General features: G+C 37.1%; 5 protein-coding genes and 3 long non-coding RNA genes across 11 annotated transcripts; 6 read left to right on the top strand and 2 right to left on the bottom strand.

The window, feature by feature from the left end:
• The first annotated feature begins 13,214 nt into the window (after positions 1-13,214).
• LOC148054835 (uncharacterized) lies at positions 13,215-33,375 on the top strand. The gene is made up of 4 exons (XR_015706213.1): positions 13,215-13,261; positions 31,690-31,777; positions 32,013-32,107; positions 33,251-33,375. It is a non-coding gene; the product is annotated as an uncharacterized LOC148054835 (long non-coding RNA).
• A 29,142-nt stretch (positions 33,376-62,517) lies between these two features.
• On the top strand, positions 62,518-347,858 carry ADGRA1 (adhesion G protein-coupled receptor A1). Of its 2 annotated transcripts, XM_087767270.1 has the most exons (19): positions 62,518-62,820; positions 108,322-108,393; positions 167,239-167,310; positions 171,162-171,233; positions 180,974-181,045; positions 181,824-181,987; positions 199,010-199,223; positions 211,812-211,976; positions 215,222-215,420; positions 216,765-216,914; positions 219,958-220,119; positions 225,233-225,448; positions 294,635-294,842; positions 295,783-295,991; positions 305,215-305,342; positions 306,273-306,396; positions 314,007-314,152; positions 340,513-340,608; positions 343,816-347,858. In XM_087767270.1, the coding sequence occupies exons 1-19, from the start codon at positions 62,600-62,602 to the stop codon at positions 345,035-345,037; spliced, it is 3,912 nt and encodes a 1,303-aa protein (XP_087623396.1). In that variant the 5' UTR covers positions 62,518-62,599; the 3' UTR covers positions 345,038-347,858. The 2 variants fall into 2 exon arrangements, with proteins under 2 accessions (XP_087623396.1, XP_087623397.1); XM_087767271.1 differs by lacking the exons at positions 62,518-62,820; positions 108,322-108,393; positions 167,239-167,310; ... (11 more) ...; positions 305,215-305,342; positions 306,273-306,396 and adding an exon at positions 311,754-311,829 and having other exon boundaries at positions 343,816-347,852.
• Positions 232,432-258,031, top strand: LOC148054834 (uncharacterized). The gene is made up of 4 exons (XR_015706802.1): positions 232,432-232,491; positions 241,975-242,069; positions 245,755-245,837; positions 257,110-258,031. It is a non-coding gene; the product is annotated as an uncharacterized LOC148054834 (long non-coding RNA).
• Positions 347,859-396,402: 48,544 nt separating the features above from the next.
• Positions 396,403-464,950, top strand: KNDC1 (kinase non-catalytic C-lobe domain containing 1). Of its 3 annotated transcripts, none has more exons than XM_087767062.1 (30): positions 396,403-396,620; positions 401,424-401,622; positions 404,896-404,954; positions 422,670-422,816; positions 424,986-425,103; positions 425,461-426,482; positions 434,470-434,584; positions 438,310-438,381; positions 438,484-438,545; positions 440,820-440,978; positions 441,343-441,420; positions 442,022-442,115; positions 442,290-442,452; positions 442,547-443,391; positions 443,503-443,647; positions 445,251-445,342; positions 447,366-447,769; positions 454,139-454,232; positions 454,346-454,443; positions 454,741-454,952; positions 456,298-456,411; positions 456,825-456,972; positions 457,229-457,408; positions 458,535-458,750; positions 459,076-459,158; positions 460,432-460,582; positions 461,043-461,165; positions 461,268-461,327; positions 461,971-462,128; positions 462,653-464,950. In XM_087767062.1, exons 1-30 carry the CDS (start codon positions 396,522-396,524, stop codon positions 462,663-462,665), a joined length of 5,523 nt encoding a protein of 1,840 aa, XP_087623188.1. In that variant the 5' UTR covers positions 396,403-396,521; the 3' UTR covers positions 462,666-464,950. The 3 variants fall into 3 exon arrangements, with proteins under 3 accessions (XP_087623188.1, XP_087623186.1, XP_087623187.1); XM_087767060.1 differs by having other exon boundaries at positions 462,392-464,950; XM_087767061.1 differs by lacking the exon at positions 461,043-461,165 and having other exon boundaries at positions 462,392-464,950.
• An 11,975-nt stretch (positions 464,951-476,925) lies between these two features.
• On the top strand, positions 476,926-477,949 carry LOC148054833 (uncharacterized). The gene is made up of 3 exons (XM_087764712.1): positions 476,926-477,151; positions 477,324-477,544; positions 477,650-477,949. Exons 1-3 carry the CDS (start codon positions 476,926-476,928, stop codon positions 477,947-477,949), a joined length of 747 nt encoding a protein of 248 aa, XP_087620838.1.
• Positions 477,950-482,014: 4,065 nt separating this feature from the next.
• LOC148054832 (homeobox protein vent1-like) lies at positions 482,015-488,482 on the top strand. Its single transcript, XM_087766039.1, has 4 exons — positions 482,015-482,116; positions 486,983-487,192; positions 487,364-487,596; positions 488,123-488,482. Exons 1-4 carry the CDS (start codon positions 482,092-482,094, stop codon positions 488,480-488,482), a joined length of 828 nt encoding a protein of 275 aa, XP_087622165.1. The 5' UTR covers positions 482,015-482,091.
• A 1,950-nt stretch (positions 488,483-490,432) lies between these two features.
• On the bottom strand, positions 490,433-493,130 carry LOC104013806 (uncharacterized). Its single transcript, XM_087766038.1, has 3 exons — positions 492,992-493,130; positions 492,606-492,811; positions 490,433-491,845 (listed from the first exon to the last, which is right to left on the bottom strand). The coding sequence occupies exons 1-3, from the start codon at positions 493,128-493,130 to the stop codon at positions 491,474-491,476; spliced, it is 717 nt and encodes a 238-aa protein (XP_087622164.1). The 3' UTR covers positions 490,433-491,473.
• An 11,746-nt stretch (positions 493,131-504,876) lies between these two features.
• LOC148054831 (uncharacterized) lies at positions 504,877-506,048 on the bottom strand. The gene is made up of 2 exons (XR_015706738.1): positions 505,364-506,048; positions 504,877-505,075 (listed from the first exon to the last, which is right to left on the bottom strand). It is a non-coding gene; the product is annotated as an uncharacterized LOC148054831 (long non-coding RNA).
• Between the last annotated feature and the right edge of the window lie 1,938 nt (positions 506,049-507,986).

Genomic DNA, 507,986 nt, shown 5'->3' with positions numbered 1-507,986 from the left:
GGTTTTGCTTCATAGCAAGAAACAGCTTTGAAGGTATGGGCTACCACCCAAACTAAATAGTATATTAATCTTTGTAAGGTGATAAATATGTATCGAGACTCTTCCTTACATCTTTAGACAGATCTCCCATAGGCATCAATGGCTTTTCTGAATAAGCGCAGGGCAGAATATAGAAATGGACTGGAGCCAAACGGTTTAGATCCAGAGAGGTGTTTTTCCCAAGTGAAGACATACTTAGGTGTTGGCCAGTCCTTAATGGAATATGGCCATTTATCCTGACGTTTGTACTCTGTACTCTGCTCAGTCAGAACTGCCTGGGTAACTATTATGCAGAGGAAAAAACTGATATGCTTAATTTTTAGCTTAGCAAATTCCTCTTGAGTTGCTTGCCATTAAAAATTTCACGTAAAGATGAAACAGCTTACTTCTTGACTTGAAAAGAAAACCCTGCATATGCAATAACTTGTGATGAAAAAAGGGAAAGTTTTACACAGATGAAATTATGATCCATATGAGAGAATGGTTACACTTGATGAAAAACTGTAACAGTCTTTCTGAGTGGTTACTTCACTGACAGATATTACAAAAGTTATTTATAGGCAACCTGTTTCTTTTACTGCACTCTGGAACTTTAGAAGCACTTATTATTATACCTTTTTCCTAACCATAATATATGTGTGGGTTGCATATATATGTATAAATGTGTATGTTTGCTTTTACAGACTGTGTACCTTGACATTTATGATGATCTGACACACTGCACACATAGAAATGCGTTAAAAAAGCCCCATAATATTGAGACTCTTTGATACACCTTTCTACCAGTGTGCTGCCTGTGAAGAACACCATTACATGAGAAGAAGGAAAGTGCAAAATGTCAGTGTGGGTTAGATTTGCCCCTGCTCACAACTAGATCCATGAAAGTGGTATAATCATTGCACACTGGTAAACAAGTATTAGGTCAATAAAATCCCCTCGGTATTTTTATTTTCTAAACTGGTTGAGTACTGAAAGCTTGTTTCTCTACTGTAATCAGTAATGCCTCTTGCAAGGCTTACTGAGGCAATGCAACTTCAGGAGCAGCCTAGTGGCTTTTGGTTCCTTGTGGCTCTTCTGACATTCATATAAAAGCAAATACATGCAAGAAATCAAATCAAGACTGCCTGTGTTAAGGACAAACCAAGCAAAAGTTTTATTTTTTTTATTTAACGTTCTGGTGTTGCAGGTTTAACCTTAAAGCCTTTACTCAGGAACAGATTCTATGACGTTTTTTTCTTGGAAATGAAGTGTGGAACTGAACTCTGAGATCTCTTTCCAGTTCTTACTCCCATAAAATTCATAGAAGGCATATGGTAAAGCTCTGTATTTAGTTTCTTAAATTTGAAGTTTACTCAATGTTTTCAAATAGTTCATCGACATGTTGCAAGTTACCTGTTGTGTCAACACTAACTTTGGGATTTACATTTACTGCAAGCATAAAGTAAGAATTTAGAGTTTTGTAGCTTCCAATTAACTTGGAGGTAACTCACCTTAAATATTCTTTTAGAAAAGCTGTTGAAGGTCTGGACGGATTTATTCACAGTGCATTAACTGATAACAAGATCTGTTTTCCCACTGATGTGCTAATTGTAAGCAGAGTTAGACATTGAAGTCCCCCATGTTTTCATGAAAGAATAGACTGCACAGCCAGATTATTTATTATTCTGCTTTGCATAATGCTGCATTAATTACAAATTTGAAAAACAAAATTTGGTTTGACATGGATTTCTGTAAGTAGAAGATGTTTCCTCCAGGGTACAGGGGAACAGATTTTCAGTGCAGTGTATGAAGAATGAAGAACAGAATTTAAATTACCTCATTCAAACATACAAAACTGTCCCCAGAAACTATCTAATTCCTTGGAGTTAGCTGGAAAGGGTCTTCTAAGTAAGTGGCATTCACGGACATTGCATTGAAGGCCTATTTACCTCTCTAATTCAGAGGTAAATTAGAGATGGAGAAGTCTCTTTTAGAGCTAAAATCAGGGGCTGAGGTTGAGGCTGAGGCACTCAAAGCTAGCCTTGGCAATGAAAATGGTTTTGTTTTCATACCTGGTGAAAAGTAAAGGGGAAAGACCTAGGATTTGCTGCAATCATTTTCTGGTTGATAGTTGTCTTCTCTTTTCTTTGCTTACTTCTATTTTAATTTTTTCTAATCAGGGACCTTCTCTGACTGTATTCAGAAATGTCCTGTTGTATTTTGAGGCAACTTGAGGCAGATGTACAACTAGGGACACGAGGTACGTGAAGGGGGTAGCGGTGTGAACTGGTGATGCACCTTCATGTAATTTACTTTGCTGTTAGCAGGAGGTGCACTGCTTTTGATGTATCTGAAGGCAGCAGCCAGCCCAAGGAATAAATTTCTTTCCTCTATGGAATACCTGCAACCCTGGTCTTTTGGTTTAACAGCCATCTCACAGGTTTCTAAGCATTGTGCAGACTAGAAAAACATTTCTGACCTTAATAAGCTCTTTGGTATTATTTTATTTCCTAATGGAAAAGTAAATCTATTATGAAAAGCTGGACATGAGCCAGCAATTTGCTCTCGCAGCCCAGAAGGCCGACTGTATCCTGGGCTACATCAAAAGAAGTGTGCCCAGCAGGTTGAGGGAGGTGATTCTGCCCCTCTGCTCTGGTGAGACCCCACCTGGAGTACTGTGTCCAGCTCTGGGGTCCTCAGTACAAGAAGGACGTAGACCTGTTGGAGTGGGCCCAGAGGAGGGCCACAAAAATCATCAGAGGGATGGAGCACCTCTCTTATGAGGAAAGGCTGAAAGAGCTGGGGCTGTTCAGCCTGGAGAAGAGAAGGCTGCGAGGTGACCTTGTTGCAGCCTTTCAGTACTTAAAGGGGGCTTATAAGAAAGATGGAGAGGGATTTTTTAGCAGGGCCAGTAGCGATAAGACAAGGGTTAATGGTTTTAAACTAAAAGAGGGAAGATTCAGACTGGATATAAGGAAGAAATTTTTTACAATGAGGGTAGTGAAACACTGGAACAGGTTGCCCAGAGAGGTGGTAGATGCCCCATCCTTGGAAACATTCAAGGCTAGGCTGGATGGGGCTCTGAGCAACCTGATCTAGTTGTTAATGTCCCTGCCAATTGCAGGGGGGATGGACTAGATGACCTTTAAAGGTCCCTTCCATCCCAAAGCATTCTATGATTCTATGAAAAGAAAATCCTTTGCTGAGCTATTTCTTTAAAGATAATAATAAAAATTTTTGGAGATTTTAGACATTTGAAGGTATTAATCCTTGATACCTTTCCACTTTGGTAATTATCTGGTGTGTTTCTCTGATTCAGCTATATCTTAGGTAAGTATCTCATGCAGCCTGCTTACTGGGATGCTAGCTGGGATGTTGTGAGAGTATTTGAAATATTCCACCTAAATCAAAAAAGAAATACTAAGACAGATGGCATTTTAGAATAGAAATTCATTAGCGCTCTCATAAACTAAGAAGGCATTTTAAATGAATATCAGAACATTTATTTTAAAACATAAACAACTAAATACCCCATCTGAATACTCCAGTCAACACGTATGGCAAGCATGAGATAAGGGCATCCATCTGTTGACCCGAGTACCCGTTTTCAGCACAGTGATATTCTTTATTATCAGTGCAGCAGTAACTTAAATAGCTCCGTTTCCTTCCTTGCAAGTCTCTTCATTGTTTGTGCTAATTATTTTAAGAGAACTGTTATGTCTTTTGGCTTGGGAAATTGTATTAAAAAAAATTATGTCCCACATTGTCACCCTGCAATTAAAAAAGAAATTACCAAAAAGATTACAGATTAAAGAAAACCTGCATAACAGTAAAGCTGATGGCAGAAGAAGAACCAGAATGATGTAAAGCTTCTGCTTTCCACTAACAGCTCTTGCCAGTGGCATGGTGCAGCTGAGTGCGTAAAACACCACTGTGAATGCGATCTGAAGAGGCTACTGGAGAACTGGCGCTGCTGGTACAATTCACTCCATGCAGCAGTAGATGGAGCTAATTAACTACTCTTCATGATTGAATGAGCAAATATAAATGGCAAATGCTAGTTAAGGAGGACTCTAGGGAAAAGCTATTACAAGCTGACATTTGTACTGTGGTAACTAGGTCATGTTTGTAGTGACAGATTAATTAAAATCAGACAAAACAGCATTGTCAGGTGGACTGTTGAGGACTTCTGCTTTTCACACTCAAGTTCAGGCTTCTCAAACCCAGACTGTTGTTTCCATCATTTTAGCCACTGAAATTGTTAACATATTCTGCCAGTCTGCAAAGTAACTTCATGACCACAATACCTTGTGTTTTAAGCCTGAAGTTTCCATCCTTATGTCAAGGTTTTCTCCAGCAGGTTATAGTGTTTCAAATCAAAGTATTATAGCATCTCAGTATTTCAGGGCAGGCAGAATAGTGGCTGTACCAATAGTTTTCCTATAAATATTTATGAATCCTAAATCCCAGGTAATTCACTGGCACACTGCTAACAGTTGACACAAGGATCAAATTAATTTTAAAAGCCAGTTCAAATCTTTTGGAAAAGTTTCCCTTGAAATAGGGTTTGTTGAGATGATGGGAAACTGAGCCATGGGAGTCTTCTGGGCTGATTAAACAGGTTGTTACAAGAAAAAAGCTATCTCAACCTGAGAGCTGAAGACTGGAGTGGATTCTGCTTACTGTAGAGAAGAGAGTGCTTGACAGCGCTTAAAGCAGATAAACTTGACATGATTTTGAAGTCTGTAATAGATTTGCCATTACTTGTTATATAACTTTATAATTAAAACCAGGGGTCCACTTTAATAATATTGCCAAATTCAGCTTTTCATCAGTTTCCATCTGGAGACATCTTTCTTCCCCAGTCCTATCTGACAGTCAAAATTTCCATCCTCAGAAAGAGAAGGATAAGGGGACATTTGGGGGCATTTCAGTCTCTTGATGTGAGTTTACTCATACAATTTGGGTTCTGGGTTTCTTTCCAAACTGGAATGGACCCTATTTTCCCATTCCAGATCAAACACAGTCAAAACTTCAGAAGACAAAAAAACCCAACAACAAAACCATAAGATTTTAGCACCATCACATGTGCACACAAACCATAACCGTGATTCAGTTTCAAACTCTGCTCTGAATTTAAATTTAATCCAGATTTAACCACTGGATAACTTCATCTGTATTAATGCACAAACAGCTGCACCACTGTTGCTTCCCTTGCTATAGCAGGTAACTTTTGGAACCTAGGCAGTAAAAAGATTTGATACCAGGGTTATTTGATTTCTCAGAAAGGAGAGGAATGTAATTTTTCTGCTTTAAAGGCAGGTCAGGAATGGATCCAGAATAGCAGCTCTCACAGCACTGGCTCTAGCTGGGGCTTGGCTGCTTTGCAAGCAGAACAAGCTGGCAAAGTTAGGAAAAAAATTAACATGAGAGTATAAAATGGATTTCAAACCTGAATTACATATTGACATTCTCAGCTTCTATGCCTCTGGCCCTCATGCTGATGACAACAATGTTGCTACAAACAACATTCATTGCATCTCAGAAACAGTAACAAACTTGTGAGATTTGCCGGTGTGGGGAAAGCTAGCACTGCACCCACTGATATATTCTTGAAAGATGCAGAAAGGATTGCCCCTCCTTTCCTATGTCCCAGTTTCTTTAGGAGCCAGTTCATTTCAGTCCTCTTCCAGTTTTGGTTTATCGAGCACCTGCTTTGGATGAATGCCATGACAAGGTGAACAAGAATCACGTAACCCTGCATTAGGAATCATCTGTTCAGTTATATGCATTTAAATGCTAGTCCATTAGACTCATATGATGAACTATGTTACACATGTAGCTAATTCAGTCCTAATCAAAGTACTTTCCCTTCACAGCAATATGTTTTTGATGATATTTAATGAATACAACTGTCCTTTTCTGTGGTATTTTCCATTCTTGTGAAGAAAAGACGACCTATAGGAAAAGCTTCTACCCTGCACTATGAGTGTATGAGTTGGCCACAGGGATCTGGTCCAATCCTTGCTGTAGGATATAAGGCTTGCCTTGACAACCCTTTGGTGCATTTCTGAGAACAGGGGAACTGACAGTCTTGACCTCTCAAAATGGCACAATCTTCAAAATAATAATATAGCAGATTAAGATCTGGAGAAATTTTGCAAGTAGCTAAATATAAGTTGAACTTTGTTCTCAACTTCTTTCCCAGAAAGATGAATAGGAGATCGAGCATCACTTTGTCATCTTTCCCCATCATTCTTTATCATCTTTGTATAAGTATTGTGCTCAAGTGTCATTCCTAGTACTTTTTGAGGTTCTTTCATAATCAAAGATTCCGAGATCCTTGTAATTTTTTTTTCCTTAAAAAAAACCCCCAACCAAAACTAAAGTTTGATGTGCAAATAACTAAAGACTTTGAAGTCTGAGGCTTCCTATGCCCCAGGATAAATTTAATTCTACTGAACAACCTTTTCATGCACTGCTGGTCCACATTTTGTGAAGCTTGATAGTAAGAACTGATAACTCTGGATATTTCCATACATTTCCATAGAAGATCTTATATGAGTGCCAACTACATGGCTGACCCTGCACCATTTCAAACCACATATGCTCCCAGACGCTAGGGTCTTATTTCAGGTGGAATAAATGACCAGACTTAAAAATGCAAACTCCTTGGTCTGCAACTGTCCTTTCCAGCATGTTCCAGCTGCTGGGTAAAGCCTTGCTAAAGTTTTGGAAAATGAGGTGATACAGCAGCTGTAATGGTAAAGTTTTTTGTGGTTGCTCAGTCCCACTATGCACCTCCAACAAAATATAATATAAGAGCCCCAAAAGAAGAAGAACCAATTCCTTTATTTCTACCCTAATATCCTAAAATCCTAATGTCTAATTTACCACTTCTGGGCCAATAATTTCAAAGTTGCGTTTGCCTTCGGTTTGCCACACATTACCTTAAAAGTCTTTGGACAGTATCTGAACCTTCGTTTCTATAACCTAGCTGTAGGTTACCTTTTCTGCAAGCAACTGCATGTAATGGCCTGAGTTGGATATCTCTCCTGTTAGATTACTTGAATTACCATGCAGCTCTTTACCAGCAGAATCAAAAACTGCTTCTGTATTTTTTGCATCTCTGCGTATGCCTGTATTCTAGCTCTAACATTTCCCTTCCCAGAAGGCTCTACATTGTTCTGTGATAATGTCAGGTCTCCAGATGCACTGCCATGCTATACTAAACATGACAGAGGGACAAGCCAAAATCATCAATTTTAATGATATTCCAGCATCATCCTGGTCCTGTGTCATTCCTGTGTACACTGCAGCCATCAATCTGTGTTTGTCTAAAACAGTTCATGCCAGAACCTTAAATGTAGAGAGGGCTGAAGAGGCTAATTTATTATATTTTGACATGGACAAGCGTCATCTGGCAATCCAGTGTGGCTGAGTGCATCTGGTGAATAGTGCATCCACTTTCTCAGATCCAAATTACTCTGTTAGTTTTCATGACCCTCTTATCTCTATGCTGTCTCTATCCACCCTGGTTTCCTTATCACATAATAGGATTGTGCCTGTATCTTCCAATTTCATTTCTACTGGCTTTCAATGTGTGTGATGCTGAGAGTGCATGCTGGTATATAAGCTTCTCTTGCTGAGAGGTGGGATCACTCACCCCAAAACATACTGCCTCATCCGCAGTGCGGGAGACTCTTTATTGGCCATGGCTGCTGGCTCCTCTGGTCTCTTCGGGTTTCATTTCTGATTTGAGTCACTACCTACACCAAGGGGAACCTCTACCCACAGCTCTGCCTATCAAGGGCTCTCTAACAAAAAGCTTTAGAGACTTAAGTAGATGGGGTGAAGAGTGTATTAGGTCAGATGTATAAATATATCTGCCCATTAGCCCATGTTTTTTGAACCCATTGTTGTATTTTTACCAAATATGATAAAGGAATGATAAAGGAATAGAAATCTCAGAGATAGGATGTTCCTACAAGCTTTATAAAAATAGATGTCCAGGTCAGAGAGACATCTGACTGCTAGTCACTGAGAAAAACACTACAGTGTGAGCCTGATTCTTTTTAAATCCTAGAGAAAACACACTAAAGAAAGCACATCCAAGTGCCTCAAATGCAGAACAAGCTTCAGTCACAATTTACATTTTCCAGACATGAAAGTCAATCAACACCAAAACACAAATCTGGAGAAAATCAGGCTTCATTAGCTCTAATATTCATGAGCTACTTCTCTGGTCCTCAGAGACTGAAAGTGAGGTAGAAGTGCACAAGCACTGCTCTCGATGCTTTTTTTCTGAATTACAGCTGGAGTTAGAATTTATGTCTTCAGCTTGGCCTGTGTGACAACACTGTACAAATGATGCTGCTACAGCTATAGAAAAAATATTTATGTCCCTAATATTCCTCTTGCTCTCATTCTCCCCCCACCCTTTCCTCCTTCTTTCATCTTTGTAAATAAACTCTTTTAGTTTTAGACTAGCATTTTTTTTAGCTGAATTTAAATCTCTCTCTTGGTGACATGAGCTAAACAAAAAATCAGTCTGCCTCCTTCACCTCTGGCCCTGGATGGCCTCATGGAAATCAAACTGGAACATTCAAGGGGAAAGAGTTACTGGAAGAAGTGTCTTCACCTTTGTAAAAAAGAACAACTAAAGTGAAAATGTTGGCTTGTAGCTGAAACAAATTTATTGTATTCATCTCCTGAGTAGATTATGTATTTGTAATCCTGATTAAAGAGCAGATCACTGGAATTTTACAACAAATGCAGAAGATATTTTATCTAGAACTTGAAAAACAAAATAATGATCAGAAGAGGGTGCTCTCAGCTCATGCTGTTTTGGTTTTGTTTTGGACATTTTGGTGGGAGTCTGCAGAATTTTCTTCTCTCTTTGTTGGGATTAATAAAATGTCTTTTTATAAAATATTTTCTGGGATTTTTTGCCAAATAAATTGCCTTTTGTACGGCACCATGTGTAAAATATAGGCTCAAGTCTTTGATTCTAGACTTTTCTATATGCTTTAGAAGGCTTTCTGTAATACTAACTTAAGTCATTCCACAGTGAACTTGCTCTGTTTGGGCTCACACTATTTTCTGTTATGTTTATGTTCTCATGCAGTCACACTCTGGTGGCATTAATATTTACAGGAACTGAATTCCTAGCACTAGACTGAGTGCTATGGAAAACTTAAAATAATGCAAGAGCAGAAATTCATTCCAATAACACTCGCATTTTTATCCAGGCATGGAAAAGAAACAATAACATATAACGTCAGTGATCAATTTCCAATTATTGAAATATCCCACATATCTAAGTATTCACAAACAATTGATTAATTGCTTTAGAGAATAATTTAATGAAAACTTTGTGCTGCCAATAATGAGATTTTACCAAAGCATTTGAGTACAGAGTTCACTTCAGGGACTGTGGTACATCACAAAATACCTGACATTTCCTAAGTTCTATTAAAGCAGTGTTGATGTCATGGATAAAAATAAGCCTTCTAAAAGTTAGTTGATATGTGTGCAGTTTCTTCGTTTTTTTGAGGGCCAGTCTTTTAAGGTGATGAAATTTTGCTGTGCACACAGCACTAGAACACAGGAATAAGTCATGGCTATAATCCTAGATGTTTGCAGACTCAGTTTTCTTGTCTGAAGTGGAGTAGCAGAGGGTAAATTCAGGCAGAAGGAAAGCACCCTCTTTTAGTTGGTGCAATGCAGCATTTAGCTCTGGTCCAGCCTGCTCATGGAAGAGACCTCCCTGACTCTGATTCCCCACTATTTCACTTTTTCTAGCAATACTTATGCTTGTACAAAGTACCATGTAGCCATCTTTCACACGCACATATAAAAACTGCCTGGAGGGGGAGGCTCATGCTTCTTGTATACAGTAGCAGTGATTGAAATGAATTGTAAAAGGATTCTCACTCTCTGTGCATCTATATCTATATATGTCTATACACATATCTGTACAAATGTTTCCTGAAAAAGCATGATTTTACGGGTTAGTTCCTTCTGCACTTAGGAGACTGCTTTTCAATTATGTGCATCAATGGTCAGGTCAAAAATCAAACCAAGTAATAAACAGAGCTCCTGCAGGTCCACATGCAGAGACGAGCTACTCATCAGAGTGGTCTTTTGGGAAAGAGTTAAGAAAGCAAGCAGAAGAAAAAATAGAGTCCTTGCCTCACTGAGTCTGTTTACATTTGTGGGAAATGGCTGATGTTTGCCAGGACTCTGATTAAAGAAAACCTGTCTTCCACCATTTTATGCTTTCATTGTTTTTCAGAAGAAAGGGGAGAAACGAAAGTGAGAAAACACAAAAACAAGACCAGTTTTCTTATGAAATGTTTATCTGAAAGCACCATATTACAAGGAGGTAACCTGTCACTGCTATTCTAACGATTTCCATCCAAGTTCTTGCTGTTCCTGCACTCCTCAACATGACAGGTTAAAAATGAAGGAACCATGTAGCAGGGCAGCACTGCCCCAGCTGTCAGGAGAGAAGCTCATTTCTGGTCTCATATGGATTAGCGTAAAGTGGGACCCAAAGGTGTATCAGAGAATAAAACATATGAATTATTGGATATTCACTACATATTGAAGAAGGGAGGTCAAAGACTATAGGTCACCCTTGTAGCTATTCAGGCTGGGAGAGTGTCTGGAGGGTCAGCAATAAGGATGCATTAAAAAGTCATAGCAAAAAGCAGGAACTGAGCTGTCGGGTCAGCAATAAGCTGCAGAGATAGAAAGGCAATACATACCCTCTAATCACACCGATTGTGAAAGAGACACTAGAATGTGGAAAACAATTGCAGAGGGATGTTCACAAAATCATAGCTGACCTCTCTGATACTTGGACAGGGAGAATAGATAGTGATCTGCACTGCAGCTAAAACACTGCATTGCAGACAGGAGAACTGAATTTTGACCATAAGATCTAGCAAGTATTACAAATACAAACGTGCGTATAGCATGACCTGAGAGCTGGTAACACACTGCTTCCATTGCTGCCTAGCAAATTCAGTCATATTCAGTGAATGGATTATAATGATGTTAGCAACAATCACTCAGTTTCTAAATGCCTGGAAGAAAACTAGCAGAGGTGTAATGAGAGCCCCATAAGATGACACTTTGGAAAATATCAATCTATTTCACCTATTTCCAAGATAAGTTTCCACCCAAAGTGGGGCTACTGTAGTAAAGAAGGGGAAGACAATCCCATCCCAGAACACTACAATTTCCGTGATTGCCTTTGCATTTGATGAGATGTAGGTTGAACAAAAGAAGAGTCTGAAGGTTTGATTTTCAATAGATTTTACTTCCCACTGACAAACCAGCATAAGCATAACTGTAGCCTCACAGACCACTGGATTGAGATTTTTGAAGACTTTAGTACTAGTCCCAGCTCTGTTGGTGTCCTTTGCAGCTGGAACCTCCCCACTTATGCATAGAAGTTACTAACCTTTCATGTAAAAGTCCTTGGTCTAATAATGCAAACTACTATCAGCAGCTATATGTTACTCTTAAAATAAGAGAACAGATTTTCTAGTAGGACTTTGGGCACCCTAGTCTTCTGGACTAGGGAAAAGTATGGAGCACCGGACCCTTGGGGTATCTTTCAGTCCTCATTTCTTTGACTCTATGATGATCTTTATTATCACGGCAAGTGAAGGCACAAAGACATGTCAAAAGTCATACGGTGAAGATATCTGTTTGGATTTGAAATATTTCTCAATAGAAAACAGTGTTATTAAAAAGCAGACAGACTCAGTTGATCATTATAAGCTCTGAATCACAGCTTTTTGGATGTGGAAGGCCAAAAAACCCGAGTATATTATGTAAACCAGTTAGCTGCAAACTATTTTGTAATAAAAAAACTACCTTGTATTTAAGGCAAATTTAAATAAAATGTCTCAAATAACTCTGTGTAGTTTTTCTAGTTCAGTGGAAAAAGATAATTGCTTTTCACAAGAAGTCATCTTAGCATTTTTCTCTGTTTGATGCCTCAGCCTGCAAAGAACGAGCCGAATTATTCCACTACTGAAAATATCTAAGGACAATGGGCTATTTTTTATAGGTCAAAAAGAATTTATATTCAATATTTCTGCCTTGTTTTGTCTCTACCTCAACCAGCACTTTCAGAGCTAGCAAATGAGCTGTGAATAGCTGCTCCTCTGGCCCCAATATCTGAGGGAGCAGCAAGCTGTAAATTGCCATGGCTGTGTGTATTCTTAAACATTCACATTTGTTGCTTGTATTCTTCTTTTCGCTGCCCCTGACAACCTGACCTGATTATATGTACAAGTGTAGATCTCTATTTATTGCCTATTGCTATTCAGCTAATGATTTAACTTCACATAATTTTTGTGAGGCTTTTATTGTTCACTACTAAATATTTTACTGTTCATAAAGATCCATGGTCTAAAGCTGTTACTAAGCCAACTTACCTGCATTGATTGGCAGTGATTTTACATAAAAAAAGATCACCACTATATTTATTTCATGGATCCAACTTTTGGATCAACACTTAATTACCCACTTTTGAGTGACTACCACTTTACTGGAGGTGGCGTATCAGCAGAGTAGCTGGAAAGTATCCTGCTCCTTGGAACAGCCATCGTGAGTGCTTACCAGTAGGATTTTGGACCTCTGAAGAAAATACAAGCAAGAAAACTGGAGAAGTCCTTGAAAAGACTATATGTATGTATTTTTGTATGTATTTTGTATGTATTCAAAAAAATACATATTTAAAAAATCAGCATGGATTTCTGCAATAAAACTAAAGCAAAGACTATATGACTGCTCCTTTGCCCCTTGTTGGTAAAGTCTGTGAGGATCCATCTCAGATTTTTTAAAGGGAAGAAAATGAAACTTTAAAAACAGCAGTAGTTGGGTTTTGATTTAAAACAGGCATTTGTACAAGTTGATTTTCTTTTCTCCAACAACAACAAGAAATACAATGAATATTTTATAGTTAAAATTCATTTCTGTATAAAGAACCACAAAGTTATTTCCTCATTGCAATGACTATAATTGTATTGCTTCAGATAACCCACAGACATCTCTATAGGACAGAGAACTATTCAGTACCATGTGAATTCAATCCTTTTCAGAATTATCACAGCTGGTGGATAGGGAATAAATGAATGAATGAAGGTTTGCAAAATCCTGCCCTATACTGACACAGCGATTTCAGCTATTCATGGGATTGTTTTGGGAATCTCTTCATTAAGTAAGATATTTGATCTCTAAAGACTTTTCAAAAGTCCTGTTTTTAACAATACATATGTCCTTCTTTTTTCACTTTTGAGATCTGTTTAAGATCTATGTCTTTAATACCGGCTTCCCAAGGACTTAAAAACCTCTATGTGATGTACTTTGGGAATTTTGTTTAAGTAGAGGATTGAAGGTTGATTCCTGTGCTTAGATGCTTTGCTTGCAGACGAACAGTAATGTGAGTTTAAAATATACTTGCTGTCCATATGCAAGTATTTCTCCTGAAATCTTGGCAGTGAGAGAACTGAGTCTGAGTCTGTTACCAGGGAAAAGAAGTAAAATGCTAACTTGTTTTATTTTACTAGTAAAACCAGTATCTAATACTGATAATGCCTCTGGAAGTAGAGACTTAGGATTTAAAGGGGTTAAAATAAGAGATTTGGCTGTTATCGCTGTTCAAGACTTACAAAATTAAGATGTAGTGACTGAGCCATACTTAATCTTTGCACAAACGGCAAAAAGGCTTTTCCTTGAATGTCTGTATATCGGCTAACAGTCTACAATTTCTTCCTCTTCCTTTCCTCTACCCTGACATATGAGTTGCATATGAGTTGGATGCTTCTGAAAATGAAGCATTAGAATGAAGGATAACACTTTTTTTTTTTTTTTTCATCAATGGAAATACTGTAATCGGTTGTAATCAGATGTGAGGCAGGACCTGAACCTTTCTAGCTAACGTCTAAGAAAAGGTCTGTGGAAAGATATTGAAGGGATACCTGTGGTGTGACCGAGTTGCGTGCTCCCTTTCTCTCCTTGAAATTTTGTCTAGCTGGATAAAGCAAAGAAGCAGGGGGATAACACAGAATGAAGAGATTAAGAAATGTTGAGCCAAGATATATATATATATATATGTGTATGTATATATATATACACACATGCACAATACTTTAGGAACAATACTTTAGAAAGGGGAAAATCATATCTGAACTTTTGGATAGGATAACTGTATTTTATTTATCTGTGTTGCAGCTTTTTATGCTATTTCTCTGTCAGACATCCTGCAACTCTGTGAGTCGTGGGGAAAGGCTGACAGGAAGATGATGCTGTGGGGATTTCAATCTTGCTGATTTATAATCTTGGTTATGCTGCTTGGTTAGTGGATCATGTATTATTTCTTCCAGATGACAACCTGCAGAAGCAGGTAATATTTTTCTCTGAATTTTGATATTGATTTGGAATGCATGATGGTTTAATATTTTGTTGTTGTTAATGATTTAATTGACAGTACGAAAACACAAAAAAATCCCCTTACCAACAACAAAACAACCAGGGATTCTATGCGATTGATCCCATTTAGTAGATGGATGCCAGTTTGGAGAGATATGCATGCTACACTGCAGCTAGCTTGTTAGTCAGGAAAAGTGCTGCACTAGTCAACTAGCCCAGTCAGCCAGGATAGATGTTTCCCAAGATTGCCACCTCTGGCTCTCTCTGTGCTGGTGTCCAGATTGCAAACAGTCCTGATAGGGACAAGGAGTGGTGTATTATCCTTTGCTATGCAGAGGTGGATGTGAATTTAATTTGGGGGTTTCTTACACTGACGAGTATAGATTAAAATTTCCTTTTCTCAGGAAAGAAAGTAGTGTTGTTTTGCAATTATACTCATAAACTACTTTCTTATCTTCCTTCTCTGGGTACTCCTTGTTTCTGAAGATGGCATCATAGGCTCAGTTGTCCCTTGCACCTGAGGTCAGATTGGTGCTGCAGAGTGGGTAAGGATTGTTTGGACCGATGCAGCTGCTTGGTGCCCTTCTGCCAATGAAGGACCTGCGTAGCAGAGATTCGTTGTACTAAATCTCAGATATGCATTCCCCTTCCCTCCATCCCTCCTGTGCCATATGAGGCATAGGACATGCTTCCTCTAACACTTCATGAATGAAGTTTCCAAATACCAATGAGCTATTAAAGATAGAATTTAATTCTTTTTTGTTCTGTCAGTGAGTGCAGGGATCATATCTTCTTTTTGGATGGGGAGAAATGGTAAGGTGCCCAGCAGGTTACATAGGGAACTGATGAGTTGAGGAAGAGAAGGGGTGGATTTGCAGCAAAGTCTGCCTAAGGAAGGGTTTGGACCATTGGTATATGTCACTGTTCTTATTTGCTTGTGTGTATATATTTGGCGTATAGCGAGATAAGCATCAAAATCTTTGAAACCCATCTTGGTGTTAATGATAAGACCATTCCTATAGGGTCTTCACTGTATTCTACTTAAACAATCTTCTAACGTACATTACTCGGTGTATTAACTGACCCAATATAGATCACCCTCTTTATTGAAAACCACTGAGTTCAATAACATTCCAGAAAGATGTCAATAGTCTTGCTTATTATATCACAACCTTTTCAAATATTGTTTCTCATACAAGTCATTTAAAAGTTAGTCACAGGACATGTGGTAAACAGTAATGTAAAGAAAAATAGGACTGATTATGTCTAGATCCATGTTATTTGCAGACCAAGTGCCTGATTGAATTTCTAATGGAGGTAATGAAAATCTTTGTTTGACTTCAATTAAAGTTTCATCAGACTCTCAAGCCTCCAAGCAAATTAACCTATGTGGAAGGAGTATGTTAATGTGAATGAGCAAGCTCTTGCTTAAACTTCTTAAGTTTATGGTCCAAAACATATCTGCAACAAACAGTTGTTACTAAATATTTCTGATAGACAGAATCGATCAGAATTTACTTGTTTTCCAGAGGGCTAATAGTGATTTGAGAAGATAAATTTGAACTGCCCTCAATATAAAAGGAGATATTTTTCACTTGTGATTTGCTTGTCAAGTTACAAATGATGGCACCCAGGAGTGAGAGTTGCAGAACGTTTTCTTTCTGCACTAAAAAAGATTTTCATAGTAACTAAGTTTGTAAGACTAGACTAGGCAAGTGAAGAACGCTTCTAAAGCATCTAAAGACAACTGAGGAAGCCTGTGGCATAATAAGATTTTTCTTCTATAGATGGGCTTAACACGCTGTTTGCCCATGTTCAGAGACTGACATGAGGAGAGCCATACTGGAAAGCATTCTGCATGCCCTGAAGACTTCCATGCATGGCTTGGCTTACTCTGAATTTATTTCCAAAATGCACCACTTAATGTGAAATGTTCTCAACGGAAAGCTTCATAGACCTTGGTTTATTACTTTTTAATTACTGTGTGCACAAATGCATTGACATTGAGAGTTAGTACCACACATCGCACTGGTTCTGGAACTCTTGTGTCTATCTTTTATCCAATTTTATTAATAGTGGTAGAAATACTACTTAATGTGCTTATGTACTTAAGTTTTCTGTCATTCTTTGCCTCTGTGCTACAAATGAATACCTGTTCTTTACCCTTAATGCCCAATAGTATGTTCCACTGCTAAATGTCTCTGTTAGTCTCCAAATGCTAATTAACCCACTAGTGAACTCACTGAGGAAATTAAGGCTGCGAGGCATTTTTTCAACCTTGACAGACACCGAGAAGTAGCATTTGGGTAACCACTCATGTATAACTGAATATAAAGCAAAAGCGTTATAATTGAGCACCTAGAGGAGACGCATGCCTACTTCAGCTTGAAACATATGAAATCATTGCATTTCTTGGATCTGCTCAGGCTGGCAGAAATATCATTAAGGAAACATTTCACGTTAACTCCTTGGGTTTAGCTTTTGAACCTTCCAAAGGATGAGCAATAATGCAATGACATTTGCTGATGGATTGGGAAATCCAGGTAGCCTGCATCAAGAGGTGAAAGGATATTCTATAAAGTTAGACATTCCTCCCAAGGTCTGCATATCCATGGGTTTAACACGCTTTCTCTGCTGTAATTAGGTGTGAATATCCAATTAAAGCATGTTTCATAGATGCATGATCTTCATGAAATAATTTAGAGACTCTCAGATTTTCCTTTTTAGTATCCTGTCATAATCAGGAATAAGAATTCACGAAAAGTTCAGCAGAATCGCCTAATCTCTCATTTTACTAAATGACCAGTATTCTGATGGCTTTAGGTTGTTCGGATATTAATCACGTTTGTGATGTCATTTCATTTAGCAGGAAATTATCCCATTAGTCTGGAGGTTTTTCACATGGCATCACCATGCAACTTTCCTGAGGAGGAGTCCACAATGGGAGCTCTTTGAACAATACAAGATTGCTGTTTAGTTATAAAGCGCTTGAAGGAATCTAGCTCAAAGATCAGTCTTCAAGCAATTAATTGCTGTGTGCATGTAAGAAGGATTTGAGGAGTTATGTCACTTCTCCTTTAGCTGGACTACTGCAGGTGAAAACAAGCTGCAGACTGAAGATGTTATTTACAATCTGCTTAAATATTGGTTAGCCAGGCATGTACAGTGCTTAAGAGCAGGTACAGTTGGTTCATACTGAAAAGTGTGACTTCAGTTTATAATGCTCATGACTACTTAATTTCACAATAATTGCAGACATGTTCTTTTATTTTTGCATTAATGAATCCCTAGCATGTTTGCTTGGAAACTTTATTGAGAAGATACCAGAATCTCCTATAGGTTTTCTACTTTCAAGAAAATCTATGATAGCATATCACAGGATGTCTTTGGGCTTCAGTGAATAAATTCAGAATTCCTAAAATGATTACTTTTATTTCTGCTTTAAAGGGCAGAATAAAAATAAGCAATGAAATCTCTTTTCTATTTACATAACCAATAGATTATCAGACATAGGAGTACTCTTGCCAGTCCAGCCTAATGAATTTACAAAAATACTTTGTTTTGAAGTATACCACTGAGAAATTTTAAAGATAAGGTTAATTTCAAGGACCTGTATAAACTTGTTTCAATGCTGATATGTGACTGTAAATTCATAAGATCTGGAACAAACTTACTCAGCACTTGGCAACCATAATTATCAACAGGTTAGTTTACACAGGAGCATAGTTAATGTAGGTGGAAAGAAGACCTTTTACAGTTTCTCTCGCCTTAACAGGTTTCACACTACCTCAAATCACCTTGTATTTGTTACTGTGTAAGGACATATACCTGGGCAGTCACAGCAGAGCTGCTGAAGTTTATCTGTGCCCTGAGGACCACAGAAAATGCACAATAAAGCTAAGAATAAAACAACATTTCCCCATGTTCAGTCCACCCCCCTATGTTGTTTTTCCTCAATTCCATTCCCTTAACAAAAGAGACAAAGTAATAAATGTAATAAATCCACCAAAAGTCACACACCCCCGCCCCCAACCCCAAAACAACTTACCAACAACCCCCCCCCCCCCCCCCGCACTCTCTGTTAATGCTGCTTGAGGACTGGCTGCCCGTATACCTAAAGGTCAAGCCACTGATGCTCAGTTCAATTCCTGGAGAAACCACAGCAAATTTTTTACACAGTGAACTTCTTGTATAGCATTAGAGTTTAATGCTATTTTTATTTGGCAGCATTAGTTCTGTGGGGTTGATGTTTCCTTGGTATTGTATTTTCATGTTCTTGTTAACTATTCAGATAGCCGCCTGTTTTACTGCGATATCCCTCTTTCAAATATAAAAACATAAAATGTCCTCCATGAGTTTTTATTAAAAAAAATACATTAAAACAAGTTAGACTTGTCAAATACAGAGTATGTGCTTCAACTACCGTGAATTGTGGTTTAGGTTACAAACAGCGAGGCAACTGAGTTGGCCTATCTTTATCTAATCTGAAATATGCTTATTAAGCATGGGAGAGGAGATAATAGTTGCCATGGGGTCAGAAGGTCCTTAGAAGAGAAAGGGGCAATGGAGCTGTCAGTAAAAAGAAGAATGATTCCAGTCTTTTGTGTTTGGGTAAACTCCTTTCCATGATATCTGTGTACTCTAGAAATGGAAACAAGAGTATCCAAGTCTGTCCATTACGGTTAGAAAATGTCTAGCTTTTTTGCAATGTTTTTAATAACCAGGTGAAGATAGTGTAAGTAAAACAATTTGGTATAAACATTTTTTTTTTTAAATTAAGCTTACATCATATTTCTGATAGCAAAATGTAGTATATTTACAATGAAGCCCTAAGTTCCTACTATTCTTTAATTGAGAAATTGTATAGATTGTGTTCCTGTGTATGAAAACTCCACCTTCAATAGGGATTTCATAGCCAATGTCAATTAATATAATCGCAAATATATCAGAAGCTCATGTAATTCTGATAAAACCATAATCCTCTTAATTTTAAGAAAAGTATTTATTATATTTGTATTTAATTACAACAGCCATATAAAAATCTTTGTAGGAATTGTGTATAAAACATACTAAGTGACATAAATATCTTGTCTTGGAACAGGGTCTTGCCAAATCAGTAGTTTGAAACAGGTATGCTATTCAGAGGTAGCAAGCGCATGCAGCAAAGTCCCTGCCCCCAAAATCTTACAGACCAAAGCCAGAGCCCCCACACCCCTCCGTGGAGCAGGGCTGTCCCACATCGCCTGGTGTGACTTGTCTGCTCCTGCCTCCCTCCAGGCTGCTGGCCATGCCATGAGCAGCCAGAATCACAGCACTGGGGAGATAGTCCCTCCTATTTTTATTTTATTTTAATTGAGTTTAGAAGCTGAAACCCAAAAAGCCAACTCCAGGTGACCAAAATATTTTCAATAACCTCCAGGAAGGACTTCCCAGGCCACTGGTGATTCACAGCCATAGCTGAGAATGCCTGATGAAAGGTACCTAGCAGTCATCATCCCTCTTAATTGGTTTTTGTTGCTTGATGGTGGTGTGTTTTGTTTTTTTTTTCTTTTGTCCTCTCGTGTGGTTTGTTGGGTTGTTTGTTTGTTTTGTTTTTTTTTTTTTTTTTTTTTAACTCACAGCATATTTAGTAAAACTTTCTCTTTGCCTTGCAACAATGCTGAACCCAGGTATCCACAATGAGTTTTCTTGGCCCTAGCATACCACACTCAGTGCACGTCGCAGAATAGTCCCAGTTGAGAAATGACTCATGCAGAGACTCATGCATTTAGACTCAGCCGACTTTATTATGGTTTTACTCACCCCTTTCAGTTACAATTACTTTTTCCCGGTGAATTACTATTATTATTCACACTTTTATAGCCCAAAGGCAGAGTAGGTGTCTTGCATTACAGGTAGAAGGGCAAGTAATAAAATCCTAGAGTGCAAAGCTCTTTATATTCAATGTAACTAGGAGTTTCACACAAATTCCTATCCCCAAAGAACATACAGTCTAATCCTGGGCAGAGTGCAGCAACAGGGAAAGTTACTGCAGACCAAAAGTTAAAAGTTATCATAGTGGTCTAATTAAGATATATATTATTCATGTGCTCATGTCAATTATGAGAAGCCTTGCAAAACAAATCTGTAACAAATCCTTTTTGTGTATTTTGTTGATAAGGACGCAGACCTTGAGGGGTGGGAGGAAGAGGGTGGAGGAAAAGAGTATGTGCTGCATAGATGGAATGTTAGAAAGAAAAAGAAGGCCCTTTCTAGATTAAATTTCCAATGGCTAACGTTTTTACATCTGGAGTCAGATTATCAAGTGAGATCTCGGTCCTGGGAGAGTTTCTGCCCACAAAGCCCACCCACTCACAAGAACTGCTTCATATGTAAAAGTCAGCTGAAATCTCTAACTGTCGCTGGTACACAAAGAAACCTGTAGGTCTTCCCTTCATCTCTGATTTTAATCTGCAACATAACATCAACCCTTCAGCTAAATTCATGTACTCGGAATATCGCTTTATCTGACACTGCTGTGCTATAGCATGAACAGAAGTTAAACAAGCCTATGGGTTATTTCACTACTTTATCCATCTAGAAATAACAGACCATTATTTTGTTTTAAGTACAGAAACAGTACCCTGGACTTCTATTCGTATTTGCAATAAAAGCAGAAATACTTTTCTGGAAAGAGCTTGAAAAGAGTTTAATTCTAAGAGATTATAGGACAGCTCTGGTCTTCTTCAAAAGAAGACAGAATAATAAACAGACATAACTCCTCTTTCGCAAACACACTCTCTGACTATCATTTCTAAGCTCTGTTGCTGGAGCAATTCCTATTCTATTTCCAGCATCCCAAAGAGCAATGACACACAGCGCTCAGTACAGTGCTCCTCGCATCAGGAGTAAAAGGAACAAGAGCAAAATAAAAGTGAACATGGACAGACTTTCCATTACTCCCATTTTCTAAAGTAAATCATTTTTCTCTCATGATCTGCCCCTGCACATAGCTGATAGATGAATGCTTCCCCTTACTTTAGCTGAACCATCTGTGTTAGTAAGGTTTGCAAGAGAGCGCTCTATTCAGTAACTAAGAACGAGTTCTGGCCAAAAAATACAAGCGGCTTTTGCAAACTATTTTTTTTTTTTTTTAATTTCTCTATTTTCATTATTTTTTGGAGCATCACATCTTTTACTCTGTAAGCTGTAAAAACTGTTTCAGCTCTATCAGCTCTAAAAATTACTGAAGGTGACTAGTCAAAGACCTAGCTTTGAACAAGGAGCTAGATTTTCAACATTTTTGAATTTTCTGTACTCTGCAGGGCTTCTGGAAGGTAGATAATTTTATGGTAAAATTCTAAATATGCCAGTTTGGCCTAGACATTACTATTTTACATTATGTGTTTTCACTGTATCCAGATTATTTGCTATGCTTTAACGCGCGTTGTTTTTTCAAAAGAGTTTAAGACTTGAACATTAAGCTGATAATTAGAATGTTCCTTTCGGTGCACTAAACACATCTTTGTCTGGCAAGCTTTACAGTGAGTCCACTATATATGACATTGTCTCAGTACAAGACTCGCCCTGTCTTGTCTTACTGATTAATTAGAAACAGATTGTAGCCAGAGTTTTGACTGGTGGAAAGTGATTGTTACACAGCCAGGGACAAATGATTTTCCCACAGAGCCACTCCAGTATTCTAAAGCCAAGTTTAAAAATACCACGGCATTTTAATATTTACATTCATCGTTCAAAAAAAATGAACACATGGAAGAATCTGTAAGACATGGTATTACAACAGCCATTGTTCATTTTATGGCACTGTATAGAAGCTGATCTAATTCTTCAGTTGTTACAGCTGGCAAACAACCAGTTTCAGGACCAAATTCTTGCAGCATCTGTGTATAACCATCCAGTACAAAACTGGCAGGGAAATGCAGCTATACAGGCAGGAAACTGTTTATCCTCTGTTATTTTCTATACAGTTTCCTATATAATGCTTGGGATCATAACTTTGGAAGCTCCTTTCAGAACCACACTGAGGGGGCAAAAAAATCCAGCATCCTCACATCTGTTTACGTTGTTTGTGCACTCAATGCCTCCCCAAGGGAAGAAAAGTTTGTAAGAGTGCTTCATTTTGGGTTTCCTTCCTCTTGTTGTTATTTTCTCGGTTTATGCTTATTTATACTACAGGAGCAGACACAAAAGAAATGTTCCAACCTGCCTTGTGTGCTTGGAGCCATCCTTCCTTCCTGGGAGCAGTTATCCTGCAACCCAGAGTAGCTCCTCTTCTGGCTTTTCTTCCTTGGAGGAAGTCTAAAGCCTGAGGTTCAATGTGCTGAGTTGCACAGAGGAGTAAAGCTTTCCATTAGATCTTTCTTCCTAGATTTTTAGGGCAAACTTGTAGGTAGTTGGGGTTGTTTAGCCTGGAGAAGAGAAGGCTGCGGGGGGACCTTATTGCGGCCTTTCAATACTTAAAGTGGGCCTACAACAAAAAGGGGGATAGACTTTTTAGTAGGGCTGTAGTGATAGGGCAAAGGGTAATGGTTTTAAACTAAAAGAGGGTAGATTTAGACTAGATAGAAGCGAGAAATGTTTTACAATCAGGGTGGAGAAACACTGGAACAGGTTACCCAGAGACTTGATAGATGCCCCATCCTTGGAAACATTCAAGGACAGCGCTGGACGGGGCTTTGAGCAACCTGATGTAGTTGAAGATGTCCCTGCTCATTGCAGAGGGGTTGGACTAGATGGCCTTTAAAGGTCCCTTCCAACCCCAACTATTCTGTGATTCAATGTTATTCCGGGTATAGACCATGAAGGACCAAACTCTACAAAACATGCCAGGCTACCTATGTGAGCACTATCATGTCCGTAGGCTGCATCTAACCTGCGGAACAGATGTGCTCCATGTGCCCTGCTGTCTTTGTCTTGACTGTCTGTTAACAGGGGCATATGACTCCTTTCCTTGCCTATGGGGGGAAAGCAGGGTATGCAGAGGAAAACAACATGCCAGGGGTATCATAACACAAAAACAGGAGACAAGCCAGCATCGAGAGGTAGAAAGTACTCTGAGATCGTACAGGTTACACACACCTATAGAGGCTCTTGTTTATGTTTCCTTCACAAGAGAAAAGAAAGACAAACTTTCCAGCAACATCCTCAAACTGAACTCAAATAGACATCCTGGCTCCTGGACACTATGGAGACTAGGCCTATAACATAGATGCTCAGGGAGAATTTTTCCTTGGTTGCTTAGACCAGATTGAATGGCCTCTATAGCTCAAGTTAGGTACCCTAATTGCTACAGTATGGTTATTTTAAAATTTAGTTTATACGCCTATTGTGAATAAAATTCAGAATGTGAATCATCTCAGAATCTGCACCATTTTTACTCCAGCTTGTTAGGTGAGGTTTTTTGAGCATCACTTTGATCACTACATCTTCAGGACAAAATCATGTCACCAGGATTATATATTTTATAAGAAATGGTAGAATTTTTCAGAGTCCTATAAAAGGACAACTTATTAAATAAATCCATAATCGTCTCCTTTTTTAATCTATTGCGTAACATTAATTTAGCAGGAAGTTGATGTTATTTTTTAAAGACCTGTGTCTTTAGAAAAGGTGCAGACACTTTCTTATTCTGTCGTTCAGTAGCACCTAATGCCCTGACATCCATAGATGTTAGTGTCTCTAAGAACTATGTGACAGTTATATCTTCTGTGGATCAGTCACAAACCAGGGAGCAAAACACAAGCAGAGCACTAACATTTTGTACAGCATAACATGAAAATGATTTGTGCTCCTGAATTTCCTTATACCTGTCTGAAACATCAAGTGAAGCATTTCTGGGGCAGCACATTTTTTTGGTGTTTATTTGGATTTTCCAGTGCAACTAAGAAATCTCTTCCTACATATAAAAATAATTCAAAAATGTGTGTATGGAGCACTTAACAGAGGTATGTTTTGTTCTCTGTGTGCTTTAAAACTGCTTTGTTTAAATATGTTATAGCGCTCTGGAGTGGAATCTTGTCAGCTAAATTAAAGTTATTTTGTAGCTGGCGCTTGTGTGCTGCTGACAAGCAGCTACAAAGAATAGTATGTTTGCACAGCAATTGCTTAAAGTATTTGGGAAAGACTGTACCTTTCTCCATCATGTAACAGAAATGTCAAGTGAACTTTGGGGGGGGGAAAAAAGTCATGAAAGGAAGCTTATAAAGATATATTTCTATGGCTAATACTTTCATCAGGTTTTGCACCAAGTCCCTCAGCTGCACTCCTGGTGAAAAATTGCATCCTGTTATGTGATTTCCAAATCTCGAGTGCAGATGTGCCATTCTTTAGAAACATCGCAAGCTATTTGCTCAAAGAGAGAATCAAATCTGTGTGAATTCATTAAGTCAAACACAGGACTGTAAGTACGCATGATGAACCATATGTTTGTCTAAAGAAGTGCTGAATCAAATGAATGAATGTTTACACAAATAAATAGATGTATACACAAGTGACATATCACAGATATCATTAACAGATATTACACATCCCTTCTAGAGTCCAATCTCTTTTCTCACCCATAAGCTGGAGAACAAACTTAAACTGTAGTAAGTTACTTTCCTCTGTGAAAATTATTTTTGAATACTTCCTCCTGCTACAGCCACAGGTTTTCACAAAATGAGCACTGAACTGTCACATAACCCTTCAGTTAGGAAAAATAAATACACGTACACACTGAAGCTAAAACAGACTTAGTTTTTTATAAGCTTTTATAGTCTCATCCGAAATACAGAAGCAACAGCTGGGAGTTTTAACATACGTCCTGCTCACAGTGCACGTCTTCCACCCATCTGTAGAACAGATATAATCACGTTCATTAGGTTTTGTGAGATTTAATTTATATTTATATAACACTTTGATATACCTAGTTATAAACTGGGAGCAAGGTAGCAAGTTTTAATTGCTTCATCTTCTCTCATGGGTATCTTTCCATCTTATTAAGATATTTTCCCTCTCTTCTGATGAGGATTTGAAATCTAAAAGATTATGGGTTCCAGCACCTGTCTGCAGGATACACTCTCCACTTTCAGCTGATATTACAAATGTATCACACTCATTAAGCTGAAAATGTGCCCAATTTTACTTTAAAGGAGCAGATGTTTAAGAAATGGGACTTTCCAAGCCCCATATGGCATTAGCCCAACAGTAAATTCTTTTTCTACAACTGTGAAAGCATCATGTTCCTGGAAGAAGTTAGAGGACAATGGAAGTCTGTGGAATGAAGCCTGAGATGGAAAGATGCAAGAATGATCAGACATCTGTAAGTAAATCATATATATTTTCAAACTCAAAGCAAATATAACTACCACTTAGTCCCACAACAATACACTTTAGGTTATACCTGCTAGTAGGATTTGCTGTCATATTTTATACAACTGTATGTGTTTTAGAGACTGGTTGTGTTAATATTCAGATTATCACTAAATTCAGGAATGTGAGAGCAGCTGCATTAGGTCAGATCAAAGTTCCATATCTGTCTCACACTGCCTAGAGAAAGCAGATGTCCAGAAAATAACGTCAGACAGGGCAAGCATATAGGATACTTCCCTCTCAGAGCCTCTAGCCACTTGCAATTCAGGTTCTTTCTGAACCAGACATCGTTTCTATCTGTTTAGTAATCCTTGATGGACTTTTAATTTTTTTTTTCTGTTTTTGCTTTCATTAAATTGTCCAGTCCCTTTCAACCCATATAAAATATTTCCTTCTACATCAGAGGCTGCAAAGAGCTAACTACTGTCCCACTCTACCAAGTGGGACCCTGTATTACTCTAGTACTAGAGTGAACCTTTACATTACGCTAAGAAAGCAATTATCTCTGTTTCTTTATCAAAGGCCATAAAATAATTACTCTTATGCATAATTTACTAATGTTAACAGGAAACGTGCAAATATAGATTTATAGTGGGTTTTCATCCTTAGAATAGATATGTTATTTTGATTAGTAGGCTTCTGTCATCTGTGTGATATACTATATGCACTGGAAGTTGATTGTGTATTACTGTAATAGCAATGGATAATGCCAGTGATGTATACGTACTATATGAAGTAACAAAATTGACATGGTTCTAAACTTTACGCATCAGTTATGCGCCATCCTTGTGGACTGAAATTCCATACCAATGTAGAAAAAGTATGCTAACAGTACTATGTGACCCGGCTGGAGATGGTGACCAGGCAGCTAGAATGACAACGTGGCATACCTGCTGGAGACATGGGAAGGATGGCAAGGACTAATGAATGTAAAGACATCTCAAGAGGACAATAAAAAAAAAACCACCAAACTGAAAGCAAAAGAGCAAAATTAATCTTTTTGCATTGGTGCTTATGAAAAAAAGAGTTTGAGGAAGTTCTGACCACAGGGGGATATTTTTGAGGAGCTGTCAGATTGCAGTGTCCATAGAACTGCTTTGAGAAGAAAATAACAAGAGGAGTAGTAATAAATCTTGACAATCAGGGAGGCCTAACAAAGTTGTCTGGCAGCAGACCCAAAATAGACAAAAGGAACACTGTTTCTCACAACATGTAATTTAACTTTGGAACTCATTGTCACCCCATTTAGTAAATGCAAAATTATTAATGGGTTCAAAAGGTAATACAGTGATGAAAGAAGACCCACCAAATCTATTAAGCAGAATTATACTAACGCAACCTCAAATTCAAGAAGTCTCTAAACCATGAAAGTTGGGAGTATCACTCTAGAGTTGCACCATTTCCTAAGCATCTGTAGTGACCACTACTGAAGACAAGATTGCATGTTAGGTAGGTCTTTGGTCTGATCCGTCTCAGCTGCTCTTGTGTTCCAGGTCCTCCAGTAAGTGGTAGATGGTACCATAATTTTTGTAAATATGGGCATAGGTTCTTTATTATAAAGCAAGAAAGGCTTTTATATTTTTAACTGCAAGACAAATCAGTGCAAGTAAGAATCTTCACATAATTGATAACAGAAGATGTACATTTTCACTCTGGTGGGCTTTAATAGTGTCATCACCTCTTTTAAGAATAAAGAATGTACTGTACGTATAGAAAGAAAAAGACAATTAAGAGAGTGATTATTTCTGTTTGTACAGTAGTTAAAAATTGCTGTACAAATATTATTTGTGATCTTCGCTCATACTGTGCTGGGAAGATACAGCTGTTTCAACAAAGCAGATAAGTATGTAGTGAAATAGGAAACAGACTTGCTGGGAAAAAAGTAAAAATCTATATTATGTAAACTGTATGCTCTGAGGAGACAAGCTTCTTTCTTCTTTCTCCACCCTGTTTCATTTTATAAGGGTTTTTTTTGGTATCTGTAGTCAAAGGATGACTCTTTTTTTTGTATGTGTGCAATTAGTATGTGTTCCACTATGCAAAATGTGCAAATATTGGGCTGGTGTATAAGAATATAGGAGACATTTGCGAATTCTGCATTAATGTGCAAAATATTGAAATGTCTGTACTTAGACTTTGAAGGCAGAATTCAATTGGTGACAGGTTTTTTCACCTGTAGTCTATTAAAGAAAACACTGATTTAATTTTAACTCCTAAAAAGCAAAGCTAGTTTGACTAAATTTTAAATGGACTTTTTGCTCAGCAACAATGAACGAGTAATAGGACAGCAAACCTGTAGCTTACTGGATTCTCCTTCTTGCCCTTCTTGAATGTGAGTGACATCTTTCTTTACCCAGACACCAGGGATCTCCCTGACTGCCACAACCTGTCAAAGACGACAGAAAGTCACTCTGTGATGATGGCAGCCAGCTCCATCAGTATCTTGGATGTGTCCTACCTAGTCCCATAAACTTGTGTTATGTTCAGTTTGCCTAAGGGGTCTACAACTCAGTTTTTATTTACTGTGGGTAGGTACTCATCCTCTGGACTCTGCCACAAGCCAGTTAGAGCCAGAAGGTCTGAGAGAAAACCTTGTCAGTAAAGACAAAGACAGTACTGAGCAATTCAGCTTTTTCTGTATCCTTTGTCACTAGGACACAGCAGCCTCATTTTCCTTAGCCTTCCTCTTGCTCCACTGACCCTGTAGGAGTCTTCCTTGCTGCCCTTCATGTTCCTCGCCAATTTTGTCCCCAGTGGATGTTTGGCATGCCTGGTTCTGGCCCTGCATGCTCAGGATATGTTTCTGTACTCCTCCTGGGTAGCCTGTCCCCACATTTACCCCCCATATGCTTCCTTTTGTGTTGGAGCCCAGTCAGGAGTTCCTCGTCTCTCCTGCCAGGCGTCCTCGGCTTCCTGCCCGTCAGGACACTGTTCTGTTCTGAAGATGTTGCCCTTAAAGATCTTCTGGGCCCTTTGCCCTTCAGGGCAGCCTCTCGAAAGATCTTGTCTACCAGTTCCCTGACCAAATCCTAAAGTAACCTAACTTCAGGTTCTACCTAAAGAGCCTCTGTCATTCCATCACAATGCTGTATCCCTCTGATTCCATAAATAGAGCTATGCAACTGTGCACAGATTTCTAACTCCTGTTCATTTCCCACTGTGGGCGTGTGTGTACTGGCACTTGAAAATGATCCCCACTCATGATTCTTTCTCAGGGGATGTATGACAGCCTCGCCCACTAGGTGGTCACCCTGGTCCTGCTTTCTTGTCTCCTGTTTCTCCATTTCTCCTCAGACTTAGATCTCCACCCCTTGCCTCCCCCACAAAAAAAAAAAAAAAAAGTTTAAAGCCATGCTCATTAGGTTAGTAAGCCTATTGGAAAAATAGTCTTGACCCACTTTGTCAGATGGGTCCCACCTAACATATTTTCTAGCTTCAAGGTTGGTAAATAAAAGATGCAGGAAAAAACACTTTTATTGCACCTCTAATCTTGACCTTCAACCTGTCCATTTAAACCTCAACCTGTCCATTTTATTCTTGATCCTTGCAGCTAGACTCTATATTTAAAAAAAAAATTAATAAAATGACAATAGTATGTGAATCTGTTGTATGTATTTGCCCTCTCTTTTTCTGCAGCTCTTCAGTTTTATTGGTCAAACAGCCAGCAGTATGAATTTGTTTTATCTTTTAGATTTGCTCTCCAAGCTATGTAGTCTCCACTTTCCATAGTCTGCCTCAACCTGTTTTATTCTTACCACATCTTTTCTCCTTTTCACACACAATCTGGATCCAAATAAATGGTTATTTTGTGTTAAATGTTATACTTCAGTGTTCAAAATGTACCCCATTATTGATGATGGTCCTTCTATGTTCTGCTGGGGGAAGATATAACTATATAGTCTTAATACCATACTAGTGCAGTGGTTTTTATTTAAAAATTGCTTTCCTGTTGTTTCTGAATGTAATTTATTTTCATGATGGGTTGTATATTTAAATATGGGTGAGAAAAAAGTTCTCTCTCAAAATAACCATAACCTTTTTGTTTATTGTCAGAAACTGTCATTTACCATGAGGTTATCACTTTTTCCATCCTCCTGGGCATACAGTATGGTACAAGTAAATTGCTGCAGCACATTGATTCTAAACTGCTGAATTACTGGTGTCTATCACAGTATTCAAACGGGTTTGCTCCCAGAGAAACATTTTTCCATTGCTGAGCACTCTGAAGTAGATTAATAATTTACATTTCAAACTTGCTCGCTGTGTCCTCAGTAGCAAAGCTCTCATCGCTTTAAAGACAGCAGGGTCCTGCTTCCTACACAGGGTTTGGGGAGACTCTGGTGTGGACATAGCTGAATGAATTGAAAGTTCCCATCAATACACCAATCCATGTGTGACAGCATTGTGAAGAAAGCACTCCTTTATTCACTGAATGACAGTAACCAGACTTATTCAGTTGAGAACATTTAACAAGAATGCAATTGGACAGATCTTCCGTCATTCTGACCAAGGCTAAATTTAAGCAGAAGCACCAGAAAATATAGGTCACTGATTAATTCACTGGGATTCTGCATTCTTGCTCTGCAATAATCACTTAATGACAAGTTACAGCAAATGCTTCAATGTAATAATTAATTCTGGTTACACATTATTAAGGTCAGAGGAACTAACAGGTTCACTAATGATTTCTATTTTAGAACATGGGACATTTCAATCAAGAGTATATAAAGTAGTAAATGTAAAGGAATTTAACGGTATTTACTGGCTTAGTACATGCTTAAACATTGTCTCCTGCTCAGCATGTAGAGGTATTAAGTGTTGCTATTCTATCAGAGGGGAGATCCAACATTTTTGCTGAAATAAGCACTTCCAACCTTTTTATTCAATTATAATTTAACAAAAAATCCTGCATGTAGTTAATATAGTAACAGACATAAGAATAGTTCTGACCTCTCCTACATGGGAATAATCTACATATATATAGAGAAAAAAGTTTTGTATCTCTAGACAAAAGGACAAAGCAAGGGAGAAAGTATAACCTTCATAATACACTGTCACCTGATGCCTGCTGAAGCCTGGGGACACGTAAAGGTTTGCAGTTCACTCACTTGAATAGCCCTCTTCTCAACTCCTCATGCCCACCATAGCTTGGCAATCTAGGTGGATGGGCCTATAATGTTAAGATTACCTGAGGTATCCACCATACAAGAAAGCTCCAGAGAAATCTGTATTCAGAGATCCAAACCACTGGGGAACTAACAAGTCTTTATACATTATTAACATCTTTTTTTCCTCCGCAGGATTTACAGCAAACCTATCTGCTTCTTTCCTGCTCTTGCTCTTCCTCTTCAAACTGTGCAGACATCTTAGAGAAAGGTTTTAATAAATTCAGGAGAAACAAGAACATGCTGGACTTCTTGAATATCCCTTTCCTAAAGATTTAGATGCACTCAATGAGCAGGAGAAGGGAAACTTACATCTCTTGGTGCTTTATTCAGTACCTCCTTTACACTGCCATTGAAGTTACTGGAAGTTTTTCTAAGCCAAAAGCTTAAGACACAATCCTGAAAAATGACCATTTACTATGAATGTGTTAGCACTACCACACCAGTCAGTCGTCTACCTAATTAATCATAATATAGACTGAAAACTAGCATCAGCCCCATCAACATCTGTCATACTTTACTCTAAATGACAATATGAAATGTTTATTAGTCTCATTGAACTGCTTATTCACCTCACCAACACCACTTCCAAATCATATACGCTTATTTATCACCCTGATCCCAATGAGCTGAGCTCTCTCAATCTGAAGATGCCCGGGGGAGGTGAGAGCACTCCTGTCTTACTGTTCCCTCTCTCCTTCAGGTCCAGAATGAAGCTCTGACCTAATGATGGATGGAACGATGAGTCTGCAAAGAAGATCCCTATTTTTGACTGCCTCCAACTCGCCCCAGTATGGCTGCAATATCTTCATGTGTGCTCTGAAACCTCCTTACTTGGTAGCACAGTGAACAATGTGGTAGAACAGCAATAATAGATTACATGGAGAGATTGCAGTTTTGCCCATGAAATAAAAAAAAAGAAGAAAAGAATTAAAACAAGACAATACTTCCTGGGGAAAAAATAGAACTTTTGGTGGGGTTTTGGGAGGAGAAATCTGCATACTCTCTTTCTTTCTTTTTTTTTAGTTTTGTTTCTGGATGGGATGATGCCTTATGTGTTCTTCCTGTGCGTTTCCCTAAACAACTCTGCAATGTGTTGGCCGATTTCAAACAAATTTAAGGTAAGGAGAAAATGTTCAGCATACAAAGTTTCTGTAAGTTCTGTGAAAACTGGGTAGACACTGCATTGGAAGGACACTTGGGTTAGTACCTCCACATAGGAAAAGCATATAGTGCAAGGCTCAGCACCATTCTGTTCTGTCTGGCACATACCAGTGAGGCAAAATACTGGCTGATCACTCGGAAACAGCTGTAGCATAAATTGCTTCTTGTGGAGATAGGAGTCAAGGAAGGTGCTGAGAGCTAGTGTACTTCTAGAGAGATGGTGGATATTGCAGAGGGTGATGCCATAGCAGAATGAGAAGGTAAGCTGGAATTATTGGGAAGGTCAGGAAGTGTAAGACTAAAGGGCAGAAAGTCATAAAGAAGATGAGCTTCACTAGGTCCACTGCTTAGAAAAAATCTCAGTAAATTCAAGATACTTGTATCAATGTACATGCTCCTCAATCTCATCCTTATTCATTTTCTGAACTTCTGGGCTGTATTCTGGTATTTGCAAGTTATAGATACCAAACAGCCTGTAGTCCTACTGGCTAAGTTCCGAAAGTGCTTAAATCACTTAGACAATATAATTCAGATAACTAAGGGTAGGTTGGACAATTTAACTTGTAAGGCATAAAAATAATAAAGTCCAAAATTTTTGTTACTGTCTGGCAGAAAAGAGTTCATTAAAATTCTGCATATCTAAAGTTTGTCTTTGGCTTTCAAAATTTTATATTAGCCAGAAGTTTTTGAGTCCTATAGTCTTACCCTCTTCTCCATTTGGGTTAGAATTAATAAAAAGCTAAACAAATCACCTGGTGTATCACCTGTTCTGGTGCTTAATCAGAAGGTAAGTTCAGACTCGTATGTCATCAATCAACTTTAAAAGGCAATAGAGAAAAATATTCTTTAAGGAGCTATTTGGAAGTTTCAGACGTAAAGGCACAGTGATCAGCCTTTGCAGGTGTTTTAGAAAGATCTGTCTTTATTGTCGAATCCAACATAAATCAAAGCTGAAGAAGGACATTAAACCTCATGTTTTGCCACCTCCTACCCTCTGAATCTGGTAACAAGTTTATGTATACAATGACTTATATGTGGCCTGTTTTTAACACTCAGAAAAGATGTTAATGTGATCCCTTTTTTGTGGCCTATTTTTATAGGTGCTGGATCTGCTACAGAATCTCCTGTATTACCACTTTGCATGCAAAAATCTACATTTCTTTGCATCCGTAGCAATTTCACCATTCATCTTGTCCTCTTTGTCATTGCTCTGATTCAAATTACCCATCTGGCTTTCTCACAGAGATGACCATTAAAGCAGTTATCACAAGAAAAGAATTAAATAGTCTCTTCTGACTCTAGAATAACTAAAACCAAATAGCAAGTGCAACAAACCCCCAATGGGATACTGTGCACATAAATTTCAGCTTTTTTTGTTTTGATTTTAATTCATGGATGAGGCTGCAAGAATAAAATGAAATAAATTTTTTGTATTATTAAAAATTGTCTTGTTATATAGACTTACAAATTTTATAAGAATTTTTGGTTGTGTTTGACTTTTGAAATTTTCCATTTGTATAATCACATAAAAACTATGTTATCCTTTAACAAAATGTTTTTTTAAGTAGATCTGACCATAAAATTCAGTTTGACTGTACTAAAATTGCATCCACAATGAAGGTTTTTCTCTTGAGCAAGAATGGATATCCTAAATAGTGAAGATGATTATTTCTAAATGGATATTTAAAATTTGTTCATGAAAATTCAGATACATTACTCTTTGAAAGGGGTTCTGTGGTCTTAATTTACAATGATCAGTCAAATGAGAATTTAAAAATGAAATGTTCATGCAATAAACCTTAACAGTGACTTCAAGAGTGCCTGGAGAAAGCTGTAGGAGGGTGAAAGCTTTTCTTCTTAGCTCTGCTCTGAGTCTGCAAATCAATATGGATGTGAAACAAAGCCATGACTTTGACTTTGTCCAGTTACTCTTGTGACTGGTGACACCTCTAATGTATTTGTGCTAAAGGATTATTTATCTCCATGCATGTGTTCAGGAAGGACACATAGACTAAGGCTAGTCTGGTATCTCTGCTTACAAGAAATGGACAGAAGGTTATTAGAACCCTTTTTCCTTGAGCTTGCTGCAACTCAGTATAGTCATATTTACTGTCAAAGGCATTTGCTGTCTCAGTTAATAAACCTCGATCTCTGCCATTCTCGTTTAATGATTCATGAAATACTGTAATTTCCTATAAGTGCGTTATGCTACCTTTTGCTGCTAAGACATTGATTTCAAAAGAAAAAAATCTGAGAAAAGGAAACATCAACTAAAGTCTCATTAGGGAAATGGTAGCATCTTGGATACCCAGGCAGAAAGCTGCATTTCTGTCCTAACAACCAAATTAGCCATGTAACTTACTGTTAGGTGAAAAAAGGAACTTCAAAGTTCCCCAGCGAGGGATAAGTGCTAGAGACAGCATCTTACCTGAAAATTTACTTTTTCTCAATCCTTTCTGTCTCTGAGGAAGTGGCATTTTTGTATTACCATAGCTGTGTTGTAGTTCCCATAAAAATAAAAAGGGGGATGTTTAAAATGTAAAGGCATTTTTTTTATATCACCACGCAAGCCCTCCAGAAGAAGCAGAGATTTATTACATTTTATCTCAAGAAAAGAAATCCAATCTGTGCTGATTAATGGTAAAAACTATATATTTTGTTTAGTTTTTCAACAGTATTTTAGATTATAATATGCAAAAGACCATTTCTTACAGCTCAGTATCAGCTCTTATGTTTTCTTGATTCACTCAGTCTATTAGGACCTAAAGTAATCAGAACTAATGAAACTCATGATTATGAGTTGATACAAAAATAATAAAAGTAGTCTAAGATTATGATATTTTAACATGTGCTTCACCATTTTGTCTTGTGATGTCTGTACCTAACTCGGTCTTATCTCAGCACTTTCAGAGTCCGCAGTTTCAGCCCTCACTTTGTTCAGGTCAGGACAAGGCACTACTGTTAAAACGAGGGCTGAGACTCTCACGTATTCACAGGACACCAGAGACCAAGCTCTCAAACAAAATTACATACAATTACACCACAGTTAAACCACAACTTGCAACTGTTACAATAAAATTCTTCACTGTATGGCTATCTTGGCTTTCTCCTATATGAGATCCACTCTTTAGATTTATTTTCATGTGCAGAAGGGCATCCACATCCTCTGCCATTTGGAAGCCAGTTTCCTCAGTAAATGCAAAATGACTGTTTTGCCATTTGTGACACGTAGCCATTTATAACTGCACTGTGTATGGCATTGTAAGAGCCCTGATATTTTGCAAATCAGTGATGATGGTATCATTCAGTTGCCATTTACTTACAATGAATTTTACCCATTGCTGTATTTAATTGTATTGTTGATTTACGGAGATTGATATTTCTCGTAAAAACTGGCACAGGTTCCAAACATAAAAGGCATCCAGGATCTGTGTACACAGGGAAAATGGCTGTATCTAATAGGATCCTCCAGGTACCAGGGCTCTGCTGTGTTCAAGGAAAGCATTTCTTTCATGCTCTGTGTTGTCCTTCGGCTTCCTGACAGCAAGTAACACCTAAGTTCATTTTCCAGCTGCCACTTCCATGGTAACGAAAAGGATCGTGGATAAATTATAAGACCAATCAGTAAATTCTTCACTCTGTCAAGTACTCTAGCTATTTCTTTCTTGAGAACCCACACTTTTTCTGCTAAACAGAATGGTGTTAGCGCTCAAAATTCCTTATCTCTGTTGTTCCATGTTTCACATAGACATTGCTGCAAACACTGTTAGAAATGGCTCCAGGAGCTGGTTGCAGGCTGGTTATCAGAGATCAGGAGACACAAGTGGCCTCTGGAAGCCTGTTTGCTGTCTACACCCCTCTAACCTCTCACTTGCTAATAGTGAGCATTTTCATGGAAGTTTCTCATTGAGTTTTTAAAAAATGTCAGCAAACCAAAGTGTTAAGCTAATAAACTGTACAGGTCAGAGAGGGATAAGAAACCATTACCTACCCATTATGCCACAAATTCCTTGCGAATGTTGTTATAATATAATTTCAGAAATCTTTCAAGCAGTGGTCCTTCATATATTATTTAACTCTTACCTTTTTCTTCTTTTTCTTTCTCTTCATTACATTCAACTATGTTCAACTGCATTACATTCAGCTGGAGACCAGTTGAGGAGATGCTCTCTCTGACTGATACAGCATTATACCAGATGTCACAGACACATCGATCAGGTAACAGGGTTTGGACAAAGAGATACATAAGAAAAGTATAGAAGAAAAGTTGTCATTCTCTAGAAAAACACTGAGGTAACATAAACATAAAAGCCAAGGTTTTGTGTGGGTTTTTTTGAGCCATTCTTTGTGGCTTATTGCCTTTAGTCAATAATTCCATCAATTGTATGCTGTACATTTTAAATTCAAAATTCAGAGGGATGAAGCATGTTTTTTTTGTGTTCAGTTTATTACTCAGGCTGAACCATGCCCTCTTTCAAACAAACTTCCCTCTTCTGAATTTCAATCTGAAAAGTATACATCCAAATGAAAAAGCGATTAACAAAAATCTACGCAGAAATAAAATAGCTCTGTCAACGGAGGGCACCTGCAGAGAGGGATCCTAAAGACACATTATTTGATGTTGAATTTAAAGGTTATCTTCTGGTCTTAATGAATGTTCTCATTCGTAATTCACAACAGAATTGACCCAAAACATCTTGAAAATACCTAATAAGCTGAGGTTAAGAAGGGGAAACCAGAACAAAACAAAAAGTTATAATGTTTTTGTGGACATCCCAGATACCGAAAACACTTTTTAAAAGAATTTGAATCAGTCTGGTAGAGAAACACATGGAGAAATTTCAGACATGAATCAACAGTAAAATAAGGAAAAATAAGTAATCATAAAAGACAGCTAGATTTATCAACTTGAAAATCCACTCACGGAGGCCTTGTAACACACAAGACAAGGGGGATAAGCTGTCAACTCTGATGCCATTTGGGTCATTGTGATTATGTGGAGTTGAGAGTTCAGCATCAAAACATGCCTTTTGAATGCCGCAGTGTCATAAATGTCAAACTAATGAAACCATTTAAGTCAGTGAGTGATGTAGGGAGCCAGCCTCCATTGCAGAAATGAACATTAACCAGTGAACACCACCAATGAATCATCTGGTGTTTTCTTCAAAATATCACCTTCCACTCCATGTATGCTTTTTATTCTCCCCCTTCCCACCTCCTCTGTAGCCACTTTCTTTTTCTCCTATAGTCCTAAGAAAAACTCCTAGTTGCTTCAGTATAAATGAGCAAGGGTTCTCAGTAAGTGAAGCATCTAAACCAGAAATTTACTGTCTCTATCTGGGCATGAATAGAATACAGACTTAAAACAAAAAAAAGAACAAAATACAACAACCTCCTGAACGCAAATAATTTATTTTGATCCGAATAGTCTCTCGTATCTAAAAAATTATAATAGTTTTTTGATCTCAGTCATGAATATTTTGATGGAATAATCATGGATTTTAGTGAAAAGCATATTTAAGGTGATTAGAAGGTACAGGACTACTGTACTGCTGGAAACTTGTGAAGAAATACTTACTACATTGTTACACTTCTGCTTTGTTTATTAAATGCCTACTGTTATTCATACAATCACAAAGTAACATATCTAAACAGAACAAAAATTTTAAAAAAATCAATTTAGGTAACTGAATTTTTTTTTTTTTTAGAATTTATTTAAAATCAACTTTTTTGTGGCAAAAGTATGCAGTGTGGTTCCCAAAATGCCATTCTTATTCATGGTTTATAGGCTCCTAGAAAGTTAGAAGAAAGTGTAAAACCTGGGGTATACAAATTATATGGCAGAGAAAACACACAAACAAATGGACTAAAGGATAAACATTACAGCTTGGAGGGCATGGCTAAATATTTATTCTTCAATTATTAAACCATTCTATCAAGCTGAAATGTTATCCCTTACTACTTCGTAATTTTTTCAAGGTGGCTATAAAACCATTAGCAGTAATGAAGCATAAGTAAAATGATTGATTTTGCCAATCACTGGGAATGTACTAGATCTTGTGTTATGTAACATGCATCGCAGGTCATCTGTAAGCTTCATTAATCATATACAACCCATTCATTCACGAGGAAAAATGATGAATTACTGTCTGTGGAAGCCTAACATTAACCTCACTAATTCCATGGAAGTGCAGGATATATTGTAAGCTTTTTTTTTTTCCCTTTAAACATGTCAGAGACTCTAATCTGTAATCCTGCATGACACTTTAATCCATGTAAGCAGATATTTACATCCCATGGAGCCCCACTGATTTTAGTGGCTGATGCCTGCTCACGTCTAATTGCAGTATAGTTTTCCTACTGTTGGTATGATGATAAAACTGTGTATATTTAAAGAAGGGAGCAGGGACTTCATTTCAACCAATTTCAGGCAACTAAAATTTGGGCCAATAATCAAACCACAAAAAATGAAGGGAAAGCACTTTTCTTTGGGTTATTAAATATTGGCAGCCAAACTGCTATAGAAGTCACGTTATATAAAATGGATTGAATGCAATCTTAAAAATAATTAGTTCAGGCTCCATCTAACCTTCTTTTGGGAAGCTATTCCAGAATTTTTCTTCACTCATGGCTAGAGACTGCCCACCAACACTGCAATTATTTATTCCTGTACTAACAGTGTCTAATATTGTAAAACTCTCCCCTCTCTTCTAATGTTTACCCACGATATATTTATGGACAGCAATACTATCCCCTACATTTTATTAGGCAAAACAAATAAAGATCTAAATCTTTTAATGTGTTCTCATGAAACGGGATCTTTTTCCCTTGATTATCCCCAGGATAATCTTAAACACTGGTGACAAGAAACTTTCGCAAGTTCTACAGGAGGTCTCACAAGAGGCTGATGCATCTCCATTTCTACCATAAAGTACTGTAGGTGACAAGTAATTTGCTGCTTGTCTTAAAAAAAACAGGTACTTGAAAATAATTATGCTGTTGGTGTCCTGAAACAACCACCTTATAGTGCTGAGTTGTCTTGTCATCCTTATACTTTACGTCTTTCTGCTTCGCTGCCTTTAACTTTTTTGCTTGTCTCTTTTCTTCTACTTAAGACTGTTGCACTTTGGCTAAAGATTTTTTTTGGTGTGTTTTGTACAATGATTAGCACAAAATGGCTATGCCTACTCAGCCTTATGGTGATAGTTATGGTAATGATAACAGCAATGTGAACATACTCATTTTCATCCTCTCAAGAAAAGCCATAATAGCGTCAACTTTTTTTCTCTTCATCTGATGGCACTGTGGAGTTATCACAAGCAATAGCTGTGAGTCATTACAATTACATGCTCTCCTAACCTCTGTGGTACTTAACTCACACTTTAAAGGACATTCCATTTTCCATAGTCCCTAGATAACTAATCCATTCCAGTCTCTGTCTGCAATCAGAACATATTGCAAAAAATATCTGCATTCTGAAGAACAAGTATCTCCTTTTTTACTGAATTAAAAATAAACATGATTTCACTGGCATGTGTGGTAGGGTTGTTTCTTAATGTGAACAAACCCAGCCTCATTGCAAGGACTGGAAAAGAGATTCCTTTCTTTGCTTTTCTGAAATATACACATGCTCTGAGATCATTTGTTTCCCCATGTAAATAAAAGGGAGCTCTGTCTCCAGACCTACACGTGTAAGTATTAGCTTTATCTTATCACCATAACCATTTTTAGATTGATGGTGAAAGGCATTGCCTCCGGTGATCACTCATGCAGTAGAATGCACATTCTATTGCCAACTGACATTTAACAGCATCTAATATGCATTCAGCCGCTACTGGAAAATTTTTATGTAACACTTTCTAGATTTTGCTTTAATGTACAGATTACAGAAGAGATATGCAGTGTACTGAACAGTAATCTCCATGGCAGTTACATTCACTTTGGAGAGAAAATGGTGACATTTGCTTACATTTCTTGAGCAGAATGATCACAGCTAAGATAACAGCTGAACCTACAATGCTGTCTTTTAACCTTGTCTTTAGCTTGAATTGTAGGGAACTAAAAAAAATGGATGATATTAAAACTAGAAGTAATTCCACACAGCTTTAGTAACCATTGTAGGGAATCACAGTTGCCATCTAAACTTATTTCAAGTTTAATGTTCTAGAAACTTTTGAATATCTGATTCACACAAAGACCCAGTACCAAAATTAAAATGAAGAAGAATCCCAGGGGAAAAAGCTTCAGAAGGTATTTATTTGTAATAAACCCAATACCTCTTTCTTAAGCAAACAGACCAATGTAATTAATAGATTCACCTGAGATTCAGCATGCTTGGATTTTGAGCTGAGACTATTCAAAGTACTCCAGGGGATTTAGATGCATATTGGTTATTGAAATTAAATCCCTTAGACTACTTTGAAAACTCTCGGCTTTGAATTCCTTCAGCCCACATGGGAGGCTGACTGGTTTCAATTACAAGAGGGCTCATGCACAAAGCGATGCAGGTGAAAGGAAGACCGCAGATACCAAATAATCATTAATGATACTAATGAGTTAAGAGCTACTGGACCCATGGGCCATATGATGAAATTGGACAATGAGAAAATGAAGACATAACTGGATATGTGATGTTTGATCCTCCTTTCAATGAAAAATCTGTCCTAGGATTTCTTAGTTATATTGTGTTGCCTCCTTATGGCTTTTGCTGAGGAAACATTTGGAAATTCAGATGTTTTATCTACTTAAGCATAATATCTACTCTTTTTACAGTGTGTGTGTTTTTTTTTTCTTTTCTTATTAGCTCTTACAATATATTACATACAACGTTCTGTGTTTATGTAAGCTTCTTTCCTGGATTTATTGATCCAGTTAGAAACATTTCATCACCAAAACATATCAGGTCTAAGTAGTTTCAATTTTGTTTTCTCTTAAGCTAACTAAAATCTAGTATTACAATCAATTAGAAGGTAGTTTTAGACTGTATAATTTTGCAATTAAATATGTTATAGCTATGATAGAAAGTAGAAGCATTCTAAAATTATTTAAAAAAAGGGCAAGATGACTTCCAAAAAGAATAGACATAGTCTGCAGGTGAATAAGGAGCATACACACATAAGGCTCCTGTTATAAAGTACAAACCCACATGTGATGGTAAGTTATCACACAACCATAGTACTGCATCCTTGCAATAAAAATAAGGTTTTAAATAATTATCTCCTTATACTCTGCAAAGCCTAATGCTTCTCTGCTGTTATCAATGACATTTTTATTTAACTTCATTCCTACATTATTGCATGAGCCTGCTACAGTTGTGTGCCATAGAGAAGAACTGTAAGGTATTCCTCATTTTAGGAAATTAATCTCAGGTGCATTAGGCTGAAGTTTGATTTGGGGGCAGGGAAGGGATCTTTTATTAGGAAAGAGCCAGGCTGAAGGAAGCTCTTGGGTTATTGATGGTATGCTGCGTAATGGTGACGGAGAGTTACACAACTCAAGCTGTGAGTTTATTTCCTACTTTTTCCCCTTTCACCTGTTTTATCTATTCTATTATCCGATAATCTTTATATCCATTCCATTAGTAGGAGAAAATGAGCGACTAAAAGACCCCCATTTTTCATAGACTTTTATGAGGGAATGGTAGAATAACCTTTCTGAATAATCTTTGAGGAGAACAGTACAACAACATGCAGGAAATAGTAGCAAACCAAAATATTTTCTTGAGTAAAACATTGTCTCTGCTCTCTCAGTATCATTTTGCTTCCTGTTATTCTAAATTGGATGATAAGAAATACATAGAAGTAGGAAAGTGTACATACCTACAATCTGAGAGTATTAGCTCTGAGATCTGTATGTCTGATGTTTGATTCATCTATTTTTTTTTTTTTTTTATTTTCCCTACAGGATATAAGTTACATGTAGATTTTAATATCATAATGGTCAATTAAACACTGTATTTGATTCTTTGCTGGTGGGAGGAAGTTTGACAGAAATTCCAGGAAGGGAAAAAAAGATTCTGTGTGAAACATTTTATAACCATCCATGAAGAGTTAAATAAGGCAACTCCTTCCGCCTTTTTGGTTTTGGAGGGTTTTTTGTTTACTTTTTCCATAATTAGGGAAATTTTAGCTCCTCTAGAAACCTTTTTCAGAAATACTTGTGTTAGAGATTTGAGGGAAGGAAGATGCAAAAGCCATATTTTGGAACTTAAAATGATGAATGTGGTGACGCTCACGTAAACCTGCTCCAAATTCAAACCTTGTTGATGATTTTTTTTTCCCTCAAAAGGGAACAGGGCCAGCAAAAACAAACAAGAGTTTTCCCTTCCATTAACTGTGGCATTTCTGAAGCATTTAAGAGTACTAATATAATGCTGTCACTATTATAAAGACTTCTGAAGAGTAGTCCACAAACTATGATGAGGAAGTGTGATACAGAAAGTTCAGATGCAGAGTAGTTAGTTAGGATCAGCCTTTCCTCAGAACTACCATTTCAGGGACCAGTTGGTGTGATTGTCTTCCCTCCAGGGACCTGCTGTTTAGCCAGTGAGGGAGGCTTATATTATTTTCCCTGTTACTAAGATAAGAGTCCAGTTCATATAACTAGTGCTGATCAGACTGATGGTCGTTCTTTGACCAGATCAAAGGGCTGGCTTCTTGGAAGAACTTCTCGGCCAGCTGAATAGCAGGGAGAATTATGCCCATGAAAGAGCTGACTCTGTCATTGGCAGCAGCATTCCCTAACCAGAGCTTCCCTCCTTTGGGGACAGAGGGCTGCCTTGCCACCTCACTTTAATGAAGATACTTCCACCTTTTCTTCCTTAAAGTAGTTTAAATAAATCTTTCCATCCCAGAATGTCTGGCCTGCTCTGTCCCGTTTTTATTCCCACAACAAAGTGTGCGATAACGCCCAATACGGAATGATGTGTCTTACTCCAGTATGAGGACCCAGAACCAGCTGAACCAACACAGATGTTGTACAAACAGTAGTAATTTAATCTCTGAAGCCTTTTTAAAAAAAAGACCACAGGCAGAAAATCTTTTCAAACATGTTAAGGTCTTTGGCACAAAGGAAAATATAGTGTTTCTTCTGATAATCCCAGTTCCTTCTTTTGTCATCCAAGTAAATATCCTGACAGTCCTGGTAGCAATACATGCTTCTAATTTATTCATTTCCTGGCTCCATTTCTTTGGCTATGCTGCTTCTTGCAGGCCTTTCTAGATATTTTCTCTTGGGCTTTCTCTGACTCTGCTGCAGACCAGTTGGGGTCTTGCCACGGAGATCCTTTCAGGAATAGAGAAAAGGCTGACTTAGACTCTGAGAAGCAGTGGTAGAAAGCAAGAAGTATTTTTATGTCAATGTCATCTGCAGAACTTCTAGAGAATAAATTTCTAGACTGAATACTGATCAGACTAAAAAGCTAATAACACTCTTATCTTCCTGACTACTTTCTTCTATCTCTTCTCCCAAGGTAAAGGTAGGTAATATTAAATGTAGCTCAGTTAGGCACCCTCACTTTTCTGACACACTTACTGTTAATCTAACCCCAAATGCAAAAATCCCTGGAATAGTTTTACATTGGCAGTAGTGCAAACCTTTGGTCTCCATCTTCAAACTGACTGGTTTATTTAATAATCTTTTATGATTCTCATTGCCTTTGGGAGTCTATACTTGCTGAGCCGTTGGTTAAATGAATTCATCTGTCAGTATCTCCTGAGATATTACTTCATGCTGAATAAAGAAATATTAACCATCTTTTTGACCTGTAGATGGCCTACAGCTTATCTGAATTTAATTCTTGTCTTTGGTATCTCATAAATGATGTTATACTGATAAATTTAAAATAAAACCTTCAAAGTAAAAGAGTAAATGGCTATTCACCACTTATTTTTCTGAACATGAGTTACTACGAGCAAAAATAGTCTTGCACACTGCAACTGCTCGAGTGCACATCAGCTGCTTCTCAGTTTAGTCTTGTTTTCAATACTGAATCTGATTTCCTTCCTCTCCCCCACCCACCCATTCACATTCCTTTCTACTTCAGTTCTGGAATGTGTGGTCTGTGGCCAGCTGACAACTTTTTTTTAAAAAAGTAAATTTGAGGATATTTAAACAAGGCAGTTTAAAGATCTATGGGTCATGAGCAGGGAGAGCTGCTGGAATGAGCAGACAGTAGCTGAATGTTTGAATGATTTCTCTTCCCCACCCTGCATTTCCCACCTATGTCTTAGTTATGAAACTGGCTGCTGTTGACATTTCAAAGTGCTCTAACAACTTCAGCTAATCTGTAGTGCTACCAATAAATGCCAGGAGATACATGCATATCCTAGGAGACACACAGCTCCAATAATCTGTTTGCTTAATTTTAGTCTATACTAATTTTTCAGATATTTTATACCTGTACCTTTAAGTTTTATTCTTCTACTGCTTGGCTAATGCAAACTGAACTCATTTGTAAGTAGGCTTTATTTCTCATAAAGTCGCAGTTTTTGTCATTGAGGATCAAAAAGGACCAGTTGTGCTATACCACAGAAGGAAAGTGGTGGCTCCCAGGCAGACATCCTTTCCAAATGCGCTAGGTTTTCCATTAGAATATAATGCAAACACTGGAGCAAAATTAAGTAATGTAATGCCATTTTTGCAGTACAGGACAAGTTGTAGTTTGTACAACAGGTCTTGCAACCAATTACCGAATGGTAGAATAAAGCCTGAGAAGGTGAAGGAACAGCTGAAATAAAGCACTATTGCCTGCTTCTGAAATCACTTAATACACTTTAAAATAAGTTTGGGTTAGCTGGCAGACAACATATATAATAGCCGTTTTCAGAAAGCTAAAGGGCAATAGTTTAAGTAGTTGCTACCTCTACAGGTGATGTACACTGGACTGGTAGGAATAAACATCTGTGAATCTGTCCATCTTCTACAGATAGAGCAATGGGTAAAAAAACCCAACCAACCAACCAACCAAAAAAACCAAACCAAACCAAAAAAAAAACAACCAACCAACCAACGCGCCCCCCCCCCCCCCCCCCCCCCCCATACATTAGCCTCAATCATACAATGCATGTAGAAGGACCCATTGACAAATATTGATCTGGCCTACCACAACCCTGCTGGAAACTTTTAGCTCAGCAGCAGAAACATCCTAAGCTTCCCCAAATTGTTACCAGAAGTCTTGATCCTGCTTCTGCTGAGATCAATGAGAACTTTGACATGCAGACTGGAAGAAGGATTAACATTAAAATCACCAAGTATGTAATAGAAATAATAACTCTTTGATATCTTTTTGCTAGTAAATTGCAAAGCACTTAATAAAAACAATGATCTGTAGGGGAACTAAATCATAGATATGGAAGACTATGTGGCAAGATTTCCCAGTAAGCCAGGGATAGATTGCAGCTCTTTCAAGTTCTGCTGTGGTGCTTTAATACATTCAACTGTAAAATATCTGAATGTGTGTCCCTTAAAGTAATTTTCTGCAAAGAATTACCAAAGCAAAGCAATTCTGTCTTTCATCCTACATTTCTTTAACAAATGTCTTAACCTATTTCAAGAAGGATTTAGCGTGGAAGTTCACACATCTAAATTGGCCAATTACTTCTTGGTGAATTATTTTCACCATAATATCCTAAAGCAGAGTATCACCTCTCTGAAGCTAGTGTGTTTACAGAGCATTGTAATTCCTGGGTTTATGATATTTTATGTGTTAGTGTTAACAGTCTGGTTTGGAAAATGGACAGTGGTCTGATGCAATTGCATATACATCCTGTAGGTCATATGGAAAGTAAGGGACAAATTGGAGAAAACAGCTTAGTCTGACCATTTTGAATTTCCGAATTATTATGCAACTTCATGAACTCCAGCTGATCAGCAGCCCTAAATTTCTTTTGGAATAAAATTTATTTCCTTACACTAAGAGTTAACTACTTTTAGGTGTTACCACAAAGCTTTCCCTTTTGATATTCTGCACAAATTCAAGGAAGCCTAATGCTAGTAGATAAAATAGGGAAGGGTAATGTGAACTGAAATTAGAATGGCTAGATTTTGATCTTACTGCTGTTTTGGAACAGTCTTGATTTGAGTTTCTTTAAAAGGCTACTCTATTAAAAAAAAGATAAAAAATTAGATCCTCTAAAATAACTGTTTTTAATGTAATCTGCTCTAAGACAATTATCTGTGTGTGACTAGAGGACTTATGAAGCTACTTACCAGTAGAGTAAAACAAGGGTAAGGTGTCTAATACTGTTTGCATTAGTAAATAAAGGGGACAGGGACAGCAGGAATCTGCCTTATCTGACCTGGCGCAGTACTGGTGAAGTCTCTGGATGTTAGTATGGGAGACCTTGTGTATCACAGTTACAGTGCATTTATGATTTTTAGGTTTAAGTATTCAGTAATCCTGTTTTATTATAAACACTCCATGCATTATAAATGTCTTCTTTCTTCAGACCAATTTAGATACTCAGAAATCATTCATTTGGTGAGAAGGAGCAAATAAGTAAAAAGATGGGCAAAGGAGAAGCTTTTCTTGCTGATTTCTTCCAGAGTCTTATTCCTTGTTGTAAGTGGAGTGACATGGAGCATTTATTTTAATTCCCATTGAGGGCCCTGTGAGCACTCACTTCCATTCGCTTCTCTGTCTTTCATGGAGTAGATTTTTTTCTTCTCTAAAAGAAATTTCTGGTAACCAGCAGAACACCACGCTGCCTTGGGACATTAGACAGTTAGGAACTTAACAAAGTTGTTGACTGAATCTTAAATGTGCTAGGGCCGTCTGGGCTTCTCTGAGTTAGTTTCTGGGTAGTCCTGTGAAGAAATTCTTACAAACAGGAGCATCAGATGTCTCCAGCTTCCATAACCATCCTGCAGAATTCTGATACTTGAAAGCAAAGCTTCTGCTGTACTGATGGCTATACTGATGATTGCAAGTGTTTGTTTGTTATACATCTGTCGTACACAAGGCCATTATTTTAAAATAACAAAGCCAAATTTTATTCAAATCATGTGAAATAAGATAAAAACTGATTGTTCATGTTATGCAGACTCAAGGGAAAAAGCCTTTTTTTTTTTTTCTATGGACCCTTTCCTCCAAATGATCACAGAAAACTTAAAAGGGAGAAGTAATGCTTTATCGCCACTCATAAATGGTTTTACTCTTGCTACTTCAGGAGCATTCACGAAATATGTGCAAGTTTTAAAATGTATAGCTCCTATTTTTTTTCACTGGCTACTAAATTGAGTACTAGATTAACTTTAAACTCTACTCCTTAATCTGTTCCTAAGTGATGTGGGGAAATACACCTATGACCTTCTGCGAAAGCATATTAATTTCTGATCTTCCCTTTGTAGACTTAGAGGAAATTCTTAGGTATGCTGGATGTTTTGGTTCATGTTGGGAAATAGGCTGAAAATGGACCAGGACGACAACTGCATGGTGCTGTTGCGTGGTCTGCATTTCAGCATGACTCTGCTGAAGCACAGGGTGCCCCACTGGGACCGTGCTGCCTTTGCCAGCACAGACCCTACCTTTCAACCTAACACTCCTTGAAGACATTTTCCTGCTTTGGAGTTTATTCCATGTCAGGTTATTGGTATATCAGCAAAATCACCACTGTCTTGATCATTAAGGGGAAAAAAAAGTTGTTTGGGGGAAGGAAAGAAACAAAGAGGGCAAGCTTTGTTCCACTTTTAGAAATGACCAGATGACTCCAATGCCCTGTGGGAAGACATGACAGACTCTTTCATGCTCCCTCCTGCAAAGATGTGTTCAACTGATGTTCACTGTTACCATGAAATATTGAAATGTATGGCAAGAAGGATGGCAGGGTGACTGAAACAGTTAGTGATGGAACTACCCAGACAAAAGTTTTAATTTGGGGGACAGTGCTTTGGTAAGGTTTCCAGTTCTTCAGTAGGAATGCCCATTGTGCAAGAGGAGAAATAATACATGGAAGTTGACCCTTTAAAAGTGGTAGATTTTTTTTTTTCAGTATGAAAATAAAGACAAGAAAATTGGCTTCAAAACACATTCCTAGTGCTTAAACCGTTCTCTGGAATATACTTAGACTGAGGGGGGAAATGGAGAGTAGATGAAGAGATTATTAAAAACAGTATTATTTTTTAAGGTCGACTGTAATTGTAACAGCCCAGCCATACAACCATCTAAAAGTTTTATCACTTATGACAATATTTGAACTTATGATCAGTATTCACAGCCAACCATTAGTTTATATAGGTATCCAATCATGTTAAATGTCAGAAAAATTTGTTCTTTAGCTAGCATGGACTGATAAGAAAATATTGTTTACTTAATTAATTCAAAGCAAGTTGGATCACTTGGCTTATTTTAGAGCATACTTTACTGTACCGTACCGAAAGCCTGGCCAGGAGAATCAACCCTTTAAATGAACTTAGGTCCAAATATTGATGGCAGTAACATGCCTTCAAATACCTGTTTGGAATGTGAAAGGTTATACCTTCACAGAGAAGGAACTGAAGCCTGCAGCAAAGCTGTGAAACTGTGGCTGAATCTCAGTCCAGCAGTTCCAATTGAGATGAGCTTATCTGACGCTCTTGCAGTGGCGGTGTACTTGTCTCTAGAATTGAAAATACAAGAAAGATGTCATCTGACTGTCATGTTTCTGTATAATGTCTTTTTCAAACTTTCTCTGAAGCTTCCAGATTAGGCCTCAGCTAAGCAAAAAACTTTTCTTTTTCCTGGCACCTGACTTTCTACAAAAGATAATTCTGATATTTTGTGTGTGAGCATGGTGGGTTTTTTTGGTTGTGTGTTGTGTGTGGTGGTGTTTTGGTCTGTATTTTTGGGGGGACAGTTCTTTATGATTTGTTGTTGGGCTTTTTTTCTGTGGAGTTTTTTTTGTTGTTAGAAAACCACTCACCACAAGTTTACACAATTTGTCATAAAACCTGTCTTCCTACTGCACACGGACTGAGTTCATCTACATCCAGGGTTACTTATACTGTGGTACCTTTTGGAACGACATCATGAAATGGTTTCTGAAAACCGTCTAATACCACTTGCATGACCTATGCTGAGAAACAAGCAAGTGGGTGATCCTTCTAATGAGCCTTAGTATGGCTGTGCATCTTCAGCAAAAGATAGCTAGGAGGTTTGTTTCCTGTAATGGAAGAAAACATTGAATACTACTACTATTTTATTTTACTTAAAGTGGAGTAAAGGATTAGATCAATTTGGCAGCCATGCTAAGGATTTGCTGTGTGTTGTGGTAACAACTTAAAAAAATCAGGCTGTAAAATATCATTAAAATTGGGATTAATCAGGATTAACACACATTGGGGGGTGGGGAATGCATTATTAAGTCTCCTTGTCACCTTCACAGATTTCAGGGCTGTGTTTCACATGAAAATAAATACCTCATGGATTCCTGTAAGTTTCAATAAATGTATTTTTATTGATCCAATATAGACATACTCTTTACAAGAGCATTTAAAAAATGAGTTTATATTTACCAAAGCAGTACATCCTTGGGTTATTTTGGGTTTGTTTTTAATTTGCTTGTCCCCTGACCCTCTTGCTTATTTCCTCTGGCAATAGCTATTCCTGGCCTATAAATGTGCTCTGAACACAGAGGAACTCTGCTGTTAACTATGATTTCAGAAGGGTAAATCTATGATAATAAATATCCTAAAGTCAAGAAAGACTAGGTGTTAAGCTTTTTTTCTCATGGCCAGTAGTAATAGCAGTTTGATATAACATATACAAACTAAAGGAATATTTTTCTGGTAAATATTCTTTTTTGCTTTTCCTGTTTCCTAGTGACACAGTTGGAAGCAGGAAACTCTTTCTGAGTTTTGAGCTGCAGTAGTCCAAAGGATATCCTTGTCTCTCTCCACCTCTATAAATAAAGTGGGAGAACTTTTACCCTGCCTCTAAAAATCAGTATGTGTAACTTCTAGGTTGTTTACAAGAAGAGTCAGAGCTGTAACTATTTGATTTGTTTGCAACGGATAAGAATTGAAGTATTATACACCCAATGTTACTTTGTGAGGTTTCTGACAAATATTAGATCCCCCTCAATCACGCGCACACAGAGTCTGGGCATCTAATTATTTACTTTGTTATATAATTCTACCTGCAGGGCAAGTATTGCAGGAAGATCAGATTTTGGTTAAAAAGGGAAAACTTATTTTATTTTATAGTTGAACAATTTTGGGCCTCTTTCTTTCCTATTCCACTTGGTAAATTTTCCAGAATACATCATATCTTAATGTAACCCAATATTTGTATTGATAGGATGAGCTGAAATAGCATTTGCCTACCTTGTACAGTAAAGCATAATGAAGTGCCTTTACAATAGCCTAATTTTTGTTTAAGCTTTCAGGTTTTTTTTTGAGATTTATTTCTAGAACATCTGCTTAATCACTCAAGCCAGTTTGCTACAAGCCTGCACTGAAGTTAGCGGAAATGTGTGGTTTCGAGGAGGAGCAGTATCAGCTTGTGTGTAGCTGCCTGAATATCAGGTTCTCGATTCCTACAGGAAAATGTTGGAATGGTCAGACAGGAATCACAAGAATGAGAAAAGGATGCAAAACTTCATATAAAACCTCAAGAAGTTCAATCCATTTACTTTATCATGTGCAGGCTAAAGGTATTTTTTTCCAATTTATAACAAATAGGGCCTTGAAAATAGATACCTCTCCTATTGATTATTTAAAAGTAGAACAAAGTTCAATGTCTGCAGTTTGAAGCTAAGCAAATTCTCATAGAGACAAGGTGCAGATTATCTAGAAATTAACCATTATGCCAGTTTTAGTAAAGACGACCGTAGGTTTCCCATTACTGGAAACACATAAATCAAAGTTGGATATCTTTTTTTCTGAATGGTTATTTATATTTTACTTCTATTCAGGACATAATTCAGGAAACTCCTAGAGTTTTTCTTATGCAGGAGATCAGGCTGTCAGAGCATCAGTGGACTCCCTGATTACTAATAAGTGTTCTGCTATATTGACAAGATTTAGAGGGTGAAAGCCTGGCTATGTTGAGTTCAGTGGAAATACTGTCAGTAGTTTAAATTATACCATAACTTTGCAATATTTTATTTGCCTGAGGGATCTAAACACCCAGTAGTAATTCTGGACTATGAATTGAGATTATGAATTATTATGTTTGAAATAATGGCATAGTCAGGAGATGAAAGCAGGGTTTTACTCCTCTGCAAACAGGGAAGCAGGAGGCTGCATTCAGCTGTGCTGCTGGCCATGGTTCACGAGCTGTATGCGATCCAGAACATCCATTCAGTGCGTTTGAGACAGGAAGTGTGAACGGCAGCATCAGCAGATGGAGGTCCCTGATTTTTGCAGTTTCTCTGGAAAATCAGAGCTTGTCTGTTACCTCAACATAACAGCAGTTCCCAAGCACAATGGTACTGAGGGTGCCATAGGCTGGAAATTTCTGCGGTCAAATTTTCCATCGCTCTTCCTGTTGAGGAGTGATTTTACCTTTCCAGTCAGCACAGACAAGGTTGGGTCCATCAACACCGCGTATCTGCTGTCCCAGGAGGGAATAAGGCTCACGCTGGTACTTTGCCTTTGTACCACCTGCTGTATGTCCGGCCGCCTGCTGAGATAAGATGGAGGAACAAATCTCTGAATCATGGATCACTAATTTAGGCCATGGACTTTGACTTTCCTACCTGCAGGGAAGGTTGATTTCACTTCTGTTGTCAAGATCTAGCTAAAGACGGTTAGAGAAGGAGAGAAGAGATCAGAAATTCCACTTGCAGTAAGAAGGGATCTAACACAGAGAGCAGAAAAGGAGGAAGAAATAAATTAATATATTCAGAAGGAATTTGTGTTCACAGACAGACCAGTAATCATCCAAACAAAACAAAACTGAGCAAAGAAACAACATGTAATCGCTTTGTCTTTAACTGTTCTCTCCCTCTGTTTTCTACCTACTCCCCAGATATGTCACGAGAAATGCAGTAGTTTCCATCAGCCCCTTCTTTGAACACCCCACTGCCCCAGACAGACACGTACACTCACTCACTCGTAGTTTTTACTAATGGCTGAGAATATTTTTCTCCCCCTTTGTCTGGGAAGAAAGGGAGTAATGTTGCCAGAGATGCATGTTAGTAGCCTTATTCCTGTGATCATCTTTCCATCAGGACTGTACTGCTTCATCATTTGACAAGCTGTCCCTAAATATCTGAGTCAGGTGTCTGTTTTCCCTTCACCTGGTACTTTCACCAGGCAGGTTTTAGCTCACCATGGCGTTGCAAGGCAGGAGAAGGAAGAGCTGGGGCCCCTAACAGGGATGGAGGATGAGGGTGACCTACATCCTTTGTCCCTCTTTTTTTCTTTTTTTCTTTCTTTCTTTTTTTTTTTTTTTTCCCCCTCCTCATTTCTCTCCCCAAAGATGAGGGAGTTCTTTGTGGTCCTTTGTTTTCAGCTTCATATCATGTTACGTGATTCTGCTCCTACACTGCTTTGCAAAAACTGCACCTGCTGAAGGGCACCAACTGTTTGGGGTCTCCTGTGCCAGGCAGTGTGCAAAGACCTACTAAGGAATGGCTTTGCCTAAGGAGCTTTAATTTAAAAAAGGCAAATGGAAGAATAATGGAAGAAAGGAAGACTCAGATACATAGTATGATCTACTGCCATTCACATCGGGAAACTGATTCAGCCTAGTGGCTTCTCTAAAACATTGTTCTTACTATTGACTAAGAAATAAAGTAGAAGCCTACCTCAGAAAAGGAGGTATGTCAGGTATCAAAAAAGTCTGGTGCTTACTGTTTCTGGTAGGTACAACAAGAATTGTAGATAATATTGCAGGTGATTTAGGAGCACCTTTAATTAATGTATCTCTATCCTGTTCACCAGCATACTGTCTAAGAGGTTTAGGCTCTGTAATGCTATTAGAGTGGCAAACTTCATGCAGTAAAATCCATGGTGCCAAGGAGGCATCCCAGTTCCCTGAACATGGCTTTGTACCCCAAAATCAGGTTTACAGAAAAGACTGACCTGAGTGATGAACCACAAAAGCCAGCGGATCAGAAAGACTGAAAAAAGTTGTGTTTTAACTTTTCCCTGGTATTTTGTACCCATTTTGTCTAGGTCTGGAATCAGATTCTTAAACCCATGCAAAAAAAAAACAGAGCAAAAGTGTCTGTTTCCAAAGACAAAACCACAGATAATAAATAGAAGGTGGAAAAAGGTATGGCACGGTTGTGACATTCGCATCATTTATTCTAGTTGTTAAAGCAATTCATTTTGGATGCAGAAGGCTTTTTCTTTGCCTGAGGAAACAAAAACCCACCTTGCACTGAACAGTCCATCTATTTGTTTATATGGGAAATGAAGACGGCCTCTCGTGTTGAGGCTGTGTTTTTGGCAAAAAAGAGTGAAGTTTGTCTGGGCTAAAGGCAGGAGAGCAATTCAGTACTCATTTCTGCCCCCTCAGCTGAAGATAGATCCTGGGAATGGGGAGACCTACATTGAAGGGGGCTGGGACATGGTAGTTTGCTTTGTTTCCAGACTGTTGAATATAAAACTATTCTGATAATATGTATACAACTTCCTTCTAGTCCTCTTTCTTCTCCCAGCAGAAGTAGCTATATCCCAAGCAAAAACAATGTTTCATCCTGTCAGACTTGGGTGGAAAGGGGAGGGGAGGATAAAACATGAAAACAATTAAAAAAGTTTATTTTTAATAGTGTCTGGCAGTAGTCAAGTTTTCAAAACTATAAATAAACAAAGGTCATAGTCAACGATGAGAAACATATGCCATACACATGTTTTTTAAAATGCAGATAAAGAAAACAGTTAATGAATAGTACTACGTAGATGGCTCTTTACAGGAGACTCATCAAAACTACCATTACACTTTTCAATAGTGTCAGAAAGCACCTGCATCCCTTGGCTCAGTGAAGAATGTAAAGTTGAGGCGACTGTGTCCTGTTCCTTGTGCTATCACTGTCCTGCTGGATTTCATTGCCTTTTCCCCCCTTTTTTTGGTTTGGAGACAGGACTTGCTGTGCCTGGAGAAGGCATGTGTACAGCACAGTGGGCCCAGATCTTTGTACCAGCCTGTAGCTGCTTCTGTAACAAGTGCAGGATTTAAAGAAATCTACTCATATGTGGAAAGTGGGAAGCTATGTTCAGTGACTAACCAATGCTAAAGCTCTGGCAAAGAGGACAAAACCTAAATTCTGGTGTTTGAAAGAAGATGAGGGCAAGTTAGGGATCAACCCAGACCAGGAATCTCATACAAACCACGGTGCATGGTCAGCAGCCCCTCTCTGGCGCTGGGGATGGGTGCAGGAATACGGCTCCAATTATCTGAGCTATTTATGTGCACTTGCTTTTGGCAATCTTGCTTTGGAATGCTGTTTGTAAAAGGTTTCATACTTTTCTATTAAGCTTCTTAAAGGGCCATTATGCATGCACAAAAATCCATATCCATCTGGTAAGGAATGTTTCCTGACTCAATTAACACCGTATGCATACCAATTGCTGCCATTCTGGAGTGTGATTCAGTATTCCAAATGTGCTTGCATATTAAGAGAGGAGGTTAGGAAACAGAGTGGGAAAACAGTACATTTTACAAGAAAAGAATAAAGAATAATAGCTTCTTAGGATTCTCAGGAGCTAGAAGTCTTCATTTAAAAAACAGCCTTCACCAGCTTATTTTGTGGTAGGTTTAGTGCCTGATACTAGTTAATACCTGTATGACACAGAGCTTTACAAATGAGAAACAGAAATAATTTCAGTGATCTTAGCCAGTTATTTTATTTTCCCGAATATTATCCTTATTCAAGTAGTATACTTATGGGTTTTTAATTGCAGTTCTTTAAACTGGTTCTAATATTCTTTATCACACCATTTTAGAGAGGTTTAGAAGGATTTTTTTTTTTTTGGTGAAATTGCTTTCACAGTAGGCTTTTTGGATATTAGCATTTCTGAGTTTTAAGGCAACAGCTACATTCTCAGCATCTAGTCCTGATATCATAAAATTCAGATGTAGGTGGGGCCCTTTAAAAGTAAAAAGTTTTTGTGAATCATCTATGCTATGCTTAACAGCAATTAAGATTTGCAAATACATGTGCTTTTCATTTTTCATGCCTCTAATACTACATCTTTTAAGTGGTTTTTTTGGTTGACATTTGCTGCTGTTGCTGTACATAGTACTGTAGTTACATAGTATTTTGATTTGTTTTAACACTGAAGGTTTTCCTTTCTAAAAGTACCAAGACGAATGATATAAAAGGGCATAATGCTTTTTAAACAACAGCATGGCGACTAAAATATTGTGGAGGGGATGCGTTATTCTTGATGTTTTTGCACAAGGCAACCAAGGCAACACTCCAGTTCTCCAAGAATGCATAGAAAGCGTAAAAGCAAACTCAAGAATTACTGACAAATCTGAAAGACATTGGAAATAGAGGGAAGAAGGCACCCACCTGACAGAAGAGAATGTTGGTTTCTAAGCCACCTTTAAGTTGAGGAAAATAATTGTTTGAGGAAAATATGAGGTCTCCAAAGGAACTTGAAGGAAAGAGTATGTAATAGTGACTGATAATTTCATGTGGCTTGAAGTGGGAAATGAAATTAAAATGGGACTATGCAGACAAAATAATAGATGCTTGTAAGGCATCAAGGACAGAAATTTGTTTTGACAGAAGGAATTTAGAGAAAGATGGAAGCATGTTAGAACTTAGTTGGACTGAGGGATTGCTGATATTAGTAGAATTGTTGCACAGCTGTTAGTGGTAATTGGATTTGATGGTTTTTCATGCTAGGGCTTCTATCAATGGACTTTCTAACTTGGCCACAAAATATGAATCTACTTAAATCCTCTACAAAATTAGTTCAAGCCGTGGTATAGTTTATTTTTTAAAACTCCGTTCATGTATAAATAAGAGTTCTCATTTAGTCTTTGTCATTTGGTTTCCCTATGTTTTCAACTGGTCATTTAAAAACAAGTTAGTTATTCTTATTTTAATCATTGTCTTTCAGATTATAAATTGTTATTTTCCCTTTTCTGCTAGAAATGAATAAAACAACAAGCAGTGAAATACAGGTTAGGTTAAGACATTATTTTAATTCACTGGATGCGTGATAGCAAGTAATCCAGAAATTTGTTGAATATCCTTGCCGTTAAGTTGATTAAGAAGGGAAATAATAGAGTAATAACTACTTCTATTTTGAACCATTCATATATTGTCACAAGATGGTACAGTCTTACAAAAAAAGACATTGATAAAGTGCTTTAATTCATCAGAGGGTCAGTGAGATTGCTGGGGGGCCAGAGCACCTGACATGTAAGGGAGAGGGGAGAGAGCAGGCTTTTGTGCTGCCTGGAGAAGAGGAGGCAAAGGGAGGATCTTAATGCTATCTTCAATTATCTAATGGGTAGTTGAAGAGAAGATGGCAGCTAGAGTTTTTTTCCAGAGGTACACAGCAAAAGAAAAAAAGAGGGAATAGATACAATTTGCAGCAAGGGAAATTATTTTAAGAGCTAAGGAAAAAAAAATTCTTTGCAGCAAGGACGGCCAGCCACTGGAGTGAGGCCCAGAGGCTATGAAATCCCCATCTGTGTAGTGATTCAAAATGTCACTGGACAAGCTCTGAGCAACCAAATGTACTTTTGAAACTGGCACTGTTTTAACTGGGGTCTTGGACCAGGTGATGTCCAGAGCTCCCTTCTGACATAAATCATTCTGGAATTCTCTGACTGTGCTTCAAACCCAAACTCTATTAACAATGACTCTGAAGTGTATTTAAAGGCCATTAATGAAGTTGCACAAATAGCTATTGCTTCTGCTATTTATGTCTCTGACCACTGTCATCCTCCTGACCTTAGACTATCCACTCACCATTTTATGTCTCTTCTGCAATGAAGAGAGTACCTAACCTGCCACCTCTAGAAGTGCAAAGGAGGGAGTTAAACAGATCTTCACAATTCAGGAAGGTGTGGAAAAGACTCATTTGACCTTCTTTATGCAGGGAGATGACAGAGAGAAAAAGCATTTTTGTATGATAGGAAAATAAAGCTTGAAATAGCTTTCTACCTGAAAATTCTCAGTTTTCAGGGAGCTAGGTTTTTCTGTGTTTTTCTCTCCCTTTTTCTCTGATACAAGGCATTCTGGTAAGTCACTCAGAATTCTCATGTGTCTTAGGAATGAACAACACTGAGAAGCACTGGCATGTGTACATCACCATCCGAAAATACGCCATCCCAGTGCATCTTAAAACCATGTGTGAGAGAAAGAGGATGGTTCTCCCAAGAGCCCTGTATTCCTGCAGGAATAGATGCCTGAGTCTGTGGGACAGAAGGCAGGTGCCGTCCCCTCTGTATTTCTGCTCTGCCTTCTACAGGACAGCATTTCAATTTTCAGTGCAATTTTGCAGTATGAACCTTACCCTGTGTGAGACCTCAGAAGGTACAAAGTTAAAAAAAAAAGCTGCTTCTCCTTTGGCTGACCATGCAAAAGCGTTATTCTTCTGCTACCGTGCAAGTAAATGAAACAGCATGAAGAGATGTAGGCTAGAACATTAGAAAATACGTGCCATTAATAGCATTTCTGAACAATTTCAATCTGTTCTCTGAGGCAGCTGAGGGACTTGGTAACAGCTGGAGTTGCATTTGGTGGCCATCAGAAATTTACGCTGACATATACTTCCATGTAGGTATGGGTTTTTTTTGGGGGAGTGGGGAGGGGAGTTTATATTATTTGGCAATAACTCTGAAGTATTAATTGGAAAAAAAACTTGGCTCAACTTTGAGAAACAGCTAACACTCTAGCTTCTTCCTCCAAATATTATTTATTTCACTATTGATAATTTTGTGATAATTATTCTAGTCCCCACTGATAGCTTATCATTATTTGTGTATAACTTCAGAGCTACATTCTCAGTTTCTAACAGAATTTTGCATTGGTCTCTGCTCTGGTACGGAACAAATAAAGCCACATTTTTTTCACAAGAGGTCTCTAACTTCAAGGACCTCCTTATTTCAATGAAAAGTTCAATGCAACTTTTTTGGAAACGTGTCACCCTGCAAGGACAGAAGTGATCAAAACCATTTTGATTTCAGATACGATACTATATTTATAACTGTAAATATGATGGAAAATACAAGTGCAGGGAAAACAATGCCATGATATTTGAGGGTTTCTTACCTTATGATTTCTTAACATAAAACCAATACAGAGGTGTTTCTGATTGTGCTAATGCAGAATAGCAGAAATGGAAATTCTGTTTTGTCAGTTCTTTCTAACACAGCATTGTTCCCCTGGGTACACGATTCCCTGCTCTGGTTACTCTGGTTCTGAATGACTCAGTTTCCACATTTCCTTAAAAGATTACTCAGTCTGTGAAATAGGTTCAGGACCGTCCTGCCAAGAGTCTGTTTCCGTGCTCAGTTTTTATCCAATTAATTCTAGTGATTGGTAATAATTCTGAACAATTTTGCTTTTATTGTTTTATTGTCTTTGTTTTGAAATTGTCAATGCCATATATGAGCTGTTTATGGAACAGGACTATCCTACCTCTAATACTGACATATTAGTTCAATATGCGAGAAGCTAAAAATCATTGGGTTCTTTCTACGTGAATGCTGTACTGCGTGCTTTTATCCATTCTGCTTTTTTCCTCTACCACCTTTCAGACAATGTCTTTTCACAGAATTCCAAGTGTCCCAGTGGAAATCTGCTCTGGATTGTTTTTCTCCAAGTTAGTTTACCTATCCTTTTTCTAGGCCAAATCTCTTCTAGGCTTGTTTTTTTAATCATTTCATTGCGAAGGCTTACAGACTTAACACGGTGTTACGCTGATGTGATGAGTAGCATGAGATACAGTCATGATGGGGTAGTGGTGTCGGGATACAGAGGCGCTGGAGGAAATGGGGTGAATGATTCATTGTTTCACTTCTGTCAATAATGGGTCAATGTTCAAGGAATTAGAGGGCTGATAGAGTGCCAAATTCTGGATAAGAAATAAAACAAAAGCCCTGACAGTTTGTGGTTATTAAAGTTTCCATGGCTCTCTTCCAATACTAACACAATTTTGAAATACTGACAAAATTCAAATTGACTTATTTACATTCTGCCTCCCCATATTTCCTATTATTGTATAACACCGGCTCGTTACTTAATTGTTGTGTAACGTCCTGTGATGCTAAGCAGGTGCTGCTGCTGGTTTGTGCTTGGGAGCATGATCTAAATGTAATGTAAACCTGCAGTTCAATGAACCACCTGTATCTCTAACTTCTGATTCCTTTCTATATTGTTCATCTTTGTTCAGGCTAATACCGTTTTAGGATTATCTTCCTAAATTTATTTACATTCCTTTTTAACACTTCCACACTCAGCCACAGGATAAAATTTCCCTCTCAAGTACTGTTGTAAGGTCATGGTGTGTGCGTACACAGACAGACCTATTAAAAATCCTTAAGACTTTTGATGCACAGAAATAAAACTACAAATAAAATAGCCACATATAGTCATTTTCTTACTTCCCTGATCTAAGAACATTTACCCTTCACTTTTATGATTTAATCAAATAACTAAAGCAAGAATTTAACTGTAAAGAAATTATTAAAATTAGGAAATATTTCATGTTTCAAGTGAATCTCTGGTCTTGCTTCTGTCTGCCAGGAAGTTCATCTGAGCAGGACCTGGCATTCTAGGACTCTTTAAGTGTTTCTTGAGTTCTCCTGGTTGGCTTTGTGGGCAAAAGGAGACCAGCACACATTACATTCTGGTTGATGACAAAACCAAGAGAGAAAACCATAAGGAGAGACATCCTAAAGTGTGGTCCTTGTAATATACATGTGCAATAACCTTGGGCTAGATTTAAAAAGATTTAAGAGAAATTGAAGGGTCCAAGGTCAACTATAAATTAAAAAAAGATCTCGCTCAGTTCTATTTACCAGCACAGACACCTAAATTCTCCAAGTATCTTTGACTTTAATATACACTGCATACTCATAATTGTCTTTTTACACACACCAAAACCCAGCTAAGGACCTCATGCCCTATCATATGCTATCTGCTGTGTAAGTGTCCAAAGGCACCCAAACTGTAGGCACACAGTTTGTCTAAAACTGGCAGTTTTGGAACCCAAACATAGTGCAACGTTGGCTGCTTTTTAAGTTGCAGTGCCACAACTTTTTTTCTTCCCATCTTACATGGGAATCTGGGGTTACACAGCCTTCCCAAGACATGGGAAATTCAGTTGTTTGCATTATCATGAGTGTGTTGAAGTTGCATCTTCCGAAGTCTGGGAAAATGGTTAGCTACCGCCAACACTAAATGTTCTGCTCTGCTGGCTGGTGACAACTGAAGCAGTACCAAGCTGTGTAGGTGCCCAGGTCCTTTTTTCAATCGGACCTGTTTAGACTGTGAGATCTCAGGGCAGGAACCATCATCTGTGCTTGTAAATCATCATATGAATTCTACTTTCTTCATATTTGAAGATGACAGTGAAGGAGGGGGAAGATGACTGAGATTTTTGCTTCTTTATTTGTAATAAAGCAAGAAAAAAAAAGGATCAGATGCATTGGGAACTGGAGAGGAAACTCCCCTTATTTTTCACTTCTAATGTCAGGAAAAAACAACTGCTTTTCTACCTGTACTGCAGGATTTAACAGATGGCTTCAATGTGACTGAAAACCTTCTTGTTCCTTAGTAGAACAATATTCAAAAACTTTCAGGATCAGTGAGTTAGAAAAAAATGTTGAAATTCTGTTAGCATGTGTTTTAGGGCTGAGTTTGACTGAAAAATTCCATTCCTTCTCAGCAAGGTTAACACTGAATGAAATCTATGCTATGTCTCAATAAATGTGTATTCTCCACTTGTGCTTTCAAAAACAGTATGAATGAGACAATTTTTCGAAGCTAAGAAAGCGTTTGCAAATTTAAATGCCACCTAGGGTTTCTTTATGATAAAGAACAGCATGCAACCACTACAATGTTGCGTGGTCTCATGTAACACAGTCCATTTTGCTCTCTGCCACTAAGCCTTACACAACTTTGCTTTTAAAAATAAAAGAACAGAGGCTGTAATATTTATGATTCTTTAAATCAACAACTGTACAGAAAAAGATTGTTCCTGAGAAAGTTCCTATTAGCCTGGAATTTCACAAGGGCACTAACCCTTCTATCACTTTATTAATAAACTTAGTGCCTAAAGGCTCCAATTAGGTATTAGAACACAGTGATAACAGGCACTGTAAATGTTCAAGACAAATCTTCCCTAAGGGACTATAATACAATATTGTTTTAAAAAAACTAGTTATTTCTTAAAATAGCTTTACAGCCATGGCAGGCTATTACTAACTTTGGCCTAGATCCTGCAATGAAAATGTGCATTGTGAGCCTCCATTGAGTAAGAAAAGGCAAGGAACTTGCTCTTTTTGTAAAAGCCCATTAAAAATGTAAGTCCCTGTTACAAATTGGAATTTTTCTTTACTTCCAGCAAAAAACAGGGTAGCTTGCAGTTGATGCTGAAAATCTGCCCTAAGAGTTACTAATCATATTGGATAAAATACTACCGAGAACGCTCCAAAGCCATAGAGTGCCATAAATAACATACAAATACAAGCAGAAAAGAAAGAAATCTGCTCGTTGACCTGGATGATGAAGTCTTTGACTACAGATCAAACCTTTGATGTAGGACATGTCCACAGCATTACCTGAGGTGTCTGAAGTCAGCTAACCGCATGGACCCTCCGCGATGGCGGTGGCCGGTCAGCCCAGAGCTGGCTGGAGGACTGTCCTGTCTCTTGGTCTACACTGACCTTTGCCCATGGCCTGAAGTTCCTTTCCCACCACTGTAGGTGTGAAGAGCACTTTGCACACACGTTTCACAAGAGCGGTTGGAAAGATGGCTATTATCAAAACTAGATTCCAAGCCCGTATAATTTTTTTCCACCTCCTGATTTTCCAACCTGTGCCTAGGCTGCTCGCACCCGCTTTGCAGCGCAGCTCGTCCTTGGCGTTTCTGTTTTCCCCCCAGTGACCGGACACCCAAAGCGGGCTGGAAGCTCCGCGGTTCAGCGCGGCCAGCGCAGGGAGCTCCCCGGGGCCGCGGCTGCCGGCGGGGCGCGGGGGCGGCCCCGGCCCCCCGGGAGGGGCCGCGCCCGGTGGGCGGCGGGCGGCGGCCGGCGGCGGGAGGAGGGGGCCCCGCTGCGCGCCGCGGGGTCCGCCCAGCGCCGCCGCTGCACGGGCTGCGGCAGGAAAGGAGCGGCGGCTCCTCGGAGGAGGAGGAGGAGGAGGAGGAGGAAGGGGGGGGTCCCTCCGAGCGGAGCCGGCCGCAGCGAGAGGCGCGGCGAGGCGGGGCGGGGTGGGCGCAGGAGGCGTGGAGGGGACCGCGGCGGCCGCGGAGCTGGCGCGGAGCGGCGCGTGCCATGCGCGGCGCGGAGCGGCGGGCGCGGCAGCTGGCGGCTCGCTCGCTGGCTCAGCATGCGCGGGCTGTGCCGCCGCCTCTGCCTGGTGGCCGCCGTGCTGGGGCTGTGCGGGGGCAGCAGGAACTGCCCCGACCTCATCGTGGACCGCTGCCTCTGCGCCGCCGAGCGCTCCAAGGGGCCCGGCCGCCCGGCCCTCCGCATCAAAGTGGTCTGCAGCGGCGGCGACTTGGTGGAAACTTTGCAGCCCGCCGTGCTGCCCAACCGCACCGTGTCCCTGTGAGTACGGCCCGCGGGGCAGCGCGGCCGCGGGGCAGCGCGCACCTGGCGGCGGCCGCCCCGGGATTCCCCCCGCGGGAGGCGCTGGCGTGGGGCGGGGGGTGCCCCACGGCAGAGGGGTAGGGGGGGACCCCTCGGCGGGGCCGTGCCCCGGCCGCTGCCGCAGGGGCAGGCAGAACCGCTCCGCGCAGATTATAACCCTGGCCCGGCTTTTAAAAAAAGTATGTGAGAGTTTGGGCTTGGTTTTTTTTTTTTTTTTTTTTTTTTTTTTTTTTTGTTCTCAGTTTGGAAACTCTTGCTGGCGTTTTGGTCGAGCTGGGGAAGCTGGGTTTACCCTGATGTAAATTGCATGCTGCTGGGTATGGTGGTTTGGAAAATGTCAGTGCTAGCAGAACTGATGGAGCTCGCTGGTGCACCTTTCCTCTGGCGACGGGATGGGCTCAGGCTATCCGGGCAATAAATGAATGGTGTCGATAATGGTAAACTGCCTTCTGGAGTTCTGTGTAATCAACTGGTTTCCCCCTTCTTTCTCGTCTCCTCTAAATAAAGTTTGAAATTTGATGTCTCCTTTTTTAACAAGAGTTTGTGTACAACCATTTCAAAACGACCAAATCTCCAATATTGTTCTGAGTTGTCTGGTAATTGAAACCGACTCACAGTTTGGTGTTTTGCTTTTTTTTTTTTTTTTTTTTTTCCGAGTGACTTGGAAATAGGTTATGATGTTCTGTTGCCTGTTGCACATAGCTAAACTTGAATAAATGGTCTGTATTGTAAGTAAAGTAGTAGAACTTTGTATCATCAAGTGTAGGTGAAAGTAATGTCCCTGTAGTGGACCCAAGCAGTAATAGCTCTGTGACATTTACCCTTTAGATCATGCACATATCAACAGATCTTTTACTGTTGAATTTAGTTCTGTTGACAATTCCTGCTGTGAATATCTCCACTGTTCACTGCATTTTCTTTAAGTCAACACTTTTAGGAGACAACTGGTAAAAACAGTAATTTATAACATCTGGGGAGCTTGTGCTTGTAAATGTACAGATGTGCTGCGTACTCCTCAGTTCAGTTTTGTCTATAACTGTTGAGTGACTTGATGCTGATTAACTGTATGCAGATTATTCATTTGGGAAACTTTTGCTTGTTAATATACAAGATATAATAACTACACTTCCTGCTAAATTTTAATAGGCTGGTTTAGAATAAAATTATTACATCAACGTAAGTTTTGACCTAGGTGATAAATTCACTGCTACTTTTGTGGTTTATGTAACTGGCTATATAGTTTGTAGTCCCCCAAAAGTATAAAATGTTGACATCTTGGGCAGGCAGAAACTGTTTTTTTCCATGGTTAAAGATCCGTAGAAACTCTCACACTTAGCACATCTGCAAAGATTTTTCTTCTTAAGCATTGATTTACAGAGTCTTATTTAGATCTTTTTTTTAGAAACTTTTCTTTTAACAAGGTTAAGTACCAGTAGATGAATCCAGCTGACCATAAGATCAACAGACGTATGTATTCACTGTAATGAAAAGAAATTGAATTGGAAACAGAAGTGAGAAAAGATGAATGGGGGAGGTGGTGCATTTGAAGTGGTAAGTGGGAGGATTTGCTCACTTACACATTATCCCTTATACTTTAGGCACCAGTAGCAAACTTGATACTATCACCCCAAATGTGCACATTTCAAGTAACCCTTGCTCATACTCATTAGAAAGATACCGTGTTATTTTTTTTTAACTTAATTACAAATAGCCATTGACCTGAGACCTGATGAGCTGTCCTTAGTTGATATAAAACATACAAACCATTGCTTTTTGTTGTGTTTCATGTGGACGAGTACAGTACCATGTATCACCTAAACTTCTCCCTTTCCTCTTACAGTCTGTCTTCTCAGATTTTTTTCTTCTCAATAAGTAAATGTAAGGCTAAATCTTGAAGGTAAAAAGGAAAAAAAGTTTAAAATCTGTGTTAGGGCATAATAATTTTCAGTAGCTGGAACATACAGATGACAATTTGATTGAACGTGTCAAAGATTTTCCAGGAGAAACTGTTTTTGACGAATTAAATTACACTTGTGAGATTTGGCCAGCTGCAGGAAATAATGATAAAAACCTCAAACACTAGTGCTCTTACATTTGTTTTTGTAGCTGCATGGAAGACTTGGGCAAAAGAGAATATTCCAGTAGATGCTGCCTGCTTCCATTCAGTTTTATGGGCCCACAGAGAGAAAGAGAACTTTAACATATGGAGCATAACCTTTTGGATTGCTTTAACAATTGAGAAATATAGAGGTGAATAAAAGGAATGTCTATTCAGATGCAGTAGCAACTGTAATGAAACAATGTAACAAACAGTTTGGGGAGGTTTGGGCAGATGAATTAATCTTCTCATATATATATATTTATTATATAGGGATGCTACTTCCCTAGTGCTATTTTCTTTTGGAAGGGAAGATTGAAGCCAAACTCTTTTAACTGTTCTGCAAAGATGACAGAGGAGTTGCCTCTGCTGTATCTCTTAAGCCGTTAAGAGATGAAGCTGTGGATGTGTAACATTTAATTTACATGCTAGGTGATGTTGCTTATCAGCAAATTTAAGAAGTTATGATTTGTTAGTTTAATGTTTTTTTCACCTAAGTGACCATGGACCTTGGCTGAGTTTGAAGATTTAGGCTCTTTATGGCATATATGTACTAATAAAGTATCACTACTGGAAATACTTCTGACACAGTCACACACAGTGACTACAAACAAGTGTGAAGTCACTGAAGAAGTGCTTATTCTTGACAGGTTTGGACCAATTATTTCCAGTTTAGGCGGTGGGGAAGTTTGCATAGTTTCTTTGAAATCATATGAACACTAGAGCTATTCAGTACTGTCTGAACACTCCCAATAACAAACAATCACACTAGAAATAAAATCAGAATATAAGCTGATAAAGCAACTATCCCTTCCTCTTTATTTTATATTAAAAAACAAAATCAACAAAAAAAGCTTGTTCTGGACTCTGTTTTACTGTCTTTATTTAGTATTTTACTGCTTTGGAAATGGGATTCAAGTGCTTGATGTGGATCAAAAGAAAAAACTTAGCTGTAGCTTCACGAAATATTTGCATGTATCTTGTTAAAAGGAATTCTAACCCTTATTGATTTGCAACATGTATTTCTGTGCCTTGTATGTTGGGGCAGGGGTGGAGTAAGGGAGTTACTCTTCTTTTTTTTCCATGAAGAATACAGTTTTTGAATCACTAATTTAAGTGATCTGCTCTCCCCGCTTTGCTCTCGGTAGGCACAGAAATGTAGACCCAACAAGGAGGCAGGGTAATATAGTTTTCTCAGTTTAGACTTTATGGCTGAATACTTGGGAATTCTTATATGGAATCAATATTTTACAATTATTTTCTTTTTCAGTTGTGTGATTGGGTTGTTAAAGTGTAACTCTAGAGGAAAAGATTATTTGCAATTTTCTTTCTCTTCTATGCTAACGGAAATTTTAGTTGTTAAACTTTTGACTGACTTGCTGCAATTTTGGCTATATGGAATATGACAGTAAAAATTGTGTTGCTGCTTTATGCAATGTGGAAGTCCTACAATTTGAAATTTCAGAAATTAGCAGATGATCTTATTTTCTGAGTTATTCCATGTAAAGTGGACAGTGTATTGGTAGGTTACTTTGTGTACTTCTTTTTTTTTCTGTCAAGTGGTGTTAAAAAGTTTATCCTTTTAGTCTAAGAAGTTCTCAGTTCAATACATGTCTTGATATCACTGCGCGGAATATACTTTGAAGTTACAAATGCCATCAGTTTCTGACAGTAGCATCACTATTTTTTTTTCCTCCCTCAATTCAAAAGAAAGTCCAACATTTATACTGAAGGTTGTTATTTTTACAGATTTTACCCACAGGTACACTTATAGAAATCTGCTGTTCAACTGTCGTGATAGAAATGAAGAAAATTTGAGGTATTGTATGGCTCATAGCAATTCTGTATCATATAGGACTCTTCCTATTTTTTGTATCTATGCATTTCTTCTGACTTTGAATTGGCGGTTGTCTCAAATTCCTCAGATTCTCAATTTTAGAGTAAGGCTGCATGACTCCAGTGGTAATCCATAGCCATAATATGTACGTAGGGGTTTTCATCTTCAAAGCACTTTATAAACATTAAGTAGTCTTCTGAAAGCAGCATTGCCCCGCTTTTCTCTGTCCCAAAATTACTTTTCTGTCACATTCATTTATGTCATGTCTACTGGAATTTATTCAAAATTATTATATTACTGTATTTGTTTCATGTCCAGTCTTGTCGTTTACGCTCCTATATTCAGTCTAGGATATATCAATATGGTTTATTTAATATAAGCATCTTGCTGTAAAAATAGATCACAAAAATGTTCTTTATGTCCCAAAAAGCTTAGAGTTTAAGCTAGCCAAAGCAAACAAAGCAAGAATTGAGGAAAGGATGAACAAAAAATATTATTCAGTAGTTTTATTTCCCCATCTTAAAACTCACATGTTTTTCTTTATTGATATGAAATCTCACATAGCATTGCTAATTTGTAAATAACGGCATTATTAAAGAAGGTAGGCTAATTCTCATTATAAAGGTTTTCACAAACATTTTCACCTTGGTTAGCTTCCTGTGTTCATTTAAAGTGGCAGAAAAAAAGAATAAAAAACAGGTTTCCTGCTCCATTATTTATGTGTGTATACATATTTATACATGCTTTCTCCAAAACTCTTGGAGAAAAAAAAAAAAAAAGGCAGTTTGTTGTTCTGAAAGAAACTCCTAACCTAAAGCAAACTGACATAAAATACACATAAGACTTGGAAGGTCTGGGAGAGGTGGTTGGGGAGAGCAAAATAAAGAGGAGAACACCACTAGAGATGAAAAGTCTTTTGATATTAGTCTAATCTTCCTTGATATTTCATGTTCTAGATTCACCTAGAGTGGCTACAAAGTACCATAATTGAAAATATTTTATTTTTCTTTATGTTATTTCTGACGAAGGAATATCTGCACCTGAATTCTCTTGTCTGCTTGTCAATAGCAGGAAGTACTATGACCACTTCCAAATTATGATTTTCTTTGGATGAAACTGATGCATTGGCATTACTGGAAATTTTAACACAAGAGAAGGGTGAAAAAATTCTGTTAAGGAAAATAGAACTCTCTTTGCAAATAATGTCCAAAATACAACAAAGACTGCTTTAGTAGTTACCAGATTAACTTCTTAAAGTTATATGAATCATGCTGAAGTTTCTTTCTCTCTTTATTATTATTAATATTCACATGTCATAAGTTAAAACAGTGCCATATATCCTCCTGGTGCTTTTAAGTCCTCAGTGTAACTTGCTTTGAGGAAAGCAGTTTGTGCAAGAGAATGGGATGAGAATTTTTGGAAACAGATAAGATTATTTTACAGTGTTGAACAGTTCATTAATTTGATAACTTCACGTAGAAATCAAGTCCTTTTTTTTTGCTGCATACTGAGAAATTTGCAGTATTGTGATCTTATACTTGGTTTCATTCCAGAGGTAAAAATGAACTGGTGAGGATAGACAAGAGGATAGTAATGCATGTGGGAAGGGAGTTTTATCATATAAATGTATATCTGATACCTATTGAGAAGTCCTAAATGAAGCTGGGGTTTTATGATATGGTATAATTTGTCAGTTGGTTAGCTACTGACCTTGTTTGCCTTAAGCAGGAAGAGATTTAGTATATGTCACTGGCTCTTTTTCTTTGCCTTTTTTTTGTAGGTTGGCCTAATATTCATAAAACCTATTTAGTTTTAACTATCAGAAGATATGTGAAACAGAAATTTGTTTCTAAAGTGTAGGTATTCTCATCTGTTGCAGTGAGGCTGTGGCCAGGGAGAAGGTGATTTATGTATGTGGAATTTGCCGTTATAGGAAGCTGCATGAGTTGCTGCCCCTCGGGACCAAAGTACTGTCAGCCCTTAAAATGGACTGTTCTTTAAAGATTTGAAAATGTAGCTGCTCTTTTTTTTTTTTTTTTTTTTTTAGAAGGCATACTGAAACATTTTCTCAAAATACATTTTTCTTTCTTCTTTCCTTGTCCCCTTCTAAATATCCTGACAGCATTATAAGATGTAAGGTCAGGTGAAGAGGGGGGAGTGATGGAGTAGTGGGGTGAGAAGTGAAGAAGAGGAGAGGACTTTCTTAAAACAGGTCTGAAAAGCCAGAAGGAAAGGGTCAGAAGAATGTCATTAAAATGAAACTCTAAAGCTTTAATATTGTATACATTCTCCTTTTTCTGCATCTTCAGAGGTTTAAAATCACAAATCTTATTTAATTGTTTGATGCTGTAGAACAATAGGGTCATATTAACCCCTGTGACTCTGGAAGCCCATTTATTTCTTTGCCATTAACACAGACCCAGAAACTTTCTGGGCAGAAATAGCCAGAGTAACACTGCTTTCTTGTGTGAAGTTTCTCCCTATTTGGGACCCTCTGTCATCACAAATTTTGCAGCTGTTGGATCCAACCATGTTCCAGATAATCTATCCCTACTTCCCTCACTACCGTCTTTTGTCCTGTTTCTGTAATACAGAGCTGGCATAAGTCTGAAAGTTAAAGGTCAGAGTATCTTTACCGAGACAGAGGTTCTCCTCTAACAGCCAGTAAGAAACACATTCATATATATGAAGCTTACACACTTCGTGCACATCTGAGAGTCAGAGCTTTGTGCCAGCTTGGTTTTCACTACTTAATAATATTTGTGCATGTTTTCAAGAATCACTACTTATGCTATTTGACTTAGATTTTTGAGGAAAAATTGCCTATTGATTTCTAAGCTTTCTCCCTTTCCATCTTCCTGATAGAATATCCAAACCCTCAGAGCAGTAAAGGCATACAAAACATGAAAAGGTTGGGTATGTGCTTCTCTAATCAATTATGATTAACTTTGATCAATCACAAGTTTGCTGTCTAGTTCTAGGCTTCCCAAATATAATTTGGCTAAAAACTCTGTATTATTTATAGTATTAACATTTTTTTCCATCTACTTTTGCAATTATGTAATACAGGGAACATGCAGTTCTTACATTTGTGGCAACATGCCACGCTTCACCCTTCTCTGAAAAGCAGTTCCAACTGTGTTTTCATGCCTGGGACTGATTTGGGAGTACTCTGAAGGTATGGTTAGTAATATGAAAACTCTGCTTTTGCAGTTTCTATTATAGTCTTACAGACTTGTTGACAGTTTCTTTTCTGTACTTAGTTGGATATAATCTTATCTGAACAGCAGTATGTCAAATGTATAAGCTGTTCTGCCAATAAAGTAAGCACACAGTGGTTTATGGGTATTATGCTCATAGACCTATAAATCTTTGCAAAAAACTGAGATTTATTGCTAGATTGTATAGAATTTAGATTTGCTGATAGCTATGCATAAGTAAGCAAATTCTTTTAAAGTTATATTTTAAGCTTTTCTTTGGTGACTGGCTGTCTTCTGAAATGGCTATTCATCAAAATTCATGAAGGTATAAAGGCACTGGCATGCGTTTTCAACATATATACTGTAGGCTCTGTATAACACAAAATGAAGTTTAATGGATTTTCTGTTATTAAGGTATCATTATGGTTTTTGAGTAACCTGATAAGTCAAGGCCTCCAAATTCCAAATTATGGACATTTATTATTCTCCTTGTTTATTGAAGAATTACAGTGATTTCTTCCTTCTAATAGCGATCAAGATGATGTCTCCCCATAAAACCCTCTTTTGTATGTTATGGGATAGACTGTCCTAAGAGAGTGCATGTTTTATAGACAAAAGTATAGACTGGGAGGGTAAAGGTTTTATGTGTACTTTAACTTGAGAAAAGAACAAACTACATAATAGAATGGAAAATAAGGTTAAAACTAGTAGTAACCAAAGTAGGCCTGGAAAATTTGAAGAAAAGCATAGATTTAAGGAAATAATTGAACACTTAACATTACTATATATTAGTAGTTCCCTGGAAACAGTTATTTTGATATCTGCATTACAAATTAATGTGCATGGTATCAATTTCTTTGAGAGCAGAGGGGTGGAAGAAGAGCATAACCTGTTTGTGAGCAACTTTATTAATACCGTAGGTTTTATAGAAATTTCAGAGGAACTATACTGAAATGTTAGGAAAGGTTCCTTTAATGGAGTGGGCTAACAACCTGGCACAACAGGAAACCTACCAGCATTTAAGAGAGAGGGAGAAGAAAAACACAAGTTATTACCAATTTTAAGGAATCAAATTTACCAGCACTCCTAAGTAACTGAATTTTTACCCATTAACATGTGTCCTATCAGGGTAGCTTTGCATGCTAAGAAAAAGGCTTAATTCTCTTTGTCTTCCAGGGCCTATCCTCTGTGCTTGGACCCATCTGCCGTTATTCCCAGAACCTTTTAATTCTTTGCTTTCTTTTTTATTATTATTATTGTTGTTGTTTTTATTATTACATTGATACTTCTCCCCATTTTTTCTTATCTGCATCTTATTTTTGTTCACTGCTTACATGTATTGCACACTTTACTACAAATGCATTTCTAAAAAAGGAGAAAACCTATCTCCCTCCTCATCAGCTCTGCTTTTGGTCCTCTGGCATGCTCCACTTCTCGGCCAGCCTCTGCGCTTTCACTGTCTTGCGTGCTGCAGACTCTGCTTTCAGCTCACAGTCTCCATCGCTCCTTTAGTCTTATGTGACTTTGCAGTTCCTTCTCCTTTTCTAAAACCCTCCATTACGTCTTCCTTCATCACCTTTGATCCCTGACTGATTTTATCCTTCTCTTCTGAACTTACTGAGTGGAACTGAAATGAGTGATGATACGGGTCCTCAGAGAGATCTGAACTAAGTCTTGGAGTTCAGCAGTGCCTGGAATTGGGGCCAGGCAGATGGAGTTGATCCTATTACACAACTTACAAAGAAGAAAAACGTTTGAATCTCTAGCTCTGCCTCCTTACAGAGTTTATCGTTAAAACTGCAGCCAGCGGAGTAAAGAAGTCTGAATGTGGTTGTGTTAAGCAGTAATTTTATATTGACCCACCAAACATGTTGCTGATGATCGGAGGGAACAGTCACAATAATCAGATTTGTTTTCCATCCCCAGCATTGTGTATTGTTTAAAAGGGAAGGGGAAAAGCTTAATTTCCAGTTTTCTCTACACCTTTGTGACAACATTCAAACAGTATTACAACCGTCCTTCTGCAACTGCAAAATGTGCGTAACACAAATAATTATAGTGATAAAGATGAAATCTTAATGTGTGCTGTTATTCTCATGGCAGTTCTTGAGCCAGAAAACTAAACTTTTCAATATACAAGAAAATCTAAGCTCAAGGGACTGCATTCCTTTCTCCTGTGATATTGCTAGTTTTATTCACATTTTAAGTTTATCATATAGCTCTTTCTTAAATTAGATCAAGTTAATGAACTGTTCTCAGCTATGGCTGTAGCAGTTGACAAATCCGTCATAATTTTGCAAAAGCCACACTTTTCCATCCATAATACATATGGGATGCAGGAAAGGAAACAGTCAAAATGCACAAAACAGCATGCTTTCCACTGGAAGAAAACACCACGTTATTCCCTCGGTAATGAATGTCATCGTTCTAAGGCTTTTGTGTTGGGCATACATTTTGTGAATTGTATTGTACCAACATTTTCATCATTAGACTTATTTATTACTAGAGTCCCTGATGGAGTCATACATCATCTCATCTTCAGCAAGGTAATTATCTGTAGATGGAGGACGGTAAAATTTTGTCATGTTATGCTTCAGGTGACTCTTCAAAGTACGATATCATGATTGTTTAAAGGAATTTGGATTACATGGTGCTCAGAAAATGGAGTCAAGCTGTGGGAGTTATGACACCAGATATTCAGGTAGCCGTTAAACTACTGGTGCATGTGAGAATAACATCTGTAGTTAGTTTCTTTATGGGGCGTTTTTCCTCCATGTTTGATAACAATAGGCTCTCAGAAAGTTAATCTGCTCTTTCCCTTGGTTATATCTTATATCTTGTGGAGGGAAGTTCCATACTTTTTAATGTTGGGAGATTTTGGATAGGAATATAAGTCCATTCAGTGTGAGCAGGAAGCCATCTTTAAGGTGGGTGGTTGGGGTTTTTTTTGTTGTTTTTTTTTTTTTTCCTGATGGTTGTGCTTTCCTTTGATTTCCTTTCCTTTCCTTTCTTTAGCGACAGTGCTGATAGGGTCCCATTAAGTTCTTAGGATTTGAGGACCCATTTTTTGTGGACCCTAAGTATACCTGAGGAAGAGGAGAGGAGGACTACATTTGAGATATGAGCATCAGAAAATGACATGATGTCAATCATAGATGTTTGGTATTTATCTATTTGTATGATTTAAGATGTATGAAATGAATGCCAACTGCTGTTAGTGTTAAATAAAGACTTACCTGGCATATTTATATACTTGCTAGTCCTCATGGAGCTATAGCAGGTATTCTAGTGCTAATGTCTTTAGTTTAAACAGAAAAAAGAAACAATGAGATTTGCAGAAAAAGGGAAGGTAACTTTTCTAGCACTTTTCTTTGTCTTTCCCTTTACTTCTGTAATAAAAGGATGAATAATGAAATTCCTAACACTTAAATGTGGAAACAAAACACATTAATGGTCATTTACTGTTGTACTATTCATAATTCTCTCCACTTTCTGCACAATTACATGTTATAAATAACAATGTAAAGAGTCAACAATATAGATTGATGAAGCAAAAAATAACCATAAGAGCTAAATAAATGTAATAAATTCTAATCTGCATTTAGAGCAAATGAAGTTACCGCTTTAAAGTACTTCATGCTTATTGATTATCATTATAAAACTGTTTCTAATAAACTATTTTTTCTGAAACAATTCTCATTAATTAATTTGTGCCTATATTTAATAACTAATCCATTAGCAAATTGGTCCATAAAATGGTCTTCATAACAATTTTATACAGTTAAACGGTAAATTGCTGACTAGGACGACATCTTTTTTGAGTAAATAATACAGCAGTATTGCTAATTGGACAAAATGACTTTAACTGAAAATATCCTCTATGTTTTTTCATGTATTGTTGATAAGACTAAGGGAGTTGGTTGTTTGAATCTCCCTGTAACTGAATGCTGTTTAAGTTTTTGTTTTCTGTAGGTACCTTTGAAGAACTTGGGTCAACTATTTGGTATCGTTATTATGGCTACTTTACAAATGGAATACTTGGTTACCAAGCTATTTGGTAATGAAGAGGGATTAGAAGCCAAGCCCCAGTTTGGAATAGATCATAGCAAATAATTTTTTAATGCTAGCTTTCCAGAGTACTGCTTTAGCTGAGGCAGAGTGATTGTTTTAAACAAATAAAATCCCTCAAGTAATCATTTATTAAATAGCACTGAAGTCAAGTTGTGTTGTTTTTTTTGTTGTTTTTTTTTTTTCTTCTCTGAAAGTAGCTGTCAAAATAGTGGTATTGAATTATATGTTGACCCAGTGGTTCCATATGATTAGTTCGTCTATAAGCCTTTTCAGTTGGCTGGTGTTTCCTTTTTGAAATTGGAATAGCTAATAAAGCTTCGGAAGAAGCTTTAGGCTGAAGAACTGGGTCAGCTGGGTTTCCTGGCTGTTTTTACTTGCTCCTTTGCTGTTTTGTATGAGTTTTCAGTTACTAATATTGTTTTGGAATCTGTAAAAATATGATACATGGACCTTAGAAATGTTTATGGTTACACAGCTTTTAATTTTCTGCAGTCTGGACCTTCAATAAAAATACGAGTGGCTGTCCTGGACCAAGACCAAAGAGCCATGATGTAGACCAGTACCATGTCTCCAATTTAAAAGTGTGTAAAAGCAGGCACCTAGGGTAGAGTAGCAGTGTGATATTTCCCACAAGGATCTTCTAGTCTCCATCCCAACTCAGAGTTGTAGTTCCTGTGCATTTAATTTACCAAAATGGATTGTGTTTCCACAGCCTGCCCTGGCCCCCTGCCTGAACCTGTGTCAGCTCCCTGCATTTGGAGCATCCTATGGCAAGAAGTACCATAGCTCAACTGCATGTTGGCAAGGAATGTCCTCCTCTGGTTTATTTCTGAGTTTCAAGAGTTCAAAACTCTAATTTGTTTCAGCCAGAGCTGATGTGGTTATCAAACTCAGGAAAATGGACCAGGTTCTGTCTTCAATGGGGGAACCTGTCTCTGCTTTTGTCTTGTTATCATTAGTCGCTGTCAATAAGCTGAAAGGCAAGGGGGTGATGAAATTTCAAGAAGTAAAATTAATTTATACTATTAATAGTACACTTTCTTGTATGTAATCAACATTTTGTTTAACTTTATGAAAAGAGAGCAGTGATAAAAAACTTTTTTTATAACCAAAATCATTACATTTAGCTCAATCATGGGGAAATGCATTGGTCTTCTAGGGAAGGAAAAAAAGGAAGCTTTGCTCCTGCTTTTAACATTTTAGATTAATGAAAAATGAATAAAAGCTTGAAGTTAGCTTTCTCATTGGTTGGCCTAGTTTTCTTGTGGCAGATTGATAGATTTTCCTGCTTCCCTCTGTATTCCTGAACAATAAATGCATCTTCAATTTTCCTTATGTGTTGAGGCCAATATTTTGTGCTTCGTTTAGTTGTTGGCACTGTGGAAAGGAGAGAGAGAGAGGAGAGAGACTGAGAGAAAAAACTATTAAATAACAGCATGCCAGTGAAACAAGGTTTTGGAGGAGGTAAATGGCTTTAAAAGGTACAGAGTGTTGATCAATTGGTCCTTTTTAGTTTTTATTTTTATACGTTAAAAATAATTTTGATTGGTATTGATGCTGGCAATGTATTTGTTCAGAAAGACTGCAGCATGGCTCTGCAGACTGATAGCCACTTTGCTTGAGTTAAGCTTCAGTTTTGTCTTTCTGTGTATTCTTTAGTTCACAGCTCTAAGCCTTACAACATGCTAATAATAGTTTAGTAGATTTTGTTACTTATTGAGTATGGGTAACCGCTCTATTCATCTGAGACTGGAAGGAAAGGGTAACCACTCTATTCATCTGAGGCTGGAAGGAAATGGGTAAAAGAAACTAGAAATGGAAAAATTTGCATTTTGAGCTTGAATTTTTTGATTGGGGGGGAAACAAAAGTGAAAATATCAATAATGTTATTTTAAACTGGATTACTCTTCTTAGCTGATCTAGAAGTCTTTTTGTAATGCTCCCTCTTCAAGATAGTCTCTCCACATTATTATCTCCAGCGACATGCGTGAGGCTGATGCTCTCTGAACATCTATTGTTTTGTGTAGGCTGGCCACAAAACCTGTGTTTCATCCCTGTCTCTGGGCTTAGGGCAGGCTGCTGTGCTTTCTCCTTTTATTTGTTACTTTGTTCTGCACCATTTTCCTGATTTCCTGCCATACTGCTGGCCATTTCTTTAATGTGTCTTAATGTGTGTGGGGGTTTTTTGTGGTTTTTTTTTTTTTTTTAAACAACCTGTGAATTATGGGAGCCACCTTCCAGGAACTGACCAGCAGGAAAGTCCTCTCCTTGAGCCTTTAGTAGGAAAGCCTTTGCCACTGTTGACCATTCAGGGTGCCTAATGTCTGCCAGGTTGACCCTGAAAGAGGAGATAATTAGAGACAGAGTTATAAGATACTTACACCCCATCAACTGGATCGGTATTTCTTACAGTAGGGCAAAATGCTTAAAATTCAGATACCTTCCTTCCTGTATTGATCCGTGTGCATGGTTTGAAGATTTACAGACCTTGCAGAGGAGATCCTGCCCAGTCATCAGAGACAGATCTGCTCTGCCAAGCACTTTCTACATGTCTGGAGAAATGTGTCCATTGCTGACAGCGAGTCAGAGTCGAAGGCTGTCCTGCAGCCACAGAGGATGCTGTGGGATGCTGATGGGTTCCCCAGCCCTGAATGAGGATGTGGTTATAGGGTAGTGGCTGCTCACTTTGAGCTTGCAAGTGTTAGCTTCAAATAGTATTTTCTGTCTGGTTTTGCACTATATTGTAATAGAAGTTATTCTGAAAAAAAAAAAAAGACATATTGATCACTGAACAAATAATGTTTTATTAAGCTTAGTTTGCCAGTGCTTAAAAGAATAATGAATGGGGAGTGGGGGGGAGAATGAGCTGATGTCTTGAACTTATGAATACTCCATTAGCTGTCCTAGTCTTTTCTTGCTCTACTTTCCTGTGATTTTCTGTAAGTTTCTGTGATTAAGATGACAACTCCTATAAAATCAAGATAAAATTCAGTATTGATAAATACTAAGTGAAAAAGGGTACGTGGAACATTTTAACTTTATTTATGTATTGATTGACTCTGAACTAGACACTTGTGATCTGCAGGAGTGGTACTCTGGAGGTATGATACACCCTGTGGAAATGACAGCTCAGCAGTAGTCAACAAGTGTAACAGAACGAAACATCTTGTTCCCACTGTGTAAGCCCACAGTGGTGCATCTGCAGCTTGGACACTGTGTACAGTTCTGGTTCTTCCATGTCAAAAAGGGCATAACTGGACAAGGAAAGGTACAGAAATGTGCAGGGTTATGGAAAAGCTTGTGTGTGAGGAATGATGAATAGCTGAGGGAGTTTTATCCTGGAAACCTCTATGGTATGCTAAAAGTGAATAGGGAAGGTTATTCACTGTTTTCCATAGTATAGGACTGAGGAGGCAACAAATTATTGGATTGGAGTTTCGTAAGAAATAAAAAGTAGGCTAGCTGCAGAGCTTCTTGTTGTAGATTTTATATTAATGTATCTTTTCTTGACCACTGTCGAAGACAGGACAATGAGCTAAATAGACTCCTGTCTGACCTGCTCCTGATGACTTGTTGCTGTTCAGTATATTTATTCATGGTCTAGATGGAAAATATAAAGTTTTCAGAAGACAGAATCAGGAGGAATGATTACAGCCTGGGGCAGCTCTGTAGAGTAACTGGGATCACTTGGTGAGCTGGACTCGATAGATCAACATTCATTTTAACACAGCCAAGAACATTGTCATATATCCAGAACAAAGAACATAGTTTGCACTTTCACGTTCCAGAAAACAGTTCCAAAATTGTGTCACTGAAAAAGCAGTTAATTATAATGGTGCATAATCAGTTAAACATCTGTTCCTGGTGCGATATTACTAAAAGTGCACTGATAATATCATCTTGGATCCAAAAGCAGGGAATAAAAAGCAGAATTAAGGAGTATTACTTTTGTTTGCTGCTACTGAGAAAAAGATGACTAGAAAAAGATGTTATAAATATATTTTAAAATTTCAAGGATGATTTAAGAACTAGAAAATATGTGTTCTCATAAATCTCTTCTACTTGTTTGAGGTTAAGAGGTTATTTGATTGTGTCCCATAGGTGTGTACACAGAAAAAAGATGTCTGATATCAAAGATAATTTAATTTGGAAAATAATGAGATACAGTCATTGAGAGCTCAGACCAAATGCCTTCGGAATAAGAATGCCAGTGGAAACCTAAGTGAGAGTAATTAACCTTTGGAAGACATAGGAACTGTAATGGATACTTCATTCCTTCTTAAATTAAGACTGAATGCTTTAAAAGCTCAAGAAGAAGTTAGTGGCCTGAAGTGGCTTTTTCTGGGAGAGGTTCTTTGCATTATGTGACATGATCACATTGGTCTCTTCTGCGCATTAGAATAAATGAACTCGTGAAAATCTACTTCTAGTATGTATTCTCACATACTTATATGAATACTACCAAAACCATGATTTAAGTGTTTTTGGCTATGGACATAGAAATATCAAGAGAATCTATGCAATGTTTCTATCCTTATGGGAGAAGCTGCTAATCTAGTATACTTGTAAAAATGTGACTTTCTTTTTTAATACAGAAATAGAATCATGGTAGTATCAAAATAATTTTGTTGGCTGTACAGTAGTACACTGTGTATTTGGAAATACTCAACACTGGATAGTTTCCAAGTGTCTTTTGGCTTGGCACTGGCAAACGTGTTCACCAGGTGTACTTCATCTGTGAATAGTTCTTCTGCTTTGAATTCTGGCAAATATTCTGACTGTAATTTAACTCTTGAGATGTCAAACCCAGTGATTTTAATGGTGTTTATTTATTATTTGATGTTACCCAACTAGTTCAATTTCTCCTTCAAATTTAATCCTCACCACTTTACCTACAAAATATTGACAACAAAAAAGTTATTAGCATAAGAAGTTGCAGTTTAAAAATAATCAGACTGTGTCTGCATGCTGCTTTACTGAACTGTATTTCTGTTTTCCCTGTCTGTTGCTGCCAGTAGGATTTTTATTGGGTGGTGGGTGTTGGTAAAAGGGATGCTACTAAAAACCAGTATAGCTCTAAGTCAGTGTATAGCAGCTTTATTGCAGAGATGAAAGTCATGAAGAGCTTTGTGATTTGAATGTTACCATCCTTTGATCTTTAAGTTACTCATTAAGTTTAATGTTTCTGTAGCTACTGTTTTTAAAGTCTTCCCCTGTACCCTGCATTTTAAATAAAAAAGTGATTTCTGTAATTTGGCACTGTTTCTTTCCTGTACTAGGAAGTGCGCCCTTTTAGCCATATTAAACAGATTTCCGCTTGGTCTTTCTTAGTATTTTTTAAATAATTTATACAACAATGAAAGTAGTATATTATAATTTATAAAGACAGGCTAAACAAGTTAGATGTCTGCTCTTTTCACACTGCTTTCAATCAAGTTTACAGGTAGTTGGAGAACAGCTTGTGTGTATGAAATTGGTATGTTTTACTTACTGAAGTGACAACTGTTTGAAAGAACGTATTAATCACCCTGAGGATTCAGTGGTAAATTCTTATGTAATCTGGGATTATTTTTGTATTATTAATGGATAATCTCTTGTGTAACAGGTATAAGTATATACATTATATTATACCAAAATTCTAAACCTAAGGAGTAATCCAAGGTATTAGGGGAAAGGAGAAATCTTCATGCTGACAATTCTTTAATCATGAATGCTTTCTAGACAATTAAATTACTGTTGCTTCAATTTGTAAAGTAAAAATATTTGGAGGGAATTTCACAATGCAGCTAGCTTTCAGCTTTCTGTTATGTAAAGCATCACCACTAATCATTTGGAATTAAATTAGAATATGATGCATAGCTGCTGGGGGGGGGTATGCATAAAAATAATTAAAAAAAACAAAAAACAAAAAACAAAAACCCCAAACTCTTAAAACAGTTAAAACAAGCAAGCTTTTTTCTCCTCAGTAACTTAAAACTGCATGACTGGCTTTCCTAGACAATGTGCAAACTATTATAAAAGTATTCAAGAGCAAAGTCCTTTGCCAGAATTCGGTAGCAAGATCTTGCAATGTTTTTATGGCATCCATGCTGCAGGCATTCAAGGAAGCTGCTGTTCCCTTGCTCTGTTCAGAGTTCTTCATCTGTACTGTCTCCAGATGCTATCCTGATACTCTGGTGTTGCTAAAAATGATTGCTGCCCATTTCTGCAAACAGGTAGCGTTTTCACAAAAAAAAGCCTTTGTAAGTCGCATCAGTTTAATGGCACTGTTAATGAGGTCTGTATGTGACAGTTTTATGGTACAGCATGTATGATCAAAGATCGTTAGTCTTATTTAATACAATATGTATTTATACAGCTTTTTGATGGAGTATATATCGAAATGTTATTGTCAATAAATCTTGACAACAGCCAAGCTGAGAAAATACAAACTGACAATAGGAGCTGGCATGTGAGTAGCAAAATTCATACTCTGGGGATTTCTAATAAAATAAAAAGATACTGAATGACTTAAAACAAGCTTTTTCTGAATTTAATTCTTCCCAGGACACATCAATTGTATAATATTTTATTTAGGCATTTAAATTATGAGCCTGGTGAGAGTGATAACTGCAGCTTTTAGGACTCGTGTCAAGAACAGAGAGTGCAGAACATGTTCTGTGTTCTTTCAAGGTGAATAAAATCTTATTTTACTTTAATGAATATAGAAGGGGGAAACTTACTCATACCAATCTGACAGAAATACATCAATAGATCCTTTAGTGAAAGATGATAGCATGGTACTTGATTCATTTTAATCATGTGTGTGAGATGAATTTCCATTTTCTATAGTGAGAAATCAGCTCTATGTAATTGGTCCAGTATTCAAAGTCAAGATCCGTTTTTAAAAATAATGTTCATTGCTTCGCTATTTTTGAAGTTAATCAAAATACAAATTTTAAGTTACCCATAAGAAATGTTTTGTGTAGTCTATGACAAAAATGCAATATTATAGTATTTGTTTTCTGGTTTCAGTACCCTATACAATGTGCAAGTTGACTTAATTTTAGCATTTACCAGAATCTGTAGTCTGGTCTAAAGCTAAATTTATGCTGTTTTTGTCTGCAATATTTCTTGTTCTGAGTGTGTAGTTGAAAACAAGTGAAAATTTGTGAGTGCAAACAAGTGATGACTGACGTCATCTACGTGGACTTGTGCAAAGCATTTGACACTGTCCCACAGAACATCCTTGTCTCTAAACTGGAGAGACATGGATTTGATGGATGGACCACTCAGTGGATAAAGAATTGGCTGGATGGTCGCACTCAAAGAGTTGTGGTCAACGGATCGATGTCCAAGTGGAGACCAGTAATGAGGGGTGTTCCTCAGGGGTTGGTATTGTGACCGGCGCTGTTTAACATCTTTGCCAGTGACATGGACAGTGGGATTGAGTGCACCCTCAGCAAGTTTGCAGATGACACCATGCTGTGTGGTGCAGTCGACATGCTGGAGGGAAGGGATGCCATCCTGGACAAGCTTGAGAAGTGGGCTCATATGAACCTCATGAAGTTCAACAAGGCCAAGTGCAAGGTCCTGCATATGGGTTGGGGTAATCCCAAGCACAAATACAGGCTGGGTGGAGAATGGATTGAGAGCAACCCTGAGGAGAAGGACTTGGGAGTGTTGGTTGATGAGAAGCTCAACATGACCTGGCAATATGCACTTACAGCCCAGAAAGCCAACCATATCCTGGGCAGCATCAAAAGAAGCGTGACCAGCAGGTTGAGGGAGGTGATTCTCCCCCTCTACTCCACTCTCCTGAGACCCCACCTGGAATTCTGCATTCAGCTCTGGGGCCCCCAGCATAAGAAGGACATGGACCTGTTGGAGCAAGTCCAGAGGAGAGCCATGAAGATGATCAGAGGGCTGGAGCACCTCTCCTATGAAGACAGGCTGAGAGAGTTGGGGTTGTTCAACTTGCAGAAGAGAAGGCTGCGGGGAGACCTTATAGCAGCCTTCCGGTACCTGAAGGGGGCCTACAAGAAAGCTGGAGAGGGACTTTTTACAAGGGCAGGTAGTGATAGGACAAGGGCTAATGGCTTTAAACTGAAAGAGGGTAGATTTAGATCAGATATAAGGAAGAAATTCTTCACTGTGAGAGTGGTGAGGCACTGGAATAAGTTGCCCAGAGAAGTTGTGGATGCCCCCTCCCTGGAAGTGTTCAAGGCCAAGTTGGATGAGGCTTTGAGCAACCTGGTCTAGTGAAAAGTGTCCCTGCCCATGGCCGGGGGGTTGTGAACCAGGTGATCTTTAAGGTCCCTTCCAACCCAAACCATTCTATGATTCTGTGATTTTGTTATATTTGTGATACAAATGATTTGTGGAATCAAAGCTCATGTTGTATTTTGATAGCTCACTCTGTGATTTTTTGTGCTGGTAAGAAACATGTTGAAGTTGTTCATAAATGACATTCAATATTTAGGAACAGTAAAAAAAAAACCCACAAAACAAAACACCTTACTGAGTCAGACCGATGGTCCTCTAGGCAAATACTATGTCTCTAAATTCTGTCATTTGAAAAGTTTGAATTTAGGTTGCAGGATTATTATTTTTGAGGTGATAGGGAAAAAAGGAAAATGAGAGGGAGCAGTGGTGATGCATAGTTTGTAGGAAAGCAGTAAACTGCTAAGCATCATACAGATTCCGGTGAATATTGTCAATGTAGTGAAATACCATCCTTCAAGTAAATAATGGATACTTCTTTAGTTGCAGAGGGAAGGCTTAATGATTCATCTGCACTTCCTTTCAGTCCTATTGCATTTTCACATCTACCTACCATGTTATTACCATTTTCTTCCATTATGGTAATACAAAGAAGAACGATTATGCTGGGTTTCTGGCACATGTTGTAAGGGAAATGGCCAAACAATTTATTCTTTTTATGCATAAAAAGTCATGGATAATGTGATAAAATGGCAATAGCTCCTGATTATAAACAAAAGCATCGCTTCATTGCTTTCCTGGGCCTGACCAAATGAATGGTCTGTAGGGCTCATGGCAGAGGTGTGAGAGGGAAGGGTTGGGGGAGGTCAGTTGTCATGGGTTTTCAGTGTTTGCAAGAAGTTCCTGCCAAGCACAGAAGTGCAGTAATGTGTAAGTAAATTAATTGAGCATCTGCTGTGCTTTTGCCTGTACTTTCATCTGACATCCCCTGGGATGAGGCTGGTGGTAACCAGAAGTAAGTATTTTCTTTCCCTCATCACTATGTGAAGTATAAAAGCTGCTGTGATGATGCTTGAAGGCAAGAAGGTACGGTGCCTTAATCTGCCTGGAAATTTTGTGTGAGATAAAACTGGCTCTTTGCCTGGGATTTCCAGGTACCCGGCAGCTGGGCGGGAGAGGTGATGGTGAGCAGGTGCCTGGCAGCCCAGGACGTTTGTGCAGGGCTACAATACAGGCAGTGCTGTGGATCCGTGGGGTGAAGGAGCTGGTGCTGAGGACTGGGTGTCCATCCTAGAGAGGTTTCAGTTGTTACTTTGGAGTATTAAATGCTGCTGTAGAAGTCCATTATACATACTTTGGGGATGAGGGGGAGTGTGTGTTTCTAATTTCAGACTAGCTCTAGTCTGGGGTGTCAGACTGAATGCTCCTCTCCTGAAAGGCATTAGGTGTATTCCTGGAGCAGAGCTTGAACTTGATTTCACCTGCAAGAAATCCTGTCAGTGCGCTCAGAGGCTGTTTTGTGCTGCAAACCAAAGGACAGAAGTAGGAACGAGCAGGATTCCCTTCAAAGTGTGCTTGTGTCCTGAGCTCAAGAGGGCACCAGCATGGGGACACCATGGTGGATGCTGAAAGACCAGGAGGGATGGCGCAGATTTTCATAGAAGAAAAATGCAATGAATTTCCAAAAAACAATTCACAAACAAACAGAAAAAAACCTGAAAACAAACCACCAAATTCCCCAACTAACTGTATGGAAGGGAGAGGTCTGGATTAAACGCCTTCTTATTTCTGTTCTGTCTTCCATAGTAAAAAGACCTTTGAGCTCTCTTTGGGGAGCAAATGGACTAGGCAGATCTTCAAAGCTCTGGCCAGCTCACAGCCCTGTCACACATACTTGAAAATTGCTTGACATAGTTTTATATATTAGTTCAGAAATTCAGAGGGATTCTACATTATTTCTGTACAGAAAATTCCTTAGTGTTCTTGATAGGTTGTGTAGTATTTTTGTGCATCTCTGGCTTAGACTATGACCTGACTGAGCTCATGAAAGTGAACTTATCATACACCTTGCAAGTGCCTGGGACGAAATGATTTTGGATATTTACTAGGATCAGTTCTGAAATGTTCATTGAAAGTTTTTTTTTAATATAATATGAAATAGTGGCACTGAGAGGCATTCAGAAGTGTTTAGAAAAATCAGCTAACTTATAGTTGTTTGCCAGTATTATGGATAGTGCATTTTGAAATGATGAAGGTATTTGAAAAGGGAAGGAACTAGTTCTATTTTCAAAATGCTTTGTGTCTTGCAATATTATGATTTCCTATTACTTCAGCTGATGACCAGGACATAAATTAAAAGGCTGGGTGTGTAAAAAAGACAAAGTCTGGAACAGCAAAACAAAAAACAGGTTAATCACAGCTGTGACTTAAGACCTCTGACAACCTTCTGACTTTGACACTTAATGGATTCTTAGGACAGATTCATTCATATTAGCTTGATTTACTACAGTGAGTTCTAATTTTAACATCATGTCATATCAGATACAAGATACATGGAGTATCTGAACTGACACATATAGGTTAAACATCCTTCTATTGAAAAAAAAGAAATTATTGTAAGCAGCATTATGTCATCAGAGAAGTCAAGTCTTGTACTACTCCAGGTCAGAATTCAGGGGATTAGGTTTGTCCTAGTTTGTTTAAGCCATGGACAGGGTCTCAGATTTGAGTTTCAAAAGTCACTGTTGCCTCCCAACCAGCCCTGCAGGGCACCTTTGAAGTAGGCCCTTTACCATTAGGGTTGCACATTCTAAATGGATAATCTTTAAATAAATACATTCATGTTCATGTTGTTACAAGCTGCTTTTCTTGTGAAGTTTCATTAGCTGGGAAGGGGAGCTGATATCTTTTTCTGTTTCTAAAAGAATTGTATTTCGTGGAAGATGGTAGGAAAGTACTTTTTTTTTTTTAATTTATTATTTTTTTCTCCATTTCTTCTCCTTTTCTGCTGGAGTGGTTTTAGTCAAAACTTATCTAACACTTCTAGATGGTGTTCTAGCTGTAGCTGGCACCAGCCAGTATAAGTCTGGCCTACTGCCTGCAGCAAAGTAAGTCTAAAAGTAAACCTGCCAGCCACAGGAGTGCTTAGTAATTGTACACTGTAATATGTGTAACACACTTAAGAAAAATACTTGCGCACTGTTTTGCCTTTTGGGAAGTTCTTATGCAGTTCATGTGTTTGCTGGCCAGTCATTCTCATCTTCTGAAGAAGCTGGGATCGCGTCCCATTTCAGTAAGGTTTTGGGTCCTCCTTGATCAGCTTTGAAGTCCGTTCCTGACTGTCTGAATCCTGACTGGAAAAAGTAGCTTCCTTCTGTGTGGCCACTCTCTGCGTCGAAGTGTTGATCTAGAAACAGAGGTTCCAATGAGAAAATAAGCATAAGGGGGGTGACAGTGATGTCTTCAGATGGTCAGTTATGTATTAAAGATAACAGGTGCAGTCCTTAATGTCAGTTAAGGATAAGAATGTGATGGATGTGAACAAATATGCTATAGTGATTCAACTGTTTCTGCATGAAAAGTCATTATTATTGTTTATTTATAAAGTACCATGAAAATGTGCTGGATTTCATAAATAATCTGAGAAGTAGAAGGGGAGGCAAATCTGCTAAAATTATCAAGGGTTTTTAAGTCCTGGTTCAGTTTGGCAGTTCTTGCTGAAGAACAAAATCATACCATTTTTGAGTGGATTTATATATGATAGCTGCTGGATTGCTATATTGGATCAACATGGTTCTGAGATTGCCTCAGTCATTTTATCCCATGAATAAGTTGATTGGTACAAGCTATCCAGTAGACTTTGAGGGCAATGCAGGAATATCAAGTCTTCAAATACATGTTAATTACAGTAATAATATTTTGAAAGTCTGGAGACCAGAAAAAATGATTCCCAGAAGGAAACCAACAGTTCCAATGAATTAACCTTCAAAGAAAAAATTCAAGTATAAAGAAATAAGAAACCTCTTGGATGCTGATATACCAAAATTATCTTGAATTTTATTATGATATAGTTGTAAGAACATGGATTTTGACTGTCTATGTTAGGAAAGAAGAGAATTAAGTGAAGGATGTATTTTAAAATACTTTAGTGGCAGGGCTGTTTCTTAACCCGAGTCATTATCATATGTCATGTATTATTTTTGATACTTTTATTAGATATTTATGCATTGAACCCAGAAAAAGTAAAAGTTTTTTTTTTTTATTTCTCAGGAGAGAAGAGGTAGGGCCAAATGTTATCCTTGGCAGGCATAAGGATTGGCAGGATTTGGTCCACACTTGGTATTTTTAAACTGTTCACGTTTTGCACTTGTATCTACTGAGTGCTAATGAAAAATCACTATTTGCATGTTAGGCACTCTTGGATAAAAAAAAAACAATTTTTACTTTAACTTTTTTTTTATATACAAATTTTGGAATATAACAATTTTTCTCTTTTTAAAAACAATAACAGGTCTCCATTTAAATAATTTTACTGAATCAGTTAACTAGAAAAGACAAAGCTTCCATTTTTCCTTTTCTGTGCTGTGATAACATTTTTGAGTTCTAACAAAAAACCTCATCTGATAAATTTTTACACTTGGACTGTATAAAGTCTGCTTATAGCCCTTCATACCTCTTTTTGACACAATGAAACTGGAAAAACTCAATACTCTGAACTTCAGAGGGTGATTAGAGACATAATCCCCAGTAAGCGAAGAGTGAATAACATGGATGCACCAGTATAAAGAGCAAACAAATACATTGACAGGATATAATGAGCACTAAACTCAAGAGGGAGCTTTTAATGAAATTGGAGAGGAGGTGAAGTGAATGAAGTAAAACCTAAGTATGGCACAGATATTACTTATGAAAACAGCATTATTTTTAAAAAAAGTTTACCACTGCAGTATAAAAAGTATAAAATCAAGTTAAATAGTCTGAGACAAAATTCTTTGCTTGAAATAGAAATACCTAAATGAAGCAGTAAATTTAGTTGATATGAAAGACAAAATTGGTAAAGCCAACTAACACTTATATAAACTATATCTAAATGCAGGGAGTGAAACTGTCAAAGCAAGTAATGTAATGCTTTAAAAGGAAATTTGGAAAAGAAAATGTACAATGAGAAAATCTGTTTACACTGGAGTAGATTAAAAGCGCTGCAGGCATATATTAATTAATGTTATGGAGTAACAAGCTTACTGAGGACAGACTTTAAACAATGTGGGGGTTTTGTCATTCCTTTGAAGTGTGCAGTACTTCACATGGTCAGAAACAGGGTTGTCAATGTACAATAACATATATCAATCAGGAAGATAATTCCTGTATTTGTGTGTTGTTTACTGCCAAATGCAATCAGAATTGTATTTTAAATGTTAGGAAAATGCAAGAAAACCCTCATGAATGCTGATAAAAGTAGTTAGCTTACACTGCTGGTTCTGTTTTGATAATTTGCTAAGTGTTGACATCTTAAACAAAGTTCATACCCTTTTTATTTATTGGTGCATGTTAGCTCCTGTTTTAATATAATGTGTGCTCAGGACAATATATGCAGGGTAGTATTTATTTTGCTTTTTGGCAGGTTCAGGTCAGCGGCACATTTTGTTATTTTACTTTTTCCTTCCCTCCACTTCCCTTAAGTCAGGAACCATAGCTTCCTGTAATGTGGCTTTCAGATACTCTCTAAGGAAATTGAATTTCTAGATTCAAAAGCTGCCCATCTCAAGTTCAAGAGCTCTTCTTTCTTCATGAAAACATATTTATGAAACTATATAGCTTAGGAAAATTTTAATCAGTCTTATGAAAGTTCTTTCTCTTTAAACATAGTAGGAAAGCTGAAGGAATTTACAGATAAAGGCACATTGTTGAAGTTTAGAAAACTGTCTTGAAGGTTCATAGTAATACCATAGGATTTAGGAATTTAAATTCCTTTTATTATAGAATCAAAACCACCCCTAAGCATATAAAATACTTTGCCTAGTTTACAGACTTAACATTCCAAAGCAGTATGGCCAAGAACTCAACTTCTATTTTGAGCTTATGGTACTATTAGGAGCTCGATAGCCTTCTCTGGGGAACAGAGTGAATGTTGTGAAGTACCGAGTCCAGTTGGAAAGCAAGTTTAGTGTATTTTTTTTAAGTTATGCTGCATGTTAGAAAGTAAGATATTGGAATTTTCACTTCTTTAAGTGATAATTCATTTGGGAATGAATGAGGCTAGTGGTGGTTTGTAGTTGATTTTTGCTGTTCATTCTTTCTGAAACTGCTACTACAAAATTACGCAATATAAACTATGCAGCTGGAAATTGTACTCGTCTTATGAGTGCTATATGCCTTGGGCTAGTACAACTTACAAAAATCTTGTTGCAAGCTTAAAGAAATATAAATGAAATAATATCACATGTACTGTATAAGCTTGTTGATAGAGACAATGTCATTTAAGTTATATTCAAGCTAAATAAGAAATCTGTTAATCTTATTCTTGCACACCTCTTAAAGCCCACAGTAATTTTGTATATGTTTTTAAAAAATTATGTAATAAATTACTACCTAAAATGTGTAACTGGTGACTAGTCAGTGGTTAGCTGATGGTTTACAGATGGGAGTGAGATGATCCAGCTTGTAGGCCAAGGAGCTTTTTATAGTTCTGGTATATCATTTGGATAGAATGAAACCATGGATGCTTTAGAAGAAGGGTGATCAAGTAGTTAAAGTGGGGGACCTCTCGTTTGGTTACTAAATCTGTTCTTCATTTGAGTATGGTGAACATGGTGAAACTTGCTGGGACATTCATTGAAACATCTCTCTCAGCATTTCTGAAGAGAATACTGACATCTAAAAAGTGTGAGAAAGTGATACAAAGTGAATTCACTTTTATAATTTGTCTGATCCAGTTCAGTATTTGCCTCAGTTGCCTCTGTCCTGGGTCTTCTCCCCTTGCCCTCTTCTGGCTGTTGTTTGTAGACCAGGACCGCCTTCCACATTTTGCTGTAGGTGGTGAGAGACTTCCTCAGGTGCTGAGCTGAGGGAGTGTCCTGGTTTCAGGTGGGATAGCATTGATTTTTCTTCCTAGTAGCTGGTATAGTGCTGTGTTTTGGATTTAGTATGAGAATGATGTTGATAACATGCTGATGTTTTAGTTGTTGCTAAGTAGTGCTTGCACTAGTCAAGGACTTTTCAGCTTCCCACGCTCGGCCTGGTGTACAAGAAGCGGGGAGGGGGCACAGCCAGGACAGCTGACCCAAACTGGCCAAAGGACTATTCCATACCGTATGATGTCATGCTCAGTATATAAACTGAGGAGAGTTGGCCAGGGGGCAGCAATTGCTGCTCAGGAATGGGCTGGGCATTGGTTGGTGGGTGGTGAGCCAATTGTACAGTGTATCACTTGCTTTGTATATTATTATTATATTATTATATTATTATTATTTTTATTATTACTATTACTACTATTCTATTTCATTTTACTTTAATTATTAAACTGTTCTTATCTCAACCCATGAGTTTTCTGACATTCACCCTTCCAATTCTCTCCCCCGTCCCGCTGGGGTGGGGGGAGTGAGCGAGCGGCTGTGTGGTGCTTAGTTGCTGGCTGGGGTTAAACCACGACAGGGAGGCAAGAGCTTATTCTGATGGTTTCTGAAGCACATATGTTGATAGCCTGCATTGGTAAAATGAGTACTCTCTGAGAATAATCTAGCTCTGTGCAAAGAGTTTATTTTGGTGAGCAATTGCCTAGAAATGTGAAAAAGAGATTTATAAACTGACCTTCTAGATTTCAGTGAGACTTGCATAGCTAGTTGTCGATATTCAATGTAAGTAAGAGTGGCAGACTCAAGTATTAAATCAGTATAATTTAACATGATTGAAAGTGGCAGGCTCAGGTATGAAGTCATTCTTGTTGTAGTTTTTAAACCTCTTTTAAAATTATTCTTTTCAGTCTGTAAAGGTACAAAAGCAGAAGTAATACCTAAGACAAAAGAGATGTCTTAAACAAAATGGCAAATAGCAAAGTACAATGTACAGAGCAGCCCTACCATTGTTGCTTTATAGTCACGTGCAAGGGAATTTTATAACTTGTATTGCTTGCTATTTAATAATGTCACTAACTTTATAAATATGTAAGATAGAGATAAATTGAAGAAAAAATAACTTTCTCCAAGTTTGGCATTTTGAAAAGCACTAATCCATTATAGACAGAACCAGTGTTTGTGGTGAAATCTATAAAATCTTGAAGATATTTGTATTGCTTGGTCAGGTAGTGTTAACTGTATTCTGAATGGTTTTTATATTTTGTTGACATTCTTCAAATGAGATTGGTATTTAACTCTCTTATTCAGTTCAACTCTAAGGTATTTCAGGAAGTTCTTATGCATTAATCTTGCCATTTTTTTATTATTATTCCCTCCCGCCCCTAGTTCTTGATAGTTGAATTTGAAAAATGCTGTAGCTGTGATTTCAGGCTCCTGTGTTAGCAGTAGGTCCTTAAAGTTCTGAAATCAACTTTAGAAATAGTCTTTAAATGTTTATAAGAGTAACCATCTTATTTTGGAGTACAAGCTGTAACTGCAAATGCGATTTCATCTGCATTTAAGATAAATTTGCGGTCACACAAACCATGGTAACAGCAACTTATGACAGCTGTAAAAGTTTGGTGCAAGCTCAAAACCTTATCCAACAGCAAATGTTTTCATGAGGCTTATTGCCAAGGTAGGTATAGAGGGAGTTTTTGGTTTTAATATCACAGATGATTTACTTGATCAGATTGAAAGCAGAGTGGCAATTTATAATTGACAAGACTGAGTTAACTGTCTTTCTGTCAGACAGTATTAGATGTGGATGAAAGGTCAATGGATGCCACCACAGTTTTTCATTGCTTTTGGTAGCCAAGTATCTACACAAAAGTCAATGTCAGAATTTCACCAAGTGACAACTGATTTAACCCTTCCTGCACCAATTCCAAATGCAGCCACTGTCAAGAACTGTGGCACCCGTAAATGAAAGTACTCATCATTAGCTGGGTTCAGTTGTCATCTTAATATACAAGAATGGCCGTAAATTTTCTAGCCTTGTGCCCTTCAAATATGTGTAGAGATTATATGTAAAGAAATTTTGACAGTCAAAATCTTCCTTTCAAACCAAAGTTCTTAAAGTGCTCTGTAAAGATGCCATCAAGTCCAGCAATCTTTTTTATTTATCTCCTACACTGAAGAGAGAGCTGAGAATATAGCAGACATCTGATGCCTTGATGGAGTTCTGTAGATGCATTCTTAGGCAAGGTTTGTTTGCTGCTGCCTTTAAGTTTATGATGAACTGTGTGAATCAGCAGTCAGATTTTCTTGTACTGGATTTTAGGTCTTTTGGTACACAGCATCTGCTAAGTGGAAGTGACTTCAGGCTTTACAGCTTGACTTTGCGAAGTCAGTACTCTGTGTGGTGTATTTCCATCCTTTTATTCTTGCCTGCTCAAGTCGTGTCAAGCTATCCCTGAATTTCTATCAAATCGTACCAATTACAATTAGTGAATGCCCCTTTAAAGCTCAATTGAATATTCCTTAGGATTTGGCAACACAGAGAAGATACTGGTTTACCAGAGAGGTCTGCAAAACACTTGTTATCTCTGTTAATGCCAGAGATGGTCTGGCATGATACCTTGTGTGTAACAGTTTTTAAGGTCACTGATGTGGTCTGTATGTAGCTTAATGCTGACAAAACTGGAAGTGACCATTATCCCCTCTAGGATTGCAGATGCTTGCTGAAATGATGTTTTTATTGCGGCATGTTATTCTCTGAGGTGTATCACCTGAGCAAATCCCCAAGCATCTCTCTTACAAAGATAAGTAGTTAATTTTCATGTCGGATGGTGCTATACAAACAAAATGAACTTGGCCTTTGCTTTGAGGTTTTCTGTCTGTCTTCTCAGAAGAGCCCCTTCCCGTCCATCGCTGGGTTGGCGGGTGTCCCCAGGAGGAACCACTGCTTTCACTGTCCTTCTGCTCAGAGAGGTTTCATAACTGAGCTTGATGTTTCAGCTGTTTCACGCTTAATGGGAAAAGCACCGAGAAAGCTTTTGCAGAGAGATGAGCTAGTGCTTTACTGAAACGTAACTGGTTTAATGGAATCTGTAAAATGAATGTACGTACGTGTGTCGATTTTCGTACATAGTGATTTAATAGGAAGCTGTCTTAGGGGTGAAATTAGCTTTGCCTAAAACTGCAGCCGGAGTTGTCTGAAGCTTTCCTAAGTTGACTCATGCATCTCAGCTAATTCTTGCTCACAATATTTGCTCTCGTGGTAATTCTAAGCTATGTAATTCTCATTCAACCTAATGCTCAGGTTGAAATCAGTGAAATGAGGACAGTTGCTTGCTCAGAGTTGTAGCCTGAAATGCCAGAAATTTGATTTTATTGCCAACTCAGCCACAAGTCCAAAACTGCACGAATAATTTTCTTTCTGGTACTTTGATTCACTGTCTGTGAAATAATAATACTTACATAAATGAGTGTAATTTTAAGGGTAAGGAATACTCAGATGTGCTTTATAAAACAAAGCACAATACAACTTCCAGTGGTAGGGTCCTAATGAAGATCATCTCAGTTTTTGCTTCTACTACACCATTCTGGATTTTGTCTTTGATCATAAATGCTGTGTGAAAGTTTAAATATTTTTTGTTTCCATTATTCCTTTGATTGTGATCTAACTGTTCTCAATACTTATGTTATTTTGCACTGGAAATGGAGGGAGCTTGAAATCCTGTGTTTATTCATGTCCTATGTTCTTATCCAGACAGATGATTGCAAAATAAAAATAGTCTTAGTTCCATTCTGCCAAAACCAGTGAGAGAAGGCTTTGCAATGAACAATAACCTTTGGCATTCATCATCATTCATCAGACAGTTTGCCATTTTAAGTATCTGAAAATCTGTTCACTTAAAGAAGGTTAAGAAAATTCTGTTGGCCAAGGAAAATACCTTTCAGAGTAAGGAATGATATGTTTATATATCCTCTAGTATGCATATTGGACTCATAAAAAAGGACACAAGAAGATAGTACCTTTTGCTTTTCTACAGCTCCCTTTTGATCCTGGCTATACGAAGCCAGTTTAGTTTAGCACTTTAACATATCAAAAAAATTTCCAGTACACACGGCATGATAATGGTCTTCAGAAACACATGTATCACAATAGATAGCTGTTATGTCATTCATTACTGTAGATGTAAGAAACATCAAAAGCAATTTAAAACTCCAGTTATCTTGGCTCTGCTGAATCCCAAGATAGTGTCTGAATATCTACACAATAGTGTCTGAAAGATAAAACATCCCCTCTCTAGGAGTGGTTAGTCTGATAAAGGAACGTTTCTGAGTTGTACTTCTCCAGCATGTATAACTCCGAAATGAAGTAAATTTGCAAATAGAGTCTTTGTAGCTAGAACTGTAAAAACAGCATCTAGGAAACGTATTTTCTATTTATTTAGTATAGGAGTTTGAAGTCATGCCTATATTGAGTGTCGGATTATTCAGCAGCAGTTGTATAGCTTTTAGTTAAGAAGTGCTTCAGAGCTAACGATCTGACTATTTCTTTGTGAGAAGAGCTCTTGGGGAACCATGGGCACTCAAAATGAAAGCTGCTTGATAAGATTCCCAAATCCTTACTTTCCTGATTTTGCTACCTGGAGAAAGCTCTGGATGAGTGTGAATGTTCCGTTGATGTGGGCTCAGTCATCAGCTCCCTGACCCTTTTCCAATCTTACATTCATGGGGGCTGTGCTGAGTCCTGCTGCCCCTGCTTGCCCACTCTGGGAGCCCTGACTTCCTTCCCCTCGCAAAAGATTGGCAATCCCAAAGGTTTGCTGTGGGCTCCAGAGGAAACGAATGGAGTGTACTGCAGAGGTAACTGCCTGTGCCCTCCTGCGGCAGGGAAGTACGCAGCTCCCTGCTATTTCAGGGAAATGGTTATGTTTCGGGATTGCAAGGTCTGTTGCAGTAAGTGCTTATAGTATTAGAGTTTGAAGTGGGGGGAAGGAAGCATTGCTGTTGAATTCATGCGCTCAGAAGTCATGAGTCAGGTTTTCTGGAGGGAAAAAAAGACCTTTTTTCTAAGGATTCCTCTAGTGTACCTACATGGTACACTTGGGTCAGCTTTTATTTTTTTTTTTTCTTTTTGTTGACAACTGGATTTCTCAGGGATGGAGATTTTAAAAAGTGCCAAATCCCTCAAAAACTAATTCCTTTCCAGAGTTGTCATCTTGAAATAAGATGTATTTTATATGTATAGAAATGTTTTTGAAAATGAATGGAAAAGAAAATCAGAGCATGACACAGTAGATAATATTGCTGTAGGTAGACAACTGATGTGGATGCCTTAAGCTTGGTTTCAGGTATATTGTTCTTATGGGAGTGTGTGATTATCTTGTCATGAAATGCTTTAGGTAATCTTCTATTATTCTACATAAATATTCAAATTAGTTAGACCAGAATCATATATAATTAAGGCGTTGAGCTATTCTTACTAATTTTTTCCCTAGCCTATACTGAATATAACTGGTTTTGCTCAGGAGCAATTAATTCATGTTCGCTTGACTTCTGTGAAGGACTTGGAATGAGAGTGTTTTTACATAGTCAAAAAAATGCCTGATACAAAGATTACAATGAGTAGCCATTTTTTAGGTAGATATTGGGTCTTGCGTTACAATTTTGAGAGCGTTTGTTTTTGGAAATGAAACTCCTGCTTTTACCTACTCTTTAATACACATCATTAAGAAAGCTTTGTAGAGAAGGACTTTTGATATCTTTTAACTATCCTGTGGCACTTATTGAAGCTAATTTGTAACATCAAATCTCTCAATCTCTATAAGTGCTTTTCTTATATTCTATAAGAACTTGGAGTCTGATGAAAGATAAGCAAACAAATTTTAGAGAAAGGGGCTAAATAGCAAGGAATACCAAAGTTATCTAAATTCAATACAAGAAACAGCAGAAATGGATATTTAAATGAAGTTTGAAGGAAAATTATCATATTTACTCTCTCTTTAGCCATTGCAATACCATAGTGAGAGGGGAAAACTGATTGAAACAGCATTGAAATATTCAGGTTTAATGTAACAAATGTTATTTGATAATCCAGAGGGTATATGTTACAGACTTTTCTTTCTAATACAGATCAATTTTTTGTTTGGTTTTGGTTTTTTTTGTTTGTTTTTGGTTTTGGTTTTTTTTTAGCCATCTCATATGCTAACACAGTAAGCACAAAATGATGGTTTGATAAGTGTCACTTGCTTGGGTGATCGGTAAAGAAATAACCACTACGTGTGTTGCACGTAGTACAGTTGTAAATGAGAAAATGACATTTTAATGGAAAAGAACCGGACGGGTACCCATGCTGATTTTGGCTGTTACTAGAACTGTCTGTTGTGCTCTATACTTTCTTGTACCTTCTTGTCTTTGATGGATGATGATTCTTCCATGTCGGTACACCCAACTGTCCATTACTCTCACAGTGGCTTGCCCAAAGAATGAATGTCTGAGCTATTTATTTTAGGAATTATTTAAGGACCTGCTCCTTTTCTGTCATTGTACTTAACTTCAAACAGGTCATGCTGCTTTCCTAAAGAACCAAAGTGTATCACTTGTGGACCAGTTTAATAACTAGCAGATTAAATATATGTGTACCAGAAGAGACAATCTTTTTTACTTTCCTTTAGTTGTTTTTCTTCATTAGTACTCAGAGCTATACTCTCTTCCCTGTCCCTGCTTTTTTTCTTTTGTACCTTTTATTTCTTCTGTTCTTCCTGCAGACAGTCTCTGTTTTTAAAAAATAAATAAGTGCAACTGGTCTCACTTAAGCAAGCTCCTTTCGTGTCATTTCAGGCATCTCTGAAAGGTGCTGTCACTCTCATTATTTATTCAAGGATCTGAAGACACTTCTGAAAAATGAATAAATTATTCTGTCATCATTATTTTAGGAAAACTTTTAAAACCACTAAAAGAAATGAATTGGGAAACCATTAGGAATAACTGAGCTTCATTTAACATAGCTGTGATAGCTTCAGGACATGATCCCCTACAAAGGCTTTGGAATTCCTTGTGGATATTGCTGCCAGAGTTTCTTATTGTAAAAGCAATGCAGTCAGCTACAGTTATTCTACAGCTAAATGTTTTAGGAGCCATTTGGCAGAAATGCACATTGCGAGGTAATGCTGAATATCCGCAATCAAACAAAAGGTGGTTGAATGGGCTGAACATTGACTAATGTGAAAGAAACAAAGACAAAGCAAGGTAGGAGAAAGTTAGTTGTATGATGGAAGTTGGATCAAATGTTAGGTTTCTTTGTTTGTATTATTTATACCAGTGTTTTGAACAGTTGTGCAGAAAGCTTTATTTCAAAGATTGCAGATATAACTAAAATGGAAAGAACATCAAATATTGAACAACACAGCCTTGGGAAGATAATTTTAAGTACCTGAGCTGATGATAGATAGCATTTGAGGCTAAGATTAAAAAAGGAGAAATCACAAGTGAGACTGTCATTGACCATTTTAGCTTGGAAGCTGAGAGGTAGATGCACTTCAAGATGATTGCTCCTGCGTTACAGTCATTACATGGGGTGAGAACTGCCTTCCCAAATGTCTTATGAGAATCTTATCTTTTAGCTCATTTTCTTAAGGTAACCATGTTGCCCTTCACCATTGCAAAATCTCTTTGAGAGGTAAGACACAAGAATGCTGCTTAGGCTCAAAATTAGTACTTTTAACTAAGTAAACTGAGTCTTCTACCTGTAATAATTAATTATTAATTCTGTGCACTGATTTGGCACACCTTAATATATTTTCAAATTGGAAATAAAAAGCTGGCTGAAAGCTTAATTATTTCTAGAAGACAACATGAAATGTGCGTTCTTTTCTGTATATACATTCAGTAATAATATATTAAGATAGGGAATTTTCGAAGTAAACCCTTTAATAATATTAATTAGTGCTGGAAACAATGGAAATTCTATACAGATTATTTGCAATAAATGTTACGTTTTAATAGTTTTCCAATTTGACTTGAGTGGGCAATATAGAACTGGGATTTGATATGACAGAAGTTACTGTCACAGTCTGACTTGTGACATATGGATCCTGAAAAAATTATTTAAAAGGAAGGCACTGTCACAGAATAAAACACATCCAACCTGTAGGCTACACATTGGTGATTTTGCTGTATAACCCCTAGTACAAATATTCTTGTTCCAGTTAGGGACCCATGTTGGGTAAAGCAGAAGGCAATTCAGGTAAAGCTCAAAGTCTGCATCCTCATGTTTAGGGTTCCTCAGTCTGATACTTTTGGTGACAATCCTCTTTTTTGCCACAAATGTCTGGTCTCTGCAGTAGGTATAGAGCAGAGTACCCCTGTGCTGTCTGGATTTAACTTCTGAATTCGAGTTCTTCAGGGATTGTTTAATCTCTTGTAGTCCACTTTATAAATAGTGCTTAAGGCCAAAATAATCCACAATGTCTAATGTCTCCATTACAAAAAAGTGTCATCATTTCACCACTCTGAGCAGTGGTCTGATCTAACTGGATGTGCTTTGGGCAGGAGGGGGACTGGATGACCTCTGGCAGTCCCTTCCAATCTAGGTGATTTGGATGTTGTAAATTAGCTGTGGCCCTGCATTTTCTGCCTCAACCTGATGCTATTCCAAATCTCAGTTTTTAAAACAGTTTTCAAGCCCTGCAGCACCACCAAAAGAACTGTAAACTGATATGATGGCCTGTATGCATTATGCAGGGGTCGCTTGCTCTCTGAATTAAATATGAGTAATCACCAACTGTTTCAAATTTCGGGATCTCATTCTGCGAGAGCATATATTGGTAGTTGTCTTAAGTACTTTAGAAAAACTTCTTTGTCACTCCCTACTAGGAGTTAAATCTCTGTTCCTCTCAGCCTTTGAAACCAAATGGAGGACTAAGAGCAGCGCTTTGACATGCAGTCCTACTGGTTGAGGCAAATTAGAGCAAACAATTTAGGTTTAATAACCTAGCTCTTTAAAATGCGTCCTTATGAGAAAAGTGTTTCTTTTCAGATTCAGCTAGGAATTATTTTATGTTGTCAGACTAGTCTTTTTTTCAGGCTTTCAGTTTTCAGATATATTGCCCAAAGGATCCAGAATGAGTTTTGTATTTTATTGAATTATCAGATGATATACATCATCATTTAAAAAAAAATACTACTGCAGATATCTCTTTTGCAAAACACAATTACAATCCCAGCAGAACCTATGAGTTAAGATATAACCATTATAAAAACAAACCAATTTGGAGGGAAATCAAACTAAATTACTACAGTGAAAAATTTTCACTGTTTTTCTGGATTTATATTCAGCAATTGTTAGTGCTTATCTGTTGTGGTAACTGAGACATACGAGTATTTTGAAGACAATTCTGAGCATGTTTTTCAGAAATAACATGGAAACTTTACAATGCTGTTTTAGAAATACATACAAAATTAACAAAACTGGGAAAAGCAGAACCGATGTTTCAGGGTTTAAAAGAAGAGCAGTGGGCTAAATAATAGTAACGCTGAAAGGATCTTATGAAGGAAATAAAAGGTAATATAAAAAGTGTAATAAACAAGGAACGGTGACTCAGGAATTGTTAATCCTTTTCCAAAGTTACTTAGGAGAAAGAAAGACGTAGTAAAATCCAACTTAGGAAAGGTGAATTATTTCTTAAAAAAATTTGACCAAATAAACTATTAAAATTTAATTAATCTTATTAAAATTCTTGAACTTAAACAAGGATTCAGAATTTATTTGCAGAATAAAGCCACCTGAATGTATCATAGGTAATGTAAACAACAGGTTTGGCCCACCTGCGAGAGCTGCAAGGCAGACTGGGATGCTGATTATTTGACTGAGTGGTAGAGTGTAAACCCAGGAGAAGAGAAGGGCATGCTGTTATGTTGCCTTTGCCATGAATCACCACAGCAAATTACTTGCAGTAATCATTCTGAAATGGGGAACCTAATTGAGCTCCTTAGTCCCACTGAAATGAGTGTAAAAATTCCTGTCCTACAGGGTAAAGATGCTTCTCAGCTCGTTTGTCTAATTGGTGCTGAGCACAGTGAAATATTCAAATTTGCACATTGTTCTTGTGCATTGTTCACTCAGCTGCTCTGCTTCTCCTGGTGTTGTTTGCACCGTGGCTATCAATGAATTGAAAGTTTGAATAAGAAACAAATATAAGAATGTAATTTCCCTATAATGTCAACTGAGTTGAATGGCAAACAAATCAAAAGCTAATTCTCCTATAAACAATCACTTCATTAAATCCATTTGTGTATTACACCAGCTTACTCAGTGAAGAACTTGGGTTTTTTTATATTTTTTATCAGTCTCATTTTCCCCACTACAAATGCATTTGAAATATATATTCATTGAATGAAGGCTGTGCAGTGAGTCAAAGGCAAAACCAGGAACAAGGGGTGCAGACCCATGCTGTCACCAATTGCCTACATATGCTTTTAGAAATGGTGTTTTATTGAAAGTTCAGACTTAAGGATTTCCTTCTCATTGTAGAGAGCACTTTGAACAATTCCTCCTTTTCTCCAAAGAAAATGTTGACAACAGAGTCTTTGATCTTCAAAAACTAATGCACATGATAAATTCAATTCATGTAAATAATTTTGCTAGACTCAGTAGGACCCATCACAGAAAGTTAAACACATGTGACTATCTCTCAACTAAAGACCATGCACATGATAGGTATAGTGGCATAGTCCAAAAGTTCACTTAGATAAAATTATCTCTTTTTTCAAAAGATGTAATGAAAATGCTGTCTTATCAAAAGATCATGTGTTAGTTTTTTTAGATTACATTTGAAAAAGTTACCTGCACTCAAGTTCAAAACTTCTCAAAGCAAGATTTATCTAGACAATTTAATGATGTTATAAATACTATTTTACTACAACATGTACATGTAATGATTCATCAAATTTTTATATCCTCAGCAGTTCAATACTCTATGATTTCAGGAAATAGCATTGCATAATTTTATTTTACGTACTGTTTACATTGTCAAACCTTTTTCTACAATCATCCACTAATGACATCAGTTTTCCAGGTGTTGACTTTATTGAATACAATTGATTAAACTTTGAGCGTAGAATCCTGTATGATACTTTGAGTCTTCACTGACCTATAGATATAACATTTACATCTTAAAGTTCTTTTGAAAAAAAATGTTTTACTTGAGAGGATCATCTAGTTCAGAAATTTGCTGGTGGTTGACAAAAGTCATAAAATAGAGAACCACATTTGTTTTCTGAGGTACTTACAGTGCTATTAGTAATGCTTTGATTCCTGCTGTTTCTTGTCTTGTTCAATTAATGAATATCACCCTGTAGTAGAGGAGGCTTGTTTCAAAAGCTGGGAACTCTTTAACTCCCGCACTGTTAAGAAATCATATGAAGATTTCTACTTGAGAGTGACCTTGCTGCATCCTTTTGTTAATACATTAATACCACTGGACCAGTATTAGGGAGAGGATGAGTTGTGTGTCCTGCTAATGATGGTAACATTTTGTTTTACTGTTTGAATTGTGATGTTGCTATACAAAAATACTCTTGAATATGATTTTAGTTAATAAAATTGGTTGGTGTGATGATTTACGCAAGAACTCTCTGGCTTTGTTATTTTGAATGTGACCTAGCAGTCTCTTATATCACCCAAGAGGACTATTGATGAAAAGCCACCAGTGTGAACACTGAAGCAACAAAAATAAGAGTTTTGCCTTCTATTTTGAATTACTGAAAGTGAGGCTATTGAACAGTGATTTTCCACAAAAGCAGTATTGTGTTTCCATAACATGAGTGGTCAGCTACAGTTTCTCCTACATTCCATTAAATGTTTGACAGACTATTAGCATTTCTTCGCACTTCTGGAAGGGCTTTCATTTATATACATAATTACCTACAAAGAAATTTCTCGGTGCTTATAGTTACATTGCTTCTTTTGCTATGACCAGATAGTGTGAAGATCTGGAAATATCTGTTCTGCTGGTGCTGTTCTAATTAGAAGGATAATCAGTACACTGTTATTGCTTCTGTGGCTATAGCTGTTTGGGGTTTTTTGCGACATGTAACACTATCTACAACGGAAAGTATTTTTTGAGTGTTTTTCTGTTTTCATTAATGCTTGGGATTGTTTATGCTGCAAGTGAATGGGTTTAACAAAAGCTGGTATATACTGAAGATAATAAAACCAGCTGAAATTAGAGGTGCAAAGTGACAAGGTTTTATTGCTTTCTACAGAATTTTTGTCTGATTCCTTTTAAGAATGTTGACAACACACTCTGTTTAGTTTGAAAAGACAATACAATGGGCTACCGTCCCCTTAGGGAAGAGAGGTGTCACCTGAGACCATTATATGCATCTTTAGTGTTCTGATAACTCATCTTTATGCTTTTTTAAGTTTTGATGTTCTCAAAGTCAGACAGAGTAGCAGGCACTACGAACTACTGTACACAAATAGTGATATATAATGAATTGATAAATACTTCTCATGTTTTTACAAGTTTTTCCTCCTTTCTCATTGGTTATCAAACTATGTAGTTGTCTGCCACACCCCATTCATCTAGTGAGTTGTCAATACTGTTTTCAGTAATTTCTCTCTCTTCACTTGTTCAGTCCGTTTTGTTATTGTTCTATGACTTTTCTCCCAGTTTATCTGTATAGTTCTGATATTATCTGTTGAAGCCCTAGGTAGTAACTCCGCTGTGGTTTTCAGTTTGGAGGGGGAAAAAAAGTGCAATTACTTCCTGTATTTTATGATAGCTCCATCTGTCTCTACGTATGTGGCACAAAAAGCAGGCATTCTTTTTTCCTTTCTGTTCCTGCCATTTTTGTGATGCAAGCTCCTTCTTAATTTGTTTTTGTGGTGCAACTTTCAATGAATTATGGATGTCGTGGGAATAAACAATATTCTGGTTTACCGAGAAGGATTGTAAAACCTTAAAAATAGTTTTTCGTTTTACACTGTAGCATTTCAATATAGATGATTCTAGTCTTAGTCTGATACCATAAAGAAATTAAAGAAATAAATTTTTTTGCCACCGCTGTGTCCAAGTATTTCATAGGATGTCTGCTCACGCTTCTTTTGTATCTAACCACACCTCATGTGTAAAGACAGTTTAAACTGCAACATGTCAACTGCTATCAAGCTTCCATGTAAAATTATTAAATACTATTAGTACTTAAATTTTTATTTTAAAATAAAAGATATACCCCTCTGCTTGAACTAAAATTAGTATGTAAGAGAAACTGCAGAACTTGAAACACAATTTCTTAACACAACTCCAGCAAAGAGGTCCCAGATAGACAATCCTAATGGACTGAGCTCTCTATCTTTTGTCAAATTATCTTGGATATCCATCTAACACACCTTTTTACTTGAAAAGTGGAAAACCAAACAGGGATTAAGAGGAAGTGCACTGCAGGGGCAGATGTGGTTGGTCTCCTGGTTGGTCTCTCCTGTAGTACTTCAGTGTACCTTCAGCTGGTCTCAGCAAGTGGACCTTAAAGAAAGGAGTTCAGAAGGATTAATTTTCTAGACGTTGGTTGTTAAGCTTATCTATCATCTAGACACAGGACTGGGTCAAGTCTGGTCTGAACCAGTTCCTGGGCTGCCCAGCAGAAAATCAGGTGGAAGTTGACATTTTACTGTTTTTTCATGAAGTTTGGGTGTTTTTTTTTTGTCTGTGGCTTGTTTTTGTTCATTTTCCCCTGTGAATATTATCAGAGGAAATACACATTTTCAATAATGGGTCACACTTCCTTCTATGTTCGCTATGCATTTGGGAATAGCAGTCTTCATCTAAATGTCTTGTCTTTCTTGGATTTGGTTATTTGAGATGTGCATTCTCTGTGGATGCACTGCTGGGTGAGCTCACAGTCTTTAGGCTTTACAGGGTGGGATGCAGTACCATCTCACTGAAGAAGCCTCAGCTGTGGAATTTGTTTCCTCTCTAATGTTGAGCGAACCCAAGTCCATTGACTTTGAAGGCATGGTAAAAAGATTCTTTCTCTCTGCTTGAGGGGTTGTAGGAAGTTGAAGTTTGTTTGCATTATGATTGAGAGCTTGTTATTTGATACTTTTTTTTAGTATTACAGTTGATTATCTTATACTGGGCATGTTTGATACCTGAATGAGACTTTGTTGCACAGGTTTACGTCTTTTTGCACTTTTCATAGTTTCACAAAAGCAAAAATCATAGCATCCATTTAAGCAAACTGTGATAAGATTTGTGCTTGTTTAATTTCAATGGAAGAACCAGAAAGAAAATCAGAGAGATGGCTTGTAGCCCATTAGAACAATTCATCCTTTTAGGTGTGTCTATATTGCTAAAGAAAGAGGCCCAGGAGAGGTTGGAAGCAATGGCTCGTTGACCGTCCATGCTACTCCTTGGCATGATTTTGGGCCTTGTGTACATGTGAGGTTGATTGGCTTGTTTCTAGTGCAGGATGGACGAAATAGCATGCAGCCTGTGTTGCAGCCCACCAGAGAAGTACATTTGCATCATGAAACTACATGTATGGATTACATACTTTAAAGTGTTGCTGTAGGTCATGAGAGAGTGTTTGAAGGATAACCCTGCAGAGCCTGCAGGAACAGTGCTGGAGGCCTTCACAGGGCCAGGCAGGACAAACCTGGTGTAGAGTTAATGTCTTCTGAACGTGCTCTCTGGGGTAAACTGTTCCCTAAGTGTCTTGGGAGAAGAGGCAGCAGAGACATAAGATGTAAAAGGGTCAATGAAGTGGGCAAACAGTTCATCATGTGTCTGATCAGTGGAGTGGTGCTGGCTAGTGGATTGCTCCCCAGGACTATTTTAGTTAGATGTGTCCTGTGAGGGCTAGGACTGAAAGTCCCACCATTTAACTTCCAGTTACTTGGGGTTTGGATCATTATATATAGTGTAAAGACAGTTTTCAAACTGAACTTTAAAATAAATACCTTCTTAGAAGGTTTCTTCAGCAAACTTTTTTTGTTTGTTTGTTTGTTTTTTGTTAAGGAAAGTAAAACTTTAAGGGGATTTTGATTTTGGAAAATAGCTTCACTGAAGTAAAGTGTGCTCATTTTCTTAGTGTTTCTCTCCTCAGAATAAAATATTTAAAATGTGAGATTCTTAGCACATGGCTAGAAACTGATAATTATTTAAAGCAGCTGCCTAGTTGCAATAGCTATATTTATTGCTGTGATTCACTAGCACATCAGGAAAAAAAAAGTGAAAATGCTGTGAATAAATAAAAGGTGAGAAATACTTAATCATAGCGGGTGCATGGTGGTGATTTGTTTTAAAAATCCAAACTATATTTAGTCTTTTATTAAAATAAATGACTCAGTTTCTGTTACATCTGAAAGTTATAATTATGTTATAAGCTATCCAAAATCAAATACATGAATAACACCTTTTTCCATGTATTGATCCACCAAACCTTTTAATCTGTAAGTACAGGAAAAGGATGCTCTTTGTGTCTCTGTTTCCTTGCAAAATTTCTGCAGGTCTCTAATTAAAAACATCCCCCTGTAAGCAGGTGACTGTATTCAAGGGAGAAGAAATACCTAACTATTTCAGCCATACTTCATACATTTCATGTCCATTCTGTTATTTTTTGTGAAGAAGTAATATACAACATTATTCAGTGTAATTTCAGCATGAAGAGTAAGAGCCACAATTTGACTTGAAAAGATTTTTTTTCATCATCTGTAGTTAATCCTCATTTCTCAATTAGTATATTGAATATTGTAACCGAAACTTTCCTCCCTTCTAGCCTCATTCCCAGGCAAATGTCCTTAGAAGGGAAGAATGAGTTACATCAAAAGTTTAACAAGTGATCCATTACTGTATGAAAAATAATGTGATTTAAGTTTGCCAGTGAAGTTGTTCATTGTATTCACAGAATTGCTCTTCAGTACAACCCAAATCCTTTTTGATAACAGCCCATTGCAAGTTCTTGGACATCACTAAAGCTAATTAAAAACAGGTGGATTCTTCCCATGTAGCATAACAACCAGCTGAATGAAATGTAGATAACTTGTATTAATTGTTAGAGAAGATTCCCCCCCAGCCCGCCCCAGACCTTATTGGAATGCTAGGATTCTCTGAAGCTGTGGTTCTGAACTGAGGAAGAATCGTATTTTAGCTATAATACCCAAATTACTTTGTTTATAAAACCTGAATTTTAGTTGGCACTGTAGAGAAGAGAAGGCCCTGAAGGAAACTTAATTTTTGAAACCTGATCTCTGTGCGAAAGTCTCTGTGAAAGTCTGGTATAAAGATTTGAAAGGTTTCATTTAGAAACTCAAATTTACATAGTTTAGTTCTATGGTTTGTTTTGGTTTTTTTTTAAATTTTTTGGTGTCTTTTATATTTTTCAAGACAGTTTATCTTTCAGGAAAATAAAAGCAAATGACTAAATGAGATAGCAGTATTGCAGAACATGAGCTGTATTTACTGAGTGTTCCATTTATGAATTAAGTGTTCTGTTTAATCTTGTGATTTATTATTAGTTAGGTAGGTCTCTTTAATTTCCAGGAGTTTGTTTTATGTGGATTAATGATACTGGTTTCAGTCTACATGCTTAGGGCCGTACAGAAGGAGATGCAGAGGTAGAGAGCAGGAGACCTGTGTACTGCTGGCTTGTGCTGCGTTTTCATGGAGTTGCCAGCAAAGTTCAGACTGCCCTCTTTTTCTGGGCAGAATGAATAGAAGGCTGGAAAAACAAATTGGCACCATGAAAATTTTTCGAAGACAGAACTACTTGTATCTGAGCCAGATGAGAGTGCTGAAGTGCATGTATCTTTGCAAATCAGGCTATGGAGAACAGTCCAAATATAATATTTATATCAAATGTCATTGTAATAGACCTCAAAGATGGTCCCTCTGTAACACAACATATAACCAAATGACCCAATATGAAGGGAATTTACGATGTTAGTCTTTCCAAGTCCAGCCAATTTTAATTTTAGGACTCCATTTTTTCTTGACTAACACAAGTTCTGTGCAGCCTCAGAAGAGAAGGTGAATAAAAGAACAGAATAAAATAATAGAACATTTCATGTATTTACATTTTCTAGTTTAGATATTCAGAATTCTAAAACAATTTTCCAATTTAGTCACTCTATGGGCACCTAAAAAGTTCAGAAAAATCTGAAAAATAAGACAAATTGAAACAGTTTGTGGTCTTTCATCATGTCACTGCTGAAATACATTGCTAAGATGGTAGTGAAGAGTTGGTAGATTAGAGACTATTTAATGTCATACATGTGATTTTTAATCTGAGATGTAGAAGGAAGATCTTGTGAGATGTGGAGTTTCTTAGTTGATGGCAACAGACTGTGCGTATACCGGAGCATATTTAATTTTTGTTGTAAATATAAGGTTCTGTGTGCTTTCAGGTGCCTGGGTTTAAGTGTTCATGATTGATCCCAAATTGCCACTTGTGGGTTATGCTAACTGGTTCTGGGTGAAGAGTAATGTTGCTGCACAAGTGTATTCAGTAACATAGTGTAATAACATACAGGTCAGATTTGAGCTGCTCTGTTGTCCATGTTCTCTGATAGTGGGCTGTCAAATCTCATCAAAATATATTTACACGTTTATTGATGAATTTTAGAAATAACTTGCAAAAATCTCCAAATCTTACTAACATTACAGTATTTTAAATTTCCTACATCATAATTATTTTCTGTTTCACTATGGGTCAGTGTTATGTGTTGTCTTTTGCACCTAGACTTGAGATTTTATGTAATAGGTGTATGCTGGGGCAAAGCACTTACTGTTCATGTACAATGGGAAATGCTAAAAGTGAGGCAAGATAAGACAGTCTTGTGTAACATACTGTTTTAAAACTTTACAAAAGTAAAAAGTTGATTCATAAAGTCTCAAGTTTGCTAGTTAAGAGCATAACGTTTCTTTTGAAAATTTGTTTTGTTTCATTTCTATCTTTATTGCAAGCTATGTCTCTTATTTTGAAATGGAATTTTGTGCACTAGAGAAGTATCATTTATTGTAAATGATACATTAAAAGACTCATTTCTCAAGCAGTTGGAATTAGATTTTTTCAGAGATGAACGTTTCTCCTGTGCATTGCATAATCATTAGATCTGTTTAAAAAAAGATTTCTTGAGCTTCTAAAACAAATTGCATTTCTTTTGTGTATTGGAAGGTTTTTAAGTGGTAGCATCTTCAGAATGAGTACATGTTCATATTGTATTGCTTCTGAAATAGCTGGGAAAATATAGTGATGAAAAATCACTAAACTAGAAAGAGCTGCTTGTGACATCAACAGTAGTTTAACAAGAAGTGCAAGAATAGACAACTTTTGAAAAAGCTTGCATGCAGGGCCAGTTTGCATGTGTAGTTGATGGTGGTGGTACTTGATGGGACAGGCATAGCTTACTTACTGAATTTCTACTATGCAGAGGTTGCAACAGGAAAACATTTTTGGACTAGTTTGTTTTTGTGGTAAAGCGGTGGTTTTTGTTTGCCTTTCCTACAGAAAATTAAATACTTTCTCTGTATTTATCAGCCATTGATGATATCACTCTTTGTACATCCCTGCTATAACAGCCACTGCAAAGTGACTGTATTGTCCTCTAATCTAGTGGAACAGTTTTTAACATGTCCCTTGCTTCATCAGCCTTTTTGCTGACTGGGAAGCCCAATAAGTACCTTTGCCAGTGGTAACTTAGAATCTACTAGTGAAGTGTGGGCATTTATCAACGTTACAATTTTCAAGTTGAAGTCAAAATTCCTTTGTTGACATATTTCTTGAATGTGCTTTTATTTAATAAAGAAGAAACTATGCACTTCAGGAAATGGTAATCTTTATTTACTGCTATGATGGGAAAATGCAAATGAAGCAGAGAATTTTGTGATTAGTATTTTACAGAGCAGTCGTTTACTATAATTACATGTTTTTAATCAGTGGAATTATCATGTTCTATTAACCAGATTCTTTCTTGACTTCTTGTAGGATTCTAAGTAACAACAAGATCTTATGGTTGAAGAATGGCTCTTTCTTTGGACTGAGATCCCTGGAGAGACTGTGAGTAACTGATCAGCCTTGTTCCACCTTCAATTAAAAAGTCTTTGTATTTTAAATATAAACCCAAATATCAGATAATGAAGTTGAGATGTTCTGAACTGTATTACACAGTAGAGTTTCTAGGCAGTCATCAAGTTAAGAAACAGCATAAAAATGAGTGAATGGGGATGGACATGGAAAATACAGGAATGCACTGCCATCAGTTTGGAACTAAAATAAACATCCAGTCAAAGACTTGTACTACACTATGTACACTATCACAGTGAAGACTGGTATATGTAACGGTAACACTAATGTACCTGACGTATAGTTTGGGTTATTTAACTCATTGGTCTCCAATACTTCCATTTTAATTCTATTCTAATTTTAATTCTATTCTATATTTTAATTATATTCTAAAGAAATTGGACACCATTTATCACTAGAGCAGCCGATGTCATTGATAAAGCTCAATGATTGTGCATATCTAGTCAATATTTGGAGAAGGGAAGAGGAGCGAGATTTCCATATGATCTGCTCAGGAGCAACTAATGAGTTAGGAAGAAAACATTCTGAAACTTTGATGGAATAAATGCTCAGTAACAGCTATACTGCAATAACACTGCTTTCTGTATATTTATGTCACTCATTCGAGAATAATCACTTGAGCAAGTCTAAAAGGCTATTTTTTTGTATCTATGGGAAACGTACTTTGCCAGTGCATCTAAAATGAGTAATTATATCATGCCTATTTTAAAACATCTCCTGCAGCTTAAACTAAATTATTTTTATATCGCTTTGTAAGAACACATTCATTATGTAGAGCTGTTGATTTAAAGTAGTAGCTACCTTCATGATTGCATGAATGTATTCTGTGTTGTATGAATGTTTCCATAGGCAAAAAAATTGCATATTAAAATCAACTTTAGCTAATATTTTACTGTATATGTGTGTGTGACATGCATGCTGTTTATGGTTGTGTAATAAAGTGGGTAAGTATATGATACTGAGATATTTGAATATTCTAACTGCAATTTAAAAAGAAACAATGTATTTCAAGGTCTGGCAGAATCCCTTAGGGACCTTGAAGGGTTAGGATAAAGCTAACTGTCTGAACAGTTATGTAAAGGAATACTAAATTTTCTCTGTATATAGTTATAGATGTAACAAATACTTCTTTAATATTGGCAATATTAAATGGTATGAAATGAAGAGTAGTTGTGTATATTTACTAACTGGTTTAATCTTAGGTGTAACAATGATATGGGGTTTATAAAGAAGTTTACAAATATTTTAGACAAAAGAACTTAGGGGATAGGATTACAAATTTATTGCAAGAAAGGAAATTAGTAAATTCTAATGTACTGCAAGTAAAGCATTAGTGTTTAGAAACAGAGGAAAACATTTTCTCTGGTGTTGGTTTGGTTTGGTTTTTTTAAGTTTAATTTACATTGGGGAATGATACTGAGCATGTACTTTTTAAAACTTTATTCGTTATCTAGTGAGAGAAATACTTCAACCTGAAGAGACATTGCAAACAGTATTTAGAACAGTGTGTAGCCTCAAGTATCACCACCATCTAAACCTTCTTAATTTTATTGTATTGATTTTTCACAACATTACAGATAAAATCAGTGAGCATCATCTCATCTGTATATGGTGCTATTTGGCCATGACGTTAATACAAAATCCATAAGTGATCCTTGAAGCAAAGACTAGAATTGAGGTGATGACATTCCCATCAGATTCGGATGCTCTTGTCTCTTGTCCTCTGACTCCATATACTTGTCAATATCTGCAAAGGCCCAGTGTCAGCTGGCGGGGTGAGAACAGCTGGAATAGTCTACTAAGAGGTGGAAGCAGTGCATGTGAGGGAACTACATCTGGATTAGGGGTCCTAACCCTTGGACAAAGGTTTCCCCAGCTTTTCCTTTTCCACACAAGCCAGTTCAGAGCAGTACTTCAGATGCTTAAAATGGAGAACTATGACAGCAACCGTTGTTGATGTTCATGGCTCATCAAAACAGATCAAAAAGAATTTTTCTTCCTTGCCTGAAAGGGGAGGTAGAGAATCTTATGAAGTACAGTAGCAGGAAAACCCAGCTTCCTTTAAGATAACGTTAAGTTTAGAAGATCAAGTGGTTAGAAACGCGGGTGTGCTGGAGTTAAGGATTACTCATTTAATTTGACCACTCCTTGTGGTCCAGCAGAACAAAAAATTTAGTAATATGAATGCCATAGAGACAAGAATTATGCCTGTCTGTAATTCTTTTGTGGTTACCATGAGATCATGAGCCAGAAGAGTGCTAACTTATGTGGAAAATGAAATCATTCAATGTCAAACTTGAAAACTTTAGAGGGGAAGTAAAATTTCACGTGGAACTGAGTGACTTGCATATTCTGGCTCTTTCCTATCCTGGAGTGCTCAAAAACACTTTTTGAGTAGAGAATGGTTTGAAGCCCTACTCCAATAAGCTAGTGACAACTTTCCCCTTATTATTTTGTTTTTCAATGCATGTCACAACAGGAATCGGATTATCGAAGTGTCAGTCCTCCCAAGTTCTGGTGATTTCTCAACAGTGTGTTACACAAGTGAGAGACAAGTGAGAGACCTCACTGAGCAGTTGTCTCAAACTAGGACTCCTCATTTTATGCAACTTTAATCAAGCAAACCGAGAAACATAAGTTGTTTGTCCCTTAACTGTGTATTCTAAGAGTAAGACAGAATCGATTTCTCTAAAGCTAAGACTATTGTAGAACTCTTATATTGTGCATGACATGCAATTTTTTCAAAATATAGTTGGACCTGGTTTGTATTTGTTCCTGCAGACTTCTCAGAAAATTGCCTTTTTTTCAACCATAGCATGAATATTACAAGGTTTCTATTTCAGATTGTCTTAAATTTTGTTACTGCTGTAAAGGAGATCTCATATTAGGTTTTCAGGGGATAGAACCAGCCAGCCAGGAAAAAAACATGTTTGGGGATACAGTTATTTCCCTTTTAGTAATAGACAGATAATCCCATATTTACTAATACTTTATTAATATTAAAAATGAAACATTTAATAATGTCTGTAATAAAAACTATTTAAGTGATAGTGATCAAAATACATTTATGAAATATTAGTATTTTTACTGCGCAGTTTGTAAAAGTGCTTTGATAAACACCATCTCACAAAAGGTCCTTTTTCTGTATTTTGTATGTGTGCGAACAGTGACTCATGAGTGATCTGTACTCTCTGCACTTAGTTTGAATTTTCTAAAACTAAGAATTACTGCCTTGTGCTGGTTTGGAAAGGTTGACTCACGAATGTGTTATGGCATCTGGATCATGATGCACCTCTGTGCTGCTGGGCTTACTTTGTAGTACTAACAAGAGGCATTAAGTGAATATCATTCCTTAAATACCATGTGAAAATAAAAACTTTCTGTAAACTTAGTTTTGTATGGTGCTCAGTTGTATTGGCCTTGACTACTCCCTTGATTTGGATGAAAATGAGAAGTGTAGGTAAGAAACTAAATAAACGTTTTTGAAGCAAGTGTGGTAATGAAACCGTTAAAATACGAAGAGCTTTATGGAGTTTAATCGGAAGAGATCTACAGACCATAAATTCTACAGATGAGAGCGAGCACCTTCAACCCATTTCTGTGATACACCCTGTAGAGATTGCTTCATATTCAGGAGGCTGAGAGTTCAGTTTAGATTTGAAGCTTGGGGCAAAGACTTGACAGCTTGCAATGGTTTCAGTTCCAATGCCTTCCCTGTGTGTAGTCAGTGTCTTATGTTCTTGGGAGATGCATTGATCTGAGCAGGACAGCATCCGTTGTTGTAGACATTTAAATAAGTTTCTCATATGCTCTGGGTGCCATAAAAGAAAGGCAAATTGGGTTTTCAAAGTCATGAAGCAGTGAGATAGTCCTTTCAAGTAAGTTTCAGCAATCCGGAAGCTGTAATTTAGTTAAAATAGTGATTTTGAGGGCCTGAACAACTGAAAAATTAAGCGTCTGTATAATTTGATGGTATAATTATTCCATAAATTAGAACAATGTATTAAATAGGAAAATCTGTGGCTTACAGTTTGATTTTTTTAATTACTATTATTTATTTATTTATTTATTCTTAACGTCTGGGCAGTGGAGTTAGCCATTGCTATTACCCAAGGAATCATAGGCAGTATATGGTATGGACCCTGCTCTGAAGACATTGCAGTCTCTGAACAGTGTGTGGCAAAGTAATATAATTAGTAACAGTTGTGGAAAGTCTTTTTATGCTTGAGAATATTTGGCCTCTAAATCTCTCTTCTGGAAAATTCCATAGTCCACATTATGCTTCTGGGGACAAGGACTGAGGTTGCTGGACCAGCTGTGCTGGACCCAAAGTCAAGATCTAGAGTAGGAAACTAAATCTTATTCACTCATCCTGATGTCAGCTGGCACGAAAGAGTATGTATCTGAGCTATTATCCACACTACTCTTTTTCTTACGCTCCACAACAACTGCTGCGTCCTGTTGCCTGGATAGCCCCTGTCCCGCACTAAGTCCCCATGTTACCTCTAGCTGGGGGCAATCTGTCATGGTGGCTTCTCCGCTATGGGCTTCCTCGTGCTTAATGGAGCTGATCTGGTATTTGCGCATTTTTAGAAGTGGGTGTACGAGGTCTCTCTCTCTCTCTCTCTGTTTCATAACCAAATGTACTTTTTCATGAAGTTTGTAGGAGCATAATTACCTCTGAGACTGCTGCTCCTTTGTCCCCTGTGGCTGAAACTCTTTAACAGGTTCAGAAGCTATTTGGAGGGAACCAGCAAGTAAAAATAAAGAAACATACACAAACAGACCATGATTGCATAAGCAGTGTTTCCTTGGGAAATCAGGATGAAAGATCACGAAGCACGATTAACATATTTTTCACAGTTGACCCAGAAGAAAAGCATGCCAGGCACTAATACTTCAATAGTGACTGTTTTACAGAAACTTGCTGTTATATTTTCCCAATATTCCTAGACATGTTTCTAGACAAAGAAAAATAATACTGAAGTATTTGTAAGAATTTAGCATTGAATTTATTTTTTGTTTTACTTTTTTAGCTGTATAGATCAGTCTTACTCAACCTGGTCTCACTTAGATTGTGTGTACTTTTATTAAGTGTTGCTGTATCGTAAAGTTACCAACTGTGTGGCAGTGCTATGCAGTCACATGTTGTCCTCAGTTATTATTAGATAAGATTGCATAAAACCTACTTTCAGTAGATTTCAGTATGACATTCTGCAACTATATATTGTGCTGTGCAATTGAAGTAATAACACATTAACTTGAGGGAATGAAAGGGCAGGAAAGGCAAGCAAAACAAATTAGACCATAGAGAAAAAACATGTTGTTAAAGAGCTGGTATAAAAATATGGTATTCAGATGTTCTTTAGCAAAACTCAAGTGATGAAAGGGTAAAATAGAAAGGTTTTACATTTTGATATACTGATGTGCTTCTTTAAACATGCAATTTATGTTCTTTAAATTACTGGCCACTTCATTTCTTTTCCTGCCTATACTTTGGAAATGTGTGTGCACACACACATGAAGAAACAGAGATGGTCTTCCTAGGCACTGTGAAGGATTGGACAGCCATATGCTTAAAGAAATTGTTAATTTTATTTTCAACAAGACATCTTTAAAGTTAGAAACTTCATAAATTAAATTTAGAATTTAGAATTACTTGTTGTTTTTTTGATTGTTTTAAAAACAGAAAAATACTAGTTATTATAAACTAATAATATTTCAGACTGCAATTGTATGACTTTTTCTTTTTTTTTTTTTTCTGAAGATCTTGCAACCAAGGCATGTGCCCCTAACTTCATGCAAGTACTTTTAACAGAAAATAGATTAATAATCTTGGAGACCTCAAATGACCACATTAATTAATCTCAAATGCCGCAAAGCCATGTTTAGAGAAATGCTGTGATGTTACTTAGGGAAAGGGCAATATTAAATTCTGTTTCTTAGAGCTGTCTGTTGTGTGAGTAGTCATGGCATGATTGAAACTGTTCAGTTTTATCTATTTTTTTATTTGGAGAAATATGGAGGAAGGAAAATCAGTACAAGTTCCTTTCAAGCATCTAAAGTTTTCTTGACACTTTTTCTTGTATTTCAAGTCCCACATGGATTTAGTAAATTCTGTATATCTAGTTGATAATAATAACAAATGAGTTTTTTGTTTAATTTCACCTTAAATGGTCTCAAAGAACAAAAATACAAATGCTCCAACTGTTATTTTTCCTTGTCTAGTAATATGTCTAGGAGTCCTGTGAAAATATAAGCAATTTTTCATGTTAAATTTCTTATTGTGTTGGCTTATTGTAATTGTTTACAAAAAACCTCATTATGCTGCATTACTATTTGAGCATATTCCAGTAGGTGAGGAAGGATGGGAATAACCATGGGGAATGATTTTTCTCCTGGAGCGAGACTATCTGTACTTCGTGCACATACTCTAAATTAGACTGAAAACAATTCATATTCCTCTTGGTGCTCATTGAACTTTGAGTTACCCTTTTGGTTTCAGTGTCAGATTAAGAGATTGTGTTTCTAATTACAATGATGCTAGTGTTTTCATGAAGCCAGATAGTTCCCTTTGTCACTTCTAGAAGCAGCTAATATATCTGGAAGTTTTTTATTTGATGTTAAGTATGCTTGCCTGCAATATATTCAGTACTAAGGCAATTATAAACATTGAGCTCAAAAAGGAAAGCTCTGAAAATGCAGAAATTACTGAAGGTAAAGTAACTGTTCTGCCAGGGAGACATCTATTGTCTAAACAGAGACATCTGTTTAATATCTTCATCAATGACATAGACAGTGGGATTGAGTGCACCCTCAGCAAGTTTGGTGCGGTTGACATGCCTGAGGGATGGGATGCCATCCAGAGGGACCTGGACAATCTCGAGAAGTGGGCCCTTGTGAACCTCATGAGGTTCAACAAGGCCAAGTGCAAGGTCCTGCACCTGGGTTGGGGCAACCCTGGTATCAATACAGGTGGAGGGATGAAGGGATTGAGAGCAGCCCTTGAGGAGAAGGACTTGGAGGTACTGGTGGATGAAAAGCTGGACATGAGCTGGCAATGTGCGCTCACAGCCCAGAAAGCTGTATCTTGGGCTGCATCAAAAGAAGTGTGCCCAGCAGGTTGAGCAGGTTGGAGCAGGTCCAGAAGAGGGCTACAAAAATGATCAGAGAGATGGAACACCTCTGCTATGAGGAAAGGCTGTGAGAGTTGGGGTTGTTCAGTCTGGAGAAGAGAAGGCTGCGGGGAGACCTTATTGCGGGCTTTCAATGCTTAAAGAGGGCTCATAAGAAAGAGGGGGACAGACTTTTTAGTAGGGCCTGTAGCAACAGGACAAGGCGTAATGGTTTTAAACTAAAAGAAGGTAGATTTAGACTAGATATAAGGAAGAAATTTTTTGCAATGAGGGTGGTGAAATACTGGAACAGCTTGCTCAGAGAGGTGGTAGATGCTCCATCCCTGGAACAATTCAAGGGCTCTGAGCCACCTGATCTAGTTGAAGATGTCCCTGCCAATTGCAGGGGGGATTGGACTAGATGACCTTTAAAGGTCCCTTCCCACCCAAACTATTCTGTGATGCTATTGTAAATAACAGATTTGAAGGGTTGGAGATACTCAAGAAATAAAGATCTTTACAAATACAGGAAGGGGGAACAAGCTATGAACATATGTCAAGCAGCAGACAGATCAGAAAGAGGGAAGAAAGTATTTACCTGGATAATAATTATTTATCACTTAAAATGAGGATAGCTTTTTGTGAAATTAATGTTTTTTAAGGCTCATCCTGAAGCATGGAGAGAACCAATTTCTACCAAGAAAATGACTGATAAGCTAGTAAATTGGACTGTATTTTTCAGAGCTTAATACACACAGCTGCTTAGCCATCTCATCTTTTCATTGTTCATGAATGCCATGGTCAGCCATTGAAAGATATTTTTGTCTGGGCTTGCACCATATTCCTGGATTAGGACCCGATACCTTACCCATCCTGGGGCTCCTTCCACATCTGCTGCCACCAGTCTTCCTTTGTGGCAGTAACAATGCAGATGCTCTGGGATTTTGCCTCCCTTTGGTGCTTGGTCCTCTGCCATTATGATAATTTTGGTCATGTTACTCAATAACGCCAATGTCACATTTATTCTGATACAGAGAGAATATAGAGACGTCCACTTAAATGAATGTGTTCTTCAAATATCTAACTTGATGTATCTGTCAATGAAGTTTGTAACACTTAAAAGAATTATTGCTAAATAATTAAATGCATATCAGAAAAAAGTATTTTTTCCATAAAATCAATTTAGTTCCATAAAATCCCATTTCTATAAAAACACTTTAATACCTTACAATTTTAATGGCATGGATTGGTGAGCTTGGTATGAGTCTGATATCAGACTGAAAGGAGATTAAAAAATGATCCTTGTAGTACCATAATATCTTCAGTTCCTCACTTTTGAAGATATTTTTTAGCATCAAATATGGATTGCTCATTAACATTTAAAACATTTGAATTATATCTTGTAAATCATGCAAAAATACAAATTTATTTATTTATTTATTAAAAATAAAATGTAATGTTGTAATGAAAAGTTTCCCCGATCACCTGAGTTAGCTAAAATTATCTTATTCATAGTGGATAAATTTCTAACTGACTGTTTAAGTTGGACAAATTTATTGCTTGACAGTATTTATTGACAGATTTCTTTTGTCATCATCTGATCCTGGAAGATGCTACACTTTAGGCATTGCATTCAATTAAAAATACAGCTTTTTAGCTATTATGTCTTTTACTTAAAGGTAATTAATCCTTCTTAATCATAAAGGTATTTGTGTAAATAGGGAATTTTATGCATGCTGTAGCAAATGCATAACAGTCAGGTAATATAATAGTTATATACAGATGTTAAACAAGAGTCTTCTGAAAGAAGTGACTTTTATGTGAGAAAAATTATTAGAAATCAGGGACTCTCTTCTTTTAAATTTTGCCATAAGTTTTAATTCAAGTATTGTCACGTCACTCGATCTCTCTCTACCTCTCTGTGTTTTTCATCTGCAAAATAGTATTGCTTATGTAGTATCTCCAAATCTAGTAATACTGGAGGATCTCAATGCATCTTGAGAGAAAAGACATTGTAAGAAAAAGTACAACCATGATTATGTAATACCAATTATTTTACACTTCTGCCTTATATAGGTTGAGTCATTTATTTATTTTTGATGTATTCCTTTTAGCCTGACTGGGAAGCAGTCTTAATGGACACAAATACATCAGTGCAGATAGAGGATACTGATGCTCAGTTGATGTATTTTGTGCAGCTCCATGTGTCAAAAATTCAGTTGTTAGCTAAGTTTATTAATAAATATAACCCTCACTTTTTTGTAAGCAGTGAAAAGGCAGCAGAAAATGTCTTGCATCAGGAAAATTTTTAGCTTTGACTTCAACAACTGAAGTAACTCTCACGAAATCCCATGGAACCAATCTGAGCATGGTGTGGGCTGAACAGCACAGAGTATGTGTGGGTGTTAGACAGGGATGGCGACGACTCTCAACCTGTCATCTTTGGTGACTGGGCTGTCTTAGTGACAAGACCAAGGTAATGCTGGCACATACCTGAGAGGACTGTGACAATTGCTAGCAGGGTTGCAGGGGATGTGGCTGAGGTCATACTCTTGTTGTTGTCTTGATAGGCTTTTTAGGCTCACTTTTAGTCCACACATAAATTTGGTCTATTCTTCCAGTAATATAATCTGGTGTAATCAAGTATCACAGGAAAAATACAAATAAGATGGATCCATATATAAAACACTTGTATTAACATACTGTCATTAAAAATTGATAGAATCCTGCTAGCAAATAGGTCTACTTGTAAAAATGTATATTTTTATTTTCTTTTTTTTTAATGGATGGAAGTCAGCTGTAGCTGTCCTATTGAAAGTATTATTTTTGTTCTGTGAACAATATTAAATTAGAAATATGCTGAGCAAGAGTTAATGTAATGAACGAAATCCTGACCCAGCACTAGGAATTTGAGTCTGCAGAATTGCTACTCCCCTTGTCCTGGTACTATCATCACAACCAATATACACGTGTATTTTCTGGGTTCAGTGTTGTAAGTGTAAAATGAGAGAGATCCGTGGATGCCCTGACTACTGAAGCTTGATGAAAATACCTGCCTGGTTACATAAGCAGCAAGGGGCAACAGCAGACCTGAAGCATCCTTTGAAAACATCATGGACCAGAAAACTGGACTTGGAAAAAAACACTGTTGGTCCTCACGTAGAAGTAAAGGAGTGCAGGGTGAAATGTGTTTCAAAGTAGATATTATTTGGCTGCAGGCAGTATTTTAATGAATTGCACAGAAGGAGGATATCTAATTTGCAATTGTTGCATAGAAACTTTGAGAAACCAGAGAAGGAGAAACAGAGGCAGGATCAATGTCACTAGTCAAACTAGGCAAACTTAATTAAAAATTACCTTATAATTTTAATTCTGTGGTCCTTTATGGATCTCTTGATTACATCCTATGACTAACAATAAGTTACTCATTTAGTACTGCAAAAGTTGAGTATGTGCATTTTTTTGAACATCCCCCCCCAAACCCCAACCCACAAACAAGCAAACAAAAAACCTCCCCAAACTCTCAAAACTCCAGAAACTATTATGTCCTAGTGTGCAGTATCAAAGAGAGATTTATCACTATATCAGGAATTATAAAACTATTGTTATAGTTTTATAATATAGGTTTTTTCTATTTGTTATAGAAACAGAAAAGTTAGAAGTTAAAAAGAAAATTACACTACCTTCTTTCTAATAGGCATACATACTGTGAGTCTTACAAGAATGAAGTAACTATCAAGGCACTTGTAATCTGACAGAAAGAAATTTTTTTTCCCCCCTAGTCATTTGTTATCTTCCAATACAAAGTCACAATACAGACTATTAAACATCACATACTTTATATTTTAGAGGATGAGACAACAAGAAAATACCCTGTATGTCTACTTGGGTAGAGCTGCTACACCACAATGCACAAAACCCCCAGTAACTCTAAAAGGAGAGGGTGTTTCCTTTTGGATATTAGTGCTGTTTAAAAATAGCAGTAATTAACTCTGAAAAATAGGTTAGTAAAATCAATCCCATAGTTTTAGTGCAAGGCTCCAGAACCAAGTGTGTTTCCCGTCTTTTCTTTCTACTGTAAGCCTGTTTTTTGTTTGTCTCCTAAACTGCCACATTCATTTCTCTGGTTATTGTGGTGTTTTTTCCCCTCTGATAGAAACAACATGGGCTAATAGGCCACATCTTTGCTCTTAATTCCATGCTTCATAAGGAGACGTAAGACTTGCCAGCACTGCATTCCATTGCAGGTGCTGCTTATTGGCATGGTGGGTGTTTATGCCATTCTGAATGTGCTGCTGGGATTGTATTTCTCCAGTTCTGGTGTGAACCTATGGTTTCAGCTTAGGCACGAAGTTTTCAGCTGCTGGTATGTATGTGATACAGTAATGATATTTATGATGTCAGTGGTTTGCCAGGTTGCATTGCTATACTTTTGAGTGTAACTATTTGCATTTTTTCCCCGACAAAACAGATTTGTGTTGGAAATGCTAGCATGACAAAATAAAAACATTTTGTGGGAACACAACAGTTTTGGGAACATCTTTGTTGTAGATGTCAGTATTTCATTTCAACTGTTTTGTATTCACAAAATAGAATATTTTGGAATGATAAAGCTGAACTATACCACTTAGGACTGATGCAAGCTATATACCTCTTCTAAAAAGAAATGGCAGATTGGTTGGAGAAGTAGGAAAAAACAGAAATGTGGTTTAAGGGCAGTTTGTATGAAGTCACAGAGCAGCATGCTGGGAAGCCAAGCGGATAAAAATTAGGGTCAGTTGAGCAATAACTGAGCTAATCTTGTGAAGTAAACTGCGAGGTAAGTTGATAACAGAGTCCTTGTGTTCAGTATTTTGTGGTTTTGATCCCTCAGCTGTAGGCTATTGATGGAATAATACTTTCAAACTCTGAAAAATATTATAATATTTCTTGTATTCATATGCAGTGTGGTCTTTAGCATGTTTATGCTTAAGAAGACCAAAGTTTGATGCCTCATCTGGTAGTATCTGGACATAAAATGTGAAAGACCTTGAGTGCTGAATAGGAACATCTCCTCAATGTCATGGTGTGCTCAGGTAAAAGTCAGTATCAGAAGAAAAGCTCCAAACTCCATCCTTCCCTCCCAGAGAGTTTTCTGGGGCCTACTGATACCTTTTTTTGTGTCTCTATCTCTCACTTGATATTAATTGACAGACGTTTCTCATTTGCTTACTTAAAAGAAAAAAAAATTATATGTAAGTTGTTCTTTTCCAACAGTTCAGGTCTATAGACTAGCCTGTGAGGTCTCTGATGAAAACATGCTATTACTAATTCCTGTCATGCTAGTCCATGAATCCTCCGAGAGTACCCAATGACCCTGGGAGCTTGTTGCCCTCAAAACTTCTGGGGATGCCTGCAGAAAGCATAGCTTGTTCTCTGACACTTGTACTTCACCAATAATCTCTGAGAAGGCAAAAAAAAAAAAAAATAGAATGTACTTGAAAAGAAATAGAAAGAAGGGCTATGTTTTATGCCAATTTAGTTTAAAAAAAACCAACTCCCCAAAATGAGTTGTCTGAAGTAGTTAGGAAAGCTGATGTAATATAACAGCTGTGGGCAGTTTTTCTCCCCACTTCTTAATATAGACAGAATTGATTAGTTGGGTGTAGTATAGTGCTGCGTGTGTCAAGTAGGTACAAAATGGTTGTTCTCACGAGAAAATTGCATGCAGACTTAGCACATGATAAGCTGTCTTGTGTTAACACAAATTGCCTCGTTCTTGAAATGGAAAGTGACTGGGAGAGCTATAGAGGATGTTTGTATAGTCTGAGCTATGCACATATTCTGGGAAAAAAAGAATTACAAAATTCCTCTATGCTCTACTTTAGAAAGTGTTTTGCTGAGGAGAATACAGAGAGAAACATTGTGCTGGAATAAAAATGTGTATTTTTATTTGCTTGTGAACTTGAAAGAATAAAATAAAATTGTTCTATGAAATGATAGTGAGCTTCATCTTGTAAGAATAAGCAGTTTGAGTTAAAAATAAGCCACTTGAGTTAGCATAAGGCAAGAAACTTGTTGAAGCATAAATAAAATGTTTTTATCATGCCTTTATAACCCAGAAAACTGCCAAAGGGGCAGCTTGAAACTCTTAAAATCAATTCATTTCTGTCTATGAAAAAATACGAAAGATGCTAAATCAGGAAAAAATATTGTAGTTGTAGGTACCTGAAAAAAACATTTATTAAAAAGCATACCCTCTCAACCATAACTGTAACACTTTTTCTATGATGTTATAATTAATGGCCAGTGAAAGAAATTTTTACAGCTAGTGTACATTCCCCAGACACATGGTGCATTTGTTATTTTCACTGTGTTCTTTCCATTTTTTTTATGTTCAATATTCACATTTGTTTCTTAATGCAAAGTAAGTTAATACTTTCTTAAAGACCTTAAAGACATGCTTTTCAGCTGAAATGGGAGTTTAAAGTACATTGTGTTCAGAACAAAACAGTGTTTTCTGTACTGTGTCAGCAGCTAAGTTGAGAATTTGATAGCTTTTTTTCCCCTTTGTACCATTAAATGCTTTTAGGTATTTCTGAGAAGTGCAAGTGCCTCACAAGGGAGAATTCTCCCATTTGAGTGAAGTTTGAGTACTGTATTAAGCTTTCCTACTGTACAGAGTTATGTGAACTTACAAAAATATTTAGGAATGTAAGACCAGGATGGGTTGCAGCCAGGCTGAGTTTCCAGGGATAAAAAGAAAATTTGTTCAACTTTCCCTCTCATCATGTACACCATAAACTAGCCACTCCATTAATTGCTTTCCAGCACTCCATTAAGAACACTGAAACTTCAGTTCAAAATAATGTCCCTAAAAATTATAATGTGTCAGGAGAAGAAATTGTAGTGTGTCACAGGAGTTTTTTTACTTTTTCTTTTTACGTGTCTTTGCCACCGTAATCAATACATCTTTATCAGTCCAAATCTGACAGTTACTTTAACCGTGAGTATGCCAGCAAGGTATACCACCACAGACACCTGAAAATTTTTCAGTACTGGACCAGTTCAGGTTGCCAGCGTGACCTATCCAATGTTCCCTCTTATCCTTTTTTAGTGAAAAGGGAGGAGCAGGGGAAGTTCCTGAAGCAGTGTTCTGCATCAAGCAAGAAACAAAAAAATTTTGCTGGTCCTTGCAGATGCCCTGAGAGGATTCAACTCTGTATATGCAAAAATTCATGTCACAACCTGCAATTTCTAACTCTAATAAGCCCTATCCAGGCATAAAACCCCTTCTGTAACAGTTTCAAACTGCATTTTGAACAAACCATTGGAAGGTGGCTCCAAATCTTTATTTCTGTAATAGCTAAACTTTTTTTTAATTTCTACTTTTTCTAATCTGTGATCTAAATGTATTCATAGCCTATTTTTATCCATATGATTTTATAGTACTGTTATCCTTTAACTTAAACTAATTCCTTTCTCTTTGTAGGGTTCACCATTTATAAACAATCGTGTAATACTCACTTTCCTTGTGTAAGCAAGCCAAAAATATGATAATCTCTTAGTGACATCATGAAAATAACCGTGAAATGTATATATCCTTAAAATAAAAAATTATGGGCACAAAGCCTGAAATGTATCTAAAAGCAAGATTATTATCTGCAAAGATTTATTTTGGATGTAATGACAATGTGCTCTTTTTTTTTTTTTTATATATAGCCTAAAAAATTGACTTGAATGCTCAGAAAAGTACAATTTCAGCTTAGTTTAACATTCAGAAGTGATGTTCATGTTGTAAAACTCTCATACAGCTGAATACAAGGAAGATCTCTCTGGAGCATCTACATGCAGTAAATATCCTTGGGAAATTCACAGGGATTTTAGGGCTTAGGAAGTCTGTATAAAGCTGCTTTCTCTGGTCTTGTGTAACCAGCCAGTGCTGACCGACTTGTCACTGAGAGAAGCCCAGTGAAACTTTAAAGCTTCCTGCTGATGATATTGAATTGATTCCTATGTTTCCTCCTATTTTTATTTCTGTTGTCCCTATTTTCAGGTTGAGTGCTGACATTGCTGGGAGGTTCTTTTCTTTTTGCCTTCTCTAGAACTGAGAATTCACTAAATTGATCTTTTTTTTTTTTTTAATTCAAACTGTCATCTGCACAGAGATAGAGAGCAAAATACACACCTTTTGTTACAGGCCTTTTCTCCCAATTTCCTTGCATTCAGGTGTATGAGTAGTGGTCTGTGATGACTGCTTTGTAGTTTATTTGTTTAAATAAAATTAAATGCTTTTTCTTCAGAAGCAAAACATGACATTTTACTTATTTTTTCCTATAGACTCTATTATTGCACAGCAGCTGCTCCCTGGTTTTATATACCTATCTACTCACGTATTCAGATTCTGTCTTACCGTAAGAGGAGAAAATTCAGCTTAACTAATAGCTCTGACATAATTTCTCCTTTGTTCAGCCATTTCCTACTTTTTGACTTGCCTTGTCCTAACTTATGTTAAGCAGTGACAATGAAAGGAAAGACATTTAACAAAAGTAGAAAAATGGTTTCATAAAATCATAAATATTAGCAGAGGTGTGGAGGACACGTGGAACATGGGAAGGCACCTAAGTGTTTGGAAGGGGTTAGCAATAACACGTGTTGGAAGTGGTCTTTATGCAGACTTTCTTCTTTCATTCATACTGCCATAAGGAAATTTCTGGTCTTCCCACCTCTGTGTTGAGTTGCTGTGCTAATGGATGGATGTCCTAAAGTTTTATTTTCTCATTTCATGTCTCTCCCCTTTGAAAATTCCCCAAAGCTCTCTGTTTTTAGGTGAAATATTCATTTCCTAGGCATGTGATTCCTAGAGCGTCATAAAAAAAAATAAAAAAAATCTGTCCTTTGTCATTGTATTTGTGTTCTTACATTGTTCTGTCTGCTTATTCTTATGTGTTGAAATAACCTACCAAGACACGTACTTCATTTTTATGTGTAGTATTCTATACCTGTATAATTATTTAAACAGTTCTATAAGGGTGCATGAAGTCTTATATTCTTACTTACTTTTGGTCCATTTCCCCCACAAATCCAGTAAAATATTTTAATGTGATGATTCCTTAATAAAAGAATTAAGGTTTAATTCTCACATAAGTGAGCTAAGCAAAGTTTCATTTCTTCAGCCCACCTAATGCCTCTCAGTAGCCCTTGTGGCTTTCCACACCTCCACGTTATGGAGGTGCTATTCCCTAACGCTCCACTCTTTTCACAGGAACAGCCCCTGTTTCTTCAGAAAACATAGCTGGCATGCTGCTGAGCAGTCATTTCATTAGCAAGCATTTTAGGAAAAAAGATAGGTGTAGGCTGGGAAGTGAAACTCTGGTTGATATCTACAAAAAATATAGAATCATAATTTATGAAGGATTTGTGCTGGACACGTGAAGTTGAGCATATGCCAGCAACCAGACCATGAACTCTTCAGGACTCTGGGCTCATGCCAACGTATGCAAAAGCCAGTATAGGCATGTCATTGTTGCTGCTGTTGCTTCAACTTGTGTAACATGCTAACACGTGGTGCACCACACTTTCTTTTGCTAAATGAACCTGGGAAATTCATTTCTTTAAATATTTGATGTGTCTTAGTGAGGTTGAGGTTCAACGGACTAAAACTCTAGCATTTTTAATGAACTGTAGAGCATTAGCTGTGCGCTTTTTATTTATTTTAATCCTCGCATGTTTCAGAGGTTGTAAATCTGTTGCTTTAGTGTACACTATTGAAGTCACTGGTGGCACGCTATGAAGAAGTCCCATTGATCGCCCAGTTTTCCTGGTAAGTTAGTCACATATGAAAGCAGATGTGGATACTGTTTTCATTAACTGCGTTTACACAAAACTTAAAAAATGGCTGGGAAGGGTAAACAGCATGTATACTTCTTGTGATCCATAGTCAGACTTCCATGAAATGAAGAAAATTTTCTGAAACCAAAGCTTTTCTGGTGACCTATTTAAGTCATTGTGTAGTTCAACAATATTTAAAAGATGATATATGGGATATATGAAAACAAACCCTAATGAAGTGTGCTGAGCCAGCAAAAAGCAGACAGGATCACGCAAAGTATTATCAGTCTTGCAGAATGACTGAAAGAACCTTTTATACTGGCTTACAGGTTTTACTGTCAAACTTTAGTAATGGGCTAATGTAAAAAGAGTAATCTGTGAGAGCAGCTGCTGCTGACTTTCCTAGTTCAATCCACAGGCTGAAGTAAAACTAGAAAAGGTACCTTTTCTTGTTTCAATATTGAGATAGTAGCAGAGCTGGGAAACTTGTATTGATCTTGACTTGAGAACAATCCTTTTACATGCGATATTCTTTTGGTAGTTACCTCTAGCTCGTAAGTCGATGTTCTGACATTAAGAATAGCACAAATCATCATGAATTTCTAACTTAGAGCTACACAGGAGCGTACGGTTTACATCAGTTGCTAGGATAAATTCAGGTTAGTTAAGTATGAACTGATAGATCAGAACAATACTGCCAGTTTGGCAATATTTGTTCTAAATGCAATTACCTTTCATTTCCCATTGAAGCTTCAAGCTCCTGTGTGAGACAGAATGAGTATGGATTCAAAGAAATTAAAAAAGAATGCATGTGATTGTATTTAAATATCAGTGCCAATTTGCCAGCCGTGAGCCTGAAGGAAGGCAGCCTGCCTGCTCCACCACTCACCCAGAAAGTTAGCAGAACGGTCAATCAGCCAATTACCCAGCAAGCTGTCTACATCCCAGAATGCTAAAAGTCAAAGCAATTTTTTTGTTCTTACCGGCATTCATTTCTCCTTTTGCACGTCAGCTCTTCTGTGCATTTTCTATATGTTACATTTGGGAATGTGTAAGCTTTGTTTTCTGGCTTATTTGCTTGTATTTTCCAAATCATATATTTATTTTATTATATTGCTGAAAACAAGGGATTACTAAGTGTTCTTTTTATTACTATTATATTTGCCTAAGTGTACCCATTTAGTTTTATCCTACCTGACTTTATAGAATTAAATTGAAGGTGGTTGTTTTTCTTCTTATTTGCTTCATTCCTAACAACATCAGAGAAAAGACTTAAGGGAACAATGCAAAGAAACACAATCTGAGGCACTGCTGCAGGTCATTATCCTCTGACCCCTCTGTGCTCCCTCCTCCTCTTCTCTCGGAGATGGAGGCAATGGAAGCGATTAGAGCTTACCACACCTTGCGGAGAAAGGTTACAGTTCGGGTAAGGAAAATACCTGTAGACGTACATACACCACCGCTTGACGATTTGTGCTTCCTGTTTCCAGATTCTTTTGTTTATTATTGGCAGGTAACCTTTATCAGAAGATTTTTTTGACAGCTAATTGGCAATAGTCATCTCAAAATTAACTGGCTATTACCAGAGCCAATGAAGTATCCTTTATCTTAACCTAAACAAACCTCTCTCTCTGAAGTGATGCTGGAGGTCAGTCTATTCTTGATATAACGCAATTTTCATTAGCAACAAATACATCAGGAATCATTTGATCTGCATGATTTTTGCTTAGAATAGTGCTCAACAGTCCAGTTTCTGCACAGTTCCTGTACTTCGGGATTGCTTTGGGTTTTTTTATATACTCTGAACAGTCATAAGTTTGCGTATCCATCCTTGGTTTGCTTGGTTGCATGACGAATATGGTCATAAATTACTTTTTTGAGAAAAAACATCTAATTTACTGTACCATAGAACTCTTTCTAAATATGTTTTATGGCCTATTTTTATAACTGTTCAGTAGAACTGTATACAGTATTTTCCTAGAATGTAATAGATACTCTCATTAAAAGTAGTCTTGTGATCCTTTAGGTAAATGTAAAATTATAGAGATTATTTGTACAAAACTTCCCTTTAGAAATCTTCCAAAATGCCAACAAAACATTTTAAAGGTTAAAACTTTAATTTTGAGATCTCTTTCTTTTTCTCTATACAAAAGTATCTTCTGAAAGCTTAGTACAGATTTGTTCTAATTCTGTTTTTTTAATCTCCAGTGCGAATAATTTCATCAGATCTTTTGGCTGTTGTTTGGTTCATTTTAGATTAAGCCAGGGGTTAACTTCTTACAGACATTCATTAAAAAGCAGCTGGGTTCTTTCTGAGGGCAAATGGAAAAGTATTTTGGCCAAGATTTAAAGAAATTATGCAAAATTGAGATTTTTATCCACTCCCCTCTCCTCCCTCAACACTTTTATGTTCAGACTTTAAATATTCAGACTTGAAATCTGGCAGAGATTTGTCCCTGTTTTTCAGATGTGGTCTTGCACAGTTCAATAATGATCTGTTTTCATTTGGCTGAGATGCAAGCTTTTAAACAATATACATTACATTTGTGCAAAGATTTATATTAAACAATGAAATCAATGATCTAACAGCATTCACTTGTTACGTTTTATATGTGTGCGTATCATATATAAACACTGTGGAAATTCCCAGTAAAAGTCATTCTTACAGTAACTTGCTGGATTTGTGTGCATAAAGAAAATAAGGGAAAGGAGTTCAAAGATATGTACAGGGCTCTGGACTATAATTAACAATAGTGTATGTGAATGAAATGTATTGATGGAAAAAACTGTAGCTTCATTAATTGGGCACTGGAGTATGAGAATTCTGATTACCAAGTCATTGTGCATGATGACGGAATTATAATATCAGTGGTTTAATGTGATTATAAATGAATATCAGAAGTTGTGCAGTGAAGTCAATACAAAACATTTAATCAAACAAAGACATTTCTCACCTGAAAAGCTAATATCATATTGTCACTTAAAAAAAAGGTAAATTTTCCAAATGCAGTAAACCTTTGAACCTAGCCAATCAGGAAAAAAAAAAAATTTTATACAAATGATGGAAAAAACGCTAAAGAAAAGCAAAATAAAAGATTGTCATATGTCAGTTTGGTCTTGTGGTATTAAAAAAGCTTCAGTTTCAGAGTTCTGAATGACCTATTTGAGCTTAGCCATATAAGAATCAATTGTTAAAATATTTTGTTATAAGCAAGTCAGACTAGATAATGACAGCAGTGCCTCTGATCTTAGCACAATGACTTAAGAAATACTAAGCATAAGATGATAAAAAAATTACAATTGTACTATAGATTTATCTGTCTTTTCATGTTGATTTTACTTGTTAAAAGATTTTTAAGAAATAAAGTTTTAAGGGTCGCTATGGCTGTAGGCTATAGAATGTCATCATAAGAAACCTGAAAATTTTCCTCATGGTGATGTATCAAATACTTGATACTGAGACATATCAAATATCTTCTTTTTCCCTGAAATCCGGGTGTCATAATGGGAATTGCTCTTACTGCTATAGTATCCTTCAGTATAGTTGTCAACTTGACTGTCTTTGCCCACGTTAGATGTGGGCATAAGCATATGAATGTATTTTGTATAATCCTATGGAATACTTAATAATAAAGCAAGCTATAATTACAGGAATATGTAACAAAGTAAGCTTATACTGAGTCAAAGTTCGAGCAGTATAATTGAACAAACTTACATTGATCAAATTTACATTTTGCCTGTCTTCCCAGAAATTTGTTGCTGCTACCAGCTAAGTTGCATGCTTTTGTGACTGACATTTATTGTAAGTATATGGTCTAATCTGTCACTCTTAATGTAGCTGTTAGATATCATGAGCATGAAAATTTGTAGGCAGAATAGTAGTACCCATTATTAATCTCTAACAAAGCCTGACATGGTAGAGATGTGGTCATTCACTACAAAAATATTCTGTCTTCCTGAAGCCAATAGTGAGACAATTATCTTGGGATATGGAGACTTTTCTTGCCAAATAATTCTGGGGAATGAAAGTCAAACAGAGAACACTAAATATTTTACTAATATAGGGACATTAGCATTGGATTTATTAGAACAAGAAGCTAGACAGAATTGGGAATTAGTGTATAGGAAGGCTGCCTATTTTATCAGGGATTTAAGTGTCCTGGATGTAGCGCAGAGCAATACCTTTTGAGCTTCTCATCTGCACTGAAGTGTCACAGCACTAAGCCAAATAGCACATTAACCAATATCAAGGAACCATGTGTGCTCAACTGAACTGGAGGTGAAGGTGATCTTCATAGATAGTAATATTGTTATTAAGACTTAAAGCACTCTGACTAAGACCTCTGCTTTTAAAAAGATTAGTTGAAAGGGTAAAAGAGAAGATAAAAATAGGAGCAGGAGAAATGGAGTATGAGATTAAATAAAAATCAAGATGGAAAGAGCAAGGTTGGAAAATTAGGTTAGTACTACAGTGGAGACAGCTTGGGAAGACGTAAATACAGGACACCTGTGACTGAGTGATGGGATGCTGATGGTGAGAAGGGAGGGTACCAAAGAGCTGCTGAAAAGGGAGAAAAATTCACTGCTCTGAATCTGCTCAAACCACAGGCATGTGGCATTACTTGAGCAGGCAGGCTAGGCCTGGCCCGGGCCACTGCTGGAAACTTGCATTTAGACATTTGTTTTGTGTTCGTCATCCCTAGAATGAGTGGTGAATACTGCAGAGGGAGTCACACGCTCTGTGCAGCAGAGGAGGAGGAGGAAGTAATTCACATTGCTTAAAAATAATACAACTCTGATATGTTTTTCAGGGTGCTGAAGGGGTGATCTGGCCAATGAGAGGATGGTCCGTGTTGCATTGGAAAAAATGGTTTAGGAGTGTCTTGGGGGAAAAAAAATCAAGTTGAAAACTGTAATCCCTCTGCAGAGCAATCCTTACACAGTTCTTTTTGCTTCATTGCAAAACTTTTCCTTTGCAAAACTATGCCAGAGGTCTAATAACATGTAACTCAGTCCTCCCTCAGTCCCTGATACAAGCTTGGGTAGATTGCTGAGGGCTTGCTGATGCCTGCCTGTCTTCTGTCTAAGGTCAGTGCTTTTTACCAGTTGTTGATAGCTTTTTGGCAAAGAGAAAAAGAAAGGAAGCCCTGAGAAGTCAAATGGGTCATTTGGACCATGGAAGAAAATGACAAGGAAAAGAGCAGCTGCAAGCTCTTCACCTTTCCAGCAAAAATAAAGTAATAGGATGGGAGACATCAACATTACCCAGCTTGTGAGACACATCCCCGTTATGCCTGCCCTTGAAGAGATGTCTCCACCTTTGAAATTCAACAGACTGTGGTAGAACTGGAGTATAACCTGCACCAGAAAAAAATGGTCATAAAGCAAAAAATCAGTGCATTCTTAAACAGCAGGTGGATCCTGCTGAAGTCAGAATTATCCTAGGCTGACCTACGGAAATCCGGTGCTGAGCCTTCTGTGTTCAAACATTCAACTGGGGTATAGGTTGGGCTCTTTCCCTTCCCTAATCCTTTTCTACTTTTTTGCCTTACTGTCCTTTTCAGCTAAGAAGCCATTCAAGGTGCTCCTCACCAACAGCTTGGTGATTGCAGAAAAGGTTTGTGACTAAGGGACATGATTTCATCCTTTGTTGGGGCAAGAAAATGCAGAAATTCAGAAGTAGGAAATGGGCAGTGGTTGTGAATATGAATTACAACAGAAATACCGGTTTGTTTTTCATCTGTTCAGACCTTTCTTAGAATGGCAGGCTTTTGCAGCAATTGTGCTTTGGTGTTTAAAAAAGGAAGTTTCTATGTCCCATGAAAAGGGAATCAGTTAAAAAAAGTAAAGTATCTTCTCTCCTTTTTTTTTTTTTTTTCTCTCCTTTTCTTTTTAAGAGTTCTGGCTATTGAACTGTAACATTGGCCACATGTGCATTAAAACTATAAAGTCCTTATGAATCTTTAATGAGGAAATGTTCATGTGCGTACAAAGTAGATGGTTTTAACAGAGGCACCTCAGTCAATTTTAATTTTGTTTCCCTCACCATCCCCCAAATACCTCAAGGGCTCTGTTCTGCATTCCTTACACATTTTGCTTGCTCGGGAAAGACCCTCATTCACGTTAGTTGAAAGACATCATCCCCTTCCCCCCAAAAAAGCCCCACATAACAAAACCAAAACTCCATTTAAAACTCATTTTGATCTCAGAAAAGCATATAAAGAGTTTGTTTCTTGATTATTCTCTGAGCTTTTGATATGGGTTGAGGAGCAGCTCAAAGAGAATTATTGTAACGGCAAAGAAGGTAACCTTTTAGAAGTGATCAGGCACTGTGTTGTGGTGGAGCTAGTTAGTAATGTTATAATGTTTCATTATAGTTGCTGCTGTAATTAAGGAGGGGAAAAAAGTGTGCCCAGTCTCAGAGCAGGAAAAAGTAGTGAATCCGGTCACATCCCGAGAGGTCAGCGAAATGGCAGAGATGAGGATGCTTCCTGTTGACTCCGCATGGGACCACGGGTAACAGCCTCCTTGTTCGGATTCAGTACTGGAAATAATAAAGGTCAATGCCATTACAAATAGTGTACAAGTAAAAAGCTAATCTTGCAGGAAAAATCTCAAAACCTACTAAACGTGTGAGTTTAGTATAATATTGAGGAAAGTGTTATCTTTCTTGTTTTTGGAGCTAACTACGTGGTGAATGCAATCAACCACCATAGGACTGTATAAAATTCCAGCCTTTTTATTAATTTGCTTTGCTCAGGAAGGTTGTCCTTGCTTCATTGTCTACATTTCAGGAATTCATTAACATTAAAATATGTTTCTATTTTTAAGGAAAGGAAACTGAATAGAGAAATTAATACACTTTGAAATGGAACAAGAAACATTTTTCAGTTTGCGGGTTTTTTGTCCTAAATAAAGCTCTGCAGTAATAAACATAATAGTGTTTGTGAAGATGGATATATAATACAATGAAATGTAAAAAAAATCCCTTAAGCTTATTTTTACCTCTGGAGAGGACCAGAAATAGTTTTTTCCCAAATAACAAGTTGTTTGTCAAAATACCACTGTGAAGTGTTCCCAGCATCTCAAAATGAGCCATGACAATGAAATTGCTCCTCTATCACTATTCTTAAAATCAGATTCTGTAATCTGTTTGAAGTCATAGCTGTATACAGTTTCAGACTTAGTGTGTTAGAAAAAAATATAATATTCAGAGCAATACAGCTTATGAACACACTGTTTTAGAGTTCTTCCATTGCTGTTAGAGCAGATATCTATTAAATGATAAGAGGGAAGCAGGTTAGGTTTTGTTTTTTTTTTTATTGTGACTATGGGATGAGGAGGTCTGCAGCCTGACCCACCTGCAGGTACCCACCTCAGAAAACAGGACGCTAGGGGAGGATTGCTTGTGCCTGTGGACAAGAAATTGGGCACCTTTGCTTTAAAAGGGTGGGCATTAGCAACAACCTTTGTTACTTTACATATATGCTGGTCTCTGATCAAATTATATTCTTTTTAGTATCCTGCAAATGTGTCTTCGAATAACGCTTACTTAGAATCCGGGACATATGGAAGCTGGAGGTGGCATGGGATTGTGCATCTTTGTGGAATCAAGATTAGGTGTCATCCAAAAATAGCTTGCAGGAGATTACCCTGAGTTTGTACTCATCTTCCAGGGACTACTTCAGCTCTTGCAGCAATCTGAAAGCCAGGAAATATAGAATCATAGAATAGTTTGGGTTGGAAGGGACCTTTAAAGGTCATCTAGTCCAACCCCCCTGCAGTGAGCAGGGACATCTTCAACTAGATCAGGTTGCTCAGAGCCCTGTCCAACCTGACCTTGAACGTGTCCAGGGATGGGGCACCTACCACCTCTCTGAGCAACCTGTTCCAGTGTTTCACCACCCTTACCATAAAAAATATCTTTCTTATGTCCAATCTAAATCTACCCTCTTTCAGTTTAAAACCATTACCCCTTGCCCTATCACTACAGGCCCTACTAAAAAGTCTGTCCCCATCTTTCTTATGAGCCTCCTTTAAGTACTGAACGGCTGCAATAAGGTCTTCTTGGAGCCTTCTCTTCTCCAGGCTGAACAATATAAACATATTCTCCAGGCTGAACAAATATAAAGATATGAAACGTTATTTGCCCCCAAGGTGGCATTTAGCTGCATCTTTGGACCATCCTTTTCCCAAGTCTTGTCATATATGGTACCACAGTGTGCAGAGATGAGAGAATATAATTTGTTTATAAGTTTGTTTTGCTGAAATTTATATAAAACTAGAACTGATAAGGCTTGGATTGGCTATGACTTAAAGAAATTACTACTTTGCATGAAGTTCCAGGATTTAAGCTTTATCTGTAAAAAGCGGATAAACACATGGAGCTCAGCATGTCACAATACTGACCATAGCTAAACAGCATGACACCACATAGTAATGTATTATGCCAGCTGGAACTGCTGGCAGACAACTTAATTCAGCCATCAAATTGTAACTGAGGTTAATAGTGGCAACAGCACCAGGCCATGCAGCTGCTGCTGTCCGTGGAAATTTGTCATATGTCAGTAGGTTGCCTTATAAATGTTTTGAAATGCCAAAGAGTTTGGTGTGCGACAAACCTTCTTGGGTGTGTGTTGTGCCAGGTTGTATGCAGTGTTTTACAAGATATTGAAATATAACCCAGATTTTCAGGGAAGGCTTATTATTCCAAGTAGTCCAACAGAAAGGAATGAGAAAGTTTCTTTTTTTGCAAAACTTCTTCATTTTCATTTGCCTAGTGCATACTTGGCCACCCAGAAGATAAAGCTGATACTGTATAAGTAATAAAAGTAGCTTCACTTAAAGGTTTGAGGTTTTTTCAATGAAATATTTATTTGTGTTGCTATGCTAGACAGAAGGTTTTTGCACAGACAGTGTGTTCTGTTTTTCTCACATCATCAAATGTTAAATGTACGAGCTCTCTGCAATAAGGATATAAAGCTTGTGAAATCCTTTGTTATAGCATGCTACAGTTGTAATTCTAAATATTTTCAGCTCAGTGGGTGGCTTTAAATCTGATTTTTTTTTTTATTAGTTATGAGCCACGCAGCTATGTTGGTATTAATTGGTATGATATTGAGCACTTCTGTTGTTGTCTTTGCAAAAAGGTATTTGGACAGTTAGCTGACCTAAATAGTTTCTCATCTCTGTATATTTCTTATTACAATGCAGTTTTGTAAGGTGGAAATTTAAAATAAGACCCCATCTTAAAAACTAATTAGCTCTGGATTTTTTTTTTTTAAGTGTAGTTGTGGTGCTCTGAATTCAAGGAAGTAAAATCAGGAATTTGTGAATTAAAATGCACCACTGTAGCAGGAAGTTACACGTATTCCCATTCAAGCAGTTGTTTAACTGTTCAAAACATTGCAAGCAAATATGTTTTTAAAAGTTTATTTTGGTTATATGAACACTAAGAATGCCTGGCTACAGCTTTCAGTTACGTGTATATTACAGTAATATACATAATATTATTAATAGAATGCATTATGTAAATAATACATCATGTAATATATATAATGCAATATATATAACAATGTCTATAGATATCTATGAGGCTATGGTTTTATAGACAAAATACACCTGCCTACCATTTCCCTTTCCCTGGTTTGCCAACAGAAGCAAGATTTCCATTGACAAAGACTGCTGTTCATTATTAAGTTTGCAAATACAATTCCCAGAAATACATAAACTCAAAATGGTGTTATTGTTGGGCTAATTTTTCTTTTTTTTTTTGTTGAGCATTTTCTCACAAGGAAACTCACCAAACATAATGCAATAAAATTCCCTTTAATTGGACTCATAGGCTAATTTATAGCAGACATCAGGAAAGATGTCCACTTGTAAGCAAAACCAACCTTCTGCAAAATATTCTGAATGACTGAAGCAGCTGTGTACCACTTGGGCAAGAATGCATTGTCTAAGTGAGGAATTTTAAATTAGTCCTAGCTAGCTATATATACAGACTCGCAAAAGAATGTAGCTGGAGAAGCACATGGGAACACAGAGTGTGGAAAAGTGTGTGAGTACGTTCTTTGTGCTCCCAGCCAGCCTCTCGTACCCCTCAGTTCACTCACCGTCTTATTGAAGTCCCAGGGGAGAAGTGACTGATTACAAAAAAAAGAAAGGTCTTACAGTTGGAAAATGGGAAAAATCTGCTAGTATTACTTCACATGTTGTTGAAGCTAGATTTTGCACTGCAGGATCTTTTGCCCGGTATTCTGTTGTTTTATTGGTCAAATTTAATTTGGAAGTAATGGAAAGCAGAATCTTTCCTAAATAAGGAAAAAGAAAGAAGGAAGAAGTCTCTAGGCAGAACCTCGGACCTGAACAAGTGTGTGCCTGTTTCCCTGTAATTGTTAACAGGGTGATGAATATAATGCATATTCAAGATTTTGTTGAAGTTGCTGAAGATTCTTCCACTCCAGTCATACTCAAACCACAGGAAAGCATTATTCACTGAAGCACTGTATATCACCTGTTCTTTTGCTGATTACGTTTTGGTTATAGCCAACTTCCCTAGAATCATGTATTCCATATCAGATTTATAGTTGCCATATTAACAAATAAAAAGTTTTCCTTCGCCTTTCTTCTGCAAGACCTTTAAAGAAAAATGGAGGAAGTGAACTTCTAGTATTAATAAGGACTGCTGAAGTGCCAGTTTTTTTCTAACCATTTTCTTTTATATTACTGCTAAATATATGTACTCCTTAATAATTCCCTTGGGGAATGTTTGTCTGTTGATGCGCTAAAGAACATTGTGGAATTCCCATTAATTTTCATTGGTATTAATGACGTCAATCTGAAAGAATACTTCAAACATATAATTGGAAAGTTTATTGACATGGTCTTGGTTATATAAGTTAATATATCATTAATAGTATTTTATATGGGAAAACAGATTGAATTTTATGCTCTTTTCCTCAGTTTATGAAATCTGTCATGTTGCCTTGTTATTGGGGGAGGGGGAAACCCCCACCTTCTATTCCCTAAAGAAATAACTCTTTTTCTGTTTTCTATATTGATGTACGTCCATCCCTTGCTAAAACTGTCTCTAAGAAACAAATGTCGTTTCAGGGAAAATTAGTGTTTTTCAAAAGCTTGCTTAGAAAACTGGGCACCACACATTGCTTTAAGGTAGGTTCCCCACTACTCTAATGAAACAGTATGACACTGTAGCAATCACCCTGTTTACTGGACTGGGGTCTTATGTATAATGGAAAGTGTTGCTTTTAACATAAAATATATATTCTGCTTCCTGGGTTTCTAGAAAGTACTATGTCAAATGAATACTGTGAACGTTTAAGGAAATGAGAAAATACTTGTTTCTGTCTTTTAGCCTTTCCATTTTAACTATTTGCATGAGCTTTTTGTCAATTAAGCTCCATTTCCTTCTTTGGGACTGCTGTCGAATATTTTGCTTATCCCTGAAAATGCTCCTCTGTTAAAATATGGACAGCATTTGTTTATTCATGAGTAGATAATCTGCATTGCAGATTATTTCTGCAATATGTGTTAGTTCGAGCAGAGCAGTGTAGGTATGTAGCTATAAGGCTTTGACAGCTATGAATTCAGAAGCAGCAGCACAGTTTCGTGTGGCACAAAGCTGGAGCTCAAAATGTGTGCTGGATCTCTGCTGGACCTGGGAGCACTCAGAAATGTGATTCAGAGATAATAAATTTTCAGGTGAGTGACAGCAAGGTAAATACACATAGAGATGAGTACAGCACTGCACGTAGGCTCCTCAGTCTTTCTGAAAACCAGCATCCTGGGAAGGACATGGCAAAGACATCTGAGTAGCAAAGACTTCTAGATGGAATTGGATTTCTCTGTGTTAACTACACATTATCTCACTTATTAATCAAACTTTCCTATCACATAAACTCTGCAGTCCCCTTTGCCCTGGATTAGAGACTGTACTGAATTTGATGACCCATAGTGGTCAGATGGATATTTACAGGAAAGGGGATGGGATGTGGGAACCTGTTCAAGCTCATCTTTTCTTAGAGATGGTGTTGCTTGATAGCAAGTCTTTCAGTTCTAATGAATGTTTGCCCAGGAAATCTCCTATTGAGACCAAGCTTGAATTTACTTTTAAATATTTCACATTTTGCCTGTCTGTTTTTCATATGGGATGGAATTCCTAGTGTTTTCGAAAAATTTGTATACAATTTTGCATATTTTATGGTCTGTGAGCTGACACACAATTTAAGACTGAAAGTTTAAAAATACAGGAGTTTCCTATATTTCCTTAAGTATTTCAGCTGATTAATGCAAGATCATAGTTAGTCTTGAATATTCATGATGGTTTAACTATATTTTTTTCTTAGCTCACCCGAAGGGGAGAAGAGCAAGTAGGTTACTAGTTAAGGAACAGGACTGTGGACTGTTTTCTCTATGTGGTGTGCGTGCATGCACAGTAGTAAAGGAGTGGAGATGCATAGTTAACTACTCCCTTAAAAACCTTGTGCTGGAACATGCTCTTGAGACCAGTTAACAAGATTGCTTTAAAAAATAAAAGTAATTGTATTTATATAAAATTAGTCTTTTAAAACTCTAAAAGATGCAGTAGGGGAAGACAATGCAATAATTTATACATCCTGTTTTATGGTCATTATTGCTTTTACAAGTTAAATCAATGTCAACATAAAAAACTGTAAGAAGAGATTTGTGGCTTTTTTTTCCAATATGTAAAATTCAGTCAGTATTTTGTTTTATGAAGGTTGATTTGTAGTGTATTTTTAGATTTATAGTATAGTTTTACTGTAGTTAGTATGGTTACATTCATTGTTATGTCAAATACCGTTGCCACAGATGTCATAACTGGGGGTTGGACAGCTGTATGGGAAACTTTAGAAGTGACCAAAGCCTCAGTGAGCAATATGGGAAAGATGCACTACTACAGCCACATTGCATAGCTCTGTATTTTTTGCTGGAAAACCTCAGGCAAAAATATGGATCCATGAACTAGATGGGCATGTGCTTTGTTTTTGACCTGTGTACGTGCAGTAAATCCAAGGGGTCGAGTTTCCAGGCATGTGCTGACCTCTCTGCAAGCCAAATACTGCTGGGTTCAGTGTGTCCCCAAAGCATCAGATCTGTTATGTGCACTCTCAGATGTCTGAAAATTTTGGACAAATGCATATTCCGGATAGTGACACTGTCAGGCTAAAAGAATTGGTGTGTTTCTTCTTTGCCTTCTGTTTTCCTCTTCTCTATCATCTTTATGCATTTTTTAACAACCATTTGTATTCCTGAGTAGTCAGTGAGACATAAATTTTGTAGAAGCAGACTTTAAATATGGTACTCAATATGGCAGTGCACCTCATGTATGTGCATTCAGGGCAGCTATCATTGAACCTATAACAGAGTTATAAATTTATTCTGGAGCTATACTCTATTTACAATAGCTTGAAGAGTTTGAAACATTTTGTTTTTGCCATTCACTAACACTAATCTTATTGAGGTGTTGTAGATGCCATGTTTTCTATTGTGTCAAGGAAAATTTTAGATTTTGGGGCAGAAAATTGTGTATACATGGAATGTTAAAGAAGAAAAACTGTGTGGGAAATAATTCTTGATAGTATGTAATACGGAAAATATGACAAAAGTGCTATTAGACGGATTTGTGTTTCCTGACCTTCATCACCTGATGTCAACTTTGTATCCCATTTCCTGGTAGTGACAGATATAAATTCCTTATGCTGCATGGCAATATAGAATATTTCAGGCTATTGAATTTTCATCTTTTGACTGTGGTTCAGACTTTTTGCATCTCACTGATTTAACTCATTCACAGTTGACAACCTGATGCTACCTGGGTAATGCTTATTTATCTTCTCCTTCTAAACCTTCTTCTACTTAGAAAACTCTTTCTTCACTTCCAGCCCACTCCTCTTTTTGAAATTTGGATTTAACTCATTTAATTTTTCATAATGATGTTATGCCTGCACATTTTCAGACAAACTGAATGGCAGCTGCTAGTTTCCCTATATGCAGCCTTCCAAACGAGATTGTTGTTTTCTGCGTCTTGGCTTTAATAACCTTCAGCACATTGGGTTTCAAATAATATGAAGTACACACTCTGGCACTTTATGCAACATGTTTTGTATTTGCTGCTTTTTAAAAACATGACTAAATATTAGTTTTTTCACCACCATAGATTTTCATCCATACCACACATTCTAGATTTATGATTTAAAATTTGCTTTTGGTTTTTCTAAACTAAAAAATTAATTGTATTTGAAATTTGTTCCTTCTGTAAATACAGCAGAGATAAAAAAGGTCAAGATGAAGGGCAGTGTTGCTTCCTGCACCGAATGCCACAGATGTCTGGGCTTTGTCTAAGTCATGTTCAGCCACAGCTGAACAGGAGTTAATGGAGAAGCCTTTACCAGTGTTTTATTTTGATTAAGAGTTATAGTAGAATCCTAAATGTGTCAGTTAACTCTGTGCACTGTGTCAGTGTTCAGAGGTCCAAAGAAATACTATCTTTCTACTGTCTAAAATGATAGAGACTTTTTAATGAGAAAATGGCATATAAAAATCATTCCACTATTAAAATGTACACTAATACAGAAGATTCTTATGTCCACGTAAAAGCAGAGAAACACCATGGAGCTAGAAAATAGCAATCACTTTTGTAAATACATGTGAACAGGGTGATATACCTGTGTCACAATGTCTGTGACAATCATAGAATCATTAAGGTTGGAAAAGACCCTTAAGATCATCGAGTCCAACTGTTAACCTATCGCCGCCAAGTCCACCACTAAACCATGTCCTCGAGCACCACGTCTACCCTTCTTTTAAATACCTCCAGGGATGGAGACTCAACCACTTCCCTGGGCAGCCTGTTCCAATGCCTGACTACCCTAATAGTAGACATTACATTAGATGTTCCATATATCTGCTCTTTATTGCCTATTAAAACTTTTGTATTTAATTTTGTACTGATTTAAATGTATTTATAAAAATTATTTTGCATCAGTGCCTTATATTTTATTTTTTATTATTTATGAATTTTATTAATGAATTAATATTTTGATACATGTGATTGGATCATGTTAAAAAAAGAAAGAAAGAAAGAAAAGAAAAGCAACTCTGTTGTCTGTGACTAAAAGTAATGCCTAAAGGTAGCAATTCCCTTGGAACTCAGCTAATGTGATTAAGGCATGAAAATACTTTCTCTCAAATTATCTTTTCTGCTAAGTAATAAGCATGCCTTGATTAAACAGAAAGAAGTAAGAACATCTGTACAAATTTCAGAGGTCTGCAGGGTGTAACCCTCTCTTTTATGCAAGCCTGCAAAAATGCCTGGAACCACAACACCTTGAATACTTTTGGTATTTTAGTAGTTTTACTGTGAAAACACCCACTAACTATTCAATAGATGTATGTCAAGCTTGCTATGTAAATTTTCAGTTTTACGTTGTAGAATAGCCTGGTTGGTTCTTTAAAATTAAGTAAAATTGAGAAGTTGTCCATATATAACACTGTTCTATTTGTTTGATAGTGTAGACTTTTGTTTCAGGGAGTTGGTTCTTGAAAGTGATGTGGGGTGTAGAGTTCAGTTTAACTGTTGCTCATTTGAGATGAGTCAGATGTACTGCATGATCACGTAATATTCTAGAAAAGAAGTCCAAGCCTTAAACTGTGCTTCCCTAGGCAGAGCCACTAAAGGGAGCAGCTGAGTAAACCACTTTCTGGTCCCGATACATTTCTTATCTGCAGCTTGAGAAGGTTTTGGACACAGTAGAATTACTGTTTATAAGTACATGACTTAAGATTGCTGAGCTCATACGGATGAGAAGTTGGCAATGAAAACATTTTGATTTAATAGTTTCTTGTCAATCAATATTTAGCTTTTAGTCTCTCCTAACTAGCTGAAGTTTAAAATCTGTTTTGACGTTACTGGTACATTTGACCAGAACAGGCCTACTACTTGCACTATTTATGCAAAACTTTGAGGCGTATAAACAATTTCACTTGTATCTGGTTAATGCTGATGGTGGTGAGGGCTAAGTGGATGGTGCAGAGAAAAGGCGTAGAGCTCTGTGGGGTAAAGAAAATTACTGGCTTTCTTTTGGTCTCCAGGTGATTAAAACAGAATGGTTCTTCAGAGGTCAGCACTGGTGAGGTACACAGTAGATGCCATTTAAAGAGCTTATTGATTAAAGTAGAAATAGATTGAGCCTCCTTTCCCCAATGGCTGATTGGAAACAAACAATGAAAGTTGCCTTTTGTGCCAGTAGGTCTATTTTAATAGGATCAATTTTATCAATGTGAAATTGGATTCAGTTAATGATGATGGTCTATCATTCTCAGCTGAGAGCCCATAATTGGCTATGAAAGACAGCAATATAAAATTTAGAGCGTTCCTGCTGCTCTTCTGTTATGATAAAATATGTACAATTGATCACATTTTATATATATATGTATATAATTAGATTATTATTCAGTCTTTTTAAAAAATAATTACAAATACTTGGAAAATAAAAGGTCATGTTGTCCCTTCATAACTGTTTAATTAATTGGCCTCTAGCAGTTTGTTTCCTAGACATTGCTGCTGCATGACTGAGGTGCTGAAGCCTACTCTTTCCAATAAAACATCTGAATTAAGCAAAGATCATTTGCTGCCCTTTAATTACTGCAATGAAGCCTTTGCTTCTGTTTCTAGGTCACGGTAATAACTGTTAAAGGGCTGCTGTTTAAATACATCATATTTATGGATTTTAAAGTAGATGCACAAGTCTCTGTGCAAAAATAATGAACAATGGGGTTAGGAAGAAACAGAAAGAGAAGTCCTGTGCAAGAGAAATCATGAAGGGAGCGTTGCTGTACTGGGGTCCCTGGTTGCTCTTGTTTCCCCATGTGTTCTGTTAGGTAAGGGTAAGTTTTCCCAAACCATGTGCAAGTTTGTTATATACAAGCATCAAACCCAAGATGTTAATTCAAAGACTTTTCTGTCCTACCAACTTGTCTGTCTGCTAGAAGTGAGATACAAGAGCGTTTTGGTTTTGTGAGATTTATTTGAACAGACAAATTTAAACAGACTCTTTGGGGGGGAAAAGAAAAAAAGGATTGAAACCCATATTTTAATAGTTTATATAGCTGAGTAATGTCAGCCACATCTTGTATTTATAGCTACTGTGTCTAAAGACTTGTATTTTCACTTGTGTTTTATCTTACATAAATATGCAACTTAGTTGAGAACATCCATGAAATATTTTCAGTAGTGTCTTATCTGATGGGCAAGGTAAATTATCACCTTCCTGAACTGTTTGCTAAAGCCGCTAGTTAATTGTTTCTCATCTTAAGAAAGTATTTACAATTCTAAACAATTGTTATTTATTTTCCATTTTTATAGTTCCATTTAGATTCAATAGAAGTTTCTGTGGTATATTCTAATATATTTAATGGTGCTTTCTTATTAGGGTATGCATATGGTTTGGGGATATCCATCTAGCAACTTTTTGCTTGCTTTTTCATTTTTTATTAACCAGCAGATTAGACCTAGGTTTAATGTTGAAGTTTCAACTGTCTGCAATGAAATCTTGGCAGATTACAAAAAAATTTACAGATTACAAAAAAATTTACAAATTACAAATTCTGTAACAACTTCCTTTGAAGACTTAAAATGAAATACGGAGCTGTACTACTGAAATATGGAGCTGTTCAGCCAATTGGTGGAGAATCTGCTGTAAGCTAAATGTGTTTGTCACATATTTTTCTAAAAAAAATAAAAAGCAATGAAATATTGCTGAGTTATCTCTGAGAGTTTTGTCTAGTTTTAGAGGTACTCTTTTGCATGACAGAGGCAATTTATAACCTCAAGACTTCAGTTTGTGGTTGTGTGCAAGTCAGGAAAGGCTGTTGAATGCATCACCAATATAGTTGTGACTATTTTTTTAATTTGATGAAGAGTTGTTTAATTCTAATTTTAATTCTAATTTTAATTCTAAAGTGGGAAAAAGTGTTTAATTCTAAAGTTGTTTAATTCTAAAGTGTCAGGGATTAAGAAAGTCCATAAGGAGGATACCAAATACCTGGTTGAGGAGGATATTTGGAAGGTTGATGACAATTGAGATCTTATGCATTGGAAATAGGTGTGAGTTTCCTAAACTAGAAGGGAGAGAGCATCACTGTCACCATCTTTCCTTTGAGAAAAGCTGTGCAGTAGAGGCTGTGAATGAGGAGTTGTCTTCCCCACAGTCCAGTGTGAAGGGAAGTTTGTGTGATGATGAGTGATATTATTTCCGATTAACCGAAGTATTTGCACTTTGTGGGAACAGACTATGGCAGTTTGGGAGTGCCAGCTGTGAATTCTAGTATTTCCTCACCTTTTACTGCGATTGAAGTCCACAAGTCTTTGTCACCCAAATATCTGTCAACATAACACCCGCTGTTTGGCTTGCTAGTCTCAAACTACTGAGCCAAATTTATGTCACTGTTTTTGGTTGCCCATCCCAGTAGGTTGCAAAAAACGCCTTCAAAACTGGTACAGCCTCCCTTATCTATGAACCCGGTGCTCGAGAACTGGGGAAGTCCTTTGCACAGCTTCACGCGTGCAGGAGGTCTGAAATGCTGATGACTGTTTCGGTGGGACAATGTAGCTCTCACCTACTGTGCTTGCTGCCATACTTCTGACCTCCCAGTAACCACGGGAAAAGTCACAGCAACCTCCCGTTGCATCAGCCAGCTCTGTTTCATCATGTCAGCATGCTGTCTCTGTAATCCCTGTATTGAGGCACGCTGCTGTCTCCTCTCAGTGAGTAAATGATGATGAAATACATGTGGTGCATCCGGCTCAAAGCTGGGAGAGTACACGAGAGAGGCGTCACTCTGTTCCTCATAAACATTTATTACGAGTTTCCACTACTGGCCACAGTTGGATACAGGACTCTTGGCTGGATGGACTTTTAGTCTTGTCCTGTCTGGTAGTTTTTGTGCTCCTATTGTGTAGGAAGCCAAAGTGCTTCACTCAAGGCTCTGACTGCAGCCAGGCATTTAAAGCCTCAGCACTTGCCTTCATCGATAAAACCCACAAAGTCCTGAAAAAGCAGCAGGACACTCACTGACAAATCTAATAATATCTTTCAGAAAACTGTGTCCAACGTGCCAAATGCTATAAATACACTGTAAATACGAGGTTCCAGCTACTCTGTCCTTTTCTTTTGGTTTTGCAAATGTCATTGTTGCTCATGAAGAGAATGAAAATGAATGAAAACACAATGAAACAAATTGCAGTTCTAGAGGAACACATTCATCTGGGACCAGCAGGCTTGAATTTTGAAAATAGAAATACGAACAAATGATCTCTAATGAAAAACTATGTAAAAATATTACTATCATTTTAGACATCTTCCATTTTCTGTAGGGGTTTGGATTTTTTCTTTTTTTTTTTTTTAATGTTGAAATAAGCAATTATCAGGTTTGATTCAGTGTTTTAAATGCAGTTGACAGTTTATGCCTGGCCCAGTTCATAGAAAACTCATGCATCATTAATATGGGATTTTCATGCACTTGGAAGAATGCATTCTACACTCTTCCAACAGAAAGCAGCCTCTTTAGTATGTACAATATGTTCATTAAATACCTTTCCTTGTTTATACAAGTGCTCATGTCTCCATTATTCATTCGAGCAGAAACTAATACAAAATGTGGTACATCTGCTGTAGCATGTAAAAGTAACTAAATAAAACAACAAAAAAAGACCCTTTTACTTAGGAGGAGGTAATTCTGCTCACTTAAGAGGAATTCTGCTACATGTTTCTTTCCATAGTTGGAATGTCGTCTAATTTCTGATGGATATCAGGTGACATTAGAGTCCTAGATTTGTTTTCAAAACTGGAGGAGGGGTATTTTCTCTAATTCAAAACTGAAAATTTCTGTATAAATGTATTGGTGACGCTTTCAGTGGGAGGGGTGGCTGGAATTACAGAGGATCGCTGGGACTCACTGCTGTACCTGAGGTAAGTGAGTTGGCAATGTTTTCTGTTGAACCAGTCCAATGCAGATAGCGTTTATTTTATACATACAAAAAGGAACAGTTTTGACAATTAAAACTGACAAGGCATTTGCCTAGGATCAGGGAAGTGCTAGATTCAAATGTTTCCTCCACACTGGGCAACGGTGGCCCTTCCCTGTCACAAAGCATGTCCTGCCTGCTGGGCTCTCAGCTGTTCTCCATCTCTCCTATTTCCTCCAAAAACATTGAGAAACTGATTTCCTTTTCTGTTGTTGAATGAGAAAATTAATACCAAGCCTCCAGTTTTCATGAAATCAAAATTTTTTCTGGCCCTCCCTTTTATTACTGTATTAGCACTACCAAGAAACCTTTCCCTAATACAGTGTCCAGCCAGATATGCTTTTTCTTAAAGTCATGACAGCTGGTTTCTTACTCACAAAAACACTGGAACATGATTTTGCAGCTATTCTTTTAAACTTTGAGGATAAGGACTTTGATATTTCTGCACAGTTGTAGAAAGATGGCTGCATTTTAGAGAAACAATTCTCCATCCTGGTTTTAGGAGGTAGCATCTTGGTCTCTGTGTGCAGACTGTGTGCTGGAGAGATCTGAAAAGGTCTGAGGGATTTGGAAATCAGAGCTGGCTCTTTGATACTGGGAAAGGTGGTGTCATTCCCAGGGAGCCAATTTGTGAGGGCATTGCGTACCAAAGGAGGCATGGATCATGTGCAGCTAGATATGTGTCCAGCCTCTCACCAAAGACTCCTACGCTTGTTAAAGCATATTTGCAGCAAGTATAAGGCAATGTAAGATCCTTCTTTATGAAGCAGAGACAGTTCTTTGCATTAACTCATGCTGCAGCAATTGCTATCGGCATTCAGATAAACCATTTAAGTCTTGCAGTATCTTTGAGCAATGATTTATTTTTTGCTTTTTAGGGGATATAATCAGGTAAATTGAGAAACTCATTGTGTAAATGCAGCTTTAAAATAACACTCCACTTTGCCATTCCATTATGTATGTCTGCTGTCAACAGTTTATTTTTTTTAATGTGAGTTTCTTAAAAGTTTGGAAGTTTTCTAAATCCTGATTCTTTAATGGAGAGTGTAGATGAAATATAATCCTCATCTATTCATAACCAGTCAAAAATAAACAATTTTTTCAAGCCATTAGAGCATACAGAGGAAAAGTTCATGAACCAATCATTTGGGGCTTTTGGCAGACCATACGGAACTTTTCTAACAGCTATTTATAAGGTCCTAATGTGTTTATTTTCACAATAAATCTGACTTATTGCTGAATGTGTTGGTTTCATAGTAAAATAAACACTGAAGATTACAAACATAACCTTTTGTAAAGTATTCTGAAAGCCTAAGGCTTAATTTAATAAATGTGATGTTCTCTATATTGCCTGGGAAATGCATGCCAACTCTGAGAAACAAGAAAAAAAGAACAGCCCAAACTCTTACTTTAAATTACAAAATCAATTATCACCAAGTTTACATTATAGCTGAGCCATTTGGCCTGTGAAAAGTATTAATAACTGATAGATGGATAGATATAAGAACTAAGAAGGGATAAATGAAAGAAGAGATGTACCTCAGTGTTCTTGTTGAAGGGTTATGTGGAAGAAATACCATGTCTTTATAAATACACAAACTTAACTTCATTTAGAGACTGTTTAAATTTCTTTAGCTTAATTCTGTAATTTACTAACAAAGTTACATATAGTTAAACAGTTTTCAAGTGCTCTGAATGCATTTACGTTATGGCTTTTACTGGTTTAATTAGAAGAATTTAAATCATCATGCTGTAGATCAGAATATTTGTGCAATTTCTCCAAGATATTGCCCCTTGCCAGTGCCAGAGATGAGCATCCTACTCCACTCAAGTTAGTGGCTCCGTTACCCATGTTGTTGAGTCAGGATTTCAGCTCAGAGGTATAAGATGATTATCAAATCTTCAGAAAAGGCAGTTAAAGAATAACCAATCCATAAAAGAAACTTTCTCTTTTTAGATTGTGTCCTCAGAAATCCTGTGTATGTGAACGTCCTCATTAGGCATATAATTCCTAATACTTTTAGTGAATCCTACTAAGCTCTTGACCTCAATGGTATGTTTCGGTAATGAGACTGTAGGTTAATTACATATTGTGTTAGAGTACTTTTTTCTGTCAGCTTTAAATATATTGCTTTTGAACTTCATTAGATACTCCTTGTTCTTGTCATATTAAAAAGTATCACTACCAACTCTCAAATAGACTTTTGTGTTGGATTCATTATTTTATTTGTTCGTTGCTAAACAGACTTCATCTTTTCTTCTTCATGGTAAAATCCCTTCAAACTTCAACCAAATGCTTTATGTTTCACATAATCAAAAAGTTGCTTTATGTAAGTTTTATTGCGTTTCTAGTATGTCCAATTGCATGGGTGGGAAATGAACTTGGCTATGATTTGGTGTAATGCTGAGCATCCAGTGTCAGATAGACTGCTTTATATAACATAGCATTGTTTCAATATATCATTTATTTTCAAAAGAACTTGAATCGTGGCCATAGAATGTGCTTCATGTGCATGCTTTGTTCTCAGATAGAAGCCTGCAGGATCTCAAACAATTAAAAAGAAGTTGTCATTCCAGTTGCTGAAACGCTAGTGCTTTGGGGATAGTTTGGGAACAGCTCCAAGGGACATGCCTGGGAGGGTGGACCTGGATAGCAGATTGTTTTTAAGAAAACATCCTTCTTCTGAGTGATTTTATGTAAAAGAAGAAAGAGACTATTGAAATCCATTAAAAATGCTTTGTATTTTTGGAAATGGTTTTTAAAGTTTAGAAAAAATGGACCAGCTGGACTAAGGATCTTAATACACTATACAGTAGTTATCTGTTTTCTGGGTGACACTGCAGACATTTATAAATGCCAGAAATGTTGGTCTATGCCAGGGGTTTTTTTTTGTTTGTTTGTTTTTGGTGGGTTTTTTTTTCTAGAAATTGGACAGGCTTTTTCTGCTAGTGGGAAAGCTGCAAATTTCTGATATTTCCTTCAATAATTACTGTCTTGTAGAGCTTTTATGACTATTTTGTCTTCCCATTGAATCCTTTAAGCCGTATTTGATTAGTTCAAAAGAAAAGAGGTTATAACAATAAACATGGTCATCACATTCCCCATTTTTCTGAAAGTAATTAAGACTTTACTGGCAAGAGTTCACGCTGTGGTAGCCTATAAATCTTGTGCAGATCTTTAAATACTGGTGTCATAAACATATTAGCTAAGTCAGAACTTGGTTGGGAAGGAGCTTTTTAGTAGAAGCAGTGTCATGAGGAGTCTGTGTCCAGGCAAATGCTCACAGTTTATAGAATTAGCTGAAAATGAATGCTCCCCCAACATCAGAGCAATCTGGGCTGTTTTCATTTGTTTAAATCATGTTTTATTTAGATTTTGTTTCAACTGCTACTTTGTATTACCGTTGCGTTTGAAATAATTGTAAGACAAGAATTTCTTTGACTTCATTCTGATCTCTCAGAGGTCAGTGACAAAACTTCTGTGAATTTTATTCTGATCTCTTTAGGGCAGGGAACATAACATCTGTGTCTGATCCTGCAAATAATTGTATATGGGTGAGCTTATGTCCAGTCATTCTATATATATACAGAATGGGAAAAAATGTGTTTGCACAGCACAAAAGAGCTCCAGCCCTGACTGGGACCTTCTGGAGGCTTCTGTAAGATAAATATAAAATATTTTCTTTTTGTTGTTGTTGTTGTTGTTCCTGGAAACAAGTCATTGAGCCAGAAATATACAAAAACTACAAGAATATTTCCAGTTCAAATTATATTTATGTAAATGCTGAAATTGTTCAGGATATCAGCCTCTCTGTTTTATTTCATATGTAAATGGCCAGACTTAGCTTAGTAGAATGTAGCAGTGCTTACTCATGTCTAGCCCTGTGATTTTAGATGGTTAACTTGTACAAGACCGGTACTACCCCAACCTACTAGTAAGTCAAGAGTAACAACTTACTCCAAATGTTGACAAAAGTTTCTAGATGAATTGAATTACCTCCTGAAAAACTCCCACACTGAAGACACAATCAAATTACAAAAGTGGGAAATAAATCACAGGTAGAAATGGGTTATTTCTAATATCTTGCCAAGAGACAATTTAAATTCCATACTGAAATTCATGCACAGTTCAACTCATACTCTCTCAGAGTCTACTGGTGTATGGAAATCACTTTTTTGAATTACCTGATTCTGTTGCTCTCTGCACTTGTAGGTAGTATGTCAGGGAATGATTTTAAATTTATACCACCTATATAACATTTTTTTGGATCAGTCACCTGTATGTTACATAGGTTCAGAGTCAGAATGACTATATTTAGGACTCTACTCTACATGAGAGTAGTCTTCATTTAAAACAAAACAAAAAAGAACCACCTCACCTAACAGTCAACATTTTCAACATTCACAATTTTTTAATAGCAGCAATAAAATGAATAGTTTTAAAAGAAATAAAATGAATAGTTAAATACACCATAAATCTTATATTTCATACATAATAAACAAGTGTGTTGTCATCATCAATTATGGAGTAATACATACATGGTTGCAACTAAGACTGCTAAATTTGTCTGATGATGATAGGTTTTGCTGGATTTTAACTTGTAGATTTTGACTTTGTTATCTGCAAAGTATTTTTGAAGCCTGCATAAGAACATTTCCATTATCACTTTCACTTATGACTGTACATCTGTTGATAAATCAAAAACCAATTTTTTTTTTTATTTTGATAAATAAAAAAAAAAAATTCTTGAAAACAATATAGTATATTGTAAGTTATCAGAAATAGTGCAGGATACTGAGCTTGCATTTGAGATTATTATGTTATTAACAAACATTTATAATTTTTATTTAATTTTCAGTAAATTTGAGGGATATTTTTATTTTGAGGCTTTAAGTTAGAGAAAGATATAAGCTTCTCCTTGTGGTTCTGTGTGTACAATAATAGACACATGCATATGCTTTTCTTTTATTATGCTGACAATTTCAGAATCAACATATTCTTAACATACTTTTCTTGAGATGAAAAACTCATTTTCAAAGTAAGTTGAACAGTCTTAACTGCTTTTTACTCTTTTGGTTATTGTGTGAGTTTCATTTATCTTAAATTTAGAATAGTCGAAATAATGTGTAATGTTTATTTTATTTCATATACTACTTGGCAGGAATGTGGTGGTCTACTTACTTCTATGAAGTCAAGATCAGCCTCTTAGTTTCTCTCCCTCATGCATGTACATGCTCAAATAAGAGTCAAGGGAGTGAAGAAATCCAGGTCTATAAGTTTGCCTGCATATAGCTCTATTCAAATCAAGAGGCTGCTGAATGAATTGTACAACAACATTGTTCTCTTTTTAGGACAGCTCTTCTGTTAATGAGTCTACTTCCAAACAATGGTAACATTTTTTTCTTTTTTAATTGTGTTTTTAATTCGTTTCTTTAGGTAAAAGCATAATTATTTAAGCATTGCATTTGATTTGCACACAATTCTTTGTAATAAGCATTTTAAAAGGAAATTATCTTTGTTTTCTTGATGTGAAAAATATTATATATTGATGGATGAGCATGTAATCTGTGTGAAAAATGTTTTGTTAAATCATTAACACTAGGTTGTTTGTCTGTTGAATCAACGACCTTTTGATGGCAACAGAGATTTCACTGTGATAGTTTTTAATATTCTTCTTTTCCCATTAGGACAAGGAGCAACAGTTTTAAAGCAGTCTCTGTTTCACTTTGATATGAATAGATAAATTGTCAAAGCTGCCAACAAGAATGCTTCCGTATTACGGGGTATGTTGTAAGCAACACTACATACAGTGTTCTTGCTGGTAAACACAAACTGTGCACATTTAGTGGTGCAGCTCAGTTCTCATCCTTCAGCTGAATTTAATGAGCTGTAACACTGTGATGAGATTTTGGAGAATTGGGTTAGTGTGTGCTGAGTGGGAGACAGATATGGGATGACATTTTTTTCTGAGTTGCCCTTTCCCACCACTTATCAGTGGAGGGGAAGGGATAAGAGTGGAATATATGCACAGTGTGCATTGTTCCACAGGAAAACACTGTTCTCCAGAATTAACCCTTTTTAAAATACTCTATATGGGAAGGAAAATGCAAAATCATATTTAGCCTTACACTCCATGTCTTTTTGAAGTTAAAAAGAATGATTTGTTTTCAAAGTATTGCCTGCAGTGTTTCTTAGGGGTATTGCACTGTGCCATTACTTCTCAGAGACGTGAGCTGCAATCCCAAACACGAACCTTAACTCTCTGCATTGGAAGGAAGCACATGTCACATTAATTATGCTCTCTGCTCTGGTTTGCTACTACTGTCTTGTTTGGGTTTTGCTTGCTGGATGGAAGAGAAAGTTGACTCTAGTCTTGGCGTATTTCAAAGCCATCAGAAAATAGCTAAAAGCAAACTAAATCCCAGCCAAATGGGTAGTAAATAATACATACAGCCCTTAAACAGAAAATTTAGCAGCTTGCTAGCTGAGGAAGTCACTAAGGCTCCCATCAGCAACAAGATATTGTAGACTTAGTGGTTCTCAGCACTGTCATGAGTAGCACAGATATTTAGCTTTCAAAATGTAATTCTCGTCTAGTCTTTGGAGGCCTAAGCTCTTTATACAGTGAACAGGGAGACTTAGGTGTGTAAGAAGAGGATCCAAACCAGCCATCATGCTGACGGACTAAACAGGCACAGAGTGTCTTACAGAAATGCTGAAGCCTGACATGATTTTTCCTGTGCAGCCCTAAGTTAGAAGCCTTTGTGGGACTGGGATTTGCAACCTAATACTTCTTCTGAAGCCATTCCTCTTTATAGACATAACTGACTCCATATTTTCTTTTTGAAACCTGGTCAAAAAAGAAAGTAATTTTGCTTTTGTTCTTTCTATACTAGCCTACTGGCTGGAGTATCTGCTTGGGAAGAGACGGACTCAGGTTCAGCCTCTTCAGCCTGAGCACATCACACATTTGCTACCTCTGTGGGAAAGTCCTTAACTGGGATGTAGGTCTGGCTGAAGTGGAGATGTGCCCATATGCAGTCAAGCATTTAAGATGTATGGTGCCAGAAAGAAAAAAAACAGCAGCGGTCAAGTGCCAAGGGTATTTCATCAATAAGAAGAAAATGGGTTTTGCTATAAACATTCATTTGATAGAATACAGAAATACTGTTTTAGGGAACAGAGGCTTCTGTCTGTTTCTTCAGGTCCTATGTGTTTTAAACATAGGTATACATCCCTTCTGGACGAGGACAGCACTGAAACAATGTCTTTCATTTCCCCAGCTCTAATCGCTAGGTTGTCATAGAAAAGATGGATGACAACACTTCCTCACCCCTTCGCCGTTCTCTGGGATGCTGGGCTGTGCTTTGTTTTTGTAGCTGTGCTGAGTGCATCCCCTTAGCCTGCCTGGCCCCGCAGAGAGCTGCGGTGTGGGCAGGTCTTGTCTGCAAATCCCAAAAGAGCTTTTGTACGAGACCAGCTCTGAGGTGTTTGGCAGGCCCAGCACCATTTCTGCACTTCAGGAACTTGAAAAGTGAAGACTAAGGTACCTGCAGCCATTTGGACATGTAGGAGGTGAAGAGGGGGCAGTGAATTGCACGCTGGGACTTAGTACCTATGTTCCACTTAAGTTTCACTTCAGACCTAAGTGCTTTTTTGCACCTGGGCCAAAACTTTTCCCATCATGCTTCAGGTGGCCAGTATATATTATTGTGATTCTGCTAGGCATTAAGTAATTTCCGAGTTTGATATGCTTTGAATATTTAAAAGTATTGAAATTATTTCTGCCATTCAGGTCAATTGATTTGAAGAAAAGATTATCCAGTCCTGCTTTTCATTTCAGAAATGTTTGTACTCCTGTTTGTGAACACTTTACGTGATTTGACTACGTCCCAGCAGTCTTTACTGATACTGCTTGTATAAATATAACAGATTTTTTATGTCTCAGTATTGGCTAAATGAAAATAACCTACAAAAGGAAGAGTCCCCAAAGAACAACATATGCATTGTTTATTGAGCTCTCTGACAACTGTTGCTGGTCTGTTGAGCTGAGTTATTTTCAGAGTTCTCAGGAAAAGATGAATTCAAAATTTTGTATTGACCTTAGAAAAGTCAAAGAGTGACCTGCTCCCCAATAAACCAGTTTCACATTAGGCCATCTGTTAGGGAGATTCACAGTCGTCTTTTAATAAAAAGGTCAGATTCCGCTAGTTCACAAATAGTTATAGTGAACTTTAATTCACAATTACCTAGAATTGAAATCAGCATGAAGCACAGAGTTATTAGCTGAGTTTCAGCTGAGAAGGCTTGAGATCACTTGAAAAAAAAATGGCAACTTAGAAAGGAAACGCTAGTTTGAAACAGCATTGTTTCCCCATTAATAAATCTCTCCTAAAGGAAGAAATAGTTTAGAGTTTTTGAATAAGAGAGAGACACAGCAGGGTCCAGAGTCAGGTTCCATTTTCTTGACAAGTGAAGCAGCCATCGGAGAGAGATGCTTTTGCAGAAGACCAGTTGAGAGGTTTACGTAATGTGATGCAAACTGCATACTAAACAGTAAATATTTTTTCAACTAAAATAATATCATTTTGTAATTAAATCAATGTAAAATAATAAATGTTACAGTGCTTTCTAAATTTTCCATAGATGGATGTTGTTCTGTTGGTCATATTATTTGAGACTTTGAAAGAATAAGAAAAGTGTAGTCCTATTGATGTATGGTAATATAAAGCTTAGTTTATGAAGGACTACTAAAGCCTCATCTGTGAAAGTTTCCTTCATGAAGAGATGCAGGAGACATTTGGAATACAAGGCCTAATTTGACTTGATCAGTACTTAAATAATTATTAAAATTGGATGTAGCATGTAATTGAAATACTTGGAAGGGTTCTCCATGCCATCATATTTTACTGGTGCAATGGTCATTATCTTTGTGCTCCTTATATCTCTCATATAATCAAGACATTTTTGCCTTTATGTAGTCATTTATATTACATTAATTATCCTAGTAACTAAACAGTTCATAACAGGACTATAGAAAAGATTAAGACTATTAGATTTGTTTAGTAAGAATGATGTTTGCAAGTGATGGTCATAATCTGCAATTCAATAATTCATTTTACTGCATAAAAATATTAAGAAGCTTTTTTTTATTTTTAGCTAAAAAGCATTTAGATCACAGTCTAGTGTGGTGACGTGTTTTATGAGTACGTACTGGATTCATCACTTTTCAAAAGGGCAAAACATACCATATGTATATTTTCAGATGTAAAAGATAAAAATGTTTCAAAGTGGGAGGAATGAATGTAAGACATATCTTTTTATTAAATATAATCCCAGGGAAACATTTTAATGGAGAAACATCTTCAAAATTATTACAGTTGTTGTTGCATGAATGCAAAATATGCAGAACATGACAAAAGCCAGGAATTTCTGCTTGAAATTCAGTGGATAGCAACGTAAGCAAAGGGAAATAAATATAGGGAAAATCACTAGTGGTTAAAAGTGAGTGAATTGTTTAGAAGCAGAGTGAAAGAAAGTTGTATTAGACAACCGTAGGCAGGAATGAAAGGTCATAATTCACAGATCACTTTTGCTGTCAAGTTAGAATGAAAAGCATCTTTCCTATGTTGTCAGTCAGTGCAAAGCACCTGTACAGTTAATACAATACGAGTTCCTCAGGGTCAACTGTAGCTGTATTCCTAACCTAGAATAGTCTAATAGTCTACTAGTTTAGATACATTTATTAGATGTAAAAGTTATTATTATAAGGAATTATTTTTATACACCTCTTAAAATGCAGACATGTAAAAACACTTTGCAGTGTTTCTTAGGAGTTTTGCCTGGACACTTGCTGTTAAGTCATAATTTTGTTGCAATATAAATTGTTACTTGTATAGTTGAACAAACTGGTTGATTAGACACTAAGATTATTTTTGCTATAGCACAGTCATGAATAGATTTATCAGGGCATTGCACATTAGAAAAATTATATAAGGTGTTTTATATGAAAAGTAAGTATTAGTAGTCATCAATGACAGGAATATAAGATTAACTTGTAAAGTTAGTTTATAGAACTGTTTAAATCACAGACAATATTTTTTTTTAATTTATATAACATGAAGTTTAGCTGTTTCAGGAAGTCACTTAAGTGAATTTATGAGCATCTAGGTTCCTGTTTCCCATTAGGACCACAAATAGTTCAGTGAGTTAGTCTGATGTGCAGTCAGCCATCTCAGCTGTATGATATACTCATCTGACGTTTTATATAGTGATGTCATTAAGGTAACACATGATTTGTGTCAGATGCTGTCATCCTTTAAGAAGATGTATCAAGTGCAGATTTATAAATACATGCGTTAAAATAGCCACCATAAAGCACCTTTGCTGCCACCAAAGTTTCTTCCTTGATACTTCTAACTCTAGCAGCACTGGAAGGTATTAACAGTTTTTTTGGTAGAGAAATAGTGTATTAGGATTTATCATATATGGACATGATTCTGAACTTTAAAGTGAGATATCCATTGCTGATTAATAGCCTGTCTGTATGCTTCTATTCTCAATATAGCATGTGCAGTTTACTGAGAAATACAGTCCTTAATTCACTTCCACAACTAACTGAAAAGAAAATAACCCATTAGGAAACCAGTATGGCACAGCTGGCTAGGCAGGGAGCAGAGAAATTGGGTTGTGGCTCCCCATAGCACCTGTGGGCTTTTCTGCCCCCTTCATGCCTGAATGAGGTTTTGACGAATAAACTGAATTATTTGTGGGAGAGAATAGCTGGGTCCCTGGCCTTAAGTAGGAAGACTGTGGAAACAAAGCACGGTTTCTGAGGGGCTGAGGGAGAGGCAATGTGAAGAAGGTAGGATAAGAGATGCCATAAAGGAAGGTATGAAAAAAACAATCTCGGAAAAGACATTTTATTACTCTGTGTGGTGAGAAAGATAGAAAAGGAAGTGATATCTAACTGAACAAAACATACTAACAGCATTCAGCAATAATTATCTCCAACAATAACATACTCCTTCTTTCCCTGCATCCTTTTTTTGTGCTTCCTTTCCTGTTCAGGGCTTGGAAGACCTGTGGGTGTTCCTGTGGCCCCAGCTACTATTGTGTGTTATTATGGCTGTGTTGTTTTTTGTTTGTTTGTTTTTTTTTAATAATCTTTGCATATTCTAGAGCTGAATAACTGAGACATTTATATAAACAAAAGAAAATTTATTTTAAAAAACTGTAATTTTGTCTGAAACACTAGGAAAAAAACAACAAAGCCGGGAAATCATTGAAAAGGAACATTTCAAGTGGGACCACCAGGGACAAATTTTAAAGTATGTGCCAACTTATTATTTTTAATAGGAGAGGTTTTGGCTTGAAATTAATATAAGTCTGGCACTTCTGAGGTAGAAGAAACATAATTTGTCCATTTTGTTTAAAATAATTTTTACTTGAAAATCTCACAACATATGCATTGTATAGCATATAAAGTATATGGTGGTGAGCTTAAAGAACGTATAGAAATTGTACATTCATATTCATATAGATCCTCTGGTCTCCTTACTTTTCAACTTTCTAGTTTGCTCTGTTGTTTATCTGTATTTCATATGAAATTTTAGCAAAAAGTGTTTTAAAATTTCTGCAAGTACCTGCAGGAAAATGCAAATGTAAAAAATGTGCAGTGAAAATACTCAAGGAAGTTCTTCAGAGTCATTGAAAAGAATACTCATTAACCCTGATTTCTGCAGAAGACAATTCTGCGTGCCTTCTTATTGGCACACTTGGTTGTTTTTTAAATTACTTAAATTTGTCTAAGTTAATACTAAAGCCCCAGTTTTTATAAAACAGAGGCTTCCACGGAAGGATTCCCAGACCAGTCTTTCACCAAGATTTAACTCCTCTGAGCTAAACTGCTTATAGACAATTCTACCCTGTTATCCTTAAACCACTTCTTATTGACAGTTTAAATTGACAGGTTTTCTATGTAATTGATGTTCCCTCTAACATTGACTGAATTAAACGTTCAAATGGTCTCTGTTTTTAGGTTTTTTTCCCCTCCTTATCTGGAAAAGGCTTCCTGCTCTAGGTGATGCTGGAATGTATCTCGGCATTGCCGTATTCCCAGGTAAATAGGAAGAATGGCTTTGAGTGTACTTGTTCCTGGATATGGGTGAAGGTTATTGCAGCATTGTCCTGTCCATCTCTCATCATGAAGTAAATAATGACAGCAACTTGCTCAGGATTCAGTATATAATCAGTGACTCTGTTCTTTGTGATAATGTTAATTAAGATTCTTACTCTTTTACTGAGTTTGCATAGAAATAGTAAGCAGGCAGAAAGATGGAGTCCCTCCTTGACATTTTATAATTGAATCACCTTATTTTAAACGTGTTCTACTTCTGTCTTACGAAAACACTACAATAAAATAATCATTATAGGAAAGATTATTTTTATTTTATTGATGTATACTGAGTAGTAAACTATCTTATTTTTGGCTCAAAACTACTCTAAGCTAATCTATTGGCCATCTACAGGTACTTATCCTTCCTATACAGCTCAGGGTAGAATTCTTTCTTCTTTTATTTGGATGTTTTAAGAAAACATTTCTCTGAAGTTCAACTTGAAATTCAATATAGAATTGCTTGTATTCTTCCAAGTCAATATTGGTTTAGTAACAGAAAAAGAATCAAACATTTCCTTTTAAAAAGACCCCACTGAAAACTCCATGATACAATGGTTTGTATATTATATGGTTCTCATAGCTAATAAAACACATTTCCATTACCCTTATACCTCTGGTAATTTAGTGTAAAAATGCAAATCTCCCTATTTTATTATGGAAAATTAAATCAGATGCACTTCTGAAAATACTGGATAAACTTCCAATATTTCATTTTCAAAATTGTAATTATGCTGTTAAACTGTGATTCCAGAGTTTGAAATTTGACCTAAGGGTGTTGAATGCTGGAAATCTGTAACAGGCAAATAAGTGCAGCTTTAGAATGTGGAATAACAATTCCTACACTGGAGTTTAAACCTTTCTCAGTAGGAAGTACTTTTTATTCACTTTCTAAGTGTCTGTTTTACATTTTGTTTGGTCTGTGCACTTCACTTAAAAAAAAAAGTTGAGTATACTTTTTTCCCCTACTTTTCCACTTTCTTTGCAAACAATTTTCTTACAGGTTGGAATTCTGCTCAGCACTAGTTGGTTTTTGGCTTTTTTTTTCTTCTCCCCCCCCGCCCCGCAACATTTAGCCTTTTTTCAAAAGGAGTGGGGCACGTGTCAAGAAACCTAACCCATGCTGAACTGCCTTCTAGGCATGAACACACAGAGAAATCCCAATAGGTATAGAAATTAAGGAAGCCTCTGGCTCTTTTCAGCCACCAAAGGTTTCTGTGCTTGTCACATCTCTGCATAGTTATGGCCAGACACAAGCTCTGCTATCGTAATCAACATTATGCCAAATCCGTCACTGTACACCAGGGCATGACTGGTAACAGTCATGGAGGTATTTTCTGCTGGCGCTGCAGAGCTGCCTGCAAAGCTATGGAGACTGAAATCCACTTTATGTGCTTCCCTCAGCATTTATTGCTTCTGACCTTCCAGTCTTGTTTTAGCCCCATGGAACTGATCCACGGGACTCCTTCTGCTGGGCAACACAGCCGTTCTGTCTCAACTCCCCAAGTTACAACTGCCAAGCATGTGCTTTTGCACCTACATAGCCAATAACTTTCGGACCTAACGTGACCCTACCATATATCTCCGGTTTTGTGGCATTTTCCAGGAAAAGAAAACATATATAGGAACAGTGCTGTATGTTTGGAATTTGAGTATTTTGCTGAATATTTTCTTCTTGAAAACAGGCCAAAGAAAAAGAATCTGGAAAGCACAGGTGATTTTTCTTTATTAGAAAATGCATTTCATTTTGAGCTATCAATAACAAAATGCCGAACTAAAGGCAGGTGCCAAACATCTTTGCATCTTCATCCCTGATTCTGACTGGTTGATGCTATATTTAGAATGAAACTAGAGTTTATACTGGATAAATTACTCTTTTCAAATGTTATTTTCTAATATATACCTGTAGAAAAATGTATCAACAACAAATTTGCAATGAAAGTCTATCCTGCTTTACCAAGCTTTTTACTCCCATTTCCTTATTTCACATACTACTCCTTCAATTAAAATACTCTGAGCCTTATATTCTTGCTCTATTATTATTACTACCAGTAAAATGAAATACATTGTAACATTCTGTGGGATACTTTGAGCAAGCAAACTGCCATAAAGCCTGTATCTGTTTTGTTTCAGCTGCCATTATTGGCACTTTGTTTAACATTTTTAGGCATGTTCCTAAATAATGAATAACTGCCAAATTACGACAGCACATTCGATGTGAATGAGTCATCATCCTTAAATTAAAAAAAAAAAATGTGATGACCTTTCTGTTGTTCTTTTTGTCATTATTGCCATCAAGTGACTGGTTTGAAACTTCCGATCATTCATTAGTACCTTGAACGGGCAGCAGTTATTTTTCTGTCCAGTCTTTAGGGTCTATTGTTTTAGGTAATCCAACCAGTAACGGCTTGGATTAAAAAAGAAAATTAAAGGAAAATGCATAATCAACATGCACCCACGTGCTAGACAAACAAAAGACCTCTAGCCTCTGTGTCTGCAAAGGCAGACCATTATTGGACAATTATTTTCCATGTGCATGTTTATGTTTATTATCTTGTGGGAGTACTCTAAAAAAAGATTTATCCTTATGTCTTGAAACTTAACTGCAACGCAACCATAAGTTTTCTGATTCTGGAAAGTAGATTAAATATCCACTCTCATCATAAAAAAAAACAACAAATGAGCTCTGCAGTTTCATGGGAGTGCTTTAGTTATTGATGATGGTACCAGGTAATAGATATCGCTTAACTTGCCTGTTTCTCAGTCTACAGTGTGTGACCAACAATGTATTTACCAACAATGCAGATGAAAATAAGTTTTGATAATATCCAGGCAATCAAAGTATAATAGTGTGTCACTGGCTCCTCATAGGTACTGTACAGATAGTTACGTTTGAAATGTCTTCAAACACATTTTACCAATATCATCTTAATTCTCTGTTGTTGTATCCAGGACTGCTAACCATGACAGTTGCTATCGTGACTGCAGGATAGGTGCTAAATGTTGTCTTTCATCATTGGCTATGCCTCTTTCCTACCACCAGGATCATAATGATGTTTTAAAAGTGAATCTTCTTCAAGGGTCCCAAGTCTGCATTTATTTCTTGGGCAAAGGTGCTGTTTAATTTGTCTGGAATATTTCGCATGAGAAAGAAGTGGAAGATGTGACCTTATATTTTTTTGCTCTTGTTGTTGTTTCATAGTAATATGCAAAATGTGGAGAGTCAGTCATATTTCACTGGTATTTGGCGTCTGCTCAACAACTGGTTGCTCTTCTCAGAGCTTTTTTGGAAAGTTTGCAGCACCATAATGACAGCTTTCTAAACACAGATGTTCTCTTGGTACAACCTATAATTTTTTATGAAAGATGTATCGATGTCAGGAATTTGAACGAAGTACTGGAATTAGTTGAACATTCTTGTTATGAATATGTATTCAAAATATCTACACTGCATATATTGTAAGTTGAGGGAAGAATCTGCAGTGTCTGAAGGCATAGATGTTGATACAAAATGCCCCAAATGTCAGATTGCAGTTTAAGATAAATTGATTCTTTTGTTAATAGTCTGTGTATATTTTAGCAATTTTTCCCACTATGTTTTATACTGTGTAAGTGCATACTGTGAACTTGAAGCACCAAGAATCTCAAGAACACATTTAGATAATCAGGGATTTGGCCACAGAAGATTTCTAATAGCTGAGAGGCCCGGAGTAGCTATTAAATGTTCTTGTAAAGTCCCATTAGTAGCCTCTTCCTCTTGTTTCATTTACCTCTCAGCCAAGCCATCAGGAAGCGAATATTTCAAACACAGATATCCCCTCCTTAAGTCAGCTGTTTTTGTTGCAGTAACTCCACTTAAATGTCTTTCTTTAGTAAGTAAAAGTCAGTTCAAAGATTAATGTGTAAGATGATAAACTCCCAGCAGCTTGTGATACTTAGTAAAAGAATCCTTGAGTGTTTTTACCTGTGGGACTATTCTTTGCATATACATACAAATTATCTACATACATGTAGGAAGACACTACTTAACGGTTATTGTATGTAATTTGTGTAAGTTCAAACTTACTTGTAACCGTTTGAGATTGGTTTTTAATGATAACACGGTCCGTTCTATATTGTTCTTTTTCCTGTTCAGGTCTAGTTAAGATCAGAGTACCATGCAGCAAGTATATCTAGCAACTCTACTAAAATTATGGGAAATGTATTTCAATAAATATTGTAGTATTTTATTTTTGTGCAGCTGTGCAGCCTTGATATAAGTGCTGCAGTTGTTATGACTACAGCTAACTTCATGTAGCTTCCATCTATCTGTACTTGTACATGGCACTTGGTTTTGATTTATTTTCAGGTCACGCCACTAGATATATACACCCACACCACTAATGACACGTCATTCAGATTCAGAATAGATACTTTAAAGTTAGAATGCTGCATCAGAAATGATGTAAAACCATAACTGTTAGTTAGAAAATGCTTTCTTTATGGACTTTAACTGGGTCATACTGTGGTCATTCAATATTATGATACTGGGGTTCTTTTCCTTTTCTTTTACTTTTGGTTGATGATAAAATCACTTGCATGGTAGGTGTGCATGTGTGTGGCCCAAGCTGGGCTGCTGTTTGGCATGCCTTGGATCATGACCTTTTGCCAAACCTCAGCAGTAGCTCTTGGGGAAAAAATGTAAACATACAACCAAACTTATCCTGGTTTCTTTATTTAGCTCAGTGAAAGTTAATACTCATTGCTATAAGGCTTCAATATAACAAACTCTTTGCTAAATTAGAAAATGGGAGAAGCTAATTTAATATTTTAATAAAAGTAATTTTGTAAAAAATACAAGTGGGAGGCAAGGAAATAGATTCTTCTCATGTAGAAATGAGAATCATAAGTGATTAACAGTTGTGATAATTTTATTTATTTATTTCAATGACATTTTAGTCTTCAAGGATGACAAGGAAGAAAACACCTATTTTGCTGGGCCAGAAGTATATGGAAACATTATGGAATAATACTAATTACGAAGAAAGTGCCAGCATTGTGGGTAGTATAATAATCTACAATTTTCTGAGAATATCCTTACTAAAATGACCTACCTAATTTAAGTGTAATTTCCAAAATAAGGAGACCACATGTCTTTGGGACAGTGCAACTGATGGACACTTTTCCTTGAAATGGTCTGGCTTCCACTAACATTAAACTGGCCTTTTTTTTCTTCCTGTAGATGATAGTTTAGGATTATGCTGTTTTTTCCTATGTGGTTAACAAGTTATGGGGAAACACAACAGAGTTTCCATAAACTAGAATATAGAGGATTTCAGTAAATGGAAGACCTTTTGTCTACTTTGTTGTTTTGACTGGCATTAAAATTTACCTGCCAACAGTTTGCAAGACATACTGACTCTTTTATATATGTTGTGAGCTGTTACCCCTGTTGGCTATAAGAGATGATCATTTCACCTAATTACAACTTGCACAGCATTTAGATGAGTTGTCAGTTAATACAGAATGTGTGTAATTGATATAAAGATTAATTATTAAAATTGTTGGTTTCCCCTGCCTAAAATGTGGATATTTGCTCTGAACTATGCCTCTAAGTGGTTTTCAAATGTGTCCCGGTGTAAAGCCTGAGATAAGTCAGTGTACATCCAAAGGGTCTCTAGTATTGGGTTGGGGGTTTGGTTTTGTTTTGTTTGTTTGTCTTTTAAGTTCTAAGAATACAGAAGTTCACATGATGAGAACAGTGTCCTTTCAGTCTTTTCCATGTGGGCTCTGCAAGTTAAAGAACTTCCTTTGACCTGAGTAGGTACATATTTAACATACTGTACAAGCAAAAGCATCTACATTTCATTCATTAAGATATTGTCAGTAGTGCTGCCCAGAGAAAGCTAAGCCCAGATGTTTGGTGTGCACAGAATCAGAGTAGACCAAACTGTTTAGTCCTGAGTATTTGAAGGTTAAAAAAAAAAAAAAATGAGGCATTGGCCTCATTCTAAACCACCAAAGGAAAATACACTCATGTAGATTGGCTTTTATCAAACATATTGACTTGTCTTTGCAAGTTGATGGGACTCTGGAGAAGAGACTGCAGAAGTTTTGTACAAACCTTTTTCTTTATGAGAGGGTGTGGAAATTTCTGAGTTAAGTATCTGAAGGAACGATCATAACTTCTTGACCAGATGAAGGCAGAAGAAATGAATCTAGTAGCTGCTGCCTGTACCAGGGAACTAAGATGAAAATGTTTGACCACAAAATTTTGAAAAATACAAAGCTGCTTCCAATTCTTAGAGAGTGTTTTCATGATAACAAACATCATCCCCTGTATTTTATTTGTGATTACATCAGCTACTGTCACTTTCATCCAAATCCAGCAGAAGACAAAGCAAGGAAGAAAACTGATTTGCCTGGATTAGGGAATAGGGATAAGGGCAGAATACCCACAGGAGGATGGCTGTAGCCCCTAATTCTGCTCTGTCGTCTGCAGGGTTCTCATCTGCTTTGCCAGATAAGAATCAGTGCAAGCACCAGCCTTGACCTCTGTGTTTCTGCCATTTTTTGTCTTACATGATTTCCAGGAGAAAGGAAAGGGCCTAGACCTATGCCTAAAATTAGTCATAGACTGTGCAGCTTTCTTATAAATGCTCAAATCACCATCAAGGTCCTTGCCCAAGTTCTGCTCCTTTCTGGCACCTTTACCTGTCTCCTGAACTGACACTGTCCTTTTTTTCTCCCCTCCTGTATGCCACCTTTTCTCCCCCTACCTCTGGCTCGTGTTGCTGTTTTCTTGAGACTATGGGGAATTTCATGGGCTCTGACTTGCTCCCTTTCCTAGGCAGTACAGGCATACTTACCTCCATACTGCACAGTAGCAGGGAAAATGAAGCACTTCTGGGTTTTATGCTTTTTACTAGCTTAGCAATGATTGAGGGACTGCTATTGTGGCTCAGGCGAATAGGAGTGACCTATGCCATGTAATGCATATGCTTAAAGTATCTATACATTCATGCATTGCTGTTTAAAAGTTACATCAGTACTGCACAACTGGAATAATTGGTGCAGTTTTAATATAGAATCATAGAATCATTAAGGTTGGAAAGGACCTCTGAGATCATCAAGTCCAACCTGCTAACCTAACTGCTTGGTCTATCTCTAAACCATGTCCCTAAGCACCACATCCACACGTTTTTTGAATACTTCCAGGGACTGTGATTGCACCGCTTCCCTGGGCAGCCTGTTCCAATGCCTAACCACTGTCTCCGTGAAGAAATTTTTCCTAATATCTAACCTAAATCTCCCCTGGCACAACTTGAGCCCATTTCCTCTTGTCCTGTCCCTTGTTACTTGGGAGAAGAGACCAACCCCCACCTCACTACAACCTCCTTTCAGGTAGTTGTCGAGACCAATAAGGTCCCCCCTCAGCCTCCTCTTCTCCAGACTAAACAACCCCAGCTCCCTCAGCCGCTCCTCATAGGACTTGTTCTCTAGACCCTTCACCAGCTTCGTTGCCCTTCTTTGGACACGCTCTAGCACCTCAGTGTCCTTCTTGTAGTGAGGGGCCCAAAACCGAACACAGTATTCGAGGTGTGGCCTCACCAGTGCCAAGTATAGAGGCACTATTACCTCCCGGGTCCTGCTGGCCACATTGTATTTGTGTTGGACTGAGATTAGCATATTTTATCAAGTTTATTTTATTTGCATAATGAACAGATAATGGTTTATTAGTGAAAATAGCAATTGAAAAAGAGGAACTTTGAAATATCTAAACCAAGGTAATATAAAACCAGTAAGAAACTAAATCACTGGGTTTCAGACATGCATGGCTGAAAGATTTTCTAATATATTTCATAGCTTTATGAATGCTTGTAACTTCAGATAAGTTACTTAATCGCAGGTGTTCTTAATAATTAAACCTGTATGCTTTGCAGTACTTGCATTTTAAAAAGACTTAAAGCATAGTCTATTGTTTGATTTCAATTTTAAATAAATAGCTCCTTTTTACCTTTCTCCTGGTCCTTAGCTTTTTTTCAATAATGTCACCAGATCATGAGCAACACATACTCATGATGAAAGCACTATGTAGAGCAAGCTGGAACAAAGAAGAAATGGGAATCTAAAAATATTGGACAGGTGACGTTGCCATGTATCATACTTGTGTATCATACCTTACCAATTATGCAGCATAAACTTTGAGCTGAGTAGATTTTAACAAATGCTAAGTGATTATCTTGAACCTTGTTTACAGTTAGGATTTTACAACTTAAGCAACTGAATATCTAGATGTACTTTCTAAACTGAGATGATAAGGACTTCTAGGGTTTTTCTCCATCAAAATTACAGTGTTGGCCTACTGTACATTTGATAGCTCTGCATTTCATATGTGTAAGACAAAACATCTTGTGCATAAGTAATCAGAATGTCTTATCACCTTCTTAAGGACTCTGAGTGTTGCATGTTGCGAGCTGAAAGCTGAACTTGACCATTAAGGGTCTGACTGAGACCTTTGTTAGGGACAGATCACTCAACATCATCACTAAAATGAAATGGGTGTGACACACAAATTTTTGGACCTGTGTTCAAAAGATGTGCAAAAATTGCTACCAAAATAGAGAAATATTTATTTATGATTTTGACTTTGAAATTAAAATATATCCTACTGTGAACTAAACATTTGGCATGAAATCTTGCCCTATTGAGGGCAATTGCAGTTAGTGGAACTAAGATTTCACCTAGTGTGCATTTTATTTGCAGTAAAATAAAAAGTCATAAATAAGATGACTCATGTGGCTGTTAATACATCTGTACTTTGGCAGAGTCAAGCAGTGAGAAACAACACTGATATTATTGCACACCAGTCATTCCCTATGAATTGCAAATTGTCAGAAGATGGACACTGACTCTACAAGAATTTACAGCATTTATCTCCTAGGCCTGCTTATCTAATTGCACTGAAGGCATTTCCTCAGGGTTCACATCACGAAGAGTCTTGAGACAATTCAGTAGTAAATCTCTATGGGGACTGAGCTGAGGGCAATGTCATGGCCCTAAACACTGTGCCAAGAGCAGATGAGATTACTAATGCCAGTGAAATATTCTTTATCTGTGCAACAACTGATCCTCTGGATTGTCACCAAGTGCAAAATGAAGCACCTATCCACCAAATATGAGAAATTGCTTGTATTTCAGGACAGAAACCTGACCTATCTGTTTATGTCTCACATGCCAGCTACTTTGCCTACATTAGGTGGAAATGATAAATTTATTAAGTGCAAAGTGCACAGCACAATGAATAAGCAAACTAGAAGGCTCTTGCTTCGCTGACTGATTATTTTATTCACTCATTGATTAAAACGTTTTTCCTGGGGCAAGAATGGCTGGTAAGCTTGTTTTGAAAAGTAGAAATAGAAGAAGAATTAAAACAAGCAGATATTTAATTTTTAACATCCAATCTTAACCATCTTACTCGGAAAAATATGTTTTTATAAACTGCAAATGATGTAACATTTTTGGTGTTGCTATTTAGAAGAAATTCATTCTTGGTTTTAGCTAAGACAAATACAGGTGAGAATTGCATTGCATTTCACACTCCTCGTGTAAAACAGTAAGACAGTAGGTAAAGTGATAATTAATTGCTCCTCCTGTTATGTCTTTCTAGAGATCTGAAGAATAATTTGATCAGCACAATTGAGCCAGGGGCCTTCCATGGACTTTCAGAACTGAAGCGCCTGTAAGTGTTAACTCCATTTGAATTATTCTGAAAATTGTGTTTGTATCGACATTTCTATCCTTGGGCAGCTCAAATATGCCACCAAGCAATAATCACATAAGGACGCTGGCTGTAAAATAGAAAATCACACACTGTGCTTTTTAAATTTACCATGCCTTTTTCTTCTTCTTTCCCTTATTTTTTTTCCATTTCCCCCTTCTTTTTTACCTTTTCCCATTTAAAGTTATCTGTTTGCTCTCCAATAAATGTCCTAACAAGTACATCTACAAAGTTAAAAACTACACCTAATTAACGACTTAGCAGACAATATATCACTACAGACATTAATCAGAAATAAAACTAAGTGGTTTAACTATGTGTAAACAGTGTTTTGTGCTATGCTAAGTTTTTTCGTTTTGTAAGCTCTACTTTACTTTTGTCACAGACCAGGTCTATAAAATAAATTCTTAGAAAGGAAACTTTGTCATGCTTTAGAATTTGTGTACCATTTTCGTACCTCTCACATTGACTCTGCTTGGTATCTTTTATTTTTTAGCATGGTTTTCTAAGGAAACAAGACTTATGCAATATATTCCCTGTCCATCATTCTTGTATACCTGTCTTTGAAAATCTTATAGTACTTTTGAAATCACTGGCTGATTTTTAAACTACATTTGTAGAGGGTAAAAATATCTGTTACTAAGATCCTACAAGTGGGCCTTTTTGTTTTTAATTAACAAGGACTACAGACCCTCCTTAGTTCTACTCAGCCTAAAGGAAAAGTGAGATGAACCCTTTTTAAATTATAATTTTCCAAGTGACAGCATTCAAATGTCCATGTGCTGGCTAACCAGGCCATCAGCACATGCCAGAAATCTGCCTAGCCATTGTGTGTGCTGTTTTATGTTTGATGAGAAAACCTATGAGAAAACAAGGATTATTTTTGTGGGATGGGAAGATTTAGATGAGAAGGAATGCAAATCCACAGAAAAATAAATTTACAAATCCTTCTGCTTTTTTGCTCTGAGGTTAAATTCCCTAACTGCTATGTATAGGGAACACTGCACAACCTAAGTAAAAGATTTCCATCTCTGATCATACAGGTAGCTGTATTTTCTAACACCAACCACTAAGTTTTAGTACATTTGGGTAGAAAGCCAATGACATAATAATAATGAAGTCAGAGTAGCATATACATTTTCAATACAAACAAAAACATTAGGTTGAAACTTTCTTGCTCACTCTGTATACAGGGATAACAATACAATGAAGTCATCAAAATGAGTGCTAATTGTTGCTTTGGCCGCATACTCTAATAACACAACCCTGACCTCTTGTGGGAAAACCAGGAAACCTGTGCAAGTCATGGGCTGCACATCTGAAGACTGCACAGATGGAGCCTTGGCTCAGCCAGCAGAGACAAGTCATTAGGCACTTGGAAAAGTGAGAAGAAAAGACTCTTCAGCAAACTAGGAATGGCAACGTTGAGATTTATCATGCTAGATCTCAAAAAAAACCTTGTTACTGATATGAACAAGTAACACTGGGAGCAATCTAGAGACAAGGAATCGATTAATGACTAGACTGCCACATGTTTGGTACAAATCAGTGTAGTTTCATGGTAAACAAGAAAATCCCTGTGCTCCTTCACTGAGCAACTGTTGGGTAGCAGACAGTTGAGCAAAAGGAATAAGTAGTGTAAACTCCTGTTGAATGCTGGATATAGTAATTACTTTAAGACTGTACTTTATATTCACATCTTCTTATTTCGCATGTAAAATATAAATGATGCTGTGAAAAGCAGAAGCTGATGTAATATGGGCAACTGCAAGAGATACGGCTATGGCAAGTCAGACAGACAAACTGCAGGCTGTCAACATCAAAATGTTTTCTGTGAATGATTTGGAGAACTGTTATAATTTGTTGTCGAATGACAAACTGAATTATTTCAAGGGTTTGCTCAAAAAGGTACACACAAAATTGATGAAAACTAAAAATTTATGAAGCACTGAAATTATGGCACTTGGTTATTCAACAGAGAAGAGTTTTGTTTTCTCTAACATCCATTTTACAAGTCAGCATTAGTAAGTTAAATGTCTTACTCCTGAAAAGGAACACTAGCTTTGTATATTACGAATTGAATTATGTCTAATATAACATACATTAGTGTGGAGGAACGTGCAGCAGGCTGTCTTCTCTTTTTGCTGATGTTTTCTTAGAAAACATGGTTTACCGTACAGACTTCAGCCACTGCCATATAACTTATTGTGAAAATAGCACTTATTGAAATAAACTTTAAGAAAAGGGGATGTAGCCATTTGCTTTGTTAAAAATACAGTTTTACTGTGTGCCACACTTAGAGAAATACGCACTTGTTTTGATTAGTTTAGATGAAATTTACTTTTGCTACCCAAATTACGCCCCACCCAGTGATGCATTTCTTCCATATGTGTTCAGACTTTGCTTAGGCAGAAGTAAAGCATTACCCATCTAAGAATTCTGGGTAGGTTCTTGTTTCTTATTTACCTCTTCTAATAGAAAGATATATCTATATCTATATATATGTATGTATGTATGTTTGTTTTAAACTTGCATTTTTAGATTTTCTATGTAGCTTTCATTAGGAAAACTTAAAGAATGATGCTAATATGCAATTATTGCACTATATTGTTATCCACGCTATTTTCTCAGCTGTTGCCTACTTAATATCCCTGACAAGCATTTAAGAAATATTTTCATTCTAATGCGATGTTTCATCATTTAATTGTACAAAAATATTTTTTTTCTCTGATAGAAGAAGACTTTGTAGTGAATTCTAAAGATATTACATTCACATTCTGGCTAATTGGGTATGTCTCCATGAAAGCAATAACTAGATTTGTCAAACTACAACCTTTATCCTCTTGTTTGATTACTTTAGTGTTCTCAAGTAACAATAGAAAAATAGGGAATCCGCACAATGTAACAAAGGAATCAGAAGACTACCACTGATTCTAAAACAAAAATATATTCAGATCAATTTTAACACTTTAGTGGATGTATAATCCTTACATTACTGCAATTATTTTAAAAAACCAAACTTGATAAGGAAAATTTGAATCAAGGTTGAAAACCAAATATGTAAAAATTAAACACTAGTTCAGAATGCACTGGTGCAGTATTCATGTTGTTATCACAACATAATTGTTCATACCTGTTTTTGTCTCCTTCCTATAAGTATCCTATACATTATGTTGTATGTATGACTTGTACAGAAAACATCCATTCACCTTTCTGCAGGCAAGAGTTATGGAACATAATGCCTTGTACTATTTGTGGTCTGAGACAGCCACAGTATTGCTCGTAGAAGAGCTTGCCAAGTGCTTATCAAGACTGACCTTCTTACTACATCAAAAATTAATTGCCCTCTGGTTTCTATGATTTCTTTAGCAAGAAAGGATGCTGTCAACGAGATGAGACATTAGTAAACAGTAAAAATGTGTCAATTTTGGCTGAATATTGCATGCAACCAAATGCATAGTATTTTTCATAATTAAACAAACAGATGCTAATAACTTTGATAAAGAGAATTCTTTATATTGGAAATAATTTTTGGATTTTTATTTGCTACATATATAAAATAACATTTTAATGCAATTAGTATAAGTTGCAATTAGTATAAGTTGTTTAATCATGGAACATTGCTCAATAATGTTAATATAAAAGTTGTTAAATCTATTTAATTCAGTTATGTTACATTATGGAAATAGTTTTTTTTTCTCATTTGTCTCTAACTCCTTACGTGTTAAAAATAAAGATGCTGTATGTGATTATGTAGGTGTGGATATGAATAAGACAGACCTAATGTTTCACATTTTTTTTGTTTGTTTTAGGGATCTTTCAAATAATAGAATTGGTTGCCTAACACCAGAAATGTTTGTTGGACTTAACAGTCTTCACAAACTGTGAGTATAATACCACTTTTGTTTTAAACAGGAGAAATCCAAACGGCTTACCTGAGCACAATTGTCAATAAACTTTCATTATGAGAAAATTATCAGTTTTGTACTAAAAAAAAAATCCCTTTCCTGAGCCTTTGATTATTATGACTTGATATTTTAAAGATGTTCTTTCTATTTGTAATTTTAAAATCTATCAGAATTGAATACATTTCGTTTTCACATTGAAAAGAGGCTGAATGTGACGTTTCTGTTTGAATGCATTTCTCTTTGCATGACTTCGAAACAATTAAAGGTCAAGCACACAAATGAGACTCACACTGGTTAAAAAGAATACATTGCTCTTTCTATCCATTAGAGATCAATTAGAGTTTTATATCTTTTTTTTTCCTGAAGTGTATTACAGAAAAAAGTAAGCATATACTGAGAAAGAAATGTATGAAGTATCAAGTACATTTGGAATATTAGGGTAGTTCAGATTGCTTCAAAAATATCCATTTAGACTGTTCATTTAAGGTATTGTTTTGTACACTTTATTTCTTATGGTACTTTCTGAGTCATTAGTTTATTACCTGCAACTGCATTGGAATATGATCTAGAGAGCAAAGCAATCAACTTACATATCCATAAGCATGCCAGAGAGCCTGTGTGATCAACAGATTATCAGGCTATTCTAGAAAGAGTACTCAGAAAACATGAGATTATGATAGTATACCCAGGCTGTTCGGTTTTAGGGAGAATCAGATGACCTGGAAGAAGAGATAACATGTTAGATGACAAAATTTCCTAGTAGATATTAAGTTAACCAGGGAATTAGAGACAAGAGTTGATTTTGAAGAAGGACAGAAGTAATGTACAGGACTGCATGACTGGGCAGTAAAATGGCAGATGACATTTACTGTAGATAAATATTAAGTGATGAAAGGGAGAAAAACCAATCTGTTCTGGGCTAACCATTAAAACAGAGGAAAGCTGTTCTAAGATTATAGTGGATAATGCCATGAAAACATCTGCTCAGTATCATTTAAAAAATATATTAGGCAGTATTATTAAAGGAAGAGAGAACAAATCAGAGAACATCCATTGTACTATGGCAAAAAGCAAAGAACCTGCATTTTGAATATTGTGGACAATTCCAGTCTGCTCATCTCAAAAAGATGACCAAAACTAGAAAAGGTTCAGAGAAGGACAAAAAGGAATGGCCAAAGTTGTGGTACAGCATAGGCAAGTACTAGGAATGAGTAAGCTGGCTGCAATTTTCCTGGCTGGGAAAGGGACAATTCACAGGCAAGTGTCCTGGTTTAAATGAACATTTGGCCAGACCTAGGAAGGCTCTGTATCTTCATTCACATCTGTCTTCATTCCTGAATGGGAAATAAATTCCTAGACTGTGTCATAGTATGTTACAAATCTCATACTTTATTTTCTTCCTCTCCAGCCAGTTCTGGTATTTCTTTGGAAAAACAGGGAAATCTTTCTAGAAAGATCTGCCATGAGGTCAAGATAACACCAGGTAAAAGGCTGAAATCTGGCATGCTTACTGATCACATTAATGAGAGTAATTATGCCAAATCTTCTCTGATGAAAACAAGTGAGAACAGATGATGGGAAGAGCCTTGGTAGCATGTTGATGAACAGGTGCAGACTGCCCCTCTTTTTACTCATCTCAGAGGAGATGCCAAATCAGGCAAGCCCAACTCACCTATTGAGGGTTGCTGGGTCTCCTTTTGTTGTGCACAGTGAGCATGACTCTGACTGTATAGCCAGATTACCATGGGAGGTATGTTTAATTTAAAATGTTGAAGTCACCTTATTAAATGGAAGGTGCTTCTAGATGCTAGGAACAACCTCAATAGAAACTGTTCAAAGCCCTGCTCTCTCAGGAAAACATGTCTAAAATTCCATTCGTAAATCTTCCAGACTCCATCTTAAAATCTAATTAGAAGTTAAAAACAGAACTTTAATCTTGTGATGGTAAGGAACAGAAATTCATTCACAGTGAGACTATGGCATTTGTTCTGTGACAGTGTTTGGCTGTACTATCCCTTTCTTCTGAAGACCAGGAAAGAGTGTGGCAGTATATCTCCGCATCCTTCATGGATACCAGAGGTGTCGGAGAGGCACAATGTGCGTGCTAAATGCCATCTAGTTACCAGGCTGATCAAACCACACCATTACAGTTTCCTTTTGTAAAACAGATTTGCCATATCCCTGCCCATTCTAGTAACCTGTGTACCTGTCCCACTGTTGGCAAATCTTTTCTGAGCATGTAGATCCAGAGAAAGTCTCATCAGTTTCCTCTACACTATCTTTAACATTGTATTTTCTTGCATCTAGTCTTTTTGTGCATCCTAAGTAAATATTTACCTTTTCCTCAAGATGGGCCTAACTTTCATTTCCAAGTGGGTGTAGATCCAGGGCTTACTGTATTGTTTTCCTTCTGAGGCCCCAGTTTATAGCAGAAATTTGAATTAGACCTTTCTTAAGTATAATTCTCAAGTGACATTCTTGTTACATTTTTCACTTTGAATAATATTATTTAATGAAATTACTAGACCTCTCATCTTCAAGAACATTCACCTCTTCTTGTATGATAGTTCTCTTAATATTGACCAGTCCTTGTTTTTTTTATTGTCAGATTTCATTTTCACATGCTTACATTTCTGAGCCAGAGTCATTAGTGAAAGCCTAAATACAGTCAGTCACAAGACTGTTTCTGCAGAACACCAGTAATGTCTCACTCCCCTCCCTTCTATCCTGTCCGTTATCTTACAGTGTCTCACAATAAATGCATTTAACACCAGGTTCTTCACGCTTTTATGGATATTATGTCCATGCATCAGTGGAAAAAATGATGATTCTGGTAACTGTAGACCTGTTAGTCTGGCCTTGTTGTAGTTGATGCAGTAACTGAGTGAATTTTAAAAGAAAGAAAAATGGAAAAAAATGTTGGCAAATCAGAAATGGGAAAAAAATCAATATGCATCTATTGAATATGTATCATGTAATAATATAAAAAGATGACTAATTTTCTAGACAAGGAAAATTATTGATTTTAGTATACATCTAACATAATACTACATAAGCAGGAGAAAACCATGAACATTTATACTAGTGTTTTCATGTGAGTGGAATTAGCCTAGAGGGCCTGTAGTTGCCCAGGTATTTTTTGGATTTTAACTAGTTCTGCAGATCAGTAGTCATACTGTAGGTGGTCTTGGGAAAGATCATTTCCAGAATTTAGTGTATGCTTCTCCCATAAATACCTATAATCCAAATGACCAACCTTACTGAACAGAATAGAAAATTGTAGCAATGGGTTATATTTAGGCTATATGTAATATCTACTCTTTTTTCATTTCTTACTTATCATATAGTAGTATTGTTACAGTGTCTTTGGCATCTTGTTTTAGTATACTTTCCAAAGTTTAACTAAATTTTTGGTAATTCTCTCTGTGCTTCATATCTTTTTGCTAACTTTTTCCTGTTCATTATAGTCTCTCCACTTTGATCTTTTTAAAACTTGATTTCATTTTTCAAGATTTAAGATTTGGTTATTCATCCATTTAGTCTATCTTCCATTTTTCTTATTTGGGTTTTAAATTGCCGTTCTGCCATTGACTTAACAAATGGGGCCATCCTGCACTTCAGTTCATGTACTTTAGTAGTTCTTCACTAGTTACTTTATTTTTTTTTTTTTTTTCAAAAGTCTGTCCTTTGGAAATCAGAGGCATAGTAATAGAGAAGCCTAAATTCCCCTTTCATCTGAAATAAATAAGTTCGTGATTGCTATGTCAAAAGTTATGACTTTCTCTTTTGTAGGGACTGTTCTCCTTACCAAACCAAAGTCAAGAGTACCGTTACTCTTGTTGGGTCAGTGACAACAGTCTCAATCAAGAGGAAGTGGTCCCTGCCATTCATAGTATCATTTGTTCCTCGATCTCAGGAATCTCATATAGTGACATAATGCTGATAGTAATTATTTGAGCTTGGATCTCAATTTGCCTCTCGTGTAAGAACTGGTGATTGATTGTTGACTGCAAACTAATGCCACCTGATACTTTTCTAACACTTTCTAGCTTTTTTCCCCTTGGATGTTCATACAAACTTCCCCCAATCAAACTTTTTAAACATGTTTAAAATACAATAAGTCACCCTTCCATTGCTACTGATACCTCTGAATTGTGTTTACTTGTCATTTCAGGGGTATAAGAAAGCTGTTCTCTGAAAAGGTTATGGAGAGGCATTTACTTAGTGTAACATCAGTGTATATAATTGTACCAAGGAAAAGATGACAAGTTCTTAAACGTGGAACTGGTTTCAGAGCCATCAAGTGTGGTTTAGATTACTGAAGGAGCAATATAAAGATATATAATATGTGTTGATTTATGCAGTTGTTGACTGTGGTAATTAGAGCTCTCCTGTGTTACTTTAGCAGAGATGAAGTACAGAAGGATCTTTGCAAGCTGTTATCAAAACCAGTAGGGAGAGCCGTGAGTCCACTGGAAGGAGCAAAGGACATAAATCTTTTCATGCACCTTCTGTGAAGTAGAGATGAGGTTTTCTTATACTGTTTACAAGCACAAATACCAGGTGAAACAAAATAACGGAGTCTGTTTCACTCAATCTTGTAAGTCTAATTCAGTTTGAAAATAATTGAATTAGAGCTGAAAAATCATCTCTAGGCCCAAACCGACATAGGATGTTTAACCAAATGATGTGAAGCATATATCTGAAGTGAGTAGGGTGAAGGTATGTTTAAACACTTCACTAAAATGAAGGATGAGAACTGCCTTAGCTTTCAGGGATAATGCACTCTTCAAAGGGCTTGGTGGTTTTGCGCAGTCTATTTTAGAACAGGACAACCTACAGGATTCTTGAAGAAAAAAATAATTAGTAGTATCATCTAGTATTGTTTTGAAAACATGCACACATACAGAAACCACAAAAAACTGTAAGCCTCTTGATAATGTAGAAAAGAAGACTTCTATTCAGATTGCAGTCAGGATGTATATTTCAGTGAATAGGAATTGAATTTGAAGTTACTAATGAAATCTAAAATTTCACACAGCTCCTGAAATTACTGTAGCCAGTGAGTTGTGATTATGTTCCTTGAGACTGATCTAATTCTTACACCTTCTTGGATTTGATGATTTGTACTCTGGAAAATGATTCCATAATGCTTTCACATCATATGACAGATGCAGCTGACAGTGCCTCAGACAGTATAAGAGAAGATTTATTATGTCTTCTAAGATATTAACTTAACTTTTTTTGGCTTATATATTACCCTTTGGCTGTCTTTATGCTGTGATGAGGTGCACGTATTCTAACTAGAAGTGACATAATTGAATGCAACAAATCTTCCAAATCTCCTTTGGCCCCTCAGTGGCCATGTTTCAGTGCTTTGTTCCAGAATTATGTATGCAAATGTATTTCTGCTAGGTAATGGAGCTGCCATCCACATTAATTCTGTTTATGTTTAATCTAAATATCAAGAGCTGTGGAATACTGGGATGGTGCCACCGTACTGATATACCAGATTTCATTTTTTTAGTCCCCCGTAAGTTAGCCCTTCAGGTCCTGAAGTGTTGCAGCCTTAAACCTGTTTCAACAAGCACCTACTGCTGGATCTTCCTTTTGGAAGCTCGAAACAGGACTTCCTCCTTACTTCCAATTGTTTGATTAAAGTACACCTGATTTATTCTTCATCCTACCTCTGACTCATCAGCAGCAGTTAGCTTTATGGTAATATTATACCATAAATTCTTGTGTGACTTTCTTGCTGTCACTGAAGCAACTAATCACTTTGTTTGGTGCCAGAGATAACGTACAAAACCAGTAACACAGTGAATCAAACAGACCCCACTTCAGAAACATCAAGAAAATATGCACCATAACATGCCCTCTCTGTATTTCTGTCGTCGTTTTTCACCCCTCTTATTCTAGCCTTTTTGCACAGAAGATCAATCTGTCACCCTTGCATTCAACTTTTGCTTTGTAATACTGCTCATAAGAATGAAGCATTCTTCATATTCATATGCTCCTGCTTCTACCTTGTCATGGTTTAACCCCAGCCGGCAACTAAGCACCACACAGCCACACACTCACTCTCCCCCGGTGGGAGAGGGGAGAGAATTACAAGAGTAAAAGTGAGAAAACTCGTGGGTTGAGATAAAGACAGTTTAATAAGTAAAGCAAAAGCCGTGCACACAAGGAAAGCAAAACAGGGAATTCATTCACTACTTCACATCCACAGGCAGGTGTTCGGCCATCTCCAGGAAAGTAGGGCTCCATCATGCGTAACGGTTACTTGGGAAGACAAATGCCATCGCTCTGAATGCCCCGCCCCCTTCTTCTTCCTCCAGTTTTATATGCTGAGCACGACATTATATGGTATGGAATAGCCCTTTGGTCAGTTGGAGTCAGGTGTCCCAGCTGAGTCCCCTCCCAGCTTCTTGCGCACCCCCAGCCTACTCGCTGGTGGGGTGGGGTGAGAAGCAGAAAACGCCTTGACTCTGTGTAAGCACTGCTCAGCAGTAACTAAAACACCTCTGAATTATCAACACTGTTTCCAGCACAAATCCAAAACATAGCCTCATATTAGCTTCTATGAAGAAAATGAACTCTATCCCAGCCAAAACCAGCGCATACCTATATTTTGCCTCAAAATGGTCCTTTGAGACACATAACTTCCTTTGACCGTTTTATAGCATTTGTCATTTATATTAAAGGTTTTTGCAAAAGTGTTTTATTAATTTCCGTAAAAGCACAAGAGTATTTGCTATATGAAAAAATAAGTGTAGGGCCTTATATGTAAGACTGAAGTGTTTTACCTCTGATAGAACAGAAAGCACATGTTTCAGTTAATGGAGTAAGTTAATGGCATAGTAAGTGCTATCAGCTTTGGAGTGCATTAATTTGTTATGTTTTAAATGTTTGCAAACTAAGTGATACAGGTGTTTTTAGAACAAATGTCCTTTTAAAGCAAGCTAGAGTGGGTTTTTAGGAATCTGAAATGGTGGAATTTTACCACACTATGCATTTGGAGATATTTTAATATATAATATAAATGACATGAACTGACAGAACCAGGCATTTGCAGGGTGCTGCAGATATCTAGCTCAGAAATGCATATGTTATTGGGGTGATTTAAGAAGATTTCTCAAAGTTTTGTTAGATAAGAAGCTATTCCCACTGTTGGAGATCCAGATATTGTAATTATGTGCTTCTTAGGCATAGAAATGTATTTCTTTTTGACTTATACAGCACTGTGAACATGACTGTAGTTTGCTAATTATTAGTAGTAATATGGAAACTTCAAATCAGGTCATTGCCAGAAGAAAATGAAAGAATATGAAAAATTGGCTTGCTGGCTTTGAGCCGACTTTTGAACTGTCAGGAACTCAATTATTCCAGCACTGGGTAGAACCACTGAAGAAAAGGGTTAGATACTGCTCAGTCATGATAAGAAGAAACCAAAAATCTGTAAGTGGAACATTACTCAGGAATTTTTAGGTTAACACAGTGTAGGTCAGTTCTGGCTAGATATCTTGGTGGATTTGGCAGGACCTATGGAAAGTACATAGATTCAGTAGATACAGAATGGGCATCGCTGGCAGGTGCATAGCTACCATACGTCTGCTGAACCCTGCTACATCAGCTGTGGAAATGACTTACATTTTTTCCCTGTTTCCTAAAATATTGACCAGACATAAAGCCTTCCTTTGGTCCAGATAGAATTATCAAACTTCAGGCTTGGTGTTCTGTTTGTTTTGTTGTATGAAGCCTGGATAGCTATTTAAGGGAAAAGAGGGAATTTGCATCAGATCGGAAATGTTGTCATACTGCAGTGGGGTGAGGCAGAGAAAAGAAACCCCTCGTATTTCTGCCCTCTGGCTGCCGTCCATGCAAGGCTAGGCAGATTGCTTTTCCCGTCCTTCAGTTCAGCATGACCATCCTCTGTCAGAAACTTTATACTACTGTAAGTGCTTTCATGTTAGTGGAACTGCTTCTGATTTGCTTCAGTGTAAATGTCAGGGTTATCGGTTTCTGATTTAGTGCATTTAACGTCCCAGTTCACTGAGCTGCTTCAGCATATTCCTTGTCAGGGCTTATGTCCAATAAACACATGAGTAGATCCATTTAATTTTAAATAAAGAGGTAACTGAGTCTTTGTGAAATGCTCAATATTTTTAGTTCCTCTCGATAAATCCAAAATATTAAAGGTATAGAAATAGGTAGCTACAAGCAAACATTCATTTCCACCTTTAGACATAATCACATTTGAAGAGATACTTGAAAGCCCTTCCATTTCCAAGAGCTTTGCACCACAACTGCATTAAAGGCGCACCATTAGACAAAATCTTAACAATGAGATCAATTATATCAACACATCTCATTGTCACTCAATATAATGAGAAATAATTTCACTTAACATTGCTGAGCCAGTTTATTTTTCTGTATTAGTAGAATTTTGCTTTAAACTACCATGAAAATTTGAAGTGCTCAACGTTCATTTTTTTCCCCCCATGATTTCAGTGGTGAAAAATTAATCATGTACAATAATAAGATTAGCAGTTATTTTAAGAATGCTCCATAACTTTCTTAAAGTAATTTATAAATTAGCAATATTTTCTCTTCTTTCTTGAATTCATTGGTCCATATGTATCTGTACAGGTTTCTGTAGGAAGCTTGGTTCTTGAGTTTTTTGTTTTTCCTTACTTTATGAAGCTGGCTCAGACCTTTTGCAGCTTGGTAGATTCCTCAGTGGTGGAACATTGCTCCTGATCTGAATTTGTACCTTCAGTTTAGTATACTTTCTTTACTTCATAGACCTAAGAGAATTAAAATCAATAACTATAAAAACATCATTTTTAATGAAAAAGTAATGAAACCATTTTTTTTGCCAGTCTACTTTTTTTTTTTCTATGTGTAACAACAAATCTCTGGTGAAGAGATCTGAATTTTCACTGATAGCTGAAATTTTGTAGCCATCCTTGAATTCAGACATGTAGGCTCCAGGCACTGGATAGAAAGAAACATATATCAGTATTTCAAAAGAAGGTAATTAATATGGTATGAAATGTTAATCTTGGATACTGCACTGATTTTTCAGTTTACTGGTATAGAAAAAGACAGTATTACTTGACATTAAGCATTTACCTTTTATACTATTAAGGCACTGGTAAAGCAATACTGTTAAACTAGGCAAAATTAAATTGCATCTGTTTGCAAATATTCAGCTTAATCCATTCAGCCATCAAGACAAGAAACAGTAAAACAGTAGTTAAAATGGAAATGTCCTTAATTTAAGGATGGGAAAAATCAGTTTGTTTAAAGTCCTTTGTAATAAAACTATTTGTGTAATTACTTTGAAAACTGGCTTTCTACATGTACTATAAAAATACAACATAGGTCTCACTAACTAAGCATTGTATGAATATTTTCACTTAAATTCTAGAATACTATCTTCTACAATTCTATTCTATTAAATATGTAGAAATATTCCTATTTGTTAGACCAAGTGAATTGCATGTATACTGCTGTGAAAATAAAAGAAGTAAAAGTGTATGATTTGATTTGAGTATTGCTGTCATTTACAAGAAAGCAATGTACAAATGTAAATGTTTTTACTGTTGTCAAGAAAGCAGAATTTTTAATTAGCACTCGGAAAATTATACTCTAAAACAATCTTGTTTTCTTCTTGTATTTGTTATAACTGACTGTAAATTGCTTTTTTCTAGGAATTTGTCAGGGAATATTTTCTCAAGTCTCATGAATGGACTCTTTTCTGAGCTGCTAGCTCTGAAAGCACTGTAAGTATGATTCCTTATGTTTGGAAATCTGAAATATTCAGGAAAGACATTAGAAAAAACATAGCAGAGTTGAATATGAATTCAAACAGAATCGTTTCTAGCAATGCATTCCAAATGTAAAATATGCAGTATTTTTTTATCAATGTCTGTCTTACTATTGATGAGCTGTCATCTGCTACCTGTTGCAGTGAAATGGATAGCGCTGACAACGTGACCCCATTCCTGACTAGCTCAGTCTAGCCATCCTGACTGGCATCCCTGTTTTTTTTTCTTTTATGATCTTATACCTTTCCATGTTTTCATGCCTTACACCATATAATAACTCTAAATACACAAAAACATTCATGTTAAATATTTTTCCTGCAATTATGGTAACAATTCCCAATTATTTATATTAAATGTACCTCTCTCAGATTTAAAAGTGTATACTGGATGCTTCCATGGTCAAGTTTCTACTTAAAAGAGTTTTTTGTAAGTGCAAGTATGTTATAGTATGACTTTCTACAGTAGCACATACTCAAATTTAATTCAGTAGTCAGTGATGCTGTTCTGTAACCAAAACCAGAATTTTGGCATAATTTCTTGGAAGTCATTAACAGTGGGACAATGTGTATTAGTTGTCTCAGGATGTCTTTATAATTCTACACCTATAATTATACATCCATAGGTATGCATCTATCTAGAATTAGTTCTTTTTGGAGTTAGATAATTTGACAGAAGAAAGTATGTTTATGAAAATTGCATGTGTACCAATTGTGATCTTTCTTTGCCTTTCTAGACATTTCAACACCGATTCACTCATTTGTGACTGTAATCTAAAATGGGTCTTGCAATGGGCTAGAAATGCTTCAGTTCGAATAGCGGAGGAAACAGTTTGTGCGTACCCCAGTGCTTTACAAGGACTGTCATTTCGTAACCTGAAGGAAAACCAGCTGATATGTGGTGAGCTGTACTCTCATTTAACATTACAAACTGAAGTGGAATCCAGAGAAAAATTAAAAACCAGAAATGATGCAAAAAAAAAAAGAAGAGTAATAAATCTGACTTGATTATAGGCAGAAGAAATTCAGGTATATGGCACAGAAAATACAAGATTGAAAGAGAATGGAAAAAAATACAAGTTTCTTATTTAATACAAAATAATATATGTATTTATATATAGCAAGAACACCACTGTCCTGTCTATGTATTAGGCAACATGTAATTATGATTTAAAACATTAGCACATGCTGGTAGCTGTACATTGTATACTGCATGAAACTGAGGATTCCTACAGGGATTTATAGAATGTTCCTTTCAAGTTATATCTCTAAATGTCAGGTTTCGTTCCTGTATTTTTCATTTTTATAAACCTGTAACTGTACATTTTAGCACTGCGTCCTGGGGATGAATAGAATTTTTACAGTGAGCTTCAGTTAGGTGAATTCTGTATTTGAAGATCTGTAAGTAAATTGCTTTTTGAAAAAGATTTTCCACCATAGCAAACATGATGGATATGGTGTGAGGAAGGAAACAAAAAAAATATGAATGAGTAAAGAAAATTCTTCTCACACTGAACACTGTCTAGCATAGAACAGACAAACCTAGAGATTCTAAAAGTATCACATACTGCAGAGAAAAAATCTTTGCCTAAGATTATGCTGGTGGGTTTCATAATCAGAAGTATAATTTCACACATACTTCATTAATCACAGAATCTTTGAATCTTTGACTTTCTTGAATGACAGAAAATTGCTGGGATGGTGACTTTGCTAATGTCTTGTGGAAACAAAAGGAAAGTCACATTTTTATCCTAGTAACTACAAGAGGAAGGATGTGTATCGCTAACACATTTATAGCAGAAGGGAGATCAGGGTTGACTGGAGTAATAAGAAAAAATTTGGTTTTAACAACAACAGCAAATACAGATATTTACAAGTTGGGAGAGATGTGAAAGGATGTGAATACCAGCTACAGATGTTCCATCGGCTGAATTGTTAAGGAAACACAGCTATCTGTCTGGAGGCAAATAAGGAATGAGCTCTTATGAGTGAAAGGCAGAGAAGTTTCCAGTAGCCTGTATTACTGAACATTTGAAAATCTGCAATACTTCTCAAATGTCAAGCTGCCATTTTATAGAGACCCAGCATGGGCATCTTCATAGAGATCCACTTCCCAGCAGGAAAAGTCCTCTTTCTGAAAATGCTGGAATGATCAGAAGAATCTGTTCTGTTGGACAGAAAAGGACTGTTAATTGGTATTTTCAGGTTGCCAATGAATATGAGCCTGTGAATTTTAGAGAAGAAATGAAAGCAATTTCTCGGAATTTCGTACTTTAATTCCTAATAGAACTCCTACTACACCTCTGATACAGAATTTATAAGGCCAGTCTAGTTCTTACTGCTGTTTATAATGTCCACAGAACACTTGACAAGGTCTGTAATGACTGCCAATAGCTTAACACCTCTTTTAATATCTGTAGAGAGCTTCACGGTGATTATATTTGCTGATCCTTCCACCAGCTCTGTAATATCTGCCAGGTACTTCACGGTGCTCATAATATCTGTTGGGCAGCTCATGGTGCCCACAACATTTAGCAATTTCATTTTCAGTAACTTAATTTGAACTTAGGCATAATAGAAAGCTGTCTGGCAACAAAACAATAACAACTATTGAGAATGTTTTAAGAATAATATGTGTTGAAATATGCATAGAGCTAATCAAATTAAATGTATCTTAAAGAAAATATTAAGAAGTGGTTTAAAAATTAAAAACTCCTGCATGTGAACATCTTCAATACTGTCAGACATTTGTATTTATAGTCATTGATCTTCCTTCTACAAGCTAGAAGAGGTCATGAGGTATCACAGTTACAAGGTGAGCGAAGAAAAGAAGAATGGAAGGGAAAAAATAAAAATAGAAGGGAAATGGCAAAAATCTTTGCAGACGAGTTAGGGAATGAACCAAAAAGTCAAAGTATGTGAAGAGGAAACGAGACAGTAAAAAAATTCTGAATAGCTACAGGAGGCCATTTGCCATGAGCTTTTAAAATTTATTTTATGTTTTGATGGGAGAAGAAATTATCTTTCAAATTTCTTCCTGGCAAATCTTTCTCATGCATCTGATAACTCAAGATAGCCAAAGAAGTCATTCATTGAAAGCAGTTAAAAACCTGCTTTGATGGTTTTTATGAGTTAATTTAAGTAACTGCACAGTTTTGGAATTCACAGGATTCTGCTTGCATAGTTCATTAACAGCTTATAAGCTTTTTAAAAGCTTAACAGCTTTTAAAAAAGTCTCCAACTCTCAGAAATGTTCAGCTAGAAAGCAATTTTTGACAATGTTGGAAATAAGGCTGAAAAATAGTTTGATGATAAAAGACAGTTTTGCCTTTGTCTTCTGCCTTAATTATGAGGGACTACAATGAATTCATAACAGTATGGACAGAGTACCTTTCCAAAAAATGATTGTGAAATTGGCTTCATGCAGTGCCTTGACACTGTTTCTCCCTGACTCCAAATAAAACTTACTCAATTTACAGGAGGAAAATTACATTTTCCTGAATACCAGTGCTATAAATTCCACCTGAGGTCTGAGAGCAGTCTGTGATTTTTCCCTTGCACACATCATCAGCAGAAATGGATTCTGTAGGCCAAATTCTTCACTCAGGAAAGACCCATATGAGTTTTTTTCTTAAAGGGGATTATGAAAGATTGCTCTTAAAGCTGGGTTTTGATTATTTACACTGATGAGTGAGATACTAGAATTCAGTTTCTCAGTTTCAAAGCTGTATTGATGCTGTTGAACTAACAGCACTAAGTAGTAAAAGTTCTCTGCAAATTACAATTGACATATAACTCTGATAAAGCCTTTTTCTGTTAGAAAATGTCGACTCATTAAAACAGATGTTTGGAAAAGTGCTGACTTTCTTGTCTCCCCCAATTAGATTTTATTTAAAGTTTAGAAAGTAGTTGACATAATGTCAATAACCTTGAAATAAATGATTTGGCTGTAAATGATGTAAATATTTACTAAATTATACAAAAAATATTGCAAAAGTCAAAGTATAAAAATAATTTTATAGTCCTTTAAAACATTATTATTATTAATTTATTTCTGCCACAAAGATAATTATCTAATTCTCCTGGGACGGAATACTGTTTCTCAGGCAGGTCTCCTACAAATTAAAGTATTGCTTTTTGCATATGTGTTTTCTCTACAGGTGTTTCTAAATGAATAATTGGGACCAAGCTATCACCTTTTTTTAATTTAAAAAAATTGCTTCAAAAGTAAGAAAATATAACAAGATATTAAGAAATATATTTTTTTTTGCTTAGAGTTTAATGCATTTATACATAATAAATTACATTTTTATTCTTTATCATTATGCATTTTTCTGTGCAGAGAAGTGGAAAGGTTTAGTTCTTTTCGTGGTGTCAGTAGCTTTTCAGGTTTATGTAGTCTACTGTCCTAATCTTCATCATCATATTGTTGTGTGGACTATTTTCCTGTACAGGAGACAGGTTAAAAGAACTAGATGTAGTATCTTGTCAGTTCTCAGGAAGTCTAAATGTAGAGAAGCCTACATTTTTTCAAAAGTCACTTTGTTCTACTCGAGCAGATGGTTTGATACATAGACATCTGCACCATCTCATCACAACACTTTCAGGCAAGCTAGTTTTGTTGCCTGTCACCTTTCCTGTTCCTGTTGTTGTCCTTGCCTTTCCTAGCAGTCTGATGTAAGGCAGTCTGGCAGTAAGTCTGATAAAGCGATCATTAAGAGTCTTGAATGGCTCTTGGGCCATGTTAGGAGAGCTTATTCTAGCCCTTTGTGTCTAACCCTTTCAAAAGGAATGGGCTAAATGTAGTCCCTCAAAACTATGTTTACCCTCTATCTATGATGGAAAGATCTACACAAGTCTTTTCCTTGGAAGAAATGAATCACTTGCTTGTATCTTTATTATGCTTCTGTCCGAAATTTTTCTTAGTTTCCCACTTCCTTATTTGCTGGGTTGCGTTCAATGTGAGAAAATCTCCTTGGATGTTGAACTGCTTCAACACAGGATTGTAGGACAAGAGTGAAAAGAAGTTCTAACATACAGCATTATTTATTCACCTATATTGTGCACATTTCTGAAAAACCTGTGTCATTTCAATAATTACAACCAACAAGGGCAAACAGATACAATTAGACAAGCTAGTATTAATGGATGTTCTTCATAGACCATCCTCAGTCAACAAACTTCCAGAGTAAGGAAACAGATATAAACTCAAATGTTAAATACATCCATTTTAAGATGCAGTCTCAGGGGAAAATACGGTGGAAATAGAACTTGCAAAGCACAGAGGAATGGCAAACAAAATATCGCAGCTGAGTCATTTTCCTTGTATTAAGATGGCTGAGATAGCATCCGTTTTTATGTAGTGTCTCATCTACCTTGATGGGGATAGGGTGGCCTCCCTAGGCTCAGGAACCTGTTTTTCAGAGGCTGTAGTATCCAGAAACTGTTTTCGAATTCTGTTGTTGCTTTGAGTGCTCCACGTTCATGAAAAGCAACTGCAGTGTGTTTCACCTGGCTTACGGGGGTTGTTACAGTACGTTATTTTGAAAATGTGTATTATGACAAAATGTGCATTCTATTCATGGGTAGCATGCCCATTGGTTGTGATGAATTGTAACTGTTTACATCAAACTTTTAATGAGAAATTGTTTGGGTTGTTTCATAATTTACTCATAGTTTTAATAGTCAGTTAGGACTTTCACTATGGATGATAGGGAATGAGTACTCCAAATACAGAGCTGGAGTTTCATCTGTATAAGATCTGTATGATTAAGTTTCTAGCATGCCTTAGGGGGCTGTCTACTGAGAAAAGTGTTAACACTAAAGAAGAATAAAAATCCATCCTACCGAAAATAGAGGTCAGAAACAATGGAAGATAATAGCTACAAGTTGTGTGTGTCCAACAGTGTTTGAATTATTACTCAGTCTCTGAATTCTGTAAACTACCTTAGTTTAAAGTGTTAGCTCATGAGTGAAATTAGCAAGTTGTGACTCTCAAAATATTATTGAAATGCGCTTTTTTGGTATAATAGACTACCTACTTAGGAGGGGCACTTCAAAGGGATACAAATCAAAAGGATAGATCCTTTTCTAGCTTCTGTATTCTGCAATACAGTTCTTTAAATGTTTCATAGAAAATGTAAATAATATATTGGGAGGGAGGGGATATAGTTGTTAGGGAATTGTTTGTACTTAACCAGCACCTTGTCCTTTGTAGTTTGCCTCACTTCACTGAGAATCAGAGTATTCATCCTCTAAAGGAGCAGAGTCAGGTTAAAATGTAAGCACTTTCTGCTCTGATGCTCTGTACCTGTTCATACTGAAACTGGTGCAAAGCAAAAAAGAAAAGAGAACATTTATATTCTTTATGCACTCTTTGTACTTGTGTTCTTAGAGATTTCTTGACCATTTTAAGATTTAATTTCTTACATAGAAAGGTATGAAGTACTTTCATCATTACTTACCTACTCACATTCTCTAATCTGTATTTCTCGTGCTTAAATATGAGCAGAACATTAAGGCATATTTCTCTCAGGCCACATGCAGCTCCCTAGTCTATTTTCATAAGTAATTTTTTTTGCAATCTTACCTAAAATATACCACAAAAATTCAGAACATTCGAGACATTTTAAATTAATTACAGTAATGCCATTGGGAAAAAAGAGAACATTTTCTTTTCTATACTTCCTGTATAAAGTACCTTCATTTTCTGAACCAGCTTTTTTATTCTTGACATATATTCTTAAAATACAGTGTGGGTTTAACTGCTTTCTCAGCAATGGAGGAATAACAATGTTTTAGATGCTAGACATGTTGAAATGTCCTTATAATTTTACCTGATGTGCTTGTGCATTGTTTTCCCTTCATCCCTAGCAGAGTAAGTCTGTTTCCATTGTGCAATAGTGAGAACTTTGAAAGAAGTATGTACTTTTAAAATGCCAAAAATAGAAAAAAATAGATTGATATTGGGAAATGCAAACTTTGAAAGGAGACTTTTTCAACAATTAAATTTAAGCCTGAAATCAACCAAATGCATTCAGCTTTGTTGTGCATCAGCTTTTAAGAATATTGTCAAATATTTTGTGCTAGGGATATTGGGTGAGAAATGAGATTTGAAGTTGCTTGTTTCATATGGTGACAAAAATCAGTTATCTACATTGCCTTTTGAGTCTTAAAATTCTAATTGTATACATCTGCACATAGATTGTTCTTAAAAGTTTTCTTTCCTACATGAAATATATTGCAATAACAAATACTGGCCCAAAGTTGACAAGGAACATTTTTTCTTCATTTATTTCTCCCATAGTACACACAGCATTTTTTGGTCTCACTTGTTATTTACTTAAATTTAGGAATGGGCTTGAGATTATTGTTTCAACCATTTCTTTCTTCATTTACAAGTCATTCTTACTACGTTAACACAATGTAAATATTGAACTGTGGGGTTTTTTTCAGTATGTAGTAACTAACTAAACTCAAAATCTCAAGTACAAAGAATGATGGATTAATTATCCAGATTTAGATTCCAGTCCTGCAGTTTCTTGGCAGCCTACAGATAGCCTGCTGCATTCATGTGGAGCATCATTGTCTTTAAGAATATGCGGGATGAAGACTTCAGCTCCAATTCTGCAGGGAGTGCCTAATCACATGAATAGGTCTAATTATATTGAAATAGGAATATTCCCACTAGTAACCTTTCACAGGATTAGGCTTTGCAAGATATGGATAGTGATACAATTAGCTGTAGTTAAATCCTCTTGCAATTGTTTCCGTTTTACAATGTTAGCAATTCAGGATTTTCTTTAGTAACACAATATGGATAATAGCAGAATGTATATAAATCAAATAATGTAACTGCATTTTAGATCTTTCAAAGATGGGTGTGGTAGATTCATTTTCTATCAGAGCTAAAAGTGGCCCATTTTAAATACCAAAGTTTTCAATAGATAACCATTTGGTAGTATGAAACCAACAATGTTCTAACCTTTTGGCTCCAAATTCTAGATTTCTCATCCTAATATGATCAGTCTCAAACTGGAAAAAAAAAAAAAAAGGAATATGGTGCCCTACATTTAATATTAAATATTATTATCTAATCTCTTTAATGCTAATTTAGAACACTGCTGCAAGGTTGGGGGCACAAAACTAATAACATTTATAAATGTGAAATAACAGAAGTATTAAAATGGTCATTTGAGAAACTTAAAGGACGAGGTTTTACTAGTACGTATTTTCTTGCATCTGTGCTCACACATGAAAATATAGTTCAGCAGAACTCTTCACTTCTGAAATCTCACTGATTTAGATGCTGGAAATGTGCCCAATTTGTTCTTCTTCCCATAGCTTACTCTTAAACTACATCAGTGGTTTTTAATGTACAGTTTTGTCTGATTTTCTACATTGTCTTTGCCTGCTTGTTCCAAAAAGCATACAAAATAACTAAAGGAAAATTTAGCTAAGATGTAGTGAGGAGAATATCAGTGAAACGAAGCTTCTTTAATCTTCAAAACTTCTGCCCTTGGAGACTTGACTGGCCACCTCCAAAAGCTAGTTGCTCATGAGCAAGGCAACAATAAGGTAGCCAGCCTTGACTAAGGCCTATGGAGTATGCTGGAAGACATATTATTTATTCTGAACATGGTAACATGCACATTAAAAGACTAGGGTTAAATTTTATACTGGCAATTCCTAGGTAAAATTATATAAGGTTCTTTGCCAAACCTATGTTAATATTGTCCAGTTAACAGCACTGATTACAGTTTGTTGTAATTAATCTTAATTGTTCTCATGGGAAAGTTCCTTATAAAGCCTCCATCCTAACATCCTCTGTTCTAATTAAGTGGAGTATACCATAGTGATATTTCACATTTTTATAGCACATGTCATCATAGACACTTTCTTTAATATATATATATAAATGGCTGTAAAGATCTGCAGTTTCTGACACTGTCAGCTGGGCTGAGAGGCATTTGGAATGGAAAAAATTCATACAATGACCGGGACGAGTTCTTACTTCAACAGAACTGTCACTTGTTCAGCATCTTTTATGACTTTTACATTTCTTTTTCCTTTGGCATTCTTGCAGCATAGATGGGTACACATGTAGCCTTCTGGACTCTGGGCAATTAGGGGCAATCACTGCCACTCTTGGGACCTTCCTGCTGCCAGGCTTCCTTGGTCTGAGTGTGCAGTAATGATATGAAAATAATAAGAAGGTGGCTAGTGGTGCTTAAGGTTTGGAAAGATGAGTGCTACCACTGCACTTCCCAGATAGATAAAGCTAATCGATATATTTTGTAGGTGCTTTATCCTTGCTACTGCTCAGCCATTTTTATTAACTGCAAGCTGTAATGAGTGTGCATAGCCATGAGCCTGCCAGCTTGCTTGCCATAAGCATAATTTGAGTAATCAAAACTAGCTTTCTAGCAATGACTACTGACTCTTGCCAGTGAAGGAATGTATGTTGATGAATCTTCCAATAACATAGCTGTCAATATGTCATGGTCTGCAAGTTTCAGGATGTGGCAGATAATCAAATTCTTCCCAGCTTCTAAAGTAGACTTCTGGGACAATTTGAAAATAAGACATTGAAAAGTGGCAGCAGTTTTATTTGATAAGAAAGAAATCAGTGATGAAAAAACTTTGCACATTCTTTTAAATTTCTGCTAGGTGTGCCAGTGCAAGATGCGGGCTTTATTTTACCTGCATGCAGATAATATTTTTAATTAATTGATTAACTGGAATGAAACCTTGATTTCCTATTGTGGAAATTTTTCAAGTAGCTGTTGCCATTTTACAAATTAATGTTATGATATTTGGCATTTATGTTAAATACTATTAAGTGAAACCTACTACCTCTGTACTTCTATGCCTCTATTTTCCTACCAAGTAAATCATTGCTATCATCAGTAAATAAGAAAGTGTTTTTCCACTTCTCCCTTGCTTAAAATGGTTGTAATGGACACAACACGCATCAGTCCCTAGACCCAGTGCAAAACTGATAATTTATTTTCACAGGGGCTTATAAATCTGGGGGAAACTACTGTAGACAAAGACAAGTTAAATAACTTTGTCATGGCTGGACTTGTCATCCACCTGCTGAGTGCTGGCTGAAACCTGTATGAGTTGGATTTGCTAAAAGTGGCTAGATTTGAATTGTACTTTTTCCAGCTCAACTTTCCTTAGTTTCTACACAGGTGTAACTTATTTTAATTAAATAAGTCTGAGAAGTTATGGAATCCAAGTGCTTCTCAGTGAGGCTGTCATCCAGAGCTATGATTGTAGCTCTTCTTGGCATAACTGCACTGACTTTAATCTTCTGTTTTGCAGATATGGAGTATATTTATGAGGTTAGCTAACCCAGATAACTGAAACATCAGTAGCAGTGGACTGTGACAGCCTGGGCTCACTGTACCTCTAACTAACTCAGGATAAATCCTGGGATTGCTGCTTCTATTCAGCTCCCTGCAGCAGCATATACATTATTATCAGTTCCTCAGTCCACTGACTCTGCTGTGCCTGCTCATAAGACATGCACCTTTCTCTTTTTCTCAGCTTTGATGGCTTTACAGAAGTTTGCAGCAGTAAAACATAATACAAAATTTGTAACTTCAAGTAAAACAGTATACATGTCTGAAGTCTTGCTCTTTGGTTAGTAGCTAACATTTCAGTGTAGCACCTAGCATTACAAAATAAATGTAAAGCTGTGATTTAATTATGAGATGCTGCAAAAAAATACATCTACTTTATGTTCCTGTCTGAAAAGCATGTATGAGGGTGAAAGGGACTGATAAAATGGCGTGCAATATGCCTTGCCCTGCCAGCATTATGAAGTTGGTGGAAATAAGAAGCTATTACACAAAGAGAAGCTATACTTTTTCTGCAGTGAGTGGTAAATGAATATGGTACAAAGCCTTCTTGTCCCAAGCCCAAATGACTTATTTTATTTTGATATGTTTAGTACATGTTGGCGTCTGTATTTTCTTGGTATTATGTTAAAATTGGAGCCAGGCAAAGCTTTTATTAAAACTGAAGCTTGGCTCCAGTTCTGTATTCATTCCTGACTTCTTTGGCACGTGGCACTGTCTGTGACCTTCTACACCAAAACTTTCGTTATTGTCAGCAAATTTTGCAATACAGAAATTTGCCTTGTTGTACTGGCACCTCCCCTTCTTGGCAGAACTGGCCTTCAGAGCAATTCAGATCACTCTCTTTTCTTCAGTTCCATTCAGTAAATAACAGCTATAATTTGCTGTGTCAGCAATTCAAATTTTTAACTAATGTTTTTCAATTTGTTTTTCCTCATTTTCATCTGTCCTTATTATTGGACCAGCTCCTTTATTTTGTCCTCACTTCCAGCTTCCCCCCACTGTGCTTTCCATGCACATTTCTTTCCCACTGAGATTGTATACAAATATTAGAGCTCTAACTCACACTTTTGTCAGCAGGATGTGCCGCACTCTGTAGGCACACTCCGTTCAAATAAAAAGCCCATTGGCAATACAATAAATCAAGTGATTAACAAGAAGCAAAATGCCAACCTCTGGTTTTTTTCTGTCCCAAAAGCTTGTGGTGCACTGTAGCAAACTGAATTTTCTACCAAGAGGCAGAAGTCAATGGTGTATCCTGAGACGTGAGCACTGTAATACTGCACTGATGTGTGGGCAACCTGGAGAAACCTGTGGATTTTCCTATTTCTGACGGTGTAAAAGCTGCCAGTATCAAACAAAGCCAGCTAATGAGGACCAGAAAATGTATAGCAGAAAACTGTGTCTATGGTAAACTGAACAGCAGAACGCTCTAGTGTAGTAACCAGGATTATGCACTTAGTAGCTATTTAGCTGTAGAGATTTGTGCTGCCCAGGTTATACGTTGTGCAGGAGAAAATGCAACAGATTTGGCTGGAGGTAGGACATAGTTTCATTTTTCTCTGATCATGTCTCCAGTATCTTGTGTTGGTCATGCTGGCCAATGACTAGGCACCTTTCTGTAGTGTATCATTCATCCAGAAAACAGTAGTGTCCATTCATTATAAGTGAATACATTTTACATGTGATCATATTATATTTAAAATAGAACTAAAATACAGGTTAGAGATGCATTGTATGTTATGTCTTTTACAAACATTTGTTTTCCATATATGTCCAGTGACAGCAGTATTTCCTTCACATTCTTCTTTCCACCTTTGAAAACAATAAACAAAAAGAAAGGCCAAAGTTAGAAGGAAAATTGAACTATTTTTAAAATCTCAAGAATTGATCGTAAGGAAAAAGGCAGAAAGTATTTAATCTCTGTGCACGTGTGTGAGATAAATTGTTTTATAAAGATATAAAGGGCATACGCATTGGAACATTTCCTTAGAACTTCAGTGTACCTTGCTGTTTTTCTATTTTAGCTAATGGTTATTGAAATAATTTCTATTTTCTTTTTCAATGTTATATACATCTTGGGGCACTGCATACATTAAAATGTGCATGGATATACTTTCTGTGAGAAGGACTCTTAAGTGATATTCTAATTCAGTGGTATTTGTGCAACCTGATTCCTCCTCCATATGTCCTCAGTATTCTAGTCTAGAGCTAATCTGCAATACAAGACTGGATCACATAAAGAATCTGGCCTTCAGTCAACAAAGCCCTTTTCTGCTGAGAAGTGAAAGATAAAGAAAAAGATGTAATTACTGTAATGACGGGTTAGACCTCTAGATTCATGCTGCAATCAGTGATTCCTGTGGTGCTCTACTGCAATCATGGTTTAGTGCTGACTAGAGAGACAAGACAGGTAAAGACTGTAAAACACTTCAGCAGCCCTTGATCTAAATGCCTATAGGAGAGTCACACCTCTCATTTGCTGGTGGTGGTGCTGGCTCCAAACGTGGGGGCAGCAGAGCAGATTGTCTTGGAAGGAGAATCTTGGAATATTTTTCAAATGTGTAAAAATTATATAAATTAATTCCCCCTAAATTTTTCCTTCTGCTCCCAGGATACAATAATAAACTGTAAATTATTTTTAATCTTATGAGGCTGTTCTGTCTGCCATATGTACCCACACATACTCATATACAGATGAACATCAGAGATTATATATTTTTATTTGGTCTTCAGTAATCACATAATCAAAGAGAAAATTTTCTTGTGTAGGGATATGCTTGCCAGAGCTGTTATATTTCAAGTGCTGTCAAATCAATGCCAAAATCATTCCAAATACTTTCAGAATTTCTTACGTCTTACTTCTTACTTTATTCTCAAAGTCAAGCTTGAAAACCTGTGTACAGCATCAGTAAACACTTTTATTTTTATTCTGAATTTGAAGGATTGTTGGATTATGGATTTAAAATAAGTATTTCCAGCTGATGCTGATGGAACTACACAATCATTTTATAGCCATTCAGGATAAAGGGTATTGGCCCTAATCCTGAAACTCTTATTGATGCAATTAATCCTTATATCTGTGAGCTGTGTCACTGAAGTCAACTGGAAATTCTGCATGAGTAATAGTTGCAGAACCAGCCTCAATCATTTAAATCATGATTATCCCTGGAAAACAACTGAAGACTAGCTCTGGTAATCATTTTTTGTAGACATCATACAGATTAAAAGCAGATGTTTTGTAGAATTACTTAAGCGTACCTTCCTTGCTCTGCAAATGTCATAATCCATAGCAATTTTACTAGTTTCACTTTGGAAATGAGCTTGCAGCATTATTTGTCAATTTGGCCAATCCAAATATGTACATTGTGAAAGGGTTCAGCTGGTCAGAAGGATATCCCATCCTAATGGTAAACCAAAGGTATGTTTAATTCACTTTGCATCTTTGTTGGCACTTAGAAGGATTTGCAAAGGAAAAAAAAGTGGGTAGGTTGTTGATATGACTGATGTCAATCAAAGGATCATTTTCTTTTTTTCTGATATGCTGCAGTTAAAAAAGATTTCATTTACTTCTGATCATTAATTGACAAAATCTGCACAGAGCACATCATTCCTACTCCGTTTCTGGGTTTGGTGATTCCCAAGGCTGAGCAACAGAAGTGATAATGTGAAAGCCTTAAAGACCAGCTATAAAGACATAGATAAATTCAAAGTAATAGTGTTACACTGCATCCCTATGCTAGGCAAATTATTTAGCTTGACTTAAGAAATATTGATACTATAGTTCACACTCTTACTACTTCATAGCCTCATGACATAATGTGTCACTCAGTGCACGAGCAAAAACATTTGACAAGATACAATATCCTTAGTTAAATTCATGAGAAATATTTTATTTCTGTGAGTAGTATATATTTCTGTTGTACTTGTGACAGTATATTTAATTTTTCTGGACTCCATTTTCATAATCATTCAGTTAAATTTATGGCTAAATTCCACACCATAACTTTTCCTTATATTCCATAATTCACTTCATAATGCAACACAAAGATTGCAACCTTTTGGAGAGAGAGGTTCTCTCCATCTTCTAGTAAAAAACTTTCATGTAAATGACTGAGACCAAGCCTGCAGCTATTATGAACAAGGTATTAATCTGGTTTACTTACTTTTCTTTTAGTTAGAAGACAAAGATTATATAGAAATACTTGGTATATTTCAAGGAATTTTTAGTAACGCATCCATGTCCACAAATAATAGGCGCAATCAGAAGATAAACTACAGGATGTATGCACAAGTAAGGAGGAATATCTGAAGCCTGCCCTTTATAGTTACAGCAGACTTACAACATTTCCGTAGACCGTGGCTAGCCCCTTAATTCTCTGCGTGCTTCTCCCAGACAGCAATATCACATATTCACTCATGTACAAATCCTGCGTATTATGCTGGCCAGCATTCTTACTCTATAAAAAAGTAGAAGTTATCCCTCTCACTGTTTATTCAAAGCAGGTTATGAATATACTATTTAACATTTAAATTCCCCAGTAGTATTGAGGGCCCAAAGCTAGGTTTATAAATGCAGCTTCTCACAATTTAAATGTTCCAAAGACAACATCTGAATGACATAAAGAAGCATGTTAGGGTGAGATGCTGAGTAAGAAGAGGAACAAACACTACTGGTTGTCCACAAATTTTAGCAATTGTAGAACCAGTGATTATGGCTTGAAATCTGGTTAGGCATGGTTAAGTTAATCTGTATTTATTATAGGCAATGGAGGATTTCGAGGAGAAAGTTTAAGGAAGATAAAATGGTGAGCAATGAAATGGAAAAAAAATGTTAAAGTGCTTGTCAGAAAAATAGATGTTTGAGATAGTTAATACTGGTGCAAATGTGGAAGGGTGACCTTTCAACTGACAACCCTATAGGCTGGATAGATATTAATGATGAGAGGCCTCTAAATGAAAACAGAAGAAAAATAAGGGAGAAGAAGATGTAGCTTATAAATTCTCTTTCCTCATCAAGGCAGAAGGATGTCCAAGGTGCAAGACTGTAGGCATTGTGCCTAGGATGAGATTGCAGTAGTGAAGTTATAAAGTGACCCAGGCTCAGTCAATTGTTTTGGCATTGTAGACTGAGGTGAAGAGGTTGTATTTTAGGAATTATGATGCAAGATGTTCACGGTAGTGTGTTCGTCAATCATGTATGTGAGTCCTTAGTATTTTTATTACCATTACAATTTTGTGCGATGATAACAACGTATCAGAGGTAGTAATTTTCTTGTCCTGCCTAAGGAGACTATATCACAAAAAAGAAAATAAAGTTATCCTTTATTCCTTATTATCCTATAAAAGATGATCTTCTTTCTTTAGATGCAGAGCCTCTATTTCAATTACGTTTCCTAAAAAGCTCCTTTTCAACATTCTGCCACTGATTTAAAGAAAGCATTAATCTCACAATGCATAGAAAATATTTTACAGAAATTGTGTTAAGGCAGTTCAGGATCTAGAAATAAAAATGGAAAAAACCAAATACTGTCTAGAGATTCAGTCTCTACAGAGACTGTAGGATTGAAGGATACAGCCTTCAATCACTGTCAGATCTATGAAATTAGCAGACTTTCAGCATTCCCAGAAATGCATATGCCTTCCAAATTTACAACACTATTTATTTTTTAATTGTGTTTAGGCATTTGGGTATGTGATGATGGCAGCTGTTTTTTTGTAAGATTCTGCTTAGAATAAGAATATGCAATATTCCTATTATTAGGGTATTTCTTGGGGAAAGAAGAGAGAGAGAAAATTCATAAAATAAAGATGGTGAAATGTACTCCACTATTAAAAAGCAGAAAGAGCTATTTAGATAAATATTTAATGTTGAGTAAAAATCCAGAGAGTAAAGACAATTTGTGGAAGAGGCAGAAGAAAGTAGGGACAGGGAAATGAGAAATCATAGGGACAGTTAAAATTCAGGGGAAAGTGGCAAGGTTTTGGTAGCGGGGAGGCTACAGGGGTGGTTTCTGTGAGAAGCCACTAGAAGCTTCCCCTATGTCTGACAGAGCCAATGCCATCCGGCTCCAAGACGGACCCGACACTGGCCAAGGCTGAGCCCATCAGCAACAGTGGTAGCACCTCTGGGATAACATATTTAAGAAGAGGGGAAAAAAAAAAAACGTGGAAGTGCAGCCAGAGAGAGGACTGAGAATATGTGAGAGGAACAACTCTGCAGATACCAAGGTCAGTGAAGAAGGAGGGGGAGGAGGTGCTCCAGGCACTGGAGCAGAGATTGCCCTGCAGCCTGTGGTGAAGACCATGGTGAGGCAGGCTGTCCCCCTGCAGTTCATAGAGGGTAACAGTGGAGCAGATATCCACCTGCAGCCTGTGGAGGACCCCATACCAGAGCAGGTGGATGCCCGAAGGAGGCTGTGACCCTGTGGGAAGCCCACGCTGGAGAAGGCTCCTGGCAGGACCTGTGGCCCCGTGGAGAGAGACCACGCTAGAGCAGGTTTGCTGGCAGGACTTGTGACCCCGTGGAAGGGACCCACGCTGGGGCAGTTCATGAAGAACTGCAGCCCATGGAAGGACTGATGGAGAAGTTCATGGAGAACTGTCTCCCATGGGAGAGATCCCATGCTAGAGCAGGGGAAGAGAGTGAGGAGTCCTCCGTCTGAGGAGGAAGGAGTGGCAGAGACAGCGTGTGATGAACTGACCGCAACCCCCATTCCCCGTCCCCCTGCACCACTGGAGGGGAAGAGGTAGAGAAGATCGGCAGTGAAGTTAAGCCCAGAAAGAAGGGAGGGGTGGCGGGAAGGTGTTTTTAAGATTTGGTTTTATTTCTCATTATCCTACTCTGATTTGATTGGTAATAAATTAAACCAATTTCCCCAAGTCGAGTCTGTTTTGCCTGTGACAGTAATTGGTGAGTGATCTCTCCCTGCCCTTATCTCGACACACAAGCCTTTCATTATATTTTCTCTCTCCTGTCCAGCTGAGGAGGGCGAGAGATAGAGCAGCTTTGGTGGGCACCTGGCGTTCAGCCAGGGTCAACGCACCACAGCGTATGAGATATTTTAGGCTCTGTAGAGTGAGTAAATTTTGTTGTGGAGCACAGTGGGAATTTCATCCACTGACAGTGAAGTTGTCTTATAAATGTTAACTGTACCTATATTAATAGCTGTATTTTTTCTTTAATTGGAAAACTGATTTTTTTTCTGTACTAAAGTATCCCCCTTTGAGTAGGAGGCTGGACTGGAGCATCTCAAGAGATCCCTTCCAACCTTACTCGTACTGTGAACTATTCTGTAAAACCCATTTTCTGTAGATATTCTAGTAATCCTGTAATTATCTAGGCTCACACCAATGAAAGAAAAGTCATCTCGAGAATTCACAACACGATCAGACTTAAGTGGGTAGTTTGAGGGCATATCTTTTATATTAGTGCTTTGATGTTAAGATCTAGGAAGCTAGAATTGTATACAATTAGTTCACTTCGCAATATTCATGAAAGGAATTCATTGTGAGGGTTTTTTTCCTATTTTTTTGTTGTTTTGTCTTCTCTGCAGCTGGGCCTCTGGAACTTCCTCTTTTTGAGCTGATCCCATCACAAAGACAAGTGGTTTTTCATGGAGACCGCTTGCCATTTCAGTGTACTGCAACATATGTTGACAATACCACCCAAGTACATTGGTACCATGCTGGTCGTCTGATCGAAACAGATGAAGAGAGTGGCATATTTGTGGAGGACAGCATCATTCATGACTGCTGCTTAATTACACGGTAATGTATACTCCTTGTAATAGTCAGACTTGTAGGCAAGGTGAACAGGTGCAACACTTCCAATAAGCTTCATTAAAACATGTATCAGGAGTTGTTTTATCTGAAGGAATTCAATTGCATGCTTGAATCAGAACACACACAGGTATAGGTTTTTCATGGCTATGAACGGCTGTGGTTCCAAATCGTATATTTTGTGTCTAAGTGTCCAGATTTGAGCAGCTATGGATTTGAAACAGATAAAACCAGAGTTTTATACACAGTAAACTGTGAAAAGAAACTGAATTTAGAATAGCTTCAGTAGCATGAGAGTGACTTACAGCCAAACTACTTTCTGACACCATCTAGAAGATTGATCTACCATAGTGATTTGCCTATGAAGAGCTATCAATTTAAAAGGGTTGGATTAATTTTTGTAGGCTCCAATATACTGGATTCCATATTCTTTAGTTAAGTAATCTCGTGTTTGTTTCTTCTTATAATTTTTCTCAACCTTCTATGATTTTACCATCTGTGTGCCTCTGTGTGCTTGAGAGACAGAGATCTACAGAAACCTTTGCTGACGTGAAAAATGCAAGAGGAATGAAGTAGAATAAGCTTCTATAAAAGAAGTAACAACTAATATTTGGCAATGACCGTATCGTTCTAGTTTTGCTTCGGTTTTCCCTTTTAAATCTTATTTAATAAATTATTATAAATCTCTCTGTTTATTTTTGGTTTTCATCATAGAGTATGGGCTTCTCACTAAAAGCTGCTAAGCTGTTGCACACATCCTTTTGTCCTCTGCCAATTTCCATCATTGATCACAAAAAGAGTCTGATTCTGTGTCTGTTCTGCCTTTCTCTTTGTAGAAGATGGAGTGAAAATAGCTATGCTAATTAGCTCTGGATCATCATTAACATCTTTTCACTCAAACAGTTTCTATTAATATAATTGACCTGAAATGCTTCTTCAACTATCAAATGAAAGTTATGAAGAGAGTCAAATTAATTCCTCTCCACTGGGGTCTTTCAGCTTTATTGATTTGAATTTCGTCTACTCACTGATTATTTGACCCCTTTTGGAGTCCTAGAGATCTAGAGGCATAGACCTGACCTATTCCCACAGCTACTGACTTTCTTCTAATACCAATGTGTATGGCTGTAGTGGATAATGAAAAAGACTATTAGACCAATTAGTATGGTAATGCCAAGTGCATATGAGCTATTACATAACTGCTGAGTCACTTAAATTAAAGCATGTTCTTATTTCCATGATATCAAAATTAAAAGTCATGCTGTTAATCTCATTATATTTTTCAACTGAATTATATTTTGCACTATATAAGCAATTTGTAGAGCATAGTAATAAACTGAAATAAATTGTCTAAAAATGTTAAGATTTTCAAAATAGCTGTCCTTTTTAAAAAGCTAGTTTAGAAGTAGCTTGACTGAATTTTACCTTATATTGCTTAATTTTTGCCAGACTATAAAATAAAAATCATTGTCTACCATAGCAATATTTTTAATAAGGATGGTCGGTCTGCTACCTACCTCGTTTACTGTGCCATTAAATAGGTTGCCTTGATGCTCATGTTGCAGTATTCACTGGGACCAGGTATTCAGAAAGAATGTTCTCTAAATATGTCATCATATTTGCTGTTATAGACTGGAAAAATACTTTGACTTGATCAAGTTATGTGATACAGGCTGTCAAAAGGAGACAAAATATTTTTTTAATTAAACTCACAGTCTTTAAACAGCTATTTAAAAGCTTAGAACATTTTAATTGCTCATTTATTTGAGCTGTATGTTTCACTTCATGGTATAGGAGGGCATCAACACTGCATTTACTGTACAGCGTGGTCCTTATCCAGTCAAAAATGCTAATACTCAAGGAGTCATGCCTCTGCCGTGATCAAGGGACTGATCAAAACTAACTTGAAAGGCATGAGAGACCTATACTTTTGAAACTAGCTTTCAAAAACCATACTATTTTGAAGTCAATGATTTTTTAAAATATAAATTATAGAGATGTATTGTCTCTTCTTGTTGAAAGTGAGAAAACATTGGTCAAGTTATAACTGTAAAAACTCTCTTCAGCATCTCTTAATTTTAATCTGATCATCATGACCATGTATACTATCATTCCATTTATATCATTATTATTATTACATTTTAAAATAATATGTAATAGCATGCTTATTACATGCTGCAGTAGTATGTGTTAATATGCTTGTTACATGCTATTACACACTAATTTGTGGTAGTTCTTAAGGCTGAATCACAGTTGTATGAGGCCCTGTGAAACATAAGAAAGACTATGCCTCCCTGAGGTTATCATATGTTAAGTATAAGATTTGGAGTAAAAATAAAGGTAATTTAAAATCAGTTCTTACAGTGTCATATTTTGTCTTCCTATAGCTACTCTTTACAGCAAATGTCCACTTTGTGGCTTTCTGTGATTGCACTAAAGGACACGCTTTGGTTTGTGCTGCTTAGCAATTTAAAGATTTCTGAAGCTAGTTTTGAACAAAGAGGTGAAGTTGTGTTCCAAAAGCTGCTTATTCAAAAATTTTTAGATGGTTATTTTACTGGGTAGTTCCAGATATTTCTGGACGTGGATTTACAACACAAATATCATACTAAACCCTTCTGTTTTATTAACTGCCACAGTAGAAGGATAAAATATCCAAATGTGTATTTTTTTGTCTCATGATAAAGCAGAATAAACTAAAATAAATGTTTTTGTTACAATAATTAAACTAAAGTTTTGAACTGTATTCCGGCCTGTGACATTTTTCTTGGCAAAGAGTATTCTCTTATAGGAGATCCTGAGAAGGTGTTTTCAATTCTGCTGCTAGCTCGCATTTACCATTTCTTGCCAATGATAATAATATTTGATTTTGCTCATGTTGAATTTTCTGTCATTATGCCTGTGTATAAATGTCATAGTCATACATGAAAATGTAAATGTGATGTGGAACTAATTTCCTATCATCTGTGAATGGATCTAGCTGAAACTGTGACTTGTGTTTCCGTGAAGACAGCCTAATTTCTTAAGCCTGGAATATTAGATTATCAGTTTGATCACAATAAGCGGCAATGAAACAATCCATATCCCTGAAGCCACATAGAAGGCAGATTATGTATGATTCTCTGCAGCACAGCATCTTTCCCAACTTCCCCACTGTTCCCTTTCAGTGTTTGGAGAGGCTAGCAGGACAGTTATTAGAATATTGAACTAAAAAAGGAAAATATTTTAGTTTTATGAAACAAGGAACTCTGCAGTAGTAGAGACACTTTAATTTTCAGGAAATTTCTTATTTACCACATAGACTATAATGACAATTTTAAAGTCTTTTTAGTTCTATTCTGTAAATACTTGTGTAGAGTGTTTAACAGTGCTTATGACTCTGACAGCTGTAATGGCTGCTCTGGGACCATTACAGTTCACAAGTGCTCTTTCTGAAAACATTAAACTGTGCAGAAAGTTAAGAACCCATAAACAGGAGTGTTACAACTGGAGAAACTAACATGCTCTTAACTAAACCTAGGATAGCAGGTGTTAGTATCAGATGTGTTTTTCAGATGTAATTTTTGTTACGTTATGTAGATAGATTTGTCACTGGAAATACAGACTAGTAGGTCTCGACTGTGATCCCCCACAAATAATGACAGATCACTTAAATTCTGTCCTAAGCATTTCAGTCTTCTAAATACGACTGCCAAATGCAGTTCTTAAAAAAAAAAAAAAAAAAAAAGAAAAAGTAAGCTCAAGAATCTGGGGTTTTTTTAAAACATCCAGTACTTCTTTACATTTTGACAGCAGTCAATGCCAATATGGGATGGTCAAAAGTAAATAATGAAAGAAGTAGTAATGTTTGAGATAAGATAATTATGGAACTACAGCTGATCCTTTAGGTATAACAAGTATAGGGGAAATAATAAGAAAACTGATTTTAAAATTTATACATAAAATGTGTATATTAATTTCTGAAAGCTGTTTTTAGAGGTGTATGATTATGTGAAAATCTCCAAAACTCCCATCTGCAAAAGAAATATCTGATATCAAGGAAGAGTTTCAAATCATGATCCACTTGTACTGTAATAGTGAAGAAACTGGGAGAAAAAAAGGAATACAGTGTTGTGGATTAAAAATTACAATAATAATTTTTTGTAATTGAAAGGCGGTTTTGAATCCTATTAATAATTTTTAAGTGTTTGAAATTATCAGTGCAGCTATTAGTAAAGAATTTGGAACCTGGCTGAGACAGCTTCACTAAAAGAGTAAGGATAGTTTAAGATATGATTATTGAGAGAAATGAATATGAGTACAAATCGATTCCAGGAGTAGACAGGTGGTATCATGACAAGTTTGAGATCCAGGCAGGCATACCGTATAAGAAAGAACAAAACTTCCAGAAATTCATGGAGAAAGGCAGAAATTCTATGCCTATTTTTTCTGGAAAGAATCCAAATGACCCCTGAACTCTCTTAACAGTTCGTGGCAAGAATACATCTGGAAAAGATATGAAGCAAGTAGTAGTGGTTTGGGCTGATATTAGGTTAAGAACAGTCTGAAAATAGTATATCGCTGATGAGCATGTTACTAGGTTGAATACACAATTGGAAGGTCAGATATGTGCCAAATCATGGCAAAATATTGGAGATTCACTCTGCACAAGATTAAAAAATAAGTGTTACAACAAATCCAAAGATTCAGAAATGCAGCGTTTTGTGTTCTTCTGTCATGAGCATTTGGAGATGAGCAGCTGAGGGTTATACTGAGAAGCCCAGGGAAATCAGCAGAAATTGTTTAGTACTGATATTCTGTTGATTCACCTAGTTGACTCTGTTTGACCCTTAGTTGTTGAGCAGTTAGAAAAGAAATGAAGCAAAATAACCATTTAAATTGTAAATCAATGTTTCTGTATTGTTTTGAGATTACTTTAAACCCTATAGTCAATGGTCTACAGCTTACTTCAGGCACTGTAGGCAGCAAAAAACTAGTAACAGATGCACTTTTACCAGCAATGTACTCATATATCAACAGGAAGCTAATATTTAAAATTATTGCAGAATATTATGAAATGCACAGGCTTAGGTTTGGTTTGGTTATCTGAGATTAAGAGAACCTTCATGTGAATTAATTTGGAAGATTAATTAAATTTTGGCCTTTTCTCTCAAAATCTTTCAATTATCTGAGTAAAACGCAATGACAGTTTTACTACTAATCAGTTTGTGGAATAATTTAAAATATAACCTGTGAATAAGTACACCAATACGATGAAAAGCAAAAGCAGCAACTATGATACCCTCTACCATTAAAGGAATAGACAATTATGTAAGAATTGTGCTGTGCCATAAAAACTGTAGGCTTAATTTGGGTAGCTGCTTATTGAAATGTGATTGAGAAATAGATATTTTCACAGAAAATATATGTAAGTACTTTGGGATGATGGAATAAAAAAAGCCTAGAAAAATAGTAAGTCAGAACTGTAAAAAATTTTGACAGAGTCCTTCTTGAAGAACTTAGAGTACCCTTTTTGTGATGTTGAGACCAGATTAACAAGATGCTTTGCACTAAATGTTGACCTCTCACTTCCATCTGTGCTTATTTCCTGCAGCTGTGTGTGGGTCCATCCAGCCACACCACTGAAATGAAATATTAAGTTCAGTATTATGAACAAAAATTTGCACTTTTCTCCCCACAAGGGGGAATCAATAGAGTTTTGCTTTGACTTTTTAGGGCCCGCATGATTTTAATGTGACCCTTCAAACAGCTGCAGCTATACAGCTGAGGAGATGCTGCACTATGGCAGCAGTTTGGAGTGAACATCCCAGGACTGACTTTTTTTAAGTTACTTTTCATGTCAACACCAATGTAAGGTATAATTATACATTTTCTCTCAGTCCAGGCAGTAGTTTGTAACCCTGTTCATCAGCTGTGATTATCAGAGCAATTCTGACTTATGTCCAGACTCTGATGTACTCCTCCTACCAAGTCAATTGCCTTAGATGCTGGTGAAGCAAACCATTTCTTTAAAGCAAAACATGTTAGAAATATTAAAACAAATAACTGAATTACTTTTTACTTTTCATGTATTTCAATCTATTCAATGTAGAGAATGTGTTGGAGGACATATTGCTTATTGACTTATAGAAAGCTTTTTTACTCCATTAGCATGCTGGAATTCCATGAATATAGGTCCCAGCCCCTCCCCTTCTTTCTCCCTACAGGACAAAAGAACCCTATTTTTAATTGCTTATGGTATTTTGATTGGATGACTCCTGGCCATCACAAAATAAAGTTAACACTGTTGGAAATACACCATATACTGGAGAAAGAATAGAGATTATTCCTGAAGTTCTTATGTAGGAATCTGCTATGTTTTACCTCCTTTTTAGATCTTCCCAAATTTCTTACAGGTCAGCAAATAAAACAGGTCAGTATTCTAGCCCTACTATACAATTACTCTGTCCCATAAAGTATTCATTAAATAATTTCTGCATTTGTAACATCACCACAGACTAGAGAGAGTGGGAAATTCTGTCAAAGTAGCGTGCATTTGACAAATAATCTGAAATTGTAAAATTAATGCAGCAGTTTTTCAGTTTGTTTTCTTTTGTGTGTTGTTTGGGGTTTTTGTGTGGGTTGTTTTTTTTTTTTTTTTTGGCTCATCCCAGTGGCACGTAATCAAATAATCAAGAATTGTAATAAGTAGGTTAACACTTCTGAATCATCTGGGAAATATTTTACTTTAAAAGCTTTTTATGCGATTTTGGCTATTGGACTGATTGTCATAGTGTTATTTTTGTCTAAGAACCTCTGGTAGTGTACAGATCACAAGAGTTATGCTAATGAAATAAAGCTTCCTCTGGATATAACATTGCAGCATACAGACTACTTAAGGGCAGATGAAAGGCATACAGAAGGTGTAGCACCATTTCCCCAGAAGACTGCACTTATATATACATCCTGCAGTCAAGCAGTTTGCTGGTAGAACAAAATTAATAACAATAAACACATTTGAGCATCCCCAAACCTTTCACCAACTGACAAAGCAGCTCGATGATAGACAACTGATTCATGAAGTACTTTAAATAAGCCCTGGCCCAGGTGTACTCTCCTTAGATAGCTTTATAGCACTGTGCCATCACAGACCTGCCAGCTGTCTGAAGGTTTCTCCAGCAAGAGAAAGCTTTGAGTGCTCTAGAGCTGTTGATATACCTTTTTTTTTTCCCCCTCTCCACTTTACATTCTCAGCTAGCTAGACTGGCATGTATTGACTCTAGGACTGTGGGAGTATGAAGATAAATGGAAACATCTTTATGCACACCCTTCGATGCAGCACAGTAGCTGGTAGTCTGTCTCTACCTGACAAGCTCAATGAGAGAGAAAAGGATCATACCAGAAACCAAACCCGTTGTGGTATGTTGCAGAGCCATTTAGATTTCTGACTCTGTTTCTGAAGATGATTTGGTTTAGTCATTCTTACTAGTATTTGTTTGCTCAATTTTAAGAAACAAATTGATGGCATATAAATGTAGGTCACAGGTTCTTTGACATCCACTTATAGAAAACACATCTCGCTATTGGGCAAATGTTTACATAACAAATTGATAATATTAGCCTGTGACAACATTTTTGAACATTTGCATTTCAGTCAGAGTACTTTGATCAATACAAACAAAAATAAAGTGAGATGGTTTACTAATTGACATACATGTCCTCCCATTTTGGAAGTAGATTTTGGCTTTTTTTTTTCTTTTCTCTCAATATATTGTCATTAAAATTAGGTCCTTTCCATTGGCATCTCTGAAGTCACGTCCGACTGTTGTCATGGTCCTAGCATACTGATCTGAATAAATTAGCTGATAGGTAATTATAGTAAAAGTATGTTATAGCACATTATGTTTCTTGGGTAGATATGGATGGCATTAAATGGTAAGTTATGTTTTGTTTTTATATTCTATCAGAAGAAACAGAAAATCATGGTATTGAATTTCCTAAGCGTATGACAAATTAATTAAACTTGAAAATATTTGCTAGACAGCTAGCATAAAATGAGTACCAACTTCAATCTTTAATCTTCCGTTTCCCTTGCTGTTGCCTGGACACAAGCTTTATTTAAACGCCATCAGCCTTCTAAAGCTGTTTCTTTCATGGGTAAATAAGTAATTTTGTCAGAGAGATCAGACTACAATTTAAGTTCAGTTAAAGTGCCTAGATTTACACATTCTCTTTTCATTTTGCATGTTTTAACCTTATATCCCCTGTGAAAGGCTGCATTCCAAGCAGCAGTGTACTCTGGAGACTGACACTCATTTTTAAAATTCTGTGTTAGTATTAATAATTTAAGGTGGTATGGGTTGGAGGCAGGTTATGCAGGCCTTCTGCCTGAGCTGTAAAAAAGCATTCACTATTTATCTGTCTGAAGAAGAATATGAGGAAACCTAAATGTTATCTGTGTTTGAGTAATTAATTTTTACTTTTCTGCAGGAAGACCAGTTGGTTCTTCCCAAGTCTTATAGGAACTCAAGACTTTAAAGCCTTCCTTGTGGAAAGCCAATCAAAATATAGTGTTAAAGTCTCCTGTTAATTTGTTACTCTGGTTCCTGGCATGCAAATGACTGCTGGGGCACACAGTAAATGTCACTAAGGTATTACTTCAGGACATGGTTGAGTAACTTTGCATAATGAGACCTACTTCTGATTGTCTAATTAGTTATGCACAGCTGTAGCAATGCAAAACTATGCCTCAAATAGAAATCTATTGTCACAGGTTACTTGATTACATGGGTATGGCTTCCGCCTGCATTATGGTTCCTCTCTTTGTAATGACCAATGCCATGGGCTTCTATTGAATATTATAACAAGGCAATTGCATCAGCTGTACATTTTAATTAATTTTTCAATATGCCAGTCATCATATCTGAAAAAGGAATCCTACTACTCATGAAATTTCCCAGTATAAAGATGAAATATATATAGTCTCCTTCTTCCTTTCAATGTTTTTACTAAAGCCACTATAATTTCAAAAGAAAACTTGAGAAAAGCTTGCTAGTCATCCTTTTGTTCTCATCAGGCAGCAATCTTCATATTCAGTTTGCCTTGACACCATCTCATGAACGTCTGACTTTTTGTTTTATGTCTTGATAGGTGAAAAATTTCCACAAAAGTAGCAACTATCACATCTCTGAGGAGTGGGATATCATTGCTAATGTAGAGGGAGTAGGAACTCTTTCTGACTCATACTCCATCCTTAGGAAAGCTGCATAGTAGAGGCAAGATCATTTCATTTGTGGCTTGACGTTTATTACCTTCTGTGAGACAGGATAATAAAGAAAAGTATACAGCCAACGGTGCCATCCTCTCTTAATTCTGTTGTGCTCCTGTCAAGCTCCTAAACTAGAGTCCTGCCACGTTCTCAGGTCACAGGAGAGTTCTTGCCTTTTATCAAGACTTGCAGCCATGGCCAAGAGAGATCAAGAATACCTTTCTAACTAAGAGTAAGAAACTTCTAGGCATGCTAATGTAACAGTGCTAAGACTTCAAATATGTATCTGACCTACTAGAAAACTTTACGAAGAGTTTTAAAATTCTATATAGGCTAACCCTTTCCTTTTGGTCTGCCAGGACTGTGAGGTCACCAAGGATTTTAACTGGAGAAAATGTTAAAGGATCAAGTTGACTGCTCTTTTTGAGAATTAAAAGACTTTTTATTTTTTTAATCCAATCCCCCAAATTCTCCAGGGATATAAGATCAATTTATCATTTGTCAGATCCAGATGGTAAATAAATGAAGTTTCACCATTGGGCTCGCTATCCAAAATATTCCTAGAGGAATATAAATTAATGCATCATTTACAGTGGCCAGATGGCAATTCAGAAGACAATTCGATGTCCTAGTCATTGTACAGCTTCTACTATATTGCATAAACCTATTCTGGCTTACTTTGGTTCACCATGTGAAGAAAGGGCCATAGAAGATTACAAATGTGAATATGAGGATTTACTCATCATTTTAGAGAATTTGAAGCAGTGTTCAAGTATTGTGTTTCTACCAGAAGCAACACTGATGTATCAATAAATATTTGCCTGTGAAACTGGGAAACTTCATCTAATGACAAGAGATCTGTTTAGCAGCAGATAAATTTGCAATGGAACACACTTCAGCAATTTAAATAAATGGAAAATGTACCCTTTTTCTTCATATTTATTTATCTTCATATTGATTACCTGCAAATCTGATAATCAAGTATTGCATTTACCTAAAATCACTGTGGTTCCCAGTTTTATCAAATATGTAGTTTTAACAATGATTATAGATATTTTATACAGAATATATCAAAAGATCAGCACATCTACCATACATTCTATTCACTTGGGAAGTCTCCAGGTCTTGATGCCACAGGTGAATATTTATGCTGCCTAATGTTTCTGTGAAAAAGAGCTTTTATGGATAAATGTTTTTATAAGCTCTAAGAATATATTCTTTCTCAGCTGTCTGTAAAGATGATGTGAGATTGTTGTGACATATGAAATAGAAGATTTAATTAAAAAATTTTTATCCACTATTTCAACCTGAATGTAAGAAGATGAATTAAGAGGTAGCTAAGAGGCTGCTGTTATTGGGCTTTCTCACCTGAGACTTCTTAAGAGAACAATTGCTTCTTTTGACATGAAAATATTCAGCTGCTCTGTCTGAGAATGGCTAGTAATGCTTTTTCTATATTTTCTGCAATAAAAACGTGTTAGAATTTGTTGTAAAAATGAAATAGGGGGTTCCAAGGTACTTGGAGCTCAAAGCCATGATAAATAGGAACAGTGTGAGATTTTTGAAGTCACTGTTTAATGATAAATTTGACTGACGATCTAGACAACTGAACAAAAATTCTGAAGCAATTTAACTTGAATCAAAGGCTGTTTACCGTGGTTTGCTTGTTTTCTGGGGATCAAGATAATGGGTCTATAGTAAGAACTTGAGAAAATCATCCTTCATTATATGCGTATTTCAAAGGAAAAATTACATATGCAGTTGTCTAATCACTTCCTACCTTGATTGTGGTCTACTTTCATGTGTATCAGAAGTAGTCTATATACAAGGAGATTAGATTTGATCCTTTCTTGTAGCTAAGTTAATAAAAGTGCATATATAATATACAACGGTTTAAACTGAAAAAGGATGACATTTTTAGAGAAGTTTAAAAGAGCAAAAATTAAAAACAAATTATATATAATTATTCTCTGTATATCTTTCAAAATGTCAGGCTCTTTACAAAAGTGCCAAAGGCCACAACTAGATTTTTTTAAGATTTTGTTTTAGATACAGATTTGAAATCAATTTAATAACTTTTAAATTCTGTGCTTCTCTTTTTATAATGTACCTTCTCCCCCTTTCTGACTGTACTCCATTTCTTCCCACATAATTTCTAATTGTCTAAACCACAAGGCATATTCAAAGACAAGCCATTTGTGTAAAGCAAAGTAAATATTTCAGATAATTACTACCTTTTTTCTTCTCCCAACTACTTTCAAAAGCTGTACTTTCTTTAAGACTGTAGTAAAATTTATTTCTAGCCCAATAGCAGATTTAAGACCTAACGTATTACTTTCTTAAAACGTAGTAGTTAGCATTATTCTTATCTATGAGATTTATGGAGTTACAGTAATAGGATAAAATTCTACCTCTGATGAAGTCGATTGAAAAACTAAACTTTATTGACTTCATTAGGGCCTGGGTTACATCCATTAGGTGAAGGAAGCTTCTCGCCTTATTTAAAATATACAGAAAATACTAACCAGAACAGTTCTAGACAATTTTAAATGTTTCTGAAATTATTTCCTCCTTGTCTAATTATGCATAGAATATTTAGCTTAGGCAGCTAAATATTGGTGTGGTGCAGTCATGCAGAATGTTTGTGTTGTAAGAGAAGCCACAAAGTAGTCTCTATATTTGAGTTGTCTAACAGTCATTATTAATAGTTAATGCAACCTTAATTTATTGATATTAACTACATTTCATATTTGGTAGGGGTCAGTGTGAAAGAAGTTTGTGAGGAGTAAAGTACTGAAAGAAATACCAGCTTTTTCCTTTTCTCATTTTGCATTCATCAGGAAAATTACATACGGCTTCCAAAGTCAATGGCTATTCTAGAAAAATTTTCCCATGCCTCTACACGAGCATCAGATTCCACTGTTGAAATGCCATAGGAGCTGCAATCACAGCTGAAGGGAAGCATTCTCTGTGAACTGGTTGCGTTGTCAACTTGAAATGCGTTTCTGACTTTCAAGTGCTTGTTTATGCAACAACAACAACAAATTTTATAATATTTGGGGAAAGGAGAACGGGCATTGAAACATAACTGATATACTTTTGTGATTATTGGTAATCTGTGTTATAGCCTGTCATGATCTGAGTGGTCAATCTTGGTGCTGCTAAAATCTTAATACCAATCACTCACATGTTGTCTGTCCCTATAATAACAAAGAGCAAAACCTGTTTTTATATTTTCATAGAAAATCTCTGAAGTTAATGTCAGAAAACCAGTGACTGAATGTCTGTATAATGAAGTACATACAATAATTATTCTTTTCTTTTTATAGTGAACTTATCCTATCCAGCATTGACATTGATGCAACTGGAGATTGGGAGTGTCTAGTCAACAATTCCTATGGAAATAGCACTAAACAAGTAGAAATTGTGGTACTTGAAACGGCTGCACCCTACTGCCCTGCAGAAAGAGTTATTAACAACAAGGGAGATTTCAGGTATGATTTTCTAGTTTTGGAGTGTGTTTCATATATTAATATAGATACGGGCCATATTCATCCTTACATGATACTTCAGTGTCAGTTACAGAGATGTCACTTATTTTACTTGTAATGTTTATGTGATGTAGTAGGAAGGAGGAGTTCTGTGTGATGTTTATGGGAAATGGTAGCTAGTGCTTCAAGAGCAGCAGTGGTTTGTGAAAGTCAGAGAATCTTTCTTCTAATTCCTCAGTGTGAGATTATGGAAAATTTCAAAAGATGTAGGCTCTTTACAGCTAAATGAGATATGGTTCAAAATTGTTCTTGGTCTTTTCTAAATTATAGAATATGATGATAACACTGCATTGAAGCATTAGAAGATTAAATCTTCAGTACTTTTATAATCTGTTCCAGTTCTGCTGGTTTTGTTCAGCTGAGATTAGAGGTAACAAATAACATAAAACTGTTAGTAAAATATTTCACTGAAGAGACTCAAAATACCAAGTAAAACTACTTAGTAAAACAAATAGATCGTTTGAGGTGAGCTTAAGGACACACACAGTTCCACCAGTATATCGCATGATTAGAAAATACATCAGTCCTGCTATCTGAATCTTAGAGTCTGCACAATTTTGTTGACTAAATGTGATTTTTATTTCATCTTTACTTTTATCTACATATGCTGGTCATTTTTTTTTTTTATTTAAATCCTCATAAACTGAAGAAAAAGTTAAGGATTCTGTGGAATTTGGTATTGTTTTCAGCTAGCTCTAAAATACTTCAATGATATGCATAAAGCTCTTAAACAAAATATAATTACCTGCTTGACAATAACACTGATGTATGATGGCATTCCCATTGAGAAATCAAGAAGGTAATTTGTTACCAAGTGAATTATAATAAGAATTCAGCTTGAATAGTTAATGAAAGGAAAAGTAGATGTGAGAGGAAGCTTCTCTTAAATGCCAGAACTTTCTGCAAATACTTCTGACCTGAAAGCCTCTCTTCATTTTTAAGTTACGTTTAAAACTTTTTCAAAGGCCTTTTACTAGTATTTCTTGTGTTTGAATAAAAATAAAGGAATGAATTAGAAAGAATTAGACAATCTTGGCTATGTTTTTTTTTGTCATCACAAAAACTGCCATTGTGTTTTCTCATAGTGAATGTGCTTAAATGTATTTTAATTAGATCATTTAAAATAAATATACTTCCTATCAGATAACACATATGGAATCTTTTAGATGACAATTTCATGAAGTTCATGTTCTTGCCATAATATGACATCCTTTTCTTCATAAATAAATATATATATATATTCTACAGACTTCACAAACTAACACCAGGGGCATTTTTGTCACTTTATATAAATCAAAAGAACAGGAGTGCACATTTCTCTCCCTATTGATCATCTTTCCAGAAATCCATATACATTTATTTTTAAAATGTATATTAAGAGGATGCTGAGTCCATAGGTTCTTTTGGCATTTGAGGGAATGGATTTAAAATTATAGAGAATTTATCAGGCTCAAACTCAGCATTAGCACTTGAAATTGTTCCAAATGTTTATCCTCGGAGTTCCAGCTATCACACCAGTAATTTTTCTTACAAAGGTTTTTGACATTTTGGTAACATAGCAAGTATGTAAGTAGAAAGAGTTGAACCACAAAAGCAAAGCTAGAAAGAACAGTTCTTTTATAGGGCCAAAAAAGTAAAAAAGCATCAGCTGTTAGGGAAGTGTGGTTCTTTCAGTTTACCAGCCTAGGTGGTATTTATAATTGCACAACTGCAGTAAGAATTAGGCACTGTGAGTCAGCATGAACTGGCCTTATGTACTAAGAGTTTTTCTCTATGATGGCCATATTTTGCTCATTTTTAGTTTTTCAGCTCTCTATAAGATCATTCTGAAATGCAAATGGTAATGTTGTTATGTCCTATCATTCCTATTCATAAAGGCCAGGTTCTGCTACCTGTGCTAATATTAGTTTCAGAATTCTCTCTTTAGATTTACTTTTGAGGTAAGTTGCTACTCACTGCGGCCCAATTGCATTAATGCAAATGTTTTACTAAAAATAATATTTCAGCCCAGAGGCAAAAGGAGAATATACTACTGCACATATTTTGATATTTTGTGAAGCTTCTTTCATGGTTCATCAACTGTTTTTACATCGCAAAATGAATTATTCCAGTGACAGTTAGCTATGACATATAAAAATATTTTTCTTCTTACCTTTTCTTTGTTTGAAACGAGGAAAACTTACATAGTCCAAAACCTGTCAGTATAATAGGCAACAATGTCCAAATGGACCTGCATTGTATAACTAAGAGGAGCTAATATGTATGTTTGAGCAAAGGCTGATTGTCAAGGTGTGGCTTCACTGTCAGGCAGAATATTTTTATGATTGGTTGGGTTCGATCATTACATCAGTGCAATTAAAGAACCATATCCTTTCCAGACATGCTGACTTGCTGATAATAAGCTTCTGGTTTTGTTTGATTTCTCCCAATTACCTGATCCTGCTATGTCCATCCTAGCCTGGAAATGACAATGGATTTCATAACAAAAGAAACAGATCCAGTTGTGCCATTTTAGAGAATGCAGCAGATATACAGAAAAACAGTATTGTCTAATAGACCCATGAGCTAAATAGAAGAATTCTGGCTGCTCTTGATTTATAGTTTGTTTTCAAAGGCTGTTTTGGAATCACACTACATAAATCACATATACCTAAGTAGTTAATTTTTGAGGGCTATCTCCTTCCTCCTTCATGAGTCATAATCTCTGTTGATATCTTGTTTATTGGCTTCTGAAACATTCTAGGATTTTTGCTTCTCGGGGCTTTGTGGCAGAGAGAGCTTTGTAGCGTTGGGTTAAAATGCAAAGCAAAGATTGTCAGGTACATTTTGAATATTTACCTTTTACAGCATTTAGTAATAGGGCTTTGGGTTTTTTTCTTTATGGACTTATTGCTCTGCTTTGTGCAGTCTGCAAAGATGAATGTAGGGAAAATGCCATCCATACTTTTTTCCTTAATACCAAACACCTTCCTGGAATTAATCCAGAATTAACGTGTGACCAGCCAGACTCAAATGTGTATAATTTTGACATTTTCCAAGGAAACAAAGTAATTCATTATAGAACATGATGAGGTAAAATTTAAAATAGCCTTTTTTTCTCATGTATTCTGTATATTGTTGCTATATTGCAAGTTGCCTTTAAATAAGAAGTTTCATGTTTCAATTTTTTATTCTCATGTTGTTCATAGATGGCCCAAAACTTTGGCTGGGATAACTGCTTACCATCCCTGTCTCCAGTATTCATTTAACTCCATTGCCTTTCACAATGGTGCAGAAGAGTCTAAGGCATGGCGTAAATGTAATCGAACTGGACGTTGGGATGAAGAAAACTATTCTGAATGTCCTTATTCACAAGAAGTAACTCAAGTTCTTCATGCTTTTAGTCAGGTAATGTTATGAAATCCAGGGCTTCCCTTCTTTAGTACTGATTTTGTTGAATAGCTTGCAAGAAATGACCATTAAACCACAAGTTTGGGATAGCTGGACTTAACAAAATGTTTTACTTGAAAGACAATGTGTTTGGTAATTGAAGTTGTAGTAGGAACAAGTGCACATATATTGCCTTTATTTTAATAATTTTTTTCTCTGGGTGCCTGGAGTCTAAATGACTATTAGTAATGTTGGCAGGGTCATCAGTGCTTCACTTCAGTTCCTTCTTTGTCTTCCCCTCATGCATTTTTACCAGAAAGATGTTAATTTCTCTTGAAGTCCTGTATCAGAGTTTTGTCAGTTGAAGTGCCTTTCCTCATTGCCATTGTCCATAATATATTTAAAAGAGCTGCAGCAATGAAGCCTACTTTAGAATGCCTTTTTGATGTTTTCCAAAAAACCAGTACTTAACTGGTTTCTGATGGATAAGAAAAAGAGAGGATGAGATAAAAAAGTAAATGGATAGAAATTAATGAGAAAAAAAGAGCATAACAGGGAACAGCATGGAGGATGGTACAGACCTGTAACTGCCACACTAACTTTTACAACTTTCAGTTTCCTTGATCATTTCTTCCCAATCAGTAGTGCTAGATAACACCACAGGAAGTTTGTTTTCAGATGTGTTCATACTTAAATCAGAATAATTACTATATTAAGAGAGGATTACAGGATAATAAATTACAGGATAATAAAAAAATTGGAAAGGTCTCTAGAATCCAGTCCATTCTCCTATAAGCAACGAGGTTAGGTCAGGTTTCTCAGGGCTTTAACCACTCAGGTCTTTAAAACCTCTGAGGATGGAGGCTGCACAACCTCTGGGGGTAACCTGTTCAAATGCCTGACTATCCTCATGGCAGATAAGATTTTCTTCATAACCAGCCTGAACTGAACTTTTTTCAACATACTACCATTGTCCCTTGTTCTTCCACTGTGCACCACTGTATATATGAACCTTCACTGGTGCTGTTGGCATGATGATCTAAAGATACTGGCAAGGCAAGGTTAGTAGCCTGGTATAACATTTCATGAGGCCAGTTAGTTACAGTCTAGAAAAAGCAGAAAAAATCTTCAAAATTTGTTGGCCTGTTGTGGTGGTGTATTCAGATAACAGTAATGAAACGTAAGACCTAATGCTGAAGACACATTCATATGCCCCTGAAATTTATGTCCATGGTACTACTGATGCATATAAATCCATGTGAAATTATAGCAAGCATTATACAAATGGATGTGATCTCCAGTTTTTAAAAGAGAACAAAGCTAGCTGATTTATTACACCTAACAATTCTGATGTATTTTCAGATGCACATCAATTTGACAACCGTGCTTGAATTTTCCCGCCAACTGACAGCCTACACAAGAGGTGCTTCCCACTTTGCGGATAAAATGGATGTAATATATTTGGCTTATATAATGGAAAAGTTAATTGTCTTCGTGGATGAAGTTGCAGATGTAAGATATCTTCTCTGTGCTGAAAAAAAAAATCACTTAGAAGTGAAGTCTTCACATATGGCCCTGTTCTTAGTGTATGCAGGCAGACATTGAAGAGTAGCTTCTAAAATTGATTGCTGATATTGCAAATGTTCTCCATATATTGCGATATGTTTCTTTATGCCAAAAAGGACAACTAAGCCATCTCATCTGACTGAGAAAGGCGTTGCTGCTTAGGAATAAAAATTGGTTTTCAATAGGCCACTTCTTTAATTTTCTTTTTCGTTTTAATTTCTACCCTGTCCAACATATCAGAATGAATATCGAGTTACACATGCTTCTTTTGTGTTCTCCATTTCATCAGGAGGTTTTCATTGAGTTTTGAAAGCGTGTATCACTTCATGTGAAGAGAAGATTATGTGTCTTTAAGTGCAACTTTCACAGAAACCTTTAGCATAATGTATGGCATTTTTACAGGGAAATCTAATCAGAGAGTTATGCAAACCCTATGGGAAAAATGGGTTTTTATAGAGAACAGCAACATTCATCATAATTTTTTCTGTTAATTTGCAGAGTAACTGCTTGCATGAAGATTTCATAACCTGTAATTTTTGTACACATGACAGCTATAGTTAAAACATTTGTTTTCTTTTGGTTTGGCAATGTTCGTTCCATTCTGGCTCTGGGGATTGTAACAGTTAACTTTTCAGTGACAATTTGAGAAAGCCTCCAACTTCAATTTCATCATTATATCGCAGACCTAAAGTATATTATTAAGTGCTCTCCAAGAATCATGTTTCAAAGCTACAACTGTATTTCGTCTCAAAATTCTGATAAGATCTTACTGCTTTCTGACAAAACAAAAATTTACCATCCAAAAGAAACAGTTGGATGTACCATAAAGCCTCTTTATTTTTTAGCAGCTGATTCATTATCCATTAAAACTGAGCACCGTCTCTAATCTTTTAATTGCTTTCTTCCACCTTTCAAATAGGTTTCAGTTTCTGTTTTTTGGTATCAAAGCATCTCCATCTCCCCTATTTATCTCTACATCTCCTACTTTGAAATCCCTTATTGTTTTCATAATTCAGAACATTTCTCCTAATTTGTTTCCTTCTTCTATTCTGAACTTTACACTTTTCCCTCTCTCTCAAGTTCACTAAGTAGGTTCCTCATTCATTGAGCTCTTTACTAACACCCATTTCTTAACTCTCACTCATAAGGTACCAAAATATGTGAAGTTAAAGTGTCAGTAGTTTCACACATGAGGCTGCACTCATGGAATTATAAATAAGATTGAACTTCATTTAGTACAAGGCAACATATGAACAAAGGTATATTAGTTTGGAATCAACTAACAGCTGAAACTACAGTTATATAAAACCATTGGAAATTAATGAAAATACATCCACAGAGGCTTTCTGTGATTTATCAGAATAATTTAAAAAACATTTTAGCTAAGCTAGTACAGTTTCTGTACATCCACTCTGGGGAGTGCCTCTCCCAGTCAGCACAGGATTATTCATTTTTATACAACTTAGTGGTACTTTGTCCCATCTGGTGGTTCACCTCTCAAACAGGAGCACTTCGACAGCTTCACTGGGGACATATTTGCAATATGCTACAACTTTTTGCCAGGAAGATGTATATGTATTAGCCCAAATTTTTGTATTTTTTAACGCCATGCCTTTACTCGTCATAAATGCATTTAATTATAATATAAATTACTTCCTCTTCTTATTTCTATCCTTTTGTATATTTATAGACTATTGTTCTGCCCTCAGTAAGCTACTGCTTAGCTGATTGGTGTATGCTTTAATCATTTCTCATAAATCACTCCAGTCTCTTAACGTGTTTTATTATTCTTCATTGTATCAATAACTCTGTTTGTCACATTGTCAAAAGCCATCTAGAATTATCTAGTAATTATGTTCTCAAAAATAGATTAAATATTTCAGGAACAGTCACATAAAATTTCACATATAGTCTCATTATTTCTGTGTCCCTTGCAATGCATGTGAAATTTATGTATTTTTTATTGAAAACGCAGACCTAACTTCATAACCTCAGTCATTCCTTAAACCTTTTTCACCATTGCTGAATTCCTTTTTCCTTCCCACTGAATTATCTGTATATTTGCCTTATTTTTCTGTTTCTATTGGTTTGACTTTTTAGCCTGTTGAACTTTTCTTTAGCTATATTTCTCTCAGTCATTTTTTTCTCTTCTATATATCCTTTTATTCAGGTTTAATTGTGAAAACTTTGTATATCTTTGGCATATTTTTGCCTTCAAAAAGAATGGTAATGTTAATTTTGAAATCTCACTCAAATTAAGTTTTAGAATTTTAAAAAGTAAATATTTTAATTTCAATTTGAGATAATCACAAAAAATATTCACAGTGATTTTTATTCTTTCTAAATGTAGTATACTAATAAAGATTTGAATCACATAGTGATACTTACAAAAATCTGCAAAATGTCATCTGGCAAAACAAAGATTTATCACTTTGGGTTAGCCACAGGAGTGAATTAGAACATCCAAAGCTATAAGCCCACACTTTCTCTATAGCCAATGAGGTGATATAGGTTTGTATCAGCACCTGAGTTATATCTCAAATTTACCCCACTATGTCTGTAACAAAAATGTCTTTCAAATATATTTCCCCTCTTTTAAAAATATTTTTCCCCCCAAAGATCCTTTGATTAAACATGAAGCAGTCCTTCAGAGGGCCATGGTCAATTTTAATTAGTTTAAGGAAGAGGGTGATAATTCTGTGATTCCATTTATCACCCAATGAGAGACTCAATTTTTATGGTGTATCTTGAAGATAAGCTTTAAATTTGTGAATAAAAAAAGCTGTTCCTTAAAGTCAGTTGCACTTTTCTTTTCTTGGTCTTTTCAGTCCATTTAATTTTCTTAATAGAATCAAAACTGTCTTTGAATGATGATTACTAAGAGGAATAAGGTGCCTGCTTTCAGTTGTACTTTTGTGTACTCTTTTCCTATTTTTGTGAGTTTTCCAGCCAATACCATTTTTGGTTTTTTGGGTTTTTTCTCTTTCAGGTTGGGGATGCTCTTATTGAAATTGCCAGCAATATAATGTTGGTTGATGACCATGTGTTGTGGATGGCTCAAAAGGAAGACAAAGCTTGCACCAGGATTGTACGATGTGTAGAACACATTGCAAGTCAAATACTGACCAGCAATATTCAAGTGATATCAAAGGTACTTCATAAAATTACAAGGCTTTTTGTCAGAATGTGTTTTAAAAATGTCATTTTTCTTCACAAATTTTACAACCAACTAGTATACAGAGAAGCGAGATTGTGTAAGCATAGCCGATTTATGTAGATATGCTTGGATTCTGTGATTTTTTTCTTTATCTTCTCCTGGATTCTATTTGGAAGACCAAAACTTTTTTTGAGTATCACTGATGGTATTAAAAAGTGCTTTTTCTTGACTTTGATTTATTGTATTTATTCTTACAATAGGCTGTTCACAACACTATCTTTCTGGTGTTCCTACTATTCATTCAGTTTCTATTGTTCTTGTCACTATAGTATATGGGTTTATTTTGAAAGGTCTAAGCTGAGTGAGTGAAATTTTTAATAACAGAAAAGACAACATGCTCCCTCTTTGCCTGAAGATTTTTTGCCTTTCAGAAAGGATTCTAGACAATACTTGCTTAAAGCATTTAGAAAATGATCAAGAAAGGTGTATGTTGTCGTAAAGATTACTAATTTGTGGTTAGTTTTAGATTTTTAGAAGCAAGCTGTAGCAGTATGAAATAATTGTTTTTATTACTTGGCCTCCACCTACATGAATTTGATATTTAGATATTGAAGGGTTGTCATTTGGATACTGAGAAACTGTCTTTTTGCCAGTTTCAACATCTAACTAGCAGAAACGCGTCGAAATCAGAAGCTTGAAATTTATCCTTTTAGAATTTTAGATAAATATTTTAAAGCCTTATTGCTGCTCGGGTTGGTTTGCTTGCATGCTTGACTTTAAACAACCTGTGTTATTTTCTCAATTGTCCACTGCACTTATGTGAAGACACTATTTAGAATTGAATTCAGTGCTAGTTCCAATTACAGCAATAAGGTATAAAAGCAAAAAAAAAAAAAAAAAAAGGGCTGAGCCGAATTACAGGCTGAGCCAAATAACATAATGGCCTTAGTTCCTTCACTGTATATTTTTAGGAAAGCAGTCTTTCAAACAAAGACAAAAATATATTGGACTGTTTTCTAAAGGAATTTTTTTTATTTAATTCTTGTTTGCATAAAAGAATGACATTTGCTGAAAATATTTATTTATATCAAATACATAGAGACAATAATGTGCCTTTTAGAAGTATTTTGCAATGTCACTGCTAGAGGGGTCCCGTTGCTTTGTACTTAAATTTCTTTTAAATGTTAGGTGCCAAAGGTGATTTTTTTTCTTGTCTCTGCTTCAGGAAGCTGTTGACATTACTGTAAACAGTAATTCTGGTACTCAGATGTAGATCTGTGTCACTAACCTTTTTGCTATGCTTTAGTTTTTTGCTTCTTACAGTTTTCTGTAGGAGAATTAGTTTACTGTGGAGTGCAATTTGTAAATAAACAAAGCTGTTGAGTTTTTCTGGTGTCATCTCATGAAATACCAAACACTTCTGTTCTATTGAGAGGCCAGCCAGCAAACTGTCTCACAGAAATTGCATCTACTTTCTTTATTTTAAACAACAGCAAATAAAACCTCCAAAGCTTAGGTAGCTGCTAGCTTATAATACAGTTCCTGGAAAAAAAGAACCTCTATAAACTGTGTCCGTCATATAACATATCCTATACAGTGAAAAGCTACTTGGGAGCCATGACTATTACTCTACATCATTTTTGGAAGACAAAAATGTTTTTCCAGTTCCATGAGGTTGTGCAATGACTAATTTCAAGTTCAGAAAAACACCAGGATGGATACCTTCATTTAGATCTTCTGAAGTCTCCCTTGCTGTCAAATGGCCTACAAAACATGCTGCGGGAAGAACGCCCAGTAGCAACTTTCAAATGCTAGACAATTTCATATCTATCTATCTATCTATCTATCTATCTATATATAGATATATCTCAAATAGGATATGTTTCATTTAATAATCATATAACAATAAAACACAGAAGACGTTATTCTGCTGTATGGTATTTAAAATTTTAGGGAAGTCATATAGACAAAAGGTTCTTGGTCAGGATGCCATGAGGGCTGGGGCCACCCCAGCCAGGGCCTGTTCCCACTGCCCCCAGGCGGGGAGCAGGGCAGGCTGGGGCAGCCCCAGCCCAGGGGCATGTCCTCGATGGTGGTGATGAGGCCAGGCGGGGAATGCGAGGCAGCAGATCAAGGTGAGGGCCAGGCCTAGTGATGGTAACCAGGTCCAGTCACAGGCTGGTGGTCACCAGGCCAGGCCGTGGCAAGGGAGCCGGCCCCAGGTGACTGGTGGCCAGGCTGTGGTGCAGCCATCATGGAATTCAAGTGAGGCCTTGGAAGAGCCTCAGCTTGACACTGGGCCAGAGGGAAGGGGATGGGAGCCCCCTCAGAGGCCCTGGGCACAGCCAGAAAGGCAGGGGGTGCCCTGGGCAACTGAGGGCTCCTGGGGTGGATCTGTATGCCTCAGCACACCCAAATTAATTTCCTTTCAATATTGTTCTGAGGCAATTCTTTGCTCCTGCTCTTATTTTATTTCTGTGTATACATGTCAGATGTGCAGTTTGAGGAGGAAGACTTCCAGCTGATCATAAAACTTATCTTAATGGTCCTGTATCAGGCACGTGCAATAGTTTTCAAAACCACCTCTGAAGAGTTTTCATTTCATTCTCCAGCTGGTGAGACTGTCAGAATATTTTAGGCTAATTGCAGCGTGGCTTTTTGTTTGCACTCAGTCTTTGCAGCCTTCGGCACAGCTCTCAGCTTACCCAGGTAACAATCCCCTTTGGCCCCTCTGCTGAGTGGGGCCTTTATCTGACGTTTAGTAAATGAACAGCAACTTACCATTTTCTGTATCTGTACTGCTTAGAGACAAGGTTAGCTTGTGGCTTTCCATAACATGTACCCGACTGTGGCTTGTTTCCATGGATAGTTTTGCTCTGAGTTCATCTGTATTAATTTTGTAGCTCATTTTGCAATCCTACATAATGAACACTCTTTTACCTTGCATTTTACCTGTCTGTTTCTGTATGCTGCGAATGGCATGTTCACACTGTTTGAACGTTGTTAGGCCTTTACAGGTATATTTTGAGAGTAGAAAACCCCAAGTGTTTAAAGAATTTAATATTCAAAATTTTAAAAATAGGGCTCACTGTTGTGAAATCACTTGAATCCTCATTACAACATTATCTAGCAAACATCTTATTCACCATCACCTCACAATTGTGAAACAGGGAACTAGTGTTATGCCCATTCTACAGCAGAAAACATGAAGTTATGAATAATTAAGTGGCTTTTCCCAAGATTAAAGAAAATCTGTTACCACACAGGAGTTTTAACTGAGTCATGTAGCTGATTCCTGTGATACGGATGATAGTATTCTGCAAGCAGTAAATTTTTTAACTCCTTGAAAGGCTATCTGCAGATAGTACAAAGAATTATCTAAGTAAACCTTATTTCAGGTTCTAGGAGTTTTCAGTAAACAGCCACTGGATTTTTAATACAAAAATTATTTGATTCTTAATGATCTTTGGCATTTTTATTCAAGTGTAGAAAAAAAAATCACCTTCGGGCAAGGACAGAAGAGGTGGAAATTTAATCTAAAAAAGGGATGTTTTAGGAATTTAAAAACAATTGAAAAGAATCTTCAGGCTACTTTTACTTTAAAAGTAATATATATTACTTTTCTAATAAAAAGTATAAAAAATCTACTGAAAGCTTCTGGATTTTCTCTAATTTTGACAGAAAGTAAAATAAATTGCTTAATGAGACTTCAGTGCTTTCATTTTGGACATGTGCAGAATTATCAGTGACTGAAGAAGGTGCATTTGAAAACCTTTTCATAAGTTCAAAAGAGGACCAGCAAGTGATGCACTGTGTCTCAGGCTAAGATTTAATTTGTTCTGATACCATGACTTTTACACAGTTAGGCTACCATCTATCCTGCCCTTTTTTTTTTATGCAAAATGTTTTCTTTAGATTCATTTATTAGTATGAATTAATGTGATTTTCTTCAGTGAAGTCACTTCTTGTCAGCACAACTCATATGATGCCCCAAATTCTGAAGGATTCACACCAATTTTTACTGGGTGGATTTAAGGTACTTCTGTATTGCTAGCTTGCATAACAGAAGCAAAGGACAGTAATATAAAACTGCAATGTTTGTACATTTATCCTTCTGATAAACCTGCTAGTTTGTGGCTTAACTCAGGTATTTTTACATTGCAATTAATGTGCAAAATACATACACTCACAGATCACTAAACAATCTGTGCCTGGAAGCAGAAACCATATGGTCCAATCTGTGGTGCCAGTCTAAGCTAGTCAACCTGATTATAACATGAGCTATTTATCTCATGCACAGGACTGTGCTGAAATGAATATACTAGTTTAAGAACAGAGATGCATATCTCTGCACTGTGTTACAATCTCCATCTAGACACATCACCTCACTAAAGGGTAGGCCAAAGACCTAATATGTGGTGTTGCAACGAACCATATAGTCATGTTCAAGACCCCAATGGAACAAGATCTGTAAAAAACCAATCCATCCAACAAATAGCTAAGAAGGTTTCTGTTTAATTTCTGAGGTACAAAGTACATCCTTGTTCATTTTTTAAGTAGTTCCTACTCCTGCTATTGCTAGTTAACTTTATAACTGTATTGCTTTAAATCGGGGTTGATTTCATAGAATCATAGAATGTCCTGAGTTGGAAGGGACCCACAAGGATCGTCGAGTCCAACTCCTGTCCCTGCATAGGACAACCCCAAAAATCACACCATATGTCTAAGGGCGTTGTCCAAATGCTTCTTAAATGCTGTCAGGCTTGGCACCGTGACTACCTCCCTGGGGAGGAGGGCTTTCATTGAAGCTGATAATGACACAATTGCAAAACTGATATAATAATAACTGATATAACTGATATAAACCGATATCTGATAAACTGATAATCTTCCTAAAGAAGATTCAAGCAAACCCACTATGCCGTTGTAGAATTCTAGATCAGTTTTTTAATAAGTTCCGTTTTCTTTTTTACCCTGCGAATATATATGGAAGTGTGCGCATGCACAATCCTTTCTAAAGTATATACAGTAAATACACAATGCACATGTAATAATGCAATTATGCTTAATGAGTTAGCAACATATCTGCTTCTCAATGTTTTCACAGGTATCTCGTAATATTGCTCTGGAGGCCTTTATGATCAAGCCATCTAGTTTCACAGGAATGACCTGCACTGCCTTCCAGAAAATATCTGCAAATTCTGACAAGTCAGTGGTGCATGATTTGGGAAGCTGGGAAGCAAATCACCATCCTGATCAACATTTGAATTTCAAGTGCAACACTGGCAATCTGAATGGTTTCTTGGTGAATTCTTCTACCAGGGTAAGTCAGTACAATTGTGAATATAAATTATCTATTTCAGTGTGTTTTCAGTAGTAACTTTAAACAGAATATTTATTTGGAAAATGTATATTTCATGTGTTGTTAGCATTGTAAACTGGTTAATAATTTCAGCTTGTAAGTGGCCTTAAACTGGTGTAGCATATTTTGTTGTGCTAATAGATATTCCATTAATGTAATCAGGTGGAATGCAGGATGTGAATAGAAATGAGTAAATGTCTTGTTCTTTCTGTCTCTGGGTCCAGTTCTGCAAACTTTGCTATGTGTAAGCAATCTCTTTAAAGTAATTTGGAAATATTTGTTTTAGTGAGGTGTTCTCAGGGAATTTTACATTGCAACAATTAATTTTTTTAGGGAAATTGCCTTTACTTCCACTAAATAATATTACATTCTCTACCTTCTGAACTTTGTACAGAGGGAGAGTGTTACATTGGTATTTTTGAGTAGTAGCCAAAGAAAAACAATAATAAATAAGCCTTTTAATAGAATGCACTGTTATTATCAAATAATGAAGTGGAACAATTAAATTTTGATCTAGCAGGAAATGGAATTTTGCATTTGGCTGAGCGTGTTATTGAATTTAAGTATTGTAGAGTTGAATTTTTGTTATCCTTCAGCTGAATCTCAGTTTAATAGGCTTGTTTCTTGAAATACTTCCTGTGACAAAAATGATACTTTTCTGGACAATACTACTAGTTTATTGAACTTGGAAAGCATTTTGATTGAAGTTATTTTCTCTTTGGTGCATTTTAATCTTCTGTATGGACTCTGCAGTCAGTGATATGGCAGTTTGTGGTCTCAGGATCTTCTGGTAATAAGGAGTCATCTTAATAATGGAAGAATAGGTTTAATTTATTTCCTGCAATGGAGTTAATTTCTTCTGTGGACACTGTTAACATGTCTATCTATAGGAAAGAGAAAGTTGACTCTGAAAAGAGAGGAGTTTGACATCCATAAGATGAAAACCAAATGTCAGAGATCTAAAAGATTTCTTCAAGAAGCAACCCTGGAACACTGCAATGTATGAGATAGTATTATCGATACAGAAACATACATGGGATTACGTGAATTGGAAAGTTTTCTTTATCAGCTTTACCAATATGTTGTGTATTCCTTCAGAAACTGAGTACCAACATTTCTAGTAAATGAATCTCTTGAAAGTTTGATGGTCAAGCACTGGTGTCTCTCTCCTGTTATAAAGAATTCTACCATAAATGCAAATTTCTCCTCCTGAACTGGTTATTATGGGATAGAGAGCCCCCAGAGTGGGAAGAAATATTAAAAATTTAAATAAATAAGTAAAAAAACAGTTAAAAAAGAATAACCTTTGAAAATGAAATAACTTAAAAGGCACTGAAAGAGGTCCACCATTAAGAGAAGGTCAGGAGATAACTGTCAAAATATACATATATTCACATATGGTTCAAATACGGGGTAGGTCTTTTATAGACTAACTCACAGTGTTTCCAAATACCCTAAAGCAAAATATTATTGCAGTTTGATACACAAATTTTTATCTTTAATTCTGACTCTGTAGCCAGTAACCAATCTGAAAGGTTGAAAAGAATCATTTATCACTATTGCAGATCAAAAGTTTCTTCTGGTAGGATTTAGACCCAGATGCCTTCTCTTAGATCCCATTTCTGCTGTTGGCAGGGAGCTTTTGCTGCCTGACCAGACTCTATTGGATGAAAAAAATGGCTTGGATGTATCTTCCTAGTTTTTGATACAGTGGCTTGTATTTTGACACAGTGGTTGTTTTCATCTCTGTTTAAGTAAGCTTAAGGGTATCTTCCCAGCCTGGGACTCTAGACTGAGTTCCTGTCACAGGAATGTTCCTGAGGCACAGTTCTGTCCCATGACCTGGCTGTGGTCTGAGGATATCACAATAATGACACACCAACAAGGCTGCTGTAACATTTGAACTCAGACAATGTGAAAATAGCTTATGAAATTTTACTGCCATTCAGTATGAATACAGTGTCTGGTTCCCATTTGATATCAGACCTGAAGCATACTTTGAATCTAATCGCTGTTCCAGTCTGATCCTGTAAACTATCTCCACTGTGCAAAGATAATCAGTTACATACAGTTAACCCTTCCTCTGACTCACTAAAATAACTTCAACATAAAATGAATTTTTAAACCTCCTGTACTATCATAATCAAATGTGTAGATTATAAGGGACTGTACCTTCACTATTCATGCTTGGACTTTAAGGAAAGTATTTTATTAACATAATTTACAGTTTCAGCTTCATTGAAAACACTTGTCAAAAAGTCTTTTCCTCTCTTTAATTATTCTTCTGACACATGAATGAATTAGCAAGTTAAGTTTCAAATTTTCAATAATCTGTATTTTCACACGTAATCACTGACTTCTGAAATTTTAATTCCTCATGATATTCTCCTTTTCAATTCTATTTATTTCTTATATGCTCTGAGCCAGACCCACCTTTTGATTTGTCAGGTTGTATTACAGGTGATGTCCATGTGATAAAATGTTAAAAGTTAAACTGGTGCTATGATTGGTACTAGACATGCTAACCACGAAAAAAAAATTCCGAAGTGTTTTGACAAAATCCTATGATTACTTGCTTATAGCACTTTGTTATACAATTTTAGAAATATTCTTGTCTCAGATACTTACTGGAAAATATACAATCAGTATGCAAGAAAAGTTTTTTTCTTGCATAAAATAAATTTTGAATGTCAGACCATATAAATATTGTATAAATAATAGTAAATTACTATGTAAAAGTTAAGAGGAGTGCAGAAGAGAACTTAATACAGAGATTTCCACCAACAAGTGACAAGGCATTTGGGGTAGGATAAAGCACAGAACTGAAAACCCAAGGAAGAATTGTGAAGGGGAAAGTTTGAAATTGCAGAAAATAGGTCTTATATTGAAAGTGCCTTTTCTACAGTCCACTATATGTGAAATATTCAGGATCTATAGTTAATTAATTATATCCATTTGGAAACTGCTTAGTAGAGTGTGCAATAATTAACTTTCTCATTAACACAAAAAATAATTCTTATATAAATAATACTTACCATTTACACTGGAAGTGTCAAAGCCAGAGTGTAAGATGTACAGTTACCCAGCTATAAGTTCCAGAATGGTTTCCTACAGTAATTCTGCAAAAGCAATTAATTTTGACTAAGATTTGAACAATACGTTGTCCTCTTTCAGTGAAACAAAAGCAAAAACAGTATTTAAAACTTCTCTTCTAGCTCAGATCACACATTTTCATTAACAGGGACCTTTCTCTTGCACTGGCAATTTGTAATAGTATGTATATTCTAATCACCTGTGAACCTGGTTATGGAAAGTACTTTCATTTAAGTATGTGCTTATTGTTACGAATTTCATTGAGTTGCTTATCCATTTAAGATACGTTTTTCCATGTCCAGGATGCATGTGGACAGAATTTTTCAAGGCAATAAGATCAGCTAAGGAAATTTAGAATTCAAAGTAATGCATAGAATTTGTGAACTCAATTAAAATGTAATACAAAATGAAAATACTTCCTGCAACTTGCACAGAAGATGGCTACTTTTGATTAATTTTTCTGGCCCAGTCTATGAGACTAAATGTTCCCTAGTCTGGATCATCTTTCATTCACTTCTACATTAAAAAATTGCACAAAGGTTTTTCAGTCTTCTGTTGAGAAGATTCACACCGAAAAGTTCCATAACCATATACACCATATTAACAAAACACCAGCCAACATACCCAACAAAATGCTGCTATACTGCAGTGTGCCACAGTATATCATTAGGGTAATTTTGTACTTTTTTTTCCTAGAGTGTAATAACTAGTAAGTTGATAGCCGTCATAAATGTAGCATGAATTATGTTGGCAGCATCATTCCCATCATGATTTCCTCTAACTTCCCAGTGCACATTGCTTCTTAGAGAGTATTACAGCACTTTCCTCATCAAAAATGATGAGTATGTCTGTGTCATACAGATTAATAAAAGACTATCGTTTTCTTTTTTCTGACTCTGTAGTTTTTACATATGCAGAAAACACCCAATAAAGAAAATACTGCCAAGTTAAGTACGACACCACCAAACAAAAGTTAGTTTCTCAGTTTTATATGTATGGCATATTACAGGGAGACACTGGGCTGAATGCTGGAATACATAATATCATAGCTTATTTTGGTTTCAAAATATTTTTTCCTCCAAGTATTGTAAAATATGTAATGATTGAACATCCAGATCAAGACATTTCATGGTACACATCAGAATTTACCCCGTTCCTTTTCCTTTGGGAACTGTCTATTTTTGCCCATTTTTCTCTTTTCCCTATTCTTTTCTTTGTGAGTCTTACTGCCCAAAGTGTTTTGCTCTTGTTGTATTGGATATTGATATTAATTTGAGAATTTGCTCTGGGAACTTATGGAAAAGTTTGCTTGGGTATAAATTCTGTATATTGATTTTACAGTAACTGTTCTATGTCTGTTTCTTCTTTCTCCATGGGTAGGTTGTTGGTACTGTCACAAAGTGATATCTTATGTGATGTAGGGATTTTAAAGTTCATTATATTTTACCTGCTCCGTGCCTTTATATTTATTCTACATGATTTTTTATCTTTAAAATATAGTTTTACATTTTATCCTATAGTGGTTTTTATTGTGATTTAGAATCTATCCAGACGTATAATATTTATTTATGCAATATTCTGAATAATTATGTTCATTGTATTTTTCACATTTAAAAAGAATTTTTTTATATTCTTCTTCATTGTTAGACAAGATATCTAGGAAGTATAGAAAAGTAGCTTTTGGTATCTGTCTTATTACAGCCATTGAGTCCTTGTAAATAAACTGAGTAAAAGCATTTAGTACTAAGAAAAGATCTGGGAAGAATTTCCACTTATTTTGAATTACAGCAATATGATATATAAACTAGTATTTAAACTAGTATTATAAACTAGTATTTAAACTAGTATTTTCTGTGCAGGCATTAATTTGCTTGCAGGTGTGTTTAGATTGTACACTGAGTATTAGCTATGGAAAAAGCTGAGATGTCTGTCTTTCAGTTGATTAGATGGGTTTGCCCCTCTCTTTCTTCTTCCAGAATGCCCAAATCACACATCTGTATATTTATTTCTTACTACTATATTTGTATGTCTATTTCTTACTAGTATTCCTTCTTAAACAATGTCTCTGTATATTTATGCCTACTATGACATCTTCAACATTTGTAGTTTGGTATTCTATGTTCACTATACCTTCTTTTCTCTGCATGTACTTCCATGGTCTTTTATAATGTGGATGGCTATCCTGCTCTTGCAGATCTTCCTAAACACTGAGAAAATGAAACAGTGCCAAAATACTATTCATGCACATGTGACAAATGTCAATGATATTAAGTATACAGAAGGGTTCCTACAATTCTTAAATTTGTTTAACATATGTTTTAACATATAAAAATTCATGTACATTATGTTTTTTGAAAGTAAGAAAAATTTCTTGTATCACTTTTTTTGTTTCATAGGTGCTTAAAAGAAACTTTAAAATGTGTAATTACAAGTTCATGCCCTTTCTTTTTTTATCTTGCCCTTTGCCACTTCTCTTTTAGCAGATAAAAAGCTTATTCTGCAAATAACATCAGCCACCTGGAAGTGTTTTCTGAATTTAATTGTTTATGGTATTGATGTTTCAGAGACATGTATTATGTTTAAAACTTAAAGTTATTTAACTGTTTCTCCTTTAATGCTGTATACAGTTTGATTTCTAACTTGTATACATACAAAGAAATGAAAAGACATCTGAATAGCTTGAAGAGAATAAATACAAGGACAAGAGGACTGTGCAAATTACCAACTTGTATTTGATATAAAATTCTGTTATTTCAACTCACATTTGCTTTCTTGTGAAACAAGCTTCTGTTCCTGGACAGACATGAATCGTATTGATTTTATGTATGCTGTCAATATATATCTGAGAGATATGCTGTCACTCTCTCATCCACAATGGTTGGGTAAAAGACTGGTTTCTTCTGATTTTCTGCACCATTGCTCTTGTTACAGAAAAGTTCTCTTTGGGATTTCCCAAAGGGCATTGTAAGATTAGTTTCCTTGTTATAAACTATCAGACTCCTTTATGTGCATTCTGCTGTTAAATAATAGTTTGTACACTAATTAAGATAAATCTCATAACAAAAACACATTGACACTGTAACAGTTAATAACACAGTACATTAGTTGTTAGAACATACCTTAAGTTAACTTAATGGTACAAAGGTAATAATGAACAAGTAGAATACTGAGTACTACTGAAATTCCCAGTTCTGCATTGACATTTGAGGAATTATACCCCAATTCTAATTTTCCTACTATACTAATAAGCAACTTTTTACATTTTTTATAGAACTGTGTATAAGTTGAATATTTTCAGCTACTCTTTTGTAAATTCTTCTTTCTAATGCCTATTTTGTTTTCACTGAGGAAGATTGATGCCATACTTCAACATCCAATAAATAATTACATTTTGTTTTTCAAAACCTTTTTCACTACATGGTTGTTTAGCTAATTGATTGTTACCTATTTTTGCTGTAACAGAAGGCATTTCCAATTTCTAAATGGATAATTTTAGCAACTGTAGAAGTGTGTTTAAAAGTTTTTCTTTTTTTTTTTTTTCTGGGTTGGTTTGATTCCTGTTGGCTTATGTTGGACCACAAATAGTTTGATGACGACAAAGAATTCACTCAAATAGATTGCTTTGATGATTAGCAGGTGATATGGATGGAATTTTTTTTCTGAATGTGGGTTCTTCTCCTAGAAACTCTAATTGTTTCCTGACTTTACAGTCTCCAGCTGTGTATGATAATCAGGGGGAAATGGCCAATGGCACAGAGGTGAGGAGGTTCCTTTTGGAGGATTCAAACCCTGCACATGGCATAAAGGTGCTCACTGAAAGGTACAGTCTTTTTCCTTACAAAAGTGATAGCGTTGGTTGGAGCTCCCTGTAAGGATCTGATCTGCTCAGGGAAAACGCAGCAGTATATGAGGTCATGTATCAAAGATTTTTTTGTGTGGTTTTTGGTTTTGTGGATGTAGAGGAATTAATCTCTGTGATTTTATATGTGGTAGTTAGGACACTATAATTTTTATGGTGTGGGAGTTTTCTAGAGACTATATATATGTGTGTGTATATATATGTATATATCCTGATAGATAGTTGTTACTGAATATGTAGTGACAGTCAGCAATGGAATGCAAACTTTCAGTCCAGGAAGCGGTTATGTTATCTCTGTATTTTAAATGCAATGTAGACCTAAGGATGCAATTATGTAGAATACCTCTTTTAAAGTGATTTATGAAGAGACTACTATACCAATGAGTTGATTCATGAAAAGACTAGTATGCTTCAGAACTGCCTCCATGACACAAGAAGTGAAACTTGAGTTAAATACTACTGCCAATATTGCCTTGCTGTTTGCTGTTTATGAGGAATTTATTTAATTGGGCAGAGTGCTGTTTCTGTGTTTTTAGTGAGCTTAGCTGGGAGAAGGAATTCACTGAAATTTTCTTGTTACTTCCAAAAAAAGAATGAAGATACTAGTAGAAATCTGTCAAGTTTCTTTTTTTGGGGGGGGGGGGTTAAAGGATTCAATATTTCCTTATTTCATTGACTGGTATCACTTTGTAGAACTTAAGAGATTTTCTGTATGATGGTGAATCCAGAAGTACTTAGCATATTCTGGCTCATTGATCTAAAATATATATAAAAAAATCTGTGAAATAAAAAAAATTTCTTACAGTAGTTGTTGATGTAATATAGTGATATTCACTAAAAACATATAGATAAAATTATGTGAGAAATTTTTTTAAAATTGTTTTAAAAATCACGATAAAGTTTTGGCATTCTCTACTGTATGAAAAGAATTGTAAACTTGTGTGCATCTACAACCATACATACACATACACGTATATAAATAACTTTATTACAGAATTTTTAAGCAAGTTTCATGACTTTGGGGACTGGAGTCTTGGTTCCTGTGTGTATGGGGTTAGCAAAAGCTATTCTGGAAGGAATAGTGCACACGTGGACAAGTAATATTATGTGTTTATGGTGCCTATAAGCTATTTGAGTTAGAACTATTTTCTGAACTTTGGGAATGTCTCCTAAAAAAATACAGAGGGAAAATGAAGTGAAAAAGAGTGAGGGAAGGAGACCGGAAAAATAGTTAATTTAGGGGGTCAGTTTGCTGGACTTACAGTCCTCATCAGATCGTTCTCTGCTCTGTTAAAACGTATATTGTTGGAGGGTGTGGGAAGAGGGAGAGATATGGTGATGGGGGAAGAGGAGTTGTTTATTTTTAAAACAATATTTTTATTTTGTTTTTTAAAAATAAACAAAACTTTATGACAAGACTTGTGTGATTAGCACAGTTGACTGAGACTGTAATTATTCATTCTCTTCTGCCATTTTAGACTGAACATCATGTGTTACACTTTTAAAATGGGATGTAAGAGTGCATGACTACTGTCCCAGTGGGCATCTCGCAAAGATGTGCATAGTATTTTTTGAGCCCATCTCAATGAGAAATTGATTTTTAACTAAATGAATGTTCATATGCTGATTCATGTTCATACTGGGAACTCTTCCTGCATTATTGATTTATGCATGGTTGGCACAATTTATATTAAATATATAAAGGAAAGGTTGTAAATTAGTTGAACTGTTATTTAACATAGTACATATAGACCTGAAAAGTACAGATGCGATCATAGCATAACTTCCTGACTGCGAGTTATAAAAATCACATCTTCAAAATTCTGTAGTTCTACATAAGAATTAATTCATTATTCTAAATTATTGTGATTGTAATCCCAAACTCTCAGTGAAGGAATTCACAGGTGTTGAGTTTCCAAATCATCAATGAAGGAACTTACTGGTTTTAATGCCAGATTAGTCTTTAATGAAACACTTATGCTCTGTTTTACAGAGAAAGGAATTCTAAATAGATATTCATTGTATGACTTTATACACAAGCAGTCATTTTAAGTGAAGATTATTTGCTTCACTATCTTTTTTTTTTTTTTAGGGAATGAAACTCATATGCGGCTTTGCTTTGTTTCTGAGAGAACTTCCTGATGAAATACAGACAATTAGATTTCCTTAATGAACTTGAGAAAAACAAATGGTTTTAAATGACTCTTCATCCAGGCCTTGTACAATTTTCTTCTCTTGGTATCAATAAGTTACTAAAAAGTAATTTAAAAAATACTAATCAGAAGTTACAATTGTACTTATGATAGCTAGAAAGATCCAGTACTTCAGTAAGAAACTTGAATCTAATGCTATTTCAAATGTTAGTGAGAAGTGTTGAATTTAAGGATATAAACAGAGTCACGAAGGGTCAGTCCAAAGCTCAGTTTAGCCTTGTTTCCTGCCTCTAGTAGGAATCTAATAGGCTAGATGCTTTGAGAGAAAAATATATAGAGAAAAGGAAATGCAGTTGTACTTCTCTTTTATATCCATCCTTCTATGCCTTATGGATTTCCTCAACAACAGGCTGTATCCAGAAGATTGGCAATACAGGGAATTGGTGCCTTATTTAGAAAAAAACTGATCCGAAGTTTTGAGGCATCGTAATGGATTAGGTCTTGCAGTACCACACCTGTTTTTGTTTATTCACTAAATTATATTATATATGTTCTTAGGTGTAGAAATAGTTCTCTTTCTTAAGGTACCATGAGTGCAAATGTGGAAACCTGAGAACAGGAGTGATGATGACTGTTAAAAAGCCCGCATCTGTTAACAACCTCTCTGTGTGCATGCAAATATATATTCATATGCTATCAAACTGCAGTCCTGGAGGGTTTCTGCCATTAACCCTTGTACTGAATTTTTTCATACATCCTGTGTTACTGGTTAAAAGAAAAAAAAATTGGCCCATTGTTTTATACCAAAACAGGCTGGAGGCTATGAATTATGGATAGACAAGATAACACTGAATTGTATTCTTTTGCTAAATTTAGATTAAAGCCCCTTAGACCAAAAGTCTGATGAACCAGAATTGAAAAAAACACAATGGCTAATTCAATATGTACAGGTCATACAGTAGATGTAACAGCTGTGTAGTGTATGCTTCACTGACCAGCATATGCTGCTACTCTGAAAGAAAAAGAGTAAGCTTAGGACTTGACACTTTAAAAAAAAAAAAAAAAAAATCATGTTTCTGTGACATTATATTACAGAAAGCCTCCTGTATTTCATAAGCTGACTTTGATCAGTACTGTGTAAAGTGTCTAACAGATCTGAAACTCTTACTAAATATAGTCTATCAAAGTTGCATATAATTATCAGACTCATTGAACTGAAGAGTTATTTACAGCTATGTTGTGTTTCTTCAGCCTTTATGGTTGCACTTCTGATGATAGCAGTCATCTACAGAAATGCCACTGAACATCAAATGTACTACTTAAGTGGTACTGATCATTTAAATGTGTACATTATTAATTTCCACATAAAATAGGATTACATATGCATTCGAAACTATTTTATTAACGGCTCCTGTTCACTGGAACAATGGTTTTCACTCTCTGTGGGCTTTCAGTGTACTTGATTGATTTGGCATCTATATTTTAATCCTTCCTTTTCAGAAATTTCATGTCTGATTTAAGTGAAGTCTGTAGTAAGTAAATGTCAGAATGTAGGTAGTGTATTTGAAATAAAGTGCATCTTACCCTTAGAGTTTAGCTTAATTGTGTCAAATAACAAATCAAATCAAATGGCAGAATCAAGCTTCAGCATTAAGTTTTCCTCCACAGTGCAATTGCTAGGGTTTCTTTAAGGAAGGAACTTTCAAAGAGGATCAGACTCACTGGGTACCTTTTGCTACAGTGGTTCTCAGTGTTTTGTTTCTTGGGGATGCATTAAAGTGTGGAACATCACTCTAGACATAATTGAAAACTAGCAGCGAATGTTAAAATCTATTGATAGCTGACTATCTGCAATAACTACTCAGAAAACCTACTGCTGTACTATTTGGGCCTGATTTACCATTGTGTAATCCCAATGAAATCACTGCACTGAAAAAGGAGTCTGTATTTAGTTTGGCTAATGATCTGTGAATTCCTGGAAATATCTTACCCAGTTTGTTATCACTTTAAAAAAACCAAAGCAACCATAAAGTGATTAGGGCACTATTTCTTATCTTCATTTTAAAAACTCTAACAGGTTATCTTTTTCTCTTAGCATTAGGCTCAGGGATGCTTTAATATATGTATAACTTAAATCATCAGTGAAAGTAAGATAATTCAGTAAGTACTGAGACACTATCAGCATGAGCTGGTAACCAGTTGCTTCTCATAATTATCTGCTCATCCTTGATAGGTGGTAATGTATTCGTTCAGGCTTATGCTAGTAGTAGTTGCTTATGTAGTAGTCGTGCCCTGGCAATCCTACTTCTTCTACAACACTATTACCACTAGGAAGAGTAAGGTATCTAGATGATGACTTTCTTTCCAATATGCCTTCCGTTTTCAGGAACATGTATATGGTTGATACAAGCTACCATGTATTTGCTGATTTTGTGGTATCCTTGAAAGTGGTACCATAGTAAAATTGGTTGGCCTTATAATTCAGCCCAAATAATGGAAGTTTTTAGTAATTATTAGGATCTGATAATAAACTTCCTTTAAAATGAAATGGGTCTTCTGCAGTTGGGCTATGGGTAGGAGAATCAAAAAATGAAATATACCTTCTGTAGGCAAAATGTGCAGATGTGTCATGTGAAGTTGTTATATAACCTGAAGAGTCAGGGAGGAAATGTTTATTCAGCTCAGTGAACAAGTACTGGAGTGAGGTTCACAACTTTAGGACACTAAATTAAACATCATCAGTGCAAGAAGGGAACAGGCTACAGATTTCATGTACTGCTATGGTGATGTCTTCACAAAACTATGAAGAAAAATGTGTAGGAAAACTTTTCTAGCACTAGAACTCTTAAGAACTGTTTTTCTCCTGTTGTGTTATTAGCTTTGCTAGTACATTCTCTTGTGCTGTTGTGAAAGCATACCACGCTGATTTGCAAAGAAGGAATAACGGTACCAACTCCATTTTACTTAACAGTTGAAAGGGCTTGAGAGAGCGCAAGGCTATCTCCTCTGTAGGTTTCAATATGTATATATTCAAATAATGCATCAAAACCAAAATAATACATAAAAAATACATTAAAAATTAGTAAGTTCTGAGTTGCTGAAGAGATTATTTTAGACATAAGTTTCTAGTGGCACTCCATGTGTCATTTCTTCATTTCCTTTTGTACTCAGTTTAAGGGTTTTGTCTACATGTAGACACTGGGGAAAATTAATCTGAATGAATTTTGAAAGTGTGTAAGTGAAACCCTAAGTAGGCACCCTTATCCAGAATCAAAGTAGCTTTAATTCAATTCAGCTGAATTGAATTAATATGGAAATGAATTCAGCTAAATTGAATTAAGGCCACTTAGTTACGAAGGAAATTATCAATAGAAATGTCTAAGTACAGTTTATTAATTTACTTTAAATTAGGACTTTTAATAACTTGTTCTAACTCTTCTCGATCATCCCTTGCACACATTCTCAACACATGTACACTCTTGAGATTTTCCCAAAAATTTTCCTGTGGAGTATAAGAGGCTCATTCTATAATGCTTCTGTCATGACAACTTTGTCTTTGTTTGCTTAATCAGTCTTGAAAACAGATAATTTTCCTCTCCCCTTTTCTCCATTTAACCTTGTTACTGCATTCTGGTTGACTGTTTTCTTCTATTAAGCCATGCAGGAGGACTGACTGACCTCTCATTATCCCAATAAGAAATAAGGTAGATCATTTTAACTGTGGAACTACATACTGAAAAATGCTGTACACCTTTTATCACATGGCATCACTATAGCTCCAAAAGCTATGTTACAGCTGAAATGGACATTTGCAAAACACAATGTTCAGAAATTGCTGGGAAGGTTTCAGAGTCTACATGCATGCTCAGGGTGATTTGCTTGACCATAACATCTTTGAGATGTCTTTATCAACAGTTTCATACTGTTACATAATAGTAGCTTTCTTAGTAATTACCTTACAGTCCCATGCACTCTTAAACAAAAACAAATTTAAAGTAAAAAAAAAAAATAAAGTGAAAGGATATACAAAATGATTCAGATATTTCTTTATGATCTATAAACAGCAATAAAATGAAAATGCAGTAAGTATAAATTTCCTGGAGTTATGTCACATAACAGGGTCGTGCAGCCAAGCCAGGCAGAGCACAGCATAAAACTTAATAAAAATACATATTAATTCCTCAAATGTTATCTCTGTAGAGTAAACAAGCCTGTAAGTCTACAGAACTGAATGAAGGAAAACGTATCAGTGAGGAGCCTCAGGTACATAAAATTTTCATAAAGCTGCTGACAGCATGTGTCAAGATATCCAGCTGCTTTTGTCATCTTGTATCTGTTTATATTTTCCTATGGTATTGGCTCCTAGGTACTTATTTTGTAGTACAAGCACCTTATAACCCTTAAGCAGCAAGATAAATGCTTAGAGCTGATTCAGTTAGACTACTGTTTGCTGGAGTAAATCCTGCTTCTTCCTGCCTAATCGCAGAAAGCTTTGCTGGCTATGCGGCTATGTTTTGTAAAGAGGCATAAATCTCATACTGTTTGAAAGAAGTGTCTGCATTTTCAGGTTCATCATGTCTAACTGTATTCAGACAAACTTGTTGGAATTTGTTGTATTCCTACAGGTTGTGAGACTTGTAGAGTAGGAAGAGAGTAAGAGTAGTGAATCCATCAGATCTATACCTGTTATCCAATCCATGGCAAAGTACAGGAGCATTACAGTAGTAAATCCTGCTTCAGTGGTTATTGCCATAGGATGGACAGGCCATCCTTCCCAATTGACTTCCCAGAGCATTAGATACATAGAAATCCATAATAAGAGAAGAATATTGTATGAAGGAGTTACAATTTGTTTTAAGACCAGCTACTCTGAAATCCATGTGTTCTCACATCAAGTCACAATGCCATCCTCTTTCTTTTTTAAATACTACTCCTTACAATGTTTTGAAAAATTAGCAACAGATTATTTTTTAAAACAACTAATTTTTTATCCTTGCCTAAGAATTCCTTAGAACTTAAATAAGACCTTCTAAAGCCTTGGCTATGAGGAATTTGCTTATTGATTAAGCAAATCTAGAATAATCACTACAAATTAAGATAATCAGAACTGTTTTCACCCATTCTTTTCACTACTTTTTCAATCTCTTCTATGACATTTTTATTTCTTTCCTTTACTGTGATGTTTATTATGTCCTTTTTTTAGGATTTATTTTTCCATTGATTCTGTTTTCTCTAGAGGAAGGCAATGCATTAGAAACTAATCAGGTAATTTGTTTCTTTTTCCAATAATGTACTAATGCATTGCTTATCACTTAAACTAATCTTTAGTTCTTTTGGGCTGGCTTTGAATTTTTTCCTTTCTCTTCTCTTGGCAAAAGAAGCTGTCAGGCACATCTTGCCCTTCAGCTTCTTGTGATGCTTCTGCATATGCTCTGCAGATAAGGTGACTGCCATTCTATAACAGGGAGAAAACCTCATGATAAAGATGTTAAGGCCTGCATACACATTTCCATTTTTGCAGTGCAAAAATTTTCAAGAAACGGGTGGTTTATTATCATATAAAGACAGAATATAGTCTATGGAGTGTTGTGTGGCTCCCGTAGGCAGAGAAGTATTTGAAAGATCTATGTTATAGTTTTTTTCTGATATTTTTTTCTAATACAAACTGAAAATTTGGTAAAAGAATTATATTTTCAGTAACTATAAGAATTGATAGTTGTGATTGCCCAAGGTTAAAATTATTTTGAAAGTGGGATTTTTTCAATTAAAATCTAAAAAAATTCCAGCAGGAATTTTAGACATAATAAATGTAAAAACTTTTGCTGAATTGTTTCAATAAGTTTTAATCATTTGAATATTCTTCCATGAGTCTCTGAGTAAAATATAATACAAATATAATACTACAAAATAGTAGGCAGACTGTAGATGATGTTTGTATTTGGTAAACTAAAGATGTCTGTTTGCTGGGGAAAAAAATCCAAAAGGCAGTTTGGCTTTTTTCTTGTACTGAGTGTTTGCTTAGCCCACAATCAAAATAAAACAATGTCATTGTGGAGAAAGCATTTATGAACAGGAAGACTCATCTTAACTGAGCAGAGGCACTTGCCTTGACAAGCGATGAAGCAACAGCAAGAAGGTAATACGCAGTTGCCTCTGTGTAAATCTCTGCAGAGGGCTCTTCGTGTCACCTAACCATTTCCCTGAGCTCCCCAAATAAAATAGCTGAGAAAAGGTAGATCCTTCTAAAAAGCCATTTAGAGCACCTGTCTTAAAATCCAAATGTCACAGCTAACCACGCATTTACTGAAGCTCAAAGTTTTGGTGCTTAAACACAGTGGTTTCATATACTCCACTGCTCTTTGCAACCACTCTCCAGTACAGAGTAACTCGGAAAAACTTAGTTAACAATGATAACTGATGGACATGACTTCTCTCTGTGTATCTTTATCCAGATGTACCTAAAATTTTAAACCTTTATGACTATTGATGGTGATGCTTATATCCCTCACTTTAGATAAGGTTTCTTACAAAGATTCCAAATTACATCTGTCACAGCAATAATAACGTCACTTTATGCACCTACTTGATGAAACTATTGGCAAACACATTTAGGGGGAAGTTTTTGGACGAATTTATTGACCAAAGACTTCTGTGTTTTTCTTTGATTTCAAAGAAGTCAACAAAGGTTTCTGAGGTGACAAATATGTTGCACTGTCTCGTAATTCTGATCTCAGTTTTCAAAAGACAGGAATTAGAGAAGCTTGCATTATACTTCATATTGATGCTATTTTTTTTTAATACAATGAAAACCTAATTCACATTGTTGGGGACCAAGTCTTGTCATGAGTTCTTTTTCGCAGCCCAATATAAGATATTGATAAAGGTCAGTATAACACTGACAAAGTTATTAAAATGTTGAAAGCGTACAGGTCAGGTATTACAAGAAATGACCTATAGCTTTGAGAAAAAGAATCAAATTAGCTCTGAACACAGCAATATCTTTATTAGCATTCTACTCAGCAATGTATGTATAGTTTTAAAATTGTACATGTACTGGATAATGCAGGTAAAATAGATTAAAGGTTTAAGTTTTAACTGGTTTTGTCAGGTGCTTTGAGAATAGTTTGATGTTGAGATAAAAGCTACTGCTGCTTGGAGGACACAAGGGAAATTTCTTGCTTTGAGAGGATGAGTCCTTTTTTGCCTCTGGTAAATATATGGTAAGCTTGGAGTAATGGAGATGCAACTTAATTTTTTTGATGAGTAACATGCATCATTATGAAAAAGGGAGGAGGATTTTATTAGCTGCCTAGGTTATCAAATAATGCTCTGTCAACAAATTAAGCATAGTTTTAACAAGGTTTCTTAAACTTTAATTTCAGGTAAAAATCTGTGTTCTAATAAACAGCAAGGATTCACAACGTTTTCAGGAAAACGGGATGTCATTCTGATTCAAAAAGTCTGTGAGAGAGGCAAGGTACAATCTCCTAGCAAAATAGTTAAGAGTTTAACCTACTGATACTGTTGCAGTAATTTTATATAAATATTGACCTCTGGCCTCAGTATTATGAGAAATCATGCATGTCTAGTATAATGGGGAAAAAAGGGGAAATTGTAGTTGTTGCTGTATACCATTAATACACCTTACCAGGGCTTCATGGGAAGGACTTCAATAGACAGAGAGTAGTATTTGCAGATGGTTTGGGAGAATTTGAGAGGTAGAAGCCATATGCAAAGTATATTTCAGTAATAAAGGAATTAAAAAATTAAATACAATTAACACTAAATTATGTGCAATTACTTTAGCTTTCATGAAAAAAAGCTTTTTAGCTTTTTGAAAAAGAAAAAGCAGCATAAATTCTGACAGATCAAAATTCTAATGATCAATGAAAATTATTGCAAATTTTAGCCTTTACATCTTTCCTCATTTCCCTTTTGGGGAAGCTCTATTCTTTTTCTTTTTCCATGATCTTCCAACAGTTCAAGATAACTATGTGTAGATAAGACTTTCAGACTTCATAGGTAAATTTTTTTTTAGCTTGCATTGAAATCTTTGCAGCAAACCTATAAACTAGCCAAAATATTACACCTATGTTATGTACAACATCAACCAAGCAGCCTTCAGTTCATGTGTTTAGTATTCACCTGTTTACTTTTGCATCACTCGTGTTTTTCTTGTGAAAGCACTGATTATTTTCCTCCAAATTAAAGAAATTCAATGCGTAATCATTAGACAGACTCCTTGGAGACTATCTTAATAACAACTAGGTAGATAATTAGAAAACAACTAGATTAGGTAATTGGAAAAAAAAGACACAGAGTACACATTGAGCCAAAAGTAGGTTTTATTGTTGAATTGCTATAGATTCTTTTTCCTCGGCAAATTTTTTGTATTATTTAAACATATGCAACATAAACCATGTAAAAATAGCTCAGCAACTGCTTCATTAAGTTTTATAAATACCTAAATTACCGTAACTACTACCGCTGACATAAGAGAAGCTGAATAAAACTTTACTCATTATATTTCAGTTTTTTAACAACATGCTTCAGTCCTAAATATATAAATAAATCAAAATAAATGTGTTATTGTAATGAAATAGGATAAAAGATGTGCACATTCACAGTGCGTTTACTGTGCATAGTTTACTAGAAAATAATCGTAAAAGCCCTCTGGAAGCACTAACAAGAATTGACCAACAGAGTACAAACTTTCACATATTGTACAGCTATTGAAAAACATCTGTCCAGTCATTCTGCCAGTCAGATATTCTTCCACAGAGATATATTTATATTTAAACAATAGAACAGCTTTCTTTTTGTTATTTTGTAATTTACTAGTCCTTCTCTAGGTTCTTTGATCTCTGATTATTTGCAACAATTCAATATAGTTGTGGTAAATTATATTAATCAGCACTTGCATATTTTTCTGCTTTTCTTTGACAAAGGTTAGTTGGTATCAGGCTAATAATTTTCAACTGTTAAATATTCACGCAAGTCAGCCAAAGAGAAATATTAAACCTTTTATTTTTCTGATTACTGGTAATGTGGTAATGTGTGGGGAAAAATTACTCATATTACCAACATTATAAACCACAAATGCCTTTCTTGAAAGGACTGCAATTAAGGAAGGTGTCCTCACTAGTGCCCGTTCTTGGTTTGTTTGCATTGTTGAGGTTATCAAGAAGAGCAAGCAGTAACTCTATGCTGGTGCTTTCTGCTTTTCTTACCACTGCAGACTGCAGAAAAGAGGTCTGTTGTGTCGTTAATCTTGTTAGAAGTGGTCTGACTTTCTCTTCTTTTTCTGAAATGTCCACTAGATCAAATTTAGGTGGAGAGGCTGAAATAAATAATTATTTACTTGGTGTGGCTGATGCATTCTCTGCTGACCTTACCAGGATGAAAGAGATTTAGTGTCAGTAAGGCCAAGTGATGGACAAAATCATGTTGTAAAGTAAAATATAACCTCTCTTAAAGCCTCAGTATTGCTAACTGCTATCAGATAAATAAATCTGAGGTTTAGATACCCACAGTTTTATAAGAAGTGAGATATTTATCACTGCCCTTTGTCTCTAGAAATGTCTACCTCCCTTTTCATATTAAGATTGATGGACTCAGGTGTGAGCAGGCATATCACAATTTCATATTGTGAAATCATATGCATCTATACATGGTTTGGGCCTGTCTGATGTCAGATGGCTGTTTTCAAGACTACTTAAAGAAAATTAGTTTGCACTAACAGAAAATAGGAGTTGAAAGTATTAAAATATGCTTGCAGTAGTTAGCCTATAAATGATGCATCGAAAGTGTTAGTTTTAAAAGGGGTGAATAATTGATATGCAAATAAAATTGAAGTCTGTACACAGAAAAACAGCATTAGAATTTATCTTAAATTTTATGTAAATAATTTCCTTACTGTTGTAGCTGGCATAGGTTTGACGTAAAATATTTACATAATACAAATTATAGTATGCCCTACCTACTATCACATGGTGAGCAGCTAGCAATCTCATGGAACAGGAAATTTTACTGCTGCCCTTTCTTCCACGTGTTTAGATTAGTTCCATGTCTTTTTGAAAGCTTGAAATGAATTCACTTTTTAATCCTTTGTGGTTTACCATAATAAATAAAGAAGTTGTAAGAAACATATTGGGATAATAGAAAAAGGAACCAGCGGTTACTGATCTGTCTTAATATATTAAAATTCAAACTTCTGTCTTAAAAGTCATTGAGAAAAGAAAAAACAGTTAGTCCTTTTTATCAAAATCTATTGATGTGAAAGTCTGAAAGTACCACAAGTGATTTATAAATTTTGGGGACCGTTTTTTCTGAACACTTTTAATGCACGTGCAATTTTTTTCTCAGTTAACATCTTATGGCAGCATATATTTACTTGTCAGGCAAACAGGAGGAAAAAAAAGTATCATTTAGTCTCCCTCTAGGAGAGACAAACTTGTAGACGTTGCTAGTGACAATGAGCAAGGTAGGGATGGGAAACTGAATAAAGTGTTTGCTTACAGTCATACTAAACAGGGGAAAGCAGTGAAAAAAATGTCATTTGTAGAATGATTTAGATTTTTGTTATAGAATGTATATACATATATATATATGTGTGTATCTGTGAGAGAAATTCTCGGTGAAAAGTCTCTTCTAGGGATTTAAATTAAATCTTATTAGTTTTGTACCCTGTGGTGCCAATACTGAACCCAAGGGACCTCCCTAGTGCTATTGCATTCCTTCTCAGTACAGATGACCTTACCGGTACTTTTTTTTTAAAAACAAAACCACAAACAAACAAAAAAAAAAAAGGAAAAAACAAAATAGAGAATAGTGAGGGGCTGCTCTAGATCTCTTGGATCATCTGCATTTAGCCAACAGAAAAATTCAAGAATAAAAGTTTATCCGAACTTGGATTTTCTGCATCTTGGCTTTTGTTAATATAATTTTAGTCTTGTTTGCTGGGCTTGGGGTTTCGGTTGGTGGTTGTTGATTTTTTTTTTTTTTGAAAAGTCATGGATACTCTTTAGTGGCTAGTTTCAGGCCATTCTCTTCTTTCTGTGTTTGAATTTCAGTATTATCTGTCCTACTTACTAGCTGGTCAAATTTTCACCAGTTTTGAAATACAGTTGGGTGCTTTCATTTTGATGTTTAATGTCTTCCAGAACGGTGTAGATAATGTTTCTTGATGGTGAACCCATTTGGGCTCCTGTGCCACCCTTGTAACACTTCTCAGGCCATCACTGGGGTGAGTCTTCCAATGCTTTAATTTCATTTTCTGACTTCTTATTCCTCTTACTGGTAACAAACCACACAATAGAACAGCTTCCTTTAAGAGGCAACTTCTTTCCACACTTCTCTAACTCCGCAGAATTAGCGGGAATTCTTACTCCTTGTCTATTTCTTGGTCTGTTCTTGCTGTTAGCTCAATTATGGAGGGACTGGTGAATCTCCGCCCAAACTCCCTCTTACCTTGTATTCCACTAACCATAGAATATCACAAGCGAGGAAGATGACTTCTAAATTTTGAGCTCTTGAACAGCATTTTCAAAAACAAACAGAAAACCCCACCCCTTGTAACAGAAAATAACCTGCTTTGTTGAACTGTTGGAAGCTAAATAGATACAGTAGTCATATACAGCAGTCATAGGAAAGGAGGAGTCCAGACAATATGATCACATATGTATCAGAATTCATTATCCTAATCTCTTCCTGGTGAATCTGATTGACAAATTAAAATACCAACTCTAGTACTAGCTGATTTTTCTTCTGCAGTTTTATAAGTCAGAAGACACAATGAAAGTTTTAATACACAGGTGGTTTTGTTTGCCTGTCAATAGAGACAGAAGAATGTATTGGAGAGAACTTGTTTCAGTCTGTATCATTAAGAAGCAAAATTGGGTGGATATTCTTGTTGACTGATTTTTATTACTGAGAATGATGTCGTTATCAGAGTTTAGTGATGAGTCTACATTTGCTAAAAAAGGCTGATTTTGTTGTGTTTTAATGAGTCATTGATGCATTATCCATCATTAGTGACCTTAGACATCTGAACTAAATTGCTTTCTTTTTTAAATCAGGAAAATGTAGCATAATTTTTCCCATAATTTTCTCAGATTATAATGACTTGAAAGACATTCTGTTTGCCTATAATTAGCTGTGCTAGAAGTTGAAAGAAATTTAAGTTTTATGTTGCTACATTTCAACTGCAGAGATGTTTGTCACAACTGAAGTCCTAGAAAGTGAAATCATTTGCATATGTAAGGAACAACAGACAAAGCCCACGGGCAAGCTCCTAGACAGTACACACTTCCCAACACTGTCACTAAAATGCTTGCGTTTTGACCTAAAGAGAGCCCCCTAAAGACTGAAATGGTAATTCTGTTTTCATATCCATTTAATCCTTGTTTTTTCTGACAAGAGTGGTAGTATGGTTGCCAGATCCAATTGTGATAATGTTTTATTTCTGTATGGACAAATGAACATAAGAATTAAAGAAAAACATGAGAAAACACGTAAATAATTTTATATGGAACACTGATTGAACAGCTCAGGTGATTACGATTTGACTACTACTTTTAAAGCTAGATTCAGTGGTAGTATAAATGTGAGAATTCCTGAATAATTCCATTTCTAGCAGACAAATACTGAAAGAAGCTGTCTCTTTCCATAACTTCTGCTCCCCTGTGAAGAAGGGGATATGCCAGAATAGCTACTTACACTCTGGAAGTCCCATTCTTACTTCAAGTTATAGACTCTACAAATAATTTGTTTTAAAGCTCAAAGTGTATTGACATACAAAATTTAAATTAATGCCTTATTGTTATCAGGATATCCTTCTCAGATTTAAAAAAAAAAAAAATCATTTAAAATTATTTTCAGCTACTTTTGAAAATAAAAGTAATCATTTTTTTCTCAAAAGGTAGTTGTAGCTGTCATATTTACCAAGGAAGTTAGATTTTTTTTTTTCTCCCCTTAATCTTAAGTTTCTATGGAATTATACAACCTGAGAATTTCAGTAGAATATGGCTCTCTTCTGTGGTAAGAGCACAACCACAAAGTAAATAATCCTTCATGCAGGCATGACACTTTTTTCCTTTCTCTTTTTTTTTTTTTTTTTTAAATCCAGCTGGAAAGTAAATAGGAGAGGGAAGGTAATATACAAATTCCACTTACAAGGCTAAAGAGTTTGGGTAATTAAAACTAATTCCTATGTTTGTCCTTAGCTGTAGCTACTGAACTTAATGAAATAATATACTGCAATTAATTTAAATCTTCAGTGTTTCAATCTTCTTATTTGGCACCCTGGTCATTAATTACTTTGAGTTATTTATCAAACAAGTTAAAGGTACAAATCCAACCAAAGAGGGAGGAAATTTTCCTTCTCCTTTGACAAATGTAAGTCTTGATGCCTGCTCTTACAAAAATAACTCATTTTAGGGATCTGAACTTGGGCATAGAGATATCAAATCTGAAACTTTTGGAATATAAGTGTTGAAAAATCTCTTAGAAGAACAGTCTTCAGAAACACAAATTATTTTTGGGTTTTCTTTAGAAAAATGATCTTCTCAAGTTTTTCATCAGAAATCAGATCCTTCAAAACACTTCAGAATATCTTTAGTTTCTGACTGTTGACTCCTGTTTCCCAATTTATCTGTCTGTAGTGAATTCCCTAAAGGCTGAGACCATCTGGTCCTTCAGTTTATTTAACTGTTTCTCAGTTTTTGTGAGCCTTGAATTAAAACTGTCAGGCTCAAGGTTTATAACCATAATGATTTCTCAGACATCATTAATTTTAATGTTTCCAGGATCTGTTCCATTTTTGCTCTTAGTCTTATCTCCCACAGGAGTAAGAGCTTCCTTTCTTTTAGAATATGCTTTAAAAGTGGATTAAAAAGAAATAACTGGGGGGGAATCACTGAGTTGCAATCCAAATCTTTATCAGAGTTATTTTAAATTCTCATATTCCATATTTTGTATATCAAATAGCTGTTGATGCATTTTCTTGCTTTCATTTAACCTTCCATTAAACATAGAAATAATTCTATTTTGCCAGTGGGCAAACTTCCTCTAATGTAGGTGGTGGTTATACATAGTAAGTGAACGTGTAACAGTACATTAGTTATTAATACATTATGTAAGAGTTAACCAGCTAGTCTCAAAATACCTCTGGGAAGCTAATAAGTATTATTTATCCTCGTTTTTTATAATTGAGAAGATGAAGCCTGTTTGATAGGAAGAGGATTGACTTAAGTATTCAAGGGTTCAAGTGCTTTCCTGTCAAGACTAAATGAGAGATACTCAGAGGACATTATTCTTCCCTTCCCTCCTAAGTCTCTGGTACTAAGGCCAAGACAAAGGTTTGTTGTTTTGTTTGTTTTTTTTTTAATTCCTGCTTCAGAAGTTTGAAAGAATGATGAGAATGATCATAGGTCATAGAAATACAAGAGATGTAACAAAACCATAAGCAGCTAAAAAGTCATTTGTATAGCAGATGTAGTCCTTACAAATAACATTGTGGGTTTTTTTCTGTGTACAGACACTGATTTATAAATGCTGATGTTATCTTTCACCTCTCTGCTATAGGAATTTAATATTTAGTATACATTCAGTTAAACTTGCACATCTTTTGCTCTACTGGCAGAACTAGTTGCCATTTACTATCCCAGTGAAAGACAGTGAAATCTTAAATATGTTTTTATGGATCTTTTATGATTATATATATTGTATGTCAGTCTTGTCATTGATTTAAAAAAAAGTCTCAATAGTTCACTAAAAAATAATACTTTGGGGATCATTATCACTGCATAAAACCAGAAGTTTAATATTGATACAGACATGAAAGATGAAAATATATATATTGATCATGACTTTATAGTGGTTATTTTAAATGCCCAGAGCAAGAACTTATATGGTATAGGAGATAAATTACAGAAACGTCCAGGGATCTGTGATGGTTTGCTTACATTCTTGTTTAAGGAACCTTAAATATTATCCTTTTAGAAAGTGGGATTGTACCATATGATAAAGTACTTAAGAAAAAGGCTACCACATAATGTGACCCTTGAGTCACATCATAGAATGGTTTGGGTTGGAAGGGACCTTAAAGATCATTTAGTTCCAACCCCCCTGCCATGGGCAGAGACACTTTTCACTAGACCAGGTTGCTCAAAGCCCCATCCAACCTGGCTTTGAAAACTTCCAGGGAGGGGGCATCCACAACTCCTCTGGGTAACCTGTTCCGGTGCCTCACCACCCTCATAGTAAAGAACTTCTTACTAATATCTAATCTAAATTTTTCCATTGCTACCATCACAGCTCCTTTGATTTCCATTGTTATGGCCTGTATTACATGTTTATTCACAGAATGAACAAGATTCCGAGTGAACAAGGGTCTAGCAGACCTTAATAAGGGATCCTTTGTAAGGATCTCTGTACTTTTTCATGATAGGCTTGCAGTTCTTTTTGGTGGCTCTCACATCTCAGGTGTCCCATGAACCTTGAAGAAAGGTATAATGCTTTTGTTAAAGCTCATCTAAACTAGGACAAGTATATTTCAGTCTTAAAAATTGAGTTATCATCTGCTGAAGTATCAGGTCAACCGTATTTCACACTTCAATATTAATGATTTTAGAAGTGGTTTGCCTGGAGGAGGGCAGCAGACTCACAATTTTAAACATGTTAATGTGTACATATAAGAGGAGAGTTTTAAGAAATATTCAATACTAGTTTTAAGACAATCTCTCTTTTTTTTTTTTTTTTAATCAGAAGTGGAAACAGTTTTAGGATTTTAGCAGCCCATATTATGTGTCAGTTGGTGATAACATAATAGCCAGTCTCACTGCTTAGGAAATCAAGGATGCACTCTCATTCTTTAGTTAAGATAAAGTTGGCCTGCTCATTCACAGGGTAGAAATGTGCTCTCCCTCATGGTATCAGAGGTGGAGGTGACAGGAGTAGTGTGGGTCACCAGGGGAAAGAAAATTCTTGGCCTATTATCTCTTTCTTCTTGCTAAAAAACAGAGAGGACTAATAAGGCAGCGCCACAAAACACATCATCTTGGCTACTCCAAGTACAACTCGGCTTTTATTACAAAGATATAGTTGGTTGTTCAGAATCATGCTCCACTGCTAGATACCATCATATAGATTGGTTTTGTGACTTAGCGTCACCAGGATAATCATGACCTGTGTACGGCTGTTAATAGGATGCAAGAGAGAAGTTGCCTTTTGGTTTTACAACAGAAGGGCTGTTGTACTGTCTGTACAACAGACAACACAAAATGCTTTAAACGTGAGTCTGGTATTTGATCTGTGTTTCATTACAATTGTAGAAAATGGCCAGGACAGGAGCTCGTGCATAAGAAGGAGTTTCCGTTTAAAATACTGTGTGTGTATGGTGGGCAGATAGTTGCTGCATTTCTGTTACTGCCCAGAAGGCGCTTCTGTTCTGCAGGTTCCTGTCTTTACTTCTAGGTGTCCAGGAATGTTCAACACAGTCAAATTCTAGAACTACTAGAAAAAAGATCTGATATACTACATCTTTTGGAAAATAAGATTAGAGAAGTGTCTGCAATGGGCATGAGATGGGTAGAACAGGAGCAATCTGTGAAACAGATGAAAATGGGAAGGACTGCCAAGTACTTCTAGTTGCATAATATAGCTGTAGACATGTTAATAATATTCCTGATGTCTCTTCTGCGTTTTGATGAGGAGTCTACCCCAGCTATAAAATACAGCCATATTCATCAAATCTCTTTTTAGGCTTTCTTGTCCCATGGACAGATGAATTAATTAATCATTTCATCTTTAGTAACAAATTTAGTAGCAAAGTAGGCCTCCCCTATTTCTTGCTGATAAGTACTGCTCATCACTTTTATAAGTAACATATTCAGATCAGAAGAATACACCTTAAAAATAAGACTTTCTTCTGTACATAAAAGAAAACTGTAGTTAAAGCCAGTTAAAGAAGACAAAGTTGTGACATCTTTAATGAAATTATTTATTTCCTCAAGCTGGATCAGCTTGGCACATCCATGCTTATTTTTTTTATTACTACATTTAATCTAAAAGCCTATGATGTTCTTGGGGATACTGGCTAATTTTTTCTTGTTTAGAACCATTAATAATCTTCAAGAAATACATCCTTCTTCAGACTGTATATCGCTTTGCGCTATCGTAACGATCACTTTAGTTGCATGTGAAGCCCTTTGTGTGACCTTCCTGCAAGCACCTGTTGTCTTTGTTGTGCTGCCTAAGCATAATTAATGGCACTCTGCTAGTGGAAAGGGTTGAGTGCTAATTTGTCATAGAAAGCTTGATAGAAAGGTTTTGCACTCCTTGTACTTTGAGTGCTACTGTAGCAGTACATTTATGTTTAGAAGGTATAATTATTATTTCATGTTAAGCGTCAGCTAAATAACATCCCAAATGAGTAAGACAGCATGGAGTCCTGCCTTGTCAATTAGAAATTACTGAATTAGTAATATTTAACATTAATACTATTGCGCAGACATCATGCAAATATATGAAAATAAGGTCACTTGTCCTAGTGATTTTAAATTAAAACTTTTTATGTAAATACATCAATAGAGTATGTAGAATTTCCTGTGTAAGATCTTGTTTCATTGTAGATTTTTAGAATCACATCTTTAACTTGTATATATTGTGAATGGTATTAATCAGTTGATACCAGTGGAAGTTCCATCTGTAAAGACTAAAACTGCAATCACTACATTTACACTGAATATTAAATTGAGGTTTATTCTGCATTTGATTCCTAATTCATACTGTTCCCATTTCAATTTCAAAAAACTTTAACCTTAACTTAAAATATAGCGTAGTCCAGCTTTGAAACTCTGGGCAGGCGTATATGTCAGAGATTAGCATTGTGGTCCAGCTCACCTCTAACATGTATTTTGAGCAGAGCTGAGTCTGCATCTAGTTACCTCAGTTGGCTTAGCTGATTCCTGAGCTTTGGGACAAAGAAAAAGTGCAGGAATTTTCCCAGTCCTCCCCAGAAAGGAAGAAAAAGTGTTCTCAGCTTTTCCAAACTGCAGCATCTATATCCTTTCAGATGATGTGACCAGAGACCAGGAAGATGGAGGAGGACTGTATAACCACATGCATGGGCTAGGTTATGACCAGCCACCCTCAAGTGGGGTCATTATTGGGATGTCCCTTTAGTTAGGAATTTTCCTTGCTTTTCTACCTTGAATATTTACCCTTGGACAAAACCTAGGTCTCAGGTTTACTAGCATTCTCCTGCACTTCACACATTGTCAAATGACTGTTCAGGTGCTAAAATCAAAATCTCAGTAGAGTTTTAAATTAAGGATTAGAACATAGCTGTAAATTAAAAGGAATGTGATTATCTGCAGGTAAGCAAAGACAGTGAAAATTAACACTGATTGCTAGGAATGACTGGATAGATACTTCTCTGTTTACAGTTATTAACTAGATGCTGCTTGGAGGATATTTCTCTGGTTTTCTCATTTACGGGTGATAAAATTATTTCTAGAATGTAAAATAAACTTTAACTCTCTCGGTATTAGGACATATTTAGTGCAATGCCATTCAAGGATATTTTACCACAAGAGGAACGTATTTGCCTATGCCTACCAGAAAAAGGCATCCAAATGCAAATGTACAAATCTTAGGCTGTTGGACTGTTATATGACAAAATGCATTATTACAAAGAAGATTGACAGAGTTAACTTGATTCCCTCATGTTGTGCCTTATTAAGCACTCTATCTCAATATTACAGACTTAATTAGCTGGAATCATAGTTACATCACCTTCAATGGTGGGGATAATTGATGTGAGCTGAAGTGAGTCTAATAGGCTTGACCTTCAGTCAGTTATGTGAATGGTTAAGAACTTAAATACATGCTATATTTACCATCTCACTGAAGTTTCAAAGTGATCAAGTGTCCAAAAGAAAGAGCTGCAGAAGTCAATGCTGAGGAAGTCAAGTGCAGGCATACACACCCTTGAAACGTAGCTGGAAGTTGAACTTTTCAGACAGTGAAAACAGCCTGAAGTGAAAACAGCCTCGGCTCTTTCACAACAGAATACCCTCCGCCTGTTCCCATGAAGGTCTTGAAGTCACAACCTATGCATATACTATGGGAGGAGGTAGGTCTTCTAAGTGGCCTGTGCTTATTCCTTCATGTAGGATACAGCCCATGAATTTCAAAGGCCTTTGTAAAGATACGGTGTGTAAGTATCATCCTTAACTAACTGATGCTGAACCTAGGATACATCAGTAAAGAACTAAGAACATACAAATGGCTCAGACTAAAGATTAATCAACTTGTTATGTAGTCTTTGGCAGTGGCTAAAAGGAAGTGCTTAGGGAAGGGTGTCAGAACAGGGCTAGCCTGAAGAGAGAGTGACCCAGAACACTTCTCCAGCCTCCACCAGTTTGCAGCTCTGGGTTTTCTTGCACAGTCTTGACTAGGGAAATATAATGAGTTGTTATTATTAGGGGCTTTTTTAGAGAAAAAGGCAGAATTGTGACTTAGGATAAACTGTTTTAAACTTCAGGTGAAGCATGGATTTGGTCTGTGACTATTGGGCATACTGTTGTACTTTTTTGTACTAATAACAGCTCAGCTAGAAAAGACAGTAGAGCACTGGACTTCAGTGAAAATCAGATGCTGAATCTGCAATAATGTTTGTGTTTCAGTAAATGACAGCTGAGAAACTTTCTCTGAATAGAAAATGAGGACATTTCTGAAAGTCTTACTGTTAGTAATGAAAATTACAGCACTTTCAGTGTTGCATAGTGCATATTCTGCCAAAATAGTATACTTAATATCTGGTATTCAGCATCTTGTGTGATGTGATGCCCTTGGCTGAAAGGCCTGATATACACTGCCCTGCCTGTAAATGGTCATGACAGAACTATGCCAAAGGAGCTGCCTCTCATATGTACTTGCTTTTTCTTATTTTAGGACCTAAAGAAAGCTTATAGGGTTCCTGTGCTGAGAAATGAATTTAGTAATTAATATCACTAAAATATTAATTATTAAATTAGAAATAATCATGCAATTCTTGTAGGCTCCTAGAAATGACTACTTAACACGAGTAGCTAAAAATAATCTTTTCAAATACTTCAAAATAGTTGCACTGGCTTTGAAGTTACTAAGTTTATTCTCTAACCCAATATATGGTAAAGATTCAGTGATACACTGTTTCTGAGTTCTGTAGAAATTATCTTGCTTTTGTATAACTCTCCCTGAGAATTTTGACTTAGGGCTTTTTAAAATATATATATATACACACACACTCTTAAATATCTATATATGTAAGTATGATAATAGCAGAAGTATAAAAATTTATGCTTAATCTTGACTGTTCACAAATATGTTCCAGAATAACTTCACAGCTTAAGAAATATTGCTGTCATGGTCACTTACTCCACTGATACTTCATTTATGATTTGCTGGCAGCTAAGATGAGGTCTTACTCTTTTGGATAATCTGACTATTTGATTTTATTTGGGTAGTACTTTAGAGATACTTTAAGATTGCTCTCTCTTTCAGTAGATCAGGAAATGGAAAACAGACTAACATATTTACAATACTATTTGTTATTTTGGGAAATTAATTTTAATGCTGTGTAGAAGCATCAGGTATACAATCCTATCCTTCAGGTTCAAGTCCCAGTGATTTTCAGCTGTTCTGGTCCATGGGATATTGGTATAGTTTCACTGGTGGTGTAGACCAACTTGGAAACTTTACTTCCATTGGTTGGTATACAGTATCTATAAATTTATTTTTCTTAGTACTTTTTTATAGACCTCTTAGAATTAGTCCACAGATTCTCAGACATCCATGGTCCATGTGTTGAAATCTGTTGACTAAATAGGGTTGACGTAATTCATCAGCTAGCCAGGCAATGAAACTTAGGTTATTGGCTTTTTGCCTGTGAAGAAGGCTCAGATAGGGAAGAGGAAAAATTAGCTCTCTTCATATTTTATTTCTCTTGGAGTAACAGCTCCAATATTTTTTTTTAACGTGTCAGCTGTTATAAGCTTTCCATACTTTTAGGTGGAGTGCCTTTAGTTGTCTAGCTTGCCTTTTATAAAACTGACATGTTTTGTATCAAATAGATGGTTGCTTCAACATATCGTAAAACACAATCACTTTTCTATAAAAATGGACTAAACTCCTCTTTATACCCTTCGACAAATTCATTTTACAAGCAACTGCAAAATACTGCATTTCACTCTGGTAGGCCATAAGTTGTATATATTGAGTTACAATGCCCTGACAGTGGTCTTCTATATCTAGGAAGAGTAAGTGACCCAGTAAAAAATATATAAAACTGTTACCCAGAGATTGTTACTAGAAATTGTGCTTTGTGTAGCAGTAGATCCTTAGTCTTCTCTGATTGTCATCTTCTGAATCTTCTAAATTATATTTAAAAGGCAAGCACACACACCCCCACAATTGCTTAGTTCTGTATCATTCATTATTTAATGAATAAGTACTTCAGCTATTTGAGTGAAATGTGGATTTTGATATTGGAAGCCTGTAATTATTCATAATGTTGCCTTCCACTCTGTAATAATGACATATCCTAAACCTCAAGTGTCCCATATAGAGAAGACTGCTAACAAAAGACACCCAGTAGTTGCAAAAAAATAGTCTCTGATAGTATTGGTATCTGTCTCATTTGCTTGAGACGATAACACAATCATTTCTCAGAAAAAGGGAAAAATAAAAACAGTACAATGACCTCTGTCTTGACTTTCTGTGCAGGCAGGCATTTCCTTTATTGTATTTTATTATGACAGGTAAATTTTCATTCTACCTATCTCATTCTAAAGAGAAATGCCAAAGAATTAGTGACTTTAGATTATTTAGTTATGTTCCATGTGGTCACACCACTGTATCTTAATGTTAGATTTTACCTCCATGAAATTTATTAAGAATTTCTTCTTTTAAGAACAGATGCAGAACAGGCTTCAATATTTCCATAGACTAAATACAAAGATTACCTTAAAGTCTCATGCAGTAAATAGAAATACTGTATTTAGAAATACTTAATAATATTTCAGGAGAACTTCCCATGTTTTCTTATAGCATGAGACAATAAGCCACATTTTAATGAATAGACTGGGGAGGGGAGTGTTTCTATCTTCTCTCAGTTGGTGTCAAATCATTCCCTCCCACCTGAGGCCACTAAAGTGGTCAAAGTTTGTGTGCATGGCATGGGAGGGAGGGAACATTTATACAAAACAAAGATAAATATTTCTGGGTGTTAGCCAAAAAAAGAGAAATTGGCTTTTTTTTCTCTGCGTGAATACACCCTTCTTCAGAAAGTTTTGTTGGAAAGGTTAAAAAGTTCATTCCCCCAGCATAACATTAGTGTTTATGCAACATTTTTGTTCCGTTCAGTCTTTCCCACAGAATCAAATATTGCTTATGGCACTAATAAGGTTATGCCACCACTGTCCTGTTGGGAATTTTTTCTGTGTTGCTAAATCCACTTCTTTTTCTATTCCAAGAACTCTCGTTTGAAGAGAATTTCATTTGGCCCATTGCATCTTCATTTTGCTGCCCTGCAATGGAAAATACCCGCGCTTCATTCTTCATGTGAGCCTCAGAATGTCTTTCAGGGCAAGCGCAGGGAGGAGAGAAGGTTGATGAACTCTGAGAAATTTTGGCATGTTTATAAATTGTTTTAAGTTAATGCATGTAATCTTTTCTAAGGCAGTTGCTTTGAAAGCTTTCTGACATCTGTTGGCACTGCTGATGAATTTCCAGCTATGAGATCCATATGGTATGATGGGAACATCGTTTGAGTTGAAGATTTGTTAAAATGTACCCTAACTGCCAAATCCTGTTGATGTTGCAGAGTGTCTTCTCAATTATCATTTGCTTATCTCAAGTAATTTATTTCTGTATTCCATTGCCTTTTTCGGTAATACGTGATTTGCGATCTCTCCAGTGGAACTCTCCTTAATCACACAGACTTGCTTATTAACTGTCATAGAAGGACTATGTTTTAGCAATATCTAGGTCTTCTGTTGCTTTGTTTACAGGTATCTGTACCTTCAGAAGAATTTTGTGCTTCTTCTCTGTACAAATTATTAAATATATTCATATATACATACACAAACACAGTGTTTGCATTTTAATGCATAAATAAACATTGAATAAAATTAGTACCAAAGCTAAATATCATGTTGCAAGGATCCAGAGGAAAAATAGTTTTTTTCATCTGAACTAAACAATTAAAAAGAAAAAAAAGTTTAGTTATATAATCCCAAACCAGTAAGGCATGGAGATGCCTTGGGACAACTTAAAAAGCTTAGAAGATGACTCCTATCTGAAAAGTAGCCAAATCCACCTTTCTAATCAAAGAACCAAGCAACAATTTGTACAGGTTAAGAACTCAAAATGTAGATAGTGCACAGCTAATCCTATGAAGATATTTCCAAGAATAGACAAAGATTCTTTTTTAAAGTATAGCATGTTAAAAAATGCTGCTTCCTTGAATAAAAAAAAATGTTGTGGAATAAAAAGTTGTCCTCTAAAAAGCTAGTATTTTAGCTTTCGATAAATACATGGTTTAAAATAAAGCAATTGTAAAGCTTCTAAAATAAAATGTATTTACCTGCTATGCAGAAATGGCTGATTGGGGTGTTATTAACATGTAATAATGATGTTTCTCTCCCTGTTACCTCTTCCTTGAGTCATGTGTGCTCAGAAAGAGAGGCCTAGGCTAATTTGTGTTAAGTAACCATTTGCAAGATGGACCTGTAAGATTATAAAATGTAACCATAAAGTTGATATGAATAAAAGGTCTTCATTAGAATTTTCTGTATTGAAAGCACTCCAGTTTTTACAAAGAAGTGGTATAAACCATTTTCCCATGCGCAGGCAATACAACATGATATGGAACATGCCTCTTAAACCATTAAGAAGTTATTGTGAGCTGTAACTGATGTATTAAAATATTGAAACAAAATCTGTAATATATATAAACTTTGCTTCTGATTTTGTGTTAATTTTTCTATTCCAGTGCAGATTTAAGCACAAGCTGGGAGAAATTCATAAACGCCCACGCTGCAACTGTGATAAATTGAATTTACTTTTGGACAGGATGGAGTCTTTATGGTCAGAATACAGATAGTTTCACTGCTAAGAACTGTAAAGCAAAGAGCTTGTCATGGTAGTTAGCACAGCTCTTATTTGTGCGGTAGAGGGATAGCTACAGAACGGTAATACTATTTCTGTTCAAAGTTGGAGTCTATTCTATGTCTTGTCATTTGGTTAACTTCTGAAAATTAAGTTAAACACTTTTAGTGAAGATCTGAGTACTTTGGGTAAAGATGCTGAGATCTCTTGAAGTCATCAGATTATCTAGTAAACCTAAATACAATCAAAGGCTTTTTAATGTTTAATGTTAATGTTATTTCTTAGGTTAAGATACATTGCAGATATTTCTTCCTCCTTATCCACTAGACTAATTACTCTGACCAAAAAGAAATTAAATTAAGTTGGCTTAATATGCTTAATATGATTTGTTCTTGACAAATCTGTGTTGTCTGTTTATTATCTTATTATCCCCAGGTGCTTGGAAATTGATTTTTTTGAATAATTCGTTCTAGTAAATTTTCAGATATCCCAATTCAATCAACTAGTCTGTGAATCCCAAGATACATATAAAAAGGAGGGAAGAAAAATATAAGTTCTGGTTTTGTTGCCTTAGTTCTGAGACTTCCCCCTCGTCCGTATGTTGTCAGGCCTAACAGCTAAAGTTTTGTTTCAGTTGATGACACCTCTCTAAATTGCTAAGTCCTGCTGAAATGTAAATCTAAATATTCTTTCACTCTTTCACTTTCCCCTTTTTCTTGTCTGCCTGTGCTGTCCCTTTTATTAAAATTATGCCAAGTGCTTAGTCACAATTAGTTGCTTTCTAAAGACAAAAAGAAAATGCCTAAACTGCTTTAGCTTTCTCTGTTATCAGCGATTTGACTTTTTTCTGTTAATGAGTGATCCTTTTGTGCTTCCTCTACTTGCAATTTTTAATAACACTTTCTTGGTTTAATGCACCTTACCTGTTGTTACTTAGCATCTTAATCCACCACCCTACCTGAGAAATTGATGCTATTCCTTTATAGATGATATTGATTACGCTCTTGGTACTATTCTTTTTTAAATGTCAGTCATTCAAGAAATCTTGATTTAGACTCTTAAGTGTCTTCATGTGCTTCCCTTTTATCTTCCTGTTTGGGATAAGATGTTTTTCTGCCTCCAGAACTGGTTCTATTTAAAACTTCCCGTTCTCCTGAACTTTAAAAAAACAACTAAACAAAAAAACCAACCAAACAAAAAAACCCAACCAAAACCAACCCAAAACTTTGAGTGTTTGCCCAAGAGATCCTGTCTTTTGTTTCCTCAGTTTGTTAAAGTCTGGGTTTGGAATGTCATTGTTCTTAGTGTGCTGTGGCGATTCCTTCCTTTCCTAGTATTTGAGAACTCTTGATTGTTTTGTCATAACTTTCACTCAAACTGCTTGGTCTCTTATACTCTTGACCAACTTCTCTGTATAAATAGGAATTGAAACAGCAGTCCTTACCAGTACCTGCCTACTTGTTCAGCTCTCTGAGGTTATTTCCAGCAAATAGCAAGAACTTTGTTGGACAATTCATATCTTCCGGCATTACGTACCTGGCAGAGTTAGGGTAGTCAGTTTGCCATCATCACCACTTCCTATCCTTTGATTTCTTCTGTTAATTGCTCTGGAAAAGAGTCATTCACCCTCTGACTGGATTTAATATATTGCTGATTCCTATCATGATTGGTCCAGTCTTCCTTCCCTTTTATACTTATCCAGAGGTCTCTATTAGGTCTTAAGCCTACCTGTTCTTGAACAGCAGAGAAAGTATATTCATTACAGCTATATGGTGCATCTCTGCCTCCATTTTTACTTGTATGTCCTTTCTTAAGGAGTGTTTTATTTATAGCTTGAGATAATACTGTATCACAGTAACATACTTACAGAATACTATTACATTTTTTTTAAAGAAAAAAATCTGAGCTCATAAACTGAAATATGGTTGCTTTAGTGAACTGTGCTAAATGACTGGGAAGTATGTCATGATCAATGTATTGAGTACAGCATTTGAGACAGGAGCAAGAAAAGAGAAAAGAAGCCTGAATGAGAAAAGAGAACATCATTAGTCTTCTAAGGGCATGTCCAATATCGAGAAAAGAGTGGAAACTGGAAATGTACCAAGATACTACTTAGAAATTGTAAGATCAGCTAGAGAGATTCTAAGAAGTCTGAATATGGGGCGTTAAATTATTGGAGACTATTATAATGAAAATTCCAAAAATAGAATTGAAATCTGAAAGAGAATTGCTTTGTTGACAGAAATTTTAAATAGGACTGGGTATGAAATGCATGTGCAAATTAGCCATAAGTATTGGCTAATTATTCCATTTATTGAGCAGATTAGAAGGCACATTTCAAATACATGTCCAGAATATAATTAAAAAAAAGTATACACTTCAAAAGCCAAGTTTGCTTATACAGAAAAATCAAGGGAAAATTAAGATGATACAGACTAAAGATATTGCTTAGAAGGCAAATTTCCATTGTTCTGTGCAATGCATATGGTAGTACGTATGGAATATTTTGTAAGGAGAAAGCCATCAAAAGCATACCAGGAATTCTGCATTCCTTTTTCACATTGGGAAAATCTCTAAGTGTTTTTCCTCCCCTGTGACAGTGAGGAGGAGTTAATGAGTTTGAGAGGAAGGAAGATGACCATTAAGCCTATGTTTACATGAATCTACTGTCCAAGATGCCTGTTTAGGGTAATGTATAACAGCTGTGGCTGCTGCTGCCTATGGACTGCAGTAATGACTGCAGAACAGCTGCTCTAGTGCTATGAACCCTAGGGGAGGAATTTGCTCTCTCCTTTTACTCTGCAGTATGTAGAGCTAATTTACTTGGATTGCAAGGCTATCTAGAGTTTGCTTCTAAATACTTACTTGAAAATGAAATTTCTCTTATGAACAGTAAATTAACTCAAAATCTGTATGTGGTCATGTACATATCATATACATTTGTTGTAGTCATTCAAAATTATTTATTTGGTTATATCAATGGTTGTTTCTGTCCACAAATAGTCTTTAAAGTGTAAACATCTGGTTTATAAGGTCATAAAGGGACTCTCTTATAGTTTATATGTGGTTTTATTTAATCTCTATGAAACAGATATGTATCTTTTTACTATAGTGAAGAGACTGACTTTTTATTGCTTTCATTACCTTTTTCTGAAGTGCTTCCTAGGAATTATAAGTCTCTAACAATAAGAGTTTGGGGGCTTGTTACATAATAACATGTATATTACTTTATATTGTTACTCAGTCTGTAAGCATATCACTACACAAAATGTATTATTCAAGAATAATAACATATATGCTGCATCACATAATAAATGTGTAGTACACCTCATCAGATGAGAAGCCATATAGATTTTTGGGTTACTGTTCTTTTTTTGGATAGTAAATATAAAGCACACACTTTGATTTTTACAGGAGACTTGAGTATCCTTACCGCTACTATTCTCCACTTCCTTGTTTTTTTTATCTACAGGAGTTTATTAAAAATATTTTTCAATCCTGGGGAATTTTATGTTGTTTCCTTTGCATTAGAGGATATCCTGCATTTTTGTTACAAATCCATACCACCCAGTGACTTCAGTAGGACTGTTCATAGTTATTTCTATACTCGGAGATAATTTTTCAATCAAAACATAGACTTCCAGACTAGAGTCTCAGGTAAATGTAGCCTTTTTTTTAGGTGCTTCCTTTTTTTTTTTTTTTAAAGTGATATGATATAGATAATTATGAAAAAGTATGTCAGCATTCACCAAATATCTGTATATTCAAAATATGTATTAAAAAAATTTGATGTTTCTTTCCACTGCATTTATTATGCCTTTTTTTAATTGTACAACTGTCATTTCATAACATTTTAACATTCTTGTTTAAGCAGCCCTTTAACAAATAGCACTGAACAGTGGGTAGACATTGATGAACAGCAGAGAGAGATGAGGGGATATGTTCTCAAACTTCTGGAGCTGAGTGAAAACCCGTATACAGTATATTCATAATCATCCATTTCTCTGCAGATCTGACTGCATATTTGATAGTTATTGCAAATCCATTCCGAGCTTCCAGAGTACTGGTACTGAAGATAGTCTTTGATCTACATCCATCATTTAAAAGATCAATGACAGAAATATCACTAAATCCTGTGATTCTGCTATGGCAACTTAACCAAAAGAGTAGGAGTTGACTGTTTTGTCTACAGCCTTTCAAGTAGAAACAGGCCTCAGGCCCATTCCAGTGCTTTTCTGTGAAAATAGTACGAAGTTTAGTGCTTGAATACTAGCACTTTTTTTTGCATGAGTTGCATTTGCCTCTTAAATTTTCCATTGTCTAGCCAGCCATCTCCCTACGGAGGCTTGTAGAAGTATTTTTAGTGTGCTCAACGCTCTAGCAGGACTAGGATCACTAGACTGTATGAGACAGCATGAATGCCCCAGCTAGGTACTGCAGTCTGTCTGCATCATATGATCTACTCAGCACTAGTAAGACCACAGCTGGAGTGCTGTGTCCAGGTCTTGGCTCTCCAGCACAAGAAGAACATTGAAATACTGAGTCAGCAAAGGGCTGTAAAGATGAAAAAGGGACCGGACATGGAAAAGATAGGGAGCAATAGTAAAGCACTAGTAATGGTACCTATGGAGAGCTTTATGACTAGATAGTTTTTAGTACCTCAACTGTTTAGTGTAACACAAGGCACCAGGTAAATACAAACATGGTCTCTTGGGTAAGGCTTCAGACTAGCACACAGGTGGGCTGGGTTGTAATTTTGCCTGCACACCATTTTCTGCATGATGATGCTTAAATCACCTGAATTCTTTGAGACTTAGTTCTACAATCTGAGCAATTAAGGGATAATTACTACCTGATATGATTATGTAAAATGTTAATGAAGCACTTTCAAATGTTTGAATAGAATATACTATAGGGATGGAAAGTGTTCTTTTAGTAACAATAGATTTTTGTTTTGCTGAAGTTTGCTACAATGTTCAGTTCTTGTTTCATTTGATTGCAAATTAATTCATTGAGAAGCTGGACAAATCTGTGAGTTCATGACAGTTAAATATTTATATAAAGCAATTTAGACGGTCATGCTTGCCAATCTTGTAAAACTTCGTAAAACTATGTAAATAACTTTACTTCAGAATATACAATACAAACTTCCTTATCTTTACTGTAAGAGCAACTACAATAATTCAAATAATGACATAAACTTATGCTCTCTGACAAGTGCAAGATTTCAAGGGAAACCATTGTATTAGGCATGTGAAAGTTCTGTAACAGAAATTTTGCATTCCTATTTGATCACTTTTTTTTTTTTTGTCAGATGAGGAAATGTTTTCTGTCTAGATTTGTGCTATGGTTGTTCCCAGAGTATATGAACTGCATTAAATTAAGTTAGTGCTGGGCTAAAATTGGCTGATTTTTTTTTTTCTTTTGCATAAATACTCTTGCCAGTGGTTATCTTTAGATAGGATATAAGGGTGTGAATTACTTTGCATTCTTTAGTTAAATACGAGACTGTAAGTTGCAAATTCCACTAAAAAGAAGTGTGAATTGAAAGAATACATGCCTCACTCAGCAGAATGCTATTATTATTATTTTATAGTCAGTCGGGAATTTTCTCTGCACGTTCATACATTAAGAGTGTGTACATCCTGCTCAGTTTGAATCTTAAGCAGAGCTTGTGGTCTTCCCTGATCTTTAGGATTAGTTTATTCTTTTCCTAAACCTGTGCTTTTATGTCTTGAATATAAAGGCAACATCTTTGGGGGATATTTCTTCTTGAAGGATCAACAGATTCTGGTATTAAGTGCAGATTTCTTTATCCTGTGTTTTGTAAAAGCAATGTTATTCTGGCTATGTCTACTCTGACTGCCAATGCCAGAATTGCTGTCTGTGACATCAGTCTCATAATGTCAGCAAAAAGACTGACAGGGTATGGTGAGGCAGGTAGGCACATTGCGTAGCCAAGTGCCCAGGAGCTTGGCTGGGTCTCCCTATAATGCTTGCCCCAAAAATGCTCTAATGAGTAAATGGTGTAGATAAACTGTGAATCCATTCTCGAATCCAGTCTCATGGCTACTTTTATACAGCACTGTAGATCTGGTATCTTGAAGTCAGATTTAAGTTACACTTACCCAGATATCTTGTAAATGGGTCTTAAATTGCATTAAGGTTTCCTAGAAATCAAATGCATAAACTCCCCTTCTCGTATTAAAATATATATGCTACTAGTTCCCCAAAAAGCTTTGTCATGTCTTTGGAACCAAATGTGTGCTGTTAATTGGCATTATTTATGTAGAGAAGTTGGGAGGTTTCTAATTAACAACAATTATGCTGAGTCTTCTACATTAATTCAATGTCTTTTGTCAACATGCTAATTTCATGGTAGCAAGTTCTACCTTGGAGCAATAAAAGTGTGTGTGGTGCTTTTTGTTGTGTTTTTTTTAATGTTGCTAGGAGATTAATCACTTTTCTCCAATTTCTTGCCCCCAGAAAAGGTTGGACACTTTGTTCCCTTGTAGCCATGAGAGTGTTGAACACAGTAACATGATGATGTAAATTGGGAAGTTTGGCTTCTGTCTTCTCTCTCTGTGCTTTCAGAATTGTTTCGGAGATTTCATCATGAAGTGCTTCACGTATCTCTTTAACAGCCACTCTGTGAGAGCACTACAGATTTGGAGTAGGACCAAAATGCTGTTATAAAGATCTATATGTAGATTGGTTTTCTGGCTCTTCACAAATATATCATCTTTGGTGGCTCCACATTTGAACTGTACATTTGTCCTCATGTGAGTGACCATGTCATCTGTGCTTTTTCTTTATCTTGTCCTGAATCTTTATCATCTTCATACCATTAGTAGCTGCTTTGGTCACTGTTTAGTTTTGGTGATCCTTAAGGAAGCAAGAAAATATGACTTTCATGACAGAGAATCAAAAGAATTTCTGAAATGCCAAAGTATCCAGCAAGTAAAACATCTAAAATCTAACTGGCTTTGTTTCCCACTAGTGAAGAAAGCATAGCACAATTCACAGCTTGAAATTTATATTCTGATCTGTGACTTTCCTTTTGTTAAAAGACAAAGTTCAGCATTGCTGGCTAAGCAAATCACTTAGTTTCACCTGTCATTTCAATTCTCTATTAACATTTTTAAAGATCATAATTCTGCAATTGTGACATTATCTGTACTATATGAATACAGCTTATTCTAATAAGATGGATTACTACGTGTGTTTTTATTGCTTCTGTGGGAGTAATTGGGTGCACCAACCTAACCATGCAAAAATTCAACATGATATGCAAACAAATTGGCAAAACCATATTCTTTCCTATGAAGCATATGAGCTTCCAGAATATATGACTTGGCATATTCCCAGAGTGTGCTGTTGTTCTCGCATCTTGAGAACTCATTTACAAAAACTAGTTTGATTTCATGAAACAGTCAGGAAGGAATTCCTCTGTCCATATCTCTGTACTTACAGCCATGTCTTCTTGCCTTTTACTGAGTTTCAGTGGGTTACCGGGTTTCACTGCATTGCTGAGAAAGGTGTGTTACAATCAACATTAAACTGAGGTAATTTTCTTTCACACAGGTCATGTATTGTCCACAACTATATGGTACGTAAATCTAAGCTAGTTTGCAGTTCTGAGTTAAAACCCTTTTACTCAGTTCAAAGCATTGCTCAAGTCCGGAATATATCCGAAGGAAAACACGTCTACCATGTTCACTCTGTGTCTTTCCTTTATTCTTTACATTGGCTCTGCGTTGTGGTTCAAACTGGTTATATGATTGATTTGTATTTTATTCTTTGTAGCATGCTTCTTGTCTTCAGTCAAAGCCCTATTCTTAGGGTGTTTGGTTTTTTAGATGTGCCATGCCATCCCAATCATAAAAGCTGTTATTTGCCATCATACCCAACAAAGTAATGTTTTGAACAAACACAAACTAATAGAATACTTGTCATCTTAAGCATAAATTCTGAAAAAAACCCCAAACAACAACAAAAAAACCCAACCCAAACAAGTAAGGCTTATTTTCCTTTTATTCAGTATTTTTATTTATTAGTATTTTTACTTCTGCTCTAGACCCTTTCATTATAAAGATAACAAATATCTATATTATTATGAATATCATAATGATCCAAATAGCAGATGAAAAATATCTACAGTCAGTTTGCGTAAATTACAACTCATCAGTTGGCTAAAATAGTGTCTGAAATGCTGGAGTATGTTGAAAGCCAGTGTAATTTATATACCATGCTCTTTCACAGAATCATGTTGCATGAAGGAAAAGACATGTTGGTATGTACAATTAGGTTTTTATATGCCAGCCACATATCAAATAAAACAGTTTTTTTTAACACTAATTCCTCTGGATGCAGGCTTGCTGTTACTAGTAGCTAATAAGCCAAGATCAGAAATTTCAATTATTGGTACTGTGTAGAGTGGAAAATTCTTTTTGAAAACATTTATGTTTACTGAATTTGTTTAGCTCTGATAAACTTTGCTGAATGATGGCTGAGTATCGGTAATTATGTTTGTAATGACAACATTCTTTAATTTGGTGATAAATTTATTTTGTGTTAAATTATGTAAACTTTAAGTTTATTCTTCAAAATGAGATCTGAAGTACAAACAAGGAACTAACAATTATACTCATTGTTTAAATGTACCAGAAGCAAATAAGATAATATTTTCCTTGATAGAAGTATGCTAGTGATGTTTTAAGGCACTTGTAATGCAACACATGTATTAAACAAACAGCACCATTATTAACAGGTCTATGCACTTAAGTCCATTTTAAATACATGCATTTTGGCTTCTCAGGAATGAGCATAATTAGCCTTCATATGCCTCAAGACAGGTTTAGGTACTGGTGATCTCATTATCTACAAAATGCCGAATTCTTTTTAGCTTTTTATTCTTTTTAACTTTTGAATCCAGCAGAGTGAGTTCACCTTGAATTCCTCCTGCTCGATAGCTTGTACACAGTGCATGTTGGAGTAGTTGGTCTTTACTTAACAAATGCTGGCTGAAGTCAGAATTGCATTTTTTGGCACAGATAAGCTAGAATAATTTTTTTAAAAATCAATTATTTGTCTTCTATATATATATATGTCCTTGGAAAATATATATATATGTCTTTAGAAAATATATATATGTCCTTAGAATATATATATGGCATTTTTTCAAAGTGTGAAAGCCTCCATCTTTGCTTAAGCTTGGAAAAGGTTTAAGCTTTCTAAGGCCTGCAGCTTTCTCTCACCTGAAAAAGTACTAACAATGTTGAATGCCAGAGCTGTGCAGACCAGTCAGTGCTCAGTGACATATCATCTCAAGTGAGTATGATTCCATATCAATGCCTCTGTATTCTGTATTTATGTGTCATAACTGATATTCTCACCAAGATGTGTCACTACTGCACTTAAGGCAAAGTGCAAAGACATCAGTGCCTTCAGAAGTGATTATAACTGTTTTATACTCAACATTCAAGGCAAGGGTTTTATGCCAAATAACTCATATGTCTGCCTCTTCTTGAGATGATTTGAGAAGTTTAATTTATACCAGTGGTCTTCAGTTAGGTGGAAGCAGAGGTACTCGGCTGTGGTTCAAAAAGGTTTTTTGTGTGGCTTAACTCTGTGATCCCTTATTCTCACCATCCTTTGGCTTAATGACCCTTGACTTCCTATACAACATTTGTCTCTGCTTTTGTTTCTTGTGACTTGCACCTGCTTTCCCAAAGTGAAAGTTTACATTAAACCTTTCCCGTACCACCTTGCATCTTCTATTGGCGTTTGTCACGGATGGAGTGATGCACTTCACTCATAAGAGATAAGCAGCAATATGTTTATTGATAACAAAGTTTTGTAGTAAATGCGACAGTGGTTTAACAAGATTTGATGGCAAGATACACTGGATTATTTACTGTATAGGGAACAGGGTCAGACAAGACTGTCAGGTAGATCCTCCCATTGAGTTACGAGGTTCAGAAAGGACCCCCTTGCTTTCTAAACTCCTTCCTCAGAGAGGAGTCTAGGTGCAGCTGGATCCAGTCCTAGTCCCAGACTTGGTCAACGGTTTATGTCTAAAGGATTATATATGTGCAATCAATCCTTTATATCAGTTAGCTAAGATTTCAAAGTTTAGCATGCTATTAGTCACTTACCAAGGATCTGTTGCAGCAAGGAATCTCTCAACCTCGAGAAGTAACTTTGAGAGGCATCCCTACTCAAGGGCAGATCCTGGCATGCAGCCCGCTGCTGTGCAGGAGAGCTCAGAGGGCTCTTGGGCTGCTCACTATTTATGGGGATAAGGTGGTTGACTCATAGTCATATTTGCATACCGACTGCAGATGCTAGTTTCTTCCACATCTGGCTTGAGTTGGGCATGGCCCAGCACTGTGGTCAGGTGGGTGCATTACCATAAATTAGCCCTTGGCTATCATGTCATCTGTCTCCCCCAAATCCACCTTGAGCCTGATGCAGCCATCAAGACCAGATGCACCCATCATGGACACCACTGGTGGTTATCACTTGATCAGAGTTATGGGAAGAGGTCAGGTCGGGGAGGCAGGGGGGAGAACCCTGCCACAGTGTTGCCTTGTAAATGTCTGAGACTGTATCAGTTCCACCACTTACTGCACCTGTCCATAGTACCAATGAGGAAGGGTGTATCACAAGGTCTGCAAATGCTTGTTAACACCATTCATAAATTGGATTAAGACTTTTGCTGTCAGTATGACAGACAGATAGCTTTAGGCTGGATTACTCACATTGTATACCAGCTACCTGCAATTAATTGTCTTGTTTGTTTTATGTAGTGATTGACTGAAGCATTTGCAGGACCAGGAATTATGGTTTTACTGGGTGCATGCCAGTACTTCTCTGACATGCAGCTCTGTTTTGTGCAACTAACTTTTCTATCCTCAGATTTCTTCACTACTGCTATTTATACTTAAACATGTCATATGGTTCTGTTTGGACTTCTGTGAGGGAGTATCATGCTCAAGATACCTCCTGAAATCACCATAAGCAAGACTACATACAGCATATTCTTGGTCTTTTTAAATGCTAGGTGTTTGCAGGTCTGCTTGAGTTTATTAGGAATTACTCAGTATCGCATCTCCTAATTGTCCCAGGTCTTCTAATGCTCACCAGTTATGTAGTATCTCGCTGACAACACTAAGTTTGAAAACTTTGGAGTCTGATTGTCTTTATTTGTTGTCCTCTGTTTTCTCTAATTTTTACCCTACGGTATGGAGATTCAATCAGAAATCAAATCCTCCATCTTAAGATGGGCATAGGCAGAAAATAACTGGTCAAGCACATAGCGGACTACCTAGTACCCTGCCTAATTAAAATTAGATGTAGATGCTATAACCCCTTAGACAACTGAGGGGGACTTTAATTATGAATCCTTCACGAAAATGACAAAAGTGTACATAGACTGATTATACATATAAGTAATAGTTCAAATAGATAACATATCTAGAAACTATACAAAAAATAAAAAATATCATGGAAATAACAGCAAAATTAATAGAAACTAAAATGTTTGAAGGCATCCAGTTTTCACTTTGTAATTCCCAAGAAAGCAACTCATGTGAAAAGAATATCATATACAGAAAGACCTAATTAAGCCACAGATGATTCTTTCTGACCCAGATGTAGTCAGCTTAGTACCCTAGAAAGTGCCAGTTGCCAACACGACTTACTGGTTATTTCGTAAAGCCTATTGGATAAATTCAAAATCGTAGTATAAATATAGGTCTAAATCTGCATCTGCAAAGCTTTGAATCCAATGTATGCCCCTAATTTGGCATGATGTAAGTGTGATGGGCAAACTGATGCAAAGTCAAACTGCAGCTCACAAAAAACTCGTGTGGGCCTTAAATAGAATTTGTTTTAATACAGTTTTGAATTTTCAAGTACCAGAAAACCGTGTGGGTGTGGATTGCACATCAATTTAGATTTTCTCATAAACAAGGTATATAACTGCAGCTCAAAGTTTCATTTTTGTCCAAAATTTTCCAGTTAAAATGTGAGCAATTGAACTTCTCCAAATACCCATTCTAAATATGCTTCACTATAATTAAGAATCCTTGTATACTAAGTACTGATCAGATGTGTAATAGCAAATATCTCTCTTTGTGAAGGATTCTGCTATTAACTTTGTGTCAGCATTCTGATTTTTCTTAAGAAATGCCATATTTATTTCATGGGCCTAATTACTAGGTTTGATGGAAGATTTGAACATGTTTTTTCACCCTGCCATTGTTTTCCTGATCTTGAATGTCATGTGTTTCATAACATATTTTTTAATTCCTTATAAATTGCTAGAAAGGGAACACTATAAACTGTTAATTTGAAAAGAAAACTTTCAGTTGTACAAGCAGGATAATTTTCCCCAAGGCACGGTCTACTTATTTGTAACTGCTATAAAAATCTGTTTTTTCGTGTGCATCAGACCTAAACCCCATATATAGTCTGTAATAAATAGTGCAAGAGATTGAAACAGTGTAAAGGTGGAGATAGCTCAAGTTTACCTTTCATCAGACCCTCAATAAAGACAGAGGCTTTCAGACATCTTCAGAAAAAAATATTTTTATTTTATATACAAAGAAATGATTTCCCAATAATACCTTCATACTAAATTATCATTGAACGCAATAAAGACATGTTTCTTACTGGTAACTAAAATTTGAAACATGAAGTATCTGGTTTTGAATCCACATTACAAGAAAGCTAACTATGCAATGGTGTTCTTAAATCTTGAGAAACAGAAGAAGAATGGATGAAATACTAGTCTCACTGAAGTCCAAGTAAAATTCATGTGCACTTCAGTGTAGCCAGGATTTCTTCTTCTATGCTTCTTGTAGTAAAATCTATCATTATATAAATTTGTTAGACCTTAAATGCACCACACAAATACAAGACAAGAAAGAGCTGTATTGTTCTTTATGCCAAAGTAGCGTTATCCCTAAGCTGGAGACCTGTAAAAATGTTTGATGTAGTTAAAAAGAGAATAATGTGGTTAACATTTAAAGTAAAATTTAGTTATATTAAATCTTGGATTTGAGATTTAAGATAATTGGGCACACTATAATCACCATCTTTGCTGGCAGCTATAAAAACATTATGCACTATATCAGTTATAGAACCTATCACTGAGTGCAGCACACAGAAGGAAGAGAGATGGGGGACAAGACCAACAGTAACTCAGCAAAACAATGTAATTGAATATACTTTGTCTGTTCCTAGCTTTCATTGTCTCTATGAACTTTGCCTAGTCCAGTTTCTGTCTTCTGGGTATCCTTTTTCCAGTTCTGTTGTTTTAACTCATCCCAATCTTCAGATATGTTAGCTATTCCTTATAAAAATAAGGACCAGTTAATGTGTTCTTATACAGCACTTTGAATCTGTACCAATGATTAAACTTTTTTCTGGACTAAGCCATTACCAGTTGTGAAGTATTTTAAAGTATGAGTTTGTATAGTTAAATCAAAAACCTGACTTTTTTAACAGCAGGGGTTAGGCCACTACTGACACTGCTGTCTTAAATGGTTTTTTTGTAGTTTCAGCTGATTGGACACTACTGTACAAGTCTGGTGATGCACAGAAGCCAGTTTGCTCTGTCTTTTCCTGTGTTATATCTGGGCTGTTGAAAATACAAAATCAGAAACAATGCCTTGGCACCAAACTAAGAAATTGCATCCTGAATAAACATGATTAAGAGTCAAGCTGTTGATTAGAACAATGCCATTTAAGCATAGTCCTTTTTTTTGAGTGGAATTTCATTTCAAATGCTCATAATTTAAAGCTGAAATTAGCTAGTCAGTTACTAAGACTGTACTAAATGTGTAAAATGAAGTCATCTGTCAAAAATTATGCTATGACAGTTTACTTGCAATTCTTCAAACAGATAGTATAGTGAAAGGAACTTCAGGGACTTAATGCACTGTAGGGCCAAAGAACAATTAAAGGTTTAATCACCTCTGTGGTGGTTATGGCTGGTAAAATCTCCCAGGCAATTTGTGTGAACCATTCTATAGTTCCATTTGGTTATGTAGGCACTAGTTTCAAATCATTATATTACTGGACTGCCTTGTAATATTTGGATAGTTCATTTCTGAGCTATCCATTACAGATGAACTAGACCATAGTGTTTCCATAGAGATGATCCCTCTCTTTTATCTCTTGTCATATAATCCTCCATGCAACACTTTAAATATTGTAACAGAGCAGTGGGCAAAATTCGTCTCTGACATCTACCCCATGATTTTGAGCTTCAGTATTGTGCATTCCTATGAGAATGGTGGTCCTTTGATCCATGTTTACAGAAAATCAGAATGTTGTGAGACAATATATAAGTATAGGAGCAGCTTTCCCTTTTAACTGGTCCATTGTTAAAGAGCTGGTAAACTGTATAGTTTGTTGTCTGGATCATAGGTTTTAAGAAAAGACTTTAAAATTGTGGGTTTGAACTTTCCACTTAAATTCAGAGTGTGGGGTTTTTTTTTAAATGAATTTCAGTTGTTTAGCTTGTGGGACCTGAAGGATGGGGGGCTTAGGAGCTTAGGAAAGGGGCTGAACCTCTGTAATACTGGACATATGTTGGTGTGATCTGCAATGAATTGATGTAAGGACAGTATAGAGGCTAGCAGAGCCAATATATATATATCAAAGACGATAGGAGGTATCTACATGAAAATGACAACCTTTTTAGATTTGTGGAAAAACAGTTTCAAAGGCAAGTTTATTTCATATCAGAGACATTTTGTACCCCATTGCAGTACTGAGAGGAAGTCTGCACTCCTGATTTGTTTCAACTGCTCATGGTGTGACTCTGACACCTGGTTACTATAAGGTAAACACAAACATCTGCACAAAACTGTGACTTTCTGAATGTCTGCCTTACCTTGCAGTGTATGTGAGGTTATTTACTGCTGAATAGAGATGAGAAAATCAATTGGTCATTTACTATGTGAGCAAAAGGATACACACTGGAGGTTCTTCTGGATTGAAACTTATATAATAAGTCTGTTCTCTAGCCTGTCATAATCCATGTAGCCATCCTCTCCATCACTGTTTTGCCAAAGTAAAGAAATTTGGTTTTCAACAATAAACGATTCTATCTTACCCAAACTTTAGTCTACACTCAGTGCTTCTGCCTCTTTCAATACCAGTGGAAGTTGCTTGTTGATTAAGCAGGAAAGACCCTCAATATTTAGGATAAGCAAGCCTACTTGTTGCTGAATATTACAGCAAGTGAAAATACAGAGTCTGGATTTGAAACGATGCAATATTTTTACAAACTCCCGTATGTTCACTGAGAAGCAGAAAAGAGACTGCAGCAAATCCTTAACTGCTGTAAATTAGCATAGCAGTGTAGATTTGAGTGGCTGACGATCTGCTGCATTCCTTCTTGAGCTGTTAATATTATATAGGTGCCATTTATCAGTATTTCCTGAGTGAACAGTCCATGTTTTCTCTTCCTTTAAAACAATGGGCAGATATTAACTTGCATGCATTCTGTTCATTTCGTTAGATGATTGTTTCCACAAGGTATATACAGGCAAGTGATAATTAATGTTCACAGAGTGAAATTGCTAACTCTCCTTCACACCCAACAGAAAGGATATGAGCTATACAGCAAATGCAAAATTAAAGTTTTTTTGTGAATCAGATTCTGCCAGAGTTACATCTAGCTGAAGCTTTTACTTGGTGCAAATCCAGCTATATTATTTGACTAAAGCTTATGGTACATTTTCAACAGGGTACCAAGTTACTGCAAAATGTATATTGCACATGCCTTGTATGTGCAGGATCTTTCTCTGTTGCTTTTTTTAATTGAGTGTATGGAAAAAGTACTTTTTCAGCTATTCTAAGAAATTATTTTACAATTAAAAAAATGGCTCTGTCCAAGTTTTCTATTGTTTAACTTTCAATTTTATACTTAATATGCTATTTTATACAAATGTTTAACTCTATGCATTTTAAAGAGAGAGCAGGGCTTTACACGTCACTTTTTTAAATTTCAGGTGAAGTCTATTGTTAAATAATGTGGTGTTAGCTTCATAACCAATTGTTTTATTCATTGAATTGTTTCCAAGGAAGCAATACTGTGAAAAGAAAGCATAAAGTTTATTGCAGCTGTCAAAATTATTGTAATAAGCACCATGGAATTATAAATATTAGTATAAATTGTTCCTATATACTTAAATATGATTATGGAAATCAATCTAAGTAGAAATATAATCATACTATTCATGTATATACTTAAGAATGTGAAAAGATCAATCTTTTTCAAGAAATATGATTAAATAACTCAGAATAATATGATAATTACATTAGTAAGAAGCACACTGATTTGTAAATTCTGTAGGCCTGAACACCATGACACAATCTTAAACATCTAAAATATTAGTTTGTTGCCTGTTAGATAGATGGGTCATTGCAGAAGTGCAATGGTGGTGGGTGCTTGCCCTATTGGATAATCAGACCCTCAATTTCATAAAATATCTTTTCATTGGTTTGAGGCTCTCTCTCCTTTCATAAAAAGGTCCTAGATATAAATGCTTTTTAGTGCTTCAGAATTAAAATCTGAGTACACAGCTATAGTATTGCAGATATGTCTGATATTATTTCAAAGGAATAAAAAGAGAAAATATATTTGAGTAAAATGAGCGATGGATGGAATTCCTTATTCATCGTCATTTGTTGCAGCACCTTTATTTGGAAAGGATCACTGCAAGATAACAAGCTATGGAGCAAGTGTCTCTGGGCTTCACTGATGCAAGTGTTTTACATCATGGTGGGGATTTTATGTTAACCATAACCAACAGAAATATTAGTAAGTGCGATAAGTAGCAGAAGAGCACTGTGTACAATATTCGATTGTAAAGACTGATTAAGCTTTTGAAAAGGGAACAAACTCTAATACCTTGTCTTAAAATCGTGAATGAAAAAAGGATATAGAAGCCTAAGTAGAAAAGAAAAAAAAAAATTGGACACTTTTTAAAACACTTTGTAGCCCCTTATAACGTTCTGTTCTAAACCATCTGTGATGTGCGCAAAGATAATAAATGCAAAAGTTTTGCTTTAGATATTCAAATTGGTAAATAAAACAATTCTTGCCTACAAACTCGATTTTACTGTCCACTTCTCTCCACCTTAGGTAATTATGGACTTCTCTCAGGAACTCTCAGTTCATTATGTACTCACCTATCTAAAACACAAAGTTTGAATTGGCTTAATTGCTTCAGTCAGCCAAGTCTTAAAAATATCCTATTTGATTACCTCCATAACAGAAAAATCTTATTTTCACTGTATGAGCGGAAATGCCAATCAAAATTGTATCAATTCCTTTATGTATATTTAAGAAGAGGTTAACTGGTCAGAATAAAATAAAAACTTTTGGTTTACTCAGTTCATTGATTCAATCCACTAACTAGCCAGACATCACAGCTTCTTTCAAAATATGCATTTTTAAATTATTGCCATTCCCTTGCTTCATATGAAAATATATTTCAGGATTAGATTAAAATGTGACCAAATAAATACATCCTTTAAGACATTAAAAAGGTTAGTGTTGTTAAGGACTATGAGACTAACAGTATAATTGAGGTTCTGCGTCTACCTTCAGCAGTTAATCAGCAATGAAAATAGCAATATGTTTTTGTTAGAATATTTATATTTGGAGAGGAAATGCCAGCCTCTGTAGATAAAAGAGGGTTATTCAAATCTCTGCTTGCTGAAACTGCCATAACAATAGTAGTGGGAATAGAGTGAAGACAAAAACTCAAGTCATCACAAGTCTCTTCATCTTTTGGGTTAGCAGGGGTTGCTGGAGTGTGTTTTGGCCTCGGAAACAAATCTAGAGCTTTCCTACAAGGTGAAAAACTTACTGGCATTTTAAGCATTAGCTTTCCTCTCCTTATCATTCAAATAAAGAAATGTTATTTCCTTCTGGTTGAACTATGTATTCTGGGGAAAGGGGAGACATTTTTCTTGCTTTTTACAGATCTAAATCAGCAGCAACAGAGTGAAGCTGTTTTGGGGGTTTTGCTCCAGCTTTTAACCTGGCTTTTTTAAATGTTATCCTGCATATATCTTAAAGCCAGACCATGATGTTACTTCTGGAGAGTGGTGAGCTTGCTTTCCCTTCTGAGAAAGCAGCGTTCTGAGTTTCTGAGAGAAATCTGAGTTCTTCCATCTAAAGCTAAATGTCGCAGTTACAGCACATTTGGTTAACTTCAGGGCCCCACAAAAGTGGGCTGAATTTGTTCTGAAATGAGAGCTTAAAGAGCTCGGTAAGGCAGTTTTCTTAAACAAGCTAGTATTGTATTAGTCACCTGAATATGTAGGGTACAAGGTTTTGTGTCAGAACGCCATTATTCTAATAAAATTATTCTCACAGGCAGATCAGATCAGCTGCCCCTGTACCGTTTGGGGAACCACAGGTTGCTCATTTCCTCTTTCTCCCTGTTTCTTTCTCCTACTGTTTTTTTTCAATAGGTTTTAATTGCCTGATTGAGATCTGTTTCAGGAGATTTACTAGAGATTAATGTTTAGACATGAAGCTTTCTGTCTCAGTTTAGGTTTGTTGACTCCCTTTGATTTGGGAAAGCCATTCAGTTCCAGTTCATTTAGTTGTCCTTGAATGAGACAACAGGTGAGGTTACCTGTTATAAGCCATCATGATGAGCCTATAGAAGTTCTAGTTGTTGTATGTGGAGGTTGAAATGATTATGGGGGTTGCAGAGCTATCCACAGTTTTAGAAAGGAGAAAAAGAGGGTTATGGTATAGGGAAGAGCAAGGGCTCCATTTTAGCTAGTTTTGAGGCTTAGGAGAAGACAGATAGTTAAGAGGAAGAGAAGCAGGAGAGACCAGAGTCACAAAAGGGAAGAATAAATTTGTAAAGAGTGAGAATTGTTTAATCCCACCTTAGTAAGTAGTGCAATGCAATAGGTGCAAATCTGTGGAGCAAAATAGGTGGACTGAGAATCCAGCATCAACATTACGAGGGCATTTTTTCCAGATTAGCTCTAGTCTGGTCCCATGTAAGTCATCAGTTACATTTGGTGACCGTTTCATCCAAACAGAATCCACATTGTGCACTGAGAGTACTTTGTGAAAGCATGGCAATAGAGATCCCATCAGGAAATTTGTCTGAAAATTGGCATTCAGATATGAATGCAATAGGATGAAAATAATAGCTGAATATGAGACCAGTGATCCAAATCTAAACTAAAATGTTAATACATACACACCCATAAGTCTACTGTACTCAAGAAACACACATCTGGCAAACTTATTCAAAAATTTTGGTGAGTCCTATTTTAGAGGAACGCAGTTGTGAGACCATATTTGTTTTTCTGTTTTTGCTATCTGAAAGACCTTTCCCTGACTTTAGAATAAATAATCATCTTAATTTTATTTTTTAATGGTGCTGTCAATACTTTTTTGAAATGTAACAAGAAAACATCCATTAATTTTTAGCAATGCTACTTTAACCCCATTAAGGCATCTTTGACACAAGGGTATAGATTCAGCCTCAGGGCAAAATGATTCACATCTGCCTATGTTGTCATCCTGATTTACTTTTAATTTGCATTTTATTTTATGATATTACATTGCATCTCAATCTAGGAGTTAATGGATTGTTACAGATCTGTTAAATTCCAGTAACAATCATATTTGTTTTCTCATTGTCATTTACCTTTGACTGTGCAGCCTTTTTGCTGGCAAAAAAATTGTTTCTGTCTGGGTTTGTGGCTTTGGAGCCCCAGGTTATATTTTATTCCTTCACTTGTTTTCTACCTCTTTTCTGCCTTGAATTCTCTTCTGTTTTTACATTTAAACATTATGCACTCCCATTGTTGAAGATCGAAGTACTATATAGAAATCCATTTCTTTTTCTTTCTTGCATGTAGTGTTCCTTTCACTTCAGTTTAGTGTAACCTTAAAGAAGGGTTTGATTTCAGTTTGTGCTTGATTTCACATTGCCTGTCACTGATAACAAATGTGTCCACAGTGATCCTGGACTGAATGCATTTCTGTGCTACTTCCTTCCTCAATCTTTTAGATATGATTCTATGATTATACTTATTTTTCTGTCTTTGTCCTCTGACCAGCAGTCCCACATAAATGAAATTATTTAAAACTGAAAGCATTATATTCAAACTGAAACTTTTTATTATTATGTATTTTCCTCAGTGTTAGGACTCAATAACTCTCAATCACGGATTAAAGCTTATAATAGCATCAGATTCCTTGTAGCCTCTGAAAGTTTTAATTTTAAATGCATTACACATATTCATCCAGTTTTCTTTTCTGATGTGTTTTTAAGTTCTGCGATACAACAAGTGCTATACCAGATACCAAATGGGAAATCTTCAGTAATGTTTAGTTGTGGCACTTGCTTCCAGAAAAATGAGTGAGTGTAGAATGTATCATTAATATGTATGTACTTCAGTATGTAACATTAGTAGTTTCTTTAGTAAATATAGACTTTATTTAAGTTTTCTGCCTGTGATTTTTTTATACTTTCTTACTGTGTTACTACTTTACTACCTTTAGTTTTTACCTACTTTATTACCTCTGGTTTGACCATACATTTTTAATAGCTTAACCATCTTTTTTTCAGCATTTACTTTCCCCTGTGTCCCTACACTCAATATACAAATGCACAATTGATATGTGTTTTTTATGTTGTTATGGAGGTTCTTGTTTTCCCTCTCCTCATAACAATACATCCTACCATTCTGCAAGCAGACCTGGCCACCATTGCCATTATGTGTTTATGCAATGACAATCAAAACCAACTATTCTCTACTGAAAGCATGTTTGGTGATCAAAAGGATCTGAAAACTGCCAGGTGGCAGCTTTATACTGATGACCAGTATGCAATTGTATGATGTTTCACTAGACGTTGTAAATATGATATAAATTTGGTATATTCCTGTTCCCTCTCTCCTTTATAGCTCAGCTATTTCAAAAGTAACTGGGCTTTCTCTTTGCATTTAACTTGATTATTAAAAACAAAAACCTGCAAGTTTACTAGAAAAGGAACGTATATTGGAATTCCGCAGCCCAGAAATTATATTCCAAGTTTCAGATTATCTTCCCAGTGGAGAATTACTGACTGATACTTTTGGATGAAGGTGGATTACACTTTATTTTCCAGTAAGAATCTGTATATTGAGCATACACTGATGATATTAGTGATACTACCCAAGGTAATCAACAGCATCATTCAAATGTAAATTTTAGAAGATTATTAAATAAATAAATATATTAATGCATTTTCCCCACAAACTCTTCTATGAATGTTACACCTTCTCCATATGCAATGGACAAGAAATCATATGCTGCTTCTCCTTTGTAGCAGCACAGTTTAAAGAAGGCCATAAAATCAAAATGAAAAAATGTAAAATCTGTCTAAGAGTACAGTGTTCTTCTATCACTTACTACACTGAGTCAGTTTTACAAAGATGATTGACTAGAAATTTTAAAATATTGCTTATAATAGAACACCCTATTCAATATCCCTTCTTACATGTTCACTGGGTCAAGAATTTCAGTGGTCCTCAATTGTATATTGACAAGAAGATTACTATTCACCTTTAATTTCTGAGAAAAGTCACTGCAGCTCTCTGAAGATCTCCCAATTCATACTTGGAATTAATGTATTGAGCTACGTAATATTGTGAAACTGAAAATATTTATTTGTTCTTAAACCAGATTTTTACCTTAGGGTAATACTGAATTTGTTGACTTAAATCATTGTTAGAAATGGTCTGCACAAATTCAAACTGATGCTGTATGTGGGAGACAGCTGGTTGTCATGGTAACTGTAGCGCAGTTTTTAATTCCACTTGGTGAGTAATGCTAACACAATGATGCTGAATAGACCATGGCTTAGCAAGTACAAGTATCTTGCATTCTCCATGTCAAGGTTACAAAGCAGGAAAATGCTGTTCAGACATGCAGACTGCATCATTTTTGGCTTATTACTTCTGAATAGAGATGTTAAAAAAAAAAAAAAATCTAAAAAGCTAGAGGATATAAAAAATATACAGAGAATATGTTTCTGGTGTGTCCCTCAAAGAACCCCAAGAAGGTGATAAAATTAAGAGATGGTCTGTAAGATATTTATACCTAGTGAATACCATTTTGTTTTCTTATGAATCTATTTGTCACTGCATTTTTAATGTAGATCTATTGAAGAAATGTGGGCATATCAAAATTTAGAATGGCAGAAGAGCACAAAGTGGCTAATGAATTTTTATTTTTGTGTTTACGCATTGAAGAAAAGACATTAACTGAAGTTATTTCATTTTGTTAAAGTCGAGACATTTACTTAATGCTGTTTTCAAGAGAAGATCTTTGCTTTTCAGGTAATGTATCTTGTATGAAAGAAAGAAAACACAATAAGTCTAGGCGTAGCTGGGGAAGTAGGATCAAAATCCATTTGTTAGTTTGCTAAATTAGTCTTTTCTAGTTTTATCTAGGCCCTCATACTTGCTGTAAAAATACTTCTTCCTTACATTAGACAACAGTCAGAGAAAAATGGGAATACTAGTCTGTGCCCTTGTCAGCAGTGTTTTCATATCATTGTAGATATGTAGAGTTTCCAGGACTCAGAATTCCTGCTGATAAAAAAACCTCTTTCTCGTTGCTGAGATAGATAATTTGGGACTCTGCCAGTTTTTCTCAAATACACTGTCTTTCAGCTTATAACGTTACTTATTAATTTTCTACATGATGTTAGTCCTTCAGTCTCCCATGAGAGACTCAATTTTTTGCTGTATTGATTTTCTTTCCCTTTCCCTCCTTGAGCACGTTTCTTTCAGATCCTTGCTCCTAAATAATTAATTCATACACTCAGGTACTCATATCAGCATCTGGTAGTAGCAGTAGTAAGAGTCCAGAAATGCATGTGCAGGATTCAGCAAAGTACTCCCATCCTATTTAATGCAGAAAGGAAAACTGAGGAGTCCAGATGAAAAGCATAGTGAAATGGTGATCATATTAAGTTTTTATGTTAGAAAATGAACGTTGCTACTGCCTAAAATAAAGGCATATCAGTTTAATAGGAGACTGGAAGTGATTCAGCAAGAATGATAACACACTTGAAAAAAAAAAAATCAGTCAAATTTGGCAGTGGAAGCCCTTGAGAAAGTCTGAATTATACACCCTGTTGATGTGCCTGACTGATAAAATGAAGCCCTTTAGAATAAAGGCCTTTGGTACAAATTTGTGAACACAGTAAGTATACTGATGCCAGAAGAATTGACCTTTACTGAAAAAGATTAGAAAATCAGTAGAGCAAGAGGGGAAGACCAAAAATATTCAAACCATTGCGAATGCTTACATATAACAATGTAAAACAATTCATTTTCTACTGATTAAATTGCAAATTTGCTGCTTATATAACTAGTTTACAAGATTTAAAAAGTGAACATTTCGTGGCATATAGATCGCTATTTTTAATGAACATGTTGCTGTTGCTTTTTCAGTATACACGCCCTGCAGCACTAATACTTGAAAATTTGTATTAATTCAAAAGCCATGAGCAAAACGAAAAGGCTATGCTTTCCCATCTGCTCCTGCAGTACATTGCAAACTGAAAGCAGCTTTGCATTTGGAAGAATTAAGATTATTGTTATTCCCTTTTGTTTGATGTAAGAAATGGGGAGAGAAGAATGATGTAAGTTCTTAGTTCTCGGTCTTCGTTTACTATACAAGTTTCATCACATCTAACTTTAGCTAGGTTAACACCTCTCTGAGTATTTGAAGGAATATATTATATTAGAAATCTATTATATTATATTAGGAATCTTCATTCTCAACAGTCACTGAATGGGAATGAGGGGATGCTCCTCCTGGGGCTCATTCCGACCTCAGTTGGGTTCATGCCCTATGTAAGAAGTCTCAAGGTGCTCGCTTGAGTGAGAGTAATACAGTGCATACTGCCCCAGAAATATAAAACCATCCTCACCCAATATAAACTATGAGTTTTCATGTAGTGATGACTGATGACAAGAGCTGATAATGTATGTTAGTATTTTAAAATCTTAATCAGGAGAATGTCATCACTGTTTCGCAGCAGCTGAGCTACAAAACTTGATTTGACTAGAGGATTAAGATTTTAATTCAGTCAACTTTTAGAAATGACATGTCTAACATTGACTAAGTCAAGTGATTATTTTTGCAGTAACAAAGCAAAATTTGCACACATGCCTAGGTGGTTTCTTAGCATCTGTGAAATGTTAAGAAATAAGAGTTAGGCTTCTTCCAACCTTCTTCAACTAGCAGGACTGTGTACAGTGATCACTAGATTGGTGGAGACATGGTCTGATGGAAGGTTCAATCTGAACTCACTTCCATTGTGGTTGTTATTGGATTTTACTGTGGATAATGTTAGCAAATATTTTTGACGTTCACATAACTCTGTGACAAATCCCTTAGAAAAACTTAGTGGAATGAATCAAGATAGATTGTCCCTAAACGCTTGTTAGAACAGATGCGTTCTGGGCTAAGGAGTCTGTCCAGATAAATTAGTAATCGATGATGAGGACAATGAGAGTACGTGATTCAGCTGGAGGTAAAAGTGTTCTGTTTGGCTCTGAATGCTTTCTGGCTGAACCAAAGGACCAATACAACAGATTTTCACATGAACTATACATACAGTTGGACTTGATGATCTTAAAGGTCTTTTCCAACCTAAACGATTCTGTGATTCTATACAATGTACTTGCATACACGTCCTGCAACGTTTTATTTTCGAAGCTTCCTCATGACTCTAGTTTAGATTGTTGGTGAAAACGTATCTGCAAATATATTACTTGCAAGAAGAACAACTTGTATTGTTTCTTTAAAAAAAGAATGGGGGAATATACTATTCATCAGACAATATCCATTTTCTATATATAACCCAAAAATAGAATGGCTTGGAAAAGGGTACTACTCTTAGCAAATTGCCAACTTTCTTTCCAGATGGACTCCTTTCCTCCATTCCTTTTCTGTTCAGTTGTCAAGAAAGTAAGACAGGCACAAAGGCTCACATCACCACTGTGGCACAAATTTGGACCCACTAGTGCCGATAATTAGCTCATGTAAATGTACCTTTGGATAAATCCCGTTAATATCTATGGTCTCTTATTTCACACACAAACATATGTACCAAATTTATGTTTGGTTTTGCTCTAACTAGGTGTTCAGCATGGCATTTGGCTGGAACTGAACTTTAAAGGTGAAATTCTGTCTTTACCATTTCATTGTCATACTGAGCTCAGTATCTTGTCTTTTGTGTCCACACTGGGTGCATCGGAATCCTGAAAATGTGTACAAGACTTATGGAGCAGGGTATGTGATTTTGCATGGGAGCTTTGGGGAGCAGCAGCTACTAACAACTACAGGCACTAGCAGTAGTGGAGTGTCTGTCTTCTCCTTCATACTCAACATCTCGGTTATAAGAATTCTCTTAAAATGTCACTTGCCATCATTGTTATGCATCCACTTTATCACCATGCAACTCAGGGGTCTGGAGATCATAGGTACTTTAATTCAAATGTGAAGACACTTCTGTGACACAGAACCTCTCTCTTCACAGTGTAGCTATACTCACTTTACTCACTTTTTTTACATTTCTTCTTACAACACATGCTTTCTGACTGTACTGTAGAAGCAAATAAATCGACTAAGTGACTGAAATTCAGGAAGCAGATTATTGTTTTGGCAAGTTGGAGACCAAAATAGATCAGTTTTTCAAAATGGAAAACTGAGTTTGAGAACAGGAGGGAAGAAATCATATTTCGTCCTGTTGAGGAGGTATATTTTCTTGACTCTTGTGAGGATAGTGAAGTTGTATCTTGTAATAGAATGAATGAAGGTGTGATTGCGCATACGTGAACTAAAGAAAAGGCGATCTTACCACCTTTCTTTTTCAAATACTTAACTGTCTGTATATAGGAAAGCAAAGGAATGTAGTGATCTCACATCCACTTCTAGAAATGTGTGCCTTGCCCATGTTATGGCTTGCAAGAGTAATGCTGGGTCTGAATTGTTTAATGGCTATAGGCAATAGGGATCATTCCTGAGGATAATATCCAAATCATTCACAATCTGCAGAATATTGAGTCATTTCATGGTGTGGAACTTTTAAATTCACTACCTAAAAGACCCAAATTGCTAAAATTATTTTCAGCAACTTCAGCTTTAGTCCATTATCAGACAGGGGCAATGTTTCAGTAGTTATCAAGCAGCAATGTCAGCATTTCATTGTAGTCATCTTTATGAAAAGGCAGCACCAGAAAAACACTTGGACTTCTGTACATTTTATGCAATGTAGAAGCTCACATTGCCTCAGGAAAATTATATGAAAATAGTTTATTAAATATTTCTGAATTAATCTTTTTCACTACATTCCCACTTATGTTACTAAATGAACTTTTATATTTATTTACCTTAACTAAGCATGAATACTACATTAGCGAAAATAGAAATCCTATCATCTAGTATGATTAAATAGTTGCAATATTCAGTCATTTTGATTGACTGTATTACCTAATGGCTGCATCACTATGTACTCATATTCAATAAACGGATATACACAAATTATCTCAGACTTTAGAAAAATCATAAAATCTGTAATGGTATGTACTGCACTCTATTAAAATGTGTATGAACTGTGCTTAGTACAGAGTGGTTTTTCTTATGCATATAAGCCACCTAGTATCCCTTCTTCTTTTAATCAAATTGTATTTCTCCAACTTTAGAAAAATCTCTGTTAACACTTTATGTCTGAGTAGTGGGAAATATTCTCTTTGTTCCCATTCCTAATAGTTTCTTATGTATGATAATTGCTAAACTATGGACCATGCAGAAAGACAGGCTATTGTGAGGCCTACATTAACTCAATTCACCTAGTTCAAAAAATAAATTAAAAGTGGTCATGGCAAAAGAACCTCGTGTATGCCAGTATACTGAAGCTAGAATTCACATGATTCTGTCTTCTACACTGGTAATAGTTATGTATAACTGAATTCAGTGGTCAATGAGCTGTAAAAGGTATTTGGTTAGTTAAGTATTCTGTATAATGATATGCCCTTCCTAAGATCCACAGTGATAGTTTTCTAATTATGTAGCTGAATGTTCCACCTAGACAGCTGATGAGATTATTTACTGTGACTTTATATTTAAAAATTCTAACAATTTAGCATATGCCCATCCCATCCTCTGAGTGCATCTGCAACAATTAAAACCACAGTCTCATCAATGTAATAATAAAATCAAATATGATTATCATCTTCGCAGAAAGATTTCACATATTTAATGCCTGAAGATGAACTGAGCTTCTAAATAAAAAGGAAAAATACTCCATCCCAGGCTGCTCAGAGGAAAATGTAGTATTTCTAGGAGCTAATGCATCCCTGAAGGGCCCGGTGAACCAAACTCTTAAGAGGGTTGAGTCTTCCTGTAGCGCGTACTGCCAGAAGCCATCCTTTTTAAAAATGAAGCTGCAGTGAGTCTCTGTAGGTCCAGAGGAAAACAACAGAAAGTTACAGGGTGAATTTTGGGGTGTGTCCAAAATCCTTTAAGACTTCAAGAATCTTCCCCCAAAAAAACCCTTTAAATTCCAGTTGAAAACTCATAAGCAACCCTTAAGAACTCTTACATTCTCAGAAAGACCAATTTTATGCATTCTCTGAAATAACTTTCTGCATTATGTCAAGTCTATTGCAGACTCTGCTTGACTTGCCAAAAGGAACCCTGAATTGAAGCAGTCATGTAGCACTGTCTGAAAAATCCAAAAAGATCCTTAAAATAAAAACTTAATCTAGATTAAATATAAAGACTAATAATTAATATTATAACAAAATTGTGTTGTGTTTCTTATATAAAATGCAGTTGATAAAATGTTGTTCCCTCATTATTGATTTTTGTTGTGCTTTACAGTTTTTTTTCCGTTGTCAGCATTTGGGCAAAAGGTACGTTACCATAAAAGGTGAAAAGTTGGGTTAAACTTTGAAATTTTAAAATGATATTGTTGATGTGGAATTTTGGAATACACGGAAAGTATACTAACAAATTATCGGCAGTAAATCATTTACAAATGTGGTCCTTAATCCTTGTTTTTACATTGTATCTACTGGAGCAATAATGTTTGAGGTTGTTGGCAGATTCATTGTGATTTCTGAGGCTTTTGCAGAATCAGCTGTTCAACTGATACTCGAGTTGCTTCAAAGACTTTTCAAGTCACCACAGTATCGGAGTTAAGTATTACGGCCTTACTTATAGGTGCAGCCTGAGTGTATGGGAGATTGCTAGCCGATCCAACAGCATAGAGAAAGTATTTTGTCTTTTTTCAGAGCCGCAAGGTTACCCACTAGTGCTACTACTGATACTACTATAAATGAAGGATACCTTCATTTTGTATTCTATTTCATGTAGAGTAAATCTGGGATCCTTGTTTAGGAATGGTCATGTAGTGATTAGGGTGATTCCATTTTTATGTGATTCTATATTAGGAATGTTTATCTGAGCGTCGGTGGTTAACAGTTAGCTGTGATGGGTATTGCTGTCTTGACCATCACGCAGTATAGGGAATTGAGCTCTTGTAACTTAAGCGCTAAAGAACTCTTCAATGTTAAGGACAAAAAGTAGGAAGATAAGTAATAGAAATATGCCTATGTCTTCATTTTTTACTATTCCGTGTGAGATCTGTGTGTAATTGTTCTATTTTTAGACATTTATTTTAAGATTTCTAAAATACATGTCTGCATTAAATAAGTGGCTCAGTTTTCAAGTTTGCTGACTGTCTGCAGCTCCTACATGTGTGCAGAATTTTCTCGTTTCTCAAAAAAAATATTAATATCATTTCCATGCTCAATGTTCTTTTATTGCAGATGTGAGTCACTTGAATCTACCACGACTATAGTTTTTTCAACTCTTTTTCTTCTTAGTGAGATTTTTATGAACTCTATTAACTGTATACTGGGGGTGTAAATGGAAGTAGGAAGTTCAGGAATTCCTTTATTCAGGAATTCATGAGTTCTCAAAAGGAATTTTAGACACTTCTTGTAAAATAGAGAATTAAACCAAAACTTTTCTAACCGCATTGTGTAATTCTATCATAAATTTTCAAATAATCTCTAAAGAATAGGTAATTTCTTTGTGTGTGTCCATAATCTTTGAAAGCTATTGTCCTCTCTGTTATAAAGGCTAGGAAACATTTTCATACTTTTAACCCTGCATTTTTGCTCTTGACCAATGTCCTATTTGTCCTTATGCTCATGCTGGCTATTTGCTCACATGAGTCTTCTCCCTCCCTAGATGCTGTTCCTCTAGTATTTTTAAGAACAGCAGGCACAGCCTCTTCTTTCATTTTGCTAGGCTAACAAAGCTAAACTCTTTTTACTCTGCACTTGTGAAACAAATTATTCATTCTAATGGTGACCCTATTAACCATCCTCTACACCCATTCTATTCTGGACTGATTTTTTCTGAGCCCAGCTGGTCAAAATTGTGTAGCATATTTCTGATTAGGCCTTTAAAATCAGAGTATTTCCCTGTCTAATGAAAATGCATTATCTTGTATGTTCTGGACTGTATTTGTCTTTCATTGTTAAATCATAGTGGCTCTGAGTCATGTGGTGATCAACCAGTGCTTTCAGGTCCTTTTCCTGTCTGTTGCTTTCCAAAGTGGTCTGTTTCACCAGTTTATAATAGAATTATGAATCATTATGAATCTGTAAAACATGATTTTGAACATTGTCTTAGGTGATATTCCTCTTTGTTTCAAGGTCATCAAATGAAAATTAGAAGTCCCCAAACTGATTTTCGTAGAAACTTTGGATATATTCACTCCAGCCTGTCTTCCCCTTTCAAAGTAAATAATTGTATTATCAATTTTATCTTGTTCCTTATTCACCTGACACTATTTCTTACTAATTCTCAATGTCTTAGCTAACAGCATCCAATATTTTATTGAAGACCAAAGAAATTAGATTAATTGTATTGCCTTGTCTAGAAAAACAGTTGTCAAGGAGGACTATCGTGTGGGTCTGGCATTATTTACCTTTGGTAAACCTGCCCTGTCTGCCTTTGTGTTACCTTTTTATTTGATTTTTTTTTTCTTTTTCCCTCGTGGTATCAGCTTAACAGATCAGTTGTTGCTTGTATAATTCCACACAATTTCCTTTTCTTAGAAAATAAAGTATTACCTCTTCATTTCTCTCTAGGAATCTATATAAATTTTGCTTTTCACTTTGCTAGTCATCCTGGAGCCTTTCCAGACTTCTGTTTGAATGGCAGTCTAAAAAGGGTAGTTAAACTGTGACAAATCAGGAGCAAGGTTATGTAGATAAGTTAACATAGCTGGGGATCTCCGACTTTCCTTGCTTGTTATCCTCCCATTTTTTAAAAAAAAATCAATCCTGTCTCTTTTAGGACCTGTCAAATTGTTTGTTATTGAGTATGTGTCTTGTGTAACCATATTTCTTCAAACTGGCATTGTTTCCATTCTTTTTACAGAACCTTTATTTGGCGTTTTCCCAGACAGTCTAAATTTGGGGGGTTTATTGTTGATACTTTTCATACCAGAGAAAGAGATCAGTACTCATGTAGAGTCTGCCTAAGCCTCACAGTACTGAGCAAAATGCCTGTCCTTATCTCATATATCCTGTGCTGAGATAATTCCAAAGAAGTGTTATTTAAATATCTACCAGGAGAGACAGCTGAAAAAACAATTTTGCACTTCTTTGTTATGTTAGCCACCAAACCTTTAACATAAACTCCAAAGTGAAATCTTCAGTTGCTTCTAAGGAGTGGCTGTCTTGTTTGAGGGCCTAAATAAAATCTATTGTATATGTATAAATACTTTATTTGCTTGATTTTATTATGATGACTACACTGTTAACTCAGTCAGTACTATTTAGTAATATAGGCTATTACCTGTAGAGCCTGGTTTCTACTTTTTGTTTACTGCTACTGTAACTTTATCTAGCTTGTGCCTATTTTGGCAACACCCTTGTATCTTTAATAATATATGGCGTCTTGCATCTGAATCTATAAAACACCTCATCAGATTCTTTAAAGTCTGGAAGCGGTGGAGCTGCTTTTCCAGTTCTCTGCCAGGTGTTCAGGTGATTGCATTTACTCCTCTTTTTTTTTTTTTTTTTTCCCCCTCCAGTTTTCTTCTGGCCTCTTGTTAAAATGCTGGTTTTTAAGTTAAGAAAATTGCCGACTGGAAAAATATACCTTGTGACTGTTCTGAGAACTCAGAATTGGAGGCTTTCCTATGAAATATATTTTATCTCAAACAGAAATACTGTGCTTGAACTCAAAATTAATCTAGTACCAAGACATACACAAGGAAGAGCTACTGAAAATTTGATTTGTCATTTCACAGTGGTTACCAAGTATCTTCCTTGATAATGATTGTCTGATAACGGGTATGGTCTCTCAATATTATGCTAAATTTTAGACAAGTAGAACAAGATAATGGGGAAGCAATGTTGAAAATGGGAGCAGGTCTCTTTAAAGAATTGTGAAAGTAGAAGGGCCAACATATCACAAAGGCACCTAAGGCAAGAGGCTGTCTTCCCTAAACACTTAAAAACTCCTTGTAAATGCTAGCATTGATTATAAGGAACGGACTGCTGACCAGAATAAAATTGCCCAGGGAAAAACTTCACTTTAAATCTTTCATTTTCCCCTTAAAATGTTTTTAATAAGGGTCACACATGCATGAGCTGCAAAAATGTCAAAAGTCCATAGCTCTCAATATGCTGAGGACCATTTCCTCTTTAGAATTAGGTTTTCCATTGAAATGTAAAACTTTTGGAATCCAGTTGGATTTATTTGTGCTGTTTCTGTTCCTCAGATAATTTGAAAAATTCCATAAAGAAAAAAATTAGCTCTGAAATGGAAACACAAAATGAAACTTCAGAAGTACTTACAAAACTCTACTTTCCAAATTATGATTCAGAGTGTTCAAAACAACCTTTCATTTGGCTTTTTGGAAAGTTTCCTGGGTTCCAAGACTTCTTTGGAACCCAGGAGTCCTAGGAGCCCTCCCAGAAAATCCTCAGAGCTGGTTTAGAGCTGATAAGCCCTCTTTCCCTGGCTGCAGGTCACACAGAAGATTTTTTTAATATCTGGGCAGATGACATGGAAGATAACTGTGAGGTTTTGAAATTTGCACCGTTTCTATCATATTGATGCAGAAAGGGGTGGATGTCTGTGGATAGCTTTCATTTTAAAACACTGGCATTTTCCAGCAGAAAAATATTCCTTAGAAAAATCTACAGTATATTCAGGATTTCCTTTTTCTAATGAATGCCAGTCCAATCCAGTTAATAGGACTAAAAGTGAAATGGAGTCATGAAGGGATTATTGACATTCTGTTTTGAAAACACTCACAGAATGTCTAAATCCTAACTTAGTAAACTGCTGACACAGACTCTAGGCTTTTTCAAGGAAAATATGAGATGCCAGTGCTGACGTGTCATTGCAACGCTGCAGCTCCCATGCAGGACACTTGATGGTTCTGTCTCTCAGGCTCTTTCTGCCCTCTTAGAGGTGGAGCAGCTTCCTGAGATGCTGCCACTAGCACGCTTGGAAATGTCAGTTTTTATGTGATGTGGTGATATGGTGCCCAAATAAAATGTTTAAAAATGAGATGATTTATGTGGATTTTGAAACATCTGAAGCACAGTCATTCACTCAAAATTTGATGTTACTGTTGTCGGTTTTAGTAATAATCTGTTCCCACATTGTGTTTCGTCTCTGGACTCTGGAGCACCTTACAGAGCAAAAGAAATACCATCATTTTTATTTCACCAAGTGAGAGGGAAACTGAGGCAAGAGTGGGGAACTGACTTCTTCATCACCACACATAAGATTAGCAGAATCCAAGACTGAGCCTCCCGTCAGGCTTCATCCATCCTCTACCACAATAACAAGGATTGCCTGGTGCTCAGATCATCCCTCTCCTGTGAATAATGACTAATACTATTGAAAAGAAGATTCTCACATATCTTAGATGTAAAAATTGTTCACAAATATTTATTCATATTTTTAAACAGCATTGTGAATGTGTGGGCACTCTCAATGTGTGCATTTTTCATTAATATCCTAGCACAGGAGCTTGTTGGCAGGCATGTTGCTGTAGCAGACAGTTTGATGTTTAATTCTGAGGAATTTCTACATAAAGTAAATATTTGATGTGCAGAGAGTAGTCTGACTTTATGTGTACATTTGTCCAGTCAACGAACAGGCCTGTCCCTTTGCCCTTCGCTCCACCAGACTGCCTGTACTCAAAAGAAATTGTTTGAAGTAACAGGTATACATAGGGCAGTATTTACAATTAAATTGTATCCCAGGAAGTGACTGTAGACATTATTTAGCAGAGATTATTAAATAGTTAATGTTATGGGTATTCATATTCTTGGTACATTTTGAGGAGACAAATAGGGAAAAACACTCTCCTAAAGTCTAATGAGGAAATAATTTTCTGTAAATGTGTCTTTTTGTCATGTAAGTAATTTGATGTTGCTGCATGTGTGAGATTTGCTCAGTCAGCCCAAGGAGTCCACACTAAATCCATTTGTAGGCTGTGTACAGCTTTTCTTCACTACGTTTGACTTTGCCCCTGTGAGGCGAAGCTGTGAGTCTGTGGGTAAGACTTGGGGCACCGTCATCAGGTTTCTTTCTTTTATGCTATGTGGTGAAGGGTCTCTGTGTGGGCAGAGACAGGGAGGAGGTGAGGGGTGGACATCACCTTGGTCTTTTGACCTGCACGCAAGCTCTCTGTGCTTCAGATGTGTGCAGCCTCTTCTCTGCGCCTCCCTAGTCTCACAGCCAAGCTCTGTCTACACTACTGCTTTTTCCCATTGGTATCAATAAGTCCCAATGGAGAAGAAATTAGAGAACCACAATGAATTAGACAATTTCCCCTTAGTAAAAGTGCTATAAACCTGTTGTTTTGTCTGGCTTGTGTAGGACTGCTTTTGTAAAGTCAGCACGTTGTTGCTTATCCCAGTGCCTTTAGCTGTTGGTTTCATTATCATAAGCTTATTCAGATGCTTCTAGCTTTCTCTTTTTGTGTATAATAAGTAATTAGTGTAATTTAATGTGTCATTGTTGTTGCTTTTTCCAGCACAGAATAATAATAATAATAATCCAATATAAATATTAAGTTAATCACACTGTAACTTCTCTTACACTTCTGTACATCTCCAAATAAGTCCTCAACAGTGATTTGGGGTTTGACAAATGACACTTCTAAAAATTTCTGTACATACTTATTGATAACAATTTTATGGCCAAAATGGGATCATCAGAGGTTCAGCATATACGGATGCTTTGGGATATCATAGAGTAAAATATGTCTTTTCCAAAAGCGTGAGATAAAGCCAATTATGACAGCTTTAGCGAATTAAGCAGTAGAAACAATCTAAGGAAGAGTGCTTGATGTTTATTTCAGTTAATTCCAATTAAAACCTTCATGGTAATTTTAAAATCTAATGTAGAAATGTCCTGTTGCTATTTGCTCTGTTTTTCCCGAGTATTTTTAATAAGTGGCATCACCTAGATTGAATACTTATTTAAAAAAGGAATTTTTGGCGGTTTTATTGTTAAAAATGCAAAACCTTTCCAAAATATACATGATAATAAAGAGAAAATTGTATGGAAGCCTTTATCTGTTTATTTAAGCATCCCAATGACATCACAGACTACTCATGCTTTTCTCCCATATTTGTTGTAAGGTCACTTGATGCTTCTCATATTCATTTTAGTTTGCTGATGTCTGTTGTACCTTATATCTCACATGTATATTTCTCCCAGCACATGGACATATATTAATGTCATGTTTGTTTACACGATTGTGAAGATTATTGTTTTACTTCTCAAAGAGGTAGCGCACATGTGCTATGAGGAAACTGTGTGATAATCTATGTAAATTATGGGCACAGAAGCTATACTTTGCCCTTGGGGGAAATGCAAATTAGAACAGTTTGTAGTTTGTTTGTTTTTAAATACATACACTTTTCACTTCAAGGCTCAGGACAGGCTCCCTGTTTATTTTCCCATTGCTCATCATTTGTTTTTTCTTGTAAATATCTCAGCCTTTAATGATTAGTTTGCTACTTTGGCAGGAAAAAGGTGCTTGATGAGTGAAGTCCTCAGAACATAATGTTTAGTGTATTTTATAGCTCTGCTGTAAGGGAATTATCTGCTTGTAGAAGGGTGTATAACACACTCACAACTCAAAGCCATTATAGTGATCTGACAGTCTTCATTCATTTTCTCCTAGGGCTGTCTTGTTTTCTTCTGTTACATTAGTGCTTGTAATATTTTTTTAATCCTGCATTACTAAACCAGAGTTAACTGATTTTCCTTATATGAAGCAAGAAAAGCGTATTCATAAAATGTATTGTTTACTGCACTTGCAGTTCTCTGCTAATGTAATTTTTTGTATTAATAAAATTATTTTTATACTCTTTAAGTATCCTTTCAGAGAAATGTTTTAATGTGAGTTGTCTGATTCTGTTTTAAGTGAAGGGGAAAACCTGGTAGAGGTTGTCTCTTTAAATCAGATCTGCAGTGTTGATGGACCCTCTAGCAGGCACGGTAAGAACCATTCTCACCTCTGCAGCAGGGAGCTTGACCATATAGGCTCTCACATTCAATCAAAACGTTTTCCCTTTTAATATGCACTGTACCAATCCTATTCCCATGGTTACAGCTCGTGCTTCTTTGGTTGCTTCCAGTCTGTTGGAAAAGGAAGGCAGCATACATTTCTTGTACAGGAGTTTAAAACATCATGAAAGCAACCCTGTTGTGATTTGCATTTTAAATGTTTCTTTTTTTTTCTCATTGTACAGAATGCTGTAGCAGTAGCTTCAGTTCATTTGCCACAGTCTGTCTTCTCTCAGTCTTCAGCCTGGCAATCTGTTGATAACTCCACTTGCAAGCTACAGTTTATTGTTTTTCGGAATGGAAAACTCTTTCCTAGCACAGGAAACTCATCAAATCTTGCAGATGATGGGAAACGTAGGACGGTTGCCACACCAGCTGTTTTTGCTAAAATAGGTGAGGAGTTGTTATGCGTTATTTCCTTTAATCTAAAAGCTACGGTATACTTGATTATGTAGAAAATAGAGGAGTAGAGTATACAGTGTTCTGAGAGGCTGGAAACAGTCTCTTTCTTTAGTACAAATGTTTGCAATTCTTCCTATCTGCATGATTTTATTCAAATTATCTTGCAAATAAAGAAATGCACTTGCTGTATGACTAGATTGCAAATTTTGGACTACTGTCTGTTGACAGTGTTGTTACAGATGCTTGTTTCTTAAAGCATGGTGCTATAGGAAAGAACCTTGTTTTACTCTTTACAATGACAATTGCAATGTTAACATCCTAGACACTGATGAAAATAAAGCTTTTGGAGTGGGAGTAGTGCCCTGTTGCATGTATCAATACTCACCAGTATACTTTCTGATACGATGGACGTAAAACAGGTGTTGTTAAAGGCTTTTGTCTAAGTGTGATATATTGTATGTGCTAGTGAGTCATTATTTTGATTAGTTATTCACCCAGGCAATTTTACTAATTTTATTTGATACTGAATACTGCTCTCATTTCTATTAACATTTTTTAAATGTTTAAATGTGACTTTCAAAGTACAGAATTGTCTCAGCTATTAATCATACCATGAAACTGAGACGTTTCTGCAGTTACATGGGCAATAGTGTAACACTGGTCGTAACTGAAGAATCTGAAACAAAAAACAAATCTGCTTTGTGAAGGATGATTAGATCATTTGGACACTATGGGACTGAAATGTTCACATTTATTTATACTATTGCAAACTTTTCTGAATGTGAGCACTACCTTTGATTTTGACCATTAACAGTATATGTCTATTGCTTTTTTTCCCCCTATGATTTAGTGTATCTGATCTCTTTACACAACATTCATCAATAAAGGGTTTTCCACTCCATCTCTCTGATTCAGTTTGTTGCTTTTGCAGATGGGTGCAGTTTTGGAAACCTCACCAGTCCTCTTACTATAGGGTTGAGGCACTTTGCACGGGGTATAGACCCCATTGCAGCCTTCTGGGATTTTGACCTTCTAGATGGACATGGAGGCTGGTGGGGAGAAGGGTGCCACATAATTAGTTCTGCAGGCAATATTACCACCATTCAGAGTACACACTTCAGTAACTTTGCAGTGCTAATGGTAAGTATATGACTTAGCAAATATATCTATATTTCTCTCTCTCTGTCTTTTGCTATACATATATGTTCTTTTTACGTGCATCTGTACCATTCTTACTTGTCAGTAACTGACCTTCTGTTTTCTATAGTGTTTAGTGTAAGACAGTCTTAAAGAAAGTAAGTTATTTAACTGCTAGTAAGTGAATAAACCTGGTGGTCAGTTTTAATATCCAGAGACAGGCCTAATCAGAAATGACATCAAATTCAGTCTTACAAATGAAAGTTCCATCAAGGAATGATTAGTATGTAATGGTTATAAATTATAGGACAGGGTTTAAAAATGTATACTCCTGTGTGCTTTTACATCAGCACATCTCAGAGGCTGGTCTGCTTTTGTTCCTGCCCTGCACTGTGTTGATCATACTAATTAGTTGCAGGCATACCGCAATGTTGAATCATTTAATAAATGGAGAGGAATAACATCATCTGCTCTTTTAAGTACGGACGGTGCCGTCCTTGTTGATCCTGTAGGAGTTTTAGTTCATATACCAATGCTGATAGCCTTCTCATGAAATTGCTGTTCGTGAAGAAATATATTTCTGTGCAGTGCTAACACATCAGCCTGCTTTGGTCTGTTCTCAGTCACACTTACAGTTCCCATTGCAGTTATTTAACTATCCTGCTTAACAGAAAGTTACCTTCATGAAAGGAAAAATATTATGCATGTAATAATGACCTGTTATTGTTCAGGGAATAAAGGAAAGCAAACAAAAAATTAGACGTTTCTAATGTATATAGGTGAGAAAATGTTTGCACCGTTAAAAATATTTTTTATAAACCACTTGTAAAAAGATTAGCCAGATGTGTACTATTAATACCAGATTGATCCTGATGCTGGTGCATGATTGTACTGTAGATGCTGCTTGTGTACATTACAGAAATGTTTATAGTTGAGTAAATAATGTATTGTGTGTATGTGTAAGGGACAGCAAACATAGGCGACAGGAATTGCGAGGACGTGTGCAGAGAATACCAATCTGCTGCTGTCAGATGGAGCCCAGATGGCAGCCAATCATAGCACAAGGCTGTGGCACCCACGAGTTAAATGCGGATATTATCGTCCACTTCGTAAGGACTGATTTCCCTCAGAGTTACTTCAACATTTTTTTTTCACCCATTCCAGAATTGTTCAGAATTTAAGAGCTGTTCCTAAGATTTGATGATATCAAATATACCTCATTTTCTACAGCTTCTATGAGTTCCTTTTTTCCTCCAGCCGCTTATTTCCCTGAATGTGAAACATAATTTTGCTTTGAGGATGTTTTTCTAAATTCATTAAAGAAAGCACCTGTTGACTTTGCAGGTGCCACACCCAAAATGGCTTCCTCCTCCTTCAACTGCTTGGGTTCAGCCTGTTCTTAAACTTTGGGTAGTTATTAAATGTTAACTAATTGCTTGCAAACAACCAATTTCATGGTTTCATTTTGTTTTCAAAAATCGTATATTGACATAAGCACTACAATTAATTTTTGTTTGTAAAGCCGAATGCATTATCTTATCTCTGATAAGATGTAGCAGATTGGTTTTTCTACAACCGTAAAAGCAACTGAGGCACCTTTTACTGCAGCTTTCGTGTCTGGTATGTAATTCTGGTTTAGGTCTTGTATTTGTTTTGTTATGGTAATTCAACTTTGCTTTTTTTCCTTTTGTGCATCTTCCATTTTCATCTGTGCAAGACACGAAAATAGAATCTTAGACTCACCCTTGCTTTGCAATTGATATGATAGCAAACAACGTGGTATGTTCCTTAGCTTATGTTTTGCAGTCACTTTTAAGAATAAAGATGCCTGACCTTAAGTCATTTTAATACCTATAGATATACACACACACAAATGTGACTTCCAACAGCTGTCGGAAAACTTTTGTACCTTCGTTATGTGTAATCATTTTCATTCAAGTGTTATTTCTTAATCAGTGTTTTATGGCATAAAGTCAGGGATTGTTTTATTTGATAGAGACTATGCTTTTCTGGACAGTTCAATTCTCATACCAGAAATGAAAAATATTTCATTGTTCTGCTTAGCTATTAATTTATAATATGAACAATATACAGTGCCTATGTGTATCTTCTTCACACCTGAATACCTAATATATTTTAAAATACTAACAAACTGACAGCAAATTCAAAATAGCTGGCATACGGTATGTAGCCAATGAAATTAGCTACAATATAATGATACATGTTATTAATCTATAATTCTCTAATCTATTAAACCATAAAAAATCATAATTGATTACTATGTTTTGGCGTAATAGCAGAAAACTAAAGTAGCATCTGTAAACTGAAGAGCAGCAATAAAGCAACAGTGATGAAGGTTTACATTACCATCAGAATAATGTATATCCTGCTGTGGAAGATGAAATAGAAGCCTCAGTTAATCCAACTGTCCATTTTATAGCTAGTACAGCACATATTCTGATTTTTCATCTTTTTAAATAGTAAGACAATGTTCCCTGAACTGGTTTTATAAAAGTTGTTTCTGCCTATGAACTGTAAAAGGGTTAAAATACAGGTTTCATAGAGTCCTTTTTTAGAAAGGCAGTAATCAAGGATTTATCAACTACGATTGATAATTAATAAGGATAAGCATACTTCAAGTGAGAGGATTCATGTAGAGCCATTTCATTTCTCTCTGTGCCAGTTGTTCAAGTGATCTCAATGAGAGAGAGAGAGAGAGTACAGTTTGGAGGCTGGGTTGGAAAGGAGGTATAATCTCCTTCCCTCACACTGCTTTCATGCTTTCATTCTGCTCTGGGTTGGGCCAGTGGATGGAAGTAAAATAGTAGTGTCAGACATAATACAGCATTATCTTTTTCTAATCAGCTTTTGAATGGTATGTCCTAGGGGTGAGAGTAAAATACTGTGAACTAAACTCCCGAGTTATATTCCTGCCGTTCCCTTCATATACTGTGTTTAGACCAGTCCCCTGTTTTGTCTTCTGTAATCTGTAGGAGGAAGAGAGACAGTCACAATCTTCTTTCAGAGGTGGCCAAAGCCCTCTAGGGTCTTGAACTATGAACCTCTGCAATATGATTTTCTGTTTTAGAGTAGAATTATGAACTTATGTTTTCTGAAGCTTTGATATATCTAATTATAAGTATTTTGTTCTATAAATACTATGTATTTGTGCTGTTTTGTGAACTGAGCTGTATATCAATGTTTTAACTTTTCAAGGCAATGTTTGTGTATGTTATGACCAATCTAGTGTCCTGTAGCCATACTATAGCTGAGTAAAAACTCTTCAGAAGATAACAAAAATGTCCAACAGCAACACTGAATTTCAAAATTTGCTGAATGTGTTTTGACGTACATTGTCCTTTTGTTCTTCCTTTCATTTTTCTTAGAACAGAATGGCAATTCAGTAGTGATGGATATGACTGTAATTGTATACAACATTTCCTTTCCCCCCTCAGACTGCTTTGTCAATAGTAATTTCCTCAAATCTGCCAAATAAACACTAGTAAAATTATTAAATCTAAGTATGCTACTTCTCAATTAACATAAAACGGATTAATACATATTGTCAGCATTTTTAATTGTAATCCTGAAGATAGGTTAAATGAACATAAAACCATAAACAACTCCTTTCCTGTTTTGTCACAATGTATCTCAGTATTCCAAACAACATAGGTGGGTTTTTGTTGGATTTTTTTTTTTGTTTGTGAGTGTTAAGGAGTCATTATTTGCAAAAGAAGCATGCATTCAGTGGATGGCTATTTGAGATAATTAGGGCTGAGGAGACTGAGCTGACAAAAACGGAGCATATTTGAAAATATTCTGGAAGTAAACCTTGGAAAACTCTGTAAATGAGGAATTGAGGAGAGGCAAGATACTAGGAACAGATCATGCTAAAAGTTAACAGGATTTCTCTCCTGTTGTTTTACAAGCATTCCTTGAATCTTTTAAGTCTTTCCAAATTGGTAGGATCACAGTACCACAAAAGCTATGTTTTCAACATTTTCAGTGTGACTGGAGACAATTGCAGGATGTCGTAGGCCTATTCATGAAGTTCAATTCTGAAAACAGTCTTCTAAACTTGATGTTTCAGGTCTTCTCCAAATTAAACAGCCTGTCTAAGCCTTTTGAGAAATTAATTCATGAGTTGGAGAAGTATTACAGGGATGTCATTTAGAAGGTTGACATAATTACAGTATTTGACATTTTCCCCATAGAGAACACAGGGTTTTCTCGTAAGAGGCTGTAGAAATGTGGTTCAGTACTTTGAAAAATCAGACTGCTTACAAAGAGACGTTTAAGAATGAACTTTTCAATTTTTTTTTTATGTTTAAACACCTACTTTTACACCTACAGAATACACCTTAGCAGAGTTTAAGCACCAAAAACTATGAAAGTGATCCAGAAAGTTTACCTGCTATCTGTGAAATTAACATTTGGTGTAGTGGAAACTGAAAAATTCCCTGGAATTAGATTCCTCTGCATGTACATAGATGCTTCCCAGTGTGAAGAGCTAGATTTCTAAGCTCTGCTGTCATTCAGAGGCCTGGCAAAGAGGCACATACTCTTCACCTAAGTCCTCAGCTGGCATGTACTGCTCACCTAACAGAATGCTTAGTCCATATGGACAGTATTGAGTCCAGCTTCCCAGAAAAGGTTGGTTTTTTCAGTATATTCCTGAATATGCCAATCTCTTGCATAAAGCCTTGGAGTTAGAGTACTCATAAGAGCAAGATCTGGCTTTTATTCCTTTCTCCTTGGATTACATCTACTTTTAATTAAATTACACTTAATAACATGTGTTGTTTGCTCTGTAAAATGCATAAACTGGCTTGGTACTGGTGACAAAAATCCAGGCTTGTCTCCTTCAAAATGCACTAACTTTATAACAAATCAAGGCTCTGGCTCAAGCTCTTGCTTTCTATTTGCTCTTGCTTTCTGTTGGCTTAATGGATCTTGCATTCTTGGTGGTGCAGCTTCAACCAGAGGGTAAAGGTATCCAGACTGTAAAGGAGCTCAGTAAAATGGGCCAACTCTTGGGAGATGAGATGTAAGTTAAAGACCTAGAATCTAGGTCTTGAGCCACCTTCTGGACTTCCACTGGACTCCCGATTTGTCAATTCGTTCTTGTACTGACGTGCCCCAAACTGGCCACACTAGTCAAGATTTGGTCTCACAAGTGCTGAATAGAAGGGAATAATCACTTCCCTCAGCCTGCTGCCTGCACTCTTGCTAATATGGCCCAATATGTGGTTCACCTTATGTATCATAAGGGCTCACCACTGGCTTGCTTTCAGATTATTATCCACCAGTACCCTCTGATCCTTTTCTGCAAAGCTTCTTTCCAGTCAGTTGTCCCCCAGCCTGTACTGCTGTCAGGGTTACTCTGTCCCCCTTGTAAGCCCATTCCTCCAGCCTGTTGAAATCTTGCCAAATGGCAGTTCTGCCCTCCAGCACATCAACTGCTCCACTCAGCATGCATTGCAGTGTTTTCAGCCCTCCGTAGAGACCTAGTTCTATGGATAATTTCCATGTTCTCGTGCTCCTAAACATCCTAATATTTGGCACCTAATTTTTAAGTTTTGTTTTGTTTAAGCAGGAGGAATCTAAACACAAATAGGAATCTAAAAGAAGAACTGATTGTTCAAATGCACTTCTATTTCTAAATCTCTGTGGCACTTGGACACCGCTTCCTTGGGGAACACAATTTCAGGTGTCCTGCTTTAAACACAGAAACTAGTTAGACTATACTTTCTAAAGTCATACTATTACAAGCAATATATTAAAAATAAATGTTTAATTTGCAAATATAAGTAGATGGGTTACAAAAATTTATAACACAAACTAGATTGTTTTTAGCAGCTGTGATTTTGTGAAAGTACCAGATATTTAGTGTTAGTTCACTGTATCTTCCCCTCAGCTTTCTCAGCATCTGCTATTAGATGTCTGAGAGCTGCCTTTGGTATGTAATTTGTCTATACCTCTTTATACTTTCATATTGAGTTTTAACTGGTCAGTATAGATGTGTCTTTCAGTTGATTTTGGGAATGAAGTCTCAAGTAAAAGTGAAAGTCCTATTTGCACTCTGATGTTTTTATAATTCTCATTGTTGGATGAAATAGCTGATAAAATGTTTTTTCTGTCACTAATTTCCATCACTAATTTCTGTTGTGCTTTATATACTATGGTGGCATTTACAGCTGAAAGAAGCTGGTTTCACACCTTCCTATAAGGGTGAATGAATGATAATTTCTCATTAGAGAACATCTTATGGGCCTTGTAGTTGTAGACAGCAGTTTGTAATGGTCAAAGTCCTGTGTGTATTCATTTTCCTGTAGATATTCCTGCCATTTTTCAGTATCATCATCATTTGAACCCCCTCTAGGAAATAAAATCAAACCTACCTTTTTAAAACGTAACATACAATTATGCTGCTTTGCGTACAGCATGAAAAAAATAACTTTGTTTTCTGCATGCTGTCTTCCCCAGAGGATTACTCAGGGGAGGCTGACAGATCAATAAGGTTTAATTATCATCAAAACGCAGACAAGATAAATTTATTATATATCTATAATGAAATCAGTTTTCAATATACAAAACTCTTAAAAAGGATATTCTACATTGGCAATAATGCATTATGATACTCAAAAGTTGTACAAGATTAGAAAAGAGATAATAAAAAATGAATATTTTAAAATGGAATTAGCTTTAAGATAGTGATTGTTCTTGATTCTTCTGAAGGGAAAATGGCTGTATTCCTGTAGGGCATATGGCATTTGCTTTTATACTGATGTTCAAACATAGTGATTGGGTGATCCTTGCATTTACACTGTTAAAAACTAGTACACTGAGTGATGCCACCTCAAGTAAAATTGCTTCCATTTGTTGCTACATAAATGTATAGCTTCACTGTGTTTCCTTTTTCACAACTTTGTTAACTTTTCAGAGTATTTTTTTCAGAAATATCCAAGATAGTTATTTCTTTAAATAACTGCACTGTTACTACTATATTAGTTACAGTAACAGTTTTCTTAATGCACAGAACTGAAGCAAGTATATACATAAAATTATGATGAAGTGTACTATTGGTATACCAAAATATGATTATATCATTAAGAGCTAAAATTAAATATTTTATCATTCTCAGCAGAGTATTTCTGTTCAAATTGTCCAGTATTTACATTACTACTCTAGTAATATGAGCCAAAATAGTACTGAACATTTCTGGTTAAATAATAGTCTACCTCAAGAAATTCACTCTGTAAAAGAATTAATGAGAAGATGATGCAAATAAAAACATGGGAGAAAAGATGGTCAAAAAAGGGGTGTTTGAGTGGAGATTTAGTGGCAGTTCTGAGTCAATAGACTTTTAAAGAATTATTTGAAATTTTTTAATTCAGTATATCCTGAATGTATATTCATGCACACTAAAAAAAAAAAAAAAAAATCAGGTGAAGGCCTCAAGAGCATAGGTCTGTCACATTAAAAAGCTACCACATCAAAAGACAGAGTTCTTTTCCTCTTCTGTTCCACTTGTGGTTGAGGGAAGAGTAGCAAGAGATGTTAGCAGACGGTATAAAAGTACCTCTGTGACAAGTGACTCCACCTCTGACTTTGAGTCTTGGTGAACTCAGCAGGGCAGAGAGAGGACTTGTGTCTGGGACAAGTGGTGACTGAGCAGATTTAACTGAGGTACACGTGCAAGCTGAGGAAGTACTTGAAGAGAAATGGGTTGTAATGGCATATATTTGCCATCTTGTTCATACATTATTTGTTCATTTTGATGGTCTTTTTTATGTATTTTGTAAGCTGCTCTGTTTTAGAACTGACTTTAATATGCATCTGGAGAAACTGGTACAATCAATCTTAGGAACTTTAAAGCTAGTATGAAGAAAAATAATGACTACTAGGGCATCTGTTACTTGTAAGGAGCTTTCTGGAAGGTAAATGGACCAGTACCTTTCCCCCTGCTTTAATAATTGCATATACTCATGAACATTAGCTACTTGTACATGGACAAGTTCATATACATAAATAATGGTGCTGGAAATCAGCTCTCTGCATGCAAATGTGATTAAAAAACATGTTAGCATTACAGTCCCAGTCTCCAAAACTAACCTAAAACTGGCAAATAAGACAAAAGTCTTTTAAATGTACATCAGTATTTTCAGTGTTAGAGTTTGCTGTATTGTCATATTCAGTACTTTTTCAGATTTTAGCTTTTTCTGTGCTGGGCTGTATACTTATTTTTGTGTGCACACTTAGTGCCACTGCACATGGAAACTGGCATGTAGACGATACTTTGTTTGCACTCAGGTGATAGTTTGTCTAATTTATAGTACTTCTTTGCAGAAATGTAGTGCCACAAACAGATGTGGCTTAATGTATTATAGTGAACCTCTAATGTTTGGTTTAATTCAGATAGTCTGAAGATATACTGTTTTCTGTAATGGGTTCCTTTTGCTTTCCATCCATCACACCTGAAGATTTAGCTCTCTTATTCCTTACTTGTGAGATCCAGTAATTTAGAATGGGAATTTGATATGGTTAATTTTAAAAATATATAAATAGTTTTTCATTGTATTTTTCATGAAGAATTGTGTCAGTAGCACTAGCAGGTCCAAAAGGAATGCATGGATCTTTAGTCTGCTGTTAATATAGCTGTCAAGCTGCTTTTGAATTGATGTAGGTAGTAGAGTATTTGCAACTAAGTGTGAAGGTCACTGGGTGAGAGGAGGTGTATCAACTGGGAATTATATTTGAATATAGGAGTGAGTCAGTCGATATTTTGGGTGTATTCTCATGGCTTTTGTTTCTTTAAGTGGTTCCTCTGCAGCCATGTATATGCCATTTAGAGACCTTTATGGTAATTTGATATTTTGTACTTAATATCCTAGTAAAATACACGCATAAAGTTCATGTTATCAGAAGGAACAGATATTGCTAATGCCTGGAAGATGTAATATTCTGTGTATTTTTTCAGACTTTTTTTTAATTAGGATATGTCTGCTTGTACAAAAAGGTTAATTTCTGTCTTGCAAAGTGTATGCAGATGAGGAAAGAGCAGTCTGATGTTATTGTAAATTCATGAACTATATCTACATAAAAAGTTCATCATCTTATTTTCCTGCTCTTGAAAGGGAACAGCTAGAAACGACAGAACATATTGAAATGAACTCTGAGTTTCACACATGCCTAACAATGTTAAATCATTTTGCTTTCTCCATAGGATTTTAAGACAGTGCTGTCTTTCCCCCAGTACCCAGGGGAGTTTCTGCACCCTGTGGTATATGCATGTACTGCAGTTATGCTGTTGTGCCTGTTTGCTTCCATTATCACCTACATTGTCCATCACAGGTAAGAATTCAATTTTAAGCACTTGTATTAAATGGTCAGCATTATGCTGAGGTACTTCAATTCTTCTAACCCTCACTGAAAAGAAATTAAAATGATCTGAATTACTGTTGGATAGTAATATCAGCAACGTGATTTACACCAGAGAAATCAAAAAAAGGTTATGTCAACATTTCTCAAGCTGTTCCCAAGCTGTATCATTCCTGAGATGTATGTCTAAATGGTCTACACACTGCTCCTAAGATTTCTAACTTGACAATTCAATCTGAAACCACGAGCACTATCAAATTGCTGTCTGGCAAATTCCAGTCAGAGAGCAGCACTTTGGACAGCTACACTGGCGGTATCGGCTTCTAAGACCAAGTTTGGTTGAAAGGCTTGGTAACTATCATTGGATAAAAGAAACTTTCTTTGACATCTAAATCTTCTTGGGTTTAGAAAACTTGTGTTTTCCTTGACATGAAAGATTCATATAAATGCCATTTCAACTACGTACTTCTGTTAAAGACCATTAGCAATTTAAAAGAGTAGGAATGTATTGTACTGTAGAAGATGCTAAATATTAATTAAGTGAACTTAATGCAATGACTTCTGATTTTCAGCTTCCATTTAATCCTTTAGAGATGTCTTGTTAAAGTTCTGCATATCTGCAGCTATGCAATAAGCCTTTTGCTTTTATTACTCTACTTTAAATGCTTGATTAGATGGAGGAAACTTTAAGTCAGTAGACTCTTTACAATTTTTACCATTGATTTTACCTTTTTACCGTTGATTTCAATGCTGTATAAATCATACTCTGTCCTATAGGTAGATTGCTAAGTAGATATTCAAGAATCGGAGAATTTTACTCTATCGTATTAAGCATTTTTTCTAAAGCGTAATTTTCATAATAGATATGTTGTTTTTTAATTTTAAAACATGATTTTTCAACAGCACAATCCGAATAAGTAGAAAAGGATGGCACATGCTTCTCAACTTTTGTTTCCATACTGCTCTTACGTTTGCTGTTTTTGCTGGTGGAATCAATCGCATTAAATATCCAATTATATGTCAAGCTGTAAGTATCTGCCTTAGTAATTCTTACTAATAGAATGAAAACCTGAAACTGTACCTTTTAACATAATATTGATAGTTCTCTTTCTTTTCATATATTGTTTCTGGATCTTGAGTTCTTCAAAATAAGTCATCATTATAAGCATGTCTTTTAAAGGCCAGGACTGGGAGTGTTCACTGTTTGGTTGTCACCTGAGTTTCTGTGAGAGGCTGACCAATGCATTAACTTCTCTCTGGCTCAGATTTCCTTATTTTAAAAAAAATCCCTGAAAATCATAATGTTTCTCTGTTCTACAGGATAATTCAGAACTATGATTCCTAAACATTTCTAATATCCTTTCTGATCTTTGGATTGAATGTGTGGAACTAAAGTTACTGCTGCTCTTTTTTAATATATATACCATTTGCCTGAGGGTGGCCCTGGCTTCACTGGGTGATCCCTAAATATATACTTGGGCAGCTTAATGTTTATAGTGTGATTATGTCTCTTAATTACAACTCAAGCTAAGGAGACAAAGCAGACCAGTACACTTGTGATTTATGGACCCCTGTTTGCACTGCTGGACTATTTCACATCTCTTGCTTTATCCTTTCCAAGGACAGAGTGCCATGAGATGCTTGGAGAGGGCATGGCCTCAGCTGCGCTGAATATAGAGGCTGAGCCTGTACAGTGCATAAAGAGAGTAATTTCAGTCATCTTCTGTAACGCCTGATGAGGGCTTCTTGCAATTTGTTTGTCATAAATGTGTTTTCCTCTCAGATTTTGTAGAAGTGCTCCAGATCTCATGAATGTTGTTGGTATTTACCTGTAGTAAAGCACTTTGTTAAGCCAACATTCTCCCAGATATTTTGCCTGTCACTAATCCCGTTCTTTTGATTGGCTTGAATGCCTGTAAACAGCAAGAGTTGCCAGCCAACAGCACTCACTGCAAAACTTGCATAACTAGTGTAAGAGGTATCACTCTAATTCTCAGTGAGGTGCTTTGGAAGCCTTTTGTGTATACTTGTGCGTGACCATCGACAAACAGCGTATGTAGATCTGTTAGCACCTCTAACGTTCTACATGCGAAGTCTACCTATGTATATTACATGGCATTCATTTAAATGAAACAATTGTCCACTACATTATTCGGAGATAAATATCTCACAATATCTAGTGTATTCTGTCATATTTAATCTGTGAGTTCTAGCAAATTGAAATACCACTTACCATTGTCTTTATCTGCAGTTTGCAAGTGAGGGTAGCAGATTAGTTTGTAGGGTAGCCATGGTCGTGTAATTACACGATCACAAATGACCATCTGTTGCTACAATCATTGTCTGGATATTTACTTTGCAGATTACACGGTAACAATGCAGTATTAACAGCAATAATGAAAAATTGATTGAGATAAATGAGTTATTAATAAACTGCTATGAGTAATACATAAACTACAGGGCTCTCTTCATAAAATGCATTATCAGTGACAGCTGTTTCTTGCTATGGTATAGGGTCAGATCTGAGCTGCTGAGGAACATGCACACTTAGAGAAACTGAATGGATCCATTCACATATGCCTTCTAATCGGTTTCATGAAGTTATTTATTTACCTGAAACCATGCTACATCAACAGACAATATCATCAGCAGTTAAAATATAGGAAAGATATAGGACACACAAGACACACACTGTCCTCTGGTTCCTGGTAGAAGTTGTCTGATGTAATTAGGCAGGGCTAATGGATGCAACAGTCCTAACAATCTAAGACAAGACTCCTATAGCTGGTAACACAGGCTGAACAAATGTTCACTCCCAGAACATCGTACCCCACCACACACCCTTTCTTGCCTACTGACAGCAATGTTTTTCAAAACTCTGTGAGTCCCAGTGGCTGTCTCCTCCTGTGATAACCCTGAGAGGATTACTCTGTGAATTAATATTCAGGGTGCCAAAGCTAGGAGGTAGGGAGGTCAGACTTACTAATGGTTTCCTGAGAAGCTCACGTATTTGAACATTTCCCATAGCTTGCATAAGCAGTGGTGGGGTGGACAGCACTCCTTTTCTCCTGCGTATGGAATATTAGCAATTCTTTAAATCACTCAGCCTAACATAAGATATATTTATATAGCTGTTTTGGGTTTGTGTGTCCCTCAAGTCTAAGTTTTGTCTCTTTCTCCTTTTTTCTTTTTTTTCTTTTTTTTTCTTTTTTTTTTTCAGTTCTGGAAAAAAAATTGATATTAGGGTTTAAAAATATATTTGTGAAAATGTTACTGCTTCAAGCAGTACTAAAATTAGTTACACACCATGTGCAACACCATCGGTGTTGCTATAGCACAGGTATCTTTCCATCTGCTACAGTTCAAAACACAGCCTCACCCTGCAGCAAATGTAATTTGCACTTTTTGTGTCTTGAGTGCATAGGGGAAGATTCCAAGTGCAAGCATTTTCTGTCCTAATTACTGAAATGTGGTGTCAAAGCCAGTGAACCTCCACCTTTCTTATTGTAATTATCCCTAAAACTTTCACACAAATTTCACTGAAACATCCTTACCCAAGTGAAATAATAGACTGAGTTAATTTTTATCCTTCATAATTAACCAAAAAGGGTGGTTCTAAAATAACTTCAATTGGATCACCTTCTCCCTCTAAATGAGGTGTCCCAGGCTAATTTTAAGCAGCAGGAATTGATGCTATGGAAATGTACCCATTTTCTGTGATAGATAGCTGGAAGAACCTTCATATCCCCTTGAAGGCAAAGTAATTACACAAAAAAATGTGCTTTCAGAGATGGTAAGATATTTATTTTTATCTGGAATCTAAAAGTCTAAAACTCCCTTTTAAACCTGCATACCTGTTTCAGAGAGGATTTTGTATAGACAGTCTCACTTGTGTATGTGCTATGCAGTCTTTATGATTTATAAAGAAAACTGGTGTTAGAGTGCTGGTCTGGAAGAGTTGATTGCTTCTTCACAGATTTCCTGTGTGAATGATGTTATATCTACAGACGGTTTATATTACCCACGAATCTGATTCTGGGTGTCACTGAATGCTGGCTGTTGATGTAGAAGCCAGAGTCTTGAGTTTATGGCAAAATCTTTCGTGCAAGGCAAAGGTGGTGTTAGGAACAGCAGAATGGGATTAATCAGAGCCAGTATGCTAGCCAGAAAGGTGCTTGAGCCAGCCAGTGGATGATGTAGTCAGCCCCTTCCATCTCCCAGAGTTAGGTCTCAGATTACTTTCCTTCAAAGGGCAGGAGGAGGATTATTCCTTTCATGTAAGGAATGAGACAGAAAGAGACACAACTATAGCTGGATCACTCCCCATGTGTGGGAGGCATTGATTCTGTACCCTCAGTCTGAAAGATTTCAGTCTCATGGCCCCTGCTTTCCAGAACAGCATGATAGCCATGAGGCTAGGGGATGAAATCGTCAGTTCAGCATGTTGAAGCATGAAGAATAGGCTTAGGGGCACAAGATTCAGGAGGGAGAAAAGTTAGGGAGTGAGATAGAATTATAATTTTTTTATCCTAGTGGCCAGTCACTGAGTGGCATGATCACTTCAATCACATCTCCAAGAACGTCCTGTGTGGTTTATCAAATAAAAGCTTCCATATAAAATTTGGCAAGGCTCAGATCTTCCTCCTCCCTGATGAGTGTCACAACTGCTTGTGACTTCCTTTCTGTAGGCAGTAAATCTTCAGCAAGAAAGGCAAAGCCTGTTCCATACTAGCCTGTAGTCTGGAAGTTAGAATACTACCCTTGGAAGTCTGACATTTGGATTTGAATCCTGTTAAACTAAGATAGTCCTAGAGCTATGTGCCACATCTCAGATAGGAGCTGTAGATACAAAAATATTATAGAAAGAGGAGGAAAAGAGTGGTTCTTTCTGCTCTAGCTGTATTTTTTTTGAAAGAATGGATGTAAAATTAATGTACTGTGATCAAGTTTGCCAGTTAGGGTGTCTCAAGCAAGAATGCTATTTAAGAGCTCTTGAGTGGCTTTTGGTGAGAAAGGCTCTGCATTGTTCAGCTCTGCTGAGACAGGAACAGAGCTAGTCATATGCACAAGCAAGACTTTAGGTGGCTGGAAACTTCACTAGCAGCAACCTGTGGTGGCTAAAGACATTGCATGCTATGGAGTTAGATGTGCATGCTGTGCTGAAGATTGTCCTTCCTGGTCTCAAGTACCTGATTTGTGGGTCTCAACTTCTTCCTCTAATTTTTTTACCTGTGAAGGAAGCAGGGGGTTGTTCTAAGGCTAAAGGTTTTAAGATCATGAAATTTTTATATCCAGTGGTGTTATAGACTGCAGAGAAATTCCTGAATCCCTTAATCTCACTGAAAATAATCACTTTCAGTGCAGGATTAATAGTTTAAATGGAATGTCAGTGCATATCCATATCCTCCTTTAAATAGAACTGGCCGAAGAAGGACAATCTTATCTGAAATATGATTACAATTTAAAAAAAAAAGAAATGAAATTAAAAACTAGGGGAAAAGAAAGAAATTTGTGTGCAAGTTAAAGCTCATCAAGAGAGCTTTTTGTGCCGAAATGCTTTGCATAAATGTGTATTCTGGTCATTACTGTGGTAACTGCGTGGTGTGGAACTTGAATTACCTCTAAGGTACTGAAATTTATTGAAGGAGCACATGCAGACAGCAACTTCTTGTTGTAGAAAAGCATAATCTTCTATTCAGTAGGCTGGTGCTTATTCCCAAAGATAAGAGTTCTAAGAACACAGGACATGGAAAAAATAAGTCCAAGGAAACAGCAAAATTTCACAATATGGCTGCAGTTATTAAATAGCTTTAGGTGCAATGCTGTCTTCACTGCATATGTCCTGACAGTTCTTTCTGTACCATTTGGCCTGTCAGTGGAAAACCTTCTTATGAATAAGGGTCATCACTTTAATATATTCAGTCATAACCCTTTGTTCTGTGTGGAAAACTCGACCCTTCCCACACAATTTTATGTGAAATACAGAAGTTCTCCTTATAGTGAAAATAGTTTTAAGTGAACACTTGGGTATTTAATTTGTATCTATCTATTGGCCTCTTAAGCTTTACAAAGGCACAAATCCACTAACAAGATATACACAGATAAATTTGTACCCTGGACCTTTAGTGCATAAACCTAAGGTTTACATTTGCTAACAGAGTTAAGTTAAAACTATTTTTGTCCAGTTCCCCGTGCTGTTGAGCCTTGTCTTTCCGTTCCATGTCATGAGCTGGTATCTCATGTATTTCTATCATAGGGCTCAGATGTCTTCCTAGCTTAAGAGAGCTAGAAAGAGGTGGTCCCACTGAAGGGGACAAAAGAGCATGCAGCCACAGCCCCTAAGTGCAACACTGAGGAAAATGCATCTCCGTGGCATGACTGATGTCAGTGCGGAGATATGGGGAAGGAAGAGGCAGAGAGCAAAGCCCACCACTTCGAAACACTGAATTTTCACGATGAGGTGTGACAAGCATTTCTTTCCTATTATTATTAGTGGATGAATAAGAGCAAAAATTCTAGTCCAGAAAGCATATTTTGTGATGGGAAGTGAGAAACAAAATAATCACCACACAGAGAAAAGGGTACCCTTTCCCTTGGAATTTAGGATAACAGCTCAGTGCACCCTTCCAAATTCCACATTTTTGTTGCGTCATATATGTTTTATCTCCACATCATCACCATTGTCCTTCAAATCTGTCAGTCATGAGGAGGTCCTGTATCACCAGGATATATCCTCTTTTCCTTTAAGTAAGAAATGCAAATTGATTTTGAGAGAGAGAGGGAGAGAGAGAGAGGCATATTATTAAAGAGTTAGTGCAGAAGTTAATAACATTTCTGTCTCTTGTCCATGTTTGTTCAATTTGTCCATATATCAGAAGGAACTAAGTTGCTGAAATATGAGCACACTGTGAAGAAAAGTAATGTGACTAAGGTGTGGCATAGCAACGATGTCTTCAGTTCAGTTGCCTCCTTAAAAGTTCAATAAAATTGTTTTATTGTACTATTTTTAGGAATCTCATTCACTTAAGCAGCTGATCATTTCTCTACATATGGCCATGTATGTTGTCAAAATTTTACATGTACGTGCCTTCTCACATGGAATTCATCCCTGCTGTTCATATTCTTATGGACTCTTTGGCATACTTGTGTAGAATAATTACAGAATGTATAGTAGCAGTGCTATGCTGAAATAAGAAAGAGGCTATGAACCAAATCTCTAGAATTTTTGCAGTTCTTTCTCATGGTTCCCACCTCCTTTTTCTTCCCCTTTCTCCTCCCCCTTTTCTCCCTCCTGCCTTTGTCCTTTACTCCCCCCCCAGCTCATAGTCATATTCACCGTGTCCCTACAGAAATGCTGCAAGCTGCATATGAACTAAGTCCAGACAGCACTAGACACTGAACTGGCAATGTCTGCCAGCTGATGGTACAAAGTTGTCTCATTCTCTTATTTCTGCTTCTTTTACCTCAAGCAACAAGAGCTATGAAGACTTTATACTCCCTTGTCTAATGTGTCAGACAAGTCCCAGAGAAAATTACAAAGGGTTTTCTGTTGATGATATTTGCTGCTATCTTCAAGTTTTGTGCTATATTACTAAATGTAAACAAAATTTGTGGAATTTTTTTTCTTTACCCATCAATTATTTTAAGTTGAGCAAAAATGAACACTGGTTCAAATAAATCATTACAATAGATTTGTGTTAGCTTTCTTCAGCAATTCTCTGTATTCCTTAAACATTTATGTGCTTTGCAATTATAGCAATATTTTACTTGTCACTGCAAAATGTCAGGTTATTGCTTCAAAGGTAACCTCATTTTATATAATCAGATGGAGACTTAGCTGATGTAATAAAGCATTGGGGATTGGATAAAATTCCAATTACTGTTTCCATAGTAATGAATAACAATTACTAACATAACAAAGATGTTAGTATTTTAGAGGTGTTTGTACTTTATTTTACTTTCAATGATAAACACACTAGTTTCTTGGAGACAAAATCATAATAACACTATTGAGAGTCTGTATTTCCTTTTAAGGGAGGATGCCAAGACCTATCGTTTAATATTAAAAATTGTATGGCCAAGTTTACAAGTTCCTTAAAATGTCTGAAAATAATCTGGTTTTAGGCAAATAGCACTGATCCCATTACAAGAAGTCAACCTTGGCTATATGCAGCTGAGAGGGAACTACAGCAGAATATTAAAGCAGAAAATTAAAGGAAATATTAGCATAATAGCAAGCAAAAATGCTGACCCCTCATTAATTTTTAAATCGCATTGTCGTGATAAGCTAACAAAGCTCACAACACAAACTAAGCTTTGCATCACTTTAAATCCAGGTGTAAAAAGTTGTCATTAATCAGGTTCTTAGAAAACAAATGTCTCTAAGTCTTGGTTTCATAACATACCATCTGGTATCACAGATATTATCTATGATAGATTAAATAACGGATTCCATCTGCTTTTTAGAAGTGTTTTTCCTGGTTAGAAAAAAACAGAGAGAAAGAAAAAATTGATGCCCTTAACAAATTCCGTTAAAAATATCTGTGTGCTTGTACACTTATGCATTAAGATTCTTCTAGAACTCTTGTTTTACTGATCCATTTACTGTGTTGTTTAACTGTCCACCCTCTTTTTTAGGTTGGCATAGTACTACATTATTCTACACTCTCTACTATGCTATGGATTGGAGTAACTGCCAGGAATATTTATAAGCAAGTCACAAAAAAACCTCAGCCATGCCAAAACAGTGACCAACCTTCTTATCCAAAGCAACCACTACTCAGGTATGGAATATTAGCTATACTTTTTTTTTCATGTGTTCCTATATAAATTTTAAACAAACTCTCAGTTTTATTTCTGTATTCTTTACTTTTTATAGACTATAAATAGGATCCATAAAGAATTAAGTCACTTATGTGTGTATAAAAATCTGAATATTTATTGTATGCTAGTAGTTGACTCTACTCAGGAGAGAGAAATATGCAGAACTGGTATTGGCTAGGTTCAGATACCTTTATCTGAACAGGAACAACTCAAATGTTTCTGTTGGTTTCTTGTGGAGGAAAAAACCTGGCTTGCTTCCGGGCTAAGGCATTATTTAATCATCAGAAACTAAGCTGTAATGACTCTCCCTTTACCCTTATCTATTCTGCAGTAAATCTTGCCCACACTTGTATTGATTGCCTAGTAACCTGATAGCAACCTTCCTCATTCCACATCAGAGATGTAATGCTATTACAGGAGCGACTGAAAGTCTGGTCTCCCTATCAGCTTTCTAGATGGAGCAGACTAACTAACGTGTCTCTGACAGCATGGCAGGTGTAATGCAGTAAGAATTTTAACCAGATGCCTATGAGATGCTGAAACTTCAAGCCAAAATAGTCAGTCTGCATAGAAAAAAAAAAAAAATTACTTACCACAAACTATGATTTCAGACCAAAGGCATGAGAAGATAGATTCATCTTTTTTGACTTCAGCTATCAAAAAGTTAGGTATTAGCTGAAGTTATCTAGTGTCCCTGTATAGATTTTGGAGGGAGACTGAGACAGAGAGGAACTTCCAGAGAACAGTTTCTCCCATCTGTCTTGGATGTTTGTGTGAAGGCGGGATGAATTGTCTTATAGAGGTGTGCATCTCTTTCCCCACAGATCATGGAAAAACCCGAATGGTCAATTTAGACAAAAGACCTCCGTTTCATAGTGAAGGATAGGAAATACAAATTCTGCTTTTTATGGCTTTGCTGTGAAAAATACAGATTAAAGTATTCTTTTAAACAGACTTAGCTTATTTTATTTTGAACACAAAATGTTTATTAAGTAGCATTTTTAGATGGCTGTGTGAGGTTGACACAACTTGTTAAAAGTCTATAGGAAAATGAATTGTGTTTTGCTGTCTGATTCTGCTGAGTGAAATCTTTATTAGTTTTCTGCTTTTTAAAACATTTTCTTCCTAGAGATGAAATTGATTAACGTTAATATTATTAACATTAATATAAAATTTGTATAGTGAAGAGAAGAAGAGCCATATTGAACATTAGCTTTGTTAGGTGTAAGCAAGAGGATATACTTCCACTGAGAGTGCCTGACTTTGCTAATACGTTATTTACTATATCATTCTTCACAGATGAGAATTTTACTCTTTCAGTTACTAGCTCATGGCAAAATGAATAATTGTCAATTTTCAAATGCTGCAGTGTGGCTATTAAGGTAGAAAATTGTTACAGGTTACATAGACCCAGCATAGTGTATGTTCTTCAAATTCAAATCTTGTTTGAGTTGGAAAACAATAGACAATCAGGTTACAGAAAAGATTACTCTAATTAGAATCTTTGTTGTACTAGTCATGTTGAGGTTCTCAGACAGTGAAAATAAACAGTAGATATTTCAAGTTTAGCAATAGAAATGATAAACCTCCTTTTAGCTGTAAGAGAACATGAGTATAATTGTTTAATAGCTAAGTAAAATGATTCTAAGTTATGTTTCTCACTCAGGGCACCATATGTCCTAGAGGCACAGGCACTGAAATATCTAACATGATTTCATAATGGTTAGTACTAGATTCAAAGTAGTAAGGATCAATTTCATTTCATGTAGAAAATGGGCATAGTATATGGAAAATGAAAAATTGCTTTAAGCAAGAAAATGCCAAACTCATAATTAGGAATTGTTGTTCTTTTAGAATGATAACGATCACTTTTATGGGCATTTTAACTTTCCTGGTTTTAATAAAATTAAAATCAGAATTATTCTCTATCATAATATTTCCATAAAATCCAGTTAAGATGCTTATATTTCAGTATAGTCATTTATAAGAAATGTTTTAACTAGACAGTGTTCTTGTATCTATAAGCTGATGCCAGCCTTTATACATATTGTGCCCCAGGTACAGAAGAGATAACATTGCAGTTTGTCTAAGTCTGGGTTTGGGTGAGGGAGTGTTGATTTTTGTCTCCATTTGACACCAGTAAATAGCTAAATGACATAAAGTTTGTTCAAATGGAGATTAAGTTAAGCATTTTTATATGTCAGGACCATCAGTGCTAGGAAGCCTATAACATGGTCTGCAAGACACTTTTAAACAAGAGGTAGTTTGTCAGTAATCCCTGTCTATAGACCTAGTTTGACTTGTGTTCAGGTTTTGTTGAACACAAATATATGAATGCGTTTGGCAAGAACTGCACACTTTGCTGTTCTCTTTTCTGGTAATGGATGTATATGATAGACTGGGTTTCCAGTTCACATATGAGTGTTTTTGTATTCCTTGTATACGCACTTGCCATATAAGATGTAAGGATATCTTTTGTGAGTCAGTAAGTGGGGACTACTGCCAAAAATCAATACATAAATCTATGACATGGAATTTACCAATGAAAATTCTCTCACCACATTTTTTTCAAAGAGCTTGATCCACTCTAAAAAGTAGCTGAAATAGTGAAAATAAATACCAAAATATCTAAAAGGAGACCTGTTAGTAGAAAAGGATGTTTGCTTCAGTTTCTCTGCCTGCTATTTGCATATTCATTTGCAGAAGTAAGACAAATGAGGTACACCTGATCTTTTCCTCCTAGTTTTCCTTGAGCTGTGGCAAGATGTATCCTATTATGTAAAATTGTGGTTCTCTACTCATTTTCTCTGTTTCTAGACACAGCCATCAAACTTGAAATCTTTTTGCAGTGTAATTTTACTGAAACTCGTTCTTCATGGCAATATGATTTTGAATATTGCCTCTTTTTATACATTAATCATATATTATACAACACATTATATATGTTATACATGATACACTATGTATATTTTATTATATATATTACACATGATATATATATATTATCTGTTAATTATAGAGTTAAAGCTCTCAGGGCCTATCACTTTGATGACTGGAACGAACTGTAACAATTCTGGTACTTTTCACTAAATGTGCCTGGATGCTAATAAGGTGGATCAAATTAATGCATCATTGAATCTTGTGTATTGAAATGCTTAACCCTAGCACTTCAACAGATAATGAAATTACTTCCTGTAAAATATACTCTCCGGTATTCTTAATAGAAATAAATAATTCTATCTGTTCATCCTCTGTGGACATTTGTTAAACCTGGCAGAGTGTTGGCTTCTGACTCATCTGAAGTCAGATTTTGCCAACAAAGACAAAGGGGCGTGCAAGATTCAGCTAGTACTTGCAATGTACAAAACTTCTTATCAGCCCAAGCTGAGGCACAGGTAGTATTAATTTTTATACCTGATATGTGCATGCATTTTTCATGTGATGCTGTGTGCACATACAGATTAAACAGGAGTACAGACCAAGCAGAAAATATTCCTGAAATGCATTCTGTTAAAATCATTCCTTTCCAGAAAGAGAGAAAAAAATTAGACTACTATCATTTTTAATAACTACTGAGCACAATTGCACTATAAACATTTAAAATAAAAAAATAAGCAAGCTGCCAGCTGGGCCAGAGATTGGTGTTAAGGAGATGGATAATGAAGTTACCTTTTATCTCAGAGTTAGGTACAAATGTCTCCTAATTTCCTCCATCCTCTTTTATTCAATGAGCATCTTGCAAGGTAACTAATATGGCAAACTTCAGATTACAGAGAGTCCAATACGCCATATCTGTCGTGAAAAAACATCCAATATGCATAAATAAGGTTGCAGAATCATCTGCAAAATGGATAACAGGTGATGTCACTGTCTCTGCTGAACTTCATCTTGTTTATTATGTAATGCATCTTGATCAGCTTTTTAAAAGGTTGTTACTAAAGTTGTGGGGCTTCTAGGAAAAGTACCTCGTGCAGTGCCTTAGAAAAATCGTGTATCTAGCTGTAGTAGCAATTTAGGAATGGATTGTGTGTCCTTCCCTTTGTATTTGAATTACTAGGCTTAGTACTATGGCTGTTAAAAATAAACATAGAGAATTTTAGGAAGATCATAACTCAGGCAAATTAAATCAGTTTTCAGCAGCACACTCACAGCACCTACAGTCAACATGACTGGCTTCAATTCCATTCTTTTATTGCTTTTAACTTTAAATAATTTTAAAAGTTAAGAATCATTTCTAGAATGAGAAAGCTGTTTGCATATTTCATATATTTTGAAATGTCTTAGCTGTTTTTTGGAAACTGTCCTTTAACTTGCACACAGAACAGAGCTCGAAATAGTAGGTGAGAACTGAAGTAGTTCAACTGAACTGTAACGTCTGCTAATGGATGTGTACGTGTGTATATATGTGTGTGTGTCTGCTATTCTGTATAAGTTTGTATATGGGCAAGTATCTGTACATCGTCCATACACTTATAGAGTACTGAGGGATGTCTTGGAAGTAGCAACAATGAGGTCTTCCTTGTGGGCTCTGTTTATGGTGTAGCAATGACTAACAACCTACACCCTGATCACATGCATGTGCAAGATGTGATAGTGCCCCACTTGCATCCTCCCCCTTCCTGTGAATGCGGAAGCAGCTCTTCACAGTCATTCCCTGGCTCATTATTTCTCTCAGCTAACCAAACATTAATGAGTAGTATCCAGCTAAACAGTAGCTAAGTATCTTTGTGACACTGAATTATGTTAAATTCTTTCACTGAATAAAGGAGAAACCATGCTAAACTTTCACATCCAGGGAAACCATCTCCTTTGGTTTGTGTAGACAAATCCTGTGATGAGCCTCTTGCCTCGAAGTGAGAAGATCTTACAGACTTGCATGATACCACAGGGGTCATGGCATCTGCTTAGTGCTTTGCTCACGGTGTTAACCCTGCTTGTCTCAGGATGAACACCGAGATGCTTGATCTGAATTATGACAAGCTGGAAACCAACTCATGGGCACAAATGAATCTACTGCTATATACTGCTGCATTTACCTAACTGTAGGTCCCAAGAAACCCTGGCTGGAAGTTTTGGGACTTCCATCACAAATTGATGATGTGGCAATTTTTACTGAATAAGTTACCAATAAAGCAGGCTATTTTCTGAATTTGAGTTGCACACAATATTCGTTATGTCATTGAAAATTGGCACATGATGTTTTTGCACCATAATGGAGGTACTAAAAACACTCTAGTTATAAAGACTAAAGACTTCTTATATTTAGTTTTTTAAAGAATGATTATGTCCTTTGCCAGAGAAAAACCCTAGAATAAAGCTAACTAATGGTTTCTAATATTCCTGAGGTTGAAAAGGTCTTCAGAAAATGATCTTTGTTACTCTCAGGGTCTAGAAAATCTCCCCTATCAGTTATAACAGGTTGCCTATAATTTATTGCAGCATAATAGCAGTGTAATGGGGGTTCAAATTTTGACCAAGATAACAAATTCTCTATTAAACATCAAGTGTGCCAAATATGTCATGTCATTTTCTTGGCCATGTTCTTTTCTGGATCTTGAGTGTGAATCATATGAAGCGACTTAATTTACATTCTGACAGACACAGACATTACTTGTCCCCTTGACACCAGCAGCTCTGAAATGCAGTTAAGTTCTAGTGCATTTTTCATTAGCACTGGCTCTCATGAATTCATGTCTTCTTGTATCAAATAATGATTGAGAGAGAGGGAGAGAGAAAAAGGCCAGATGAAAAGCATCAATTACAATCCATTGTTTTCTTCTTTATGGTATGCCCTTAAGTATTAATTTCCCTAAACTTCATCCATAGAAGCCCATCTTTCCTTCCCACAGTGAACATACTAAACCTCCTCTATAAAGTTTAAATTTAGGCCTGATTATCCCAAGGGATTATCTACCTTTTCGTTAACAACTCTCTATAGTTTGTACACGTTGAAATAAACTGGAAATGCCCCAGGGCAGTATTCTCGGAAGCCCTGAGGAGATCTCTGTTGTTCACTCCTTACTATTAGCATAGACACAGTTCTGTCATTGGAGAGTGAGTGAAAGTGATGTCTCCCTGCAAGTAAGTTTTTTGCCAGTTGGATGAACCATGGTACAGTAAGCCAACAGTCTCACTGAAAATCTGCTATACCATGCTCAGGAAGTTGGCTATAATTTAAATACTCAATTGCATCCTTTGCTTAGAGGACAGAATATTTTGATGTGGGCAGAGTCAGTCATCAGGAAGTTTAACTAATGTCTCTGGTATTATCATCAACACTTCTTATTTTAGTTATTGAAAGTTAAGACCAGAAAATTTTTTTCCCAATGTATATTTTTAGATCATTTTCAAATTGTGCTGTAATTAGTTTGCTTCATTATTGAACAATGGAAGTTTTTGCAATCCTTGTGTATTCGCAAGGCTGCTTATAGCCTCAATACCATAAATTCCTAAAAAGAACATAGTGTGTAACAGCTGCTTTCATGCATATTATCTGCAGATCACTATTCCCCTGTTTCTTGTTTCAATATTTATCATATTTCCCAGGAAGGAGAAAGGCCATATTGCTAAAATACCATATTTAAAATTTTTGCATTTGATAAAAATTGAATGTAAGAGAAACCATGTTTTCCTTCCGGCTATTTTTTTAGTTTTATTCACCAAAATAAGGCTTATATTCAACATGAAAATACACAAATATGTTATTATATTGGATATTAAAATAATCGAAGGACAAGAGCCATTTCAAAATTTTAGTGTGGTTTAATTATAGAGATAATATTTTAAACAATGCTGTATTCTGAAGACAATCTTAACTCTGACATTCAAAGATGACACAGCTAATGATATAGCAGTACCACCAGAAATGCTGATCTTATCAGTCCGACTATACTGTGTCTTATCAGCCTAACAATTTAGGCAAGTTCTCAAAAAAAATCAAAAACAAACAAACAAACAAAAAAGAATTATTATGCTGGGACCTTAGCCAGAATGACCAGAAAGATTCTGCCACCTGAGGTATAAAAGCTGTTGATATGACAAGCTATTTAATATGATCACTCTTAAAAGGCTGATATATGGTCAGATGGAGTCATGGAGTATAGCCAGAGCTATTTTATTGCTAGCTAGCAATGTAACTGGAAGATCTGCAGTGGAAAGGAGTACAAAATAGTGACAAGGGAAACATTTTCATGAATTCTTCGTATTCAATTTCAGCCTGAAGCTAAATGCATTTCCATCATATGGGGAAAATTATCTTAGGTCAAAGAAAATGTTTAATTCAGCTTTGAATTAATTGTTCCACACAAGAACTTTTTCAGAGAAAACAAAATATTAAAATATTGAGGAGATTCACAGTAGCAATATGTTGTCAGTGGCACCCTAAGAAAGCTGTTGCACTTTGCATAGGCCATGTAAATATTCATTGCAGGTGGCATTGGATTGCCAGTCTGTGGTATCATAGTGTGGAGGTATTTTCCTGCCTACTCTGAATCAAACAAGCAAAAAGATTAGAACTTTGCTTCCCCATCTTCAAGGCGAGTGACTGAATTATTGCATTAAGAGCAAAATGGTAAAAGAGCCACCTGCTTTACTTTTAGTTTCACTTCATCTGGCTTGTGAATCAAGCCTCAAACTGGGCGTATTTCAAAAGTTTGTTCTCATTTTCTAGTTGGCAAAATTATTCTTCAAATCTGACCAAATGGTTTAAGTGAATGATGCCTGGAACAGAGGTTCCTCTTTGATTTGATCTTATTTCAAGAGCATGTTACAATCAAAGTAGAAAAAGGATTTTGTTACTACCGTAACTTCATTAGCTACGATACAGGCAAGATAGATACACGCAATGTTGATGCCTTCCAGAGTAGAAATTCAGTTATACCAAATCTTTAAGAGATGTTGAGGTAGAAGGTGAAGTTTTATCTTCTTTGTTTAAAGAATAGTGTCTGAGCCACTTAGCATAGATGAAAAGAAATGGTTTACAGTTATTGCAAAAGAAATGTCAACTTATTACTTGTAAAGAAGCTATTAAACAGCATAGCAAGTCACGTATCAAGACTTTCAACTGAAACTCTCCCCGGTTGTAAAGCTATTGACAGACATAGCAAAAAAAGAAAATTACAACATCTGAGTGATACCTGGTCATTTAATGAGGGAATTATGGTCTTGGGACTTAGAAATTGTTAACAACATGAGTTATGGCATTTGCAAGCTTGCAAAGTTATGAGCTTCAGGGAGACTTATAACGATTCCTATGATATTTCCAAATTTGAAAGGATGTAACTGCAACATGCTGATCTGCAGAACTGTATTAGGTTGAATTTTCAGCTGCTTTTATCATGAGTTCACATCTAGGTATTTCCTGGAAATTCAGAATTCTTATCACACTATTCCTTGCCTCAACACTTTCCAGAATTCAAGCTAATACATAATTGTAGAGGATAAGTTAGAGGGTAGGGTAAGCTTGATAAAATGCTCCATGCTTTGATATGCTGCTCCAGGCAAAATGTAAAATGCTGATTGGAAATTTTGCAAGTTCTAAAAATCCTTGAAGATAATATATTCAAACTCCAATGGGGGCTTTGTAGAAAACTTTATCAGATTTGAAAGAGCTAGTATTTTCTCAGACGATTCTCTGGTGTCATATAGATTAAACTTGATTATGCAAACAGCTGTAACTAGAAATGCATAAGATAATTTCAAATGTGTCTATTGCTATAGTATGGACAAAGAACTAAGCATTCCCATCTGCATGAAATAATATTCACCACAGTTACAGAAAAGGCTATCTGACTTTTAATTGTGGATGATTGTACTCATTTACTACTAAGAAAATTTAAAAATGAATCATTTGTTTTATTTAAATAAAGCCAGAGTCACATTAGATACCAATTCTTTCTTATGAAAATTGTTATGTGAGAAGAATGGAACTTAAAGCTTGTTACAGGACACTTCTCTTTTAAGTGGGTGCCTGTATACATCCAGCTTAACTGTAATGAAAACAGCGATGTTGCAAGAAAACATAAGACATGAAGAATTGTGAAGTATGTTGTACAGACTGATGAACTGCAGTGTCACAGAAACTAGAACACTGCAGGTTACCAAATAGTATAATATGGAATTATTCAATAGTCTATAATAACTGCAGCACAGTACAACCACTATGCATTTAAATTCTAGCATGGCATAGGTCTTATTAGGTTATTGCATTTACCAATACATTGCCACTATTCCATAAAGTAATTTTGGCTTAAAGATAATATTAGATTCCAAGATCAAATGATAACAATAAAAAGTACATGGGTTATCTTAAAATAAACTAGCAATAAAAAACAAATATATCTTTTTATGCACATATAAATGTTTTTAGCAATGATAGTTTTCAGTGAATAACTGGGAGTTACACATATATAATCACAGGAAGATTTTGGTTCATGCATGGAAATTATTGCTTATTGATACTTACAAATAAAACTTGGTGAATTCCCTGGAATTTTAATGATACAGGTTAAAAGAATTTAAATATATAATATTTAGTATACCTTAGCAAAATAGAATGTCCAGATTAAACTCTATGCCTGTATTGATTGAGTACTCAAGATAAAGGGGTGGTGCCATTATTATTCGATCACACTTGGTACTCAGGGAATCATTCAAGATTTTAACTATTTATCTGAAAGTGAATGTTGGCTTAGTTTTTTTTGTGAAAGAAAACCTGAGCTCACGAGATACCTGGCTTATTTATCTATTGATTAGAGAAATACCTAGTTATTGTTTTATCTATTGACTAGGAGGTAGGAGAACTGTGATTACTGAAGATCATTTGTGTTTGCTTCTCAATATTTATAAGCAATGCCAAGAAATTAGAAGATTTACCTTTGAATATTCTATATGATTTTTGTGGAAAATATATGAAATGTAAGAAGTAGTTCCCTGTTCCAACATGCCCTGACTGGTAGCTATGCTTATTACAAGTAGTTATGTCAGTAGATATAGGTAATTCACCAAGAACATTATCCACAAATTTATGCCTATAAATCTCTGAGCAGATAACAATTTGTTCAGATATAATTACTGCTTTAATTTATCTTCTCGTCTTTTACTTTTGCAATCATTTGTTTTATAGGTTGATTATGGAGGGTCCCTGAATTTGTGGTATTTGCTAACTATATGAGTCATGAGTGGTCAGTCATAGGGTCTTGCTGCTTCTTCATATTAGATGAGTTTACAGACATATTCAGAAAAAAATACCCATACAGGAGGAGTTAATTTCCAAGAAATATTTATGCATACCACTTTGGAATTTGATTTCTGGGATTACTGATGTCAGTAAAACTCATTCTCCTGAATCAAAAAGATAAGGGACAGGAATCATGAGCAAATTACTACCACTGTTATTTTCAGAATAGCTACCCCATGCTGGCTATAATTCATATGTAAGGCATTTTAGACTATTTAATGTGGCGTATCATACTCTTGTTGCCTCATATAAGAATGACATTAAACTTGTCTGCTCATATAGACTCTTAGTCTTCCATTAGTGATATTGAAGAAGCAACCAATTAGCTATATTCCCTCTTCATGTATTTAAGAGAGTGTTTTCCAACTAGAGAGAACACTTTACTTCTTTCTGAGGTTCTGGCATTGCCAAATCCGATAACAATTATTGTATCTAGCAAAGCTAGGCAGCCTTTTGACCTGGAAAGCTGAGCAACGAGATGTTCTTATAGTTTTGTGAAGATGGCAATGACTGCTGTTCATTCTTTTTCAGATCTCCGTTTTCTGCGTTACTAACGCCATAACATTCTGGAAATGACATGTCATTTCTAGCTTTTAATTAATATTTCTCAATTATTATTTATTTATAAAGATAACTCTCCTTTATCTCTGCTTGTCCTTTTCTTTCAAAGTTTCATGATCACTTCTGGCTGAGTGCTCCAAGAAACCCTGTGATTTTTTAGAGACTTACCCTTTGACCTTTTTATATATGATGGAAAAAGCTTTGTTTTTGCTTCTGGTTAAAATCTGGGATAGGGATCACCAAAAATAGATTTCTGTGTATGTCAGTTTTTAAACAACAGGAAAAAGCAAATGTTCATGCCATCATCATATATATAATAGTTCCCATAGCTCAACTTAGTAAGACTAAAACCGACAACAGCAAAATCCCTCAACATTAAAGCTAAAAATTGGGGTTGACACTCATGAACTCATGCAATTGTACCTTTGTTTCTTACTTTAAGGACAAAATGTCAACCTGAATTTTTACCAATAAATCTAAATTTCCATGGTTCTGTGGAGTAAAGTCATTAATTGAATACAGTTTGTCTATGATTTAATAGCAGGGTAATCCATAATCATTCTTTTATGTATAGCATTTAAAAGGGAATGCTTTTTGCTGCCTCTAGATTAGCAGATTGAATTACATCCTATGGAATATGAAGGGGAAAGTGTTCCAGAAAGAAGCCAAAAGCCTTAAAACCATGAGGGGAAAGTTATTTCCATCATGCTTTAATGCTTCACTGCTGCTTGTTACATTTAATAACACCTACTTGGTAACATTTTAAGTTCTTGGCTACCTGGATATCTGTCAAGACGATAAATTGGAAGTTGTGGAAGTGGATAACATTGCATAAATCCTAATGGAACCTTATGGTTTTCTTTTTCCTTTTTGCAAACTGTAAAAATGAAACTTTGCTAAGATTCTTTAGAGGATAGATTAGTTTCTGCAAAAGAATAATGCAATTGTGTAGGATGAAATCATGCAAGTCTGCATCTCACTCCTATGGAGCTTGACCAAAATCAGTAGGAACACTTACATAAGTCATGGATGCACAACTTATCTGATACAATAATAGACTTTACACATAGCACAAATTTTTCTTTTGTTGCAACTATTCTTGGCTACAGCCACAGCTGTAGGCGTTGTTGATGGGATGCGAAGTGGGGTCTTTTTCTGACCTCAATCCTGTCCTATCTCAGTTACATTTTAATAATACACTATATTCTTCTGAAGAACTCAGGCTGGCTCTAGGCACATAGCCTTTTAATTATAGGAATTTTCAAGCTATGCTCACTCACCTGTGAATGAGTCTACTCTGAGTAGTGCATATGTTTCAATTTACAGAGTGATATAAACTAGAAAAGCAGTAGGTCTAAAGAGCTCTTCTCTCGGCATTGACAGCTGGTATGGATGGACCCTCATAAGATTGAAAAGATAACAATGAATAATAAGTTAATCACAGAATCATAAAAATAATAATTTTGGAAGAAACATCGGTAAGTCATCTAGTTTAACTCTCCGCTCAAAGCAGGTCCAACTTAAAAGTTAGCTCAGGGCTTCATCCAGTCAAGTTTTGAAAATCTCCAAGGACCTTATTTCTTCCTCCCATCCTAGTTCTGTTCCCTTTTAGCTTTCATCTTGAATGGACCACAAACATGAAATGTGAGGGCTATAACCTAGTCTGAAATAAAGCACAAAAAAAGCCGTGAGTTTAAGAGAACATCATTCAAATTCATAGCTACATAATGTAAAATATATAAATACCATGTTTATAAACACAAGTAAATCTCATCAAATTGGACACAGTATATCTAAACCATTGATGAAAGAATATAAGGAACAGCAAAAGAAACTCATCATGTGGTGGTCACCTCGTTCTGCCACAGTCCATAAGGACTCTGATTCTCTAGTCCTGACTCTTTCAGCCTTTCCAGAAGTTTAACAAATTTCTAAAAAACTGCAGAAATAAGAATCAAATAGAGTTGTGACAAAAGTGATTTTCCATCTGTGCAAATTGAAAGTATCTCTACCTCATAAGGAAATTAGCACCATTTGTGCTAATACCAGAATACTGAATATCCAGTGCTCACAGCACTCAGATGTGATGGCTGACCCTTAATTGTCTAATTCAAGGAAAGAGAATCTGCCTTCCTCATCACAGAAGAGAGTCCAGGCACCTGATTATTGAGTATTCACACATGGTTTTCTCTCACTATCACTTAAAGTAGCAGGTTCACTTGGTATAATAGTTCACTATACCAAACTAAGCTTTAAATTGTTTCTTGCCTCGGGGCATGTTGTTATGAATAATAGTTTTTTGCTCACCTTGGTCAGTGTGCACTGACCAGCCAATGTGTGTAGCATTAAGAAGGTATGGAACTTTGTTATGCCCTAACAGATGTTATGCCTAAAGATGTTGTCTACCTGGATTTTAGTAAAGCCTTTGACACTGTTGCCCACAGCATTCTCCTGGAGAAACTGGCTGCTCATGGCTTGGATGGGCATATGCTTCACTGGGTAAAAAAACTGGCTGGATGGCTGGGCCCAAAGAGTGGTGGTGAATGGAGTTAAATCCAGCTGGCAGCCGGTCACAAGTGGTGTTCCGCAGGGCTCGGTATTGGGGCCAGTTCTGTTTAATATCTTTATCAATGATCTGGATGAGGGGATTGAGTGCACCCTCAGTAAGTTTGCAGATGACACCAAGTTGGCTGGGAGTGTTGATCTGCTGGAGGGTAGGAAGGCTCTACAGAGGGATCTGGACAGGCTGGATCGATGAGGCCAACTGTATGAGGTTCAACAAGGCTCAGTGCTGGGTCCTGCACGTGGGTCACAACAACCCCAGGCAGCGCTACAGGCTCGGGGAAGAGTGGCTGGAAAGCTGCCCGGTGGAAAAGGACCTGGGCGTATTGGTTGATAGCCAGCTAAATATGAGTCAGCAATGTGCCGAGGTGGCCAAGAAGGCCAATGGCATCCTGGCTTGTATCAGGAATAGTGTGGCCAGCAGGACTAGGGCAGTGATCGTCCCCCTGTACTCAGCGCTGGTGAGGCCACACCTTGAATACTGTGTTCAGTTTTGGGCCCCTCACTACAAGAAGGACACTGAGGTGCTAGAGCGTGTCCAAAGAAGGGCAACGAAGCTGGTATTCTAGAGCACAAGTCTTACAAGGAGCAGCTGAGGGAGCTGGGGTTGTTTAGTCTGGAGAAGAGGAGGCTGAGGGGAGACCTTATCGCTCTCTACAATCGGAGGTTGTAGTGAGGTGGGGGTCGGTCTTTTCTCCCAAGTACCAAGTGATAAGACGAGAGGAAATGGGCTCAAGTTGTGCCAGGGGAGGTTTAGATTGGATATTACGAAGTATTTATTCACCAAAAGGGTGGTCAGGCATTGGAACAGGCTGCCCAGGAAAGTAGTTGAGTCCCCATCCCTGGAGGTATTTAAAAGACAGGTAGATGTGGTGCTTAGGGACATGGTTTAGTGGTGGACTTGGCAGTGCTAGGTTAATGGTTGGACTGGATGATCTTAAAGGTCTTTTCCAACCTAAACAATTCTATGCTTCTATAACAAAAATGTGATGCATTCAGTTATGTGAAGGCTGTTGTTATTGTGCTAGAAAAATATCCAAATACATTAATCGTTGTTATATGGGTTTAAAATTACTTGGTCCAGTTAATACTTAAGCCATGAAGAAAAGGAAATGCAGCTTTCTTTCAAATAGCAAAACTGAGGAATGTTGAAATACATGAAAATGAAGCTGTTATTACTAAGGATTCCTAAGTGAAAAATGACAGGAAGTAATAAAATGTGTTTTAAAAAATGTTGGAATACCATCTAATTACCAAGTCAAAGAGAGTAGTTATTCACAATTAATCAAATTAGTAAGTCTGGGATTTCTAATGTTTTCTTTCTGTATGAGTCTGTTGAGGTGTAAGTAGTGGTTGCATATGCTATATATACATGTTCCAAACGTGGCCAGCTGTAAAACTGAACTATCATTCATGGGAGATGCCAACATTTTTTATATGTCTTCTTATGCTGAAAGGGAAATTAAAGTCAATATTTAGAAGTGATTAGGTAATAGATATTCAGAAGAATTTCTGGTTGGAAAAAAATTGAAACATTCCATCTTGATAGTTTGGGGTTTTTACCTGAGCTATACTTCGCAGCTTCCCATTTTAAATTTCTGGTGCATAAATTTTCAGTAACTCTAGTCTTTGTGGAGTGCAAGTTAAATCTTGAGGCAGGCACTCTACTCTGTTCTGCTGCTCCATATAAGTACTTAGGTATTTTTTTCCTCAGCAAGTATTTGTGAACAAAGACAATATAAGGGTAGAAATACAAAAAAAGAAAAAAAAAACGTGTTTAACTTATACAGACACCTTACACAGACACCTTACACAGAATACCTGCGTTTAGATTTTTCATTGTGCAGTATGGGTAAATAAAGCAAAAACATAGTGCCTTCAGAATCAATATGTCAAGTCATCTAGGGTGTATTTTAGGATGTTAACACCTGTGCCTTGCACTGATTTCATCTGAAAGTGTTACTGCATGGTTTTCTTTATGATTGAAAGCAGTATTCTCTATGATTGAAATAGTCTTTGATGTTTGAGGTACTATTTTTTCTTAACTTTCAGGGATGCCCCCTCCTTAACTCAGACCTGTAGCAAACCCTAAAAATATTAGAACTATTAAAAAAAAATTGAAATATTTTAAAATGGGAACCAAAATAAAGCACAGAGTCCCTTCCACTACTGTGCGCCGAATATGGACTTTAGAGAAATTTAAAAACTCTTGTATGCTTTTCACATCTGCAACAATTCCTTTCAGGAAACTGTTTCATCTTTTCTCTAAAAATGTGGGTTTGATTTGTTGATGACAAAAGCTTGGTAGCTGGAAAGATTTAACAGAAAGGGTTTTGTGGTTTCCATGGATCTTCTGCATAAATGCTTTTCAATTTTAAATAGCCCTCTGGGTTTGTGACTGAATACTTCTCATAGACCAAGATGATTTAATAATCAAAATGATATTATTTTTATTTAGTGTGTGGTTTCTTCATGTCTTAAACAAGACTGTTCTCTCACTTTGCCTGAGGTTACATCTTGTTGTAACTCTGTGATTAGATTTTAGATACATGCAGTTGAAAATAAACCCAATTACCTAAATAGATGGAAGGTAGAAGTAAATTGTGATTAGCACATAATTGTAAAACTAGAGATGCAGAAGCCTGAAACACTAACTCAGTTTAATTTTGGTGATGTAGCACCTAATCCTTAACAATATTTTAAGGATATTGGGGGGGGTTATTACCTTATTGGTAAAATCCTCAGAAACACTAAGAATGCTTTAATACTTTGAAGTTTTAATACGTTGAAGTTTTAATATTTAAAAGCCAATAGAGCTACCTCCATATATTATCTATACACAGACAGTATAAATATGTCTTGAGTATTGTGGGTGGGTATCATTTAAGAATATGCATATGATGTGCTGAACAAATCTAGGTAAAGAGATGAAATTTACCATTGTTCTGTAAACTTCATAACAAAGCACTTTATAAGGATATATGAATATATTAAATATTAACCTACTAAATATTAGAAATATGTACGTAACATGGTGGCCGGAAAATGTATAATTTTAAAGTATTTCTGAGAGTACTCTGTATAACAGTAACCACCCAATCGCTGTTATGTGACAGAAACCAGCTGATGCATTCAGCAGTTTTACATACAATTATGTGTGAAGCTGTAATTTTCATTTTCATTGAAGAAAGGCAATTTTTTTTGGCAGAAATGGCAGATTTCGTGGGGCAACATTACATTTCCTAAACACATTATTTTAATGGCCTGTATCAATCAAACAGGCTTTATAAGATGCTTGAAATGTTTCAGGACAAGCCAAAGAGATAAAAATGCTTTTTAGCTTGTTGGAGCTGTGCTTTCTTGCTACTGTTTTTTTCTCTGTAACTAGTAATGCCAACATTCATCATTTAAGAATCCGTAAACTAAAGTAAAAATTGTGGTATTAGTGTAAAAAACAGGTCATTTTTTGAAAACAGTGAGTTGAAGATTCCTGTTTGTCTGCTAGTTTTTGAACCATTAAAGTTCACATTTTTCACATTTTGCCTACAATTATCTGTAACAGAAAAATGGCAATTTATTCTTATTTATATTATGATCTCCTTAAAGAAACAGTTTGTTTAAATATGTGACTGTCATTGAGACTTTCCTTGTCTAATAACTGGCTAGTCAACCTGAGATGGGCAGAGATCATTCAGCTCCTGTAAGTTTCACATGACTAGATGGGCAGGTCAATGACAAAGATAAATATCTCAAAATAAGGGAAGGCTGATAGAGAGATGGCATAACTATGGGAAAGATCTCAAGAGGACCTTGTACCCTTTTATACACGAAAGACAATCATAAGATAAAACCTGTAGGAAATCAGATTTCAGTTGTTTCTGTGCCCACATAAAAGTTCAGTAGAGAAAGCTGAGATTCTTTATCACCTGCCCTCTGGAACAGGGGCTTAATATTGCATCACAAGATACTAGGCTTGCAAAAAATGTGCAAGTTAACAATGTAGTTTTTGTGGAAGTTCACATCTCTGAAGTATTTCTTGTCTTTTTCTCTTTCTTCTAAACAATTTCAGCTCCCTCTGGCACCGTGGGCAAAAATCTTGCCCTTCATATAAGATCACTGGTTTGTATAAGAGAAAAAGGAAAAGAAGACATGAATTTAGGAGAAGAGAATTAACGTGTCCTCCCTAGAGATATTTCCCAGGAGTTCCTGTATTCTCTGTTCATTGTCTGTTTGCACACATCTGTCTTGAATGCTCAGCTAAGCAAATCTAAGAACAAGCCACCTGGGTCTACCAGTAAAGTCCCTATCTTTATGACATCGATTGCTTGGTCATTAATATCTTCTGAATCATTCTGTGCATGTACAACAAAAGAACTTAAGAGAAAATAAAACTAAAAGAGTGTTATTCTCTAGAAAATAGACAGTTTCGCATATTACCTGTGAAACTCATGCAATCAAAATTATTCAGCTCTAACTTGGCAATACAGCTCACAATAAAAAAAAAGGTCTCAGAATATCTCTTTTTAATACAACAAATAGATTTCATACCTAAACCCAAAAATACACCAAGTAGGTGAATAAATAACTTCTGAATAAACTCTCCAAAGGTTCTCCTCCTGTGAAAGTTGAAAATAGTGTATTTTCAGGTGATGTAAAAATTACAAAACAAGACTTGACTGGTCTGTTTGAAATTTTAAAAAATTACTGCAGAATAAAAAGCATTCTTCTTGACAAAAAATATGTTGCCTACGAAGCAAGTGTCGAACTCAATAATGCATAAAACACAGCAGGATTCAGGGAGTTGTGTTGGTGACTGCCATAATAAAATACAGGATTGACATAAATTCCTTTTAAAAAACATTATTTCGTAATTTAGTCATAAGAGAACATAGACCAGAACCCCCTGTCAGTGACTTTCACAGTTGATCCAAATTAAAATATATTTCCTCCTGCTAGTCATTTCATTTGGTTCCTTTGGCAGGCTTAATGAAATATTAGATCAAGTAAAACCAAAGAAATCCATATTTTCTATTTAAAATACAAGGTGATTCTACTGACAATCATAAAACATTGATACTAATATAATGTGAATCAAGTATTAAATACATGACAATGTAAGGGTACAGGACTTATCACTATCTTTGCATGCTTTACTTTTCATTTCACTTTCATATTATATAAAATGGCATTGTCATATATAGGCTGTTATCAGAATTTCTTGTCTTGATGAGGGTTGATAGGTTAATGGTCCTTTTCTCCCCTTTGAAAGGCAGAGGACATCTTGATGGTAATTGACTTTCTAAAGGTGTACTGCAATGCTCCGTGAAGCAGTTGTGTTTGATTCAGTAGGCTGGAACTGCAAAATAATTTTGGCTAACAGCTCTACGCCATAGTCAAATGCCTGGAAAAATGAGGTAGCAATGAATTACTCAGAACAAGAGTATCAGCCATTTTACTTCTAGAAATTATCTGTGGAAACAGAACTGAAAGGCCTGTTGTGTTCCCTAGCGATAAAATGATTGTGCAAACAGAAAATACTCAAAGCATGAGTTTTATTTGTCTTCCTATTATTTCTATCAAAGCATTAACAAAAACAGTTTTCTCTCTGTGAGATCCATGATCTTTTCAAACTTTTAAAAATATAGATAGATTCTTTAAGAAGTGCTAATAAATATATTTTCTTTCTACATACTGCTTAATATTTTACTTCTTTCCTTCAGAAGTACATTCAGCATGAGTGCCTCCTTACCCTGACTGAAGTTATTTACTCATTAAGCCTGAGCAGGAGTAGAAGTCAATAGAGCTAAACTGCAGCATGAAATACACTGTAAGAATCATCTCTCTCTTCGATTTCCAACAGCCCCCAAGGCATTGTCCAATAAAATAGAAAAATAAAAGGCAAAGTCTCTCTTGCTTCTTAGATACAATGGCTCTTCAAGTTGGTCTAGCTCACCAAGAGACAATACAGTTAGCTCTACGTAAGTGAAACTCCCTTCTCTTTCTTCTGAATTTTCTCTAAACTTTTTTTTTTTTGAGCTCTTGAATTCTTTTTTTTTGGTATATGTATTTTTGTTTCTCTGTCCTCTCTCCTGGCTCAGACTGTCTGACAGGGTCATAGTAAAGCAAAGTGCAACTGTGCTGCCAGGCTGTAAATTCCTTTTCATCTGCAAAATACTGAAGTAGACATACAGCTACACTAGCCATGAAGGGTGCTAACCAAGGAAGTTGAATAGAAATAGCTTCAGCGCATCCTCTTGGCTTCCTCCACTAGCAGAGCCTAAACTCTCACACTACCTAAATGGCAATGCACAAGACAACATCTGACATAGACAGAAAGGAAGAGAAGCTCAGCATGAATATCTAGTGCAATGGGCTCGCATGAGAGAGGCAAGTGTTTCTGAAGCCATTTGATAGGTGAGGTTTCATGACTTCTGACGCTGACTACCATTCTCCCACTTTATTGCCCAGTTTCCCATATTACGAGTCTCTAAAGGCAGATCCAGCAAAGTGTTTAAACTCCTATGTCATGGCCAATTTTAATAAAAAATTAGAGCCTAGTTTTGTCAAATAGAGGCCTGGGCATCTTAAGTTGAGCAAACAAATCTGCAGAGACTTTTCTTAATGGTTTTGTCATTCAGCTCTCTGTGTTTTAGTCTCTGCCTCTAAATGGAGAAGATTATACATATTCTCACAAGGACATTATGAAGATTAATTAATTAACGTTTGTGAAACTCTTAATTTGCAATAAGATCTAGAAAGAAGGGATATATATAAAAATGAATAACTACCTGTCCAGTGATCTTTGTTCCTTCCATGCTGAATGAGTGAAATGCCTTATGGGAAAAAAAAATGGACTGCTAACAGGCAGTTAAAAAGAATAACAATATTGCCACATAAACATGCTAAATAGAGTTTTCACACAACTCTCAATTCTGCTATTATTTACGTTTTAGAGTCTGGCTTGCAATATTAAAGTTTATTTTAGCATTATTAGTGGATTGTTTTTCCTTTTTTTTCTAGTGTATTCTTCATGTTTATATTCTACTTTGCAGACAGGGTAAAAGCACTTAAGAAATACAGGCTATTTCTCTTCAGCCAGGCCATGAAGCAAAACTAACGTGGTATTTGTAAATATGTTCATAAGTCAAGACTATCTGGGAATAGGATTCAAAATGACAATTTTTTTTTCTTAAATGAAAACTACATTTTCAAAATCCCACCACTTCTACAAACTCTTCTTTTTATTTTATCAAAATTCCCAGGAAAAAAGACTAGGAAATTATGTGATGCATGAAAAATTCAGGAAGAATAATTTGAAAATCAGGTTCATAAATTCAGCTTTCTACAGAGCAGCTACTTGTCTGCCTGCCTGCCTGTCAGGTACTTGAACTGTGGCATCTGGTTAGCTCAGAAGTTAATGACCATTTTCTGTATGGATTATTTTACAAAGATGTTAAAATCAAATCCCAGCTCAAGGAAAAATAAAAGGGAAAGTCATCTTCCTGTGACTCCTCTTTTATTTTCATATTTATTTTGCAAGTGGCTAATAGATTGACATCTCTTTCTGTATGAACTGTGCCCTAGAAGCAAGTAGAGCTAAATAGATAAATCTTTTTTTTGTACTGATGAAAAGGAAAGAAATTAATGTTTCACTGATATCTTTATATATCTAACACGTACCTTTCTAGACTTGTGCATGCAGAGAGGAATACTTTTAAATATATATACATTTTAATCAAGTAATGTCTGCAATAAAGACTATTTGAAGCTATTAAATCACTTCCTGATACATTGCCATTCTGCCAACCTCTGCAGAAAACAAAACAAAACAAACAAACAAACAAACAAACAAAAAAAAACCAAAAAAAACACCAACCTTAAAATCAGGCTTGCATTACACCTACAAAGCCAAGGTCTGGTCCTTTTTGGAAGAATTTATTCCAGAGTCAAGGTTCTTAATCTGGAAACAATTTTGGGCTAGAGAATAGCCAGACACTCAAGCAAGAAATTAATCACTGGGTAGAACTCTCCTTTTACTTGCTGACTTACTGAGTAATATTTGTGGAAATAAACTCAGAAGAATATACTGTATGTTAAGTTAGCAGAATGGATGCTGCCTGCAGGCTATTGCAGTCATTCTTGCTGACATTATCCTGTTTCTATCAGATTGGCTATGTAGCTCCCAGTATTTTGTGGTAGGATTTGCCTTACAAGAAGAGCTCTTGCTGAAAGGAAGCGGGAAAACAGTAAGCCATGATGTCAACAGAGGGACATCACCTCAAGCAGTGTCTGCTGCTCTGCTGGGGTTTTTTTGTGTTTGTGTCAGTGCATGTAATAAAAATATTGTACTTACTGGTCTCAGGCAGCTGCAGCAGGAGCTTAGGCGTTCCCTCTAATGCTCAATGAGTATGATTCCTCCCTCCACAAATTACTGCACATCATTTAAGCGTGTCTGCATAGCCCGGTTTTCAGGCTGTAGGTGTTGCCTACACTGCAGCTAAGAGGTGCAAGTGCAGCATGCTGAGGCCTACCAGGCTAGCTTTAATCTAATTAGCTTGGATAACAATATTACTGAAGATGTGATAGAATGAGCTTCAGTAAATAAATTATATGATATGAATGGTGATATGAAAGCCTGCTAGGAATCATCAGGACATCCCTGGGTGACCAGCAACAACAATGTACAATTTTAAAAACTCTTCCCAAGGGCTATAGAAGCAACAGCTTGGCAAGTGCTTCAAAGCCCCAAATCATCCCACAGATAGTTTACAGTTTTCCCTGTAAAACAATTTTAAAATATTATATATATTAACTGCTTGTCAAGATCAAATTTTAGCTGAAAAAAAGTTTTAATTTCCTCCCTGTGGTTTCCCAGTCTTTAAAGATTTGCAAGCACAGCTATCTTGACTATAGCCAAACCCTCTGTGTTAGCTGGCTCCATAGTAACAGTCACATCTGTCAGAGCACGGTTCTTCTGCTGGCTACAGAGTTTCATTACTGGTGGCCTGAGTATCACCGTTTGCGTTCTTGAATAGTAGAAGAGTAACACAAGTAGATGAAATTGGCTCTGGGTCGTGAGTTACTGCATGTTCTTCTGTGAAGAGGAGACAGCCCACTGGCTTAATGAGAAGAATTAGAAAATTAACTCAGACGTAGAAAAGGTAATGGGAAGACAAAAGCTGGTTAGTAAACCAAAAGATATAGACCTTTAAAGCTTTAAAACCAAAAGATAGTCACAAGAGGAAGTAGTAAATGTAAGTTAGGCAAACAGTGTAGGAAAAAGATTGATTGTTATTTTCAAAATAAGAAAATATACTTGAGGGGCGGGGGGAAATACGGTTGAAAAGCATGTACTTGCTCCATCTACAAGGTTCATCCTGCCAGTACGGCTTTATTATATTGTTTTGTGAATGAGCATCACTGGACAGGAGCATTGCCCCTTACTTTTGCTTTCGTATGGCTGAAAGACACCCAAAGTTGGCTGCAGCAGCAAAAGCAGCAGAACCCAGCGTCTCTCCAGTTACGACCCTTACGCTCAGACCACTTTAACTGGTCTGGAAAATCTGCTGTCTACATGCCCAGGCAGTGCTATACAAAATACCGGTGGATGTTAGTATTAGGGCTGTGAGGGAGTAGCACACGTGGGCTCCTCCTCCACATGTCAGGCTTTGTGGGGAGTAACAGGCAGACAGTCATTGGCAAGGCTTAGTGAATTACTGGGAGGGAACCACCCTAACCAGGGGATCCTTCAGATATGATTATATTCTTCTTGCTCCTGCTTGAACTCACAGAGAGGCAACTGTGTTTCTTGGGCTTGGAGACAAACTCCTGGATGCCATGATTTGCTCAGTCCCTTCATTTACAGTAATAGAGAGGTGACTTGTGTTTAAACATAGGATGGGAATTAAGAAGTCTGGTTCTGAAACAGATTTTCTGCGTGACCTTGAACGCTTAATCTTTCCTTGCTTGTTTTCTCCTCGGTACAAGAGGGATAATAATGTTTATCGACCACACAGGGGGCTGTAAGACTAAATGTTATAAAGCACTTCGATTCTCTTAGATAAAAGGTTTTCTATAAGCAAGAGGCATAGCTATTTATTATCTGCATTTTCTTCACTTTTTATTCATGCCCTATCAATTCTACTTCTGCTTTTTCTTCAAAATTATTGGTCCTAATCATCTCATCTGGGTGAAAAAGAATAAACTGATAAAAAGTAATGATTGCGTAGAAACTAATGTTTGCAAAGACTGGTCTAAATTTCTTAATTTTAAGTGTACTTCCTCACAACTAACATGTATATGGATCTTCTTGAACAATGCTTCTTCTCTTTGGTGACTTCCCAGTGTGGGCTTTTCTTCTTTATATACTGTTCAAGGTATCCGTGAGCTCACATAAATGGGTCAAGAGTACGCACTCCTGCTCTTACAATTTAACTTCCATTTCTTTGATTATATTTTCTGTTCATACTGTTTTAATCCCGTTCCTGTCTTGCTGACTTTCCTTCTATTTGGCAAATTTCTTTTCCCTTCACCCTTCAAGAATCCCGAATCCACCAATTAAGAATCATTTGTATACACTGTCATTTCTAGTCGCTATTTTACTTTTTTTTTTTTTTCCAGTGAGACAGGGCAGGCAGTGTGCTGTGCTGGATATCAGTACAGTGCGCCTCAGGTACACTGAAACCATTTGACTTCACCTTATGTCATTTCTAGAATGTATTTTTTTTTTTATCTTAGCAATGAGCCAGGATGGGAATTTGGCTGGATTTTGCCACATTTCTGAAGCACTGTGTAGCTAAGTGCTTCCAGAACATCTGATGCTACTGTTGTAGTGTTCAGCAGCCTGCTGAAAGTGTGAGATATGAAGTAGATTATCTAACACCCAAATACTGGCTTGTCTGAGACTTTAGATAAGGATATGATTTAAATGTATGTATCCAATCTGTAAAAAGTGGCAGCACTGCAAAAAATGAAATTACAGGTTGCATTGTAGGTAAATTCTATGCTGTAATCACTTCAGATGAGTTTGAAGTGCAGTTTTCTGTACTTGCTTCTGTATTTCTATTTTTCTGCTCCTTACTATTTCTTAGATAAATTGGGACTAACTTTTCTATGCCTCATTGCTTACCCTAGTCATTTCCTGAATTTCAAAAATGTCAGTGAACATGTCTTTGTTAAAAATAATAATAAGCTATTAAACTAACTTATTCAACGCGCTCAAGTCAAAAGATATGTACAATCATTAAACTGCAGTGAATGAATGGATTTTGTAAGGAAGCAGCTTGTTCACTGGAATTTGTTGAGCTCTACAGAATAAGCCAAGTTTGAAGAAAAAAGATATACTTAATTACTTTGAAGTTATAAAATCTGAAGGGCTTTTTGATGAATGCAGAGGATGATTTTCTCTGCTCTGTTTACAGCTTAGACCATTAGGAGAAAGATTGACTGTAAATGTTAACATGAAATTTTCTGAGGCCTGGCCTCTAATTCTGCTTTGGAAGGAGGTGGGGAAAAGAGGTTAAGAAATTCTAACAGTAATTCTGGGTTTGATTTAAATGCTGATTTATTTAATCTTACTATAACTCTGTTTCTGTAAAAATCCTGCCTTGCAATGACTGTGAAATTTCCCAATATTTATAACACATTATTGAAAACTAGTGGCCAGATTCTTGTCAGAATGTCCCCCCCACATTATCAGGTTCCTCTTAGTCCTGATGGACAACATAATAGCAGTGACTGGGAAGCGTCTGTATCCCTGCATGCTGTTTCCTGCACCAGAGGAGTGGCTTGAAAAGAAACTAATTTTGTCGACTGACAGAAGAGCATTGGTTAAACCAGGAAATGAGTCAGGATGTTCAGAGAACCAGCTGAGCTTCTAGGTGCAGTGGAACATTTTCCCTTTTGTCGCTGAGCAGCATTCATTCCAGCTGTAGCCTCACATACACCGGGGCTGGTGCTCTCCACCTCAGAGACCACAGCGGTGGAAGTGCTGTACTCCATGCATAATTTTGTGTTTTGCTTATATAAATGGAAAATGTGACAATGGTTTATTTTGCTGAATTTGGACATAGGCATGCAGGATGTCAACTTCAGTAAGACATCCCCTAGGACTTTAATGTAGCCTAATGATCATACATTGGAATGACTGCTGCTTCCAAGTAGTTCAATGGCATTTAACTGGTTAAAGGGGTGTGAAACTATGTACTTTCAGTCTTAGAATACAAGTCTTTACAGAAAGATTAACACTTAGTTTAGCGCTCTTCTTGGATATTTATGAGATCTGGCTGAAGTCTTAGAGGCCCTTCACATTTTAATGCAAGGCTGGGTATTGAATGAGTGAAGAAAAGTGTGGTATATGCAAAGAGATGTTTAATCCTCATGATTTCTCCAGATTGCTCCTCTGTGCAGAAAAAAAAATTTGCCAAGTGGACTGCCCCTTTTCTCTTTGCCTAACTGAACTTAATTTCTTTTGTCATCTGGGAATTAGGAATGTTTCTGTGATTTCATTGAATTTCCCTGGGAAGATTTTCAGGTTAAAGTGAATACAGGTGCTTTGTCTGAATATTTTTAACTTATAATGCTTACATATTTAATAACTATTAAATATAAATATCTAGGTGAGTGGAATAACTTTATGTGGGATGTAGGTTCTTTCCTTAGACAAGGTTTTGTTCTTCATATGACTGCAATAGTAACTACATTTACTAAAGACGTAAGTCAAGAGATTGTTAAAAGTGGGTCCATACTAATTTTAAATATTAAGCTTTCTGCAGCTTGCTTCATCAAGTACAGTGTTTATTGTGACAATACTTCATTCTTTGCTTTTCTGGTTTTAGGGACATGTTTAACGTTTCAGCAATACTATATACTCAAAATACTTCAAGAAGGTACAATTATTTAAAAAGCAATATTTGACTACAAGTCAGACAAATTAAAATATCAGTTATTATCTTTCAACAGATTTTACCTGATTAGTGGTGGAGTTCCTTTCATTATATGTGGGATTACAGCAGCAACCAACATCAATAATTATGGGATTGAAGGCAATGCACCATAGTAAGTATAAACTATTATAATAAAAATTTTAAGGAAAACGTATTCTTTTTCTTTTGCCAATAAATGTAACTGGCTTCATAAAGGGTACAGACATGCCATTTGGGATGACGTTTGTTATGAAATTTTATTAAATAATAGCTGTGAAAGAGCAATGTCTTAATCTGGGGCTTGCTGCTTCACCTCTACCAATTTGACTCCATTACTGTCAATAGAATCACTTTTCATTTACAGAATTACTCTTCATTTACATCTGAATAAGTGAAAGGATATTAAAAATACCTACTGGATAGCACATTTAATGGAGCTACTAGTTAATTAAATACTTTCAATTCATTATCTACCTTGAATTGATATCCTTCAGGTGACTTAGTTAAAGTAATTTACAAATAGTTATGTGAAAAAAGGACAAGTAGAAATCCCTCCCCCACCTCCTCCACTCCCATCCCTCCCTTAAAAACCAATTATTTTGGATTTTCACCACCTGGAAACATTCCAGTCACAATGTCTTGCAATCCTGACATAGCTCTGTAGTGTATTAGTGTGTTAGTGTTCAGTATACCTCCACAAGCTGTCCAGGCATCACGTTATTGATTCTTGGCATGAAACATGAAATATCAATAAAGTTCAATAAGTCTTTCCATAAAAATGTAGCAGAAAGTGAATCAGGCTGCAAAGTTAAATACATTCTGTATAAAAGATCAGCATGGCAATGACTGGCATACTAATGGATATATTAGTACGCTGCCAGCACTAGTACTCTGGAGGACATCACCCTTAGTTACTGCTTTGAGCATGTATTGTAATACATTTGAAACTAGTTATGTTCTCGGTAAGAAAAGTGGAAACAAAGGATAATGGTTTGTAAGTGAGCATTTCACTCCTTAAAGGTATTTTTACAGGTAATTGAAATTTAAACTCTGGCAATAAATTAGTACATACCATGGCTAACTGTTTGCTCTGCCTAGGGCCCAACTCATATTCATATATTTATTCAAACTTATCCAATTAGACAATCATTTATAATCAACAGTATATTAAAAGACTCAATTATTTATGTTCATAAATGTGACACATTTTTTGTTTTGGCACAGTTACAGAGGTTATACTTTAATCATGTTAATCATAGCCAATCAATAGCTGGTACCACAGTCTCTACAGGAGATAAGGCACAGGTGAGGGTTGGTTATAAGACTGAGTACAAAGACAGCTCAACAAGAGCATAGTGAGTTATATGGCTTATTCATTTTTAATAGTATTAGTACAGTAAATGTAGATGCACAAACTTCAACTTTTTTTTTATGGAACTGATTTTTTAAGTGATCCACACTGAGATTCCACTTGAAATAAGAGCATCCCAAGAGACTGTTCCACTGGGGAGCATTCCATTCTCCACTTTGCATCAAATATGCAGCTTTCAAATGCACTTCAAGTATTCATGTAGCTTTGTGCTCTCTGCTTATCCAATTAAATATAGGTGGTACCTTACCTATCTTTTCACAGATATCTTTCACGGAATCTTTTCATGTGCATGTCTGACAGCAAAATATGTACTCCTTGGAGTGTTTCTAAGTTCATTGATAAATGTGTGTGTGTGTTTTTGTTTAAGGTTCCAATTTAAAAAATTTACAGTAGTTATGCTGCAGTTTCTTGTGATAAATACCCAGGGGGGCTGCCTCTTTTTAGCTGAGAGGTTCTCAGCCTGGGAGAAAAATTCATTGTGCCCTTTTTATAGTAAGTGGTAGATGATTCCTGGCTTGACAATAATGTGATATCAGAAGGTTCCTTGCTGTATTGGAGGGATTGCAACCAATCACACACACCTAAATGAGTATGAAGTGTCACACAGTGTCATTTTTAGAGCTGGAATGGATCATGACAGGCAACCTGGTCTGTCTTTCTGACCCAGCAGGAAATTAGCTATATCCAAACCATTCCTGACAGTTATTTATCTGAGGTGCTTTAAATGCCCCGATAATGGATACACCACATTTTATTCCAACAGCTTATTATCCTAATTATCCTAACAGCTAGGAAACTTTTTGAAAATCTAATTTAAATATTTCTTGCTGTAGTTTAAGCCCATTACTTCTTGTCCTAGTCCAACAGATAAGTAAAGTAACTTATTCCTCTTTCCAGAAATCCATGCAATACTTAGAATGTAAGAACCTAATAACAGCTGTGCTAGCTTGTACCACCAGCTCGGTAGCCTGCCTGTAACTGTGGCTAAAAGCTGATCATAGAGAAGAGTAAAAACGAGGCAAATATTCATTCTCCCCCTGACCCAAGTTGTCCCAGTTTCCATCTGGGATTTCATTAGCCAGACGTGTTTTCTTCTCCCATGTTTATTTGATTAGATCATTCATCCTCAGGGCAGTCCTTTTAGACTGCTACTAAATTATGCAGCTGACTGAGGCTTATTCAGCTCATACTGGCCTGTGAACTACTTTAAGCTGCTCCAAAACAGTTATGGTTATATTATTTAAAGCCTAGCAAATGATGATCCATGCTACAATAATCTGCTACCAGTGTATCACGAAGAGACTATCGATTTCCTTAATTTTTCTGAGGACATTCAAACTGATGTAAATTAACTCCCAGGAGTTTCAGAAACAGTGGAGAATTCAGAAATGGCATATATCTTTTGGGTCCGCTCACTGCAGAAAGCAGTGACTGTTCAACTGGAAGTTTTTTTTCAGCCTCTCTTTTACTCAGGCTGTTCTCTACTTTGGCAACAAGAAAATACTGTAAGAACAATCTTCAGGCTTAAAAGTTTGTATCAATGTTTGTTGATACAAACCATTGAAATCGGTACATTTCTATTGCTCACACATTGTATAAACTATGCCTCATTTGCTTTTTAATCAAAGTATTAGCGCTGACATTTTTAATAGTAGAAAAAAGGGTTGACATAAATGGTCTTATACTTCACTGCAATTCTAGATTCTAAACTGACCTACTTTTCTTGGAAATTTTCAGCTTTAATATCCTGTAAATTATACTAGACATTTTATTCCATTAAAAAAATATCTCAGCTTAATGGATATTAAAGATACACTCCCTTTCTCCACAACGAACATATCTGAACTTCTGAGACACTGTTAGGTCATACAAGTTAGTCAGAAAGCCCAGTTTCACATCAGTCAGCTGTCCATCACATCTAACATGCACTATAAAATGTTCTTGACTCTCTTTTTTTGTTGTTTTCAGTTGCTGGATGGCATGGGAGCCTAGTCTCGGTGCTTTTTATGGGCCAGTAGCGTTCATTGTGCTAGTCACCTGTGTTTACTTTCTCTGCACATATGTGCAACTGAAGCGCCATCCTGAACGCAAGTATGAGTTAAAGGAAAAGACAGAAGATCCGCAGAGAATGCCAAGTACTGAGATGGGCCATGGTCACATTACAGACTCTGTGTCCATTCCCCAGACAACCTGCTCCATGATTTCTTCTTCCTTATTGGAAAATGAGCATTCATTTAAGGCTCAGCTTCGAGCCGCAGCATTCACTTTGTTCCTGTTTACTGCCACTTGGACCTTTGGAGCACTTGCAGTATCTCAAGGTCATTTCTTGGATATGATATTTAGCTGTCTTTATGGAGCCTTCTGTGTGACCTTGGGGCTTTTCATCCTGATCCATCACTGTGCAAAGCGAGATGATGTGTGGCATTGCTGGTGGTCCTGTTGCCCATCTAGAAGAAACACCTATTCCGTCCAAGTTAATGTGCGCCCAAAGGTTAATGTCAATGGAGACACTCAAGTTCACGCACCTTGTCTTCAGGAATCGCCATGTCCCAACAAAACAGCTGTGTTTAATCATCCAGCAGCTAGCCACTGCAAACTTACTAACCTACAAGCGGTTCAAAATCACGTTAACTGCCTTTCGCCTGTGACACCATGTTGTGCAAAAATGCACTGTGATCAGCTACTTGACGATGAAGCTCACGTTCACGTCCACAACGAGGGAACCTTCAGACCCAATATGCACATTCATAGATGTCTGAAAGGCAGAACTAAGCCACGTTATTTCAGTCGGCATAGGTCTGCAGGTGAAAGAGAATACGCCTATCACATTCCTTCAAGTATCGATGGCAGCATCCACAGCTCACATACAGACAGTCCCCACAGTACGCATGATAGCCAGTCAGGTCACAGACGGGCCTGCTGCTCAAAAAGCGATCCATATCCTACTGTCAACCAGCCCGAAAGTAGCGACGCAAGTACTGTAATATATAGTTGTGCCAAAATGCCAGAAAGTGACACTGTGCACCATCCAGCTCATTTTGAAATGCACCCACGGACACAGTCATTGCCATTTAATACGACGAATCACAACGGAATTCTCAAGGGAAACGTGCATGAAGCCATGATATACAGCTCAGATAGTACAGGAAATATCAAAACTGGCCCTTGGAAAAATGAAACTACTGTGTAGTTCATGGGCCATCATAATGTGTTTTTTCCCCCTAAACCATCGTTATCTTTGTTTTTATTCCAAACTAAATAAGATGACATATTTGTGTAGCTCATGAGTAAATTGTACAGCTTTTCCATCTTTATTTCCATTTTCTTAATAAGAGTCTAAAAGAAAGAGAGAGTGACAGTTTTAAAGTGAAGTTATTTTTAAAAGAAAATTATACAATTATTCTGAAAGAATTAGAAAATGAAGCCTAGACAATTGAATATGAGAGGCAATATCCTTTTGTTACACGGAACAACATTTCTTCAGATATAGATCATTTTCATTCATTGTTTTCACTTTTGTTCTGTAGTAACTTCAGGCACTTTTTATAAACATATCAGCATCTTAAACTTTTACTTATTTATTTTTGTACCAAAATATTATTACTGTGCCATGGATTTTAATCAGAAGTGACTATGGGAGAAATGATAAACAGGATTTTATAAAATTACAGCTTTTTAGATCTACAAAAGTGATACTGCCTCTAAAGATCTTCTGTAGCATATGGCCTGTAAAGTCGTGTAATGTACAGTCTCTGTTCTGTCCTTTTTCTTGTTGGAGAGAAGTGCTAGGTAATGTCTCTGTTACATCTATGGTGCTGTATTGGTTGTATTTTGCATGACATATGTCAGGATATACCATTTGCTGTTTTCTAGTGTTACATGTGTTAAAAAAAAAAGAACAAAAAAAAGTGTTGTACAAGGCTGTGAAAAACCCTATTGATATTAATCTAGAGCATTATAAATCTACAGAAAAAAAATCACTCTGCACTAGTTTAAGTGGCACAATCCTTTGTATAAGGTTATATGATAGCTTTGATAAGGGTCCACTCTAATGTCTTTACAGAGCATGCACTACTCATTGTATGTGACACTGTGCGGTGTAATAGCAATTGTCTCAACAAGTTTTACACTTCTTTGTAAAGTATGCCTTTTGAACAAATCTGTAAGCTCTTTCACGATAACCTTTCCACATCTATTAAGGTAGAGCAGTTTTATCATTAACTCTTTGAGGACTACAGTTATTTTCTTAAAATGGCTTATTCTAGTTCAGAGACACTGTATATATGATATTGTCTATTTAGTTAACGTGATCAATGTAGTCCAGAGTTGTCAGGAAAGAGAAAGTTCAGTCATTTTCCAAAACCACACCTTCTCAGAGTCCATCTATTAATTTCACCACTTGCTTTCTGAAAACTCATTTCCTCCCCTAGCAAATTTCAGATTGTCTTCATCCTTTAATGCAAATTTGACCTTCAGAGAAGTTCTTTATGTTCATGATTTCTGCTGAATTGTAGGGCATTCCAGGGTCAGTACTATTCTCTATTAACAAGGCTCTTGGCAAGAAATTTTTTCATGTTTCCATGAACATCTGGACACAAAGCATCAACTCACAGTACAGAACTGCATCATAATTATCCCTATATGAAAGAAACCACTTTTTTCAAGTAGGAAGGGTGCAGAATAATAATGGATCGCAGAAAGGGAATAGGAGCATAAAGCTGCGAGAAAAATGTCTACAGTGAAAAGTGAGCAGTGCATCCATAAATAAGAGAAAAAGCACAATTCTGTATGGCCACATGAGAAAGTTTGCTGTCATGTCTTAACACAGGCTTCTGTAATTGCTACGTTGCTGCAGAGAGGAAATAGAAAATTCCCTTTAGAGATCATCAGTCTGCAATTCTCTGTGTATATGTTGCAGAAATCTTCACATACTTCAACCCATTATTTTTCTGTTATTAGCAGTTTTTTAGTCTCTACCTTTTTTTCTAATATGTAGGAATACATTTCCTAATAGTGTACATAAAGACGACAATTATAATTGTTAGAATGTTGTAAAAACATGTAAGTCAGATGAATGTGTTCTGCAGTGTTGCAGGTGGGAATTAGTACTCAAAGGGTTAATGCTCAGTATCTGAGTGCAAGAAATCTTGTTTTTCTGTATTTTTGTAAATTTGAAATATATATTGTAAACTCCAGCAGTGCAATGTATCCATCTCAGACTGTGTATTTTTAAAAGGTGAGCAAGAAGAATGCACTAGGTGGTTGTCAAGTTTTAAGCCGATATACAACAGTTTCATGACTGCTTCTTTAGCTAATACGAAAAAAGAAATGCCTGAGCTTTATTATGTATATGCTGTATATGCTTGAACTGTCTCTAAACTAAAATACAGTATTTTTCTTTGTTTGCATAATGAATTATTTTCTGTTTAATAATCATTTTCTTTTAATATTACTTTTACTCATTCCACATAGACAGTGAGCCCTAAGCAATCATAGACATAATGTGAAATACCACTTCTCTGTGTCTCAGCACTATGTATGTGTATATTCTGTAATAGCAAAATCCTAGGAGGTCTGTAGACCATTATGCAAAATACTCCACACACAGAGCCAAGTGAAATACTCTGCAAGAACCCACTCGGTGAGCTGCTTTATTCAGCTTGTGTTTTAATCACCTCTGTTATTTTGTCTGAGAGGCTAGTTCCATCTTCATAATGGCTTACAAAGAAGTAAATAGGTGCTGCTTTCCACAGAATATCTTATGTGATAAAACTCTCTGGAATTTAAACGTAAAATATTAAAACACTTTTCTTATTGTGTTAAAAAATTAATTTAGTGAATATTTCTGGGCTAATTTGGAAGAGATGTGTTATGCAATAATCTGTTTGCATATTATTTTTTCAGGAAATATACAGTATAACTACAGAGTAGGAGAACATGATATTAAATAAATATAAAAATGTTTTGTAACATCAAATTTGACCAAAATGCTTTTTGTGCTTTTGACTTTTTTTTCTTTAAGATAAATGAGATAATTTCAATGCTTTGGGAGTCTGGCTTTGTTTTATTGTGGGGTTTTGGTCAATTATAGTCAGTGAGCCATCACTACTTTACCTGATTTTCTTTCCTATAAAAATAAAGTCAATGAAATAACTGGAGTATAAGAAATATATTGTCCTAGTAAATTCCTCACGGACATACACATGTAACATGCCTCAAAGTCAGCATTAGTTATGGCGATTCACTGATGACATAAAAATGACTGAACAGATTCTTACTGTTCACTTTCTGTCTGAGATCAAGCAAGAGAAATTACATCCAAAAAAGATAATTTTTGGAGAACGATGCAATCAACAGAAATCTGAAGGGTTGTTATTACAGTACTGCCAGGATAAAAATACACTCTGATGCTGTAGTGTTCTTTTCTGCATATAGAAATTCCAGTTTTCATCACCAAATTTCAGATCATCTAAGTGACTCCATTTTGTCACATGGACTGTTTACACGAAGAATTCCTACCCAGCCTCATATAGAGTTTTGGTGAAAAAATAAAGCATACATTTTTGCACATTATGCCTGATCATATGTGCAGTTCCCAAGAAGTCTGTTGGTTGTGTCTGCACTAATATGACTGAGCAGCCTCTGTCAGTGGCCATAAACACATGTTCTCCTTCACCACACAGCTGCCTGCCAGCTACCCTGTGGGCACCCCATCCAGATGTTAACCCACCAAGGGAGCCTTCACTGCAGCTCTAAAGCATTCTTGCTGTCTAAACCAAACGCAAAGTCTGCGCTTAAAGCACAGTCAGGGCCACCTTTGATAGACAACACAGGCAACTGGGCAACCTCCGCTCGAACACTAAGGGCTGAAGGCAGATAAACCTAATGGAAGTGGATTTAAGCAGTACAACTCCTCCTCCCTCCAGCTTTCTGCCTAAACTACCTGCCTAGTAGGTCTGCTGCCTACAGACATCTGCCAAATCCAGATAAATCCAGGCAAAATTAGTCAGCTTACCTGAAATTCCTGGTTAGCTGAAATGAGAGTGAAATAGCACAATGGAGTTAACGATCAGAAAAGCCCAAGTTGGAGGAAACTTTTTTGGATGCTCTGTCACGAAGCTGCTTCAGGTTTATCATGTGTGGGGACATGGGTCTAAGCATCCTGGATACCCTGAAGATCTGAAATTGCTCTTGTGCAGACACTATTAAGGCTTACAAAGCTGACTGTGACCCCACAAATTTGGAGGTACCTTCCTCTGTAAATTATGCCTGTTTACAATGAAGAGATTGGCTGACACAGGACGCTTGTCCACTTGACTATTTAGGAAAAAAAAAGCTGTCATCGGGATCAGGCCAGTGACCTTTTTAACACAGAATCTTCGCATGGACACAGAAAAAAGGAGGGTGGGCATGGTTCTCTGTAAAGGAGACCACCTGTACTCTCACTGAGTTTTTGTTGCCTATGACAAGAAATGTCAGGCCTATGAAGACATTAGCAGCTCAGCAGCTTCCTTACCAGAACATAAATTCAAGTTCCTGTACCAGCATCCTCCAGTTCAGAAAGAAGCTGTAGGAGGCAGCTGGATCAATCAGGATCCATCAGCTGGGTTTAAAGGCAGGCTGGCTGGCTGACTTCAGTCAAGCAATTTCAGTAGTAACTTGGTGCTCTAGGCAGCTTTTACTTGCTTAGTTAACTCTACAGAGAAGGGAGCTTTTGGTTTGGTTGGCTGTTTTCCTTTGCTGTGCCCAGTTGACCATTTTTTAATTAGCAATTGAATTGATAAGAAGAAAACTTGTTCTACAAATTACCTTGACTATATAAACCATCCGGTTTTTGTTCCCTGCTACAAGGTCTGTGAAGGTGCAAGTGAATCCCTGTTCCCTTATCCTACCAGCCTATTACCTGAGATTTTCAGGAGCCAAACAAGCAAGCATCGGTGAATTCAGGATGGTATTATAGGGCTTACTCTGCAAGGAGGCTTGAAATTTGACTTGCAAACTCTAGAGCAGCTCAATCTCAGACAAATATCCTGCCTTAAGGTTATGCAGCTGGCCACGCCTGAGAGGTAAGAGTTTTTTGTAAACATGGTGTCTGTATACCCCATAGGTGCTACTGTCTCTTTACATTTTGATCTGTTTGAATTCTGTGGTGCCTTGCAGTCTGAACAACAAAATGACTGACTGTTCCCATCAGCCTGTCACTCTGCTCCAGCTGTTCCCCTTAACCTGCAGCACAAGCAAGATTGTCCAGCATAGTGTTTTCATTCATTCCTTTACTTGTTTCCCAGGTACTCAATAACACCTGAGGAAGGCGGCAGCAGGAGCTTATTTTGGGGTTAGGTGGAAACTCTGGGAGAAGAGTAAGTGATAAAACCTGATTGGGTTTACACATTATTCATATTCTTCTCACAGCACTTTCTTTTGTTAGCCCATTTGTTACTGAGCTCTAAGCAGTTACAGTCACTTATTCCTTGATTCTTTCCATTGTAAGACCTTGTTCTCTACTAATTAGAACATAGCTGAAACTTAACTTAGCTTGATTTATACCCTCAGCAGTTACTGCCCTCAGATGGATGATTTTAAAGAGTTCAGCCAAAACGGCTGCAATGTTTTCAGCAAAGAGGCTTGAGGAAATCATGTTTGTCCACAATAATACCTGTCAGTGATTTTTTTAATAGTTCTATCTTCAAGGTCCAGTATTTGAGAACTTTGGGAAGTATGGCTGTTCTAAGAAGAGATAAGGGCACTTTTTGCTGTTTCTAGAAAGCTAGCAGTTCAGTACAGATGCCAATTTTAGCCACTAAAAATATCCCAGTATACTACTGTGAAAAGTCTCCCTTCTTCTTACGACACGTATGCCTTGACTGGGGCTATGCTCACTGATCATGTGCTGCTGCAACCTATAGGGGCTCTAAAGGACCTGACCTATAAATGACTGACTTCAGCTGCCCTCAGCTAGGGTTAGGATGGAAATCAGGGAGTCTTGATTCTCATGTTCTCTGCTAAACTCTCCAGCTTGCCTCCCCCTCATAGACACTACGATGGAATGGAGGAGGGAGCTATATCTGATTTGTAAGAGAAAAGACAAATGCTCAGCTAGAGGAAACCAAAAAGAAGAGATTGAGCTTCTAGCAGTGGATCAAGTTGAATAGAACAAGCTGACCAGAAGGAGAGAGGCTGGTATGAGTAGGAAGCTGCAACAAGATGGCTTGGGGGCTGATTTGAAGCTGGGAGGGAAAGGAGGACCACAAAATTGAACATAGGGACTTGGAGGCTGGGGAGAAATCGGGACAAAATTGGTAATGGGGGAGTAGGGTGAAACCATTAAGTCCATGTGTGTTTCCAAGTTGGGTATGTAAGCCAAGCTTTGTGATTCATCCGCAGTCAGTAAATATCTGAAAACCCACTAGCAAAATGGCTATTTCCTTATAATGTTGGTCCTCGTAGAAAATGACAGTGTATTAGTGCTGTCAGCTATTCTGTTAACATAAGTGTCAGAAATCTGTGTAATGAATCACAGATGCTCAAACCTGTTGGTTAACCAGATATTTCATGTGCCACATGATAGAATTTCTGTATTTTTAATGTCCTCTTTCAAAATCCAGGAAACATCACAAAAAAGACCACTGATTTCAAACAGTACTAGTGAAGCTGAAAGTCAAACACACCAAATTGAGGAACTGTTAGAATCAAGGTTGCCTTTGGTACTTCCATTCACAGCTTTAGTCTGTCTTTTGATGTTATTTTTTAACTATTTGAGTGCATGCTGCTTTCTAACACCTTGGCTTTGATGCTGCACATTTAGTGTTCTTTAAGTGTGTGGCTTTGTGTACATCTAAAGTTAAGCCAGTCATTTCACTGTAAGCTTTCTCTTCCATCTTTTCTCCAATGTTTTTTTTCTGGAACTTTTAAAGAAACCCTTCTCAGAGGTATAATAGCATGGACCCTGCTTTTTTACTCTTCCCTGTGCTGAGTGCTAGAAAGGAAGAAGTGGCTTGAAAGACTTTCCTTTGAGCTTCCCCTTATTTGGGGTTCTTTTCCAAAGTATTTAAGTAGTTGTATGATTGTTCCAAGTGTTGCCATCGCTATGAGGATGTAGGAGCGTTAGAAGGAGCAGGCTGAAGTCAAGAAGTCCTTGCCCTGGCTCTGTGCAGCTGTATTACCGTCCATAGGAAGCCTGTACCTTAACTATGATAATTCACGTTGATGTATGGGCTGCCTAGAAATCCCATGCTTCCCTGCAATGGAGTCTTTTCTGTAAAGCCTCCTATGGGGAAGATACCTGGGGCTGCTGAGAAGGGCATCACATACCCAGTCCTCCAAACTGTAGGATGTGCCAGTGTGGCTGATGAGGGATGGACATGCTTCTGTCTCTGGCACTGCACAATGACCTCCTCGAGCCAACAGCTGGCTAGCCTTATGCACTGGGAGAGAGTTGTGAGGTTTAGCCCCTGTTATCATACAAAGGTCATTCTGCTGTGAGCTCCAGGAGGGTCCCTTCCCTTCAAAAACTCACACTTCATTGCTAACCCTGAGCCCATTGCCCAAGGCAGAAGCTGGAAAGACCCAGTCCCCTTGACAAGATGGCATGAGAATGTGACATCAGTACAGAGGGCTGGTTCCTCTCTATCTTGTGTAAAACCTATTGAAACTTTCCCTGCATTCGTATATGAGAAAAAAGCAGGGAGGAGAGAGTTAAATGACTAGCTAATCTCTTCTGGGATAGTAAGGGGAACAGTTTAAGCACTGCAAAAAACCAAAACAAACCCCCAGCCATTCTGAGTTAGTACAGAAGCCTTAATTCTAGCATTATAGCAATGTTGTATTCCACCTGACAGCGCAGCGCAAGCAACGTGACATACAGTCAAGGGCTATAGTACATTGAAAGTAACTACACTTCACCCACAATGCTTTTCCCCTGGGTAAAAATAAGCTGTACACAGTTGTATTGTGGAAATATTTTCTGCATTCTTTGATACACTGGTGAACTGTTTTAGACTAAGGATCCATTTAGTGTGGATATGCACTGAAAATGTTTTTGTAATATTGAAGTGAAAAGAGGGAAAGTTACTTTTTTTTTTTTAATTACACAAAAAGCTAATCATCAGTATTACACTGAGATGTTATTTTTCTTCAGTATGTAGCTACCACAGAGCCAGGCAACTGCATAACAGAGCATTGCACCGAGAGCGAAAAGTAACCATGGAAAATGGAAAAAAAAAAAAAAATCCTTTTGCTGTCAGCAGTTCAGAACTTTACCTATAAGCGAAAGATTCCAGATCGTGCAATCTGCTTCATTAGCCCATTCATCTTCTCAGTATGTTATTAAGGTTCAACTTGCTTAACAAAACCAAGGAGATCAGGATATGCCAATCAAACTCAGAATGACTTGAACAGTCTCTGGTATAAGTGGCTTACGTAGTTCATTGTAGATTTATGTGGGGAAACTGCTGATAGACAAAACATACAGGATATGATTTCAAAGGCCCTGGAGCTGTAGGATGAAAAATCTTTAGCAGAAATCCTTTTACTTAGACAAAGTAAGAATAAAATATCTTATGTAGGATATAAGGAGGTTTGAATTTAAATCAGTGAAACGATGAAAGAGACCGACAAAGCGGCATTTTGAGCGGCTCGGCACAGGCTTTCCTTCCCTGTGTAACCACTGCTAGATGTAAGGAAATGTTTAATTTATGCAGTCTTTAGTCAAACTTTTTTCACTTTAGAGCAATAAGCTGTAGAGTTGAAATTACAGGCAGGAACCTTTCCATTGGTCTCCATGGGTCCTAGATGGAATACACAGTGAACAGAAAAGGCACAGCATACGGTTCAGAACCTAATCTGAAAAGTGGCAAACTGCAAACCTCATTAAATGAAGGCTTTCTGTCATAGCGTGTGGTCACACGTCCTGGCACGCATCCACAGTGGGAAGGACCTGGAGGAAAAGTGGGTGGAAATGAAGAAGGAATGGGGCATAAAGTGGACGAGGGTATTGTGATGGATAATCGAATGAGCACCAGTGCCTGCTGAAATGGCGTGAGCGCAAGAGTGACCACAAGCCCTGGATGAGCGAAGGATGAGCAGGACTAAGGGGGCTGCACAGGTGATGTTCATTCAGAAAGGATGCCAAAAGACTGCATAATGTTTGGACAGTAGCCTTGAAGACAAGCTGAAAACTGGAAATATGCTTCAAGCTAAAAGCATGTAATGTGTTCGAGTTGTGGAGAAAAAGAGGAAAAAAAAAAAAAAGAAAAAGTTAAGTGATTTGGTCGCTGTCCACAGGTACAGGGCAGAAACTACCGTACAGAGGGTTCTTTAATCTAGCAGCAAAGGTATGAAAAGATCCAGTGATCAGGAGCTGAAAACTGAAAGTAGGACTTGCCCTTTAATCTGCAAAAGTAATTAACTTCATAACAATTCCTTAGTGATATGGTAAGTTGAAATTTTTAGCTCAAGAGAGCATATCTTTCAGAAATACATTTCGCTTCAAACACAATTTTTTTACCTTGGTGCTATAGGAACTACAGAGTAAAATTTTCCAGGCAGTTTACATTATATTTGATGTTCAGTAGACTTAGCCTCAGAAAAATCCTACTTTCATATGGGTATTGTAGAGGTGAATAGAAAGGACAGTGTCTCAACCTGCTTATGTAGAACCTAGGAAATTGTGTTGCACTCAAACACCTTGACTTGGGCTTTCATGGCACTGTTCAGTCTAAGTGCCTTTTTAATGTTTGTTATTCCAGGTTGTTTGTAAAGTGCATGTTTGAATGGAAAATCTTTATACTCTGCAACATTATGGAGTTCTTAGTTACTGCTTTAAATGAAAAGCTCCATTAACCTCTGACTAAAACCACAATGATCCTTGCTTAAATAGATGTTATCAGTATGTCCTGTAACAGTCTGTATTAAATCAAATTCTTTCTTATCTCCTCTCTAGCACCTAATGGCCGAACTTTGAGCTGCATTAAGAATTTGGTGTTTCTGATTGAATTCCTTCCTTGCAAACTTCCCAGGGTGTTGCCTATACTAGAATACATTCCTTATAATCTTGTATTTTTCTATCTTTCCAGAAAAATTGGTAAAATAATTCCAGGTTTCCCATTTCCAGAAGGAGAAAAATAGAAGATCTCTAAAGTGTCCCAAAACCTTATTCCAGCTTCTAGGTCCAAAGCTTCATCTTCCATATTTGGTATGTTTATCTGATCTCAATGTAAAATGATTCAGCCTTTAGTCTGTTGGAAACAAAGGTAAAGCAACTGTGTGTTAGGATCCTAACGTACTGCACAGAGACTGACATTTTCTAGGTAGAGATAGCCCTGATTTTGCACATGGTATTTGTACAAAGTCCCAGCATTTGTACCTGTGCACATCCGTGCACCTCAAACTGTGATGAATAGGATGAAACTGTTCCTGGGCTGTGTTGGGAGATCTTCCTTTTTTCCCCTCTTTCCAGCCTCGTGCACAGTCGTTCTTCTCATACCCTCCTGTTTTTCATTGTCTGACTTTGGTTTGTGCACTTAGTCCTGTTGCTGTTATTCCACTCACTTTTTCACATCCTTCTGGAAAGGCAGCATAGGTTCAGTGCTGACCTCAGCTTACCTGACAGCCCTAGGTCTCGTGCTGACAGGGTAGTGTCGTGGCTGTGATCTGAAATGCTCTTTGCTGTCTTTTTCTCTCTCCTCCTAGATGTGGATTTATCCAGGGAGATAATTAAGCTGCAGTCCCCCCACCCTCTCTGTTTCTCCTGCCTGCTGCAGCGCGCTGGCTCCTGTGATGTGATATCACCCGTGTCCTTTCTCAGGCATGTTGTGTAACTTCAGTGCCGGGCATCCACAGTGTCCTGTTCTTTATTCTTCCTTTCTGAAAATGCTTCTGCTGTGCAGCACATAGCTCTGCTTGCTTTTCTATATTATTTGTTGTGAAACATCCACATATAGGAAGAGTTGTTCTGATTATAGACCTGTGGCAAAGCGATTGGAATGATTTCTGCTCTTTCTCACAGTAATTATTTTATTTGCCTAGTAACTGATTGTTTATGAATACTGAAACGTAAGCACCACAAACAACTTGGGAACGTCCTCTGCTGACATTCCCCAGAAGCATCAGTGCTGTGCAAACCTACCAGGAACTATCATTTCTCATTTCTCTTTTAAAGCTCTTGCCTGAGTTCTTAATTTTCCACTTCTGTGTTGTCCCTAAAGCTTCTTGCTATTTCTTGGGTTTTATTCTCCCTCTCACACTTTGCTCTGTGCAGCTCAGACAGCATCCAGATGGTCTCTTCCTGAAGTGAGTCCTTTCTGGAAAGAGCCTCACTGTTGTCACTCACAAGAGGATGAAGCTGACCTGAAAAGACTGTTCAAAGCAGAGAGGTTGTTTTTTCCTTTCAGTGGCACGTAGGAGTTTTATAGCTCTAAACTACATATATGTGTATGTATGCGTGTGCACATATGTATATAACTGGTATGTGTGGAGACATATATATATACACACAAGCACATATAAATGAACTGTGGAGAATGTTAGAGAGATACCAACTTAGTGCTTGTTACTGCCTCACTCTGTTTTGAGCAAGCTACCCATGTTTTCAAAATATGTCTTCTAATGTGAAGTATTACCGGTATTTGTAGTATTTCCTAACGGTTTTAAATGGAACCTACAATTTTCTAAGTGTTACAGGTATTCCAACTCTGGGTAAAAGGAATGAACTATTTAAAACCTCAGAAGCTTTTTCAGTGGCTGTAATTGCTCTTTCACTTGCATTGTAAGTACCTCCCCAGAGGTATGGGAAGTTGCCACTTGTAAAATTAGCCTGAGAGAAGCACGAGATTCCTAATAGTGATATTTTTAGCACAATTTTGCACAGGCTGGACAAAATTAGACCTTTTATTATATTTCTGATATGCATTACCAACTTTAAATTCCTTTTAACAAATTTCTCTTCCACGGAAATGTCTTGATTTATAAGCAAAGAACACTGTTGTGTGATATCTCTAGAGAACTGAAACCTCATGGTTCAAATTCAAATTATTTCAGATGCATGTAGTTTACAAATGGAAATTCCCCATAAATCATATAAGAAATTGATGAGTTTCTCAAGTTGAGATTTAAATGAGTCAGACCACAGTCTATCTAGTCATAACAATTAGAGGCAGAAATCATTAATAATTTAATTCAATTATAACCACTCTTTTGACTGTGGCTGGTGTAGAAGATTGCAAATATGAAACGCTTGCCTAATTATTATTCTGGAGATCATTCAGGACAAATAAAAGACTGAAAAAGATGTTAAATCTCTTAAAGGACTTATTTTAATTATTTTAAAGTCATACATTAATTAAGGTGTTTACTTATTAATCCTTGGAAATTAAATTCTGTACTCAGAATAAGTGCTGTAATTTTCTTGAGTAAGTGCTGTTTTTCTCATACATAAGAGAGGTTGAATTGCTCAACCTTAACTTTAGAATTGTCTATAATAACTTGAGGGATGCTGACAATTAACTCGCTCCACAAGTTCTCTATGCCTCTAGCAAGTTTTGTGGCTCTAACAACTCCCTGTTTGGAAATCTTCTTGTTGGCCTAGTTTATTTGGGTCATTTACCAGTTATTGTCTGCTGCTTCATTTCTTGCTGACCCTAATTTATCCATCTGGAATTAAAGCAGAACGTAGACAGAATTGATTCTGTGGCTGCAGTTGCATGCCAGCTATCACGGCAATCTGAAGCTGAAGCAGTTTGATATTTGTGGCTCCTCTGGAGAATGTCCCTCTCACAAACATAAGGGATTGGAGTGTCTACTACTCTTACTGCTTTCTGTCCCTCCTCATGCTGGCCCTTTGAATGTAGGAAGTAAACCTCACAGACCTTCTTACACATCCATAGCTCTCCTTGAAATATCTTTGTGGGTCAGAGTTTTAGTTATCATCCTGGTTTTATGCTCACGAAAAACGTTTTAAAAGCCTAAAATTCAGGCTACAGGTTCATGACTTTGTTCTTCACCTCTTGCGTTCACCATATTCCCCTTCTTCTTACTCCGCTCTCTTGGGTCACCCATATAAAACCCACACTGAGCACTTCATCCTCAAGTAGAGAATCAGCCCTAGTGGTTATTTTAAAATAAGGGATTTTGGTCCAAACATGTTTTTAGAAAACAGAATTAACCCCAGTGAAAAGTAATGTTTTGAGGTTCATGGAACATTGTAAGCAGATTAAAAAAGAGGCACGAAAGATATTAGGTGGTTTAGAGTAAGACAATGAATACTGCAACAGCATTCACAGGCTTTTTTAGGCTTTCAATCCTTGCAGGTCCCTTATAGCCAAAAACTATACATTGCTTTCTGTGCTGCAGTGCCCAGGGGAAAAAGACAATCCTGCCTTTTCAGCAGAAATGCAGCAATCTCACTGCAGATGACAAAATGCAAAGCCACAGCTCTGGAACAGCAAGCTGTAGAGCTGCCTGGAAGGGCACAGTCCTTGGGAAAATGAGAGGTGCCTTCCAGATTCAGCTGTAAGTCTGCTTTGCTTCGCTTTGCTTTCCTTTCCTCCCTCCCACCCTCCTCACTGGCCACACAGACTGTAAGGACTATTACTGGACCAGCTGGACCAGATTTAAATTTCACATGGGAAGTAAAATATTGGGTACGAGAACGTGAATCATTTTACTGTTGTGCTGTAGCATAAGGATTATCATTCACTCTTTGTAACTTTGCTCCGTCTTACAGACAAAGCCCTGCGTTGTAGTTGTAACCAAGCAGGGCAGAGTATCGGCAGCTGAAGCCATTTTAAATGTTGTCCCCTAACTAGCTGGTGTCTTCTCCCACCCTGTATTATCTGTGGGTTATCGGAAGTTTCTCTTCAGAGCACTTTAACATTTCAGTGGGGTGTCTTGGTGGATTGCCTCTTTTCAAAAGGTAGATGTTGTCCTCTCAGTTACAAACGCAACAGTCAAGAGAATGATGGGTGTTACCAGCTGTTGCAAAGACCAGTAGGATGCACCCAACTTGATGTGGCCGTTCAATGCCAGTGACATGTAAGGTCTGGGCAGATGTCAGCACTGAAAACAATTTGCCTACATTTGATTGACTCTCCTGTTTATTCTGCTTGCCGCCAATGCCTTCTAGAAAAATCTGGACAAACATTTAAGCACCAAAGTGTGTTCAAGCCATTCTAAATTTCCTAAACATACAGATGTCATTGATTTAAAGTTAACAGAGACATTGTCTACAGCACCTTCTCAGCCTGTCTCTCAGAGGGAGCAATCCTGTGTTTGTGAAATTCAGGTGCCAAATAAAGGATTAAAGCTTCAGGCTTGATTGCAGCTGTTAGAGCCCTTTCAAAGGCAGTAAGTCATTGGCCTAAGGTAATTTACCTTTTCAGGCTGTTGGAAGTAGGATACATAGAATTTCTCTGAATGCCCATCTGAAATAGCTCTTCTTAGCTACAGAGTGTATTTATTGCACCTGCAATTATTGGAGTAATTGACAAGGTCTATTTTTCCCACATTAGACCAAAAATGAAACATTTATTTTGACACATTGGGCTACTGCCATCTGTGCCCCAGCATCAAAACATTTTTTTTATGTTCTATGTCAGCTGTTCCAGTTGGCCTCAAAAGAGCTTAAAATCTGGCAAAAATAGCACCAATGTTTAACTGTGCACAGAAGGTATTATTTATATGTCAGTAGCACATTGTTCGCTTTCTAGGTCTTTAACAGCTGTATATAATAACATGATCCTTTACACATGCTAGTTTTCATGGAATATGTCACATGGCTATTAAGTACAAAGCTGAGGGTCAGCAAATCATTTTGTATTTTTCTCATATATACAAGGGCGATACACAGTCACTGCATGGAATCTCAGCATAAGCCAGATACTATATTATTTCATCAAAAGTAATAATGCACTTTCCTGGCATTTGTAGAAAAATTGATTTCTGTTAATCTGAGTCTATTCTTCAAATATTGGGTGAAGAGTTCCATTTAAATCTTTTTGTATAGAAATATATGGTATGTAATATCCCTCCAGGCAAGAACTAGGACTTGGCTCTCAGATGACCTAATTTTGAGAGAGACAATAAGATTACTAAATTGAGGTGCAGCTGATATCAGTGCCCAAGGCCACGCCTAAGCTTCATCGCAATCTATGTGATGGAAGGTCACCTTCCTTCAGTGTCTGTAAACTGTAAAACAAACAAAAAAATCAGCAGTGCAAAAGGCCTCACAGAAACATGTATTTTAGATAGAGGACAGTTCTTTATTTCAAAGTTCTTTAGAATACATGAATTCTAATTTTTAATTTAATATAGAAGAGTACTGGACACAAGATGTTTTTCTACACTCTAAAACAAATTGTAACAGTCGGTAAGTAAAAACACAACAATCATTTTGGCTGACCATTAGAGGAATATGAGATAAATCATCTGAGAAGCAATAACAAAATTAATGTGACACCCCAAATATCTAACCTTTTTTGTCTCAAATACTGATAAAATCTTCCAATTCATAAACAGTAAATTCCAGACGCTGCCTCATATGACTTTTTTGCATAAAACTAAGGATGCACATCAATCTGTAGACACATTGCTTGCAAGTAGCAGGGGAAAAAAATGTCTTCAGGCATATTTTTAGGCAAAAGGCACGTATCAGTCTCCCAGACAAATTGTGAAAGTTTATCCCTGTTGTTGATGCTGAAATGAAAATATTATAGAAATAAATGTCTTTCAGTTCAGGCTCACCTCATTCTGTTGGGACAGTAGCCTAAGGTGGAAAAATACATTTGTAGCTGTTTCTGAGTTGCCCAGCTACTGTGTCCTGCCATAAGCTACTACCCTACAAAAACTAGCAAGTGTCCAGTGTCCCCCTCTCCTCACTGGCCAATGCTGAAGCACCTAATTTCAGTAAAAAAGTATTTATTCAAGGAAAAGGGTGGACTTTAATAAAGAAATTTAAGAAAAAGGAAAATACTATCCACATTTTAATGCATGTGAAGCAGTCTAAATGAGAAGTTAATACTACAAAATTGAATACACATGACTCGGTGTTGAGTTGTGCGTCAAAATAGCAGCACTGAGAATCAAAGGATGATCTGTTCAGCTGGAAGCTGAAGGCCATAACTGGCTGTGTCCTTAAAAAAAAGACTCGTAAGCTCCAGGTTTTGAATTCAGTCTTTATTTAAAACTTATTCCCCTCCCTATTCTTATGTCTCATCATATTTACAACACATATGTACATCTCTACACAGCACATATTATGACACTTTTTTTTTTTCCACATCTCAGTATCATTCAGGCATCTTGGGGTTAACAGAAGTGAGCAAAGAAATCTATTTTTGAGACTGTCTGAGAGTTCAGTATGATTATTCATAGATGAATCAGCATGTCGTCATCTCCGTAGGTCTAGACGTAAGAAAGGTATAACATCCAGCCCCATGCAAGTCACGACTGCAGTGAAAGCCCTTTATCTGAGCAGAATGAAAGCACATTCACTCAGGAATCAGATGCAGGCTCAGAGGCAGTCAAGCAAGAGCAGCTCAGCTAAAGCTCTGGGGAAAAAAAGAAAAAGCTGGCCTGAAATGTTGTGAAATATAAATAACAAGACCAGTTCTGGTTGCATAAGCATATGCTGAATGACATGTGAAAAAATAATATCCTATAAAAGCCAGAAGTCTCTCTTTCCCCAAAGGTAAAGCCATTCATGGCAGTTTAAGACCTTTCTTGTTCTTTGCAACTCTGCTATATCTCCAAACGCCATCTTCGCTGACAAATTTTCATCGCATCAGTGTCATCAGGAGAAAGGTGCATGGGCATTTAGCTATATTTATTTAGTCAGCAGCTTCAATATTCTCCTTTTCCAGTGAACCTCATCTGATATTATAAATGTAAAAGCTAACAGCTCACCAGGGATTGTAGAGCAATGCAAATTTTATAGAAGCGATCAGAGATTATCTAAAACTTACTTGTTAACAATTCTTTCAGGTCCTGCAGGGCAGTTGGTGCACATTAAAAGAGATTTCCACAGAAATCGGCAGACTTTGCAAGCCCATCCTTCAGTCTTTTTCAGTGGAAAACAATGTTTTAGCTGCTCCAACTGTAATGGGATTCCCTGCAGTGTTGCCTAACCTACAATCTTGGTCAGATTAGTACCTCAGGGGTAGAATTTTCTTCATTGAAAACAATAGTGTTTCAATGACATGGGTGAAATGCAAGATACTAGGATAATACATGGAGAAAAAGCTTATATTATTTGAAAATAAAATAAATTTTATCTGTAGGAGACTAAGTATTGCTCCTACCTTGAAAAGACAGCTATGGTACATGTTACAAGGTGTGAAGGCACATAGACAGTGTTAATGAAGATAGGGGAAGACTGTAACTGTAATACCAGGCTATGAAGAGCAAGGGTAACCATCTGATTTGCTCACTGAAGGCCTATATTGGACTATGACCCTCACAGGCTTCTTACTCTATGAAAAAGTCCTCAGGTGCCTTGTATGAGGTCTCTGTCTTATCCAATTAGGTTTAATATATTAAGCCGTGTATGCAAGTTATGAAAAGTATTCTGTATTTAAACTAAAAGTTCATTGCATCTGTAAGCACTATCTTGTCTACAATTATAATATGTTAAAACAGTTGATGACCCAATAACACCATGTTGGCAGATGCAACTTGTCCATCCAAAGAAAATCGGTGTGATACTATCTGCCCAATCTGGGCCACATCTGTATAGGACACCTGAAATATATAAACAGAGAGAGATATTAGTGAGTAAATGATAGTCGGCATGGATATTTTTTAAGTTTTTATGAAAACAGACAGAGATGAGAGAATAACTGGAGAGGGACCAATTACAAATAACCCTGCACACGCATGCATAATTAACAAGATTCAAGAAGCGGTAATGATCATTCTTTTAACACAGTGTAAGTCTGCCTAGAGAGGTGAACACATCAAAAAAACTCAGCATGAAATTTTAAAAAAATCTTTGACTAGTCTGGCTTTAGGGAGCTTGTCAGATTATTAACATTACTTTAACCTAATTTTAATTTTGTTTAATGTGATTTCTTTTTCCATGAAGCTCTTTGAAAAAATGTTGTTTATGCAAATAAACTACATGGAAAATTGGTTTTGTAACTAAATGACAGTTGACAGACTAGACTGTAATAGCCAATTGGGAACTTCTAAAGCATGATTTGGTTACTCAGTAGTACAAATTGCATAGCTCTGATTATTAGGGACAGTAAATATCTTAATAGTGGCTACTTTAATTAACAGAGTCCTATGGCTGAATCTCAGTCCCCACTAAGACTGTTCTGTGCTGCTCCAGTGGCAGCAAAAATAATAGCCTTAATCCTTATTTCAGTACTTGCCCTATTTAATAGTTCAGAGGAGCTGGAATAATGAAGGTCAGATTTGTCCCATTCATTTCCTACCAAAACAATGTTTCTTGCTTGACTGTTTGCATAAAGAATAAATCCTACCATTTTTATCCTCACTGTCAGCTACAACTTCTCTCTTTGCCTTCATCTGACTCCATAGTTATTTTTTTCTGTCTGGGATGCAAGTCCTTTAGGAAATCCCTCTTCTCTCAAATCTTAGATTTTACTCCAGTGTCAGATCTTTGGATTTTTTTAGAATTTATTTCTTCATTTGAATTTCAAGGTATTTTTGTCACAGAGTTCTACAGAATTAAAAAAAAAAAACAAAACAAAACAACACCTCTATAGCCGATGCAATATCTGCAAGTAATGTAACAACTTTCTCACAACTTCAAATGTAGAAAAATGGATGCTAGGTAGGGAAAAATCCATTGCACATGCTGCCATTTTCCTGCCAGTGCAAGATTTTGCCTACTGGCAACAATTTAAAATAGCACATTACAATGAAATTATGCAGCATCATAGGCATCAGCTTTATTTCTGAAAGCCTGGTATTCCCAGAGACGCATTTATTAACTGGTCAATATTTGATCATTGTGTTAAAGAAATTTGGGGAAACACCTGGGTTTCTGTTGTTCCTAACATCAAAGTCCGTGCTCTGTCAAACCTACATCATCCCAAAAACACAGCTCCTATAGAGCGGAGGATGAAAGGCGACCAATTCCAGAGACCATGGAAACCCTCAGCAGGTGAATTACCTTGCAGGGGAGAGGGAGAGGCCACCAGCTCTCTCCTCACATGAGTTAGCTTACAAGCAAGTGAAACCCTTTTGAAATGACCGATTTTGAATTTCAATATATTTTCTTCTTGTCCTCCTTTCTGCAGGTCCTTTCACACCTATGGGCCTCTCATATAGGAAGGGAGTGGGTATTTATTTTCTGGGCTGTTTTACTCCACCCCTGGCTGCTCAGTATGCCACAGGCAGTGACACAGAAGGTCAGTGAAGACACTGCAAGGAAAGAGTAATTTGAAGAATCTGAAGGAGAAAAACCTGGTGACAGCAGAGGTCAGGTGAGCAATGCCATGAACGAAATGTCCCTAATCTAGCTAGCAAATCATATGGGGCTACTGAGAAGCAATAGAAATATTAGTATAGGAATTAAAATTATCGGGACAACAAAGGAGAGGAAGCTGAGTTATGGTGCAGGGTGTCAAGCCAGATATAATTAGGGTAAGCCAGGTGAGGTAAGATAATAATAATAGGGTGCAACATAAACAGGAAGAATACACATTGTTCAGAAAAGCTAGAAATGAAACGCAGGGTAGTGAAAGACTATTATATATTCATAATGTGCTAAGCTAAAAAAAATGGGATAACATGATAAAATGGATAAGTTTGAGTAAAGAACAATTTAAGGAAGGATCATAAAAAGGTTTGGATAATGTTGGATGTCTGCTTTAGGCCCCTAGAGTTTAATTTGCACTGGATAAAGATCTCCATAATGTTATTAGAAAGAGAAATATTAGCATTAGGGAAGATTTACTGTCTTTATGGAAGATTTTGACCTTCCAGAAACAGGCTTTAGAACAAATATTACCAATAATGGCAGAATGTAGGAATATCTAGCCATAGTAAGTAAAAGATTTTTTCACTGGACAAAGGAGGTATGACAAAGCCATGCATTTAGGAAAGAAAGCAATAGTTTTGCATTTGGGGTTAAACATTGGAAAACTTGACAGTCACAGCATATCTATGAGTCACTTGTGTAATAGGGAAGAGAAAAAGTAAAAACTGTACTCAGACATATCAGGCAAGCTAAAAAAAATCAGGCACGAGTTAAAATTTATCTACAACACAATAAGCAGTTCTGGTTACCTGTATTAAAAAAAGGGTATTCTGTTAACCAGTCTGATGGTAGAGCTCTTTTGTTATTTGAGCTGAAAAGTACAGATGGACAATATGTAATGACATTTGAAGGCAGAATAATGTTTGTTAAAAAATGATCTTGGCTTGTTTAGAGAAAATAAATCAAGGCTGGAGGGGGTAGTAACACAAGGGAAAGAAAAGAATTATTGAAGCATAAATGATAACTTTGGCATAAAACCAACTGGACCTATGCTAGTACAAGTAAAGGATAAAAGATCCTTAATCACTGGAAGACTTAATTTCTCAGACACACCAAGGCAAAGGCAAAGGCAAAGAACACAGTGAAGATGTAAAACTGCTATTTGATAATTGAGATGGTCACTTCAGGTGACCCTGGCATCCAGGAGAGACGAGATGATTTTGACTCTTGGCACTGACGAACAATTGAGATATTTTATCCTGAGATTTTGCATACTTCACAGAAAAGAGTGATTTCCAGTCTGGATGTCAGGTGGTTTCATTTCATTATTCCCTGATCTTACATACCTTGTCAGTAATTTGGACTGTGCCACAATATATGTTCTTACAATAACTAAAAGTTGGCACAAGTTCTTTTTTTATATATATATTTGAATGCATTTAGTAAAAAAATGGAAAATGAGAACCAATTATTTGATTAAAAATAGAATTTCCCAAATGAAATGGTCTTTTATTTATATGATGTTACTATGGAGATGCAATATGTTATTGAGAGCAAAAAAAGGCACTTAGATAGATGCATACTCTCGTAGTCATACCATAAAAGGGAGTTAAAACGGATACACTTATTGCTATAATGTTTCTGAGGAAATACTTGTAAAAGAAAAATATTATTTAATTGCTGTTATTTCCCTTTGAAGTTCAATAAATGGGAGATGAACATATGTGATTCTCGCTGTTTTTAGAACCAGTGCTTCACACATCTCTGAACTACTTACTTTGTTAGCGTTACTAAAGGTAGCCTTGCTCCCTATGAGTAGAAGTCAGTATTTTTCAATAAAAGCTGAGCTATTGTGGCACAATTATCTGGCAATCTGCAAAAAACAGAAATTAAATGACCAAGTATATGACTGTATACACAGTATTCCAAACATCAAGTGCAAGAGCCTTGAAGTTTCATGAAGAACCCTGGGACTTGTTACATAAACAATACTATACAAAAAATAACTTCCACTATAATATATGACAAGGTCTATAAACCTATTGCCTTTTTAGATTGCAGTAAACTTTAATGACCTATCTGTTGGAGACCTGCTTGCAGAACTTTTTATGTTGCAAATGTCTAATGTAATGGAGTGGAATATCTCTGCTATTCAAAAGTCTCAAGCTAATGCTAGAGATGGGGAAAACAACTTGAGCAACAGAATAACCAGCCAGGTCTTTTCCAGCACTCAGCTGGCTGTGCTTTATCTAATTGTAAGTTCTTTGTTATATAAGGCAACCTAATTTAGTCTGTCTTCACTAAAAACAATCTCACATTCTTAGTGCCAGGTGTTGCCTGTGCAGTGGTCAGGGCTGATGGCCTTGCAGCATGCTGTGGCCCATCACCCCAGTAGCACTACAGAAGCTCCTCTATATTTTTATTCTAGTCATGACCTTACTGCTGAAACTCAGGGCTAAATGCATCAGCTGTAGCTGTCTGGGCTCTCTCAGCATCACCTTGCAGAAGTGAAGTGTTCAGACACATCAGGAAGGCTTCAAAAGTAAGTTAGTGACTTGGTGGCTAGAGAGAAGCTACAACCCATTGAGAGCCGCCTGCAAACTCTCAGTTAAAGCTGCCATCCCACAGCTGAACCTATTTTTCTCCATACTATGGGACTGTTTCTGTTAATGCATTAAGTGAAGTCAGGACATGTGACCTTAAGGTTGTACCCTGATAGCTTATGAGAACCTGGCTATGTATTGCTTTGGCTTGCCATGCCGTCAAAAAATAATTTTGCAACTCTGGGAACTAAAGTCCTTACTCTGTCATTCACTAAGAATTTATTTGCCAAAAAAATTCAATCCAGGCTGTTCTTATAGCAAACAAAAAGATATGTCTCAGCTAAGTTGCCCCAGATGAATCGTAAAATATAACTTAATATGCACATGCATCTGTTTCATGGAAACTACAGGGAAGAGAAAAATTATGTGAGTGTTTTAAAGGTTCTTTGGTAATGATGATCTCAATTGCATTTTGTTAATGCAAACTTGAAGTTATAAAGAGGAAGACAGAATAATGGATGAAACTTCTTTTTCTGTCCTTCCCATTCCCCTTCCTTTCTTATTTTATATCTAGTTTAATAGACTGCTATTATAAGAGAGATCCTTTTTTGTGTGTTGCCCCTGACATGCAGATTTGTTTGTATTTATTTGTCTCCTGGAGCTGAATTCAGAACTGCAGAAGCAGCTCTGGCAGAATCTGTCCTTATGGTTGGTTTAAACTACCTAGACTGCTGTAATAATACTGTGGTTTACAGGAATGATGCAAAGAGACAATTGACCTTTATTTTCTGCCCTCAGATACCTGACCTGTTCCAGGATTACAAAAGCCCATGGTCCTGTTATATGACAGAGGTCAGAATTTACTGACACTGGTGGTAGCTGCTATAGAGAACAAATCACTAAGGTAGGCAATGTGATGAGTAGAATATGGAAAAATATCATATCTCTCTGTTTCGTGACAGTGAAGGGTGAATATTGGCTTGTTTTGTGCCTTGCGTTATCCAGCCAAGATTTCTTCAGTCTGTCACAAACACAGTGTCTTGTCGGACTGTGCTGTCTGTCTTGCGGGTGTGGAAATACCGGCTTTGCTTTCAGCCCTTTTTTTCCCTGCAACACAGTGGGGGGAAAAAAAAGTTGTCAATATTAAAGAGAACAGTGCTGCAAAACTTAACAAGGGCAAAACTGGGCATCTTGTCTGTATAAAGAGTAATGTAGCTGCCCAGTAACATAAAGGCGTAGTTAAACCTAGAGATATTGGTGTATTAGTCCACTAAAGGCCAATTTAGCCTGTAGTGAGATACTGAAAGGTCATATTGATGGCAATACAGAGGAAGCATGAAATTTGAACAAGAGGTTCCAGCACACTGGCTTTTTGGAGTTTGCTGACAGAAACAGGTGTAGTAACCAGGAGGTTGGGTCATTCAAAAAGTTACTTGAATTTCATGAACTTCATGCACTGCAAGAAACTCCTTTGTACACAGGGAAAATCTCATTCCTAAATGCCGTGAGGTTTGGGGTTTTTTTTACGCTTAGTCTTCATAGATGCCAGTATGGAGGCAGACTGCCTCCAATTTCATTTGAATGATAGAATTGCTGTAACTGTGAAAACTGGGGTTCTTACTTGTTGGATTTTGTTACTGGTTTAAGAAATTTTCTAACAATAGCAAAGAGCTCTTTGCTATATCCTTTCCCTTGTCTTTCTCCAAAGCACATTAATAGTCCTGACAGTTGTCAGCATACCTATCATCGTCAGTGCTGGCAGGCGAGAGGAAGAACAGAGAAATGTGTTTATTTCACCAAAATAAAAGCTTGCGATGATCATAACTTTAATGCCTCTGAACCGTAAGTCATTCCCCCTGAACTGTCAAACAATATAAGCTGAACAGGGAGACAAACAGCTTGATCATTACTGAAGACAAAGAAGGGATATTTCTCCTTCAAACTGAAAGAAAATAAAACCACCACCCCCTAAAAAAAAAACCAAAAAAGAGCTATAAACATTGATATTATAACTAGAGCTTCTCAAAGGATTACTTTTCTCACAGGATTCCTTTTAACAATATAAAATTTTGAACAAAATAAACATTTCACCAACAAATACTGTGGGCAAATGAAATCTGGAAAACATTCCATTTCTGTGGTTACAAACAAGTGGGAAAAATCACCTTAAATTGAGAAGCAAATATTCATTGTAAGTTTTTCAAGGACAAAAACATTTTCTTACTGCTATAGGTTGAAAGCTATGACAATAAAATTAGCTTTTGGGAACATGAAGTTTCTTTTGCACTAAGAATAAGTTAATGCATAATTAAGCCCTAGGTATACTGATGGCTTCATATTTTCAAAGCTCATAGGAAGGCCCCAAATTTGACATATATGGCTATACATAAAGTTTACAGTTGTATATTAAATACAATTCTGATGAGAAAGATTGTGCCAAATACCTCTAAAAATCCAGCTCTCTGGCTCCTTTTATTATGTGAAGCTCTAATTATATTTTATGGACAAAGTGAGGTGCAACTTTTCTTATCTTACCCATGAGTTATGATCTCCACATTGTTTTGAGAAAGCAGAGAAAGCACTGATATAAATTAAGGTTAGGATTTATCTGCACAAATTTGCTAAAGAGAGAATGTAGCCGTCTCTCCTCCTTGCTATTTGTGGCATTTCAAAACTCTGGCCACTCTTAGCAAAGAGTGAAATGTCAGTATTGCTAAATTACCCATTCCTGAGACCAGGCACTTATAACTCATTTTCACAGAGTTTGAAGGCCAGAAGTGACCACCTACACTGACCAATACATCAGAGCCCAATAATAATTTCTGATTAAAGTATATCCTCCAGAAAGCAAATTGCCACTTTTCAGCATTACTTGTTTCAGTAGTTAATGTTAAATCTGTGCTGTCTTTACAATGTGAATTTTGTCTTCCATTTCCAGTGAGTATTTTTGATCCCTACTAAGACTGTTCTTAGTGAGCAGGAGTTCCCCTTTTTAGAGGTAAACTTATTAAAAATCAAACTTTTAATTTACCTTTGGATAAGCTAAGCAAATTTATTTTGCTAAGTTGTGGTATTTCCTACAGTTCTACCATCATTATTGTGATTCCGGTTTTGCAGTTTCTTAGCATATTTTTTTGTGCTAGGCACCAGGGCTGTACAGTAGTTTGCATCTCTTTCATATTGCTGTTACTGGATCAAAAACACACTCACACTTCTATTCACTAATTAACTTGTATTTATAGGGTCGGTTTCAGCCAATTTGCAAGACAATTTTCAAGACAATTTTAAGGAGACCAGCGCAGGCTTTTTTTTTTTTTTTTTTTTTTTTCCTTCTCTTTTCCTTGTGAAAGCTATTTAAGTTAAGCAACAGTTCTGAAATAAGAAATTACATGGTCATGCATATGTCCACCCTGCATATGCCCACAGAGTGAATTGCACAGTCTATTACCTCAGGCAAAGCAAATTGCCAGCTTGTCTAGAGAGATTTCATTTGCCTCCCACAGGCTTGGCAGAGGAACCTAATGTCTGCCTGTAACTGAGCCTGTAGATATGTGCTAAGCATGTCCTGGGACCCCTGCAGAGCTCTGATCGCTTGTTTGTGATAACAATATAGATATTAGTAGCCAGAAGTTCAGCAGAGCACTGTTGGGATCATGTCCAGACTGAAATATGAGACTCTGTGTCTGTTTTGCACATGCAAGTATAAAACATACCTTACACAAGTGAATCTTATGAGTAAATATACACAAATCTCACAGTCATTTGCTGGTAAACTTGGCATTGTAGGTGCAAACAGGAATGTGTGCCAGAGCCTGTATTGTTTTAAAATCTGCATAGATTACAGACTGTTTATTGTTGCTTTCAAATTTAAATATGACCGGCATGTATTTGGTGGGGTTATCCCTTTTACCACTACTTTTATGATATTCAGACATACAAATAAAGCCATTCATTTTTCTCAAGCTATTACTTGGGATTTAACTTGGTCTTTGTTGTATCTTGTCAATATAATCCCTTTATAACATTTTTTTCTCCCAGAAGAAATGAGACATGGATACATTATAACCTATTTTTTAAAGTCCTCCAGAAAATGCTACAATCTGTCATTTGATCTTGTATCTGAGATATTATATTCTTGAGTTCAGGAACTTTTATATAAAAAATGCAGTGTTTCAGTCCATTAGTTGCTCACTTTAGTTTGACTCAGCTTTAACTGGATTGAACATTGTGCTAATGAGATAGATTGGAAATGGCCTTCAGTAGAATGAATGATTTGATGATCTCTACTAATTTGCTACAGGACAATGAGTGCATTAAGGAGATGTATTTTTTTCTGGCTTAGAAAAGACTTCAGGCTATGTACTAATGGGAATAAAAAAAAAAAAGGAGCTGACTCCTATGCCTGTTTGATATCTCTTGTCCAAATATGTTTCTAACACATATAAAAGGAGTCCTTTACAAGTACAAAGATTACTTAATACGTTGATTTACATTACATATGTGTCTCACATCTTTCTCTCATTTGCCCAACCTGTTGCTCTCATTACAGCAGAACCTGCAGCTTAGGTTCCGTTTCAAACTACTGTTTGTAGAACTGAGTTTCAAATCTTCCCTCTAATCATCTGAAGAGTCTTACCTCTCTGGCTCTGCAGTATTCAACAAGAAGAATTCTGCCTTGCTAGAAGGATGGATCAAATATCTCCTTTATTTCCCTTTTCACCAGCAGTTACATTAGAATGAGATGCCCCTGATTAAAATGCCAGTAGTTTCCCATCAGTAATGAAGTTGCACCACCAACAAAAATGGCTCGCAATAGGAGAAAAATCTAGCGTGGACAGTGTTCATCTATAACAAGAGAATTCCCAGCGGGTTTCTCGGACAGCTTCCCCAAAGCAGACATCCAGCAGTGCCCTCCCATGCAGTGAAGGCTTTCAGCAACCTCCTTCCCAGACAGATTGCACCAGCAAACTAAGCACAGGACACCCCCAGACAGAATATTTCTTTGGAGGTCTGGAAGGAGGGAGAAAAAAGGGTGAGATGTGGTTGTCCTGAATTTATATCCAGTGCATTTAAAGATGTCACTTGAAAGCGTGCTGAAAAAGTATCCTGTGTGTTAAAACATACAAGATTTCTGGTGGGAGTTGTTCACAGCCCAGGATATTATATTCAATAAAACCTGGCATGGGGTTGGAAGGAGCAGAAGATGCTGTGAAGAGAGTATTTTAAAATCTCTATTGTTAACTAGTCTGCATTTGATCATCAATTTGATCATTTTAAATTACATTTTCTGTGTATGAATCATGAAGTGGCTTTTAGGTCAAGCTAATCAGAACAGTTAAAACCACCTTCTTGCTGTCCTACAGGGTCTCATTAACCCACACAGAAGAGGAAACCTGCCACTTCTCATTGTGTTTCATTTAATTTCTGCTCAGGTAACCAGCCTATTTCCACTTGTCTAAGTTGTCACTAGGAAAAAAAAAAAAAAACCAAACCTGAAATGTTAGATTTATAAATATTCGATGTGACATGCCTTTTCTTTTCATACATAAGATGGGACTTCCTTGTGACAGCCTTGCCTCCAGGACCGACCAATATAGGAGGAGTCAGAATGCCACCATTTACCAACATTTTGGACCTTAACATCCCCTGGTGCTTAAGCTGGGACTCACAATGGCCAGGCAGTGTGCAACATTGACATTTATTTCAGCATCAGTTGAAACCTGTAGCACATACTTTCACTGACAAATCTGGCTTTTAGAAGAGGAAGAGACTGTACTTTATTAAGCAGCTGGATTTAAAGGATTAATCTCTACTAATTATAGCTATTTAAATGTTAGGTATCTTAACCAAGCTTATCATCTACAGAGAGACAACAGCTGACCTTATAGGCAAAAGATGAGCACTTGCAATTAGTAATTCATCCCTTCCTTAGATAGGCAGGACTAATCGCCTTCTCTGAGAGCCTTGTTCCCTCTGCTGACTACAAAGACAACCTAGCAAGTGGGTCATACCATATGCCTAACTTTCCGAAGGCTAAAGTAGATGAGATGAATCCTACCTTTAACCAGGAACTGCCTTACTTGGAGTCCATGCTTGCTTAGCAGGTACTCTGAGAGCTGTCTATTCAAAGGACTTTTCTCCAGTTCTTCACTCTTTTACCAGCAACTCACAATTTCAGAGTCATAACTGGGCCCATAAAAAATGGGTATCTGGGACCTCATTTTCTCTTCTTGTACCCTCTCATTTCAATATTAAATAAATAAGCTGCTCTTTTTCAGCCTGTGTTCACAGACTCCAAAAGCTCATCTGCAAGTTTGACAAGGGCTGAATGGATTATTCAAAGCATGCATGTTTGCAGCTTCGAAGGGGGTTGTTTTGGTTCCATTCATTAGAACAATAGTGAGAAGAGTATCCAAATGCGCTCACTGTGGCTGCCTGTAATGCTCTTATGCATATGTATTGCTATAGTTGTGTATTGTCACATGGACCCTTTGCGTCAAGTCTGAATCATCTTGCACCCACTAGTTAAGTTATTGTAGGAACGCTTTCTCGTTTGATAATTTTTTTCTGTGTTGTCAACTTAAACCTTTAAAGGCAAGGAAATAAATCCTCTCTGCCATCTTCTTGTAAATGCATAGTAATACATAAACAACAGCATGTTTGAAGTCTGTAAACTTCCATAGTTACACAGTATTTTTGCCAAAGTCAATGAAGCCACTGACCATTTTGAACCAAATGAGCTCTCTCTGGTGGCTAATTTCAGTTTTACTGTTTCTCATCGGTTTTGCTCAAGTCATGTCATCATTAAAAAATCCTGCTAATTTTTCTTTCTTTTTTTTATTATAGATTAGCATGTTCCTGCAGCTAAAGCAAATAAATTATTCTTTAGAATAGTGTCCTAAATTAAAGTTTTCTTCCCTATTGCTCCTGTATGTTCCCACAACTGTGATGCAAAAGACAGGTATGACAGATATACCGGAACAAGTGATTCTCCTCTGCAGTCTTGTGGAAGTTCCTCTCTGAATGGTTCCCAGTTAGCACAGGAAGGTAAATGGTGCAAGGCATAGCATGGCTGGACAGTCTGCAGAGGTCTCCAGAATCTCCCCTCTTTATGTCTACAGGATAGCTGTACTGTTTGTCCTTCTGAGGTCTGGTTAGGGGGTTCCTGGAGTAGGTGCACCCCAGTTCCAAAGGCAGTTGTGCTGCCACAGGCATGTTTGCATGCTGCCTTCTCTTCTGAAAATCATGAGAAATTTAGAGGTAGCCAGGAGCATGTACTATTTTTCTATACCGAGGGCAAGTCCCTGCACTCTCAGCATCTTCTTTAGCAAAAGGATAGTGTGGACTGGTGTGCATGCTTGGATCAAGGCCCAGCCTCAGATGGCAGTTTAGTATAAGTGATTTTAACCTTGATCAAGAAGCAGCACTTAGACCAGTGAGATTGCCTAGCTCCTTCTTCCTGCTGACGTACAGCTGTTCTCCATGAGGTGCCATCCAGACACACGTTCAGCATCTGGCTGAACAGAAAACCCCAGGGAATGCTTACACAGACTTTGAATGTTGAACTTTATCCAGAGGAGTCTCTTTTAAAGTAGGTGAAAATTAATAGAGATTAAAATGTCATACTGGAGTGGGATCGCTTCCTGGGTCTGTCACACTCGCACAGTGAGGCCCCAAACAGGCTTGTCCGTTCCTGTGTGTTTGAGAAGATGGGTAATGGTATAAGAGGCAAGGGTGACCTCAGAGTGAAGCCAGAAAAAGATAAATATTTAATATTCCTGCAGTCTCTCTGGCAAAATATCTTGTCCTGAGACTGCTTTAAAGTGAACTGAGAAAATGGCCTTAATAAAAATAATTTTATTTTTATCAAATATATTTCTGTGATGGATAGGATACCTTTTATTGGTTTGTTCATGGTTTTTTCTAGGGTTTTTTTCTAGTAAAAAAACTTGGCTGGGTGGGAGAGAAGACGGCTGCCTCTTTGCCTCATCCTGGCTTCTGCTCTCTGGGTTGGGGAACCCTGGAAGCACAGCAGACCCTGGGGCGAGGCACTGTGACCCTTACAGGACTCACTCTAGGGCTGGCACTGATTTCCATATTGTGTTATGATAGGATTCGGATAAGTGTGAATATTGTTATTAGAAAACTCAGGAATTATTTTTACAACCATGTTTGACATGGCTATGTGATGGAAAAAGATTTGGGCCTCTGGAAAGACAGTAAATTGAAAAAGACAAGTAGGTGTCTTCATGTGCCAAACCTTTACCCTCCTGATAATTGAAAACAGACTAACTCTAATGCATGAGGGTTAAAGAAACTGAGTTTACCCTTCTGCAAAGGCTAGCTCAAGGTTCATGCATAATTTAAGTCATACTTACACTCTGTTTTAAGGTTTTAGGTGAGACTTAAATGACTTATCAGCCTTCAGCTGAATGTTCCCCTTAGAGAAGCAATCTATATGCAAAGAGTAAATCAGAGATACATTAATTTCTTCAGTACACAACTTTAGTAAGAAACAGGGGGGCGTATGTTTTATGACTTGAACCACCTAGAAAGCAATGAAAAAAGCCCAGTGCATCCATTGAGATGCCATCTCTGCTCCTAAGGATGAAGGTAATGCTCTGTGACACTAATGTATCCTTGCACCATCTGCTTTTTCAGTCAATAACACTCAAAGTTGTTCCTTTCAGAATTCATTCATTTTAAATGTTTAAAATTTCAGTAGAAAGTATATAGATCATATAATTCTTTTTATATTGGATTTATATATTTTAAAATCAAAGAGGCCAAAACTGTATATTAACAAGAGAGAACTTAGCCGTGCAGAGTTCTTAAAGCAGACTTTTCTGTTTTATAAGCTATTACTGATATGGAGAGATACAAATCCTTTGGGGGGAATTTATATTATTCAGTAAGTTTTTTCTGTAACATTTAAAAGAGATTCGAAAGAGGGAAATCAAGTGCTCAATGTTTCTTTTTCAATAAATTTCATAACAAAGTAAAAACTCAGGATGGGCTGACAAACATAATCAAGAGTTTCATGGTTTTTAGGTCTGGGAAGCTGACGTGTAAACTATAACCCAGCACTGAATAGAGCTATTCAAACACACAACTGTGGGTGTCAGCTCAAATCACATCCAAAGTCATCTGGGGAAAGAGGAGGAGCACTAAAGAGTTATTTAAGGAGATGTTAACTTCTCAGTTGCAAAACTTGAATATCCTCATATCAAATGTTACCTGCCAATTCTCCTTTGAAACTAAAGCATGCACCAAGTCCTTATTTATGTAGTAATATAACCTGTAGTATTAGGGGCCATATACAGTAATGGTTTCTTTGTCTGCCCCTGCCTAAGGACAGGTACGGTCTTTTTTCACAAATCTGGATCCATTTCCTTATCAAAGCCTTTGTCACCATCAGTTTATGTTACTGGAAGTTCCTCCACTTGCCGATATAAACACTGAAACCAGTGAAGCTATGGAAGAATTTGGAAGTCCTCCACAAGGGAAATTTTATGCTGGCAGTCTACTAAGACATATATTGTGAAAATTAACTTGTGTAGATGCTCCCAATATTTTGGCCAGGTATCTATTCATTAATCTATATTATGAATATTAATTATTTATGCATAAAGATAAGTGTGCCAAAGCAACAGTGGGCCTAAGGAAGTCTTCTGTGAACAAATTTTAATGTATCACAGGGAATGCATTTGTACAGAAAAAATTGAAAGAGACACCAGAGGAGCTACAGTGTAATGTGAACAGACAGAGCAAAAGGGCTACATGACAATCCAGGGAGAGAAAGAGAACTGTCAGATAAAATACAAAGGTGGAGCAATCACAGCACTTGGGGCTGTGTTTAACTCCATTGGTGCCACGCCAGGGTGAGTTCCAGGATTTATTATACAGTTTACATTCATCTTCCTGTAAGTACCAAATTGCTACAACCTAGATAATTGTTACTAGAGACATACCTCCTCACCAAACTCTTCTATCAAGATATGCAATATAGTTATATGCAAGCAAAGGATTAGAGCAGAGAAAGAGCAAGAAAAACTTGAGGATATGTATTTTGCCTTGATATCAGCCATTTTCTCCAGAAGAATTCATTGGAAAGGAATGTTAGAAATTGCACTCTCTTTCTGTACTCGCCAGTACTCACAAGCTATATTCAAAGGTCTTGTTGAGATACAGCCCTGCAGAGAGCAAGTTAATAAAAAATATACCCTGGGATTCTTGTTCTCATGTGTAGCTGATATCCTGGCAGATCTTTCTCAAACTATGATGTGAACTGGCAAGTGGGTTGCCAAGAGTGAGATGAAAGAGCATGACAGAGACTCCAGACTATGGTAATAGTATTCTAATCCCAGCCACACTTACGCTGTTATTTTATTTATTATTTGTTACGTGCCTGGGGTATGCCTGACACGTTGCAAGACAAAAGGAAAGATACTTCTCTCTTGTGCCTTAATCCATTTGCAGTGAAACACATAGCTGTGCCTTTTGCAAAAGCAGGGAGGCAACCTTCCTTATTTCTGCGAGTCAGAAGCCCTTCAGAAGCAAGAAATAATGTGCAGAATTCTAGTAATTCAAGAAATGCTACCTGCAACTTCTGTGAGTTACTTAAAGAACTGAATAAATTATTTCCATGAGATTGTTTTTCATGGAAAGCTGTTTTTTTAATCTAATTTTTTTTTTTTTCCCTCAGAAGGACCACTTCAGATTTTTCACACAAGGACCACTAATGAGCTCTCCTCCCACATCCCCCTCACACCTCTGGAAACTTGTATCCCTTTTCTGGCCTGCAGAGATGTAATTAATGTCTTAGATGCATTGTACGACTCTCTTCTCTCTGACCTAACCATGGTGTCCTAACCATAATAGAACCTGGGAAACCCTGATTTACAGATCTTAGCAAGGCCTTCCTTGAAGGAAATTGGGAGTTCTATTTATTAAGTAGAATTCTTACTAATTAACAAAGGTGGAGCAGATGGATCGGATTCTAAAATAAGGCCATTTTATGCCTCTAATTCTGCTAATGGTATCTAGAAAGGGAACAATTCGTGTCTTTAAGGAGCTGCGTGCCTTGAATTACAGCACTTTATAGTCCTCTGTTTTATCGTCCCTCTGGAATGAGAAGGATTATGCCTCAAAAGCTGCAATTTTTCCATGTATTTGCTAATAGACCTTTGCACTAATGCAGAAACAAGCCTCTGGTAAATCACACCTTCCCCAAGTGATTATCTCACTGGAATCATTCCCAAGGGCTGAAATAGCCACACACGTGACACGCACATTCTCCATCAGATCAGAAATGGACAAATCAAGTTCAGTCTTTGAATTTTTATAGAACTGAGCTTGGGGATAGTACGTATAACCTAGTCCACTTAAATCCTTCTGTTACCAATAGATGTATTTATAACTTTGTGCGTGCGTATGAATAGATGATGTATATCTTTTTATTACCAGCAATTAGGCAGTCACATAAATATAGACAGACAACTGCTACATGCGTAATATAAATTGGCTGAAGTCAAGGTAAAGGGTGATAAGGGATATATTCTAATGGAATCATTTTGTTCTTTTCAACCTCCTGGACTTTTTTTTCTGGGTTTGGCTGGGTTTTTTTTTTCCAGCTTTCAGGTGAAGCTTTAGCTTCACCAGTTGGACTGGCAAGATTGTCATATTTACCACGAGTAGTGAAGATTTCTGTAGGGTAGCCTGGATATTAACGCAACAAAGACAGTTTGCTGTCATGCTGATCAAAGTCTTAGGTAAGTGCTGCCCAATTCAGAAAGTAGAAAATGTTCATATTATAGCATGACTTTAAAGAAAACTGAGGAGAGAGAATCTTTGGTGTTGCCAGAAAGCATCTCGCAATTGGAAGGGGAGAATCCCAAATTTTCCCTTCTGTCATTTAATTACTATCCTGTTCCAGAAAACATGACTTTCTGACTGTTTTTAATAAATAAACATGACAACACCAAAAGTATAATGTGATTGATGTTTCCTAATCAAATTTATATGAAGGCTCCTCATAATGACTGACTGGTTCAAAAGCGGGTGATGAGGAAAATGTGTTAAAAAAAACCTTAATTTCTGGTTCTCCAGAACTTTCATGCTGATGATTTTTTTGTAAAGACAATTATAAATTTATTCCTCAGCATCTTACTTGGAGGCAGGCAGATCAATACTACATATTTATATTAAAGCCTCAACTGAGAATATAGTTATATTTCCCAATCCTGTTATAACATGCTAATAGCTGGGATCTTTCAAAGAAAACTTAATTAAATAGTTCCCTAGATGCGCTAAGTTAAGCATTGAAACAAGTAGCGTGACATAAATCATTTAACAACCTTTATAAATGCATTTTTCCCCTAGATTTTCATGCATCTGTGTCTTGCTTGTACTCAGAACCATCCGATTAAGTTCCAGGAAATTCAGAGCACAGCCACGGATTCTGGGTTCAGAACATACAGAAGGCTGAACTTCGAGATTTCACGAGGACTGAGTGGCAGTTTGCTTATTACCCCAGGTTTCAGCTGTGGTGGGCAGGTAAATGCTAGCAGGAAGAACAGGATGGGAGTTTCAGGGTACTCATGCACAACACAATCCAGGCCAAGCAATACATTCGCACACCTTTAATACACAAATTCTATTCTATCCTTTTATTATTGTGGCGGTTGATATTACTTAATTATGCCTCGATAATATTTCATCCTTGGCATGCATGGCACTTCATCCATAACTTAATGCAAGCCCTTTTTTATATTTGGAGGACAGGGCTTGATGAAAGTGGGGGCTGTGTTACCACACCACACTGGCCAGGGAGGTGATGATGTGTAAAATAGTGTCCTCTACTGCATGAATCGAGATAATGCACTTGGACTAGGTTACCCTGGGGAGAAGGCAGACTGGCGTTGAAAAGCTCAGTCCGTTTAAATGAAGATATTAAGCTGCAGCTTTTCTGCTCGGGTTTGGTTGCTGGATGCTATCCAGGACTTCTGCTTCGTCAGGACTGAAATGTTATTTTTTCTTCCTTTTGGAGGGGATCTGTTCTGAAAGGTTTTTCTTGCAAATTCTGTTCTATTGTCCTGCAATTCCTTACTTGTGATGTTCTCAGGAACAGTGAAACCTGATCTAAAGGTAACATTTTACCTATTAATGGGAATATGATTTATCTTAAGAAGTAAAAAGGCTGACAAAACCTTGTGCCTTGAAGGGTGGCTTGGTCCGTTACAGAAGTCTGTGACAGTTATTCATGTTGTTGCTCCATAAAGATGAAGGAGACAGTTAATATGCAGCACACACTGTTCTTTGATGGAAACACTACTGTATTCGTTTCACTCTCTAAAACACCTGAACAGTATCAAGAAGCTCAACTCTGACTTCAAGTAATTCACTGGGTATCTAAGGAGTCTGGTAGCCCTGATTTTCTGCTGAATAACTCAACTTAGTTTCACTGACCGCAGTATGGTTACACAACCCACGACAGCAGAGGATAAGACCAATTGCAATTAATTTCATTAGATGTTAATGAAAGCAACGTTTCAGTACTGTTGGCCACTGGCCAGGGTATGGAGAAATGCAATATATAATATAGCACTTTATGATATAACTCAGCGAAAGAGCATTTATCCTGTCCCATAATGTTCAGATTCCTTCCCAGATACACGGACCTGTGTGGATGAATGGTCACGTGATGGTTCAGCAATGCACAATAAAACAAGAGTTACTTTGAACATTATTCAAAATGAAATGTAATATTTATTTGGCTTTTGTACCTCTCAGAGTGCTGTAGGAATGATGAGTAGGCATTCTTAATCCCTTTCCACAAACTGGAACAGAAAGGGATAGTTGTTGGCATAATCATAAGTTAGAAAAGTATCCTCTCTGGCAAACTCTCTCCAGTTTGCCTGGGTCTGTTCCTACTCTGGATAAATTCATAGCTTTGGGAAGATAGGTTTGAGTCCCTGAAATAAATTTTAGAAATTAACCTCGGCTTGATTTTTTTTAAAAAAGAATGGTATTGATAGTTCACTATTAGTACAGACTTTGGCATGAAACAGCTGACAACCACTCTGAGCTTGTGCAGTTATAATATGTCATGCCTTCTTGTTATATCCTTCTAGATTTTCTCCAGTTATGCTGATGTTATGTTAGAGCATTCTTCTGCCACATTGTTTTTTGCTTTCAGGCTTTTAGAGTCCCAGTAAGAAAATAATTTGGCTGATATGACAGAATTTCTTTTCTGAGTTTGTTTACTGATGGTGTGGACCACTTTCTTGACAACCATAAGAATGGAATATCCTTCTGTTTGACTTGCCTGCTACTATTTCCCTTGCACAAAGCAAATTATAATTAAATTATACTTAGAGGAATGGATTTGTAGGTGGAATTCCCTAATGCTTAATAGGTAACAGAAGCAATATGAGTCCATTGATCTAAGAAAGAATATTCTGGGAAGTATATGTTATGAATGAGCTTGCAATGCAATATGATGACTCAATGATTTACTGCGGATGGAGGCAGATCACGTACCACAAATGCTTGTGATCACAGTCATGTTATTTAATAGCTTTCATGCTGCTCTTAAAAGACTGAGGCAAAGAGTGAATTTCATCTCCAGTTCTTCACAGACATTTTGATGCAACAAAATTGAGTGGAATGCATTCCCTCTGACACATCATTCCTGCACTCAAAAAGAAAACTTATTACTTTGGAAAATAGCTTTTTTAGAACAACATGTTTTGAAAAAGAACTGTTCTGGTCAGCTTTTCTGTACAGGCAAGCCCATCTGATGAGAATATTGCCATATAGTAACATTCAGACTTTGATAGGAAGCAATTTCCTTGCTGCTGATCAAGCAATGTTCTGAAAAAAAACTTGCGAACACCTTTTTATGCAGGTGATGTTGAAGGGGAATCTTAAAAAATAAAATGTTTACCATTAATTCTTACATTTTCTAAGAAAAACTGAATGCAGTGGATGTAAGCCTTGATCGTGACACTCTAAAGAACAAGGGGAAAATACTAGTCTACACATGTATTAAGGGTCATGTGACAATTTGTCACTAGAAAATTATAGTTTTGTAAAAAACAAAATACATTTTTCATAACCTGGAAGATGCTTGGAGGTTTTTAGAGGAAAATTTATCACCATATCAAGTAGCAGCCAATACAGAAGAGGACAGCCTATCAAAGAAAGCATGACAGAACTCCATTATGTCAGATGGCTAAAATCTCTGTTCTATCTGGCATAGTGAAGAATATGATTGGAATTTTCCGATTGACCCTTTTTCTCACTGAAGTTGTAAGACTTTTTCAAGTATAAAAGAAATATTTGATGAAATTCACGGAAAGCAGCCAACCTATTATTTAATATTCCACATGGCTGGATAATATTATTGATGGATAATATGCAATTTGTTGTAATACAGCAAGGAAACTCATGCATATTTTTCCAGTTATGTATACAATTCACTGAGTAAATTAGTTTTCTTTATTTTTCTTATTATTTTCTATTAGACAGAAGAACAAATAGAAATTAAGAGACATAACATGAGGTATATTTTTTTCTGTAGAGTTATATTTCTATTTTCTAGGTTCTAAAAATTGGTCATGAATGTAATTATGTAAAACTGATATAAAAATATGATGGGAGACAACTGTGAAACAAGTGGGCATACTGATGGATTCAGAATAGCATCTTCAAAATAGAAACATGATAAATATTGTCTCCAAAACGTAACAGTGGAATACCTTGAAGGTTTCTGAAATCAATTTGCAAATAAAGAAAAACTCATTAATCGTATCATTTTTGTAAGAAGAAAGAATTTATAGCGTACTCCCATTAGATGCTGTACAGAATTTTGGACATAGCGTCTTAGGAAAACCTTTGTGTTTCAAATCAACACAAAACTAGTTTCCTTGCCTCTGTTTTGGGGCTGCAAGATCATGTTAGAGCTAATTTCCATTGAACATTTGTTTGAAAGGTGCTTATGCTATTGTTTTCTGCTCATTAGCTCTTTTGTTATTTTTATTCAAATATTAAAAAAAAGTTAATTTAATACAACCACATAATTCTAGCTTGTCTTTGCCATTTCTACTCTGTACAAATTTCCCTGGATCATAAATTTATAACCTCATTTGTCTATTTTGTTTTCAAGATGTGAGAGCATCTCTAAGCCACTTTTCATGGCACATTTCTCCCTTATTGGCAGTAGCAGTTTTTATGACTATTGTGTCACAAGCGATGCTGCAGTGACACACAGCTCTATAAGTGCATCCAGTCCTTACCAACTTGCAAAGCTTGATGAATATTTTCATACTGACTTGGTAACTGAGTCACAACCTTTGTGAATTGCCTGAGGGCACAAAGCAAATCAAAGGAAGAGTCATTCAGAGAACTCATCCAGACTCCTGTGCTCTGTTCACTAGTTAACAAGGGTCTTTTTGTAATCACAGTAAAATGCTGATTTCTAAAAGTCAGGAAGGATCATTCTGTATGTGCTGTGTTCTTATATTCTTACTTAAGCATATGTTATTGGCTGGTAGCAGACAGGATACTGAACTAAATGGATCTCTGGTTTGACCCAGTATGTCAATTTTTATCTTTAGGCCAGAGAGCTTATGTTCCTCCTCAGGTAGCTAGAGGTAAAATATTATTTGATTAATATGATTAATATGCATTCATCAGATACACAGAGGATCTGCTCTTCACCCAGTTCTGAAGGGGGCTGACAAGACCTTGTTGAGCTGTATGAACAACCATCTTAGACATCCATAACAAATGTCTTTGTGAAAAGTAGGGTAGGAGAGTAAGGGAGGGTGGCAGAGGAGGTCAGTAGTACTTTTTGAAACTTCCAAGAGCAAGTTACGAGAGCTCTCTCAGTTGCAGTCCTGCATCTCTTCTGTCATCCTCTGGAGTTTCACGAGTGTAATTTAGATTAGACTGGAAATGTGGAAACAATTCAGCCAGTGATGCATAAGGAACAGAAACCAATTCTCCCCCTTCTGATCTTCTGTCGAGCTAGAGAGAGTAAAGAGCGAATCATCTCTACTTCCATTATTAAAACATAGTTCCTAATAATCAAAGGGAAGTAATCCATGGAATAAGAAGGCACTGCTAAGACATAGGTACTTTGCAGGGTGGCACAATGTCTTATGTAAGCCTAATGGGAATGCAACATGACAAAGGTTTTGTTGGAAACCAGGGAAGTTTTAATGCAGACTTTTTTTCAGCTGTTCTTTTCACGCAGTGCCTGTTGCAACTGTGTGCTACAATAACAGAAAATTGCTGTCATTAATAGTATAGACCTATTTTACATGGAGAAGTAGACTCAGCAGGATGGATCATTATTAAATTGTAGAAAACATTAAAATAAACTCTGGGAATTGAGGTGGCTAATCTGGATAAAGAGTTTTTAAACCACGAGGCAAGGTTAAAGATAACATAGCATTGGAGCGTAGAGTACCTAGACTAGACTTGGGAGAAGAAAATGAATTCAGTCCTTTAGTTGTTAAAAACCACCACCACCACCAAAACCAGAAGCCAGTAGCTGAGCCTGTTATCAAAATGCTGTCACAACCGTTAAAACTGCTTCTCCCCTCTGTTTCTTCATGTTGGCTGAGGCCCAAGCAAAATAATTGTGACATCCCAGTCCAGTCCAGTCCAGTCCAGTCCCATCCCACTCTGGCTTTCTGGTTCTTGCAGAAAAGAAAAGTAGCTGAGAGAACATCCCATTTTCATATTATCTGACTGCAAATCTTCAGGATAAGGAGGTACGTATTTGCAGTGCTGTCAAACTGATACTATCGCACACACCCCAGTATGTGCTTACTGCTGGTGTTGCTGGTGGACCTGGCATTTTGATCTATTGACCATCTGCCCTTACGCTGATGTAATGTAACTCGTATGGAAGAGACAAGATTGTCTGGGGTTCTTTCTCTGAGCTCCCAACAACATCTATTCCCAGACAGCCAGGATTCATGCACAGCTTGACCTCATGCTGAATTTAGGCTGCCTACAGCAACAGTAAGATGTTTTGAGTCATGTCTTGAGAACACCCCAGTTGCTCCTTAGCAACTGACCACTCGCATTCAAAGTGGTCATAGCCACTAGAGTCATGATGGTTTCTTACCAGACTTGGTAAATCTCACGTGAAGGCAAAGAAATTATACCGATGTCATCACCCGAGTAAACAAATATGGAATTCCACTGAACTGAGAAATAGGCTCTGTATTTTTATTGGAATAAAGGATGATGGATGATCAAAACAGAAGCATCTAAGAGGCAGATATATGTCAAAGTAGAAGACTCTAATACAAGAGAATAGCACACTGTGCTCAAGTTCATGGTAGTTTATTCTTTGTGAAGGACCCACACTATTACTCTCAGGGTTAGAACATGCTTTCCCAGCCCAAACTTACAGACACTTTCTCTCCTTCGATGCCACTACCCATTGTTATTTTATGATTTTCCAAAAAACATGATCAGGCCCTAGGCAGAAGGAGGGTAGGGGGCAATGAAAGGAACTGGTCAGATTAGGAAACATGTGGAGCAAGTTTGTTGAGTGAACATTTGTTTCACACCAGTCTTGCTGACATTGGCCAGGAACAGCAACACACCCTCTCTCCCAGGGCAGTCGGTACCTCTTCCCCCAGCTGCAGCCAGAGGGTTGAGTCCCAAGGAGCTTTTCTAGCAGGATGGCACCAAGAGCAGGTATTAGAAATTCTGTCAGGTTACAAATATTGCTTTCTCGGATAATGAGAAAAAAACTGGGAAGGGATCTTCACAGATGTTTCTTAGCTATATCCTCACCTTTTCCCCTCCTTCAACTACAGAAGCAAGGTTCATTTTTCCTTAATGCATTGTAAAGTAGATATTGAAAACTGCAGGTGAAAGGCACAGTGCTGTTATTATTACTTACTGTTATAAAAGACAACACAGGGATTGCCATCAGTGAATCTGCCTCTCGGAGTTAGGTTTGAAATTTGCAGTCCTCAGCTATCTGGGTAGGTTTAAGGAATAACTTCTGTTGTTTATAATATATGAAGCAATAAATGGCTACTGAGAATGATTAATAGCTAAAGTGAAGCTCAGACATTTCATCGATCTCAAAAGCCATTTATTGGAAGTATATGAAAGCAATAGAGATTACTGCTATTATACAACAAACCATAAAATCAGAAAGGAGAAAAATGCATCTTTTTCTTCTTGCAGTTGCCGAGAAAGTGCTCCGCGCTTTCCCTCTGTTCTGGATTTTCCGTCGGAAACACATGCTGGAGGCACAAGTGGGATCAATAACATCACAGACACAGCTTTAAATACTGATTAAATGATCAAGGACAGATACTGTTTGAGGATAATCTGAAAAATTGTTCACAGAAGCAGCTGGTGCAGAACAGAAGTGACCAGACTGGACAATGAGGGCTTTGTGTGCAGATACGTTTGAATTTTTCTGGCTGAAATTCTCTGCTTGTTATATAACCTCTCTTGATTAATTGAGCCTCAGTGCCAGGTTGTCGGCTGCAGCTGAGGTATGCCTGGCATGGCCGAGGGGAACTGGCACACCAGACTGCTGCTAGGCTTTACTTTATTCTGCCCCAAGCCTAGGAAGCTCTGTACCAGTCTGGCTCCCCAAAACAAGATTACAGACTGGTCTGACTATTTCAGTTGCTTCTAAACCCAAGGAGTCACTGCTACAGCCAGTGGTACTGAGGCACAGTATTGTCTCTGCCATAGTCTGTGTTTGCCATATGAGTACTTGGTGGGCTGGATGTTCCTGTGTTGGTTCTGTAGCACCTGAAGGCTCTCCTTCATATCAAAAAAATGACCAGTAGTTTTGGATCCTTCTGGCTTCACACTGGTCAGAGCAGTCCCCAGGAGGTTCTGGCTTCAGGAGAATGTTCCTGGAGGCCAAGTCCTGCGGTCATGCCCAAGTAGCCTTTCACACAAGGTAGGAATAGAAGCCATTCCACTGGTCCTGTGCCACCCAGACAACTACTTACATCTGGGGAACCCAGAAGGCATCAGGTGCATTAGGACAACTGGAGGTTGTTACATTGAATATGTGTATGTATTTTTAGGTCCCAAGTGGAAGAGGTCTTATGGGAGTATTGAGAGAGAAGTCACAATAGGAATAGTTTTCCCCTTATTCCATGCAGTAGTATGGAATGGCCAGGATTAGGAAAGTCTAACTAGGGAAGCTTGTGTGCAGGTGCTTTTTTGTTTGTTTTAACCATTTTTCCTGGCTATGCTCCTACAAATAGTAGTGTTTTATTTCAAGAAGCTGAATTGAAATAATTGACCTGTCCTTGTGAGGCAGATTAAAATTGGGATATATTGCCTCTGCGATACAAGTAGCTGACTCCTTCCTGCCTCTTGAAAGGAGTGTTCATGGAGACACCAATGCAGAGACCAAAACTTTCATGAAATCAGCAGAATCCTATGCAACACTGGACAGAGGCATTGGCACTACCTTGTACTCTTTCTGCTTCTCCCTGTGTGCTATAAGAGTTTCTTTACGGGATATTCATGTACCTAACTGCTTGCTACACACAATCTTTCCTCTTTTGTTTGTTTTTTTAAATATAAATCAGCTGTGTTTACTAAGAATGAAAATTTAATAACATGTTATAGATCCAGATGAATCAATAGCTCTAACAGGTTGGAAGGGAGTTTTGCCCAGTTGATTCATTTGGATTATCAAATTCTGGAGACATATACTGCAGTTCATGGATTTTATGATGCCCAAGATAGCTTTGGCTTCATCCAGGAGGTAACTGACGATGCCTAATTAATGACAAATGTTTCAAACACATACTCACTGTAGCTACTACAGACTTTCAGCTGAACTCAGCAATTTATCTATCTGTCTTCCTGGCTCATTAAACACTATTTTGAGCTCCACTAACATACCACTAATGATCATGTCTTTAGGAGTCTTTGCAAATCAGTCACCTCTGCCCCAAATTAGTTCTAAAAAAGACAGGGAAGTCTAAAAATCTACAGTCCTGTAAACCAGACTGCAGGTCAATTCTTCAGGCCCTGTAGCATGTGAAGGCTGAGGGGCTACTTTCTCCCTTCTGCTGATGAGGTCTCTTGGTAAGAGGAGCTCTTTTGGTAAGAGTTTCTCTCCTCCTGCTGATCTGCATGTACAAGATTCAGCCTCAACTATGTTTTCTGCTTGTATTTGTAAGTAAGTTTTACGGCTGCATTCTGGGTATTGACTGCTTCTCCTCGGAGAAGCATTTCCCAGTATAAAGCAGTCCCCAGTGGCACAATACATAGATATTACTAATGCATCCATCAGCAAATTATCTAGACAGCAATTACAAAATTGAGACTCAGGTAGTGCAAATAATTGATTTTTTCAGTGCAGTAGCTGAATTGAGAAGTTGGAAAAGAGTCTTAATTTAGGGTGACTGGAAATAGAAGTGTTGGGTTTTTTTCTCAGAATGCAAAAAGGACGCTCACCTGTGTGTGGCACTACGATTCAAACTCAAAGCCTGCCCGCGTAAAGGACTACTTCCATCTGCCAGGAGTGCACTCTACTCACAGCACTTTCAAGCTATCATAGCAAAGGTCAACCTTAGCAAATGCCCTTTTCCTCTATAGTTGTGAGTATCATGTGAAAAATAAAAATCTGTCTGGAACTATTTTGGAAATCAAATCTGCATTTTTAATAGCTTCAGTATGGCTCCTGCTGTGGTTTTCAGCAAACATTTTTCTGATACCCTGTATGAGATTTGCCTCAGTTTGCATGTAAAAATCCTCTGCTCTTCACCTCTTGTGAGGTCAAGTGACTTTATTGGACAATCTGTACCTTTGAAAGTTCTTTCAACTATCTTTGTTACTGATTGAAGGGCTTGGCAGAAAGATTGAGTTCAGCATTGTGATCTGAAATTGATTGTGATCAGACTCATTCTAATCAGCTCTGGCACAAAGTAACATACTGTTCTGCCAAGAACAGTCTGATCTCAGCTCCTGAGAGCTTCACAGTGGAGTACAGCAGCCCTTGGGCTTCCATGGAGAGCAGTTGTTTTCCTAGGGTAAGAATGGAGAACAGGTTGCTGGATTAGCAATGTTTTTATTTTGGAGGGCTTGTAAGGAATATGGAGAACAGCACCTGGTATGCTCCCAGGAGATTTGGGTTGCTTTGTCTTGCACAGGTGGAATTTCTGCATGCCTTTCCAACTCAATGTCAGGAAGAAAGAACTGCAGTGACCCAAGCATGAAACACAGTAGCTAAATCCTCACTGGAGACAAATAGTCACAGTAAATCAAAAAGATGAAATTGTAAATATTGTATATTATCTCTGTTGCTAGTTGATCATGTCACCTGTGTTCTAGTTTGTCTTTATGTTTTACTGAGAAAGATTCCCAGGATAACCATGGTCCTGTCTCTGGGGAAAGGAACACAACAAAGACACTCGTGGATTTCATATCCGCTGTTGGGGACACCAGGTGACTGTTTTGGAGACATTAGATCTTCAGGATGGACTTTTCCTGCTGATTCATTAACTTCAAGAAGGATTTAAACAATGCAGTTTGATTCACTGCCCCGTGGATGGGAGAATACTTTGTCGTGTCAGTGTTTTCCTTTATAAGCAGGTCATAATGATCTCATAAATCTCTGCAGAGGAAAGCTTAAGGAAATACCCAGGTGTCAGAAATATAAGCAATCCCAGGCTTAGAATTCTGCCTGCACATAGTTAATTTTTATGGGTTTTAATATGAATTTAAGATTTAGTTAATTATTATGAGGTGTTTCTCTGAAGGCTGGCTAGTACTACCCTGCAGCTTGTTTTCCAGTGTGAAATTGCCATAGGCATCATATTATACTTTATTATGCACATTATCTTTTAAAATGGTCTTTTTCTAGTGTTTTCAAATGAACACCACTAAAATGAATTAAAAGAGCAAGGGGACCAATAGGTACTATAAAGACAATATTGTGTTATGAAGACAATGTTATAATGTCAAAACTAAAGCAGTTCAGAATCAATTGGAGAATGCTTTGCAATTATAGCATAAATTTGGCTCTCCAAGTTTACGGCTTAAATTTCCAGTTGATATGAGCCTCCTGAGTAATGTTGGGACTGATTTATTTTCATGGTGCCTCACTTTACCATGTGAAACAAGCAAAGCGATCTCCACCTTGCAATACAAGCCTATTGTGGAAATACCTGGGATGTACAAAGACACTGAGGTAAAGGAAGTCACGTAACACTCCAGAGTGATAACAATAGAAAGAATCCCATTATCAGTCTCTCTGTATGTATATATGTGTGAATACACACACACATGTATTTCTGGATAGATACTGCCTATGACAAACCTAATAATCTAATTAAATTAATGAAACAATGACTCAGAAATTCCCAAATACCAGCCTTAGCATTGGATTGATTTTGGACTCCTATCTCCTCTAGTCCTAATTTTCCAGTGCTGAAAAGAAAGCCATGTGCTTGCATATTGGATCATTACTAGGTTATTTTCCCATTTGTATACAAATAAAAACAATCCAGTCTTTGATCTTGCATCTCAATGAGTTCTCTTCAAAGGAAATTATGCCATGACAGTTTTGCTATTGACTTCAATTGAGGCCAAATTATGTCTTTACTTCTGCTGTCCTTCCCTGCATTTCAGCTGGTACAGGAAGGTAATATCCAACTGCAACAGCATAGGATATTTAAAGAATGACAAAGAAAGTGGAGATGCCTAAATGCAAAGCACATTACCCTACAGTAGCTCCTGATGGGAGCTATCTATGCCTGGAGTGCCACCTAGTAGAGTTCATGTAGAAAGAATACAGGAATTGGAGATGTAGCTGCAGTTCAGATGAAACCGTAAAAGATGATTGAAAGATGACCTCAGAACAGTGAAGAATCCTTTGACAGTCTTTCATATGAGGCCACGTGAAATCACTATTCAAAGAAGACGCAATGAAATCAAAGTCTTTAGACAGTGGACATGTGAGAAGATTATGAAGATGAAAAAAAAGGCACAAGACTCCATAAACAAATACACCAAGGAGGTAGATAGAAGAGGACTCTATTGAAAAGATCAGATCTCCTAAGCACCTGAGGAAATGATGGACTTAAGGTTTATCAGTATTATAAAGACAACAAAAGTGTAGTGTAGTAGAAAAGCGATCGTGACTAGAACACAGGTTTAAGAAAATGCACTGTTTGGAAAAGATGAAAGCAAAGTCAAAGGCAACAGAACAGATGTGCACGTAATATGGTGATCTGTAAAGAAATAGGAACTGAGATTAAAAGATAAAAGATAATGTTAAGGCAAAAGTGAATGAGTATAAGTAGAGGCTGGAAATCAGAAGATTCCTAACATGCAGGAACAGGTGGAGTTTGATATTTCTACGAAAAGAATGATGTGACAGGTGCCTATAATGACCAAAGACTGCGCCTGATGATTCTGAAGTTTATATTTCTACCATATAACTCCATGAAAAGGGAATGCTTATATATGGTTTTCCACATACAGTAAGCAGTCTATGCATATAATTTTCTGATCCTCTTCAGAAATGCAAAGCTAACACATCCCTACTGCCTTTGTAAGATTCTGAAGTACTTGGAATACAAACTAACCTGCCTCTTCAGGCAAGCAGATTTATGCTCGTATACGATTCGTAGCAGCAATGGGGCTGGTTTAAAAATTGCAGTGTCTTTACCTTTGAATTCTTTCAGGTTTTTCAGTAGCAGCAACACATAATTTGCTTTTTATTACAATACTTTCTCACTGCTGCCACAAAGGCAGCAGCAGTTGGCAACTGGCAGAAAGCTTTTCTCTGTCTTGAAATATATATAACTGCTAAAGGAAGAACAGTAGTTTCATAGACTGCAAAAGTATTAAAGCCCATGGCATTAAAGCGATCTCTGATTAACAAAAACCAAACAATTGAAAAGGATATAAGTCATACACACACAAAACCCAATTCTTTACTGCAATCCTTCAGTTCCCTCTGTTTCACCCAAATGAAATTAAAATGAGAACCTTCAGGCAAACTGCCATTAAACGAAAACTCTTAAAAGGAGAATGTACAATCTAATTATAGTGTAACAAATGTGTACCTTTCATCTACAAGGCTGGTACTCCAAAATTTTAATAGTCAATTATGATTATATAATCTATTAAAAAGAATAACCAAAGTGCTATAATGAAAAGGAAAAACCTACAAAAGAACATGAAAGACATCTCCAGTGGCACAAAGTGGCCTAACAGTAGTACCCTATACAATTTCCTTCTCCTGTAGGTTGTATTTAGATTATGTTGCAGAGACAGAGGTGCTGGCAGTCACCCCCTGAATTCCCATGAATGTATTCTCTGTGGCTAGCGCCCACTGAATTCTTTTTTGACAATATCCCATGAATCCAGATATCTGGAAATAAAAGGCATGAGGTTGATAACTAAATCAGTAAATCACAGTTAAGAGAAGTGCTTCCTTTAAGTTTGCACGTCATTAATATATTATTTTCAAAAATCTCTTGAGAGTCTACCAATTCCTTCTTTCTTTCTTTCTTTCCTTCTTTCTTTCCTTTTCTTTCTTTCTTTCTTTCTTTCTTTCTTTCATTCATTCATTCATTCAGGTTCCAACCTTCTCTTTCACAAATTTTAATTACATAATGACACAATTAGAAATTAGTACAGCATGATCAAAGTCATGGAACAATTTCTATTCTGCAAATGAGCAACTAGACCAGGACCTTTCAACCTGAAAAGATGAACTAGGGGAGATATGACAACTCTATAGTATCATAAATGACAGAAAGATGATAAACAGGGCATCTATCCACCACCTTTTCAAACACAAGAAATTAGGGGCCTCAAATGAAACAAAGAATTTACTTTTTGCAATGTGTGGGTCAGCTGAGGAGTTTTGCAATAGGATACAGTGGATAGTAAAACCATTCAGACTCAAAAAGTGAATGGACAAATTCATTGAAGAAAAATATTCCAGTGTCTCTTAAACCAATAGACACTACCACTGCCTTAGGGAGTATCTGAACTGTGACTCTTTGGAGGCTGTGAGACTGTACTGGAAAAGCATAATATATAACTACCTTGTTCCTACACTCTTCTCTAGACATCTGCTATCGATTGCTGCCAGAGACAGAAATCAAGTCAGCTATTCTGCTGCAAACCCTGCTTATGTGAAAATTACAAACTGCCCTAACTCTACTGCATTTACTACAAATTAGATACAGCTTAAAGAGAGCATGCTAAAACTGTGAGAAGACTGAAATCAGATGTATTTGATCCAGTCCCTCTGTATTGGCTGTGATCATGCACCAAGTCTAAGACACAAAACTCCATGTTGATTCAATGAGTTTTTGGCCAAGAGGTTTCTCAGGTATAATATCTGCACTATACCTGGAGCTTACCTTTGTTTACTAGTTTTTCATCTCTGCTCTACAACTGAGGAGTCAAAATCTCTAATAATTGTGATTCCTGGTGTAATTGTTACTAAAGAGATCTCAGTTCATATTCAAAACCTGATCACAGGGAAATGAAACCTCTTTCTGGTACTTCCATAACGAAACCCGTCTCAACTATCCTTTAGCAAAACAACTTTAGTCACAGTATGTTCCTTTAATCTATGCCAACATTTCTTTTTTTTTTCCAGGCTATGGAGTATTATTAGTGCAAAATAACATTTGTATTTCTGCCTTTTGACAACCCTCACCTTTGAGAACATGATTGCTGTTCTATATATTTCTGGTTTTAATATGATATTCACTTGCATGTTCAGCCAACCTCAGACTCAGAAGATAATTTCCACAGTCACTCACATATTCATCAAAATGTCTTTCAAAAAATGCCAACCAATACTCCATAAAGACCTCTTAAGGACTTCAACTTTCTTAAGCAATATTGTGGAAAAGAACGAACAGAAAATATGACTACAGAGAAACTGTCAGCTTCATCTCTATGTGGGGTTTTTTCTAATGCTGAACTGTGTAGTGTTGCATGTCCTCCAACAATTCCCACAGGCCATGATTAATTGCAGAGGTTAATAAGAACGAATATTCTAGTGTGAGAATTGTTACACAATTATTCTTGAAAAATCTACCAAACCATATCAGTTCCAGTGACTGTTCTGTCCTGCCTATCAAGGCACTTGTGATAAGGCAAAGTCCGCTACGAGTTTTTGTTTACAGAGGAATCCTGTGCTGCTGTATTTTAGAACTTGGAGTACAGTCTCTTTTGCTCACTCTATGTTTATTTCATTTTATTTTGCACTTTGTACATATGCCACTTCGCATAAATAGTTCTTCAGTAGACCAAGTAAGTTAACCAGAGCAACCGAGAGCTAGGTCTTGAGCATCTCGAATCACCTGGATACGGTTACTTACCCTGGCAAAATCTACCCAAGCCTAGATTCAAGATCCAAATATGGCAGGGTAGGTGTCTGAACCTGAGTCTGCTAACCTTACAGGGAAATGCCCTATCACTCAATCACTAATTGCTTTTAGCAAGTGAATTTCTCTTATTCAACAAAAAATATTGATCCTTTCAAAACTAGCATGTGAATTTCCGTGCAGCACCCATAGGTTTGACTTAAACTGTCATTTTACAGAAACGTTTATGAATGCTAAAGTGGTGATTGCAATGGAGTGCTTATCAAAGATGTATTTATGGATGAGTGTAGATCTTAGACCCAATTTACACACCAGAGAAATTTTTCTCTTTTCTTTTTCTTTACAATGCAGTTATGAGTCCAGCCCACCAGGGTCCAGAATTTACAGCTGTCCTTGGATAGGTTGTGCTGCCCGAAGAAAACATTTTGCCAAATATGCTGGTGAAATACATTTTAAGAAAGATTTTATAAGTAAAATAGTGCTGTTATTGGAGTCACGTTGGGCTTTATATTCAGAAGTGCCAGGCACTCACTGTTTCCCATGCTTTAATATTTGTTCACAAATAAAAGCCTGAGTTACCAAATTATAAGTATATATAGATTAGGAACATTTGTAATCATGAAAAACATTTTATCCACATCAATTTAGTTCAAAAATGTTAGTCAGAAGACAGTAGATATATATATAAGATTCCGATCTGCCTGAGTTTGGGTTTTTTCTCAGTAGCGTGCCATAACTGTGGAATGTATCCAATTAATGTTTAATTGGGAGAAATCTTACAACTGCTGCAGGATGGCTTTTATGGGCCAGTTAATCGAAGTATCTTTGTTTGCTTCACACTGTTTGTTAATGTATATTTTAATAGAGTATTAATCTTTTCCAAAGAGTACTACACAGAAAATAGAATATAAAACTTTTGCTTTGCTTGATGTACTGTGCACAGATTAATTCATTAACATACTCCATTTTGACACAGAATTATAAGAATACAGGAAAGCAGGATAATGAAAATGGCACTATTATTTTCCAAGTACCTGTACTTCTGGAATTTAATTACAGGAGAAAACAGTTATTCTCTCCATCCACCACGCTGGTTACAACGGAGATGTAAGATTTCGATGTGGCTGCACGCATGCTTAAAGCTAAATCAGGAGAGACCTGCCCAGGGGTTCGTGCAGCGCGGGCAGTTACCTGTCTGCTACCGAATGCCGGTTCCCCTTCCCGGGCAGAAAGGGGAACGGCTACGGCCTGTTTACACAACACAATTTGCGGTTTCCATGGGGTTTACTTGAAACAGAAACATGCGCCTACGCAGGTGGTACTTTTGAAGGAATCCTTGGTCTTGAATGCTCAATTTCAAAGGGAGATTTAACGAAGTTATTTTAGGCACCCTAAGCCCTGTGGGAAAATGGGCTGGGGTTAATGAATAGGAAGTTGGTGATATCAGATATTGTTTTTGTTTGTGCTTGTTATAGTTTGAACTGCGTCAGGAGTTATGGCCATGATCATGCAAATACTTCATCGCCTGCCTAACTCTAAACGCTGGGGTTTATCCGGTAAATCCAGTGATTTGGAGAGCCGATGGCGACAAAAGGAGGCCGGGGCACACGGGCAGGCCGGGCGGGGGTTTAAGCTCGCCCGAGGCGCTGGCGGGAGCAGCTCTCCGGCCCTACCGACTGCCCGCATCTCGGGCGCCAGGCAACGCCGCCACCCCGGCCTCTCGCCCAGCACTAGCCCTCCCTCCCGCCGCCCCCGTTCGCCCGGGGAGCGCAGCCCAGCCGGGGACAGGCCCCGGCGGCCGCAGCTAGCACTGCGGCGGGCGCGCCCCTGAAGGCCCACCGCCCCGCCACCGCCTTCTTGCCGGGAGTTCACCGTGAGCGGGGAGGAGTGGGCGCGGGGGACACGCCGGCATCCGCGACCGCCCCTCGGGGCCGCCCGGGGCCGCGGCGGGGCGGGCGGCGGGGGCGGGCGCCGCCGCAGGAGGGCGGGCGCCGCCGCAGTGAGGCCGCGCGGCGCGGGCGAGGCGGCGGCGGGCCGCGTTGCCATGGCAGCGCTGCCCCAGCCGAGGGCTTAGGCGGGCGGCGGCGGGCGGCCGGGAGAGGCAGGGGGCGCCCCGCGGCCGGGCCCCGCCGGGAGGGGAAGGGGTTAAAGCGGGGCGGGCGTGCGGGCCCGGCGTCGTGGGGGTCGCCGCCGGGGGCAGCCCGCAGGCGCGTGTGGGGATGAGCCGCGGCGGGGGCCGAGGGCCGTGCTCCGGGCGCGTAGGGAGGCTGCGGGGGTGAAGCCTCTGCTCCTTCGCCGGGCGGCATGGAGGCTGTTGGCGCCGCAGAGGACGTGTTTTATGAGGAGGAGGAGGAGGTGAACTGCTACGACTTCGAGCCTCTGCCGACGCTGCTGGAGGACGAGGTGAGTGAGGCAGGTGCGGGGACGGAGCCGCCGCCGCCCTTGCGCTCACCTGTGGCGAGGCGGCCCCAGGGGCGGCCCGCGGGCCCCCCCTCCCCGCCGCCTCTTTCTGCCCGCGCTGTGAGGGCAGCCCGCCGGCTGCGCCGGGCCCCGGGGGCGGCCGGAGCCCGGGGGCTCACCCGCCCCGCCGGCAGCGGCCAGGCCGTGTCGACATAACCGTTCGCTTTCCGTGCGTTCACCGCGGGTTCCTCGCCTTCTCCTGCCCGGTTGATCCCAGCTGCCAAGTTGGGCTTAGCCCATCCCCGTGCGCCTTCTCCACACAACAGCAAAGTCATGGTCCTCGAGTGCGGGGTGTCTGGTAACTGCTGTCGTAGCCGTGGGTTAATGCTGCAGTCGGGAACGATGTGTCCTTGTCACACCTGATAAAGGGAAATGTCTTATATGGGCAAAAGTGTTTCCAGCAGCCACCAACCAGATTTTTGTACAGCCATTTCTTGCTGCCCTGTGTAAAAAGGCCTTGTCACTGGGAAATAATAATAATAAAAAAAAACAGCAACAAGAAACTGTTAAATGTGTTCGTTCAGTTGTTATGCCAAATAACCTGTAGCTAAATCCAGTTCTGTCATGCCATTTGTTTGGATTTGTACTTGGTTTTGCACTTGCTTTTTATTGTTCTTGCTCATATTTCTTTGTATCTTTCCACATGAAGTGTGTTCCTTACCCTCTAGTGAATGTTTGGGCAATATCTTTCAGGCTTTTTTCTTTTTTTAAGTAAAAGTTTGGTGAACCATATGTGAGCCACTTGTTCCTCAAACCAGATCTTGCAAGCTTCCTTATTTGCTCTGTCAAGAACCCAAGTCGAATCAGGATTTATAAAGTGTGTTTGAAAATGAAAAGTACTTTCCAGCTTTCACAGGCCATCTAATGGCTCAGCAGTTTGGCTCTTCCTCCCATCATCTGTAGCATTCAGTGTCATAGGCCCTCTCAGACTGGTCCATGCAACATAGGGAAGGAAGGCGGTAGTGGCCTCCTTTCTACACATTAGCTTAAATATTTAGAGTATTTTTTCAGGATGGGACAAAGCTGAGGGTCAACTCTTCTGTGTGAAGAAGACCTGAGCCCATTTTTCTCCCCTGCTCAATATATACTTTAATTGTGGATTCCTACAAGTCCATTCTATTTAGTTATTCCAGGCACATTAATATTTTCAATATTCTTATTGAGAGAATGAGCATGACCTATCACCTGGTGATTAGAGAAGTTAATAAAAAAGGGCTGCTTTGAAGAGTACTCAGTGAGCTTACCCAGGCAACCCAGTGTACTTCTTCAAATGCAACAAATTTAATGAATGATGTTTGCCACGTTTTCCATGATTCTGGAATAGATTGTTTTGAAGTTCGTGTGAATGATCTTGGCAAAAAGACTTAGGTGCCAGAAAGCTGTGAATGCTGATGTACCTCTCTCAGCTGCTTAGTCATTTAGTGGAGCCTGTGCTTCTCATCACTGTACATCGTATCAGGAATGAGGTTGGTGTCTGATGTATGAAGTGTACAAAAGCCAATATGTGAAGCAAGAAGCTGCCTGAGCTGAAGAATAGGAAATCCTGAGGGTGAGGGTATATTTCAGCTGCCTTTCTTTACTAGGACTTTCTTCGTCTCACACTCACATTTAATTTCAATTTTTTTAGGAAGTTGTGTGTGGCAAATTAATTTGTTTTCTCTTCCTGCTCTCTCTTCCTCTGCTTAATTACATATGCTACTGAACTGTTTTATACTTTCTGAAGAAAATAAAAGGGAAAATTGAGAACTAAAGTGAATAACTAAAACATGGTTGTCTGACCAGTTCACTTTTTGTAGTTATTAAACAGTAATTGCTTTTACAAGTGTCTTTTACTGATCATGAGACAAGAGAGAAAAGGCATCAGCACCTCTGTTACATAACACACTCAAGTTTTCCTGTAATTCGAGTGAACCAACTTCCAGTGGTCCAAAGTACTGAAGTCGTGGCTCGCCAGAATCTGCAGCTTGCCAGAAACTCCTGTGTTACAGTCTTAAAAGGAATTTTTTTTCCCCCACAGTGAAAACTTTGTTTCTGTATTGCTTTGGGGATGCAAAGTAAACAAATGCACGTGTCGGTGTTTTCAATGCTTTGTTCTCTACGAAGGCCTTGCTTTGCTGCAATACAAGCTTTAATAACTAAGGTCGAGATAGTGTGGTTGAGAAATACATGGTTTCTGTGAAGTAAATCACTTCACATCCTGGAGCACTGGAACGAGGAAGGCTTGCTGCATGGTGGTGTTGGTGTTTTGCTTTTTTTTTTTTTACCTTCACCTAGCCATCCATTGCTGATGGAAGCCACTGAACATTCATAGGCCTTTTTCTCTTTTTTTTTTTCCTTTTTCCTTTGTATTTTTTCTGTATTGCCTAACTCTCCCTTCCCCTGGAAGGAAGAGAAATCTGTCTAACGTGAGATCATCATCATCTTTTCCTTATTCCCCAAATAACCACAAGACAAAGATGGTTTTGTAGGTTTAAACTGTAGATATCACTACTGATGATTAATACCCGCTGTAGAGCTCAACCTCAAAGCTTGACTCAAAAGAAATGCTATCAAGTCCTGATTGTGAGTGGAGTTTGATATTGAGGCTGTTGCAGTTTTTATGTATTTCACATAATCTCTAAATTGAGCCTTTCTTGTCCATATTCACAGATGAAACACTCATACTTTTACATCTTGATTAGTGAACCATTTTTTTTTTTTTTTGCAGTTTTGGCAAATGCCATCATGTCACCTAGCTGGATGAGTCTAGGAGAGTTAAAAATAAAAATAATTACTGGTTCATTACTTTGGTCATAGAACTTCTTTTTCTTCTTTTTGCCATTTTTTTTTTTTTTTTCTTCTTTTTAAACTTCTTTTGGTTGGCTGTGGAATAAGCAGTTAGTCTTTCCTTTCCAAGCCTATCCTTGTGCTACCTATCAGTTTGGTCAGCTTCAAAGCCTAATGGTTTGTGGTCCAGCTCCTTGTCATCTGTTTATGTTTTCAGATACAGGAACTCTGTGCTGCCCTTCATGCTTGGAAGAAGTTCCCCACAAAGATGTGCAAAACTTCCTCATCCACCCTCAAAATCTGATGGCAGCATTAAGTATATGGTGCTGAGCACAGCACAGAGAAAATGAGCTCTTTTGTCTCATGTATCTGAACTGTAAGGGCTTTTCCTGTTCGTTACTAGGTAGGACTGAACTCCATGAGACCAGGGTCCATGATCAGTGCTAGAAGGCACTGTAATAATGCTGCCATTAGTAAATCAATCCATCCCTAGGCTGATGAAAACTAGAATATTGAAAATAAAAGTTAAGTTTCCCAAATAATAGTGAGTGTGCTTTATTTACTACCTTTTTTTTCTCATATTTATTAAGTATTATACTCTAGACCAAAAAACAAAATAAATTTTTGGACTAAAGATCGGTCCTTGTTTGAAGGATATTATGAGTGCAATACTTCATTCTCTGACATACATGTTAACAAACTGTTAATTCTTCTGTAAATGGTAATCCAGATATCATTGATGTTCTCCAGTACTGACATATGTAAAGAAAGTTATAACTGTATTTTCCAAGGGATTAAAAGTTTAAAACACTACAGTTTTCTGAGCTTTAAGATGTCTCACATTCTGCTTTGCTGACAATGAGATACTTTCTTTTTTTCTATATTCTAAGTAATATGCAGCTACATCCTCAATTCAAGGTATATTTAATATCATTCAGAAGTATAGTCTTTAGTCTTAATTACCACATATAAATGAGAAAATATTATGTGTTGGTATAGCTTTGATACAAAGTAACTTCTGTAGATACTTCTATTTTTCTGTTAGCTTATTTTTCCTTACAGATGGAATTGATGTTTTGTTTCTATGTTTTTTGTCGTGCCTTTACGTTCAAGAAAACTTTTTACGTCTGTAGCTTCTGTATTAGTTTTATACTCTAAAAACTGTACATAAAAGTCTAGCTGCTTTAAACAAACCACTGTTTCTGAACACCATGACCAGAAAAGCCACATTAAAGGCACTTTTTTTTTTTTTTTTTTTTGGAACTGGGCTCTTCATAGCCTTACTGTGATGATGGGGTCAAGGGAAGCTGACTTATAGTTTAGGACAGTAACTTAGAAACGGAGTCCGTAAACTATTTTGATCACTGAGAGCTCTGGGTGTAATGCGGAGGCCTAGGACAACCAAAGTGTTTGGTTTTAAGTCAAAGTATAAAAACACTTTTCCTATGGCTTGTTTAGCTTTTGAGTGTTTATTAAATGGTCTACACCACTAAACTTCACAACAGCATCATTCTTAAGACAGACTAATTTAGAGGGTACTTTTTCCCAGATCACAGACAGTAGGAAAAACTGCTGTGAAGAGAATTTTTAAGTAGTTAATCCAGTGGCACCTGGGAGAGTTTAACAGAGACATGGGCTAAACAAAATGTTTTAACTTAGTCTGTCTGCTTTTACCTCCAAATGGTCTGTTTCCCTAACTTTGATGCAGTGTTTATGTAACTTACATAGCTTCCATAGTAAGTCTTTTTTAATGTTAACATACTGTGATACCTTTGTTCAGGTTAACTGTGCTTCTTAAGAGACTCTCTGCTTAAGAGCGAAGTCATGCACTTGGTGTTTCTTGGGGTGTTAATCAGTGTCCTAGAAAGTCTGAGAACTTGCTGGAAACATTACTTGCAGCCAATTGTGTCAAATGTAATCTATGATACACAAAGTAGTGTCATGAAATCCAGGGTAATTTATGAATTCATATCTTGGCAGGAGAATGTGTCCCTTGCTGATATTTTGTCACTGCGGGATAGCTGTCTTACTGAGCAAGATATTTGGGCAGTTTGCCTGGAGTGTTGCCATTCTTTGAAGAGCATTGCCCATTCTGCAATCTTCCAGACACTCTGCATCACTCCTGACACTTTGGCTTTTAACACCAATGGCAATGTATGCTTCATGGAACAGCTCAGTGGTAAGTATTTGTGTTTCCAGGCCATTCGTTTTAGAACTATGGAACCTCATAGGGAGCGACTGTAGTAAAGCATTATATTGTAGTCTTAAGACTTGTAATTAAAATGAAGAGAAAACAAAAACTTGCTTAGGAATGAATGGGTGAGTATAGGTCCATATGAAACTACATGCTCACTTTTGTGATTGATGAATAAAGGCTTTTATGAGTTTGCTTAGAAGATTCTTCCTAGTTATTTTAAGAGTTATCCAGGGGAATGTAATTTATCTCCATTTTAAACACTGTAGGTTATGTATTTGTGTATCTGTCTGCGCAAGTCTCTACCTATGTGAAGCATGTTCTCAGCCTCTTCCAGTTCTTCTCATTTCATGGATATGTTCTATTTCTAGAGAAATCTGACATTCAGTGTCTCTTGATGATTGTGGCCGTAGAGAATGGGGCTATTCTAGTGCATATTCACTGTTAGAAAGGAAAGCTCGCTCTCTTGAATAAAGGATTATTATTTTTTTAAAGTCATGATTTTTAGACTCGTCAAGTGTCATGACTGACTGAGAAATGAATTTTAATATGCTAAAAACCAGAATGTAGTAGCATGTAAGATCTTCAGGTGTTGTAGCAGAGGGATGGGGGGATGCTTAACTTAAAAAATTACTTCTGATTTCAGCACCAACAAAAAAGCATGTTATTGTTGCTGTTGCCTTTTCACATGAGCCATCTCAGGAGTCTTTGTATTGAGCCTGTTAAGGATATTACAAAACAAAACCCAGCTCTTATTCTATAGTCCTTTTAAAATCATGTCAACTTGTAACTAGAACTGTTCTAGTCCATATACACACTATTCAGATTTTTGTTATGTTTTCTTCAACCTAATTTATTTTTATGTCAGAATAAGTGTTTATTCTTTTAGTCAAAATCTAGATCACAGTATTTAGAAAAAGTGGCATAAGGTAACTTTGCAACAAATGAATATTTGTTGCCTTCTTTAGAATTAAAGATAGTATTTCAAATAAGCATGTAACATAAAATGTAATTAATAAAGATGAAACTGTTATCTTCATAATTGTTGTGGTATTTGGTTTGTGCTTAAATTCCTCAAATATATGTGAGTCAACTTCTAGTTCCATGTTAATAGGGTAATGTGGAATCAATTTCCTTTATTTTAAGGAGCTTGTCATAACTTGAAATTAAAAAAAAAAAAAGGAAAAAAAGCTGGCTTTGTATTCGTAAAGGTATATGAAAGACTTGTTGAAGAGAATAAATCTAGTGGATGAAAAATGCCCCTCAACTAAGATCTTTGCTTGCAGCTGGGAAAGAAAAAAAATCAATTTATTCTTAAATGTTTTAGTCTAATTGAATAGCTGGCAAACAACTGATCCAGGAATTTGCCGTATTCAAGTGCTTAAAATGTGGGATAACAAATTCCCGTGCAAAGGAAATGTACAAAGATTTTGTTCCCTGAAGTCATATTAGCCTCTGACGAAGAGGCTTTTCATTAGTTCTCTTTAAAGAAAGTTGTGTTTTTCCTAGGAATGCAAAAAGTTATGTATATAGTCTGTTTCCCCCCCACACACTCCACTGTGTGTCTTTGACTCTTTCTCTTCCCCTTTACCTCAGATCTTGTTACTATTTGGTTAAAATATAGTTTGTTAGATAGGCATTTGGGGAGGTTGTCCTTTTTGCTTCCCTATAGTTGTTGCCTATGGATTTATTCTTCCAGAAGAAAATTATAGCCTCTGGATTTGCTTGCCAATGAGAGAAAATGAGCAGCCTGTCGCCTCTGCTTTAGCAGTGAGTTCTGCTTCCTGCAGGTTCTGTGGTGCTGAAGTGACAAACATTCAATAGGATGTTCTGCCAAGGGCTCTGATATCTTCTTGTCTCTTCAAATCAGACAGATTTCCATTGTAAACATTATATTAAAAGAATACAGTGAGCTTTACCAGTGATTAAAAAAAAGGCTTGTTCAGCCTTTAAAGTGTTCTATTGAAAGAAAAGGAAAAGGTAGTGGGAGATGAAAAGAAAGGAGCAGTAGTTGGGGACACACACACACACACACACAAAATATCTTCTGTCCATTAGTTCCTTTCCCCTTCTGCCAATATCAGTGAATAATGTGGTGTGGGGGGAATGCAGAATTAGTTGCATACTCCTCTTTTTCAGTGGGAAAGTGGAATCGGGAACATCGTTAGGAACTGTAAATCAGTTAGTGGCATCTGGATAGTCAGCCATGCCAGGTAGCTGAAATATAAGAATATGTAAAAAAAGTCCTCTCTACCATATAACTGAGTTTAGTATCCTCACAATAAAAGAGCTTTGCATTTCTGTTCTAAAATACGGGCACGCAAGTTCTATTACAGCTAAAGCTATGATGAGTATGCTACAGCTGTGAGCATACAGGTTTTTTTTCTCCCTGTTGAGAAGGGAAAGTTACAGTCTTTGCTTGTAAATGATCTCAGTCATCCATTGGCTTCACAGAAGGATAGACTAGGTGAGTTGAATATGTACGTGAAGAGTAGGTTTTTAGTCGGGCACTTTTTTTAATCCCCTGGTGTTCTTTACTGGGTTCATGTGACATTGGTACAGTGTGATACTACATGCATCCTTGGATGCAGCAGCAACATCTGTCTCTCAAGATGTTCCTTTCTTCCTTCCACCTCTTCACTCAGAAGCGGCTGCTGCAGTAGCTCAGTTCTCTGTGAAGCAGCACACAGGTGGGGAATGTGCTTCCTCACCTTTTTTATCATAATTAAAACAAACTAAGCAGAAAGGTCAAGGTTCTAAGCTGGCCTGTAGATGAAGAGGCAATTAGCTGTTCTGGTTGGTTTTGCTGCTTGAACCCCTATTCCCCAGGTCTGCAGTGGAAAATAGTGAATAGAAATGTCCCGTTAATGAAATCAAACTAGCAAGCCACAGCTAAGCCACACCAGCTTCGGTGATAACTTGGTCTGAACATAAATGTCTGAAGGCAAGAAGTGGTTAGGCATGGTAAATGTATTTCTTTGGGAGTGTTTTGTCTGTTTTGTTTCTTAGTAGGAAAAGTATGGTATCTTCTTGCAGAACATTTGAAAATAGCACTTTATTTTACTTATAGTACTAGAAACATGGATAACAAGTTCTTTGTACATCAGATATGAGTGAACCAAAATACTGCTATATACATAGTTTCTTTCGTATCGGCTATGAGCGTATCATTAAATCTGTATCATCACATTGGTTTGTTTTTTTAAACAAGCAAGACTACTAATCTCTAATCTGACACATTTCCTTTTGCTTTCAAAGATGATCCAGAGGGTGCCTTTGTTCCACCAGAATTTGATATCACCGGTAACACTTTTGAGGCAAGTTCATGAATTTATCTGTAAAACAGAGGGGGGTTTAAGCATTTTAGTACTTCTGGCAGTACCAAATACTCAGCATTCTCAACGTATCATTTTAACACATTTAAAGATTATGAATAGTAAATTGTGCTGTTTAGATATGTTTTGTGGAAATAAAAAATAAACTTAAAATGCTGTATTAATTTTCTGTACAAACATTTGTTCACTAACTGTTAAAATGTGAGAATCTATTTTGGCTGAATAAGGTGTTGCCCTAAACCACAGCTGGTCTATATTATGTTCACCGGTATCCTTCACTGGTTACGTTTGCTTGTTTGGGGACTAGCCATGAACTTTTATGACTAAATATAAAATTTGTTTGCCATCCTCTTCAATAAAATAATTCATGGAAGGGTAATCAGCAATTTTGTCTTTGATTTAATGAAGAAACAAATGACTATCTGTTGCTTTGCAATGCACAAATGCTCTACATTGTTAAATTAAATTAGATTTAAATTGTTTATACTAATTCATTAGCCTCCCAAGTCAACCATCTCCTTGCATGCTGCAGGAGTGCTTGCTTGCTTAATATCTTAATATCCTTTTTTTTAATACAGTATTTTTTCTGGCATGTATTCTTAGATAATTCAAATGCTTTACTTAGCAACATGGTCTGTTCAAGGTATAGAAAAATTATTCTGTTTCTTTATAGTTCAATACAGATACCTTTTACTTCTCGTAGTTATAGCCTTCATAGTCATGTTTATAGTTCTCTATATTTTCTCGGGGCGGGCTGAGGGGGGGATAAGTGAACCTTGAAAGTGTGTGGTACTGCAAGTAAGATGAGAATGATAAGGCAGGAAGGGTAGTATTATAGAATATGAAGTAGTACAGTCTTTGAAGGTTAGAGATGCAACATTTCTCGCTGTTGCTATGCTTTGTTAATGTAGTTATTTAGGCCAGCAGAGCTCTAGTGATTTTGTGCTCGCTCTCCCCCCCCCACCACCCCCAGGATTTTTTGGCAGTCTTTGGGGACAGGGGGCCGATCTGGGGGGTGACCAGTTAGGAGGTGACCGGTATTGCATGTAAACTTGGCAACTGTAGTAGTCTTTATATTCAGATGTGGTTAAGGAAAGCAAGTCCCAAAGTCACCCAAAGGTGACTGTTTTTTGTTTCTTTCTTTTTGTTGTACTTCTGAAGCTGGACTTAAGATTTTGCATAAATATGTTCTCCATCCCTTGCCCCTTAACAAGCCTCCAAGACTTGACACAGAAACACTTACAAGATCTGTGGAATTATTTGCTCCTCTGGCAAACTTGCATTTCCCCCCAACCCTTTCTCCTTCTCTAGGAGTTGCGGAACTCATGCATGTAGCAAATGCACACTAAAAGAGGTTCAAAGACCGAGGGGATGGGACAAGGTGAAACAGGGATTTGGGAAGACAGTGGGAATACTGTGACCTGAAATTTTAGTTTTGTCTGATATACAAGGCCGTTGTATCCCTCTTGGGTAAAACTTGTCTGTGTACAGGTTTATTATTTAACTCTTTTCTTTCAGCAGTACTTACAATCCTATTAAGCCCCAGTGAATCCCAATACCAAGCACAGCACAAACAACAATTATACAGTCAGTGAAAGCTGTTTGAGTCAGGAGTGGTGGCTCTGAACATTGACCCTTTTACTTTTTTTTGTAAAGGCTGAAGATACATGAAGATACACATTTGTGTGGAAGGAAGTCAACATGCTCTGCCTTGTCTATTGTGAAGTGGGGTAAGGGCTGGGTGCACTGATTTCTGGTCATTGCTCCTATTTCCTTATCTAGCAAGCTGGGGAGCCTTGCAAAGCAGGGAGAGCAGTGCAACAACAGTGTCCTCTTGCCTCAGCTGTTTCTCATTGACCATCCTAGGGCAATGCACAAGACTGAAAAGCTAGGGCTTTCCCCTTCCTTGAGGCATAGGTGTATTATTTTACTCTGGGATTTGTGTGCATTTTGTCAGACAGCTATGGGATTCTGAGTATTTGTGGAACTTTGAAAGCTTTGCCTCTTACCGCTTGTAGAGTTTGGTTGAATTTTAAGTACTTTAGTACCAGATCAAATCCTGCCAGGGATTCCACGCTGACCTCGGCTTGCTTTTACTTTTGCAGTTTCTAAGACCTGCGGTGCATTAATCCTTAGGTACTTTTTACAAGGGTTTTATAGTACTGTAATCTTTCCAAGCTAGCTGTTTCCTTCTTGGTGCTAATAGTTCAAGTTCTTCTCTTTCTCAAAGGTATTGATACTTTTGTCTATCCCCTCAACCCTAGTGGTAACCTCCTACTATGCAATAGCAGAATAGCCCTGGTTTATATACATCTGTCTGGGGAAACCCTAGGCCCTTGTGCTTTCTCAGTATTACAAGATTCTTTGTACTACACCAATAAGCTGCTTTTTTTACAGAGGTGTCAAATCTTTTGTGTTACTGCTTGCTTCTTCCTTGGTAATGACCTTACTCAGTTGTTCTTTGCTGACAGTGTTTTTGCAGGTGCTTAGTATGCTTTGTTGAGAACAACGGAAAGTAGTGTGTGTATTGAAACTGTCCAATTTCAATATAAAGAAAAAAAGTTAGTATTGGAACTACTAATTACGTTTAGGATGATCTTTGATAGCTGTTACTCCAGTGTCAAAGCTCAGCTGATTTAAAATACTTATGTCAGCCAAAAGTTTCGCTTGATTTGAGCATGACCTATTTTGTGGCTTCTAAAATGGAAGCACACAATGAGGTTTGTATAGCTACTAGATGACTTCTTCCTCTTTAAACTCTTTTTAAAAAAAAAATCCCTCAAATAAAGCTACAGTTATTTCAACAAGAGATGTTTTGTTTCCTGCTTGGTGAATTACTGATCCAGACCTCTAATGGAATTGTGGCTCCAGTCTAATTAGTTACTAAACTTAGCTGGCACTCACAAGCACACAAGGGTAATAGACACAGGAAACAAATTGAAATGCATTACTCTCCTGGTGTCTGAAACAACACTATTAAAAATTTCAGTTTCTAGTTGGAATTTCAAATAGCAAGAGATCTAAAGCTTCATCCAAATGTCAGTGCAGAGGACTGAAAAGTAATTGATTTCACGTGGTTTGTTTTAGACTTGTGCCTTGTTTCCTGACCTGCTCTCCATTAGTAAAGTGGGAATGATAACACTAACTTCAGTTACTGTTGAGAGTAGGAAGGTAAAAACTAGCCCTTCAGGGAGCTGTCAGCTTCAGTGTCAGGTGTAGGACAGACTTTTTAGAGGGAAAGATGTTAAGAAGGAAGTAGCTGTGAAACGGGCTTTTGGTGCCAACAGTGAAGTGTGGCTGAGCTTTCCCAACTGGTGGCTTCTTTAGTGCTGCCATAGTTCCAACCTGTGGGGTTGGAGGAAAGATTGCAGTTTCTGAGGGTCTCAAAAGACCTTGTAATGACTGTGTCGCTACACAGTTGGAGCAGCATTTAATGGGGTAGTTGTGTTATGTCCTCCTCTTCCTGGTGTAAGCATTGTCACAGTGTAGGAGCAAAAAAGACAGGCAAGCAGGTACCGTTGTTCTCTAGGACAGTGTTGGACTAAAATAGAGAATCTCCTTGGTATCTGATCATGTTAATTTTTTTCCTCTAACTTTGCTGTCCCCTTGAAGACTTTTATTACCATGGTGCCCTAGTAACTGCACTGTTAAGGACTGGTGCTACAAAGAGAGACAGGGAAACAGGAGAGACACTTTAGAGTTACGATCCATAATATAACTCCAAAGAAAAGGTGAATTTCTATACAGTACGCTTATTATCATTTTCACTTTTATTCTTAATGCATATGCAGGTATGTGATGTGGCTGTGCTCAGTGAAGGGTTTCTGATGACTGAAGCTGTTACTGGCCTGCATTGATGGAAAGATCTCGTTTTCTCCTTCTCCTCTAAGCTGGAGGGTGTGTCTGTATTTGCTGTAGCAAGTACTGACCACTTTTTTGTTCTCATTGAATCTTGAGCTAGAAGTCAGTTAGATACATCTTCAGTATAAAGACTAGCCTCTAATTTTGTAATGTTTTACTAGTATGCTGCTGTAGAGAGCAGTATAGAATGTGAATTTTTGTGTTCTAGAAAAATATTGAGACTGAGATACAAAAATACAGGTTTGCGGCTTCTTGTAAAATTTGCCTACTTGACTATATACTGGGCTTATCAAACCATTCGTCTTCAGTATAAAGTAATACTGAGTCCTGATTCCCTCCTCGAAATAGGAAGAGCTTTAACCTTTTCCTAATGAAAATTGTTCCTATTTAATTTTCTTGCCCTGGGCAGTACAGTGCTAGACTTGTGAAATTTGACCATTGGGAGGCCCAACAGGAATAGTTAAATATTGGTAAGTTCATTAATAGCCTTATTTCTATCACTACAATACGAGTTTGCCTCAGGTTAAAAACTTTGGCTGTCTCAAACCAGTTTCAAATAGCTATTTGTCTGCATCACAAAACTGCCATTGAGCCTGACACAGAGGTTCATTGATGTAGAACCCCACATTTCTAAGATATGAGCTTTCAGTGAGATGAAGGACCCATGTCTGCCATGTGTGAACTTGCATTTATAATCTTTTAATAATGTGGCTATTCAATTTTGCTTGTTCTAGTGAACCTCTGTAACAGAAATCAGTGAATTTTCAGTCTTGTCTGCCTATTTTTTTTTTTTTATATCTGAAGCAGACTGGGTAATGCTACTGTTTAATGACTTCTTCCATTATTTAGAGGTGATAAAATGCAGTAGTTAAGAAACCTCAGTATGCAGCAGGATTAAAACCTTTCAGAAATAAAAGAACTGAAAAAGTGATACAGAGTTGAATACTACCTTGAGGAGAAGGGGGAAATGCAGGATAGAGAATGGGAAGAAAGTCAAGTTCACACTTGTCTCTGTTTTGTCATCTAGAACTTTTTGCTATCATGGCAGGAGTCGGGTATGCTGATCTCTCACCTGGGAGAGAATCAGACCCAGAAATGGCTGAACACTGCCTGTCTCTTTGCTAGAATGTGACAGCTGTCAACTTGCAGTTCTCAGTGGGTTATAGTTGATTTATATTATAAAAAATAAAAAGTCCAAGTGTTTCAACAACCTTAAAAATAAACAATTCTACACAAAGTGCTATAACTAGTGCAAAGAGAAAAGACAAGCTAAAATGTATTACTTTTTTTTTTTGAAAACTAAATAGTTAAGATTCATATGGCTTATTCCTATGAAATGTGACATGCAGTTGGATTGATATATATCATATATGTACAAATATTTTATATGCATATAAATGCATGGGTTGAAATGCCAAATGAAACCTGTGTTCTAGGGAACAGATAAAGAAAGAAAGGTTCAGGGTATATATATGTTGGTCCTACCGAAGAAAACTGAGCTGACAGTTTGGTCCTGCAATATTTCACAATAGCTGATCATTACTGAGCTAGCGCTCAGGTCTCAGCTGTTGGTCCTTCTCTAAATACGAAAGCCTTCATCTTTCTCCCAAATCTAAACAGCAGAAGGTATAAAGGAAGTCTTGCCTTTGCCACTTCCCTGGTCTTTTAAAGCACTCTACTGTTCTATTCTTTCTTTAGCTCTCAGTGCAGGAGGAAAAAAGAAAACTTTTTACGTGTTCTCCTAGAGGGGTTTTTGGTTTTGTTTTTATCTGATGGGGGAAATAAGTCTTTTGAAACACCTAGTGCCTTTTTTCTTGAGTTCTGTTTCCCTCAATTTCACGTAGCCTCCTCTTGAGACTAATTCTATCTAACAGCAGCAAGGCTTGTCATCAGCAAACGGTAACTTATCTCCTCCTGTAGTCTAAACCATTCTATCTTCTGAGTGTTATTTAAAGCTGTCTCTTCCTTCAGTGACAAAAATAAATTACTTTTATTTGGTTACCTATGCCTCTACTGTGCTATAGAAGAAGAAATGGAATCCTCCTGCTCTTGCTTTTACATCATCGGCCCAATTGAGGTTCCATTCAGGACCTTAGTACTGAGCAAATATCACCCTTTAGTTGCTTTACACAAAGGAAGAATATGAGACCAATGGTATTTCTTTTTTTTTTTTTTACAGCAGTTTTTTTTCTTTTTTTTAATGTATAGAGTATCTTAAAGTTTATCATTTGACTTCCTCAAAAACCTACAGCTTGTTGTTTAGTTCTGAAGTTGGGCTTGCAAAGTTGTCATATTGGACTTTTCTAGCTGGCTTTTTAAGCATATTGCTGGTATTTTTACAGTTTTTCCTCTAAATCTGAAACACAGCTTTTCACAGACTGACTTCTATTTTTGTCAGGAATAGTCTGTCTCTTAAGCAGAAAAATGTCCTCAGAAGAGAAATGGCTGACTGTACAGGTAACCTGCTCAATGAAAATATGTAGTATTTTAGGTTTCTTCCTTACTTGGCTATTAAGTTCCTATAAGAAGGCATTATTAAACCTAAGATATATATTTTCCTTAAGATTGAGGAACATTATCCTGTGATGTACAAAAGCATTTTTCAAATCAGCTGTTTGAGGATTTTTGGATTTGTGAGAGAAAGATTGGGAGTGAAAAGAGAGGTTGGTGTTCTGTCTTAAAACAGTTGGTTCTTGTGGTAGTTGAAGTTTATTCTTTTAGAAGTCTGAGGAGCTGTGTTGGATAAATTTGCCAACAGTGTTCCCATCATGAGCAAAAATCTATGGAAAAGAGGACAGATTGTTTTCTCCTGTTATGCTTGTGCAGTGTCATAAAACTCTAGGCTCCTTAATGTTAAAGATGCACAGTTGTTTTGGATCAGTTGTTTATCTCCAGCCTCTTCCACATAACTCTTCTGAATTAGTATTGATACTTTCTCAGCTATGGATGAAGTTGTCTTCCTTAGTCCTAGTAGAATTATCTGTCAGTTTCTGGTGCTACCCATTCAAACTCATTTCTTTGGTGGACCCATCATTGTACTGGTCTTACTGGCAGAACTTAATTTTCTATTGCAGTCTCTGCTTATTTCCATCATTTACTATTTAGAATGTTCAAAAATGCTTTTGAAATGTAAGCCTGAACCCTTAAAGGCAACATGAAGACCTCCAGCAAAATTATTCCTGGTCATTACTTGATATCAAAAGATTTCTCATTCATTAATTTTATGTCTGTTCTATATGGATATTCAGGTCACTAAAAGATCCATGATCACTGCTAGATTGGATCTGGAGACTTTATACTCCCTGGAACAATGACAAACAATTCATTTTTACCATTTGCATGAGCTGAAAATAGAGCCATTTCACCAGTGTATGAGAACATTCATAAATACGACCACCTTTTTGAAAGGTTCAGGAACTGATTGACTTGGAAGTAGATGGCAGAATGGATGACTTCCTAATCTCCAAGTAAAATTTTGAGACTAGTCCATTTTTCACTGTGAATTAGATGGTTGTAGAGTTATCTTATTAGGTTGCTTGAGATTTAGTCAACATAGCCTTCAGGATTATGGCAAAATGGTTGTCACTCACACATCATTCTCCTTAGTTACAGCATTTCAAAAAACTTCAAGGAACAATTGAGAACATGCTTTTGAAGCTGAGGGTCTTGTCTCCTGGGAAATGCACTGAAAATGACTTAGGCTTTCTTAGATGACCACTGGAGCAGGTTTTAGAATAGAATAGAATATTTCAGTTGGAACCAACCTACAGTGATCATCTAGTCCAACTGCCTGACCAATTCAGGGCTGACCAAAAGTTTTAAAGCATGTTATTAAGGGCATTGTCCAAATGCCACTTAAACACTGACAGGCCTGGGGCATCGACCACCTCTCTAGGAAGGCTGTTCCAGTGTTTGACCACCCCCTCTGTAAAGAAATGCTTCCTAATGTCCAGTCTAAACCTCCCCTGGCGCAGCTTTGAACCATTCCCACGAGTCCTATAGCTGGATACCAGGGAGAAGAGCTCAGCACCTCCTTCTCCACTTCCCTTCCTCAGGAAGCTGTAGACAGCATTGAGGTCGCCCCTCAGCCTCCTTTTCTCCAAACTAGACAAGCCCAGAGTCCTTAGCTGCTCCTCATAGGACATACCTTCCAGCCCTTTCACCAGCTTTGTTGCCCTCCTCTGGACGTATTCAGGGACCTTAACATTCTTCTTAAATTGTGGGGCCCAGAACTGCACATAATACTCAAGGTGAGGCCGAACCAATGCTGAATAGAGCGGGATAATTGCCTCTTTTGACCAGCTGGTTATGCTGTGTTTGATGCACCCCAAACAGGTATGACCCTTTTAGTATATACATGCTCCAGGATTCTTGAACTTTTGTTTGTTTTTTACACTTGGTGAAAGAACTCAAAAAAAACCCAAAACAAAACAAAAAAACACACACAAAAAACACCAAAAACAAAAAATGGAAAAAAACTCCTCCTTTCTCTCAATTGTTATGGCAACAGGTGTTGCCTTTTTACTCAGGGATGCTCATCTATTCAGTTTTTTAAGAAGGACATAAATGAAATATGTATGTTAACACTTTCCTTGTAATTTTTTTTTCTTTTTGGGCTATACAGTTCAAGTCTTATGTTATGCATGAGTTCTATGCCTGAATAGAGAAAAAGGAGAAAGGTTCACTTCTGCAGAAATCATTCCCCTATGAAACAATCAAACAGAAAAAAAAACCCAAACCAGCCCCCAACCCTCCCCCACCAAAAAAAACCCTAAATCCTTCCTGTTTATCCTCCTCTGTTTACATTCCTAATATATACAATGAGAGCTACCTACTCATTTGCTATTTCAATCACCTACAGCTGTTCTGTGAAAATCGGTGTTTTGAATGTGGTCTTAACAAGATATTATGCAGTGGGATAAGTTCAGAAGTGTTTGGTCAGCCTCTTACATTTGCAGTTCTGTAGATGTTCCTTGTAGAAAAAAAATCTACGTAGATGATTACTTCAAAGAAGAGTGAACTGGTTACTGTACAGCAACAAATATTTTACGTATCAGAGCCCTGATGTCATTGATTCATGGCATGGTAAAGAAGCCGGGATGCTATTTGAATTCATTGCCTGTAGTGTTCTTGACCAGAAGTGCTGCACTTCAGTTCTTTAGCTCCAAAATGTGGAATAAGCATCCCCCAACACAGGATTGTGTGAATGCATTACTCAGCTCAAAGAGTGACAGACTTTACCAGTAGGCACCTTCTCTTAGGTTTAAAATAAGAAAAATATACTATTTTTTTAAAACAAATAACTTCAATAACTACAAATAACATCATATTTGCCATACAATGAAAAAAAATCTTATATTTATGCAGTTGAGAGAAGAGAGAGCTAGTCTGCTCAGCATGCATGTAACTGTTTCCCAGGTTTCCTTTTCCTATGCCTACAGGGAATAAATTGTGTTAGTTTAATTAAGTGATAAATGAATTACCTACAGCAGGTAACTTAAAAGTAAGGAGGTTAATGGCTGATAAATCATAAGGAGAGTTGTGACACATGAAATTCTGTTTCAAAGGGAGTTTTAAAAAAAAATCATAGTGTTCAAGAAGCTTTAGAGATAAATGTGTCTAACTTTTGCTATCTAACCTCTGAGGTCTCCAGCAGTTTTATTGCAATGTTCTTCCTTACCTATCATAATTATACTTCTACAGTACTGCAGGAGAGGAGTCAATTGGTGTGCTATTCATCCATGTTGGGGTGCTGATCTTTGTGATTAAGGGAGCCTGAAAATGGGATGGAAGTGTAAGAAACCTGTTCTTAATTTGTGTCCTCACCCTGCAAACACATGGGTAATTTCATGCACATAGCATGGTTTAAATTTGGTCAGGCTTCTGTGTATGTTCATCTTTGTGTGACTTCTTAAAGTGAAATGAATGTTTACAAAGGTGGCTGCCAGTGGCTCAAGATGTATCTCAGTCTTCACTACAATAGTTAAGGTAACAGCTTCTTGAAACTATATTGAGGTCCAGTTGAAAAGTTTGTATTTTCTGACTCTTTTTCTTTTCTTCTTTCCTCTCTGGGTATAGCTCTGGATTGACAATATTGCTTTTCAAATTAATTACTGCTATAGATGCTGGCAATTTAGTCTATGGACAGCAGTCACCTGTGTTTTACATAGGCATATGGAAAGCCAAAACATATGGCTGTTAAAATAAAGTGTTTGCAGGTAGCGTGGGGACTGCTGTAAACCTATTGTATGGTTTGGTTTTGTTTTTTTTTTTTTTCAATAAATACGTATCTCCTATCAAAGAAGATCTCAAAAAAACCTGAAAAGATGTTTGTATACAGCAGCCTAAGGAGGTGATTAGAACTAAGTCAAAAAGTACACAAAAAGCTTACAAAAGTCTGAAAAACTAGCAAATTTTTTTCCAAATCTATCAAAACAGAGAAATGCTGCCCAAAGTCTGCAGTGACTGGAGATGAGCAAGATACAAAAGAGTTTTTCAAAGAATGCTATAGCAGAAAAACTGTTTGTTGTTTTTTTGGTTTTTTTTAACCCATTTTCATCTTGCAGGACCTTCAGGAGGTTCTTACATTGCAACTCTTCTTTATGGGGAATTATCAAAAATTTGGCTCAAATAAGAGTCAGAATAGACTAGTGACCAAGTTGATGAAATTAGCAGTAAAATAAGTTTCCAGGACCAGATGGTAAAACAGCATTCATAAAAGAAGCAATTACTTAGAGTAATATTCTTTAGCCTGGAAGAGAATGCCCTGAGGGAGAAGTTATGCTAGAAATCTGTGGAGTATGCCATGGCAGCAGCCATGGAGTGAGTATTTGCCAGCCCTCATAAATAAAGAAGTAGGTGGCAACAATGAGATGAACACAGGTGGACTCAAACAAGAGGAAATACTTCTTTGTTATGCAGTAATCCGTGGAAATACGTACTGCAAAACATAGATGCCAAAAGATTGCGTGTGGATAAAGCTTAGACAGATTCGTGGAGATAAAACAGTTGTCATAGACCATTACAGTCAAGAAGCCCGCAACTACAAAACAGTGAGATTAGAGTGATGTACTAGGTAGGGTTCCTCAGTTCAGAGTGATACAGAGGTCACAAGAAACCAAAACACAGTAAAATGTAGGGACTAGACAACATTCAGTCACAGTATATGTGATACACGCTCTTTCCAAGTGCATTTAGATTTTACTTGGTTCATCTCTCCTTATGTTGTTGTAACATTGCTGTTTAGATGATTGTATCTGTGAAGCCTTGCTTGTGTTTTGTGATGTAAACTGATCACCTGACGCTTGCCTAAGAACATATTAACACTTGAAAGCTTTCACTTAGTTGTTAGGTAAATTAAAAGGCAATTTGAGGGTTGAAATACCTGCAAACTTCAGCTGTGAGTGGATTGTTTGAGAAAATCTGACCTATAGCTGCATTTTTGTGCCCATTTTTAGAAGTCTTTTGGAGAATAATTTTTTCAGACAAAGCTAAGTAGCAACTGTAGTTAGAAGGGACAAACTGCAAGTATAGCTTTGGTTGAAAATGTTTTTTCCAGCATTTGCTACCAATTCAGGCTAGCATATATGTTTTGTGAATAGTCTACAGTGGTTTAGCACTTTTAGCACATTCTGCAGACTAATTATCTACACATCCAAAGTGCCAAATGAATAAAAAGCTAATATTTGATACAGCACCTTCCAGTAATTACAGTTATGCAGAAAGGTGCTTAGTCCCTTTGTATTAAAAATAATAGGCCTGCTTCCATTTCATTTTGTTGCTGAAGAATATTACTGTCTGACTTCTTTTTGCATAAAAATAGTGCATTTTAGAGTAAGTACATTGAAAAAAGACGAAGGTAAATATTAAATGTTTTCTTCCAACAGTAATTTTCTTAAGCGTTAGCTTTGAGTTTTACAACAACACTGAAGCTTTCATTTACAGAACCTCTAAATGCTTTGAATTGTGAAAGGGTGGAAACATCTATATATGTGCAGCAACCTCAGTAAAAACTGCAAGGTAAAATAAGGGTCAACTATGAATGTCAAAACCAAGAATTGTCTTACACTATTTCTGTAGCTTATCACTTAGTCAGAAATACTTTACAGGAAGTATTCATTCTATTATGGTCTGTCTTTTTCAGTTCTGCTGAAGACCTACATTTCTGAACTCAGTGAAATCTCAATACAAAAAGTAAATGGTCATTATTCATAATTGCAATATGCTAAATGCTTATGCAGTCACTATTCAAAAGCTCTTTTGTCAGCTTTTTTCGGTAGTGTTTGCCGGCAAGTATGAGTTCCTATAGAAGCTTAGTTCTTTAGCCCTGCCAAGCAGTAATACAACAGAGTCTCTGTCACACTCTGTGTGTAGGCTTGGAGCTTTTACTTCCTCTCCTGATCTTTTGATTTCCAGATTTTAAAACTAGAGCAGATCATTACTGTTCTCTGATTTCACTTCCTATAGTGTTAAACGGCCATAAAATGGCATGCAGCAAGCCAAGTAACTTTTGATTGAAATTGACAGAAGCCTTTTTGAATATATTTCACTCATGATATAAAATTTTAACATTATGACAGAAGCTGTCTTCTGCCTTGGTAAGTGCTTCCAGTACTTAGCCTGAACATTTTAAAAATATGTAGTATCTTCACCTTTTGAATTTTTAGCTGTTTTTCTTTTTTTTGCTTTTGAGTCTTGTTATGCCACTTTAGTGAAGTTATCTTGATTTGAAGCTACTTGAATGATTATGACCTTCAAATTTTTCTCTGAAATACATGAGCTCCCTTAGCCTGTTGCTGAAAGGAAGACTTTCAGGGCCTCAAATCATACTTGTGACTTTTCTCAAACACCTTTTCGTCGTGTTGCCATTTTGATTTTTAAAGGACACATTATTTCCATGATGGCCTTCCCAGTGATGCGTACAATTGTGATTTTTGCCTACAATTCTTGTTAGATTTGCTAACTTTGGGCTAAGAGTATATGTACTCTTTAAGACCATATCTAGAGATCTGGTTTCCTAATGTGACTTCCTCCCTTTCTCCCCATCCTTTTTGAAGCTGATACTGTAGTGCGGTCTTGCCAGCACAGTCTGTGTATTTTTTGTAACAAGTTACATTTAGTCTTTAACTTAAAAGTCTCTTTAGGAATTGTGAAGAGGTTGTTTGGGGTTTTTTGGTTTTTTGTTTTTTCTTTTGGAACTTTCTTGAAATGCATGCTATTTATCAGCTATTAATATTATTATCCCGTAATGCAAAAGTTCATATAATTCAAAAACTATTCTCCTTAGCTAGATTTAAAACAGGTGGGTTTTCTTCCAGAAACTAAGGAAGAAAACCTTCTTAATTCTTTAAGAAAATTCCTAACTGCCAATACAGTACCAGTTTTTGCTTGCCTTCCAGGAGAAGAAGAAAAGTTGTTTGCTGCCCTTTCCTATTTGTTTATTACTCTCCTTATACTAAAAATAATTAGCTTAATTGTGAGAGAGTTTTCATTGAGAGCAGTCCCTTCTAGTGAGCATTAGATATTTTATATTACTGAATTTGCTTTATTTATTGCATTTACCATCTTGCTCTCCTTTCCCAGAAAGTGAAATTTTCTTCGTAAGTCTCTAAACAGTGCAGTAAGTAGAAGCAGCAGATTTGATGCATAAACTTGGGGAAGGCCCCACCTAGTGGATGATCACAGACTCGTTTTCTCATTGCTCCGGTTCAGACAGGAGACTTAAGGTTATGTTGGAATACCTTACATATTAACCATGTGTACTGACAGCTCAGGAAATTAAATAGTTGGATTTTCTTTCTCCTTTTTCTTGTGGGGGTGGCAGTGGTGGTGTTTGGGGAGCTGGGAGAGGGGAAAGGTAAAAAGGGGATTTACATTAAAGAAAGTTTCAAGTTGGAAAAGATGTTGAAGTTCCCAGTAAATGTTTTGACATAAGAAATTAATTACAAGCTATGGTGATTGAAATGGCCGTCTTCAAAACTGGCTTTCCTGGGTGTCAGAGGAAAGGAAGTACCTCAATAGAACGATTTTCTGTGCAGGGAAAAATTCTTTCTTTATTCAGTATGAGACTGGCCTTTCCCTTGTACAAGAAAAGATGCAGTGAACTTCTTTAAAACAGGTCAGCAAAATGGAGGGAGTGGAAGCCTGTCCACTTGCATCTCAAAGACTTGTGCTTTTAAAGGCAGACTAGGGGATATAAGTTATACCCCACAGTGAACAGAAATTATTAATTGGAAAAAGTGGGATGAAGTAATATGTTGCTCTACCCTTCCTGTTCCTGTGTCCTATAATGTCCACATCCATCCTCATGTGGATGAAGAAAATTTGTCAAAAGGCAAATTTTTTGTTCCCTCAATGTAAAGTTTTTCTCATCTTTCTGTCCTGCCTTTCGAGTTGGTATTTGAGTTGTATATCATGAGATTATATTCAGATATGCTTTCTTCTTCTGTATTATAAGAAATACTTTATTTCTTATGAATTTCTTACTGAGAGAAGACTAGATAAACTCTCGTTTATTTTTATGCACTGTGTATTTGGAATAGACACTACATTCCGTAAATAAAATCAGATGCTGAGGAATCACACACATCTCCTGAAGAGGCTTAAACATACAGGTAACGTCCAAATGATAAAATATCCTTGAAAGTGATGCCTGTAGACACATGCAAAATACCACTTTTGAACTGAACAAAAAAAAGAGGAGGCAGGAACAAGAACCTCTTTCACCCATATTCTAGTACACTGAGTTTCAGACAAGTATTCTGTTTGCTAAATGCCAAACAGGGAAAAAAATATGTCAAGTTGACAATTTGAGGTAAACTATTTTTAATTCTTACTTCATGGCTGCAGCCTGTCTCTTGATGTGAGTTGTTAAGGACATGCCAAGTGTTACAACATTATCTGTTTCTGGAGGCTGAGTCTCAGTTGCTTTTTCTCCCACCCACCCTCCACCCCCCAAGAATGAATAAGTAGATCAATTTTTTTTGCTGCTGCTTTTGTTAACATTAACATTTCTATAAATAGAACACTATATTAAATAAATAGAAGTGCAAGATTTGCTGATAGAGTACAAATGTCATGTGTTGCTTACTTTTGCCACATGATGTAAAAGCACATAAGCAATATATTATCTTTAAAGTATCATCAGTGAAGCTTGGTGTCAGTTTTATACTGGATGTTAGAGTCTAAAAGCAAATTTTCCTAATAAAGCAATTCTTCTACCCATTCCTGATGTTAGGAGTGGTGTAGGGAGGCTGAAATTGGTTATTTTGTTTGGAAGTACTTTCTGAATTCAAAGGTGTCCCCACACTATATGGCATTATTTCATCTGGTATTCTGACATTGCTTGTTCTGCGTAGTGTACATCCATAACTTGTACATTATGATTTTTTTCCTCCAGTTCTTAGAGGAATGATTAATTTCTTTCTTTATTAAAGTCAATTTGTGGAGTGGAGGTGATGTTACTTGTTGCAGATCATATCAGATACATGGAATAACTTACTAATATCGAGTATATTAAACTACCACAGTACAATGTTACATTGATACAAAAAGCTCTTTAAATAGAGCTGTATTATACTTTTAAGAGTTTGTCTTTGCTTCCTTCTTCTTTTTTAACTTTATGTTGAGTTTTCTGTTATCCTGTCCATTGAGAAATGCAAAATGACATAGCTCACTGAAACAGGGTATTTAATGTCAAAGTAAAGGAATAAGTTCTACATTCTACACTTCTTCACTGTTCAAAAGCTTATGAAACAGTCAGCAGGAAAAACCCTTAAAACCATCTTCATAAATTCTTGCATGTTGGGGAAGGAATTTTGGTTAAATTTCTTCCACAGATTGTAATACACTAAAGTGTAAATCTAGATTTTTTTTTTTTTTTTTTTTTTTTTTTTTCCCCTCCAGACAGTTACTGGCCTTTAGTCTTGGGAAGGCTTAGAAAGGTGTTAATTTATACCTAGTTTTTTATAGGAAATTAACTTGTGTGGACTGTAAGACCATCCTCTAAACATTTATTAATAAGAGTTGTACTTCCTTTCTGAGTAGCTCTGTTAGGCCAGGGTGGAGTTCATTTTCTGCAGCTGAAATAAGTATGGGTGGGGGTAGTGGTAACTTCAGGAAGTATGAAGAAATAATTGTCTTCCCATCACCTTGTTAGTGGGTTATTTGCTCAGGCTTCATAGTTTCATATCCTTTTCCCAATATAGTCTGGTGTATCTTACACAAAAAAAAAAAGTCGTGCCAGTCTGTGAACAGTGTAGTTCAGCAGGGCTACTGCCACTAAATGGGTTATAGTAGCTTAATGTGGTGAAGATGGAGGGGGGGAGTAACCCTTTCTCTTGGAACAGATGAACAGCATTCATTCTTCTGCTAAATCAAAATAAAAATCACAACAATTCCTGTCTGAGTTCCTCTGAGATTCTCAAAAGAAAACCAAAAGCCTTCAGTTACCTCTTCTGCGTAATGGTGAAGTTGTTAATAGTGTAGAACTCAAGACTGAAATTACTGCTTTGCAAAAAAAAAATTTTTGATCTTTCTTTTTAGATCAGGTGACATGTGGTTTGTTTTTCTGACCTTTGTCCTAATCTTGCTGTGTGTCCCAAGGCTAAATTAAGACTTTAAATCCAGCAGTCAGCACTAGTTTTTGCTTTCTTCGTTTGGGGGGGGCATGGAGGAGAGGGGAGGAGTGGAACTGTCCAAGCTACACGCTCACACACGCGCAGCTTCCTGATGAGGTAGTGTTGCACACCCCTTCAAGGAGGTGCCCTGCCTCACTAGGAGGTAAATACATATGCATATCTGCAGAACAAGTCACCTCCCCTTCATGCAATTTAGAGACAATAATACACCTTAATGAGGAAATTTGGGGGAGGAGAGGGAGGAAATTGCTTTTGACCTTAGAGTCAGTCCTCTTTCTAGGGTGAAAAATGGTAAAGCATATAGTAAATGCATTAGTACAACCAGATTTAATGTACATTCGTTGTACTAATGCATTTGGTCATTCTTTTATTCTTTTATTCTTTTATTTATGTATGTGTTTGTAAACCTGGGAGGGCGGTGTTCAGTGCACTTGAATTCCTGGCTGCACTACATCACCATTGAATGGTTTACACAAACTTGCACTTATAAACTTTGTTATAAATTTTACTGAATTGTGTTCTCTGGAACATGAAAATAAAATACAAACCAACATGGATAAATTACCATCACTGCTAAAGTGGGTCTGAAAAGGTCTTTTTTTTTTTTTTTTTTTTTAAGAAGCAGAAAACTTCTAAAATTAAGAGGTAGCTGTGTTGTATGGCAAACCTAATACGTTAGCACTAGATTTAAGAAAGTTGTTGGCTTACCTCCATTTTTATTGGAGCTCATCACAAGGTTCTGGGCTTTAAGAGAAGCAGAGGTGGCAAATGTGGAGTATTTCTTAAAATTCTTTCATAAGTGTCGTCAGAGACAAGTGATATTATGCTGTATTGTTTCTGCTCGCTTTCTTTATGCTTGATAGCACTTATAAAATACTGCTATATATAAAGTTCTTTGTCACGCTCATTTTTTTTCCCTGCTAAGAGGAGTGTCATTTCAATCTCCCAGCATGCTTCTGAACTTAAATATTACTTGCACACACACAGGGGGCTGAGTTTTATATTTAACTGTAGCCGATGAACAATTGTATTGCAAGAATTGTAAGAACAATTAAATTAAACCACCTTTCCAGTAAACTGTTACCTTGTAAGTTAAAAATGAAAACAATGTAAGCTGTATCCCTTGTGATCTCAGAACAGGCAGGAGAGAGAGAATTGGTAGCATGTTTAATGCCTTTTTTTTTTAAACTTCATGCAGGCACACGTCTATTCTTTGGGTGCAACATTGAAAGCAGCAATAGAATATATAGTAGAACCTGAGACAGAATCAGAATTTGGGCAAGATCTGCATACTCTACTGGAACAAATGCAAGAAGAAAATCCTGAAAATAGGCCAGATATTGAGGTAAAACAGCCCTACATAATTTTTTGTTTAAAAAAAAGTGACAAAAATATTTCTGCATGTGTGCTCATTAAAGAGAGATGGTCTTTATATGTAATATGCTCAGATTTTGCAAAAAAACTGAGGATTTCCCTGACTCAGCAGAATTTCTTCTTTCTTCCTTATCTAATGGAGACAAGGAACCTGAAAAGCGCATGTAAATGTTTTACGGTGATTAAATTTTTTAAGAAGGTTGGGTGAGTACATTTGTGGATCTAAATTTTCTCATTAACTGTTTCTTCCCATTTATTATTTAGTTTACACAGAGAGAGAGAGAGAGAGAGAGAGAGAGAGAGAGAGAGAGAGTCATTAGACATAAGAGCACAGACATTATGCTGTGAAATTTGTGTGGTGCCTCAAATGATGTTTGGATTGCATTTAAGAAGGGGATGGAGGGAGCCATGCCCCAGGAAACCTCTGTTCCTTTGCACGTTCAAAGCAATGTTGTCCAAAGCATTGCTAATAACTAGTTTTTCTGTAAATATATAAATGTTCAGTAGTATTTGATTAGAAATCTTAATTGGGTTTGTATTTTATTCCATTTAGGCTCTTATTTTACCTTTAATTTTTAGAAAGAATTTGAAGATATACAGGATTTTTCAAGATGATGTTTTCAAAGAATTTACATTCTAAATGTTGGTTACCTAATACAGTGTTATTTGACATTGATGTGTGAAAGTTTAGCTTTAATACATTATTTTTGCAGACTTTCAGACTATAGCCAGGGAATAACAGTTGTCCAAATGTGACTTTTCTTGGATTCAGTTCTTCTACTTCAGAATAATGCTACCTACTTTTCTGTTCTGTTTTTTTGTTGTTTTTTTTTTCTTCTTCCCTGAGTTGATAGTGTATGTTCTAAGTGGTATAGCACCTATAATCAATACTTTGCAGAAAGAGTGCTGCAACAAAAGAATGAATAGATTAATTTTTATAAAGCAAATAATATTAGCTACCTGGTTGAGGACTGCCCAGGCAGGAGACCGTTCCTGACATAGAGCCTACTTGATCAACTCCTGTATTTCTATTCATTTACTTTTGAGTGTAGTCAGGAAAGGGATTGTATAGCACTCCCTATCATCTCCAGTTGGTCTATAGTCCCTGAAAGCTATTGCTGACTACTTACATCAGCCCAAAAATAGAGTGGGTCAAGGCTGGTCTAGGGTAATATATGAAGGTTGCTTTGTGATTGTTCCATTCCTTGTCCTCTGGGCCTTTTCTTGGGTGGAAAGGAGTGGGGGGAGCTATATGGAGGGAAAACCCATAGACTTTTCTAGGCTTTTCACTAGACTCCAGCACAGCTGGATACCTGTCTCATTTTTTCCTGTCCTTCCTCAATCTGTTATGTGAACCAACAGAGCCATTTTCTTCCTTCCACTCACAACAGCAGAATAGCAGCTGAGCAGGTTAATGGGGAAGTAAGAGCAGCTCCTCAGAGCTGTATGAGGTCTCATCAGTGTTTATCTAGGAACAGTTACTGAGGAAACAGTGGGATGCATTTGGAGAGGCAGCTCTCGTCTACTTCCTGCCCATGGTGACAGGTTTTTAAATGTCTGAATGTCTGTAATTGTGCATGAGACCAGTGCTAATGGTGCTCAGGCTACAGATGAGAGATGTATAAGACTATTTCTTCTTGTGACCTGATAATGATTGCTTTCTCTATTTGGGAATAGTGCTTTCTAGATATTTGTATTTTGCAGTTTTTAAAAGATTCAGGATTTACTTTTAATGTAATTTTGGTAATAAAAACATTCATCATCCTGCCTATATCACTCAATTCAAGGGAATCACTGACTGTTTAAAAAATAATCCACACTCTAGCTTTTTACATTTTCAGTATCTTATTCATAAAGGATAACATTTAAGATTATTAATTTTTATCAGTTGTTCTTAGTGTTCTAACTGTAGGCTAGAACTTGAACTGTATTAAATAATTTCATGATAGCCCATGGTAAAAATAAGAAATTAATTCATCCACGTAATAGAAACACACAGTATAATGAACAGTGCAACAAAGACCTCTAATGTAGCATCGTATAAATTCAGATGTACTGTGTGAGTTAACATGATTCACTTTAGTCAAAATTCACAAATGTATTCATTATTAAATAAGTATTTAACACTAATTTTCTCTAGAGCATTTTGTCATTATGTGAAGAAAAACTGAAGATTGCTTCATCAAGTAATATTTGTCGAAGCCTGTCTGCTGTTGGAAGAAGGGTTCTTTCAATTGAATCATTTGGTGCTTCTCAAGGTAACCTTAAAATGTATTTAGTCTAGAATTTATATTGCCTCACACATCTAATTATTTTTAAAATACTATGTTTGTGTACTTTCCTGTTATAGATTCCTTTTTAGAAATCAAAAAGTCATTATTAAATATTTGTGGATTGGGGGTGGGGAGCAGGGGACATACAACTCTTAATGAACATAATTATTATATTTAGAGTGTCATTTATGATTAAGTGACTTGTCCAAAAATAATTAATTTGTGTAACATACTGAATATACGTAACAGCAGTGACAGAAAAAGCAATATAATGATTTATTAGGAAAGATTACAAGGTTTAAATACACATTTAATATAAGCATCTGGTTTTTTTGCATCTAGATGTCTGTGATAACATGTGGAAGGGAAGAATGTGTCAGAGAAGTTTGGGATCTAAATTATATTCAAATGAGAAAAACAACATAGCAGGTGATTCATCTGCAGTGGAAGATGTGACAGCTACCTGTCATAAGGACTCTTCTGTAGTTACTATGGTGACTGGCAGAGAAAGTGGTTTAAAGGAAATGCAAATTGATCTGGATAATGAGAAAACTCAACATTCTCAACTTGCAACTCAAGCTACAAAGAGCAAAGAAGAGGACAAACATGCAGTGTATACTGACAGTTTTGCTAGTGTTGCTTTGGATATAAAATCATGTGTTATTGACCTGGAGAGAGATGGCATTTTTAAGAAAGGTTCTTTGAGAAAAATTAAAACCTTTCCAAAGCTACCACTTGAACCTGCAGATACAAATAACTTTTTTACTTCTGTAACCAACAGTGGACCACTAGCTAGGAAAAATCACTTGCTAATACAAGAGTCACTACCTCTAGACAATAATAATGAGGTTGTTTTTTCAAAGGGAAATCTTAATTCGTTTGCTCTTAGTAGTCCACCAAAAATAGAACCAAAGAATCACCAGGTTAATGATCGTCATTTAGAAGCTCCGTGTGTATGCACACAGGTGTCTGGCATGAATCTAGAAGAACATATGTCACTTATTAATGGTAAAAAGATAGGTTTTGCTTCATCTGATCACAAAGAAGACTGTTCGGATGCTACCTCTGAAATGCCAAATACAGCTGGTATGCTAAAAGGCCCAAATCAATCAATTGCTGGAGCAAAAATGCTAGACAACTACATGGCGTTGGAAGACTCTTCTGAAACTTTTCAAGGGTCAAATGAAAATTCTTTACCACATTTTAACAAGATGGCGTCAGTGTTAACGACAAAACCCAGTGGGAACAGATATGGATCAAACCTAATTAGGTCTCCAGAATTGAGCAACGGTGCGATGAGTGCAAACAATAATGAAGATAATCTTTGTGGAGGCAGAGGGTCAGAAATCAAAAGTAATGAGCAGGTAGTAAAAATAAAGTCTTCATTATATAGTTGCTGTAGTCACTTATGTGGAGATGAAATGACTTAAATACTGTGTGATTGCTTCCCCCCCTCGCCCCCTTTAGCATCCTGGAAAATCTAATTTTGCCAGTCTGCACAATTTAAGAGTTAATATTGGAAACATGGTCATCCTTTTTTCCCTCTTTAAAAGTAAAGTGGTACAGTGAAATTTATGCTATTGCAAAATCAACTTTCATTTTAAATTTTTTTTTTTTTACAAATGGAGTATTCTTGCTAGTGTGTTAGAGTGACATACTTAATAGTTGATTACATTTGTAAGAGAACATTACCAAAGCATATGTAGTTTTTTAACTGTTTACATTACTGTCAATGCATAAAGTTCACTACCTTGCAGTGGGCCTCCCAGGTGCTTATGAAAATTGCAGAGTTCCTGACTGTAAGCCTGACCTCATTGAAATCAATGGCAATATCCCATCTGCTTCGGGAGGTGAAAAGACTCCACTTTTTTTTAATCTACGTGTGCATTTAAGTTTTCAGAAACTGTACATATGCTGTATCTGTTCTGTGTTCTTAAATTGCCGCCTCTGTGTTTGTTATGTATATTTCATGATAGAATTCAAATATGTGCACAATATGATGGCTATGTTGTCTCAAGCATTTCATCTTTATAAATAGCCAAATAAGAAGAGGGAGAGCTGATATTAGTCTACTAGAATTTGTTAGATAGATAGTGTAGTATGATCTCTGCCTAAATTACATATTTTCAGGGTGGACAAGTTTGGTCTCTGACTAGATGGTTTTTTTTCTTGTGCCACACTTAAAGAGATGTAAACAATCCATGTGATAGGAGAGCTGCTGGCTAAAAATGCAGGATGGCTGATGCTTCTCCAGCCTTGCTGTGACTTGATTAAAAAGAGCAGCACAAACTTCACGTATTTCATTTCCAGAAATTATGCTTAGGTGAAGATGTTGGGTTTCTTCCTTACTTGTCTACTGACAACTCAGCCCCATTTGCCTTGCCTAATAGCCAGTCTTCCAGCCATCCCATGCAGTGGCATCCAGGGTTATTTTCAGTCTGCATCCATACCTCTTTTCACCTTGCACAAACACCTCCACTGGAGTAGTAACCTAGGTCTGTCAAGTGTGTAAAGATCCTTGGTTCATCACAGCTAAAAAAAATGCAACATTGAGGATTCTGGTCTAACTGCTTTTTTCCCTTTCCTGTCTCTTCTCCCCTCAATAACGTGCACTTGTTAAATTCATAATGCAGGAGGATAGTAAATGTGGATAAGTACCACGTGGCATGGTTTTGCTCTCTGAGGGAGTTACTCATTGTATACATATTGAATCCTTTATTTAGTTTTTAAATCCTGCAGATTCATTCTTCAGACTGTGGGAAAAGGTCTTTTTTTTTTTTTTTTTTTCTTCCTGCTCTGGACTATGCAACCTTACATATTCAGAAGAGAGTGCAAAGTAATAATCAGATTTATAGTCATTCCAAAGTCATCTTCTTTTGCTATGTCATTTGTTACTCTGAATTTACATGGACCTGCTTCATTTGGTAGACGTGCATGTATTTCTAACAAGGATCGTAGTGATTTCAGGCACTGACTTCTTGTGAGAAAGCTTGTTAGTATACAGAAATCTAGATCTGTCTTGGTATTCAAGCAAAAGAAACAACTGTCTTTCATCTTATGTGCAAATACCTTTTTTCTGAATGGAGGTTTTATATTTTTTTATGCTAAACTGTGTAAACCTAGGAATTAACTTGCATGCTGGTCATGGAGAGGACAGCTAAGGCCATCAGATGACTATAAAACCCCTGCAGCTGTTTTGCTGGGGATTTTTCATTCCAAGAAATAAAGGTACCACACTTAAGTCACTTGCCTGGAGGTGGAAGTGGGCTTACTTAAGCCTCTGTGTTAACTAGAGAGGTGCGGTGAATAAGCTGCTGTCACTTAAAAACATAAATTGAGTGTATTGATAGGGGTTCTTTAAGGAGGAAAAAAAATCTGTTCAAATAAGACCTGTATTCCATCCTCACTGGATTATCAGGACAGCAGTTTAAGTCTGGGTACCTGAAGATGTTTTCAAGAAAATAATCTTCCTCAGAATTGTAGTTTCTCAAAATCCTTGCATGATTTAAAAGCCGTAACAAAAGTCCTGTTTGCTTTTCTTGCAACAGCACTTGAGACTGGCACAAAGAAAAGTAAATCAAAATGTTTTCAGGTTATTCTGCCATTTTTCTGAAATCCTCTTTTTCTTCAAATATTTCATCATCAATTTAAATAAAGTGTTCTTTCAGCCTGAACAGAATTTCATTCCTCTAAATAAGTAGGCTCTTAGCAGAAGTGAGGTTATCCTGCTCCCACTGAATTCACAGGACAATCTCAGTGAATTAGAAAAGGTAACAATTATTCCAGTTACCCTAATAAGCAGTGTTGTAATACATATGATCTGAAATGAAGACAGCAGGGTGGCTGTTGTCTATGAAACCAGAGTTTTATAGCTGTGTTTTCAGTAGAAGGAAAGTTTGATGGACTCATACTCTATATTCTTTTTAAAATAATCAATTCCAGCAAATGTTCAGGTTCTGCCACATGAAAATATTATGCTCTTTAGAGCTTGTTAAAATCCCAAGTTGGTCTTAAAAACAAACAAACAAACCAAACAAACAAAAAAAAACCAACAAAAAAACCCCCACCAAAACAAAGCCATCTTTGGTTATTTAACTGCTGTAGGGAGGAAAAAAGCATTTGAATATATCAACATCTGTGAGCAATACCTAGGTTTCTGAAATGGGTGTCTATTCCCTGAAATGCTGAGCTTCTAGCCTGGTAATCTTTGTTTGTTTTCTGAAGGGGGGTCATTCATTTTCAGTAGTCATTGAACTGTATGACAGACTCTGTTCTAAGTCTTCTTAGAGAAGGGAGGCATTCTTTTTAATGCTTTCAGCTTCTTTTTCCTCTTCTGGAAAACAGATTTTATTCCTCAGGCTTCTGAAACATAGCAGTTTCTGCCTTTGTCTTATCTCCTGACAGTTGCAAAAATAAAGCCATACTGTGCTATCCCTTATGTGAAGAAGTTACAACTGGTGATACTGTACACTTTCAAGTTCCCTTTCATTTCTCTGTGCCAGAATTTTACCAAATACCTAAAAATGTTGCTTTGCTTTTTTTGTGGTTTTTTGTTTTTTTTTTTTTTTAAGAAGCTAAAACTTAAGTCTGAGAGTTTGTTCATTTACTGCAAAGGCACAAAAAATGTGAAGCCCCAACTAATGTGATTTCTATCTTCTGGGCTAAATGGAAAACACCTCAGAAGATTTACAGCGCTGCTCTTTCACTAGTTCTCTATAACAGATAAGCATGATTGCAGCAAATAGAGCTTTTAGAATAGTATCTCTAGCATCTCTTTAAATATTTCTTGTTCTTTAGAGAAAGTGCAATACCAGTCCCATCCGGTTGAAGATCAACCTTGTCTACTCTGGAGAACAGACAGTTTTTCTTACCTGTCAATAATACTTCTCCAGTGGACAATATTTTTCTAATACCCCAACACTGCTTCTTAATGTTGTGTGCTTTACTGCTAGTAAGCGTTACTAAAAATACTTGCTTGCTTGTGTCTGGCTACTGCAATGTATCTTGTGAGGGTTTTCCTAGTAATTTTTATAGTTTTGCATGCCATAAATAAATATTTTTCACTTCAAGTTTGAGTGGGGATCTTTTATTTCTCTAACCAATTTCATTCCAATCAGGTGTGTCTCATCTCTAATGCTTTTAAATGTTTCTCTGTGGTTCAGATGCTCTGGCCTTTACATGGGAAGGGTTAATGGGAACCTGGCATATATACACATTTGTTTTCTGTTGATCATTCATACCCAGTCAAGCATGAGAGAAGTGAAAAGCCGTGTAGCTACAGAATTACACTTGAACACTGGGGAAATAACACTTGAAGGAAAGAAAAGTTCTCTATTCCGAGAATAGTACTTATTAAGAAAAGAATAATGAAAATCTTGCTTGCTTTGGCTGTTTAAAATATGCCAGCATTGTTGTTCATAAAATATCGTACGTTGGCATAGTCTGAATCCTTTGAAAAGTTTGGTTTTACCATTCTGGTACCAACAACGAAATAAAAGATCTGTTAAATGATCTTTGCAGCACTGAAGAAAAAACATCGCTTTTTCAAGAAGTGAGGTTTAAAATGCAATCTTTTTGGCATCAAACAAAATGTCACCAGTATGTAGCTGTAGGCAATAATCAGTCATGTGGCTTTTTCTTATTTTCTGTCAAAATTTCTGTGCTGTGAAAAACATCTTCTGATTTTAAAAACTGGGTTATATAAATCCTGTTATGAAAAGGTCTGTTTTAGAACATGAAGAAAAAATTTCAGGAAGGGGCACTGGATTATAATCTTGTTTGCTCTTTAGTGTAATTCCACTGGTGATAATATATTAACAAATGTTTTATATCAGTATTAAAATAATGTTAAGGCTTTAAATGAAGTGGACTTGGGGCCTATGGATGCTGAACAGTTGTCTTGAGCTTGCTTTCCTAAAATGTCTGAATAGATAGTTAAGAAACAACGCATGCTACAGGCAGTTTGACTAAAAATTTTAATCATATGTTTTCCAGCACTTCAGATTTTTTTTTTCTTGGTGGTTGAGTGGGGTTTTTGGAAGTTGTAGGGGATAGTAATAGCCATGAATCAGAGCGCTGCATGTTAAAAAACAAAACAGAACAACCAAATCTGAGACAGATGCCTAAATAAGGGAGGTTTTACACTTAAATGTTTACCAAAACATAAACAAGTTCAGTGGAATTTCAATGTGCATTGCATTAAATACCTGCTTTGAGGCTTAAATAAAAAATGCCTTATAACGTTAGGTTGAGAAGTGTATTTTTTTTTCATTTGGAAACTATTTTAACCAGACTGCATTTATTTTTCATCACAGATGTAAATGTGTGATGAAACATGTCTTATCATGTACCTTGACTATATCAGGTAACTTTTACAAGATGTTAGAAAGACAAGTCCCCAGCAGGTCTGAACCCTCAGTCTTCAGGTGAAGTCTTCCAGAATTCTGTCTTTCTGGAATAGGAAGGTGGGCATTTGGAATGATTAGGGCACTAGAAGAATGACCTTCTCAGGTATTCTTTTCAGGAATAAAAATAATCTTTTGATATGGTCAAGGTGGGGAGAGACAATAGCAATGCAGTCAGTTATTAGCATCACAAGAGAACAACTAGCAAATGAATACTAGCTAGCAATATTAATATTTGAAGTTTAATCTTTCTTTAGGATGCTTGCCAGAGAAAAACAATGAGGGTATGCATTTAAATAAAGTTCACCAATCTGTAACCAGACTGCATCCTTTTTTTCCCTGACTCAGGTTAATTTGGTTAATCCTGTGGATGGCAGTGATTCTCACTTCTGCTAAGATTTGCTTTTCCTACATCCTTTTTTCTTCTGAAACCGAATTTCAGTTTCTGGTGCCTTTTCATCCTCTGTTTTGTTATCTTACATCATTGACACTTTCTTCTTTCTTATCATAAATTTGGCTGTTGCTCTTAGGGTTCCTTCCTATTTTCTTTCTTCCTCTAGAGAGCTTGGATATCCCAGAAGTGATGAGAAATATCTTTCAGCTTTCTGCTGTACAACTAACTTCAGTCTCCAGTTTAGCATGAGGTTCTTTTTCCCCTTGCTAGCTATTCATCGCCTTCTCCTGAAGTGAGAGGTGATTTGTATATGCGATAGAGGAAGTCCATCTTTCTCCACTGCAGCTTTTAGAGCCACTAGGGACATACATGTCAAGAGGAGGGATCCTCTTACAGAGAAACTTATGGCAGCAGTGTGTGCTTATGACAACAATATTCCCAAATCCGAAAACCTTCTTAATGCTCTAGTCAGTCTGTGGAATTTCTGTTTTGATTTTTCTCCATTCGTGTCAGCTGTGCAGGGTGAATTTGAAGATTTGGCTGCTGCTTTTAGTGTAAAGTGTCTGTGAGCAAAGACATTTGAGGCATGTGAGAACCAGGGTGCTATGGAGGGGGGAATGCAGCGCTGATCAGGGATAGTAATCAATCAGCAGTATGAAGCTCTATTTTGAATATTCTCTAGACTAAATTAATTCTTTTGACTATCTGACTGCTTCCTTCCTGCTGTGTAATTGATTTTTATTTTTTATCATACAATTCAAGAGCTGACTTTTCTAGGTATAATGAAGGAATACATTGATGTAAGAATTTTGCACTCCAGGATGCTGGTGATAGCAAAATTTGGGAATGAAGCTTAACCTTATTACCTGGCTTCAAATCTGTCTATGCTGAAGTTACTAATTTTTGTGATGTACCACAATGGAGATTAGGAGAATAAAAGCACCAAATTCACTTTTATGTGTGTTAGAGGTAGCCAGACTATAAAACATTTTAAGTAAATCAAAAGGTGTGTTTGCTGGCACATCTTGTTAAAAATTTGTAGTTTATCTGGTTCACCTTCAAGGAATATTTAAACAGTATGAGCCCGAAGTACTACATTCCTTGAGAAGGTCTTCTGGTAAAAATTAAACAAAGTTTCAGCTACAGAAATTAATATGGTTCTTCTCCTCCTCCCCATAGATCGCAGGGAAGCTATTTCTGTTTGTTAATCTTGATGAAAGTTAATGCAGTAGTCTGTTCATTACATATTTTATGATAAAATCTAAATAGTGCCTCACTGAAGGGTGTTTCATAGCCAAGATCATGAAAAATTGACTGCAGTAAATGCAGTGCAGAGACTGGTTTGTCAAATGTAATGATGTACTACCATCGTGTGTGAGAGAGACCCTTTTTACAAACATTGATTGGGATAGAAAGGTGTCTATAAAAACAACAGAACAGTTCAGAGGTTTCTATTTTTGTTTGTCTCCTGTGCTCCAGTTTTGTTTTGTTTTTTTTTCCAGAGTTACTCCTGCATTGCTTCTGGTAGTTCTTTTCCCCAACATGGCCTAAAGTTGACATTTAGGGATAGTTTACTATCTTAGGGCTGCATATGCAACAGAAAACATGCTGTGCTTTTTTTTAAACTGGTTGGATGGGTCTGCTCTAACCAGAGGTTTCTGCCTACGGTGAATTTTTTACTGTTCCTTTGGTAGATGAATGGAGATCGTAAAGTCCAGCTGATGTCAAGAGCCACTAGTAGTGATAAGCTCTTCTATTAGCACAGCTTGATCTGGAAGGTGTCTGTGCAGTACTATCAATGGCAAGTTCTTATATTCACCCCCCAAAAAAAATCTCAAAATATAAAACATGGTTTCTCTGAAGAACAGTAAGTTTCCATGGAGCAGTACCTTTGTCACATTAAGGTGTTATGCTAGTTATCAAAAGCTAAACTGATAACTAGAAAAATAAATGCTGTTGCTACAAATTGAGCAGCCAGTGATTAAAAACAGAACAACGTGCTTGGACTTCAAATAAACCTGTCATTAATCCTGTCAATATTGTTAACATCTTTCACAGAAGAACAAGAAATGTTGATGAAATCTTTAAGGTAAGACTTGTAATGCGACTGTCAGGGTAAATCAGAACTTGAATGTGGGATTTTTTTGGTGGTGGTGATCATTTGGATTTTTATCTTTTTAAGTCTAGGTGGTGTCCCTATAATTATGTGTCATCTTTGACATTCTAAAAGAGTCTTTCCTTCATATGATAAGAAAGAGCTTCCAAACAGTTCACTTTTCCTGAAACACTTTTAATCTTGCTGAAATCTCACTTGATTTACACTTTTGTTATGCAATTAAGAAACTACTGGTTCATCTATACAGCTAACTGTGCAATGTTTTTTTCAATAAGAAGTATTATTAATTATTACTGGCAAGTGCAATAAATACCTTTTCTTAATGCTTTTTAGGTGAGTGCGTTGTATATTAGGATTTACTTTTTTGTTGCATCACTAAACATTTTTGGTTTGTGATAATTTTTAATAACTTTCTGCATCCTCACTCTTTTTTTCAGTGGATCTCTCTCAAACTCCTGTTGTCCTGGTATGGTAAACCTCTGAAAGACTATGAACTCTGGGCATTATGTCACGAGTGTTTATGTACTCTGCAGACTTGCATAGATTATCCAGGTATAGTCTTAATTATCTTGAAATACTTGCTTAGTTATTTATGTTCACTGTATTAATGTTTTCTTTATACTGTTGATGCAAAATACCTCAACTTTCATTTTGTGTGCAGGAAAAATAATAGGCGATATTTCTAACTTCACTCTCTTAAATTGCGAGTTAGAATTTTTACTCAATTTGGAGTTTTCTTCTGTATATAGAAGAATGCCTTCTTTTCTCTTTATTTCGAGTTTTGATGGCTTTTGCGGAGGAAACAAATCTTTATGACTTCAAGCAATGAAACAAATTTTGTGTTTCGACATTTTGGGGATGGAGAGACTGTACTGTGACTTTTAAGAAAAGCACTTGGGACTTGTATCTTGAAAGCAGGAGGAAATAAGTTTTATATATACATAAACATAAAATTTCCTCTCTTGCCTGGATTTCTTTGTGACGAACGATTCCTGACATATTTTTGATAATACAGGGCTTTGTCAGTTTAACGCACCCAGGATCTTGTCATGACATTACTCCTTCCATATTCCCTATGCTTCAGTTTATAGAAGAATTATCAGAAGTCAACTTCTGAGAGAGGAACGGGGAACTGTCCTTTGACAGAATTGGAATAAGTTGTATGTGACTTGGGAGAAGACCATCCTAAATTTCCATAGGTGTTCTGGATGTTGGTTTAGCTTATACTAATAATAAATCTGTAGCAGTTCTGATAAATAGAGCAGAGGTTACCACCACCGCCACCCTGCCTTTCCTTTTTCTTGATTTAAAAAGCCTGCTTTTGGGGGTTTGGACAGGGATGAGTTTGAAGTCTGTAACTGAATATAAACAATTGGATAGTAAGGTACAGAAAACTTACAGCATCTTTTAGGTTTTCAGCTTCAGCTATTTTATCTTTCATGATATAAAACTGTTAAAAAGGTGTCCTGGTTTTGGCTGAGAGAGTTAATTTTATTCCTAGTAGCAGTATAATGCTGTGTTTTGGATTTAGCATGAGAATAATGTTGATAACACATTGATGTTTTAGTTGCTGGTAAGTAGTGCTTACACTAGTCAAGAACTTTTCAGCTTCCCATGCTCTGCCAGGTGCACAAGAAGTGGAGAGGGGGCACGGCCAAGACAGCTGACCCAAACTGGCCAAAGGACTATGCCATACCATATGACGTCATGCCCAGTATATGAACTGGGGGGAGTTGGCTGGAGGGCAGCGATTGCTGCTCGGGGATGGGATGGGCATTGGTCAGTGGGTGGTGACCAATTGCATTGTGCATCACTATTATTATTATTATTATTATTATTATTATTATTATTATTATTATTATTATTATTATTATTATTATTATTATATTTTCTCTTCCTTTGCTGTCGTATTAAACTGTCTGTATCTCAGCCCATGGGTTTTACTTTTTTTTCTGATTCTCTCCCCTATCCCACTGGGGGGCAGAGGGAGCGAGCGGCTGTGTGGTGCTTAGTTGCTGACTGGGGTTAAACCACAACAAAAGGAAATTGGCCATAAACAGAGATTTCTGAGCACTTAAAGCAATGTTACCCTTAAAACTAAGTATTTGACGTACCTTGCGACAGAAGGATTACTTCAGCCTCATAGCACGTTCCTAATGTTTGTGAAGGTTTCAAATAACTGCACATAATGGCTCAGATTCTAATTTAATATGCCTAGCCAGCCTCTGTTACCATACTTACACGCACCCAGAATGTATAAGTCTTCAAAATACTAAAGACTGAGTTGTGATCTGAACCTTACATAGCATGTAAAAGTGAACATAATGATACAAACCACTAAATGGAAGGCATCCCTATTTGACAAATAAAGATACCTTGAAGTTGAGCATTGTTTTCAGATTTAGAATATTTCTGCCAGAGGATTCTCTGCCTGTTCTGAGAGTAATTATACATTGTGCAATGGCTTACAGGGGCGTTACTACTTCGGTGCCCACACACACACACACACATAAAGTTCTCTCAGCATTCCTTCTGAATAATTCTAACTTCTTAAAGGTGAAGCTGATATCATCTAAAGTGTTTGTTAAAATATCCTTTGTCTTAACATTGGTAGAGTAAGATTGGTAGCTGATGAGTCATAGTTAAATATATGAAATGTGGAACAAGCTGGATTATTTATTATTTATTCACTTAAACAGCCTTTTCCTCCAAATCCTTCCTTGATTACACTTTTTTCATTATCCTAAGCAGGAATTATCTGGGTAAGAAAACATACCCCAAAGCTAGCCTCTTCATGTATTTTTTTTAATTCAATCCTGCTACAAAAGTTGTTCGTACCCTCCATTGAGACTTATTTCCTCTCCTCTTACCAGAGGATGTTGCTTACATGTTGTTCACGGGCGCTTTAGAGAACCCACGTGAGAATTCTCATGTTGTACTGAACTCTGGTTTGCGTTAACTGTGTTGCAGATTCAGGGCCAGAGGCGTTAACTCTTGAGAAGCAAAGATAGTGAGCATGAAGAGTTCTCAGGGGAGCTGCCTCTGCAGAAATAACTAGTAAACGTTCCCGTTCAGGAAAGCTTTGTTTTTCAAGACAGCTTAAATTCAGGTCCAGCTTAAATATTATTGAAGGTAGTAGGCAAGCCTTTATTTATATTAAGCCTAGTCAACAATTTAATGGCTTTAGATGTGTTTTGTACAGGTAACTACAAAAGCCAAAGAATTATTTCCTTTTTTTCTTACTTCATTCTTCTCTCTTAGACCTCTTCAATTTATTATTTAATAATAAATTAATATTTTTTTTACTCTTAGCCTCTTTAATATTTTATTTAATAATAATAAATGTCATGTTTTAACATCTTATTTAATTTAATTGAAGAATCTATTCTCCTAGTACTCTGTTTTTAACAAGAAAACAATGTATTTGATGGTAGTCTACAAAGGCAGGACTACATTCTTAACCAATTGGCTTATTATATTGAAACACGTTAAATTACAGTGTGCTTTGAAGATGTCAAACAGATAGACACAGTCTTACCACAAGTTTTTCATCACTGAATTTATATAACGTGATCTCATGACCTTGATGTTAAGTCCCGGAAGACCTCACGTCATTTAAAATAGTTTTAGAAGTCAGTTATTTCTTTCCGGACTATAGAAAATTGAGGGCCTTGCAAATACCGATCTACATAACACTTCCTCAGTGGGAGAGTGTGTGCGATTGTAACTATTTGTGCAAAACTGAACTCTATATCCTATCCCACCTAGAGGAGTTCTGGATCTGGCCACATATGTCTCAGTTGTCTCCAGATAATGACCCTGTATTTTGGTGGGGTTGGAGGAGGGAAGAGAGGAGAGATTAAATGCTTAAAGATAAATTGACTGTCTTTTATTGATACCTTGTGAGAAGACTAGAGTACATCTAGCTGTTGTATTTCTTTTTTTGTTTTGTTCCTTTCTTGGCCTTCCTTTTCAATGCTGGCTATAAAGAGAATAAACTTCTGGTATTCTAAGCCCTTTTATTTATTGTGATCCCATTTTGTTTTACTTTCTTGTCTTTGTTCTGTAGGAAGTGCTTTGGGTGGTTACGCATCTACTGTCTCTTTATTGGATGGTGTCTGTTCTAGCATTAGTGTTATTTAAAGTATCATTTATCATAGGGTAATTGCTGACATTGCAAATTATTTTTTTAAATATTTAATTAATTTTTATTAGTGTCCAGTAGTTACAAGAACAGATATTTATTATGCCTCGCCATTTTGTGGCTTGTTTTGCAGTGGTCTTATGTTTGGACTCCGTGCTGATTGACTGCCATGGAAGTATCCTCTTTGCTGCTCCAAAAGCTGAAGGTAAACGAATACATTGTGTGCTCTGCTTTTATTTCTTTTGGGGGGGAGTGGATAAGAAAGCAAATATCTTACCTTTTGTTTCTGGTTTCTTTTCTCATTTAGAATCTTGTGATATATTTTATTTAGCCCCTGAAACTGAAGAAGAGGATGTGGATAGTGAGAAGGTAATGTGGTAGGTTATGTAGGTTGCTATGCATTTTATCAGAGGACAGTTGTATCCCTCTGCTGCTTGAACAAGAAAGCTGAACTCTTCTAAGATTCTGATAATATTTCTCATTTCTCCCAATATTGCTTGGTTATCTGTGGGTTTTTATATATTGATCTCCCATAAAATTAGTTGCTTCTAAAAAATAATTTTGCCTTCCAAAATTGTTGGAGTAACTGCCAAAAATCTGTTATTCAATAGTTTTCCAAAAAACTTAATTATTTTCAGTTTGTTAGCAGTAAGACAGACTTTGAAGTCGTGTTTTCACATTCTGGAGGTCACACTAAGATCAGTGTTTTAGACTGTCTAAAGCCCAAACATTAATCTCATTTGGAAGACTGGATAAAAATATCACTATCAGCATATTTTTACTATGGGAATGGTATGAATTATGTCTTTTACCAATGCAGTTTTCCTAGAGTTTTTTGCTATAGGTAAGGTGCTCTCAGACCAAAGATGATAAAAATGTTTAATAAATAGCAGGTGAGTATTTGTCTTCACTGCAACTGCATCTGAATTGCAACCTGTACCACAGTGATCTTTAGAGTCAGGAAAACAGAATTTACGGTACCTTTCTATTATGTAACAAGAAAAGAGGTTAGCTAATATGTACCTTGTACCCCATGAGTCCTTTAAAATTAAACATAATAGTCATGAATCAGAAAAAAAAAAAACCTTCATTAAAAATCTACTAAAGAGAGAGTTTGACTTTCTGTAAAATTATCTGTAACTAGAAAATGCTTATATACCTTCTTTAAAGTTGCTCTTTCTTCTTAAACTGCTTTGATCCAATGTGCAAGTTTTTCAAAGTCTTCAGAAGCTTAAACTAACCCTGAAATACAATACAGCAGTTTCACCATACAGTAGAAGTTAATAATCCTAAAGTCTTTATTCTTTATGCTTTATTATTTATGCTTTATTCTTTTTCTTTAGAAAATCTGAAGTAATCTTTTTTCCGTGTTTTTCTACAACATTATATATAGAATAAGCTGACCTGTTTTTTTTGGCTTTTTCCTGATATTTGTATAACTTTTTGGTTGTTATGAACATTTAGTTAGAATTATTGTATGGGAGTCAAGACTGTGTAGTGCCAGTCACAATAACTGTGCTACCTCAGTAAAAGGAACTTTTTTGAAGGATATGCTAGATTGGATGGCAAGTTTTTCATAAATAAATAAATGTAGGTTAAAATTGTGATCCCATTGACCTTTTGGAATTCTGAGCCTAAGGAGAAGAAAAGTTTTTTTTGGTTTGGTGGAGCTGCTTTCTCCCATTTAAAATATTTTTGTACCTATTAGTAGCTTTTGTTCAACAGTTCAAATGGTTCACAGATTATTTTCTTTATAGTGAATTTCCTTGTTACGTTGTGTTCGTTGCTGTTCACTTTACTCAAAAGAGTGCTAGAAAACATTGTTTTATAGGACCACATTATTTAGTACTGTGCTTAGGTTTCTGTCCCTTGAGCCTTTGTAATCTCTTTCAGAGGCAATGTGAAGAAGCATGGTGCTTTGTCAAAATTGCATTTGTAGTACATGCTAATGTATGTAAACTAAGCATTAGGTAGACTAAATCTGGCTCTGTCTGAAAAATGTGATTCTTCAAATAAAACAAGAAAGCTTGTGAAGATCAAATACTTTTCAAGGTTCCTTATCATGGCAACTTCAATTGGTCTAGCTGCAGGTAGCACAATAATTGCTAAAATAAATATACAGTACCTCATTCTTCTGATAGGTGTAATCTTCTCTGTAAAATATGACTCATACTGGCTAGCTTGTCATTACTATGTACCATTTACTTCCTGAATTATCATGACCTTTTTTAAGTAAATTGCGGCTGGCCAGGTTTTATGGTAGAACTCTAAGGCTTGCAGCAATCTAAGTTTTTACACGAGAAAGGAATTCTTCAAAATGGTTCTAAAAACACTTTTTTCCTGAATAATTTTCCTAGACAAAGGACAAGACAAATTATGTCTGTTGCTCCAACAGTAGAAAATTAGCTACTGTTACTGGCCCTGCATGCATAACAGCTAGTTTTTGAAACGGGCTGCAATTTTCATCAGCATCTTCAAAAGCCAAATGTGATCTGTACTTTGTAAGCTCTAGGGGTTTTTTAGCTCTATTTGTTTTTGCAGGGAATAAGGGGAATTTTTGGATAATTTTCTGGAATTGGTTTTGAAGTGGAAGCTTGTTTCGGTCTGTTTACATCTTTCCTGTCTCTTATGTTATACCAATAGGTCTCCATTTATGGTGTTGCTGCAGTTCTGTGGATGGCTGCAAAATACAGTGTTCCACCAAGTCATAAACTAGCATTGCCAAGAAAATTAAAAAAACTTCTTCTGGATATGGCAAGAAAAAACCCTGAAGAAAGACCTTCTCTAGCTGATGCAATTAAGGTTACTAGATTTAAGCAATTTTATGTGAAATTTAGTTGTGTCTAAAGTCTCATTTTAGTGATTTGAATATCAAAATATTAATTTATTTTTGGTAATAGACTGATGTCTAATTAAATGAAAACCAGTCACTTTGTGATTTGTTATTAAAGTTACCTCCCTAGGGACACAGAGGGGTGTGTTTTTAATTTATATTGAAATTGTCAATAAGGTACTCGGAATAGGTTCATAAGACTTCCTAAACTTAGATTACTTAACTAATTGACTATCTTGACTTTGTCCTTGTCCAAGAATACCTCACTTGATTGAAAACTTATTTACTGACTTAAAATTATGATTTTTTTTTTTTACCTTTTTTTTTTTTTAGACATGCAATCATTATTTACTTGAACAAGGTATAAACAGCAAAAATATTTTGGCATTGTTGAATAAATCTGTCTTTAAGGTAAGAGTGCCACCTTTTTTAATTCTCTATGTTTTTTCAATTAATTCTGTAAACTGTATTCCAAGAAGATTTTTGGCCCCTGCAAGTATAGTTAGATTTGTTCTCTCTCTCTCTCTCTCTCTTTGTTGTTTTTTTTTTTTTTAATTTTCAAGTAGTCTTTAAGTATTGCTTTTTTCTAGTTCTTGCTGTTGGCGAGAAATAAGAAGAACCAGTGATTTAATTTCATAATCTCTCTTTCATTTACCACCCTTCTTATCAGAACAGAAGACATTAATATGTAATTGACACAGCGTTCAGTCAATCCATGGAACTGACTTTGTTCAAAACTTTGATTACCTAAAAGTTCTGATTTGAAACAGAGGGTTATCAAGATTTCCAAACAGTTCTACCATCCTTAGAGTTTTGTGTGTCATTTGTTTTAAGTCTCCATCTCGGCATGACTAGGTTGCTGCTTTGCAGATTACAGAAATTGAAAATCCTAAAACTCTAGGTTTATATGGGGTTGGGTTTGTGTGGGTTTTTTTTAAGTAATGTGCTGAGCAGAATTTAAAAACAAGAAAATGCTAATAAATTCAGTCTGGACTTTAATTTTTATTGTTAGGTTGTTGAGGAAGAAGTAATCTCTTCTCAAGGTCATGTTGCTTTTGAATTTAAAAATGAAAGCCAGGAAATGGACCCTTCAGAGTCAAGTCTAGGTAAGCAGTCAGACTCTTTGACATCTTTACTTTGTTTTAATATTCTCTAGATCAGTTCTCCATGTAAGATTTTCTTGGTCAGGTACAAAATTATTTTTTCTATCAAAATTGATTGTTATTTACCTTGCATTTATATTTTACATATTGTTCATCTTTCTGTCTTTTTGTTTTCAGGATTTGTGCCTATTACCAGTGAAAGTAAACTTGTAGCAGTTAAAGGACCGGTACCATGCCAGATTTCTCTAAATTGTGAGAAAGCTACATTACCTGTTGCATTCACCTCTCCTGCAACTCACTTTAAGCCTATTATTCTGCAACAAAATGCAAATATAGCAAAGTTAGTATATCCTAAAGCAGAATAAGTTAAGCTTAAGACTTCATTGTTAAATCTACTGGAATTGTCCTCAAAAAAATTCTTTGTGCCTTTTCAGAGAGGTTCACACACCAGTTTCTGAGCAATTCAAGAAAGAAACAAGAAAAGAAAATCACATCGACCACGACAAATCAGGATATATAGAAGACTCTAAAAGCTGTGGTACTGAAGACACAGATGTTGTTGAAACTGCACCTGAAATAGCTGAGTGTGATTTACAAGTTCCAGGCCACTCATCTCAGATATCTTCAGAAGAGCAAAAGTCAGGCAATGCATTTACTTCTGTAGTTACGTTACCGTCACCATCTGATTCCTCACATATTCTACAAGAAAAGAGCATTTTATCTGAAGTTCCTTCAAGCTCCTTAGCTTGCTCTACATCTCCTAATTTTCTCCATATAAATAACATCATTCTCAAACAAGACTCAGAGAAAAGAGTTTTGACATTCGTGCCAGTACATTTAGCTGTATCAGAGCAAATACCAAATAAACCTCTTCGTTCAAGAATTGCTTATGATTGCTATCATAGTTTGCCAGTGCTACTTGCAAGTACTATTGCAAGTTATAAAATGAGCACTCAAGCAGAAAATGATGCCTCCCTTTGCAAAGTGCAAAACTGTGAGACTACTAGTACACAGAACAAATTTGATAAAAGTAACCCAGCTATTCAAACCAACTGCCAAGAAATTGAGTGTGCTACCACTGTAGACAGTATTTTCACTGAACAAGAACACACACCGTGTACCTCAGTGAATCAAGATGATTCTCATCTTTGTGATGTTGAAGTCCTGCCCCAGCAGAACAGCACAAGTGACACTTTACTACAGAAAGTGGTTCATCTTATACAAGAGGAGTTTGCATTTGATGGCTATCTAGAGAATGGAGTTGAAGTTTTTGATATGGGTATGTACATTTTCTTCTGTATATTATTATCATTGATGTGTAAGAATATTGTTAATGTCTCTTTCTCACTTTTTTGTTTGTTTGTTTCTTTTTTGGTTTTTTTTAAACAAGGTAACTTCATTTTAAACTTAAAGGAAGTTAAGTTTGCTATGTTCTCTGATACAATTTGTGAGAAGTTTTGTGACCTCTACTGGGATGAAAAATTACTGGAGAATCTCTATGAGGTAGTAAACGGAGAAAGACCTTCACATTTATGGTGGGTGTTTTTGAACTTTTTCCTTCTTACAGTTCAATTTAATGCTTTTCTCCCTACTTCCTAGAAGCAGGAAAGGATATGCTCCTTCTCTTCAGGTATCTTTACTTGTTTCCTGCCAACTGTTAATTTCCCAGTCTATTAGATACTTCATGGCCTTCCCCATAGCAAGTAGTGCTTAATGGTTTTGCAGAAAATATTTTTTTATTAAGCTTGTCTGTAACTCCATCTTCATAATGGAGACCTAATTCTGATCAATATTGTTTTCAACCACTGATGGAGAGCTTCATAGTCTTGTTAGAAAGAGGCTGTTCAATCAAGTGAAATACATTGTTCTTCCTGTTCAGTTTGCTTATTCTGTTTGAGTTTAGTTCTTTATACACCCTTTTGTTCTATTCACACATAAGAACAAGGAAATTAATTTAGCTTTGCTAGAAATGTTTTACTTAACTGAGTTAGTTTGACTCAATGTTCCTCCTGGCAATCTTTTGTAAGTAGCCTGTTAAGTGAGAAAACACCAGTCTAATTTCTCATTTTTACTATTTCATATTCAATGACATATTTACCTGAAAAATAATGACAACGATGTTTGTTTTATTGCAGCCTCCAAATGCAGCATACTTATAAAAACTTACTGTTCTATTGCAAACAGTAATCAGTTTATATGTGGCAGTTATATATGTTTTCTTTGTCTGTTGTGGTTTGGAACTACAAATTGGAACTTTTGACAAAGAAGCTTGGTAGATACAGTCTAGAAAAACTTCAGTATTGAAAGATGTACTATCCCTACAGCAAGTTTCAGAGAGAATAGACTATGACCTCCAGATATCAGACCCTGATATGCCGGCCTATTTCCCATTTGGATTGGGATTTTCAAGGAGCCATTGAAAACTTGTTGGAGGTTAGGCTCTGAATTCCACAGAGTTGAATGTTATGGTAGGAGAAACTTGAGCTGTTGCAGCTGAATTACTGAGATATATGAAGCAGTCATCCTCTATATGAACTTCTGTTATGAAGTAAAGTTTTTGAAAGCGGGTGTGAAAAGGAAATCATCATTTATTATCCAGTGTAAAAATACAGGTCTAGCTTTTAGGTCACACACAAGAACTGCCTCAGAATATCTCTGAGATGCTGTTTACTTAACATTCTTTAGAGAAAGAATATAGAAGTTTTTAATTGTTACCTTCTTTGACTTTTAAAATTATGATTATTCTTATTAAGGATGACTTAGAGTCAGACTGCAGGCTGTTATCCAGAGGTTGAATCCTGAGTGAAAAACCCATTACAGTAATTTTTAGTCTAAGTTATGCCTGGAGTTATGCCTTCTGTTTGTATGTGTTCTGATACTTCTGTTGGAATTCTGCCAAATGCTGTAAAGGAAAATCTCTGTATCTTACTCAGTGTACTTTAATGCCCATTTGAACATTTTTTTTTCCTTGTAAAATAACAACTAACTGAAGCTGAACATGCAAACTTCAGGAGGTAGATAAATGCTATGAAACCCTTCACATACATGGTAGAGTCATTTGTAAGATCTCATTTTACTGATGTAAATATAAAAGTATATGAAACACTAATTTTTCCTCTAATCTTCTTGTATTTTTAGCATAACTGAGGCAGATGATTCAAAGTGTGGCACAGTATTCCAAGATCTGAAGAAATCTGATAGCTTTTTGGGAAGCAGTGATCAGACAGAGGGTGAGAAGGGACTTCATGTTTCTAGATCTTTGTGTGTGCTAGGAATCTACAATGACACAAGTTTTGAGATTAGCACTTTGAGTGTGTCTTCAGGAAAACACTCACCTTAGCACTTATAAACATTATCAGTGAATCTGAACATTATCAATGCCTTGGGGACCTGTTGTCTTTTATATGAAGCTTACATATGACAAAATGTCATTGAGTGGAATGCCCATTTCATGTACTTTTACTTACTTTTATTTACACAGATGTGTCTGTTGGAAAAACTCCCCAAATCCTAACTGCTACATGTGGTTTTCTTGTGTTCATCCAGTAGATGTTCTAGTGGCATGCTTTAGTAGGGAGGGGGAAGGGGGACAGTCATACTGAGTCAGGTCCATGCAACATAACAAGCTTAGCTGGGCAGAGAGGGGAGCTTTAGAAAATGCTTACGACTCCTTAGGTGTTACTGAAGAAGTTGAGAATTGATTGAAGGATGACTATGCAACAGATAGATTGGTCTTCTTTTTTCACTTACCAGAACTAAAACAAAACTAGGCAGTAAAATAAATAAAATGTATTAAAATAAAAAATAGTATTGTCAATAAAATTATTTACAAATTCTGGGGAAGGGAATTGTACAGAAATCTAGAAACTGAATTGCATTTGGATTTAAATGGGCATTTTTAACTATTCATCAAAAGGGTTTTCACAAACAGGTAAAAAAGAATAGTCTTTACCTCTCTCCTAGTAATTCCTCCACTTCCCTATTCTATCCACTGAAATACTTTTTAAAATATAGATAGCAAAATGAACAGTGGGTCAAATGATTTGTTAATCAAGATAGTTTTGCCTTTTCATGACAAACTTGGTTACAGGACACCATTTCAGGGCAGTCATTGAGGTTATATTAGTGGATTGTTTATTTGTACTTCTTCAGTGTGGGTTTTGCTTTTTTCCTGGCCTACAATGTGATTGAAGGTTTACAAAACATTCCATCTTTCAGTAACTGAACTTAAAACTGAGCTGGGACTGGTAAATCCCATTATTATAACAAAACCATCACCCTTTCTAGGCTTGGTGTATTCATAGACAGGTTGTATTTGGTTGCTGTTGTATCAGTATTTCTTTTTTTTTTTTCAAGATAGTTCAGCCAAGTTTCAGCACTTAAACTTCATGAATTCTGTTTTGAGCAAAGTTAAACCGTGTGTTCTTTACCTAACGGCTTGTACCCTTACATTTTTAACTTTTATGGCAAAACATAAATTTGTAAGTTTGCACTTGACTGCTGTCATTCTATGTTACAATTTTCCATTTTGGCTCAGAATGATTGCAGATGTAGAGCCAGACTTTCCCATGGGGTATGTGATCTCTTTGCACCAGTAATTTAGGTCCATTTGACTCTAAGGTGGCATATCTAAGCCCTGGAGAGTTGCTCAAGTGAAAAGGGAGACATCTGGCAGGTGTAAAAGCTTCTGTCAGCATCATACCAACCTTTGACTGTCGCCTCAGTCCCTTAAGGTTGGTAGTAGCCGTTATAACTGCAAAGAAGTCCCATCATAGCTCAAGGGAGTGAGTCCTGTAGGAGTAGAAGGTTTAACATCTGTGTCCTCTTTGGCTGTATCAAGTATTCTTGCCTTCTATGTATGGAATAAAAGCTTCAAGACTTATGGATGGAAAAAAACTCAAAAGCTAAGCTTTTTACTAATGCGTGCACAGGTCTGACATATTTAACTTTTGTTTTCAAACTTCTGTACTATGCTTTGTTTAAATGCTTGTTGTATATGCACAGACATATTTTGTAATTTTCAGAAATGTATTGACCAAAGCTTAATAGTTCTGAAATGTCCTTAACCTTTATCATTTTACAATGTGTCACTGAGAAAAAGAAAGCACAGAGCCAAAATAAGCACCTAACACTGCTGTTAGAGGGCATAGATAGTCTCATAACTGTATTTTGTATGTGTAGTGTTTAAGTTCAACAATGCATGCATCACAGCACATGACCATTATTTCTTTCCCCCCCATACACCCTCTTTAGGAGAAGGGGAAGCAACCTTTGATGTGAAGGCTGAGCCTATGATAAATACATCATTAGCTGAAACGGATTTTGATGAGTCACCTTCGGATAATTTCAAAAAAGAATTGAGGCTGCAGAATACTATCCCTATAGACAAACAGGGGCAATGTTTACAAAGCAATGGCTGTTGTATTGGTCCAGGCTTTACAGAAGAAAATAAAGAGCCAGAGGAAGAGACCATAATAAAGATAGCTGGAAACAGCTACCTTGTGTCTCCCAATCTACCTGACTTTAATAGCTGTAGTCCTGGTTGGAGCAGTGCATTTTATGGAGCTGAATGTTTTGGTTCGGAAGTTCATAGTTACATGAAAAACCTTGGAAAGCAGAAATCAAGTGAGTCACAAAATATAGATGCTAAAAAAGTGGTGAGTACATTGATTTAAAATCATTAAGATACCTCTTTACTTGCTGGTTAAAAGTATGATAATATTTATTGTGTTATAGTGAGTTGAAACCCACTTTCTTCTTTTAAATACTGACTCTTAAGTGTTTTCAAATCCTCAAAATTTGTGATATCTTATCAATAAAGCAGAGTAAGGGTAGTACTCCAAAATAAAGAGCACTGACATGAAATTGATGATGACTGACCTACAACGCATCTTCTCTTCCTGAAGTTGACCGGAAAAGTACCATCTGCCATATGCACCAACCCCATTGTGGTAATATTATCGAAACGAGCTAAGAATGGCTATGACGGGTGTGCATCACAAGCTCTTAAGAGGTCTTCCTTGTCATGTGCTTTGAGCCCTTTTCCTTGGTCATGGTGAATTCCGTGACAGCTTCTCACCATTTGTCAGCAGAATGGCAGTTATTTGCTCACATCTTCTCTTGGAGATGGCTAATCATCATGATGAATGTGACCTTGTGCCTTTTAAGCATCTTGAGGAGCATGGGGGAGCATGGGTAGGGGGGTGGGTTGTTTTAGATTAGCAAGGTCTTCTATTCCCTTAAAGATCATATTGATCACGTTTACTTAATTTTTACATTTGTGCATCTATCTATAACAAGCCTCAGTTTTTAAATATTTTTGTAAATATTTCAAGTCCAAAGCCACAGAGTAAGGATAATATATGAAACTGTAAAAATCTATATAGTTGGAGCTGGTTCATGGGAAGGAAAAGGAAAAATTCAAGTCAATGAGTTATTACTTGAAGACCTATTAGTATAGGGACATCTGGAATCTTTTTGTGTCCCTGAGAATGGTTAGTTCTCTAGTTTGTGTATCGTTATTGTTTCTGCCAGATACGTGTTTAACAAAGATGAAGCAGGAGTTGCACTGCTGTTGTGGATTTCATTACTGTGGGCAGGTAGTTGAATTTGCTGCTTTATTTTTTAAGGGAGCTTGACAAAGTAGAACTGAACAGCTGAGAACACGATCTAGACTTCTTTGTTTCCAGATAGGCAGTTTAAATCCCAATGGATCTACTTACATTCTTTTTTTTTTTTAAGGACTGTGACCTCACTTCAGTTTTCAGTAAAAAAACATAACTTTTTCTGTTATTAGGCAAGTTAAAGCCTGAATCATTGAGGATGTTCTTTTTTTTTTTTTTTGCTTCTTAATGTTCAGGTGTAAGTCTATAGGAGAAAATAGCATGAGAAACTTGATCTACTATTGGGTTGTGTAAAAATAAATAAATAAATAAATAAATAAGTTTTCAGGACTGTCACTCTCAAAAATTTCCATCTACTCAAAAATTCCTATTTCTAATCCTATAGGGGTGTTTAATCCTGTGTAAGCATGCCAGCTAGCGAAAAATGGGCTTGCATAATCTCCCTTACTTGAAGGACTAATTCTTGACTGAAGAACAGATTTTCACGAGTAAGGAGTTTTCATAAGCATCTAAATAGATTTTTCTGTTTCAACAAGCAGTCTTTTTTACCTTGAGATTTTACAGACTACTCAGCAATTTAGTTTGATTCAAAAGGATGAATTATCTTCTGAGTTCTTGGCAATTGTTTTCCCTACTTAACAGGCATACAGCAAAAATTAAGCAAGGTTTATGGTGCTTACAGCCTTCTTTTGAATTTGCTTATGAAATTAATGCATACTATTATACGTTGCTACGACATGCACTAGTGCATAAGAACTTGGCTAACCCAACAATCACACAGGAGGCTGGGGGTGGAAATAGTCATGAGGTATCTCTGTGGAAAATTATATTGTGTTCGTGCACAGTACATTCCACTGGAGGAAGATTACTATTGATACAAAGTGCAATTTGTTCAGTTTAGCAATTAGTAAACAATTCATTTAGAGAGCAAGAGAACGCACGTTCCAATAGCTGAAAAAGATGCATGCTACTCTGAGGATAAGTGAACTAATCTTCCTTGTGTTATCTAAAATTAGTGCGAAATCTTAATAGCTAGACAAAAAATAAACTCTAATCTTATTCCGTCTCAGTAATGCAGAAATAATGTATGTGATCTGGACTGCACATGAGGCCAGATGAACAAGAATAAAATCATTATTTGCAGACAATAGAAGCTTGGTATCTTATATAAATAGTCTTCCTAATTTCTGGGATCCCTTTGCGTCCAAGTTACAAGGAATACAATTATAAACTGTCATCTTCAATTATGAAGTCAAATTCAGTTTATATTCCACCATTCTCTTCAGAGAAGAAGGTTAATAGAAGATTACTCTTTTACAGCATAGAAAGTTTTTTAATACATTCCAAAAGAAAAGTTAATTTTCACAAAAAAGCATGTATGTGCAGATACATACTGTTGTACTGTTTATACAAAAAAGTCTTGGTATACTGGAATATTCAGGTATATAATCTTAAAAATATTTTTAATAATATTGTATTAAATGTTTTTTTTTTTTTTATTAAAAATGCTTTTGAAGTGTCTTCTTACTACAAATTCAACAGAGTCTAGTTTAAAATACCAGTTACTTTTTGGTCTCATGACTATTTTTATTTCTTTCACTACCATAGCATCAACAACTTTAAGCTTTCTACTGGAGTTACTACAACACTGACTTTCTGTGAAACTGGGATTCTTCCAAATGTGTTTAAAATAAAAACTTACAGAATGATAATGCTCCAATTGCAGCAATCTTGAACATGTAACCTAGGCAAAGAAAACCTTCCTAAAATCCTGCTGTTTTTCCAAACTCCATCAGTCATGACAATTTCTGAAATAAACTATTAGCAATATTGTTGAAATGAGATGAACTGTTACAAATTTTAACTGGTCAATATATATAAGAAAGGGAAAAAATATGAAAATGAAATTTATTTTTCTGCTATTGCAGCAGTCAGGAGACAATCATTCTTACCTGTAAGACAATCAGTTATCAACATGTAGGTGATAAGCAGCTCTACCCAGCTTCCTTCTGCTGTCTCTTCTGCCCGATTCATCAAACCAAACACTACAACTGTGAAAATGTATAGCATGATTTTAATCTCCATACCAGCATCTGACAAAGACCAGTTGTATCTCATTTTGAACAACATGGATGTTGCTGGTACCATTGATAGGAGTAGTATTTAACATTTATAAGTCCTCGTGTATTGTTGTACTTGGATGCAGCCAACAGCTGTATTTGTACAGCAAAATGTTTTCAGCTAGTTTTCTTTCACAATATGAATATTTATACGTGTTGTACTTGGAATACATGTTATTTAGAAAATAAATGTGGTTGTTAGTCATTGGCATTTATGGAGTTTTAACACTGTTAATGTATAAACAATGAATAAGAGCTGTGCAAATTCCAAGGGAATGTTGCACTGTGTGAACCAAAATACTGAGAATATAAAATATTTTGCCCCAGGTCTCTGACAGATTTTTAAGAAGTCAGCAATAAAGTTGAGCTGATTTACAGCTTTGTGGTAAAGTGTGCTAAAGCAGTGTTTGGGAGTTGATATTTCAGAGAGTGGATGTTTAAAGATAGACATTTGAGCTTGACTACATTTGTCCTGACTTAGTGGCTCTACCCTTTCATAGGGATAGGTCTTCTTGGTCAGTTCAGGTGTAGTCTGCAACTGGAACTGAGTACTAAACAAGAGTCTAACCACACAACAAATTACAGTTTTGGAGACATATACATCTCATTAATACACTTATCTCCCCAATGAAAATATTCATATGATTCAAATGTTTCTTTGTTCCCCTTCTAAAACTAAATGCAATTAAATTTATTTAGTTTTTCTAATTTTGTACACCTGTAAGTAGGTTTGAGAACATGCAGGTTCTGAGAAACTCTGACTGCCAGAACATATAATTATGTTTATGACAGAATTAAATATTCTGCCATAAAAATAATTAACTTTTCTATTTTTCTACTGGAACCTGTTGGATATTGTCTGCACCTTAGATAGGTTGTGATTTATTAAGATGCAAAACCCAAAACATTTGTTATATGATGACAATATTAACAATTGGATTAATCAAGCTATTATGATTCAAAAAAAAAAAATGGTAATATGTACTCTTATGTTTGAAAGGAATGTGAAATAGCTAGCATTAAAAAAATAAAATATCTATGGATCAAGGTAACACTTTCAAATGTTGTAAAAATAATGCTTTACTGTGTAGGTGCTTATCAGATAGTTCATTGTGTTTCTTAAGGTCAGCAAAGGTTACTCTACATTTAGAAAAGTTAGTCCTTAGGCAAGCAAGTATATGTCCCCTGCCTCCCATCACCTCTAGTCTAGGAGCTGCTGATTTTGCACCCTCATAGAGAGTGCATCCAGGCAAACCAAGTCCTTGCAGCAGAGCAAGAAGGGAAGGCAGCTACCAGGGCTCCCATTTCTCCGGGTTGATGTCCAATCTGCCCTCACAATGAGAAGAGCTTTTTTTCTGTAGTCTGATAAGCTGGTTTCAGTTCTCCTGCAGCCCTAAGCCTTCACCCTTAGCCTTTGCCCTTTTCCTCTTTGCCCGCACTAGGTTTCAGTTGTCCCCCAGATCTCATAAGCTACTTGTAAGAGTCTCCAAGAAACTTCAGTGCACCCAAGCTGTGACTATGAGGTTTCTAGTGCAAGTTTTGCATATTCTGGCCACAGTTTTCCCTTTCCATTCCTTTTCTCTTTTCCTTTCCCTTCTGCCAATATTCTGCATCCTTTGGTGGAGCCACCTTTCAGCATGTAATAAACTTACACTTCAAGGACAGATTGGAATTTGCAATTTTCCCAAGTAAACAAAGTCACTCTATCATTACTTTGTTCCATAGACTAAGGGATGTTCTGTAGAAAAGTGTCCTGACAAATTAAATATACTTCAGAGGGAGCGGAACAATTGAATGTATAGCTTCATCAAAAATGTTTATATTCTAGACCTACCTAAAATGGAAGATGTTGTGGAATAGACTGGGAATTTGCTACTGACTTCATTGCTACTCACCTGAAGTTATTTAGGGAACAAACCACTTCTGTCTACCAGATTCCAAACATCAGAAAATGGCCACTCTTTCTGATTCCCTTTGTGTTTGGAGTCTCTTAATCAACTTGGTTTCACTTTAATTGACAAAACAAAAGCAAACCTTTAAGTAAAAGCAAGCAGTTTCCAATTCGGAATCTGGATAATAGCTTTTCTGTGCTTTCACTATTCTCTATGTGATGCCTGTGTGGTGGTAAGTCTTTTAAAAATCCACAGGGCTTTTGTGACTTGCTGCTAATGAACTATGTTGTTAAACATTTTGAGCTTTTCTGAAAAACAGTGACAGGTTTTTCTCAAACTCAAATTAATTTCTAGTAAGTCCATCCCATTAAAGCTAACCTATTTACCAATCTGTTGTTTGATATGTTAGCTCTGAGCTATGTGTTTTCTGATCACTCTGCTTGTGGGAGTTCTGTCTGCTGCATTCAGTGAACTTACTCCATTTAAAATGCTGTTTCATGTAACTGGGTCACTGGTAGTTAGCTTAGGACCCAAGTGCAAAGCCACCACTTTTATAAAACACAACACACATCAGGTTTGTTGTTTCATAATACATCAGAAGCTGAACCCAAAGTGGATGGCCCATTTTCGTTGGTTGGTAAAATAATGAAACCTTTGATATGCAAACAAATATAAATGTTTACATTAAATTTGATGTTATTGTGAGAAGCCTGATATACTTTTGTTTCTATTCATTGCTTAAGTTATATAATTCTATAGAAATTTAGTTTATTTTTTCAATTATGTAAAATGCATAAACATAAAATATGTAAGCTGAACTTCAAAAATTGATATGTTCTTTATTTATAGAGCAGCTGTCCTGTCTGCCTTCTGACCTGGTTGTATACTATAATGTAATTATACTTGTTTGGAAACCATTGCTTTCAGTCAAACATTCAGTTCTTGCTGCAAATATAGGTCAGCCACTTAACAGAGCATTTCTGGGGTCTGCACTGATTTCAGAACCCATCACTTTTAATTCTGGATGACTTCTGAGAGTAACTGTTAAAAATGCTCTTGAAATCAACCAGATAAGTGCAATTATAACTAAAGGCCTATTTATATAAACAGATTCAGGCAAACTTCAATGCAGTCTCGTCATACTCAAACCAGCTCCAGTTCTTAAGCTGCAGAACTGTGGCATAACTAATGCTTTTCTGGGGACAGGTGATGCCTGCTGTAACTTGCCTGTAAGCACTCATGTGAAAGGTAGTTTTTCCTGGTTAATATCATGTTCTTGTCTGTTTGGATGTTCTTTTTTTCATACAAAATAATTCTCTTCTAAAACTTCAGTTTCCTACTAGAACCTTGCATTTACCATTCTGATCAGAATTCTTTTTCTCTTTAAATAGGAATTAGAACAATTGCTAATGATGGAGACAAAAAATTACAGAAAGACCATAAAGTTTTACCAGAAACTATTGCAGAAAGAAAGAAGAAGCAAAGGTAAGATTACAGCAACTTGCCAGTAATGAAATGGGTGCATAGTGCTTGTAAGGATTTTTTTTCTGTAAATCAGAATCATTGATGTTCTTGTGCTGTATGTTTTAAATCTAAAGGTCCTGAAACTAAATCTATGTTGCCCAAATTGAGAGCACAGCTACAGGAGATGAAATCAAAAGTACAGTTTCTTGAACTGGTGAAGAAATATGTGCAGGCAAGTCAGACTTTATTTTGCTTGTGTTTTGTTTGTCATTTCATTACTGCATCAGTGTAGTTGGCTGCTCAAGCCAGTATACAAAATGTGAAATGTTTTGTGTCAAAGTGCCAAATTAAGTAGGATCTAAAAGAATTATTAAAGTAAAGGTAATTGTTACTAGTATTGTTTAAAAAGGAAAAAAAGCAATTGTATGAAATGCAGTTTGGCTGTAAGATGAGTTGACTGCATTTTGTGTGGATTTTCTTCTTTATTTTCCTATGTTTTATTTTTTCATGGCTTTGCATCTTTGAACAGATCATGTATGCAGAGCAGTGGGGTGTGGAATCCTGTGTGCTGCCTACAGTCATTCACAACGGGAGAACTGACACTGTGGATGTGGCATCTACGGATGAGTCGTCATTGCTTCTTTACTATAACACAGAGAAACACCAGTGTAATAATCAAAGTGGAATAAGAGTTCTGCAGGCTGGTACACCACTTGGTTTAATGGCTTATTTATATTCTAGGTATAGTATATTTTGCACATCCTTAATTGGGAGTGGGTTAAGGCATAGCTGCTAATTCAGGAAAAAATAGCCTCTGTGATAAATCCTAGTTACTCAACATTGCATAAATTCTCCTGTCTTGTCACAAGTTTAATGTTATTTCTATGAACACTTATTTACAGAAATGGGCATGGAAATGGCAAAAGACAGTCTGATAAGAAATAAGCCAAACTGCTAAGTTTCGATTTGATTAAAACTCAAAGCATTTGATAATAAATCAAGAACTAATAACTTTAAACTTTTTTATCCTTTACTTATTTGAGGTTTTCCTCTGATAGTTGTCATGGAGTCAAGGCTTTATGTTACTGCCAGCAGTATAACAATTCTTCAGAACATATAATTTGATAATTCTTATTAATAGGGTCTGGATGTGAAAACATATAGGTTCTGTTTTACAGATTATTGCCCCAGTCCTTGTGACTGGCCAAGATGCAGGCTTATCTCAGGGCTTAAATGGGGACAAAGATGTCCTTTAACTTTAAACTAGGATGAGGGCAGTGTTGGTTTAAGGTACCTGAGCTATAATAGTATGCAGGATGGAAACTGCCTGAGAGACTCCATCAGACTTGTGCCACTGTAGAGGGAGCAACTTCCTCCCAGCTACTTGTCCCAGCTCATCCTGACTCTGAGACCCAGTTACTTATCCCAAGTGCTGCTTTTCATGGTAGTTAATATTTTGCACAAAGTGAAAAAATTGTTTTTGAATTAGAGCTTCCACATTTATCAAACCCAGAACTTCGTGGTTAGCCATAAGCCATCAGGGAGACATGACAATTAACTTGTGTTGAGAGCTTGAGAGTGTGTGTGTGTACAGATAAAAAAATAGAACGCACTAATTTTTAATGCGTGTGTAATAAGTATATTCTGTTGTTAAAGCAACTACTGCTCTAGTTAGAGCTACAGGAAATATTTTCTTGATTGAAGCATCTACATTTTATGCTGTTATTATAATAAAAAGCTTTTAAAACAACATGAAGTGAGATGCTAGAAAAAAGAAAATTAAATATGTTCTTCCATACTATTTAGAAAATAACTTTTGATAATAATAGAAATGTCAAAGTGGGTCTTAACAAAATTGCAAGCAGAGGAACTTTTTTTTAAAACAAATTGTGCTTTCAGTGTTGGCAGTCACAATATTTGATGTACAAAAATAAAATAAAAAGGAATCAAGGTTTTATGTGGAGCTTGAGAATTTAAAATCCCTACTAATTCTTGGTATTTTGGGAATTTTTTTTGCTCTTGCTGTACTCTAATGCAAGAAGAAATTATGTTCTTGCTTTTCTGAAGTTTTTCTTGTGCTTCACAGAAATGCATTTTTAGAAGGTTATGTACAGCAGTTTCTCTACACATTTCGCTATTTCTGCACACAAGAAGAATTTTTGCAGTTTCTTCTTGATAGAATCAGCAGCACTTTATCCAGGTACAGTAATTCCCTGTGAAAAATATTATCAAAGCACAATTGACTTTTCCCCCCCAATGGCAAATAGCTGTTTCTGAAAAGAACTACTTAATTAAATTGAATTTTGATGTTTGTTTTTGTAAGACTCTCTTGACAAGTGAGAGTGAAACTAGAGCAAGTGCTATGTTTGACAACGTGCTTACTTCTTTTTTCTTCTGAATCCAAGTCTTACTTTTGCTAGTTGTTCAGTGATGGGTTGTAAGTACAACCACGGCTTTGTTTCCATAGAGCCATGGATTCTAGAGACGTGAAACACAAGAATTTAAAATAGTACAGTCAATACCAAATAATACTTGTGGGCTTTTCAACACTTATTTTTAAATTGGAATTGGATATCAATTTTGGTGAAATAAGTGCCTTTTTCTTCTCACCAGTGCAACCCTGGATCCTTCCACATCACTTACCAAAATATGTAACCGCAGTTTCTACATCCTGCAGGCTTGGATTGAAGACTGCTACAGTGTAGACTTTGCAACAAATACTGATCTTTTGTGTACCCTAAAAGAATTTATTTCTTCCAAGGTAAGTCAGAATTTCAGTAGAAGCTTTAAGAAAAAAAAAAAAAAAATCAATTGTAGTCAGTTAGGGTATATGTAAGATTGTTATTACAAAAAACTGTCCTGGTTACAATTAAAGTAAAAAAAAAATGCCATCTTTGACAGCTATGTTCAATATGTCTGGTTTTGGACAGACATGAATCTCCCAACTGTATTGTGTCTTGATTATAATTGATGGGAAATTGAGTTCAATATTCTGTTAACCTGTTTTGCATTTACAGGTTGCTCCATTAAATGGATACAGTGAGCGCTTGTTGTCATTGCTTGAGGATGCTTCTGCCAAGAAAAGTGGCAGTGCTCATCAGTGCTCTAGCATGAACAAATGTGAAGAGGAGGGCGAGGAGGACAGAAAAACATTACATTCTCTATGTAAAAAGCTCTCAGAAGATGTTTCCAGAAAGGCATGTCTTTTCTTCAGACTGCAGTATATGGAGAACATTTCCATATTTTATTTTCTGACAAAGACCAGAGTATCCAGCTGGGAGTCTACACCCTAATTTAGTAAAATTTATGTACCTGCATTTTAAATTTTCTCTTGAAAGTATCTAAGGCCTAAACAGTTCTATAACTGGAAGTCATCTTAAGCCTTAATTGCACCCTGTCACCTGTTTCAGTAATAACAGATCACATAATCCAAATTTTGAAGAGTTGAACTCTTCATCCTTGATACTGCCATGTGACTCATAGTTACTAGGAAACATTTTCCCCCTTGTCAAACATTAATACTTCTTATTAGGCATATATCTTTGTAAGTCTACAAATATAGGAAAATAGTGGGGGGTAAGGGGCTTCCTGCTAGAACTTCAAAGCTTGTAGCAAAAACTTGTCTGAACTTTTGTCTGTATTTACTTGTTCATATAGTGTGCTAGTGAAAAGTAACCCTAGAAGCTGGAGCCTGCTGTAGGCTTTTCCTGAAAAAAGATCTCTCTACAGAGTGACCAAAATGACATGTGGAAGTCAACTGTATCAATAACATGCAGGTTGAATTTAGAATCAGCCTCTTGATAAAGGTGCAGAATTCCATGGGGTATACTGGGGATTCAACCAATAAAGGGCAAGCAGAATAGAGAAAACATGAACTTCTTTTGTTGTCACTGCATCATAATGATACTGGAAGGTAGAAGAAGGGAAAAGAATGGAAAAATCAACATTTCTTTGGAAAGAGCTGTTTGATTCTAAGCAAAAAGAGTACAAGAAATAGTAAGAGATAGTAAGAAGTAAAACATAAAATATAAAACTTCAGAATACAAACTATTTTATGGCAGCAAGCTTGACTACACAGAAGTTTTGATTGTTGATTGAGACTTGGTAACCTCCTGCTCAGACTCATCAACGGTACGTGTTATATTAGCTTAAAATAGCAATGTTGAATAACCCAATTACTGTCTGGGCTAACCTTGAAGATTAGCTCAAGAGGTTTGCATCCACGAAGGTGTTTCTCTAACAAAATATTCCAGAAAGTTAAATCAAGGGGAGACATAATTTTTGCTTTAGAGAAGTTGTAGCTTTACATATTTTTTTCTACAGAACTTTAACTGGAAACTTGCCAAAGGTATGGGACCAATTGCACAGCATCAGAGAGAGCGACTGTACACTATTTCATCAGTTTTGCCAAAGCCATGCTACAACAGTTTTACAGAAGAATTCCCAGTCTCCTTTGCTAAAGCAGATGAAGTGGGACCATATCTCTTAATAGAATACAGTGTGCAGCAGCTTTGTTGTCAGCTGACATTACTGCAACAGGTACAAAAGACTAGGTTTACTTGAAAGTACAAATAATATCTATCTTCTTACTTTATACTCAGCCTCCTTTCTCTACCATTTCCCAACCCTGTTTCAAGCTTATTTCATACTATTTCTTAAGACTTTGAATTCAGATAATCTGTTTTTCTCTTGAAATCTCTACAGTAAAATTTAGAATGGCTAATTCTATTCTTAGGCTGTGATCCCTCCGATAAATTTGCTGAAGGTGAGGGAGTGGAGGGGAAACCTCTGTCATTTTTATCCCCGGGCATTTTTGAAGAACTGCTAGATCTAACAACAGATATATCTTGTTCTTTTTGTTTAGGAAGTATTTCATAAATGTCATCCAGTACACTTTCTAAATTCAAGAGCTCTTGGTGTTAAAGACAAATGTGCTGCTGTCCAAAAGTAAGTTGCTTATTTTAACTGCCCTTCTATTCTGTTGATGCATGATAACTTCCTGCGTTACACCTTCAATACATCCAGGAAGAGAGAAACATTTTAAATACTTAATATGTTTTCGATGGACTAGATCGTCTGTTTACATAAATTTTTGAATTTCAGGAGATTTTACACATGTGTACGTATATTTACCTATGTATGTATGTGTATGTGGTAGGTCACGTTTGCAAGGTGATTTCTTTGAAATCTAAAGTGGGTCAGACCAAAATATTTCTGAAGACTTGTGTAAGGGGAGTTGCTTCAGAGGTTTTATTTTTGTCAGAAAAAATTGTAATGGTTTCCGCAACAGGCTACTTGATAATGCCTCTGTGTGTGTGTATAAAACCTCAGCGACCATTACAGAATCACAGAATAGATGAGGCTGGAAAAGACCTCTCAAGATCATGTAGTCCAACACCCCTGCCTTGAGCAAGGTCAGCTAGAGCAAGTTGCCGGGGATTGTGTGCAGTGGGGTTCTGAATGTGGATGGAGACTCCATAACCTCTCTGTGCAGTGTTCCTTTTGTACTGTTAGGTAGATGAAGTATCAGTATTCACAGATACGTAAGAATTTTTGCTATAGTTATCAGAGTGGTTACCAACCTATTTAAATTACTTGGTCAATGGTAATTAATGTTTTCATCCAGCCACATGGACCTAATTATATTTGATTATGGTCTATTTCTTACATACTCAGTGGATTCAGCTAGCTTCTAGTTAGTACTTGTTAATTGCACTACCTGTAGTAGACTTTTCTGTCTAACGATAGGGAATGAAGATCTAAAGCAACTCATCTTTCACAGATTGTTAGATGACAGAGGCTAAATCAGCTGGTTTGTACGGATTTGGGGTTCAGGCATGGGAAACAAACTGTGTGTTACCACTAGGTATCAGGCTCAATTTCTTACATGGCTGCAGTTTTTAATGAGTTTGGATTTCTGGCTGTTATTTTGTGTCAGATTGTACGGTTTGTTTTATTCAGTAACAAGTGGTGAAGGTGTCTTTATGTACAGAAATGTATGCTGCATATGCCTAATCGCATATAAGTATCTTGTAATTATAAGGAAGAAAAAGTAACAGTAGCTCACTATGTACTTTGTAAAAGATTATAAAATCAAGACTGCAAGCACTGCAAAATTATTTTAAATGGTTAGAAGTTGGCATCTTCGCACTCAAGATTTTCTCTGAAAATCCAAAGTCAGCATGAATTATTTTTGCCTTTTTTTCCATTCTCTCCATAGAGCTGTTTCTACTGAGACAGTTTCACTTAAAGTCTGTAATCTGTTTCTGTCAAAGTGCATACAAGACCAGTACCTTCTACAGTTATTAAGAAATGCAGACAATATCAGCACCTGGGTTGCTGCTGAAATTGTAACATGTCACACATCTAAGGTTTGTCATTGTTTTATTGTATTATTAATTATGAAATGGTTATTTATTTGTTATTGTATATGAGTTGCCATGTAGCAAAGCTGCAAGAAATACCCTGAAATACACCTGTGAGTGGGCAGTTAACAATTTGGTTTGTTGTCACAAGGAGGCTCTTGGATGTCTTGGATGTTTTGTAGTAGCAGGTGTCAAAACCTAATAGAATGTAAGAAATGGGTTGCCTGAGGAGAATAGATGTCAGACTTTAACAAGGACACCGCGGTGACAGAAAAGAGAAAACTTTGTGTTGGAGGAAAATGTTACTACAGTCAACAATTTTGATAACAAATTCAAAAAGAATATGCATCTCTCTCTCTTCCTTCTCATTTAATTTTATTACGTAGATTTATGTAGATTTACTATATATATTTAATATATCTCAATATTTTTTTATATATATATTATATCTTAATATTTTTTTCAGCTGCAGGTGAGCTTGTTATCAAAATTTCTTCTTATAGCAAAATGCTGCTATGAACAAAGAAATTTTGCTACTGCAATGCAAATCCTAGCAGGCTTGGAAAATCTTATTGTACGACAGTTACCAGTAAGTTTGGGACTCTGTTCTGTAACTATTTTGCTTAACATAATCTTGTTCCAATATGGACATTAATGTGAAAAACAAAAATGTATTTTGTTTTATTGTAAGGCCTGGAAAATTATACCTGCAAAAGTAGCTGAAATAATGGAAGAACTCAAGGCTGTTGAGGTATAGTATAAAGTCTTTAATGTAAAAATACTTCTTTGGGGTTGGATAAGATGCAAGATCTGCTTATATGGGTATCTCTGCAGGGTGAAAGCCATAATTATTACTTTGCATTGTGAAGGAGATTTTAATTCGATTTAAAATTGTTGACTCCTGATCTGAGAGGTTTACATTAATTTTTCATCTCAGTATTTCTCAAAAATGTATCCTGTGTGACTAAAAATCAAGAAAGAAATTTAAAAGCAAGCTAGGACACTGGATACACTTTGTCTGATGATTTCTGCAGGAGCTTTGTGGCTGTAATCTGTTTTGAAAAATCTTAAATGTTTATTTTATCACAGGCATTCTCTTACTGATCTATCCAATTTTGAATCATAGAGTTAAGTTCTAGAATGTAATTTTGACTGTTATTTAGAACAATGAAAAATTATGTATGAAGTATCTTTTGATTAAAGTTATTCCTTTTTTCTGTACTTTAAAATGTTTGCCACTAGATTAATTCATAACGTTGTCTTCAACTTCAATGCCGAAAGTTAAAATTCATGATAAATAAATACATAGCGCTAAACACATGAAGTGGAGAACTTCTTGTAAAACCTGCCCCAATACTTAACGTGAGATTTATCTGTGTGCATTTTTAAACTAGGTGTTTTTAAAAAGTGACAGCTTGTGCTTGATGGAAGGAGAAAGATTCAAAACACTTCCAACAATTCCATCAGCCCATGTTTTGGCTATGCATGTCCAACAACTTGAAACTGGAGGATTCACAATGACAAATGGAGCTCACAAGTGGACTAAACTTAGGTAACTATTTTGATTATGTATGTATGTCACCTAACTTTTTAAAATAGAATATTGTCTAGTGGGGTAATGCGAGCTAATGCAACATATCACAGTTAACACTTTCAATAGTTTCAGTCATTTTGACATCTAACTAAAGGAACATATACTACAGAACAGAATGCTCAATACCTTTGAATTTCCTTTAACGTTTGGGGGGGGGGGGTGTTTGGTTTTCTATCAGCAGCAAAACAAACTAATCTTTTTTTACCATATTCTCTTTCAAGAAATATTGCAAAAGTTGTGAGCCAAGTTCATGCATTTCAAGAGAATCCTTATACATATACACCAGATTTCAAGCTGCAGACTTACCTCAGACAAAGAATAACTCGTTTTAAAGATGCAGACATTTCTGCCTTGGCAGCTGACAACTGTGCCAACTTCCATCAGATACCAGCAGAAAAACATTCTCGAAAAATTCAGGACACACTGCGCAGAATGAAGGCAACATTTCAGTAATTATTTACATTTCATCTATTCTATTCCAGGTGTAGATTGTAAAACCGGATTAAGTTGACTTCATCTCCTGGACTAATTCCCAAGCAAATACTTAAGTGAAGAGACTTAAAATATTATCTCAAGTTGAAATCATTATATTTCTTAATGTGGAATTATAAAATGCTGAGTATATTGAAATTTGAATCCCTGGCAACTGGATGACAGATCAAAAGAATAAAAAAAAAGTAACGAGAAAGTATAGATGAAAAGGATGATTAATTTTGTCACTGTTCTTTAGCATAAAAAAATAATTAGCCCACAAGCAAATATCTAAAAAATACTGCAGAAATAAGTTAAAATTACAGCTTCTGTTGCAAAGTTGGCCTAGGAGAGTTCAAAATATAGTTCATTAAATGTTGAATATATTTTTATATAAACATAGTACACTTGTATCCTATCACAGCGTGCATATAATTCAGGGACACAGGTCCTCTGCTATCCTTTGACTGTTGGTGTGTCTTGCTTTTTTTTTTTGTGTATTATGAAAACTATAATTTACTTAAATAATTGGCCATCTTTTTCTTCAAGCATACTAAAGAAGGAGAGAAATGCCATGCTGCAGCTTTTTTTTGTTTTGGTTTTAATGTCATTGAAGTAACCTGTTTCCAAATGGCAGTAAGATCTGAATCTAAATATTACCACTTTGTTGTTCTGCTTCTGCCCTCATGGCCTTGTGAAAACAGTAAATGTGAAATTGCTTTTTTTTTTCCTGTATTTGGTACAAGAATCACTTTGTCAATTTGTGTACATATGTATGTATGCACATTTGATTATGGCTTTCACTCCTGAGGTTGCTTTTGTAGATTGCAGTGCTCCAGCAGCATGAAATAGAAGACAACTGTGAGAAATTTGGATCTGCAACTTGTAAAACTTTGGTGCTAACCTATTTATAGACCTTATACTTACAAGACCTTCTAAATGCAATGAAATGTGATGCTATTGCTAGAAAGTTTGTTGAGTTACCCAGGTTTATGCAAGGCCAAAATATTAAGGCTACAAATTAGTTACAAATATAAGTATTTCTACCAGAGGGAACAACAGTAATATTGGAAGAGAAATGGGGAAGGGCAAGAAACAGCTAAAATGACCTATATCTGAAAGTAATTTGCTAGAACTATGTTTAAAAAAAATAAAAAAGAAAATGTTGTGAGAGATGTGAAGGGCAGATGTGAACTGACTGTCTTGGCATGTTTTAGTGATGGAGGAAGATAATGATGTAAGAAATGGGAATGTGCACATCTCTAGTATTTTGCAAATTGTACTATTGTATTTGACAGAAATGGATGTGCACATGTTAAATTGTAGATTTTTCAATGCTTAAGAGGAAAGCAGGCCACCTGCTTCTCATCTTTCTCAGTCAAACACAAGGTATGTCCGTACTTTTCATTAAATACCTCAGTTAGTTTTTCATACTAATATATTAATACCAGACTAACTTTTGTGCTCTTATTGGTTTAAAAACTGGAGAACTCAGTCCTCAACAAGGTTTTCTTGCATTTGTTCTTCTTTTAAGATGATTTATTTTGTTATTTACCATATGTAGGTTTAGTATATCATTAGTTGTAGTATTCTGACTTCCCCTTAAGGAAATAAAATGTGTTGCTATTTCTCTAAAAATTGCCGAATGTGAAAACATTTAATCTTTACCTGCTATCTTTATATAATACAATGATTTAAGAATGTTAATGATAACGTTATCTTCAGACACATATTTCACATATTTGATCTATATGCATTTATTTTAAAGAATTGTTTTTATTAGTAGTTATTTGTTTTTTCTCGATTAAAAATTACCATTCACTTCAAGCCACGCCTTGCCTTTGAAAGACAGTAAAATTTAAAGTAGCATAAGCTTTACTAATGTAAAGAACTCCACAAAACTTGCTAATCACATGATCTTAATAAATTCATTTTATATAGTTGCCAGTCAGACTGTTGAAATTTCTTTTGTGGATTTACTTATCATTTATATTTGCACTCATGATAATTAGCTTATATTTCTTACAGTTTTACCAAGATTTAAAGCAACTGCTACATCTAGAAAATATTATGTTTGTTCTATGACAATAACTGGTGCTATACAAGAATTTAAAAATCATCTCACATCCTCTGTATAATGCTTCAGTGTATCAGACCTTATATTGCTATAAATGCATAGTATTGAGTTATGGTACTACTTTAGGGTGTTTTCGTCAATCAGATATTTAAGATTTTGTATTTAGACACCACCTCACAACAATAACAAAAAATGTAAATAGCTATTGAAAAAAAAAATTACTCTTTTACAAGGAAACTGGTTTGCTTTTGTCCATGAACACTGGTGTATGCACATCTTATGTGACACAGGTTTCAGAATAAAGTTATGTCTAGCATATAACTGTACTGCTTATTTATGTCTAACAAGCAGGAAGGGTTGGGCTAAAGTTTTCTCTCTTTGTGGGGAATGTGCTTTTAAAGGAAAACACAGGACAAAACATGTCAAAGAAGCAAGTTCAGTTGTATCTAGTTGGCAAAAAATTACTGGCATCAGTAATTGCATTGCATAAATGAGGGACTGTGCAGTCTGGCCCCATGTTTCCATTCCAATACCAAATTAGAATATTTGGAAAAAAAATTGAGTTTGTTCTTTAAGCCAGAATTGCCACCAGCTGTCCTAGTTTTTCATTTTTTCCATACTTCCCTCATCTTGTTTTTATGTTGTTTATTTTTCAAACAGTGACCCATGGAGTTTCTGAAATGAAGTCTGCTCCTTGGGAGCCTTTCCAGTTGCTCTGTGCATTGGTGCTCTTTCTGTGTCCCTTTGCAGATGTCTGTCCCCAGGATCCCTGGGTTTTTCAGGCCTCCTGCTAGAGAGCTGGGAACTGTGTCCTAGTTACACTAGCTGCATTTGAAAGCAGGTTTCCAGCTCCAACACCTCCAGAAGCCTGCCAGGAAACGGGGATGAATTCACTTGGATCCTATGAACTAGTCCATGGAAGCCCAAACCAAGAAGCTGGAAAATATTTCATGAATCAACACTGATTCATGATTCTGACAAATTTTTTTCCTTGGAAATTTTTCAGCCACTTCTGAACTTTGCTCTTATGTTTTTCTACGTTCTTCCTTTATGTATTGGATCAGTTTCACAAGCACTGCTGAGACTCATAACTTCTGTGAGTACTGTCTGTGATTTGCATAGGATTACAATTTTAGGAAATCTGTTTCTAAATAAAAAAATTAATAAACTACAGTTTGAAAGGAGGGCAGCTAGCAATAATTTTTCAGCATATGGTTAATTGTTTCAATCCTTGATATTACGATGAGAGAGAGAGTGCAGATAAATTATTTTTTCTCCCTCATACTTGCTTTAAATACAAACCAAAGCATATCAGCATTTAAATTACATATTGTGTTCTGTTTAGAGTTTTGGGGTTTTTTTTTTTCCAGAAAATCTTTTTTCTCAAAACATGCTTTATAAATAATTATTTTAAAATACATGTTGAGCTTTAGAAGGAGTCTCAAAGCATTGGAAATGCAGGTTTGAACAGTATTTGAAAACTCAAGCCCCATAAATCAAGCTTAATTGAGTGGTCATCTTTGGGATTTGCCTTACTAACAGGTTTTCTTCACCTGTAAATATTTTTTGTCTTCGTTTAGTTATCAAATATATTAATATTATAAATGTAAGAAATTTTTAGATAGTCATTTTAACTGCCCCCGCTACAATTAGCATTATAAAAGTTTTTTTCCCAAGACATCTTGTAATTATTTTAAGTACCAATAAATGACTAATTTGTGGTAGAAGGTTCCACTGAGGTTTTTTATGTGATGTTGTACTCTGATAACTCTCTAAAATACATGTGAGAATGAACAATTCCACCTTCCCAATCTCTATTTAAAAATTCTTGCAGCAAAAAGTTTGAAGGACCTTTTTATGTGCCTGTTTATAATCTAGCAATGAGTGACAACAACGCCTGTAGACTAGAAACTTTGATTTGCAGAATCTTTTCCCTTGCTTTGCAGAGAGAAGCTCTTTAGTTTCTTCTGTTGCAGTGTTTGAAGAAGGCTTTTAGCTATTATGTGAAGGTTTTTTGTGAACAACCTAAAAGTATGCCAGGACAGCTTCTGCCTGGCGTTATTTTAGTGTGCTTCCTGTTCAGTGGTAGTTCAGTGTCTCACATGCAAGTGGAATTGGCAGTTGCCAAATTACATCAGGCCATTGTGGTAATCTAGTCTAGGATCTGGTCTTCGCATAATTTTGTTTATTCATTCTTGGTCTAATGTAAACGATGCTTTTGTAACTTGCCTAAAAGGCAGGAGTTGAATATCTGTCTCATAAATCTGTCCTGTGTTTTAGCTGTAAGGTTATTTTATTTCTTGAATCCTTCATTCTATTACTAGGGTTGGTCTTGTCGTTCTGATGTTGGCATTATGTAGGTGAAATACATACTGGTTTTAGATACTAAAATAGGTGCTGTATTTTAAACTGGTAGAACTCAACTGTCATAATGAAATTAAGAGCTTAGAGTACTGGACAATTTGAGTTGCCATTATCAAAGAAACATAATTTGGAAAGCTTGACTGGGCACAGGTGAGCCTGAGCATCGGACTCAGAATTAAAATCTCTGCAAATAGATGCTTATTTGTGATCATATCTCATACAGCTCATAAACAGTAACAGTAGTAAATTATTCACTTAAGTAACAGATACGCAATGAGGTTTTTTGCAAACAAGCTAGGGAAACAGGTCTAGAAAAAACTGATAAATGGCAGATCCAGCTTTGTTTGGATAACCACAGAGTGGCTGACAGTGGCTTGTTATGAAAATGCAAGGTTGTGTCCAGTAAGGCTCTGAAGAGGTCTGCCTGCATTTAGTATTACTTCATGCCTCCATTGATATGCTCTGGTTTTTGAAGATGACATAAATCTGTGGGGCTCTGCACGCGTGCTGAAGGAGATGATCAAAATTTAAAATTATCTTGACAACTTGGAAAAACAACACACAATAAAATAAGGTATGTGACACAAGACATATGTGAAGTTCCGGGATAATCAGCTGCACAAATGTAGACTAGGATTACTGTGTTTTTGTGGAAAAGGGAGGATAAAGAATAGTCACTTATGCTGGTGAAGCAGTGTCTTGATATCCCCTCAAGGTATCTCCTAGTTCTCTGTTTCTTGATGCAGGGAACTGAAAGGGCAAAAGGCTTGACAATAAAAGGCCAAAAAAGAACAGATGACTCCTGAGATGAGTATATAGATCCACAGACATCAGCAAAATAATTTTTCTCCATGAAGGTAAACTGCAGGACAAAGATAGGATACATCTGTTAAAGACCATTGTTGGGAATGCAAAATCCCCCAAATTAGTTTATTTAAATAAAAGATAATTGACCAAAAGACTGAAACCTAGAGAAAGATGTGGAGAACTGCAATAGGTCACCAAACATGTAAGATGAGATAGCTGACAAATTACTGAACATCTTAGGCTGCATCTAAAATTGCAAGGACAATGTATTTTGAAATGCCAACAATAGTCCCTCATTTTTAGTTTGTCCAGACCAAGGGACATATTGCAGTACCCCGTGCTTACCCATACCACCTGCTTATCCCTCTGATGATAGCCAGGATGTGCTTTGGTTGGAGCCTGCCATGGGGACAGTTTGGATGTAGCTTTGGGTGTCTAAGCTAGTGCTGGGAGCATGGGGAATAATACTAGACCTGTAGTACACAAAAGGTTGTTGCAATGTATTGGAGGGAACAAGCACATGCAGGAAGAAAGACAAGGGGAAAGAATACTAAAACATATGTCAAAAATTTATATAGTTGTTTTAGAATCTAAAGACAGGCCTACATAGTTTTTTCTGTGTTTCAATTAAAAGGGCTATGTGCCATAGTATGGGGTCTATAACTGATCATCAGCCAGAAACAGAGTGTGGAGACTTCATTTGTACAAACAGGCTACTATTTAAGATTTTACTGTGATTAATAGAGAGAAACTAGTTGAAAATCTGAAGGTAGAAAGCAATCAAGATGAAAGTTACCATGAGACAACAGAGTTCATGGTTCAAAGGAAAGAAAGTAATGAAAGAAGCAGAGTAACAACAGTGGGCTTCAAAAAGCAAACTTCAATAAACTCAAGGAATTGGTACATGAGGTCCTGGGGAAGGAATTCTAAAGCAAAGAGTTCAGGAGAGCTGAGAGTTTCTAAAAAGAGGTTTCTAAAACAGGCCATATTTTAAGTATAGCAACAGTCTGTCCTCACACAAAGGAAAGAAAACTGATAGAGCAGTGTGACTGTACTAGGGCCTCATCAATGACCTGAAAAAAATCAAAAAAGAATACTGAAAAAAGTAGGAACAAGAAGGCTGCATTGGCAAGAACAAATACAAAAGAACAGCACAGCAGGTTAGGAACAAAACTGGACAGACAAAATGCTATTGCCAGCAAGGTAAAAGCAAAACAATAAAAATGGATTCTTAAATAATTTTCTATTATACAATAATAAGAGTTCTCTGCTTACCAAGAGAGGTGAATAAATACCAGATGGTGCCAAAGCCTGCAGTGCTTGCTATTTCACTCCCTACCTTCTAAACAATGTGTATCATGATCAAAGTTGACCAGGAAACAGGAATGCAGGTCAGAATGGAAGACTATCAAGCTAATTAGATGTATTAGAACATTAAATTCCGATTAAATCTGTTCTATAATAAGAAGAAGCAAAACTGAAATAATCTTGGAATTATTATATTTTTTATTGAGGAAGAATGAGTGAGTTCCCAGAGAACCAGAAAATAATATTACTTATCAAAAGTGGGCAAGAGCACAGGAATGACTGGAAAGGCAAGGTAAAGAGAATGACTTGGGGAATCAGCCAGGCAAACTGATACCATAAGAGTTACTGAAAAAGCTGTCTAAAAATCTACAAGCACAGAGACTAATTTAAAAAGCTAACATGCACTTGTCCATAAAGTAATTTTAAAATAGCCTAATGGTCTCCTTTATCAGGGTAACTTTCCCAATAGATAAAAACAGAGCAGTATGTTGCATAAGTCAATAAACCCCTTGACAACAGATCCACCTGACCTGATTATATAGTAGGTTGCTAAGATCCAGATGATGGTCCCATAAAGTGGATACACAACTAGTTAATACATCATTTCAAGGGCAATTACGAGTGTTACATTGTGAAGATAAATTGAGCGGGATGTAGTAGGGGTAGGACTACCCATATGTTACGAGTGAAAAGCAGTGTGGATCCCTCAGGGACGAGGTGCAACACAGTGCGTGAAAGCTTTGGGTTTATTGAAAGAGTAGCAGCATTACCACGGTGGGAACTCTGGGGCAGCAGTGCTAATCAAATGGGGACCCGATGCAGTGGAGCCCTGCTTGGGAGTGAAGCTCAAGGGAAAGCACTGCAGGGGTGAGTAATAAAACATGCATTGATTAACATATCGTATATATGCAATGTCTTGTTTTGCTCATTAGGGAACTGATGTAATGCAAGTGCTGTTGTCCAAATTCTGAAATCCGCAGCTGGCCTTCACCTTGGCACCCTTGCAGATAGCGGGGAAAGTGAACTATCCTGGCTTACTGTAACAAGATAAAACGTGCTTGGGACTCTACATACTCGGATGGGAAGAAGTGAACTATCCCAGGTTACAGTAACAAGATAAGATGTGCTTGGGACTCTACCTACTTGGATGGGGGAGGCTAACTGTCCTGGATTACCATAACAAAGTCTTCTCATGCCCTACACCGTATTATTATGGGTGGGGCCTGGATCCAATTGTGTCTGGGATTTTATAATTTCATTATAATGAAATACAGGGTGGGATGGAAGGCACACGTACACAACATACAAGATTAGAAGTCACAATAATCATGATGATGGTTTAAATTTAAGCTTTAAATCTTACATTTCTGAAGGATAAATATGAAATGAAAAATAACTGCAGAACTTCAGAAAAAATCTCTTGGGACCATAATGGATCACAAACAAATATGAATCCATGTGTACAGTTTTCAAAAAGAAAAAAAATAGGGAAGACGATGTGAGTTGTACTATAGGAGAGCCATACATGACAGAAGGTAATTATTTTGCTCTGTTTGGCACTAGTGAAGCATCAGCAGGAACACTTTACCATTTAAGCACTGCACTTAAGATACGTACAGGCAAAATGAAAGAGAATAGAGGACAGTAACAAAAATATGTTTAGAAAACATAAACAGAGAAAGAGTGGAAGAATTAGACTTATGTAGAAAAGATTAGGTTGAGCAGGACTGCGTGCATGAAATGTTGCTGTAAAAAGTTATTGCAGCTACAGAGTGAGTTTTCTCTGTGCTCTGTGAAGCTTAAGGCAAGCAGCATTAATTTTGAAGCAAGGGTGATTCAGTTTCAGTTTTTACATTGGAGAGCTTCGTGTGGAGCACTGGAATAGGTTACTCACCTGTAACACACCTGTAGGATCCCCTTTCCTGTAAATCTGTAAGAACAGATCAGACAAAACTGCCTTGGGTGCCCAGGCCCACTTGGTCCTGTCCCTGAGAAGGGAGAGGGACTCAGCAGTGATCTTCAGTCCCTCTGTGTTCTCAATAAAGTAGATTGGACACAAACTCAAATAATTACTTGCAATCAGGGAATGCTATTAATTTGGTTATTAATTTCATTGTATTCCAGTCACTTCAATTTTCAAGGTTTTATTTGCATTTTTCCACTGATACGTAGCAAAAGAGTAGGTGTTACCAGAATATGCATTACTTGAACTTATGTAAAAGATGTTCTAGAGGGATACTGAATTTCCATTATGTACATATGCTAACACAGTGGAAAAGTGACTTCATTCTAAAAGCAGCAGAGGGGTAAAAGCCCACCATGCACATCTCTGTGTTGGGGGAGAGTGGAAAGCAACTCTTGCCAGTCGTCTTAGCTGCCAAGAACTGAGTCCCAGTCCCTGGAGGTATTTAAAAGATGTGTAGATGCGGCACTTAGGGACATGGTTTAGTGGTGGACTTGGCAGTGTTAGGTTTGTGGTTGGACTCGATGATCTTAAAGGTCTTTTCCAACCTAAATGATTCTCTGATTCTATGATTCTGTCACTGCCTCAGCTAAACTTCTGCAACTTTTTCCCTTCCTTTGCATAGCAGTTTCCTGGATGTGAAGTCTTAATATAACCAGGAGATGGCACAAGAGACCCTTGCAGCCTTCTAGATGTACACGCCACGCTATGAGCAAAGGTATCGTGAAAAAGGATCGGCCTTCCAGATGTCTACCTAAAATCTGCCCGTTAGACACAGGCAAACACGAAATGGCAGAGATTTTTTGTATTCCATTTTTAAAACGAACATGTGTTTACATTCAGCTGCTTTTATTTAGTTTTTAAGAGAAAAAAAAAATTAAATAAATTAAAAATTTTAAAAAAAATTAATCTTTTAGAGAAATGCATGCACACACAACTTCATGATGTTAAATCTTAGTTACCTTCTCTCGATGTGTAATGCACTCATTGGTGTAAAACCTGACAAAGAAAGTACACTGAGTTGCTTGGAGAAAACGTAGTCATTGAATTATACGTTACAGGGGCAGTGTTAAGCATCTTACCTAACTACATTCCTGTCCTCACCCGTTATAGCCCAGCTTTTCCCTTATCAGTAAAATGAGAGGAGGTTGGGATATGCCTGTGCTCCCTGTTTTGGGGTGCAATGAAGTTAAATGGACAGAGTCATTTGTGTTTTGTTGCTACAGTTCTGCATTCTGCCAAATTTATTCTCTTCCTCAGCTAGTAGTAACGTTTGCAGGGTACTTAATCGAAGTGGCTGGAAGAAAGGAAATAGGACAAAACAGTGTATAATGAAGAATACAGAAGAGGGGAAGAAATAACTAGAAACATGAAATGGAGAAGAGCCTTGAAGTCGGGGGAAAAAAAGAGTAACATTTATTTCCATTTAATTTGAACAGACTGGTTTTGGAGCAGTACAAAGATCTGATTTGTATTAGGTGTGAGTTAAAGGAAGGAAGAGTCAGTAAAATATTTTCACTGCTAGGACCAATGCATTTCAAAGCAGCATTGTATGGCATAGACCAGGATGGGCACAGAGGGTGATAGATGACCCAGGGCTGCCAGCTGTGATAGCTCATTCTCCTGCTGACTCATCATGGTCAAATGCTAACTCTAAAATCGAGGAAAAAAAAGATTTATTTTTTAATAGCTGAAAGTGAAAAGTTACTTTCAGAAATGATAAATGCTTTGGTCGTAGTATAGCTAAATTTCTTTAGAAGGTATTTGTGGGAAACAAAAAGTAAAAACAATGGAACATTTCTGATTTAATGCATTATGTTTTATATGTAATAGGTTGTTAAATGTAACTTCAGAAGTAACCATCATGAAAAAAAATTATCCTTCAGCAAAGACTGACAAAGAAAAAGACCTCCGTCTAAAATGTGAAGTAAGCCTCTCTGTTAGGTTTTGAAAATATTTCGGGGTGTCTAAGTGTGGTATTTTGTGATCTTGATCAGATTGTTAGTCCAAGTGATCTGAACAATTGCTAAAACCAGTGGGATTTATGTGAATTTGCATATGCACATTATTCTCTGTAGGTGCATCTCATATCCCTAGATAATTCGTATTTTTAACACAACCCAGACCATAAAGCACCTAAAAATTAATCCCTATCTACTTTGGAAAATAAAACCACTTCTAAAGCCCCTTTTCATGCTGATTCCTTTCAACTAATAGTTTTAAAAGTCTAATTACTAGTCTAGACAGAATCAAACTAGATACAGACTTTTGAGCAGTTTTGTTTGAGCAGTGTCCACAGAGATCTCTCTCAATGACAGTATGACAGCAATGAGTGCTGAAGAAGGATTTACATGCCTGAAACTTGGCTGGTTTTCCAACTATAATAGTTTATCTGATAAAAATAAAAAAAGAAATTAAAAAAAAGAAAGAATCTGCTGGTGAACCTTGCTTCTGTAACAACAGTGGTACGTTTTCAATGTGGTCCTGATTCATGCCGACTTTGACTTCTTCTTCAATAAGCTTAAATTTGGGTAAGGAACTGTTAAAAACATAACACATAGTGTTTTCTTTCTTAACTTCTACAGCATCTCTCTGCAGAATATATATCTTTTTAAAACTTTTCACCGATTCTGCTTAGTTGCTGGTAACAGCCTTATGGTAAGGAGCCATGGGAGCTCTTGGCATTTTGAGTGCTGTGTTGATTTAGATCAATTCCAATCATGATGAGACATTTAATTTTCATCTATGCATTGCCACTGTGTTTATTCCAGGCCCTCCTGGTGTTTCTGCACATATGGTCTTTTCATTCCTCATGGAAAAGTAGCTCTTATTCTGTCAAACAGGAAAGATTATAATAATTGATAATAAAGAGATTGGTTAGAGGCCATTTGTAATGCTTTTAAGTCCTAAAGAGTGATTTCTCAGAAATTACAATGGTTGGATAAACATGCCAGGGCAAAGACCATATCAATTGTATAGCAGATGCCAGCAGCCCTTGCTTCACTGGGCAGACCTTCACAGGAAATCTGCATGTCCACAGATGAACGCACATCCTCCTGTGTGTCCTAAGTTGCCTTTTTCATTCTTTTAATTGCATCATCACCTACCTACTCCCAAGGGCCACATGCTCACTCTACTCTAGTCCAACAGGACCCTCCACTGTTACAAGAAAGTGTCACCTGCTGTTACAAATGACAGTCCCCTCGTTTGGTCTTGTGTACCTCCACTGCAGCAAGGCCAAGTCATGGCAGTTTTCTCCAGTACCTGTGGGGAACCCAAGGTACTCAGCAGTCCTTAGTTACTCTCTCTTCAGTTCCTTCAAAGCTTCAGTAGCAAGGGGATATCTCAGAGCACAATGCTGCCCCTCTGCAGGGCTGACCAGGGCAGGGCTGGCCTTTGGGTTGGAAGATGTGGAGCAGCAATTAGTTCTCAAAGGCTGGGCTGGGCTGTTATCCCAAAATACATCTGTTATCAACTGCCTAGTAGGCACCCAAGCAGGACTAGCTAATTCTGCAGAACCTCCTCGGCCTGAGACCAGTGTTGCATGTATACATTTCTACAGAGCTGCTCCGCATATAAGCACCATTATCTTGATCCCATCCTACCTGTTCCAGCCAGACATCTATAAAGCCACTTCTAGGCCTCTTTGAATGCAGCTGCTTCTCACAAGAAATATAGGGGTCAGTGTCAAGTGACAAACCTCAACACACTTTAATTCCCCTGGAAGCTAAAATGTTCCCTTACATCACCTCCCACAGAATGGCCTGGCCTGGGGTGGCATTTGGCATTATGATCCTCAGTCTCCTTTGGTCTTCAGGAAGCTGATGGTCCTTATTTTCGTGGGGAAGTTGCTGACTCCCCAAAGAAAGCAACTATGTTTTGTACAAACATCTGCATAAAGTATTGTCATTATCTTAACTAAATGGATCTTAAGACTTCTGCTAGGGGCAGTCTTGTTGGTATATCTGAGCTCTTTGTCTTAACCTAGCAGCAGAGTAAGAAGTCCTAACTGTTCCTGCTTCACTCTCTGACAAATTCCTCAGGATTTTAGCATGAACAGGTTTTCATCTCATTGGTGACATCACTTGATTGTAAACATGGTATTTCTGAATCACAGTTTAGCAGGAGGTTTTCAAACAAACACCTAATGAATAATACATAGAAAGAGAAAGAAGGCAGCTTAAGAATTTTAGATAAAATTAAACTAGCAGCTGTTAAATATTGTAGTAGTCATTACATCCAGAAGTCATCTGCCATCTATCCAGGATACTTATACATTTTATGTATAATGGAAATGAGATTCAGTTTAACCTTGTCACAATGTGATCAATTTGTGTCTCTGAGAGCCCAACATTTGACACCATCTTTTGGCTGTGACATTTGCCTCAATAAAATGCAATTAATAAACCAGCAGTGTATAAAGATGTAATTTGCAGCTCAGATGGTGAAAATGTCTTAAAATCTGTAAAGAAACTACGTGACAGATGTATCAGTGGATGCTAAACCCCAAGATTTTCCATTTTTTAGAGCACCATCATATGTCATGTATTCGTTTTGTCCTATCCAACAGCTTGCCAGGTGCCTTTATTCATTGACATAAAATAAAGCTGGAAAAACTAACGTCACACAGATAGACTGTTTTATACTTTTTTCAAATATTTATATATAGGTATGTAAGTATATATGTTATACAAAGTATGCAAGTAGTATATAAGTATATTATTTATATTTGTATGTATGTATAACATTATGTAGGGACTAGTAAAGGAAATAATTCTGAGCACAAGGGACATATTTATCTCATTGGGATGGGATCTTGCCCCATCTGTGATGCAGAATGCTGTTAAAGTAATGAGAGATTTAAACTGAGAAGGAAGCTTGCAGGAAAGTTACACTTCTTTTTTTCTGATGTTCGTGAGAATTTGGTCCTTGAGAATGGCATTTTGCCTGACTGCAAAGGAGGCTTGGCAGGATTCTGCAGGCAGGCAATGGCACTGGTATTCCCAGTTGTGACAGGGGAGGCTGCTTCCAGGCCACATGTTAAATAGAGCTAACTCAAGGGACTTGTCATTTAGTAACTCAGTTAACAGAGCAGACTCCTCTATGTCTCCTCTCCATCTCCTGCCTGTTTGGTCTGCTCTATGAAATATCTTGGCACTAGAATTGGCTAATGCTCAGAAGCTCTGGTATTTTAAAATATGCACCCTATGCCTGGTGCTTATAACCTGCTGCTGCAGTCCCAGCAGAATGCAATGAATGAGTTTATCCACTTGCTTGCCTCAGCCCAGAGAGAAGCAGGCGTGGGAAGATCCCTTTAGACAGTGGATCTTCTGCTTGAAAAGGACTGAAAAGGCCAGCTCTAGGGAAAGGGGGATCGGGAGCCGCAGCGTCCCCTCTCGCGCCAGCGCCCGGGGATGCCGGTCCCTGTGCCCTCCCCCGGGGCTGCATTCCCCAGCGCCGTTTGAGGCCGCTCAGCTCTGTAAATGCCATTTGCATCGGGATAGGATGTAACAAGAGCTGTAAATCACTGACGGCGGAGCGAACTCCTCCAGGGGCAGACACGGCGGAGCCGAGCCTCCGCGAGCTGTGGCAACGTGTGAACGGTATCTTTTGTTGGGGGGGAGGACTGATGGCAATTAGATGATACTTATCTGTCCCTTTGATGTGTATTTACACAAACAACGTTTTCCTCTGGGACTTGCGGTATAAAGGAGGAGCCCTGCTCCCCGACGCCCACCTTCCTGGCATCTCCGACACAAGGCAGGATGACCAAGGCCCCTTTCTCTGTGGAGTGGCTGTCCCAGAGCAGCCAAGCCCTCAAGAGCCCCACCGAGGGCTCCCCGCACCGGTCATCCTACGCGGGCCACCGGCCCGGCTCCGGCTCCGGCTCCGGCTCCAGCCCCGGCTTGAGCGAGCGGAGCAAGGAGCGGCCCGCCGGGGCCGGGAGAGGCGGCAGGAGCAGGGAGCGCTTGGCGGCCCCCCCCGCTGCAGGTAACCGCGGTCTCCGCGGCCGTCGGGGCCGGGGAGGGGGAGGACGGACGGGCCCTGTGCCGCCCCCAGGGCCCGGTTGAGGACCGACCGTGCGGTGGCCGCCTGGAGGCGAAGGAGGCGAAGGGACCAGGCGGTCCCCGGGCCTGGCTGACCCCTTTCTCCCTCTCCCCAGGAGCCGGCGAGCGGCCGCGGGGCGCGGGGCAGCCCCCGCCGGAGGGGGGTCCCGAGTGCTCGGGCCCCGAGGAGCCCGGCGGCCGCGGCGGGCGGCGGCTGCGCACCGCCTTCAGCGCCGAGCAGCTCAGCACCCTGGAGAGCTCCTTCCAGCGGCAGCAGTACCTGGGGGCGGCCGAGCGCCGCAAGCTGGCGGGCAGGATGCGGCTCTCGGAGGTGCAGGTGAGCACGGCGGGGCAGGGGCCCGGGCCCGGCCAAGGGCCACGGCAGGGGCCGGGGGCCGCTGTAACCTCATCTCTGCTCCTTCCTTCCTCCTCTTTCCCCCAGATCAAGACCTGGTTTCAGAACCGCCGGATGAAGCTCAAGCGGCAGCTGCAGGAGCTGAGGACGGAGCCGTTCTGCAGCCCCCCTCTCCCTTACGGACCTCAGAGCGGCGTTGTGCCCTTGCCGCTCACGTACGTGGCCCGGCCACCACCTCTGCCCCGGCAAGGGGCCGCCTCTGGGGGCTCCACCTTGGCACCCACCCTGGACCTCAGCAGCGCCTGCCGAGCACAGCCGGTGGGCTTTTGGGCAGCACCCTGCTTTGTGGGGTACAGGGACCCCAGAGCCTTCTTGCTGGGTGTTTGACCCTCTGATATGGACTATAACTAAGGAGGATTTGCACTACTGATCGCTGCCTGGGCTGCCCTTGTCTGTAACTGCCTGGTGGAGTTATGACGCAGCACAGAACAAAATATTTTACAGAGACATGCTGGACAATCTGAATCATGGACTTCAGGCCTCTGCATTTATAGGCAACTGTGTAAAATAGAAACACAGCAGGACAAACACTAATATAAATGGAATATTTTAATAAACCTAAACTTTTTCCAGTTTTCATGTGAATTCCTTCCACAAGAATTGTAGAGCTATTTATTCTGCCCCATAAGAGAGCTCCTCTTCATTAAAGGAAGCATAGGCTCCTTATTCTCTAAATCTGGTCTGTCCCCCTGCAATTTGCTGAGGGTGAGTGCAAAAAAGCGTGAATATTCCCCTGTCCTCTAAAAGAGGTATCCGACCCCTTCAGCTGCTTCCTAGGTGGCACTTTCTCTGATGGGACTGTGCTTTTAACCAAATACGTGGATACACCTGTTACTAATACTTAATACTGGGTTTGCTGTAGTAGTGGAATGGATATTTTCTGTTGCAGTCTTTTAAATAACATATAGAATATGATTTTAAGATGTAAAAAGTTACTTTCTAAATAAATATGTAAATATATCTTCATGCTTTCATGTGCAGCCTCAGTAGACTAGTAAGGGCTTCTTGCCTGAACAGATCTCGGAAAGGAACTAGCCTTGAAATTTCTTATCAACAAAATAGTATCTCGGCATCTCACATGCACCTAAATGGGGTATGAGGGTGATGATCAAAAGAAATGTAACATTCCAAAGCTGGTTTACCCTAAGTGGCAGTAAAGTTTGCTACCATTGTGCTATGCACTTTTTAAATTTGAATAATGCTCTAGAAAACTTAAGATCAAAATGGCCTGATTTCAGGCTGGAGAAAGGGTGCTGAAAAATGATCCTTGACTGATGTAAGTTGCCATGAATCTTTCAAAGTCAATTGTCAACTAACATGAAAAGAGCAATAAAAATTTCCGTCACTTTAGAGTTGATCTCGGGGGTTATGAGAAGATTTCCGGCGCACTTGTAATCTGGGCTCATATAATGAATGGTTCTCTGTCAGTCATCCTTGAACACACCTATTTTCTTTTGTATACAGGGGCCAATCTGCCACGAGCACGCTTGGCTGGTAAACAGCAATATTATGTGCCGCTGAAGGCTGTGGCCTTTGATTTTCTTAGTAGCTGTCACACTTAGAAGTCTCCTTAATTATTTTGTAAGCCATGCTGTATTTTTCTAGCTTTTTGAGATATTAGTATTTACTTGCAAATGTGGCTCTAATGCAAGAGTTTCAGGAAACTAATAAGGGCTCAGGTGCTATCAATCGTGCTGAGATCTCTTCAGGCATATGTTGCAATTTGGGATTAAGGAAATTTGTTGACACGAGATAAAAATTCCTATTGAATGCAGGCTTATTTCTGAAAGTCAGGTATTGCTAAACGGCTACATTGATTCAAAGAAAAAAAAAAAAACAAACACCTGCAATTCTCTCTGACTCTTTTAAATGTCATTAGGGAACTGGGATGTTGCCAGAAAGCTCTGCAATGGTGAATACCTTCTCTGCTCTAAAGCGGTGACATTTTTAAAATAGCAAAACAGTCAAGGCCAATAAATATACAATTTGCCTTAAAAAAAAACGTCTTAAGCATGAGACTCCCGTTTTCAAGGGGACAGTGGTTGAGGGGTTAGGTGATCCCCTTACAATCGTGTATGGCCACAGAGGAGAACCCCACTTCTCCTCCAAATGCTTTGCTCACCCGGTACAAAAGGAATAGTAATAGCCCTTCATGCTGTTAGAAGGCAGAGCCGGCGGTACCGGGGGCTGGGGGGAGCAGCACCCTCCGAGGGCCGGGCCGGGCCCGGGGCTGCCCGCAGCGCTGCGGGAGCGCCCCGGACCCGGACCAAATGGGGGGGGGGGGGGGGCACCACCGCAGCTGGGCCCGGAGGAAGTGAGAGAGATGAAAGGGCTGGGGAGGGGAGAGGGAGAACAAAGTGTTCCCACCCGCGGAGGGGAGCTGCTTCCGTGGGGACAGAGTTTGTGCGGGGAGCCCCCCCCCCCCCCCCCGAAGGGTAATAAGGGAGAAGCAGGAGCACACCTTATCGGGTGTCAGCTCTGGCTGAGCTTATCCAAATGCCAGCTCTGGCTGAGCCTTGCCGGGGTGTCTGTCCCAACCTCCCCCGGATCTCCCCCCCCGGCTCCGGGGCTGGTAACGCGGAGCCGGCGCCGCTGCAGCCCCGGGCTCCCCGCAGCCGCCGGGCCGGGCCGGGCGGCGGGAGGGCAGCAGAGCCGGCCTGACGCTGCATCTGCCCGCAACCCAGCACGGCTCGGCCGAGGTCCAGCGGTGCTCGGAGGGGTGTGGGGAGCAGTTCCTCCTCCGTACAAAGGTTTAGAGCAAGCCAGAGGCAATTGGGGCTGCCGGGACAGCATGTAGTGTTCGATCTTTGCCACGATGTAAGCCCACGGGGGTTGTGGGGACCGCGCCGGGACAAGCGGGGCTGCGCGGCCGCGGGGCCGAGCGGCACCGGCCATGGGGCAGTCTCGGAGGTGGAGGCTTTGCTTGCGGAGCGTGCGGCTGCCTGTCGTCTTGCTAAGGCAGGGGGTTTGGTGCTAGGGGCGCGGGCTGGCGAGCGGGGCTAACGGGGTGTCCTGTCTTTGGGCTATGAGCTGCACAGCGGCTGGCGAGGGAGAAGCTGGGCTCTGTTTGAAAAGGTGCTAATGATCACTTAACATAATGACTCCTTGGTCACATGTATAGTCAACAAGCACACGAAATGTCTTGCCAGTGTTTCGGCAGCGCTAGCTTGCAAACATTGTCCTGTTTCCCGACAAATTGCTCAAATGAACGCGAGAGGTGATGCTCACTTGGCTGAGTCCCTAATGGTAGCGGATTCCTCCGAATATCTACATAGTAATTCCTCTTCTACCTGTAATAATCGGCTCTCTCTAGAAGGTCACTACTACATTCCAGTGGTCTAGAAAACTGTATGTGAAATCATTTCATTTTGCTGAAGCGGTCGAGTTCTGTTACTAAAACGCGGTTGTAAGTTTTATCTTTGATCTGGGAGAAATAAACTCAGACGACACTTGATGTTTTATTCCTGCTTGGCTGAATTGCTCATCCACTGTGTTTCACCCCCAGCAGCAATACGGGTGCCGCAGCGCCAGCGCAGCCCCCTGCACGCTGGCCGGCAGTCCCTCCCCGGAGAACAACGCGGTCCGGCCCTGGTCCCGCACCCGCCGCGGGCCCCGGGGCCGGCTTCAGCCGCCCCTCTGATCAGCAGCCCCCCAGATAAACTCCGGGGCTGCCCCACCAGCGCAGCCGGGAGCCCCCTTCGTTTCTAGCACTCCCCTTTGTGTCTTTAATCGCATGACAATAACCACCAGTACCGGAATACTCTCCGGCGAGACAAAGCGTTGTCTGCAAGTCAGCTACAAATGGAAAAGGCGAGCCGATTAGGTGGGGAGGAGCAGTTTAATGCTTGTGCGGTGAAACTGTTGGAGCTCCCGGCCCGGCGGCTGTCGAGGAAGAGGCTGTATAACCTGGAAACTGGGCTCCCGGGGGGGAAAAGGGGGTGGGAGGGGAAAATTGCCAGAGCACTAACTTCAAAGCCTTTCTCCCCCGCAGTGGGTGCGCGGAGGGGGAGAAGCATGATTGAATTAGCACAGCGGTAATGGCAGGGAGCCGTCTGCGGCCCGCGCTCGTTAACGCCTGTCCCAATTTGGCGAGAGCAGCCAAGAGGGGACTGGGAATAGGGTCGGGGTATTCCCCCCCCGCAGCTCCCAGACACGGTGGAGCCACTCCAGGGACCTCTTTACAAACCAGGTGAAGTTATTCGGCGTTGTGTGCTAATCGGGAGAGATCTCGCACTGGCAGGCCATTACATCTAATTGCTGCCCATTATCTCTTTCTTTGATACGCAATTAGATGACAATTAACTTGATAAATCCCACCGAAGCGGGGGTAGGAAGAAAGAGGAGAGATCTCTTGGTCTTGACTTATTCCTTGTGCAGACGTTGCTACTTTTCCTTTGTAACTGTCTCTTAAACTCCTAGGCCTCGACGTAGTGTTAGTAGTACAAATAATAGTATTTAGTAGGGTGCTAATGCCGGCAGCCTTTTGGTATTCAGGTGGGTTAAGTGCTTTAATTCTTGTTTTAGTGCTTAGTTATTCTGCCTGGGCAATTCTGAACAACTGTGGAGGTGTCACAAGTCCTCAGGCAACGTGGCGATAGTGTGCATGGGGGTTCAAGTACTATTTTGTTTCGAGCTAACTTGTACTTAACTTATCTAGGCGCTTTGTCCATTAGTTGCGCAAAGAACTGAATGAGATTTCCCCGATAAATTCTTTTTTTTAATGCAAAGCGCGTGTTCGCCCCCACCGTTGCTGAAAGGGAATAGCTGGGCTTGCAGCGTGTGAGCCGGGAGGGGAGAGGGTGCAGCGCTGCGAGTGAGTCAGTAGCATTTGTTATTTATGGTGTGTTAGCCCGCATTGTTCCCGTGGGCAAAGGAGCGACCGGGTGATGGCCCTGTTAGTGTTCACGGGTACTTCAAACAGCAAAGCGTCTATTCCGAAACAATCGATCTCGTTGATGCCTAATTGACTATCTAATAGCACCTATCAGGACATCAAAGGAGACGCTGAATAACCTCGTTAGCATTTCCAAAGGGGAGCAGTGAAGGGTACAAACAGCCATCAGCTGTCCCGGGGCCGCGGGCAGGGAGCCGCCCCGCCAGCCCGCCGGGGGCAGCGGCTCCCGGGCCGCCCGGGGAAGGGGCCGGGGCCGCAGCTCAGCCCGGAGCCCGGCCCGGGCCCTGCCACTGGCTGCGGTCCCGGCTTTTTGTATGGCCCCGGGCGGAGCAGGGCAACATAGCCTGTCTTGCCTGAGCTTCCAGCAATGTTAACCTCGTTCCCTGCAGTAAGTCAGCTTACTTACCTCTGCAGGGCTACTGCAGACTCTCCTAAAAAACCTGCTGCCTGTTTGTGTAGCTAAACATAGTGGGGTTTTGGGTTTGGGTGTGTTGTTTTGTTGTTTTGTTTTGTTTTTCTCCCCTGGAGGGGTGGGATGGCATTGCAGTTGTTCTTACTGCATCCTCTATCATCCCCACTTCTCCAGTTTTGTCAAGAAGACTTTGAAATTTGTGCTTTTCAGAAAGATAAATGAGACCTGCCTATGATGGAGCCAGTAATTTAGTAGCTCGGCAGGTCCCAGGTCCGGTGACTTAGTACATCAGCTCTTAATCTATGATAAATGCTATGATACATTGCTCAGTATACCACTCTTTTTTTTTTTTTTTTTTTTTTGTGGAGTACTTCTTACAAACATGGCTAGTAGAAGGAAAGTTTGGAACCTGAAGATTTGCCCAGTTATGCTAGGAACTGTTTTTCTAGTGAGGGATTATTCTTCTGTTTTCCAGTTGGTGGCCATTTTTTCCTTATGCTGTCCCACAAAAACAGGTGGGACGGTACATTGAAGGACCTGGCCCACCAACAGCATTCTTGGGGAGTACAAGTACTTCAGCTTCTAGCAAAGGGTGAGTTTCTAGTAACTAGAAGCCTAGATAATGGGCTGAACCTTTCCCCTAACAATACTTTCATGCATGTAGACCTGCTACAGTCCTGTCTGTTCTCATGGGCTTGTACTTCGTGTGTGTGCACAAAGCCCCAAAAGAAATATTCCCATTGTGTACCAGTGAGATAAATCTACCAATTGTCCTTAGGAGTCTTGTAGAGCTCACATGAAAACAGCACTTCTTCCTGATGAGCTTAGCTGTAATTCTCACATCCTGGCATTAATCACTGCAGCTAAATTTCAGAATATCATACTGAGTTACAAATGCACCTAAGTTATCAGTAAATTTCTTGAAGCAAGCATGTTTCTTGCGGTTGTAAGGTTTACATGCAAATGCAGAACAATAAATATTTTTAAATATGATTTGGAGAAATGGGTCCACTATATTCTTAATATAAATAATGTAAGAAAAATACATGTATCTTCCAAGATTCTACAGTATCCCCAAGTTATGGCTATACAGAATTCTACATGAAAAGACATTAATTTCCCTAAACACTTAGATTTATTTTTGATCGTGGTTATATATCAATTGAATTATACAAAAGTTTCAAGTGATACAAAAGAATTGAGTGGAAGTAAAATTGTGTCTCCTTTAAGCACTATATTTCTGCAAGGTGAGGGGAGGATTTAATTGCAGCTGCAAAGCCTCTGTCCACCCAGGGTCATCAAAGTTTTCAAGTTTCTCAAGCTGCCACCTCTTTCTGATGGGAGCTACAACAGCCACATAACACCTTCCACCCCTTCCCCATCTGTTCCAGAGTTTTGTGGTCCACAGATGCAGCTATGTTCTCCCGGGGAGCAGGGGGAATTGTAGGGTTGGGTATAATCTTATTCAACAGGCAATTCAGATTGGATTCTAATTAAAAAAAAAAAAAAAGTCAGTTTTCATTGCTTTCAGCAATCAATGGGATGGGTCAGCTGCTTCCCTGCATCCTTGGTCAAATGACAGGGGAAATGGCAGCAGCTATTCAGGGTTACTGTTTCCCTCTATAAGACACATAATGTATAAATGCAAATGTGCATGCTGGTCTCTGGGCATAGCACTGAATGGTCGTCTTATGCCTGCTTTAATTTCGGTGGTAGGGATGAAGTGTCCCTCCCTAGATGGTAGTCCCTGGGTGTCACTGCGTGCCCGGCTGGGGGGACTGCAGGGCAGAGGGGACCCAGAGCTGCCTGGCTTGGCATAGGTTTCATCTGCTGGAGAAATGGTGGGGAGCCCCCCCTGGGGGAGTACGCTGCTTGCTGAGCAGGTGTGTGCTCAGCTTAGGAGCTCCTGAATCCCAGTGGTTTTCAGGTAGTACCTCCAAACTTGTTTTTGGCAAGGCAGTGAGGCTCTGCAGATAGTACGCAATGCATTACAAGGAAAAATTTGCTGTGGATGAATAGATACACGGTGGAGCCTGAGTTTCTCTGCTTGGATTTGTCCACACGTGGGGTTATTCAGAAATGGCTGCTCTGAAATAAGATGAAGAGAGTGAGTACGGTGGTGCATTTGCTACAGAAAAAGAAGGACCATACACAGGTGGATAGTTCAGGAATAGTTATTAAATCCACAAGTTACTAAAATTAATGTGCAGGTACTTAGCTCTTGGGGGAACAGCGAGTTGCCTATCCTTGTTTGACTGAAAACTGTCTAGGAAATGCTATGGGGTTTCAAAGCTCCGCTGTTATGGTGGTTTTGGTTGGGTCAGTGGTGCTCACAGGTATGTGTTTCTGATCCAGGGAGGGAGTCAGTCTGGTGTCCAGCTCAGTGTTCAACTGCTTGGGCTTTTGGGCTGGCTTGTGCACACCAGCCAAAATGACAGTCTTGTGCCAGAGGTAACTGAGCCTCCATTAGTGGCTATGCCCTGCACCCCGTAAGGAACAGGCTGATCTGTCTATCAGGGCTGTGCCGGGGCAAGTACAGCCTCTCCCATCTCTGCCCTTAGGGGTTGGTGTTGCAAGCAAAGCTCCAGGAGGAATCCAGCTCCTGGACTCTGTGCGCTCGGTAAGGTGTTTGCATTGCTTTAATGCCCGGGCTTTATCACTCCCCTGGGCTGGGATAAGCCGGTGTGGCCCTTGGGGGCAGGAGGGGTTGATAACGCACTCTCCATTCTGGTGGCCATCGAGTTACGGGAACACTTGAAATAACGAAAATGGGTAGCACAAATATGATTTTCTCCCCTGATTTCTCATCATAAATTATGGAGTTTTAAGGGGAGTTGGTTTAGTTGGGGTGTTTGACTTATTGTTTAATTTTTTTTTTTTTTGAGAAAGAAATCTCACATCTACTCTTAAGTGTGGGAACCGAGATTATTGCTCTGTTCTTAGAAAGAAACAAGCTCCCACCCCGTTAGACCTAGGTTTATGGTGCCCACTCCTTTCAGTTGTGCATCCTGGTGGGAACCCCGAGGAGGCTAGTGGAAACTGAAGTCCTGTCAGCGCATTCACCCAGTTACAGGGATGACAATCGCTTTCTCTGGTCTTTAGGAAGCATCGAGGGTTAGAATATGTGTTATCCAAGTAGCGCTACTGCCAGTGGGGTCGTGGTCGGTGCGGTCTTTTTCACTGGGGTGGCTAAAAGCCGGGTCTAAGTTGGACACAAGAAGAGGCCGGACACGGGCTGAGCTGCCGGGATGCCCCTTTCCCCAGCCAAGTTTTGCTGGGGGGTGTCTTGGTGTCCTCCCTGCATAACAAGGGCATCGTGCTTCTCGGGAGGCGATGTGTGGATTGGGATAGTTTGAAGCTGATGAGGTGCGAGCTTTGCTGCTCACTTAGTGCTTTGATCGCTAAACTCTTTGGGAGATGGGTTGCGTTTTCTGGCTAGACAGACGGCGCCAAGTTCAAGCTGAGGGGGCCCGCGGCCCTGCTAACTCCACAGCCCGGCCGTGGTCCCCGGGGGTGAGGGCTCAGCCTCGGGGATAGGGACTTCTTGATAGCGGCCCCCCCCGGCTTTTCCCCGGGAGGCCGGTCTCCACGGCTCCCCGGAGGTGAAGCGCCCGGCGGCGGGGCTGGCGGGCCCTGCCGGCGTTACGTCACCCCTCATCCCTGGTTTCGGGTACCTGCGCAATGCGGGACCCTGCGGCTGAAAACGGAGTGGGTAAAACCGCGCTGCTATCGGCACCGTCGGTATCTTTAAACGCCCCTTTGCGGGGCTGGGCCGCCCGTGCCCTGCCCTCCGGGGGAGCGGGGCAGGTTTGCACTTCAAGAGGGTCCCCCCGGCCCCGCAGACAGGCTGGAGCCAGGGGCTGTAGACATTTGCCATACGTGTGAACTTTCCTCCTCGCTGGCAGCTGTTATCTTTGCTCCATTCCCACTTTGATGTGGGTTCACACTTGCAAACGAGCCCGCCCGGGACCGGAGCGCCCATATAAGAGCGGGCCGAGCCCGGCGGTCCCCCAGCCCCTCTCCGCCATGAACCAGGCCCAACTCCCTTTGGCAGAGGCCAAGCCCAGCGGGGTCAGGCCCCACATCTGCTGCGCGCCGCCTCCCCGCGCCCCCACCGCGCTCGGCAGTGCCCCCCTCCTGGTCAGAGCCGAGCCCCGACGGGGGAGGCCGCGGCCGAGCCGGCCTGCAGACAGCGAGCCCTGCGCGGCGGAGCGGGGCCGAGACAGTCCCCGGGAGCCCACCGACCCGTACCCGTCGGAGCCAGGTGGGTGAGGAGGGGACAGGGAAGGAGAAGAGGGGAGCGGCGGGGGGACACACACGGGACCTCGACGGCCGTCGGCGTAACGGCCCGGCAGGACGAGGGGAGGCGGAGGCACTCCCCAGCCGGGAAAGAGACCTCACCGCCGCCCCTTCCCTTCCTCTCTCCCCTTTGCAGCCCCCGACGGCGGCTGGCTGAGCGCCGACGAGTCCTCGGGCTACGAGAGCGCGGGCGGGGAGCCTTCAGCGGCGGCGGCGCCGGGGGGGAGCCGCGGGCGGCAACGGCGGGCCCGGACCGCCTTCACCTCGGAGCAGGTCTGCCGGCTGGAGAAGACCTTCCAGCGCCAGAAGTACCTGGGGGCCTCGGAGCGGAGGAAGCTGGCGGCTGCCTTGCAGCTCTCGGAGATGCAGGTGGGTCCCGGAGGAGACGGACCCTTCCCGCCCCCGTCGGGCAGGGACAGCCGGGCTCGGCCGTCTGGCGTCGGCCTTCCCTGCGCTGAACAGACGTAGCGGTCTTCAGCTGGGTTTAGCAGGGGCTGTGGGAAGGTGAGTGAGATCCCTTGGGGATGAACGAGTCGGAGAACTTGGGGGGCACTTTCTACCGGTGAGGTATCAAGGTTCCTTATTTCCTAATAAGGTAAACTGCTTCTCCTTGACGTACAGCGATCTGCTTAGATCTTGCAAAGCTTGTATACGGTCTTAAAGACTCCAAGTGATTAATCTAAAATCGCTGAACGTGGACACTCTCCCCGCTACACCCCCAGATCCTCTGCCCTCGGTTAACTAGGGCGACAGCAGCAGTCCAACTCTGTCGATTCAAGTGGAGTAAAATAGCAAAGGCAGCTGAGACACAGTTGTTTATAACTTACACGTTATTTTTAAGCAAAGTCCCCAATTTGTCTCCTCCACCCCTCACCCCGTTCTTTTTGTTACTCAGATCAAGACCTGGTTTCAGAACCGGAGGATGAAGCTGAAGAGACAGGTACAGGACCACCAGCAGAGCCCCGTGTCCCCTGCTCCGCTCCACAGCTACCCCCCCGGCACCCCACCCGCCCTCTTTCAGGATGGGCTCCGCTACCCCTTTGCTCCGCAGCACCAGAGACTCCTGCCTTTTACCCCGGTGCCTGCTCTGCAGTTCAGCTTCTCCTTTCCCAGATACGATGCATCGCGAAGCACCTACTGCTTTATGGCAAATGAGCTGCCGTACTACCATCAACGCTTTCTTCCTCATCCTTCTTTCCACCCAGTTATTCAGAACAAAATGGACAAGCAATGCCATCCTGTATATGCATTATAGGGGGGGGGGGGAAGGCAGGAAAAGGGGAAAAGTGTTGTGTGCTGTAATGTATTATTTTGTGCTCAGAATCTCTTGCCTATTTTGCAAGAGTATGCTTTTATTAAGTTAAATGTTAAAAGGAATAATTTTATATTTGTACTAATTGACATTAAAATTTATTAGATGTGATGCCACTCAGTAATTTTTTGTTTGATAGGCTATTAAATTTTTTAAATCTTGATGTTCTGAAAGGAAGCTGCTGAAAAGGAACTGGAGGGAGAAAAGCAGTAGCAGAAACTTGCTTCTGCCAAATTTCCCATGGTGTAGGGCAAAGTTATTAAGTTTAATCTGAAATGGGTATGTTAAGAAACTGGTTTGCATTGCACATCCCCAGTTATGGAAAATATATGAATAAAATCTGAACAGTTATATGTGCCAACTCTATAAAGGTTGCACTTGTGCAGTGTAAACGACCACGGTCACCTAAACTCCAGCTTTGGGTAACGGGGGAAGGATTTAGATGTTTTATTCATCTTAATGTGACTTTCCTGTGCTTATGCTGAGATACAGTCCGTATGTTGTTGAGTGTGTTTGGGAGCCTGGACCTTAACAGTTGAATTGCACTGTGCTTTTGGCTAAGTGCATCCTCCAAGAGGAAGGATAAACTGTTGGTGAGTTTCTTGAATATTAATCCATTTATTGCTTTGCATTTCCAGTCCCATCTTCCACCTGAAAGCATCAGTGTGTGAACTACAAATGTTAATTAAGTCGGTGTGTCTTTAAACAGGCATTAAACACTTCAAGCTTTCACTATGGAATTTTAAAGTTTTACAATTACCAAAACAAATACTTTGTAAAAAATTTAAGAGCATAATTGTGCTTGCTTCATAGCCATATCTTCTAAATGGGGTTTTAATCTGCAAATTTGGCCTTTGATTCACCACTAAATGTCCATGATAATTGCATATTTTGAATGTTTTTTTAGTAAATTGAACCCTTTAGAAGAAGTGTGTAAAGGGAGCTTTTTTAAAGTAGCTTGAGCTACTCCAAGTTTTTGCCTTACCAATCCTGAAATTTGTCGCGTTTTTAGTTCTTCCTGGGATCAGTTTTCACTCTCCTGAAAGAGCTTGATTAACACTTCTTATTTCTTGATCTTTTAGACTTTAATGAAGTGTCTTTAATTCACCTGAAAGGTCTTCTAAATGCATTAGAAACTAAGCTGATTGCTAAATTTTCCCCCTCCACCCTCCAATACAGTGAGCCATCAAGAGTTTCGATTTAATAGCCTAGAGGCTTCTCACTTGGGAAAGGACGATTTGGAAGGGGGAAAGGGAATTTTCTCCACTTACGCTGTTCCAAACCAGATGCAGTCTTAAATCCAAGAGGATCCAGGTTGACATGTTGGAAGCAAACTTGCTGGGGAAAGCGAGATGTTGAATTACAGGCTGACGGTTCGTTGACAGTCATGCTGCGTCTTCCCTGCATTGTATAGTCACTATGCAAAGTGACCAAGAAAGGCACACCATTCATTCAGCTGCCTAGCTGCATCTCAGAGCAGTGGTGTCCTGGCGTGGCACTGAGAAGGTGTGTGGTGGGGGGAATTCCTTCAGGTGTCTCCTACCCTCCCCCTAGACAGGAAAGGTAGGGATGCTTGAGAGCAGGTTCACAGATAACCTGGCCATGGCATGCTCAGGGATTTCTTTTCCACCAGAGTTATCAGACAGGAGATGAGACATGGGAGGCAGGAATTTGGGTGGAAGTATGTCCCCTCCTGTATCTCAATATCCCTGTTGTCTATCAAAGACTGATTTCAACTTTGCTTTCCTTAGCCCCACAAAACTGCTAATGGGAGAGGAGAGAGGGGAAGAAGGGAAAGCACAGCACGGGGCTGTTGTAGGCCCTGTTTGTCGACTTTTTTTTTTTTTTTTTGAGCAATCTCTATGTGGAAGGGAGGGGTGGGTTTTTCTTTTTAGTTTTGGGGGGTTTTTTGTTTGTTTTTGTTTTTTTCTCTTGACAACTGCAAAGTAGTCTAACAGTCACCTGGCAAGCAGTTTAGGATAGGCAGGGGCAGGGAAGGAGATGTAATCACACATGCTGGAGTTGCTTTATGCTGATGCAAGATCTCTTCTTTCTCATTATTCCCTAAAGGCTCAACTTTGCCCTTCTCCATAAAGCTTGCTTTGGGATCTTTAGGAACGGCCCTGAGTGTTCCTGATAGCAAGCCCTAACAGAATCCTGCCATTTAAAATTAGTGTGGCTGTCAAGTTACAGCTGAAACTTTAGGAGTAAAAACTGAAACATTTTCATTTTGAGTGTCCCAGGAGCCCTGAACTAGTGAACTCCAATGTTTTCATCAGCAGATTTAAGTTACAGGCATGTTTGACACTGCCATTAAAATACATGCTTGCCAATTAATTCCTTAGCCTCACCTGTCTTTAAATGCATAAACAGAATATCCACATCAACAAACTGTAGGAATGGTGGAGAATATACAGATAAAAGACAATACTGGACAACTGGTTCAGTTTTGTTCATAGGGCTGCCACACCTTTGGTACCATTTTCATTTCGATGCATATGACATAGTTTACAAATCTTTCCTTAAAAAGCCACGCTCAGGTAAAATGGTCAAAGTTTTTAACACTGTTATCTATTACATGATATAATTACTATGTAAATTGAAGTTTAAAGAGTACTCCCCTTTTTCAGTGGAGATCCCCACAAGATTATAGGTTGTTTTCTGAAAACAAACCTTTGGACAGGAAAATTTATACAGAAGTTTCAATACTGCATAGTAAAGACTGTAGGAATAAGGGAAGTTTCAAGTCCCCTGCTTTCACCCTCAGTACTACTTCTCTAATACAGGCAAATTCTTTTCTCCTTTAACATAAACCACAAAATTTGATTTAAAAAAAGAATCATCAATCTACTTAATATAACAAAATAAGTTAAATAATTACTCTTAGAGATATTTGGCTGTTCTTATTTAGATTACAGGTAATCTTTGGCATTTTTAACAGGAAGGAAGATATGGCTGGAACATCAGTCTTTTATGGTCATCGGTTAGAGTCATTGCTGGAATTACAGAAGAGTAACAAGATAATCCTGGGCTGGGAGGCAACAGTAAAGCTGGACTTGGCAACACTGGCTGAAGGGACTGAGCTGGAACAGAAGGTAACAACAAGGCAGGGCTTGGCATAGCTGGGTGAAGGGAAACAGCAGAGGTAGAAGAGACATTGATGTCCATCCCGTGAGAATAGCTGGAGGTAGCAATGTCTGGGTAACAATGATAGGGCAAAAATAAGCCTGAGAAAAGAGCTTCCACCCTGGCATCATGAGTCTGACGTTTAAACTTCATACGACGATTCTGAAACCAGGTTTTTATCTGAGGATAAGAAAGAAAGAGTCAAGAACCAACCCACTTGTCCGTTTTCCGTATAGTAATGCATCCTGACGGCAGACTTATTATTCAAGTGACAGACTATATTAACAGTTATAAGATTTAGGGCTAATAACGTTGATCTATATTCAGTGTAGAGTAATTGCCTAGGCATGAGGAGGAATCAAGCTGTGACAACTCCGTGATTCACAGCAAGCCAGTCACTCGGAGATCAGATTTGGACCAGGACTGTAGCTCAAGACTGGTGCAGTGGGATTACAAGGGCTGTGTAGGGCTAGTTCTGTGCCGAGAGAATTCCTGCAGTACTGCTAAGTATATACGTAACTTTAAGGAAGAACTAGCCTGAAAATGGAAATTCCGGTGATTGTGCCAGTACTTTTACCTCCGGTGAGGTTTCACCTTTTAAGTTTGCGTTCACCGTTTTCCATTCCCGTATTGCCTCCGGTTTAACACAAGACAGGGCTGTGCCGGCTGAAGCGGGGCTGTAAGCGTGCTTAGGCCTGCTCTCTGCCAGAGGGGTAAGGCCGACAGGCAGCCTGACCCGCCGCGCCTGTGGGACCTGTCGCTGTCCCCGTCCCCGTCCCCGCGGTGATGCTGAGGTGCCCGCCGAGGCAAACACGGGCGGAGGACGCCCCTCCTCTCCCGCAGCTTTTAGGAGGGGTGCGAGGGCCGAGGCCGCGCGGGGCCCGTCTCCCCCCTGAGGCGGAGGGCAGAGGCGGGCCCGGGGCGCCGCGACCGCGCTCACCTGGCTCTGGGAGAGGTTCAGCACGGCGGCCAGCCGCCGCTTCTCGCTGGCGCCGATGTAGCGCTGCTCGCGGAAGCTCCGCTCCAGCTCCTGCAGCTGCGCCGCCGAGAACTTGGTGCGGGGCCGCCCGGCCGTGGCGCCGCCGCCCGCCTCCGCTTCGCGCCCGGGGCTGCTGCTGTCCGCGGCCTCCCGGCCCCGGGGCGCGGCTGCGGGGACAGGACGGGGGCGTCAGGGGGGCACCCTTCCCTCGGCGGGCGGTGACGTAGGCAGCGGCCGCACGTGCGGCCGCTGTCCCCCGACGGCCCCACGTGCAGCGGCCGTTAGCCTAACGGCCGCCACCAACGGTCCCGCCGCGCGACCCGCCGGCGAGGAGAGGCGGGACTCACCGCGGTCCGCCGGGCTCTCCTGGCTGCCGGTGTCTGCGGGCGGGGAGCGGCAGCGGGGCCGGCGGGCTGCGGCCGTGGGCTGGGCTCCGCCGCGGCTGCTCTGGGCCAGCCACTCCACCGAGAAGGGGCCCTTCTCCATCTCTCGCGTTGCTGCCGGCGCTCCCCGCTCACTGAAGCCGCCCCGGCTCTGGGGGCAAACATTTAAAGCGCCTTCCGCGACGTGGTTTGAAAAGGCCGCAAAGCATCAAATGAGGCCGAGAACAAAGGACCCCATTGAGAGGCGCTTTAATCTCCCCTTTCAGGTGATTGTTACATCCGCCTAATCTCTGAACGCGGTAGTTAGCAGAACTCAAGGCTACCTGACCTGGCGCCAAGTTCAGCTCTGAGTCGTCTCCTGACCACGTAGCTGCTCGTAATTGCATCACGGCCAGTGCTTTTTATGCTGCCCACTCTGGCCTCGGCTCTTGAACCACGCCGTGATTTTCAATCTTTATCTCCTGGTATGAAGGATTCAGAAGGGACTGGTAACAAAGGTGGACGTAGAGAGGCCTCTTTTATGACACTTAAACCCAAATTTGGAGCCCCTCTTGCCTGTTTGATGCAAGGTTTGGAAGAATCCTGTTGCCTTTCTACCAGCGAAGGAGAGTGACTCGAGGTACGAGCAAGTAAGTAGTCCTCGAGCTTGCAAACAGGTAAAAATTATGGAGAAACACTGACACTAACATCTTCCCAGTATGCCTATGAGTAACACGCTGCTCTTTATCAAGTCAGTGTGGGTAGATGTTGTTTGAACTAGAAGTTAGTTGGAAATGCAGGGTTAAATATTTTTCGCTGCTGTCCATGAGGCAGAGTGCTGCAGCTAGGACTCTCATCTTCCTCTGAAGTGTGAGGTTGACTTCAGGGTCTTCAGGGAGAAAAGGTTTGAAACTAGATCACAGTGGCGTTAGCAGGGCATTTTGTTAGATCATTTGTAGAATGTAGGGTAGGAAGTTTTGAATTATTTAATAGGTAGTAGAATGAGTTAATTCTTATGACTTTATTTAAGAATAAGATTAAGCAATGAGCAGTTATATTGCAGAATATTGGACAGGATAGGAAACACTGAGATGACTAGTTGGCTCGAACTTATCTGTTCATGTCTTAAAACATGATCTCCATTCCCTGCACCACAACAAAGAAATGTGTGCATTTCAAAGTAAACAGTTCTGATGTTCTTATAAAGTAGATCAAAGAGGAGGAGTGTAAACTCTGTTCAGAGGCAGTCTGTTCAAGGATGATTCAGATAAGGGTGAGAAAAGAACCACTTTTACGGTCTGAAGTGGGCCTGGGATGGCACAGTCCTTATCCTCTGCAAACAGAGGCTAACACATTTACAGGTTGTTTCAGTAAACAGTCACTACTGCTTGAGTTTATACAGTCAGAGATAATGAACTAGCTTTCACGCAGAGCTGAACATGTTTGAGACAACATGTTAATTCTTAGACTTCAAAGAACTTCATGTCACCGTTTATGAACGGTGATGTATTTGTAGTGAGATGGCAGAAGTCAGATGATGCCACCCTTCTAGCTCTTTTTCCTCTAAGGTTTCCTGTGTTTTTATCAGCATGAAACTTCTAGGAGGTGACTACATAAGCTTCGAAGTAAAGAAATGACTTTGCATAGCTGACACTTACGTTTTACTGAAAACCTTATCTGAATAGACTAACAGGGATGGCAGTTGCATTGTCTTCATGTGCTTCTAATTCCACCCACAGCAATCTACAGGTTTTGCAAACAATTAGGATGCAAGTTAGAAGTTACAACTGTTCTTTTTAATGAAAAAAACCCCCACCAACCCCCCCCCCCCCAAACCAAACCAAAAACCACAGAGAAATCTGTAGATTCTTTTTCTGCATTTACCAGATGAAATCAGTCTCAAAAGAACCCAAAGCCAAACAAAAACCCAGGAAGGAGACTGTTGCTAAGTAGTCTGCTTTGACACCAATTAAGGGGTATAGTCTTGAACCTTTAATGTAACGTTTTATTTTAAGAAAAATTACTGGGAAGTAATTCAGTGTCCAGGACGATTTGTCTGAAATGGATAATTACGTGTATTTTGAGTTAGCTTGGTTCCTAGTCCTGCAAACCTGCAAATTAGCCCCGTAAAGAATAAAGTTTCGTCTGGAAAAATGATAAAGTCATAGACAATTTCTGAAGTGAATCGTTGTAATATATTTAGTGTCACAGGTAACACGTAATCAGAAGGATCAGTAAGACATCATTCCTTTATTATATTATTGTTTCTAGTTGTTATTATTGTGCTTATGTTAATAGACGAACAAATGTTTTTAAGCAACAAAAGGATTGCCACTATGATGTCAGTTTTTAAATTTGTATTTTTTTTTTAATAAAATCCTTCAATCATTGATCATGTTATTATCTGACTAGATTGGAATAATCGATTTTATAGTTTTTGGGAGAAATGCCTTAATTTCAAAAGACACAGGAAGCTAATATAATATTTTTGTAATAGAGCAGTCTTTTGGACTCATGCTATAGTTAGGCTGGTGAGGCTTCCTTCCTACTTCTTTCATGGGACTAAATCACCTTTCTAGAATTTCTCTTTACATCCTCTGAAGTAGTTTGGTTTTGAAATTGTACTTAGCAGGCTAGGAGTAGGGACTTCCATATCATCCATCTCTTTTTGAAAATCAAATATCTTTTTAAAGGGTGGTGGTGGAGAATCTCCTTTGCTTTATCTGCTGGTGATAAAAACTTTCATAGATTTGTGTCAGAATTGCTCTGAGGATTTTTGCTGCTGGGGATATTTTTGCAGTTAATGCAATCCTTTTAGAAACAATGCTAATAGTTTTAATTTATAATTGTGAACAACACAGACATACCTCTAAGGACTTTTGCTGCTTCTCGGGTAAAATAAAATGTATTTGCAACAACATTTTCATGTTGGTATAACTGTTAGAAGAAAACCATTTGCAGACATAAAATGAAAGTGGCTCTGGTGGCTGCCCATGTTTTAAATACTGGCCTATTTATTGTAAACAGAAGTAGGTAACATAATGACTAAACTTTCCTGTGTTGGCATGGGACTGCGCTATAAAAGATGTATAGTGTTCTCCTATGTTATAAACTCAATGTGTGTTGTGTTTTGTTTTTAAAGGCTTTTAGTATTATTTAATGTGATTGTTTTTCTGCAAGGTCCTTGTGGTTTTTTTGTTTTGTTTTGTTGTTGTTTTTTTTTTGGGGGGGGTGTGTCCTAATTCATAACAAGCTTTATTTTTGCCAGACCGTTCGACCCTGCAATATTAGAATGAAAATTAACCTGGGAGCTCAACAAAACTAGAAGAGTGAGTGCCAGTGGCTATGAAGGTGATAAACACAAGAAAACGTATGCTTGAAGTGAATTATATTTTTTAAATGCTAATATTCATGCGTTGAGTGTTATTATGATGATTTACCTAAGATACAGAGTATGGCTTGAGGCAAAGCCTCCATTCAAAGGACTTTGATGGAGTGATTGTAATGCCATAAGCGACCACCACATGAGAGCAGTTACAATTTAAAGGGTAATTGCCCTGTGTTTCTAGTTAGCAATTAACAATCGGCAGGTCCTGTGATTTATCCTATCTTCCATTGATTATTAGCACTTTCTATGAACACAAAGACTACAAAAAACATAATGACCAAAACTTTGAATGTAAATAGTAAGCTAGAGAAGTGTAGTGAAGGTGTAACTGACTCACATTTTACTGCTGCGATTTAATGATAACCTTCCTTGACTGAGATAACAATGAAAATGTTTGGTATCACTTATGGCTATGTTTTCTTTTGTCTATTTAAGTCTCTTGTTGACATAACTTTACCGAGTGTCTCATACTAATTAATATGTTTTTAGTTATTGCATCAGTTGTGAAGATAATTTCCTAAAAAGCAACAGTTATTCTTGTGGTGTTGGTTTCGTTATGGAAAATATTAATGCATAGAAATTGTACTAGGATTTGTCAGTATGCTAGCAGTGAAAGTATCTAAGCAATTAAAAACACTACAGACAGGGTAATTCAATCATTTGAACAAATATGAAGGGCATTAATCAAATAAAAATGTTATGTACCACATTCATTTCTACCTGACACAAAGGATACACCTAGCTAAACGAATGTGTTGAGTAGAACTAACAGCTCTGTACTGTTGAGTTTTTTTACTCCTCTTCCCTTCCTCTTTCTGGGCATGCTTTTCCCCACATGCTCTGAGCTTAGGTAACCCTAAATCTATCAGGGAGTCCATTTAGGTTTCCAAGCTAGCAGGACACAAACAAGAAAAAAAGCAAATGGCTTTTTAACAGCTAGGAGAGCTAAACCCAGTCACTGAAAAGTTGGATGACCTCTGTAACTTGCACAGAGGAACGCTTGGAGCATGGAAGGGAAGAGGAAGAAGCAAGATGATTCCTTTTGGTAGTGAGTAGTTTTGTTGCTTTGTATAAATAAGTGTCAGTGTCTTTACAGTCAATGGGTCAGTATAATTACTCACTTTCTCCAGACAGAGAGACTAAGGTAAGAACTGGAGTGATGTGCAGGCACATACGTAACTCACTAGTAAATAAATAATGGGTTTTGAATATGACTTTTACTTTCATGGCTTCCTTTTTGCCAGCTTTTCTAGATGTTCTGATTAGATTAGTTTGACCCTGTAGTATGTCCTTTGCTCCTTGTTCCAGTACTTTATCTAATTGAATGCTTGCTTGCAGTGGTGCGAGGCCTCTTACGACGGTTCCAAATTACATCACCTAGTGGCACTTCGCAGTACTCAAAGCAGAATCTGTTAATGGGCTAGAAGCATGTACTTCCATTTGTTAAGTACTACACATCTGTGATTCAGCAATAGTTGAGTAACAGCTTAATTTTAATAGTGCATTGTGCTCCAATAAAGGCGTAGTTTATTGTTGCTTTCAGGCTCCCTCTGACAGTGGGTAATGCTTTTCTTCCTTAAAGGATATCATATGGTATGGCAAAAATACTTTTAATGCAAAACAATACTTTTTTAGAATTAAAATTCAAATAGTGTTCAATCTTCATTTAACCCCCTTGACACATTATAAGACAAAAAAATAAGAAAAATGCAAGGATATTTTTTAAAAAAAACTTGACCCATCTCACAGGCAATCTGTCACTGACAGAAGAAATAAGCTGTTTGATATGTCATTAACCTTTCTTCATTGTAAGATTTTTCTTTCCTCTTTCTGCTTTCCCTTCTTCAGTTTATCTACAGCTTCCCATATCTTACAGCTGATAAGGCTTTGATCCTGCAGAATGGAGGAGGAGTCCTATGGGGGAAAAAAGTAATAATTTATAAGACTGAGAGGTTTTAATTCAGACCGCATTGTAATGCATGTTTTATGAAGTAAAATTAAGATTGTATGAGTAATTCCAGTATGTTTAAACTTTTCAACTCCTAGTAGATTGCTTAATATTTACAAAGATTTATTTTTCTTAAAAAAAAAAAAAAAAATCCACACTGTGGATGTCTACCAAAGCTCACTATCAGAAATGGTAAAAGATTTTTTTGTTTGTTTGCTTTTGTTTTTTTCTGACAGGAATAAGCATTGTAATCCCATGTTCTGAAGGGGATTGTATTATAGAAACAGATGGCTTGCAGAAATGGAAGACAACAGAAAAAAACCTAAAGGCCCAAAATTCTTTCCTCCCAACAATAGCTTTTGTCTTCCCATATGCTTCATAAACATCCAGTCCTTTTTTTCCTTCACCTCTGCTTTTGTAAACCCAATGTCTTTTGATTTGACATGCGGTATCTGCTGTCATTCTCTCCGTCTCATATTGTAGCTGCTGCCTTCTTTCCGTGTTTCCCGGGGAAGCGTCAGCAGGGGGAGCGCCGAGAACGCGGGAGAGGCTGGTTCTGGTTGGGGAGCAGTCGTGGGAAAAGTGCTGCCCAGCTCTTTGCAGCCTCGAGCAGAGGGAAAGTTTTTGGAGGATGCTGAATCTCAGCAGGTCCGAGTCTGTGTGAAATCTAATTGATTTGACTTGGCTTTTTCGGGGAGGAATACACCTAGGACTTGTTAAAAGTTGGAACAGTTTTCATGAGGAAAAGAACAGATACACGTCTAATACTTCTGCTCTGCATGTCTAGTTTAAGTATTGAGAGTTGGAAGAATTAGAGCTCATTATTTAAATTGCTGTAGCATTTGTTTGCTATAGTAAAAAAAAAACAGATTAGTCCCAAACTGAGCTGTTTTAGGCCGGGTATTGAGTCAGACTTTCCCCCCACCCTCCATGCACACATGCGTGGCATGTAAATTATCATTAAACTACAGTCCTTCAGTGAAAAACAAACAAAGTTAACAAAGAAAAATATTTGAAGTTGTTTTGGTGGGTTTTGTTTTGGGTTGGTTTGTTTTGTTTTGTTTTGTTTTGTTTTTTTGACCTAAACCCAAGAATTTTCCTCTTTCTGAATGTCTTTGGTAAGAGTTAACTGAAGGTCAGAAAACTAGCCTGAATTCATGCAAGGTAAGCAGGAGGAGGCAGAGGAGGAAAGTATGAGGGACTGTTTCTTTTCAGCATCAGTGAGCTGTTTAATCTGCTCAATTCTTCATATAGAACTGCACCTTTCTTGTTCACATGTAGTAATGAAACTGACCTCTCAAAAAAAAAAAAAAAAAGTTTTATGTAGATGCTGGAACATGAATTTGAAGACTTAGCTTTAGTTTCAGTTAAAAATGAATCTAAGTGTTCATAGTATATTGTGTTGCTGTATATTGTGTTGCTGCTAACTGTGTTTGGTTTTGTAGCAAAATACTGTATTTGGGTGTACAGACCATGATTCCTTATTGCTTTCTCACTGTCACTTATGCCAGTGCTGACAGACAGTGTTACAGATGAATTAAATTTACATGTGTCAGTGAGTTTTTGAATAAGGTGGTGATGAACATATTTCCCTCTAGCTAAGTCTTGGCTCTTTTCTCTAGGGCAAATCTGTCATGGGTATTTGTGTGTTAGAGAAAGTGAGCACACAGAAAATCTTTCCTCTCTCTTTCCTCAAACTGCAATTCCAAGTGTCCCTAAGTGTCCTTCCAACTTAAGGAACTTCTGCTTCTCTTCCTTCATTATATTGATGCAGCTGGTTTGCAGACACAAAATGAATCCTATCAGACCTAATTCCACTGGGAGGGAGGGAAATGGAATTTTTTGCCCACTCCGCGCCCCGCCCCCCCCCCCCCCCCCCCCCCCGGCCCCGGCAGGTTGGTTCTCTGATCTAGTTTAAAGCTCAGATACAGTAAGACAAAAGTAGGAATAGGGAGTCATGGGAACTGCAGGATACTGGTCATGTAATGCACATTGTTACCAAATATGAGGGCACAATGTCTGAAAAAAGACATTGTTCCCCGTGTCTTTTAAGACTACTGCATGGAGTGATAATGAAAAGCTTTGCAATTAAGTTAATTTAGCCTGACTTCTCAGAGGGCTTTTGTTGGATTGTTTTTTATATATAAAAATGCTTCAGATGTAGTTGAAACCCACAATGTTTATCAGTATCGCCCAATATGTAAACTAAAGAAGAGATGATTAAGAAAATAATTATTTCTAAGTGGCAAAATATACTAAATAGCTGAAGGCTATCCTTTCTCTGCCAGCTCAAAACTTGACAGGATTAGTTGAGGGTTCTAACTTTGTCAGATCCCAGAGATTTGTTTTGAAGTGGTGTTATCAGCACCATCGAATTTCTCTTGCATCAATTCTTTAGAAAATCTAGTTTCTGCTTCCAGTTGATTTGTCTGAACTATTTGTGCTCCTTAGAGAACTGTTCCACAACTGTAAGTGACCGTACCTAATAGATTACAGTGCTGTTGCACTTAAGTTTTCGGCTTCTGGTTGCACACTTCTGCTCCTTAACTTTTGCTAGGACTGACGCTTTTTGGATTCCTCTATTAGAGGAGATCTTATTCAAGAGTAACCCATCATAACAGAAAATTGTTGTTTGTGGGTTTTTTTGTTTTGTTTTGTTTTTAACTGTTGCATTACTAAGTTAAAGTCACGTATGGAAGGGTTTGAAAACTGCCATAGGCAGCACAAATTCAGGAAGAGACTATCAGGGCAGGAAGAAGGGGACTGAGATGTTACCCCTTCTATACTTTTCACCTCTTTTAAGTTGTGATTACAGAATGCAACACCGTAACAAATTGGAAATTTTAGTTGGCCAGAAATTTTTAAAAGTGTAGGCATTGTAACTTAGATTAAGCTAATTTCTTTCCTGCTTCTCCTAGTGCTGTGCCCTTTATTCGGAGACAGAGGATTAGTTTCATAATATTCACTGCATTAATATACAACAAATATATTTATTTCAGTATAGGTTTTTTTAGGTAAATGTATTTGTTCTTGGGGGTGCCTTAGAGCATTTAATAAAAACCCCAGAAATATTCAGGCATTACCTGAATTATTCTTTTCATGTGCGTTTACCAGATGTTCCTACAGATAACATGCTACATAGAATAACTCTGTAACAACTGCAATATTATACATTATTAATATTATAGATTTAGTACTGCTGAAGTAGTCTTCTGTTTGGGGACTATTTTAAGGCTGTTCTGCATTACAAAATATGGATTTTTCAATTTGAAAAATTATTCTAAGAAGCTTGAAATGAAATTATTATTCTAGATGGTTCATGATTTAACCTTTACAGATTTCTGTGCTGTGTGTTTGGTTTCATCACCTCTATCACATATTTATTGCCAGTTCCAAACTGTATGCCTTAAGTGTTTTTTATATGTAGAGGTGATAAACAGCAGCATATACTCTTGTATGTACAGCAGTATGCACCTCTTTTGGCTATGGAGATTTGTGTGGGGAGATGAACGGACAATGCAGTTAAAATTAGAAGATAACTGTGCGTGTTTTGGACAAACGCACCTTCGCGTGATTGTTGTTTGGCTGAAACTGTAGATGAGTAATATAGGACTCCTACATAACATTACTGCTCTGAAGGGCAGTATATATAATCAGGGTTTCAGATGTCCTTACTGAATGATTTTTCCTGATATCTGGGACATGCACATATTTACACTGTTTATTGAGCTGATAATTTTAATAATTTATTTTTAAAATTTTATTCCTATTTATTAATAGTTTTAAATTGTTCCCAGCTGTAAAGTCATTTGCTTGTACATCAGACTTCGGAATTGAGACCTCCAGTATTTTAAATTAGCTTGAAGTATCACATGTAAGTACAAGCTGATATTATCAATTTGTGCATAAAATATCTAGCAATTATCTAGTTCAAAATCAGTACAACATAGAATCTTGAAACAAATCTTGGTTCAGATGAGATACAATGGCAAAAAATGTCCAAAAGGGAAAATCTGCTTCCATTACCTGTTACAGAATACAGAGGAGCAATTGTACAGCATGTGGAGTGTGACATGATTACACTCCAGTCATTGTAATGAGACACGTTGGTGTTTGTTGTAACGCAACCAAAGCTTGTTTTTTAACAATCTTTGTTTTCTTATAGAATGATAATGTTCTACTCATGTTTCTGCTGATAGAAAGGAAAAGACCCTGTCTCTGGGCAGAAAAATTGGTCATGAAATTACTTTAAAACCCTAAGCTAGTGAACTTTACTAGATTTCTTCTTGTATCAGAGGTAGATTTACAATGCTTTAGAATGATAAATAATCAAAAGACCTTTCCAACTTGGTGCTTTCCTCTGTGCAACTGGTGTAGTGTCAGTGTTCATCACTGTCTTGATTCATACCTGATTTCACTTTTATTTTATTTTAGTTATGGACATTTTGTACTTTTATCTGCAGATAGAGGTACGTTCACACTTTCACCTCTCCCGTGTCCCATTTTTTCCCATTTCCCAACAGTTATATGAGATGAAAAACAGAATGAACAGTAGAAGTATATTTGTGCAAAGGAATTTTGTTAAAGCTTTCACTGCCTGTTTAACTCAGGCAGTGGTACAAACTGCAACACAGTTGTTGAACAGTAAAATCCTTAATACTGATTTTCTTTGTATTGCAATGTTCTTTGCATTTTTCCAGCCCTTTATTTTACTCCACTGAGTATTTACTATTCAATAATGTGGCATGTACATCTGTATCACATTTTCATCATACTGTTTTGTCAGTTCATCTTAACTGACATGTTTTCAGGAGGTGAAAAGTACATTTATAGCTGGGGTTCTGCCTTGCTATTTAAACCTTACAGAATGGGATCCTCCTGTCCTTACCTTCTAAGTTTACTGTTCCCATTTAAAATAATTATTTTTTTATGATAATTGGTTTGGATCTTACACTGTACCACAAAGAAAAAGGGAAAAGGTCTCTCCACCTGCACTTTAACCATGTCTTTTACTCTCCCTTCAGTCTTGTTCAGGAAGATGTTTAAGCATAGGGTTGTGGTTTGTGTTTGAGAGATTAAGCACAAACTGGATAGAGGTGGAAAAGCCTGTAGATAATCTGTGCTTCACTATCCCATTGTTGTCCCATCTCTTCTTCAGATTTGCTAGCTCTGCTCCCAATATCTGTCCTGAGTTTATCATTTGTATGTCCTGTTATTTCATCACTTTCTATATGCTTACAAAGACCAGTGTCTTGGAGTTAAAAATATGTGGAGTTTGAGAATACTTGGAGGCATGTTACAGTTTGTAAAGTTTTGACTCTTGTCATGAAAGCTGGGATCAGTAACCAGTGGTACTTAACAAGAGTGAGAACTAGATTTGCTCTCCTCCAAGGATTTTAAAAACATTAAAGAAAAAAACAAACCCCAAACCATAAAAAACCCCAATGAGGTGTTTGTTCATCAGTTCATATACAACCCCTCCCCCCAAGTTTTTGTAAATGAGCTGAAATGATTCCCGTAACATAGTGAGTGAATATAAACATTGTGTTTCTTATTTGATTTTAAGTAGCTTATCTGATTGTTCTTTCTTTTTATAAAAGCCACTAATTTTAAATTAAAAGAAAAAAAGATACCAAATATTAAAATTCTCTTCTTGTTTACATTCATGTTGTACTCCTTCAGTTCAGTCTTGCTACTTGCCTTGCTGCTACTATGTTTGATATGGTTGATCTTTGGCCTGACATTTTTATTGATTTCACTCCAAACTCAAACACTTTGTTTTCTTCTCTTTTTATTAATAGCTGAGATGACATTATTTTTCCTGTTAGCCTTTATTTTAAATTGTATACTCTGTGTCTTTAAAAAAAAAAAAAGAAAAAAAGAAAAAAGCATCAGTTGTAGTCTTGTTGCATAGGACTCTGGGAATTGTTATAGGCTAAGTTATACGAAAGATGTATTAAAGGTAAAAGATACACTTTCCTGATACAATTGCATTTTTTAAAATTTTATATTAACATGAAATCTCTGTGGAATTTGAGAAACTATGTTATATAGGGGTTTGTCTCTTGTTTATTTATATTTTTGTTTGTTTTGTATACCTTTTTTCCACCTTTATGTGCAGGAATTCTGGAGGCGCCTCTTGATTTTAATGACAGTTATTAGATATAATATTTTTATATTCAAAAAATCCTTCCATTCTCTCACAAGTGAATTAAGTAATGTATTGTTTATGTACTTCCATCCCCTTTACGACAAGCTTTGATATAAACAAAGATACAGTTGTGGATGCAATTTTTTATTGCCTTTTAATTTAAGGAAAAAAGTGACATGTAAATAGGGTAGTCCTCACACTATTATGTTACAGATAAATGAAACGGTAACTTCTAAAATAATAAGTTAAGCTTGAGTAATACAGCATAACAATAACCACTGAGTGAAATGACTTTTAATGCACCTAGTTTTGCTTTTTTTTAAACATATAGCTTTACAAGACTTGTTAGAATTTGTGATGCAAGATAGCACAAACTTTTGATCTGTGACTGAAACATTAGATTTTTATTTGACGTGGTATGTACAGTTACATTGTTTCATAACAGTAATGTTTGTTTCCCCAGAATTGATGTGATATACATAAAAGTAATTGGACAGAAACACAAAAAAATGTGTTTAATGACCATTTTTCTACTGAATGAAAAAAGCCAAGAGAAATTCTACACTTTCACTTCCAAGACACCTGTGGGTGAAAGAAGAAAAAAAAATTAACATGTTTATTATTTGATTTACTATTAACTGTCTGATTTTTACAAGAGGAGAATTTTTAATTCTACACATGCAAGCATCATATAAAAAGTACAACATATTGAATACCATAGTTGGATAAATGCTTAAAATATTATTCTTGTGATAAATCATTTTTTTAGGATGAAACCAACATTCAACTATTATATTAAATAACGTCAGTATTTTTTTATTAATTTTTTGAAGGTTAAGTGAGAGTTAAGTGAGAGTTTCATAAATTAACCTTCCATTTCTTCATACATCTGTTTTTCTTTATGCACTTCTACAGTCACCTTGGCAATGCTGTTTGAAATGAATGGTGAAGTACCTCAGTCGCCCCATTTTCCCATGCCTTATGCCTCTTTAGATCCAGTTCTCAAAGAAGTATATGCATAGGAAAAAGGAACAACGAGTCAGATAAAGATCAGTTCCACTTGTGGCAAGAGTAAACCTGGAATGTAAACGTATAGATTAAGGAGAATAAAAATAAATTGTATTCTTTACACAATGCCTTTTCTTTTGAACTATAAGGCTGTTAAAAACTAGTGCAGGCTAGGACAGAGATTAAAGTACGAGACAACCAACATTAATGCCTCAGATTCAGCAGAGACTTAACAGTCTTTAGTATGTTAAAATTCATCAGTGCAATCTCATTTTTTGAAATACATAAAAGAAAATGTAGAGTTCTTAGAAAAAATGAAGAGTCATCTCTGTAGAATTGACCTGAAGATGAATTACAAGTCAGTAACAATATCTTATTTTCAGTATATTGCACTACTGCACAATATTTGAGGCTTTTTGTTTAAAAGCTGTGAAAATACCTATTTGAATTACTGAACAAATGCATGAGAGAGAGAGAAAAAAAATTATAAATTACAAAATACTGTAAAATCATCTCCACAAACAACAGTAAGACTTACCTGGTTAGCCGTCTGATGCTTGAACTGCAGTAACTTCGTTTTCATGAGAATTTATGCTTTGCTCAAGACCTTGAAGGAGTATGAACAATACAGTGTAACTGTTTTCATAAGTGATAATCGGTTTGCCCCTTGCCAAGGTCTTTGCTGCACCTGCAGATTGGGTGCACAAAAAGCACTGCTTTGTAAAACTGCTGAAAACATGGAAAGTATCATTCATATGTTGGGGGAGGTAGAAATAGGAGTGCAATGGACAACAGGACTGATAGGAATAATTAAAGTAATGGCTTGAAATGTGCACTGAGAATGAGAATTTATCGTCTGTATTTTCTTTCACATACGTCAATGGTGTTTGGAAAATGTAAATCTGGGAGAGGACTTCTTGTTCTCAAAGCCTGTGCTGTGTTTTCTGTCTAACCCCTCCTTTCCCCAGCACACTTTTTTTGAGAATCTCTATCAATGTCCTTCACTGCAAATACGACTTTACTGGGGAGATATCAAGGTCTGTGTACAAGGCTTTCCTCTGCTTATCCAGGCACCAGTGAGCCTCCCTGCTGGATGCCAAGGCTGGGAAACATCTTTCACCATATTTAATCCTATTTGCGAACAAATTCTTTAACCATTTGCTTTCAAGTTGTTGTCTTTCTTTTAGGACATTTATTAGGCTATAACACTTGATCTCATATCAAGATGATCTATTTTATATATTAGAAGTCTGGAGTGATCCGCTAAAATTGTTTGGAATTGGCTCAAATTAATTCAGAGAACTACAGTATCACAAGTAGCCACAACACTAATTGTTACAGGCTGTTGTTTATTCATATATTTGGACACTCCTGAAATTCATTAATTGTGCTCTTTCAGTGTCAGAAGATTTGTCAAAGTTTCCTTAATTTCCTAATTTTCACTTTGTAACCTCAGGTTCAGTTTTTTCCTTTGTGTCATAAGAAACAGTCATTGCATTCTGATTTGTGTGCAGTGCCTTGAAATAAAAAGATTTCTGTATTTAGTTTAAGATGAATCTTTCCTCGGATTTTTACAAAAGGCATAATTGATTCTTTCATTTTTTCTTCATCAAGGTTCTGTGCTTCTGGCCTGAAGCCATCTTAGATGTGCTAGAGGAATTGTCAGTTTTAGTTTTGGTATGTGTTTTTCTGATAAATATCTATAGAGAGAGAGGGAAAGAGGGTTGGTTTGTGTGGTTTTTTTTTGGTTTGTTTTTTTTTTTTTTTTTTCCCTAGGGGATTGAACACTACATTGGTGGATTAGCAGCTGGAATATAAGCACTGTTTATGCTTTAGTCTTGAGTCCTAGATAGGCCAGGTAATGCAGGGTGAAAGCATCACCAAACTCGGAAATGTTGTGTTTTGACATCAGATGGTGTGTGAAGCTTTGGTTAAAGCATATATCCACAGAAGACCTTAATGAAATCTGGAGTGGGTTCTGAGGCTTCCATCTTTATGAACAGGAGTGGCTATTCAGATAAGTGTTCTCACTGAGGTAATAAGATTGCTTACATGTGTGTGAATGAGCAGTGTCTTGACTTTTGTGTTTTATAATTGGTATTACTTATTTGTGGATTGGGAAAATACCTGGTACAGATGATTTGTAATTTATCAGTCTCTCTTAAGAACACAATCAAAGCTGGTTTTGATTTGGATTGCAGAATTAAACCTTTATTAAGTTATGCATTTTATTCAGAAATATAAATAGAGCAGGCAACTTTGAAATTTTAGAAAAAAATAATGAAATGAACACAGTACTCAATCTTTTGCCTTTGATGTTGCATACAAAGAGGTGATCTGATCCCTTTTAACCTTGAGGCATGATTTCTGAAATGTACTCCATTCAGGCATTCCTCTGAAAGCCACATAAGGTCAGTAGCTAGTGTAAAATAAATAGCCTGGAATTTTAATGCATACAAGGATTGATGTCTCCAATATTTTATGC

This window comes from Nipponia nippon, unplaced genomic scaffold (assembly GCF_047370975.1).
Source record: "Nipponia nippon isolate SJK-2023a ecotype South Korea unplaced genomic scaffold, ASM4737097v1 scaffold_3, whole genome shotgun sequence".
NCBI lineage: Eukaryota > Metazoa > Chordata > Aves > Pelecaniformes > Threskiornithidae > Nipponia > Nipponia nippon.
The sequence above is the reverse complement of the archived record's forward strand: the minus strand, read 5'-3'. Positions and strand labels throughout refer to the sequence as shown.

What these genes read in the sequence shown, in the direction of transcription:
- ADGRA1 (XM_087767270.1), top strand. Translation starts at nt 62,600, where the DNA reads ATGCGCGGGCTGTGCCGCCGCCTCTGCCTGGTGGCCGCCGTGCTGGGG. An exon ending in CCCAACCGCACCGTGTCCCT is followed by an intron (nt 62,821 to 108,321) that starts GTGAGTACGGCC and finishes GACTTCTTGTAG; the next exon opens with GATTCTAAGTAACAACAAGA. An exon ending in CCAAAGCAACCACTACTCAG is followed by an intron (nt 314,153 to 340,512) that starts GTATGGAATATT and finishes ATCTTTCAACAG; the next exon opens with ATTTTACCTGATTAGTGGTG.
- KNDC1 (XM_087767060.1), top strand. Translation starts at nt 396,522, where the DNA reads ATGGAGGCTGTTGGCGCCGCAGAGGACGTGTTTTATGAGGAGGAGGAG. An exon ending in CAAAATGCAAATATAGCAAA is followed by an intron (nt 442,453 to 442,546) that starts GTTAGTATATCC and finishes GTGCCTTTTCAG; the next exon opens with AGAGGTTCACACACCAGTTT. An exon ending in ATGGCTTATTTATATTCTAG is followed by an intron (nt 454,953 to 456,297) that starts GTATAGTATATT and finishes TGTGCTTCACAG; the next exon opens with AAATGCATTTTTAGAAGGTT.
- LOC148054833 (XM_087764712.1), top strand. Translation starts at nt 476,926, where the DNA reads ATGACCAAGGCCCCTTTCTCTGTGGAGTGGCTGTCCCAGAGCAGCCAA. An exon ending in GGCGGCCCCCCCCGCTGCAG is followed by an intron (nt 477,152 to 477,323) that starts GTAACCGCGGTC and finishes CCCTCTCCCCAG; the next exon opens with GAGCCGGCGAGCGGCCGCGG. An exon ending in TGCGGCTCTCGGAGGTGCAG is followed by an intron (nt 477,545 to 477,649) that starts GTGAGCACGGCG and finishes TCTTTCCCCCAG; the next exon opens with ATCAAGACCTGGTTTCAGAA.
- LOC148054832 (XM_087766039.1), top strand. Translation starts at nt 482,092, where the DNA reads ATGCCGGCAGCCTTTTGGTATTCAG. An exon ending in GGCAGCCTTTTGGTATTCAG is followed by an intron (nt 482,117 to 486,982) that starts GTGGGTTAAGTG and finishes TCCCTTTGGCAG; the next exon opens with AGGCCAAGCCCAGCGGGGTC. An exon ending in TGCAGCTCTCGGAGATGCAG is followed by an intron (nt 487,597 to 488,122) that starts GTGGGTCCCGGA and finishes TTTGTTACTCAG; the next exon opens with ATCAAGACCTGGTTTCAGAA.
- LOC104013806 (XM_087766038.1), bottom strand. Translation starts at nt 493,130, where the DNA reads ATGGAGAAGGGCCCCTTCTCGGTGGAGTGGCTGGCCCAGAGCAGCCGC. An exon ending in GGAGAGCCCGGCGGACCGCG is followed by an intron (nt 492,812 to 492,991) that starts GTGAGTCCCGCC and finishes CTGTCCCCGCAG; the next exon opens with CCGCGCCCCGGGGCCGGGAG. An exon ending in TGAACCTCTCCCAGAGCCAG is followed by an intron (nt 491,846 to 492,605) that starts GTGAGCGCGGTC and finishes TCTTATCCTCAG; the next exon opens with ATAAAAACCTGGTTTCAGAA.